The sequence below is a fragment of the Lutjanus erythropterus genome, chromosome 9 (assembly GCF_056507025.1).
Source record: "Lutjanus erythropterus isolate fLutEry1 chromosome 9, fLutEry1.hap2, whole genome shotgun sequence".
Taxonomy (NCBI): domain Eukaryota; kingdom Metazoa; phylum Chordata; class Actinopteri; order Lutjaniformes; family Lutjanidae; genus Lutjanus; species Lutjanus erythropterus.
In genome coordinates this window covers 40,564,403-41,141,118 of record NC_139325.1, presented here as the reverse complement: position 1 = coordinate 41,141,118, position 576,716 = coordinate 40,564,403, and the positions used below count along the sequence as shown (strand labels likewise).

Genomic DNA, 576,716 nt, shown 5'->3' with positions numbered 1-576,716 from the left:
GCCTTAATGGACTGGAATGTTAATTGAGGCATTTATCACGATGTTGAATCAAAGCTTTTACACGGACATGGAAACGGGCTGCCTGGACCTGCCCGGCCCTGCCAGGAGTCCCGAGGGCGCTGTCAGTGCAGTTCATGTCGAGTATCTGTTACAACATCCTGCCTGAGTGCTGTGGCCTGTAGGCCTTTCTCCTCGACCCGGCTATAAGTGAAAAATGAAAAACAACTCCATATAACTAATGAAAGGCAACGAACTTGTTTCTTGTAACAGTGACAGATAAATGATGAATCTGACAGAGGAATTTGGCCAACGCACACAGTCCAACTGTGCCAAGCAGATCGCCTGCATATAAATCACTTCTCTGTGCAGCAGTGGTTCCCAAACCGTGGAGCCGGCCCCCCTGGCAGTATGCAGAACCGGTGCAGGGGGGCGTGGATGACCAACGGAGAAATATAGAGTGAAACAAAGTTGTACGTGGGAGAAATAAACAAACACGAGTGCTGATGCTGTCATGCTGACCTTCATTTCACTAAAATTCAACTTAAATCCTTTTTAATCTTAATCTTAATGATGGATAATTAATGTGGGGCAGGAGGGCATGAGCTTTCTTTAGCCCGTTTGGGAACCACTGCTGTTTTACTCTGGACAAAAACCCACTGACACCTAATAACATCTGGCTTTTTTCATGGGTAAAAGGTACAACCAGCATTCAATCCCGTGACTAACGACTTTACAGTAGTCTCAGGTGTCTATTGGCCCTTGGAAACATGACACTCAGGTGGACACGTTAATTTTCGCCCCTTTAATTGGAGCAGTTCAGCTCCTTTTTCATACATGTGCTGCTTTACTTGACTCGGTTTGACGCAGCCCTTCAGTCGAGTTTGCACCTGCCTAGTGGTGGGCCTATTTTAGGTGGAGAAAATATGTTTACACAGCAATACATTGCTTTGCATCCTACACTTGCACTCCTGCTGCTTCGCCAAACTGGGAGCGTGAAAACCGTCAGCTACTGTAGGAAATACACTGACTATGGTCAAGTAAATCATACAACCCCATTTCAAATAATCCAAACTATCCCTTTAATACCATTGTTATAATTCTGTGTAACTTTCTTCTGAGTTTTATGTCGAATGTTGAATGTCGTATATTTAAGTTATCTGTTGCCTGGTGTTTCAAAAACAGATGTCTACATGCTCTTTAATGTTACTGTAGGCTTGTAAGTTCAGTTCGGGGCTTGTAACTCCGCTAACAGTCATAAATAACTTTGTCAGATTGTGTGTTGTTATTTTATTTTACAGGTTGAACCATGCTCGTTGTAATTCAGTCATGACCAAGCAGATAACAAGCAGACAGTGTGATGCTTTTATCCCATCGCTCTGTTGTTCTCTGTGCACGTCACTGTGTATAAGGAAATGTCAAATGCGTCTGAGGACAGGACTTTTTTGATCGCAGGAGCTGAAAATGCCAAATAATTATGACTCACGATCCGTGACAACAGACCCGCTGGAAAGGAATCCTTTTTACATTTTGGGATCATAATGAGCTGCGTGTTCTGCTTACAGCTTCATCAGGCCTGATGATAATGACATACAGGTTTTGCCCATTAAAAACTAATGAAATGAAAAAGATTCTTTTGCACCAGTTCAGTTTTTTTCCCAGGTCCTTCAGCTATAAATATGTTTAAATAATGAGGCTTTTCTTCTTCTCCTTCTTCTGCAGTTTTCATTTTGGCAGACGCTCTCGTCCTGCTAATACCTGCATGCGGCCGCCAATTAAAAGTGAGAGTTATCTGAACGTTTTGTCAGTTAGTTTTGTTTCTGAAAATCCTGTCATTTTAGCCTGATAATCAGACTGAATTGCCGTTTAATTTCATCATTCAGACTGACATCATGTTCTGTTTGGGAAGGGTGTTGTGCTTTAAAATGTCAGATATTATTTCAGTCGACACAAAAGCCACAGCAGAGATTGCCACAAAGAGTTATCTATCTATCTATCTATCTATCTATCTATCTATCTATCTATCTATCTATCTATCTATCTATCTATCTATCTATCTATCATCTGTGTTTGTTGCTATTTTTGTGGCAGTTTGCCAACCTGGCAGCTGGGAAAACAGCCATCAATGAGGACAACAATAGATCTATTTGAATCTGTGTAATTAGCAGAGATGTGGGCTGCAATCATGTAGCGACAAATGAGGACACTGAGGTCACGTCCTCCATTATATTTATTTATCTAATTATTTGTTTACTGATTTGTGGGTTTTTAGCAACATGTGGCGAGTTAACGTTCTTGCATTTGCTGATTATTTCACTGCATTGTAAAGGACCACAGTGTGGGATTTAGTGGCGTCTAGCTGTGAGCTTGTGGATTGTAAACACCTCGCCTCGCCCTCTCCTTTCAAGCGTGTAGGAGAAATGAAGCCAGTTTATCCATTCTAGGATGTTGTAGAAACATGCCGGTGCAACAGGATGGACGCCACGGAAGAGGACCTGCACCCTCTGTAGATATAAACGGCTCATTCTCAGGTAACAAAAACACAAAAAACCTTATTTTAAGGTGAACATACTCCAATGAAAACAAACTCATTAATATTTTGTTCAGTTTATGGCGTATTCTGTCCCTGTAAATCCCTGTAAATTTTATGTGCTGGACCTTCAGGTGATTTCTGATTTTTTTTAAATTTCATTGCCGGTTTTCTCAATTGCTCTGGCTTATTTCAGTCTCTAAACCGTCAGTGCAATCATCACAGCTGTTTCATGGCACATCAACACAACTCTTTTGTACGTCTGCAAAATGTGGTGACTCACCCAAAACATCTCATTCATGCTTTAAAACCTTGTTATAGTGTCAGGGAATTGGACAGTGTCACAAAAATGAAAAGCTGTGTGGGTCATTCTGCTCAAAATGTTTAGATATAATTTCACTCTGGAAATGTTACATATGAAATGTTAACACTACTGTAGTACACAGAAAAAGGCTGTGCACGCTTGGATGTGTACAATAAATTTATTTGTGGAGGAATGTGTGACATGTTTTGTGAAATTCACCTTTGATCTTTCATGTAACATCATAAACGTTGAACGGAAAAATTGCTACAAAACGACATCGATGCCGAAACAAACCAAAATACAGTCAAACAAACCACACGTGATATTCCATGTTACAGATATTTATGGAATGTGCATGTATGTTTGACAGATTTTGATAATTGAATGGATTTGAACGTTTTGCACGTGATGGCTCAAACAATGAACAAATATTTTAGAAGCTGTGAATTTCACTGCAAGTGGTTATTGTGCAAATCGTAGACAAGTGAATGTGTCATTTGAATGTGAACTTGAAATCTGTTGTGGACATCAAACTAACTGTTCAGAGATTTTAACTTATTCTCATTCAAGAATTAAGCCAAAAAGAAAACTGTGCAGAAAAACTGTAGCGGTAATTTTACACCCGGTGTGTTTTTGATGAGATATTCCTGATGATGTATTTAGACCCTTGTGTTAAATTCAGCTTAAATAAAAATTATGATTTTGTTTGAGTTATAGTCACAGTGTGTTATTGCTACTTTTTTCTTCTTACAGTAGAATATGAAACTTTGAAAGTTCAACTAACAACCTCAGGTCTAAGACCAGGCTGCCATCATTTAGTCTTTTGGTAAATATTTTGCGCAATAAAAATCTTTATCGACTGTGGAAGAAAAACAAAAACAAGTATGAAGTGAACTGAGAAAAAATCAGTTTTGTGATTTTGAAATTGGAGCTGGACATGAACTCTTATATTAGACTTCACCTGGAAAGATGAAGGTTCTTTCTCTGTAAAAATGTTTATTCAAATATTAAATCTTTCATTCCTCTAAGAAAATCCAAAGATAAATGTTTGTTGTGTGGTTTTCATAACATATTTACCATCACACTGACTTTTCATTCAATAAAAAAGAAATAAATGATGGCACTGCTGACTGGCATTGTATTTATTCATAAAATGAACCGATCTTTTAAATAAGAAACTCTGTGGGTTTTATATTTTTCTGTTTCATGGTACATTTTCTATTCAAAGACTATCAGTTATTGAATTTTTTAAGAATGGCTGCACAAACACTTCATGTCAGTGTTTTTCATCATTATTGTGTTCATTGTCTTGAAACATGCTCCAGCTAAGGTTCACTTGATTTCAGTATTAGTCTGGTCATAAACTAGAGCCAAAAAAATGAGCTCTCTTCTTCTCTGAGTCACACTCAGGCATAATCTACATTCCAGCGCTCGCTTGGTTGGACATCCAGCTGTTCACAGCGTTTTCCCCGCTGATGGAGGAGTCAGCCAGTGTTTTTCTGCTGATAGCTCTCCTGAACGGCAGATAGTGAGGCTCCGCATCCCACTTACAGATGTTTGTGATCACTGCTCCGGCGAGAATAAATGGGAGCGAGATGGTGGCCAGAGATTCAACCCAGAGAGCGGCGGCCCGGTCCTCAGGCGGACGGCTGTATTGGTTTTGGACAGCGAGCAGGAGCTCCGGTGGAAAGAAGCTCCCTCATCTGGCTGGACGGCCAGCGTTCATGCGTCAGGGAGTTGGGGGGCTACAAACGAGGGATGGATGAATCAGCTTTAGGGTTCATGGAAAAGTTCACAGACTGAACAACTGAGTTTAATGTGTACCGTATGAGTTATGGTGTTGTGGTGAATTGGGGTCTCTCCAAAATGTCAGAGTTAAGGCGCTCAGACCTGCTGTTGTCAGTGATGTTATTTCCTGGATGGAAGAAAGCCAGCTGGGCTTTAAGTTGTCAGACATCATGGATGTATTTATGGTGTGTGCGTGCATCAGCGACTCTTTGCCTATCTGAGAGTTGATGTGTGGGCTGATGTTTGTCTGCCACGTGTACATCTTTCATCAAAACCTCTGCACGCATTTATCACAATATACTGCATCTCTGTCACATTTATTTTAATAGAAACAGGCTAATGGCTGCAGAAAATGGATCCTCTATAGATACGTCGATCAGTCCTGGATGCGTTCTTCATTGTGTGTTTATTCTTGTCTGTTTGTGTATTAATGTGATGCAGAACATTTAAGACTGACTTACGGAAGAAGTCTTAACCAAAAGAGGGAGAAAATTTACTTTTGCTCAACTCGTGCAGAACCAAATGCACAAAGGCAACTGTACTGACGTCTGTGTCGCTTAGAAAAGGTGTTCCCAATCGTTTTCAAGTCAAGAACCCCCAGAATAGATGCACATTAGCCCCCAAAAAAAAAACACAATTTGAGAGGATTTTATCTCAAGGAATCCCCTCAAAGTAATTTATTTGCCAGTTTATGTTGCCAGTTTCCAAAATACGTGTCAAGAGTTAAAATACTGGATTCTTCCTTTTGCTGGAGACCCCTACAACCCCTATGCCACATGCTGGACGGTGTGTTTTATGAGGCACTGAGAATCATTACAAACAATGGTTCAAAATTCCTACTTACTTATCTTCTCTTTTAAATAAGTCATAATCTTTGGACGTTATACAATTTGTCATTTCCAAAGTCTAAACTGAATTGGGAAAGAAAGCTTTTAGGGTTTTGGCACCTAATGCATGAAATCATTTACAGACTGATCTTCAGCTTCAAACTGTACTAACCTTGAATGAGTTTAAAGAATCTGGTTGAGTCCAAGTTGCCTGTGTGCAAGTTTTAATGTTGTAAATCTCTGCGTTTGTCTATTACTTACTTTTTACTGCTGGAACTGTGTTGCTGCTATTCTTGGCCACGTCTCCCTTGTAAAACAGATCCTTGATCTCAGTGGGACTAACCTGGTTAAACAGAAACGCTAAAACACCGTTTTAGAGTATAAGTGCTGTAAACGTGAAAAAGCTGAGAAAGTAAAGTGGTAAAGAACTGTGGCAGTAGACTATTAAACAGTTGTTCAGCATTTATGTGTTCAGGACTGTTTTAGGCGGTCCTGAAATTTGTCTCAATGATGGACTGGAGCCATATGTCCCCAACACTATATAAAGTATAACGCATTAGCATTTAGCTTTAGCAGTATTAGAGTTTTTGCAACTCTTTCAGTCCAGATCAGCCCAGCAGCTGCTGCTTACTGAGAGGACTGAGTTGATTCTTGGGTAGGTCACCGTCCTCTGACTCTGGTGGCTCACAAGTCTGATAAAGCCGCTTTTTAATCGTTCAGATTTGTGGCTGGGTGGTTTATAGCATGTTTTTCTTTGTTGTGACAAACTCAGAACTCAAAAGTATGATGTCAACAAACACTGCCTGGTAAGTTTCAAAAATATGAGTAAAATGTTCAGTGACAACATATTTTTTTGTTTTCTATCACAATATCCAGCAGACATTCCAACATTTACCCTGTTTCTGCAGACTGGACTGAAGATAAGCATGGGTTTGTGTGGATGGAGGACCTCATGGGAAAAATAAGTTGCAGCTGGAAGTGGTGTTGGTTGGCCAGTAGGCGGCAGGCTTCCTTCTGACCTTTCTTAACCCCAATACCCCGGTGCAGTGATGGGGATGCTGTGCTGTAAGAGATGCATTAAAGATCTCCTGCATCCTGGCTGCCTCCACCTGGACGTCTAATCATCCCCCATTGTACCTGGCTCATTGTTTCCTTCCCTCTCCACCTCAAGCTGATGAATGGTGAGCGTTCTGGTGCAAAATGGCTGCTGTTCATCACCCAGGTGGGTGCTACACATGATCACTGATGGCGGTTGAGGTGAGTTTCCTCCCTTCATCAAGATGCACTTTGAGTGTCTATGATAAAGTGACATATATGCATTCCATTATTATGACAATAGACAATCTCCAAGACATGATTGCAGCATTATTAAAAGGTCAGCTGTGACATCAGACATGAGATTTATTTTTGTATTATTAATATTTAACCGAAATGACTATCTTTCCCTGATCTTAAAGTGCTTTTGTTGCAGGAGTCTTTGCATGAACCCTGGACTTTGGTGTTTAAGTCCTGTACTTTACACACCAGGCATCCAACCCAACCACATCCTTGCAAATCCAGCGCGTAACACATTGTTTCAAAGAAATGTTGTCAGTGAACATAATTCAGGCAGGAATTATGTTGTCAACGCAACATAATTATAAAAACATTTTAGTGATATACAAACAGAATTTCCAGGAGACGGGGCTGGTTGCTGACACCGGGAATGTGGCCTTATTACCATGTGGCTGCGCCGAAAATAAATTTCACAGACCCAGATCACTGAAGGATAAGGCTAATGATATTCAAAATTTTTCATCTTGTCAACAAATCCTGTGAAAAGGCCAAAACCAACAAGTATCGTCCGTGCAGCCAAAGCCTGATATAGCTCATTCCTCTGGACCACAGAGCTCCATCGTTGTCCAAGAACTATTAAAAACAAATGAGTCACAGTGTTACACTGACAACATGTTGCTTCGTTACCATGAACACACACACACACTGTAGTTTATTTTCACTCTATCCCACGTACACCATCCTGCTGCTGTAATTAGTCACTGGAGGACCAAATGTGTGCTACAATAATCCACGTCTGAAAACAACAAATACGTTATTTACTCCTGTTCAAGTTGCTAAAAACTACAGATTATAGCTTTTTTGGGTAATTACTTACATAAAAAAAAAGAAACCATATTTGTGATATTTGTTTACATATTTACATCCATTACTGCGGCTCACCTCAATTTTCTGTCTCTGAAGAGCAAAAGTGAAACTACAAATCTGGGTGTAATCATCGACTGCGGTCTACATTTTAAGACATGTGAATTATACAGCGAGATCAGCCTTTTATCATCCAGAAAACAAAGTGGTTTTCTAGTACTGTACTGGTTTACTCACCAGCCTCCCAACATCAGCTGTGCAGCGACGACAGTTAATCCAACATCTGTCTGGGATTCACCAGTGTTTTCTTGGTTTTGCTAAGAGAAAATTTACGAATGATTGAAAAGACCAAGATTTTAAAAAAACAACTAATGTTCACCCTCCACTATTTGTTTGTCCAAAGCAAGGAAACACAAGTTTGCTGCATGAGGCCCACTGTGTTGCCCCCCAGGACAGATGCTATATAAAGAAAATGTCTATATATTTGCTGACAATGAGAAAACAGTTATTTTCCTTTGATGTGAAATGAAGCGACTGTATTAGGCTAGAGATGCTGTACACAGTCTCACAAAGCCTCAGAGTTTTGCTGTTCAGAATCAGCTGCTGTTGAATTAAAAACAACTATATTCAGGTAATAATCTGCAGCACTGTTTTTCCAATAGGTCATCTGTCACTCCGTACCATCGCAGCCTGCATGCCAAAATTATAATTAAATTTCACGCCCCTTGTAGACACATCTGCCCCGCTTCCTCGTTCTAGTGAAATGCAATATAATACCGTAAATAATTGAATAGAATTCTAATTTTCCAGCAGGAATATTTACATTAGGATTATAGATTAGCCCGTGTGTTGCAAACACACACTGTGACACAAACAAGGAGCGCGAACATCCCTCGGAAACATGTTGTGTTAGTGGTGGAAACGGAGTTATGCGAGGAATTTTAATTATGTGTTCTGAACTTTCACCATGAATGTGTATGTGCATTAGTGAAACACAATGTTGCGATGAGTGCTGTTATGAATGCACATTTTGATACAAACACTCGGAAGGTGAAGATCCCGCAGTTCAGAGGAACAGATACATATTTTATGTAGTGTACTCTGGGGATGTTTCCTCCCCAAAAAGTTCAGAATTAGAATTTTGTGCTCTGTAAGTGAAACTAAACATTACTGAAACGAGTGGAAGAGAGTGAATTCCTAAAACTCATCGTGTGACTCTCACTTCCTGTCGTTCAGACTGTTTTGAATTTTTCTCTGGCACACAAGAACCTGCCCGCAAATCAGGCTGGCATGTGTGTGATATGGTAAACAAAACTAAGGTATATAACATCTGAACAATACACTGTATGATCTGAACAAGTATGGTACTGTTTATGTAAAGCACTGGTTCCCACCCCCCTTAGGAGGGCGCCTGAAATCATCATCAAGACTTTGTCTGTTCTGAGATCCTCAAAATCAGATTAGAGCAAATTTCAGGGCTCGTACACCTTTTCTAAAGTCAAACTGAAGCACCTTCCAGCTGTGTTAAATAACATATTTATATACAAAATGATTATTTCACCTCTTCATCACATTAAATCAGATGTTAAACAGACAAGAGACAAATTAAAGGAAAACATGAGAAAGTTTCATGTTTCAAAATGTGTCTGTCAGAAGACTTGACTTCCTGTTGGGGTGGTGCATTTTATGCATTTTCCTTTCTGATAGCTGAAAATGCTACCAACTGATAATTAATTACATATAAAACATACATTTTTATCTTGTTTTCATTAAAATTCAAGCATTTTCAAGGTTTTCCAGAACCTTTACGACCTCTAAAATTTATACAAGAGTCTGACTTCAGGCTCGAGTGGAGGTGGGGGTTGGGGAGGGGGAAACACACAACGTTCCTTAGATACAAGTAGGGAGGGCCTCAAGGGAAAAAGGTTGGGAACTACTAATGTTAAGCGCCTGCTGTATGTGCTCTAACTGGCTGCAGCAGGATTACACTCACTCCAAACCTGACATTCACTCAGTCAAGCCTCACGTTGCACTCAAACTATGCTGAAAAAGCAAAATCAAGGCCGTAATTTTCTCTGACTCACTCAAAAAGCTCAAACTGACAGAAGCCTGATATGTATGGCAGTTCTATAGAAGTAAATTACCTGTCGGAGGTGTATAATGCTATCTGAAAATGCAAAGGCTGGATCCATTTTATGATAATTCAAAAAAGGCCTCCTTTAGTTTGCATACTGTTTACTGTTTTCACCTTATGTGTAAATATATGAGCTATAAGCACCTTTTGTCTGCTTGGAAGTGTTCAGTCCAGTACTGTATGTACAGTTTGTGCAGCTTCAGGGAGACTTTGTTGTTCATGTAGAGAAAATGACTTGTTTTTTTCATCTGTCATGATTTCAGTGTGCAGCAGCAGCAGCCAAAGGTAGTAGCAGATGGGTTACCATAAGGCAAAGTATCATGGGAGTTGAGAAAAAAGAAGAATTACCATACTTAGAAATGTTTTCCCACATGTTGTCATGTATGAAAAGACCCAAAATACTACTATATTTACTGTACCACTCTAAATTAATTAGTTAAGTGCTACAAGACGTTTTTAACTGGTACTGAAATCATATCAGTTTAATGTTTTAATGTTTTACCACCAGGTTGGATTCTCCTTGAAATCAAATGAAATGACCTTTTTGTTCTTTCCCGGCGAAATCACAGTGAGTGGTACGTTAGCCAGTTAAAAATACGCAGGGGGAGATTTTTATTCAGATACATTTATTTTTGATGTTATATTTTGTGGTTATGGTGGTGGTAAAACTCTACAGTATTGCAATGATTTTGTCCCGAGCTTTTTGATCCATATAAGCTGCTGATCACGTTACATTTGTGAATATTGACCTGTCAGTAAAAACACCTCATGTTTCCTTGTTTTTTTTGGATGTAACTTTTTCCACTTCTCTAAGAAGAGCTTTCCTACCTGTTTTGTATGGACTGGCTGCTGTCTGGAATTGCATATAATGATTTTAAACCGAAAAAAGTCCATTCCTGGTGATAAGTGATAAGATAAGAGGTGACAAGTGTGCGCGGGAATTGACTTTTTTTTCTTTGAAATGAATTTTTTGGGGGGCTTTGAGTCCCTGCACCATAAAAGCAAGCAGTGTGTGTGTGTGTGTGTGTGTGTGTGTGTGCGTGTGTGTGTGTGTGTGTGTATGTGTGTGTGTGTTGCCTCCTACTGCCTGATTATAATGATACCATTACAGTAAAAAAAAAAGGGATGTGCTTGACTAGTTTATTCCATGTAGTAAAACATCTGTTAACATTATACTGTAGGAATTACAAAGTGTGTGGCCTCTGAAGCCCCAGTGATTTGCCTTTTTGGCTCACTTACTTCTGAGGTTGAATAACCCTGCTGTAATCAGTGCTTTAAAGGGATAATTCAACCAAAAATAAAAATTCAGACATTATCAACTCACCCTAATGCCAACTGAAGGAGGAGGAGGCTGAGGAGGAGGAGCCACGTTCCCGTGAGTGTGTTCACGTGCAAGTCAGCGGCATGTCGGGGCCTCAGGAGGCTCGGATCATACCAGACGAGCAGTATGGAGGCATTTTATGTTTTTTTTTTCCAGTTGTTTTATCCATTTGACAACTGGTCATCATTCACTTGAACTGTTTGGGAGATTCCACAACACTGTTTTCTTGTGAAACTCCAGCAGTGTTTTATGGACTAAAAAACTAAGCCCAACTTTTAATCGGCATGTGGGTGAGTAGATAAAGACTGAATTTCTATTTTTTGGTGAACTACACCTTAGAGCATCATACAGTACCATGACTACTGAACTACACAGGATCAGCAGCGTTAACAAATTAGGACTCTTTTTATTTGAAATTGTTCACCTTTTACACACTGACAGTTAATATACACAAGCCTTTATGGTCCCTCTGGCCCGAGACATGGTCAGTGACAATGTGTGCTGGATATTGACTAGAATGGCTTATGTTGGATGGGAAACTCACACATAGACACGCACGCCTGCACACACACATCCAAATGCACACACTCGCACATACATGGACAAGCACACTCACACATGCAGAAATACACACTTGCACACACACAGATATGCAAGGACGGATACAAAAACACACATTACAACACGTACTCTAACGATCTAACACAGCCTAGCCATCTAATGGAGACATCAACAGAGGAGGGGCTTAAAGTGCATACAGGAACAGAGTAGGGGCCTTTCTCGCTCTTATGATCAGTAACAGCCTTTAAATTATTAGCGACAGTAATCCTCCACTAAAGCAATGATCTTAGTGCCACGCTGGATCTTTACAAAAAGCACATCCCTACCGTATTTTTTAGCTCAAACTGTGCCTTGCATTATGAAATAATGACACTGCATAGTTCACGGGGTTAGTCTTATACATTATTGCGGTACAATGTAGGTCCAAGTCCGGGGTCCAGGTGTGAGTCATGGGCACAGAAAGCAGGTGTAGGCCAACTGTAGCCCAGGTTTTCAGAGGGAAAAGAGAAATAAATCCATCGTGAGAAAGCGCCCAATGCTTCGCTGCGGTCCGGTTTAGCTTAAACGTGGGATAATCCATACGGGGAGCGGCGAGACGGGGTAAAGGTCCGATCACAGTATGAAGATGTTCAGTAACCCGGATGCATAAAAGGAGCACAGACGATGCCACGACTCCTTGGCCTGGTCTGGGTGAAGCACACGGTTTGGTCCTTGACAAGAGGCGGCACGGAGAGAACCGCCGGGGTCCAACAGGGTCAGTAAGGGGCAAATAGGACTTGTGGGTGGGAGGTCCTGACAGGCCCAGGGGCCGGGCGGAGCAGTGCAGCGGGGAGGGTCTGTGTCTGGAAGAGGGCAGGGGTCGGGGCATGGTTAGTGGGGTGATTCGTGCGGTGTGTGAAAGAGTTGCCGATGGCGGCGGCGGCTGCTGCCGCCACTGCCGCCAGGTGAGCAGGTATGATCTGCGCAGTCAGAGGCTGACACTGACGGTCCTTAACCAGGGACAGCTTTATCTGGTAGAGACAGACAAAATACAGTCAGTACAGTCATATGCGCACAGAGTGGACAAAATAAACACATCACAAATTATTGAGGGCTCTTCTACAAAGTAAGTTAAACTTAGTCAGGGTTTTGTTGCATTAGCTGGCTTAGCAAAACCTAAAACCCCAGTGGCCCTTTTCAGACTGCATTTTTTTAGGCCAGGGCTATCTTTAGCCCTGGGGTAACTTAGCCCTGTGTCACACATTGTTAGCCCAGGGTTAAACTGAGGCCAGGGCTATATGAGTCACACTACACTTCTACTTGCCCTGGCTTATATGTCCTTTGTTACAGCAACTGATGTTAACATTTTAGAATTTTTCATGACTACTGCTTTGATTTTTGATGGGATATCACCGTAAACCAACTGTACTCCAGAGCAGGGCCAGCAAGCCCTCAGCTAAAGTTGGGGTTAGCCCACTTTGGAATGTGCCAGGATTGTATGTGAAATGTTTCTTAGCCTGGGGCTAACAGCTCCACTAGCCTGGGGCTAACAGCTCCATTAGCAAAGTGCAGTGTGAAAGGCCCTAGTCAGAGATAACGGGTATCACAATGGTGTTTATGAACTTTCTTCTCAGGCTTTAGACTAGACTAATCCAGTTCTGCCTACATCAGTCAAGATGTAGGACAAGATGAACAGGTTGCTAAAATGGAAAGTCAGGAAGAATATTTATAAATTATGGCAAAAAGCAACTCTGTTGCTGTAAATGAGGGATTGCTGTCAGAACATTACAGAACTGTGTAGAAAGTTTGCATATTTTTTTTTTTACCACTAAATACACTCTTAATGTCTGCTCTAAATCTTTAAACTTGATGCATTTAAACATGATACTAAAGGAGTGCATTTAGGTCTGATACTGTCGCTGTAAGTGCACGGCTTTGTTTGATGGTGTTACTAACGTACAGCTCAACAGATTTTTTTTGTGACATATTTCCCTCAGCTGAGAATCTATACTGCTCACAGAAAATATCATCAGGAAAAGAATCATTGACAGGAAATTTTTACAGCCGATTTAATCTGAAACTCTGAACATAACCTCCCCAGGGCCAGGTTATGTATTCAGCATAATTTGCAATGTGATCTACCCAGGTTAAAAGAGAGCCTTCTCCGTGACACTGAAAACTCAACATACATCACTAACCTTCGTAGTACTCCCTTCTGATTTAAATCAACAGTGGAAAATCTGCTGCAAAGTTATTTTTATCAAACATCCTTCAATATTTTTCATTAAAGAAAGATTTCATTTCAACAAACTCCTTTTTTTTCATTCAATTCCACAAATTGACAAATGGTCAATGCCATTCAAAAAAAAAAACGTTGCCGTAATAAAAACAGCCTAAAACTCTGAACATTTTTATTTAAGTCAGGAACTTAAATAATAATTTATTTAATTAATGATTCAAGAATAAGTGAGTATGAGACTGCAAATCATATCACACATTCAGTACCAACCTTCAGTACTTTAAGTTTTTGAAATTTGGTGCTATGGACACATTTTTTTTAGCAAGAAAACAACACAAAGCTTTTGATCACAGCTTTTAAATTTAGGGGATTTGCTGTTTTCCTCTATTTTACATCACTGTTAATTAAACACGATTGGTTCTGAACTGTCGGTCAGACACAACAAGCAGTCTGAAGATCTCACACTCGGCTCTTTCTGACATTTTTTCAAAGCACTTTATCTGTTTTGTTGTCACGATTTCCCAGATTGTTCTCTGTTTCAATCTTGGATAAACAGAGGCAACATGGCGGTGTCACAAACAGAATTTAACTTGTAAATCAGATTCATTATGAGAAACATGAATAAACAGAAAACATGACGGGCTGAGACCGAGGACACTGCTGCTGTAGTGCAGACTGAAGACACACACGGAGAGTTAGGACCTGAGAGGTTTACAGGGAATCAAACAGGTGCCAGAAATCAGCTGCTAATTACTGAAAAGGTTCAAGGTGATCTGCCAGACACCAGAGGGAAACATTATAAATAACCGTTCAGTGGCTTAACCCATGTACCTGTATTTTGAACATGAATTGGATTGATGCATTTGGGAAATTTGTGTTTCCTTGGAGCTCTGACAATGTCTCAAACATAAAACTCACAGATCGAATCACAGAATCCAAACCGCTTTTCTATTTGCTGCTGTTTTGTGCCGTTTCTGAAGAATGTTTTAAGCGTGAGTGTGGAATTATGTAGTTTTTAAAAAGAGAGAAGAAATAAAAGAAAGAAAAAGCAGACAGACAAATGGGGAAAAAAAGTGCCCAACCTCCAAAACCAGCCTAATAGGGTGAAAAGGTCACCAAAGTTATCTGGCTTAATCTTCTGTATCAGTAATGGAAAAGCTACGGTCTCGCAGCAGCTGGATGGCAGCCGTTGTCATGGGTTATCAATCACTGACTCAGGCATCGTAACCCTATGGGAAGCATTCTTTACTCTCCGCTCATCAAAGAAGCTCCTCTCCGTTAACTCAGTCAATGATGGGTTTCAGAAAAAGTCATTTCCCCCACACTGGTAACCCCCGCGCTTCGTCTCGGCAAACAGTGGGTGTGATGGATGCCGTTTTCTGAGCGATGGAAAGTCAGACGCTCCTTTATCTTTTCTGCATTGAATCCGCATGGATCCTCAGTGCACCCCGCCGACCCTGTGTTGTGTGACACTCGAAAAAAAAAAAACTTTTAACATTTGTTTAGGCTCTCCTCTCTTAAATCTCAAGTTGTGATAGGAAGAGTATAAAAGAGGATTTTTTTTAAATTTTGAATTACTGGAATTATTTGGAATTAAGTAATTCAATCTTATCTCAGGTTAGGAAATCCTAAATACTCAGTCCGACAATGGTTATCAACTTTTGTGTCTGTTGCCTAGCAACCGACATCTAAACAAGCTAATAACTGTAACCATAGTTTTTTCTCATTGAAACATTTTTTTTTTTTTTAAATGTAGCGAAAACAAGGAGGGGCATTTAAACACACAATGAGAAAGTTCTGCCACTGGAGGTCTGTCTCACATCAAAACAATAAAATATGTAGTCTTATGATGCTGAGATGTCGCATGGGATCATGGGTGTTGTTATCTTAACTGCTAAAGCTATAATATGAATATGAATCCATTAAAATGTCTAAAAAACACTGCACATGTGTTATACAGTATATTTTGTTTAGTTGTGTGCATGGTACCAGGGAAATCAGTAATTTTAACTCACAGAACACAGGAGTTGTCGTTGTCTGTTGGTTAGTTTGTGTTATTGCGTGACTTTGCTGTTTCAAAAGGATAGTTCGAATTTATTGAAATCACAACACAAACAAAGTAACAGATCGAGGCAGTGGTAGACCAGCAACTCCCATGTTCTGTGAGATAAAATTGCTGATTTTTCCTGTGAAGTCTGGTTGGTTGGTTTAGAGTCACTGATATTTGGTTTATATGCCAGGGGTTGTCAAAAAAAGTTGTCTGATGGCAAAGTAAAGCCCTAAAAATAGTTTATATACACTGCATACTTTGTGTACTTTCGATAGGTAATACACTGCCTCACAAATGTTAGGTTAGGGATAAGAACATTGACTGAGGAACCTTTTCCTATATCATGTCCTTACTCCAATAACCATGGTTGCCAGACAGGATATTTCTGTATTATGGCCCTTGGAATGCAAAAAGTTTGGGGTCTGCCATGTAGGACTGCCAGTACCAGAAAGTTAAACAGTCACCCCAGAAAAGTATTTGAAAGTTTAGCACTCTTCTCTTATTCTGTGGTTTGTCAACTTGGCTGACACTAATCTGAACCGCCTTGATGCACAAGACCACACGCTGAGGCACTCAAAATAAGTTAAAACTGACATTTACAACTACCTATAAATAGTATTCGATCCCGGTCTGCATTTCGCCTCCAGCTTGCTGGCTCAGAAAAACTTTGATACGTGCCATTTTTGTCTATAAAATATCAAGTTTTTCAAATTACATCACGCTCTTCCCTGTCACGAATATTTAATAAAAGCCAGGTAACAGGTGAACCAGTTATGAAAGTTGACATTTTACTGAATAAGATGCCGTCAAGTGGATTGAATGTCTTATCAAGTGACAGACGATAGAACTGCAGCAGATATATAGGAATTTCTTGCTTATAAGCAGTTTTGTCTGGCAGTCTCTACATATAGGGGCTGCGCACAGACCCGTGCTTTTTTGTTGCTTTTTCTTCGAGGAAGTGGTTTGGACAGAAAAATGACAATGAACACAGTGTCAGATATCAAACAATAACTGTCTCTCACAGGCTGACACGTCTGTCTCCTAAGAGGCTATTAGAACTGAGTCACGGTGATTGTTGTCTTGACACCGGGACGTTTGTTGCTGATAAGGTGACTGAGGCGTGCAGTGACTCACCGGCTGCTTGGTCTGGCCTTTCTGCGGTTTGCTGTAGGGGCTGTATTTAGGTTTGGCTGGTTTACCTGCTGCTCTGTCTTTATGACGCCGGCTGCTGATGTGCTGAAAAGACAGAGACAGAAAACAAGCTTCAGAGAGAGAGACAGGGGTCCTGAGTCACTGTGTGGGTTTCAGCATGTCACTCTGCTGTGGCTAGAGCTGTTATATGCAAATGTACCTTTTCGCATTAAAATAATCATGAATAAATGTATAAACAGGATAGGAGAGATCGATAGTTTTCTTTTGTGTCTATCTGGGACCTCCGGTGAAATTCAATGAACTAATACAGTTTGCTGTTGCTGTGGCCAGAGGTTAGCTTGAGGAAAGAAAGGAAAGTCAAGGCAGAAAAATCTAAAGTGATGGCTCAAGTGCTCAAGTAGCTTAAGTGGGGCTGTATGAGGTACTTATCCATAGTCAGTGTATTATCTACAGTGGCTGGCAATCGACATGCCCTCAGTTTGGAGAGGCAGAGAGGAACACCAGCACAGAAGCTGAACAACGTAGTGCTGTGGACAGGATTCAGCAGCAAAACATATTTAGCCCACCTAAAAAAAAAAAAAGTTCACGCTATATTTACCTTTTACCTTTATTTTGCCATCAGACAGCCTTTTGCAACTGGAAACTGTGATTATATAAGCCAGATATCAGCCTCTGTCACTCCAGACTCCTTTGGCAAAATCAGTAATTTTAACTTGAAGGACTTACTGGAGATGCAGGTTTAATACTGCCTTGACTGGTTAGTTTATTTGTCTTATTGTGAAACATCATTGAATCCAAATTAGCCCTTTAAAACATATTCGTCACACAATAATAACACAGCAGCATGTGAGCGCCGTTCACTGCTGAGAGCTAACGGCACTCACATCATGGACTAATTAAAAAAAGGTGTGGTCGCGGCAGAAAGAGTGTGTGAAAATGGACAGAAGTCTAATAACTTTGGTTGAACAAGCAGCCTTGAATGTATGACACTGCAGACTAGAGTCTCTGTTACAGTGATGAACAGTTCTCGTGCATTATGATGCGTTCAATTTGAACTGCAAGGTTGGAATTTTGAGTTCCTGGTTGGAAATTTCAACAGTATAGTATGTTGGTGTTCAACTTTGTAATTGTAGATATAAGTAATCCTGGTCATTGAAATTAACACTAAACATGACTATAGCTCACCATTTATTATGGTGTCATTATACAGACCACAGAGTCCCTAGTAGGAGGTTCTATTTAAAATTAATGAACTACTTCATTTTTGAGACTGACAACTTAGTTCAAAATTCAAAATTGTGAACAATGAACATGAACTGAACTTTGAGATATTTTTTTAAGTGTTAACTTTATTACTGTTTCTGATTAAATGAATCTGGTGGATTTGGAGAGAGTGATATTTGGCTTTCCTGTCAGAAAAGGTTGAATGACAGCAAGTTAAAGAGGTGAAAAAACACTTAAACAGACTAAATACATTTTGCTGCTGACCCTGTCCACAGCAGTTCATTGCTTAGCTTCCTTCACCAGTACTCCTCTCTGCTTCTCCAGCCTGATGCTAATGAAAATAATAAACTGACTGTAGATAAGTCCCTCATATAATCTCAGGCAAAAAAAAATCCAAACTATCCCTTTAAGGAAGGAAATCGCTGCTTCTGTTGTTCTCAATGGAAACACACCATCAAAAAAAACAAAAAAAAAGAACCTGACTGTCACTCCTATAAACATGCACAGCTATTTGCAGCGTTTATGATGACAGAAGTTTTTTTTTTCAAATTACCAAGGCTTGCTGTGTAACCATGGCAACGGCAGAAACCACACAAAGGAAAAGCAATTTTACCGGGAACCATAAATTTCACACCTCTTCACCAGCAGAGCACAAACAGCAAAAATCCAATCAGCAAAAATGGTCTCGGGGTCAATAAAATCAAAACGGTTCGCCCTCTTGAACACGTGAACGTTCTCAGAAATTAACATCTCGCTAATTTTGATCTTTCTCGTGTGTGAGTGAGCAAAGATCGGGGGAGGATTTATCTACTGGGGATCATGAACATCCACGGCTAATTTCACGATTTGGTTTTCTTGATCAGACAAATTAGCTGGTCAGAGGGAAGTTTGACCAGTTTCACTCTGCTGAAATATCACTGGTTTTAGATGCTGCACCTTTTTCTGGACAATTCCTGAGAAAAGCTGTGAAAAATGTCTTTTTTTTTTTTAAATGACAGATTGGTTGTGATGCCTGTTACCTCAACCTCAGGCTCGGTGCCATTTCAAGGTAGATAGCTCATCATGTGTTGAGGTGGAAACCCGACCAACACAGAGGGAGGGTGCAGGACTAAAAATACACCTCCTGCCTCAAAGCGAAAAGTATTACAGCTTTAAAGGTTTCATTGTGACTGGAGCCACCCGCGGTGAAAATGACTGCAGTTATGGCCCAGCGAGGTACAGTGCAGAAAGCATGCACCAAATGACACATTATGATTCAGTGTTAAACAGAATGTCATGGTCAGTGATATCAAAGGTTTCTGGTGTTAAAAGACAAGAAACAACCAGTGTATTTAAATAAACAAGTAGAATACAAAAAATCTGGTATAACATATATAGGAATTCTCTGCAACAAAAAGGCCAATAAATAATTCAGTATGGGTACACATTGACAACAAAAGGCAGATTTCGGGCTGCGTCTAAACTTCATAAGTCCTTGCAGTGGGTTTAACAATCACACTTTTCCTCTGGTCTCAAGCCGTAGCTGAAATTTGTCATGCTGGATTCTTTTCACAGAGAATCGCCGCCGTTCAGAAGTACTCAGTAAAAGTCCCTGCATGAAAAATTCATACAAAGCCTGTCTATTTTCAGCGAGAAAAGCTCAAGGTTAGCTCAGACAAAACCGAGTGGTTTTCAAGTATTGTAGATGAAATTCCCCCGTGACAGAATGATCAGCGGCTACAAGAAAAGAAGATTTGTGGAGTGCCCCAAAGCAACAACCAAGATACACATTCCTAGGCAGAGTTTCCATCCAAGCCACAGTGAGGAAAATATCACAAAGAGATCAGATTATTGTCAAATTTCCTTAGTAACCTGATTTCCTTAACATCATATAAACCAGAAACAGTTTTCCTTATTTGAGGAAGGGGATTAGGAGGAACTTAGTTGGATTTGTATCTGCAAGAGAAGCCTAATTTCTTGGCCACGTACCGTATATGCTTTCTGTTTGCAAGAGTGCGTGTGCATGACAAAGGCTTCAGACAGGAAAAGCTTTGCTGTGACAGCGGCACGGGAGGATGAAAGGAAATATCATTACTAGGAGCGGTGCATCTTTGACTCCAAAAAACACATTATAATAATCTTAAATCCAACGAAAAATGAAACCTGTCTCTGAAGTAAATGAATCTAAATAAGTCAGTTTTCAAAGATGAACTTGTAACATTCAGACACAGTAAATTGTGCGCTTTCTCACCACAGAGGCTCAACGTGTCATCAATCAAAATGCATCAACAAAGAAAGGAAAAAAATCTGCGCTGAAGCTTCATATATCACTAATACACTTCAAAGATGCTGCTGTTGTTTCAAAAATATGGTAGGGGGTGACGGATGAATGTGATTACCGAGCAGCTGCAGGTAAATGCAGGTTTTTTTTTTACAGTAACCAGGTTACTACAGCGCATGTAAATTGTGTTTTCCAGCCTTAACTTGATTTCTTCAGTATCCCTGGTGTCTGGCATGTAGACACAGTGAATGAGCTGAAGACAGAGTGAAGAGAAAAATACATTCTTCAAGTTCTAAGCATGTGTCCCTGTGTTAATAGTTTAGTTATCTGTTTTTGTGTGCCATGTCAAAGAATATTTATTTGTTCTTATGCAAAAATTCCTCTCTTCCTTTCTTGTAAATAATCAAATTATTTTGTTACGATCCCTCCGTTCTACTGGGCGTCCCTGTGAGGCTGTTTTGCCGGCTCTGTTTTGTTTTGCAGGATCCGGTCGGGGCGTCAACGTTGTAAATAAAAGCTCATAATCACCTCCTTGACCTTAAGATCCTCATTACCATCATGGGTGTAGCTGTTTTTCCATTCAACCATACGCACTTACATTACTAATTACGGACATCCAAGTTGTTTCCATTTCTTCTTATTATTTTAGAAATAAAAATGTTTGTCAACAACTTGGTCTCCACCCACATATTTTTTTTATATCGCAATTTGTTGAACTAGCTCACCACATTTCCTCATGGTTCTCTCCTGCAGCCTGATTGGAAGCTGTTTGATTGTTTCAGATAAAGTGGACTTGGGGAATTAAGTGTCGACTTGCTGAGAATGAATAGCATTAAAGTTAGTTGATTAAGAAACTGAAGGGACAGACACATTTTTAAATTGTTGGGCTTTGGAAAAGGTATCAAGTCAAAATGCTTACATTATAGATTATTGATCTCCACATTGTTTTTGTTCCTTTTTACTATCTTGTCAATAAAAATGTATGATAACAATCTTGCAATCTTGTCTGGTCTCTCTGAAAATGAGGGCTCAGCCAGGATGGTCAACCCACGTGTTTGATAGTGAAATTTCTTTTTTTTTTTTTGTGGGAAAAAGTTTTAATGCACAAACAAAATGATCCTTGCTATAATTTATTCCAGTTTGTGATTAGTAATATAACATTAGTTCTTCATGGTTCTCCCCTACATGAATGGATGCTATTGGGGTTCAAACAAAGTTGATCTGGGGAGTTAAGTGTTGAATTTAATGAATAGTGTTAACGTTAGTTGATTCAGTCTAAAGTTTGTGTCTTGAGTCTGTGAGTCAGGACCACACCTCTGGTGTATAAATGCATTTTTTGAGTCAAACGTGATTTGGGACATCTAGCTTTGTAGCAAAGCAATTTCATAGTCAGCCATGTGTGTTTTGATGTCAGCCGGCAAAAACTTTTTCCAAGAGAGTGTCGTTGTGCTCTAATTGATGAATTTCTTCCATACCCTCCTCTTCCTCTTGATCTAATAAGACAGGTGGGAGAGGTGGAGGTGTCGGCAAATAGTCCTTTGACATTTTGACGTGTCACAGTAGGAGTAGCACAGCTGTGCATAATAAAATAAATGTTGACTGAATCTAATTTAGCTGCTTGGGTTTCAGGTCCTGGTATTTCTGCTTACTGAGACACTTTTTGGTGTGAAAAAGACCTCTTCGTCTGTATTTGTGAATTTCTTCCAAATGTTGACTACTTTTTCAAAGGAAAAATGATCAATAAATTAAATTGTTGTGTCAGATAATGATGAATAGTAGTAAAATATTCCCTTTTTTGTACTTTGACATTTGTACTTCAACATAACGAATCTCTGTAACCCAGTAAAATCCAGTGCAATGCCATGACAATATAATTATATATTACTGATGATATGCCAGTCCAATCTGCTTCAAAACAGCCTAAATTAAACATGTTATTTTTTAAAATTCAAGTTCATTCAGTGTTTCTGAGTTTTCTCAGGCTCTCTTTGTCCCTCTCACCTGTTTTAGCTGAGTCTCTGAGTTGACATGCACGTCACACGTCTCACAGTAAAACGTTTTGTTCTGCAGGCCCGTTGATGACTTGGTGTTTGTAGCCAGTTTGCTTTTGACTCCCGGCCGGGGGAAAGACTTGATGGAGCCCACGCCAGTCCTGGCCTCGAGCATCGTCTTGTGCTTCGTACCTGCAGGTTCAGACAGGAAGCAGCAGCGCGGTCAGTACATGAACTTCAGCCTGAAGGAGAGGTGAGACCAGAGGGTTCACGTCTGTTAATATATGAGGGACGGTGTGAAAAGGTTGGCTTGTAAATTTCACTAAAATGTTCCTGATCAAAGTTTAGAATCCAGTAAAAGTCATTCCTGCAAAAGTTACTCATCTGAGCTGAGCTGTGTTTTTCATGATGGGTGTTGAGTGAAGGGATGAACTGGGAATTTAAAAGGTATTTCGACTCAGACCACCAAAACCAATTCCTAACCCTCCTAACAAATTCAAAGCTAAGTCTAATTGCCAACCTCGTCCCCTTTTCAGAATGCTAACTGCTCTCTTCAATATATGCTTTGTCCCAAACCGTAAAGTAATATCCACTGTTTTCTATCCAGTATATTATAAGCTAAAGAAGGAATTCTAAGTATCTTGGAGTCAACCACTGAACCCAAAGACTTATTTTTGACTTATTTTTGACTTAACTTTGAGTAAAAATTATGGCAAAGAAAATGTGAATGAACACTTGTTTGTATTCACTTTATACAGTTATTAGGAGTTTATTCAAGGATTCAAGGACATTTATTGTCATTATACAACACAGGGTTGTACAACAAAATATGAGTTATAGTTCCTCCATAATACACACAAAATACAACATATATGCAGATGATTAATAACTAATAAATGACTTGATCAAGATAAGGGTACAAATTCTCCAGCTGGAAAACCATTGTACCATTGCAGAAGAAGAGGGCAGACATAGGAGATGTTAGCCTGTCTGGAAGATGTTTTTCTGCCAGAACATGTGGTCTATTTTAACAAATCATTTCACCATTTCACAAACTCTGCCAAGTTTGTTTCCAAAACCAAACTAAACAGCATGGGAGAACTGAAAATAATCATTGAAGATTGATGTCAAATGTGTCTACAAGTCAGCAATAAGTTTCACACAAGAGTCTAACCTCAGCCTCCTGGGCAGAAACCTCGTGCTCAACTGATTCATCCACCACGACCTGCTGCTGGCGTGGACTCTGTCGCTCTTTATAATATGCCATCTGACTTGCTAGAGTCTTTCTGCCAGAAAGACCTTTCTGGCAATGTAACTAAAAGCGTGTCAGCTGAATCTCAAACAGTGACTAACAATGTGACATTTCTGTTTGTTTCATGTATTAATATGAGGAAGGTTCCACCAGATCTGAGTCATGGATATATTATAGACCATGGAGCTCTGAGGAGACTGTCGGAGCGGAAACAGCTGGTCAGTCATGTAGTTAATTGTTCACTACGTCATAACTAATTTGGGCAATGTGTTTCCATCTCACATAAAGTCCTCGAACTCGTTTTAGGAAAAGGCAAAACCACCTGTAGAAACTTTTTTGCAAAATTGAGGAAGCTTTTTTTTTTATTTTGACATTTGCATCAATCTTTTCTATTGCAAATGCTTCAAAATGCACATGTAAATGTAAGGCTATTTTAGGAAAATATTTCTATAATGTAATCCAAGAATGGCCTCCAACAAACAAGCTAGCTGATTATTAAAGGGCCAGTGTGTAGAATTTAGTGGCATCTAGTGGTGAGCTTGCAGCTTAAACACCTCATCTTACTTTCCCCTTCCAAGTGTGTAGGAGAAACCTCCAAGAAAATGCAAAAGGCCCTAGAGTCAGTGCTTGTTTTGTCTATTCTGGGCTACTGTACAAACATGGCAATGCCACATGGCAGATTCTGACGGCGGGTCATATAAAGGTAACGAAAACACAACAATTCTTATTTTCATGTGATTATACACCAATGGAAACATTTTAAGGGTCACATACTCTTGGTTGAACACACTTGATCAGCGTGAATTCACATGCGACCCTCTCTCTTTCTTAAACTTTGAGGTCACTTGTGAAATCCAGTGATGACTGATGTGGAAGATGTTAGTGGGTTGTTTTTTTTCCGTATCTATCATACCCCTGCGGATACATTTCTATTTGACTTGTTCTCTTGTTCAAATTGTCAATAAAATGTTCATTATAAACGAACTGATATAAAGCAAAAAGCAGTGGGACGTTCCTGTGCTCTGACTCTAGACGCAGATGACTCAGTGTTCTGTCATATCCCCGCTCTGCGTGTGCCAAAGGGGTATTAGAAATTAGTATGACACAGTGATTCAGAACACAATCTTTGTTTGCCAAGGCAGGGATGTCTCACAATACCTGATCAAACATAGATACGAGGTTGCTATGGAAACCACAGACAAACCCCTCCAAAAGATTCAAAAATGTGTTTTTCACGCTTGACAATTATTGTTGAAGTCCATGTTGAAGCCAATGCAACTCAACAAAGAGCACTTCAGCGTTGATGCGAGGTGATTGTGCAGAAACCAAGCAGATAACAACTGTCTTCACAAAAAGCGTTGATGGAACAAAAAACCTACTTCAACACTGACGCCGGTGTGTATTTATCGTGTAACTTGCATGACGTAGAATGGAATAATCATGCTAAAGTCATGGTGTGTGACAAGAAAAACACGTAGGAACATCTTTTGTCCTCTGTACAAACACCTCTGTCATAAGTACTACAAACACTCGAGTGAGGTTTAAATTTGCAGCAAATGTCAGCACACGTCACTCACCGCTGTTGTGAGCCTCCAGCTGCGACGCTGAGTTGACTGCCACTTTGCAAAGCGAGCAGTACAGAAGACGCCGAGCCTTCTCCTCCTCTGTTTCTGCGTCAGTCTCTGCCTCGGGTTCGGCCTCGGTCTCCGGGTCTGGTTCCGAGGGCGAGTTCAGCTCCGACGGCCTCTCGTCCCCTCCGGCTGCTAAGCTGGTCTCCAGGGCTGAGGCCGCCGTGGTGCTCGGCGAGGCCGCAGGTGCCGGCGTTGGCGTCGTGAGAGTCATCAAGGATGCCAAGGGCTGTGCCAGTCTGAGCACGGGGGACAGCGGTAGGGGTGCTGCTCCAGGAACGGCATCTGCGAAGAGAAAATAGATGATTTGTTTGGAATCGTGTGGCTCCATCCATCATTTAGGGACAAAGATGTTTTATTCATGTAATTCAAACAACAGGTGGCTGAACATGTTCAGACGTTAGAGAGTCATTCCTATTGCATTAGTTTATTTTATTTGAATGGGACTTATTATGCTCATTTCCAGCTCTATATTTTCATTCTAGGATTCCACTACAGTAGCTTTGCATGATTCATGGTTCAAAAACATCCTAATGTATCTTAAAATAGCCCTTTATGCAGCGCCTCCGTTTACCTTCGGTCTGAAACAAGCTGTTTTAGCTCCTGTCTCTTTAAGGCTCCCATCCCTAAAAGCCCACATTCTGATTGGCCAACTTCTCAGAAGCAGAGAGACATGACCTAATGTTTGCTGCTGGGCGTCACTGATTACTGCACATAAACACAACTTTATTCTCTGATTTTGGTGAAACAGGATTATATTGTATGGACAAGATATTTTCTGGTCTTCACTGTGATGTTCTCCGGCTGCTCTGCCTCAACTTTTGTTGATTCACACTGCAGAGTTTTCTGATCTAAGCCGCTAATTAGTTAGTTAGCTCAGAAATTGGTCTGACTGTGTAAGACTGCAGCACCCTGAGTGCTTCTGGGCACCATCCTATGGAAAATAGTGATATCTGGCAATGAATTTGATAAATTGATTGTCTATCACACCGCAAATGAGACAAGGATTAGGTTGAAAAAACAACAGAATGGTTTGGTGGGAGCAGAGTGTTTCTGGGGACTGATTACTGTAGATAAGCACACAACTTTATTATTTTATTCACTTATTTTGGCGGAACTGTATAATTTTAATTTCTCTCTGATGTCCTCCGGCTGCTCTGCCTCAACTCCCTGGGATTTATGGAGTTGTTAGCATTTAGCTTCTTTAGCTGCTAACTGGCTCAGTTAGACATGCAGCTGACTCTGCCTGGAGTTGGAGCTCAAACACAGGGTGAGTGTGTGTGCTATGCATGCTGTGCTGTGTCTGGAGAGGATGATCACACAAAGAAATACATGATGTGCCAACATCATGTGCCAGTTGTGTCAAGTCATTGAAAGTGGAAAAACATGTTGAAAAAGTTGCATTTAGAGCAGTCTGAGTGTTTTGCTCACATGGAATACTTTTACATACACTTACATCACAGTTTGAAACTTTAGCCTTGCTCAGTATATGACATATATTGAACATTTTTAACCACTTCAACAGCAAAAAAAAAAAAAAGGTTTCAAGAGGATTATGTGAGAGTTGGGTTAAGATATTCTGTTGATTTGTCCATGTTGATGTATTTGCAGCTGCTGCATTACTTGGGCAACATAAGTAAGTGAATGCTTAAACTTTCTCTGTTAGCCCTGAGAGAACAACACTCTGCAACTGAAGTAAACACATGCAAATAGAAAAACAAACAAATGTGAATGAAGAAAATGTGTATGTGTGTGCAGCCTTTAGAAAAAAAACTGCTGCAGAATGAGAAAAGTCGACAAATTACAGAAATGCTGCAAGTAGCAGAGAGAACAACAGAAATTAGTTATATAGATTTCAAGGGGACAGAGAAAGAGTGTTTTGTACAAAATATTCATGCCAATAAAACATACTGAATTGTGAAATTGTGAATTGTTTAAGCATTTGCATTCTCAAGTACCAGCAATTAGACCCGTCCACTACAACTGTGCTGTCAGAGAAATGTCCCAGCAACAAAACGTATTCATAAATAAAAGCATTAATAGACATATGAAACCTGCTGCTGGTAAAAAAACATTATAACAAATAGTTCTGGTTCTTGATTATGATTGGCATTCAAAGCTTGTAAAACACTATAAATACACACTTGTGACTGAATTACATCACTATTACTGCACCACAGTTGTTGTTTGTTGTAAATTTTGATTTATTGGAAAAGAGTCATGCTGAAATGATAGAAATTAATAACAGAGAAATTGAAAAGCTGAAAATGAATTGAAAAATGAAGCGAATGCAACACTGTCATTCAATGAACAAAAAAAAAACAAGAAAAAAAAAGTTATCCCAGGGTCAACTTAGGGCTAAAGATAGCCCTGGGCAAGGAATAAGCAATGTGAAAAGCCCTAAGGATGCTGGAGAAAGAAACAAAGAGAGCTGACAGGGATTTATGTTTGAGCAGCCAGGGAACCCGCTGAATCCTGTTGCTCCGGTGGAGAAATACTTCTCGTTGCTGCCGCCCAATCCACCGGCCTTTAATCTCCATCCAGAGCAGACAAACTCCACCAACAGTTCATGGTAAGTTAACAGTGTAACTTAGCTAGCTTGCATGTACGAGAAATCATGGCAGCGACTGGACAGAATGTGAACTGCGCGACCTCCCGGCACCCAGACTACTAAACAAGAGAAGATGCTGGACACTTATGACACTTTGCCATGTTTATGTAGTAACCATTTTATATAAGCAATAAGCAACGCAAGGCCATGATTTACAGTGACTTTAAACCAGCTAAGGGCTCCGCGTTGTGCCTTTCATCTGTTCTGGCCTCTAGGGTCTCATTGTTTTAATGATGATATGTCGGCGTTTATTGATAATTTTGTGTAACTGACTGAAGGTAAGACATCCGTGGCGTTTATTTTTGTGTTATTTTATTTACATAGATTTTCTGTTTGCAGCTCGCACAAGTCTTGGTCACTTTCAGGTTCTGAATCCACTCCTAGGAAATTTAATCTTAAGAGAATATTTATGATCAACAGAAATTGTGACTTTATACATCGATATCGACTGACATGAAAAAAATATGATGTGATTTTTTTTTTCCATATGGCCCAGCCGTACCAAAACATATCATATGCAATGAGGAGAGATCAGTATTTATATATTCATAGAGCGATTTTACAAAAGCTCTGTCCATATCTCTCAGCCCTGCTTTCTTGGAATACTGGTAGCCATTGCATCTGCTCACAAACACGGTTTACCTGAGAGGTCCCAAAAATTCATACAGTTAGAAAAATCTGCTGTCTGTTTCTGTGGCCCTCATACCTGAAATTTCTTTCAAAAAACCTTCAAGATATCCTCATTGTACCACTGAGACATTTCCAGGGTTTAACTGTTAATTTAATTAACTGCAATTGCAACTGATTTTCATTTTTAATTGCTCTTATTATTTATTTATTTATCTCGCTGCTGATTTCTGCACCTTTAAATATTAAAATTGTTAATTCTTACGTGTCGCAGCCATGTGTTCTTCCTTTATTTACATCTCCAAGCTTTCATGATGATTTTAGTTGTGAGTTTTCTTACTGTATGTCTGTGCCTCTCTGTGAATAAAGATTTTCTCTCAATGTGTTTTCCGAGGGTTTTAATAGATAAAATGATGATGATGATGAAATTCTGCTCAAAGTAAAGGCTAAATTAGAAAATAAAACTGTACATGTCTTTCTGGATGTAAAAAATCAGAGTTAAATAAAAATAAGGAATGATCACAGGCCATGGTATACGCAGGTCTGCAGTGACTAAAGTCAAAATTACCCCTTTTTACCCTTTTTTCTAAATAGGCCTTCACAAGCAAAACAAGCAGCAGATCAGTCCAAACTGGAATCACACCCAGCGGATCAGATTTGACTTTGGAGCCCTGATTTTTTATTTATGATGATAAAAATGCTCATCACATGAGTTATTCAGGAGATAATTGATTATATGCCATGGCATGTACAGTATCTACAAGTAAAACAAATGCATATAGATTGCATTTGAGACAGACAGCTCTGCAGAATAATCAGACCTCTAATCCACCGTCGGCGTGTGAGATCCCATTAACATGTTCTACAAATAGCTGCTGTATTCTGAGAGAAATGTCTGATATTTTTAGGAATAAAGACAGCAGTGGATCAATATATCTGACTCATAAAACAACAGCACATGTCAGCGTACGGAATACAGAGGACTGCTGCCACATTCACGAAAATGAAATTTTGCCTTCGTGGCGCCACCTGATCGATGCCAATGCCTCTGAGTTCTCCGCACTCCAGTGTCACGAAATGAAGATCAGCCAGCCAGGAGAGCAAATCAATAGTGAATTATGTCATGCTATTTTTGTGAGCCATTATATATGGTTCTTATTTATCCCAGCAGAGGTGTCGACAGTCAGCGCCGCAAAACTGCTCCAAGTTACACCGTCACCGGGGTTCACTCCTGCCAAAGGTTAAAATCAGAAGTTGGAGCGGCAGGTTTGTTTCTGTTACGACCTGCGGTTAAAGAAGTACAGACATCGTTTAAATAAGAAGAACCAGAAAAGAGCTTCTGGTGTCTGTTTATTCAAACTATTGAACAACATCCAGGGACTGCAGCTTATTTCACTCTGCACGAACACTGCAGCTAAACGCTTCAAATGTATGTAAATGTATGCAACGTGGGTTTTTCCTTTAGTATTTCAGTGTTTGTGAGCATCCAATCCATTAACCTTTGAAATGGGTTTGAGGCACATTTATACTTGTTGTAATACACTCCTCTTACAGTTGACTGACTCACAACTATGAATTCTGCTGCACTTTCATGAAACTTGCTGCATGCTCTGACTGCAGATCTTTAAAGTAATGAAGAGGAGCAGGCGGCAGATAAATGTACTAAAGAAAAAAACAGGACATTTGCATTAAACAAAGTCAGGGGAAAATATGAGAGGGTTTGTTGTACCGATATGTAACAAAATCCTTTATGAGCTGTATAATCTTGTGACTAGTCTGATAGTGATGATGACATTTGGGAGTAAAATTAAAATCTGCTACTGGAGAATCAGCTGGTGTTCATCATTTCCACAAGATCAAACATGTTTTAAGACCCTCATACTCAGACTAATAAAGTGTTATAAGAAAACTGTCTTTTGCTGTTAATATTTTACACCTGAACAATATGGCTAATTATTAAAAACAACAGTAAATTTAAAACAATGAACAATGAATCTTTTTTGTCATTTTGGTCATATGTATTGTTGTTTTTGTCTTATTATGTCATTTATCTGATTTTTGTCTGTTATGTATTGTTACCTTGTTTTCTACTGCTACATCGTTTACGTTATTTTTGTTGTCTTGCATCTTGTTAAGTCGTTTTTGTCTTGTTACACTTCTTATGGCATTTTTGTGTTGTTGTTGTTTTTGACTTATGTCTTTCAAACCATTTTTGTCCATTTATGTTGTTTTCTTGTTGTTGTCTTTTATGTCGTCATCCGTGACTCAACTATTAATCAACTATTAAATCAATTGCCAAGTATTTTGATCATCAGTTATTCGTTTTGAGTATTTTTTAGGAATAAAAAAAAGTCAGAATTCTTTGAATATCTTTGCGTTTTAGGCAAAACAAGAAATTTAAGGATGTCATCTTGAGCTCTGGGAAATACATTTTCCGACACTTTTCCCAATTTTCAGACATTTCATTAGCCGTATCGAGAAAATAACTGACCCATTAATCAACAATGAAAATAATCAATAGTTGCAGCCCAACAAGACAGTGGTCATGAAAAGGTGAGTTTTAATTTCAACTGCTGCAGCCTTTTTACAAATCCTACTGATATTTGAAATTTTGTAGCAATGAATTGAAATTTTAGTGCTTTTGGACTAAACTCCTCCATGGTGCTGCCTTGTGCGTTGGTCTCCGCTGGTCTGCTTAGAAAAATGAAAATATTTAATTCAAAAAAGTCCCTTCAAGTCAGCTGTCTGAAGTCTTGGTCAAGTCGAAAGTCTTGAATACCAAGTCCAAGTGTAGTCAAGTCTAAAATCAGTTTTAGTCAAGGATGTCTCTCAAGTCCTCAGATTTGTGGGATAAGTCTGACTTCAGTTAAGTCATATGACCCCAGCTTTGATCCACAGCATCACTAACTACACCAAAAGGGTTTTCTGGCAGGTCATGTAGTAAAAAAATCAACTAAATACTCTGCAACAAGAAGTTATGACGGCAGATCCAGTGTTCTGTCTCTTTCTACTCTCTGGTCCTGCTGGGACTTCTCCAAAAAAAGCTCAAGATTGGCAGAAAATATTAGAGAAGACTGTGAAACCAGGTTATCTATGATGCTGTTATTGTTTAATATGTAGCATCTAGTTAGGATAATGTTTTGTGCTGCCCTTTATTCCACCTGATGTCCTCTGGTGTCCTCGTGGGAGTTTACCTTGTCTGTTTGTCCTGATTGTTGGTTTATTTGTTGATCTGCAGTACCTGTGGTTCCAGTGTCTTTGCAGGTTATATGAGTCCTGACTGCTCTTTGATTCTGAGGCTGCAGGGTGTCCATTAATTCCTGATAATGGACACATACTAAGTAGTTCCTGTGAAACTGTCTGTTCACCATTCTAAATTAATGCACAGGCAAGAGTGTAATCTTTAAGTGCTTCATCCTCTGAGCACCACAGGAAGGAGATGCACAAGCTGCAGGTCCACCGTGCCTCTGAAGTCACTTAACTTACTGCATCACATCATCTCGCATCCCATTTGCTATTCAACTCGCTCCTTCAGGCTGCGGCGGACAGGACACATGACATCATTTGGTCATGATTCTTGTTGATACTGATTTGGGGATGATGACATGGCTGGGTAACTAGTTCGTCTTGTTGTTAAACATAGACCCTACTGTCAAATTCTGTTTACTGTTTGTTACTGATGCTGAATCTGACTAGCATAGTGTTAGCTTTTTGGCTAACAGCTGAGCCAAAAGTTTCTATGAACTGAGCGGACGAGAAAAATCTGCTGTTACAAAGTCATATCTGAGGTTTCTCTTATTTACTGGATTGGTGAACAACATTTTCATTGCATAAGAACAAGGAAGTGAAAAACTTTTGATTGCAAAAATATAATTTTTGTTTTTGGCAAGCGACCATATAAGCAGGATAATACCCTTCGAGGTGTCTGTAATCAGGAATTAACAGACTCACCTGCGTGTTGGATGGTTCTGTCTTCCCCATTGTTCATTAATTCCTGATAACTGACACCTTGTCTGGCATTATGTCGTACTTCTTCCCATACTTATCCTATGTTTTGTTTTGCACGATGCACCACCTGTACCCACCTCGTTCACACATCACGCACCACTGATTTCACTGTTTTACACGCCTAATGTTGTGCACCTTTAATTTGGCGTTTTAATTTGGCTCAAATTGGTTCACTCTAATTTAGTAAAATATTTTTTGTTAACCCCTTTCTTTGGTGTGTCTCCCTTTTTGTTCTGGCCACTTGAGTCAGGTCACAACAGCACGCTACCTCACACAAACTATTCGTTCTTTTGCGTTTCATCCAAAAGCGCCGTGATTGTGAGTCCATCCACTCACTCAGGAAACTCAGTTTGGCCCCTTGTATCTGTGATCCACTCTTTCAGTTATTACCCAAAGCTCATGGCCATAGGTGAGGATGGGAGTCAGCGGTTAAATCAAGAGTTTTGCCACAAACCCAGCTTCCTCTTCGCTGCGACAGTCCAATTCTGTTCAGTGTCCACATTACTGCAGACACAGCAGCATCACTGTCCATCTCAGGCTCCGTCTTGGTACTTGATATTCTCCACATGGGGCAGTGACTCATTGTCAAAATACTGTTTTACCAAAAACCACACGCAAATAAAAAAAATTAGGCCTTTATGAGTATAAAATGAATATAACTAGATGTTTCTATTTTTATTCTGCCAGTGTTGCTGCTGCAGTTCTTTTATCCCATTTACTGACTGACTGACAGGATCAGTCTGTCACACAACCAGGTGACCTTAAGCAAGGGCGTGTATTGATTACTGTTGCCAGAGGAGCATTGAGCTGACGACTGATTGACCTCTACCTGTATATCTGGGCGTGTGTTTCAGTTAGACGTCGCAGATGCCTGTAGACCGATGTAGGGAAGAACATCTGGCGTGAAAAGGCCATTATTCCAGGCTGTTACACTCAAACCCGTGACTGGAACATTTATTTAAAGTCTGTGGGCTCGGTTCTGCAAAGGGGACCGGTGACTTCACTTATTAGTTGTGCGTAATTTATGTTCTGTTTAATTTGAGGTGAGGGTGAATACGCTTCAGACAAGAGCCAGAAAATCTACACAGTTCCTCCAGTCCACATACTCACTGAACACTGCTGTGTTTTTAACCTCTTCAACTCCATACAGAAGCGTCCGTTTGTGACCAGCATTCAGTGGTGGACAGTAACGAAGTACATTTACTACATTTGTACTTTACTTTAGTATTTGTTTTCTTTGGAAACTTTCTCTCCACTACATTTCAAAGACAAATATTGTATTGTATTTTTGACTTCACTACATTTCTAGGAAGCTTGTCGGTACTCGTTACTTTTTGGTGAAGCATAGTTTTGAGGTCAGCTGTTGCTGTTTTTTCTTTTCTAAAATGCAGTTGGCCACATGCTTTGTTCCTCACAGTGCCGGCTCTCAATTAGGATTGACATAAAAGCAGAAACACGTCATCCAGGCGCTCTGTAACAAAAGCAAGCAAGCTCTCCCTCTTTCATTCAAACAAAACTCAGTAATGGTGACAGCAGGAGAAAGACAAAATTAAACCTCAAGATATTATTATAATTAAAAAAAGAGAAATAATTGCAGGTATGCTAATTATTTTTATCGGTGTGAAAAATACCATATAATTAACGTATATGCTGCCCTTGAAGCCAGAAAGAAATCTCAGTTATTTAACAGACTTGGAGAACTCCTTATAGTTGGCTTCAATCTAATTTTAAATTAAATTAATTTTAATGATTTTAACTGTCCTTTTTGTTTTTGATTGTATTTCTATGCTGAAGTTTTTACAGGTGTTTCTATAGACTTTGTGTAGCAGAGTGGTTCTACAGCAGGTCAGCGCATCATTAGGTGGTTTCAGAGAGTTACGAGGTTCTGTAAATGCATCGTGACAACAATACAGCATGTACTGATATTAGAAAATGTACTTTGTAATTTGTACTTTTGAATACTTAAGTATTTTTAAAAGTATGTACTCTAGAGTAAAATTTTGGCTGAGCAACTTTCACTTGTAGTTGAGTAATATTTGACCAGGAGTATCTATACTTTGACTCAAGTACTGGGGTTGAGTACTTCGTCCACCACTGCCAACATTGAACAAATATTAAACATTAAAGCCAGAGAGGAGATACTGGTATGATATGGAACTAGTTTGGTGAGGGAAAAACTGGTATGGCCATTTGCTCCTCAAGATACCTGAGTGAAAACAGCTTCCATGAGTATCCAAGAGTCTCATCTTTACAGTCATGGCCACTTGACGCTAATCCCATGCATGCAACTTTTGCATGCTGTATAATTAATTATACTGCATAATTAATGCATTTTAATATCCCTGCATACTGAGGTCCTTAAACAGTGCTGGAACTGCATATGACTGGAAAGCTGAGACTCTTGCAGATTCAATTAGCCAATGTGCCAATCGTTTTAATGTGTGATGTTAGTGCCCATAGCCATTTCATTGTAGTGAGGCCATTTTTTGAAACTCAGCCTCACTGTATAAAATGACCTACTGTGACCTCTAGGATAATCAAAGCCTCATAAAATTTCACAGCCACAAACTAGAGACCTGGAACATTCAGAGGACGTGTAGCTTTCCTTGATAAAAGCCCTCTAGGGTGCCTTCCAGTCGAGAAAAATGCAATGCAGTGCATTATAAGCTGCCCTGCAGGCTAGAAAATTAGTTGACCTCTACATGCCTCTATATGGTTAAATAGTAAATATTCCCACTGTGTGGTTTTATTACATAGATGTAGCAGTTGTTTTACATTAAGTGACAAGAAAACAGTTTTAAGTATTATGAACTAGGGATTGGAACTGGAACCATAAATGCATCATGACTTTCGGTGCACTCGTGTCCAACCCCGTACAGCTGGTGCCATTTTATTTATTTATTTTTGCCCCTGCCCTTTAAACAGCCACTGTTTCAGAGCAATTCCCAGAACAGAAGTGCTCGCCATCTAACCACCGAAATATGCAGCTCTTACAGAAATCTCCAAATGTCAAAAGTTTTTGATACTGAAATCACAGCATCAGTTTTTCTATGGTGTTCCTCAAGGTCTTAGTGTCTTAATTTGATATTTTTGAGAGATTTTTGACCATTTTTAATTTTTGAGCAGTCAAAAATGGTGTCAAAAATTCTGCACTAAATCTGTGTAATAAATGGTATCAATTAAAAATTCCTGCAACATAATACAGTATTGGGACGACCATCATGAACGTCAGTCATAATGTTCTAAGCCCTTATATACGCTAAACACTAAAAATTAAATAGGCACCTAACTGAAACACAATGTTTCTTACAGTTTTATGACTAGAAAAACTTGACACATGCACAGAGCTGCAGCTCAACTTTATCTTCAGGTTACCAGCTTTCAGATGATGTATACCACTTATATGTGGCATTTACTGTTGACCTGCTCTCTCCTGTTAAAAAGTAAAAAGAAATGTTGGGTTTAAATATATGGTTTCTTCTTAATTCATGTTCATATTACAATGTTCACCTCAATGCACCTTTTCAGGCCTTTTCACAATCATCAGTTTTCACCCTGATGATTTAACAGCCACGGACAACGAAAGTATAACTTTATATAACCGTGTCCCACCGAGCCCAAGCCATTACCCCAAGAACAATAATTAATCTGTGAACTATTTATGAAGCGTCTGACCTTGTCACTCCTGATGAATAATGTTTATGCCACGAGCGAAGCAGCAGCGACCTCTTCGCTCCTCGCAATTAACGACCACCTACTCCCAGTCAGCTCGGGTGTGCCAGGCATCAAAACAACCTGAAATCACAGCGATTAACTCACTCGCTCTCACCGTGATCACCAGCGACCAGAAAGCTGCCATCACACCTGCTTCTCTGGGCAGCTTTTCAATGGCACGGTCACCGGACTCACTGCGGTTCCAGGAAAAGTGCAAGTGGTTTGGTCCGTGTGCGAGCGAGCCAGCAAGTTTTTGCCTGTGAGCCGTCATTTAACTAGTTTCGGCAGATGTTTTCATCACAAGTGAGCTGAAATAAATGCGCCAGCACAATAATCTTCAAGTGGTAATAAGAGATTCTCTGGTTATTTGTTAGGGATTCTCTTTTGGTGTCATGTTTTCTTTGCTGCTGAACATCACAGATTGCTTTTGTTTCTTTTTGTAAATGGCCCTCGTCTTTCGACTTTCATTTATCAGCAGCTGGGAAGCACCATCAGCATCATTTTCTCACAGATGATAATTTTTCTCTTTTTGGCAGAGGGTGACTCTGCATTGACCCAGTGCTCTGAACAGCAAATACAACAGCCTTCATAAACTGCTATATATCCAGTCAACAGTTGGAGAGAGTAAATTGCTTGGGTGCTGTTATTAAGGAATGCCTCAACATTTTGGCAGTCTGCTTGTTTGCTCTGACACTGAGAGTGTGAAGATCGATATCAATTTCATCTTTATGAATTCAGTAGAGAGACGGTGCCATGATTTGTTTAGCCTAACTTCACAAGACTGGCAGTGGGAAATAGTTAGCCTCCAAAAGAGGAAATAAACACCTTCTAACATTTGTAATAATGAGCATAAAAGTCAATTCTTCTATCTGGAAGTTGCAAGTAGTTTGACATCTTATCATAATCTTATCTCAAGGTGCACTTAGTAGCTTTTCACTGAGCTTTTTAACTACGTCAGTGGATGGTGTCTGTGAGTCAGGAATCACACAGTTAAAGGTCAAAAATGTGCAAAGCTGGCAATAATGAGGCCCGGGCTCCTACGCACGTGTTCTGTTTCTTTGTGTGTTAATCAAAAACATCTCAGATTCGTTTTGGAAATATGCTTATCCACTGTGAGATGAGAAAAATGATACCATTGTCATGCCTGTATGCAAAGTATGAAGCTGCAGCCAAGAGGAGATTAGCTTAGCTTAGCATAAATATTTCAATGGGTGCCCTCCAAAAAAACAAACAAACAAACAAACAAAAAACGCCCACACACTCATAGCTCATACATAAAATGTCATATGTCAAGGTGGCATATTTTTAAGGTTTGAACAGGGCCAGGCTAGCTACGTTGGAAAACGTCCTTGTTTTTCAACTCACAACTCTCAAGTCTTTGTACTCAAGTCCAAGTCAAGTCCTAAGCCAAGACAGTCAAGTACAAATCCCTAAACTTTGAGTTTCAAGTCCTAAAGAAGTCATACTGCACTCTTCACCAAATGTAATGCCATTTTAACAACAGAGGCTTGTAAATCTGTAAATTTGGACCTGCACGTTTTACATGCTGCAGTTTTTGTACATGAACAGAATTATCTTAGGTGTAATTTTTTTTTTTTTTCCAACTGGAGCTCAGGGTCCTCTCCTGCAACTTGACTGGATGCTGCCAGATTGGTTCAAACAAAGTGGATCTGAGGAATTAAGTATTTGCTTGCTGAGAATGAATAACATTTATTTTAATTGATTAAAGAAATCAAAGGAAATTAATTGAATGCGTCACACTTTTTTAATTACATTTTTAAGCCAAAAGGCTCAAACCCAAGTGAAGCCACGCTTTGTTTCTGTGGCTGATGTAAACAAAGCTTTGTAGTTGTGAAAGAAACTTTGGGCACAGCTACACTAAACATGTCAAGAAATTGCCCTGTAATGCAGAGATAAAACTGATACTGAGCTATATAAAAATCTAGTGGTTTTGGCAGTAATTAGTTACTGTTGTTGCCTGCCTTTTTCTTGCTTCTAGCATGAACTTTGCTGTTTTTCCACTGCATGGTATGGCTCGACTCAACTCTACTTTCTTTTGGTACCTCTAGTTCATTTCTCCTGCAGATAGTACCCCCTAAACATACGTATAACTGATCTGATCATCATGGCAATGCTATTCCAGCAGTTCCATAAGCACAAACATGTTTTAAGATGCCTAATATTTGGCTACTAAAGCATTATGAGAAATATGTCCTTTGGTATAATATTTTACAGCTGAACAATAGGGTTAATTATCAAAGACAGACAGGTCTGTCTATTGTGACTCAGCAACAAAAATACAACCAACAGCCAGAACAGACACCACCCGAGACTCAACTTATCAAAACTCCAGTCTTTAATCTCCTGCTTTGTTAAGACCCAATCATTTTCTGCTGTTTTATCAGATTCAGGCTGCAGCGGCAGGCTTCTCCCAAGCCACGTCCTCCAGCTCCTCCTGAGAGATCCTGAGGCAGCTGGGCCAGATGGGATATATAATTCCTCTAGTGGTCATCCCAGAAGTCTTGGACATGTCTGGAGTACCGTCCAAAAGGGTGTCCAGGTATCCTAAACAGATGCCTGAACTCTCTCAGCTGGCTCGTCTCGGCCCTTTCTGCTGCCATAGCAGCACACTCAACACCAACAGGTTTTTCCAATAGGATGAGCGGCAAAAAATCAACTTAATACTCTGACTGCCAAAACATGTGTTCAATGAAATTTTGGCATTGCTGGGAGGAAGAAGTTATGATGGCAAATTCAGTATTCTGTAACTCTATTCTGCTATCCTACTGAGAGCACAAAAGCTCAAGATGGAAGAAAATATTAGAGAAGACAACAAACATGCCAGGTTATTTGTAATACTGTAGCATCCAGTTAGCATCACGTTCTACGTGGAACTCTCAATTCCAACCCCTGGTTTCTTCTTGGGGGTTTATCTGGTCTGTTTGTTCTGTAGCTGATAGATGAGATAAGTTGTGACCTTACAGAAAAATTAGGTTTATATTTGCCTCATCTGCCAAAGACTGCTCATCGATTACTGTATATGAAAGCTACCATCACTGGTACAGGCAATTCAATGTAAAAAACATTCCCCAGTCTAAACTATTATTTCCCATCATGCTTGCTAGTTTGTTAAGTGAGCTATTTAATGTCGTAAAAAAAAAAAAAATTACCTTTTCTGTTTTGACTTTTTTTGCACTGAAGATCACGCCATTGTTAGACTAGCAAGTCTTGATTTGTAAAGATCAACAGCTGATTGGTTTTATGCCCCGACAACTGTGACAACTGACAAATTCTACTTTAAAGTATCAAGTATTTTGTATGGTTTCAAGTGTGACATAATGGCTAGTAAGCAGTGGAATGGCAGCTATTGAAATACAAAGAACTACAACTATTTTGAAGGCACTTGACTGCCACTTGAACACTTGCACATGTTCTTTGTGCAGAGGGCACACCGCTTAGTAAGAAGGCAAATAAGCATATTTTGCAACATGGCAGAATATTCTTTCAATTCTACTAACAGATTATATGAGTCAGGGCTAATACCTGTTTAATATACGTAATTTATGACAGAAGTGTGAAGAAATTGAGTAATAATCTACCAGAACAAGAGAAATTCTGTCTTTATCTGTCCACTTATTACAGAGCGCGGCCGGTGAGGCCATCCCATGTTAAGTCATGCATGTATTTGCCCTTGTGTTGGGGTGAAGCCATCTACCACGGTGTCATTAAAGACCCATTTGCTGTTGGAAGGGCAGGTGATTAAAGTGTACTTTGGCTGGCCTAGGACGCCGTGCACTCTGGGAAGCCTCTAGTAATCCATATCCCCAGTCAGTGTGACCTAACTGGCTCTGCGAGGCCCAGTTAAGAACTCAATCCCCTCTCATTAATGGAGGTAATGACTGTGATCAATCTAAAGTTGGTATGGGCGAGCGGGGCACGACAGCAAAAAGGGAGGAGGGAGGGGAAAGAAAGAGATAGAGAGATTGAGGCCAGGTAAAAGAAAGGGGAGGATAAGAAACAAGAACAAAAGAGGATAGATTTGGGAGACAGAGAACGATTGGGCTGGAAAAAGAGAAAAGTTAAACGAAAGTTAAAGTGGAAAAGTAAGTAAACTTTGAGGCAAAACAACAGTGGAAAATCAAGTGTGTGAAATAAGACGGAAAGAAAGAAAAGGGAGGAGGAGAGGAGGGAAGGAAGGGACGTGAGAAGGTGAGAGGAGAGAGATAACATTAAAAGAGAGTAATCGAGTATGGGATACAATTAAAGGGAGAGAAATTGAGAGGGTGGGAGTGGTGAAGGCAACAAAGACAGAGAGGATCAAGAGAAAGCAGCAGCAGGACAGACGCTGTGACCCTTCAAGACAGGACACCGCCTCTTTTCTTTCCTCTATTTGTACCTCAGCCTCTCCTGACTCTCCCCTGAGATTTGCTTTGGCGATAGAGGAGAAGCGTTGCTCTGAAATCCTTCCACTCTACTTAGGCTTTCAGGCAATCACACGACTCCCCGGAGATCTGATTACCTTTCTCAATGAAGCTGGATTAAGCTCTTTAATTAAAATGATTGGGCCTTATTATATGCTGTCACAACTTAAAGGACAGAAATCCCTCGTGGCTCTTGAGTTCTGTCAAATTTCATTCTGCATCTATGATTTTTTTCTCTCCCCCTCCTCTTTTGTCAGCATTCAAAGTGAGTAAATGAGAAAAGAGTCACGGTTGAATATCCCTAGAATAAAAGATTGATAAGGTGAAAAATTTGCATTCACAAATAAGTGTGCATCGACGCTTGCAATCTTTTTTTTTTTTTTTTGTCGAAGGGGAAAAAAGCGACGTTATCTGAGATATTTAACAGCAGCAGGAGTCATTGATTTGAATTCACACTGATTTATCTCTTTCCTATTTCATTCGAAAGCAAATGATCCGCGCCTAATTTCTGTTGGGAAGTTTCTGCGGTTACACATCGCCGTCCAAAATCCCCCACAAATGAGAACATTTGCGGCACGGCGCAGGTATGGAGCCAATCTAATCACACACTCATCAGGTCTGCTGCTGTCTCCGACGTCTGTGCGTAAGGGCTTTTTCCAATCCAGCGCCTGTGTGCAGAGACTTAGGCACAAAGGCAGGTTTTTTGGGGGGGTGGAATGGGGTGTTGTGGCAGGGTGGGGGGGGGTTGGGGGGCGTCATCAGTCGATGGGGACCTGAAGAAGAAGGCTGTAGGGGGAAAAAGCCTTAGCTAGCCTCCTGCCTCCCTGCAGCCAGCTCCATTGTACAGCTGCTGTCAGTGCTGGCATGGCTCCCCTGACAATCTGCTCTTTAATAGCTAATATCAGGGTACATTTCCTCAGGCACTGGACTGGAACTGAGAGATGGCGGGCTGTGCTGTGGGCATTTCTCTCTCTCTCCCCCTTTTGCCTCCCTCGCTCTAGCTCGACTCTCTCTGGCACTGGTGGAAGGACACACAAATACACACACACACACACAAACTTGACAGGCGGCCGCTGAGTCATCCGGCTAATCTATACTATCTCACTGTGTCCAGCTGTCCATCCATCTCAGAAGACAGACAACTTCAACAATGAAGTAAAGAACGCGGTGCATTTTATGAAATCTACCATGTGATTACACTCTTTCAGACAGACTCGTTATTCCCCGACGATGCACTTATGTTCTTTCCACATCGACTTAAACCACATTGAGCCGAAGGAATCCTGAACGAAAATGAATTTCTTCCATTAAGAAGTGTAAGAAGTTGTCTGTTTTAGTGTTTCACCCAAGCTGTTTGTCTCTTACTTGCATGTGTTGTTTCAGTGATTTAATACACTAGAAAACCTGGAAACATGATGCCTTCTAGGAATGGACCTGAATCCAAATCTGTTAAAGCTCAAATAAAACAATGCAATGCAAATTTCTGCTGCTATTCGAAGCTGCTTATTATTATTCAGAAAAATTCATCTCCGTGATCATCTCTTGTATGGTTGAAAGAGGTTGCATCTACTTAAATCAATCACTGATTTAATGCAGCAAGATTATTCCCTTCAACTTTTAATAGTTCACAAAACTTCAACCTCAAAAAGAGTAAAAATGAAAACTAAAGTATGACGATGTGGAAAAATGTTTCCTAATTAAGTAAAAGTACAGACCTGAAAATCTACACTTTAAAGTACAAGTACCCAAAAAAACTACTTAATTATAGTCATTTGAATGTTTGTAATTAGTTACTTCCACCCCTGCTGAACACCTCGCTCCTCATCCTCCCCTTTCTCACGAAAAATGCAAAAAGCCATATATGGAGTCTGTATTTGGTTTGTCCATTCTGGGCTTCTGTAGAAACATGCTGGATCAACGTGGTGGCCTCAGATGGTCTTATGGATACAAAACGTCTCATTCTAAGGTGATGAAAACACAACAACTCTTATTTTCAGGTGATTATACTCTACCTATGAATATACTATTCCATTTCTGACATATTCTGCCAGCAAAGTCCCCTAAATTTTACACAGTGGAACTTATAATCTATATGTTATTTATATTTTTCATTTTTCAAGTTCATCTAACCTAAAGCCTTTTGACTTGACCTGAATGAATGTGCTGCTGAAACTCATTAAATTCAAGGGGAGCTTCACCAATTTGACACATCAATGTCTGTTTACAGGTCTTAGGAAATATTACTGCATATGTTCAAAAATATGTACCTAAAGCCTTTTGTGGCTCCAGAGAGACCTTTGATAAATTGCCGCCGCTTCTTGTCTCTGCTTGAGATTTGTGACTCAAGGCTGCATTATCTGCAACCAGCATAACTCATCCGAATCTGCAACCAAACTGTCGGGAGTCAGGTTTTTTTTTCTCAGTTCATTCAACCTTTGTTCGATCGTGATGAGTCACTGAAGGAGCGCCCTCGTTTACAAAGATGTTGAGAGGTCACAGCGAGCAAATAACCTTCAACGGTCACAAACTCCTCACATATATAATAACTTATGTTTTATTTAGCGTCTGTTTCAGCTTAAAAATGGGATTTCCTGGTCAACAACAGCTCGGACGTTTTCCTGTGATTGTCTGAATGATCTGACTCTCAAAAGACAAGTGCCAAAATAAAGAAAAACATCCCAAAAAGAATCAACAACCAGCAAAGCATCTAAACCACTCCACCGGTTCAATCTGCATAACGTCAGCTTCTTTCTACCAATCGTCTTATTTATATTATAAACATGTTGTATTGTGGGTAATTTGGCACCATGTTTTGACAAGAAGAATGCATGTAATAAAAAAGATGATATTTTTGGTTCTGCTCGTTTCGAAAGAAAGATATCAGGCATAATAGCAGACTTCCCAGCATGCAATCACTGTTTGAGAGTTAAAACTCTCCAGACACTCCAGACAACAACTCTCTCTTTTTTTGTGGTTTGAAGGAAACAGACATGATGGAAACTTGTTGTATGTTGCTGAGCTGACTCACTGTTGTTTTCTCTGGTAATAAAAACTGTGATGAAGGTTAGTATCAAGTTCACCTGCACCCTCACACCTCTAATTTAACAAGGTCACTGAGCGACAAGACATATTGTCTGTGTGCAAAGTCTATTACAAAGTGGCCCCAAGGTCTCCATTGCAACGGGAGAACTGTCTCTTAAAAATGAAATAATACAATGGAAAACAAATCTGACAGTGTCACAAATCAGTGCAACTGAACAGCCGCTGAACTGAACTTAACATCTTAAAGTTCAGTAAACTTACTTGAATTTGTTTTCTCAAGTTCAGTGAAAATTTTCAAACCCTGAATTAACGACTTTACTTTAGTTGAGGGACATTTTTAAGGTCGCAGGGAAAACCGTTTTTATGTGTTTTCCTGGTCTGGCAACGCCATACCAATTCACAGATTGAAATTAGTCTAGAATCTCTCCATTCAATTTTCAATTTCCAAAGAGTGTTATCAATGCAGACCAAAATGCCTCAGGATGAAATTGGATGGACCTGCAACCAATCAGAGCATTGAGGTGTAACTGGTAAATTAAACTTACCAAATTGGTAGAATGGCAAAACACATTTTTTATCAACATAAGCTTTAAGTGCAGCTGTTTGTTGTTCTTTTGGAAAAAAAATTAATTCTGGTGGATTCGGCCAATGAGGTCGTCTCCTCTGTACAATCACTGTATCCGACCCGCCTTATATTATTTCAACGGTTGCAATCAGCCTGACGAGATCCAGGACAGATGGAAACCTGTCTGAACAGGAGGGGGTAACAGTCAAACGAAACATGAGCTTGCAGATTTGTCCAACTCACTCCTAATGAAGTAATTAGGCCTCTCTTCAGTCTTAAATCATAAAAAAATCAGGTGTATTTCTGAAACAACATAAGCAACTACCTCACATTGTTTACGGCATCGGTTGTGTTTGTATTGTTGTGCTTTGGGATGAAATTATTACTGAACAAATATGTTTTTCTCTGGTAATTTTAGAGCAAAACAAACCCATTGAAAGCCCATTCTGTAAAAGTAAACAGAGCTCTGCCTCCCTGTTGTTTCTGCCTACTCTCACTATGGCCATTACTCTTCCCTGAACTCAGCTTTTCATTAGAGAGAGTTTGCTGCCACTGATATACCGTCAAATACTTCAGCCTTGCAGATAATGCAGCATTTACCCGCCTCGACAATTAATTCTTCTGACATCTGAGCACATTAATATTCATTACCAGTGCCACTTGTGACAAACCGCCGCCCCCGCACACTGTAGATATGATAGAGAGATGCTGTAGAAATGTGCTGGTGTTTTTTTTTTTTTTTTTTAAAGGCACTAAAATGATTAATAGCCATTTGTCTGTTTGGTTACGACGGCTCGTTGTTGAAGGTCTCTGAGGTGCCTGCCTGTGTAAAATGTGTTTACAATTTTGTATGTTTTGTATGTTTAATGTCAGGGCTGTGTAGAGCCCATTACAGATGGGTACGTGAGTGCAGGTAGTGGGCGGAGGTCAACATCTGAATTCATCTTTATTGTTTCCTCTGGTTATAAATGAGTATTTGGAGGGACTGTGTATACAAAAGGCTCTCCTCTTTACGTGGCATTAAAATGGTAAAATCATTTTATTCCTCACTTTCTGAAGGTATCACACTTGCACTTTTATATTTGAACCAAAGATGCGAGTCTGAAACTCGCCCTGACTTTGAATTCCCCCCCAAGTAGGCTGGTAGCTACACAGCAGGGGTTTACAGGCCTACTGAGTGAGATTCAAGACTCATCTTTTCATTTCAAATCCAGTGCGCTGGAGTACAAATGCAACACATCAATTAGGCCAATGTGTCACTACCAAATTACTTTCTGACCTGCTATAATTCAATTGGACATTTGTGATGTGAGGTGCACGCTTCAAAAACCCTAGACTTTCTTTGACGTCCCCTTTTTCTCTTCCAGAATCAATACTAACTTTCTGTAGATGCTCACCAGGAAAAATGCAATTGCCTTGAATTAAATCAGACAATAGACTACACATCCCACTCGGACAGGTTTATATAACTTTAAAAAATCTAGGAAAAGGTAATTAAATATACCTACAGAATCAGTAGAATTTGTCCAAGCGGTTGGTAAAAGCGCCAGAGAGATAGTTTATTGCTGCGTCTCATTCTCAGGATGTCAAATATCATATAACATAATTTGGGTTGGCAAAGCATCATGAGCGCAACAAAATAATGAGAAATACAGGCAGAGGGTGGCGGGTCTCTGCAGATACCACCACACACTCTGAGTGGGTCATAAGTGATGACTGAAAGGTATTATGTGAGTTAATTAAGTCTATACGTTGTTGTTTTTTTGTTTTTTTTAATGTTGCATATTATACCTTTAGGTTACGCTTTCCATTAGGGGCTAGGAATATCCATTACTCCTTATTTACTTTTAAAATCATAATTGAGCTCTCAGTACGATATGAATTAATATCCAAACCTTTCATCTACATATTTATTTCTACATAACAGACCAATGAAAAGACGACAAAAAGCATGCACAGTGGAGACCATGACCACTGACCACAACAGCACAGGTGGTAAGAGAAGGGACGTTAATGATTAATCATTAATAATTAACTGCTGTTAAGAATTTCATTGATTAAAAATATAAAAATTGTTAATTAATTAGTTAATAGTCTAGAAATTGCATTAATTGTGCTTTATTTGACTCTGTTATATCTGGCAGAGCCATTTGTCCAATAAGGAAACTTAAAATATGACAAACTATGAAAATAAGAAGAAAAATGAAAGAATATCCATTTTGCATCTTATTAATTATTAATGATTAATCACTTGTTAGAATCTTCAACATCAGATAAGGAAAATGTGCAAAATTTGCAATCCTAGTTGGGAGTAATTTAGACTGAAGATTTGAAGAAACAGAAACTTTGATTGCTATTGATAATGCATTAAATATCAATGCTTAAAAAGTAAAATTTGCTGCTTCTGCTTTTTTAGAAGAATACACCAGAACTTTTACAGACAGAGTAATAGAGTAATAATTTAGTAATGTAACAGTACTTGTACTTGGGTACAGGTTTTCAGTACTCTTTCCACCACTGCTCTCAATATCCACTACTTAAATTTACTTAAAAATAGTTGTATTTACTTAATCGATAAGTTCAAACATGGTAACTGAAATGAACTTGTTCTTTGTAAGTGTGGCGCCAACATGGAGGTTGAACCAAGAAAGAAAAGACACTGTTGTGGTGCAGATGATCTTTAGGAAAAAAATAGAAAAAAAAGAAGAAAACAGAAGTTTTCTCATTTTAAACCACAGTTAGAATCTTAGTTTGGTAGAATTCTGCTCAGCTAACTGATCACTCCAGTGTCTGTCTGAGTCAACTCAGCATGTTCAAAATTAAATTAATAAATGAAACATTATGAAAGGAAAAATCGTGTTAATTTTCTAAAGACAAAATATAATCTGACCATGAAATTGTGAAATTGTTTTAAAGCCCAGTTCATTATTATGCAACATTATTTCATGTTGCATTTTTCAGAGCAGAATGTTATCAATTCCAGCAGTTTTTAATTTTCAAATGTCTTCTTTTAAAGTCTGTTTTTATTTTATAGCGTAAATCTTTTCCAATGACCGTTTTATTTTGCTGTTGTTTTTCGTCTGAATGAGCGTGCAGCCAATCACAAAACTGGCTCTGCTTTTTGTCTTGACTGACTGAGACTTCGTGATGACAAGTGAGATTATAAAATAAATGGAAAATTGTGTTGTGGAATAAAATCAGTCAGGCAGAATTGGCCAGAAAAAAAACTGAAACGAAGCTGGATGAAATAACGTTTCATGATCATGACCTGAATTATAAACATTCATATGATTATTTAATTATTTAACTATTGTATCTGGAAAAAATTAAGAGGCCGCTCCAATTTTTTTTTCTCAAATCAGCATCTGTACATGTACGGCAGCCTTTCCATTTTAGAGTCTGTGTCCGGAACTGGAAGAAATGTTGTCATTAGTTTGCAGAATAAAACATTTTATTTTACTCAAATGTAAAAACAGAGAAACAGATCATTTGCAGTGGTATCTAAATTTTCCCAGAGCGTATATACCCTGTCTGTATTTATTAATCTGATTTCATTATGTTTAAATATTGAACACTTCTGGACCTCCATACTTTGTCTGTCTTTGTTCGATACCCTCTGAAGCAAGATAATTAATTTAGTCAGTATTATCTTCTAGCAGATTATTTAATGTGTGCTTCAGATGTAAGAGTTGACCTTAAACAAGTTGCAAGAAAAACTGGGCTGCATTTGCAAAGCATTAATTAATTTGCCGACATGATCATCATAAAAAAAAAGGATACTGTGGGGTCGCTTTCATTGAAAATGTGGCTAGTTAATTACTGATTCTTCAACGTTTCAAGGTTCCCACGGCACATGAACGCCCCACAGTTCACAACCTTTATGTAGCTGTAAAGAGATGAGTCAAGAAGAGTAAATAGTGAATTTAAAAAAGACAATTACAGGCTCAGCAGCTGCAACAGAGAGAGTGAACACGAAGTTGGCGCATTAAAAGTTAGCTTCTGTCCAAGATAAAAATATTTCTTCACCTATAGATATTGATGCACAGTACTTTAACAATCTATATAAATATGAGTTCCACTTTATTTTACAGTACACTTATTAGACGTAACAAACCGTACTTTGAATCAAATTAGACAAAATAAAATGTTCTTTATTAGACAGTATTAGACCCTTTATTAGAGCCTTGTTAGACTTTATTAAAGTATAATTAGGGACACATTACAACAGAACTGTACTGTAAACTAATGTGTATTATTTCCCTGTTTTAGACCCTTATTAGCTGTTATTAAAGGGTAATTTGGGGCACATTACAAAAGAACTGTACTGTAAACTAAAGTAAAATCTGCAACTCGCTCCTTTAAAAAAATATGTGAGCCAGATTTACCAAATAAAGTCCAAAATTAAAGAAGTAGAGGAATATGTTTTCTAAGGATGTGTGTCAAGTAGCAGGTAAGTAATTTCACTTTAGTTTACAGTGCAGTTCTGTTGTAATATGTCTCTAATGACCCTCTAAAAGGTCTAATAAGGGATCTCTGTAAAGAACATATTGTTTCTGTTTTTCTTTTTAATTATTAGTTATGTATCTAATCTGAGTAGTACAGCTTGTTACGTCCTGTTAGTGAACTGCAAACTAAAGTACAACCTATATACCACATACTTTGACATCATTTTTAAAGCAGCAAAGTTGTAACTTTGTTTTTACACTCCTAGAAACACGTCTACGATTTAAAAAAAAAACACCATTGACACGGCAGCAGGAGGGTGCATTATGTACGTCACCCGAAAGCTCTCTGACGGTAAATGTCGACAAACTGCAGCATGGATTAGCTCACGGGTTGCTTGAGTGCAAATTGCTCCACTTAATGGTTTGACATTTGTATAACAGCTTAGGAGCTCTGTGGGATGCGAGACAGACTGCTGCCAGGTGTAAAGCTCTTAAAATAACATAAAGACTAGCATATGGCCTGTGTGAGGTTAAAAATATAGAATTAAGTACTTGTTAATGCTGTTTTCTCACAACTCAACGGCAGAACATTATTAATATTTGGAGCATTTATGAGCCAAAACCTGAACATTCCCTCTCAGACATGATATGAATACCTGACTGGGGATCTCAGCTGTTAAATGGTTGTGTTCTCACCTCAAGCTACCTTTAAATTTCAAGCGTGAATAGGTCAGCCTCAACAAATAGGTCACGGTACACGATGAGCTCCAGAAATGTGCTCCTAATTTAAATACTTGTGGAACGTTGGAAGAAGACACGGGCAGGGGCAAAATTAATCCCAGAGCGCAGCGGCTCAATGTGTTTCCAATTCCTTTAAAAAACTTCTATTGTTACAGTTAAAGGGGAAGACTTTCATTGGGCCAATTTCATGACATAATAACAGGCAGCTTAAAGAATATTACAGTGGAGGAGACAGAGAGGGCAGGGCGCCACAGTGGGGCTTTTCAGTCGCCAAAGACGTTATCCTCCACAGAACCAACGTGAAACACAGCAGATAAAATCGTTTAAAATAATCTGCATCTGGTTCCTGTCAGTTGCTGGAAGTTGCAGTTAGTTTTTGTTTACTTTTTCAACATGTTTTAAAGCACCAAGTTCCACCGAGAATAAGAACCTCTTTCAGCAGACACCTGGCTGAGATAACCGGATTTAAGCAGCCACCTGGCTGCAACGTGATGAATGCTAAGTTACTCAGCACACAACAATGTGCACCAGAAAAAAATGTAATTAAAAATGAGATTAGAGACAAAGTACAAATTCGGAATAGGAGGCATGAGGTCCAGAGCACATGGCTGTGTAAGTTGCTACATAAGAAAGTAGTATGAGCTGAATTAGTTCATACAACATGTCTTCCAACTACATCTACAGTTAACAGTGTTTATACCTGTAGAATGAAAAGCATGCCAACACAAGCTCCTTTTACACTGGACAAAAAAAAAACTCCACTAACATCTGACTTTTGCCTTAAATGGGAAATACAATCAGCATTCATTCCTGAGTCAATCCCTCTGTTGGTAGCTTCTCCGACTCTTTTGCTCCTTTTTCATATATGCATCCTGTTTGGTTTGACTCCGTTTGACTGGGTTTGATATTTTACTTGCTATAAAGTTTTCACAATAAAAGCCACCAGATTTATAAAGTGGGAAAAATCAGGAAATGTTGGGTTTTAATCAGTAGTATCTTACCATGATACTGTACAAGACTCCTCCTGGCTGCATTTCCCTGATCTCTCTCCAAGAACTCTGTCCTTTTTGCCTGTCTTTTCAATGAAATGCAGGAACTGCGATAGAGGTGCACATTTGCAGTCTCTCCTCAAAGCCATTCATGATGTTGCACTCTTTTTTACATACAAAACGTAGCAGTGACATGAAGAAAAAAAAGTGAGGGCTTGAGAAAAAAATGAAACCTCTTTCTAAATCCAGAGTAGTTCTTCCAAGGTGACTTTATTGTGAGAAGGAGTTTCAGGATTGCGGCCTTGCCCATCATAATTCATTGTATGATGACCCTGATGAAGGCCACAATCAATGTGTGTCGTTCTTTGTACTACAAGTGTTGGGAAAATTTTCCTCTCTGTGAAAGTTAAAGGGAAAATCCTGCACTTTTCATGTGGGTTCCAATTACCTAATACTGTGGCCCGATTTCAATCCAGCCCCAACACCCACTCCCACTCTGTTTGTGTGTTTGTGTGGAGGGTCCGCCACATTAAGTGTCATTCCAAATCAATTAGCTTTAAGGAGGAGTGGATTATAAAGACAACGAGTCTGCATCGATGCAGGCTCACAAACCACTCTCCTCTTGAGTGCAGCACCTCTTCTGCATCCAGGATGGAGGCAACGCCACATACCTACAAACGTTTGCTCTGTATGGTTATTTCCAAAGCATATAAGCATAATAAACTGCCTTATCTAAAACAGACATTTGATAGACTATTTTCATGTGCTCAACAGAATCACATCTGAATTTTGAACGAACATGTCAGGCCTACCAGATAAATGAAGAAATAAAAAGATAAAAAACAGATTTGATTATTATTCCCTGTGCTATGCAATTTCAGGGACAAAAAAAAGAAGAACCTAATCAAATTATGAATGGCAAACAAAGAAATGTGGCCAAAGAAACATGGGAGCAAATTTTTATTAATTCTATTAATAATTTTCCTTCTACAAGAGTTTTTATGTCATGAATGCATGTGATATGTCATTGCCCACACACCTACATCTTTGTCAGTCCATTATGACAAATGTTCCTATTTCTGATAAAGACAAGGTCATCCCAAAGCTTGGACGCGTACTGATAATCTTCCCCTTATTTAAGACACCCTCCACATAGAGATACACTCCATCATGGAGTGGGAGTGTGTAGGGGCCGGATTGGAAATGGGCTCATATATTGGCCAACAAAGCACAAAGCTACAGGCCAGGGTGGTGTTACACTGCAATACAGGCGAAGGCGTCAGAAGCTTGCATATATTGCATCCTGGTACATGTAGGCACTGGCATGGCTCCATGAGCAGGAGAAGGCAGCTTCATTAATCCTTAATTTATTGCTTCAGTTGTTTACAATGACTGGATATCCACATGAAAAGTGCAAAATTTCACCTTTAAATCCCCCTATATTGCACTGTGAGAAAGGGGGTTTAAAGGGCCAGTGTGCAGGATTTAGCGGCATCTAGCGGTGAGCTTGCAGATTGCAACCAACTCATCTCACCTTCCCCTTCCAAGCACGTAGGACATACTTTCCAACCTTAAGACCTCAAAAATTGGGAGGATTTTGAAGCCAAAGTGGGAGTCTCAGTTTCAGAGACATTGTTTCCTGCATTCTGGTTACTTTTAAAGAATGAAAATAACAAAATACTAAGTACACTTCAACAACATTTAAATACTTTTGGTTTAACTTCTTTTGATGACTGGTGAAAGAGCAGACTTTTAGAGTCATGGGACACGTGGGTCACAACTTGTCACACACAATGTACAGTGTGGAGGTGGAAAGAGGTGTGAAAATTTGTCAGAAATTTTCCTCCTCAGAAAATTCGGAGGGCTGGCAAGCATGGTAGCAACAAGCTATCTTTGTTAGTCTGTCCACTCTTCAAAAAAAATCACCAACTCTGTTTGGTCAAAACAAATCCTTGTCCTCCATGGAGGAGCATCAGGTACCAATGAGACAGTGAAATATGATCAAGAAGTAACAACTTAATGCACTGGAGGGCTCAATATTATTGTAACACTATGAGACAAGATCTTACGACTCTGAAAAGTTATTAGCGTCAATCATTTTATCTGTTGTCCCGGCAATCATGAGGTAAACAGCAGAAATACGTCTTTACATGTTACAAATTCACCAGGGTGTTGTGCTTGTATTTATTTGATTGGCACACATAGAGCCTTTCCAGACGACGCTGTTCCAGGTTCAACTTCTTGCAAGACAGATAACGCCAGAGCCCACACTGGCACCGCCACCACACTGGTAAGGTGGTCCCATTCACAGGAATGAAGGAGCCGTGTTGATTCATACAGTGCTGCTGTCTGTCTGAACGCGGCCTTGATGATCCGACAAGCACTTTGTTTGAAGCAAACCGAGGCCCTACTTCATCCCTCTTATGTCTGCCTGTCCTGTGTGTCCTGCAGGGATCTCCAAACTCCACAAATTCAATATACGAGCACTTGGCAGAGCAGCCAACGCGGGCTGACCAGCCAACACAGGGTTGATATAATCAACAGTGAGTCCATCCAGCTCTCAGAGTGATTGCATGTTATGCGCAGCAAATCTAAAATGGCAAAAAAGGTGCGTTTGTCGGCTCCAACATTCATTCTGCACAGAAGAGCAGCAGCTGCATAAAGGAATCAACAAAGAACATGTGTCGGGGAATGTGGAGCAGGCACAGAACCACAAACCTTTCCTGTCGGTGCCGTTGGGGACCTGCGAGGTGTTGATGCCCTTGGCGATCTCCTGGTTGGCGGTTTCCTTGGTGACCACTGAGCCTTTGAGCTTACTCTTCGGAGCATCCAGGGCTTTTAGCTTCTTGGCATGTTTGGTACCCTTGTAGTGGGCCAAGGCCTGGCTCTGTGAGGAGAACAAATAACAGGGTCGATTTAACGCTGGGAAAGCAGCGAAATTCAGAGCCAGGATGAAATGAAATATGAAAACTAGAGGAACACAGTCAGAGTCAATGAAGCAGACTAAACATAATTAACAGGGGACAGTTGATACGCCTTGCAGTCCAGAAAAGAGTGTTAACATGTGATGGTGTTTTTGCCAGTTTTAGCAGATGTTCCACTCTTACAAAACAATTAAAACATCCAGGTAATTGGTTTTCTAAGTAAGTTAAATGCTCTATTTTTTGAATCTCTAGAGTGAATAACTTTGAGAGCAGGTTTTCATTTTCCCCAAAAGGCTTTATATTAGTAAATGCAGCATTTTAGAATTTAAAATAATCCATTGTTCTGCAGCAATGAGGTACTTTAGGGGGCATTCATGTCAAATAATTGTTTCTTGTAAAAGCAGTGAGTTCTGCAAAATCAGCCCATTATATTCAGTCATTTTTCTTTGGTTCCAACCCCTGAATAGCTGTTGAGATTTCAAATTTGTCTGCCTATTCAAACTATAAAAGGTTGGTAATGAAATGACCATTCAGTGTGACTGTGGAGCCCATTTCTTTATTAATAAAAATAATAATACCTGGATGTCAGTGATTGAGAAATTTGTGACGTGTAATTTGTGGAGTGGCTGTTTGGTTTAAAGTCTGAACACGTAGCAGCGCCAAGATTCACCTTCACAGCAGATTCACCCGGGCACACAGAAGTGGGACATATGCAAAGACTTTGAGCTGTCCTTGTTTACCTCTGCACACATCCCTGCATACTTCGCCCGTGGCAGTAAGGAAGGTATCAGGAGAGATGCAATTGCCTCTTGGAATAAATAAGTGCGCCAACCACACATCCCCAGAAGACATTTGTAAGCATCTTTATTTATGGGCCGCTGTGGGGATATTCACTAAAGACTGCTGGGACAAAGAGACCGTTCCAGGTAGTATTATCTGCTCTGCCATATAAGCAAAACATTGTTCCCATTTCCTTTTGTTCCCTCTCACTAATTAGTGTCCATCAGGGCTGCGCTAAAGATTATTTTCACTGTTGATTAATCTGTCGAATATTTTCGCAATTTATCTATGAGTTGTTTTGTCCATGATATGTCAAAAAATGTTGAGCTGTGTTTCCAAAAGCCCAAGATGACATCTTCAAATGTTTTGTTCTGTCCACAACCCAAAGATATTTGGTTTGCTGTCAAAGAGGAGTAAGAAACCACAAAACATTCACATTTAGTTAAAAAAAGACTCAAAATCAGGCTTGGGAAATAATGGATTACAATACTGTACTCCATTACATTAAAAACTGGGATTATTAGCAGGATTACAATTTTAAAATGCTTTTAAATAAAGGATGATGTGTATCAGCTAGAATATTTTCACTGCTTTACTTCACTTCGCTTACTTTATTCAGACAGCCTTTTCTTTTTTGTTGTTTTTCGTTAGCCACACAGACCAACTGCTAATGTTAGCTACACAGAAATCCAGTTAGTTAGCTAAATTGTCAGCCAATCACTACTGAAATATGTTTTCGACTGGAGGAGATGAAGCAGATCACTGCTGGGATGGTTTGTGGGTAAAAACAGAAAGTAATCAAGTTATATTATTTTAATATTGTGATACTTGGATTAGGTTCTGGCTGCCTTTTTTGATGGGTAACTTTTTAGTAACTGCATCAGAATAACTTTTTAAAATCACAACTCTGCTCAGAATGATTGATTATTTCAAAATTCAAAAAATTAATTATGGAAATAGTTGTTGATTAATTTAATAGTTGACAAATAATCAATTAATAGATGAATTGTTGCAGCTCTAGTGTCCTTTTTCTTATCAGTGGTCAGATTATTTTAATTGTAAAATAAGCTCATGATATCATGACGAAGCTGTCATAGCTCTCATGGATAAATATCATTTCAACAGGCCAAATTTCCTACAGTATTATACTTATATTAAATATAATAGACTGAGACAAGTAAAGAGGTTTCATTACATTGGGGGAACAAAGGTGCCAGAAATTCATAGTTCAGTGATTTTGTTGGCAAAAGTTGTGAAATAGCTGAGGTGCCTAAAATGTTTTCCCTCCAATATTGAATACATTTTTTGGGCCAGGCGTCACTTTTTCAAACATAGTGCACATCTTGCTCTGGCATGAAACTATTCATTCTGACCCACATTCATCACTCTACAGGTACGTAAGACATCACTTTTTTTTTGTCATGACACACGGATGGGTGTTTAATGCGACTAAGCCAATAATTCATCTTTCATTAGAGCAATGAAGTGGAAGAATTGCCCGAACTCCAAGTCTGACACATGCATGATTAAAGCTGGGAGGGAAATCATTTGTTTTCCTTCCAGGTGCTCTGCAAGGGGGGGACGAAAGACATCAAACAAACCAGAGTTGGGGGGATGTTCAAGGATTTAGAGGCTGTCTGGAAACAGAAAGGTCACGTTTGAATCCCAGTGTATCCATCAACGGACGTGTGCTCACGAGCAAGATGTGGTGAGTGAGTTTCTGCTAAAATGTAGGCAATGCTCAGTCCTCCCACTAAACGGCCTTAAAACGTATTTTCTCAACTGGCTTCTTTTTATGAGTGATGGGGCTCTGAACACAAAATTCTGTGTCAAAGCTAGTTTTGGTAATTTTACATGAGACTTCTGTATTTCAGAAGTCAATGCCTTAAAGGGATAGCTCACCCAAAAATGACAGTTCACTCACCGTCGTGCCAGTTGAAAGCTGGGTTTAGTTCTTTAGTCCTCAAAACACTGCTGGAGTTTCACAGGAAAACAACGGTGCAGAATCGCCTTAACAATCCTCAACATCAAATGTAAAAAAACCCCCAACAGAATGAGAACATAATATGCAGCCTGTCTGGTGTAATCCTAAAAGTCTCCTAAAAGACCCAATATGAAACTACAAAACCTAACCTACAAATTTTTTTTATTTACATTATGTTTTTTTTTTTCAGTTTGCTTACAGGCACATTCACATGCATGTGCACACTGTCTGAACTGTGCATGTCATGTGACGGTGTGCAAATGCATATTGAGACTTTAGGAAACTGGTTACCATTCACTTACATTGTTTGGGAGATTCTGCAATGCTGTTTTCCTGTGAAACTCCAGCAGTGTTTTGCAGACTAAAAAAATAAACAGCATTGTGTTATTTTGTAAATTATAGTCCTATTCCTACACCCAGAGTAAAATAGATGATACAGTAGGCTGTGCTTTAGGGTGTGGCAATTATGATTGACAAGTTGGTACCATGACAATCTGTCAAATCACTAAAACTGCAGCCTCCCCATCTCTACCCTCTTGTCTGAATATGGTCACCTCTGGCTCCAAAAAAACTCAACAGTAATACCAAACTTGATATTTCATACTAATAGGTGATGTCACGGTGGCTACAGTTACTCCTCTTGACAGAATTTATCTTCTTATTTAGTCACAAATATTTATTGTTTGGAGAAATGCTTGAGAATAGTGATGAAAGTCTGATTCATACTGAAAGAACACTGAAGGAATTTCAAACTTGGATAAGTATCTGTATGTCTTTTTGCACTTTCCTGTAAATGTGCTGCCAGTTATGTTTGAATAGGCCCCAAAATCACTTTTCTGTAAGAGTCGTGACAGTAATCTGACTCCGCAGGATCTAAATACATTCCAGTAACACGGCTCAATTAAATGCAGTCATATTAGCAGAAATTGCAGTTGCAGCACAAGGTTAATACTCAAACAGACATATTGAATGTATGTCTTTTTCCACTCCTCTAAAGCTGCACTAATCAATATGTCTGTGTTAACAATGGATTAGATGGCTATATGTAATGACTAACCCAGAGAAAATTATCACAAATGCTGCAGTTCCCCCAAGCTGTAGTTCAAGTTCAAGTCCTTTATTTGTCATACACCATGCAGAGCAATTACACTGAAGCATTCTTTGGCAATGAAATTCTTATTCTCAGGCTCCCTCCAGCAATGCTCAAAAAGAAAATCATGCAAGTAAAAGAGACATGAGAAAAAGAGAAAGTTACAAGATAAGATATAATAGATAATACAGAATAAAATGAAATTTGTATTACTGTGATAGACTGCCATACACCTGTTATTATAAAATGAATAAACCTGAAGGTAGGTAGGACAGCAGTAATGGAGCACCATGGACAGCTAAGAACATGTGGTTACACTATAACTTTAATTCTCTGAGTGAAGAGACTCATTTCTATCATATCATAAGGTTAATGTACGAGTGCGGTGCAGGCCATTTTAGTGGCAGCCAGCTAGCTCATTGTTTTAAACAACACTTAACTGTGTGTTAAAAATGTAGTCAGTAACCTAATCCAAATATCACAATAGTAAAGTAATTATAACTTGATTACTTTCGGTTATTTCTGGATTATGTCTAATGTTAATGGTTTGTTTGTATAGCTAACATTAGTGGTTGTTCTGTGTTGGTTATGTTAGGGGTTGGTCTGTGTAGCTAAGGTTAGCATTTGGTCTGTGTAGCTAACATTAGCAGTTGGTCTGTGTAGCAAAAGTTAGGATTTGGTCTGTGTAGCTAACATTAGCTGTTGGGCTGTGTAGCTAGGGATAATGAAAGGGATAATGAATTAGCGACTGTCAGATGAACTGGTTTTACTGAAACCAGTGTGGTGTTGAGACTCATGATGTGCTATAATGTGTGCAGACTGCACATGTTAGAATACTATTTATTTCAAAATCTATTTTAAAATTGTAATCCTGCTAATAATCCCCATTTTTACTCAATGTAACTATAATCTGATTACATCTTTTTTTTTTGGAATACAGATGCCTTTTTTTGTATCCTAATTATGTCAGCTTTGTTCAGTGGTGTGGTTCTTATCATGGTGATATTTGTTCAAGAATTCATTTTACTGATCAATCAGTTATTTGATGCTATAATAAATGTTATTTCATGTAATGATTGACAGCTTGTGATTGAGGTGGCCAGACTCCAACCCTGGTCACAACTGTGCAGACTGTTGTTTCAAAACATGTCTCGGATGCAAGATGGCGGTGCTCATATGCAGGCTATTTTAGCTCAATTTTTGTATAGTGAGATGAAGCAGAAAAGTGTTGTTGTCTATCTTTACACAGTATGTGAGCATTTGGCAGCTAAAGAGCCAAATATTCCCATCCAGAAAAAGAGTGAATGTTGGACTTCATCCGGTGACAACATACACAACTCTAATTGCATGCTAATGTTGCTCTGTGTCTGTTACATGTGTAAATAAGCTACTGTTTGCCAACACTTTAACAGCTCTATAAGGTGATAATATGTCAGTGTTAGCAAACAGATAAGTGGGGAAATAACAGAAAAGCAATGAATGCTGCTTTAAGATAACACTATCATGAACAAATAATCTAATTAACATTTATTATACAAGAAAATTGAATCACCTCAATATATACTGTCAGTGCGCCATTATTGTTTTTTTTTATGCCTAATAAGACTGTAAATATATGTTTCCAGTGAGGATTTTTGCCTTTGGTATGAAAGATATTTATCCTCCTAAATTCAGCTTTAACACATGGAGCCAGAAGAGGGGCAGAGGAGCAAGTTCAAACTAAAAGATAATTAAAGTATTATCTAAGTTTTTTTTTTTTAAATTCTAGTGTTTGCTGTTACATGACAGTGCCTTGATATTTTATCAAATCATTACAAAAGTTTGGTTTATAACTCCCTTTACACTGGAGAAAAACTCCACTGACACCTATTATTACATGGCTTTGTTAATTCCTTGATTCTGATTGGTCAATTACAGCATTCAAAGGTCTGTTATTTATGTATAACAGACCGTTGCTATAAGGAACACACAGTTGCTATGGATGCAGTTCTGATAATGATAATGTAATGAGCAGGTTCTTGCATCCTCTTGTTGGGGTTTATTTTGCAATAATGACCTGCCTTGTTACATGCCATGATAATCTGCACGTGTTTGGGTTTTTTTTTTAGAGATCCTCCCTTTTGTATTGAAATGATATTTTCATTTCCTTCCTCATGTTCAAAATAACAAGAATGTGGATAATCTTAATTGAAACACACATTCAATTAAAAAAGGATCTGAGAAGGCAGGAGAGGAAGCAGCGTGACAGAAAACAAGGAAAACTGGAAATGTTCAGTTCAGATGAATGAGAGCTTTGTCCCAAAATGTGTGTGTGTGGGGGGGGATCCCAGAAAAATCATGTGTTTGAAAATTGAGTTACAACATCAAACTGGCCCTTGTTTTCCTGAAAAAAGAGGGGGAATTTTACATATCAAGCCGTGTGTGTGTGGGGGGGGGGGGGGGGGGGGGGTTCAGGAACATATTGTTCTGACTTCATAATTCAATTAACTCTGACCAATTTATTCCATAAACACAGGCTGTTTCTGGTGGTCGGGGTTATTCAACAGACCAAAAGCTCAACACGGGGGAAGATTTAGCGTTACAGCATGTTTATGTTTTCAGTTGCTCAGATTTATTGAACCCAGCTCTCATAAGGCCTTCAACAACTGAATTATTAATTTAATACTCAAATAAAATTATCTCTAAAGCCAAACATTGATGTAATGGAGGGTAAACCAGCTGAAATCATTTTTATTTGTGGAAGAGTTTACTCTGTTTTTTTAATCTTTGGCTTTTATCCATGTTTTTTTATTTATACAGTTGGAGACTTCTCCCACTTTTATTTGCAGTACTGAGTTTATGCACTAGTTTTAGCCACTCATAAATCTTTATGACCCAGATTCACAGAGTCTATACCAAGTGTTGTAGCCAGTAAGGCTGCAAGTAATAGGAGGGCAGTGTCTTCAAGTGCAACAGAGGATGTAAAGCTTTGGAGGGTTTCAGCTTGTATTGATAAGGAGCTGCAACATCACTGCTACACACATGCAAAAACTCAGCCACCACCCCCATTCCTGTGGACAATTTAAGACCCCAGTAAACGATCCAGACTCACAACAAAGAACTGCAGGTCCTTGTTTTAACCCATAACACCCGGTGTGGGAGCCTCAGTGTCTGTCTGTGGGGGAGCAAGATCAGGTATCATGGGAGACGCCACGCCTCGGTCTGATTCATTGTGTGAGTCAAATGTGGCGCGACCGATGTCTAAACCAAACGGAAGTAAACACATTTTTAAAAACATATTTTTCTCTGGAACCAAGCTGCAGCCAGCGCCTGGTTGATGAGGGCTGCAGCTAACAATTCATAATCAATTAATCTGCAGATTATTTTCACAATTAACCATTTCACCTATACAATTTTCATCCAAAACAGACAGACACACTAGACATTGTTTTCTGTGAAGGAGTCACCAGCTGAAATCATTGTGAAACTGTATTTCACTGTGCATAAGAGCACCATGATTTTTTCTTTATTCATTCTTTATCTGTGATATTAATAGAGTTCACAGCTGTTGGATAAATATAGTGGAGTAAAAAGTACTCGCCTCTGATTTGTAGTGGATTAGCAGTGACAAGTTGTATTAAATGAAAATATCTGCATTAAGTACATACAAATCTCTTATTTGACAGAAATACACCAGATGGAGTTTTTTTCATCATCAGAAATAAGTAATACAAAGTTTATAGTTATAAAACAAAAGAGAGTAGAAACATTTCAAAATTTAAAATGAGGTAAAGTTCTGACAAGATGATCTTTCCTTCAGTCACGACCTGTGAAATTTAAATCATGCTTTTCTTATTCCTAATCTGACAGATCAGGATTAATGAGAAAGCCATCCCCAAAACCATCAAGATGCCAAATCCAAACGCCGCCCCCACGAGTGAGTCTGATACTCTGTCCAACCAGGTCATAATGTACGTCATGCACGGTGTCGAGTAAATCTGACGTCCGTCCAGATCCACGCAGTTTCTGGAGGTGTCTGTGCAGTTACAGGAGTCGGGCACCACTGTTGAATTACCCCAATCAAGATGTCCAGCGAAGAACCCGCAGCAGAACCCGCTTATCTCCACCTTCTGAAACGACTCCTGAACCTCCTTCGGCTGTTCGCTCAGCGGAACCAGCCGCTTCAAGTGTTCCCTCACCACTTCCTGGGCAGCCGCGGTTCTTGATACGGCTCCCAACGCTCCCACGGCCAGCAACATGAGGAACATGGCGAGTAGGCCCACGAAAAAGAGCGTCAGTAGGCAGCGGTTCTTCCGGATCGCTCCGTAGAAACCCAGGAAGCCAAAAATCATGGTCATGGCACCGATAAATATCATCAGGTTAAGAGCTGGGAGGAGGTCATCTGTGATGTGGTAGTCTGCTTTGTTGTTCCTGACATACACGGATAAACCGAGGATGATGAATCCACCAACAAAAAACAAAAAGTTGAAGGTGAAAAGAAGGTGTCTGATGGCCTTACTGACCGTCATCGTTCAACCCTACTGACGAGACAGAAGCCAGATGAAAATGCCTTTGCAACTGGCTGCTACTGCTTAAATACAAGAAGGCTGCTGGCAGAGTAGATGGGAACTTAAAATATGTTTACTATTTTGGGGGTGTGTTCAGTGGATGAGTGATCACCTTGTTGAAGGTAGACATGAGGGGGGTAAGAAAACTTCTCCCAGGCATTCAAGCTATCAAATGGCAACACATCCAGATGACTCTCAACCGTCTGTCTTACAATTTCAGACCCATCTGTAAATTATTCCAGGATGAAGGGGCAGCATATTTACCACAGTTTTTTTTTTTTTTGCCTAGTTTTGTTCTAACTCTATGAAGCAGCATCTGAAATAAGCAACAACTTGAGAGTGTACACCAAAATCACTGATCTGCCTCTTTTTGACCCAGTAATCCTTGTACTAAAGAGCCACAAGAGGAAACTCCAAAACTAAAAGTTGCTTTTGCATATTCCTGTTTGCATTTTCATGATATGAAGAGCTGTGGACATTAGGCTGTTTTCAGGCAGAATCAGAGGTTGCAGACATTAGAGACAAGGATGTACAGCTGTGTGGGGTTTGTGTGGGTGTGTTCATTTGTGCTTTGAACATTACTGCTGTGAAACAATCTTGTTCAGTCAGTTGTCTCACCACCAGTACTCCCTCCCCCTATTTCAGTTCATGCCTAGCACGACTGCAGCTGTGCACTCCTCTTGTGTTTTGACTTTGGTCTTACTTCCTACTTGTTTGTGGTCCCTCTAATATATAATAGTTGCAAAATCAACCTGTTGTTTTTCTTCAAATACTCTTTTCCTGAGTTTATTGCACTTGATAAGGGTGAAAAATACAGAAATCACTGTTACTGCACAAGTTATTTGGAAAAATTTCAGTTTTAAATGGGATATGGGCTATGCTTGAATATACTTCCATAAATGTTGTTGACCACATCTTATTAAAAAACTGCTGTAAAACTCCAGTAACCAAATAAACCTATCTGGGATTTGTGAGAGTTAATGCTGCGTAAACACTGTCAACAAATATCAGAGATACAGAGCACAAAAAAAACATCTTTACCATCATATTCAAACGTGTTTTACAACTTATTACATAACTGTGAAGAAAAGGAAATGTGATCAGCAGTGCTATCTGCTTTGTTTTATTAATGTTAAAGATTTCAATCAGTATTTATATCCCTTTCTGTAGATTTATGGCTGTTATTCAATTAAATTATCTTTCTATTGATTTCTTAGCCAGGACACTCCAGAGATTTTTAATCTCATTGGAGTAAAGGTTTAAATTAAATTTTGTTCCTCTCGTTTACTCAAATATCCCATTCACCCACTTCATTTCTCTTTATCTCGCTTTTTTCAAATGAACATTATAAGAAATTACGTTCCCTAGTCCAAATATTGATAGTAGTGGCAGGCAGTGCTTGCTTAAAGGTGGGGTTGGTGATCCTGGAGAAGGCGGTTCATTATTTAGTCTCATTCCCAGGTCATTAAATATTCACGCTTTGTGTTGACGGCTCAGACTGAACCACTCAACAAAACAATGAGACTCAACAATCAACCCACCCAAAGCATCTGACGACCTGGGAATGAGACACAACTATCAACTATTGTTCTCCAGAAATCTGCACCTCTATGTTTCCTCAGAACAGTTTTGGAAACCTCCTCCCCTTCTTTAACACCTTCCCAACTCTGAAATCAAGTTTTGTAATTAATCAAGTTCCTAAAATGGTTCCTGGCTTCTTGGGGGGAAAAAAAATAATGCAGTGTAAATTAGAGGAAAATGAGAAGTGATGTGTATGTTTCTTCATATCTATTTACAGAAATCATCTTGTGAAAACCGGAGGTCTGCAAAGTAAATGAATTAAATTTACAAAAGGATGAGTCACAGTGAGATAAAGGAAGTGTTGTAAAGGCACTGAATGTAAACCGGCAGTAAAGCGTGCCCTGTTAAAGGAGTATAAGAGGCTCTCTGGTGACTCGCTCACCGTCAACAAATTACAGACTCGTTTCCAGTTTATGATCCTGACTCATAAACATGAATGCATCTAGTAAAGCAAAAACATCTTAAAATCTTTTTTAAAACAAAGAAGCTCTTTTCTCTTTGTGATCTCAGGCCATTTAGCGGTTTACAAACCGACTCTGCTCTCCTGCAGAGCTGCTTGGATCGGGTTTGAGCAGAAGACCGCGGGGAGGTCCAGCTTCCTGCTCTGCATCGTCTCTCAGTCCAAGCTGCAGGTTCACATTATGATCGGCTGTCAGCGGAGCAAATTAAGACACTCTTATAGAAGCGGCTTAAATTAAAAAAAAAGAAAAACAGCCACTGGGTATTTCGGCGCTCACGTCTCAGCACGGTACCTGTTGATTGACAGGTAAACACAGGGTGTATCTCTCTAATGAAGCGTTCAAATTAACAACTGATGGGCAGTAAATAAATGCCCAGATAGATTTCCCCCATGTGAAACATAATAACCTCATCCTGAGTAATCACCCACACATTCAGTGCTAAAAACGGATTGATTACTCCTTTAATGAAAGAGTGATGACATTGCTATTTAGGGATGCTACTGATTTATCAACATGCAGCCGTAGCAGTGATTTTCTTTTAAAATGTTTTGATTGCTTTCAAAATGGTATGGAAATTAGGTGTGAGGGAAATCGAAACCCATCTGCTAGTCCATCGGGTAGATTTAGCGAGCTATTAATGCAATGCATTTCATTAGATAGTATTGTAGGCTGCACATATGAGCTAATGAATGTAAAAAAATACCTTGTGGTGTTAGTAATACAATCTACTTCCTGTAATCTGTTTTGCTCATAAGATGCATTCGATTAAAACCAAATACAGAGACAAGAGATCCAGTCATAATCAGGGTATTATTAGCTTAGGTTTGGAAAAAAGGAAAGAATGCTACACAAGTGCAAAACCTGAACCAGGGATGGGAGAAGTATTCAGATTGTTTATTACAAGGAGTTTTTAACTAGTTCTCAATTTAATACTGATGCCCCTATATGACATATAAGCAAACGAGACCATCAGCTAGAAGATTTGCCATTTTTATATAGTAATTCTTAATGACATTAGGTTGGATTCTCCTTGAGATCAGATTAAAATGTTTAAGTTTACATTCTCCCAGGCAAAAGGAGAAGATTTTACTTTTGCTAATTTTATTTATGATGTTATATACTCTGGTTTCACTTTTTGCTTTTGTCCACAGGGGCCTCCAAAATCAACACAGTATGAAAGTTCCTTGTAGCTTTAAGTAAAAGTCCTAATACTACAGTATGAAAAGTAAATGTCTTGCATTCAAAATCTGCTTATTTTAGTTCGGTATTATCAGCAGAATTTACTCAATGTCTCAAAAGTAAAAGTAGTCATTATGTAAGAAAATGGTCCCTGTCAATATTACGTCTGTGTTCATGAGTACATTGCATTTTACTGCTTTACATGTGCAAGTTTGTGCTGATTTTAGCTACTTTATATACTGTTGTGTAGTTTAATCCATAGTCGTGCATCATATTCTAACATTCTTATTCTACTGGTGACCCTTTAATGACTTCATTCCTTCCCTTTGATCATTTCTAAATATGTAAAAGTGTAAATAAATAATTTCTTCAAATGAGAGAGAAGCTAATTAGCCCATTTATCAGTTATGTCTGTTAAGTGCAGAGACAATTTATTTTCAAAGTTTTAGCACAGGCTGAATGAAAAAAGTACTTTTTTTCTGTTCTTTTGCACATAATGTTTCCTTTTCCAATTATGAAAACTAATAAAGTGGGGAAAAACATTACAAAGAGTCCTGTTTCATAGATAATTCCAGGAAAGTACTGGAAGTAAACAAGCCCCCATTCCTTCCTACTTTTAGCTTTACTTTTATGTATCTTATTTTTGACAGTGAAGTTTTGGAAGAAACCGTGCAGCTTCAACACTAAGGGCAAAATTTAACAGAATGCAAAATACACAAACCGAAAATCTTGAATACCTATGACAAATATGAATTAACTGTGTTTTTTATATATTACACAGTACTACTCTTTTTTCATCTTCTCTCTCTTCCCAACAGCTAACCTTAATATCTCTGTCCAAACAGGTACCTTCATCTGTTACTGAGGGCCACCGTCTAATGTTGTCAGTCCAGCTCTCCATGCTCTCACTGGCTCTAACTTTACATGGACACTGTCGGCGGGCAACAGCAGACACAGTGTCTAGAAGGGAACCCCAGACACAAAAGGTCTTGCGAGAGTGATCATTTAACTGAAACTACTGCATCTACTGCAAAATGTCCCACTTCAGTAGAAGTTGACATGTTTTCAGGATTCCTGTGGGATGCCCAGGGGATCGGAGTCAATTACACCATCAATCACGGGACGGGAAAAAAGTCAATGGGAGCAGGCAGTAGTGGGACAATTTTTTATGGTTAAAAATGTGCGTAATATCACATGCGGACTGTGGATTGATGGGAACAGGATGGCATGGGAATCATTCTTCCAGGATGGGGATGGGACAGGAAGTTTTTCTTACTCTGTCAGGGGATTGGGATTGGACCGGAGTATTTCTATGGGAGTGGGACGGAACAGGAGTGCAAATCCACTCCTGTCTCATCCTCTAACGCTCGGTACATACCTTTGTCATAACTCTACAAAATGTATTTATAGAAATGTTTGAATGTTATGTGTATTTTTATCATTTTGTTAAACTCTCAAATATTAATATCAGTATCAGCCTGAACAATCCCAAATAAGAGTACTGGGAGTACTGGTGGGACACACAAACACACCTCTCATTCTAGTAGCTGATTCGATTATTAATTCAGATTCATCAATGACTGTTTACATGGATTAAATATTTCAGTTTTTGCAGTCCCAAAAAGACAATATTCATATTTTTAATTTATTTTACCTTTATTTAACCAAGAAGTCCGTCTGAGATTCAGAATCTCTTTTACAAGAGAGACTTGGCCAAAGAATCAGCTAATCACAATTTACTGAAATGTCACAAATACAACAAATTAAACAAAAAATCCACAATGAAACAACAAGAACAACTGTTAAAACATAGTGGGCCTCTCAAGAAAAACAAGCACATCTCCATCACCACATTCTTTATGCTGCCCTTAAATGTATCAATGGATACGAGTGTTTCCGATCTAAGATCCGTCTGCAGATTATTCCAAGCCCACAGTGCAGAGTAGGAAAATGAAGTTTTCCCCACATCAGTGAAAACCCGGGATACATTGAAAAGTAACCACTTGGAGCTGACTGTAAACAGACAAGACACCATGCACTGCAAAAGAAAGAACTGTGGTGCATATTATGGACACCCTGTATATACGTGTCCATAGATGTGCCTAAAACCCAATGGAAAATGCTCTTTGTTTGACCCATATAAAATGTCAAATATTACCATATTGACAATTGTGGAAAATCACTGTGCATGTAAACATAATCATTGTGCAAGCAGCATTTTCCTGTTATAGGTGGTCATAGTAGTTTAGTCAAGTTGTTCCCAACCTTTGTCATCAGGCCCCTCCGAAGAGTCATAACATAAATCTAAGTGGGGCATAGGATGATATTGTGGGGTAAGAAAGCTACACACATTTCTATTAATTACTTTGACTTTTTCCAGACTTTGTTAAAATTTACTGTGAGACAAAGCTCAGACAAGATACAAATAACATGGTCTGTCCATCAGTCAACAGCTGTGAATATCAGGCCTTCCATCTCCTTCTTAAATGATGCTGTTCTTACTCCTCCTACATGGATAGAGCATGACTAAAGAGAAGGCCAAGCCCAGAATCATCAAGGTGCCAAATCCAAACGCCGTCCACATGAGCGAGTCTGATAGTCTGTTCATATAAGTCATAATAGACGTCATACACGGTGTTGAGTAAATCTCACGTCCGTCCAGATCCGTACAGTTTCTGGACGTGTCTGTGCAGTTACAGGAGTCGGGCACCACTGTTGAATTGCCCCAGTCAAGATGTCCAACAAAGAACCCGCAGCAGAACGCCGCCCTCTCCACCTTCTGAAACGACTCCTGGACCTCTTTCGGCCGTTCGCTCAGAGGAAGCAGCCACTTCACGTGTTCCTTCACTGCCTCCCGGGCAGCTTCAGATCTCGACACGGCTCCCAACGCTCCCACGGCCAACGACATGAGGAACATGGCGAGCAGGCCCAGGAAGAACAGGACCAGGAGGCAGCGGGTATCTCGCATCGCTCCAAAGAAGCCCAGGAAGCCAAAAATCATGGTAACGCCACTGATAATTATCAGCAGGTTTACACCTGTGAGGAGTTCATCGGCCATCTGGTGGTCTGCTTTGCTGTTCCTGATGCTTATGGCTATATCAAGAACAACTCCTCCACCCACAAAAAACAAAAAGTTGAAGGCAGAAAACAGGTATTTGATGACCATGGTGGCCGTCATTGTTCTGTCAAGACAGAAGCCAAATGAGAATGTCTTTTCCTCTGACTGCTACTGCTTGAATATAAAGAGGCTGCGGGCAGAGTAGGCGGGAACTTTTAAACCTTTTGCTATTCTGAGGGCGTGTTCAGTGGATGAGGGATCACCTTGGTGAAAGCAAAGCACAATGAAAACTGACCTGAGGGGGTTAAAAAAAGTTGTTCTCAAACATTTAGTTGCTTTGAAATTGAGTTTTGTCAGCTGTTTTCTTTATTACAGCGAAGAGATGAAACAGAAACTAAAGCCCCTTTTTAAGTTGGACAAAAAAACCATTAACATCTGGCTTTTGTCTTATTTGAGAAAGGCTGTAATCAGTATTCATTCCTGGGTCAAGTGACTCAGCAGTGGTCATGGGTATTTATCAGCTCCAGCTCCAATCAGCCCAGATCTAAACATGACACCTGAGTGGACACGCTACTTTTCGGCCGATGCAATGACGGCGTCTTGCCTCCATCAGTAACTACTGCGGCTCTTTTTACCCCTGTTCCATCCATGCACATGCTGGTTTAGTTTTTCTCAGCAAAACTTTTTTTTTTTAAATGTCAAAGATCATTAAAGAAATGTCTACCCTAGTTCAATTATTGATATTAGTGGCACCCGGTGTTTGCTTAAGCTTCTAATATGCCTCGTCAGTGCTCCTTGTCAGATGATGGAATAGCTTTGGAAACCTCCTCCCCTGGCTCCTTTCCAAGAGCTGAACTCTGGTTCCTCTGATCAAATTCAGTAATTGGTTGAGTTCCTAAAATGGTTCCTGGCCTCTTGGAAAACATTATACAGTGGATTACAATGAAAAGAAAAATCTATTCTTTGAGATCATTAAACATTTATAGCATCACTGTCCTGTGAAAACCGAAAGTCAACTTCTCATGAGCTCAGAAAACAGCCCTGTGTTTGGCTTTGTGTGATTCCAGCTAATCCAAGAGGATTTTTGTATAAAATGGAAATACCCAAGTAAAGTACAAGTGCCTCGAGTCTGTACTTAAAGACAGTACTTGAGTAAATATTTCATCCAATTACTGCTGTGAAGACCAAGCTAGGAAGAGGCTTTCACATTAACAGGACCTTTTCAGACCTGAAACACTTCAGCAACTCAATACACAACACCCAGAGTGCTTCACTCAGTCCCCTCTGTTGTTTTACCGTCGTAAAGCTGACGGCACATTATTTCACTCTGAATGTGTTTCTGTGGGCTGACCGCTGATGTGTCCCATTGACATTACATGGTTTTTGTTCTGTAAATAGAGTAATTGTTCATTTGACACATCGTTATGACCACAGTTCATGTAGCCACTGAAACCAGGAACATTTCAGACACTCAGGAATTGTAGAAATGTTTGACTCTGGGAACTTACTGCAGATATATTGGTATCAATGTATTTGCAAGCTGATAATAATTGTTCAAATGTTTCTATGTGCAGTGGGTTTATATCAGAAAGTTATCAAATTATTATCCAATGTTTTTTAAACTAAATATTAATATTGGCCTAAACAATCCAGCATTAGCGAGGCTATAGTAACCAAAAAACCATATAGAACATTTTTCTAGCTACTCAAGGACATATAATGATAAATTAGTAAAAACGACCACCACTGAAGGGTTGGGGGAACTCATGGCCTCTACACCAGTGACCCTTTTACAGACACAGACCTGGTCTGGCTTGACTCGGTTTGACTCGGCACGTCAGCCCACCGTGGCAGGGGTTTGCGTTTCCATTATGACAGGGCTACCCACTTGAAGGTGTGTCTTTTACCCCACATCTCTGGGATAAACACACTTTTTCCTTAAATTCTTCACAAGAAAAGCCCAGTGTTATTTCATTATTTAAATGCTTTTAATATGAAGGAGCGCAAACAGGAAATGTTTTCATTCATGGGTTTCATCAGCAGTAACTTAACATGACTCTGACACAACTAAGGGCGAATATGAAACAGTAAAATAATACAGACAGCTGAAAGTACAAACAGCAACACAGGAGAGAAACTACTTTTCAAAATATAAAGACTCTGTTAGAAGCTACAAAAGTACAGAAAGCTGAACATAAAGAGACTTTATGGAACATCTGCCTCTCTGCTCTACTGCAGACACGAGCTGAGTATCACAGCACTCGCTTGCTGTGGCCTCACTCCAGTGAAGGTCCATCTTGGGTGCAGTGCAGCGCAGCTCGGCCCACTGAAAGTCATAATTGAAATGCAATTTGGCGCGATACAGTTTGGCTTAGTGCGACCAAGAGCACCGGCGGAAAAGGCCCATAGAGCTATTGTTAGGCCCAAACCACACTGCCTGCACATTCCTGTGCATGACAGCTATGCTGAACTACCGTTTCCTCCACAACTGTGGTCGCCACACAGACAGTGTTGCTGCTGCAGTGCTGTTACCACCAGCTCTGTGTCACAAGTTCTACAAAACTTCTTGTTACAGGTCATGAAGTTCCTGTAGTGGAATAGAGCTACCTCCAATCTTCACATCAATGACTGCACTGAAAATACGTACTGATTTCCTTGTCATGTCAACTAAACCAAGTCAAAAAACAGACAAAAACTAAAACACAGAGGGCAAAAGGCAGTCAGAGCAGCAGAGGACATAAAATCAAACATTACAGTTGCAATATTACAGTTATGTAGCTACCTTCCTGAAAAGCACTTAAATGAAGAGAGTGGGCAAGTAAGAGACAGAAAATGAGAAATTATTCTGTTAGAAGAGGGTTATGAGTTAAATCAGAAAAATAACCAAAAGAAAAAAACACCCCGCAGACTTCACTGAACTTCAGATTCTTTTTCCACCTCTGCACCCGTCCTTTTCCGAATCAAACCGTAAATTACAAAAAAAAAAACAAAAAAAAACAAAAAAACAAACCCTGATGATAAATCACACAAGCAAATGCACCTTCCAGTTTTGCTTGTGTAAGTCTTGTATAAGTAGTTGTTCAGAGATGGTGTAATGGATAAGACTTCTCCAGGATATCACATCATGTCTCCATGATGGATCTGACTGACTGCTCCTTTTCCGTCACCTGTTCAACTGTGAAACAAACCCAAAGACGTTCTGATTTTTTTCCCCTCACATCTGACGAATCAAAACTTCGCAGTAATGGCAAAATAGCAGCTAACAATGTGTGATTTCTATCAACCTTTTGTCTGATTCACATGTAACACCAACAGCTCAAGAAGGCCGTGTTTCTGCTCTTCACTGGAGTTCATCCCGGTAACTCGCCTGTTTTCTGTACCCTCTCAGCTACAGAACAAATTAGATCAAATTAAATACTCCACAGCCTGTTGACCATGATCTAAATATTTTCTCTTCTCTTTAAACCTCCGCACCAACTTTCATTTAGTTTTTATTCCTATTCCTCAAAAACTCTACTTCCACTTCTTTTATCACTCATGTATTTTTACCATAATAACATACAATATGTTAAAGTCCTAATATTATTAACTATTCTTAAATAAAATTGTTGGAATTGCTGGTTTAGTATCATGTTTCCTTTTTATTCATTCCTTGTAAACATGTTTGCTGCTGCCTACAAATTTCAATGCTACAGTTCATCTGACTTCTTTTAAAAATGTACGTAACATACGGCAGTTCAGACTGAAATTTCGAAAACAACCTGAAGGCTAAGTGAAAGATCGTTTCCATCGACTCCTTGCACATTTGTTTCAGTCTTCAATGGCCATGAAGGAGCATGAATCTTACATCTGAGTGAATGCACAAGCAAACACAATGAATAAATAGTCAGTAATGACTGGAGCTCTGGCATTCGTCTACCACGCAGATCCCACAAGGACACTAATTGTCGCATGTTCTTGTATCAAAACAAACAACCAGAAGCTTGCACTGTTTGTATTAAGTCCACTGACAAGGCCAAAAAAAAGAGGAAAAAATAGCACAGTGTTTGGGTGAGATCCTGGATGGAAAGACGTGGGGAACCCTGAACCCTGACTGTAAATCCTACAGAGGGAACTGGAGGTGAGCCACGCTGCCGTCAACATGTTGACATACTGACTCATTGGTACTTAGTAGTCATTACTGCATTACATTAGTACCTCGAACCTGGCCTTCATTTTCACCTCAGCTACACACCTGTAAGGTTTTATGACTGAATCTTGCACAGTTGTGTTGCTAACAGACACAAACACCTGCCAGGACGACGTTTTGCCATGATGACACGCGGGTATACACAAACTCACAAGGTGAAAACAGAAGCAGCAACGCTGTCACTGCTGGTAAACATGTCTCTATGACATGACGTTTTCATGACAACATCACAACAACCGGTAGCAACTAGATCTGAAGGCTGAATCTTTACATACCGCACACTATGTGAGGGGTCATGTAGAGCGGGCAGGTCAATGCACTGCAATAGATTCAAATTCAAATTCAAGTTAATGTAAAAAAAATAAAAGTTTATTTCTAAACATAAGTTGCAGTTTGTTGCCTTGAAATTTTGAGCTGTCTTAACTATTTTTTTCACAGTATAATACATGGCTACTTTTTAAAAGTAAATCAAGAGTTTGATACAATATATTAATTTAAAATCATTTGTTTTGCTCCTCCAGAGTCTATGATCAGAACTGTGTCCATAGCAACGGTGTGTTCTTCTAGCAGCCGCCTGCTATACAGAAATAACAGACCTTTGATTGCCGTAATTGACCAATCAGAGTCAAGTGTTCGTCAAAGACAAGTAATAAATGATTTTATCGGCTGACTGTCATCACCGACTGACCCAGACTGGACCAGACACTGCATTGCGTAACTTGGTCCGTCTGTCTGCAAAGACAAACTTCTGCTTTGTCTTTAAAAAAAACAAAATGCTGTTTTATCCCGTTTGTTCAAGGCTGCTCTGTGGTGCAGAAGCTGCACATTATTATTGATATAAGACTTCATTTTATATGAAGTTTCCTCCTCCAAATAACAGATTGGTTGCAGAGACAGCTGGGCAGCAATTGTTTATATTTACATACAACCATTGTGTATCTTGCGCAGGTTGACAAATCAGACTACGACCAAGTTTGATGCTCTGTGAGGCATAACAACATGCTCACGATGCAAACATGCCGATGTTAAGAAAGTGCATTATAATGGTTCACAATTTCTGTTAGTTATTTGCTAATTAGTGAGGCTAATTAGGCTGAGGCTGATGGTAATGTCATTAGTTTGGCAAGTATCTGGTCATAAACCAAAGATACAGAAAAGTCACGTGTTTAACCTGATTTTGGTGCAAGATTCAAAAGTCAAAGAATCATCAAAGATATTACGATTCATTCTGAGGGGAACATGAATGTTTTCACAAAATTTAATGTCAATCCATCCAGTAAATCTCACAATATTTCACTGAATAGTAAATGGGTGAAAAGTCAAAGTCATTAGAATTTAATCTCTAGGGATCCTGAATATCTGTCAGCAAAATTCTCAACAATCCATCAAACAGTAAGTCAAAGTATTTCACCTCAAGGACCATTGCGTAGGATTTAGTGGCATCTAATGGTGAGCTTGTAAACTGCAAACACTTCATCTCATTCCCCTCTTCCAAGCATGTAGGAGAATCTACTCGGACCCCAAAAAGGCCATATCTACAGCTGCAGATGTAAACTGCTCATTCTAAGGTAACAAAAACACAGAAGTCCTTATTTTCAGGCGATCAGACGCCAGTGAAAACATACCTGAATATTACATTCCATTTCTGCCACACTCCACCGATAAATCCCAGTAAATTTTACACCTTGCTCCTTTAAAAATCGAAACAGTCACAATAGAGTTAAGGTCACCACAGTTGGGAGGATTCACCCTCTGTGAGCCACAAATAATTTGTACAACATACCACGCAGAGTTTTTTTGATATTTTAGACCAAACCAAAGCGGTGGACCAACAAGCAGATATTCTTTCTTACTTTCTTATTGTTTTTTACTGTTGCTGTGAAATAAAATATATCCAGTCCTATCAGAGTGACTGTTCGAAGGTTATTTCCTCTGTTTGTCTGGTGTGTATCCCTGGCAGGAGCACTCGCGACTTTTGAACTTTCCCTCGTCTTCAAAGGAAAACTCGCTCACCTGTGAGTTGAACCTCAGCTGGCAAACGCTGCAGGAGACGTGCTTCCTCTTTGCAGTGGGGGGGAGGCCGAGGGTGTGATGGAGGACGGCTTTCTGAACCGGGTCCATCTGGAGGACGATGGGAGACACAGAGAAAGGCTAATTAAAACAGTGCTAAAGCTGACCTGTAAATCAGCTTCACTCCTCCATCGCTCACTGGGCTGGAAAGAGGAAACAGGTTGCCTGGAGCTTTTCAGAGAGGCGGCCATTCATCTTTCACTTCAACTGGTGGTTTCTGGCTCAGACATCAACATATCAAGAATTAATTCCTCATTTTCCATTTTCTTTTCAAGGCAAATGCCATCAGTGTTTGAATATAAGAATCCATACGTCTATAGATAAAATCTCACATGAACACTGTCAGGGTATCTTTTTCTTATCATCAGTTCCCCAGCAGAACCACAGGTACAAGGTTGATGTCTCCCTGATTGCATTTGCATGTAGTCATTTCTGCTTTTGTCCAAAGCGACAAACAAATGAGGCATAATCGCAGCAACAGGAGCTCAAGGAGAAACCTTGAAGAATAAGTTCCACCTGACACAAGTGCCACAAAGCTTGCAGATGCATTAAGTAACATGCAAGTGCTTCACTAATGAACTAGGGAAGGATCAAGAGAGATGATGTGGTGTGGAACTACTCTCTGGCAATCAAAAACGTAGGCGCCGAGTGCCTTCAGAACAAAATGAATTCACTGTTTGCACTGCAGTGAAGAGATATATCACCTAATGCTGTTAGTTTTTTTGTGTTTTTTTGGAAGCAGAGTTCTGTTTGCAATATAAGCAATATCAAGCTGTGGCTTCACAGATAATACCTGCTGGCAAGATAAATTCATGGGGCCTCACACATGACCCTCTCCTACAAGCATATTTGTTTTTAAAGTAAGAGATTTAAGAGGAGACATATTTTCCAGTATTTTTTCTTAAGTATAAATTTAAACCTGGTTCAGGCCTGTCACACGAGTCATAAACAGCCTGACAGTCTCCATAGATGAAAAAAACATTTCTTTCATTCAGTGAACTTGGAGATTAAATATGTTGAAATATCATATCATATCATATATGTATGAAAAATAAACGTCAGTAAAAATATGAAATAAAATGTATGCTAATGTAACAAGACATAAAAAAAACATAAGACAAGAAAAACAAGAACAGTACAAAAATTAAACAAGAGGGAGAACAGACAAAATAAAATTTATGATGTTTTTTAGGTGTAATGATTTTATATAGATCAGCAGCTGTGGAGGTTGATCATCCTCTCTGCATCTGGTGACTGTCCCATTTTACTCATGAACCCTTTTACTTTTCAGCAGTTTAGCTCTAACTTCCTGTTTCCTGTTTATTTCTGCCACAGTACAGTTTTGCTCTGATGATAAATTGTTGGCAGTATTAATAATGTGTCCACTAATATGATCACTGATACAGCTGGATTTGCTATGTGTTTGTTTGCTGAGTTCAAACAGCAGGATTTGGGGTTAGTGAGGTAACTTCAAGATTAATCCTGGGTTTTCTGTCCTGCGCAGGTTGTTCAGTTCTTACTGGGATACATTCATTGCCATGGTAACGTATGCTGCACACCTAACCCTGCTCCAGAGCAGGTTGTGTTTGCTATAATGGCTAAACTCCACCAGGCGCGTTACAGCTGTGACACATCAGCCGGAGCTGATCGCAGCCATTGTACACAATGCTTGTGATTCCACCAGCAAGTCTATTTTTGATGGATGCCTTGTCAATTAGCACAGGTGGTGCTAATTGCTAAGTGCTAATGTGGTCCCGCTTACTGATTTACCAGGAAAAAAGTAATTTAGGTCCTTGTGTAAAAGTGCACTAGGGATATTACACAGCCCACCCGCAGTGACGTACAAACTCTCATTGAGGCAGTCTTTAATATAAACACAAATGCTACAGAAAAAGGCATTACAGTGCATCTGCAACAGCTTTTAGCTTCCTATTTAAAAAACAAATTGATCAAAATGAGCCAGGCTGCAGGATGCGGTCAGCAGCTGATTGGGTAAATGTGACCCACACGGATCCAATCAGCTTCTTAATTTTAATTTTTTTTCTCCCTAAACAGCTGCTTAATTTTTTAAACGTTTTTACGGGCTAATAGGGTTCGTGTTTCTTCCATAAGTAAATTTAAATAATTAAAAGTAGTCTGGTCTGTCCAGGGTCCTCGCATAGGTCAGTCTCCTGCAGCCTTGGTCAGCCTGTGCATTAATCCTCCCCAGTGCTTGTTGCTTGTACTCTCCAACAGTCACTTTTGCTGGTTTGAGAATTTGTTGAATCTGAACCATAACAACAGCACAACGACGACAACACTTGGAAGATGAGGCCTATTATGCCATAACCACTGCAATTTTACCTAGAGCTGATTCACAAAGAAATAAAGGAAAAAACCTCTGCACACAACAAGCATGTACATTTTCATCTTTAGGACTAGCTCAGAGTGCTCATGCGACTTGCATGGCTGCACGCCGCTTGTCTGTTTGGTACGTGCCTCCCTCTGTGTGGTGACAGGGCTTTGGGGAATGAACAAACACACCTGCCTCGCTGAGAAAGTGTCTCAATAGGCACCACTTGGCTGCAGAAGGAGGAAAGGTGCCGGCATTGTGTGGGAGGATTAATCCACCCTGACAATTGTGCTGCAGAAGGTAGGCACAATGATGTTATACTGTCGCTTTCTGTGGACGCTGTTTGGCTGAACTTGGGCTGTTTTCGTTAGAATCTGGGTTTTTCAAAGTGTGTGTGTGTGCAGAAGTAGAAATAGTTTCCTCAGATATTCATCACTGGAACAACAGTGGAACAACAGTAGAACCACAAAGTAATCATCTGTGACAGTTTCATATACATAACTCCTCTCATATTCTGTATTGATTCATTTGCTACGTCAGTGTTGGTGATTGAAATGATAATTTCATATGATGGATTATTTGACCATCTTTTTCATCTTTTTAACAGTTGAATTAACAGAATTCTGCTTCATGCCTTCTTCAAACTTTTGCCTTTTTTCACATGATAATAATCAGAGTTTATTAGTGAACCTGTACAGCCGAATGAAATGTGGTGTGGTAGCTCTACAACAAATCCTACTTTTATTAAGCTAATAATCAGAACCGTCACATGGGCTGTGCACACTGCACTGTATTGCTCCTCTCTAGGACCTTGTGCCAGTATGAAAATCAAATCGATTATACCTCAGCTGCAGAGCATGCATGAGGGACTACTTTATGATGATACTGGGCAGCAGCACCTTTTATATGATCCACAGCGACCCTTTTATAGGAATATCCTAGTAAGTAAGTAAGTAAGTAAATAAACTGTCCACTAACTACACAGAAACAAGACCGACTGAAAAAATAACATTATTTATGAATAAACACACATTTAACTGAATCATCTGCAGAGGCGGAAATCACAAGCTGTGCTCCTGCAACATCGCTCGTGTTATATCTGGAGAAAATGGCACAGTGGTGTGTGTATGTGAGCAGGGACACGGCCTCACACCTCCCATGTGAGTGACCTGCTAATAATGTTTAGCTGTCACCACCAGATTCAGCTTTTTTGTAATTTTTGTGGTTGTATATACAACAAAAATAGGAATGCAACACTTTTGTTTTTGTTCCCATTTTTTTATGAGTTGAAGTAAAAGACTTTTTTTCTTTACTTCACAAATTTGTAATAATCTGTAAGTGAGGGCTTCTTAGCATGCCAAAATGCTGATTAAACAGTATGATTATGACTCAAGTGTACTTTGGACTGCTTGCAATAAAAGGACACTCTAAAATGTGCCATTTTACCTTAAAAAAGGTCATTTATTAGGCACAGAACTATGTCTATTCCACATAGAGATACAGATATCTTTTTTCCTGCAGCAAGGCAAAGTCATGACCTGCATGACTCTGCATCTGATTGGCTTACCATGATATTCTTACCCCTAACTCTAACCAATCACTCCTCATGTCTAAACCTAACCAACCCAACCAACAAAGGCGCTAGCCAATCAGAGGCGGATCAGGGCAGGTCATGACTTTGCCTTCCTAGAAAAGAAATTTGGTGTGACATCCATAGTTCACTTTTTCAAGAAGAAAATTCACATTTCTGAGTTTTCTTTTAGGGTGGTCAGTTTAAGGTATGTTTAATTAACATGCCTACACACGTATCAGGTGGATGGATAACCGTGGCAATGGAGAAATGCTCACTAACATGGATTTAAACAAATTAGTGAACACAGTTCGAGAGAAATAAATAATTTTAAGCATAAAATAAGTCTTAGATTTTGTACTTAAACGCGGGGAAAATGGGAGTTCTGCATTTATATGTTAATGCTGTCTATACTGAATGGTATTTCTGATATTTTGATTGTCACCCACATTGACAACAGGCAGGCAGAAAATCAGGCAAACCATTTCAAAAGAACTGACGCAGGAAGGCAAGTAATGAGGTGCAGGTGACAGCGATGGCTGGAATGCTTCAGCAGCTTGGCAACACGTAGACAATCTGGCATAGAATGGCTGCAAACTGGTCTCTGTATTTACACTGTGACTGACTGAATGAGGAGCAGCTGGGTAGGCAGGTGACGGGGTCAGGTGATCTCAAGAGGAGGTCAACTCGCCGAGGCTGAGTGGAGGGCACATGATGCAAAACATGAAATGGAAAATTCCAGAAAAGACAGCGTCTGGAGAGGGAGAAGAAAGAGACTGAAGCCGTGCAGTCATGACAGAAACCCAAACATCCCTCCAAGAAGTTGGACACAAGATGACTTGGCTCTGGGGGATTGGATGGTGGTTCCAGAGGAGAATAAAGAGTTAGTGACTGAGGCAGAGAGCAGGAGGAAACAGACTTGAGCCTGATGGAGACAAACTGGGACTGAAGCTCAGAGACGGCAGGCCAAGCAGATACAGGCTCTTAAAGAGAATTAGAAGCAGGTTCTGGTAATGAAACATGACATGGATCTGAAGGGGAGACTGGTGGAAACTCTGATAGAGGGACAGACGCAGACCTGAGTCCCTCTCATTCTTGTGACTACATCATTATCGCGAGATACGTCTACACAAAAATTTATGAAATTACTTTTAATTCAGGGATGTCAAACTCATTTTAGGTCATGGGCCACATCTCAAATAACCTATAACCTATAATAACCTATAAGTGACAATATGTCCAGATTTTCCTCTTTTTTAGTACAAAGAAGTGAAAAACAAACAACAATACGAAAGCATTCACAGAGTTAGGGTTTACAAAACAGACGATGAACAGTCCAAGATGTCTTGAGAAAAATAAGTGTAATTTCAACAATATAAATCAAAAACAGCGGTGCATTTTACTTAAAAATCACAAAAAAGTCATGTTAGACCTTGGCCTTAGGCCTTTGTCAAATTTTAAACTCTCTACTCTTACATGGTGCTGTGGCAATAAAGGCATTTTAATTGTTTTAACAGAGAGCGCCTTGTAGTTTTTTTGTGATTTTTTAGTATGTGTCCCTGTCCAGATATTTTTTGAGCAGTCTGGTCAATTGGAAAATTGGAATTAATGACTTCTCTGCAAATTTTCACACTGATTGGACCCGTTGGCAGGCCAATCTTGGCCTGCGGGCCACCCCGTTTTAATTTAATATATTAGTACTTTGTACACACATTTCTCAGTACAGAGGAAAATTCCATACCCCAAAAAATCCATTAAAAACTTTCCATCAAAGTAAACCCCAGTTTTTGTCATTCTTGCAGTCTGACACGTCGAAGGCCTTGATTGATGCCTCTGTTTGGCGAGTACTCGTTGCCCTCATTGGTCACGTTGGGTATGGAGGCTATTTTTCATGGATATGAACACAGGTGAGCTTTGAGATTTTTGTTTGCCCTTTAGTGTGCATTGGACAGAAAACTTTGAAATCCACGGATCTAGATATTACTCAGAGGAGGTGTATGTGAGAATACAAATCTGAATAAGTTGGACCAGACATTAAACAGACTTCATCCTGCAAGCTCCCAAGTAAAAAGCCTGTCTAATGTCTGACTGAGCTCACGTGTGAATAGAGCAGGTCACTGTCTGTAGAGAATTCACAGCGAGCAAGAAGGCATGTCAGTGTTGTTTCAGAACGCAACCGGCTTGAAATCAGAAGAATACAAGCATCCAAGGGTGGAGAAGAAGAAGGATCATTTGCACAAAGATGCCAAGAAAAATGTCTGTTAACTAGAGACACATCTAAAAAAAACAGATTTTTGGATTAGTTGCTCATTTTGGATAAGTTGCTCATTATTATTTGGAAAAAGGCAGCTCCATGATTACCTAGTTAAAAAAGGTTGCACCTACTTTAATCAATCACTGAATTAATGCACTGAGATTATTCCCTTCATCTGAGGGACATTTTCATGTACTTGTATAACTTTGCTGTAGAATTTGTATTTCCAATGCAAAATAACATCTTTTGATTTATATAACTTTATTTATTTTTAATTTCTGATTTTTCAATGTCCCCTGGTTAAATTGGAGGTGGCATTGGGCTTCAGACAGCTCATAAAGCTAAAACTAAATAGACAGAGGGAAATGAAAAATATCGCAAGAGGATGTGGAAGTATATTTTATAATTAATTATATGCAGATATCAAATCATTTTGATGCTTTGTAGGCACTGCCAATGAATATTAGGTAAGAAAATTAAATATTTTCCCAGTATAAATCACTATAAGTCCACTTCTGGTCTTCTATCCAAATACAGACACAGAGACAGATCAGTTTGTTGGTCGCACAGATACAAATAATAACATCTCTGCAATAACTGGAGAGTAGATGTTCATGTAGTATTGATATCAGTGCCAAAGCAATTGTGATTACAGATGAGTTGCAAGCCTCGGCTGTCATCTCCTATATGCTGAAGACACTTTTTGCATCATTTGCAGCCTCCTGCACGCTCTACCCAGGCGCCGTCCCTCGCCTAAACCAAACTGACTGCATTGAGTGTGTGAAAACGTGTGCGATCCCCCGCTGTGTGAAAGGACAACCCTGCACAATGTTCAGACCTGATTCTCCTGACATTTGCTAAAGGTTGTATGAGAAAACAGTTTTGGACTGACTCCAGCAGATGCACAGGCTAAGAAGACCTGGACCCTGACTCAGATTCAAGCTCAGGTTCAGACAGAGAAACAGTCCGTCAGGGATCAGTTGGATCAGACAGAGATCCAGTTCGGGTTTAGACAGAAGAGCCAGCCATCATAGAAAGGGAAGAGGTGTTTAAATATGAGGATAAATATTTCCGGGCTGTCTCCTAAGGAAGACATTTGTGGTGCTGCATTGGCTTGAGTGAGAAGCTCAGACCAGGGTTACGTTCTCACCTCTGCACAGCTGCATGAAGTCGGTGTGGATGTCAGATCGTCCGTTTCGGGAAAGTTACGAAAACTGTCAAGACAGGGTGAGGAAAGACGTGGTGGCAGGGGGTTTCTGAAGCAGTTCTGATGAAGTATACTGGTGCCTTTAGACACAGACACAGGTTCAGGCTCAGACAAAGAGAAAGTATCGGCTTCAGGCTCAGAAAGAGGGACAGCAGGGACATACTTCTGATTTATTCCAGGGAAACTGCAATGGGTTGCCGTTGGAGTTATGAGCTCCCAGTATGGTTCCACTTTGACATCAGATTTAATGTCAGAAAGCACAATAAAAAGATGAATAGTTTTAAAAAAGGGAGAGCACATGAGTATTCCCCTGAGCTCCAGTCAAGCAGAGATGCTCTGTGAATAAGCAGGGATAAATCAAAAACTATTCTATTCCTCCATGTGCCATGTGTCTCAAATAAAGTGAATTGTAACTATAATTTTGAATGGTTCACTTTTCAAAAGATGGATCCAATCAATAGTTTCTGCCAAAATTGAATGCACTTGTTTTTCAAATCAAAATCATGCTACAATGAAATGTTCAAACAATGCCGGCAATTGAGCTGTCAGCGAAGTGAGGGAGTCTCACAAGAATCACAGAAATGTTCACAGACAATACCCAGTATCACAAAGTAGTCCTTGGTGGGTGTTTTCAGACACTTATGATCCGCCGTGGCACTCAACATGAAAATGTTTTGAGGAATGGCATTGTGTTTCAGCACCGCAGCAGATCCAGCGGATATTTCTGATTGAAAATGTCTCCGCAGAGCGTGTTTACACAGAATATGTGCAACCTCGAAGAAAAGTGCCGGTCTGCAGGGAGATCGCATGTGGTTTCCAGCACCGAGGCCCGGGATCAAACTCACAAACTGCCAAAATCAGGACAGATGACACATGGTTTGAGATGATTCATTCTTAGAGTGTCAGAATCAGCAAAATACAGGATGTTGTGGGAGAAAAAAATGCCAACTCTTACAAACATTGAATCTTGTATCAAGACAATATCAATATCCAACATTTGTGCTTGGACAAACACACACGTGTGTTTTAGAGTCTTTCAGCTCATTGCTTTGGTTTGGATTGATTCTTACTGCTCTCTGTTTCAAAATAAAGGCACAAAAAACATAAGTTGAGTGCTGATTATTGGTTTCACACGATTTCATGAACTCTAGTCTCTTGGGTAAAAGGCTCCATTGACTCTTCCTCCTCCATACATGGAATTTATCTCACGTGACTTTGATGGCACATTAAAACATAATGCAGGAGGGGCGACGGTAACCGTGATATTTTAAATATCAAATATTGACATCATGTTTATAATACACATATGATAATACTGTGGAAATAAGCACCTCTTATACACACTTTATGCTTTTGAACTGTTACGGTTACAGACCCTTTCTCCACCTCATTACACTCACATTCGTTTGCCAAAAAACAGACAAATGGCACAATAAACAACATTAAAGATTGTTTTGACTGATGGTGTTTTTTTCACATATTTTATAGGTTCCAACAATATCATTATCCTGAATCCTTTTGGCCACAATAATCTGATATTGTAGCAGCTCTAGTTTGAAGCGTGGGGGCACTCAGCCGGCTGCTGTGTTGAAGAACAGACTGGGAAAGTTGCAATTATTTACAACATTATAATGTAAAGCTTTTACTAATGTACTTCTTATAAATGCTGCAATATTGCTGCTGGAGGTGTAAGTGGGTAAATGTTTGCTAACACATTCATCATGTCAACTTTATAAGGTGATAATATGTCACATATGTTGTCTTCACAGCTTGCTTCAAAGCCCATAAATGCCCCAAAACTCTCAGAGCAGCTTTAAGGTAAAAACAATCACTTGAGAGTCTGTTTGCTTAGCTTTATATTTAGGGGCAGCATGAATGCATTCAAAGTCAACTGAATGACGGAAACGTACACAGATGTGCTTCAGGCAGAACAAACTGCAGCAAAGTCACGTCCTCTCACGTTAGAACTTTTTATACCTGGGTGGAAATTTGCAGTTATTCCGAACTGTATGGCTCATAAATGCATGTGGAGAGGAGCAGAGACCAGGCTAATAAAAGCTTTTACAGCTCCGGCAGTATTCAAAGGCAGAATGACCTAACGCACCTACTCAACAGTTTGAAAAAAAAAAAAAAATGAGATACATTATCGGCTTTTAATGGAGAATACATTTACACAAAGTGTTTCCCCCAAAATGAAATGTTTAAAATATACAGCAGGCCATTTTAAAGTAGCTAATGTCAGGAAGGAAGCTCTAAAATATCAGTGTTGACCGGCTGCTGTTAGACACCAGAGTTTATATCACTTTCACATCAACCACATCTGCTCTTTTTGTTGATTGCAATGCTATGCCCTGAGCCAGCGTTATGAAACATGCTGCATTAAATGTGTAGGCAATGTCAAAGAGGTAGAAGCAGTAAAGCCCACTTCTTTAAATGAAATGCATGTGGTCGTACACAGTGAAATGTGTAGCCTGGCAGAGAGATCAGCTCTTCACCCTGAAAACAGTGAAGACTCTGCATTACGTTACCAGAGCATGGACTCTCCTCTGCCTCTGCCCTGACACACTTTGTAGCTGGACTGGAGAGAAAGAACGTGTTATGCAACAGTCTACCTTTGTACTGTAAATCTCACCCAAGTTTTTGGGAAGAGAGAGGAGGATGACACATGGAGTTGGCGAGGCTCGCTGGCACGGGAAGCACTACAGCAGAGGAGCAGACGCACTGCAGCCTGCTGGGAAGCAGGGGCCTGAGCTCTGGAAAGCTAACGCCAGTTAAAAACATCTGGGCCACAAGAAAATGGATGACCTCTTACTAGAAACACGCACTGGGCTAGAAACATGTTATTTCTCCTTCACTCTGGTGCAGATGCTGTGAAATGAATCTGTAGTGATGAGGCCACAAGAAATGGCGCAAAATGATCAGGAGAGATTTTAGTACGTATCCGTGGCAATATCATTAATCACTGGGTTTAAAGTGCAGAAAGGGGACTGAACGTTCTCTGTATGAATTTATTCCACTCTGCTATTACTGGCGGCTAATTCACGCGCAAATTCGGCGCCGAAATTTCACCACCTCCTGTGCATCTTTCCATGTGTCTTCTTAAGAAATCCCCCCGTCATGATGTAGCATCGCGTTCCCTCCCCGCACCGAAACATGTTGTGTTCAGGCCTCATCTGCAGAGAGCAGCTGCAGTGCCAGGGACATGTTATTCCCCGAGCTCCGCTCCCATCAGCCACCCACTGAGCCACACACTCCACATGAGCCACGCCTGCCAGGGACGGAAACGTTGCCTGAGCAAATGTACCGCGACACACACATATAATCCACGCGCAAACACACAGTGCAAACACCCACACACGCCAAAGCGTATCGCATATGCCCATTTTGCAAGCCTGCAGCCGTGTACAGTGCAGCAAATTCAGTGTCATCTTTCAAATCACTTCCTAAAGCCCCGATATGCAGTTTTTCCTCAGTTGGTCGAGTTCCAGCATCAACACTTGTCAATCATCCTGATGAGCTGTCTGCCATGAAACAGCCTCTCGCCTGAGGCTGAGGTAAGCATTAAGCCACCGCAGACGATCAGAGAGCAGATGGCGAAAACAACCAATCTACAATTAAAGAAAGGGAGATGTTTGCAGTGTTTCTGAACAGGTCTTGTAGTCACGTAAACATCCTTAACGTTATCAGAAAAAGCATTTTCAGGTGGGCTCAGGATCTTACACAGAGTCACACACAACCAGTAATGTGTGGTGCCGCTTATTTATTATTTTAATGTAAAATGTTATATAATACTGCTTTAAATAGCTTCCTTTTTCCCTTACAATTTTCTTTTTTCTAATCTTCATGTTTTAGCACAGGCAGGTCCATTTCTCAACTGATGGTGCTGCTCCAGACACTGTCATTTTCTGTCCAGTCTCGTTTTGGCTCGAGTCTTGAGCTGTAATACTTTTTCCTGAGAGGCCAACGCTCCATAATGGTCGTTCCATATGATAGGTCACCAAACTGACTGTCGGGTTAAACACAAAACTGTGGCAGAACTCACACAAACACACTCATTATACAATGTATAATCATAAATAATAAAATCTTTTCAAAGGCAAAACATGTACAACCCTAATTCAATAATTTGGGACGTTATGTAAGACACAAACGAATCAGAATGATGTGATTTGCAAAAGTGTTTCCACTTATATTCAACTGAATGCAGCACAATGACAAGATGTTTGACGCTCAAACTGAAACAGGGACGTCTCTGGAGAAGACGTTGTCTGGATGGCAGCATATGTTGCTCCTCAAAACTTGTATGTCCAACTATATCACTGGTTTTCCAATCTGAAATATGGTCCTTATTACCCATCATGCTTGAGTATTTTGTTAAGTGCTTAATTTTATGTTTTAACAGGGAAATATTACTTTTCGTTAGTGTTTGCGTCTGTTCAGAACTTGCCGTTTGGTCGCTGGTTTATGGTGGTAACCGTTGCGAGCAGCTGTATTTTGAGTGCTTGTCCCTTATGTCGAATGTCATTAAGGAGCTGATGTCGCTGAGAGCTGTTTCTTGGCTCTCATTCTGTGCTGCCCTCCACGGGTTCTTTTTTTAAATTCTCCACAGCCATCTGACGACCCCCAGAGACGATCTTGCGACCCCTTGGGGTCCCCCCGCCGAGGCTGAAAACCGCTGCCTCGTTTGATGCTTCATATGAGGTTTTTATCCCATTTCCAAAATCTCAGAGGAATCTGAATATAAAGTTTAATCTTAAAGCAGACGGCTTGTAGACAAATGAAATATTACATTTTACTTGCTAATGTCATTTGTTAGCTTTAAAGAAAATGTATCAAGGTATCCTGACAATATAAGTGAATCTATTTCCCCCTGCTCTCTGTCTGTGGGTGTCTCCTTTCATTCGTCTATCTGTCTGTGATTTGCACTGATGTGTCTCTGTCAGGGGAGACGTCGGCAGCATGTCGACAGCGAGGGAGAATAAGCAGGTCATTTGCCGGATACTATCTGACAGCCCACAGAAGGCCTGTCCGTCTCAAAGTTCAGCACAGCAGCCGCCGCTGACGCTCCCCCACTCAGCGCTGCCGGATAATGTGACAGGACAAGACAGTGATGAGCTGAGATGGCGGTCGAGACCGGGTTGACTTTTACGGCGGACGACTGATAAAAGGGACAAAAACACACAGTGAGTGCTGTCTGTTTTCGGCTGCACAAGCCTTCGTACGCCAGCCTTCTCTGATACGGGTTCGCTGGTGACAGAAAGAGTTAGTGTCAAGCAAACAAGCTGGCATTAAAATACACAACAGAGCTTCAAATAATCAATTACGTGACATTTTGGTTTAATGCAGCTGTCTGAGCTCTTTTTTTAGAGAGATTACAATCACTTTGAAGGAGCAGTAAATCACATTATTACTGCCCTGCAGCATAAAAGACTGTAACACAACTGCAGGGTGTGATTGATCAATACTAATAACTTCATGATTACCTGGCTTGATGCTGAAATTTTTGGCTTTCAATTTTTGAAGCTAAAATATTCTTGTGAACAATAACCTTATTTATTTACCTAAACCTTAATAAGTTGGATATGAATGTTCCAACACGGGATGAATCTGTGTTCCCTCACCATGTATGAGGTTAGTTTTCTTGAAGTGATGTAGATTTGTAATTTGCTCTCCACGGGAATTTAGACAAAAAGGGTTTCTCTTCTACCAAAAACAAACAAAGGACACGAGACGATAACTATCTCTGACTTATTAATGTTTATTGATGTTGTTATGGTTTGTTTATGTCAGCAAAGCAATAAAGCAGGTGTGCATTTGGTTTCATTCATCATTTAATAAGCAGCACACAGGATGGTGATTTTCTATCTACAATATAACTCAAACTTTTTCATTATGCATGAGCGTTTCTGCATAATTTATGTGGTCAAACAAATTACAGATTGGGGCTTTGAAGACCTTGGACGAGTAAAACCTGCTCTCTCTATCAGCATTTTTGAAGTGAGCATCGTCTCATTTTAAAGAACTGCGAGTCATGACATACTCTAGCTCAACTTAAATACAGAGAAACACTGGTAAACGTTTTGTCGTGTCCCTTGGTGACTCGTACAGACGGACAAAGTGCTCACTGGTGGCTGTATGTGATGCACCGGCTTCTGATGTAGCATAAAGTAGGCCTGGGCGATATGGCTGAAAAACCATGATATTAAGGTTTCATATCGGTCGATATCGATAACTACATGTTGTGTGAAGCAGCTAAGGTGATAAAATTAGTAAAAATCACAATATTTTTGACCAAACACCTTGATATCGCTACAATATTGTAAGGATGACTACTAGTGCTTTCAAAAATTATTAACCCAATGAGATTTTTTGATATAGAATTATTAGTGATGTGGATATAATGGCTAAGTGGTTAAAAGCAAATGATAGAACAGCTAAAACAGAATAAAATTATATCACTTTACAGATCCAAAAAAGTTTTAAGGTAAGGTTACATGTGTCACGTGGGTTTGTTCATCTTGCAGCTTCATTTATGTCACATAACCTAGAAAACTTAACATGCAGATTTTAACACAAAACATGATCTTTTACTAATCTTTACCCAACTACTGTGACCGTTTCACAATGTTAATCACACATTAAAAAGTCTTTCTGACAGCGTCTCACACAGTCACTAAAGGATACCTGTTGCATCAGTGTGAGACGCAGAGGAGCGAGACAAAGACGCTGGTAGACGAGAACATTTTGGCTGTTTTCATCTGTTTGAACAGCCACATTAAGTGGCTTAATCTTGAGCATCAGCAACTCTTTAACTCAGCTGTAGATCAGCTGCAGTTTCCACTGTGTTTTTTAAAAGCTGCAGATGAGTTTCAACCGAATTTTGTGATTTTGTGTTACACTAATGATATATGCAAAGATGGACAACATATCAGATCCACAAAAGTGAAGCCAAAACATCTTGATCGCCCCCTGCTGGCTGGCTGCAGTATAGTTCATAAACCCCACCCCCTCCATGTTAGCAGATGGGACATGGGCCACACTAAAAATAAAATCAAATTAACAACTCCGTAAATAATTTTTTCTCTAACATGTTTCATTTTTCTGATAAGTTTTGTTTTAATTAGTTATTTACTACTATAAATAGTAGGTTTCACATCATGATTGACAGCTGAGGGATGTTTTTGGTTTGACTTTTGTACAGCTGGAGGAAGTAGAGACACGGCATCCATCTTTATTTACAGTCAATGGTCTGCGGCATTACAGCACAGTTTACAGAAAACACTGTCATCTCACAGCTCAGAATGTGCCTCATGAGAGAGATGAGGAAAAAAAAGAGGAAGGGGAGTGCATATCTGTTTGGCGTCTCACAGAGGTGTGTGTCATACTACATGTAAGTAAGTGCATAGCACTGTCCTGCAGACGCCTTTGTTTTAATCTGTTATATACATTCTAAGCTATAATTGAAATTCGTGCATGAGTGAGGCATGTAGTGTTTATACTCAGCGCTCTCTTCACATGCTCTGGAGGTACTGGGAGTCTATTCTGTAATGGAAAGTGTGTATTTAAAATATACATTCATATCTATCAGAACACATATAGAAAGAGAGACTGACTGGTCAATGAGGGCTCCACTGGTGAGGTCTAAATGCTCTATTCACGGCCGCCAGCCTCGCTTACTATTAACTAAAGTGGGATGAATGACCTGTCAAATGTAATCCTCCCCTCTATGCGTCTCCCAATTACCTCCGCCGCCTGACCCAGTCCGTTAGTTCATCATCAGCCGATGTCGTAGATCGTTGCCACTGGGGAAGGACTTCAGACATTAGCAAGTCAAATCCAAAAGGGGTTTTCATTGGCTTATAATGAGCGAGAACAGGCTTCCAGGTGTTCGTATGAAAACACAGAGCCTTATGATACAGGAGGGAAGGCGAGCGGGGAAACACCAAAATATTAAGGCAGGGAGAAAACGCAGCGACAAGTCCAGCTGTCACGTTCCAAAAGTTAAAAATAAAACGGCGTTAAAGGGGCCAATGTGCAGGGATTAATTGACATAATATGAGCAAAATAGATTATAATAGTGGTGAGTATGTTTTCATTAGTGTATAATCACCTGAAAATGAGTATCATTGTATTTTTGTTACCTTAGAATGAGCTGTTTATCTATCAGGCAAGTCAACAACACAACCCCGTACTTAAAAAAAATTCACTGTTATTTAATAATGTAAATTAAAAAATTAAAAAATTAAGTTTTCTTTTCAATCACTGCCCTGGACACGCATAGACACACCAATCAAATCATGCATGGGGAAAATGGAGAATGTGGTGAAGAGAAAATATATGAAATGACTAAATCTATGCCAAGAGAAAAAAGTGGGAGTTGTAGTTTTAGTTTAGAAACATATATTTCTTCTATCAAAAGTTCATTGTTAGTATTATTATTATTATTAGGAAAAGGTCAGCTCCATTATTACCTCAGCATAGTTAAAAAAGGTCACATCTACGCTATTCAGTCACTCATTTGATGCAGATTATTTCCTCCAATTGAAGGATATTTTATATAGTTGTACATCTTTACTGTAGAGTTTCTATTTCCAATGCAAAATATAATCTTTTTAACCCCCGGGTTAAAGGGAACATTGTGGTTGTGCTTCAGACAGTTCATAAAATTTTGTTTAAATAACAATAAAAAGAGAGATGAAAGGTACAGTGTATGGATGTGGAAATTTATTTCAATTAACTGTATGTCAATTTTAAATTATTTTGATGCTTTGTAGACACAACAATTGCATTTCCAGTGAATATTAGGTTATAAAATAAAACATTTGCCCAGTTTAACAAAAGCATAAACCAAGCCCACTTATGGTTTTCTATTGGAATACAGATACAGAGACAGACTGTTTTGTTGGTTGAACAGATACAGATAACAAATAATGACATCTCTACATTTTACCACATTTTGTCAGTTTTGGGGCTCAACAGCAGATGTGAAGGATTACAGTTGGGGATAATTTTATTCAAGTGCCAACTCATTTGAAAGATGGATGAACTAATAATATTAACTCAGAGGATAGATGCAGGAGAAACTACAGTGGCCATGAAATGAGAAAAAAACAAGACAGGCCTCATCCAGAGCCAGTGTTTGGTTTGTCTGGGCTACTGTAGAAACGGCTCATCATGCCAACCTCCGCAGAAGAGAACGGTTCATTCTAAAGCACAAAAACACAACTATTCCTATTTTCAGGTGATTATACTAATGAAAACATATTAAGGATTGTTATATTCAGTTTATGCCATATTCTGCCAATAATTTCCCATAAATCTTACACACTGAACCTTTAGGTGTGCAGTTATGTGTAGAATAATGGGTATAATGACTAACAGCTACATAAGGAAGAAAAAAACTGAGATATAGGAAGCGAGAGATTTCACTGTTAGGCGCTTCACTGGATAGGAAAATTCACACTGTCTGTGCTTTGAATGAAATTCACAAAATCTGCTTTCTGCCTTCAGACCCGTCTTTCATGTTCCGTTGGTTTTAACTGAGTTACTAAAGATCTATTTGATCTTTCAAACTCTGTCTGAAAGTCTGTTTCCACTTGATGATAACACTTGTTTATCTGCTTCTCCTTTGTGCGCAGGCATCTCAGACTGAAAAAAAGCTCCTTTGTACATGACACTCAAACAGGTAAGTGTATTTTGCTTTTGACTAAAATGTAGTTTTTCTTTCCAGCTAGTTCACAGAAAATAATTGGAAGCTGTGACCAATGTAAAACAGACTGCTCAATTAACTTACTCACATGAACACGTCTCTTTATTTTTTTTTTAAAGCCATGTTGCTAGTGATGGTTGATTAAGGACTAAAATTAAGATGAAGTGAAAGAAGCTCTTTTTATAATGAAGAAGGTCAAGCATTTCACTCTATTTGCTTTCACTGTCTTTCTTTGTCTTCTTTGTCTCATGAATATTTTCTCCACCGCTGCTTCAGACACCTTTTCTTGTTTGTCTGCTTTTTTTCGATTTCTCTCTCCATTTTTCTGTAACCCTGACCCTTTTTTCTGTGCCCCCGTCCTTCCTCCCTCTGCTGTCTTTGCACTTCTCTTTGGCAGACACGGTGTTTTTCACCAGGTATGAAGGTTCCCTCTGGATTTTCCCCACCGCTCTTCACCGCTGACCCCTTTCACACCACTGGACCCCATCAGGATGAAATATTGAACTGGGAGAGCTCCCTCAAGGCATTTGGCAGCCTCGCAGTCTGTACCCCGTCCAGCTCAGATGAGAGATAAAAATGTAACACCGTAACCCTCCACCCCCTCTGCACCAGGTTCTCCCACAGCCTTAAAACATCACACTCCTTTCAGCACCATCACAGTGGTCCAACTGTCACCTGGCATGGTGTTAAAGCTGGCTGCGATGCTTCCACGTAGACTATTTAAAGCAACAAGTCCTCATACCTGAACAACAGAACAGGGCACCAATGATGGACCATTGCCATCATGCGGTTACAGAGGCACGTTTTAGGTTTAGGCACCAAAGCTGATAGGTTAGATTTAGGAAAACATCATGGTTTGGGGTAAAATAAGTATGTTAGTTAAGCAAGTTAAGTTACATTAGGTATGTGACAGGTTACATAATGATTAAATCCAAACATCAGTGTGATACAAACTACATAAAATAACAGAAACTGTCTTTGGGAAAATATGTGGATTTCAGTTTTTCAGTTTGGCCCGTGTCCCATCTGCTAACATGGTGGGAGTGACCTATACTGCAGCCAGCCACCAGGGGGTGATCAAGATATGTTGGCTTCACTTTCAGGGAGCTGTCGTATCCTCCATCTTTACAGATTTTGTTGTTCTTTTCGATGCATTACCTGAATTCATCCTTTGCTCCTGTTATAATTATTACAGGTTACAGTTATTACTGAGGTCGACGCCTAAAAATAAATGTAATTAAAAGTCATATTAAGCTGCTCGCACAGACAACTTATGTGGTTATTTTTCTGGTGAGAGCTGCCTGATTCAAAGTCCAGCAGGCTTCTCTCTGAGGACAATTGGTATAAAATAACCTATCCATCAGTTTTGTCTGTCCAGTGAATGGAAACTTTTCCATCTGCCATTCTAAAAAAAATCCTGCATCAGGTAGAACCAGTAAAATACAGTGATAGCCATCTGCAAATGACAATTTAGTCTGACTGCATGCCTTTAGGTCTACAATGTTCAAGAAAGATCCCCTTTAACCAGAAGGTTTTTTTTTTTTGCGTTTCCTTTTTCCTTTTTTTTAATGACAAATACAAGCACTGAAAAACAGAGAACAGATTTTTCATGATATTTTTGAGCTCAACTGATAAGAGAGGAGGGAATCTTTGGGAATACTAGAATTTAATTAAAACTCTAATCTCCCTTAATTTTGATTCTTATAAATAAATAAATGTGCTATGCTCATCTGTGCATGTCTTTTTAATTTTATTATGTGTCATGTTTTAGAGCTGCATCGTGCAGTCTATCAGTAGTATTTTTAAAATGTATTCCAGTTTATATATTTTTAAAATAAAATTGCATGCTCCCTCATATTTTCTAGTGATGGTTGCAGCATGGCTCCAGGGACAGCAGGTTCGGTCAGGCTACCACTTTGATCCAGACTGAAATATCTCAACAGCTCCTGGATGCATTTCCATGAAATTTGGTGCAGACATTCATGGTTCCCTGAAGATCCTAACACCGCTGATACTTTTGGCTTCGGGCTCAGAGTTTTTGCTTGGTTTTGCAAGATTTTGCTCTGACAGTAACCTTCATGAAGACCAGTTTGGTCACCTAACCAGTAATTTTATACAGTGCAGCACTAAAGCATGACTAAACACATGACTACATACAGCCTGTAGTGGCTCAAAGCACACTGGACTCCAAAATGGATCAAAATGCTTGACATTCCCACGTCACAGGACAACTACAGCTGACAGAAAACGAACACAACTGTGTCATCTGTAAATGTGAAGATTTAGTAGCGATGACATTGCAGCCAGCCAATAGGTGGCGTCGTTGTAAAATCTAGCTGGAAAACTGATATGAGTATGATGTATCTGCACACAAAAAGCAAAAAGCATCACCCACAGAAATCCAAATTTTAACAGGAAATCCGAGGAAAAGGCTGTTACAGACCCGTCCCCTTTTTCTGATTGACAGGTGATCTTTTTGACACGCAGTGACAAAAACAACACAGAAACAGGCAATAGCTGTCAGCGAAAACTTTGAAAAACATTGAGAGACACTTTTACGGTGGGATACTTTTTTTGATAAGGTACAGTACTTTTAAAAAAATCATGTATTCAGCTTTTAGCACATACCGTAACGAGCTGTGGAATAGTGCAATGTCAGGACACTGAAAGTCTTTTTGCATATAAATCACCGTCCGTGTGGTGAAACTCAAGCGGATTGGAGTTCGATCCTGTTTTTGCTAAATTCCCTCACAGGCTAATTTCTAATCCATCATTCTATCAAAGCGCTTCAGCTACACCCACAGGATGGAGGGGAGTGTCTCACTCATGACACGGTTCAATAAAAACTAAGATTAAACGATTTATCTTCTCATAATATTCCACCATGAATATCAAGCGGGGCTGATACCGTGGTAATGAGAGAGGAGCCCGAGGAGTGTGGCCATCTATTGGATTTCCAAAATCAATGCCCTCGGATAGAAAAATGCATGAGCCACCTGCAAACACTGAATCTTAACAATGCAACGTATGCGCCGTGTTCGCAGTAACTTTCCTCTCAGGCCCTGCGGGGCATCAAGTTCCTAATCCTGCTTTCACTGATGTTGGTATTCTTTAGCTTCACTTAATGCAGGAGAAGTTTGCTGAGCAAGCATGCTCTTTATCAACGCTTCCTGCCTCTCATTTATGCAGTCATACATATTTACACACATTATCTCCTACAGTAAAGCCTCATATAGTTAAATACTGAGTACTTGCACTCATGGGCTGCGTCTGGGGGGCTGCCCTTGTGGTTTTGTGCTTGTCAAACTGCAACACAATGACAGTTACTGCATTTTTCTCCACACAGACTTTCCCATGCACAGCTAGGAATTCAAACCACTAACTTTCAGCCCAGTCTCCTCAACTCCAAGTCGACTACCACCTTCTTATGGGGGCTTTGCGGTCTAAGTGATTTACGGTTAAACGTTGTTTGAGTTCTTTGGGCACACAGGGGACACATTTATGTAAGCTCATGAAGAGAAAAACACTGCTCATGAGAAAAATACGTATGAGAAAACCTCACAGAGGGGGGAGTATCACTGCAGACAAACAGGGTGTGTCCAAAGACCTCGTACCACTGGCACGCAGCTGCGCCAGCCCCAGGCCGCCTCATCGAGATGATGATTTAGTCCCGGGAGTCTGTCACTCTCTTAAATCCACAGGTCAACCATGTCTCCGTGCTACAAGACCCCGTTGAATTCTCCCTGTGGGACTGGTGTGCTTTTCATTATGGGAACAATGGTGTTGCAGGTGCAAACTGCTCACGCTCGCATTCCAGCTGGTTCTGCTTTGACGGTGGAACATGGTACAGTACGAGGCCAACCCAAACGCACGCACACACAGTGGAGGAGATTACTGAACGATGGATGTCAGAGACAGAGTATGTTCAGCTCTGGGAAACTCAAAAACAGCTGTCTTAAAGGGTAATGGCTCTCAGTTTACCGGTTTTCATATGTTTGCAATGTGCAGATTGTTATATTTTCATTGACATAAACATTTCTTGGAGGCAGACACGATCTCCGGTTGAGTTAAATCTCAGTGGGAAAAGACGAACCACAACTTTTCTGGCTAAGTAACATCAGCCTCAGGCCTCCGGTGAGACAGGCTGTTAACGTGAGGGAGACGGAGGATAATACTCTGAAGCCAGTGCTCTTCTTATAAACTAAATCTAATAAACTTCCAAATTCATCCCAGCCAGTATCCCATAATCCTCTGTGATAATACTTCCCAACCTTTCTGGTCTGTGACCATTTTAGGGAAAGCTGACTCACAACCTTTTAGTACAGGTTGTATTTGTTTATGACCTGAGTAATGAAAAAGGGGTGTTCCTGTCTCTGGTTGTTTCATCTGAATAATTTTCAGAGGTCCCAAGAGATAATACTAGCCTCAATTTTTTTTTTTTACCTGTCAATTTGTGCCTCAGTTTTAATTTGTTGAAAGGGTGTTCATAAGACATGATGTCTGTCATGAACATGAGGGAGTTTTTATGAATGTTTATGACTGTTGTCATTAAGTGTCATTCGGCCACTTGTGTCAATTTTAATGCACAGTGTACATTCTTTGATGACAGGGAATACAGTACCAAGACGGTTTTCTTTCTGGGTTTGGCTCCTGACACCTCAGGCCTGAGTCAGCTAATTAAGCAGCTAGCTCTATAGCTAACTGAGCTAACTAGCTAATGCCAGCTACAGGTAACAGCAGACAGCAGTTAGCCTACTTTAGCAACAAGTAAACTAGCTAATTTGGGTAACTCTGTAAGATAAATCACCTTGATACTGTCCTCTGTCATCAAACTAGCCTTAAAACACCTAATGACATCTTATGACAAGTCCAAATGCTGAGTCAGGTAGCTAGCACAACGGCTAACCGGTTAAACGTGTTAACTAGAGAACGCCAGGTACAACAGCAGTTAGCCTACTTTAGCAACAAGTAAACAAACTAACTGCTGTCTGTCCATCAGTTAAATCACCTTGGTACTGTACTCTGTTGTCACACCGGCCTTACAACGTTTAATGACATCTTTACGACAAGTTCAAATGGTACCACTTTAGTTAAAGTCCAGGAAATTATTCATGCATGACTCAGTTACAAAAGCATTTGTCAGTGTAATAAAACTTAATGACCTTTTGACGAAAAGTCCAAAATGTAGCACTTAACTTGAGGTCAAGGGAAATGTTAATGACACACTTAAGATGGTCTCATGTCAAAACCAGCCACATGCGATAGTTTAATGTAATGTTAAATCATAAAGCTGAAGGTGCTGTGACATGGTTATGACAATATCCCTTCAAATTAAGTGTAACCAAACCATCTGTGATTTAACTTTAAGATAAAAACACTTTCAGGAAAATCAAGAGTGCTGTTTCACAATTTTTAAGAGCTATTTTTAAGAGAATAGCTACATTCCTCCTGCCTTTCCTTCCTCTGCGCTGTTGTGAGTGTTTGGTGTGAAATCCTGGTTGTATATTCTGTGCCAAGCTTGTTCAGGTTCCTTTCCTTTTATGCAAAACACAAATGTTTGTAGCAAAAAAAACACACATTCCAAATACATCTGAGAGTAAAGGGTAACCCGTGAACTCGACTGGACTGCATAATGTAATCTAGTTTAATGTAATCAAATCTAACTTCTATTTTAATCACATCCTCACAGCGTGGGGGTGACCACACTGATGTGCAGCAATGGGCCCAAACTGTGAGCGTCTTCACCTCGACCAAGCTTTGTCAGCATGCACCAGCTGAGAAGACAGCATTTTTTAACAGACTCTGGCTTTTTCAGGCTCTTGTTTTCTAGCAGATAAGTTTTAAATGAACTTGTCAGGCAGTGATGATTAAAACTTTGTACATCCTGCAGGTCCGGTGCTTTAAACAAACCTACCAAAGTCACTCGCTGTGGCCGTGCACAGTTCTATTTAAAAAAAACTTTAATCTAAAACACGCTCTTCTGTTTTTAACTGCTACATACCTTCTTAAATTCTCAAATTGAGTAGTATTCCCTGTTTTAAGATGACCAGATGGGCTGTTAATGCTGACATATTTTTGTTATCGCCTCAAAGAACCCCAAGCACATGGCAACGCCATCAAATAAGCAAAAACAGATTGCTCCTGTCTTCCATTTCTCTCCTACATCCAAGCCTCTGATGTGCAGAGCAGAGAGTCGGCACTGAAACAAACATATATATTACAGTCCTTCGATTTAAACCTCTTTGTTCATCAATTATCAGACTGTGTTTGACATTTCACACCCAGACGAGCTCTGAGTCTGACTCTGGTGTACAGTACCATCAGGTTAGTAAGACGAGGGGGAGACAGCGGACCACAGCATCAGCCTGGCTTCGCCTGGGAAGCTGGCACTAAGCACCTCCATAAAAAATCATCTTGAGCTCCCCGCTATTATCTCTGCATTCCACCGGCGAGAGAGCACCGAGCTGGCAGATATCCAGCGAGAGTGAAATATTATCGTGGGAGAACACATCAAGACGAGCTCCGCCAACATAAAGCTTCCACTCAGTTCAGGGGGTTAAAAAGCCCCAGAGCACGAGCTAAATGATAAGGGCCGCTGCACCCAACATTAGACAGATACGCGCTCCACTCCACTCCGGCAGGTGTGACTCGCTGGAAGCAAAGCGGCTGGCGCCGTGGTGGTCCCGCTCGCGCTCTTTGCTTTGATCATTCCTCGCCGTTTCGTGGGCTCGCACGCTTCCCCCCGGGAATACAATTTATAGAGTCCATTAGATGTTTATGGGACATGTGTAAATCAAATGAGAGTCTGTGAAGCAGCCCTGACTCACCCTTTGTTGTTTTCATTATTATCATCATACAGAGCACGCTTTGAACAAACATTTGTCATTTAGAAGTCAACAATAAAAAACAAAACAAAAATGATAAAGCTCTAGAGTGGGAGGAGACGCTGGTGCTGGAAGTATTTATTACCACTCTAAATCCCTTTTTGAAAACGTCCTAAGTGGAGCCTCCTGGGTAATAAAACAATACGTAGATCTAGATTAGATTCGATCAAACCATGTCAGAAAGTTGCCTTTGTATTACAAAACAAAAATCAATGTCTCTGAAACATTAATTCCAGCTGTTTTAACAAATTTAATTAATTAGACAGCAGTTTAATAGCAGAATTATCAGATCTTTTTAGGGGACAACTTGACAAACTGTTAACAAAACACTGACTTATCAAATCATGTTGTTATGGCTAATGTGTTAGCAAACAGCCTGTTTACACATCTAACTGCCACATGACAACACCAGCGTTCATTTGAAGTCAGAATCAGATTTCTGAAGTGAAAACTGTTTGGCACTGAATGTATCATTAAAATATCCAATGTTATTTTCAATGAAATAAAAAAGGGGAACAGTTCTGGCTTCATGTTGTCTGTTTTTCTTCCTGTAACAAACTGCACTGCAGGCCAGCTGATGAAACCGGGTTACAGTTACTGGTTACCTGTTAAAAAATGTAGTAATCCTAAAGTATTATAATATTAAAGTAATGTAACTTGATTACTTTCTGTTACTTTTGGATTACCTCACTATAAAATATGGTGAAATTGTTTAGCCTGATGAAGTGTTTTTAGGACTGAACGATTATTTTCATCGTCTAACAATCTGTCGACCATTTTCTCAGTTAATCAATCAGTTGTTTGGTCATAAAGTGTGAGAAAATGGTGAAAAATGTTGATCAAACTCCAAGATGATGTCCTCTAATGTCTTGTTTTTTTCCCCCAACCCATAAATATACTATATACTGCCAGAGAGGAGTACAAAAAACAAAAATGAGAGAAATTTCATATTATTTTTAATTAAAAAATGATGCCAAACAATTACCAAAACAGATTAATTTCATAGTAGATTAGTAATATCATAATTGTTGCAGGTCTTAGTGTTTTATGTTTGTTGTTAGGTTTATTAATTTGTCCAGCTGTTCCTTCCTTTGTTGTGCTTAATTTATGTATTTATTGACTGAATTAAAGACAGAAAATGGTGAATTTTCGAACCAGTGAAGCATTTTTTTTCATTATAGGCCATGATAATGATTGTGTGTGTCCTGTGCATGGTAGTATAACGTTCTTCTTATTATTTTCATTATGTCATCTATAAATACTACACTAGCAATGAGCATCAGCCTTTGCCATGGAGAGGAAATCACAAGGGCAAATCAAAGCTGCAGTGAATTCACAAAGCTTCGTCATGCACTAGGATTGCGTGTTGGTTTGTTTTTTATTATGTTTTATAGTTGCTGTAAATAATTTTGTTTATACTTAAATTCATCTGTAAACGGTTTGGGTCAAAAAAGACCCAGAGACCATCTTTGTACTCTGATGTTTTACAGCTTTTATATAAATAAGAAAAAGGCAATGATGCACTTTGTCTGATAATCATTTTAAGTTCAGTAAAAGTCCTCATATTTCATGGTGAATGTTTTTTTTTTGTTTCTGTGATTAAACTCACCAGCAGGTTATTTTTGACCCTCGAGGCAACAGGAGGGTTAAAATCACCCAGAAAATAAAGGAAACAATCAGTGAGCACAGCACCAACCTCCATGAATCAGAAAGGAATTGGAGGTGTGATTCAGCGATTCAGAGGTCAGCGCTCCGACTGTCAGTCACGTAACATCGCCTGTGCAAAAAAATAAATTGGGTTTTTTACATCCAGAACCCCGAGAGCACAAAAGAACTGCTCTGACTTCACTGTGTTGTGTGCTTTGTCAAAGAGCACATTTCCATTACAGCCATTGATGCTAACATTGACTTAGCGAGGGTGGGTACACATTGAAATGGACTGTGATGCTGTCGTGAGTGCAGACTGAGGCCCGTGTGTCACCGCTGCTGCAGGACTACAAAGCAATTTCCCGGCGTGCAGATCTGTGCGCAGAATCGATAAATCACATTCCTGATTACTCTGCAGGGGGAAATGGAGTTTGTATTGTTTCTCAAAGACAAATGTAAGCTCCAGGCAAGATAGATCTTATTTTCAGGGCCACAGAAAGACAACCCAAACACACACACACACACACACACACACACACCTCTTCCTCCCCATGGCCTCCCACTCCGTTAAACTGAAAACTACTTTTTTCCCCCCCTTTCACTTTTCTCTTTCATTACACTCCAAAACTCACTTGTTCCTGTTGAGCTCTCCCCCCCCCTCTTTTTCTCCTCTGGTTTGCTCCATTTCTTTCAAGGTGGCAATTTCAATAACTCCTCCACGATTGAATCAATTGAAAGTTGCAGAGCAATCCCAAAAGTTCTCCAGAGCTCACTTTCTGTTTCTGTTACTGTGAACTGGCCTCTCCGCTGCAAAGTAACTGCGTGCCACCGTCAACACATCCATCAGCGCGACACATCCGGACGCATACAGTGTTTTTAGGTTAACAGGTGTAGGTTGTTTTGGTGTTAAGTTCACATTAGTTTCAGGATTAACTTTCTCCTTAAATGGTTAAGAAATGTCCCGAATTCTTTCGGCCAACAGCAATAAGGGAATGCAATGAAACATGACGCGTTGTTCATCGTTGTTTTAGCCTTTATTTTAGCTGCTTCCAGTCCAACTTCTGTCCCCGGAGTGAAACAAAGCAAACACTGAATCTCTTTCTTGATGATGATGAATGTTTTGTTGGACTTGGACAAAGCCAGAGAATCTGATTGCACCAGATACAGTTTCATTAATTTCATCTAGATTTGTCACTGATTTATTTATCTCCAAACATAAAAACTGAGATGTTGCTAAGAATTTCACATTCCTTGACTATTTTACAGGCTCCTAACTCTTATAGGTCTACCTCTAATAATAATTTATTATACTCTAATATACTTTTAATGTCCAATACACTTAATTTAATACACAGCCTATGGTCTAACTAGGTTGGAAAATAGAGATCAAATTCTCCATAATGGAATTTATATTGAAATGTTGATGTTCAGTCAATGTATTATACAAAATAAACTGTTTACTGTCAGGTGTTTCAAAGCCCATATAGTTGTGGTGAACGTCACCCCATCCTTGCTTGTGAATGACAGAGCCTTTCAGTGATGCTCCTTAAACACACATCACACGCTTCAAACACACAGTGGCCGGGCTACCAAACATGTGAACATGGAGGCCCAGGCAGCCGAGGGAGCAGCTGCAGTGACTACAGCTCAACTAACTCATGCATGGATTTTTATCAATATGTACCACTATACTGTTTCCGGATTGAAGCCACCAATTTATTTGGCTGAGTTTGTTTAATCCAATATAAATCAACATATTGGTACGTTTTCAGCTGAAATTGAGCACAAATGAATAAACAAGCCGGTATACATTTTGGCGGGTGGCAGTAAAGATGAAGAAGCTGCAACTGGCATTTCCATTAAAGGCACAACAGACGTCCTGGATTTGAGACGGAACTACCCTGTTGAAATGTGCACACTACACAAGTAAGCACAGTGTGTGTAAAGTGTACATGACAGTGTACCGACAAAAGTATCAGTACTGAGACGCAGCATAGTCCTACATCAGTCATTAGCTAGCTAGTTAGCTTTCATTTTGCATCAGGTAACTTAAGATTAACTTAAGACCATATAAATGTTTTTTTTCTTTCTTTTTTTCATAGATCAAATAACAGTAAGTGAATGTCTGGAAGGTGTCACAGAGAAAAAAAATAATTAGTGATTACAAATTAAAAAAATAAATAAATAAATGCTGTTGTGTATATATATTCTGGTTGCAATTTTTCACATATAAACAACACTGTGCTATTTAATTTAATGTTTGCACACAATTTTAAGAACACAGTCAATTGTGTGCAGAAGTTTGTTGTTCTTTTTTTCACTCGCTGAGGTCTATAGTTTTTGGTTAATCCAGTGAAATAGTCTATCACAGATCCCAGCGGACACTGGGCGAGAGACGGTAGACCCTGGACAAGTCGCCAGGCTGACACTGAATCTTAAAAACTTTTTAAAATATAAAAACTAAATCTTAATCCTTAATTCTCACAGGTCACAGAATAATATGATTTATTACATTTCTTGCCTTTAATTGGAAAGTATTCAGACTGACAGTTACTTAATAAACAAAAACAAATGCAATTCCTCAACATGAAGCACTGATTCGGTCTGAACTGTGTGTGTTGCTGAGCTCTCCTGTTCCCAGGTCCCGCCCCTCCCCCCAGCTTAGCGGCTGCAGTGATTGGCAGCAGCTGCAGTCAGTCTGTAATCAGGACCTGGTGGTTTAAAGCAGAGAGTCTGCAGCTGAAAAGACCCAGTGATCCGTTCAGCAGACTGAGGTCTGCATGTCTGCAGTCTAATCCTGCAGGGGCGGGCTAGACTGCATGATGTCTTTTGTGTGTTATGTGTTTCGCTAGCTTCCCCAGCTAGCAAGGTCACATGTTGGTCACATGTTGACTCCTCATTTGATTTGTACGCTTCCCCTGCTTGCGGAGACACTCGATGTCTTCTGTCTCTGTGTTTTGTTAGCTGCTCAGGCTAGCAGAGACACTCATTGTCTTTCATGTGTTTTGTTGTTAGATTTAGTAGGTTAATATTTGATTTATTTAATTTGATGTTAACCTAATTTGAACTCAATGTGTTAATAAAAATAATCTTTGTTTAGACTTTTGTCTCAGTTTTCCCTTCTTTCTTTTTCTCCGGTTACTTTTAATTATTGTTACACGCCTCGTCCCTGTAGCTCAAACCTGCTGGTCGTAACGAGCACAAAAAGAAATTTTGTCTACACTTTCTATCTAATTTTCCCTTCTTCCTTTTTTCACGGTTACTTTAATTTATTGTTATACCCCTCCTCCCCCGGCCCAAATTTGGGGGTCGTATTAAGCACAGTGTTAACCAAAATCAAGTTTCCACAGGTGAGACGCAGCTCGACAACAGGTTCGTCTGACGTGTTAGTCTTTGTGTTGATTAGCTCCCGCTACACAAGTGCAAGGATATTCATAAATAACACCATCATTACTTGAAAAGTACACCTTAAAACCTTAGAGTTTCTGAAAATAGATACAAAGTTAATGAAAGAGTGACGTTTACTATCAAAGGGTGAGTACATTTTGTGTCTAAGAAATAAATTTACCTGTAAAATGTACTTCAGAATTTAACTACTCTTACGAGTAAATAAACTTTACCTGAGGATTTCCCAAGTACATGTTACAAAGAATTTCTGTATGGAATTTGTTACCGAGCTTGTTTTATTTTAAGTAAATGCCATTCTAAATTAGTTTCAGTACCACAAGGAGTTTTCAACTGGTTATGAAACCAGTTGTGGCTGTTTCTACTTATTCTTAATTCCTGCCGCCTGCTCGGATTCTCCTTGAAATAAATTACATTTTCATCTTGTAGTAAGTTTAATTCTTACAGATCAAAATGCTTTGACTGTGTAAAAGTACTAAATAATAACAGTAATAATTATTATTATTATTATTTAAAACTTATTATAAACTTCTGACTTTCTCTCCACTACATTTCAAAGACAAATATTGTCCTTTTGACTCCTCTGCATTTCTAGGAAGGTTGTTGTTACTTTTTGACTAAGCACAGCTCTGAAGTCAGCTGTTGTGGTTTTTTCTTTTCTAAAATGCGATTGGCCACATGCTGTGTTCCTCACAGAAGGAAAGGAAACCAATCACAGTACCCGCTGTCAACTGGGACTGACTTAAAAGCAGAAATGCGTCATCCAGGCGCTCTGTAACAAGAACAAGTAACCTCTCCCTCTTTCATTCAAACAAAACTCGGTAATGGCGACGGCAGGAGAAAGACAAAATTAAACCTCAAGATTATAATTATATAATGTATTATTATAATTAGAAAAAAAGAAATAATTCCTGATAGGCTTTTAAAGTTGGACTGATTCAATTTAATTTTATGTGGTGGTTTTAATACAGATGTGTCAGAAAATGACAACAGCTGTCCTTTTTGTTTCTGATTGTATTTCTATGCTGAAGTTTTTATAGGTGTTTCTATAGACTTTGTGTAGCAGAGTGGTTCTATGAGCAGGTCAGTGTATCATCAGGTGGTTCTGCAAATACCTCATGAAAACAATACAGCATGTACTGAAAAAAGCAAGAACTCTAGAACTTAAACTCAAGCAAAATTTTGACTGATCAACTTTGACTTGTAGTTGAGTAATATTTGGCCAAGAGTATCTATACTCTGACTCAAGTTCTGGGGTTGAATTTTGTCCACCACTGAATAAATAACAAAATGGAGCCAAATAAATTCCATTAACCATCAGTCTCCTGAAAACTCAACACGTCACGTCAACACGATGATTTCAAACTCAAGCTCCCGTCTCAGAGGTGAGACACGGCTCTCTAATATGTTAGCCTGTGTGTTGATTAGCACACACAAGTGCAAGAGATGTTTTTCCAAGTGTCAAACACAACGAAACAACACCTACATAAACATGGCAAAATAACACATCAATTAAAAACAGACTTGTTAAAATCAATCAGCAGCCTCTGGTGCTGTTAGCGCAGAAGAAGCTCATAAACGGCTGAACACCTGGTAATAAAAGCATGAGCTCTACAAGACAGCGTGTTCCTGATCCTCCTCCACCTCCACCCCGCGCTCAGCCGCACCATCACCTTGTTTGTCTGAAAGCTCCTCTCGATCTGGAGCCTCCAGGAAGACCTTTTCACCCCCGTGTCTCTGAGCACATGTAGTTACATGCATGAAGTCTTTTTTCTGTTACATTTCCTTGAATAAAGAGGCCCGTCAGGGATAATAGACAGAAAGAAAGAAAGAGACAGAGAGAGAGAATGTAGCCGGATGACAAACATCTTTTCTTCCCCTCCGGCTAAGGACTTCCTGATTGTGTCAGTCACTCAGCCCAGAACAAGATTGCGCAAAAGCTCAACAAGAGACTTTGGTATTAGTCCCATTTCATGCAGGTGTGGACACGCACGCACTTTCACCGCTTTCTATTTTCTTTTGCAGCACATATGAATAATACCTGCAATAATGTGAATGTTCCTTGGATGAAGTGTGTCCTCGCCGCTGCGGTGCGTTAATGGAAGAACTGTCATCATCATCTATAGGATCATTTGGTATTTTTCTGAATAAGGCAGCGTAAATGTTTATTGAGCCCCGGAGGCACGTAAGCAAATCTGACCTCATCTGAGCAGACATAAAGTAAGTGTGTGTGTGTGTGTGTGTGTGTGTGTGTGTGTGTGTGTGTGTGTGTGTGTGTGTGCGTGCTTTCAGTGCGAGTTCAGATGGAAACTATAGCTTCAGCTCGATTTTGTAAATCACAAAATCTGCCGCACTCAATCAGACAGCTGTTTGGTTTCTGTGCACAATTATAATCAGAGATCTGCATCTTTTAATAAAACGCTTGGCTGGAGCCGTAACGGTCGCATGTCAAGGGGGAGAGTTCCTTTTTTGGTTAAAGTTTATAATGTTGTTAATGCTTTTACTTAAGATCTTATTTATCATTTCCATCTGTGCAGCTTTATATGAAAACTTTGCATTTCAGAGGGAAATATTGTCCTTTTTACCACATATTTTATGACATTTAACATAAGATAAACCCATAAAATATCACAATATCTGTGCATGATTACAATCAGAGATCTGCGTTTTCTAATAAACAGTCTGACTGGAGGCGTAACGGCCGGATGTGGAGGTGGAAAGTTACTTTTTAGTTGAAGTATTTTTGTATTTTCATCTGTGCAGCTTTATAAGCAAAGTCTACATTTGAGAAGGAAATATTGTCCTTTTTACTCCATATTTTACATTTGATAATAAATACACCCAAATACACGCCCTTCTTCTTCTTCTTCTTCTTCTTCTTCTTCTTCTTCTTCTTCTTCTTCTTCTTACGTTTTTTCCTTTTATGTTCACAGTTTAAGTCGGATGGATGTAGTTTTGTGATTTTAGTATTTTCATTTATGCAGCTTTATAGTCGAACTCATAACATTTCAGATGGAAATATTGACTATTTTACTCCATATTTTACATTTAACAAAATATATTGTGTATATTTCTGTTTCTTTCTTATTTTCCTTGTTACTTTACTTTTTCTCAGTTAAGATACTTACTTTACTTAGTACTTTTATCTGTGCAGCGTTATAGCCAAAATCTACATTTCAGATGGAAATATTCTCCCTTTGATTCCATATTTTCATGTAACATAAAATAAATCCAGAAAATATCACAAACAGGCAAAAAGTCACTGTCGTCCTTTACATAAAAGCAACTTTAGTATTTCCATTTGTGCACCTTTATACTCAAACTCTGCATTTTAGATCTAAACATTGTCCTTTTTTACATTTAACATAAGATGAATCTGTAAAATATCACAAATATCTTTATTTATTTTTCTAATTCTTTTTTATCCTTATTTCTTTTCTTCTTACCTTCCTTTCCTACTTTTATTCAAAGTTAGGAGAGTTATTGATGCACGTTACTGAAGATAAATAAACTTAATTGAAGCCATAGTGGCTGTATGTCGAAGGAGATACTGACTTTTTGGATAAAGTTAATAATGTTGTTGACGTGTTTACTTAAGAACATATTCTAGTATTTCCCTTTGTGCAGCTTTATTGTCATTTTAGAGAGAAATGTTATCATTTTTACTCCATTTAACATGAGGATACTCCCATAAAATATCACAAATATCTTTATTTTTCTGTTTCTTATCATTTTTTTTCTTTTCTACTTTCTTCAAGGTTTAGAAAGTTATTGACATACTTTATTTAAGAACATATTTTAGTATTTCCATTTGTGCAGCTTTACTTTTAGACTCTGCTGCAGTTCAGAGGGGAATCTTGTCCTTTTTGACCCAACACAACCTTTTCTTATTTTTCCTCTTAATTTCCTGTTCCACTCTCTTCAACCTGAACATCATTTTAACTTAATTACCTTCTTTTTCTTTTTTATTTCTGTCCTCGTCTTTGTCTTCATTTCATTCCTTCTTCAGCTGTTTGGTCCGTAACAGCCGTATGTCGATATGGAAAGTTAATTTTTAGTTAAAGTTAAGAAAGTTATTGCTCTTAAGGAAATATTTTCCATTTGTGCAGCTTTGCTACATTTCGGGAGGAAAATATTGTCCATTGTGATCCGTGTTTTACATTTAAGATAAAATAAACCCATAAAATGTCTTTTTTAACATTCAACACACCCATGAACATATATCACATTTATTTTTCTGCTTCTTTATCTTATTTTTTTCTTATTTCTATCCTTCTTACCTTGCTTTTATTCAGTCTTCAACCTGACCTTCACTTTACCCTCATCAGCTGCTTCTATTATTTTTTTCTGTCCTTCTTTTCCATCCATAGGTTCTCTCTCTCTCTCTCTCTCTCTCTCTCTCTCTCTCTCTCTCTCTCTCTCTCTCTCTCTCTCTCTCTCTCTCTCTCTCTCCAGATAATCTGAAAGCAAAAAAATCCTTGAAGATTCAAGGTTTGCACTTTCTTCATCTTTTACTTCAGACACTAAAGTACATTTTTCTGTCAGTTTTCTCAAGCACCAATTTAAATCCAGGACTTTTCCGCCGTGGAACTGATTTGACATTTCAGCTCCTCCAGTGTAAAAAACATCTTTTCCCACCCGGTGAGACACAGGCTGGGTGACACAAAGACACCCGATCAGACCTACGAGCTGGCAAACAGGCTCCTTTGTTGCACCCTTGAAAACAAACTTACACCGGTGCTGAAAGCCGCCGAGAGAAGGGGCTTGTGTGGGCAGAGGAACAGAATGTAGGACAGTAACTCGTGTTTGAGCTCCTTTGTAGAGCTCAGCTCCTGATTTTACACCATATTCTTCTGGTGGCGAGGAAATCGGGAGCTCGGAGGAAAAGTTCGACAGACAAAAAAGGGAAACAGAAAGAGGCTGAGAGAGAAAAGCGAAGGGTTGAAAGAGCAGGAATGGTGTGTGTCAGTGTGTCTGAGAGTGAGAGGTGATTACTTTGTGTTAATCTAGTATCAGCTTTCCACCACTTGGAGGCTTCCCAGTGTATTACTCATTATCTGCAGACAAGTCTGTTAAATACAGATTAGACGGGGTGAGAAAAGAGACGCAGTATTCCTGAACTTTCTCATGAAACTCTCCTCACAGAAACAATCCGTCTTCTCATGGGTTATCTGGACTTTTCTCCCTGATGTCCCCACTTTTTCTTCTTCCTTCATGTGTGTGTTTTTCTCTCGCTCTTGTCCAGCTGTGCTCCATATTTCAACCTCTCTTTCCAGACGATTTTAAATTGAGCTATCCCTGTAATTCAAAAGACGACACAGAGAAGAAAAAGCTTTAAGGCTTTTATCTGTCAGGGTTTCTCTTTTATCCAGGAGTCATCATATTTTTTTGATGACCTCGCTGATTTCGAGTTTGCGCGAGGCCACATATTTCCTCATAATTACTTTCTACTTTCAAAAAGAAAATCAATAGATCCATACGGGCGTACGCACGAGTCGTGGTACAGTAAGTGCACATCGGGTGAGTGCTCCATTTAAAAGGTAGCGCCTCACCGATCGCAAATCCAATAAGGTCTCTGTAGCCACATGCTACCCCTGCATTTCAGAGAGCTGTTTACTGTAGATATCAATACTGCAGAAATGCTCAATTAAAGAGTTTGTCTCTGAGAAACAATGAGCTCCACAGAACAAATTTTTAAATGTGATGAAACTTTTTTCTCATCAAAATAACAGTGGATGAATGTAATAATAGCATATAAACAGAAAAACATGCAAAAAACAATCATAGCATAAAGATCAGTGAGTCACAAAGCGTGTTGACACCAGGCGTCAGGACCTGTAGGGCTCATGAGATCAGATTTAGGCAACAGAAGCAGTTTGGTTAAAGGTTGGGAAAAGTTTTGGTTAAATTTTAATACAATGAACATGCTGTGTCCTGTTGGAAATTACTGTGACTTTTTTCTGTATTGAACCCAGATGGTAATCCTTCCCAATCGTTAACCAAGTGCAGAAACATAAAAACACTTTTCATCGTGCTTCTTCAGCTGCTTTGAGCGAGTAATTTTTTTTTTCAGGGCTTCCACTAATCATTATTTTCATTGAAAAACTGTTCTGTAAAATGTCTGAAAAAACCTGAAAAACGGCCAACATGATTTCCAAAAGCCAAAAATTCACGCCTACAAATGGTGTGTTTTTGTCCGACTAACAGTCCAAAACACAAAGATAATGAGATTAATAAAATATTATACAAAGAAATTTAGCAATTTTACACTTGAGTAGGTGGTCTTTGGCATTTCTGCTTGAAAAATTATCAAAATAGTTGCTGATTAATTCCTGCTAATCGTTCCAGCTCTAATTGTATCACAATCAATGATATTGTATGAAATAAATAAAACATGTTGTCAGTGAGAAGTTATTTATGAACATTTTTCAATTTTCCATACACATTAATTTAATTAAATTCCTCATCATGATTTTTACTAATGTAATCTGTGATGTATTATGTTTCTTTCAGACTATATTTAGTTGCATATAAATGTAATTTCCAGTACACGGTGTCGACATTAAAAACCATAAACCCCAACATATAACCTTCTTTTGTCACGTGAACAGATTTTTATACTACACTATTCTTTTCTGGGGGTTTTCAAACGGAAACTTGCACTCAGCTGTCAGCAAACAGTAGAGACGTAGATAAGAGCGCTGATGCCCTTCCCTCCTTCCGCCTGTAGGGGGTTTATACGTCGTGATTAGGACTGGGTATCGATTCAAATAATCCACTTCTCCAGTTAGACAACACCTGCTTCAATCCTTTTTGCACCCAGATGTAGAAAGAAAAAACAAATCTATATGGTTTTTCATGCAGCCAATCACTGCAAGCGTTCTTCATAAAGAGGAACCTTTGAAAAAACGTAACAACTCTGTTTGTGCCAATGTCATTTTTTAAACAATAACCAGCCCTCGTCATCTTGCAGAAACCTACATCAGCTCATGTAGGCGAATGTCAAAATATGATCAGATTTTAATACATAAGGAACACGACTGCGAAGCTACAAAATGATATAAAAATCTCAACTAATAGTAATAACATCAAACCAGAAAATAATGGACTTGTCTGTTAAGAGCAGGTGAGTTGAGGCTGGGCATTATCACAAAATATACCTTAAATCTGATACCAAGTCATACAAGGATCAGTATCAAGATATTCATAATTTTTTCTTGAATAAAAGTGACTTACTATTATAATACTATTATATAGTAGAGCCACGTGTCACAGTTTATCATGTAAATGCATAATTAATAAGCTACTTCTGAACACGTTTACATAACTATCAATATTTTCCAAACATGAAGCATTATTGTAACCATCCTCCGTTAATCATTTAATCACATGCTTATTAAAAAACAGAGCAGTTATTATGGTAAATATTCAGGATCTGGTTACTGGAGCATTTTGTCGCTCCTCCTCTTCCTCCTCCTCCTCCTCCCTTCTTTTCTGCTGCAGCTTTAAATCCCGTTTTTTTTTTTTTTTTTTTTTTGTAATGTGCTTAAACACATTTGCAGTGTTTCTACAGTAGCAAACAGCCTTTTGCAGCGTTTTCATTGACGGTGAAACAGCTCCAAAATGATCATTCAGTCACTGACGTGGCCAATATTGAGTGTGTAAATGTTGTGTGATAGCTTTCATTGATGTTGGCATCATTTTAGAGAGTTGTTGTTGTGAGCGCTTGCACCACCACTGACAAACAATGTGGTGATAATGGAAGTCTGTGACAAGCATCAAAAAAGACACAAGCAAAAAAGAAACACAATGAAGGATCATGTTTCTTCGTTAAACACCAGACCTGAGAAAAACCACACAGTTGAGCTGGGCTGAATTCAATGAAAACCTATTGAGCAGAAACAAATGAACAGTTGTTGAAAGAAAAGCTGAATTTAAACCAAAGTAACTAATAATTGTTGAAACTTCTTTATCCACATATGTTGATGCAATTTTGCAGTCAATTTATTATCACGGCTTCTGGTGAATAAAACGCTTCACTGGCTGGAAATTTCAACATGAAATCAGGAAATAACATCACAGTATGGTGAAGTTCTGCTGCCAGCTATAAAAAATCCTGCCATCATCATGGACATCTAATTTACAAAAACATTTAATGTCACAGGTCGGACCAATCGCTAATGTTAGCATAGACACCAAGTTAGCTTGCTGTGCTGTCAATATTGCTACTCCTGTAAAGATGGGACTGTAGGTGGTGATGCTGGTGACCAGGACGGCACTTTAATCAAATTAGAGTGTAAAGTGTTATTAAATGAAGAACATTTAATTGTGCATAATTACTACACTTCATCTAAATGGGAATTTGCACATAACAAAGGAAGGGATATCTGGGCAAACAATTAATGAACATAAAACATGTTATGCTAAACTATTTGAAGTTGTTTGGTATTGAGATCATCCAAAAGTTGCAGAAAGTAATCAGTTTACATTACTTTTATATTGTGATACTTGGATTAGGTTAATGAGTGTTAATAGTTTTTTAGTAACTCTCCCAAGTCTGATTTCCTTTAGGAACAAAATGTGCAATTGAAGAATAGGTAATAGAAAAGGTAATAAATAGCAAACTTGCAAAAATTGGAGCGTCAAGCAGTCGGACTCTGCCGACCTCACCAGGAAAAAAACTGAGCACCGTCCAGTGGACTGACAAAGCAACTGATTTTATATTTCTATAGTACCAAAAAGTTTAATTAGCAATATTAATAATTTATGTATAGTTTGACAGTGACAGCTGAAGATTCGACAGGACAGGGGGTAGCGAGAGAGGGGATGACATGCAGCAAATGGACCACAGGCAGGAGCTGAACCAGCGGCCGCTGCAGCCTCAATACATGAGGCGTGCACCAACTGAGCTATAGGGGCGTCCCATTAATCATTTCTATAATAAAAGATTGATGCTTGGCATCCATATTGCAATATAATATTGGCAGGCAAAATATCCTGATACCAAACTGTGCAGATTTTTTCAGCTCCACTGTTTCCTACACAAATTAACTACTACTAAGTGACCTGCTGTGTGCTGAATCTTTAGGTCACACAAACTTTCAAACAGAATTAATTAATAAAAGTGTATCAGCTGAGCACTGCTTTTCTCTCCAGGTAGAATCTAGAAAATTATTAGTAAATTATTTTAGATGCAACAGACCAGTGAAATAAAGCATTATCAAATTATTTGCACTGCTTTGCAACATTTCTGCGGTTGAGCTGTTGCTTCCTCCAGATGGTGCACACCATATTGCACTTAGGAGGAGGTGACATACATTGACACTGTAATATTCCAACCTGCCATTCGGTGCAACATGGAGCACGATTTGCAAGTTTTCACTGCTCTGAGAAGAACTCCTCACCAAAGATTAAAAGCTGTTGTGCTCTACAGCGAGACAACAAGGATGCCAACTGGTTTTCAGCATTTTCTATGATAAACTATGTTCCTGTGTTGGAGTGTAAAAATAAAAACAGATGTGAACGTTAACAAGGGGATGAGATGTGCTCAGCAGCCGAATTCCTCAAAGAGAAATGACCAGCTCTCCCTTCATGAGTCCTGGTCTTAAAGACAAAACTGTCATTAAAATCAGCTGGACAGAGTCAAATATAGAAACGATCCGGATAGTAAGCGCTCCGTCACAAAAGTCACAAGTTTTCAGTGAATGCATCTCTACATTTTTGCATTACTAAAAGAGAAATCACACAAATCACCGCAATGGTCTAAAATCAATTTGCACAGCTTCTATCTTGCAGCCATTGCATAAATGTTTGCATAATAAAACGTACATTTCTCCCACAGAGAAATGTACTCCTCTTACTGTAAGTGGACTGTGGACATCATTAAACGCCGTCCTTCTTGCATAAAGGCTTTAAAAGCATCATTTTAATGAGGTGTTTCATGGGTAACAATGAGAGAGCATTGCATAAAAGAGAACTTGACCAGATGAGGTTGAGGAAGGTCGGACCTCACTGCCTCAAGGCTAATAGCTGCTTACTGTATGTGGATCTGAGTCTGTGATAACAGCTTGAAATAAAGACGTCTCCAAATATGAATATTTTGTAGATATATGGAGATTAGCGGAAGAGATAGGAAATCCTCGACAGATGGAAAAGCACCTTGGAATTTACAAAGTTCTCCTACTTAAAACGCCGCTATCCATCAGAGTGACCTTCACCAGGGTCATCTTAAAGCCTGTGAGCAGGTCACATGACACTCACCGTGTTGAATCCCGGGAAGAGGCGGACCGCTGAGGCTGTATCCAATGGAAACGGGAGGAACTGCTTCATGCCCAGCGAGCTCTGGACGGCAGGCAGGGTGGGACGCACCAGGGCGGGCATGAGACCATTCTGACATGTGTTACCTGCAGGAGGGAGAGCGAAGGCAGCATGTTAGAACTGCAGACAGCAGCAGAGACCGAAGCTCGAGCCAAAATCTTTCAGTTTACATCCAAGAGAGCCTTCAGTGTGTGTTTGTTTAGTCTGTGTCGACCGTATCACACTGTCTCTTTGCACGGTGTAACATCTTATCTGTGTTACTGTGTTAGTTCCAGTGCTTACAGTGCGTCTTGATTTGATTTAAATTCATGCCAGGAGTAAAACCGACGTGTCTAATTTTGTAGAGTGTGTTGTGACTCAGCTGGTAGCATGGAAATCCCCAAAATCTCCACTGTGGATGATTTTAATGTTTCAGCCCAGGAAAAAGCTTGAATCTTATACCTTTTTGGAGATTTCTATCATTTCAAAGTAAAATCCTTCATCACTTTTTAAGAAAGGTTTGTATTATTTCATTACAAACTCCTCATAGCTTCCTTCTCAAATGTTGGGGATTTCCAGGCTTTTGCAGCTGATGCATAACAATTATGAAAAACTCATCTCATCTCAAGGTTTTTCTGTACTTTCAAATTCTCAAAAGCTACAAAAAACTAGTTGAAAGCTCCCAAAAAGCTAGTTATGGACCTTGAGTTGAGATTAGTTTGTCACACATAGTGGCCTTCCATGCTCAAAAACATAAAAAGAAGGTTTTAAAGGGACAGTTCACTCCAAATGAAGAATACATTTTTTATCCATCTAGATTGTTTTTATGTGAGTTGCAGAGTTTTGGAGACACTGGCTGCAGAGATGCCTGCCTTCTCTCCAAAATAATGGCACTAAATACATTTGAAAAATTCTAAACCAATGTCTCAGTTAGCCAAGATACTCCACAAACTCGCTGTAAGCAGTTTCCTGTAGGAACTACTTCCTTTCTCTCAGAAAGAAAGTAGTTCTGGTAGATTCTGCTGCAGAGAGAAAGTAGTTCCCACATGAAACTGCTCACAGTAAAGTCTGTGGATTATTTTGAATGATCTGGTTACGATTTCTGGAAACAGACACTGCTGTTGAATTTTTCAAACATTTGTTTGGCGCTCGTGCACAACAGGACTGGTGTCATCTTGTTCCATTATTTTGGAGAGAAGGCAGACAACTCTATGGTGGATATTTCCAAAACTAGGCAACTCACACCAAAAATATGTAGATGGTTAAACAACACTACAGGCCAGAGGAAAATATGCATTTTTTTGATTTGGCAGTTTTGAATTGGCAGATGGCAGATTTGAATTTTTATATCATTTGATCACAAAATTGTTATTATGTCATTACATCCATTTAGGTTCAGGTTATTTGTACTCAGGTAGATTTGATTTGCAGTAGAAGCCTTGGCATTGATCCTGACACACAAACAACAACAGGCATCAGTCAAACATAATAAAAAATACTACCACAAAAAACTGAATTATTTCCTCTGAACAAGGCTCCCTGGACTTAAAAATTGAGAAATAATATAAAAAACACTCAAACAAATAACCGGAATAAATTAGGTAATGAAGGCAATCTGTGTATTCTTGCTACGACTTTTAGGATCTGAGTGATGACAAAGCTATTTTTATACCACTTTCTTCCACATCTTGAGACCATAAACCTCCGTCCAGATGGAAGAAGCTTTCACACAACTTTATTTTCTATCTCAGGTTTTGGGGATTTCAACGATTTCACACTGACTGTCCGGTGTTTGCAACGAACTAACAACTCAAGCTCCTGCTTTTTCAGAGCTTTTTCGTCTCGGCTGATGGAGTTGTGGGCTCAAATAAAAGCCAGTAACTGGACCTTGAGATTGTATTGTCACACGTATTGATCCCAAGCTGAACTTTCACACACACAATAAACTGAAAAAATAAATAAATAAATGGATAACTCCAGTGTTTGGTTAAAAAAAAAAAACGCCTTGAATCTCACAACTGACATCTCCAATTTTTCATTCTCAGTGCAACGATGAACTACGCATGTTAAGACACTGATAATGGCAGGGGCCATTCTTCACAATGAGTACTTTTACTCTATAAGTACACACTATCACACACATCCATCTAACACAGCAATCCGATACAGCAAGTTAGAGAATCTGAATTACTTTGCATCATAATCAGTAATGGCTTGGCATGGTCAGACCATATATATATGCTATTAAGAGAGCAGTTTATTGCGATCATGCAGAAAGCCTCTCTGTATCAGCATCAGTTAGGAATCATGTGACACAAGCATTTATTCTCTCACACCTAGCATACTGTGTATACAGTAGGTGGTCCTGTGCAGCTAAAAAACATATCAAAAGACTCAAGCTTGCACAAAACACCAGCTGTGTACCTCTCCTTTTAATTCTAATATGGCAAAGATGCACCACAGTCAGTCATTATTGACCATGGAGGAGAAATTAAAGCTCAGTCTTCTCATATTTGCCAGAAATGCAATTGTAGATGCTAAACTGGACACACAGAACAACTTGTACAGACACATCGAACAAACGTAATCATCATTCTTATCAACGCTGGCACCTTAAAAAAAATAGGAGACTTTGTTTCCTGCATTTTGGTGACTTTTAAAGAATGGAAATAACAACATTTCAGGAAATAATACAGAATAATTTGCCCCTCTAGCATGAACTTGGTATAAACTAACATTCATCACTTTTCTTTCTTTTTACCTTTGCCCCTATAAAAGAAGTTTGATGCAACAGATTTCACAAAATTCCTGCTGGTTTTCTTCAAAACTTTCCTTAAGAAGTGGGAATTATTCTGAGGAAATCTGTTTTGCTGCAGCTAAATTGTTGTCTGGGTAGACTTTTAGAGTCGTATAGTGTTACAGACGCTGTACAGTGTCAGAACCAGGTTGTGATCATGAAAGGGAAAAAAAAATGCTTGAAACTTCATCATAAATCAGAAGAAATACAAGAGACACGTGGTCCTGGGAGGAAATATGGAGAGGGGCATTAAAATTGGGAGGGTTGACGAGTATGATAATCATTATAAACAGGTCACGATGGGTCATGTTAAACTTCCAAAGCCAAAATCAGCTTAACAACTCATTAACATTAACCCACTGCTCTGGAACACATTACCTGCACGCATTAAATAAATCACAAGCAAATATCTATTCAAAAGTTCACAAACAGAAACTCACAAAAGAGTCGACACAACAGGAATAACGAGACCTGCTGTGATGTTTGGTTTGTTTTGCTTTGGGATCTGATATTCTGAGGCTTTGAATGTTGGATACGTCATTTTGCGCTACACTGATGCAAGTTTATTTTCTGTATCTATTAATACTGGGGTGAAAGTATGTTAATGTTCTTGCTGGTAACACGACCGGAACCTTCATCACTCCAGTGCTTCACATTGTTCCTTCCTGCCTTCAGCTTCATGCATCCCTGAAGACAGGCGTTCATTTCTTTTATACCTCCGTTGGTATAGAAAGAAATTAGAAACTCTTACATGACATTATGCATTACAAATGTTTTCTGGTGAAGCCAGAATAATTTGTGAATGCTGACAAATCTTTCTGAATTGAAATTACATTTTGTTTTACAGCTAAATTGATCTACAACAGTTAAACATTTTACAAGTCTTTGTCTTTGAATTATCAGAACATTGGGCGCATAAATGAGAGAAGAGATGATGATGATGAATAGCTAAAATGCCTCTTACAATACGGAAGATAACTTTTAAGCATTTTTGTTGATTTGGTCGTGTAAAAGTCGAAAGTACAGGAACGGTAAATCAAACGCACCCTTTAATGCACTGTGTGTTTAGGAAATAAAGATGCACCATTATTATGCTAGAGGTAGAACAACCAGTGGAAGTTGCAGATATTTAACCTGCTGTCTGTGGTGATGGAACAAAACTGGACATCATGAAACACATTCTAACATTTTATTTGTTGCAAGAAATGATCCACAGCCTCAGCAGCCTGTCACAAGCATGCACACTCCTATCAGGTCATTTAACCACTGTTCCTATAGTGGCAAGTTTAAATTAGACAACTACTGTACAACTGAACACACACACAAGATGTTCAGGGCGCGATAGAACACAACTGGGAAGAAAAACAACAGTAGTCAACCAAAGAAAATGTTGCTCAACTGAAATTCTACCCGCTCTTCAACCAATCGATTGATCGATGGGAAAATAAAATGCATGTTATCTCTAGATTAATTAAATCAGCCACAGTGGACTGAGTGATTCAACCTGGTGCACACACAGCTTTGCCAAGCACACAAATTCCTGCAGTTTTACCATTTCTTTTTCTTTTTTTGCAGCTAAATTGTTACTTCAGGGCATGTCTATTAAGTACATTTACATACTGCAACAACAAACACGCATACACATCACATACACACCCGCGATGAGGGTCACACCAGCTTCTGTACACAAACAGAGCTCAGAGCTAACACAGCTTGCGTTTAAGTACAAATGTCCACAAAAAGTAACATGAAAAAAATAGTTTTTTATTTACTTGACTTCAAATGAGGCTTAACATTCACACAGTTTCTCTTGACTGTCTGTCAGTGTTACAACATCAGTCCTACATCGTCCCAACCTGTGTAGCAACATGCTAATGCAAAATTCACAAAGGTATCTCTCTGCAGAAACTGCACTCTGTCTTATCTAGAGAAATCTAATTAAGACCATTTCCCATTGACAGGAAACAAAAATCTTTTACTGATTTATCTTTTTTTTTTAAACACAGAGCATAGTAAACTGTCAGCTTACATTTTTCTTAATATATTTTACTGTCATAAAACATGCAGCAGATATGTGTGTGTGCATGCTGTGCACCGGTAAAACACAACACAGCCTATTGATTTTTGATTAAAAAGCACGTGCATGCTCTGAGTCTGACCTTGTGGGATTGCGCCTCTATTGTAGGTAGTACGGTAACACCATCAGATTCATTCTGTTGCAGGCTGACCTCTTGTGATTGCACAATACCGTAGTTAATACGGTCAGCTCACTGAATTCATGTGTTGCAGGTAGCTCACACTCGCAGCCTCGGCTCACACCAGCGGAGCAGCCGTAGAATACTACAAATTTTGTTAGTTTATATAATGATGACTTGCAAAATATCACTTTCATGAGGTTGTTAATGTCAGAAGACAGATCACAATAACCTTGACATTTCATAACTCTGTCAGTCGCAGTCGAGCAGCAGATGTAATGAATTTCAAGCTGGATGTTAAGCTTATATTAATTCTAATGTTGATGGACACAAATTGTGTTCTTTTGTGTTGATAATGATCAAGATAATACACAAAAAAGGTCAGATTAGGAACACATATGCGTAATTCTGCCTCTAAAAAAAGTTTATTTCCCAGGATTCCCAGGAAAATTGGCTTCTTTTCCCGGGATAGAAAAAGTCTAATTTTCTAAACTGATATTAATCCCTCGTCTGATCGCAGCCACAAGCTTTAGTGATGGAAGGCAGCAGGGTTACCTCCAGCATTAACAACCCACAGGTCTGTCAAACTTTGTCAACTGTTGTTTATTGTTGTTTATCAACTTAATGTTATCAGACATGATCAAATGTGATTGTGACGGGTTGCTGAATGTGGGTTTTGGCTTTCCACAGCTGTCCCCTCTTCCCGACATTGTGTACTGGCACTGAATTCACAGACCGCCGGACGGTACCCGCCTACTTTCGACCTTGCTTGTAACTGAGGTTTTTTTGTTTTTACAGTCTGAGGTTGCTACTTGTACTTAACAAAAGTATTTCAACACTTCCACCACCACCATGGTTAAGACACTGGTCTCTATTACTGAGAATTGGCTCCCAGATCGCGTCTGTGATAAAGTACAGACTCGTGGATCCAGCTTCTTCTTTTAATCACAATCAGACAAAAATTATGTACTGAGAAGCAGTTGTATGTGTGGATGACCACTGCATGATGCCGCGATGATGTTTATCTCTCCAAAACAGATGTTCTCGTTCTGAAATTGTCCCCACAAATAGCTGATGTGGAATGACTGCAGCAGGCACAGTGTGTCTTATGCGATGATTCAATGGCAAGAGAGGCCTGGCCCACACATCTCTAGGAAAAACAAAAGTAAATACTTCACTTTTATTGTCATGTGAGTGCGCCACGCCAGCAGAGCGCTTTATAAACCACCAATTGGAAACAGCACAGGGCTCATTTCAACACGGCGGGATCAAAAAACCAAAAAAATAAAAGCCAGAGAAAACCGTCGCAGCCTTCCAAAACATTAGGAATTAAAGAAGCCATTTCACAAAGCTGTAATGAGAAACAGAGGGATGATTTTTTTTATCGCCACACATTTAACAACAGTGGAACTCTGGGCCAGCATGGCTCTAAAGAGTTGGCAGATACAGTATCAAACCACCGTCTTGAGACAAATAAAAACAAGGTTTGCCACGTTTCGGTCCCCAGGCAGTGGTAAGGGGTAAATAAAAAGCAAAAGTCATAAAGACGAGAAGAGAAGAGGGAAAAACCACAGACTGTCCCCCCTTCTCTCACTCCGTCTTCTGTCTTCTCCCTCCAGTCGCCAGAGCGCTGCCATCTGTTGGAAAAAGAACACATGCCGTCTCTCATGTGGAGGCACGTCCTAGTCCCAACTTTAGCAAAGCATGTCCTTCTGTAGAGATCATCCAACCGTGCCATCTCTCGACATGCCGGCCTGACGTCAGCCCGCAGGCACGCCTCGCCTCCCGCCCGGCCAAATCCACCATTCACAGCTCCGACGTGCACAGTCAAAACAGATCCCGTTCAGAATACACCGGGGCTGATGTGTGGGATTAGTCTGCAGCGGGATGAAGAGTGACAAACTGAAACGTGAATTTGTGTGATGGGGTCGTGTTCGCTGAGTGATGGGAGATTGAATCTGAAATGTCACCGCGGCTGAAGTCTGTGAGTTTTCAGAGGTGATTAGTTCCCCCGCTGCACAAGAACTCACAGCAAAGTCTAAAGTTTTTCTTCTGACACTTGGCAGAAGTATTCAGATCCTTTACCTAAAAAAATGTGATCACATGTCTCCTGTCTCAGCTTCTTTTTAACTGACTCCCAGTATGTTCTAGAATAGATTTTAGGATTTTACTTATTATATTTAAAGGCTCTTAATGGCCTTGTTCCCTCATATATCACAGACCTCTTAGCACCTATAGACACAGTGACGTGCCTTAAGATCCTCGGGCAGAGGTCTTCTGCCTGTTTTTGTAAAATTAAAGGGGACAGAGCGTTTGCATGTCGAGTCTCCGAGACTCTGAAACAATCTGGCCGAGTAAATCAGGTCAGCCGTGTCAGTGATCTCTCTTAAATCCTTTCTTAAAACTTACACTTATCGAAGAGCTTTTCCTGATTTCCTGAGTTTTAGCCGTTTTTTGAACTGCTTTTATTTTTCAGAATGCTCTTATTGTCCCTATTCCTGCCTTGAACACTGCATGGCTTTTATATACTAAATTGTTTTATACATTTTTTTTATGACCTGTATGTTTTATTTAGCTGCATTTTGTAAGATCGTCTATAAATGCAGATCATTATTATTACTATAATCTTTTCACATACTTACATACATAACAGTCCTGTCTATTCTTCATCTTTATTTTGTAGTCCTTGTTCTTAGCTCTTATGTCTATTCTTGTGTACATTTAGCGAAAATTCCTTTCATGTCTGTCTACACATATGTGGCCAATACAGCCGATTCTGATTTTGATTAATGTGCTTCTGGACAGCGAGGAGCTCGTTTTAACTACTTTCCATATTGTGTGTAGTTTCATCCATAACAATGCATCAAATTTTATATGTTGATCATATGTTTTTAATAAACAAGCACTAAGTCAGCATGCTAATATGCTCACAATGACAATGCTAACAAGCTAAAGATTAGCAGGTATGATGTTTACAACATTCAACATCTTAAGTGTGTCTGCAGGAAAGTTTTTTTATTATTGTTTCATTGTCTGAATGAACAGATACAATTCCATTTTAATTAATACGTTTCACACTATTTTCTTCAGTTTTACACGTAGCCCATAAATCCAGTGATTGTGTGTTTGGCTGTGAGCACTGCCAAAATGCAGGTGACCTGCTGTGCCTCAGTGGAGCACTGATGCTGCTAGTTAGCACTAAACACAAAGGCGGCTACAGCTGAGGATGTGGATGTGTTTAACACAGGATATGGTGTCATCACTTAGCCTTGCTCCCAATTTTGCCCATGTTTTTCCCAAAAGCCATTTTCCCCATATGCCACAATTATAAAAAGGATATCTATAAAAGTGTTGACAGGACACCTCAAACTGCAAACAAGCTCATTTGTGACTTTTTCCACTGTGAATTTTTCATCCATGAAGGTTTATATCTGTAAAACATTCCTAAAGCCAAGATAAGTGATTTAAAAGTCTATGATGTCATCACAATGTAAAGTCTATGGGAAGTGTATGGGTGAAAGTGGGTGGGACCAATGGGAGAAACACTACTGCACACATTAAGTGGGCTGCAATCCCTGGAAGCAAACCCAGAGAGCTAAAAAACCTTTTTTGGGTTGTGCACCAGTCGCGCAATTCTCATAGGACTGAATCTTTGCATCCAGAATCCAGTGTTTAAGACATAATTCAAACCAGAGCTGAGGCCGTAGCAAGACCAAAGGGGTGGACTGAGTGACTTGTACCACTTTTCTGAAAGTACAAACGCCGACTTCAAATCACAGAGATTCAGTCAGAAGCTAAAAGTGTCTGTGTTCAGCTCTCAGTATTTTTGTAAAGACCTCTTTCGCCCTGCTCTCCTGCACACACACGTTCACTCAGAAGAGGGTTGTCATAGATTTAGACGCAGTCCGCGAGGCGTCGCTACAGCCCACTTGGGGTCAGGCTCACTTTGGCCCCACTCTGGAGATGGTCCCTCTCAGGCGAGACTCAGCACAGCTTGGTGTTTATAAGAGCTAATGGAAATGCAAATCAGCACAGTGCAGTTTAACTCGCCGCAGCCAAAAGTGCCAATGGAAAAGCCCCGATTGTCATCAGTCTCGAAAGTCTCTCTTTTTTTTTTAATTCCTGTCAGGTAAAAGGAGAACTTGTTTGCGTGAATGTAGTCACTGTTCCTCACTGGGCGCAGAGTCAACTGTTTACTGGATTTAACCTCTCCTAACCTCATTCACCTTCCTGAACCTCATGCCGTCCGAGGTACAACAAGACAAATTATTTTTCTTTTGTCTCCTGCTGTGAAAGGTAAGGCAACAATGGAAATCAGCAAACATGCCCAAACACAAAAGCACATTCCAGCCTGCAGGGAGGGTTAAAGTTTCAGCCCTCTTCAGCCTGATCATCTGTCACCGCTAGCAAAAGTGCAGAATATAAGGCAGAGCAGGGAAATGAGGCCGTGGCTGCTAATCTGAACTTTAACCCTTTGAGAGCAGCACACTGACTCAATATACTCCAGCACTAAAACAGAAAAAGCCTGTCACAGCGGGATCTGGCAGAGGAAGCACAGATGGCGTCCGTAATTATCAATTCTTTAGAAGTGTCAATATTTGACTTGAGTTTGGGTAAAAATGTTAATATTTGAGTTCTGTGGATGACTTCTACAGTCAGACTGCGCCGTGTGCAGAGTGCAGGGCCCAGGTGGGCTGAGCGTCCCCAGCTGACACTGTCATCTACATCGAAAGTCGCTCAGGAGAGTTGCTCCGCGCTGAAAGGTCAGCAGGTGACAGTCATTAAAATAACCAGAAGAAGACTGTCTGAGCAGCCTGGGAGTCAGGGAGCATAAAAACGTGGGAAAAAGAGGACCGTCTTCAGCCTCGTCTTATCCTATTTTTTCTGCCAGAAGCATCACTGAGATGATTCAAATGAAAGTTATCAAGCCAAACAAATTACAAAATGTCATTCAAATGAAAAGCCTGGTTATATGACAGCATTGCTTCCTTTATACAGTCTCCTCAGTACTGAGTTTCTTACATAGTGAATGAAACCTTGTGGCTGAGGGAAGACTTCTCACTATGAGCCACTGACAGCAGCTATGTGATGGTTTAATGTGAGATTTATAAGTGTTTGAGGTTGTGAAATGTTTGTCTATGCAAAACACAACCACAGATTTGTATGAGGCCACACAGAAAGCTGCAAACAGTGGCTACTTTCTGTCTGCAGCTCTAACCCCAAACCAACTTAAACCACATATTCAAATAAAAAAAATATATTTAAAATGGGATGTGATCATGGCCTGATTTACCTGCAAACCACCCAAAAAAAAAAAAAAAAATCAGCTGCTGGATGCTTATTAACCACACACATTCAGCTGTACAGGAACGCCCGATCCGCTGCATGATTATTTGATTAGATGTAAATTAATGTGAGCTGAGCAAATTAATCTCAGTTTTAGGTTCTTTCAAGGGCATAAAATTAGGTACCAATATACCTACCAATATCTAGGGACTACTGAATTGTCCTTAGCAATAAATTTGATCAAATATCAATGTTTGTAAGTTTTGAAAGATTGCATGCTACCCCTCAAAAGCCTCACAGTGGTTTAGTCCACTGCCTCCTTATAGTCACTTTCTTTAGCCAGAATATTTAAATACTATATGAATTAAGCGACCAGTGACAAATCTAGCAACTTATTCAGACATTCAGGGGGAAGATGAGAAATATACAGTAATCTGTTATACTTAATTTATTCCCATGCATGCTGTAATCTCAGTCAGCAGTCTTCTGGCAGCAGCACAGCATCTCGCCATCTCCCCCTGCGCTGAGCGCCTCAGGCAGGAGACTGGCACTGAGGTTGACTTTTAATTTTTAGGTTCTTTAGTGCCCAGTTAAGTTAAGAAATATTAGGCTAAGTATTTTCTGACACTTCTGCTGTTCATAAACACAGGCCAACATGGACAGAAGGAAGTCAAACACACACAGGCACACAAATGCAATACAACCTTAGTGCAATATTCACAAATACGTATTTTTATTACCTTTTATTTTAAATTTATATTTATGCTTTTATGCTTTTATTTATGTGTCTTCTTCTGTCTTTTATTACTTAATTATTGATCCTTTATCATTCTTTTTTACATGTCTTCTTACACGTGTTTTACTTGGTTTATCTGTCTTTTATTACTTTGTTCTTTCCTAATGGAGCCTCCCAGCTGTTTCACACGATTACTACCAGAGTGACAATAAACATCTTGAATCTCCTCAGGACAAAACCTCAAAATCAGGTAATAAAGCAGGACATTAAAGACACAGATACGACAGATAAAATTTCTACCTGTGATCTGAAAGCTGTTGTGACAAACCCACAGAAATTTATCACCCATCTTCTCCTAATAACACATTTTAGCATCTTTCAGCTTCACTGTTTTTGTTTCACTCATTCGTCCTTGACATTTCTAGCTGCAACAGGCAGCAAAGAAAAAACCCAACTCTACTCAACCAGCCCAGCACCAGATGTCAGGACAAAGTTAGCAGCAACAGAATCCGACGGACACCAAATCAGATCTAGAAGAAAAGTGAACTACACCTACATTTATCAGAAATATGACACCAGATTAGGGTTGGGATGCAGGACAGTTATTTTTTCAGGGGATTTTGTAATTTGATTTTACAAATTTAATGGTCTGAGCCACTAGAATATTTTCACATTTTACATGGTGAAATAAGGATCTATTTTGACCAAAGCAGGGTTGGTGATTTTTTGAAGAGCATAAAGACTAACTAAGATGGTTTTGCTGAGTTTAATTTTGTTGCTGCTGAGTTTGAATGAAGTGTTCTTTACGAGGCAGTTAGTCTTAGTTCAGTAAGGTTGTATCAAAGAGGGAACCCCACACCCACAAAACATCTGACAAGAGTGATCATTCCCTAAACCTAACCAAGTGTTTCTTGTCCCTAAACCTACCCAGAACTTGCACTGCCACATTATAAGACAGAATTAGTTTGTATACAACGTGTAATGAAGAAACAACACATGCAAATCTTGTGAGAGTTTCACAAATCAAGGATTCCTTTCTGGACATGTTCAGTAAAAGACGAAAGCTATTTTTAAGTTCATAAAAAAACAACAACAAAAAAAAACGTGTGAGAATATTTCCTTTCTTGACATTTATTTAGTTTATTTTCGTTATGTTTTGAATGTAGCAAACACATAGCGTACTTAAGATGGCAAACTCACTACTTGCACACATCTCACAGCTGAAACTCCAGGAGGGAGGCACACACACACACAACAGCTCAAAAATACTGGCGGCTGGCCAGTTGAAAATTTTTAACATATTTTAATATATTTCATGTCTGCTGGATGCTTAAACCAGTGGTTCTCCAATGTTTTCATGTCAAGGACCCTTAAACTTAAACACAAATTAGACCACAGATCCCCACCTGATAAGATTTTTACTTTTAGATGTTTTGTTACATAAAGTTTACATGGTTTCTTCTGTAATTTTAATTCAGCTGTGGTGCCTTGGGCATCACTTCAGTTCGTCTCTGTTGCTGTTCAGGTCTCGGGGTTCTAGTGTTCTAATGTTTAAAATCTTTTAAAGTATATAATCATTACCTCTACGCTTAGTTTAGTTATAAATAACATTAATGGTAAATTATAATGTTTATACATATTGCAGTGGTGGTAATTTCCTTGCTGTGGTGGTGCACCACTGCTGAATGAATACGGAGGCAACACCATCCATCATCAAATAGCCATACGTTATGTCATTATGTTACTCGTACATGGAATTACACTGAAAATAAACTATGAAGAATATAAACTGTTCCCCTTTTTGCTGGGGACTCACTGGAACCCCCATGGACCCCTGAGAACCTGTGGTGTAAACAGTTTGTACCACATTAACATACTACGGCCTTAAAAATGAATCTGATTCTGTTCAACGTGTGTTATTTTGACTTCCTTTCACAGTTCTTCCTGCAAGTGGCTAAACTAAACTAATCATTGTAGCACTGAAGACCTCATCATGTCAGCTGATATTACGCTTTAGGGGTGCACATTCCAAAACATAATTTTAATTAATCAAATTACCACAAACCAGTTGACGCGCTGAACCCGGGGCTTTTGGAGATGCTTTTTTGCCTGCTTTCCCCAGAAGTGTAATGATGTAGAACTGAGATGAGATCTGACTTCTGGAAATATTTGGAACAGATCAAAATTGATGAACGTTTTTACCCACTGGCCTTTGTTTATCCATTCCCTTTGAGGCCGTGTTTAATGATGCAGCACATACAGTGTGAGACATTAAGAGCAGCTCATTTGTGTGTGTGTGTGTGTGTGTGTGTGTGTGTGTGTGTGTGTGTGTGTGTTTGTGTGTGCGCGCGACTACTGTATCATGACGTGCTTTGGACTCGGACTGTCCTCTGCATTGCCCTTCCTGAAAAATTCACTTATCTGGGCTCAAGCGTTTTTACTCCTGCGGCAGTACGTCGAGAGACGGGAGAGAGTAAAAATGATGTCTGGAGGACGCCGACTGGCATTAATAATTAATCATCTTGTGCCGCTCTCCTCCACCTCCCGCCTCCTCTTATAGTGTCCTGAACCTGGCTGCTCCTCCGATAAGATCTGTCCAGAGAGGCTGAGACTACTAGAAAAATAAGAAGATCGCTCTCACACACGCTTCCTTTTCTCTCAGCAAACATAAATCCAATTATTAGATAAATCTGTATTCCACTGGAATTCATTCGTACGCTGATGACGCTCCAGATGTGATTAACACCTTTGTGTTTTCATGCAGTTTTGCTGATTGTACTCTGTGACCCTTATCGTGCTCTGAGATCACCACTTCACTTCAAGCAGGGAGGATAAAATCATTTCACCCCTATTAAACTGAACAAAGTGACTACAAAGGGTAGATTTAAAACATTCTTATATATATAGATTTTTTTTTTTTGAAAGCTACACTCTCGCCGATTTTCCAATTAACCTTTCCAGGATAAGCTCTGTATTCTTATGACAGTCTATAAATCTCACCAGCGTGTGGCATACAGCATTTTGGCTCCAGGCTACATAACACACGCTGCCTCCATCCCCTTCAGATTAGCATACTGTAGCTCCGTCTTTGCCGCTGCTGTCATGAGTGTAGCTCACTAAGAAACACAGCTGTCTCTGAATCGGCTCCAACAATCACTTCCCAATGCGCTCTGTAATCTGAGGTTAACCAAAAAGACGTTTACGTGCTGCTAAACGCCGACCGCAAAGCCAGACACACCGGATAGATTTCCTCCGGGCCTTTTGACTCAACAACACTAATAGCTTGTATGATTGCAGCACACGCTCAAGACCTATTAGCCTGCTGGGTTACGGGTCTTTTGCTGCTTGTTTTTGATGTAATGCGAGAGGGACATCTTTTCATCTGTTTGTTTCGTTTTTCCCTTTTCTGTGGTCTTGTTTAAGAAGAGGTCAAGAGCGTGACGTGATATGTCACCTGATATTAATCACTCCAAAAGAAAACATGTTCCAGTTAAGCAGCAGCACTGAAGAGCTGGTGAACAAACAGCGTTATTAATCTTTTAAGAGATACAATCTATTTTCTCTGTGCAGTGCACTCAGGATCGCACTCATAAATGTTAAAACGATGCACATCCTGTACGCAAACAGTGACCTTTACTCCTCCTGAGGTTTTTTTTTGTGTGTGTGTGTTTCACACTGAGCAGTTGAGATAAGATGCTTCATACTTTGTTGCAGACAAAACAAGCAACCCTGAACTGCTCTCTGCTTGAGTCTCCTCTTCCACTTGTCGTGATTTTGGGTTAAACGGGGCCACATTCCAAACCCATCCATGCAGCCAGACCTGCGTCACCTTTGCTTTTTCTCTTCGCTTTTCCAGAAGTCGCACACCTGACCGACATCGGTGGCGGATCTCAAAGAGCTGAAGCTGTCTCTGCACCTGACAGCTTATTCATTTATAAGCTCCCAGCTCTATTTTCCTCGCCCCCCCCCCCCCCCCCACCCTCTCCTCCTCTTCCGTCCTCCTCCTCCCCCTCCTCCTCCTCTGTGTATGGCATAACAAGAGAAAATCCTTCTCGCTCTTACAAGCTACGGTCTGTAACTTCAGATCGCTTTAATCCCCGGGATAAAAAAAAAAAAAAAGGAAGAGTCTTTCATTTAACAAATCACCCCCTCAGAACTCGGGATCCCTGTGTAATTATTCCTCCTATGTGACTGTAAGCCAGCCGTGAGAAGAGCACTTGACGAGAAGCCACTCGCGCATTAAGTCTCCCTAAGCCTCCTCCAGTCTCTTCCATAAAAACTAATGGAGGGGGCCTTTCTCTCTAAATTTTCTCTAAATATCCAACACAGAATATCAAGTGGCTCTCCAGGCTGGCAACTCCGATCTTTATTTGGATTCCTGTGGACTGTCAGCTTGGTCAAACAGCCACAGACCCTGGATTCTCAGCTGGGATTTTAACCCAGAGGTGGGTTACCTGGTGGACAGGTTCATTCAACATTTTTAGGAGCCCTCTGTGAGCAACTTTCTTTCTTGCTTTTCCCTTTTTTTTTTATTATTTTCTGCACTCCTATCCATCTTTTTTAGTTTCCAGAACAGGCAAGCTGGAACACATTTACATTTAGGAGAGGGAGCACTTACACTCCTGCATCTGACTGTGATAAAGCACATGCACTGAACACACACACACACACACACAAAAACAGGTCTCTAGGTGTGTAACTTCACTCTTTCGCTTTAATGGAAACCAGCACTTCTTCTTCTGGTGCTTTAAACAAGTAAGAACACATTTATGATGAAGGAATCTGCACACGAGGATGAGATTATGCATTTGAACACATAAATACAAAACTCACCAAAGAACATGCTGCTCTCCATCGCTCCTCAGGCTCGGGGGTCTGCTGTATTTCCTCTCTGGTGCCCTGCCAGTGTGTGTGTGTCCATGGACAGCAGCCTGGGCATGTCTCATACACTCCTCAGGGGTGTGTGTGTCTGTGCATGTGTGTTCAATCCCACAGCAGCGTCAGTGGCCAGTCTGCATGCTGCACTCTGCACGCCGCTGCTGTCTGTGGACCTCCGTATCTGCCTCTCTCTCCCTCTCCTCGTGCTGGTCCTCCCTTGCCTGTCTCGTCCCCTCCCCTCCCTCCTCTTTAGCTCTTCCCTCTCCCTCCTCCTCTTCTGTCTTTCCTCCTCCTCCTCCTCCTCCTCCTCTCTGGCCCCTCCACACACTGGATCCCTTCGCTTCTTTCCCTTCCCTCTCCGAGGTGTCTATCTACATTTTCCAGCAACAGCCTCTTCTCTTTCTCTCGAGGTGTCTCATCTTTGTTTTATGTGTCAACCAAGCCTCTCGCGCTCACTCTCACTCCTTGCTTTCCCCCCGCTGTCTCTCCTTTATTTGATCTTATTCCCCTTCCCTGCTTCCATCTCCAGCTCGCTCCTTTTCTCTTTTTTTCTCTGACTGTTCCTTCATTCTCCCTCAATTCTTTTTCTTCCTTATCTCTCTCTCTGTGTTTCCACCTCAGTAAATATCTTTGCAGTGTGTTTCTCTTTCTGCCTTCACTTACACTTCTTGTCTCTTATCGTTTTCTCCCTTTCACTCAGCACGCTTACATGCATACAAAAAAAAAAGTGGTTGCTGGTAGAAATCAGGTTATGTTGGAAATTGGGCAGTAGACCCTCACACTGTATCAAAGTCCTTCACCTGAGCATTTCAGTCAGGTTGTATTTGTTGAGAGAACAATGTTAGTGGTAGTCAAATCCAACCCGCTCTCACTGAAACCTTTGGCATTTCAAACCGGTGCACAAGATACCTTTCAGCGGCTGTATGAGACGTATGAACATGTGGTTAACACTGTGAAACGGTCACAGTTTGGGTAAATTAAGACACAGTAAGTACTTGAATGTGTTCGGGATAAGACCATGTTTGGGGTTACATTAAGTACCTTGTGCTTCACACACCTCTCATTCCTCAGAACTTGGACAAAATCATATTTTGAGGGGTTTTTGATCCCTACTCTTCAATTATGCTGGAAAATATATGATAAAAGATTAAACTATTGGCTATTAAACCTTGAAACCGGTCAGCTTCCTAGTGGTTAAATTGCAGATGAAAAAATTGACACCAGAGTTGACAAAATATAATTTTTTTAAATTTGACAACATGATCACGGTGATGCTCTTAAAACTGATCAAAATATACCTTTTTAAAACAGAATTGTTATTCAGTTTATTTAGAGGGGTGAAGGAGTCGACATGTTATGGTTGAGACACGTCTGATATCAGTATTGTTTAATGAATTACTTGAAAAATAGGACGTTTGCCAGTGCTTGAGCAGCATTCTTGTCTTTTTTTAAAGCAGGAATTGAGACAGGGGTCCTTAGGGTATAGCTAACCCTTTTTATGCCTGAGTCATGTTTTTGTTTAAAAAAAACATCTGGGACGCAACTTCAAAGGGCCAACATTTTCATAAAAAAATCGATAAAAAGCAAAGATGATCATAATAGCGCATTTTTATACCAATGTTGTCAGTAGGTATTGTTAGATTTAGATTTTGTAGTCTTTTAACACATTTTTAACTTGTTTGAAGTTTAGAAATAAAATAAAATAAATTAAAGCAAGCCAAAACATTTAATAAATTACATACATTTCATATATAAATCCTTAAATAATACATTTTCACCAAAAGAAAAAAAAAAGATTTATCTCTGCAGCTCAGCACTGCTGCTGTGTTGGTAATAATAACTCAAGAAAGACTGACACACTAACCGTATTTACCTTTAAACCTTTAGTAATGTTTTGGTGTCACATGGCACATGAACCCTGGTCTCCTTGGTGAAAGTCCTGTCTGTGTTTAGGCCATACTTCCTCCCCACACCCTCCGGACACAGACCCTCTCCCTCTTCATAAGTCACTCAAAAGCTTGGTTCATCTCTTTCAGCCACTAACAGGCACCATGTGTGTCTGTATGAGCGGCGTGACATAATGTCCGTGTCTGACCGGTTTAGATTGAGGGCAGCCTGGCGTTTCTCTTAGTGACCTTTAGAGCTGCAATAATCAGTATATTAAAGGTGATATATAACATGTGAAAGGTGTCACTTGGCACTGACAAACCCACAGAGAATTACTGCCAGAATCTGCAGCTCTCATCAGCTCATCAGAACATTTTTGCATCTGTAAGGGCGGGTTCACACCAGCCCAGTTTAGTCTGGAGCATTTGTCCTTTTCTTGTGGTTCATTTGGGTTGATGTTGAACTCCTGTGTGGACAAAACAACCAAACGTTGAAGAGGTGGTCCCGGACCGCTGTCAAGTGAACTCTGGTTTATTTCTGGTGTTAACACCACTTGAACCAATCACAGAAGCGTACCATTGTATGTATCATTTCACTGGTTAAAGAAGTTTTCTCTTCCTGTTTTGGTGGCTGGCTACCAAAATGTGGACTGGCAGGGGACAAACCTGGAGTGAGAAACGCCTGCATTAATGAATTATTTAATACCAGCGGGTCTAATGATATGAACAGAACCTGACGACGCTCCACGATGAAGGATATCCAGGCAGAAACCGGGCTGGTTGTTGTCTTTTTAACCACGCGCTGAATGAGCAAAAATCGAACAACATTTCCAGTACATGAAGTGCTTTGCTTCTATGAACACAATCCAGACCAGTTGGAAAATTGAAACAATCTATCATCCTCACATTGGTTCAATTCAGGAACCGGACCTTTAGGTGGGAAACTGTCCTAAAACTCCCCTTTACACTATCTGTCCAGCACCAACCGGCAGAAAGACAAAGTCAGAAACCAGCTAAAGAAGTTAGTGGAGCAATGAACAGGTAAAAGGTTAGATATTTCTCTTATGAGATGGTAGAGACCAAAAAAGAGCTAAAATGAGAGTAAATATTGAAGTTAAATAAATTTACCAGGCTGCCTGAAACATGACTCCAAATAAATCATCCAAGTGAGAATTTTCTGTTGAAAAGAAGTTAAAAAAAAACACCAAGATGTTCAGTTTAGGTGAAAAAGTTTTTTTTAAAAAACCAACTGCTTGAAGACATTGATTGAATGTTCACATTTAGACCATATTTCACCTGGATTTGCAATAAAGACATTTTCCATCCTCTTCAATTTCCAAACAGTTGTCATCTTGGAATATGTCTGTGCCATCAGAGAAGAAAAAAATCCATTGATGTACAAACCTGATCATTCAGTATATTCAGGTAGTGAACTGAGCAACTGAAGCAACCCCAGATCATAGCACTGCCCCCACAGGCTCGTACGGTAGGCACTAGGCATGACTTCATCCGCCTCTCTTCTTACCCTGATGCCCCCATCTCTCTGGAACTGGGTAAATCTGGACTCATCAGACCACATGACCTTTCTCCATTGCTCCACAGTCCAATCTTTATGATACTGATAAGTGGTTTTCTTAAGGCTACACAGCTGTTTAGTCTCGAGTCTCAATCCCTTGAGTTCTCTTCTCATTTTGTGTGGAAATGCTCCTACTTTCACTATTAAAACATAGCCGTGAGTTCTACTGTTGATTTTTCACGTTTCGGTGATCTCTGATCACGATCATTCAAGATATTTTTCCGACCACATTTCTTCCTGGAAGATGATGACGATGATGGTTCTCCTTCCAGGTTTTAATAACACGTTGGACAGTTCTTAACCCAATTTTTAGTAGTTTCATCAATCTCCTTAGTTGTTTTCTTTGCTTGATGCAGAACACTAATTTGACCCTTCTGAAACAGAGGAACATCTTTTCCACGATCACAGGATATGTCTCGTTGGACACGGTTGTTTAAGAAATGAGAAGCTGCATCAGTTAGAGTTATCACTTGTTTCCAGCTGAAACCGATGGAAGGCTCTTACCTATTGCTTAGTTAAATCCAGGTGGTGACTTTTTATTTTTTTGGCCAGACAGTGTGTAACTTCTGCACTGAGCTCACTGCTGCCTTGAAGCCCTGCAGTTAGAAATAAATAAAGAACTCAGGCGCCATCTTTGATTTGATATGGTTTGTAGTGACGTTAATAGAACAGAGCTTCTTTAGTTTTAATCATGTTTTCTGTTACGTCTCTTCCACCCAAGAAGATTGCCAACCACAGGGTGAGTTTGTGTCTTTGTAATAGTTTTCAAGTTTCCCCCTTGTAACATGTAACACGTTTCACGAACGCCTGAGCATCCTGGGAGACGGTCGTGTTGTAACTTGTTGTGTCTAAGTGTAAAAACCGTGTAAACAGCAGTATCAGATTTCTCCCCTTTCCCAAACCTTATTTTAGAAGCATGGCTAATTTATTTTAAGAGATGTGGTGATACAAGATGTTGTTTTGTGATATTTATTTTATTGTGTTTGTGTGAGTGTTGGAACATTTGGACTGATGGCATAGTGGGAGGACAGGCTCTGCAGTGTGAAAGCACAGTGTTTCCTTACAGTGTCAATTTTACAAATAGACGACTGTTAAACCAGCTTATTTATGGAGGCTACTTTCTGTTTTAGTCAGACTTTGAATTCAATTATTTTGAAACATGGATGCATCTCTACATGTAACGATCTTTCCTTTCATCCTGCCGCTGTGCTGTCACAGTGATACCTTCCCTGTCTGAAGTCTGTTCTCCAGCAGGAACATCGCACAGTAATCAGGTTTCTCTAAACGCCTGGCCCAATTATGGAAAGCAGGTTTCTTGTTTACATGACGTGAAAAAAATCAGATTACTGCAGAAAGCTGACAGTAACACAGTTACTTAAGTGCATGAAAGTGCACTGATTGATTCTGTCTTTTTTTGTCTTTCCCTCCCTCCGCTTTTACACTTCCATTTCACCCTTTGTTGATGACACTCGCTCTTTTGTTTTCTCTCTGAAGCTTCACACACGCATTCCCAGACTGTCTTTTTGTTGCATTTCGCTCCCGTCTGTCTTGTTTTGCTCTCAGTTAGTCACCATCTCTCTCTTTCTTTTCATGATTCGTTTTTTTTCCCCTCTCTGGCTGGTTGTAATCAGAGTCAACAGGAGCTGATATCAGGCTGCTGCTGCTCTGCTTCTGCAGCCATGAGACACTGCTGCTGCTCCCCTCTATCTGTAGCCTTCACACACACACACACTCACACACACACACACACACACACACACACACACACACACACACACACACACACACACAAAACTGTGTATCTACTACACACATTCACAGATACAGATGCTCACATGAAGACAAGCTTGACCAGAGATATGTGCACAGGCAAACACACACACACACACACACACACACACACACACACACACACACACACACACACACACACACACACACACAGAAGCAGATAAACAGCCACACTCTCACTCTAAAATACTAAATTATGGTTGGGTTGCACCAACAAGGATTATTTTTTCAAACCTGATGGTTTAACTTTAAATTATGTCGCGCCAAACTCATAAACTATCTTAAAATTAAGAAAGATTCATTTTAAATCTAGATTACTTAGATTAAATTTAATCCTGGTCCACCAAAATTTTAAACACATTTTTGAGATTGACTGAGACAAAATAAAAGTTCCTCTAAAAAAGTTCAGGGAGAAACTCAGCCCAGTTTTATGCTGCGTCTCTTTTTTTTCTTTCCCTCCAGTTGATAATTCAGGAGGAGAAATCTAAGCTTCTCTGCCAAGCCATCATGAGTGGGCTGACTAGGCTAAGTAACTTTTTAGCTAGCTAGCTAACAATTAAAACTTTTTAAAACTTTCCAGCTACGTAGCAAACAGTGTAACATTTTGTTATAATTTTAGTTACTAAGCAAATGATGTAACGTTTTTGCAGAGCAGCCAAAAGTTCTGCAAACAGTTTTCTCCTCTAGGATGAGAAATTAGAGCTTCTCTTTTAGTGCACACAATATAACTTTTGTAAAGGGAAGCTGAAAGTTTGGCCAACAAGTTTTTTCTCAAAGGACAACTTAGAGCTTTTCTGACGAGCTCTATACTACTACTACTAGCTTTATAGCTAGCTACTAAACAATGTAAAGTTTTTTTCTCACTTTCTAACTAGCTAGCAAAGAGTATGACTTTGTGACAAAAATAAAAGTTTTAGCTAGCTAGCTAACAGTGTAACTTTTTTAACCTTTTAGCTCACTTGCAAAGAATATAACTATTTAAAAACTTTTAGCTACCTAGCAAATAATATAATATATTGATTTGTTTTTATTTTTTTGGCTTTAGCTTTAGCTAGCTATTTTATTAACTCTTTAGCTGGCCTATTATACTTATTAGGCCCTGACAGCACTCAACTTTATTTTTGAATCATTAATTTCTTTTAATTTGGGTAAGAAATCATCTTCATGCTGATTAAACTTGGTTTTGGTTTAAATCACTAAACTTGAATTTACTAAGCCAAGATTAGTTTTTAATTGTGCAGTTGTGTTTTGCTAACCTGCGATTAGAACTAATCTTGGACTAAATCAATCTCTGTTGTGTGAACCAGTCTATATGCACAAAACATACACTGGAGGAAACACACAACCAAAAGATGCTCGTAAAGACACACACATAGACCCAAAACCAAAGATGATATGCAGGCAAGCTCAACCCCAAATATAGTGACACACACACACACACACACACACACACACACACACACACACAGATGTACACCCACGCTTACAAAAACATAAACAAACACACGTACACACAGACTGCTAAACATTTCCAGCTGCAGAGCACACACAAACATACACACACAAAAATTATACAGTTGCATTCATTCCCCCTCATCTTGTGCAATGCAGTGAAGATATGAATTACATGAAAATTATATATAACTTGTAAATAAATGAACCTGATAAGAAAATTGGCAGTTTTGGTCATATTTCATAGCTCCAAGATGAACAAGGAAATGAATCATATTTCCAGCTGACATCTCTGTTTGGTTGAAAAGATTCTCACCTTGTCTCCTGCAAAAAAAAAAAAAAAAAAACTCTTTTACTGTGACATTTTTCTTGCCAGCAGCACAAAGGAATCTTTTAGGTGATGAGAAATGTCTTCTAGCAAGAGTAAGTGTTGTCAATGCCAGGGTTTTTCTTTCCAGTTTGGCCTTGTATTAATCCTGTGGTTTATGTTCTGACTCAAATGTAATCATCAATGCAAAAAGACGATTACATAACAGGCGCAAACAGAGAGGTGGGTAAATCGTGACATGTCATCACTGCTTCCCCACCTGGCATGATATTTACTTTACGTTAGTGTAAAGAATGGATTTGTCTGCTCTGTCTACACAAACTGTGTGGGCTTTTCGTCAGCAGCTCTTCGTATTAATTTTTTATTTTTATTGTCTTCCTGGTGGAGACGAGCCATGCAACGGGGGAGGCTGCAACTCTGGGTCTCCCTGTTCACTGACTTTTACAGCTATGTACAGCTGCATCTGTGATCAGATTTCAATGGAAATATGGAAATTAGTGAGGTGTGGCTGGCAGAGTGTACTCAACAAACATGATATGTCAAGGCCTGTCGCTGTAACTCCTCGTAGTTTTCAAACTTTGTCTGCCCAAGGCTCACCAAAGGTCAAGCCAAAATCTCAAGGCACACCTGCATTCACAGCTCTGAAAAATATTGTCTAACCAACCTAAATGACAGAAGCAACAAGTACTAACCAATCAGTTTCCTGCTATGGGGGTGCAGAAAAAATTGCATCAAACAATCAGAGCCTGTCATGTGTCTCTCCCTAAGAATTTCCACCATCTGACAACTGCATCTTTGAAAGCCCCACAAACTGACACACAAACAACACCGCCTCCTCACCCTGACCCTGACCCTGACCCTGACCCTGACGGTCAGTTACGAACGTACCTCTGACTGAGATATGCTCATGATGCGAGCCAGATCACCTCGAGAAGTGGTCGGCCCAACTCCATCCCATTCAAACCACAGTTTGTCTAATCTTTTGCCTCTTCTGCTGAATTAGATCCTGCAGGTCAGGCACCGGTTTGCCTTCAGTGATCACAGCTCTTTTTTTCTTCATAAGACTTTTTGAGTAAGAAATATCCATGCTGACTATGGCGGTAAGTGGTCGCGGCAGGGAGCAGTCAGATTCCAGAGCTATGCAGTCAAACTGTTGGGAAAAAGTCTTTAAAAACTGTAGATAAAATCCACATGGCATTTTAACAGATGCTGCTGGTCTTTAAAAAACTGTTAGCCATCACTACATGACATGTAAACAAACTAACCAGTCAGCTAACTCGCAGCAGATTGTCATACATTCTCAGGTGCGTTGCTACCTGGGCGGAGAAGAGTGCTGCCCGGAGTGAAGACTGGATTTCACATGACGTGGAACAGCCAATGACTGTAGAGAAGAGGGTGACACAGGAGATTTTTTTATATTCCATCCCAATCCCGTGACAGTGTAAACAAATTAACAATTCATGCTCCCACCTGCTTCTGTTGATCTAATTTTTTCCAGTCATGTTCCAGTCCTGTGATAAGTAGTGAAACTGACTCTCATCGTGCAGGAATGTCGGTGCCTGTAGAGCTGAGGCGCGGTCGGTCTGTGCCTCAACGCTGGTCATTCATGAAAATTTTAAATAAAATGAATAAGTACATAAAACTATCATGCAATCTCAATATTTCTTTTTAACTTTGGTGACTTGACTGACCACACATCACTGCTGTGTACAGACCACATGTTTGCAAGAAGTTGAATCTTTCTCAACTTCCCAGAGTTGCGCCACTGGGAAACTTCTAAGTCGTGAGTCACTGTAGATGGTGCCAGGTTGTTATTTCAAGGTTCAGCTAACATGAATGGCATCTTATCATGACTCAGGTCCACAGGTGTAGATGTGATGTAAAAAAAAAAAAAAAAGAAGGTCCTACAATGTCATGTCTTACAAAATCATCATCTCCTAATTGCATCATTTTCTAACTGATATGTAAATAATTCTTCAGATGTTTGTCTGGTATAAAAACAAACTGCAAGATTGACTGTACATGCAGGTATAATTTTGCACATGTGCGTGTGTGCTGATACACAGGGCAGCCTGTGGATACAAGAAGCGTAACAGTGCACATGTTTGCACCTGTGTCTCAGTACAGATGTGTTGTGTTTGCACAGCACTGATACCAGAGGTTCAAACGCTCCCAAGGGTCTCAGCAGGATTGGCTCTGTGTGTGTCTGTGTGTGCTCCTCTCCGCTCTGGTATGTATGTGTTTGGGATGGTATTCCCGCACGTTTAACCTTACACACACACACACACACACATGCGCATGCACACACACACACGCACTTTGCTGATTGGCCCACTGTAACGCTGCTGCTGAAGGTCAGACAGAATTGACCGCTCCTGAGCTCCGGCCCGCCGGTATCGACTGCGAATGAGACGCTTTCTTGATCAAAGCGATGTCTGCCTGTGCACACACACATACCCCCCCCCCCCCACTCCCAACACACACACACACACACAGATATCCTGCCAGACAGTTGGTGACATCATCAGCTGTCTTCTCACAAGTTAAAAAATATATTTAAAAAATGCAGAATCAAATGTTCTAAACATTCTTAAGAGCTGTGTGTGTGATTCCTCTCTGCTATCATCCCTTCAGGCTCCTCCGCTGTGACCATTTTGCACAGCACAGATGTTTTCAATTAATCCTGAATTCCCATTATCCCCGTCTGCCCCCCACCAACTCCCCTGACCCCCCTGCAGAGTCCAGCTCCAGTAAATAAGTTCTTTTCTATTCTATATCTGAAATGGCAGCCCTCCCTTTCTCTTCTCCTCCCTCTTTGTCCTCCCTCCCCCCCGGTCCATCCTCCACTCCTTTATCCCTGCCCCCCCCCCAATCCTGTCGTCCTCCGCCGTGCACTCGCTGTGGCAAATATGTTTTTTAACCTTGACTCGCAGGTGTCGGTGGCAGAATGGGGCATTATTTGTCACCATAAATAGCGGTTAAGCAGCGGCGGCAGCCCTGCAGGAAAAGCCCCAGTGTGCCGCATGCGAGTGCAGCCCGGGATACTTCATTAATCTTGCTGTCACTTCCATGACGCTTTTCATTAGTTATAGGGCTATCTGATCAACAGGCAGACTCTCGACTTTTCAAAGCCGTCCACTGGCAGCCGGCGAGAGGAGAGAGGGAGAAGAGGAGAGCTTGAGGATTGTAAAGAGACAGAGGAGAGGAGAGAAAAGAGAGAAATGAGACTCCAAGAGAATCAAAGGAGGGTTTCTGATTGTCTTGGCCTGTACCAAATCAAAGTCTTGTGGGAGGCTGACCCACGCGGCGCCACCGAGAAACCAGCTGACCCTTTAACAGAAGCTTTTTGTGATAGACAAAATTAGAAAGTGAATAATTCCACTTGAGGTCTGCCCATGTGTCTGTTATTTGTTATAATTAGGTTTTTTTTGGAACATTCAGTCACAAACCTTCTATTTAACTTAAAATAAGTAAATAAATGAAAATGTTTTTCAGTCAGTAATTACAACTAGCTTAAAAAGCATAAACCTAAAGGAGAAATATGTCAATTTATTGTACTAAAACGTAAAATTATCATTTCCATTCCAGAACATCTGTTTTTGTTTGCCCGTTCCATGTTAATTCAAATTACTGAAGAATGTTCACAGAATGAGTAAATGTTTGTCTATGAGTCATAAGAAATAATTAATAATAATTAGATGAAATAGATATTTATAACTAATATTTAAATAGAGTAATATGTTAGTGGAGTCTGGCAGACAGTAAGGCAGGCAGTCACTGAACTCCAACTCCAGAGTGTGTATTTTCAGAGCAGTGGGCTTTTGTTTTCACTGTTATAAACAGCTGATAATATATGAAATAAAATTCTATAATATGAATTTTGCTATACCATGCAGACCAGCAGAGCCCTCACTTTGCCTGACCAGAAACAAAAAAGTTGTCCCAGGATTCGTTGTCATCAGCCTGCGCCAGCTAATCATCTGGAAAACATGAGAGCCCATGCTGCTTTGTTTTTAAATGAAGAAATGGCTGACAGGACTGCACAGTCGAGCTAGCGCACTGTGCTTGTGTAAAACATATTGGCAGTGGATGAGAGACTGCAGACAGAGCAGATTAAAATATCGCTTTCTTTCTTCTTCAAGTTACTGTCTCCACCGCGGCCCCTCTGCTGACTTCACTCTGTGTGAGCGTGTGTGTGTGTGTGTGTGTGTGTGTGGGGGGGGGGTAATCTTTTCCAAATACATGCAGAGAGTATGGGAGAGGCTGCAGCGTGATAATAAGATACTCCAAAACATAATAAGCACAAATAACGTCCGAGCCTTGCCAAATTTTAAGATATGAGCAAACGGAGCCAAGCAGTTAGACTGCATACACACAGCGTTTAGCTTGTTTTAGCATATTTGTAACAATTTTCTATGATGGACACGGTGAAGAGGAGGAAGAGTGCAACTGCCATTATTTGGACATAGCTGGGACCTAAAAAGCCAGATAACAAGCCAAAAATAATAATCTGCATATTATGTTGGACAACGGTGGTTGCAGGGGTTTGAATTCCTCTCTATTTAGTTATTTATTAGTTTTGCACATTAAATGTTCTTAAAATACCTCTGTACTATGTGAAATATGTCTGATTAGTACAGTTGAGAGCAAGTAATAGCTGCCAACCCATATCAGAGCTTTATCCCTTCAGAAGCATTTATATTGAAATAATACCATGATATAGACCATCCATGCTACAAATTATTATTATATAAATTTTAAGCAATAATGCCCAGCCCTACTTTCTATGTAGTCTTCATTGTTAGTGGCGTAGTCTGTCACTCTTGGCCTGAATTTAAATTGCCTGCATGCACTTACATGTTACAGTCCAGTGTTACTGTTTGTAATTCTGCCTCATTGATATCAGCCTCACTTTTCACGGTTTCACTCTGCTATCAAGTTACTGTAACATGTCCTCCTGTCACTGCTTCACATTAAAAGCAATCAGCTGGCAAAAAACATGGAGGGTTTTACTGTGAAGCAGCCACAAAAAAAACAAAAAAACAAGGTAACACTGATAGCGTTGCACAAAACAAGACACATTTTCTACATTTATCATCAACTTTAAATATCGCAGGGAGTAAAGGAACAAGAAGGAGCAGCCACAGTGAGCTGGTAGATGAAGAACTGCAGGCAAACAACAGTTTGTTTGGCTGCACTGGAAACTAGTGCTACCACCTTCAGCATGGAAAAATAAGGAACACATTACCAGTGGCACCATGCTCGGGCAAAACAAATACAACGGAGGGTCCTCCCCTATTAAATTTTGAGTGTCAGACACTGAATTTCCTTTATTTTGATTCATTTTTATGCACCAAGCTGTGCTTTTTATGTTTCAAAGTCCCCTGCAACTATCATCATGAATGTTAAGTAATGTTGAGTAAAGCACAGCTGCATCAGTTATATTAAGGATTAAATCATCAGATCGTAGACAATTGCAAAATGTTTGGTCTGTCAATATAACTCAACTCTGCGTCCCCAGCCCTTGCACTGTTTTGACATGATAATCCACTGATTAATGTTGCTTCAGGTCAGACAGTCCACCACTGAGGACAGAAAATACTCATTCACTCTGACAGGACCAACCCACTCATGGGGGAACTCTTGTCCCGTATTGATTCAGTTAGGGACAGTGTTTTTTTTTGTTGTTGTTGTTGTTTTCAACAGAGGACAATCCCATTTTATATGAGACAGATGGCAATCCCACTGTAAGGATATACACCAGTTCCTCTTCTGTTGCAGACGATTTCTGAAAAAGTAGTTCCTAAATGGGTGGAGAAGAGGAGCTGGAGAACTGCAAAGAGACAGAGAAAGGAGAGAAATGAGACTCCAAGAGAATCAAAGGAAGACTTATGACTGATTTTTACATTTAGCATCAGTTTTAAATATGGCAGGGAGTAATGGAACAAGAAGGAAGAGCCATAATGATTTGCTAGATGAAGAACTGCAGGCCAAGCAAACAACATTAGTTTGTTTGGCTGCACTGTAAACTTGGGTTACCACCTTGTGGAAATTATGGAAAATAAATAAGGGACACCTTGCCAGTGGCCCCATGCCTGGGGGACACAAATCAAGTGGGAGGTATCAAGTGTCAGACAGTTAATTTACTTCATTCTGGTTATTTTTTTTTATGCTCCAACTTGTGCTTTTTATGCAACAATTTCAAAGTCAATAAGAGAAAGGCACAGTTGCATCAGTTATTTTAAGGATCAAAACATCAGATCATTGACAAGGGCAAAATGTTTGGTCTCTCAAAATAACTTAACTTTTCATCCTCTACCCTCTCAGTGCTTGGACGTATGCTCCTGGACAGGTCACCATGGATGTAAGAACATTCCCACTAAAAGGACTGATCCACTTGTGGTCCTTCCACCATTATTTCTCCTGTCATTCCAAGGATATGCAAAAGTAGTGCATGCTTTAAAGTACACTGGACACGAAAATAGAGGACTACTCACAACCCATAATTACTCAGTAATGGACAGTGCATTTTCTTTTTCATTACAGGACAGTATTATAAAGATAAATGTAAAAGGTTAGCCTTACATTATAAAATCACACAGAGGACAATTATACAGTCAGATCCTCCAGACCAGGAGGAAACGTAGGAATGGGACGAACATTCAAACTCCACACAGAAAGGCCAAGTCTGAACAGGGATTCACACCCATGACCTTCTAAGTGTGCGCCACCGCGATGCCCAATTATGGGACGGGTGGCAACCATACTGCAAACAGTTAGTAGCTGCTCAACAAATGTTTGCTGTAGTGTTAAATTGCACTTGCTGTTACCACAGTAACCACTAGTGTTGTGAAATCATGCAGGACTGAAGTCTGCAGACTTAAGGGTATTTTACTTATTACTTATGCAATTGCCTGCCCTTTTTAGTCATATTTTGAACCTTATTCTAAAAAAAGGAATGAAGCACTGGCAGAATCAAAAACATGTGTAAAGATTAATGTTAGATTTTTTTGCAGTATGTTTGTGTCCATGCTCTTTTTCTCATGCAGCAGTTGTAAGGTGTACTGTATATTTATGTCAGCGTGTCCTCACTGACAACTCGGTGTAATACAAGATGTTGTAATACTCTGTAACATCCTTTACCACCACACCTCTCTAGAGCACCGAACTGAAATGTCATGACAACAGAGAGAAGAAAAAAAAACTCAAATTATTAAGCTGAAGGGTTTCATTTGAAGGGCTTCGTTTTTATTTGCTTGGGATCGAGGAGCGATTATGAGTCATTCACGGGGAGAAATATCTTAACTGCACGAGTGGAAACTCGACACCAGATGAGAACGTTCTGGCCCACGTCGACTCAACCACAAGCTTTTTAGACCGAGTATTACGCTGATGACTGATGACTGTGATAGAGGGTTTATGAACTGCACTGCTACACAAAACTGCACCATGTCAAATGTGGCTTGTGTGTAACCCACCTACATGTGCGCCGTCGGCACTGCGGCCTGCATCCCTCCCACTAAGCCTTCTGGGATTGAATCTGGTTTCCCACCATTTCCTCTCCATGTGTTTTACATCATTGGGCGAATAGCGAACAGGCGGGAGATAACCGCTCATACCTGTAGGGGAGAACACTGACTAAACAAAGTCGCTGGAAGAGCTTTTATTCTGAAATTCGATACACGCCAACAGAAACAAGTGGCAGTATTTTGAAACGAACCTGGCATGCGAGAAAAGCTCATAACTGTTTCCAGTTACAGTGATGAGTCATCCAAAGACCTCTGTGTGGAGAATAGTTTTATTTTTTAAGGATATCATCAGTGTTACTGAGATTCTGACTGAGGGTATGAGCCTTTTTCCTCTCGGTGAGTTTCAGGCCGGGTTAGATGGCAGCCTGCAGCAGTTAAGAAATAAAATGACACGTAAAACCACTGCAGTTACACTTCCAGTTGCTGTTAGATTGAAATAGAAATGGGGTCTCAGGTAATCAGCCTGAAAATGCTGCGGCTGCATACTCTGCAACGCTCGACCGCTCGCAAAACTGTTGATCCGTCTCCCATCCTGTTCACTTTTTTTTTTGCCTTGGAGTTTCTCAGCAGAGAGGATCAAAGCATCCTGGCAGCGCTTTTCAACATCCACCACCACCGCAACCCCCCATTTTTACCCAATGAGGTAATTGGAAACAGATAGTGTACGGCTCGGATAAGTTACGGCACCCTGCGCGGGCACTGCGATTGTTAGCAGGGAGGTTTCAGAGCAGGAACAAGAAACCAAAAGAACAATGAGTGCAGAGCAGTTTCAAAGACTTCGACTGCTGAATAGCTTGTCTGTGATACTTGATTTTAACATCCTGAACATCCCAGAGGAGAGAAGTAATGAATGTGTTCAATCTAGGCACCGTACAACTGATACTTTACTAACTGTTAACATCTTGAGAGACTTTAACTTTGACATTAAATAAATATCATTATCTTGTATCTCAAAAACGTGGACTGGAAAACAGCTTTGGCGCAGTGACTTTTAGACGGCAAAGATCCAATCCTCCTCTCCTTCTTTTCCTCCTTCCTTTACTTGCCTGCTTTGCTCCATCAAATGATCTAAACACAGAAATAAAAACATGGCAACCCAAAGTACAGGGCTTTGACACCTGAGATCAGGGTTGTGCATCACATGTGTGGCCTGGGTTAGACTACAGAAACACGGGGACTGCCACTAATGATTGTTTTCTCTTGATTAATCAATTATTGTTTAGTGTATAACACATCAGAAAATTATAAAAAGGTTCCCAGAGCCGAAGATAACATCCTCAAATGTCTTGTTTTGCCCGCGACCCAAAAATATTCAGTTTACTGTTATAAAGAAGTAAAGAAACCAGAAAATATTCACATTTAAAAAACTGAAACCAGAGAATTTTGACTTTTTTTCTTAAAAATGATTCAATAGATAAATTGTTACAGCTCTTAAAAACACCCAAATTAATCTCAAAGAATTATGGTTTTGGTTAAAGAGAACATGTTCCTTGTTTTTCAGTATTTTATGATCTTGACTTCACTGTAAATTAGCAATATTTAGTAACTGCATGTGCAAAAATGTCTGTCAATTGTCTATCACTGTACTGTAAAGCTAAGCTAATTATTCTGAAGACAAAAGCCCACTGCTCTGAAAATACACACTCTGGACTTTGAGTTTAGTCCATTAACATATTGCTCAGTTTAATTATTATATTCATTTACAGTTTCTACAAGATTGTAAATGATTTCTTACGACTCAGAAGCAAACATGCGGGCAAATATTCAGCATTAATTTGAACTCTAATAAACATAAAACAGGCAAACAAAAGCAGTCATTCCAGCCTGGAATAGAAATTTCAAAGGACACTGCAGCTTCAGCGTTGATGTCAGAGACGCAAGTATTTCAGTTCAACATGTTTCCTTCATCTATGATGACATGTCAATAAATATATCACAGATTTCTGCTTGATCCAAATGCTTTGAGGAACCTAAACATAAATAAATGAGTGAAAACTGTTTTCAGTCAATGTTTTGCAGATATGTTCACTAAAAAAATGTTCCGTGCTTATTAAAATGTACCCACAGCTACTTTTGCAGTAGTCTGACTCACCAGATGTCAGGTGGCGTATCTGCGTGTCACCTTTTTCAAAATCCCCAAGTCTCCAAGTCTCCAAGCTAGCAACCTACACACCGAAGACGGCAAGTTAGCACCTGGTTGCTAACGGCACAAATGTAAACAACCTAGCAGCTGTTACCTCTTCCTTCCCAGAGATGTAGCCATTTTAATGTCAGGGCTCACCTTCCCACGCACACAAAACTTTCACCAAAACAAGTTACGCTAACACTGTTTTGCAGGGGCACAGTCGCTGCACCCTGGGCTTTGCTTCGCCCAAGACAAACATGCCAGAGTTTTTTTTTTCCTCTACACCAGAATGATGTGTGAAGCCAGACATTTCTCCATGATATTTGCTATATTATAATCTGTGCAATTATCCATTTAATATAATATTTTTCTACATGATATAAAGTTACACACCATGTGTATTATAATATCTGTGCAATTATGCATCATAGTCATGTATATCTGTGTAAGTGAAAGAAGTACATAGTGTATGTAATGATTTTTTGTGTAATTTTTGTTTATCAATCACTTTTTTCTACCTTTATTTTTGACTCTTGAGCTGCTGTAAAGGTAAATTTCTCCATTACGAGATCAATAAAGTTAATCTTACCTTAATTTGGAGGACATCATCATAATGGAGTATTTCTACAATTTGTTTACTACAAAACAAGTCTTCATATATACTATACATGCACAAAAGTTTAAATTAATGACTGAATCAATGGTGAGGAAATGGGTTGTGTTGTATGACTAACTTATTTCCTGTGAGTCTTTTGAAATGTATTTGTCGCTGTTGTACTCCATTGTAAATGTGGATCAATCCTAGAAAAGTTTAGCATGCAAAAGAAATATTTTCACTGGATTACTGCCCTGAGTAATATCAGTACTGGTTCCACCTCAGACTGTAGGTCCTCTCGTCAAGGAGCAAGACATCTCAGGCTCTACTCCTCATTTCCAATGATTCATGTTCTTTTTCAGTTCCCACCTTTGTGCGATCTCTGTCATCCCAGTTTATGTCACTAACAGCATCTGGTTTATGAGTAAAATGTGTCAATATGAGCCTTTTATCAGCCTGTCATGTCAGAGACATGGAGGACGGAGGTTCCACCCTGTTACTCTGTAATGAAATCTCATTTTCTGCACACGTTCCATTTGTTCATTTAATTGTTCAATTATATTAGGAAGAGTGACGCAGTATCCACGGTCATGAAACGGAGCTCAAATGGGATAAAACAGTTGAGAAGATGCTCTGAATACATAAATGCAGAAGGAGGAACTGAGGCGCTCTTGCCTCCATTTCGGCTGAATGCCTTTATCAAACTGTGGGAGACTTTAATTATACTGAATGTTTTGTAACTGAATCCTTCTTTTAAAGGCCTAATCTTTTCCCGAGACTCCTTCCCATACAATATATGGGTCGCTCTGCTCTGACAAGCTGCTAATCTTTAAAAAATTAGTCTGACTTTCAAAGGAGAGTTGTCGAGTTACATGAGCCTCAGTGATGTTTCAGAGGGTGTTTTTTGACCAAAACCTCCCAGGGCCCTATTTAGATGATCTAAAGTGTATGACACACACACATTTAGTTATTTAAATGGTGCATAATCTGTGCACTAAGTATGGTGCAAGGCACAAAGGGGTTGTATTTAGTCTCTTAATTAGTCATAGGTGTGTTTTGGGCATATCATGAATTAAAGCAATCAGAGTTTTGTCTCCCATTCCCTTTAAGAGCCAGGTGAACCTGTCTCTTGTGCATTGCTATTTAAATGATGGAAGCGAACGCTGCTGAAATGAAAAGGCACTGTGGTTAACCCTCTGGCTGGATCATAAACAGCATTGTGATGGTCTGCAGGTGGGTGAAATAGGTTGAAGCATCTTCCCATGTCATAACTGTGTGTGTGCGCTTTTACGCACAACACTCAGCAGTGACAGCATGCAGGGAAATCTTTCTACATTTCTTACAAGAAGCAACCTCTCTGCTCATTAAAGTGAATTGTAAAAGAAAACGATTAGAGAGGTTGCTTTCAGTTTCATTTCTGTGTGTGCATTAATGTCTCTGCAGAAAATACCCTGAATATATAACAGTAAAACTACAACTATAGTTATAAACTTGACAGGACAGAGGAAACTCTGTAGAGTTTCCAAACAGTTTCACTGTATAAACTTTGATTTTGTGTGAGACCTTTCAGACCTGTAGAAAAACACATTAATGATGGATTTAAACAATCAATTAAGTTACAGTTGCTGTGCATAAATGCACAGACAGTTTCATCCTATTTCAGCCAACTGCAACTCATCCGCTTTTAATCAGAATGTTAATTTTTATGACTGTGTCCTAGAACCAGAGTGTGTGCATTTGACTATGAAGGTGCATCATACTGTCTGACTAATGTGTCCTTTAAATAACGGGAAAAAACTGGGCAATTGACCATGGACAAGGTTTTCAAGGTTAGTCAGTGGCGCAATCGCTGTCTGCTGCCCCAGGATAGAAATGCAGCAATAATGCCCCTGACCACACCTCATGTTAAGACAAACACACCCATAGGTGCACAGATGGGTGCAAATACATTTGCCACCTACACAACGTGGGCACTGGATGTGAAAATAAGAACTATGTTGCTCAGAAAATAGCAACAACAGCTGCGCTTTGCGCCACTCTGTACCACGTAGAAGACAGAGACTAAATATTTCCACTGTTTTAATATTAAAGTGCTTAAATTCATAAAGATAAAGCAGTTATTAGGCTCCAGAAATCCTTATTAGTCCAAAACATTTATTTTATGGCATTACAACAGTGCAAAAACCTTGGTAACCTTGATCTGAAAACATCACAGTGGCCAAGCAGAAAACATCAGGGAAGTCATGCTCTAGCAATAAAACCAATTCCAGATTTACTCAGCAGCTCGGCTGTTGTGATTCCCTCCACCTCTATTTCCCTCCCTCTTTTCAATCTCCCTCTCCCTCTTTCTTTCCACTTTATCTGTCTTTACAGCTTGTAAAGCCTGAACCAGCCTGAAAGAGACGAGCCGAGGTATTGATCTCAGGGGGAGGCAGAATTGCTGCAGTCTAACAAACACAAATTGGTGTCAAAAGCTCATCACTCGACTAAAAGACAAGTTTGCTTCAGATAAATGTTTACCAGCGCTCAAAGAGATCTGAAAAAGACGAGATTAACCAAAGCGCTTAGACAAAAGAGGCATCAAAGTTTAAAGATTATTAAGGGGCGAGAGCTTTCTGAGCTCGACTGAGCAGAACTCTAAATGTCGAGTCTGGTGTTTTAACGAATCTTGAGCTATTTAACTCCTTCCCAACGTGTTAAGACATAATGTGGACGTGCGAGGTTCAGTGCGGCCTTTGGCAATGAAGTCACTCATATGTCAGGAGAGGAAAGTCAAAACAAGAGCTCTGCGATTTCTGTAAAAACATGGGAAGTGCACACAAGAATGATGTGATCTAAGACAGCAGGCGTCCAAAATGAATTTTCTTCGCCTGTACCTCGACCGCCAGCGCCCGTCACTCCCCAAATTACAGTTCAGATTATTCACTCTTCACTCCCCCCGTTTGACACGAGAGCAGAAAAAAAACCCTAACGCTCGAACCTTTACCTCCTGCCAAACTCTACACGCAAGGTTCCCAGTTTTAACAGCGTCTAATTGGATACTGATGTGTTCCTGACGACCTCCTCCTTCATGCAGTCCCCTTACAAACGCCATCGCCGGTACTAAATCAGGACAAGGAGCAACGTGTACAGAGATGGCAACTGTCTAAACATCTGTTTTTACAAGGAACACAAAGAGTAAACTGTGGTTTTCTGCAGCGCGGACTGATGATTATAAAAGAAATAAAGGTTCTAATGAGAACCATAAAGTGTTCTTCGGCTTGTCCCCCATAAGAGAACCCTTTTTGGTTCCTGGAAGAACCTTTTATAAAGGTTCCACCTGAAACCCTTTCAGAGAGTTCACAGAACCTCCTATGAGAGGTCCTACAGAGAACTTTTCCACGATGTAATGGTTCCACCCAGAACCCTCCCTGGGGGTTCTATCAAAAACCCTTCCACCTTCCGCTAACAAGAAAGCATCCAAGGGGTTCTACTGAGAACTTTTTAATGACAAAGGTTTTATCTAGAACCCACCCAGGGGGTTCTATCAAGAAGCCTTAAATATTCCAAAGGTTTTATCTAGAACCCATCCAGGGTTTTCTACTGAGAACATTTGTATTACAAAGATGTTATCTAGAACCCATCCAGGGGTTCTACTGAGAACATTTCATATTCCAAAGGGTTTATCTAGAACATATTCAGGGGCTCTACCAAGAAACCTTTAATAATCCAGAGGTTTTATCTAGAACCCACCCAGGGGGTTCTACTGAGAACTTTTTAATGATAAACGTTTTATCTAGAACCCCCCTCTACTCTCTACTGAGGACTTTGTTATTACAAAGATTTTATCTAGAACCCATCCAGGAGTTCTAGTGTGAACAATTTAATATTCCAGAGGTTTTCATTCAGAACCCACCCATAGGGTTTTACTGAGAACCCTGTTATGGTACCCTTGACAAACCCTTGATGAATAAAGTTCCTTAAGGATTTCAGTAATCCTCTTTCTTTCAGAAAAGTCTTTCAGAATGAAAAAGGCTCACAGTGTAACCTTCAGTCTTACTAAGAACCCTTGACAAATCCTTTCTTCCAAAATATGGTTCTTCAGAGGCAAATGGTTGTTGATAGAACCTCAGTCCCTCAGGAAGAACCTTTTTGTAACCTTTATTTCTAGGAGCGTGGAGATGCAAACAGAAAATGATTGCAAACAAGGACATCGACACATACGGTTACATTAATTAAGACAGAGTGCAGACGTAAAGACTTATCGAACTGGATGAGATCTCAGCTGCGGCTGTACATGATGAAATATTACTGGCCGCCTACGTGGCCAATCATCTGACTCTTGTTATTTTGAAAGCCGAGGAGGTATTAGCGGTGGAATGTGATTAGCTACACACCAGAGACGGCTTTACGAGCGCTCGTGACAAACTGTGTCGTTATCGTGACATTGTCAAGTCAGACCTGATGACAAAAACTTCAAAGTGTCGTCCAAGGGGCTGCACTTTATCCTGCTTGATCTCTGACTGGGACTTTTCCCCCTGTTGTTGTTGGCCATCTCAGAGCTTAATTAAACCTGCCAGGAACGGGGCGTTTCTCTGGGAATAAATCAGGGAGCTCACTGAGAAACACACACACAGACCCGTGCCTCTAAAGCCGATCTGGTGCGGTCGTATCGATTGCAGCCCGCGCGGCTCAACCGAGCCTTCAGGATGTCGGGTCAATGCGTATCTGATTTGCATCACCGTCTCAGAAAACTGAGTTGGAAGTCCCCCCAACCTCGAAATCTCCAGATGCTCCACGCCTGGTGTGGCTGCTGCTGAGTGTGTATTGAGGTCATTATGGAGGCCAGAGGAAATGACAGCCGAGACAAGCCGAGACTTATCTTTACTGCACTCACTGTTTGATTCTGTTTCCATCCGGATCAACACGGAGCAGCCGAAGCGGCAGCAGCCAGAAATCTTCAAATTCAGCTTGTTTGTTTGGTTGCTTGGTTGGTTGGTTGTTTGTGTTGTCAGTAAACGTCTCCAGAAGACAGTTTATACTTTTTCATGTGTTATTGGGAAAGGTTGCTCAGAATAAATCTCCTCATTGACCTCATAATAATCATTTACACTCCTATGAGCTTCAATATGATGTAAATATTTCTTTCAATTTTATTTTTCTCTTTATTCTCTTTATCTTTTCCATTCATCTATTTCAATTTTCTCCTCCAGTTGTTTAAATATAAAAATAATCACCATTTTTACATAATGTACGCCACCTTTGAAAAGTTTTTTCTTTCCTTCAGTAATAGCTATTTTAACAGACAAAAATAGTGTAATTCAGACACTAATTGTACCATTCACTTTTGAAATACTTTTGGCTCCAAAAGAAGAATAATTAAACATTTAAAACTTCCATTTAGTCAATGTCTACACAGTGTTGCATGACAGTGGAGAACAAGAAGCTGTTTTTTCCATCCAATGCTCTTCAATTTTAAAAAGTGTAATTGACCCTGGATCATTATTGACCCTTAATGATGCAATTGGTGTCTAAATATTTTGCAGAGCTGTTTTTCTTGCAGTCTACAGTGGACAGATTTAACGGGCTTCAACTGTAATTTGTCAATCCAAAGTATGTTCAGCTGTTATTCAATGATCCCATTCCAATAGTGCTGACGCAGACCTGGAGTAACCCTCTATTTCTGTTTTCAGGTGTTACGTGCCACAGTGTCTGTGTGGTGCTGTGCACCCAGGTTCTGCCCCTCCCCCCTTGCAGATTGCAGTGATTGGCATCAGGTGCAGCTGCTCTGCAATCAGGACCTGGTGCTTAAAAACCTGGAGAGTGCAGCCATTCGGGGCCAGTGGGCCATTCGGTGGACAGTAGTCCACATGTTAGGGCCAGTGGGCCATTCAGCAGATGGAGGTCTGCATTTTGTTGTCTTTGTCTTTGTCCATGTGTCAGCCATCCTGGCTAGCAGGGACATTCGTTGTCTTGTATGTATTTGTTATTTGATTTAGTAGATTAAGTTAACCCTTATGTTAATTTAAATTGTTAACTTAATTTCACACGTTATTTGTTAATAAAAGAACCTTTTGTTTACACCTTTGTCTCAGTTTTCCTTCCTTCCTTTTTCCCCTGGTTATATTTATTTAATGTTGCACCCCTCATCCCCTAGCCCAACTTGGGGTTGTAACACAGGTTTTCAGAATATCTTTGCGAAAGTGCAACACATATTGATTCCAGCTTGGTAGATGCATTATTTGCATGCCCCAGAATCAAAAGTGTATATATATTTTTCCTACAATCTGTAGAGTACTGGATGACTTTGAAAAGTATTAAAAAAAACTGCAGAGCAATCAGTAATTCCAAACAAATTTAATTCAGGGCTCTTAAAAAAAACATTGTGTTCACATTTAAAATGTTGATCATTGTGGTAAATATTCAGTACAGAAGAATTTGTGTCAGACTTCTATCTGAAAACAACACTGGTGGAATCCAGTTGCCTAAGGCACTGCCAAAACTTTTGTTTTTGTAAATGATTTGTAAGGCAGAAGATAACTTCACCCTCTTCCTCATTACCTCCCTGTAGTTGGTGTTGTGTGATGAAAATACACAGGAGTGGAAATGTCTGCAAAATTAAAAGAATTTGTAGGTCTCCACAAGTTGTTGGAATCACTAAGAAGTAAAATACCAAGTTGGTGTTCAGTTAAAAAAAAAAATACAAGAATGTTTTTTGCACATTTGCTTCTCTTAAGAGATCCCAGACTGTTCATCACTCTGCTGTTTTGAACGTTTTCATAATGTAACTATTCTAGAAAACATAAAATGGTGAAGGTGTTGTTATTTCTAGGTGTTTTTCCTACTGCAGCTGTATGTGGACCATGAACTAAAATTAGTGACGCCTCTGATCCAGATAGTTCTGGTGTGAGTTGCTGAATTTTGGAGATTCTTTCTCTCATATATAATGGAACTGGAGGCACTCGGCTTGTGGTGCTCAAAACATCCCAAAAATTTGAAAAACGCAACACCAGTGTCTCTTTCCAGAAATTATGAGCCAGTGAGCATCAGCCTCTCGTCCATGAGCGCACTTTCTTCTGCACAGTGATATGCAGGGCTGGTATTCTGATAGTTACTTATTACCTGTTAAAAATGCAGTCAGTAAACTAATCCAAGTATCACAATATTAAAGTAAGGTAACTTTCCATTACTTTTGGATTACCTCAACATAAAGTATGTGAAATTGTTTAGCCTAATATGTTTTATGTTAATTGTTAGGTTTATATTTTTTTTCCTTTGTTGTGCTGATTTAAGCACAAAAAATTATGAAATTATTTTTATATTATTTTTTTCACAAGATAAAGAAATGACTTTAAAATTTGCTGGTGTTGTTCACACTGCATGGTTGTATATCATAATTTATTTTTAAATCTCTTTTAAAGTTGTAATCCTGTTATAAATACCCATTTTTTTCTAAATGTGTCTGTTTATCAGTAACTGTAATGGAATACAACTACCTTTTTTGTATTCAATTATGTAATACTGTTAGAAGTAATCCATTACTCCCCTGATACAAGTGACGAGGTGAACTGTCCCTTTAAGCAAAGCTCCTATTAATTCCAGCTTGTTTTAGACGTTTTTGTGCACTTGACACTGAAATCTGTTCCTATTTAAATCTGCACAGATTCCTTTCAGCATTTCGTTGATCTAGCAGTCATTACTCTTTTTGCAAACTTTTCATTTAAAGTAAAATCTACGTGCAGAGACGATTTTCTGCAACTCAAAAGCATTAAACACTTTCAAAAATACAAAGTAGTCCTCTCAGCCATCTGACTGTACTGAATCAAGCTTTTGTGGCAGGAGATTCTAAACTTGTGGTGTGGTGAGACGTAGCTGCTTATTATTAACAGCAGGAGTATTTTAGAAGTAGCCTGAGAAACGCAGTGAGAACATCCTCGACCCTGTTAATAATGAATGAGTAGAGGTCTGGGCAGCCTATACATTAATGTCAGACAGACTTGTTTACTCTGAGTAAGTGTCCCATTTTTCAAGTGTCCCATTTTTTTGGGAAATCTCACCGTGGAACAAAATCCAGTGGATATTTTCCTCACGAGTGGTGCAGATCCACGGCTTAAAAAAGATCAATTTTCCTATCAAATCTGTCTTCATTGGTTTTTCAGGAGCCGAGAATTTCCTTGACATGGGGAATGCACAGGCCTGAGTAAGCACTTCGCTGCCTATACAAGCATGTCATACATCCACTTGCCGTGCTTAAAATGCATTTGTGATCCCATCCAAAATTTTCTTGGCTGGTCAACAAAGGCCGCCTTTGTAAACCATCTGAGAAAATGTTTGCTGTATTTTCCAGCATCACTGTGAGCTGAGAGGAGCTGCAGAAAATTAATGCAGCAGGTCGGCACCACGGCGTGCTGAGCTGACCTATCGATGAAACCTCTCCTTGATGAGGCATTTATTTCACAACAAAACCACGTGTGCCACGTCTCTTTTTATGCTTTATTCTAATAAGAGCATTGTATTGAATGACTCCAGATCTCATTGTAAAGTGTGTCACCTTATTTACAACCGGCAGGAATCAGTATGATGTCTGTTTGATGTATGATTTATAATTTTCTGCGGCATCTAAGATGTGTCAACAGCAATTCTTTAATTATTTATTCACAGATGCACATCAGTAATTAATGAGCAGAAATTCACAAATTACACAAATGACAAGTTAATAATCAAATGAATAATTACTGCAATTTCTCAATTAACAATGTCAAGTTAATGTAGTTGTAACGGTGGCTATTCTGGTTAGTTAAAGGTGCAATATGTAAGATATAGCCAGAATTTTTATTTAAAACAAAAAAGATGTTATGTCAAAGACATCTTCTGTGTTACTGAATTGGATACGATCCTGTCTAGTAATACCACCTTCTCCCTCAAGAGCTGATAGTCTGATCCTCCTGTAGTTTCAAATGGGAGACAGAGTTCACTCTCTTAGCTGTTTTAGTCTAATAAATAAACATAATAAATAAAAAAGGAAATATTCTTGTCCATAATAAGCTGTACAGCCTTTGAATTCAAGCAGAAAATAAATTTAAAAAACCCTGAAAGAGTCTCTTTTTTTCGTCTTTTCTCTACAATCACCAGCTCTGGTTTGGTTGGTTGTGTTAGACATGAAAATATTCTGGCTATTCGCTTCCCCTCTGTCTCCTGACCTCCCGCTCGCTTCTCTTTGCTTCACGCCTGTACCGTCCTCGCCTGCCATCTTGATCATCTCCAGAGTCGGAGTCCTGGTCGGATCCACTGTAAATCACCTCAGTACTGTATTCCCTGTCGTCAAGCTGGCCTCTGTTGGTCCATTGCCCGCGGTGTAAACACAAATGCTCTCCCGGTGCTCTGAGCTGCAGGTCCCGCCAGACTCAACTCATACTAGAGCCACTAGCCACAGATAAAGATAGTTACAACAGCGAGTTTAGCGAACTTTAGTGATATGCTGCCCATTATTTGTTTGTTTGGATGTTTTACACATTGACTCACCACTGACAGTGAGTTCAGCATGTTGTTGTGAGCCATTGTATCTTTTACAATTAACTAAAATGATCCTGCAATGCAAAATAAAGAATTAATAATTGATCAACAGAAAAGACTTTGATACCAGAGATCTCAGAGTTCACATCCTGAGCCACGTCTATGTGGTTAGATTTAGGCAATAAAAGCACTTTGGTTAGTTAGGGAAAGACGCTGATAATGCATTTTGTTTTGCTTCACATATTAAACCAAGACCACGATCTTTCCTTGACTGTAAAGTAAACTCAGAAACAATATGTTTCGTATTGCTTATTGCCTGTGATGTTTGACCTTCATTGTGTAGAATGATGTATGTGCAGTTTGACAAAAGAAGGCTGTTTTTCACATTCACCTGCTGCAGAGGAGAAAGTTTCTCTATGCTCACCTTGAAGGTAAAAGTTTATATTTGTTCATTTTAAGTTTATTTTATTTAAGAAGGGACGATGATCAGTTGCATCCAATCATCAGTAAATATGCCAGATTTAGCCATACAGACTAGTTTTCATCTACAGTCCCTGAAAGTCCATGAAAGACAACATACTAAATCACAGATAAAAGCAGATTGATGTTCATACAAGAACACATAACCACATACAGAAAGCACATAAGAAAAGACAAAGGCACAGGAACATTACTAAAACAGTGGTATTACCATGTAACCTAAAACGCTCAGGTCAGCATGTTTCGTTTTATAGTTTTATAGTTTTATAGTTGTATAGTTGGAATCTATTGGCAGAAACTGATGCATACATGCAAATACATAAGTATGTTTTCATTAGTGTATAATCACCTGAAAATAAGTGTCATAGTGTTTTTGTTACCTTAGAATGAGTTGTATATATCTACAGAGGGTACAGGTCCTCTTCCATGGAGACTCCCGGGGCTAAAGTGCCCTGTGGGGAAAACATGGTAAAGTGCTTACAAGAGTGCCCTTCCAGTGCAGAAAGCATGGTCAAGTGCCTTCTCAAGAGCCCTTCCTGTGGACAAAATATGGTATAAAGCCCTCTCAAGTGCACCTCCTGTGGAGAAAACGTGGTAAAGTGCCCTCTAGAGTGCCCTTCTAGTGGAGAAAATGTGTTGAAGTGTCTCTTTTTTTCATCGAAAGCAGGGATTTGAACTGCCTCACCATAAATGCATCACGACTTTCGCTGCGCTGGCGCCCAGCTGCATACAGCTGTTGTCGTTTTTACTGAATCCAACACTGGCTCCCACGTTTGACTGCTATGTTTCTACAGTAGCTCAGAACAGACAAACCAAACGCCGGCTCTGGAGAGGGCCTTTCATGTTTCTTGTAAGTTCGTCCACCCTAGTTTTTCCTAAAGGCTAGGAAGGGGAGGGTGAGCCGAGTGGTGCCCAGTTGGTTGCCATCTACAACCTCACTGCTAGATGTTACTAAATCCTACACACTTAACTTTATCCATTTACTGAAAAACAATACACGACAATTATTCTTCAGAGTGCTTTTACATGTTTTCAAACTTTTCCGAAGGGGATCTTTAACTAAGATCAGGAAGCAGATTCTGTGTTGTAAGAGAAGGTATTGTAGGAAACAAATTAAATACATTGTCAGTGAACTTTTTGTACATCAGTACATTTTTTTTCATTTACTCTGTTCCTTCTTTATGCTTCTAAAACATGTAAGCCACAAGGCATTACATTTTCTTTCTCAGCTTTAGTGCAGAGGTGCAGAGAAATTACTGAATCCATTTCCTCATTCATTGTTTTTCCGTGTCCTTGTCTGACTCTCTCTGTCTCATAATTTTGGTGCTACTTTGGACGTCGTTTCAGCACTCGTTGTTTACTTTTTGTGCTGATGTCAGAACATAATTCAGTTAGAAATACTCTGTTAAAGTTGTGAAGTCATGTCCAGGTCAAACAAGCCACTAGGAATCAATAAAATTCAGAATCTGGTCTGAGGTAAGTGGATACTCTCAGTTTTGGCACGGTTTCTCCAAAAGAGGCTTGTTCTGCTGATCTGTAGTAATTAATTCACAAACTAACAACTAATCAAGTCATTTTATGTGAGCGAATTATGAAAGGACCCCTGATGTGTGCCAGTCTTTTGTTTTTTCGTAGCTGTCGGTGCCTAACACTTTCCTTGGCATCCTTGTTTTCACATTATCACCTCTAAAACAGGCCGAATGTATTTCCTGCACCTCTGTTCATGCTTCGCTGAGAATTCTACTTGTATATTCTTTTATATTTTCTTCCATAGGGCTTCAGTCATAAATTTAACACGATGTATAACTCAATAAAAGACATAACCTCGAGGTTATTTACAGGGAGCTCCCAACTACTATCATCTGGGCCCATAATGCACGGAAAGAATGTGCACCTTGTCACAGGATGACACCCAAAGCCCAATAAATCCCGTCGCCGCCACTGCAGCACAAGATAAATGGAAACCTCCTCCACCCGAACTACCTGCAACCCCCCACCACCCTGTCCACCAACAGTCACTGTCAAGGTTACGCAGAGCAATGCACTCTGTGAGGGATCAGCGCTCTTTATTTTCCATCACTGTGGGCCTGAGCCCCGTACAGCTGGAGTTGAAGATGTCCCATCTGAAGGAGATCAATGCACGGTGTCTGGATGTCAGCTGAGCGAGCGAGCCGGCCTGGCTGCCCTGACAGGAATGAAAATGAAGGAGAAGCATGTATTTATTCAGCTTCCAGTTTAATTAATATTATGCCAGAGGTTAAAAATAAGCCAGCTGAGAAAAACAGTGTAATTATATTTCATGTCTCCCACCTCCCTCTGCAGTCAGATCCAAGCTCATGTCCTGACATGACCAGACTTCCCTGGTCATTTAATCTCCACTCTTTTCCATTGTTTCATTTCATTGTAAGCTAAATATTTAAAATCAGGGCGATGACAATAAATCAGCCTTCTTCATTTCATTCATTTGTTTTTCATTTCCTCGTCACGCACAATATCTCAGACACAGATTGGAGTTTTCGTTATACAAACACAGCTGCATTGGGAGCACAAATAATCATATTGGTTGGTTAAACCTCAACAGACAGAGTAAACAAATCCCTTTTTTTTCAGAGCCCAAGAAAGCTAAATCACCAACTGATGGAAAAGGAACATTGATTAAAATTCAGATAAATATATGAATAGCAAACTCGAGGTCTGGGTGACATGACAATGTGAGATGACAGAGATTTACATCTCAGGCACAAAAACTATCTGGTTAGGTTTAGAAAAGTTGTGTTTTGGGTTAACATGAGTATATCATGTAACAGAAGTGAAGGTCAATGCTGACTTTTGGTTTCTAATGGGATTTGAACCCTCTGTCTCCTGTGTGAAAGTCCTGTGTTTGTTTGACCCTGTTCTGTCGATATGTGCTAGCTTCAAAATCAACACGATGGATGATGTATACTTAAAAACTGACTTGGTACAAACTGTTTCATGCCTGTGTCATGAGACTGGCCTCCACTGGTCTCGGAGGCTGCGTCTCAGTCTGTAAGGACCGCTAACTAGCTAACTAGCTAACTAGCTAATGGCTTTCCTGAGTTCCAGAGGCCTGAAAACTTCTCCCGATGGTCCAGAGCTCCTCTGCTAGCAGTGTAGACAAACGCCAATGCTCCCACGGTGGAGTTAAGTGCAAATGTTCCATATTGATAGTGAATTCCATGTTGCAAGAAAAAAGGTTTGTGTTGCAGAAATCCTGATACTTTGTTCTGGGCAGCTCTTGAATTGTGTTTAAGATGTGTTTTTTTTCCAAGACAAGTAAGAATTTGGTCTCACCAATGAACAATTCAGTCGACTGTTAGAGGGCAGCCTGAACATAAGATCATCAAAGACAGTCCCTCATCACCACATGGGTGCATAACGTATAATTTGGGCTTTTAGATCATTGTGTATAATGTTACACATCAGTGGAGCTGGAAAGTGAGATGTGCTGCTGGTTAAGGAAGTGTATTTTAATTTTTCTGTAATTGATATCTGCAATTTTACTTAAAAGAATCATAGTGACCTTCTGAATAATGTAACAGTCCACTTCTGGTTTATGTTATGACCTCCACTTTCACTTACTTCAGCTTCATTTTTAATGCTGTATTCACATGTTTCTTGGATGGTCCCATTTCCAGAGTCGGGGAGTCGCTCTTCCGACTTCGGTGTGTTCATGAACTTTTAAGTTAAAATGTGAAAACAACATGGACAATAAAAACTGTAGGGTTCTTGTTGCTGAACTTGTTGTAGCATTTGGGAAATGGGTTGGTTGACTCGCATCCCAGTGAAAATTCATGTTGCTGAAACAGTTTGAAGCTTTACACACACAGACTACCAGGTGATTTTGTCCCAGCTTGATCTTGCACCAATGTATTCCTAAAACAATGAAAATATTGTTTTTTCTGGACCCATTTTCAGGGTGAATGCTGGTAAATAACATTTCTAGCTACTTTAAAAAGTTTATTACTATCATCAACCAAATATTTACTTTGATCTGCCATGTTTCTACGTATATGACAACAACTCAGCAAATTGTGCACCAAAATTTAAGCAGACTTTCCAAATTTTTTTTCAGATTATTTTTAGATCACATGAATTCAGGATAAGAAATCATGTTTTGTTTGGTACGGAGGACACGTATAAATACTACAGTACCCATGAGCCTCAGCTGCCGTTGCAATGGAGGAGTGCCAGGTGGAGGTAAGAATTTGTTTGATCGTGAACTCTGAGTGCTTTGTTGTCGAATTTGGGAACAAAACACAAATATGGGTGCCAAATTAATGCAAAGAATTTGCACATCATCTGAAGGGAAAGTAATTGAAGCTGGCTGTATTTCAGTTTTCTTAACACCATAATCTTTTCCTTCTACTAGCTGTCACAGTTGCTAAAATAAGGGTTTGGGTCATGCATTCTCCAGCTAATTCAAAAATAGTTTGTTAAGCTTAAGAAGCAGGACAATTTATCAACTGATAAAGGAACACTTTATAACACAGTTTATCACAACATTCAAAATCACCAAATTTGGAGACACATTGTTTCCACTGGACAGGAGGGGTATGAAAAAAGATGGAAAAAACTATTAATACTATAAACTGAAGCAGCCATACAAATCTAGTAACAGTTAAAAGTGAAATATTTGGCTCTGAGATAAATAAAAGACATAAAAGGCCTAAATCCTTCTATTTGAATGTAAGTGCAGTACTTGAGTAAAGAGGCTTTGCCAAATAACTTAAAGTGGTGCATCACAAGGGCACACACCAGGTAATAATTTGTAGTGTGCATGTTCCTTGTAACTTGTGCTAATTGCTGCTTACACACATCCTCAAGGAGAAAAGACTAACTGCTGACATGTACCAGAGTTGCACTACTGAAGCTCAAGGAGGAGTGTAATTTGCTGTGCATTGTCTTGCCGTTTGATGAGCCTGAAACTGGACTCTCAGGTATGTTTTTCATCATCCTCTCTTTTAGCCTGTAGCATTACACCCGCACAAATTGTTCTGCTGCAAAGCTTTCATCCCTCTGACATGTCAGAACAAGTTTATGTGTTTATTACTGAATGTTTGTGATCATTCGTGGTTGAATATGTTAACAGCTGTCTTACTTTAATGTTTAATTCAGTTATTTTAAATGAAAAACATTAAAGCAGAGTAAAATAAATTAAAATACAACAAACTCAAGAAAGCCACAGGACATGAGACCACAAAAATGTTTCATCACTTGTTATATATGATGCATAATGTAAAAGACTTTACATAATAGCCCAAAAAAAGAACAAGACAGCTTGAGAAAGACTGATTGATGCCATTTGGATTTTGTTAAGCGAATAAAATTGACCTTGTGTATTCAGCAGGGATTTTAAGCTCTCATTAGTATGGTGGCTGCAGAAGAGAGACGCTGGAAGATTTGAACAAGATTCACTTTTCTCAACAAAGTTACAACCTGCAGTTAACTAAAGAGGAAAACTACTAAACTCTCACCACAATCAGCTTCAGTGAAGGAAAGTTGTTCGCCGCTGGCTCCATCAGCACCACCACCTGCCAAGGCCGACTCAGCACAACTCGGAAACCACACCGGACCAACAGGCAAATTACCAATTACCAATGGCACAACAACATAATGAATGCAGAACAAATTAGCAGCAAGTTCATTAAAATATTCAGTTGTTCAATAGGCCCTAAAGTTTGTGGTTGGTGCAGGTCTTGCCAACACCACAGCTAAATAAACTCCACGTCATGCTGAGCAGCGGCAGTAGAAGGATTCAGCACCTTAACTTCAGCAAAAGTGTATTAACACAAAATACTCCTTAACAAGTCCTGCATTCAAAGTTTTACTCAAGTTAAAGTACAGAGTGACATCAGTAAAATATACCTAATGTTAATAATCTTTAATTTCCTCCTCTCAGAAATATGTTTTTGACACAGGAAAGATGTTTTCCCATTCATTGGGCTGAAAGCATAAAGTTTCTCTGTGCTCATTTAAAAAAAAAAAAAAAAAAACATTTTCAGGGGCGGGTCTACAAGCACGATTTGTGACATCACAAATAGTTTGGAAGCCAATCCTGGTCCAATACTAATTAAACTTGCAAAAAATATGATGTGGAAGCCCTCAGCGCTTATTACACTGAGAGTGGACGTCACAGCTGCTGGACAACAGGTGTTTAAACAGCTGTTGTCCAGCAGTTCAACTCATATTTAGAGGTTCTAGACTTTAATGAAGGAGGAGGAGTGCGTGTAATTTTTAACAGATTTGAACAAGATGATTTTCGTGAAAAGAGCGTTTCAAAAATGCTTCAAATTATTATTCAAAGCGGAGCAATTTAGCTGTAAAAACTTGTCTAGACAGGATCTTTAAGTACATTTTATTATTTTTGACTTTGACCTGAAATATGCTCAACAACAAAGTCCAATGGGATTCTGGGACAGATAGGATGCAGACGTTATGGGTACTATAACTTTTTTTTTGTTTTTTCCCTTCTTTATGTATATGCTTCTTACACCCCCCCACACACACACATTACCTCGACCACACACCTTCTGTTTATTACATATCCACCAGTCTGAACTCAGGCTGCATCTTTTATTTGTTTTTGTCTTACTTGTTCTTATTTTCTTGTTGTTATTTGCAGATTTACACTGTGGCTCCTATCCTGAAGAACATTTGAGGTAGAAAATATTATAGAGGATGAGGCTATGAGGTTGAGAAATTAGCATTGTGATTTTTTAGTACTATTACAATATAACGTAAAAAATATTTGCCTTCTGGCAGAAAGTTCGATGAGAAGATTGATACCTAGCTCACATCTGTCTGTTCACCACAGCCAGCAGCTGGAAACAGACTGGAAACAGTCAACCCAACTAAATATTTTTCTAGCCAACCACTGGTGGTCAGCTCAAGCCGTTAGTCGACTAGTCATCACATGTTTACGTTCCCATTTTTAAGTCTCATACCAAGGCCTACACTAATTCTTAACACACATGCTGTCTCTCTTCTAATCACCAACAGGCTACTTCTGTATACTGTAGATGTGTCGGGTCTGACCTCATTTGGGCAAAGGTTCATCATGACCTTATCTGTGAAAGTTTAAAGACTATCCCAGAGGACTGAAACTCCAGAAATGAGGGGAACATCAGGACAAAGTGTGTACTGAATTTTCTTATAAAAATCTACAACACTAACTTTATATCTAAATATATTTTTAGGTCACAAAGTGACTCTGCTGTTAAATGCTAACAGCAAAAGTGGTGATGTGTCTGAAAAACCAGCATAGAGACTGAACATGTGATTAATTTGTTTCAACCCAGTAAAAACTTTCAGCTTTAAAAGCAAATACTCAGACTTATCAACATGATGGATGATGTATAGTTGCTCAGTTACAAACTCTCTTTACTTCACACCTCCATTTCTTGCCTGTACCTGCCCTGTCTGCATCGCCCCTGGAGTCCTGGAGTCCCAGTTGGAGCCACTGTAACGGTAAATTACCTCTGTACTGTATTCCCTGTTGACAAACCCACTTCTGTCAGTCTCGGAGGCTGTGTCCTAATCTAATGCATGACTTCATTGTTACAAGAGTGAAACTCCGTGTTGCTACACTGCCCGGGCCGAACAGCAAGGCGCAGCTCCAGAGTTCGAGATGAGATTTTTTTTTCTGCAACTCATAAATAAAATCGTGGTTGATTAAGACTCTTCTCAGAAATTTTAGTTGACTGTTATGGAGCAGCCTCATTGATATGATAATTAAAGCATCTACAGTACCAACACCTCTAAAGCTCACTATTTAGCACGGTATAACAAATCATGTAACCTGTCACAACAATTATTAGTTGCATTATAGGGGGTTATCTGCCTGTTTCTCGCCTCTGAGCAGTTGCCAGGCAACCAGAGGAGACTGAGACTCCAGGAAGTTCCTGGTCCCAGCCAATGACATAGGCCATAGTAGAAATGGACGGGATCACATCTCCCTAACAGTGAAACCAAAGCATGTCAGTTGCCCCCCGGTGGAAGGCTGCAGTATAAGTCCTGAACCCTGCTCCCCGATGTTAATCTATAGCACACGAGCCAAACTAACACATCAAAGTACACGACAAATACATTTTTCTCAAAGATGGTTTCTGTCATTTCACGCTGATGTTTGTGCAATGGTTCATTTTTGTCATCAGTTTGGTTTTAATTAGTTATTTGATCATATAAACTGGGTTTGATTGACAGCTGAGCTCATGATTGTGATTGAGTCAGCCGGTTGTGTGGGCGGGAGCTCGATACCACAGCTCCAGCACTGGTCACTGCTGCACACACTCTGGCTCCAAATGACGTCGCCAGCACACGATGGGAGCGCTTGTATCCTGGACATTTTAGCTTCAATTTTGTACCATGGGAGGAAGTGGAGAAGCGTCATCCATCTTTATTTACAGTTACTGGTCCCAGCCAAAAAATAGACAGGCACATAACTCACAGAGAGATTGTCCTTTTTTTTAACAAAAGATTTTGTAGCCTTTGATTATAGCAGTTTCCCACTGTGTCCAGACTTTACGCTAAGCTAAGCTAACTGGCTATTAGCTGTACTGAACGGACAGAGGGTGGTATATGAATCTTCTCATCTAAATCTCTACCAGAAAGCAGCTGAGCTTATTTCCGAACATTGTGATTTTTTTCCTTTAACAATAGCTGACATTGAGTTGAAAATATTCTCATTCTCATTATATTCCACACTGTAGCAGCAAACATATATGTACCGTCTCTATCCGTGATGTGAAACTATAACCTTTATTTCACCTGCAACAACAAAAACTGTAGGACAGATGCAAGTAGAATCCCAAAAATGCACTTTTGGATTTTGTTGAAAGGTGCCATTAAATGAAATGTATTATAATTTTATTATTAGAATGACACCAGCACCAGGGGAGAATATTGCAGCTATACTGGAAATACTTAAATTTGTCCTCATCTTGCCTTCACCAATTAATCCACAGGAGTAATAAAAATACACTTTCAAACAGTCAAATAGACCAGGAAATACAGCTGTTTCACGCAGTCCTTCAGGGTATTTTAGAGAGGATTTCATGAATGTGATTATCCTTCCATCACGTATGCATTCATGTGGTTCCCTGTGAACTCCAGCAGGGTGATTTGCAGGTGAAAAGATGTCTGTGCATCTTTATTGCAAAATTTTTTTTCTAAAAAAGCTTTCACATTTCAACAAAAAGTTTTCCCGGGTTTCAGCCTTGAGGCGTCTTTTCACCTCCAAAACATCAGGACAGTTTTTACTAGGCTGCAGCTGCAGGCGAGAGTCCAGCCAAACAGGGGAACAAGATGGATAGAGAAGAAGAAGAGGGCCAATACAATCAAATTAAATATGATGCAGACCGTGTACAGCCTGAGAACAAGGACACTAAAGGAAGAGCTGCATGTAGAAGACAAAGACGTTTTGTCATGGTCCTTGGGGAAGCTGCGGTGTCTGACTTATCAATGAGACCTCAAGCATTGTTAGCACAAGGCCCCGCTGCTTCTCACATTGTCAGAACGAGTGTGTAAAGACAGTAAGAACACGAAAGGTAGACGAGAAAAGTGAAACTCACAGAGGGACAAAACACTAAGGTGAATTTACACAGACATCTGAACGAGGTGCCAACACCGAGGTGAGACAAAAAGAAACGGCGAGACTGGCACAGCACTGACACTTTTTTTTTCCACATGGCCCCTTTTTTGCTTTGATGAGATCTGCACTCCGGCAGGGCGACAGCAAGACACCATCTTATTTCACCCTCCTGTAAAGTGATGAACACAGCATTTCCCTGAAGACTTATCTGCAGCAACACGGTAACACGCAGGGCGCCGCCGCTGCACTTCCATATCTGCGAACATATAACCAGAGAAATGTGACAGCGCTCGGAGACCCAACTGTGACTGTGCTGTTATCACACAAACAAGGGGGTAATGTGTTTAAACACTGCCGCTGCTTTTGCGTTGAATCCTTCCTGCTCGATCAGATGAACATGTCATCAGAAACCTGATAGATGAGTTAAACCCTCGTATGAATCATGCAACGGCACAAATGTGCTCCATTTTTACATACAAGAGGCCCGGTAACCCCTCACCTGACAAATAGGAGCTGACAACACAGAGGCTTGTTCATTTATCAACTGAGGGGAAAATGAAAAAAAAAAAAAAAAAGATATCCTTTTGCATACAGATTGCAAAGCCTTATGGGAAAGTCGCTCACCAGAGAGGCACATCTGTGATAATCTAAATCAAATCTTAGTGTAGTCAACAAGTTTCAAGCTTGGTTTATTTTTACATCACATCAAGCAGATGTAAGGAGGAAACTTTCGACTCTTAACAGATTTTAAATTCTTCCTATCTTTAAAAGACAATCTGACAAAATGCTGTCGGGCACAGACTGAGAGGAGCAAACAGAGAAAGGAAAAGATCTGGTCTGTTTCACATCACTGTTTTCAGTAAAATGCTTGTTCCACTCATGGATCTTTTCATCTAACTCTCCACCAGAACACAAATAAGCATATTCCCCAATATGTGTTTTTTCCTTTAATAATAATAATTTTAAAAATAATAATAGTAATAAATTTTATATAGAGAGCGCTTTTCAGGGTATTTAAAGACTCATGCATTTGGCCTCATTGCGTGAACAAAAAAGCCAATATGGTTATTTCTGGTGACTTTTAGGAATACTGTGGTACTGGTCAAAAATAACAGAGTTACAACAGTGAGCATAATAAAGTACAAAGTATTGATAAATAATAAATGCAAACTGTAATGTTCCCAGTGAGAGAGCTCTCATCCAAAAGCAGAAGAAGACAAAAATCTTGATGTTGGATGATAGAAAAGCAAAGACCAGATAATTATCACTGCTGTGTCGCTCAGTTATCTTCCACAATGTTTGCAAAACTCTAAAAGCTAACGTGATGTAAACATATCTGACAGGATACCGTTCTGTTATCTGTCATCAAAAATATAGCGTTGGCATGTTGTCTCTAATCATGTCAGTAACTTTAAACTACTTCTGCATTCTAGGTTCAACTTATATTCAAAGCTCAGCAGCAGAAATCGCTGCACTTTTGCAAACTTTCAAAACATGTCCTAGAATCTCGGAAAAGTTTTGTTGTAATGGAAAACCGTGGAAATTCACTGGTATTGGTAAATTTGATTTTCCACACAAGAATCCGTCTTGCCAGGCTTCAAGAAAATCCATTTGTCTTCAGCACCAACAGTGATGCAGCTAATGCAGCTGCCTCCTGAAGACGTAGATACTGCGACAACATCTGTATCAGAACTGGAAAGTATTTCTTCGTTGAAAGAAAAGCAAATAAAGGCACTGAAGGTTTTTCTCGATGGAAAAGGTGTTTTCGTTCTTCTCTCAACCAGCCTCAGCAAGTGTTTGATCTGATTGGTTGTGGAAGTTAGCCCGTATTAGACATGATAGATGGATGGTTCATCCAATCACCTCTCAAGAGTTTTTTGAAAGTGCCCGCCCTTTTCCAAACAGTTTCTAAGTCATGGTTCTGTGTAACAAATCATGGGCAGACTTCTTAGATGGTTCTGTGTAACAAATCATCTGGTATCTTTGGCACTGACTACTAAATTTCTCATACATCCCTAACCCTGGGTGCTAATAGTATTGTCGGCCATGGAACCCAAGGTGCTTGTCTCTGCCATGCTTGTCTATATACACCTGGGTGTAAATAACATCTGTCTAAAAATTAACTAAAAACTCAATAGCCTAGTAAAATAAGTTATATGTAATGAACATTTAAATTTCTACTACATGGCAGAGCAAATGTAGGACACATATAAGGAGAATCCAACAAAAAAACTTGCAAATCTTTTCACAGAAGGACACCAGCACTAATACTTTGATGTGTCTTCATCTTGCCTTTGCCAATTAATCCACAGGATTAAGAGATTTTAAATATCTTTATATATTTAAAAGACAGTTTGTCAAACTGTTGTCAGGCACGGACTGAGAGGAGAAAGAGATCAGGTCTGTTTCACATCACTATTTTCAGTTAAATGTCACTGTGTAAACATGCTCCATTCAGGGAGCTGCATCACTTTTTCCTGATAGGTGTAACGGAATCTCGGAGAATATCTCTCTGACTTTGTTTATTTATCTGGGGGAATGTCAGCTGAGCACAGCGTCGCCTTTTCTTCACTCATTTACCCACTTCTACTGTTTCCCAGCACGGCCACAGTCTGCTTTTTTGCTGCTCACTGAGCAGCTCTGATGGAGCTCTTATGAGGACGCCGCTTGTTGAAGGAGCGGGAAGCATTATTAATTTATTTCCCCCTAACCACATTTTCCCAGTCAGTCCGGGAACTGGTGACTCTCCAATCGCAAAACCCGATCTCTAACCTCTGCAGACGGTTCACTCTGTACGTGCACTGAATCGCATTTAGCATAAAATAGCTCATAAATATTTTTAGCTCACCCATGCATTTATGAAAAATGACTCCCTCTGTGTGTGCAGCATCCTTTCCCTCGGTGCAGACCCCAGGTTATGTATGCATTCAGACTTTTATGTAATAACACTTTCAAAGTTGCAGTAAAAAATTGCAAAAGCCGAGAAGCACTCGCCTCCATTTGCTGATACAATATATTTAGCGCTTAGAAATTAAACATTCAATTGATTAATTCATGATTATTAATATCTGATGATGATGGTTTAATTATAAATTAGAACTGCTGTGCTAATGGAGGATGTTGCTTAATATCTGCAGCACTGCAGAGATTGAGTTTTGATCAACTTCTTTGTGTTTCTCTGTGCAGCTTCAGAGCACTGGAGCGGAGTGCGCTGCCTGTCTGGCCCAGATTTTAGGGAGGACAAAGGGAGGCAACAACAGGCTCATTCCACCGCATTGCTTCAGCACTGGCACGCGGTGGAGACAAGCTGTATTGCCCACTGAGGTGGATATTGAAAAGACAATACAAAAAAGTAGACAGCGCAATCCATTACAAGGCCTCTAGAATTACATTTTCCTCAGATACAGTGGAGCCCTGTGAGACCCAATACGCTGTGTTCCTGGAGATGGAAACAATTTGGCCCAGGTTGGCTAATTCTCCGAGACTATGTACTCACTGACAGCAAAGATGGTGTAACACTAAAAAAAAGGAGGGTCTCACAGAGGGAGTTTTGAAACTGAAATGTATTGGACATAACTCAAAAAGCGATGTGTTCCCCCTGTAACAATGCCGACTCGAAACATCTGGATACATAACCTCTAGCACGGCTGATGAGTGAGCTCTAACCTCAAGCTTTTTTCTTACGCTGACAAACTGCTGCAATTTTTTTGTGTCAGCAGATTGAGCAACTGAAGCAAGAGCTGTACGCCTTTTGTTCAGCGTTTCGGTTACACAGAAAACTGAGGAGAGAGAAAAAAAAATATTTTGAGAACAGATGGCTCCCCTTGAGAATGGCTGAAGGGTGTGAATCAAATTAAAGCAAAATGAATTATATGTTTTGTTTTGTTTTTTATTGAATTGTGCCCCAGCGACTATTACCAAGGGATAGAAGTAAAAGGAAAATAAGTGTTGTGACATGAAGAGCTGATTTGCCCATACCCGTGTGGATATGTAGTTTATTTTTTTTCATGATGCGGTGGGATTTGGGGGCCGGTATCCTCTTCATTACAACATCGCAGAGAGCATGTCAGGGTCGATACAGCAGATATTTTGTTTGATGACATCAGCATGATGAAATCTTGCAGTCTGGAGCCGTGACATAATCACGCTCAGGACAACCACCTGTCTTTAGTCATCTTCAGTAAGATAATTAATTTCAGCACGTTTATTCTCATATGCACAGTTAAAAACTGTTTCCCTGTACAACAAAAGGATTTTAAGTCATGAATTATCATTATATAGTACAGGGTTCATCAGTTCATTCATACCACACACAAAATATAATTTATATACTGATAACTAAGTAAATTCAGAATGAAATACAAATGCATTACTTATGTTATCTACTGTGTACGAACAGAATAGCATTGAGTGAGAGCTGGTGTTGCTAATCAGTGGTCTGGAGGGAGAAATTATACCACATCTGCACAATCTAATGAAATTTCCTCATTCCTTTCCCACTGCAAGATTTGATTACATGTATATGCTTTAAAGTCCCAAAGGCATGCACCTTATAAAAATCTATTAACCCAACTACGCAATTTTATCAAACTGAAGAACAACACACCTTATTGTACTGTCACGCAAAGGGACCTGTTAGTAAAGGCAAGACTGAGGCCTTGTTCAGACCGCCAGCCCAAATCAGTTTTTTTTGGCATATCCAGATACCAAAACAACATGAAATGCAATTTCTGCAAATTGGCTCCAAGTCACATTTGGTGGAAGTTTGAAATTTCGAATTTCAAAGTGTCACACAACAAGGATGTCAAATCCAGAGGGCATCAGAGCAGCTGAGCAGAATCCATGCCGCCACGAGCAGAGTACGAAGGACAACACAGACAACTGCAGTCCGTGGACAGACACTGAAATAAATTATCTGCTGGCACTTTGGGTCAAGGATTCTGTACAGGTGAAGCTGTAATTTCTCATGTCTGATTGATGGTGTCTGGACACAGAAATCCAACTTGATCACTTGCCAATAACAGTGTGGAAAGTCTGTCTTAAAGAACCAGTGTGTGTGATTCAGCGGCATCTAGCAGTGAGCACTTCCAAGGATTAGCTACAGTCGCGGCGAAACTTGCACAAAACGCGAAAGGCCCCACCTAGAGCCAGTATTTGGTTTGTCCATTTTGGGCCACTGTAGAAACATGTTGGTGCAACATTTCTACCACTTTCTACCAATAAACGCCCATAAATCTTACAAACTGGATCAGAAGCGGAGCGTTTTGCCTGCCTGATTTTTTTGTCTTGCTCAGATTATGTTGAATTGGTCATTTTTCCTTGACTTTGTGCTACATTGTTAAATAATTTCTTTTTTTGTCTGTTTTTTGGGGTCTTTTATGTTATCTTTGATGTTTTTGTGACTTCCTGCCTGAGCCGATCTGCTCTGTGCAGCTTGATGCATCATCCATCAAAAATAGACTTTGCCCAAAGCAGAGCCAAAAGAGATGCTTCTGGGACGCACGATGGATGAATCACTAGTATCATGTAGAATGGCTGCAATCAGCTCTGGCAGCCATGATGCAGCCATGCTAGCTGTTCTGTGAAGCACCAGTGCAGCCGTGCTTTGAGCTGAATTAGCACTAAATGTTTGGTTAAAAAGATTTGGCCATAAATTTTTCAACATATAAAAATTTGACTTGATAATGGTGCTAGACGTTAAATTAAGGGATCAGGAAAGTTATTACTTTTCATCCTATGGATGTCTGCACCAAATGTTGTCAGAATTTATCCAAAAGTAGAGATATTTCACTGAAAACAACAATTTAAGAGAAGAAATGGGATCACCATCACCAGAGGATTCATCAACCATGAATACCCAACATATCACCAATACATCTACTGTAGGTGATGCAGAGAAATTTCACTGGATTAGTAACTTTGACTTGCTGGTGGTGCTAAATTAAAGGTCAGGAGACCGTCAAAGTCATTAGGATTTATCCTCTGGGCACCATGAATGTCTGGAGCCAAACAATCTATGCAGTAGTTGATCAGATATTGCACTCTGGCCAAAAGTGTTGGACAGACAAACTGACTTGTCATCCTTCGAGATTTTCACCAGCTATTTACATGCTAACAACTCAAGTTTTTCCAAATTAAATAAACTTAAATGGCTTACCGAGCTCATTACAGGACTTCAACACATTCATGATCATGCATTTTCTCCAAATCCACACACCAGTACACTCAGCAAACGTCTGTCATCAGTGGTCCTGGATATTGTTTGTTAGTGTTGTTTTATGGCTTTTAATTGGTCGCTGCTGTTTCTTGTTTCCTAAATGGTTATAGCAACAAAACCGCAGGTGCTCCCAGTTGTCATGCAGCGTTTACTGCTGCAAAAACAAGAAGCAACAACAAGCATTTACAGATTTAGAGCATTACAAATGAGCACGGTGCATAAAAATATATATTCCACGCACAACAACAGAGGTTTCCCACCAGGGGAGGATTATGTGGCAGAGACAAGGAGCAGAGTGGAGGTTTCCCACTCCGAAAAAAAGTCTGTTCCGCTCGCAGCTGGAAAGTTTTCTGTGTTTGGGCTGGTTCCATATTGATTTCTGACCACTAGAGGACAGAAAGTGGCCTCCAAAACAAATGTATTGATGTTTTTTGTGGCCAGAAAAAATTATACTTAGACAATGAGCACACACACAGAGCAACATGAGCATCCCATAGGAGTCCTGTGTCTTGCCACCTGTTGAAAGTTATTCCAATATTCACTGGCGCTGACGTCGCTGCGGTTCGGTCCACCAACTTCAGAGAGAAATAACTGGGTTGGGGTTTCCAGCAGTTTCATATCACGCTGAGAAAACATCTGTGGTTTTACAAAAAAAAAAAAAAAAACGTAGGGAACAACGAGCTGGAAGCTAACTGAAGCAAAAAAAAAAAAAAAGACTGAGGTGATGATTCCAGCACGATTTTTATACTCAAATTCTGTTTTATTTATTAAAAAAAATCATAAAATGGAGCTTTCCTTCATTTTACCAAATTGTTTCAGTAGCTTGTATTCTTCCATCTGTGTTGAGACATTATATTAACTCCACATAAATTTTATTAGGATGTGTTGCAGATTTGTCTAAAACAAAAACGTCATTGTATGCAAACCCTGCACATGCTAATTGTTTTCATACCGATATGATTGTGTTTTCTGTCATTTCTGTATCTCCACTACAAACCACATGACATCTGTGAGGGAATAAAGTGACAGATGAATGCAATTTCCTGTCAACCTCGTGAAAGCAGCATGACTCCAGTTTAGCATTCCTCTAAAATTGGAGACTCCAGCTACTTAACCCAGTGAGACGCATGGAGCCACTCAGCAAGACAAATACACTGTTTGATCCCAATAATTCAATCGTCTGATAATCTCCCTTCCAAAGTGACGTGAGCAGGTAAAAATGAAGCTGGAGTTAAATCTTCCGGCTTTAAAAGACACCGTCACTAACAGGATGAAAGATTTCTATCGCTTGTCACAGCGCTGACAGTTTTCTTTGATTTAGCCTGGATCTTCTTTTTTTGTTTGTTTGTATCTGAGCAATCTGAACATGAAGACACTTGATTGAAAATTTGAGATTGAGTTTGAGATCTGTGATATCAGCGTAAAAAAAAGGTAAAAACCCAAGACTCCTCAAAGGGTATGGGTTTAATCTTCTTACAGTTGACAACATTAAAATTTTGATTGATTGGTCTTTATTTCAAAACAGCGGTTTTGAAGTAAACCTTTTAAAGGTCCAGTTTGTGAGATTTACAGGGATTTATTGGCAGATTCAGATTCAATTCATCAGTATGTTTTCATCAGTGTTGGTTAACATTATGACTGGGTGGAGGCAAAACAATTCCCTGAACATGTTAGCTAACACTACCCACCAAGGCTTGTTTCTTATTGTTAGGATGGTCATTTAGTGGCTGGATGTTGCAGTAAAAGATGCTAAGACGATGGTTAAGTGTACCAAATCATTTATGGACAGAAATAACAGCAGCAGTACAACATAGCAGCATCACACGTGAAACCTGACCAGCAACACAGACAGCTGGAAACTGGTCAACCATCCTGGAAGATTTCATCCATAATATTTACAAAAATGCACTAACTGCTGTTTAACCCATAAATAAACACCCAAACATAATAAACATAATCAATACATATACAGATACATCCACCTACCAAATCCCCCTTCTCTTTTGGTTGAACACCCTGGAGCAGACACAGGAGAAGACAGGCAAGTGTTAAACACCTTAAACTATATTCAAACTTATGCACACTTCATCACAATATCTTAGCACGTAGATTTTACTGCACAAAACTCAGCAGAATGTTGATCGTCAATCATGAACACACGGGCGCACAAACGGTGTTGTCGGAGCCTAACGTCACTCCACTCTCTTTCAGAGTATCTGCCACAGCATCTGCCAGCAGACAACACAATTAATCATGGTTTTAAATTATCCATAAATATGCTGTCAACAAAGAGAGCAAATAAATATGATATAAAATGTGCAAATTGTTCTGTGCAAATCTGCTAATAAAGTGCAAATGTAGCTATCAAAGCGTCAATTGCTATAATAAGCATGCAGCTTAGTTGTTTATTAAAAAGTGCTGCTAATACCAAATCCCACTGTGCAATATTCACAAGGCAGAAGCCATCAGTCAGTAACAAAGTGCCCTTCATCACACTTATCAATGGCTGAAGTAAATACAAGCTCTTCTGAATATGTGAGGTTATTTTACTGTTGCATGAAACAGTTCATATTAACCACTGGGACCAGACTGGCAGACCAGTATTCACTGTCACTGGATGGACATCGTTCCATAACTGCCATAGGGTTGGGCGTCTGGACTCAGTGACTGGCTGAGTTAATTGCTGGTTGTTTTTGGAGACTTCTGCCAGCTAACTTGAATGGGAATAAAATGATTCAAGGCTATTCTAATGTATCCATTGTTTTACAGCCAGGCAGCAGTGAATCATGTGACGTGTCATGACAAATTTCCTTCCTGCCCAACGGTCTCCCTGGGGGCTTGCTTCCACGGAGGTCGTCATGTTGCACCGCCATGTTTCTACAGTAACCTGCGAAGGACAAACCAAACACTGGCTAGATGCAGCCTTTCACATTTTGCATGAGTATCGCAGCCACCACAGCTTCTCCTGCACCAGGGGTGGGCAGTGCTTTGTAAATGAGGGCCACATGAGAAACTGATCAGGCTGCTGTGGGCCAGACACAAACCTGATCTCATATAAGGTCTTAATAATGGTCAAATCTCTAATAATGGAATAGTCAGAAGTGTTCTGCATAGGTCACACCGGCATGTAGATGTCTGTGAGCTAATGTAATGCTAACAAATACATTTCTCCTTCTGCATTAACGTGATGGAATTGTGGGATAATTATTTTTGCCAGTTTTCCAAATATTTTACAGTACGCCTTGCATGACAGATACAGGTGGCAACAATAGTGGCAGCGACAGTAGAAGAACAATGTAAACAACATGGATGTGTGGCATTAGGCGAATAAAGTTACAGAAAAGTTCAGTTGATTATCATTACCAGTGAACAAAGCACTAGTAAAAGCCTGTTAGGATTGGATTAAACCTTTCAGTGGGACACATTTTGCCCAGTTCTACCCTTCAAGCTTGCAAGCTGCAAACTCACTGCTAGATGCCACTTAATCCCACACTGGTCCTTTAAAAGACAAATAATAACACACATATCACCATCTGTGCTTGTGGTCAAATGTGAGTAAATGGTGGTCGAGCACCGTGCTGCGTCTGGAGCTGGGAAGCTTCCCAAAGCCGGTGGAGATCACATGTTCACAATAGAAGCTGGTGGTGGTGGTGGGAGTAGAGGGTGGGAGGGCGGGGGATATGGAAGACACTATTTCCTGTGTTTCTAACCAGCACTCTATTCACCGAAGCCCCGAGTTTGTCAGGGTGACAGCTCCATTGACAGCACACTAGTGACACATTGAACCGGTGCGAATAATAACAGAGACTCAAACTGAAAAATAGGCCGCCCCAGTTGTCCTTTGTCAGAGATGCCATTAAAATTCAGAGGAAAATAGCTGGGTGAGAGACTTCTGAGCAATCACTTTGTGTGTATGCTGTAACTGCAAGAGAAATACAAGCTCTAACCTGATCCTAATCAGTGCGCTTCAACAGCTCTATTCATTTAATGTGATTTTTTTTTTTAATTAAAAGTTTCTTTCTTAATGTCAGGGGCGCAGCTGATACTTGCTGAAAAATAGCACCCAGAAGAAATGAAATCAATATAAATGTATGCAAAAAAAAAGCCTCTCTACAAACCTCTCTGTCTGTTTATCTATCCAGTGTATGTTATGTATAGGGCCGCCAACTGAAAGTCGAATATTCAAATCAGTCAGAGACCTCTCAGTCAATTGAGAGTCTTCCAGTCGATTTGTCTTTGTTTTTTTTACTTTGTCAGTCAGTGTGCAGGATAAAACAGATCTTACGGACATTGTTATCACCCTGTGGGTCATTTGTGAATGTGTTTTTGTTTTTTCCTTTTGCTATAGTGTCTCCTCTCCCTAGTGTGTGTGTGTGTTGCTGCTCCAGTGTGAATTGGGAACAGGTGGCACTGGATGATGATGATGATGACGATGATGATGACGAATGCTGCCGCGCGATTGGTCAGGGGGCGGAGCCCTAGGCCTACATGAGCGCCGACGGCCTGCATTCTCCCTCTCTCCAGCCTCCCCACCGCAAAGAACCGCCAGCACGGTGTTACGAGTTGTTTGGTTTTGGTAATCTTTGTAGATCAGTAGATGACTGTAGTAGCTTCGAGTAATTTGTTGATAGCACTGTGAGCATATTTCGAGTAAGCCTCGAATCCTTGAAACCTTTGTAAATACGTGTAAATAGCAGGGCAGTTTAGTAGGGGGGGAGCAGCCTTTATTTTGTGAACCTGTTTTCTCCTGTTTATGTTTTTGTTAGGAGATCAGGTTAGTATTTTGTCATTCTTTCCCCTTTTGTTTTTTCTTCGTTAGGTAAGTTTAGGGTTTTCCTTAGATTGTTTTGTTTATTGTTTTGGCCTGTGTTTCCCCCTGAAGCAAAATAAAAACTGCTCCTTTTTTGAACCTGCAAACGTGGTTGCTGGCCTTCTTTGGTGTGGGAAGACGGAGGGAGCACATTATCTGTTGTGTCCAGGGTTCCCCTAGACCGGGACATAACAACATACACAAGGACAACATTTCACTCACAAGGAATTGTAAATATGGAGTGGAGTGGTTGGTAGGCTGCAAACTTTACAAACCAAATCTCAAAATCACCACAAACCACAAAACGAACTGTGATGGAGGAGGAGAAGAGTGATAGAAACGGAGCGCAGGTGACACGGAGTGTGTAACAGGTGACGCTCGCTTGTTTACTTGTGCTTGTTTTTGCCACCGACAGGCTCAGATTGACGTTAAAAGTGTCTGACAACATCATGGAAAGAATCGTAGTAGATCGAGAGTAAGATATATTTTCTTTAACCAGAAACAGCTGTTTTATGAAACCCATATCCAGAGCCAGTGTTTGGTTTGTGCGTTCTGGGCTTCTGCAGTAACAAGGCTCGTTCTGAACTAACAGAAACACGACACTTCTTATTTTTCTGTGATTTCAGACCCATTTAATGCAGATGTCATGGTTACGTCACGATGTTAGCTGGGAGCAAAACCAAGGATAATCTGGAGCGAACAAGAGCAGAATCACCTCAGAATAACAGGCTACATAACCAAGCAAAAATGTCATCTTGTTGTGCTGTTGGGTGCCAAAATCAAAGTAGTACTGGCTCAAAATCAACGTTTTATCGTAAACCAGCTGCCACTGCCAGTCCAAAAACAAGGAGCGTGAGCCGTGACAAAATAAATTCAATAAAGGAAATATTCTCATGCCTGTTTTCCATATTTAAGAGAAAAATACAACTGATCACCTTCTAAATTCAACAAACTCTTTCTCCCTTGTTAACTCTTGTTAGCTCGACAGAAACATAATAAAACTCATCAAAGACGTCTTGATTCGTCTCTTCACTCCTCCAGCGATGTCAAGCTCTGGTCTGGTCGAAAATGAGGAACGCGCTCGGACAGGTGACGCAGGAAAGAGCAGCTCTGTGGCGTGCTGATTTAATGTGACTCACACTTTAACTTTCTCTGGCTGTAAAAATCTGATATTTTCACATAACAGATGATGAGAACAGAAAGTGTGGCTGAAAACCACACTTTTCAAAATTACTACTTCTAAATTAACTCAGATACTGTGCTCAAAAATTCAAACAATTCAAAGAGTGAAATAAGTTTACAGTAAGTTCAAAAGGTTACAAGCTACCGAGCTGGCTCAGTTCCACATTCCTTTTCATATCCTCACATACTCTTCCTATTAAGGGCCTTAATGTGAGAGTACTCCCATCATCACTTTTTACCTAGATAGATAAGACACCATTATCTCATAACCTTGGTACTTTCCACAAAATTAACTCTTCTCTCACAAAAGTGGTGGTTACATTTTCTCCTATCTTCATGGGAGTTGAGCACACAGGCGTTCATCTTATGCCCATCACACTTGGTCACAGACATCAGTATTTTCTGGACAAAAAACAAAGATTTAAAATTATCAAAGGTGCTGTACAGGACATTTAACCTAGAGGTCGTTGTAGAGCAGCAGCATCTCAGACTGTAACAAATGCAGGTTGGCAAGTAGGCAATGCTGATCAATTGCTCTGATCTCTTAAAATGTTATCAGAAACACATTTTAGCTGCTGTTTAGTTGTAAAACAAGAAAGATTACCGCCATTCTGGTTCTCGCGCCAAGAAGGGAATCCCCGACCCAGGAAAGATCTCGTGATTTTAACCCAAACTATAGGTGTTTCTCATTTCACAGTTTCAGTCAATCTCCCCCAGGAGTCGAAGAAGAGGCACGAGGAGAGAGACGCGTCAAGGCAACGGGCATTTAACTAAACTTCCAGTTTAGCCTTCTGTTAACTTGAATGGAAGTAAAATGGTTGATAATTTTATCGTGCATCTACAAATGTTATCAGACTGAATGGATCAAAGTGTGACAGTGAAACGAGTCATCTCACAGGGTGTTTGGTGCTCAAAAAATGGATTCATCACAGGGAAAAGTTATTTTGGGAGGCCGTTTTGCATCATGTGACATGTCATGACACACCATGCCCTTGTGTCAAATTTGTGTCAAGCCCATCTCTCACCTGGGTTTTGGTTTGGAGGTCACCGTGTCGCACTGCCATGTTTCTACAGTAGCCTGCAACAGACAATAAAGTGATCAGTAAAGTCTGTCTTATCTTATCGTATCAGACTGAATGCTGTATTTAGCACCTGCAAGGTTGATTACTTGTACATGAATAAGAACAAATAAATGATTGAATATGAATAAACAAGGAAAAATATCTCCCAAACATGCACTGATTCTTACTGGTGAAACATACTCATGTAGGCTGACTAAGAATTTAGTGTGGCGCACTGAACTGAAACATAAAAAAAAGGACTGATCATTGAATATTTGTATTGTACGGCCAAATCTCATTCAACTGAAACAATTCTTACAGCCCTATACTTTATGTTTTCTTCTCTCTCTCGGTGCGGCCGTATCATCTCACTACTTGAATTCCAGCAGACTAGGGCCGCAGGTTATTTGTCATCCCTCATTTCTTCTTTGATCCCGCTGCTTTCCAAAGCTCGGGCGATTCAAGCCATCCCCATCACCCTTTTGTAATTAATAACAGGCCTCTTTCTGGGGAATTCTACTCATTTGTTTTCTTTTTTTCCCCCCGTAACCATCCAACTGTGTCTGCGCGAGTCCCACAATAATCGTTTTTTGGCCATCGTCGGTGCAGACTAGCAAAGGAAATTCTTCATTTCAGTTTGAGAGTGAAAGAGGAGGAGGAGGGGGGGGGATGGTGGAGAGGCTGTTGTGTGTGCGTGCCAGTGGGCAGGGGAGGATTGTTCTGCTGTTTTACTGGCCCACCTTGGACCTCGGATGATGTCATTTCCTATTAAAATAATTGGTCTTGATAGGAAACAGGAGGGCTTTGATATTGTCTCCGTCCAAAAATATGAAACTAATTATTATTTGGGATCAAGTAGTTGCTTGTAGGAAAATGCAGAGGGATATTGCTTTCTTCAGGGATAAATTCTGTTATTGTTCACTTATCTCCCTCTGCTTATTAAGCAGAAACAAGGTTTTAATCAGGAAGGAGGTATTAATCAGAAAAGAAATAGAGCTCAAAGAACACCGGGAGCAAGAAAACATTAGTAGCAAATGGTGTGTTTTGCCTGGGAAGCGTGCCAGTGTGTGTAAACTAGGACTTTAGTTCTCTGAACAGCATGTGGTGTTTGGTTGTGTCCAACGCTCTGACCAGCTTTGCTTCACATGAGAGAAAAAGGAAGGCAGGAAAATTACAGACGAATTGTAGCATACTTGACTTAATCACTGAAGGCTATCGGTTGATGAAGACAAGGTCACGGTAAACGAGTTGCGGGCCCATTTCCAGCCGACCGAGCCGATTATCTCAAGGTGTGAATGGGTTAAATACTGAAGACCTCAAATCACATGGAGCTCAAATAGGCCTGGACTGAAAATGTCACACTCAGATTTGGATCTGAAACTGGAGGGCTACTGTAAGTCCCAGTACTCCTGACTGTTCACAGGCACGAAGCTACAGACAAACTGGGGCAGGGTAGACGTTTGATACAAGTTCACACATTCCACAAATATAAATAGAAATAACCAAATATTTTATCAGGCGTTATATTAATCTGGTGTTATTTCGAGGATGTAACTCTTAAAGTGATTCCCCCAGGAGCTGTGCTTCAGGCTAGTCAGTAAGTGAGCAAGGATTAATAAGTTTTGACCAATGGAAGAGCATGACCTGAGTGTCTAAAGACACAAACTTTGTTCTGACAGGCCCCGATTCAGAAGCCAAAAGAAGTTCACACCCCTTATGAAAAAAGATTTAGGTTGTAAAGGAGCTGTAAGTTGGGTCAGTACAGCTAACAAGCTAACAGCAGCTACATTAAGCATCACTTTACCTTTCTGTCTGTCAAAAAAAATGTCCAATTATAAGTCTGTGTAGCATTAAAATGATTTTGAGGCTGTTATTTTAAGGTAGAATAGGTCTTAAATAGGAGGCCTGGGACCCCTAGTTGGGTCCTCAGTGTTACTGCAGGGGGGGCACCACATGATTGTTTGATACTTTTTTTTCAGTCTGAAAATACACATGAATCCAGATAAATCAGCCTACATGTAAAATAAATAAATAAAACTCAAAATACTGACAAAAGGCTGCCTAGACATCCTTGTGCACTCATATGATCTAACTAGCCTGTCCATAATGGTGAACTAGTTAGCAACATACTCTGACATGCCCTCCACCTCCAAGCAGCTAAAATACAGAGGTTGAGGCTAATGCAGCTAACATTAGCCGTGCTACAATGGCAAACACAAACAAGAGAAGTTATTCAATGCAAAATTCAGTATGTAGGAAGGGGTCACTGCTCTGTCTTTTGATCAGTGAAGGGCTCCATGGCCTGAAAAACATTTAATATCCCTCCTTAAAGGGATTACAGCTTTGGAGCTAATGCATGTAGCATCTGTAGCTACGCCAAGAGTTGCATTGCAACTTTCCGACAAGGAAAAGACAGTTGGATTGTCAGTTTTGGAAAATTGCTAAAATTCCCAGCCTGCAATTCTGATGTTAGAGGACAGGGGTTTCAGACGCTGTACAATGACATTCACAGTGACTAGATGAGGCAGTAGAGCACCAGCATCTCAGACCAAACAAATAGCTGCGTTCGCCCACCAGACACACTTCATCCAAACTTGACATGCATGGAATAAAACTCTTAAAAAAAATCTTAGTTTATCTTTCCACTGTTCCAAAAATCACTGTCTGGTTTGGTCGAAGTAAACCCTTATTTCACCAAGTTAGATCTGAAAACATTCTGGTTCTACGCCTCAGTCGCAATCGCGAAACTGACTGCAATAGCTGCAATATAATCCATAGAGGCAACTGCATTTGTCAAAGTATGTCCACTTCAAGTGCCTGTTTTTGCCACTGACAGGCTCTAATTGTTTTTCTGTCATTACTGAAAGGATGCCCACAGAGGACAAAAACTGCAATAATGCTGTCAGCCAAAGACTTCACTGACAGTTACTGTCATTTTACCACACAGATCAACACACTTAACTCAAACTCGACTAAAACAAAACTCATCAAAACCGTCTTTGGTAGTCTTTCCACTGTTTTTAACAATCGCCAACTCTGGTTTGATTAAAATAAAACTTTCAGAGTTAGATGTGAGAAGAAGCGTACGTTATCTTGCTCACCTCAAAGCGAACAGTCCCAGAGGGAGGGACTCACATGCACCGAAGAAAGAACACAAAATGTCAGATTACAACACACACAGAAGTAGTGCGGTTTCATTCTCTGCTCTTCTCTGCCCACAACATCATTACATAACAAACAGTCTAGTTGTTTGCTGCTGTATTAATGGTCAGAATCTCGTACCTTTAACCTTTAAGTTCAGGGACATTTCGTCAAAAAGATGGTTGATGTCTTCCCCGTACCCTGACCAGGCCAGACCAGCACATGTCTGCCTTTTAGCTCAATTTGAGGATTGAAACAGGGGGAGTCTATTCAGCCATATTTTGGTGAAAACATGAGTGTTTATAGCATACAGGGTTTTACAGGGTTTGATCGGTTTGAATTGATTTTTTCAGCTGTAAATATTGGTCACTGTTTCAATCCAATATAACTGAAGCTGAACATAGGCACTGTTCTCCACTATGAGTAAAACAAAATCATTTTTACGGGCACATTTCAAGCCTACAGGGGATTCATGTTTCATATTCAACAGAGAGATTTTGGGCAGAGTATCGGTTTAAGTGTTGGCCACTAAGCACCATTACATTTACAAGCTTTGATATAAAATCAAGCCCAGAAGTCAAACAATAACTAAACAACATGAAAGGGATTATATGAATTCAGGCCTCTCTTCCAATACGAAAAGGCTGCTGATGATCAGTGTCAAGAGGTTGGAGGTTCCCACAGCAGTGAACGCACCGCAGCACAAAAACAAATGTCAGCAGCTCCACAATCCCGGAGCAGCCTGCAGCAAACGTTTCAAATCCAATAACGAGCGAAAGCATGGAAAAAACCCTGTTAGGGTTCTTGAACATCATTATAAAAGATGCATAAACGAAGCAGTGAATTCTTCATTCTTCAGCCCAGATGATTAGCGATACTCAGGGAGAGGAGTTAGATACAAAAATAAGACAAATGTGATGTTCACTCTGGCTTATCCAAGTGTAGTGGCCTATAATATTCAGACTGCAGTAATTGTCTCTGCTCAAATCTCACCACTGAGCCTGAAAACACTTTTGCAACAACATGCTGAGCTGGACGGGGTTACATCTCATGTGAAGCGGTCTAAAAATATGAAAATTGAGATGCATCAAAAGACAGATTCCCACTTCTTATCAACTTCCTATAAGTTTCTATATATTTGGACACAAGATACGCGTCAAGGCAGGAAAAAGTGCACTTTAAACGCAGCGAGGCAGAAGCCTTGCAATTAACTTTGATTTTTATTAACTATAATCACGATCTTTCCCTGAACCAAGTCTTTTGAATGTGTAACTCCCATGCCTAACCATACCCTCGCCATATTTTATTTGCTACAGCCATGATCAGGAGGTGCCTTACCACCACCCAGATGTCAGCAATTGCCTTCATCCTCAAGCTACCACAGGCTCATAGACATACAGTTAAAAAACAGTGTTTTTTAAAACTTTTCACCAATTAATTATGTCTCTCTAAAACTCCAAACTCCATCAGAGTGCCTGGATTATTCCCTGATCTCACCACGCATCTGTGGAAATGATTCAGGAAGACAGTAGCCACAAACAGCTCAGGTGATCAGACAGAAATCTTCAGGTGAAAAATGAAGCGGCACTACCCCGAGCAGTGCTGAAAAAGGAGGAAGCAGGAGGATACTAAGAGACAATATCCGCCTCAGCCACAGCCTGTCGACCCCGCTGCCATCTGTCAAGGGATACAGAAGTATCCGCTGCCGTAACACTAAACTTCAGAACAGCTTCTTCCCCGGGGCTGAGAAACTCATTAATTCACCCTCCATGCTCCACCATTTATATAAAAATATGGGAGTTTATTTTTATGACTTCTTATCAGGCCCAAACAGCATCTGCTTTTTTTTTTTTTTTTTTTTTTTTACAGTTTTCAAAGGTGATCTCCAACGATGGGAATGTGGAATTCTGCAGAATTCTAGTATTAGCATATTAGCATTAGCAATATTAATCATTTTAAATAACAGATTATGTTTTTGAGCAAAAATAAGCAGAGAAATACATCAAACCAACCAAGATTTCATCACCAACAGTTCAAAGAAAGTGTGAACATTTGTAATAAAAGTCAACCAGCATTAAATGTAGGACACAGGGTGACTAAGAGGCAAAGTATTCTGTGCAGATTCTGTGTGAGCCTGCTTCTTATTCATTTCAAAACTGAAAAAGGGGGAGAACAAAGGATGTGAATGGCCCCATGCCTATGTTTTCCTTAGGCCCTAAAATGACTAAATCTACCCCTGACCAGGATCTTTCCTTTACTTAGTCAACTAGATGTAATGCAACCCTCATCAGACAGAACCCTTCGTAGTTTATTCCACCTCCTCACATCTGTTGTTATTGTTGTTAGACTCTGGCCAGGACAGGCTCAGAATGAAACGGTGGACTTGTGCAACATGTAATTACAGGGGTTACTGGTGCAAAACATATTTATGACGATAACAACTCTGTTCGTATCATGAACCCACCACACATCAAAGCCGACCTGTAATCATCTCACTTTATAGTTCTACTGTAAACTTGTCAGATAATAGCAGAAACATGTATACATGTGTACACTGCACCTAAAGCTAAGTACAAAAAACAGATTTACCACATTTTCACACCTGTTTGAGTAAAACTATGTACAAGTTTTATTGGTTGTTTTACAGGTGAAAACCACGTGTAACACCTTTTATCACCATTCAGTGGTAGACCTTGGTACTTAACCTGTCAACCTGCTTCTGTCTGCCTGGGTATGAACTTAAACCTGACCAACTCTAATGGCTGACAGTTATGCGCATTCATGGCATTTTCCATAACAAATGAGTTTGTAATACTCAGGAGACTGGAGGCAAAATATTTCTATATATGGTCGATATATGGTAAAAAAAAACTAAAATTACAAACTTAGTGTCTCATAAAGAATTTCTTTGATGTAGAACATTATGTGAAGTATAATTCAAAGAAAGGACAAAGATCATTATGTGCACAATTACGTTCAGGAACATTACCACTGGCCTCAGAGAACAGCAGGTTTAATGCCAGAGGAGGACAGACTCTGTTTTTTTGTGTGAACTTGGCTAAAATGAGAATTAGCCTCATTTTGTGTTTTGCTGTCCTGCGTGTGAGGACTACTTTTTGACTAAAATGTCCTCTATTTGTGCTGATTTCTTTTGGCTGGATGAGTGTGAGAAACTTGAGCTGCGCTTTAGAAAAGGAACCTTTTTTTGTAGCAGATTTTATTTGTCAAACTTTGGAGAGAAGGCAGAGTAACTGTTTAAGTCTGAGCTATGAAATGGACTGTAACCTTGAATTGAAAGGAAAATGTTTGAGCACTGCAACTGTATTCAGTGTTTTATAAACCCTTGAGGGTTGGACACTTTTTGTGCATTACACAAAAATAAAAGGAAATCAATCAATGTTATTCTGCCACAAACTTACCTGTCATTCTTAAATTCTGAACTTGGACACACTTAGCTTAGCACACATGCCGCTAATGCTAATTGCTAGCATTAATTGCTACTGCTTCCAGCATATACAGTTCTGCATTTTAACTCAAATATCTAAAAACAAACTGTCAAACAAACATTCCCCACATTCAAAAACAGGTCAGAAGTCACAAAAAAAGACAACAACCACAATAATCCAGACTGAACAGAGACATCTGTTAAAAAAAATTACAGCATATGACCAGAAATAGCACAACAGGATTCCCCAGTTGGGAGTTCAGCTAACAATCCGAGGAGTTAAGATTTGTGATAATTGGGTCCCAAGTAGCCTACTCTCAAACTTTTCATGAAAACCATGTGTGTTGCTTTGAAGCCTCTCAAGATGTGATCACTGAGACAAGTTCCCCAAACCATCTGGAAAAACAATGTGCGCTGGTAACCTTAAGAATTATCCTTCTTGATAACCGAAAATAAAGGTCTGCTGCAGCACATGACAGCGCAGGAGACGCTTCAGAACAACCAGACGAGACAATCAATGCATCAGGTACAATCTGTAAATCATAAACTTTACCACAACATATAAAGATCCTTCCAAAAAAGGACATTCTTTGGACGAGACCAGAAAGTATGACTTTAGAAAAGAGAATCAAAGACTCACACTCATAAAGACAGGCAGAAAAAAAACTTGTTTAACCGTGTAGCCTAGCCAAGTAAACATAATCAGGCAGGCAAAACACTCCGCTGCTGAAATCCTTCTGAAATGCCTCTGGTGGGGCTTACAGCCGTGCGGAGGACGGATCAGAACCGTGGTGGAATCAACCGGTAAGAACGTTGTCTGCTGACCTTTTCCTCTACCAGCTCTGTACTAAACCATACAATGACCGTGATGTGTCATCAGAGATTAAGGCAACATGCTAAGTCGAAACACTTCTCTGACAGTAACACTTCAGCCAGCATGTTCTCCTCTGAAATGTCCATCAGGGTGCAGAATGTGGTTTTGTTTTGGCCACACAGCCTGTTTCACATTTATTCACTTCAGACTTAAAATTAATACCAAACGCTCACCGAATGAGTAACCAGTTGATTCCACCGGGCACAGCACGTCCGCGCCGCGGTCGATCCGTCCTTCACACGGCTGCATGACCCCACCAGCAGCGCTTCAGAAATGTTTCAGCAGTAGAGCAATTTGATTATGTTCACTGGCTCAGATTTTGTGTATTTGGTCCTCTTTGCTTGCTTTTTGTGCTTTTACCATGGATAAGAAGGTTACATAGCTAAATAGTTTATTTTCTGTCTGTGTTTATGAACGTGAGGCTGCACAGGGTCTTTTATTTTGAAAGCTGACAGGATGACGTGGCACAGCCGTAATGTGACGCAGTCGTGCCTGGTGGAATTTAGTCATAAGTGTTTTCAGTTATATATATAATTAACAGAGTTATAAACAGCTGATCAACTTACAGAGAAGGACACTGGAACAAATAACGCAATAAAACTATATTTATATTGTATATGAAAATGTTGTCTTTTAATTTGCATTTAGACTTTTATAAACTAGTCAGTCATCCTGTTTTGACTCTGTATTTTTTACTCCTGAGTCACAAAGTCAGATTTTCATTCTGTTTATCAAGCAAAATAGTAAACATTTGAAGCATTAAAAGCTTCTCAATTATCAGTATTTGGTGTTTTTATTCCTTGTTCATAATTATAAATTGAAAATCTTTGTGTTTTGGATGATTGATCAAAACAACAAACAATTTGAAGACCTTGGGCTCTTAGCTATTATGATGGGCATTTTCGCTATTTGATAGACTAAATGAGTTATTGAATAATAATTGTCAGATTAATCTATCATGAAAATAATCATTGGTTGCAGCGTGAGTCTTTCAAAAATAGTTTTAAATGTCATTGTTGTCGGATCAAGTCAAAAGTAAGTATTCCAATGTGTTGAAATGAACCAGTACTGTTTTTCCATATCTGTCCTTCAAAACCAGAGTAACACACGATGATGCACCTAAAGTGGTTCCTTTGGTATAAAGTGAGCAAACAGGAAAATATTATTAATGGCCGTGTGATTTCCTAATGTGAGTCAAATGCCACATTTGCTCCACTGCAAAGCGTGACAGTAAACAGTCTTTTAATCTCCTCGTCCACTTTGATTTCACAAAAACGTGTGAAATAAACATTATGTTTTGAACAAAATGTTTGTTTATATTTATGCACATCACATTTGAGTCATACACAGGAAATAATAATAAAAGCAGCAAATGTTAATTTTAATCACATGGGTGGTTTGAAGTAGGAAATTACAGAAGTCCATCGGTTTGAAAATAAGTCAGTTTGAAATTTTTCTGTTATTTATTCCATTAAATACATCTTCTTTAACCTGTCTTTCCACTGATGCAGGGTGGGTGGCAGTGGTTTTAGCCAAAAGAGGGTTATCATCATTTTTGCCACCAATAAAAGGATCTGCAGCAAATATGCCAAGTTCCATTCATATAGTACAGTGGGTCTAATGGCAAGTCAATATTCAACATTGCAAATATTTCTTTAGGAATCCCTTCCCCGTATGGCTTCAATTTTGGTCGGTCCCAAAGTACAGTATGTGTGTAATATCTCCAACCTGTTCTCAGTCCCTCCAGCACAAATTTGTTCTACTTCTGTCATAATTTGAAACAACTGAAGGAGTTTCTAAAATACCTCATTCTTATTTTCCAGCTGATTTTTTTTCCCATAATGGGCTGTTAGTGACTTTATATCCACCTACACACACTTTTTCACATATTTTATGTCTGTTTTATATGCAAAGTATTACCTGACACGTGCCAACATTTGTATATTTGCGACACAATATTTATATTTGTCTTATTTTCCATAATCCTTAAATTGTAAAATAAACATTTTGTGTTAAATAATTAAAAAAACAAAACATCTCCCAAACACAGACTTGCACAGAGGAGGCATGACTGGAAACACAGCAGACTGACACTGAAGTAGTGGGGTGGAAAATGTGGATGTTTTTTTTTGGGGGGGGGGGTGCGATGGAAGGGTGTGTACTAATATTTACCGTCAGCTCTGATGACTGCAGTACAACTCATATTCTCCTGCTACAAGTGAAGTCGGTCTCATTCAAACCTTTAGATTAGACTATGCGCTGCCTGATTTGTACGTGTCGCCTTGTCTTAAACAGAAGTGGAGTGCTTGTTGAGAGGGCATGATGATGTATATGTATATGGCAGCGAATCAGAAACCTCCACCGTGATGTGCTATTATCACTCTCCCCGGTGTCGCCCTATTTCATCTCCACCTTACCACTGACCTTCATTGAACAATGGATCCTGCTGACTTAAAGGTTCCTCTGTCCTTTCTGCATGGATGATGGACGCCCCACCTGTCCTCGTGCACCCAGCGCGAGGGCTGCAACAAGGCAGATGTCTGTGTCTGCGGCGCAGACCCGCACTGCCGCCGCCGCCGCCGATAAGGACAGTCACCGCTACAGTCTTCCTCTTCTTTTCCGGAAATTGACTGCAGGCTCTTCAATTATTCACACTGTTGAATAATGTCGTTTTTCCATCTTTATCTGCGCTTATCCTGCCTGGTGATCCTTATCTGAAGGTTGAGTAATGGCAGAGTCGATGGGGGGTGGCAGGATTTCAATAGACAGTCTTCATCGTTGTTGTTGGACGTTTAACCTGAATAATGTCGCAATTTTGGGACAAGAACAAAGATGAGAAGTTGATAATGTTTTTCATATTACAAGCCACACATGCAGGAAGAGAGGGCACATCTTTTTGCAATCGCCTAAACACATCTGTGCTGAACTGGACTGAACAGCTCAAAGTTATAAAATTACTACATAAATGCTGTTGGTCACAGTGATGAGGCAGTTGCAGAGTTTGCAGATATCTGCCATAGTCTCCCTTTTCTCAGATGTAATAGAACTAGATGACACTCGGCTTGTGGTGCTCAAAGCATCAAAAACATGATGAGAAATCGTGACCTGCTTCCAGAAAATAATCCACAGAGCTTGCCGACACAATTAATGTTTACATCCGGCACTGTCACGAGTACAAGTTAACTGTCCCTTTAACTTTTTAGCCTCTTTTAGCTTGTTGTTTTGGTTTTACACAGTTACACAGTTAACTCTCACCAATCATAAATCTTGTTTCCAGCAGCAGGCAGCTGTTTTCAGACAAGAAAGCTCCAGTAAAACTGCATGAGGCTGACATATGACAGGTCAAGTTAGCAAGTTAGAGACCAAAATACAGCTAAAAGCACAGTGAATATAGGTGTCACATTCGTCAGGATCACAGAGACACATGACCATGGCCGCTGTCAACACACGGTCTTTCAGTTTCAGCCCCGTCCAGCAAGTTGATCAGAAATCTGCTTGCCTAAAGTCAATTTTTATTATTATATTAGTGATTACAACAAAGACGAAACTTCAATATTTGAAAGGCTCAAAACAGCATTAAGTAAGCTCAATATTAAGAATAATAACATTATTTGTAGTCCATGCAAACACCAATGGAATTTATTAGTGACAACATTACAGCTGATGGCACCAGTGGCCCTAACAAGTTTGTAAGGTGATAATATATCTAGGCTTTGTGTCTCTCATCTTGTCATCGAGTTCTGCCCCAAATAACAACGTGATGATTTGATGATTCATCTTTTTCCTGCTGCTCATCTGGCTCTGGATCGCAGCAGCAGGCCCTTCTCCAGACCATGTCCGCCAGCTTCTTCCCGAGGTGTTTCATGCCAAATTGAACAATTTCCCTCCAGTGAGCTCTGGGTCTACCCCGAGGTCATGCCCAGAAAGTCTCCGGAGAACGGCATCCTAATCAGATGCCCAGAATACCTCAACTGACCCCTTTCAGTGTGAAGTAGCAGTGATTCCACTCCAAGCTCATTTCAGCAACTTTTATCTCTAAATCTCATTCTTTAGATCATTACCCAAAGCTCATGAACATAGCTGAGGGAGGGAACATCAGCTGTTATACAGGGAGATTCAGCTGCTCCATTTTAATCCGATTCTGAGCGTTACAAGCCTGTAACCTTTGTCAACTCCTCTAATATCCTTGTAAGAGTTGTAAGTTAACAAATAGCTCATTTGACTAACAAGTATTTAACCCTCAGCACTGGAAAAGTCACTGTCTTTAGCCATGTTTCCACCCAAAGTACCCAGAACGTTTAGTCCCAGAACCACGTTACAAGGTATTAAAAGGTTCCTTCAGCTCATTGTAGCCTGCGTTTCCACTGCAGTCTAAAAACACATGAAAATTAAGTATTTTCTTTTTTCTTTTTTTTTTTAGAACTGTGGAACAATTTAATTGATGTTTATTTTGGACAGTAAAGCTTTGGGCTGAATCACTTTCTTTTGCACGTGTGTTCAGCTTTCCTTAGATACAAGTATTGGGAACCACTGCTTTAGAGGGCACTTGAAAACATTTTGTGCACTTGAAGGGCACCTCCAGAGGGCATTTTATCATGTTTTACCCAATGGAAAGGCACTTTAGAGGGCACATTTAATCTATCAGAGGGGCATCCATGACTGTGAGCCCCATAACTTCTTTTTTGATGTAACATTAGGGTTTACTTTGTTTAGTGAGTGCAAGACAACAGTGATTTCTGTGTCATTTTGCCCACAGGATTAATCATTCAAGAAAAAGCGTTCACGTGAGTATCCTAGGTGTTAAAACAAAAATGCTTTAATCGTGGCCAACATTATTTCTGGTGTGAAACGAAGGGTTGAAAATCATTTTTATGAGTGTATCAGCTCAGGTCGGCAGCGTGGAACTCAGTTTCACATAAAGCAGACCTACTTGACTCCACTGAAAGGTGAAAACTCAGTGATTTATAAAGATTTTGAAGGTGCATTATCAACCAAAAATGAGGGCCATTCTTCAATATGACAAGACAAGAAAGTACTCGCTCTCCTTTTCGCCCTGTTCAGAAGGAATGTTGACAAGAAAGAGCAATGCCCGTGTCTCATAACAGACAGCACATTCCCGAGCTGTCAGCGCACCACGAGCACCGACACACACACACACACACACACACACACACACACACACAAACAAATCATTATGTTGCGGGGATGGAAGCATGAGTACACACAATCGAGAGCAAAATCGAATATATTATCCCTGCAAAACTTTCATTGTCTGCATACATATTTTCCAACGAGTCTCTCATGGAAACTTTCATTTCTCAGTCTGAAGAGATTAAATCGCAGATAAAATTAAAGTGTAAACACATTTAATTAAACTAGAGCCATAATAAATAAATCTCCACTCTCGTAGATAGCAATCAGGCAATACTAACTCACCCAAAAGGGTGGCATGACTCATGGCACAATGATTTAATTTTGAACGGGCATTTGCAAGGACAAAAACAATCAAAGACCAGCAGACTTGCTGGAGCAAGTATCCATTAGATTCAGTAGATTCTGCTCTTTGATACTGGCAATGCCCTGAGACAGAGCGAGGGAGGCACAGGCCCAGTGATTCCATCTTAAGCCTCATGACTAATCTCTGACAATGATCTGTTCTTTATAAGGATTACATAATGTGCCATCATTAGTCATGTTCCATGAGCCATATGTTGAGCTAATTGACAATAATGGCAACAATCAGGATGAAGTGGAAAAGCTGTGGAAAGTAGCGCACCGACCAGAACAGATGGTTTTGTTTTGCCTCTGTTCTTCGTATCTTTTTTCTCCTTAAAAAAATAAAAGATCCGCCCGACTTTCTCTGTACTTTAATTTTTACTTGAGGCAGACAATTATGGCACCTCTGGGCTCAGCCGGGGTTTAAATCCAGCTCAGGACTGTTGCAGCACATGACGCCCTGCTCTGTGTCCTCTCATTCACCATTAATCTAAAGAAGCAGATAAGTTTAAAGGGTCAGACAGTCCCTGCAGAAACTGTGCACAGTGAGGCCTGAGGATTATCCTGTGTAAGTGATGTTATTCTAAAAAAGACACACTGATTTTAAGTCATAAAAATATATTTTTTAGCATAACAAATGACATTTTATTCACCTTTACTGTGCTGGAATAGTGGCAGAACTCTCAGTAGAAGACATACCCTAACCTGCACATATTTGCATTTATACAGACCACATTAGTGACATTTGCTTGTTGAGAAAATGGAAGAAGCTTTCACACAGTAGATGATCAGCTGTGCACCATCCACTTTTATATGATGTCCTCCGTCGGAGTGTAAACTACTCCACAAGGGGGGCGGGGGGGCAGTCTGCAGACAGTTATGAGACATTGACAGTCAGTGTTAAAAAATATGTGTTTTGAATGAACAGTTTTAACTTATTGTCCTGTTAGCAACCAAGGTTATGAGCTAGCTTGCTTCCCCCTCATGTCAATTACTGGTTATTGAATAAAATGATGTACAATCCTGAGAACAAAATACCAGGAAGTAGTAAACAGCACAGTTTAGAGTAAATATAAAGGCACTCAGACTAGTGCTAACATGTTCCTGGCTTGCAAGCATATTAGCCTTTAGCTCTCAGGCTACAGGAGGTCACCAGCTACATCACCAAACATCTAGAACCACGGGTTATAACAACATCAGCTAACTGCTATGGTTACTGTGTCAGTAGTAGTGGTTGCTATAGCAACAGAATGTTCAACTGAAACCAACTTCAGGTGACTGGACATCTATTGACCAAATGAGCTCCAACTCTGTTATTTTGTCTTATAAGTTCCTGTCTACGCCAGCAGTGTGCCCATTTTTATAAAATAACGTACAGAACCACCAGAGCTGGAAGAAAATATGGGAGACTTTCTTCCACGGCGGTCTGACAAACACCAACCACTGTTTTCAGCGACTGCACATCCAGTCCCTCCCCTTCCGGTGTCTCCTAACATATATTGAAAAAAAAAATCCTACAGTCAGCGGCAAGATTTTTTTATACCTCTTAAAATGTGCAATGACTTACAGATGTTTGTCCATTTAAATTGTAAGCAAGTTGCAGTTAGTCTTAACATTTAGTCTTGCGTGAAACTGCTCAGTGAAGTACGTCTCTCATCTCGCACAATATGCGTCACACAAACATGGCTGTCCTTTTCAATGTTATCTTACCTGATGTTTTTTTTTTAGCTACTCCTGCACTTCTTATCAGCCAGGAAGCAAACAAAACAAACAAAACCTGTTGTAGTAAGACTACATCCCAGTAGTAAACACCACAGACATTATAACTTCAGTGGTTCTGAGTAGTTTGTAGAGAGCAACACATCTCTCCTTCTAATTTACACATTTACAAAGTCTTGCAAAAGTTTACACAAGCTTTACAAAAACTGCAAAATTATCTTTTAATATGACAGTCCCGATAAAAAACTTATTTGTCTCTCGCTAACTAAGTGTGTACATATTTTATGTCCCGTGGTGGTCCACTGAAACGTGAGACTGTCAGAGTGCTATGGCAGATAGAAAAAGTACAGCCAAAATGTCCCAGTACCTACGTGTTAGCTTGATAGCGGTGAGTAAGCAAATATCCACTGTTTACGTTCATCAGGATAGTGTTAGGTGTTTTCATTATGTAAATGAGACATGAGGTAGTTGGACACGGTTGGCTCCTCGTCCTGCAGCAGTAAGCAGTGTGCATTCATGTGTTTTGAAGGAGTGATTTTTGAGGGAGGCCTGAGGGGAGAGGGGGAGATTTTTTTCTGTTCACTACTTTCACAATCTAGCTTACGTTACTGACCCAAGCTTTAAGTTCAGTGATCAGATATTTTTTGCCAAAATGCAACTCAGGAGTTGTAAATTTCTCCCCAAAGTTTTATGTGCACTTAAGACTTTGTAGAAGAGCCAGATATTTCCTTCTTTTGTACTGATGATTCAGCTGGGAGGATTTTAAGTCCATCCAGTCCATACAAGTGCTCCAGCTATGAGTCACACAACTTCGTCTAAAGGAAAAATGAATGAGTGTTTTACTCCCGGAACCACGGCTGCTGAAGACAGCTCCCCCAAGTTTGCAAACCTAAGCAGTTGCGCATGTTGTTTTTGTTTTGCTTTATTTAAAAAATTGTGCTTTAGCTAAACACACAGCTCTCATTCTTAATCAGTGTACTGTAAAGTATATGAAGCCCACAAGCCTTTCATTTACTAACATCTTTTAGAAATCACTAAGAAAAAATAAAAAGAAACTCTGAGCTTTGAATTTTTCCTGGGAAAGTCTACCGGGGGATTTCATGATCAGCATTAAACATCAAAACAAGATGTTTTTTTTTTCCTGGTAGGAAAATACACATCAACATTGTTTTGGAACGTATCTCAGAACTGAGATCTGATCATGAAGCATGAAAGTGAAAGAAAAATTTGAATGATGGAGGTAAGAACTAATCGGGGCAGATGTACCATCCCTGGAGGAAAATGCCTCCCCTCCGCCGCTGCCCCCGCCTCCGTCCCTCACCATCCACAGACGAATGTTTCCAAGGCTTCTGGTTGGAAAGCGCTCAGCATCCTATCTGTTTTGATCATCAGATTTCTGACAGCACCACTGATTGTAGATCACATAGCATGTTTGCAGCTCGAGTACCTCCTCCTCCTGCACTCTTGATTTGCCGCGCTTGCAGATTTTCCTCCATATGCAGCACTTTGTTGGATGGCATGCACCTCCTGATGAATGGGGGAGACCTTTGGCCCCTGTAGCGGCGTTTGAAAACAAGTGGAATCCATGAACGGCGAGCCGAGCCGCAGGCTAAAACTGGCATGCAATATTTCACCACTGACATACCATGCACTCCAAAAAATACTGCCTCACAAGAACATAATAAATGTGATAATTATCAGAATCCCTACAACATCAGCTCCTTTGTGTTTTAGCAAAAATAACTAACTTGAAATAAAAGAACAAAACATCACAAAACAAAACAAAACAAAAAAAAAAAAAAACGGCAGTCACTCTGCTCATTTATCCCAGTTTTTTGCCCCGCGGCTATAAAAATCAATCTTGGACCTTTTCCTCTTTGTATTGTTCCAAGCTAGAAAGTCTATGCCAGATTTGCTCAACCTGAACAATTAGAGCTGACCCGTCGTTAGAGTATTACTGGTGGTTTGGCCCCATGTTTCATCCTGGCTTTGTCACAGCTGGTCAGAGAGAGAGAGAGTTTTGAAGTGTTGGTACAGTGAGGATTTCCATCACCTCAGCTAGTAACAGCCCAAGAGAGTGATCCATATGGAATCCATATGCATGACCAGTGTTACCCCGAATGGGTTAACGATGGTCACGGCCAGGTCGTCATGCTTCAGGGGCACAAAGGCTTTGATGGACTGCCTCTTGATTTAGTGCCGGAGCCACCGGGAATCAGTCAGGCCACTGCTTTCCTGGATCATCAGAGGCATGTAGAGTGACTTCAAGCTGTGTTTTTAGAGCTAAGTGCTTGAATTAAGGTAATGTTTTAACGCTGTGTTTTTTACTTTAAAGGGGAAATGTGTAAAATATGGCCATTTGTCAAAGGTATCTCCAACTCCAGCACTCCTCACTATACTCTTTGCCTTCACTGTCTTTGGCTGTAATGACCATACTAGCAGCCATTAGCTCACTTTGCCTTGTAGTAAGGGATGCACCCAAATACGTTATTAGGGAAAGCACAAATAATGCAAAGAACACAGATATTTCTTTACCCAAAGTTGTTTGTTATTATTCAGGAAAAATGTAATGCAGTAATATTCAGGAAAGCTGAATGCAGCATCGTTGTAAATCAAGACGAATACCTTCGACTGAAGGATATTTTTTATTTCCTCCTATTCTTTTTTACAGTATAAAACATTGTATTGTGTTGCCACATTTGACCCGTTTAACACAACTTCCAATATAAACCATGCCCACCTCAGAGAGACAGAGACAGATTAGGGCTGCGCAATTAATTGCAATAGCAATAAAATTCCACTATGGCCAAGTGCAATCGCAGAAGCAGAACCAAATCACAATTTTTTGAAAAAGGAAAAATGTATGAGAAAGCAGCATTATAATGAGGTACTCCAGTCAATTTCACATTGCAAGCCATGCAACTCAGCAGCCTCTCAGTGAACATGGCTGAACAGGCCTTCGAGACCGACTGAGACCAGCTTGACAACAGGGAATACTGTACAGAGGTCATTTACAGTGGCTCCGACTGGGACTCTGACTCTGGGGACGATAAAGATGACAGGCGGCACAGGAGACAGAAAGGAGCAAGAGGAGATCAGGGCATCAGAGAGGGAGCCAGAATATTTTCACGTCTAACACTGCGGACAAAAGACTTTTGTTCAACCAAATCAAAACACAAACAAAGACGTTTTTGTTTCTGCCACATTTGAAGTATGTTTTACAAAAAAGATATTTTTGAAATTTATCACAGAAAATAGGTGTCCTTTCTTGACATTTTGTGAGTTTATTTTGGTTATTTATTAAACAAATGAGAGCTAAGAGAGCTTGCAAAAGTAGCAAACTCACTGCTGGCATACATCTCCCAGCTGAAACTACACGGGGATCAGACTGTTGCCTCTTGAGCCACTAGACAGGACAGGCTAGTTGGTTAGCATGCTAACTTCAGCAACACAATACATAGAAGTCTTTGACATGACATCACAAGTGTTACTTCTTCACAATCTGTTAATAATATTAGCTCTTTTTAAGTTAATATTCTGACCACATCTTTCACCTTTAAGAAAAAATCTCAATGTAGACTGACAAGAGACTAAACAACAAAGGTAAGTGCCAGACGTTCACGTTACTGGTGCATAGAAATTCAGATTTATACTGATGTCATGTTCCTTTGTGACTATTTGGCATAAAGAACACAGTTTGCTTTCCATCTCGTAGCCTTGCGGCGCTATAACTCTTCAAAAGAACTCAGGCACAGCAGAATGGGCTAATTGGGTGGAAACGTGTTGACATTTCACCAACACGTCTCTCTAGAAGTAGCATGAGATGTATCCAATCAATTATTCAGATGATCTAAGCATGACTAAGACACCAGGCCCAACACTGGACATACACTGGCCTCCCGCCTCTAATGGTTCACTGGGAGAACGTCTGCTGCATCTGTCTGGCGCGCTGCATGAAATCTCCTGTGTTCACTCGTGCATCTCTCACCTGGAAAATAAAATTTGGTTTCGGTGACTGGCTGCTTCATATCCAAACATCTGTGCAGCTGTGTGCACCGTGCAGAAGAAGAGTCATTCTTATCCTGCTCCCGTCTTCAAGCAATTTCAATAAACGATGTGGGACAAAATCCACACTCATATTTCTCTGCAAAATTAATTCCAAAGCACAGCCAAAGATAACATGAGCAGTCAGAATTAGACAAATCAAGTGGGTGTCTTCCAAAGTTACAAGTCTTTTTAGCCCAGTGTTCACTCTGTGTTACTATCCCTCTACCACAGCTGAGGAAATGCTGTCTGCAGAAAGAGAAAGATACATTTTTATATTAAAAAGACTATAACTTTTTAAGATTCCCACTTAAGATAACTAAGTCAGACTGAAGCCTTTCCAATGGATTTTTCACAGAGTGAAGACTGTGGACTTTTTCCCTCATCTCTTACATAACAATCACCTTAGAAAATCATTTATTTGAATCCAGTATAGACATGAGGAACAGTTACAACGGCCTAACGCCTTCAATGTACATATTGTGAGTAGTCTTTTAAGACAACTTGGGAAAAATTTGAATGTTTCCTTTAACTCCCTGGAAAATTCAATGCAGAGTGAAGCAGCGAATTCAAGGGTTACAGATTCCCTGTCTCTAGTTAAGGCTCTAAGATACTTTAAATCTTCCACGTCCGCAGATAGCTGTGGACATGTACTGGACATGGACACAGAGACAAGAGACAACAAGACAGCTAGCTAACTTTACACTGGTTTGATTACAAGTTTGATTGTATTGTGTAACCGTATGTTAGTTTGGAAACGGTTGAATGCTAACGTCAGCTGTTGTGTGTTTCAAATATATTTTTTCAGCTTGAAATGTGGCCTAATGTCCCTCTGGACTTTCATTATCCATTTTCTGTTCAGTTGCTGATCAGTCTAAGAGCTGTGAAATGATAATGGCTTGTCAGATTTCTCTATGTTTTTACGACTTACAACGTGAAACACAGCACAACACAGCACGATAACTTGAAAATGAACGCCACATTACATTTTTTACTCTGCTAACAACTGAAAACTCTTATGATCTTGGCTTCCTCGACTTGGATTCATCCCTGAGCGTTATTTTAAGGCTAGCAACTGAGTCACAAGGAACAGCTGTTGTTTCTTTGTTCACACATCAAAAAAAGAAATAATTTTAACATATAAAGTCCTAATAGATGCAGGAAACATTTGTCATAAACGAATCTATCTGGATGAAAAATTCTTGAGAAGTTAGTTTATTTATTCATGAGGTAAAGCGAGCAGATAACGTGTTTCACACCTGGCTTCTTCAGGTTTGCTCATCAAGCTGAAATATTCTGCTTTTTGTACCTCAAGCAGAAGTAAAGAACAACGTCTACACATCTGGTGTGCAGTGAGATTTAATCTTCTACAACAGTGCTCGTGTTCTTATGCTGTACTCGCACCTTGTTGACAAATCCTGAGGAACAGGAAATCATCATATTTGTGTCTAGTGAACTAGCAGCCAGCTGAATTTTTCCAGATATTTGGAAATATGGCCTAAATAAGATTCACAATTACTTTGAATATTTTCATTTTTGTTCCAAGACATTTTCTACTGCTTGACACCGACGGCTGTCATTTATCAAAAATGCATCTATGACGGTCATTTGGGGCATTTTTTGACAGTATTTGACAATATTGGAACACACAGGAGCAGCCACAGTGAGCTGTTAGATGAAGAGCGGCAGGCGACAGACTGCTGTTCACAGACTGATGCCACCTGCAGCATAAAATTAGATAACGGTTGCTCACAGAATGATGGGAAAAGGACAATTATTGGCTGACTTCTTTATTTAAATGACAATAGTTTGTTTTGCAGCCTCAGAATTCTGTAACCTGCAGTACTAAACTCGTAACTTTAACAAGTTAAACCAGAGAAACTGTGTATACAGCCCCTATAAAATGACTGCATTGAATTTTATTTACATAATATGTAAGCTTTGTGGCTTGTTAGATATTGTGGCACCAGTTAATAGAAGGTTTTGCAGTTCCTTTCACCAACTGGAAGATATTGTGGCCAAGGGTGTGGGTTTGGTTTCAGAAGTTATATCAATCTAGTAAATTGGATTTTCCAAATAATTTTTAAAAAAAATCACATTTCAACTGCAGTGTTATTAAAACCTCTTCCACTCTGCCATGATGTCCCTGGCCTCATTTTTCTCTTTCAGAGGCTGTAGGGGCTCAGTTTTACAGGTGAAGGTGAATAGTACCTAATAGTACACCTTTATACCCCCCCGGTTAATGTTCTCCTCACCTGATACTTCATGAGAGATAAAGATTTTATTTCCTTCTGTCCTTTACTTTAGTGTGTTTTTAGGAGACTACTAACTGTGAATAATAATTAAGCTGCAACAATAAATCAATTGTGAATTATTACTGAATTAATCTCCAACTATTCTGACAATCGATTGGTCGGTTTGAGTCATTTTTTAAGAAAATTTGCCAGAATTCTCATATTTTATCTCCAGCTTGAATATTTCCTGGTTTCTTTACTTCTTCATTACGACAGTAAACTGAATATATTTGGGTTGTGGACAAAACAAGACATTTGAGGACATCATCTTAGGCTTAAGGAAACACTGATCAACATTTTTCACCATTTTCTAACATTTTATGGCCGAAATAACTTACTGATTAATGAAAAAGAAATAATCGACAGATTGATCAACAATGAATATTAGCTGCAGCCCCAAATAACAATAACATAAACACAAACAAACACCTTAAATTGTTTTATTATTACTGAAAACAGTACAGAGTTTGAAGTCTTTTGCAGCCCTGAGTCGTGTCTGCAGGTACACATCTGCCTGAGAGGTGAAACATATCAACATTTTGATCAAGTCCTCTCTTCTCTCGTCTGGATTTTGGCAGATTCAGTTTGGATGTCCATCCCGCTCCCCAGTGAAAATTACAGTCCTAACTGCAGCTGTCAGAAATTCCTGATATCTCAGAGGAGGCTGACATGTGTCTGGTCATGTTTAGTCCATGATCAGTATAATATGACATGAACACAGCCACAAAGAAAGAAAGAAAACAAAAAAAACGAAGCTTTCTTTTATGTCATCCACCAATTTTACAGTTTAAATCTGCAGGCTGACCTCCTGCCATCTCAAACCCACCAGATCACAGCAGCCTCCTCCTCTCTGCACCATTTTCAGCACCTAGAAGCATCTCAGATTTCAAAGCCTGATATGAATCCCACATTTCTGCATGCATGCATTTTGCTCTGGTCGCACATCTGCTCCTGTCCCTTCCTCTTTTACACCACACTGTCCTTGGATAATCTGATAGGTCTTTAAAATGCAATTTATCATTATTATGCATTTGTGTGAGCAGCCTCCAGCCATTATTCAAATATCTGCGGGTTCAAACCCAGCGAGCCGGCGGACAAACCGGAACTGATCTCCCGGGATGTGATTGTCTCCAAACGGGATCGTGATTAGGAGCAAATACTGTATACGGCGGCCATCTGTGTGTGTGCATGTGGTGTGTGTGTGTGTGTGTGTGGAGAGGGAAGGAGTGAGTTGCTGATGGGAGTGGTCATGTACAGGATGCAGTGTGGCAGGCTGGGGGATTGGGGGAGGAGAAGAGCGAGGACGGGGGTGGTGGGGGGAGTCGGGCTGACGGTGGCGTTCATTACACGCACCGGTGCACACACATAACCCCGGCTCAGACACACAGCCATCACTCACACACACGGGCCTGCCACACACACACTTTTCCTGCAGGCGGAGAGGACAAACCGCCTGTGATTCACCTTCCTGCCTGTCACACACACCTCACACAGACAAACATGAACACAGTCACCTGCTTTTCTCTTTCTTTCTCTCATATAAGTGCACATCTGTTACCTCCATCCTCTCCTCTCATTCCGTCTGTATCATCAGTTCTGGAAAAAGAGCAACACAAAATAATTACTCATGTTCCCACAAAAACTTCTGGAGTGCAGCTACGTCTCTCAGTTGCTTTTAGCTGCTTGTAAAAACTTGTGTTGAAGGCCTTAAAACACAAACATCTCTATAACTCACTGTTTTTACAGAGAGTGGTCTGCTGGTTTTGACTCACGCTTGTAAAAGCCTCCCAAAAAATCAACAAAACTAGAGTAACTGGGTTTAAAAGCATTAACACGTCTTAGAGGCAGTCAGATATGGAGGGTGACGAGACACACATCAAATTCAGGCAAGAAATGTCTGACATAAGCTTTTATGTGAATTTATCACATGCATAAAACTGTCATTTTTAAATGTGATGTCTCAAATTACATGCATGAAATATCTGTAAAATCTCACGCTTATATCATGTGAATTTATCACACGTAATGTCCAAACTTTATCACAGATCACATTTAACATTGTTTTTATGTTTGTTTGTTTTTTACTATATTCATGCAAATCTTTTGGTGTTTTATTTTGATTATCTAGTTGCTGCCATCCTGGGAAAGGAAAAACAGCAGCAGAAGGATGTTGTAGTGTGAAAACCTTATTGTTTTTCATGTTATAATAGATGTTATAATAATATATAATATATTATAATAGATAGATATTTTCATGTTTATTCTTTATTTGGATCTCACTTAGCTTTTCACAAAGTGATCACTGGTCTTCCTGGGGTCCAGACAAAAACAACAATAAAATGACAACAGCTTAAAATCACACAATGAGACAATAAAATGCAGTATAAGCCCAAAATTAAGATCAGTGATCAATTGAAATGACTCTAAACACTGAGCATTAATAGCAGTAAACTATAACAGAAACAAAAACAAACTTGTGACAAACACACCGCACAAAAAAATGAACAAAAAGGTTCCAAAACAGCAAAAGCACAATTTAAATGTGATTCATCACTTTTTGTTTGAGTGACGTTTAAAGGAATATCTGTTTTTGTTCTGTTTAACATTGGTGGGAAGTATATTTCATGCTGAAGAACCTTTATAAAGAACAGTTCTCATCATACGATGTGTTCATGGACTCGCTTGAAGTGTCCTATAACCATGACAAACACCACTGTATACTAATTTATCACCAAAGAAATGTGGTGCATTATTCAAGATGACAGTATTCATGAATAACAAAAGACTAGATTGCAGTTGAGCCTGCACAGTTAGCCAAGATAATCGATTATGCCTCTGACGCACTGGCTCAGAAAGACCGACGAAGAACTACCTTGGCTGCTCTGTTCTGTGCAGTTTGAAGTTTTTTGAGGTAGTTTTGAGCAGCACTTGATTGGATTACTGGGCAGTGACCAAGCAGCATCATTCATAACAGAAGGTGGAACGGATGCAGAACATTTCCTTGAAATAGCAGCGCCTTTCTCCATCATGTGATCGATTGATACCAAAACAGTAAAATTGTCTAATTTAACATCCAGTAATTAAGTTTTAGTGACCTGCTCAACCAGTATCACATCTGTAGAGTCTGTAGGCTGATAGCAGTAGTTTTAACCAGGACAGTCCTACTGCCAAACACAATATGTTCAGTTTTGGTGATGTTCAGGACTAATTTGTTCATTTTCACCCAATTATTAATGCAAATCAAGCTGGAGTTTCTTTCTCACCTCTGCAAACATTGGTGATGCAGAGAACAAAGTCGAATCATCAGCATACATACAAACATTTTTAACATCATATGTTATATCTTCAGCATCTTGTTATAACTTCTTCATTTCACAGTGTGAAATGTTTCACATCATAACAACATAAATATATTGATTTAACGAGAAAAGGTTTTTGTTATTACACGATAAGCTTGTGCATCAAAATAACATTAAAATATCCTCTTATAACAATAAACTTTTCATGTTTTGACATGACACTGATTAATGTTTGATTTTCTGGTGTGTCAGCAATGGGCTTCCATAATTAAACAGAAAGGTAAAACAGCTGAAAGTTGAAATCCATTTATAAAAATTAGTGATTTAAAAAAAAAAAAATAGTGGAAAAAAAGGCATTTACAACTGTTCTTTCTCATTTTTAAATTTTTGGGACTTTGTTTACTGCAGAATACTGTGATGTGCAGCAAGACAAATAATATTAATGGAGGCTTAAAATTAAGGTAACATTTTATTTTAAACAGATCTGGGACTTTTTTTAGTGACTGGTTAAAAGAAACAACCGACTCTGATGATCATTAGGGAAAATCCATCTTGGAAAGGCCCGCCGCTTGCCGCCATCTTGAAACTATTGGGTGCTGGGAATTTTGCTGGTTTCCCTCACCGCTCGTCTCCATCCCGTTACAACAGATCCAGGTCAGAGAACTTGACAAATGATTGGCTGTGTCTCGGTAACCCACCGGCCCAATCAGCACAGGACGTGTGGATGAAATTGCGGGGCAGATAATGTTGCTGGCAGACGCATCATTAATTACTGCCCTTCTATCAATATCTAATTATGCCGGCTGTCTGGCTGAGCGAGAAGGAAGATGGACTTTGTACTGGAAGTCTTTATATTGGCAATATAGCCACCAAGCCGTGATGCCGTCCCCTCTAAAAGCAGCCGTTTTCCAGCCGGGTCATCACTGCCCAGAGCTCAGCCGGATTTCATTTGAGCTGTTTAATCAGAGGCTATTTTACTCTCGGGATGCAAAGTGAATGCAATTAATTTCCATTAACCACCTGGCAGGGAAGATAAAACAGCAGCAGTGTGAGTCTGACAACCACTGCCTTAAAATAAAGCCTCTCATTTACACCTCATATGCGGTCTGTCTATATTAAGGTAATTAATGTTAGATTTATTTCCGTGGGGTATTTTTTACAACCTAACAACTTAGAGAAACTGTTGGTGCTGTTACAACTGTGTCATCGCTCACAGTTTTATAGATTTACGCAGATAAATGCCCTAAAATAATCACAGTCTCATCTGGATGTTATTTCTTCATGTGCCCGTTTCCTGCTGCATGAAAATGCTGACCACAGTTTACAGTGAATAAGAACAAGAACAAAACTAGAACAAATGTTTTCCAGATAAAGAAGAAGGGAAATTATCTATATAATAAGTAATAAGTTAAGAAAATCACAAAATTCCATGTTTAATTTATTTATTTATTGAACTGTTCTATTATATTTTCTGCCACCATTTTCTCCGACATAATTCTGATGAAAAATGTTCATTTATTTTTAATTTGCTTCGGTTTCTACAAACATAAAGTCATCTTTTGTCTCTATAATAACATTTAAGAACAAAAATAAAAAATCCAAGACAATGTAAGCTCCTCCACTTGTCATTATAAATGCCCCAAATTTACAGATGCAATGACAAGTAAAACAAAAAAAAACAAACACATTTATCATTACATTTTTTTTTTTACATAAAATGCAAAAGTAAAAGTTAGCCTTGCTCCCATACTGCAGACATGTATATTATATTGTTTTTATGTTGAAGAAAATGTTTTTCAAGCTACAAGAGTGATTCATTCATCATTTTAATTTGAAAATTTGAAAGATTTAGATGTCTTTGCCATTCACAAAAAATAAAAAAAATAAAAATATTAACAAGTGTTCACTTGTGAGGCTGTGGCCTTCATTTGGAGACTTTCCTATTTATTTTTTTCTGAGAGATTTTAAATTCATAGTGTGTGTTTTTTATTTTTTATCTTTTTACCGTTTATACAAGGCCTTGTTTTTATTTTAGTTTATATTTTTATACATATCATTGAATTAAACATTTGTGATAAATTATTCAACAAGTACAAACACAAGTACACAGGAGGCTTTCTCCAAGGAGGCGTTGTCACAACAGACCAACATAATAAACCACGGTCACACACTTTTGCTATGTATTATTTTTCTGCGGCCTTATTTCAGAGTTGACAAAAACTGATGTGAGATTTGATTTGTTTGTTGATCCATTGTTATTAAAATATTCACCCTGTGATTTGTAAACTGAAAAAAAAAAATCTTTGTCAGTTTAAGAAAACAAAGAATCAGCTGACTGCCAGTGTCTGTATTTCTAAATCTCCATTTGGAAAATAAAATAAACCTGATCTCTCTAACGGCGCCACAAAGTCTAAATAATTTCCCCTAACAATGAACTTCAGGTACTTATTTTTATCAAAAGGGATATTTATAGGGTATATAATGTCTCAGAAATAAAACTCTTTATATATTACATCAATAAAACAGCTGCGAAGGAAGGTGCCGCCAGATAAAAGTTTGGACCTGTAACAAAAGCACCATTAAGGTTTTAATCAGCGTGCAGTAGGAAGAGACACAGTGCATTAGCTGAGGTACGTAGCTGGGAGCCGGCTGGTTATTTTGGCAGTTAGATCATTGTTGCATTAATGTGTTTCCCTCAAGAGGACGATGCAGCTGTCCTTGAGTAAAGCACTTAAATGCTATTGCCTCAGTAAACACTCGGCTGCCGAGCGGTCGAACGGGGGAAAGGACAGCGGATGGATTGGCCTGCTGTTCTGTAGTGGAGGTGAAAGTCGAGCTAAACAACGCGGCAGCGTTTTAATAATGTGCAACACGCCTGAATCCAGAATGTATGAATGAGCAAATGGAGGGAAAACCTCTATGACTATAAGATATAATAAGATAAGATGATACTTTATTGATACTCCAGAGGGGAAATCCCAGTGTTACAGCAGCAACAGGACAGAGAACCGAACTAAACACATAAATCATATAAAAGTATGTAAAATTAAAACTAAAATTCACAATAGCAATTATGCAATAGCAGTACCAGTAACAGTATACCCACAAGTAGTATTGCTCTTGAACTAATGTGAGTGCAGTACTGTCTCAAGCAAAGTTACACTGTGGTGCGATTAGGAGCAGCAAAGTCAGCAAAGTAGGCTTATAACATATGTAGGAGTAACATGATACCATCAGCTATAACAGTGTACAACAGGATATGATATAATATGATTATGGAACGAGTACTTTGTAGGCTTTGGTGGTATCAAGGTATTACAGTATACCGGAGTATTAAGAAATCCCAGTGATATAGTTTTCAGTACCATCAAAAACACAGACACTACTCTCCTCTCTCATCAAGCACGACACGTCTGTTCCTCGGTTCTGATCCGTCCTCCGTACAGCTGAAAGTCCCACCAGTGACGTTTCAGAAGCGTTTCAGCAGCGGAGCGTTTTGCCCACCTGATTATGTTTACTTGCTCAGATTTTGTTGATTAGGTCTTCTTTCCTTGCTCTTTGTGTTTCTACCATGGATAAGCAGGGAACGTGATTAAACAGTTTCTTTTCTGTCTGTCTTTATGATCGTGAATCTGCATGGGGTCTTTTATTTTGAAAATTAACCAGATGCTCCCTGCCTTTTCCGTGTCTGATTTCCCACCCGTTCTATCTGCTCTGTGCTAATTGACACAGCACCTGTCAAAAGAAATAGACTCGGGCCTTTTCTGGGACGTGCCACAATGCTTCTGGTAGAATCACAAGCATTGTGTCGAATGGCCGCAGATCGCTCCGGCTGCCGCGGCACGACCTGTGACACGACGCATCCTGGTGGAAATCAAGGCTTATACAAAGAAGGCTTATTGAGGTGATGTATTGTAGTGCACAGCATGCGCCACCAGAGGTCAGTCTCTCTACGGGTGGACACGACTAAAATTTTATATATAAAATTTTTCCCAAAGATGGTGTCTGTCATTTGACGTAGTTCTGATCATGCTAAAGTTTGTCCAGATGTTGATTTTTTCTAATTAACAAAAAGGGGCTTTCACGTCATAAAAAAAGACTAAATTGATGGCCAAAAAACTATACAGTGCTTATCAACAATAGCTTAACATAGCACATGGGAGAATTTGGCCTTTGGGACTTTCTGACAGAAAGGGCTTTTTGCTAGAAGGCATTTTCTGGCTTTGTTGTGGGTGATTGGGTTAAGAACAGGACTTTCATGCAAGAGGCTCTCCATGTGAAACTTATTTTAGACTTAATACTTTAAGACTTGACTTATTAGCTTGCCCACAGTTCATGTTTTGGGTTAAAATAGTGTTAGAAAGAATTTCTGGCAGAAAGCCTTGAAGGACAACTCCCATGTGCTTAACAATTGTCCAAAATAAGTCAAAGAATTTTTTTGTTAAACATATACATATGTAATACAGTCCAGTGGAAGCCAAATAGTGCAAATAGTGCAAAATTAAATGCAGATATTTTAAGCTGTTGTAGTTGTACAGTAGACAGGTCCATGTGTCCAGGGTGAGAGTGTTTGACTCAGTCTTTAGAGGAAACTGTGAGGCTTCACCTCCTGACCCATCCTGTCCTGACACAGAGGGGACTGGTTGTACAGAGACACGGCAGCTGGCAGGAAGGACCTCCTGCAGGGGTCCATGTCACAGTGGAGCTGGATCAGTCTGTTACTGAATGTGCTCCGCCGTTTGATCAGTTTCCCAAAGTGCACAACAGTTTGTGCAGCAAAGGAATAAGGAAAATAAGTTATAGCAAGCTGCAAGGAATCATATTATAAATTATATGAAAAATGTCATTGACAATTTGTAAAACTTATATCAAAAGATATTTTGGTCTCAGCTTCATAAAATGAGGCTGATAGCAGATGTGGTCATTGTGTCAGATCTGGTGATCAAACCAATTCTTGGCCAGAGATTGGACCAATCATAGCCTTTTCTCTTCCACGTCCTGATAGGGGATCAGCACCAAGTATGATTTCACTGATCCACCTGACAACAAGAAATGTTTCTGTATGTAATCAGAGCTTTACGAATGAAAGCAAACCTGGAAACCATCCATCATCACTCGCTCTGCGGTGCAGGTGGGCTTTGTCTTTTTCCTTCACAGTCAGTGGAAAGAACCTGAAACCAACCTGAGTAAAACCTTACTTGAATGTGGCTTGCATGAATCTATTTTCAAAAAGAGACACCCAAAGAAAACCAGAGCACAGTCAGACAGATGCAAAATGCAGTCAACCTCATCAGACTTCCATAGCTGCAGTTGTTCAGAGGAGTTATATAACAACAATGTTCTTATATTTTCATCGCTGAAATGGTCACTGTGTCAGATTAGGCGATTACAGAGTCCTTGAACAAGGGACAAGGGACAAGGGACACTACAGACTACATGATCATAGTAAGCTGTCTTTCGTGACCTGCATGTTGTCGTTGGAAAGGAGGCGCGAGGAACCAACCTCACAACCAACCAAGAATGCAGACAAAACAACAGCGTCTGAAGAGGTGTGATGATACAGGCTGTCTTGAGTTTGGAAAAGCCTAAAAGAAGCCAGAAAAAAACAAAACAAATGAGTTTTCCTCTGTTCCGCACCATCAACAACATTCTTCCTTCACTTTGCCATGTTTACAGCTGAGCGCCCTGTGCTCCTATTGGTCAAGGCGAAACGATTTGACATGCTCATCTGTCTGCAAGATGCACCATCATTTGTCATCCACACAAGATCCACAACACAGAATAAAATGATCATGTGTCACAAGCAACACCAGTTTTAGTTCCTGATGCCGTACATCTGTCGAGTCTGGCTGTTATCAGGCTCATATCAAGAGGTCTGAACCCGGCATTTAGACATGTTGCACCCACAGGTGTGATTCATCTGGAATAATTCTCCTGACTCAAGGGTGAAATTCAAACATGAGTAGGTTCATTCAAATGAAATAAAACATAATTCTTCTTTCACATCACCATGTTTACAGTTACACACAGTAGAGTACTCAATTCCCCGACTGGTCAACATCATGGAACACACAAAGTTGATAAAAATCAAGAGAAGAGGCAAACAACTGTCCCACTACTTTTGTCTGACATCCAACATCACACCATCATGCAGCTGATCATGTAGTCTGAAGTATCGTACACGTGATGTGATCGGTGTTCGGTAAGTTACTGAAATTTAGTTACTAGTCACAGTCACTAGTAGCCTTGAAAGTATTGATTGAAATAACTGAGTACGAAGTAGTATCAAGGCTTATCCAGTTAAATGATACCTGCATTCAATACTCAGATCTAGAAAAAAAAATTACTACGGTTTTGTTTGCAGACACCACAAGCGTTCTTCATAAAGAAGAATCTTCGGTATCGGTATCTTGCTTTTAACTACATATTTGTATCCCTACACATCATGGCTGCGTCTCATACCCTGTGTCCATTTTGAGCGATGGTTATGTGCGTCCTTAAAAACAACACCAAGAATATGCAAATGCATGTGTTTAAACAACAAGTCGTATATCTCCAGACCTAAAGATACTGGCTTTGCATTGGTTTCATAATCAAACAACACCCAGCCCTAGTTACTAGACACTTCTCTCTAAAGTAATTGAATCATTACTGCGCATAAAAGTAATTATTTACTGGTGAAAGTAACTTTTAGTTTTAATTGTCTGCTTACTTACCTTATTATATACACGTTCATATATTATTTCAGTATAGCTATATTATTTTAATGACAGCTATGAAATTTCTATCTATGATAGCACCCATTATTACTGATTGGAGTTCATTAATACTCCTAACCAGCAGAGGGCAGCAACATTAAGAGTCTCTAAGTGTAGGCTGAATATTTATTGCCTCTGGTTTCGTAGAAGGATTTGGTAGAAGACGACCCACTGGATGTACATCAGCCAAGTGTTGCTACAGTATTTAAAAAATAATTATACGATGAGGTTGGCTGACGTTAGATCATAGATTGGGGAATAGACTGCGTCTGTCTGCTGTCCTCTGCAGTTATCCACTTTTTTCTGGTAAGACAAAAGTAACAAGTCCATTTAAATTTCACCAACTGTAACTGTATTTTTCATTCAAAAAAGTAATTAGTTACTGTTATGACCCTGTGGGTCATTTGTAACTTTTCTTTGTTTTCCTTTGCTGCAATGTTTCATCTTCCCAGTGTGTGTGTGTGTGTGTGTGTGTGTGTGTGTGTGTGTGTGTTCTCTCTCATGAATGAGTGAATTGAGAACAGGTGGTGCATGATTGCTGCAGCGCGACTGGTCAGTGGGCGGGTCCCCGGGCCTATTTGAACCTGGAGTGGACTGCAGTCTGCCTGCCCTCCAGCCTTTCCAGCACGAGGAAGTGGCAGCATGTTGTTATGGTTGTTTTGTCATAGCAAGCTGTGTAGAAGATCATTTGTACTCTATAGAGTTTAGAGATTGCTGAATCTGTGTGTAAAGTAGATTGAAACTTAAACCTCGTAAATACCTGTAAATATAGGGCAGGATAGGAGGGAGAGGTTTTTTAAAAAAAAAAAAAAAAAACTTTTCTCCTCTTTCTTCATCTTTAGGAGATCGATTAGTAATTTGTCAATTATTTACATTTTATTTTGATTAGAGAAGTTAGGGATTTGTGTTTTGTTTGTTATATTGGCCTTTTCTCCCTCTGAAGCAAAATAAAAACTGCTCAATTTGAACTTGGCTTGCTTGGTGTTACTGGCCTTTCTTGGAGTGGGAAGACTGGAGGAGCACCTATTCATGTTGTGCCAAGGGTTCCCCTAGACCGGGACACAACAGTTACATGTCTAGTTGCCACCAAAAGTAGTGGAATTACAGTAACGCTGGATGTGATGTTGTGTTTCCAGCAGCCAAATAGCAGAGCAGGTGTCAAGTGTCTCAAATATCAATATAAATATCAAGTTTCTGTGTCAGGTGCTTTCAGTCAAAATCTAATGGCTTCTTATTTTATGCTCACAATTTTGCACCAGCATTCACCGATCATAAAGACAGAAATCCATCACAGAAAAAGCAGAGATAGAAATTTATCCCCTGACAGCAGCTTCAATAAACCAGCATGTAATGCCGCCAAAAGTTGTGTTTTGAGTAAAGAGCACGGCCGCAATTTTCTTCTTTCCGTCTTTCTGGGCTATCACTATCATCATTTTGTTTTCTGGGTACAAAAAGTTTCTTTATGGTAATCCATCAGCTGATGTGGATGTAGGTGGATTAGGCAAATTGAGTGGAAACAGAAAAATGTGGAAAAAGACAAAACATGTTTCCATAACATTTCTGCCAAAGAGCCCCGATGATATCTGAGCGTGTTGACAGACAGACAGCCGGTCGTCCAGCAGCACCTGATCCGTCACCTCCCTGCTGTCTCACCCTCCTGCTTCCCTTAAAAGAGCATAAAAACCTCGGGCACCTGCGGGTCAATTATCGTCAGTAAGCCCCTGAGTGCAGATTATTTCACTGACGACTTGTGGGAATGATAATCAATGCTCCCGGCTGTCAGCAGGAGCTACCTCGAATTATTAAAAAGACCAGAATAACTCCTGAGGGGCGCCTGGAAAAAAAGGAAACATTTTGTCATTTATTGCATTGTTCAAACGCTTCTTGTTACGCTGCCACATCAAATTATTCTCCCTCCTGCGAACACCAGTCTTCAAATCTTGCAGGAAGGCTTACAGGGAGCAACACTGTGTCAATATTCTTGTAAGCAGTAGACGTTATTTTCTTATACAGACAAATTCATGCGGTGCTCTTATAAAGACACATTTGCACAGACCTGTGCAAACCATGTTAAGGTAAGATACACTATAGTAAGGTCCGCTTAATTGACTCCCGTGGGGGAAACTGGGTCATGGTGGCAGCAAAGAACAGAGAGCTAAAGAAAATGAATGAAAAGGCAATTGAATATATAAATATTTATAAGCCTCTGTGATGCATATAAAAGTTTCCAGTTTAAAAGAAATCTCACAATGAAGGAATCTGACAGGTGCAGTTTAAACATTTACATAAAATGAAAAGGGGTAGAAGAATTGTAAGGATGTCGTTATTAAGAGGAAAATTCAGTCGGACTATTTTAATAAAGAAAATGTCTATTAAATTGCAGTGGTTTGTCTTATATGAACAGGTTTACTGTACATAAAGCACACACAGATCTCTGCAGTTACCCCATAACAGACCAGAGAGGATTATAGAGACTTTGGCATATGCAATCTGACTCATATACTGCTGACGTTATTGTAATTTCATGGTTATTTTAGATATTCTTATTAATGTTCTCACACGCAGGCAAGAAGGCAAAGCGGTGAGGTGAAATCCAGTGCCAACATTTTCTATTTCTGGCTTTCTACGTTAGCTGCACATGGCAACTAGAGTACAGTTAAGATTAGTGAAAGACTGGTTCTGACTGTGTTTCTGATCTTTTTGTATTTGTGTTTTATTTTATTAGCTCGTGTTGGTGGAACAACGAGCACAAGTAGTCTGACAGTTTGGTTTGGAAATTTGTGAATTTTCTAGTCCCTGCAAAAGCACAGGGAATAGGTGAGTGCAGCAGGCCTTAAGATGGTCACCCAGGTATGCCAGCCGGATCGTGATCACCCCAGGAAGAGAGCCGGGATAAGACTTAAGCTAACCCGGCTTAAACCTAAGATAGCCTGCCACAGAGATGCATCAGTACCAGCTCACTTTGACTCTGCATCTGCCACTTCCTCCTCCTCAGAAATAGTAACAGAAATAATTCTTGAATTTATCATTTTTAGTTATTTCTTAATGAAAAACAAAACTCAGATTTTAGCTCCTCAAATGTGAATATTTTCCAGTTTTTTTTAACTCCTCTCTGACAGTAAACAGAATATTTCTGAGTTGTGGACAAAACATGACCTTTGAGGACGTCATCTTGGGTTTGATCAACAGTTTTAACCGTTTTCTGACACATCATGAACAAAACAACTAATCGATTAACTGAGAAAATAATCAACTGGTTAATCGATGATGAAAATAATCGTTAGTCACAGCCATAAAAACACCATATTATGTTAAACCAGTGTTTCCCAAAGATTTTTCTCAGGGGACTCACTTTTTAAAAAAGGCAAACCATCGCAACCCAGGTCACAATTAGCCTTATCAATTAGAGTTGGGTGATTGTCGATCATCATCAGCCCATCCATCTGCAATTGGCAATATCTTCGTCCCCCCTCCCACTTCCTCCTGTCCTCTCAAGTCTCAGCTGGGAGATGTGCGCAAACGGTGAATTCAGTGTTACTCATGCTGTGTGCGTTCACTACATCCAATAGACAAAATAAACTCACCAAGTGTCTAGAAATTACATGTTCTCACACGTATTTTCCATTTTAAACTGAGAAAAACAACCGTACACCTTCTGAATTCAAGTTTCTCTCTTTTACCAAACTAAGACAAGCTTAATTGGCTCGTTAACTTCTCGGAAAACAGACTTAATTCAAACTGGACAGAAAAACATGTAAAACTCACCAGAATTGTCTTTGTTAGTCTGTCCACTCTTCCAACAATCACCAACTCTGGTTTGGTCAAAATGAAAAGAGTGTAAAGAGTCTCTGCAGGCTGTTTTCCTCTCACTCGTCACCCAGCTCAGCTCACTCAGGGTCGGCTGAGTGGGTGTGAACTGCGCCGCTGGATGAGAGCGCGGTGCAGAGCAGAGGCTGTCACTCTGCAGATTATTACATTAGCAGAAGAAAATGTCAAATATCGCTCTAAAAATCCAAAAAAAGCAATCAGTGATGGATTCAGCCAATAGACAAAATATTTCTCCAGTCGCCCAACCCTATTATCAGTAAATTCTGGGAAGATGTGTAAATGAACCATTTTTAAAGTAACCCTCCAAACCCTGATTAATATGTAACCAAAACCACAACAGCACATAAAAGCCATTCTCCAGTTTTAATAATTTTTTAAAATTTTTAATGTTTTACACTTTGTAGACCCTCCGTCGTCCAAACCAACCACACCTCCACAAACTTGGGTTTGTACAGTCAGTGCAGCAAACTGGAACAAAAATTTGCCACTGAACATAATTCTGGCAGCAACTACATTTTCAGAACATAACTGGCACAATAGTTTTTATAAATGCCATTTCTAGGAGACGCAGGACCAAATGACTGTTGCCCACCCATGCACCCCAGCCTCTTCCTGAAAAAGGTTTTATGGCTCTGTAACAACATCAAGCAACATCCACCTTTGCTCCTGACGGCGGGAGTCATAATTTGCAAAGCAAACATAAATTGTATCAGGTATTTGCGCAAACAGCAGAAGCTTTGGTTTCTTGCGAGGATGGTTTTAAACAAGCAGTGACAAACAACATGTTTTGTCATTTTGTTTGGAGGACTTGACAACCAGTTAATGTTTGGCGTTCTTGCCGTATCAATCGTCGAAAATTTCCATCGATTGACAGTTGTTGAAACTGGCTCAGCACTACACAATGTTACCATGAAAAAAAAAACAAGTCTTTTTCTTTTTTTTTTTGTTCCGCACTGCTTTAAGCTACTCTTTCCTTTGGTAAAATCCAGATGAGGTGAACGTCTGAAGACGATTAGCTGACCTCACAGCCGAGAACATCGGATAAACAAAATAAACTCTTTCAAGGATTTAAATGTGCTGAGTGGTGGGGGGGATCTTTGATGTGCAACAGCACATTTTAATTCGACTTAAATCCTCTACATCCACACTTACCAGTAATCAATGCTGCCGATTTCTTTCTCCAATTATGAAAATGTGAAGGATGGAAAGTGAGAGCTGTAGCTGCCGGCGACCGAGCAGAGGATTAAGGTTCATTGTATTCCTCTCGCTGTGCTGAGGAAAATGTTAGAAATGAGAAGCAGAAGAGCAGCGTCTCCTCGTCTGCAGGATTATCTCAGCCGGCCGTGTTGTAAAAGGCACTCAGATGTGGTGCTCCTCATGTTCCTGCAGACTCTTGACCTTAGGGGGAACTGGCGCTCTCGACACCTCAAAACCCACGTCTTTGTCAGCCGCGCCGCCGATCTGAAAGCAATTAAAGTAGTTCCACATATACGGCGTATCTCTGTCACTCCACGCTTACTGTAGTCTGATGAATTGTAGCTCCACTGTGCAAGTTCAGAAGAAGATCACTTTAATTAGTGTTTGCGAGACCTAAATATAATAAGGGTTTTCAATTTCCCTGTACAGTGTTGAATAGCCCACTCAAACGGATGTATAGTTTGATTTATATAAAGGAAATGGTATTAAATTTTAAAAGTGTACAAAGTAGGCCATTTAAAATGTGCCTTAAGAGGTTACTTTTAAATGAATTCCACTGTTTATGATGTGGTTTGAAGGGAATAATTCACTCTTACATATTATAGTAAGATTATGGTAAAAACTTTAGTCCAGGAACACGAACAGGCAGACTTATTTGGGGGCGAACACAGTTTTTTGCCACGTTGACCAACTTACAGCTTCAACTGTCTTTACTCAGCAAACCAGTCTAATAGAAATCACATTTATCAACTGTTTCTGCCTCTTAGTCCACATCAAAACAAAGATGGCAGCTTAATGGCTACCTGGACAGAGAATGAGTCAAAAAAAAACTTTATCAATCAGTGGATAGATTTTTTTTCTTTTCATCCAGATGGTTAGAAGTGTCCTTAAGGATTCTGAAAATACTGTCAGATCTTCTGGGTCTTTCAAACATCACCAGTTAGTTATCTTTTAGAGAAACTGATGGTTATCTCTGTGACTCAAATCTCACATGTGAGGAACAAACTGCGGCTGCGACTTCTTTCTTTTTTATTTAACCGAGTTTCTCTAAAAGTAAGTGTTTGTACAGTAATAGGTTGGGTCCCTGATTTCCACTAGGGGTCACCAAAGCTTCAAAGGGGGTCACAATGCTTTCTTGATTTTAGGTTGTGAGAAAACTTGTTTAAAGATATGCTGCAGGCCCATATGTCAGCATTTCATTTATTTTGGTAAGGAAAACTAAATTAAATTGTAAATTTTAAAGATCATAGTTTGAATGAAATTTAAACAACCAAAGAGCTGAAAGAGTGTCAGGGAGGACAAAACACTGAATGTGTCAAAAAAAAGAAGCCTATTAGAAATGTATGATTGTTAAAACCAAAAAAATATATAATACAAATAGATTATATATATATGTCAGGAAATATCAAGCAAACAGGAAATAATCTGCTCAAAATCCATCCCAATGGCTTGTTTTACACTAACTTCATGCAGTTATTGTGGTCATTATTTTGGGTAATTGTCCAGTTTATCAGTTGATATGTACTGTTTTTGTTGTTGAATATAGAATTAAATAAAATAAGTAAAATAAAATAGAACAAATATGTTACTTCATCAGGGTTTGTCAGTTTTCTCAGTGACGGAAAGAGGGTCCCTCAGGTAAAAAAAAAAAAACCCACTGGTTTAGTTAACCTCTTAAACACTGAGACCCTGAGATTTGTCTTGTGGCCCCTCGTGGTGGTTTCCAGCCTAAGGTTTGGAAACCGCCTCCTCACCCGCAGGAACCACAGGTTTGGATAAAATGTCCAAACTCGACATTTATTTTCACTCTGTGACTGTTTTACTGTTTCTTGTCCAGTTGAACTGTGTTGAGCCCAGATCTCAGTAACTGACCCTCATTATAAACAATATTTACAGCATTCGATATTTTAGCAGGAGTTCCAAGTGATTTTAGCGCAGAGATCAACATCTGCATGTAGATGAAGCTGATTACAGTTGAACCCCAAACAACCTAAGCTCTTTCCTAACGTGTGTAACGTCTTCCTGCATATTAAAACAGGCCAGACACAGACAACAACCATGGCATCACACATATTGTCAAACTAGGCCACTAGAGGCAAAAAACATTCTCACATGCTGCTCTTACTGTCATGACTTCATGAGGCGTCCTAGATACAAAATCAACTGTCATTCACAATGACACAAAACAGGCGGGAAAAAAGGCAAATTGTTGTGCCTGATGCTCATTTTTTGTTCCAGACACCCCATGTCTGTCAGGTTACTGGGATGATATGATTTTAAGGCTGAGAGGAAAAACGTCATGCATTCCTTCCCATTCTTACATGACCTATGATATAAAATATATTTATTCTACTGTTGCTATTTTGGTATCAACCTCTATTTATTAATTTCCTGTCAAGTTAAACTGTGAAGACATGCTTCAAATGATCCTCTAACCAGTTACTTTATGTTATCACAGTGACATGATTACTTATTTATTGTCACATTCAGTCACTCATTACTTTCCTTTCTGCATCACTTCACTAGTTACAGTCACTGCAGCAGGTTTTAATGCAATTATTTGTTTCTATTACTGAAGAAGTGTTTGGTCCAGTCAGTCAACGCCCTGTGAATGTCAAACTCCTCCGCAGGACTGATGGTACGGTGGCGCGCGTCGCCACGCCAGCAACCTGGACTCTGACTGCCCCGAGACGACACGCCCCAAGGACAAACCAGCAAGACACATAAAGCCCGCAGCATTAATTATTCAGAGTGGAGACGGTTGTCTGTGGCAGATAAATGTGTTTTACAATTCTACTCCTGCCGTTCACTGCAATTTAAGCTGGAGGGAAGAAAAAAGGAGCGCAGTTGTCCATTAATATTCACTTTATCCCTTCAAATGAACAAAACCCCCTAAACAAATGCAATTCACCAAATTGAATGGCAACAAATGCAAAGAGGAGCGGTGGGGGGGGTGGGGGGGCGCTCTTTGAAAAGCTGTGTTAGTGTGCATCTGTGAATACTACAACGCTGGCAGAAAACCTTGTCACCCTTATTTTGGTGATTTTCATAATTGCAGTGAAATTGAAGGACTACAAGATCAGCAGTTGAAAGAGTGTAATGATCTTGTTTTGGTGAAGTAAAATGGATTTGAGATTTTTGGCTATTTTGCTTCCATAACATGTCTTCTTCTTCTTTCAGACTGGTGGAAAGAAAACATACAAATGCACATTTAGGTTTAAGTTTATTTAAGTTCAGGTTTCTGTTCTGGAAATGTATTTAAGTAAGTTAGAAAAAGACAACCTTTCTGCTTCAACTCATCTGGGTCCTGATAACCCCTGGTCTCGACCACAAATGACTCCGATTTGTTTTTCACACACACATCTCACGCAACAAAAAGGATAAAATTTTTATCCATGCAGCTGTCTGCACCAGCTCCATGCATCTTGCATCCAAGCTGCGTCCAGCTTGCATTAACGTGAGCTGAAGCGTTGTGTGTAGTGTATTTTTTCAACACTACGCATGCAAATGCAAGGCTGGTGCCTAGTAAATTTTTTAACTGAGATGGAGGAGAGTGTGTTCTAGAGCAGCTCACTCTGCTTTGGTTTAATCCCACAGACTGTCCCTTCACTTTATCCAGCAACTAGGAAGCAAGACACGGCAACCTGTTGAACTTTTTTCTGCTGTGTTTATACATGGGCAAACTGCACATTTACTGCCATGAGACAACTTAATTCCTCAACTTTAATCCCGCTGCTGTGTGCACGCACACACAGTGCTTATGCTAAAGTCATATGCATCACGTTGGTTGTAAAATAGATCAGGAACATTGACAACACAGATGTCAAAGGAAAACTGCAGACTGCGCAGAAAGTTTGGCTGCTCAGTTGCTGCTGACTCTTTAATAGGCGCAGACAAGATGCTGATGTGATATTTGCAGCCTAGACAGGGTGTTCACTTAACACAGGAGCAGCAGGCAGCTAGTCTCTACTAAAAGTGGACAAATGTGACTGTCACACTCCAAAGTTCATTCTTAGGTCCCCAAAAAGGTTCATGAACCCTGCTAAGAGACTAAAAAAATGCAGTGTGTTTCCTACTACATTAAACATCATGGAGATACGAGGTTTTCCCCTCTAACAGTGTTGATGTGTAAATTATGAAAATGTGCTTCTGAATATGTATGCAAGCATGTGTATGCCCCAGAGTGTCTATGTTTGTGTGTGTGTGTGTGTGTGTGTGTTCGCCATCAGTGCTGCATCTGCGAGCAGCTTCAGTTCTTGCGTGGGCAGGAAGATCTCAGCATTGCTACACGCTCTGTGACAAAATGCTCCACCTAAACGCCTCTACTACTTATCTTCCTCTGGGGATTACAAAGCATTGCAAATAAATGCCGAGCAGCGTAACTGACAACAGTCACATTATTGTAGCACGACTGGCGATAAGGCGCTGTGCGCACCGCGGGGTATTCTGTGTGGCCTTTCTGCAGCTATCTGAAAGTGGAACACACACAGAGAAATGAGAGTTTTGTAGGAGAATGTGTGAAATCTCTGTGATCTGACTATTACCGCTCCTCTCAGAACAAACTCACCGAGAGCTTCTTTGCCAGAATATCAGTGGACCTCCTCATCTTTCTGCTTGAGAGACAAAACAAACAGGTTTCTCTGCCAGCTTCTCCTCTCCTCACATAATACAATTCACTCACGTTCAACCCCTCTTAATTTCACCACCACCTCATCACTCCGTCCCAAAACACCGAAGCCCCCTCTTCTCCGCCTCCCTCACTGGCCATGAAACAACCCCGCCTCCTGCCAGGAGAACGGAGGATGTCCTTACTAAAGGTTATTACGCCACATTTTCTGTGTCATCCAACAGAAGACAAGCCTACGCTCTGATCCTCAGCAGCAGGGAGCGCATTCACACAAGGCTTTCCATGAGGTTAAATCTAACACATGGGTGTTTGCTTAGGTGATGATTTGCATTTTTGTACAGCCGTGGGCACTTAAAGGGATAGTTTGGATTATGTGATGCAAAGTTGTATGAGTGTATTACGTACAGTAGATGGCGGTCAGCACACCACCATTTTAGCAGCTTTAAAAAAAGTTTTGCTCTTGCAGAAAGTATGGGTTGCCTGTCTGCCACTACCTCAATCTTTTAGTCTTTTTAAGATTTTTTTCAGTGAAACAGGAATGACGAGTCCTCATCTCCATTAACCCATTCACTGACTCGCCCTTCCTGCAAAGATGAGGTGAGGTGAGGCGAGCTCACGTGTCACTCAGACTCTAAGATTAACCGAATTTGTGGAAATGTATCACGTTCATTTCAGCTCAGTATTGGCACTCCGAGGACAGACTGCACTCCCTGTACTGACCTGAAGGTCTGCCGTGAGCTGCACAAATCACTGCGTCAGTACTCGCTCAGCTCAAAGCGTGAGCCCTGACCTGAGAGCCGTCTGCCCTGCCCTTCATGAATCACTCACTCACTCACCCTCAAGATCCATTAAACGTCCAGTGATGAACATCATAACCCCTGCGAGATGATTCATTTCACTTTCAGGACTTGATCCATTCAGTCCAATAACATTTGGAAAGTCTAGAAGAGCTGCATAATCGATTCATTTTATCCCTATTTGAGTTAGCTGAGGGCTAAACCGGAAGTTAGCCAGCTTGAGCGGTCAAAGCCTCTAATGCACAAGCTACATGGACACCTCGACCAGTGGGGGTTGATGTTTTAAAAGGAGAGCTCAGATCTTTCCACAAAAACACCAACAAATTAACAGAAGAGGGCAGCGGTAGACCAGCAACTGCCATGTTCTGCAAGTTAAAATCACTGATTTAGATGGTGATGTTTGGTTGGTTTGGAGAGAGCAACTTTTGTTTTACAAGATGGCAGTTTTCTGTCAGTAAAACAGTGAATTAGTGTTATCAAAACTATCAAAATATCAGTACATATCAATACTGAATGTTGGAAATGTTTTCAATCCATTTTTTTTGTACTAGTTATATTCTACAGTGGCACAGTGGTGCAGTGGTTAGTCCTGTGGTCACCAGGTGGAGGGCTGGGGGGTTTGTGACAGGGGCAGGACCTTTCTACGTTCTCCTTGTGTTCTCTCCGGGTGCTCCAGCTTCCTTCCGCAGTCCAAAGACATGCAGCATAATAGGTTAATTGGTAACTTGAAATTGCCCATAGGTGTGAGTGCTTGTATGTTTGTGTCATCCCTTTGTCGAGGGTGTACCCCGCCTCTCGCCCAGTGTCAGCTGGGATAGGCTCCAGCCCCCCCGGCGACCCGTCAAGATAAGCGGTCACGGACACTGGATGGATGGATGGATGGATGGATGGATGGATGGATGGATGGTTGGAGCGATGTTCTGCTACCAGCTGCACTTTCTCGCGCTCTCCTCTCTCTGACAGCCAGTTGACACACACTCTGCTGCAACATAGTCCCGCCTCCTCTCACTTACTCACAGCGCTGTCCCCCTCTTGTCGCTTATCTCATTTTGCTCCTGTTGAATGTCAGTTGTCATGTCATAGCCTTGTTATATCATTTCTTAAAAATCTAAGATTTTATGCCAAAGTGTTGAGAACATTTTGAGAACACTGTGGGACTGAAAATGGTATCAAATATCTTTTTTTTTTCTAGGTATTTTATTGAAATTAGAAATTCCAGCATCATGACAACACTACTGTGAATATATCCTAAACTTCAACTGAGAATGATAATGATAATGATGATCATTGCTTGCTGATGCCTCTCTCTGCTTCCTTAAACTGGGGGCACGCTGACTGTAATCTACACTGACTATCTAAATCTGAACTATCCTTTTATTCTCTCTATGGGAGGCTTTCTTTTAAGGCCAGCTGATGTTTTTGCCAAATCTTAGACCTCTTCTCTTATTCCTGACTACTTTCAAGTCATATAAAAATGACTTTATGAGATGGTTTCAACTTCCAAGACAGCCCAATAAAAGCGAAGTAAAACGGGTGATGTATGTGGCCTTTGGCTTTTCAAAGGATCTTCAATGGCTCTTAGCTGAAAATTGAACTGCTGTTAGTAATCCCTTTGTCTGCTGAGTTACCTTATGTGGCCGCTGCTGTTGCTGTGGAGAGATGCAAATAACAGCCAGCTGCTCCAGAGGTGGAGCTGGCCGGCTTCCAGCTGAGAATGTGTGCAATTGTATGAATGTGAAGCAGGCCGTCGCTGGAAAACAACATGCACGCTCAGCAAAAGCCTCGGCTGGGTGAATTAAGGTTAACAAAACCTCACAGCTTCCTACAGCAAAGTCATGAAGGAAACCATGTTCCGTGCTGAAGGTTTCTACCAATTATATCAGATTATCTGCCCTTGAATCCGGCGCTCTCTCTAAAAACTACTGCCCCAGATGTCGGAAACTGCCTCGGAGCGGTTACCATGGCATCCTAGTTAACTCAATGCAAACCTTAGATTTGATTTGCTTTTTATCTTTTTTTGAGCCAATGAACCTGTCCTGAAAAAATGGGTTCAAGAGTTCAAAGAAAACCTCGTTTTAATAATAAACAGCTCATTCCAAAAAATACTAAATTCATATTTTCAGGTGATTATACACTTATGAAAATGTATATATTTTTTTTAAATATTATTCAAGGATTCAAAGCAATTTATTATCATTACATAAGGGTTGTAAAACAAAATGAGAGTTCTAGTTCCTTTATAATGAACACAAAACACAACATTTATACTGATAATTGAATTCAGAATGGAATAGAGTAAAAATCCAAAACAGTGAATTCCACGTGAGTCAGGTTGAATGTAAATAACAAATAGTGGTGATAATATGGTGGACATCTGCATATTTAAAGATCGGAACACTTGGGAAATACTGTCTATCAGCTCTGACAGAGTTTGAGCAGGAAGCATCATAGGTGTGAAAACACGACTCCTCCTCGCGTCCCGCCGGAGCTTTGTGTGTTTCGTCCTTTCAGCTCGGAGTTCTGCATCCAGCTGATCTGGTTGCATGTTATATTCAATTTCACTCACATTCTGCAACTAGATCTCCATAAATCTTAGACATTTGGACCTTTTATTAAGTACTTTTAAAGGAAAATTCCACTTTTTATGATGTGGTTGTAAGACAGTAACTTAATCTATAATAGGTAATGAGGAACACGAACAGTCAGACGATCAAACTTTAATTAGTTCAAACTTATTTTGAAGAGAAGACAAATTGTTACCACATCAACCACCAAAATTCTCTGTCACTGCATCTGTGTTCTACTAGAAAATCAGAAGAAGTGATTTAAGTCAAATTAAACTGGGCAGATGTATTTTCTAAACTAATGTTCATTGGCAATGCAATTGTTGTGTCTACAAAGCATCAAAATGATTTGGTATTTGCATATAATTAACTGTGAAATATATTTCCACATCTTCATGCTGTACTTTTCATCTCTCACTTATTTTTAACTAAGTAAAGTTTTTGTGAACTGTCTGAATCAGTTGTGGTTCCAGACCAGTTTTCCTGAGGCCAGTTGTTTGGCGCTGGGTAGTAATAGTACACAAAGTATAGCGCGCAAAAAAGAACGTAAAATACCATGAATGTTTTGTTTTTGTTTTTTTAGTTAAGTAGGTTGTTTCAGTAACTTACAATGTCATTTATTTGTTTCAGTAACAGTGTCAGTGCCATATCATTGCAAGAAAGTCATAATTCTTGCAGGGTTTTTTTTTTTTTTTCACTTTCCTGGTTATGCAGTCCGAGGTGATGTCTCTAAATTATTTGTTTTGTCGGTCTAAAATCCAAAGATATTCAGTTTGATGAGATATTAAAGGAAGAAAAGTGAGGAATATTGATATTCGGGAGACTGAAAACAGCATTTTCTGCCATTTTTGCATGAAAATTTACTTTAACCATTAATGCATTTGTCAGAATAATTCACTAGTTTAATATTTTATACAACCTGTCCGTAAGCTGCCAGATATACTAGCCCAATATAGCTTTTTATTAGCCCAGGGCGAGCAAGCAATCCTCATTGTTGAGCCCCGTATTGTAGTCTTTGAGGGGGGGCACATGGGGGATCCAAACTCAGTGTTGCAGGGGCACTGGCACCTGTTACACCCCGTTTGAACTGCTCCGGGTCTGAAGCTTGTCACCACCATCCCTTTAATTGGGAGATAATGAAAAATCAGAACCTGAGAAAATGTTTAATAACTCAAAAGATTCTATTTTGCATTGGAAATAGAGACTCTACAGTAGATGTACATGTTTATAAAAAACATCCATCAGTTGAGGAGAATAATCTTGGTGCATTAAATCAGCAAAAAAGGTAGATTCAACTTTGTTTTAACTATGCTGAAGTAATAACAGAGCTGCCTTTTTCCAAATAATAATGAGCGACTTCAAATAGAAAAAATACCTGTTTCCATCACATTATGTGTTCTTTCCTGAATAATGTATTCAAATTTGGGTGCATCCCATTTCTATACTTGTACGTCAGTCTTCTTGAACTACTGCCCCAAATGTCGGTAAAAGTGCCTCGGAGCAGTTACCATGGCATCCTAGTTAACTCGATGCAAAGCGTAGATGTGATATGCTTTTTATCTTCCTCTTTTGAGCCAGTGAACCTGTTGTGAAAACGCGTACACAGAGTTCAAAGAAAACCTAATTTTATTTGTCACCACTTTAAACCCAAGGGGGAAGTCAGCAATCACACCGCTTTCCTTTAGTGGGCAAAGTGGGCGACAACACAGCTGGAGTCTGGTGAGAACAGCAGCAGTCAGGGGTTGACTTTCTCAACTCAGCACTTCAAATCTCAAAAGACATTATTGGAATTGTGCACAAACTGTGAAAGAAATGTCCCTGTCTTTGATTGAAATAGATTTTTTTTTCCTGCTGTATTTTCCACACAAGTACAGATCTGCTGATGGTTTGTTTTCTTGTGGTGACGCTCGGTCTGACAAAAGGGCACAGAGCAAAGCCCAGAGAGACGTGAGCCGGCTGAAGTAGTGACAGAGCAAAAGCAAGAAGAGTGTTGGTTTCTGGGAAAGAATTAATCCTAAAAAGAGCTAATCAGTTCTGTTTGCATAAGGATGGAAATGAGCTAAAGCTGGAGAATCTCATTTATGAGATGTTAAAATATTGAGGATTTGATTCTCCTTCTTGGAGTATTTCTGCGTGCTCATGTGTATGAGTGTACTGTATATGTTTGCATTTTAAATATGCTACTGCTGTCACCTGCAGGGCAAACACAGCACTGCACGCCATCCTCACTGTGTCCTGATTTGTTTTTCTCCGCCAGAAAAGTCAACATCATTAAAAATAGATGTGGCTGAAATAGAGCAAACAGCTTCTCCTCTGTCGTGAATTATGTTTGCATGGATTTCTTCCCGCAAATAACATCCGAATGGGTTGTTAATGACAAGTCAGCAAAATCCAAGCAAACCCTGCTGGCTTTCCAGAAAACAAATTGATAGCAGAGAGCAGAAACTACAGCTTTAGTCAAGATACAAAATAGGATAAACTGGGGACAGGTGCAACAGGGGACGGCTGCAACGAGTCTTATTCCTCTGAGCCGAGCACATGCACAGTTTGAGCGTCTCCCCACCAGGAAAAAGATCTGGGTCAGGAAAGGAAGAAACATTCAACATCTGCTGCTGTATTTACTGAAAAAAAACTAAGAGGTAAAGTAATTTTTCATGAGCTGTATTTCTGTCATATTGTCATATTGATTTAACTAGAGCTCTCAATGATTAATTAAATTATTATTAATCATTTATTTTTAAGAAAAAAAGCTTCTTAAATGTGAATATTTTCTGGTTTCTTTTTCTCATCTGTGACAGTAAACTGAATATCGTTGGGTAGCTAAGTAGCTAATCAATTAATCAAGAAAATAATTGACAAATAATAATTAGTTGCAGCCCTCAAATTGCTCCAAACTTTCTAACTGACTGTTCAGTGTGTGTCTAGGAAGGTGCAGCAAGCAGCCACATCAAAACAGACAACACAAAATACAGAAGTCATTTTCAACACAAACAAGTTTTTGTCGGGTACATGAAAGGATAGTTCACCCACATACACACGATAAAAAAAATAATTATAGAGAGATTCAAAAGCATCTGTAACATCTGGACATTGACACACTGTAGGTCTATGTTCTACCCATAAACAAACTCAATAACTGTAATATTATAAATATTACTAAAATAAATAATAAATACATAGTACTATAATATTGTAAAACTAACTAATTAGTAATACTTTGCTTAATGAGACAACTGTCTCCTGATTGTGCTGCAGCTGACCCAGAATTGGGGTCAGTTACAATATCTGACTTCTTCCTCTCAAATAAATATTGTGAATTATATGTCACCTGTAATCATCTTTAAATGGTCTGGATTATTAGCAAACAGATGTATGTTTAATATATAAAGATTTGGTTGGTCCAGTGGAGTGATACAGATGGCCTGGGGGCCAAATCTGGCCCTGGTAGGGTTTCTGTGTGGCCATCCAACCATTCTCTGATTCCCCATGAAAATAAACTGACACAGTTTTTCCCAGGTGAGAGGGACAGATGTGCCGGTTTTGTATGATGGGATGAATTAGTCTGTTAGCAGAGAAGGCTGCTCTTTGTGCGATGGCCTCTCAGGTTGTCCAAAGTGCAGCAGGGTCAGACAGCACGCTCTGAAGGGGGGGACAACTATTAGCTGAAGAAGCGCAAAAGTTACACAGAAATTAGGATAATTCTGACCCCATAAATGTGCATTTTATGTTAAAAGAGCTTAAATATGCTATTCCTTCTGTCCATATTGCATGATGGAAGAGGGTCTAATGTTTTAGGCAAAAAAAACTCTTGAAGTAAAAGTAAAATATCCAATTTATCTGTCAATCCTAGCATAATGTTAATTTAGTTAATAACAAAGATGAGTTATTTGCATTTTGATTTTTATTCGTTTTAGCTGATAAATGATGTTTATTGACTGGCGCCGGGCCTCCTGTCATTTTGCAAAAGTGGCCCTCAAGCGAGGCAAGTTGAGTTTCCCTGCTCTTGTCCAAAACGTCTCTGAGATAAATGCAAAAACTGTTGCAATCGTCCCCAGTCTCCCCTACTTAAAAGGAAAGAGTTTTCAGGCATTGATTAAGACGGTTAAAGCAGAGATTCTGACTGTGATCAGAATCGATCAACATGATGGAGGAAGAATAACATAGAGTCCAAGTGGAATATGGAAAGAGTTTTATTTTGACTTGCAGCCGCTCGTCTTTTATCACAGAACCAGAGTTCGGCTCCAACATTTAAGTATCTGGCTGGATTTGAAGCAGAAAACCGCTTCTGCTGCTGAATGACAACCATGATGATGATGATGATGATGATGAAACACACATTTTCTTGACAGCGAATTCAAAACACTGTATTGTTTAGTATGCAGATAATATTGTTATAATTTGATGAGAATAAAGTTTGTCAGGCAGCGAGACTGAGAAGCTTTGATTGCACCTGATTGTATCATATTGTTTTCTCGAGTTTTACTCCAAACTTTTATATCGACTCTTCAAAACGAGTTACGACTGTTCTTCTGCCTGAATATAAAGCAGATTATAAATTACAACTTATCATCTTCTTCAGACCTTTTGCCTCCAATTAAATGATGTTTTGATGATGAAATAATTATTTCCTTTTGAAAATGTTGACTGATGAATTTTAGATTGCAGGAATGGAACCTTTCACTTTTTCAAACACATTTATTCAGTGATCTGCTGTTTCATTACACAGATAAGACGAATAATTAACATGTAAAGCTGCACCAAGACCTGTTTTTCAGTCATTTTTTAATTCATCGCCTCCTTTCAACGACTGATACCAATTATGTTGGGGTTCAAAAGGGGATTATGATCATGTTGTTGGACTTCAAAGGCTGACGTCAATCTGTCCTCAAGGGATTAATGTGCAAACCCACCAGCTTTCAGAGATGAATAAACAAACATTTTCCACATTTTCTCCTGCCAAACAGCTTGCTTGGCTACAGAAATAACATCGTTTTCAAAGATGCTGAAACAGCTTCTGCTCACCTACCAGGGCCAGAATGAGCCGCTGTGGGCCCAGAGCAGGATTAAAACACAAATCCTCAATTAGCGGGAAAAAATTGTTTTGGTGCTCCTAAATCCCAAAGTTTGGTGTAATACTCCAAATTTTGTCATTTGTTATAATTCAACATTTGTCACAGCTTCCACCAAAAATCTGCTACAGCATCCCCAGATTGTATGTGCACTGGTAAACTCCAAAGTTTAGTGAGTGTTTATACCCTAAAGGTGTAATGACCGTGACATTTATTTGTTGTAACCCTAAATCTCACAATTTAGGCAAACATCTGCAAAAGTTTCTGTGCCCCTAACATTTGGTACCCCAAATCTGTATCATCCAAAAAATATGGAATTCCTAAAAGCATCCCAAAATGTTGTTATTTGCCCCAAACGCCAAATATGACTTTAAAATCTTATAATATGGTGTTGCATTCCTTGGTGCTTTCAGACAGCGAGCATTTGCCACCGCCCCTTTCACTGTTTTGAATTTAAACGTGGTGGCAGCGGCAGCTGCTGTGCTTAAGTGCGTACACGCTACATCTAACCCTGTAACCATGGCAACCACAGAAACCACAGCAAATGGAAGGATGCAGGAGCTCACTGTCTTTCACTGTCTGAGTTCCTCCAACTAAAGTCAGAATATCTAGTCTGGGACAGTAAACTATGTTTATGATACAAGGTCTCAAAACTTGCTTTATTAATGATGTATTATTGACTATTTCTACTATTTTAAGATATAACCCCTCTGTTTAGTTACATGATGAGATTATAGCAGGTGGATAGCTGCAGTCTTTGGTAGGATCAGAGGAAACCCGGAGTTGCAGCAGCAAATAGTGCCCCAAAAACACTTTATATAACTAAGTTTAAACATTCTTATGGTGCTCCAAACCCTCAAGGTTTTTAGTTGTTATAACCTCATCATTTCATAACATCTTCGTCATGTCTTCACACCTCACAACATTTTTGGGATTTGGCCCCGAAAACAAAAAGACAAGAGATTAATACTGAACTAGTTTATAGGCTGTGACATGTCCGACCACGTCAGAAATAAGAAGTGTTTGTTTTGAAGTTACACTCGTCCCAGTAAAAAGCCAGCAATCGAACATTTCCCCCTTATCATGTATTCTTGGTATACATAATCCCTCACATATTCCTCCAAATCCACTAAAACTGCTGAAAATCCTTCTGTTCTGTGCTAGAAGATGTGTTTTATTGAAGTGGGTGTCAGAAGAACCTCCTAACATCACTCAGTGGATAAATAGTGTGCTAGTTTTCATGCCACTAGAAGCGCTCAGCTTTTATTTAAGAGAGGAACCTTTTCAGTTTTATAAAGTATGGAGTCCTTTCATTGCTTATTTGGGACCAGATTGTTTACAAACGATAACTGCAGGGCTCTGTGGTCTGGTGTGGAAACAGTAGTTGTATCATTTTAAATGCATTGTGTCCTGATTATGTCTGTACATTCCTGTAATATATTCCTTCACCTTGCCTGTTTTATATTTACTGTCATTGGCTTACCTACCTGTCAGATATGTAAATGACTGTGAACCTGTCGATGTTAATAAAAAAAAAAAAAAAAAAAAAAAAAAGCCAGCAACCATATAGAACGGGGAGACGCGGCCCATCTCAGACGCAGTTTGGCACAGCTCAGGGTGATAAATGTGGTAATGGAAATGCAAATCAGCGCAGCACAGTTTGACTCCTGCGTGGCCAAAAGTGCCAGTTTCATTAATAACCAACAGTTGAAGCTGAGCAGGTGGAGCTGATCAGAGCCATAAAATGATCCAGTTTCACCCAAAGCTGTGAATAAAGTTATAACCTTGTGATTTTGGGGGCGCCCCTGCAGCTCAGGTGGTAGAGCATGCACCCCATGAACTGAAGCTGTCAGTCCTCCGGTCGGCCGCTGGTTCGACTCCCGCCTGCAGCTCTTTGCTTCGTGTCTCCTCTCTCTCTACTCCCTTTCCTGCCTGCTCTTCAGCTGTACTGTCAAATAAAACCAAAAAAAAAAAAAAACTTCTGTTCCTGAATGGATCTATTTCTCTTGCATGTTCCAGTGTGTCATAAGCAAGAAAGCATTTCATTGGATGCAAATTTAGTTTGCGCCCCACCTCCAGCCCACACTGCAGGATGAGTCATGAAGAGTCTGTTTTCCAGAGAAAGACAAACTCTGAAATTCCTTACTTACCCCTCTTCATTCCCTATGGAATGTAAGACTTCAGTAAACTCTTTCCATTGCATTTGGTCCTCAGCAGCAGGCTGTGCCTCTCCCCATTCAGGTCCCCAGGTTCATCTTTTCCAGTTCCTGTGTCACAGTTCTGCACCAGTTTGGGCCTCCAGGGTTTTGTTTCACCTGTTGGTGTCCTGCTAAAGGCAACCCTGCTTCATTCTCAGCACATGGCTTCACCATCTCAAACGTCTGTGTGTGATTTCCTTGGTGATGCTCCGGTTACCTGTTTTCTTGGTGGTTGGAGATTTTGTTTGGCCAAAAGATCTGGCGCATTAGGCATCCATCGTGAAAGGCTCCCACTCTCCTAATGTCTGTTTTGACCATTCACCAACTCTCTTAAACATACAGCAGAACAGACTCGATGTTGCCATTATACAAGAACGTCTTTGTTCTAAGGCCAGAGTCTTTCAAAGCCTTGTCCTTTTGGACTGTCCTTACTGTTCACACATCACTTGTGTTTTGCAGGTGTTGATGCTGAACCTGTCAGTTGTAGGCTGCAGGTTGAGGAGCCTGATTGAAAGGAGAACAAGATCGTTATCGAAGTCGGGATCTTCCACTGGCTGTGATCCAGTCTACAGCAACAAGGAAGAGGACAGGAGAAATGATGCACTCCTGTCTCACTCTGGACTGAGCAGAAAACCACTCAGAGAGGGTATTGCCCATGATGACACTCAAAATGCTCATAAAACGTTTTTATGATAGTGATGATCTTTGGTGGAATTCCAGCACAGTGGAGTGCAGCGTCCTCCAGAGAGTGTTTTAGTGAACGCTGTCTACGAAGCTGCTGTAGAGGGGTGTACTCCATTCTAAGCAGTGTTCTAGGATGTTTTGCAGAACAAGATCTGGTCCATATGTCCTTTCTGAAGTCTGCTTGCTCCTGTCTAAACCTGGTGTCAGCGGCTGCCTCCATCCTGCAGAGAGGGACTCTGCAAAACACCTTGTGTGGAGTAGATAGAAGAGCGATTCCTCACCAGCTGTTGCAGTTCTTGGTGTCGCCTTTCTTCAGAGACGGTGTCACTTTTCCAGATATATTGGATGAGATCCGTCAAAACTCAGAAATACCATAGAAATACCTGAGAATAGCATCAAAACAACTTTGTTGAGCTGGATACTGGAGTATAGGAGACGTATATTTGTGATAAAAACACTTGAACATCGATTTTGACTTTATGGAGATTTTAAATCGCCACTTTGCTTCAGCTGTTGCATCTCTGTAATATACAGATTACAGTATCGCAGTTTGTTTAGCGATAACGAGTCTCCACTACTGTCCAGAGGTCAGGGGCTTAACACACGGAAAGAAAACAAACTGTAACATGAACATAAACTCCATCTACATCATCTGTTCATAGAAAATTCCTCTTATCTGCATGGCAATCCCCCAGGAAGAGTATTCCCCCTCCTGGCACATTTATCTTGCATTATATGGTCTGTATGTATACAGCAGTGTGTTGCTTGGAACAGCACAACGATGAACAGCACACAGGGAACGCAAACAAACCATTAATCTCCTCCTGCCGAGCAGAAAAACAACCCACACTGCGAGCATTTCCTAAATACTTTCCCCTGCTTATTTAGACTATGCTGTTAAAGCTGTGAGGATGATGCAAATGATAAGGCCACAGAACCACAAACAAAACAGTTTATTAATATTTTACTGTGGGGGAACAGACAGAGAGACGGGAGGGATTTCTGGAGTCTGGATGTTAAGTGGTTTAAAACCTGTGTGTTTGTGTGCAGTATGAATAAATAACTAGAAATAGCGGCAGTGCTCTGTCTTTTTCGCTCTCAGTTACAGTCACAGTCACAGCTTTTATTACTGGCCTGTAAAAGCACCTGCGCTGCCAAAGTGTAAAGAGGGAAAAATAATAAATAAACAGTGGAAAAGAGAAACATCTGGTGGTAACAGTAAAAAATAACCTGTAAAAAAAAAGGATTAAGCTTAACAAACACACACAAGTGCCTTATAATACAATGCATATCTGTTCAACTTAGTTTAAATAGGGGAAACCAGGGACCAAAGTAATTTTTTTTTTATTTCCCTCTTTACACAGAGATGCATTTATTTCGAGTAATGGTATTTTACTGTGAACAACATACACACATCCTCTACAAATACCAGCCATTTTTTAAAATAATGGATGAATGAGCCGGATCAGAAATTTACATTCTGCGTTGTTACTTTTGCGTGTGGGACAAATCATGTCTTACCCCCCAAAAAAATGACTAATATTAATACTATTTTTGTCTTTTTAAAAATATATTCTTTAAGGATTTTTATATGAAATATATGTTGTTTATTAAATGTTTTGGTTTGCTTTAACTTTTCAGTTTTAAACCTGATCTGTGCCAGAAAACACCTTTGTCCCAGACAAGAATTCTCAGCTTCAAATAATTAAAAGATGTGTGTTTTTTTACTTTTTACTTTCAAAGTGAACAATCACTTTTTGAACTGTAACTCTGGTAAAACCGATTTGATTGGTCTGATTTTCGCCTGTGGACTCAATGACGGCGTGCACTTCATGAGGACTCCCTGACATAACAGAAAAGAAAAGGTCCATGTTGCAACTGCCCCCCATCACTACTCCGTCACCACAGCTCTCCCCTACATAGATCTTTGTCTGAGTCATGCAGTAAAACTCAGGCTCCCACACAGGCAGCGAACACAGGAAGCTTCTGGAAACTGACCAACACACACATGATGAGCAATCAGCTGTGATTGTTTTGATAATTGGAGAGGAATTTTGTGCGGCTCCGTGGCACAACATGGTTGATTGTGTTTGAATAGCCGCTGATTGATTATAGCCTTTCTGCAGCCAAGCTGTGCGCGCCGTGTGTGTCTTGTAAGGGTGTGAGAAAAACAACATATTCCAAAAATTGGTTCAAAGAAATAAAGAGTGAAACACTTCTGCACTCGGCTTCGAGTTTAGCTCAACCGCGGGTCTGAAATGACTCTTTTGAAGAGTCACAGTTGGAGATTTGTTTCAAGGGTGGAGTTTTGAAATGACAAGTGTGTAAGCTGTTAAGGCAGAGCATCATGCTGTGTCAGAAACAACACCTCAACAACCCACAGTCTTCACCTCAACCAATCATTTGAGTCAATTTGTGTCGTAAGTAAAATAAATAAATAAAAGGTACAATTCAACTGATTTTCTCAACAAACTTATTTCTAGAAACTTTACGGATAATTGCGACCTTACTGCGATGGCAGTTCAGACAACTTTGAAGAATTCAAAGTGGAAATTGCTGAAGAGGACTAGTCTTTGGTGATTAAACAGCAACACCAGTATTTAACATGTAAATAAGGATGTGCATGTTCATGAACTGTGTGTGTGTGTGTGTGTGTGTGTGTGTGTGTGTGTGTGTGTGTGTGTGTGTGTGTGTGTGTGTGTGTGTGTGTGTGCCATGTAGCCTACAACTCTTGTATTGATGTCAATACTTACTGGACTTCATTGTACTGAGGATTTTTTCTCCTTTCTTCTCCTTTTCTCTGATGTTACTTTACAGCAGCAGTGTCGCCTAAGTGTAAAGCATGAATTAGCCTAAATTGCGTTTATCTACTGTAACATAAAAAATCATATGTAGCTCACAATATACAACAGTAATATAGCTTCACTTCAAAAACCAAGGAGCCTTTCCTCTTAAAACAGGGTTCAATCAGGAGAGACTAGAGTAAAAGACAATAGTTTATGGACATGTGCATGAGTTATGAAACATGAAAAGTCTTTGGCAGTTAGACCTCATCGTGGTGAAATCAATATGCACATATAAATGGGGGTGATGAAGCTGTAGTGAAGAAACCCCCCCCAGGGTCTACACACTGGTGGTGGTGGTGATGAGGTGCAAAGCAGAGACTGGTGAGGTGTGTGGCTCCGGACTCCTGCTGCCTGGACCTGAAGTACGATACAATACAATATACTTTATTGTCCCCGTAGGGAAATTTGTTTTGGACTCAAATACTGCACACAACATGCCTTCACAGGGTGATAAAACAAACAACATAATAAAGTCTGGAGGAGAGGGCGTCGGGGGGGATCTAGGTGAACGTCATCTGCCGCCTGGGTCCGACGACTGGAGGAGAGAGGGATGGAGGAGGGTCACATGACTAACTGAATGACAGCTGATGAAGCAAAGACAGAGGCAACTTAAAGTTTGGCAGCAGCAAAATGACTGGCTACTGAGACCGTGGCAAAATCTGATTGGATAGTAAAGAGGAAGGTGAACACCACAATCAGCTGATCAGCTGAGGGAATAGGAGGAGAGAGACGGAGTAAAGAAAGATGTGAATGAAGGCAGCGTACAGAAGGTCTTCCTGAACTTACGCTGAGCTTCATAATAAAATAACAGTCTGATCTTACATTATTCCTGGAACACATTTTAACAGGACTAACTTGTAATACAAGAACATGCTGATTCTTTATTTCCATGTCTTCTACATGGATCTTCAACTGTTGAAGAGCTGAATTATTTTATGGGACATGTAACTTTAGCTTCAGTCTTTTAGCACAGTAGGTCTCTCAAAGTACTTTGTTAGGCAAACGACTCAGGAAGTGTAATCAGTTATATTACTTGTTACTCCTCAGAAAACTCATCACATTACTTTACAAATGTTTTTCCTTTCTTTTGCTTTTCTTTTTCTACACTCTTACAATGATTTTCTCTTCATGATTACTAGACTTCTTACAATACCTAAAAAGTATTGGCTCACAAAACAGGATTTTATTAAAAAATTATCGATGATTTGCTCAACATGTCTGGTTTTGATTCAAATCAAGTTTCAGACAGGACAATAAAAAAATAACTGAACTGAGGTCTTGAATGAGCACTGTGGTATTTTAAATAGCTTTGGTACTTTCAATACCATAACTAACTGATATTGTTTAAAGTGGTGTTAAAATATTGTAATAAAAAAAGTAATGAAGTATTGATACTTTTGAGAACCTTAACAGTTTGCACCATCTTACCTGCCAGCATGTAGTGATGTGATACAGACTCCTGTTGCCTGTTTCATGCAATTTCACTGATCGACAGTTGGTGGCATTAATGAGTAAAGACGTGTAGCAATGCACCAACTAAAGCAAACAAAGAAGACAACAAACCATTACCAAACATGGATGTAAACAAGTAATTCAAGAATTGCCTTTGCAAATGTAAATGGAAATTCATTGAAAATGCTCGTCAGGCCTCAAAGATACTCAAAATACAACTCTACAGAGAACCTTTAATGAAGCAAACTGTTCCATTCCAGCACAGAAACTGGTGATATTTCTTGGTGGACAAAGACAGCGGCCCAATTCCAGTGTCCACCCTCACAACTCAGACTTCGAGCAGCATTCCTGGTAAGTCCACAAGGACTTAGAGCTGTTCTACTTAAGTCTATCCCAGTGTTTCTGAGCCCTTTTCACTTTCCGTAACTCTGCATTTCTGCAGACTTTGCCTCAGGACATTACCCACAGTTCATAGCTTTCTAATGTTAAACACAAAGAAGCCCTGAAGTATTAAAAAAAGGTATACAAACATGGTAGGAGAAAATGACTCTACAAGAAAAATTTAGTTTACATGGAAGTGTATGTTTCTGTTTTGACAAAAACAATTTGAGTGTTATGCATGATTGACCAGGATTAAAACATTTCAGGAAAATAAAATGAGACAAAACCTTAAATAATAAAGATAAATACTAATAATAATAACAGATAAGACATGTTGGTAATAAGGTGTGCCCTGGGATTAATAAAAGGCTTTTTTAAAATACATTTTGAGAAGTGTTTTAAAAGAAGTCTGATACATTGCATCTTCTGTTCCTATTTATAGCATTTTGAGCCCTTGCTGCCTCTCACATTCAAACTCTACCAGGTGACATCAGCAAAAGTCTGAGAGTTCAGCTCCTAAGGCTTTAAAGGCAACGCTGGGATTGGACCAAGACCTCTCTCTGAGAATAACTGCATGGATGTGACCCGGAGCTGGATTCCTGTGGAGCTGACAGGACAGGACTTTGAGCTGAGTCACATTTTGGGACGGGCTCTGAGGAAAACTGGCCGACAGAGAGGTGAAGTGTGTCAAGGAAGTAGCGAAATGACAGCTGAAAGCAGTAAAGAGCGGTTTTACAGTCTGATAGCGACAGTATAATGGTTAAATCAGATGAGTTAGAGTAGTGGGAACAAACAAATCCCTGATCCTTGGCTGACAGCGCAGGATATATGCATATATATGTTAAGAGCGTGCTTATGAAAAGTATTCTCTCTGGATGAACTTCCATCGAGCCACTTGTTTCAAGAAAGATCTATGCGAAGGCCGAATATGAGACTAAACTGCTGTGACGTGACACAACAGATGTTTTTACTGGACCGGGACATGGGGAACAGGGTCACTGGTTTGAATCCAACTCCCAGCTGCTCCAGTAGAGATCATGACTGGCCACCAGTGCTGGGGAACCCCCAGTTGTGGTTGCATGTTAAGTACTTGAATAAAAACCAGGTTTCTGGTGAAAACCCAGCATCCGTGCTCCATAAACCTGCTCCCTGGGTGCATTTAGGTGAAGAAACAAGAAAAAGCATCATTTATTCTGCTAATAGAGCTGCAGGGAAAAGAAGAAAAGTTAAAAACCATGTGTCTCGTTTAAGATAATGGCAGCACAAGCCCCTTAATTCCAATGAAGGAAGTATTTTCTCATTTTTTCACAGCAGCAGCCTTCAGCTCTGAGTCAGAGCGGATTGGAACGCGTCCAGCTCCACTTGAAAAGTGAGTTTCACATGATTGACCCTGAAATAGAACAAGACAGCCATAAAGAGCTCCCCTGCACCCTGGGACCCAGATTTGTTTTGCTGGAAAAGCCTCATGCCTCCAATTTCGATGATTTGATATTTTATTCCGAAGGGACTGATCAACGTTTAAGTCCATTTTGAGCCCAGAAATGTCAAGACTGGGGACAGAAAGTAAAACAGGCAGAATTGTTGGTGTGAAGACTAAGCTTGATTTTAGAAGGACAGATATTTGTGTAGAAAAAAAAAAAGAAACTGAACTGAACCTTTTCTCTGCAGTCGAATCTTCCTCTGTCCCATCTTGTCACATCTTTTACATTGTTTTTGTCTTTTTTCATGTTACATCTTTTTCATCTTGTTATGTCTTAAAGATCTCATTAGATATGTTTCATCTTGTTATGTCTTTTTTGTCCTGTTGCATCTTTTTGTTCTCCTGTCACATCTTTTACATAATTGTCTTTTTTGTTTTGTCAAGTCATGTTTTTGTTTAAACACCTTTTATGTTGTTTTTGTCTTGTTACATCTTTTGTATCATGTTACGTCATGTTATATCTATTATGTCATTTTGTCTCCTCACGTTCTTTTACGTCATGTTATGTCTTTTGTATCTTTTTTTGTCTAGTTAAGTCTGTTTTTTCTTGTCACGTCTTTTACGTTGTTTTCATTTTTTCATGTCTTGTAACGTCTTTAACGTCTTTGTTTTCTTGCTACATCTTTTTTTTAGTTTGTCATTTTTGTCTTTTTACTTCTTTTAAGTTGTTTTTGTCTTTTTAGGTCCTGTTACCTCATTTTCATCTTCTTTGTCTTTTTATGTCATTTTTGTCTTATGTCTTCTGTCTCTTGTAACATTGTTTATGTTGTTACTTTTTTGTATTGTTGTCTTTTTCGTCTACGTGATATTCACTGATGGTTACACAAAGTAATCGTTGGGAAGGTGGCACAGTGTGATGCAAAATAAAAATAATACTGTTTCAATCAAATGCATTAAAACTAAAGTAATGCACCTCTTTTGAAAATGTAAGAAGTAGAAAGTAGAGATAAATATGTGTGTCAGAAAATAAATAATCAAATTAAGTACAGATACCTGAAAAATCCAGTTAAGTACAGTAATGCTCTTTGTCTTGGCCGTTACCTGAGAGGTAACCTCTCTTCTCTCTGAGCCAAAATCCACTGTCATACCAACTTATACCTGAGGACTCAATACGATCAAAGACAAGCTATAAAAGTCCCTGAAGACCAAATGCCTTTCTGTGACATTTCAGGAGGGCGATTACACCTGGTAAAACAATTTAAAGGCTTGAAGGATCATTGAGCATCAAACGATTCTGGGCCGGGAGTTCATTTTTCCATGCTTAAGGGACTATGAGGGAAGCTTTCACACAGCCCGTCCTCCCCACGCTTCACTGCCAAGCCCATCCCACTTTGAATAGAAAGATGATGGGTTTGAGTGACCTTGGCGTGCTGTGGTTTGTCTCGTCACAGAGCGGCGGTCCCGTCCAAATCAATGTCTCCCACACTCAAGTGCGGCGATCCCTGAGTGGGAGAGGGAAAACAAGACTCCCAGGGATACACACACACACACACACACACACACACACACACACACACCAAATCTCCCATCGCCGTCACGCCTTCTTCACTCCACCACCGTGACATCAAGATGACAGCAGCACCAACACGGTGAGAAAACACACAGAGAGATGAGTAACATGAGAAAGGGAGGAAGGTCTGGTGATTAGCACAGGTCTCACAGCCCCACCTTGTGTTCAAAGGCAGCAAGTGATACACACACACGCACACACACACACCTAAACAAAAAACACACACACAAACACACACGTCAGGGTGGAGCCAGAAGGGCAGAGTAATTGTGACAAACTGATCAGGTGGTGAATGCACAGCAACACAGATGTGTCATTTACAGTACAGCAGACTTACACACACACACACACACACACACACACACACACACACACACACACACACACACACACACACAAACACAAACACACACATGCTCACATGCATACTGGAACAGACGTTTCTTTTTCAGTCCAAGTAATTTATTTTTATGCAGTTTTTGGGAGAGAAACTTTTAGCTTTCATGCCAGTAAAGCATATTGAATTAAACTAAATCTTCTTTTAATGCCACCATGAGGTTAAAAGTGGTGGCTGGAGTGAAATTTCAGTTTGATGGACTGACATTGAATATGGTGCAGACATGTATGTTTCCCTCAGGTTGGTGGTCCTTCACTTTTTCATCTACCACTACCGTCAAGTCAAAATTTAAATTTGTCCAGGACACCAGTTTATACGGAAGCCATGAGAGGCAAATAAGAAAAAATATATATTGTAATCCATTTGATATTAATATCTAATATTAATTGTTTCATCTCCTGTGTTTGTAACTTAAGAACAGGTGTTTTTTCATCTGTGAAAACACACAAAAAAACAAAGTACTTTTGGCATGATTTTTCTTTTTTAGGATTGTTTTTCTAATTGTTTGTTTATTGTTGCAATACTCATTTTGGGCACACGAGGCTGAAGTGCACCACCACCCCATCTTCAAATTAAGGATAAAACCATTCATGATTTCTTTCACAGATAAAGAAAACTTAAGGAACTCAGTTTCATAGCTCATAAACACAACAACAGAAAACAATGTGCATCAGACTTGGAAAATGGATCACCAAAATTCTTTTTTTCTCATTTGTCTCATGAGAGCTTCTGAAGATTTTTGTTTTGTTTCATTTTGCACAGTTTAATAAAATACACACAAAAATGGCACAGATGACAAATAATATACAGCACAGAAAAGAGTGTTTGAGGCCTCCACCAAAATAAACACAAAATACAGAAAAATACATAACATTACAGAAAATAAAGTCTCAGTGTGTTCTTTGTGTTTAGTGATGATTAACAATGTTGACAAATGTGATCATGGTAAGTATTACCTGCTTAACATAATATTAAAAATCTGGTCAGATTCACTATGGACAGTTTAAAAAATAAATGTAGCAGAACCAGTCATGTTGTCTTTTTTTATTTCATGCATTCTTCTTCCCTGTTAAAACCTGCACCGACATCACCCACAGTGCAACTCGACCGTCATAAGTTTAGTCGGACCTCGGGGTCATAGATATCTAACAAAACCTTGATATAATCAGCCTTGCTTCCAATTTTTCCCGGTGGCCACTCGCAGTATTGCAGCAAAAAATCCCCCTGCTGTCCAAAGCCACCATTAAAAAAGAGATGTCCATAAAACTGTTGAGAGGACACTTCAAACCACAAACACAGCCAATTCTGACTCTATCTGTTATAAATATTTGATCCAAGGAAGTTTTATATCCATAAAACTTTCCTCAAGCCAAGAAAAGCTATTAAAATATCTGTGACATCACCATAATGTTAAGTCTGGGCCGAGCGGGAACTCATAGGAGTGGTTATATTCAGTGGACTGTATATCTCAGATGTTAAAGGTGCCACCTTTGTGTCCAGGATCCTATTCTTACTGTAATAAATCCATGAGTCAGGTGTGTTATGCTGTTATCAGTGTCTCTCTCTACATGAGCAAAGATGAGCTACAAGGTCTGGAAAGCTCAATTTTTTCCACACTTCCAGACTTTTTCTTTTTCAAACTTGTAGTTTAACGGCCCATACGGCGCTGCCTCAAGTGACATCACTTGAAGTCAGTATCAGACTTCACACAGCTCCCTCTGGAGCCACAGAACTCAAATCTGCAATAGCCTCCCCAACATGTAAGTCAACTTTAATGTAGAAAGTCGATGGAGTTCCTTTAACATTGTCATTGTGTGCAGCTCATTGACTCAGCTGACATTAACATTTTGTTCAAAGTACCACTGTGCCTGAGTACAGCCTCTAACATGCCCGCAGACTTTTGTACTGCCTGTTTCTAAAGCTGATGACGTCCTCAGTTTGTAAATGTACCATTAAACAGTAAAGAGTCAGTTTTACAGATTGTCTCAGAATGGAAATCTGATTGCACGCTGCTGTGCAGAACAGAGGATGAGATCATGGTGAATCAGCAGTACAGCAGAACAGATGAATCATGTTTGTGGCATGAAAAACATCACAGTCAGCCAACTGACATGGAACAGATTTACTTTTATATGAATAGTCTGGATGCATTGAGTGTTTATGGTGGTGTATTTGGTGTCTACACTGATTTTACGCTTCTTGCAAGCATAAAAATAGCCGAGCTCAGAGAAGACTGGAGAGTGACCATGAGTGTTTTTCCCCTCCCATGCATGGGGAGCATTGGGCTGGTTGGTCAAAAACATTTTTTAACTTCCTTATATGTGCCACCGCTGGACAGTATGAGTCTGATTTTAGCTTGTTTTTCATCTCCAAGGTTGAACTCATAAGTGAGTCATCTTGGCACCAAGATTCTTTCAACTTATCACAAATTACATGCTTGTTTTTTTCCTTTTGTTGGTTTCGTTTCTGCTGAAGAGTCGGTTGCACATGAATCAATCATTCATGCACACTATTACAGATGGATTTCATTCTCCCTCTCTTCCACCCCCCTGCAACATCTGTGTCAGATCTGAAGAATACAATGTCACCCCACTCAAGCATACTTAACACCATCCAGTCTGCAGGCAGGTCCAATAACAAGGCTCTGCCACGGGACCCACAGCCTATTGCTTCTGGATTGGAGCGGGGGGGCTAGCGAACATGGAGGACCAGGTTTTGGATTGTTCTAGGGGTTAAACTTTATCCACAGGATTTCCATCACAAAAGCCACCTCAGCGGCGAGCAGACGTGACCTTGGGGCCTGCCAGGGACAAACTGAGGAAGTGAATTCACTGAAGCGTCCCCCATTCACGTGTAGGCCTTATAGGTCGCTGTCGATCACACTGAGTACCCGACCCTCGCCCCACCTCCTCCTCCTCTTACACTGGCCAGAGTCCCTTTATTATGCTGATCTAATGACTGTGGAGGGTAATCCAAAAGACCTTCATTAGAATGAGGGTGGCGTGTTACACACTCAGCTAGATCTGAACTGACACTGTGCACCATACCTGCCAACTCGGGTGAGCTTCAAAGGCAGCACTGGTAGCAAAACCTTTTCTCTTTTTATCATTTATCAATTTATCGCGATCTCATGGTGGGAAATTCCTTTACAACTGAAAACACCTCCAGAGACACAAAGAGCAATCAGTGCACAAACATAAAGCTGCAGTGTCACACATAATGAGATAGCGGAAGGCCACTTTGCAGGAGATGTCTTTTCTGATAAGTATGTACAGATATGTCGGGTAATAATGCAGAAAAGATGAATATCTCATTGGGAACAGTTGTGAGGACTGCTGCAGTGCACATATTTGACTATAAATCAGATAAGCCTGTGAATGAAAAGAAGTAATTTTACAGTTTTTCATCCAATGATGTCTGTGGCGTTTTTAACCAACAGTTATTTCTGATTATGAAAATAAGACATTTTTGGAATTGTCCTAAATTCCAAGTCTAGTGGGAGAAGGTAAAAACTCGAATATGAGCAATTCTGAACTAATGCCACATTTCCACCTAAAGTACATGGAAATTTAGTTCTAAAAGAACTACTTTGCAGTGAACTAAAAGGTTCCTTCAGTCCATTATTGCCTGCATTTCCACCACAGTGCAAAGACCAGTAAAGAGAAGGCGAATTAGTCTGCTGATATATGAAAAAGCAATGGCTGTTTTTACACAGAATTTTAGCATGCAACTATACAACAATGACACAGCATGAACTAAAATGCTGCGAGTACCAGACCAATTAGAAATATTCAGCACTGCAAGCCTCACCCCTAAATTTCCTGTACTTTTGGAAACCACTACCCCCTGAGCAGGGACTTTTGGGGAGTGAAATAATGTCCCCAGAGCTGTGGTGTAAATGTACTGAGCTCCTACAAAGGTTCCCAGTATCTGGGAACGTTCCTGCAGTGGAAACGTAGCTTTAGATAGACGTTTTTAACCACATCAGTTGACTCTTGGCAATGCATCTCAAAAAGGAGGAAAAACAAATTATATATGCTCAGAGGTCTTGCACTAATAGCTCATAAAATGATAACATTAAACTGGCTTAAACCTCACCCACCCACCCACCTTGGAACAATGGACCCAAAGACTTAAGGCCATGAACTGTATGGAAAAATAACCTCAAGACTGCAACACCAGATAAACGCCCATGTTTATGTAGAAAGATGGTCTCCTGTTATGAGTGAACATGCTGTAAACATTTAATTGGATCATTTGGGGTGTGTAAAGTAGGTACATCCTGTCTCACGTCTTTGTGTTGCTGCTTATTTTTCTATACCAATATTATTTGTGTATGTAAAGTTGTGTCAGACTTATTGTCGAGGAACCTGTGTGAATGAAAAAGAGATCTTGACAGAAAAGTTCAAATCCTGCCTACTTTGACACCTCCTGATGCTGTTTGTTGAACCAACAAGCACTTTCTTAAGCACACACTTTATGCAGTGATTTGCAAGGTGAATGAAACCTTTATCACCTCTAAGGGTATTTCGAGCATGAAAAGACATCAACAACTACACGTGACAACACATACTATAACAGGAAACATAAAAAAGCATAATTTGGGAAATTAATAAAGGGCGTCAAAAGCCGTTCAAGAAAATGCTAAATGTCTGACAGAGTGATCAGAGATTATAAAGCAGCTGAATGCCGTGTGGATCAAAGGATGTGATGCCTCTTTTAGTCTGCATCCTGAGCATGCAATACTTTCACCCTGAAGATAAGAAGTAAATCTGCAGAGGAGTGAAACTGCACACTTTCCATGCACAACCAAGTGTGACACCATGGATGCCCTTGAGGAGAGAAAGGTATAAACTCTGTGGTCGCTTTGGTCCAGACTGAAACACAATGGGGGGCAAAGTTGATGTATCTTATCAACTTTGGTGATGCCGTGACCTTTCCTCTAGTGCCGCCATAGCAACCAGTATGTCAACAACCACTGAATGGACTCAGAGGATGAACTGTTATAACCTTGAGACCCTCATCATTTCTTTAGTTCCATCATCAGATCAAATTTTCATTATGTCCAATACTTTGTTTTATAGTCTAATAAATGCAAAACTAAAGACATTCTTATCAGCTTCAGTTGTACTTTACATTTAGTGCTAATTAGCAAATTGTCAAACTAAGATTGTGAACATGAGAAACAATAAACCAGCTTTACTCAGAGCTCTGCTGAGCGGTGCACTTCATAACTTGTCTGTGTTACAGTTAAACCTCTTCAGCTCAACAGACCATTTAGTGGGTTGATTATTACAAACTCGTGTTCTGCAGAGAAGAATCGCTCAAACCCAGAGCATAATTGTTAATTTTAGTCTGCAGCCCAGCGTTTTCCCGGAATACCAAATATGTTACTCTGAATTACAGGGGAGTGTGCTTATAATGATGCAGTAGTTGTGTAATGTAATTCTGCAGCCATAAAAAATAATTCCCCCAAACGGTAATACAGCTTCATTAAAGGATAAGAACATGTAAATGGAGAATATACATATTAGATGATGGAGGAAACGCTGGGTCTGAATTTGAATTTATTTACAGAGGAATTTATGGGAATTTTTTCATTACAGATTTTCTGTTATTTTTCTGCCAAATGTCTTCATAATATCCAATCAGTGAAAAGTGCAGATAAAACATACAATAGAGATTTATGGGCAGCGCTGGATTATCGGCCATGCAGAGGCGGTAACTGCCCTGAGGCTCCACACCCCAAAGGACCCATATTCATTGAGTTTGCATGTATGTATATGGGTCAAGCAAAATGAGTCAAGCTTGTGATTGACAGATGCTCTGTGGTGGAAAAATTCACAGTTCAGCAAAATGAAATCCAGATTTATTTTTCCCGCAGATTCCCTGATCATTTGCCACCTCTCAGTCACCACTTGTGTGAATACATTTATTTCTTGTGCTGGATGAAGACACCTGCAGTGACAGACCAGCAACAGACGTTGACCTGGAAAGCGTCCACGACAAACTCCTTTAAAGCTTTGAAGGAGATTCAAGGCTTCAAAAGTAATTTATTATCATTTATTATTATTATTTTCAACGCTATCGACGCTCTCTACTCACACTTATCACTTTTTTGCAAGGTTTTTATTTAGTACCACGCTGACATTATTCTGGTGTGAATATTTTTGGCATTAGTTTTTTGGCCTCTGTGGGTTTTTTTTCTCTCTTGAACGTCTTGTTGCTGGTTACTGTTCAACAATGTAGCAATGGAACTAGATTTTACTCTTCGCTCATTGTAATTCACTTTAAAGGACCATTGTGTAAGATTTAGTGCAATCTATTAGCAGAATATAGCAGAAATGGAAATTAGGCCTAATATTCACCATTCATATCCCAGCATGTTTTCAGGTATATCAACTGAATATAAGAATCATGTGTTTTGGTACTTTAAGGATAATTTCAGGCCTCTTTAATTAAATAGATGTGTCTGTTTCAAACAATGTAACTGCCCACATGCTTTCATTAGCATGCTTCCATTAGCATGGGCATTACATTTGCTAGAGGGTGGCTCAAAGTCAAAAGTTACCCCAAAGAGGAAGAAAAAGAGGAGTCAAAGGTTTCTGACAACAAACATGGTGACACTGGAGGAGGTTTTTTAGAGAAAGACGCAAAAGCAGAGGCAGAGTTATACATGGCGGTAGTTTGTGTGGTCATTAAATACATTGCATCATGAATAACCATGTTGGCTACCCTGCTCCCATGACTACCGGTGGTACTGTGCACAAATACAGGCAACACGAATGCAGAGTTCAAACAGAAGGGTCCGTCCGCCTCCATATCCATATGTGTATATGCTTCCACAGCTCCTTTTCCATACACGTGCTGCTCAGTTTTATTTGGCACATCAGTCCATTGGCATCTCCATTGCAAGGCTACCCACTTGAAGGTGTGTCTTTAAAGTGATAGACACACTTGAGCAGCTGTAAAATGGTGGATAAATTTCCTATAAATTCTTCACAATAAAAGTCCCCTATATTTTGTTATTTAAAGCTCTTATTATGATGCAGTAAAATCAGGAAATGTGGGTTTTCATCGGCAGTAACAACACTACTATCAGCTGAAAGTGAACATAAAACATTAACATAAAGCAGATACCTGAAAGTACAAACAGCGACGCAGGAAAGAAACTAAACTTCAAACCACAGAGATTCAGTTAGAAGCTACAAAAGGCCTGACACCAGAGATGGACAATCTCGGGCACAACTCAGGACAGCTTGGCATGATGTCACTGGCAGTGGACATGCAAATCACCAAGGCACGCTTTGATGCGCCAATAGAAAAATCCTATAACATAAAGCATGAATGGGTCCTCTTCCACTTGCTCTGACACGTTGAGCTGCCATATTTCTAACGTGGCCCAAATTAAACAAACCAAAAATCGGCACTAGATAGGGCCTTTCACATTTTTCAAGTTCCATAGCCACCATAGTTTGGTGAGGGTGAAATGAGGCGTCACCACTAGATGACACTTATTCCTACATACAGGTCCTTTTATGTCCAGTGTAATTCACCATTCAGCTCAGTCTGGACAAAAATCCAAATCAAAATTATGATTATTATGTTGAATTTGACGTAATATGGAGCTCAGAGCCTTTTGTAAAAGTCATAAATTATACATTGTTTAGACTTTACAAACACAAACAGCCAAGGACAATCATGGAAAACCTGCTTTGGACTCACACGCTGTCAAATTCACAGGCTGTAAAGTTTACGGTGAAAATAAACATCCTCAGTCCGATAAATCTCTATGTAAACAAAACAAGAATAGCACGCTGCAATCACACCCTGAGCCTTTATGTGTTTTATTGATCCTCAATCATCACACATGGAGGTGAGACTGTGCAGCGTATTGGATAATCACGATTTATTATTTCTTTCTTTATTTGAAGAAATTCTGCCAAAATATGCATAAATGTAATTAACCGACATTTCACACAGGAGGAGCAAGTTTCACATCGAGCGCTGGTTTGGAGCCAGTTATTGAACAATTTATTCCTCCTAGTTTACGACAGAGCTTCCCCTCAGGCGTTTCTTCAGATCTCAGTGGATTGACGCCTCAAGAAGGCTGAAGAAAGGAACAGTACTTCCAGTAAGCCATTACCTCTGACTATGGGGTTATTAATCCAGACAATAAAGGCTTTAGCTCTCAGCAACCCATGTTTTACATTTGCAGTCTGGGCTTTTAGCTGGCGCTCCAGAGAGAGCTGCAACGATTGAGCAGGAAAAATGTTTGGTGTTTTATTCAATGACAATTTGAGTAACAGTGAGGGGTAACAACAGTAACTATATATCTTATTAACAAGTGGTGCAGGAAAAATACAGATCCTTAAACACTGCGATAAAAATACACCACTAGAAATAAAAGCCCTGCACTGAAAATGTTGCTTCAATAATTATCAGCAACGTGCATAGAAAGTATTAAAAGTAACCGTACTCATAATTCAGAAAAATGTCTCCTGTGAGTGATACACTTTTAAATACAATATTATTGGATTGCCATTACTAATCGATCAATGGGTAAATAGAATGTTACTGTTGTAATTGGTTGAAATTAAGAAAATGTGAACATTTTTTACATAATTTAAAAGTTCATCATGTGTTTTGTTTGTAAAGACTTTATCTGTTCATACTACAGCTGTGAAATAACACGTCTATTGTCTACATGCTTAATATCATGCAATATTATATTCACTATCATATGCAATATTACTTTTTCATCATTAGTGTCATGTACAGTATTAGGTCTGATATCATGTGCAATATTATTTTTTATTAATTGTCATTTTTCTATTTTAGTTTATTTACTTTTTACCTAACTCATGTTACTTCTGTTGTTAATCTATAAGCACTGTTGTTTTGCATTTGCTCCTCATACATTTTAGATTTTATATTTCACTTCATATTTATTACTTGATTGTTTTCTGTTGTTTTTATCCATAGTCAGTCTTTGGCACAAATTTCCTTTGGGACCAATACAGTTCTTTCTTACCTAAACACGGTTCACGGTCATCTTATGAGTCTCAAAAATATAAAACCAGCTGAGTTAAGTGAACTTGAGAAAGTTCAATAACCTCAAAGTATGACATTTAAGTGTTTGGGGCAGGGATTGAATTCAATATTAACTATAATCACGGTCTGCATTGTTTTCATTATTGTGACTAGTTTTTAGACAATGTGCCTTAATTACCTTTATCTATTAACAGGCTAATTTTCACTGGTTCCACTGACTGAATTTTTTAAAACATACTAAAAAGAAAAAACTTTCTATTCACCTTTCTAACTTACTTTTGAAGGGGGATTTTTCCAGTGCATCATTTCTGAACTGTTCAAATGGTTTTACATTCCCATCTTGGCACACAGGAGGCCCCTATAAGGACGATGTAATTTGAATAAGCAGTCATATGGTTGCAGTTATCTTGTTTAAGCTGTTTTGTATTAAACATAATGAGGGCCATCAAGTGCCGGTAAAAGCAAGACAATCTGCTTCTGGACCCTCCGCTGAGGACTTCTCACATGTGACACGACAACAATTACATGTAAATCAGGCCGGCAGGAATCTAAGTCGAAACAAATGTTCTGGATTGGATCAGATGAACCTTTAATGATCCCTGCAGGGGCTTTTGGTCGTTTCAGCAGAACTGAGCACCGAAGATGGATACGAGACAACAACCAAACATCATTACAGGACAAGTGGAGGTTAGTCGATCTGAACAAAGACAGTAGATACACAGAGCTGAAGCAGACGTGCACGTTTGTTGTTATTGTCACACCTTCTGCTTCAAATTAAAATCTACTCTGGTTTTCAGCAACTCATTTACACGTTCAGAGTGACGTTTATTAATGTGCACTGTTCCTGTAAACAAACCAAGGGTCATGGTTTCCATTAAATATTGTGCTTTGAACCAAAACCACAATCTTCCTCTAATCTTTAACCAAACGAACCTAAACCATTAAAAAACTTGAATAATGCTTTAGTTGCTTCGAGCAGATATTGTGTTCTGTTATTATTGTCACTGAACAGTTTGCAACATTTTATGTTAATTAACAACATTTCCTGATTACATTTCAGTCAAAACATCTACTGTTGAAAATTAGCAGTGTATAAATGTAATTTCTGGGAAATCTGCACTGTAACCTGCTCACATATATAATCTATCTAACTGTAAAGGAAGGAATCGCTATATGTCTGTGTGTATGAATGTCCTGAGCACATCTTGAGAACCATTCATCCAGTCTACTTCACACTTGGCGAGTGTATAGCAGAGGAACCAAGGGAGTGCAGTGTCCAATTTGGTGCAATTTGGACAGATGGTGGCGCTATAATAACAAAGTTAATGTTTTGGCTTGTAACTTCTGAAACACTGCAGAAACGAAGTTCTAATCAACCCGTTTAGGACACGCCCATTTACATCTACATTTTCTGCCATTTTAAATTTTGTACAAATCGGTTTGTTTGCTACTTTTACGAATTTTGAGCAATCATCACAAAATCAAGTACGGAGCATCTCAAGACCAAACCGGAAAAAGTTTAATGTTCCTTAGAGTTTTGCTATAGCTGGCCCTCAAATGCTGTGTATATTACAAAAATATCATGTGTCCTGAACCCTTTGTGTTATAACAACCACATTTAGTTCACAGTAGATGCCACGTCTGAATGGCATTGATAAATTTGGCATCATTTGACCAATAGATGGCGCTCATCTCACTATAAAGGAAGGAATGTCAGTCTGTTTGTGTGTATGGCTATCCTTCGCATATCTCGAGAACCGTTCATAAAGTCGATTTCACATTTGGTGGATGAATTGCTGAGGCATACATGCCAACCTTGAGACCTCAAAAACTGTAAGGATTTCAATATCAATGTCTCCTGCATTCTGGTGACTTTTAAAGAATGAAAATAACCATATAACAAGTACACTGCAACTGCATTAATTTTACTTTTAATTCTCAGATAACAATGCAGAATAAGTGTAAGTTAATAAGTGTAAATATCTGGCCCTAAAATAAAATGTATGTAGCAGATTTTATAAAATGCACGCCCATTTCCTTAAACACTTTCTTTAAGAAATTGGAATTCTTCATAAGAAGACTGGTAGCCTTTTAGAGTTGTGTGGGGCTTTTACACGCTGTACAGTGTCAGAAACAGGCTGTGATAATGAAAAGGGAAAAAAAAAGGTGTGAAAATTTGTAAGAAATCAGAAGAAATACAGGAGAATTGTGAAGAAACAGGGAGAGCTCAATGAAAAGCGGGAGTCTCCTGGGAAAACCGGGAGGGCTGGCAAGTATGTGCTGAGGATCCAAGGGAGTGCATTGCTGAGTGTGAAGTCGATCAGATGAGCAGTTCTCGACTCCTCCAGGGTCCAACAGTCGACTCACTCTGAACGGGCACACACTTCAAACAGCCATAACCCGAACGGGCACTCGACCAGTATTTTTAAATATTAACTGTATTTCCAAATTAATCGTGTTAATCTACAAAACTGCAAACCATCCTCATCAAAAATACAGCAACTCCTGTTGGAGAAACTGAAAAATGTAAATTTATTCTATCATTTATTATTCAAATGGAATAAAACCTCCAGATCTATATTTGGCCATATGTGGCTCTGACAGTCAGTTAGCACTATGGAGGCAGGTCATTTTCAATACGAGACGAGTTAAGTAATTGGTGTGCAGCAAATTGGTGTGTGGAGGTGTGTTTGAGCTAAGATCTGATGACAGACAGATTTTGTGAAGAGTGTAATTATCTACACGCCACTATACAGCTGGTTCAGGGCTATTAAAAGTCAGCTAACGGCTGATAATTGGATTGATTCCCAGTTTCTGCTTTTCCTCGACCCTTTGACCTGAAAACAGTGTGGACTGAAGCACAGTCTGCCCTGCGGTCGCATGTCAAAGCGCTGATGTGAACCAGTGTTTGAGATAGAATAAGTGTTTTAGTGCTTCGTGGGCGCTTTGGCTGAATGGACGGGAGAGTTTGCACAGTTTCACAGCAAGAGAGAGAGAGAGATTACATTTACTTTAAATATTCCACGAAAGTGCTGCGGTTGCACAGTTTTGTTTGAACTAAAAGAATCGTTGAACAAAGTGTTTAATTCAAGCACTGACTTTTCCACTTCAGTTAGAAAAAACACAAAGCTGTTTCTTGGTTTGTAGACGCTCAGCTGGTCGATGATATTGTTCTGCTTGCTGTGGAGCCTCGGGCCCTGCTCACATTTGTTACACAAAAAGAGACAAAATTATTTTTGCTTTAATGCAGCAGTTATTGATGGATAACATGGATGAATAGTGTGCAGGGAAAATATCACAAATCACTCTGTCAAAAAAAAAAAGTGCAGATAAATGTCACCCATTGCCAGACTATCATTGACATTTGCTCAGTCTGGTTAAAATAAAGCTTTCATGAAGGCTTTTTTGCTTCTCGTGACAACTATGAGGCTGATAATGGCATGATTTCACTGGCACGGTCGGAAAATTCAGCTCCCCACATCCATTCAAAATAATAATAATAAAAAAAACACCTCTATGAAGCGGGAGTTTCAGTTCCTCTTTTTATGGAAACGCTGCCACCAAATTTGTGCAACCTTGTATGTAACTCTACTTGTCACAGTAATTTTCACCATGTACAGTGTGTTACAAAGCAGCTTTTGTGCCAACCTCACATTTTCATACCAATTTTGAAAGAAAAGGGAGTTTGACAAAAATAGTCAAGGCCCACTTACTATCCTTCTCTTCTCTTTTCTGATAACTAATAACTGTGTGTGTGTGTGTGTGTGTCTGTGTGTGTGTGTGTGTGTGTGTGAGGTCAAACTGAGTGACTTTAAAACCATAATCCCAGTTTTAATCACTGAACTTTTGAAGTTCAAAGGAGCTTTCTTCATCTTGCTTTATCGTGGTTTTCCTTGCTGAGTGATGCCGTTGAAAGATAATCGAAAAGAGCTTCAGAGAGTTTGTTTTGAGCAGTTTCACGTTGGAACTATTTTCTTTCACCCTTTCCCAAACCTTGCAAAAAGAAACATGCATCTACTCACGGACGAGAGGCTCGTGCTCGTGACAGCACGAGATGTAAACATTAATGGCGTCCTCCTTGGCTGAGCTTTAACCGTCTTTCATCCAAGATGAACGCTTCACTCTGTGCAGTGATTTGGTTGGTAGGTGTAATTTGTTAGAAAGAAAATAGTTCTTACATGAAACTGCTCACAACAGGGTCTGTGGTTCTTGATTTCTGGACTGAGAAATTGCCGCTGAGTTTTTCAAATGTATTTTTTTGGCGCTTTAAGCACCACAAGAGTGCCATCTAGTTCCCTCATATTTGACAGAAGGCAGACATCTCTACAGCTGGTATCTCTGCAACTCACAACAAAACTGTCTGGATGGATGAATAGCACTACAGCTGAGAGGAAAAATATGTATTTTTGATTTGGGGGGTGAACTGTCCCTTTAAACTCTGGTTGTTTTCCTCCAGACTCTTGCGCTTTTGCTCCTGCTGCTTATGTAAAATCATGAAGTGGAGCCACACAGCTCGGACTGAAATGCTGATTCTCAGCACCACTTGAGACATGTTCAGCTCCAGCAGTCACATTTTCACATGAATTGACTTCAACAAATGTTATTGTTTGTTTGCATGCATCCTCGGAGCTTCTGGTTTTCACTTCCTGTTGAGCCTGAAAGCACATGTCGGGCTCAAGCTCACAGGCTTTAATTGATTTCACCTGTGCTATCATTATCATGCTGCATTCATTACATAAAGTTACCATAGTGACTGGTTTCTGATACAGACCATTTGGCACTTCATAATACAGACGTGTCTGAAAACCAACAAACATGAATGTCTCACATCAGATGAAGTCATTCAAGGCAATTAAACCCAAATGTAACAGACGCAGAGCGGCACAGTGGTGCAGTGATTAGCACCTCACTGCAAGAAGGTTCTGAGTTTGAACCTGGCAGGGAGTCGGTGCAGGGCGGGGCCTTTCTGTGTAGAGCAGGCTCAGGGAGTAACACATTACATGTAACAGGATACATAAAAAGGCAACTGTAACTCATTACAGTTACAGACCAAAAATGACATAATCAGATTACAGATACATTTAGTGAAAATTGGGATTATTTGTAGGATTATAATTTTTAAATAAAATATTTACTACCCTGCACAGTGCACCCATAGTTGCCAATTCATTATCATGGCCTCTAGTTGTTTTGTCTTTAAATCAGTCAATCAATAAATAAATTGCATGCAACAAAGGAAGGAACAGCTGAACAAAATAACAGTGAAAATAAAACACTTAAAGATGCAGGGATTAATCTATTGTTAATTGACAGTTAAATTAATCTGCATCTATTTTGATAATCAATTTATCATTTTTATGTAATTTTTAAGAAAGAGTGTCAAGATTCTCTGATTTTAGCTTCTAACATGTGAATATTTTCTGGTTTCTTTACTCCTCTCTGCCAGTAAACTGAATATTTTTGAGTATTTCTGAGTATTTTTCAGCATTTTCCAACATTTTATGGACCAGACAACTTTGGTTGACAAATTAATCAATAATGACAATTACTTTTACAGGAGAGATTTGAAAACTACTTCTCAATTAACAAGACTGTAACAGGATTAATTCATTGATTAATAATTTTTTAGCCTTTTTTTATTATTATTTATGCATGTTCTTCCCGTGTCTGCACAGGTTCTCTCTCGGTGCTTCGGCTTCCTCCTACAGTACAAAGACGTGCAGATTTAGGTGTGAATAGTTGTTTGTCTCTGTGACAGCCCGGTGATAAATTAGCGACCTGTCAGGGTGCACCCCACTTCTCACCCAGTGTCAGCTGGGATTGGCTCCAGCCCTCCGCAACACCGTAAATGATAAGCGGTTATGCAACCAAATAATGGATGGATTTAATGATTGTAGTGTTATATTGTCAGTGCACAGCATTTCTAACCCTCATGCGTTGAACTCTGCAATTTTCCAATTACCTTGACTTGTCCAATGATGTGAAAGCTCACAAGTAATAAACATGAAACATCTCCTACCATCCTTCGTATGTGCCTGGGTGCAGGAGGGCAAGAGGGCTTCAAACAGTGTATGAGGAATGGGGCAGCACTTTGTGAAATCATGTAACCTGAGACATTTCTGCAGACAGTACAGTGTGAGACTGGTATTTCACACCGTATGTACCTTAATCAGCTTGCTGTTTGCTCCCTTTTCATAAGCAAAAGACGGTTGGAACAAATACACGTATTTTAAAGTCACCATAATGCCATCATAAGGTTAGAGATGTGTTTATTCTTACCAGATCCCTTAAGCAAAGTCTGTAGACTTGCAGAGTTAATGGTAAGTGTGCATAAAGAGCTCAAAATGTTAACCAGAGCAGTCAAACAGCCCTGGGACAGACTTAACATGTCAAAGTCTGTGAGCGCTGAACAGGGAACTGAGTGCAGATTTCAGCCGGTGACGCCACTCACTCACACTGCCTCATTCTGACTGTCTTACATTTTTAAATACCAGTTCATAGGGCAAATTAAACCATGTTCACATAAAGTTAATAAAGTGATAGAAAAGATGGTCTGTTGGCAAACCATAATCCACCAGAATGAAGGAGAAAGTTAGACTTCAGGGTTTGTGTCCAGCCTACTGCAACAGAACTGCATTGTTTAAGGAAAGGAAATATTATTATTTTGGTTAAATATCATATTTTAAAAAAATGCATGTCTTAAATTACTGCTGACTTATGAATGGATAATGTTGTAGCCAAAAGAACTGGATAATGAATTGCAAGATTGCCTTTTTATCTCTCTCTCTCTCTCTCTCTCTCTCTCTCTCTCTCTCTCTCTCTCTCTCTCTCTCTCTCTCTCTCTCTCTCTGCTGGAACTACGAGTCTGCATTACACTTTTCTTATCAATTAAAAGCTCTGACCATTCCAGCTGTTTTTATTAGTTCTCTTGCAAAGATTTATAATAGAACTAGACAGGATCATTGCCTCCAAGCCTTGCTGCCAGTTTTCTTTTCCCAGAGGCCACGCATGGTATTGCAGTGAAAAATTCCCCACTGGCCCGAAGACATCTACTAAACTGTTGACAGGACATTTCAAACTGCAACCAAGGTCAGTTATAACTCTTTCTATGATGGATTTTTGATTCACGGTATGTTTATACTTGTAAAACTTTCCTTGAGCCAAAAAAAGCTATTTAAAAATATGTGACATCATCACAACACAAAGTCTACAGGCCATGCAAGAACTCGCAGTCAGGGGCAGGTGGAGAAACACTGCTACACATATTCTAACAGGGAAGTAAACCCTGAAGCTAGAAAGCTTTTTTGGCTTATGCACAAGGCGAGCAACCGTCATTAGACTGAATGGGAGCCATCTTTGCATTTACTATCTAGTTAATTAGAATATATATATATATATGCTCCCTTGTCTCTTTCTTAAAATGTGAGGCAGCCAGGGTGCATTAGCAGCGCACAAAACGCTTACTGACTAAGAAAAACAACTGAAAAAAGATGCCACTCACAGTAAGTTGAGTGAATTTTGACTGATTTGATCTTAAGGCGCTTAAAAAATTGGATTATGCAAATTGCGAACACACCGATGATCAAAACATCTTTGCTGTTGGAAATTATTTGTACAGAAACTTAATTTCTCTGAGACGGGGCTGGCTGTGTGCACTGCAACAAGAGAGGAGAAGAAAATGTAGGGGGGGGCCAACATTTCCTGCACACGGTGCCCATTATTACTAGCTGCACTCCTGCATACACACTGGAAAGAGTGGAAAGAGGCGTGGTAGTAATTAATTACAAATACTCAAATTACCATAATCAAGTAGTATTTTGGGTACTTGTACGTTTGAGTAGATTTTCAAGTCTTTTACTTGTACTAAAGTAAAGTATGCATTACAAAATTAAATCTACTGAGTTACTTTTAGAATTATTGTTAAGTACTGAGTACAATTTGAATTAATATCCACACTTTTCATCTGTATTTTAGTAGCCAAACAGGTGATCTGATCACAAACAGGCCAATGAAAATGATGGCATAGAAACGAAAAACAAAGCAAAACACTGCGGCAACACACGCCGTTAAGAATTTAACCCATTAAAAATGTATTCATGGATATTCAATCAATAGTCATGACGGCAATTTGCATGTCAGGTAAATTGTTTTGTCTGTCATTTGTTGAATAATAACCACTAAACTTAACTTAAAATGAGAAAAAAAGAGGAAATAAAGGTGTGTTTTTTTTTATCCTCGAAATTATTAACGATTAATCGATTGTTAGCATTTTCAAGTACTGGTTCAAGAAAATGCACGAAATTTGCAACCATGGCGAGGAGAGGTGACTGTGACATTAGTGGTTAAAAGTAACTAATACTCCAAGTACTTTCACTTGAGTATTTTTCTAATACCAATACTTTTTTACTTGTAATTGAGTAATATTTTAGCACCGTAACAGTACTTGTACTTGACCACCACTGTGGATAAATACAGATTAAACACAGAGTCAGTTTACATGCATCAGCACCACAGTGTTTTTTGTTTTTTATAAATATTTTTTGTGTTGTGTTCATTAGTCTACAGAGCATGGCCTCGCGCAGGCTACTTCTCCCACCAATGCAGAGCACGTGCACGAGCGGTGCGCGCAGGTCGGGAGCGCGCATGGAGGCGGTCCGGGGCTGCCTCAGTTCTCTGTAATCGCTTTTCTGCTGCTGCTACCTCCAGTTAAATAGCTAGGACACGGGAGCGAGCAGACGGCCGTGTGAGGATATACTTTTTTCGGTACCTTTGGGATTACGACGCGGAATTGCAGCATCGACGGCCAGCCTGCCAGGTAATATCGACACACGCAGACAGCCGCGCCTCGTACATACGTCAAAAGTAAGTAAATGTCCCGTGAAAAGTGTCGTTTTCCAGTGGAGAAGAAGGAGGTGGAGGAGGAGGAGGAGGAGGAGGAGGTGGAGGAAGAGAGGAGAGGAGGTAGTGGTGGTGGTGGATGTGTGGGACGAGCCTCTCTTTGTGCCGAGGCAGGGTCACTGCTCTTCACCGCACAATGTGGACTCTACAAACACCGAGGATCCGCACATTTCTCCCCCCGCCTCCCCACCACACACGCACACACACCGCCGCCGCTCCGGTGGCCCTGCCGGGGGAACGTCCTCCATCAGAACCGCCTTCTCCTCTGCGTATTTCCATTGAGTTTAAAACACCGAGGCCTGTTATTTTTCTATTTTTCTTTTTTTTAAACACCTCTTAGCGGTAATGTAACGCAGCCCCCCCTCCTCCCCTCCTCCCCCCCGGCCTTGTAACGTTACCCAGCTCCCAATAATGTTTATGATCGCTTTTGTAGGACGGCGGCTCGGTTTCACCCGCCCACCCCCCTCCGGTCGACCCCTATTGTGTGTTTCATCCCCACAAATGTTGACCTGCCTGAGATGTGTGATAACACACAGACATCCGAACTTGTCTCCGGTGGTATTTTGTTTTTGTGTGTTTTTTGTCGGGGACTTATCACGTCTCCGCATCGACCCTGGTACATTTGAAGTCGTTGATGTCCCTATCATTACCGTGAAACGCCCCCCGGGATCACTTCATCGCTTTGATTAACTTCTTATCTATCACATAGCTTCAATATGTCTGTTTTAATATCGCATTTCAAGCAATATACGTCTGTTTTAACCGCGTCTTTTGTCGACTGTAAAAAAAAAAAAAGAAAAGAAAGGGGCTTTGAATTAATGTTAAAACCGGGACAACGCTCGTCTTCACGGATGGTCTCCTCATTTTCAAATGTCTTTTCTGATCTGTCACTGATCGGATGTTTTATTTTTTGTCTAAATTTCTATCAAGAGGTATTTTACTCATCTATTTATTCACTTTATTGACCCTAAACCACAATATTATCCATTATTTGTTTAAAGAAAAGGGGAAAAGCATGACACATGGCAGCATTGATGTCTCCAGTCTACCCAGTAAAATATGACCTCTAGTAGATTATTAGTGGTTTATTGTATGGATGAAACTAAGAATTGCTTTCATTATTGATTAATCTGTTGATCATTGTTGAAAATAGTGAAAAATGTTGATCACTCTTTGCAAAAGACCAATGTGATTTCCTCAAATGTCTTGTTTTGTCCTGTCACAGAGGACTAAAGACTAAACACTAACATTTGAGAAGTTTAAAATCTGAGAATTTTGACTTTTCTTTACTTAAAATGACTTAAAATGTTGGTGATTCATTTCATAGTGGACAACTCATCAATGAATCGAGTCATCATTGCAGCTCCACTCAGTAGTTACGTTATCCATCCATTAGATCACATCATTGATCCCAAACTACAGTATTATTCTCTAGTCTTTTTTTTTTTTTTTTTAGAAAACGGCAATAAGGTCTGTAATCAATTATCAGACTTGAATTGATCAATCATTGCAGCCTTTTGTGGCTTCCCTCAAACCTATCCATTTTGCTAAGAATTACCCAGTGCAATTTGGCTATTAAGAGCTGTTTTATCCATCAATTAGGTCACATCATTAACTTAAAACCACAATATTATCCAGTATTTGTTTAAAGAAAAAGGAAAAGCTTGACACAGGGGAGCATTAATGTCTTCAGTCAGCTTTAAAGCTACTCATTTAAACCATTAGCCTGTAAAATATGACCCTAAGTAGATCATTAGTGGCTTATTACAGGGCCGCAGCTAACAGTTAAAATAATAAAGAATTTGGACACGTTTTCATCCACTAAAAGACTCAAAATGATAAATCGATCATCAAAATAGTTGTAAGTAATTAATTTGATGGTGGAGAGTAATCAATCGTTGCGGCTCTACTGTGGCTTTTAAATTTGACAATCAAGAGGTATTTTATCCATCTACTAGGTCACATCAATGACCCAAAATTCTAGTATTATCCAGTATTTGTTTAAAGAAAGGGGAGAAGTATGACACGTGGTCTGCTTTATAAATCAAGGCCAGAAAAGCTACTCATATGAACAGTTAGTCTGTAATAGATGAGCCTCAGTAGTGGCTTATTATATTCTTTTTAACAAGGACACTGGATCTGAATTTCACAGCACTATAGGCTTGGACAGATGTCTTCATCTTTGCACACCCTCGCGCTAATTTAACTCTCATCCACGTCCAGCTTTACATTGATTAAATTAAACCCATCTTAACCGTGGCTTCCCTCAGATCTCTCCATTGTTTAGGTCACATCATTGACTCACAACTACAATATTATCCAGTATTTGTTTTAATGAGAATGCAAAAGCATGACACAGGGCAGCAGTAAGGTCTTTAGTCTGCTTTATGCTACTCATTTAAAGTCTTCCGAACAATTAGCCTGTAATATATGAGCTCTAGTAGATCATAAGGAGTGAGCCTTATTATATTCTTTTAACAAGGGCCGTATACATCTGTGATTCACAGCACAGTAGGCTTTGACAACTTTGCACACCCCTGCTCTGTTTTAACTCAGCCACATCCAGCTGTAATGCTACAGTGATCAAATTAAACCCATCTTACTGTGGCTTCCCTCAAATCTATTCATTTTGCAGAGATTTTGCAATTTGACTATCAAGAGCTTTTCCATTTATTAGGTCACCTCATTAATCCACAATATTATCCAGTATTTGTCAAAAGAAAAGGGAAAATCATAATACAGGGCAGAAATAAGGGGTTTAGTTTGCTTTATAAATCTAGACAATTAAAGCTACTCATTTTAACAATTAGCCTATAATATATTATGCTTAGTATCATTAGGTGAGTGGTTTATTATATTCCCTTAAACGAGGGTACATCTGTAATTCACAGAGCTGCAAGGATCTGAAATTAATTGGTAACTATTTTGAGAAGTCAATTTTTTTCTGCTTTCAGCTTCTCAAATGTGATTTTGTTTTTTTTTGTTTTTTGTCCTGGTTTGTCCTCTATGACAGTAAACTGAATGTCTTTAGGGTTTTGGACAAAACAAGACATTTTCTCAATTTTCTGACATTCAATGGACCAAACAACTACAGTAATTGATTGATCAACACAATAATAGACAGATGAATTGTCAGTGCAGTGCAGCACAGTTTCACAGCACTGTAGGCTTTGACAAATGTCTTTATCAGGACACACTCTGTGCACCCCTGCTCCGTGTTAATGCTCATCCACATCCAGCTGCACGCTACATTGATTAAATCAAACCCATCTTACTGTAGCTTCCCTCAAGTCTACCCGTTTGCTGAGATTTTGCAGTTTTGGCTATCAAGAGCTAATTTATCAATCTCTTAGGTCACATCATTGACCCCAGACCACAATATTATCTGATGACTTCATAAATCTGGGCCAGTAAAGCTACTCATCTAGTATTACAAACAATTAGTCTGTAATATATGACCAAAGATCATAGGGTGAGTGGCTTTTTATATACCTTTTAACAATGACTTTATACATCTGCAATTCACAGCACTGTAGGCTTTGACAAATGTCTTCATCCGCTCACACTTTGCACACCACTGCTCTGTTTTAACTCTCATCTGCATTCAGCTGTACATTGATTAAATTAAACTCATTTTAAAGTGGCTTCCCTCAAAATTTCCCATTTTGCTGAGATGGCTTCAGCAGGCAATTTGACATTATATCATCTTTATTGCTCCCCCCCGGAGTGGAAACTTGCTATGCTGTGCTCACATTACTTTCCGTCCGTGTGTTTTTTATCAGGGCCCACGATGTCCAGCGAAGTGCAGAGACCGGACGACAGCCCCAGCACCAGCGGGGGCAGCTCAGATATCGAACAAAGGGAATCGGTACCACCTGAACAGGAGCGAGAGCAAGCACAGCCCAAAAAGAAGGAGACCAAGATCTCGAGTAAAACCGCTGCTAAACTTTCAACTAGTGCCAAGAGGTAAGAAGAGACAAAAAAGCCTGAATGTGGCTATGGAGAGCGACATTTACACAGGGGTTGTTTGTTAAACTAAAGGCCTCCCCCCCTCGTGCCCGGAGGGTGTGAAGTTATATAAAAAGACTATAGTCCCACAGGCATTGTCATTTCAAACATCCACGCTATTCAGTGCGACAGTGAACCCACAGAAAGGTGGTAACTCGCACAAGCTCGGCTCTCGAGTGTCGTTGCCGTCGTTTGAAAGAGATATTCCCATTCCAGCCTGTTTGTTTGAGCAGAATTGCCTCATGCTCTGCAGCACTCTTGTCTCCTACACCACCGCCAACACTTACCTCCACCAGTCTTAGCACTTATTCCCAAAAAAAGACAGGCGATGACAGAATTATGCAACCGCATGAGCAAAGGGTTGACTGAGGCCGCAGAGTCTTTTTATAACAGCGACTGATGTTATGATCATCTCCCTTTTGTGTGTCTATGCTTCACTCAAACACAGTCTCTATGAGGGCCTTCAAGCACAACAAGGGGCTGTAACATAGAGAGGCTCCACTGTTGTCTGAAGTACCGTGTTTATATTAATGTGAGTTTAGCAGCAGCGTTTACACCCAGTTGCCCTTCACAGTCTGAATCATCATTTTGCACGGCTATCTCAAAGTCTCAAAGCAGTCCTGTTTATCTGTGTTTGATGTTCCTTTTAATTTTGTCTGTGCACCACAGACAAATGACTACAGTGAGAAAGATAAACACTTCAATCATTCAATCATCCCGAGTTCTCTGGCGTTACTTAATTTATGCCCTTCACTTGAACAACAAATGAAGTCATGACAATATTTACAACCTTCATGCTGATACTTGGAATAAATGCAATGTTCTCAGCAGCTGTGTCAGCGTGTCAGGCACAGCTGAATCCAGCGTGCATTTTTCCATTTAAAAAGACTTTAAAAAAAACAACTATGGTCACCAGTGAGAATAAGTTGAAAAGTTTTTTGAAAATGTTGATTGAACATTCACAGTTATTTTTACAGTATTTGCAACAGTGACTTTTTTCATCCTCTACACTGGTGCAAATAATAGCCTATTGTCGTTTTGGAGCCTCGCTAAGAAACCACATCCAAATATCAGTCGAAAGCCAGAAAAAAAGGACACAGTCAGGACTCAAACCCTTCTTGCCTAGATGAAAGCCCCGTGTTTAACCCACTCATCCACCACAAACTCTGGTTCATCTAAACTGCTTTGTGGCTCTTTAAACCACACCCTGGTACATATATCCTGGGGTATGCAACGAGAAAGGAAAATGCTTATATCATTTACTTAATTTATGCTCTTTACTTGAAGTTATGACAACATTTACAACCTGCATGCTGATACTTGGAATAAATGTGATGCTCTCACCCGCTGTGTGAGTGTTGGATACTGTCTTGTCAACAGCTGCATCCAGTGAGCATTTTTTCCACTGGAAAGACATTTGAAAAATGACTACGGTGAAAAGATGTTTTTCTGAAAACGCTGATTGAACATTTACATTTAGACCATATTTCATCTGGATTTGTAACAGTGATGTTTTTCATCCTCTATAATGTGCAAATAATAGCCTGTTGCCTCACAAGAAACCACATCCAAATTTCTCAGTTGAAAGACAGGGAAAAAAATGCCACACACAGAGCTCAAACCCCGGTTACTTGGATGAAAGTCCTGCGTTTGACCCACTCGTCCACTGTGAACTCTTGCTCTGAACTTCTTTGCTGCTCTTCGTACTACGTCCTGGTGCACTCCAGAGTAGTCGAAGCTGTAAGCAACGTCAGGATTATCATGACTTTTATTGCTGCAGGTTTATATCTTGCAAAGCAGCAATTCTTTTCCACACCTGAAATTTTGATTAATATACATCATCACTGGTAAATAAATAAATTCATATATATTTTTTGCATCAAATGCATGACAGCAATGCATTGTGGGAGATATACACCTCTGAGTGACCATCGTTGTTGACTCGCTCACTCAGACCTCCGAGAGTTGATCTCTCTAAGTTCACTTCAGTTTTTCAGACAAATGGAGCGACACTTATGATGGCAGCAGGGATTTTCCCCGTGGGGAAGTGAACGAGGACGTGTTAAACAACTAATGAAACGCTGCATTCTTGATGACATACAACCTCATGTAGGTTATATTTGTACAAAACATTAAACGCGTTGAAATTACATCTTCATGCAGACTACATTTCACCTGCCTGTGAAATATGACTTAGGAGAGGAGCCCTGTCTCCTAGAAATTACGTTTATATACAACTAAATTGCAAAAGCAAATATGCTTTTGAAGGAAAAGTAGTGCTGGCCAAAATACGTTTCTATTAACATGACAAGGACGTGTTGTTAATGTTGTTAACCTGTCAGGTAAGTCACAAAAAATGTCACTGACAATGTATTTAATTTGTTTTCCCTCAAAATAGGCAATCATGCAATACACTCTCCGCTCGTAGTGACTACAGCATTATTCAGAAGACATCATTGCGTGTGACAGAAGATTTTTTTAATAAATATTAAACCAAAAATCTTTCCCTCACCCTAACTGTAATTAAGTCCAAGACTGGTCCGAGATTGTGGACTTCTCTGTCAGTCGGTGCGCGCATGAGCGCATCGGAGCAAACGGCTGACGGGGGCGAGCGCTCACCTCATGTCTCACAGTCACAGCTGCAGGAGGATTCAAGTCAGACAGACAAAGTGCTTTAATTGCCTAAACCTGACCAAAATCACAATATTTCCTTACCTCAACCAAAGCACTTTTGTTGCAGCAGTCGGGGCACAAACCCAGGACTGTGGTGTGAGTACAGCATTTTCTCGGCCCGCCATCCACCCCAGCCAAAACCCAGCGCATTATATAAATGCATTGTTTCAAAGAAATGGTGTCTGTGAAAATAAAGTAGGCACAAATTGCTTTTGTTACCACAATGTTATTATGAAAACAATTTAGTAATATTTATTAATATTATATCCATGTAATTTCTGGGTGATGCTGTCTCTCTTTCAACCCACAACTGAAGAAGATGATGAAGATAATTAAACAAATTTGTGTTTGGTGATATGTTGATGTTGTAACCACATTTTAGTTGGTTGAATGAGACATGCAGACCAAATATGAACCAGTTTTCAATTAGAAATCAACGCTGTAGTCCCAGTTGGTACTCGCTGGGTAGGTCCCCATGGATGAAGGTGGATTAAAAGCAACATTTTTACATCACCATGAACTTGAAATAGTGTCTTCATGTAATACAGAACCGTTCAATCCTTCAGCTTTGATCCTCTGGAGAATTACCCTCCCAACATTGATTTTTAACAACAAAATCTTTCTCTTGCAGGATCCAGAAAGAGCTTGCAGAAATAACACTAGACCCACCTCCAAACTGCAGGTAAGAAGTTGCTATCTTGTCAAAGCATTTCTCTAATGGTTCATAAGCCTTTACGATGTACAGATGCTCCAGCTGTAATGAATGCAGACGGCAGAGATCTGCTTCTTTCAAGGCTTCTTGTCTGTTAAAAAGGAGAGGCCACGCTGCAGTGCACTCGCTTTTGTCTCCGTTCCCATAATGCCGTTGTTTGTGTTTTTTGTTTGAGATGGTAATCTCAGGTGAATTAGAGTGACTGTAGCCCGTTCTGCCGTTGTTGTTGTTGCCGCATAATGCACGCGGCAACCTCTGTTGAAAACAGCCTTTTAGATCACAGTATAATGGTCGCACTGAAATGGTGGAAAATGAGCAGCAGTGTGACTTTAAAACCTGTTTCAATTCTCGTGCGCCCCCCCCCTCCCTCACTCTGCTGGGGATTTACCACAGACAATGGTTATTGTGTGCTACTGCCGCGGCTCTCAGCCCTTTGAGGAAGAGATATGGTCGCGAGCGAGTGGCAGACCACATGTGCATCAGTCTCTCTTGACATGACAAAAGGCTTTGGGATGTAGTGCAGGAGTCGGCTTTTATTAACTTAAATAACACAAAGTGACACTGATTATGGTTCTGTTTATTACAGCACAATAATTAGTGTCTGAATCAGCACTGTGCTGCAAATTAAGAGAAGAAAATGGAAGCCCGTTCGCACAAGATTGAGGACACTTGTGGGAGATTCTGACCATTTTTTTGATTGGCCGTATTTGTTCTTAGACACCTGCTTAAAATGATTAAGGAAAACGGCTTTTGTATGACTCATCTGGCGATTTGGAATTACTACGCCCCAGACAGGCTTGTTTATTGCATGAATTAATCACCCCTGCTGGGTCTCATCAGAACCCCGCCATCATTAACGATAAACATTGAGCTAACCTTTTCATTCCAGCTCACAGCCCAGTTTTGTTATTGTACTGTAGGCTAAAAGAGATGTTGTTTTCCTCGAGGACTCTTAATCTATTTCAACCCCCCCACCCCGTTCCACCTCCCCCCACCCCCCAAAAAACTAGGTTGGCTCACATGAAGGATTTAGCTGGAGGACACGAGTAAGTCATTTGAAAGTAAAATAATCGCTAGCGGAAATTTCACAGTCACCGTCTTAGTGGGGAACTAGTTGCCTGGGAAACAATTAAGCTTCTTCAAGATAATCCTTTTTCTGTGTGTGTGTGTGTGTGTGTGTGTTCCCTTTCTGTACACTCAAAATGATACCACAATCTAATAATGTGTTTTCTGTGATGCACCCAAATAGATTAGCCCTCTGTTAACAATGACGCAGGGTTCAGATGAATCAAACAACCAAATTTCTCATGCAGACGATCACAGCACCATTTACATTCTCGCATGACTGAGCGCGCACGGTGGAGCCAGTGTCGTCATTTGTATGCCACACGCTCCTCGCTCCCGGCCAGGTTAGCCTGAAAGGTTATTCATTTCGGTCCCCGCGACAAATGGAGTCACAGACTGCTGGCCCCCTTCAGCAGGCAGACAGAGAGTTGTGTTAAAGAGATTCACTTCGGCACATTCAACAAACGCGGCGCTGGGGGCCAGTTGATGTATGTCATCTCATCTGTTTCTCGGCTTGAGGAGCCCCTCAGACTCCCTCGCCACTTTGTCCTGGTCAGAGAGAATTTGCCGTCCTCATCGTGTAGTTAAAATCTGCAGTCTCCTTCGGATCACCTACAGTCGCTCCAGTATCGCCTTCAGGGATGTGGAAAGGACTCACGCTGTGTTTCTCTCTGCAAAATGGAGAGCACTGCTTCGTGTTTTTCAGCAGAGATGTGTGCTGAGAGCCAAAATTTACCTTTTAACGCTCGGGAAATTTTGGGGGTCTAATTTAGTGAAGCATCTGTGGCAGGAGATGCTCATTTGATAAGTCTAATAAAACGCCCACACATTTTCTTCTAGCATTTATTTAAGGTTACTGTGTTAACCCTCAGCTTTGTTTAATATCATAATTTCCTGTCTGTGTTGATAAATCACACACATTCTAATGTTTCCTGGCTCCCTGTGACTATGAAATGTCTAATATAATATTAATCCCTAAGTTGTTTAAAAAATCAATTTCCATACAGTGTGAACAAGACTGCTGTACTTTTAGTGCTATGTCACTACTTGGAAAATGCGTGCGAGTGTTTAAATTCGTCTCCGAGCTTCATCTCACTCTCGGCTTTGTGACAGCTCGCTCGTCACCTTGGCAGTTGTCATGCATCAAACGCACAGGAATGCGCTGAAGCCCAAGAGGATTTGACATGGCAATTATTCTCACTGTCATACACTTCAAGTATATTGTACAGACAGGGTGTGCTTTTACACCTATTGTTGCAAATGAAGCAACATCTGAAAGGAGACGTGTTTTCCCGGCTGCAAGTTGCACAAACATTGCAATTATTTTGCTGAGAATAAAACTTTAATTAGATCCACTAAATCAGGAGCATGATAGTTTCCAGTGACATAAAGATTCAGATTCATGTTGTTCTCATATGCCTTCTAATACCTAGAAATTTTTGTGGGTTTATTTGCTCACCTTTTTACTCTTTTTTTTCTAGTTCATCCTCTGTGAAAAAGTTTACACTGAATGCCTGATATCATGGCTGCAGCTAAGAATTAATGTCATTCTGGATTGATCTGCATGTTATTTTATCAAGTGTTTGGTCTACAAAATGTCAAAAATGGTAAAATGCCTGTCAAATTTCCTAAAGCCCAAAGAGACATGCTCAAAATGCTTGTTTTGTCCAACCAACAGTCCAGGGTTTAAAGCTGCTTTGAATATACAGCGAGCAATCAGACTCAAGCGGATGGAGGGCGAAAACTTGTCCAGATATATTACAAGCGATGTGTAGCAGCACAGCTTGTGATCTCTCCCTCTGCAGATGAGTCAGTTAAGTGTCTCAGTTATTTATTCATAACTAATGTGTTTTTTATTAAGTCTGTCTTCTGTCTATATAATTAGGGAATAGTTTACTCACTTGTAACTCTCAACAGCTGCCCGTTTTCTTCCAAACGTTGTAATTTTTGAGGATATTCCCATAAAAAGGCTGCTGGATTAATAAAAAAGGTGCCACGTCTCAACCTCATTAATTAGTCTCTGTCCTCCCCACTGACTGCTAAGGAGAAACAGCAATGTCAAGGATGTCATCGATTCTGACAGAAGAAAATAAGTTAGAGGTGAAGCAAATGCGCAAAACTTTGCTAAAATAGAACCAGGGTGAGCGTTTTTTCAAGCTAACAACATGCCTGTTCACTGGTGCACGAAGCATTTTAAAATCTCGTCACTGAGAAAAAGTTCTGATGTTCCCTCATCAGTTAGGAGGTGGTGTAACATGGCTCATAGCCACAAAAAGTTATTCTGTGGCCACCAAATATCTCATGTAGGTGGCCCCCTGTGGCCGTCAAGTTTTATCCGGAGACTAGAAGTTTTCTCAACACAATGTTACAGCTCCGCAAGCATCCCTGAGTCCTTTGTGTCTTTTAGTTTAATATTCTGCACAAACCAGTGAACAGTACTCCTCGCCGGCTAGCTACTGATGTGCAGCAGCTACTGAAGTCTGGGTTTAACTAAGCCTACTCAAACTGCCCATGCGATCCTTCCAGAAGAACCAGAAACACAAAAAGTGAATTCTGAAAAAAAGAAACAGCAATGAAAGTTTAGGAGTGAATCAAAGTTATGAAGAACAAGAATATGATAGGATGTAATGTACTGTGATGTTTTCTTTTTTCATCATTAACGATGCCTTAAGGAAGCATCACATCACAACTCATGGGTGTCACAGTTAAGGAAGGCTGTGTTAAGTTGTGTTAAATTGCCTTTTCTGTATTGTACTGAGCAACTAAGAATGTACTTTGACAACCAAATTTAGGGTCTTTGGGACCCATGGGGCGAGTGCTTAAAAATATTAGGGTCTATGTCTGCAGTCCAAAAGCCGAAAGATCTTGAAATTACAATAATACAATTATAGGGAATCAGAGAATTCTCTCTGTCTCTTTCAAGCTGGAACCAGTGACAGTTGTTAGATAAAATGACTTTGACAATTAAGATAGTAGCTGCAGATGAATCATACGTTTGAGCTTTAGCTGAACTGGTTAAAATATTGCATCCATCCGTAGACCGTAGGAACAATGTGGTAATTCTTAAACTGAAAGAATCATTCTGCTTTATGTCACATTCCCGCCTGAATCACATTCCATCTCACCCACATCCGATATGCTCCTGTCATAAAAATACTCCTTTCTGCTCCTCAGTTTATATTTCCCTACCTATCACTTCTATCTCCTGCATTTGCATTGCCGCTGTATCACAGGAATTGTTTTAGCTGAGTTTGTTATTGCGGCGCCGTGTCTGTGACTGTTACTATTCCCTCCTTGTAATGTTGATCCACCAATGCCAACATTTTGAGCAGAAATCCAAACAAATACACTTTGGCATTGTTAAATTAACAGCTACTGGTGATGTACCTTGCGGTTCTGGGCCACTGTGCTGTTTGATGTGTTTATCGTCTTCTCACGGATCGCCAAACAGCTACTTTCATTGCAGCTACAAAGGAGTGATAGCAGAACAATGTTCAGCTGCCTAAAATATAACAGTAAATGTCAGGTTTGGGTGTCAACCCATCCAGATTCAAAGATTATTTTTTTTAAAGCTGCTATTGTACACTGACAATGAGCGATCACAGCAGAATAATCCATTGCAGAAGAGGCAGCGATACACATTTCTCATCCTGAGGCTGCTCAAAAAGATTTAATGTAATGCAGCCATAAGACATGGTGCATTTTGTGGACAGGTTCACCCGCCTCCTCTGTTAGGTTGTCACAAGTCGTTCTGGAAAATTTAAGAAACCACAAACTGACGTGGAAGTAGATAAGGTTATATAGCAAAAAGTAATTTACAAAACTTAACCACAGAACAGCTTCTGTAGTGCTTTAAAGGGATAGTTCACCCAAAAATGAAAATTCAGTTATTATCTGCTCACTCATGCCAACTGGAGGGTTGGTTTAGTTTTGTAGTCCACAAAACGCTGCAGGAGTTTCACAGTAAAATAGCATTGCTGAATCTCCCAGGCAATGGAAGTGAGTGGTGACCAGTTTTCAAATGTAAAAAAACAACAGAGTTAAAACATAAAATGCCTCCAGACTGCTTGTCTGGTGTAATCCAAGTCTCCTAAAGACCCAACATGCCAAGTTTACTAAAAAACTGTTATTTTACCATCTTTTTAGCCTGAATCTTCACTGTAGACCCTCAGCTTGGAGCCATGTTCATGTGCACATGCACACTGTCTGAACTGGGTGTGTGTGGTGTGACGGCATGTCGGGACTTTAGGAGACTTGGATTATACCAGACAAGAAGGATGGAGGCATTTTATGTTTTTATTCTGTTTTGTTTTTACGTTTGAAAACTGGTCACCATTCACTTCCATTGTTCTGGAGATTCTGCAACGCTGTTTTCTGTGCCTAAACCCACTAAAATCCTCTTCCCTTTGCCAGTAGACAAGTTTACCTTTCTGCTTTTTTTTTGTGTCTGATTGAGAGCTGGAGAGCCGAGACACGACTTCTGTGTCTGCAGCAGAGAACAGTGAAAGTCGTTTTTAAAAGTCTGTGTGTTCAGCACTCAGTACTTTTGTAGCCTCTAACTGAATCTGGTTTGTGGTTTAAAGTTTAGTGTCTGTCCTGCGTCACTGTTTGTACTTTCTAGTATCTGATTTATTTCACTGTTTCAGTTTCCTCTCAGCTGCAGAGGAGTCATGAGAAGTTGCCTTTGATGAAAACCCAACATTTCTTGATTTTGTGACTTCACAATAAAATCATTTAGATAACAAAACAACAGGGTTTGTATTAGGAAGAATTTCTAAGAAATAAGATGTTTATTCAAAGTTCAGCTGCTCAATTAAAGCAGAGCCCTTCATCAGTAAATATACACCTTCAAGTGGATCTAACCTGTGCAGATACCTGTGTCGAGCTGACACACCAACTCAAACCGAGTCAAGGCAAGGAGCACATGTGTATGAAAAAGAAGCAGAAGAGTGGCAGGAATTACTGACGGAGACGATAAGGTTTCATTGCCTCTGCCAAAACGGGACTTAAATAGCATGTCCACCCGGGGTCATCTTTACATCACTGACAATAATTACCCATGACCACTGCAAAGTCATTTGACCTGGGAGTGAGTGCTGATTGTACCCTGTCCCATTGCAGACAAAAGCCAGATGTTAGTTGGAGGGTGGTTTGTCCAGTGGGGCTTTACTTAAAAAAGAGTCAGCTGGAAACATTAAAATCTCAGTCAGATGTGGCATTTTCAACTAATTCATGAACCTAACATTAGTTTGAATAGATAGATAGATAGATAGATAGATAGATAGATAGATAGATAGATAGATAGATAGATAGATAGATAGCAGACAGGCTAATATTCACAGGTTATGTTTGAGCAGACACTTTACTCTGTGCCTCAAAAAGTTGCTCTTGCATTTTTGGTGTTGGAAGACTAAAAAAGTATATATGCACTATCCACAAATGGAGTCCATTGTTTCACTTTGCTAACTTAATGGTTTGCCTCCGAGGAAAGAGTGACAGACTCTAATTCAGGAACAGAGTACATAGTCTTGTAACGAATGTATGTAACATACTTAACATAGTGATGTCGCCGCTCACACACATCTTCCAGCTGAAACTCCAGGAATTGTTGCATATTTAATGGAAATTGCTGGTTGCTGGGCTGGCGGTTTAACATATCACCCAACACATCGCCCTCCAGAGTCTTTATATCTGCGGTATCACTTTTACTCCAGCCACATGCATACCGTTCCAGTGTTCCTGGTCTATTTGGGGTTGTTAAGCTGTGATTGGACAATTGCTGCCTCAGGAAGGTGCTTAGAAAACTGTTAATTCTTACTTTGTTTTAGCACATTGTCTGTCTCTTGATTAGAGCATCAACTGTCTTTAGTGCAGCTGTAATATACGGGTGGTCACTGGAACAAATTGACGTCTTTGGTCCCTGAATTTTCTGGGTGTGATGTAATGCCCCCATGATGCCCAAAACAGAGCCGTCACTCCCTGATGACATCATGCAGGCTGCAGGGAAACTGTCTTTTCACAAAAACGCACACAGCTGGTCACTGCAGCACACGCTTACTGGCTTAAGGCCTTGACATGAATATGTAGCTCCATCAACCGTCAAGTCTCACCAAGAAATGCGTCTGTCTTTATTGTAGGTTCTGACCTCTAATTCTCTTCTCGCTGATGGGATCATCTTCATGTCTGTGAAAGCTGCATATTAGTTTTGTGCCATGCCCCTGGGGGATTATGTGCGAGTGACACACCCAGCATCATTTTTCACAGCGTTACCATTAAGCACAGCAGGGAGGTTTATCAATATTCATGAAGGGGCGGAGGGATGCGGACCGCGGAGGCAAGGGGAGGGGGGGGGGGTGAGCTGCAGGAATACCTCCTGGGTGTTCGAGTTGATCACTGTATTGTCTGTGGCATCCTCAATGAACTATTGTGGGTCGGATCATTGCAATGCAATGTCAATTTGAAACGAGTAAAACAAGCAAATGCTGTTCAGTGACAGCTACATTTGACCTCAGATGAATCAGCCCTAATCGATGTCTTGTTCCATAATCACCACCTTTATAAATATTGATGGGTTATAGGCACCCATCTGTATCTGATGCTGGTATGTTGCTGACCTTTCAGTGAAGGTCTTGTCCATTGACTGCAAAATATAACAACCTTCATGAAGGCAACGCTTGAAAATCAGACTTACTTTGTCCGACAAGCAGAATAAATAAATAGATAAGAAGGGGTCCTCTTGGAGATGTTTCTGCAAAAGCATAACAAATATTTTCATACACAGAGCCAGGTCAGAGTCTAATGAGGAGGACCTTTTAAAAGTTTATGAAATGCTTGTGAAATAAAGAATGATGAAGCAAATGGAAAACAAATTGGACTGTCATACTTTTTCTGTTGAGTTGTCACATACAGAATCAAAGAGAGGCTGTGAAAACTTTAAGATCTACTTGATAACGAATTACCACAGTAAACCATTACTTACTTACAATGGACCACAGAATATCATTCAATTTAGAGCTATTAAAACTCTAAAATAAACTTTAAAAAATGATTTTCCTTACTGATTAATCTGTTACTTGATTCTCAATTGATTGAATTATCATTAAGTCTATAAAATGTCAGAAAATAGTGAAACATTTTCTGAGTGATGTCTTCAAATGTTTGGTCTAACCAACTGTCCAAAACCAAAAGGCAGCTGGTATACAATTATGGAAAACAGAGAATTCTGTTCAGATCTCTCACAATGGAGAAGCTTGAACTCGAGACTGGTTGACAAGCAACCAGGGACCAAAATTAGCAGCAGCCACCAGCCAAATGCTGGTAAAATGTGCAAGTGGCTGGTAGTCTGTTCACTCACAAGCCAGAAAAAACAATGGTAATCTTTTGAGTTTCTGGGAAAATCTGAACATCCATTCAACAAAAAAGTTCATTTTGCGTCCTGCGAGCAACAAAATCAAGTTTTCTTAATTGCACTAGAGAGAAATTAAAACTACAGACACACTACAGGCTGATGCTTCTGAAAGTAACAACAAGTCCTCCTGCAGAGACTACACTTCACAAGTCATAATAAAATAGGTTAAGTTAATTTGATTAGATAAATATGAGATAAATAAATTAAACAATTCACTGCTTTGGCTCTGATGCAGCCGCCTCTCTGTCTGTGGTCTCTGTCAACAAAACAATCTTGACTGGTTGAGTGTTGAAAAGTTTGATTTTAGTTGAATATATAGGCTTAAAGGCATTTCTACAAAGTTGTGTGTCTGAGTTTGTGTTACTCAAAATTTTGGCACCAAGATTTTCATTTTTTCTGCAAATTTATATCGGTTGCAAATATCAGTTGATTGCTAATGATCAGTATCAGCCCTGAAAAAACCTCACTGGTCAACCCCTGGTTAGGAGATGTGTTCAACCACAGTGCAGTGCCTGCAGCGCTCTGAGCCAGGAGGATTAACCTACCTGTTAACCCTGGTATCATTATGAAAATCAAATCCTTACAGCCTGCCTTTGCTTCCATAAAACTGAATATTTAAAGGGTGAAAGATGAGTTGGTTAAAATTGAGAAGGGGAAAAACTGCACAACATCTTCTGAAAAGTTTGCAGCATTGAAAAAGCCATTAAATTTTAATACTTTAAACTGTTTATCTGCTAACATGAATCCAGTAAATGTATTATACTATAGATAAATAAGAGTGTTGAGAGGGGAGAAATATGCTTTCAGGATAAAACAGTCTTATCTAAAGATAAATAAAGATGTCTCAGGGCTGGCAGGAGAGCAGAAGGATGTTAACATGCAGATGGACGGTGCCAGACTGGCTTCTGTTGATTTGTTATTGCGACCATTCGCCTCGTGCACCTATGACACATCTGCTGAAAATAATTTTCTTCCTGAGCAAAACAATCTGCTCTAATCATTTTTTCCCCTCACGCAAAGTTTTCGAGTGGAAAAGAAATAAATTTGCTCCTATGGCGCGGCTGTAACATATGCTCTCCCTCTGACACCGGCTTGAGTTTAATTTATCCTTAATGTTTTCCACTGCGGCACTTGTTTGACAGCGAACACGGCCTGCCTTGATTCATGTGTGTCATTGAATTCTCAATGTCCTCATTTGTGAGGTAGTTTTCTGGCAAACATTTGTCCAGAGTGTTATTAATGGGTTTGTGGGGAAGCCGAGCATGAAACACAGGCGTGTGGACATTTTGTGGTGGAGTGTTGCCATTACACTGCCGTTTTCACAGAAGCAGTTTAGCTCCTAGAGAATGACTGAACGGTAATCTGAGGCTGACACGAAAGCAAACAGAAGAATCTTTTGGCAAGCGAACAAATACAGTAACTCTGAAGTAAACAATTGCTCTGACATCCCATTACCCCTGCGACTGGGATCTCGAAACCTAATAGATTTCCCTTGAAGTCACAAACTGTAGCTCCTGCCAAGAAGATTTAAAGTGCCTTAATGAAATATTTGCGGTCTGAGATGTTAACACTCTTAACACTCTGTTGTAAATGTTGAAATGAATAATTACCAGTGAGTAACATCCCAGAGGAATGCCCTTTTCTCTGCGCTGATTTGTTTAACCCACAGCTTCAAAGTCTTGTTATATTTCTCTACCTGCAGACCAGGGGGGGCTGATATGATGTCAAGGGAACAGACCAGCAGAGTATCAGGCTCCACAGCAGATCTGGCAGCTCAGCTTGTCCTGATCACTGACCTTTTGGTAATAAGTCCATTTCCTCAGCCACAGGGCCAAATGGCTGCCCAGAGTGCTTTTGTGGAGGGAGCAGAGAGGCTGAAGAGACTGTCTCTCTAATTATGACTCAGTAGACTTTTGGTGCAGGGCTGTGAAATTAAAAATATTAACATCGCACTCTTGACTAATTTAGTCCATAAATTGCAAGAGGCTGCAGTTTTGTCTTGGAGGCAAATCTGTTTTTCAGGCAGTTTCCTTTCCTGAAGCGTTGTTCCTGTGAATCCCTGGTCTGCAAACCGATTTGCATGTCAGCACAAACTCTAACTTGTTTTATTCAAGCAAAGCAAATGTTTATAATTACCCCTCGACAGCACACACATACACGCACACACAACTGTCCTCGCAGAAACTATTCAGAAAAAGCTTCTTGTCATTAATACGTCAGATTCTTCACTTTCTGACAAATTTAGTTTGAGGGTCATGAGATCCCCGTTTTTGAAACGAAAGGCTTTTTCATTTTTTACTATATATTTTTGTATTATCCTTCACCGTGAGTACACAGTGGTGCTTTGTTGGCTAAGTGATATTTTTATGACTCATAATGTTGTGCAGTTTCCTTTATGCAAAGCCTGTGTGTTGTGGTAATGATATAGACTCTGCATTATTCATTTTTTAGCCAGAGGCAAACATTTGCACTGCATCAGATGCCGGGTGCATGTAGCAGCTCTGATGCGGAGAAGAAAAATGCTTACCGCACCAAAATCTCTGTTTTACCTCAGAAGCATCTTGCTGAATTAAAAAGGAAGGCTGGGGATAATAAACAGATCCTCTGCTCTATTTACAGCTTTCTTAAAACAACTTCAAAACCCCAGTGAGGACAAACTTCCTGAGTGAAAGGCCAGTTCTTCAAACCTCTCTTTCTCTAAGAATACTTCCTCAGTTCAATACTCGCTGCTGTTTGGATTGATTCAGCCCAGTGTGCGAGGTTGCCCTCCTGTAGGAATAAAATTGTGTTATTCCCTCCGACTTGGAAAGCATGCAACCACCTACTCAACCATTTCCCCTGTAGCTGGATAAACCGTCCGGTCAGTAATTGCAGTATTCATTGTGCAGATGAACAATAAAAGGCTTGATTAAAAAACAAACCATGTCATTTGAGACAATAAAGACAAGAGAACAGAGGAAGGAGGTGTCACCTCAGCCGTTGAGCTGCACAGTAATTGGTCTTGGGGCTCTTTCACGGTCTGGGGGAAAGAAGATTGCTTCATTAAAGTTCCTCTTCTGATAACCGCAGCAGCCACACTGATAGAAAAAGAAGATCTTAACTGAATGTCGGTGCCATTAGGAAAAAAAAGCCCATGGGGGAATGAACTGGAATGGCGAATAATGCAGATAATGGCTTTATTTGTGCACGGCGGTATTCACAAGCTCCAAAACATACTGATTCACATTCAATTACTGGTTTGCTTTCCTGTTTTATTTATCAGTCCCTTGGTGCAGGTCTTGGCTCAGACAGCTATTTACCTGCTGCCGTAAACAGCTCGCCGAGTGACAGGCTGCTGTAGGAACACGCCGGTGCTGTGCTGTGTTTTGTGTTTGATGGTTATGATTGCATGATTTATTTTCTGACCTTCTTATGTGGTCATTTTAAAGGGATATTACACCTGTCTGAGCCTTTTGAATGCAACATTATCTGTGTAGAGTATCAAACACTCAACCCCTTTAGACTTGAATGTTGGCTGTGAAAAGTGTATAGTTTTTCCTTTTAGAGCACAACTTGGATTCATGCTGGTTAAAATGGATTCCTACAGGGAAACATTATTATAGTTCATTAAAACTCCTTGTCTAGAAATATTTTAGTTAACAGAAACAATCTTTTGTGCTTACAAATCTAACTAACACACGATAAAAACATACAGGAAATGTCTTAAGTTTTTGTCAATGTGGTCAAATTTGTCAACACAAGCGTGACGAGGCATTGGTGCACATGTTCATGGCTTCAGCGTCTATAAAATGTCAGAAAAATGTGGAAAATGTCCATTCTGTTTTCTCAAAGTCACATTTTGTCAGTCTAAAAGCCAGATATCCAGTGGAGAAAACGGAGGAAAGCAGAAAAATCTCCATATTTAAGAGGCTGAAAACAGCTTCTTCTTCTACTAAACTAAACTGAAAACTGACCATTTTTAAAGAATAAAAACTTAAAATCAGAAATAAAAACAGAAATGAGCAAACCCACTCTGCAAACTAACTGAAACTAAACTGAATTAAAATTGAAAACAAAAATTAAATATGAAACAAAATTTAAAAACTAATAAAAGAACAAAACCAAAAGTATAATAACAGGAGCCACTTTAAACATAATTTAAACATACTTTTCATAACACTCGTGCAGCACTTCAGGACTGTCGAACCATATGCTCAGTGTGTTCAAAACAGGGATGTGTCCACCAAAATATGACTAAATACACTTCTTTCATCTTGGTCCATCTGTTAGAGCATTCAGTGGAAATGTTTGTCATAGAAACCAAATTCACCCAAACTTTCTCATGCTTGTGAAATCAATATCCGCATCAGCTGCAAAAGGTGGCAAGAACATTTTCGAATGGGTGTGAACTGCTTTTGTTTTGTAGTTTTCTGAGAAAAGAGGTGGAAGGACGTCACTTATCAGTATTTTTACTTTGTGGTTGCCTTTTGGCAAGGCCAAAAATTTCACAGATTACCCAACGCCGTCAGAGCTTCTCACATGCCTGTGAGTTACATGATTAGTTTTATTTAACCGGACAATGAACACCCTCTGCGTATTCTTGAAGCATGGACGAAGAAGTTAACTGTGAATTGACTGTATCCAGTCCATCCAGTCTGGTCCTGACATGACAGAGGGGTGAGAGTTGTCTTTGAGCAGTTTCTTCAGTAGACAGGCGACTATATATCTGCTGTTACCACACACTGTCATTTTTAGGTACACAAGGCTGTTTGTTCCTGCACTTTCCCTGCAAAAGTGGTTTTGACTCTTGCTTTCCTTAAAAGTTGTTGTGTGTAGTTTGGTCTTTGATGCAAGAACTAGGGGTGGAAAGTATAAAAGTTATGGAAAGTACACCGGTCTGAATTTGCCCTGCGGTATGAATTTTGTCTGTTTCCTGCCTGAGCCCTCATTTTGCTTGACCAAAACAAGGTTGTCCCAAGTTGTGTCGCAGGATCGGTCTGCAAACTGAAGTCCCTCTGTCGACCTCTGTTTGACAGCAGTGATTTGCATCTCCATTACAACAGGGCTACTTGAAGGTTTCTTTTATCTGATACCTTCTTGTCTTTAGTTAAGCGGCTGTAAAACGGTGGATAAATGCATTCCATTTCCAAGAGCCACAGAAGCTACAAAAGCACTGACAGACTAACACACAGAGATTAAAAAAAAAAAACGCTTTTCTCTCTGGTCACCTGCACACACGAGTCTCAGAAGAGAAGGAAGAAGAGGGGCCGTTACAGGTTTGCCATGAGAGACCAGACGTCACCGGAGATGGTCCATCTCAGGCATGACTCAGCACAGCTCGGGAGCATTATAAGTGGTAATGGAAATGTGAATCAACGCAGCATGGTTTTACTCGGTAAGACCAAAAGTGACAATGGAAAAAACCCTGTAATATAACCAGACTACTTTACCTTGTAGCGCTTGAGTACTTTAACTTGTTTGTAACAGTTGGCTACGGTGCACACAATGAAGAGGAGGTGGAAAAAAGAGAGCTGCATCGGCTATTCTATGGACACGGAGTGGTTTTAAAAAGTCAGACAACAAGTAGAAAGCGATAATCTGGTGGTAATACATGTTTATTTAATTTTTCAGTTTTGCACATTAAATATTTATAAAATACCTTTGTAATGTAGATGAAAAATGTCCTAGTAATACAGTCAAGAGTACAGTAATAGATGCCATGCATTTGCCATATCAGTGTTAACCTTTTCAAAAGCATTTATGTAAAGACTTGTAAATTACCGTAATTAACACCCCAATAATACCATATAAGGCTGTGCTTCCTGCTCCTTGTGTCGGGAAGGTTTCATTCATGAAAATGGCGTAAAAGAGAAAAAAGAAGAACCTTACGAGTTTGACATTTTGCTCTCAGATATCCATAAAGGAAAATCTGTCATTTTAACAGCAACAACAGTGGAATTAAAAGACCTGCTGAAGCAAAGAAACGGGAAAAGCGAGTGCTGTTAATGTTACCTGAGGGTCAGACTGTCACTGAAATAAAAAAGAAATGTCTCTATGAAAAATGACTTCAGAGGAAAAAGAAAAGCCTCATCACTGCCACAGACAGGGACATGTTTTCATCATGGAAAAAGAGGACAGAATAAGTGAGGATGTTGGCCTGGACAGAGACTTCATAAACCTGCATGTGAAGATATACGACCAATACACCTGACAGCAGGTAATAATACATCATTGAATGAATGATGATAGGCTTTGTATGTAAATGTCATGGGTGAAAAACTTCAGCAGACTGACTACACATGACTCTACAACAGGTCTGCACCACTCGTAAATCTAAAAGAAAATTCAGAATATGAGAAATTTGGTGAATGTATGCACCACTTGTTCATACAAGTGATTCTTCCATGAAGCCTGTTGTTTAACGATTTACTCATAAAGAAATCTTTCCCTCGCCTCATGAATTCACCCGTGAGTGGCACAGGCCTATCTAAAAACCACATCTCTTTCATCACCTTAACCTGAGCCCCGACATCTATGGGAATTGGCTCTGGGTGACAGGCTAGGTTAGCGATTTTGCTAAGATTAGCCCAGCTCTCGTGCCACACGATAAAGGTTATCTTTTGGCATTGGCACCTATCTGCAGATTGCCCTGTCTATGAATAAGGCAATGTGGATGATTAAATTGGCAAAAGACACCCTGGTCTCACATACTGCACTGTATCACGAGGAGGAAAGGTCATTCAATATATATGGAAATCATTACTGCTGTCTGTGATTATAGAGCACAGCTTGGATCGTTTTCAGGAACTTGGAATGAAAGGTAGAAATGACGAAGTAGGCCTGTGGTAAAGCGTTCCTTTATATTCTACGAAGAGACCGTTTCTTAATCCTCCCCCTCTGAAACTGTCTATGTGCAGTCTCTGGGTTTCAAAGCATCCAATCTTTCCCAGCCTTGTGTGCACTGATGAGTCTTTGTTGAGGTGAAGCGCTGAACAAGGTCAGTGTGAGATGCAATTACTCGCTCTCACACAGGGACCACAAACACTACTTTATGACTGAATCATGCTGACGATACAGGCCGGTGTTGACATTTAGTGAAGAATCTCAATTGTTTCCATTAAAAGTAGGAATAGTGATGAAAAGATGGGAAAAAGGGCAAACCTCAAAGAGAGAGAGCAGTGTGAATCTGTGTTTAAATGCTATTTTGGGGCTCTGTTGCAGAGGAAGAAGCCCATCTGTCAGAGTGGATTCTTACATGAGTGTAATCTCAGAGGACAGGGCAGTGGCAAGATTCTCACGGACACCCGCACCCTAATGTATCCCAGACCCTTGAAACAAATGACCCAGATACTCACTGAATAAAGGCATTTAGCTGACCATGCACTGCAGATGTAGTGTTACTTACAGAGAGGTTATTATTAGTGCAGCCTGCAACAAAGCCCATAAGCAGCACTGTTACACCAGTTAATGTCATGTGAGCAGATCGGTCTGCTTGAGGGGAAGATTGTTTTTCTGTAGAGAGAAAAGAAAGACAGGAGTGACATAATATTTATCTGACTATCGCTCTCAGTTTCAAGGCTTGGTGTTGCATCATTGTTGGTGTGTTCTTCATGGACTTCACATCGAGTCAATGATACTGATTGTTTTCAAAGCATTCTGCAGCCATGCATGATAAGACAGAACCCTGATCTATGAAAAAACAAGTCTGTTCTTTTAAAGTTGCACTTGCACAAGAGAGTGCTGCAGGAATGAGTCCCAGAACCTGGAAGTGAGTTGGCATATTAGCACTTCTGGTTCCCTGTTGAAGTCAGTGTTCTTGTTTTTTATTGAATGGGTTTTTGGTTAGATGCCTAAAATGAGTTCCATGGTTAACACAAGCTTAAGAGATCTTGACATTTTGTTGTATGACATAAAATACCTCTTTACGTGTGACAGAGGCTCTCAGGGACGTTAGACGTCACCACACCAAACACTGCTCACTTTGTAGTGGTGATGTTGAAGTCATGCGACCATGATGTTGGTCATTCATTGTCCAGCGTTAGCTTTTTACCTCTGGCGATGCCTTTACACTTAAAAAAGTTATTAAAGTGCTGTTCATTTGTGAAGATTGTCATGAATTATCATAATCTACCACTCTCATCTGCCACATTTTCTGCACTAATCCAAAATCCAATCTCAGTAGCAGATTTTAGAAGTGTAGCTAGCTAATGTAAGCTAATGCTCAATCTACTTGAGTTAGCTAAGAAGTCTGTCTCTGGCCGACTTTGCAATGTTTCCATCTGAAAAACAAATAAACAAGAACCCTATAAAAGGGTCTTAAATATGTGTGGTCATTTAACAGCTGCATGCACGATATAACATTAATACTCACATACTGAGACTAAAGCTACATCCCAGCAAATGTTGGTCAGACAATGAACATACAGATATATATATTAGGGCTGGGACAATACACTTATCACCCAGTTCAGTACTATCACAAAAATCGGGTGTCAATTCAATATGTATTGTGATTTGCAGGTGCTGCAATTTGATATTACAATATAGAGATTTTAGTTTGTTTTTTCACCACTACATTGTGAAAAAAAGTTTAACCATACATTTCTAGATATTGTATATCATGACTGAAATTTCCAACAGTAATGCACATCACCATCAGTCATCACCGTCATCAGTCAGTCTTTCTCAGGTTTATTTTAGCAGCATGAACTGCATGCTTTTTGAAGTAAACTGCTATTTTTTACTATTCCTGCTTATCAAGTTAGGGCCGTAAAAATAAAATAAATAAAATGTTTGGTTAAATTAATGGAGTTCTTGCTGTGTATTTAAACTCATTGGGAATGTTTAATTTGACTGTCTGAGTTTGCTGTGTGTTGAAGCCTGAGAAAGAGATTATGAAGTGAATTCCACAGAGCACAGGCAATATATGCCTGTAGGTATTAGCACGCATGTCATTTTACGTTAAGCATATAAAGTAAAATGCATCAGTTTGTAAAGATAATATTATCACAATCGCCATGCTAATTTCTGTTAGCGCTTTAATTGGAATTCACATTATGTGTTAGCCTGGAGCTAATGGACTAAGCAGTTTGTATTTATACATGTTTAAAATCAATTCAGCAGTTTAAAAAAAATGATTCAGGAATCATAAAAAAAGAATCATGATGCTTTAGAGATCTTTTTTCTCTCCCACCCCTTACATATATGCATACATTAGACGGCAGAAATACACTCATTAATATTGGAAAAGGAAGAGCAGAGATTAGACTAAGTGCAGTAGACCTTGAGATGGTCACCCAGTCAGACCAGACGAACCGTGATCAACTCAGGAAGAGAACCGGGATAAGAACGAGCGAGCCAAAGTGAGATGCGGCAGCCCACCTTGATTCTGCACCAGCCCACATCCTTCTACTGAAAAGATGCCAAGTATTGCTCTTCTTAGAGCTCAGTGCACACCGCTTGCTTTAAGATGTGGAGAAAAGTAAAGCTTTACAGGGCTATGGTGCCACAGTTGCTGATCTATGATTGGACAGTTGATATTCAGAGGAGAGGCTTGGTTTAGAGTCAGTTGAACTTTATGCAGTGCCTTGAGTACCCAGTAATTACTGTGAATTGAATATGTCAGTTGAGCATAATATCTTGCATAGCTATTAACCAGGGTCGAGGAATTATCAGCCATTTAACTCCTGACATTAACCATGCATTAATTAAAGCTTGGTGAATTGGATTTTATGCAAACACCCAATAAACACCCAATAATGCTGCGTGACGTGCTGCGTGACGTGACTCAACTGGAGCTTCTCGCGATGGCCACAACGCTCACCTCTCAAAAAAACTAATGGCCAAGTGAGAGACTGTCAGATCGTGAAAAAGCTGGCCCTCAACCAGCTGCAACAAAGCACCACAGGAACGCCAGAGCCGGTGGGGGGAGGAGGTCTCCAAGCAACAGCCAGCGGTGGCATGCACATTCAGCTATTGACTTAGCCTTTATCCACAGCCCCTTGTGTGGTTGTCAGATCCCCTACAGCAATCTCGGAGCTGAGCGAGGACCTCTGCCATGCCTGCTCATCTCTATCTTTCCATCATGTCTAAGTTATTATCGCTGCCACAAACTCATCAGCCTCAGAGGAAGTGAGCATCTGCTTCTACTGGAGATGTTTGGGGACAGAATAGTTGGCTGTCTCTTTCTCTGTGGTGTCAGCTCCCGAATAGTGAAGCAGTAATGGAAGTGTTACCCTGAGGTGTGTGTAACATAGAGATTTGAGTGCAACTTTCACAGATGGAGGATTGCCTAGAGCAAGGAAAATAAGCCTATGTGGTTCTGTCAACAGGAGGAAATGTAGAAAAAGTAATGTTTGGAGAGAGGGAAAGTGGTCACCACAAGTTCAATCATCAACCACATCCGAAAAGATGTTTAAATCCATCAATCACTCAAGTTATAACCACCTGATTACAAACCAAACAGGACATCAACTAGTTTGTATAACATGTCGTCTGACCACGTCTGAAGTGTTTATAGCTGCTCTGAACGGCCACACTCAAAGATGTGGCTGTTCAAAAATAGGGGAAACACTCATTCAGGTATGAGGATAAAGGGCAAAAACTTTTAGACAGTCTTGTCTCAAAGGCATTCATAAGCCCCTTTCACACATGCAGTCTGTCCCTGAAATGTTCAGGAACCTTTCCTGCATGGGGTCAAGTGTGAAAATGGAAAATCTCTGCCACCAATCTCCCACCTCAAGACCTAGCAACATTTCAGGAAAAATTCTGACTGTCTTGTTAATGAAAGCAGTAACATTGCAAGGAAAAGCATGAAAAGGGTTGTTACCCTTTAGGAGGTGCATGCAATCCCAGAGACTGCAATCACAGGGACAACACTATTTTAATGTTCCTTTTAATGTAACTGATGCACATTATTGATTCAGGTAGATCACAGAAAAAATTGGGCTCACAAAGCCTGTTGAATATTAATATATCACAAGAGCACTGGACAAACACAGCTCTCCACCCGCCATGCTATGGAAAAAATCTGCCTTTGCCCCATCTTCTTGTGTTTTTGTTTTCGGGGCTTTTATGCCTTTAATTTATATGGCAGCTAAAGTGAAGACAGGAAGGTGGGAGAGAGTGCGGGGGCATGCATAACTTATTGGCATCAGTAGTTGTTGCACTTCCACCATCTGCTGGACTGCCCCTTGCCCCATCTATTTCAGCAAGACGGAAATGTTCCTGAATGTAGCTGCATGAGTGAATAATGACAAATACTAGTGGTGCCTGAAAGGTTATCCCAGTAATTTACCAGGAACTATGCGTGAAAGTGGCTATAGTGTTGCAGTCATTTGAAGAAGTCATTTTGTGGAGAATGGAAAAAAAGAGAGCTTGAGAGAGAAGTTGAACTCCTGCCTACTTCCTCACCTCTGCGCTCCTGGCCAATCACCACCAGCAGTGGGCACGCTTGTTGGATTGAAGCGTATGCCTTAAGGCTGCTCTCTGTTAATGGACATTCAGACCAAAATATGCTGCATTGTGTTGCCTCAGGTATCGGTAAAGCATGAAATATAAACCAGGAAGTCCAGTTTAAATCCAAGAATTTGAAGGTTTATCAGATGCCGTAACAGATATTTATAGTACTCAGAGACAGGAGTTTCAAACTCTGGCAAGTCAGCACAGAGGCCAATATTTTATCTTTAACAGTAGAAATGAAAGTAATCCACAAGAAGTGTGCACTTGCATGGATTTGATTGGCCTCTTGCTGGATGATGATGTGGCAGAAGTTTAGCCAGGGTCAACTTTTTGCTGGATGACCCTCTTTTATTCTTTTTCCTTTTCTTTTCCTTTTCTTTTTTTTTAACTGTTCCCTTTGTGTTTGTGCCTCCACTGTGTCACTGGATTGTTCGCATTCAAATAAATGGGCTGTTTCTTGTTTTTGTTTGTTTTTTTTCACAGAGGGTTGAAGTAATTCTGAATGCAGCCTTATCCGCAAATTCCACCAGGGGTGGCTGTGTTGCATTACGGCTGCGCTGCGGCAGCCGGAGCAATCCGCGGCCATTCAAGACAATGTTTGTGCCGCAGCGCGTCCCAGAATTGGTTCTCCGCTCCACTCCACTTCAAATACGCGCCGAGTCTATTTTTGATGGATGCGTGTCAGTTAGCACTGAGCAGATCAAACAAGCAACAAGTCAGACACAGAAAGGGCAGGGAGAATCTGTTTAATTTTCAAAATAAAAGACCCCGTGCAGACTCACGATCATAAAGACAAACAGAAAAGAAACTGTTTAACCACTAAGCCTACTTATCCATGGTAGAAACACATAGAACAAGGAAAGAGGACCTAATAAACAAAATCTTAGCAAATAAACATAATCAAGTGGGCAAAATGCTCTGCCAAAACGTTTCTGAAACACTGCTGGTGGGTCTCGCAGCCGTGCAGAGGACGGATCAGAACTGTGGCACAGACATGCCGTGTTTGGTGGAATCAACCAGTTAGACAATTGGACAACTAATTGGATGACTGAAGAATCTTGAGTTGTTTTTAATGTACTTTTTATGCGGATTTGGGTTTGAGTCATTAAATGAAAATTAGTCACATCTATGGCTCTTTAACAGGCACCAGATCTCTTTAGATCCTTTTGCCTGACTGACTGTCTCTAGTCGAGAACAACCCTTCAAGCAGGTCATTTACTGAACAGAGTTTTGGCAGGTTTTGGAGATTTGACATCTTCAGACTCATCCAATTCCAGCCAAAGCATGATTGAAATATTGAATTCCTCCAGTTTAATTCAGCTTCCGTTAAATAACACAACAGCAGAATGTATGAACAGCTGAATACGACCACCAGTTTGTGCTGTGGTTTGCCCTCACTTTATATTGTTTTGACAGGCTTTCCGAGCATACGTAACTGCTGGATATCAGATGTCAACATCTGTCTCTGTGTGCCTATAAATCCCAGTATTTTGAAGTTATTTCCTGTAGTTGGTTCAGATATTGCTCTCTCTGTCTGACCAAAACGCAACAGTTTGTCTGGAAGAGAAACAAAACCTGCAATTTCGTGTTATTTGGTCCCATTTGGTCATCATATAGTATCGCTTGTGCCTGCCAAAACAAATGAAACCAATATTGTTAATAATCCATAAATAAACCTTCCTAACATGTTTAATATGAATGTCAATGCCTTATTTGACAGCTGTGTCCTTTGTACAACAGGCATGCTCCATGTGTGGTGGAAGTTATCAATTAGTGCATCGCCAGTTCAAGCATTAGGTTTACAAAGACAAATGTGCAGCGTGGTCCGTGTACATTCATTACTTTTGTTATTTTATTTCCATACAAAAAAAAAATCCAAGATTTTCTTTGTGCCTGAAACAACACAAGTCCAGATTGGCGAAGTCCTTATCAAGAGTGTATTTTGAAGTAATTCCCCAGAGAAGAAGTAATCATAATTAGCTAATTAAAGAAGGCTTAAGAGAGGGGCAGAGTGAAAGAGTGGCAAAGTAGATTAGTGGAAATTTGCATGTGTTGACACTGAAGGAGGAAGGAAATGTCTACTGTCTAATTTCTATTTATGGAGAATGATCTGTTTTCAAGGGCATGCTTAGAGCCACATGCTGCTTTTAACGGTTTGCTGTTTGAGGTTATTACACAGACACGTTCAGGAAATCTCTGTCTGAGATTATTGCTTTATGTCTAAATAAAAGTGAACATTAATGCAACAGCCTTGAGTGAAAGCAAACCCTGTGTGTCAGGCAGTTGGCGCACACACATTTGTGAGCACATCTGCCGGCAGCTAAGGGTTGGCGTTAAACACCATCCCTGGTAATTACATGAAATCGGAGGGATTGTTCATTGTCCCGGGCTTTGTGATCTGGACATTGTCCCGGTCTCTTCCTGGCTCGGTGCCAGCTCAGGGTCTTACCACAAACAACAGTGGGGGAGGGAGCCCTTAATATGGAAATGGCATTAATTAGCGGGCCTATACAACAGATGTGACCTTCAGCCTCCACTTCAGCATAAATACTCATCTCATAAGAAAACCTGGCTGGAATATAAAAACATTTCGCACTAATATAGATACCTGTTTATGTAGCATCTCTTTTCTTACCAAAAGACTGAGGTTTTACTGAACACCCAGCAGAGGTGTGAAGTATCTAAATACAAATACTTAGTTACTGTACATAAGTAAGAGTTTATAAGTATCTGTATTGTACTTGAGTATTTATTTGCCTTTTACTTTTACTCCCTACATTTTAACACAAATATCCGTACTTTCTGTGCCTTACATTTTCAAAGCTGGCCTGTAACTTGCATTTTTAATGCATTTGAAGGGAAGTATTGATTGTTTTTATTTTGCACCATTGCTCGCTCCCTTCCCAACATCAACCCTGATTTAAATCTAAATGGATGAGACAACAACACATAGAAAAGATGATTTAAAAGACATAACAATAGGAGCAGGAATCTCTGGGTACCTAACAATTTGATTTTATTTGATTACCATCCAGAGGGCTATGATTATATGATAAAATGATGCTCAGTGCATCAAAATGTTGAACTTTTAAGCCATGGAGTGCCGGTTGGATTGTATTTATCTGCAGCTGCTCATGTTCAGCCATCCTCACCAAAACTCAAGAAGTACTCTAGTTCAGAAGTAAACATGATGCACGTTACGTGAACTACTTAACATGTCTGGATGATAGTAAAAAGTATTCACGTTCATCTTGCAAATGTAATCATTTAGACACTAAATTAAAACAAGATTGCAGCTGCTGCTTTTAGAGAAGATGAAGTACATCTCCGTGTCAACTGCTGATAACTCTAGTGTGTGCACTGTAGACTGAATCGATTCAGTCTTCCACGTCCACATCGCAATGCATCTAAGAATCGAGTATGTCGCCCACCCCTACATAACAAGACAAAAAAAAATATGTAAAAGACCTAACAAGACAAAAAAAGACATGAGACAAAATGATGTAAGAATACATAACAAGACAAAAACAATGTAAAAGACGCAGCACGACAAAAAAAAAGATGAAAATGACATAAAAGACGTAACAAGACAAGCATTCTTTATACTACATATGTTAAGTACTTTTTCACTTTTACTAGAGTAAAGAAATTGAAACAGTACAAGTATCTGTACTTGTACTTGAGTAAAGAATGTGTGTACTTTTGCCACCTCTGACACTCAGTTAGAAGCTCAAACTGGTTCACTGGTGTGTGTCGGTCTGATTTGCGCCGCAGTAGCTCAACTCCCAATAGCAGGTAATCTAATCTTCCAATCAGAATTTTGAAAGATAATCTAAATCCTACCAAAATAGCCTTGAACTAAAAAACTCCTCAAACCTCCACGGCTTCAGCATTCCCCAAATCTCCATCATTAACTTGTCAGAAGGAAGCGTTTACCGCCTGAGCTGCTCTTTCCCCCAAATCTCTGTCAGCCCGCTGGCAGTTTGAACACCAAGCTGTCGATTCCCGTGCGCTGTGCTGATTAACATATTAACACGTCTTTTGTTTCAATTTTCTAGCGCCGGCCCCAAAGGAGACAACATCTACGAGTGGAGGTCGACCATCCTGGGACCCCCGGGCTCCGTGTACGAGGGAGGCGTATTCTTCCTGGACATCGCCTTCACACCAGACTACCCGTTCAAACCCCCCAAGGTCAGCAGCCAGTAGACATAACTGTTAAAATATTTAAATGTTTGACAATCACCCAGTACCAACATCCTGCATGAGGTCTGGAAAGTCTGGAAAAGTGTGGCGAATATATCTGGGTCATTTACTGATGTGGAAAAGTTAAGCGTTGAACACAGATTGTGCTTTTGTGATACACACAGTGTTTGACCACACATTTTCTTCCTTCAAAGACACACAGTCCCTTTATATTTTGTGTTTCTTTGTGCAGAATAATTAGCAGTTACATACTGTATGCCCTCGTGGATTGTTGTTACTAGTAGATGGCCTACGCAGCAACATTAGTATTCATTTGGAGTCACATTTCTGGCCACTTGATGAATTATTCCAGTATGTAACCTCCTTTTACCTCATGAGAAATATATCTGGTTCTTTAGCTGCTAAATGTTCCACTGTTTTCACCCGCAAGTCAGCAGCTTTGTCTGCCTGTTTGGTGCTGAGCAGGTAGTGTGCAGCTGGTTTTATGGCTTTACATTCAGAGCTTCCAACAAAGCTTTGAATGTGTTTGTCATGTTTTATGACTTCATCAAATGAGTTAAAGGCTTGTGTCCTGATGGAGTTTGTCTCTGGCAGAAAAGAACTGGGTGAGATAAAAAAAAAACACAAAACGCTGCACGTGGGTTTTGTTTCTATGACAATAATATCTTGACGACATCTAATACTGCTATTAGCTTAACAAGGGCATTGTTATGTAAAACAACAACTGCAGACAAAGCAGGTTGAAGTATCAGTTTTTTAGTTCTCTGCCCCTGATTTTCTTCTTGTCTGTCGCTGTTCTGATCTAATCTTTATCTGCAACTCCGCAGAAATACCAGGTTTAAGAAGAATGAATAGACATGGAACTGTTACCTTGGCTTTAATACTGGTTCCTGAACAATACCTTTCAATACCGAGACCATTTTAACAAAACGAAAATTACATTACACACTGAAGTGCAATTACTCACTTTCAAGGAGGAACCTATTCAGAGACCTGGGAGCAGCTCAAGACTCTGAACACTTTACTCAACCAGGGATAACTGAACTAAAATGAAGAAACTGGTGGAATATCTGTACTAAGGTTGGGCTGATGGATGATTCCGTCGCTCAGCTGGAATGCCAGTCAGAGAGCACAAAAATGAAGGATGAGTTTGTTATAACAGCACGTTGCATCTGATTTATTAATACTTTTTATTGTCATCTTATCACGGCGTACGTTACACATTTTATATAACCTGTGTAAAGATGACAACATTTCTTATCCATAAATAATCTGAGGAGGTGTATCAGCCAGTGACTGCCTTCATCATAATGACAGTTGATGTAAGTTAAAATAGGTATTTAACAGTATTTAGTGCACAGGTTTAGGTTATTACAGTATTTTGATATAATACATTCATACAGCACTCCTTAGGTATAGAAATTTGGTACTGAATGATAGTTGATAGTATTGAAGCAATTCAGTTGGTAGCATAAAAGTACTAAAGTTTGGCACCCAGTTGTACTCAAAACTTGGTTTGGAATTTAAATTCCAACCTTATGAACTAAGCTTCAAACTATTCATCACAAACCTGGTGAGTTAATCAGAGGTTTTTAAACACTGAGCTGAAAGATGCTGAAATACTCCGTAGAGCTGAGGGCAGTGATAATTCTCTGTTCAGGTAGTTGTGATCCATCATAAAAGATTAGAACTGCTTTAACCTTGATTTAAGCTTTTTGTATTAAGTCTCTTCATTCTTGTTTTGAGGAGGGAGGGGTGCCTCAAACTACAAAATGGCCCACATTTTTCTGATGTGCACAGTCTGCCTGCTTTCCCATGAAAATTGGGTTTGTCAGCACAGACTCTCATTATCTTAAATTATGTGGGCCATGGCTTTCCCTAGTAGCCCAGTGACAGACCGGCAGCCTGTGCAGGATTTACCCCGCCTCACGTCCTGCATCTGCTGGATCAGGCTCCAGCAATGGACCTTTTTTATATTGGTCAAGATGTGGCGAGGGAGGTGAATTGTTCTCCACACTTCATCATGTAGCCTGTAATCGACAAAAAGGTGTGTGTTTATTTTTCAGCCCTTTAGCCAAATCATATTGTTTCATCTCAGCCCGATAGCGAATGTTCCCCAGGCCCAGAACCAGTCCACAGCCAGGGATCGTGAACCCCGCTGTACAAGATAAGCTGCTATAAAAAATGAATGGATAGATTCATGCAGTGTGACTTTTATGCGTGTTGACAACAGCGTAACGTGACAAAAATGAAGTACCAGTTCATGGAAATGATGATAGTAAGCTAGCAGAGCACATTATATCACGCTGTCGGTGTCATGGCAGGTGTTCAGAGCCTCGAGGTTCATACAAGTGGTGGAAATCCTTGAAAACACTTTAATTTTATGTTTTCAAGGTTTGAAAAGTGCTCTGATTTTGGATAAGGTGCCTCAGTCTGCTTGAATAATAAATGTTAATAAATCTCCATCTGGTTTAACAGTTTGTTTTCCAGATAAAGAAATAAAATAAGTGTGAGAGAGCTTAATGTGGCTTTTGTCTTTCTGACAAAATGAAGACGACTCTGCTCTGCGCGTTGGGCTGCGGGGACACGAGATGAGAGCACTGCGACATGTAAATTCTGGAGGGAGCAGCAGCCTGGCTGAACACAACAGAAATACATTTTTTCATGCCACCAAGCATATTCTGCCATTTTCTTATCACATGTAGAGCTGATCTGTGTAATAACCTCATGAATTATGAAGTTAAAAGGAGCATTACCTTGTACAGCCTGCGAGGAGAGGCTTCTCTCCTGTCTGTCTGTGTTTGTCTGCTCCTGCCGTTTGTCTAAACACAACTGACAACATGTGGAATAGGTGCATGATTAAAAATCACATGACAGCATTTGGTGTAGCTGTATGGTTGTCCAGGTGGAAATTGTAGACCTTTTGAATCGTTTGTCTTGTCCATGCTGTTCACTGCCAGAAGTCTGTGATAGTGAGAGGCAGGATTGTCAAGATACAGAATTTTAAACATAGATACAGAGCTAGTATAAAAACACGATACTCGATACCTCTTTGATGCCACGCCAAAAAGAAAAAAAGTCCCAGGCACAAAAAACAGGATAATTTGCCGCTGGTACAGGCGAAATCGCTGAACACTGTCTGGTCTCGCTGCAAGTCAAATTTCAGGCAGGACAAACAAAACTGAACTGAACTGAACTGAACACTCACATCACTTCTTTAATCGCTCTGGTGCTTTCAATACTATGAAATGTTAGTATTATATTATTTTTAAACACACAGTATTTAAAAACATTACCAGGAGGAAACTGGGAGAGGGCAACAAAAAACAGGAGTCTCCCACGAGAGTCGGCACGTTTGCTGCAGGGTGCTGGAAAAGCTTGAGAATGCACCTTGAAAAGTGCTTGAATTTGACTTTGGAAACAGTGTAAGAAACCTGAGAGTCAGTGCTGCAGCTTTCTGACACGACTTCTTCACAGCCTGGTTTGCACTTTTCCACTGTTTTGTTTTATAAAGAATCAACATGATTTGAGCTTTAAATCTGGGTGGTGTCAGACCCTGACCTGCTGGCTGCAGAGCGTCTCAGGAACCGCTCAACTTGTTTTATGCGCTGCTGTCTGCAGAGTACTTTAAGGATGTTGAGTGGATGTCATTATTGAACACGCAGTCCCGTCAGGGCCAATCTCCCTTTAGTTTGCCGTGCACCCCATTACCCTTTCACTTGGCCTTCATTTTCTCTCCCCTCCCTGTCATGCACACCCCTCCCTGCGCTCGCTCGGCCTCTTTTCCCTCTTTCTCGTCCTTTGTGCTGTGTAACCACCAGCTCTGTGTTTGACAGCAGACTCAAACAAATCCACAGGCTCCGGCCCAGCTTTCTGTTGCCAGAGGGACTCGAGTGTTTCCGCCCCCTCCAATACCTCCTACCCCTCTGACACACTGTGATCTGCAGCCAAACCCCCCTGCACACGCACACACACACACACACACACACACACCAAACCCTTCGGCCTGTAGCTGCCATACACTCCCTCACTATAGAAACGCTCCAGTGGAGCTCTGTTGCTGAATGCACTTAGACTTCAGGCTTGGGAATTTTGGATCCAGAACCCGACTCACTCTTAAAATCTCTAAAGAGAAACAAGAGCCGACAAGTTCGTCAGGTGGATGCGTTTCTGCGTCTGAACCGAGGCCAGAGGAGGAGCACAGAGTCTGCACAGGGGTTGGTTATTTATAACGTCCTGCTCTGTGTGATTTTTGGGGAATGCCAAGGCTCATTAGAGATTTCCTCTGGAAGGTCAGGGTCAGCGGGGCCAGATGTTGGTGATTGGTCCCGACAATTGACACCACTGTTTGCCCCACTGTGCCAAACAGATGTCAAGCTCACATCCAGGCCGAGACAGACCACATAAACGGTGCTGGTTGGTTACTGAGGGAGTTTCAGATGAGCAGTTTCAGCATAAATCCAGGCAACATCAGTTGACATGTTATGGGCTTTTTACTGTGACAGGAATTCATTTACACTTGTGTGCCGGAGTCAGATAGTCAAAGTGGTAACAAAACTGCTGTTGTTTGTTGTTTTTTTGATTTTACACCATGCTGCCCTCTGTTGGTCAATCTGATTTAGTAAATGAGAATTGCTGTAGGAGGTGTTTATCTCTGATTTGCACCCCATTTACACCTGGTGTTAGAATAAGATCTGTATCCAGGTATGTTAACCAGATCCAAACGATGTGCCTTCTGCCTTTGTTTTAAGTCCGGTCTTGTTACTGCATTCACATTATCCTCACTGAGATCAGATCTCTGTCCTTCAGAGCAACAACTGGATGAGTTTTCTGAGTTGTTGAGTTGGAAAAAATACTATATAAACTTTGTGAAACACTGTCCAAGACGTATTCTCTGTAATTTGTCCCTTCTTGCAAATTCAGCAAATGTAATTCATCAAGTCAGAGGTTTTCAGAGTGGAAGGCGGGCCTCCCCTGAGGGGCACCAGTGAAGGAAGGCTCAGTGAATCTAAGTGAAAAATTATTTTCATAACTTATTACATTAGTTCTCAAAGGAGTTTGCACAAAAGAGCCTAAATGTGTGTGATGTGGTTAAAGCAGTGGTTCTTAAATAGGGCTCAGTGGCACTCAGCCAGGGGTCTGTGAAAAGTTTTCTGATTCATTCCTTTAAATTATCATGATATAAAAAATGATTTATTTACTTTTTTTTTTCAAAAATCATCTTAGTTCAATGATTAATAGTCAAGTGTATGTCACCCACACGTCACCCTTCAGTGTACTCCCTAATCCAAGTGATATGCATAACGGGGTCCCCGGCATATTTTGTATTTTGTAAAGGATCCTTGGCTAAGAAAAAACTGAGGACCTCTGGATTAAAGAGATAATTCAGAGATATTGAAGAATTTTACTGGTTTTTTTTTTGTTTTTTTGAGTCTGTGCCTTTGGACAGACATTTTTATGTATTTGTTGTCTGAAGTTATGTCAAAGAACAATAATAGTCTGTCCTGGCCTGAAGTCTATGGGATCAAACAACACAATCATGATGATGGGTGTAACTAAACAAGTAAACTAAGAGGGAGGGGAGGACGCCTGTTTCCAGACCTGGTCTGAGGGGAGGCCCACAGTCTCAGACTCTGAAAACCTCTGCGTTATGATATCTTTTCCTTTGTAAAAAAAATTTTGTGTCAGTGAATAGTTTTCTGTGACTAGATGAATTACATGCCTTGTTAACAGCAGAATAGCTGCACAGATGAGTGTAACGTTCACAGTTATTTCTTGCTGTATTATCATTCATTTCCCACCTTCATTGTTTTCATTTTTCATGCAGTTCTGTTGAATAATGCATCTTTTAGAGCATAGAATAGACTTGAAATCAGTAATTAGAGCATTGGTTCCCAACCTGCAGTCCAGGCCCCCCCTAGGGCACCGCCAGAAATCACAGGGGGTCCCCAAGACTTCGTCTGCTCCGAGGTCCTAAAAATGAGATTTGCACCTGTTCACTAAAATCACAATTTCAGGGTTTGTGTATCTTTCCCAAAGTCGAATTGAAGCATATTTATATACAAAATGATCATTTCACCTCTTCATCACATTAAATCAGATCTTATTGTGCTATTATCAACCAAAATTATGTTTTGTGATAGAAAGTTTAATGTTTCATAATGTGTCATCTGTCTATAAGTAGATTTGGTTTCCTGTAAGGGTCACGAATTTTGTGCATTTTCCTTTTTTCTCATTATATTTTGTTTGTTTTTTCTCTTTTTTTCTTATTTTAATTTTAAGTTTCCTTATTTAATGAATGTCTCCACCAGATAAAACAATATCAAATGGTGCAATTAATGCCATTTAGACTATAGATTAATTACCAATTAATACATGTTTAATCAGTTAAATTCTTAATTTACATTAATTGATCTCAGCTTTCCTGAGATGTAAGTGGGAGGGGCTCCAAGGAAAAAGAGGTTGAGAAGCTCTGAATCAGAGGCATGACTCTTTCAAACTTCTCTCTTGCTCACTCTCGTACAGATCACAGCACATTGTACAGATTGTATTTAAAGATAAGGGCGCTGTATAAGCCAGACGACCTCCAGATGTGCTCAGACAGATGTGATCCCATTCTGATCGGGACACGTTTACACCTCGCATTAACATGAGTTTATCCTTATCCTTATAACATGTCTGGATACAGATCATATTTTAATACCAGGTGTAAATGGGCTGTAGATGGAGCAGATTTTCAAGCCATGAAAAAAACTCAGGAACCATAAACCCAAATAATAAATGCTTCACCGACTGCAATAAAATACCGTCCTTTTAAATATACTGTATACTTGTGGCTACATGCTCCTCCAGCAACAGTGACAAATGGTGTTAAATGGCCCTCGGTGGAGCAATCAGGCAGAGCCATTATACTGCTACTGATGCTGATACATCAGTGTTAATGTGAATAAAAGAGAAAAAGGAGGTGAAAGGCCCACAGCAGCTTTTAACTGTCCTCCATGTCTCACCTAATATTACTCCCAGTTATAACAAGCCTCTCAACCTGGCAGGGTTTCTTTCGGGCTTTAAAACACATCTTGTGAGGACATCGCTGAGTCACAAAATATGATGTTAATATTTTTAATTTATCTCTTGCTAACATGCTTTTATTTGAGGTTTTAACTGATAACTTGTTGCCCCCTTTTTTAAGTCTTTTATCTGTTTTCTCTGTTCATACACGTGAAATATTGTCATCTGTACAGCAGTGGCTCTGACTGTTGAATTATTTAGGTTTTTTTAGGTTTTTATATAATTCTGTAGCTTCCCAGTAGTGTTCCTTAAGTATCAGCTGATTTCTGCATGACGATGCTGTGACAAAAACCCCCGGGGTTGAGGGAGGGGAGGGCATCAGCGCCGTTACCTACATCACCAGTTTTTGCTTACAGCTGAGTGGGTGTCTCCATTTGAAAAACCCACAAAAGACCACTAATGGAGTTGCACTGTAATTAATATTGGTTGTTTAAAGTGGTGGCAGTTATGGAATTAATTAAATCCCATTTCATTATTCTGTTTATTGTAAGTTGCTCTGAAAAGGGACATCAGCAAATTACTTCACAAGTCACTTTTATAACATCCTATTAGATGGACATTATGGGTAAGATAATATTGGTTTTCTGGGCAAAGTGGAAAAGAAAATTGGTTGAAACTCTACTGCTGTTCTTCTCTTCTCTTTTTGAAACGCTCCTGTTAATCTAGTACACACATCATGGTCTTGATGTAAAGTAGAGCTAAAGAAAATAGTTCATTTAATTTCCCAGAACCCCAGCTGACATATTGAAGTAGCTTGAATTTCCTGTTGTTGAATTGTTTTAGCTTTAAATCATGTTACACCTACAGATTATATCTTTTGTCTCTTGATTTGTGTCATTTGTAAGTCTTTGCACAAGCGGAGGCTATTTCTACCATTAAAATGCAATAAATGAGGCATTTTAAAATCTAGTGAGGTATTTAAAGAGAAATAATCAGCAGCTGTTTTAATATGAACAGATTGGAGTGAACTGCTTTTGTTTTTAGCTGCAGCTCCTGTGTGTCCGTTTGCTGGAGGATCGGTGTCAGAAAATGGGAAGCTGACTGTGTTTGATGTTTTAATTTCATAATCTAACCCGGAGTGAATGTTATTATTTTTTGGTAATACAGCGATCGCATCATTTGCAGTGTCGTACACTGAAACACTTAAACAATGATCGATTATTGAAGGTCAGTAAAACAAAATATGGTGCATTTAAAAGCTCTTTGGTTTCAGGGTCATGCAAGCAAAGGTTCAAGTAATTTGAACTCGAATTTCGTGGTAATTTTGAGTAAACTGTGTCATGAAAGCGTTTGATGTCCAACAGCAGTCGGGAAAAGTAACTTAACCCATTATTACCCATTATTTTGTATCAGTCTTATTTAGCTTATTTATTTCTTGTCTAGAGGATCAATAACACTCTGGTATTTGTCCATTAAAGTTTAAGTTACAGCCAGAAGATGCTTAGCTTAGCATCAAGCAGGCCAAACAGCTAGCTGGGTGCTCTCTTAAAGGGATAGTTTGGATTATTTGAAGAAGGGTTGTATGAGGTACTTATGGACAGTCAGCCAGTCGGTCGGTATATTAATTACAGTAGATGGAGGTTTTTACACCCACACTTTGGAGAAGCAGAGAGCAGAAAAATGTTTTTTAGTCACCTTAAAAAAATGTATATCAGTTTACATGTACACTTAGTTGGAAAAGAAGGTCTGATGGATGGATGTACCCATCATCTTTACCTTGTTGAACCTATGTAACACATTATTGAGCTTTGGAGGTGCTGTTAGGCGTTGATGTTGACATTTCTTCCCTCCACCGGTCTCACTGTTATGAAGTCATATTTTCTTGTATTAAGCAAATGAGAATGATATTTATATTTATATTTCCATCCTTCTGCATGTCTGAACTGTAGCGTGTTTGTGTGTGCAGGTAACATTTCGTACGAGGATCTATCACTGCAACATCAACAGTCAGGGGGTGATCTGTCTGGACATCCTGAAGGACAACTGGAGCCCCGCCCTCACCATCTCCAAGGTGCTGCTGTCCATCTGCTCCCTGCTCACAGACTGTAACCCAGGTAAGATCAGCGTCTTAACACAAGCGCTTTTCACTCAGACAGCTTTTTATTATGAGACCTTTGTAAGAAGGTTTGAAGAAATCTCTTATTCACCGCAGTAAGATGTAACTGAGAGACGTTTTTTTTTGCTATTTGACAGTTAAATTCCATTTCTCTCTCTTCTTTTAATGTGATTATTTTCACTCAAGGCCAAATTTCTTGTTGACACGCTGTCAAAATTATGTTTTCAGAGTAGTAACCGCATATTAAGTCAGCCCTGACCAATTCAACCCCTCATTGTTTCCCAAGGCCGTCGAGCACTGACGGATTTCTGGCACAGTCGGTGACCGAAGTTGTAAATAATAAAACCACATTTTCACTGCAGAAAATGCGCCAATTGAGCTGCTTAGAGCGGAGATCCACGTTGAAAAAATGACAACAACGCTGATGATATCTGCTCGCTCTCTTTAACCATCATCTGGTCATAATTAAGGATTTTAAAGTGCGGATTGGTCGGACAGAGTGCGGGCTGGGAAATTAGTGTAAAAGGCAAGAAAACTCTGAACCTGGTGAAGGTGTAATTGGGTCAAGATGTAAGATGGCCACTTTGTGCTGTCTCACATGAAGTAAATTTAGAGTTCAGTATGATCTATGTGAGCTTAATGGAAACCAGCCAAGACCAGGGAATTAACTTGCAATGTGGTGGTTTTATAGTCATTTTAAGTCTGTCCACAACTCCTCTGCCTCAGTCTTTACACAGGCAGACTGTGCTGCTCCTGGAGGGGCTGTCTTTGCTTTTAATATGATTAACTGCTTTATTGATACAGCTGAACTGAAAAAGGATAATCAAGTCTACTGAAGGTCTCCACACCATAATAAAATGAATGCTGCATCTGTCACATGGGAACAACTCCTGGAAGCTACAGCTGATGAATCTAGTAGATGGTTTAATGATGTAGAATGAAATCAGATTGCATTTATATCAATCATGACTGTGTGTTTTCCCATTTGGCCATAAGTTTTATTCTATTTTTTCCCCTGGAAAAAAATAGATTCTTTGATGCATCATAATTCTCTCTTGAAAGATCATGATTGATGTGAAAAGTCCAGTTCTCTACATTATGATCACCTGTAACACTGTTCGCTTCTTATGACTGAAGCAGTGACATCATGAAAAGTAACATGTGAATGTGTTTAAGTTCTAAACTGGGTTATTTCTTGAGTTTTGGTGAGGATGGATGAGTGTGAGCAGCTGCAGATGGACACAATCCGACCAGCAACCCCCTGCTTTAAAAACTAGCATATGGAAGCATTTTGCTGAAGTTAAAGGGAAAAGAGACGTGAACAAGAGACACAATTTATTTCATAGAGTTGTTTAACTTAACTGATTATGGATCATCACATATACACTATGTTCTAAAAGTAGAAAGTCGTCACAGTGAAAAAAAAAAAGTCAGGCCTGTTGAAATCAAACATTTTGATGCATCAGTAATCGTTTTATAATTGTACAGATGGTGCAAAATTACAGATTGGGTCTGTTCACTTTAAATTTTCAGGTATCAAATATGCACAACAATAATTTGGAGCCAAATTATGTTGGCAAAATAATTAAATTTGAACACCTATTCAAAACTCTGCTTCTTGACAGGTTGTAATAGATCAAATAGAAGTTTGATGATTTTTGTGATTACTCTTCCTTCCTTGCACGATCGTTTATACAGTCTGTGTCTGAGAGGAAAAAAAAACTTTTGACACGTCTTGTGAGTCTTGTGGTTCCCGCTCAGCTGAGGTGAGTGATTATACTGATCTTCTGTCTGTGTTTGCACCTTTCAGCCGACCCTCTGGTGGGAAGCATCGCCACACAGTACCTGACCAACAGAACAGAGCATGACAGAATAGCCAAACAATGGACGAAGAGATACGCCACATAGACTCCCCCGCCACCGAACACCCCCTCCTGTAACCCCCCTCCCCTTCACTGTACCTCTCTCTACCTCTCGCTCTCACCCATAGTCTGTCAAAGCACACTCACTAAGTGCAACGGTAAACCTGCCCTCCTATCACCCTCCTCCTCCTCCTCCTCCTCCTCCTCTTCCTCCTCCTCTTCCTCCTCCTCTTCTTCCTCCTCCACCACCGCCCCAACATTTTATCTACCTTTTCTGTGTAAAAAAAAAAAAAAAATCAAACAAGACAAAAAAATGTCCTTTGTTCCTTGTTGACTTGAAAGCTTCTTTTTTATACAAAGAGTAGATTGGGATTTTTATTTTCCAATATCTGAATGTTGGAAGTATTGTATTGGAGAAAAAAACACAGAATATTATAATTATCATACGCATTGTCCTCCAGCTCTACAGTATGTATTCTCATTTTCTTAGTGGCACCTGGAACAAACATGCAGAATATATGCTTTTACTTTGTTTTTTTTCCTTGTTTTTTGTTGTTTTGTTTTTTTTGTATTTGTCATCAATATGTTATCTGCATGGAACAGGAAGGTTTTGCGTCAATGGATCCTTCATGCTTTTTAACTTCCTCTGATTTTGTTTGTACTGTATGTATTTTTTCAAAGGCTTTTGAGGCAGACCACAAAAGTATAGGTCTGCCTGTGAAAGAGGCAGGACTTGTATATTTACTGGCTACCCGCCACCTCTGCAATTGCAGAGTGGTTTGTTGTGCACTTGTATTACTGAAGCACCCAATAAAACACACTGTGGTTGGCTTGTGAGAAAACGCTCGGCTCCGTCTGGGATTTGTGTTCGACTGCGGCCTCTGTGTTCTCAAACATTTGCACCTATTCGTGCGACCGTCCGTTCATTCTGTCCAGCTCGACTCACACCTGGTTTTACGTCTCACACACACCTGGTTATAAAACGTTACAGTCGGAAATATCAGCTCAGAAATCTGCTTCAGCTGGGCGTGGCTCATTGTGACCGCTGCCATATCTTGTAACTTTTATTACCACTATCAAGAATGTGTGAAGTTTTTATATCTCAGAAACTCATGAAAGGATCACAGTTAAATTATTTCTTTGGGTGAAGGAACCTGTATCAAACATCGGACAGCTCTGCATCTCATAACAAAGCTGTGATTAGGGAGACCAGGTGAATTTCAGGACAGTGGAGTTGGGGGTAAGTGTGTCATGTCAGAAGGATTCATTTATTGTTTGGGACAGAATTTGGGATTTGAGACTCATCATTTTTTCAGGACGTCTGGTCACACGAGCTTTGATCAACACATACACTTGAAGTTTTCAGATTTTCCTAGATGTCTGCTGCAGTCTGAACAGACAGACTTTGCAGTGTTGTACTGTATCGTTTGCACCAGTTCTCACAGACATAAAGTGGTGCAACTCCAGTTTTTTTCACTGATTGATTTTGTTGTTGTGAATATTATCATCTCCACAACTAGAACTATCGAGTCTCTCTAAATCACATGATAAAGAGTAGAGCTGCTCTACATGAAAGGTGCCCTGAGAGAACTTCTGTTATTATTTGAAATTGACTTGACATCAACATGTCCGGATAATTCTTTATTGATCCCCCAGAGGACAGATGAATGCCTCAATAAGTAATCACAGGTAATAGCAGCAGTACACACACAATAGACCTACACACAACTAGTGTTGTACTTAAACAAATAGTTCAGCACCGTCTCAGGCACAGGAGTGGTTTGTGGTTTGTGGTCATGAGCAGATCCTAAATCTTGGTGCAGCTTTGTGTAAAGGTGCAGGGGTGAGAAAATGAGCAAGGAAAGCACAATGAAAAGTTTGTCTGGCACTTAGAGAAAAGGATCTTTCTTTTCTATATACTGATCAAATGGTATAGCATGATGACGCATCCACAGCCGCTTTCGTTCAGGCTACCACAACTTCTAACCTGTCACCAGTCATGTTTGTGTCAGTGCTTTAAAAACAAAACAAAAAAAACTCGGGCTTCCTGCTGTAGAAACAGGTCTGAACTAGAACTCGGTGGAGTACAGATCTCCACCTAGGAACAGACAACTGCCAGATGCAACCAGCAGAGAGTGTAATGGTTTTGTAACCGAGCCTCCAGGGTTCACCTGACAGTAACAAGTAAACAATAAACAGGATCATCAGTCCAGACTTGTCATTTATTGAAAACACTTTATTATTTATTTAGCTTAGAACATAACAACAATAATAGATATAGAAATCTACATTTTTGGAGAAACTCAGAAGCTGAAATACTAAATAATTTTGATTGATGTTGCCTTTTCCAAAGGTCAGAACCTGCAGGTCTCAGTGGAAGTTGTGGCCATTCAGACGGTTAATGTTTCAGCTGATCAGATCTTCCCCAGTAACTGAATTTAATTCAACCAAGTCATACTATACTCACATTTCTATGTAATGTAACAATCTGAATGAAGCAATTTACGGCTGATTTTGTAGTGAAGTCTGAATCTCTCTTTAGTTTACTGACGGACCTTGGACTCGTGGATCCGTATGTGCAGATGCACAGCAGAGATCAACGATCAATTTCATATCGTGCCTGACTTTAATGGTTCGTATTGGGTGTGGAATTGATCTGCAGATTCTCTGGTTACACCTGACAGAAATAAGTACTCTGATTCTTCACAAGGGGCCACACTGTTTACTGTTAATTGTGATCCTCATTCATTTCTCTTCTTGGGGTCCACATTCAAATAAAATACAACGTTTGCACTTCATACAGTAAACAATAAAGAACTATTTAAATCAAATAACAATCAAACGTCCATATTGGTAAAACTCAAAGGCAGCTGACGTCCGTCTTCAAGAAGCTTCATATGTCTCAGTTATATCTGCCATATCTTCTGGATCAGTGTCCTCATTTACACCATATTCATGATTGAAAGATCTCATATCATCATTTCATCAGTCATCATCTCATTCAGACGATCCGACCGGTCCGATAACGTTTTCAGTGTCTACAGGAGCAGCTCAATCCTGTTCTACAAAATCATTTTCATCCCAGATCTTTACTTCTTCTTCAGACCACAAGTGTGGCTGTGAACTCAACACAATCTTATGAGATGAGTCTGTAAAGAACAAATACTATTAATCAAACAGTTCTTTTGTCCTCTCCTGCCCTGCAACTACTCTCATGTCTATTGATTTATATTTTGTATCTTTATTGCACAAATAATCTAAACTAAATTCAAACTAAAATGGTTAAATATAGAAGTATTGACATGTTGCTGAATGCTTACCTTCTCTAAGTTTTGCAGTAGTTATATTTTTACAGCTGCGGCTCATGGAGTCCAGATTTTTCTGCTAGAAATGTAAGAAAAAACACCTACAATCAAAGGTGAATACAGAATCTTTCTTTGTTATTACATTTGACATTTTCCTTTGGCCTGACAGTTTTCCACCGGGGAAGTTGTATTTTTAAAACAGATCACCAACAGTGGATTGTAACTAAGTATATTTGCTTAAACACTGTAATAAAGTCTAAATCTCCTCTGTCATTCTATATATTCTACTATAAATTAAGCAAAGAATCACCGTCCTGATAATATCTCATTGTAACACGTCTGATTTTGTTTCATAATACACATTTTGACAAAATCTGTGTTGTGGAAAATGTATCTTTTGAGAAGCTCTCCCTCTGCCTGTAGAGAGAATCGAGGATATTCAGTGTTTCACGAGGGAAAAAGGAAAGTGCTTAAATGATAATCAGTTTTTTTTCTGCGCTGCATCTGCTGGGATTCAGACTCCCCTGAGCAGACCGACTAACGGAGCTATGAGGAAAACAAAGGGAGGCAGAATCTGCTTTTACATAAACGAAGGTTGGTGTTCAGTGTCACAGCCTTCAAATCATGCAGTCCTCACTTTAAACCGCTTTATTCACTGCGGGAGTTTTGCTCATTTATTCTGTCTGGTTTTTTTTTTGCATCCCACCTCAGGTCTGTGTTAGTGAGGCTGACCAGACAGCACAAACACCTGCTCCCTGTTTATTGTTATTTGGCCATGAAGTGCCAAAATACAGACAGCATTATTATGTGTTGCACCAGGGGAAAAAAAAAATAACACGGTAAAGGACGCACATCGCTCTGTCCCCCGAGCAGCCTTGAGACTCTCTGATCGCCCGGTTCTTCTTAAACCAATTTACAGGCAGAGACTAAAATCTGCTAAACCTGTGGTCAAGACTGAGGCTGCAGAATCTCAACTTCCCAGGGACACGTGCAGGGATCCTGTTTTTGGACTTTGGCTTGGCGTCCTAGAAGTTCTCCCACTCCACTCACCCAGCCTGTCAGTGCATTACCAAACCTCCTGCCAGACTGGCGGGATCCTGGTGCAAATGCCATTAGAGAAAACCTACTTTACATTTTAATGAATGTTCTAATTGGCTGGTAAGATGCATAAATAATAAGATGGCCATTAGTGTGCAAGACAGTAGCCAGCAGGCTGCTTGCCAAAGTGGCTACAGCCTCCATGCCTGCATTAATGGGTGCCGGGATAACAACACCAGATATGTATAATTGCCAAAGATTAGAGGAAATTATCAGTAATAGCAGTCATAAAACTTGTCTAAATTATCAGCATTTGTTGGATCTTAAAACTACCTTAAGTTGCTCTTCCTGAAGGTTTGTGAAAGATAAGATTTTTGCATAGATCTGGTAATTTATTCACACTGTGAATCAAGCATCATGGGTGTGAATGTGTCACTCTGCGTATGTATTATAGCCTCCAGCTTCACTGTGTTGAAGTGTTGAAACAGACAGATGAAAAGGTTTCCTCTATCTTTAAATATAATGACGCTGAATGAGAAATGTGTAAAGCAATGTTTGAAAGGGGTTAAAGATGAGCAGCACATGCTAATGTCAGAATAATGACACGGCAGCAGTGCTCACAATTTGACAAGATTACCCTGTTAACCTTTTAAACTCACATCCGCCAGCAGGTAAGTAATGTACAGTACATAATGTACTTCATGGCTCATTGAACTGCTCTAAGGCACTCTTTCCACCTTATAAGTCTCTTAATATGCAATTTATTAGTAATTGCACCAGATGCAGTCCAAATAAGAAGGTTGGCTGCACATGATGGATTCAGAAAGTGCAGAGAATTGATGCCCTTTAATATCAAATACAAACTATCCATGTTATTATTATTATGTTCTCTTGAAACTGTGAAAATATGCTCTTAGGCTGCTGCATGCAATGAATATTTTCAACTCACTGGCCCTATAATAATACCTTGTTAGTCATGAGTAATTCTAGATGTGGTCAGTTGAGTGGTTTTCCAGTTTCTGTGGCCAGTGATGCAGCAATTTAGTCATTGCTGCAGTTCTTGTAGAGTCATACCCTCAACACAGGCGAGTAAACAGCACAACACTTTTCAGAGTATCCTCTTCACATTCTGCCAGTTAACTGCCACTGAATTTCTGGCCAGATTTAAATTATCCCCTCATAAATTGGGAAAGTCTTTATGGTCGTCTGTCACATGTAGTAGGAGTGGACAGATTGATCCCCAAAGTATCAATAATACCAATGCAATGTCTTGACTTGATTGATACCGAAAAGTGGCTCCATCACATATTAAATGACATCCTGGGTACATGAACATTCTTCTTAGTGCTGCAATATTTGCATCTCTGCTGCTGTTGTGAGCATGCAGAAGTGATTATTTACATAATTAACATTTTTTATGCACCATTAAAAACCGTCTTGTTCATGCATGTAATTAAGTCAACTAATTAACACAGAATTGTACAAAGAAATGCCTCATGTTTGGTACATTGTTTGGTAATAATGTTTATTCAGATGTAGAATTGTAGTAAAATATGACATCCATTTCAAATAGGGGGCAGTGGAACTCTGCCAGGGGGTCCATGAAAAGTTTTCAGAGTCATTTATTTGAATGATTGTATTTTAAAAAATATTTATTTATGCATTACAAAGGGCTTCATGTGTTTACCAATATTGTTTCATATTATTAAATACTCAATTCTGATTGGTCAATTACAACATTCTCAGGTCTGTTGTTATGAAGAACAGACCATTGCTATGGATACAGCAACATTTCATGTCAAATTATTCATCTTTTCTGGTAAGTAGGCATGATATAAGCAGGATAATGTACAGGGAGCAGGTCATTATTGTGAAATAAACCTCTTCACAATTCAAGACCACCTGCATCACCCTGTCAGGGTTTATTCCACAATAATGACCTGCTCACTGTATATTATCTCTTAAATATTTTCATTTTAAATCTTATATAGTTCATAAATTATGTTCTAACAGTTGCTAACTCTTAATAAATATCCTGCTAGTCAAGCATGTATCACCCCACTTGTCACCCATTAATGACTGAAACTGGCTCTTTCAAGTACATTCAAGTCCCTGGCCTAATTCTGTTTTGTTGTTTTTGATGTATAGGGCCTATTTAATATTTTCTATCATTTATATAGTATATATAGAGTATGGTCTATATCGAACACACTCTCCTGACGTGTTTGTATACTCATGTTATGGGTATTCTGTGTTGACATGGTGCAAGAAAGGGATAATATACAATGAGCAGGACATTATTGTGGAATAAACCACGGCAGGGTGATGCGATAATGACCTGCTCACTGTACATTATCTGGCTTGTTCCATGATCGCTTGCCAAACAAAATCAATAATTTGACACAAAAATTTCAAAATGACTGAATGGATTTTGTAAAATGATTTTATTGCTTCTCCAGAGTCGATGAGCAGAACCATGTCCATAGCAAGTCTGTTCTTCATAGCAACATCTGTTAGACAGAAATAGCAGACCTTAGAATGCTGTAATTGACCAATCAGAATAGAGTATTTAACACAGCCATGAAATAAATATTTATATTCTAATATCATTCAATACATTTCTCTTGTGTTGTTCTTTTACATTACTGAGTAGGAATGTAAAGAAAACCTTTCCAACTCAGATCAAGGAGATCTTTGGTATATTTCCTCTCTTGTTTGGCTCCTTGGCTGAGAAAAGAAATATTCATTGCAGCTCTAAAAATAAATTTTGTGGTATCGCCCACCCTTAGAATGTAGAGCCACTATAAATAAAATCTATTAATGTATTTATTCCACTGTGGTTGTTATTTCAGATTATTATCAAGCAAATCTTCAAATAAAATTTTGAAGTTCACAATTTAAAGTTCACAACTTCGACCTCCTGTTGCAAACCACATGTGCCAACTGTCATCGGAGCAAGACGCTGAAAATAATTCAGTGAAATTAGATATATATATATATATATATATATATATATATATTGAAGGTGAGTTAATCTGTGAGGAACTCAGATGGTGAATGTAGGCTGTCCTGTTTCCAGAGTAGGACCGACCGGGGCCGTTCAACCCACTGCAGCCGCGGTAGGCTACTTCCGTTCCGCAGAGGGCGACAGGCAGCAGCCAGCCAACACTGTGGCGGAGGTCCAGACACAATAGACTGGGTAAGTTTCATTAGAGAGCCAAATTAAATGATTTAAGATCGATGTTTTACGGAGTGGTCAAAGTATAGGAGTCGTTCTGCTGCCCGTGCGTGTCTCTGGGTGAAGTGGAAGGTCAGATTGTGGCTCCACACGCTGAAAAGACAAACAAACAAGACGGTCGTGGTTAGTTGATCGCACGGAAAATGGGCTCAGGCTATGTGCTGGAACGGAGTGGTTCCTGGCTGCTGTGTGACGGGTTTAATATGTCGGTGTCACATTTAGCTGTCAAATACATCTGTGTACGCTCGGTTTTAACATCCTTAACAACAGTGTTACGTGGAATACCCAAGATAGTCGACGTCTAAATTTATATTACGGCTACCCGGTTCATTTACAAAGGATGCTTAGCAAGCAGCTTTCCACCACGTTGTTCCAGGTAGTAGTCTTATCCCCGAAGTCGTTGGGCCTGAGTGTTCGGTGCCAGTTGGAGTTGTGGGGGGTGGGGACGGTTTGCAGGTAGTGATAGCCTGTAACTCTATGTATGGAGAAGTTACCACCACGATAAATTGGTTAAAAGTCTACATGTATTAGAATTTATTTAAGCTATCATATAGCAGTGTTAGCTTTGAGTTTGCGGTTTTGAAATGGTTAACTTCAGCGCGTGCGGGTGTGAACTGTGCACTTGGCTAACTAGCTCGTCGGCTAACAGTTCATTCACCGTCACGGAATTGTTAGCTAACGTTAAAGGGATATTTCGGGTTTTCTTTTAAGTGAACTTGTATGATGTACTCGTTCATAGTCAGTGTATTATTGTTATTGTTGTTGTTGTTGTTATATAGAGTAGATGGCGGTCGGCACGCCCCCAGTTTGGACAAGCAGCAGATGTGATGCGGTCAGGATCAGAAACAAAACATATTAGACACCTGAAAAAAAAAAGGCTCATAAAAATAATAGAAGATAGGCCGGAACGATATAGCTGAAAAAACTATCATCATGATGAAGTTTGATACGAGTCGATATTGATTAGTATTGATCATGTAGGTTGTGACTGACGACATGTTATGTACTCTCAAGCAGTGGTTCCCAAACTTTTTCTGGAGACCCACATTTTAAAAATTGACAAACCATCGTGACCCAGTTAACATTAGACCTCATCAGTAAATCTTGACAAGAGTTCATTCATGTAAAAAAAACAGTCCTGCATCACCTTGTATAATCTTGACACTATACATGTATATGATTATAAATGAGGATTTAAGCTGTGCTAACAGGTCATCTCAGTGTCTATTTCCTCTCATCAGGAAAACAATACAGGACATTTTAGCCCACAACATAAATGGGACAAAATAAGTGCATTTAGGTGGAATTAACAGGCTCCCATTTCTTCCTCTCATCAGTAAGACAGTATACACATTTTAAATGCTTTATCAAATGTGCACTGCAGATATCAATCTTAAATTTGTATAATTTTTTTTCCATGGTCTTTAATGTATTTGGCGACCTAAATAAAATCTCCTGTGACCCACCTGTGTATCTCGACCCAGTCTCTGGGAATGACTGCTCTAAAGGGTGGAAGCAGCTAAAGTGATACATTAAGTTTGCTGTATTATCGCTGGGCGATAGACCAAAAAAAAAAAAAAAAAAAAGAAATCTCACAATATTTTTTACCAAATACCTCAGTATCGATATTACGATAACAGTGTGGGGATGACTACTGGTGGTTGCTCAAAATATGAACACAATGAAATGTGATGTGGATGTAATGACTAAGTGGGTAAATTTGCACACTTTACATCAGACGTCATACAGTAACACAAACTAAATGGTTTATCCAGCAACAGACCAGTATCTTTCACGTTTTTTTTTTAAATTCTAAACATCATTTTCATCACATTCAAATATGAGATTTCTCAGTCTTTTATCACAAGAATATGGTAGTTTAAATACCCAAGTACAAATAAGGTTGTCAGTATTTTTACTCTACCAGCTGTTACTGTGGCAGGTAACCAACAGTTGTTTATGAAAACATGCAAATGAGTGTTTATTAATAGTGAAAGTGGCGTGTGAATTCTGAAACCTATCTGCTATCGTGACCACTTGGAGAGGAAATCAGCATCTGCTTTGGCTAGAAATCACTCTGAAACGACTCCACCTCTTGCAGCTGGTGGTGGTGTCACTAACGCTAGCTTATTTTGTTGTGTTGCTCTCTGTCTCAGGTCCCGGCTCTTCTCCAATCCAAACCGGTATGTCGGATGAGGATTCCCGTGCCAGCACCAGCTCTTCCTCGTCGCCGCCTTCCTCCAGCCAAACCAGACAGAGGGACACGCTTTGCAAGAAGAAACGGGAGAGCAAAGCCAGCATGAGCAAGACCTCCAAGCTGCTTTCCACCAGCGCCAAAAGGTAAAAATAAAACCCCAGATCATACAGTGATGAATCAGTTATTTATATTCAGATATAGCTCACAGTCAGTTGTTTCTCCCAGTAGTTCACTTGAATCAGTTTTTTTCTAGTGATTGGGGATTTCACTTGGGGAAAAGAATCACATGACAGACTTTTAACAATAAGTCTAACTGTGGTTGCATTTTAGCTGATTTCTTTAATGGATAAATTGACAAAAGTGGAAAATGTGACACTGCATTGAGATACTATTCGTGCAGCTTCAGTGACATTGGATAGTAGATAAAAATCAGAAGTAGTGTTCAGAAGAATAAGCAACTCTTTCCAGTACTTCCACCTTGTATTTTCTTTCAACAGTCATATAGGAGGAAATCCCTCATAGTGGATGAGTACATGCTAATTTCTCCTCAGACAGTTAGTTGAACAGACCAAATCAAACGAGACACAAAATACGCTGTGTTTGGAGTGAGTGACTCAAAGCTTCCTTTTCCTCCTCTGAAAACAAAACAAAGCCTCTCACTCTCTTGGTTTTATTATAGCTGACTTTCACGATCTCTGTCGCTCCCTGTTTATACAAGAAACCAATAGCAGGAATAACACAACTCACAAACTGATAAAATAAACAAGGCTGATTGTGTAAGTAATCCAGATACAAAATGTAAATAACATTTCACAGTAATACACCAAAGATCAGAGACTTTGTGTTTCTAGAAGTTTGATTATTTTATTTTTTCTGTGGTTGATCTTATGACATCTTTGTTATGATCAGTGACTGATTTTGAATCCTTCTGTGTGCAGGATTCAGAAAGAGCTGGCTGATATCACACTGGACCCTCCGCCAAACTGCAGGTAGGTTTCATTCTTTGCTCTCTGTTAGTTGTCTGTCAGGTGGTGACCTAAACTCAGATACTAAATACTCATCCAAATCCCATCCAAAAGCAAATGCAAGCGCAGCAAGGCCATCAAATAATATCACCACCCCCCCAAAAAAAATATTGTATTGTTTTAGAAAAATTTTAATCTGTTGTTTCAAAGTTTTCTACTGACTCTGATGAAGAAACAGCTGTGTATGATACCTGATCTGTTTAATGAGGTCAGTATCAAGGAGCTGTTAGATCAGGCTTTGCATCATTTGTACAAAGACTGTAGCATCTGTTTTTAATTCAGTCAGAACTGGTGAACTACAGGGGCAGTAGAGCCTGACTGACACCAGTTTGAAGCTCAGAAAAAGATACTGATATATTGGCTCATAGTTGTATTTTTTTCACCTAAGTAGTGATCACAAGTATACATATTAATCTTTCATTATTATCATCATAATCCCTTTTAGAGCTGTTTTATTGCATATAAAGTACTTTATTTCTTCAGTAAAATATTATAAACGCCTCCCCTCATTGAAAAATCTGTGAATCTGTAAAAAGTTTTAATTTCAAAAGTGTAACTGATACAAGACGTCTCCTAGTTCCCTGGGCAGTCAGTTCAGTTCTCAGTGTTTGTGCACTGGAGGCCTCAAGTTTCCACATGACACTTGTGTAAGCCGCATGTTGGACCATAACAGGCCTCCAAACTAGTCCTGATGTCACAAAATCCTTCTTGTTCAAACACGTGTTGAACTGACATGTCAGCAGATGGATGTGAAACAGCATTCTGGTGTCAAACTGTCCGGCTCATACATCATTCTGCACGTCCAAGTGAAGTAACAATAAGTGAAGTCTGTTTGTCAAAGGACTTCAAAGAACTGTGACCAGGAAATACACAGAGCCAGAAACAAAACATGTTGGTGACAACAGTGCTTCCAAATTACCTCAGTTAGCCTACGTTTTTGTCATTTGTGTGTTGCTATTTTTTGTCACTTATCTGCAACACCAATATTTCAGTGATCTAATATTGTCTGATTATATTCACTGTGTCTTTATGTCAGTCATTGTCTTGTAACTACTTATTATTGCCTAAGTGGAGATGTTCATACATGTATTTGTAGTCCTGTGCAAATTTCAGTTATTCTGTCCATAAAATTGCGTTAAGTATGGATTTTGGTTACATAAGTCAGTTTGCATAAAGGATATTGATTAGACTGCAGTGTTTTCTTTTTAGTCCATTTAGTCCACTGGTGAATTATCAAACACCATTAAATGCATAATTACAATTAAGCAATGAAACCTTTTAAAAGACAACATGCTTATTTTCACTTGAACAAAATAATAAAATCCTTTTCAGGGAAACATGGCACTCATGTAGTGGGTGTAACATGAGAGGGTGACAGAACCATGATACACACACTGAAATCATTTCACCAAGTTTTATATTCAAAACTTCTCAACCATTTGAAATGATTTTCTGTGATTATTTAGTGATGTCAGTGTTTTAATTGATGCAAAACAAACCTGCTGCTGCGTCTGGGAGACTGTTGCTAATGTTGGTTGATGCTGGACAGTATTTGAAGTGAGTTTATTAAAACGTGTCAATCAAACAGGATTATCTCTACAGTTAAAATCTGAAATGATAATGCTAATCGTCACGGTTTATTACATCTCTACAACAGAAGCAGCCTGAATGTGTCCTGTTGGCTTCTGGGAAATTGTGATGGCCATTATTCACCGTTTTCTGACATTTTACAGACAAAATACATAAAATGGGAAAATAATTGGCAGATGAATAGGTAATGAAAATAATAGCTCATGGCGTCGCTAAATTTATATGGTGTTTAGCGTAAGGACTTTGATCCGACTGACCCTTCTGCAGCTGGTTAACTGCAGCGCTGAGATTTGAAAGACAATCCTTTAAAACAGGATGGTCTGGGTTCAGGCTCCCATCACAACAGGCGTCCTCCCTCCTGCAGTGTCCTGAGGCAAATCACTGAAGCCCTCCCTGCTCCAGGCTGCTGTTCTGCAGCTGAGCCGACCTCTGACCCCCCTGTGAAAGTAGAAAAGAAAAAAACAGAGGAATCTCTCCCATCATGGCTCAGTAGATCAAACAAGCTACCCCAGGCCATAGACCGTCCCAAAAATGAACACCGTCTGGATGTTTTCTGCTAACTGGAAGAAAACCGTTTGGTATTTATTCACAGACATGAAAACATGCTGTTTCTACTTTGAATTTTGTTGTTACTGCTGCCACTTTTCTTCAGACTTGTCCTCATGTATAAAACAACAGCCTCTCAGGCTGTTCCTTGGTGGGAAAACTAGCTATTCTTTTCTCACTACCTGCCACCTTACAGGCGTACAGCCTTCATTTGAAAGTCAGTCTGTTTATAAAACCAGGCTATTAGTTTGCTGCAGGGAAGCACATGGCATGTACAAATGTTTTACTTTACCACACAGCACAAAGTCTTGAAATGTGTGTTTACGTGATAGGAAATTGAAAGGAAATTGCAGCAATCTGAGAGAAAACTGTCTTATACAGCAGTTACTTAAAACCATGTTTTTATGTTTTTCTGTTGGCCGTCAGTGAACATTCTCATTACTTTTGAAATGGCTTCCAGCTCACAGATGATAGAATTCCTTTTTATTGATAAATTGACTTCCTCCTACAAAATGTGTGTCTAGTTCTTATAAGACAGGAAAAGAAAACATCAGAAATCTCAGTAAGCCTCGTTTAAAGCTCAGGGAATTTCCTTCTTAAATCCAGACGATATCCAGTGAAGCACTGAGTGACATTCAGGAGGTGATTTGTGTCTCTGACTGTATCATGCCTACAGCGTGATGATGTTCTTGGTTAAATTAACGGCTTAAACCGTGGATTAAGGATGGATGACAGCAGCTGAAAGTTTTTACACTGACGGACAAAAGCAGTAGCAGGTTTCAGCAACGGGCTTGTGTCATTTAGGCAAATTCATAATGGACTACGTGATTAAAACAATGAAGTGTGACAGCTTAAAATACAACCTGGCCCAGCACATGATGGATTAAAACGCATGTTTAATTGAGAGCCACGTATTATATGATGATGTATTTTGTAATAGCTTAAGTATTCAAAATGTGAAAATAGACTCAATATTAACTCGTTATTGAAGGAGAAGGTAGTATGTCTGTGTGTGAGTGAAACTGCAGTCATTAGTCTCACTGCAGCAACACTATTAGGACTGCAATTTTTAGCCATTAACTGCCTTATAAATGACCTGCTTCTCATGGCTGATATCAAAAGGATAATTTCACATTTTCTTGTATTTTAAAAAGAAGTTGAGCAAAGATGGAGCATTTAAATTTCCACAGTTCTGAATGAACCAAATCTAACATCACTTTACAACAACAACAACAAAAAAACCAAACAAACAACAGTTCTGACTCTTCAAATGTTTATATTATTATATTTTATATTATTATATTTATTTTTTTCTGGAAAAGCACATAAAAAAAAATAATACTTTAGTGTTCATGTAGCATTTTGCCTAAGGATTCAAATTAAATGCTTTAATCTATCAAATTGGATATTATTATAGCTGATATTTATTGGCTATAATTTCATAATCGGAGTAATAAATAACACCATAAATTTCCTAATATATCTCATGCATCCCTCCCTTGGTGTGGTGCAGTTTATTTATTTTTTATTGGTTGATTTATCTGCTCTGTAAAATGAGGATTAGACTAACAATAATTTTCATTATCAATGAGTCTGTCTCACAATAAATTGATTTAAAACTAATAAAAACTTTGCAGGTGTCACTGTGGGTTCTGAGGAATTATAACACAGATATCTTTTGTCTGACCAGCTCTCCAAAACCCAAAGTTATTCAGGTAACAACAATCGAAAACCATGAAAAGCAGCAGATGTTCACGTTACTTCAGTCAGCTTCAGTCAGATGTTAAGTATTTTTGCTGATTAATTTTTAGGGCTGCACTCGAAAACGTTTTGTTAGCTGTGTCATTGTACACAGAGCAGTGGAGGAGCAAGAGCTTTATAAACTCAAAATCTCAAAATGACCACAAAACTTGCGATGGAGGCAGAGAAGAGTGATCAAAACAGAGGGCAGTGGCTGCTCCGGCACGCTCTTCTCAGGCGATGACTGTCAGGGATGTCGACTAAACTTTGAGCCAGACGGTGGTACAACCTCGTCTACTGCCATCCGCTGTGACTGACTCCTCAGCTGACAGCGCTGCAGCAGCCCAGCAGGAGAAAGCACTCGATGTTGCGCTGGGATTTTATAACTGAACTATAAGCAGCACGCTAGGGTTGTCTCCATACCGGGATTTTAAACTTTGATACAATACTTGTATTAAAACCTCCTGTACACGGTGCTTATACAGGAAAAGTCACTGAACACTTTTGAAAAAGTAGCGATACTTTGAGAATTTTAAAAGATGCACACTTTTTCTTTGACTGTGTGGAAATCTGATGTTTTCACATCACAGATGACAAAGAAAGGCATTAAAATATGAGAGAGGCTAAAATAATGAGAAGCATGTAGCCTGACATAGGAGCTTAGTTTGGCTGTGAGCTGAAAAAAGGAATAGTCAAATCAAACCACCAAATCCAATTTGACTGACAAAATTCTTAAGTCATGTAACAGCTCCATTAATTTTCTGTCTTATCATTTCAGCTCTATGATATCAATCCGTCTTATTAAATAAAATTACTTCCTCTGAGAGCTTGTTGTATTTAATCAGAAGTTATAAGGTATTTATTTCTGCTGCTGCCACTCTAGAAAACTCTTGAAGTTCAAGACTGTTTAAAATCTCCATCTTGAACACATTTCATAGAGCAGACATGACTGCTGCCGCGCTGCATTAAAACTAAGCTTTTTTTTTACTAATGGACCTTGTTTATTTGTGCCAGTTTTCATAACTGTAACTGATGTAGTTCAAACATTTTTATATGATATCAAAATTAATTGATCCCATATCAGATTCTTGCACGTCTTAATGGCTCATCATGAATGCAGACAAGAGTAAATTTGAGGCTGAGTGTGTCTCTCTGAAGGAATCTGCTCATATCATTAAAATCAACTCCTTGGAAGTCAAAGCCTTTCATGTGGTGGAAGTTTTTATCCTTCATATTTCCAGCCATATCTTTTAATACCCGGTTTATTAGTTCAAACTGCGCTCTCTGGATCGATTTCCTATGCTGTAGCTGGTGCCAAACGTCCATGGTTAAAGTTGATCAAAAAAAAAGCATGGCAGAACACATCTGCCCCCAACCCCCCCAAACAGTTTTAGATCAATACTATTATGTCTTGTACACATGGCCACAAGGGGTTCAAGACCACATGTTCTGCATGTAAGAGGGATAAAGGCTGTGCTGCTCTGAGGGAAAATCAATACAGATTACAAATCATGACGCATAGACACATCGCTGGGGATTTGCTTTGAACTGAGGCATCTTCTGAATGATGCACAAGGGAAAAGGAACTTTCATCACTCCACATTTAAAGGGAAAATATACAGATTTTTTTATGACCATTAATCTGTAAAAGTCACTTTGCAGAAGTATATTAGTGTTACTGCGTTTTATATTCAAATTGCAATTGTTAAAGGCGAGGTAAATGTAACACGTTACATTTTCACACATTACATTTGCTTTTATCCATCAAAGGCAGTGCAGTTCCAAGATTTCTCATGATGCTTTTCCAGCGATCCAGCATGTATTCCTGCAGAGTGAGCGTCAGTTTTGGTGGCCTTTCCCTTTAATGATGCATGTTAAGCAGATATTCAATGGAAAACAGCAGTTATAGTCCTTTTTAGTTCAACTCCTTGCTGAAGAACGCCCACATACACCAGTGTGCTGCCAGTAAGCTTCAGTTGTGCAGTGATTCATAGGTTATACACCCAGAGTACATGAATGAATGTGATTTTCATACTGTTGGGCACAGTGCATTGGTTACTCCATTAATGTAGATCCAGCTGCATCCGTTTGAAGCAGCAGAAGCATATAATCTGCACTGATATATTGACACTCAGTATGTGGGTGTCTTTTTTTTTCCCCCCGTCTGACTTTATTTATTTATTATCCTGTATTTGCTGTGCATTTCTTTGCTGTGTTTGAAGACGAGGAATGTAATGGCAGAGTGTTTGTGTTTCTTCCTCAGTATTACTGACAGTGTGAACTACAATGGTAAATAGTATTAACCAGAAAGATTAAAAACAAACACAGATTCTTTATGAATCATGGTGAACAGTAGAAGATGCATCAAGGATGTTTTAAGAAACCAAAAAGTTTTTACTGGCATCATAGATTATTCGAAGGTTAGCACTAAACAACATTACTCTTGTGTGAATATTTCATCTCTGTGCTTCAATTTTTGTATGTCTTCCAAGTAATAGTCGAGATGTAAAAGTATTTATCTGTGCCTGCAGTGCTGGCCCAAAAGGAGACAACATCTATGAGTGGAGGTCGACCATCCTGGGACCACCAGGCTCCGTGTATGAGGGAGGCGTCTTCTTCTTGGACATCGCCTTCACACCTGACTACCCCTTCAAACCCCCCAAGGTACTGATATTTGCACTACAGTGATCTTAAAGTTGTGTACAGATATGAATTGTAATATCCTGACTTGGGAAATACTACAGAGAAATATTTAAACGTGACATCAGGAAACCCCACAGAGCTGACAGATTGTTCTTTAATGACAGTCTGCTGTCTTTTCTTTATTTTTGTCAAAACCCATGAAAAGATCAAAAGTGATGGTGAACTTTCTGACATTTCTACAGTCTCAACTTTGAGCCCTTGGTTCCTAATGCAGATGGTAGGGATATGCACAACTAGTCACTGGCACCAGAAATATTAGTCGGTTAAACTGATTATAAATATTTTATTACTGTACAACGCTGATAAACTATTGTGTCTAAGGTGTTTCGTAGCCACCTGCCACTAGCTGTGGCCGCGGCCACAGCAGGAAGACGCTAATGTGAACCAGCAAGGTAGAAAGTGGGACAAAGACAACATCAAAATCAGCACAGTTTGGCAGTATTTTGAACTAGAAAATGAAAATAAAGTTGAATGTAGGCTGCGTCAGAATAAACTGACATAGAAGCACTCAACTGGAACAGGCATTCAGAGCTAACCCTGAAATCAACATGACATTATTTACTGCCCCCGAGTCTAAATTTAAGTCTGCATTAAAATCAACAGGGAAATTAATTGTTAGGAACATCCCTAGAGGACACAACCCTGTTTTGTGTGTAGTTTAATGAATATATACTTTTATTTAAAAAAAAAAAAAAAAAGGTTAAATAATAGAACAGCTGTAGTTTTTAGTGGATGCTACTCAAACTTGAGTTGAGTTTATTTCTGGGTGTTTGTTGGAAACTATATTAAGCCACAGATTTGAGTGAAAATCCAGTGAGTTATTTTCAGCAACAGGATTGTGTGTGTGTGTGTGTGTGTGTGTGTGTGTGTGTGTGTGTGTGTGTGTGTGTGTGTGTGTGTGTGTGTGTGTGTGTGTGTGTGTGTGTGTGTGTGTGAGAGGGAGGGAGAGAGAAGCTCAGAATAAGTTTTTGGACAACAATGGCACTCAATGACAAAGAGGAATAACAATGCATTGTTGGTTTTTGGTCTTTTAATGGGTTTTGTTGAGGAAAAATAATCAGGAGACTTTACAAAAGAAAGTAATAATATAGTTCTTTTTAGTGAAATGTGGCATCTGTCAGATCACCTCTTGTCCCTGTTAGCTCTAGATTGTGTCTTTGTGTGGAGCAGAAACAAAGTTCTTACTGTCTTTGACTGAAGTGTAGCTTACAGTTCTCTGGTATACAGCAGATGTACAACTAGAACCCTTGATAGTCGCGTCAACAACACAGGATTTTCTGGAAAACCTACTCTCTACCGTTAATTCACAGATTATCATTTGTGAGTGAGATTGTACTTTTGTGATAAACAGTCAAGTGTGGAATGTTGTTGGTCCTGATTTTTGGAAAAAGCCAGTTGTGTTTCACAAAAGTCCTGCTGAACATTTTAAGTTACCTGTTCTTTCTTAGACATACTCTGCATAGAAGATGCCAAATGAAGTCGCTTATCAGACATCAGTATAGTTTGCTTTTATTTACTAATTGATTTTCTCTGACACAATAAGAGCTTTTTTACTTTCCCTGTATATTGCCTGTATAGTGTGGATCCACTGAAGTATTGGATTCAGTGGTTAGTGGTGGTTGGTGGTTCATTTGTTCGTCCCCACAGGATTATTTGGACCAATTAAAAAAAAATTGTGTAACAAACATGGTCATATGGTCAACAATAAAACAACAGGAGGGATGAAAAACAACATGTTCTGGAACAATGATAAAATAAAACATGCCATAATATTTTATATTTGGAGGGCTCCAGATTGTGACCAGAATGGTTGCATATGTGGCCACTTTTTTATTGTGCAAGTTAAAATGTACATATTTGTGCCTGTGGCCCAGACCAGGAGGAACACTGCCCTGCAGGACACCCAGTGGGCTCTAATGATAAACTTAGTTTAGAATCTTTTTTTTTAATTGCATGTCTGATTTTTAATACATAAAACGACTCCGGGTTAATGTGGTGGGTTGGAGTGCAATTAACGATTATCTCAATTAATAATTGGCTGTTTTAAAATGTCAGAAAATTGTGAAAAATGATGGTCTGTTTTCCAGAGCCTGAGATGACGTCCTCAAATGTCTTGTTTTACTCACAACCCAATAATACTCAGTGTACTGCAACAGAGGAGTAAAGAAACCAACAAATATATGACTTTTCCTCTTAAAAAATTACTCAAACCGAGTAGTTGATTATTAGAATAGCTGGTGATAATTTACTAATCAATTTATCGTTGCAGCTGTAGTTGGACGACCAACTGAGAAAGTTGGTAGCAGCAGTGCTTCCAGTGAAAGAGTTAGTCTGGAGCCCTAGTTGTGGTATTTTTCTCTATTGTTTGTTTTTAGCGAAGCGAAACACATCATCGTGTGTGTATTTCACACCTTTTTAATGTTGTCGGGTAAAGTTGTTGACAGAATACATGTACTTCGTGTGTATGTGAATGGAAACTGGTTTACTGCAAGTGTCAGCAGGAAATAGCCTTGTGAAGTTAGTAAGACAAAGGTGAACCTAACATTGAAAACACACCCATACAAGCTTTCAGTCTGAGAAAAAAGCTTTATGTGAAACGTCATCCTTACTAAATGCTCCCTTTGATGCTTACGCACTGCACATCTACACTGGCGTGTAAAAACATCACAGTTCCGTCTGAGATTTCACACAGCTCACTTGTTCCGAAATAATTTGTTTCATCAAAACACGTACTGTAAATCACTCGCTTCACTGCTGGTTAATGCACTGACACCTTAATGAGAAGTTGCTAGTTGTTGGTAATAATTCTGTGAAAGCAGGTCACAGCTGAGTGATTTTTCCTTCCAAAATAGTGTTTCCTGGCATGTAAAGTTCCTCTTTTCAACCACCAGAGGGCTTACATCTCCTGTCATATGAGAGTTTTGTAGAGCAGTGACTGCAGGTTCAGTGAGATACAGCAGGTCTGAGTTTAGTGTCTCTCTGTCACTGAACTACACTGTTAGGCCCAATTTTAACAGAACATTTATAAATAAGGTCATTTTATTTTAAAACCTTTAAGTTGAAATGTTTGCCAACTTTAGTTACTGAGCACTGAGAAAAAAGACTTTTTGTTTTGGGGGAAATGTTATATTCAGTGCTTGCAAACATCACGTCATGTGTCAGGATCATTGACTGTTTTACTATGTTTTCATCTGTATGTATGTACGTCCCATTCTTGTAAACTTGATATCTCAGAAATGCTTTAAGGGTGTTCCATCAAATTTGGCACAAACTTCCATTCGGGTTTGAGGATGAGCTGATTAGAATTTGGTTGTCAAAAGTCAAGGTCACTGTGACCTCACTAAACACATTTTTGGCCATACCTCAAGAATTCAAAGGATAGGATCAAATAATCATTTATAGGTGTGAAAGAATGCATAAATTAATACTTTCTTCAAATGAGAGAGTTGCTTATTAGCCTCTTATTAGCATTGGTCATGTCTATTGTTAAACACAGAGACATTTATTTTATTAAAACATTTTAACTTAGGCTGATTGAAAAAGATATAAAATGCAATATTTTGTTCAAAAATACAGTAAGCTGTACTTCTAATCTAGTATTATAAAGGTGCATGTTTTCCCCTGTACTTTTTTTTTTTTTTTTTTTTTAACACAATATTTCTTTCCCAACTGTGAAAACTAAAGGTTAAAAACATTTATTGTTAAACACATTTCAATTCTTAATTTCACAGTCAGACATAGAAAATCTAACATCCAGCTCCTTGGTGCTGTTTTCCAAATCTGGCCCTTGTCAAAACTAATTAAATAGGCCTGGTATAGATCTTCTGTGCTGCAGGGCTGAAGATGTGTGCAAAGCATCTCTGTTTTATCATTTTTAGCTTCTTGGCAGCAGCATCCATACTTGAAGTGTTGTAATCCACCAGAAGCTTCGTTGGTTTTGCTGATACTGAGTTCCAGTTGATTGTTGTTGCACCATGTGATGAAGATCTCTATCAGTCCTCTGTAAAAATAGTCTGTAAGTGAAGACAGAATGTTTCTCACTGGAAACTATTCACTGGAATCATACATGTCAGTACAGTGATAACTTCTACTTCACAAAAAACAGACATATAACTGAAGTGATAATTCTAATCATCAGTGTATTTGTTGTGGTTAAATCTGTCGACGAACAATAGTATGAAATGTTTTTTGCACACTGACTGTGAACTGACCTGTTTCTGTGTGTGCAGGTAACATTTCGTACGAGGATCTATCACTGCAACATCAACAGTCAGGGGGTGATCTGTCTGGACATCCTGAAGGACAACTGGAGCCCCGCCCTCACCATCTCCAAGGTGCTGCTGTCCATCTGCTCCCTGCTCACAGACTGTAACCCAGGTAAGAAGGTTTACAGTCAGATGTTAATGTTCAGTGTGCTGCAACAGTGGCAGCCATGTTCGAAGGGGAAGCTTGTTTCATTTGTCTTGGCTCTTTTCAAATGTCACCGATTTCCACTCTACCTTTCATGTCACATCAAGCATGTGTCCATAATGAGAGACGGCAGAAGGAAGAAATTGTTCATGTTGAGGTGTATATTCAGAAATGTGATTTGAATTTGGGCTGCAAGATAAATAGTAAAAAAGAATCGAGATTCATGCAGTACCAGTCAAAAGTTCAGTGATTCAATAACAATGATTGATTCCAAGTGCAGAAGACGGTGAGTCTTTATGCTTTTTAACAATCTAAAATATAAAACATTATGCCTTGTTTTCACAATTATTGCTCACTACATAATTCCATATTTCATAGTTTTGATGCCTCCAGTATTCATCTGCAACAAGAAAAATAATGAAAATAAACAAAAAACATCAAATGAGAAGATAAGTCTGAACTTTTGACTGACACTGTACATCTATGATCTCATTTCTAAATGGCGACGATTCACGTGTTTTCCAGATCGATTCACATCATGGTGAAAAACACAATACAGTTCATTCAGTATTCTTGTGTTTTTCTCCCTCCTTCATCACACTCTGCTGTCAGTCCCCTTTACTACATTAGGTGGAAAGTTAACTTCTGGTCAGACAACAGTCATCAGTTGGATTTCAGCTCTTTACTGCAGATCTGTGATTTGTTAGTCTGATAGCAGCATTAACTAAAAGCATTTGAGGACTGTAAGATTAGATTGGCACACTGTCTGTGTGAATACTAAACAGCTGTTGCAATACCCACAGCAGGGCAAGCTAGCTGAGCGAGCCAACTAGCTTTATCACTTGACTAAGAGTGCAGTAAATGTTTTTGTTGAAGAAATAAAAATAAGATCTAAATTCTCAGGAAGAAAATCTGATTCACATTTTAGCAAGAATCGTGCAGCTCTAATTTGAATCACCTTTTGAATTCATCAGATGCTTACTCGAAACAATTTTCTATGGTTTTACCAAATAATATGAATCTGAAACTTGTGTGCAAGTGCTGGTAAATGCTGACACCTTGACAGGAAACCCAGCGTCATCTGGACATCCTATTCTGTTTTCTAAATATACTTTCTTAAGAGCGAAAGCAGAGGGGGAGTTTGACTAACGCTGTGGTCTAACAGGACAAAAAGCTTGTTTTTGCTATGCATCTAAAATGGTTTCTAGTTTTTAAATAAACAGGATTGAGATGAGCCACATTTTAATTCGACTGAACAAAAATGATGCCGGGTAAAGAAAATATTTATGAACCTTTTAGTGTCTCTTGTCTCTCTTTGTCTGTGTTTATCATCTGTATGTGCAGATAAACTTAACTTAGAACCTATTTTTCCATTCAGCCGATCCCCTGGTGGGAAGCATCGCCACCCAGTACACGACTAACAGAGCGGAACATGACCGAACAGCCAAACAGTGGACAAAGCGATACGCCACATAAACCCACAGAGGACAACAGTGGGAGGAGGAAGAGGAGGAGGAGGAGGGGTGGGGGTGGGGGCTCCGGGTGGTTTGTGTTGGGGGGTTATTTGTATCTCAGATTTTTAGTACTTTATTGTCTGGTATATTTTTTGCTTCCTGATTAAGTTATCTCCGCAAATATGGTAATAAAGGAACACAATGGAAAGGAAGTCCTGTCTGCCTCTTTTTTTGCTTCATGCTGTTAATTGAAGGTTGGACTTCACGTGCAAACTGGACACATTACCAGTAATCACGCTCAGGAATGCTGGGAACACTTGTAAGCAACCTTTCAGAATTAATGTAGAAATTAATATGGGTCTCATGAGGGTAAGTTTGAGTACATCTGGGATCTTATTTGGTGATTTGGTAATATTTAAACCCTCTCCAGGATTCATAATCAATACACAGTACCAGTCAAAAGTTTGGACACACTTCTCAGTCTATTTTTTTCTTTGTATTTTATAAGAAATGGTTCATATTTTTCTGACAGTTTGTAAAGCTGTCATCAGATTAAAATGTGGCTACTTTGAAGAATCTAAAATATCAAAGAGCAAAAAACTTTTGCACACTTAAAGGCCCACAAGTTTGGAGAAGACAACCATGGATTAGAAAAAAAAATAAAAATGTCTCTTGCACAATGTCTTTTTCACTTGGAATCAAATGTTCAAAGGAATAGTTCACTCCAAAATCAAAAATCTAGATTTTTCCTGTTGCTATCTAGATAGTTTTGGTGTGAGTTGCAGAGTTTTGGAGATATCAGTCGTACAGATGTCTGCCTTCTCTCCAATGTAATGAAACTAAATGGCACATGTCCCGTGTTGCTCCAAGTACTAAAAAAATACATCTGAACTAAATGTCTCTTTCCAAACATCATGACCCCTTTACTCAAGATAATTCACACACCTTGTTGTGAGCAGTTTCATGTTGGAACTACTGTCTATGAGAAAGAGAGTAAGTTTTTTCTTTTTTACTACTGCAGATTAAATCTTGTAAATGCAGAAGAGAGTTTCACTTTTTGTTCTTACTACATAATTTCATATTTCATAGTTGTGTCTCCAGTATGCATCTACAACGTAGAGAAGTAAAAGAATAAAGATAAAACACTGAATGAAAATGTGTCCAAACTTTTGACCAGTACTGTATATAAACATATAATAAACTGTTATGATACACTATCATGCAGTAGTATGGATATTAATGATTAATAATTCTCACAGTTGAATTTGTCAGCAATTCCTGTCCAAACCCTCCTGTGGGCACCAGTAAGTGGAAACTAATACTAAACTAAAAATAAGATCATCAATGACATTACAGGAAATAACAGATTAGCATATGTGTTGCCTGATATAGGCGCAGATTTAAAAAAATTAATTATTGGTAGCATTTTATGTGTACTTGATTCTTTTTTTTTTTACTTATGTTTTTAGTGAATATTAAAATACCAGGGAAAGTTTACTGATTCACTGCCCTGGAACAGTTATAATTGTTGACAAATAATGCTCATTATATATTATACACAGACGGTGAAGTACTCGAGTAGTAGATCAACTGTCTTGTGTGTACAGTGCTATAAATAAAGTGGAGTTCAGTTGAGGTTACTGGGTCTACTCTCACATCTCTGTCTTCAATCAGTAGGTGAGCGGCTGCTGAATCTGCCTCTGAGCTCAGGCATGTGTCATTTCTCTTTGTGCTTAAATGGCAAATCATATATAACTTTATTATTTAATTCAGATGTAGCTGTAATATTTTAAATATCGTCTGGATGCAATGACTTACCATGTCGATGGCCATAAATAGACTTGTTTTTTGACGGTGTGGGGGACCTGGTCTGGAAGTTTAGGAAACTCTAGACAAAAGCAAGAAAAATAAAGAATGTTGTCAGCCTTATATTTGAAAGAAATGTAGAATTTGTGCATTATTTTTCATAATTTAGGTAAAAGTCAATTTCAAGAGAGGAGCATAAGAACACAGTTACAAAAATAACAGCACAACCTGAGAAAACTGCCACCCACTACAGAAGGAAGATTAAAACAAATCTGTTCCAAAATTCAAATTATTTATACTCTGAAATGTCATTTCAATGTTCAGCTCTTAAAATACTTCAGATGGCTGAAAGCTTCCGAGGACCTTGTGTCCTGCCAAGAGTGAACCATTCCAGAGAGGCCTGAACTCTGGTCATACAGCTGAATCTGATAAATACACACACTCTCACTGTAGTCTGTACAAGTGTTAGTGCTATTTGTGGTTTTTAAACTGACAAAAGGGATTTTTGACTGTATTTCTTTTAATAATCTTATTATGAAAGAATCCTTGTGTATCCCTTTTCAAAATCAGAAAGCAGACAAAGTTAATAGATCACTTTTTTTCAAAACAGATGGTTTTGTACTCGTGCAGTTCCACACTTGTTTAAACAAATTCCTCTAGTCTAGCCATTTTAAATGTTAATCATTTATATTTATATACATGAGCCATTTAAATTTTAGGTGCAGTTATGTAGTTCAGCCTGTGAGATTTATAACAGGCCAGAGAGTAGAGTGATTTATGATAACTGTAAGAATAATAAACATTACAAGCAATTACAATGAGGGAGAGTTCATATCAAGGACGTAGTGTTCCAACCACTTATGAGCTGCCAATTATATTAAAAATAGAGTACAATACATGTGGTTAGCCTTGTTATCAGAAGTGGCAAAAGTACACACATTCTTTACTAAAATGGAGGAACAGATACTTAAGATGTACTGATTCGACTTCTTTGCTCAAAAGTAAAAATATACTTGTGCTCTGAAATCTGATCAAGGAAAAAAGTGAAATGTAATTCTGTGAAGGACATTTCTTCTGCCGGCCTCATCTGTTCTTCACAGTCAAGTGTCCCTGTCCGTCTTTATACGTCTTGTTATGGCATTTTCATCTTGTTACAGCGCTTTCATGTTGTTATGCTGTTTTTGTCTATGTTATATCTTTTACGTTGTTTTCTTTCTGTTATGTCTTTTACATCGCTTTTGTCTTGTGTCTTTTTAGGTGATTTCTGTCTTCTCACAAGCGGTGCAAAGATGCAAATTAAAAATAACCCTCACATGCATTAAAACTAAAGTAAACAGCCTGGTTTTGAAAATGTAGAGTAGAAGGTACAAGTATTTGTGTTAAAATAAAGGGAGCAAAAGTAAAAAGTAGTTAAGTAGCTAAGTATTTATACTTATTTACTACTTGCTTTTCATGTTGTGATTCCCAGTTGATACAGTGAGTAGAGTTTTGTAATTAGCAAGTCAAGGTTAAAACGGAGCTAACTTTGTTTTAAAGATCCAAAATATTTTTTTCATGGTCTAATCCTGTGTGCCCTTGTTAGTCCATTAGCTCTTGATAATGTTAAAAAAGAGTGTTTTATATCAAAATCCTTCTCTTTTTATGCCTCTGTAATGGTAACAGTCATCGCTGGAGGCATCCTGTTTTCGGGTTGTCGGGTTGGAATCATCGTTTTTGTAAACATGATATTTTGACGCCTTGAGGGAATTTCTTGACACAAACGACCACATGGACTAAAAGATGAACTGATTAGTTTTTGGTGTAATTTATGGTGTTTAGGCACAGGATTACTTTGAGCTAAGCTAACATCAGCAAGCTAACAGTGACAATGCTACATTCTGATGCTAAACGTATGTGAGGTTTACCATGTTCACCATCTTAACAAACATGCCTTTGCAGCACTAAATACAAAATACAGCTGAGGCTGATGGGAAGGGACTTTTGCAGGTATGTGGTTATAAAGCAGAGTACTGGAGAAATTAAAAGTTTTGCCTTGATGAAACTAACTTCTCAGCCCAATTTAACCATAAACACCTGCATATCTTAACTGCATAATAAAATCTTCATGGGTTTACAACTGCTCAAATTACTGCAATTAAGTCATTTTGGGTTTGGGGTACTTGTACTTTTATGAGCATTGAGTACTGAGTACAATCTGAATTAATATCCAAACCTTTCATCTGCATTTGTGTAGCCAGTAAGGCTATCCAACCAAAAATAGGTCAATGAAAACCATGACACACAGCCAAAAACCCAAAAACAAACAAACACTGCAGCAGCTACAGGTTTGGAGAGGTGACCGCGACCACAGAGCAGAACAGCGCGGGAGTAATTTAGATATTGAGGGTTAAAAAAAATTATTCTCAGCAGTTTTTTAAAAAAGTAATACTTTGTACTTTTACTTAAATATTTTTCAACACCAGTAGTTTTACTCTTTCCACAACTGTAAATCTTTGACTAATGGGGAGTTTGGGGACTTCCGTGGGGCTCAACAAAATGACAATGTGCAATTTCACTTTCACCTCACTCCTTAGAAGTCAGTGTGTACAAAGAGGACTGTGTTTTCAACACGTGTAAGTCCTGTAATTTTGCAAAAGTGTCATCTCACAACACAAAGGTACTTCAGTCTGTGCCAAGTCAAAGCAAGAGGGCTGCTTGAAGGTTAAACGTAAACGATGTCTGCAAAACACTGCTTGTGCTAACTTATGTTGAATTTAGTGGAAAATGGTAGAACATACATCTCCAAAGTAGCCAGTGTCAATAAGATAGAAATTCAGCTTGAGTGGCTGTGAAAGAAAAATAAATATATGGAACGCCAATGTCAGCAGCCCAAGATTGTAAAGCTCCACACCAGGGGAGCATTGATGAGGTCTTTCTAAGCCGTCACCCGTATCAAGCGATAATAACATACATGATTTTGTACAAATGTAGCATCCCATACTTTCCAAACTTGCGAGCAAGTGTTTCTCTAAGTTCATAACGGTTTCATTTTGTTGCAAGTTTGCCAGTTACATTAAAATATAACAGAAAACATAGAGCTGTTGTTGGCTAATCTTATTTTAGCTTTAAGTGACAAGTTAAAGGGCATAAACACAGTAAGATGGAGTCTTAAAATACAGTTTGAGCCAAGAGAGGTGTTGGTAGAAGTCATTTTAGAGGTCATTATGGCGGTGGCGGCTGATGGACTGCACTGTATCAAGTAAAAACACTTTATAACAAGTACAAGTCTGCTCTCAAAATCTTTAGTTAATCATCATTATTTTGGTCTGACATTAAAATAAGTTAGTCATACAGAAATTCAGAACTGTATTCGTGTACACATGCAGTTTATGTACATATATGCACATACATGTATATATAGACATACACAGACAATATCTACACACATGAAACACTATACAGAATGGCCCCTGTCAGCGTTAAGACATCATAATGGTCTCTTGGAATACTATTACTGCTGCATTAAGCATTAATGTTTCAATGTTCACGTTGAGTTTATTGGTCATATTCAGGTTAACACAGGGTCAATGGTGCAATAAAATGTGTGGGACGAGAAGAACAGGTCAGCTCAGCAGTACGAGCATGAAGTAAAGAGAAAGATTAAATTAAAGACATTTAAATAAAAATTTAATTAGGTAATAAAATACAGTTCTATACTGGTATTAGCACAATACTAACAGAAAACACTATACACATTTGATCATAAGTCCTTTTGTAACTGGCCGAGGTGCATAGCTAATTATAGATATTTTAATCTATAGCAATGTGTAGTTTTCTGAGCTGATGATACAGAAATAAAAATAAGAGTCTATAGTGTAACTAGAAACTACAAATATAAAATATATAGTATGTTGTGGTGTAAAAACTACATGCAACATTTCCTTCTGAAATACTGGAGTATCTGTTTAACCCTCATCCAGCAACATATTTGACTGAATGAAGTCCTCAAGAATAAACTATTGTAAGAAACAACCATCATAGCAAAATGTTATCTTATTTATTTATTAAAACATTATTAGTTGTGTAGTTGATTTCATCTGAGGAAAAAAGATCATCATTATTTTAGTAAAGTTATTTAGTTTGCATATTCTGTTGCTGCTGCATGTGTGTCTGTCTCCTTCAAAATGACAGAGTGGCCCTACCTCACCGAGTGTGTATTACTTGAAATTAGGACCCATGCCAAACATGAACTCAATAAATAAATAGTTCAATCTATGAGGAAAAACTGCATAACCGCATGCTTTTGACTGGGTTTCCCCAGGACCCAATACTTTGGCATTTGACATATATTGATTTTTATCCATCTCAGTCATCACTCATGGCCCATTAGAAGTGTGTAGCGACAGCTTTATCTGCAGAGAACCTGCCCTCTGTCTGCATTTCCTTATTTTCTCTCCTTTTTTTGTGCTTGGGACATTTTGCCAAATACAAACAACAGTATTTGACTGGAATCAGTACTAATACTTTTACGGGTCTTTAAAAAAAAAAAAAAAATTCTGTACTTGTACTTGAGTACAGAATGTGCAGAATGAGTGCACTGTTGCCATCTCTGCACAGGAGTAAACATGCCTCTGTCCCAACTTTTTTGGAACATGTTGCAGGCATCGATCAGAAAGAGTATATTTAAACATTAAATATCTTGTTGTAGTATGGTGTTCACTTGATTACAAGCCAAGGCGTTTTTTTTGCAAGTCATTGCATTCTGTTTGTTTTTTTGGAATTGAAGTTAGAATAAAATGACACATTCAGGTACCTTAAACCTGTATCTGTTGTAAATGTACTTTCTTTAAAGTTCTGCTATTTACACCAAATTTCGTGTTTAAAAGTCGAGCACGGTTCCTGCTGCAGCTCTACAGTGTCTGACTCACGGAAAAAAGTCATGTGTTGACAAGAAACTCGAAAGTTTTGCTGTCTATGTTCAGAACACGAACGCACGCGGCATCACCATACTGTACTGCTGAGCTTCACCCTTCACGTTGTGCTCTGCAACGTGACCGCTCTGTTACCATTCCTCTGTTACGTCGATAGAACGCGCTTAGCTCCGCCCCTCCGGTGTCCTGAAAGTGTGTCACTGGGTTAAAGTGGCTCGAGCGGACGGGCGGAGGGGCGGGGCCGACAAATGGGTCACATGGGCGAGCCCACTATTGAGAACATTTAGTTCTCTTGACTAACCCGCAGTCACACACAACAAGGAGGGAGTTCCTCCGACTCAGTTACGTACTCGACCTGTTCTCTGTCGGACGTGCACATCATTTCCCGAAACAGAACCCTGATATGAACTTCAGAACCGTCGTTAAACTCGTCGTACTCGCGCAAAATCGCCAGATTTAGTCTCTTGTCGTTTTTTTTTCGTGATTGTGGCAGAAGTCGTGACAGATAGTTGAGTTGTTGCAGTTAAAATACCTGCTGGAGATTTTCCTTTTCCTCGAACGGAGATGCCTGAGGACATTGGGACAACTAAACCCGGTAAGAGGACAATGTTTGATAAAAATGTTTGCCGCAATGAAATGCAGATATTGCAAGATTGTAATGTTTAATTGCATGCATTGAGCAGAGACCTGGGTTTTGCAGTAGTGTAAATATTAGAGGTCTAATTCATTCTTAACACTGAAATGACTCATAAGTACATCAAGTTGTATAATGCATTCTTTCGCTGTGTTACTGGTGGAAAGGAAACTCAATATAGAAAATTGTGACATAGTTATAAAAATGCTATAAAACTGTGCTTGTAAGTCGAAGTCATTGGATGCATCGTAAAAATCATTTTATAATAGGTCCAGACTGTAAGAAAGTATTTGTAGGAGGGCAGAACACAAATGAATGGTGCCGTCAGATTGAGGCATTTTTTTCCTTCCTGTTGTGCAGAATAACAATGGTCGACCCCAAAAATGACACGTTTTTACGAAGAATATTGTTAAATTGTCCTGTGCCAAAACTGTAATAAACCATGTTAGTGTGTTTTTAAATGGGGTTAGGAGTGCCAGTGCGGCGCTGCGTCGATGCTACATTTACATTTGACACAACAACAGTGTTTATCTTCCCCGGTCCCGCTCACATGGACAGCGTAGCCTAGCCATGTGCCTGTGTGTGTACACGCGTTCGGGAACACTCCTCTGATTGGTCGAGGGGCGTTCCCTTCCTAGAGCACGCGTCAAGCGGGACTCTGCTCTGATTGGCCGGAGCGGGGCCCGTGACGCAAAACATTTCATAATCCGCTCTGTACACAGCAGTCCCGACGTGAGGCTGGACTGCAAGATACACGTGAGACGGAGGGAGACAGCAGCCGCTGACCTAGATTTGTTTCTCCTCCTCGAGCTTCGCTTTCACACAGAAATTCATGACAGGTCCACGTGTGGGTGGGCCGTGAAAGAGAACAGTCATGGTTGGGGTTAGGTAATCATGTGCTAGTGCCTCTAAATTTAGGGGCTTTTTACTGTTAATGAGGAAAAACATAAAAAAAAAAAATCTTATGCAAACATTCCAAGGAAGGTGTCCAGTACATTTTTTTTAAATGGAAACTGACTAGGCATGTTTGGTACTTATAAACTGCACCGCCCTACTTTTTGACATTATCTCACTGGAAAGTCACTGGAGCAGTTAAAGGGAGAGTTCACTCTAACATCAAAAATATACACTTTTCCTTACTTGTATTTATCCATCCAAGATATTTTTGGTGTGAGATGTTGAATTCTTTGAGATATTGGCTGTAGTGATGTAGTGCTCAAAGCACCCCAAAAATACATTTGAAAAACTCTTTCAAGAAGTCACGACCTGGTTACTTGAGATAAAAATGCAGACCTTGTTGCGAGTAGTTTTATGTGGGAACTACTTTCTTCGTAGAAGGAAGAAAGCCGTTTTATTGTATGTTCTACCAGAGAAAGAAAAGCGACTACATGAATCAGCCCACAACAAGGTATGTGGATTATCTTGAGCAACCTGGTCATGATTTTTGGAAAGAGACACTGGTACTGACTTTTACGTATAAATGTATTTTCTTGCTGCTTTGGGCACTACAAGCTGAGTGTCATTTCATCCTGTATTTGAGAGGAGGCAGACACCTCTAAGGTCGATCTCAAAAACTCAGTAACTCACACCAAAACTATCTATATGGATGAACAGCACTACAGATAGGAGGAAAAATACATATTTTTGATTTTGGGGTGAACTGTCCCTTTAAAGTCTAGTGCCTTGCCTAAGGACACTTGAATGACAGCGAAAACTATTTTTGAATTAACTGGAAATCATTGAGTAATAAACCGCTTTTATCACTTGGTATGTCCCATGCCAAATTAAAAAAAAAAAAAACAGTTCCTCATTTTTGTAAAAAAGGCTGCAGGTTGGTCGAGCTGTTGATCCACAAAACTTTCCGTTCTAAATTCTTGCTACAAAACGTCCACCAGCGCTGTTTGCTGGCCAAATATGTCATTACATAACCCACTGGGACATGTTTTCCCTTTGTATTCTTTTCTTCTTACAACTGTTATGTTGCTCCAGTGCTTCAGTGACCCTGTCTGGTCTCCAGTCAGCAGAGCACACTCCCATAGCATAGAGTCCCAGGCATGTTATGTAACATGTTATCCAACCAGCAAGCACTGGAGGTGATAAAGCAGGTCAATCACAGCAGTGAATGAACCAACCAGGAAACAAGACAAAGGCGTGTCAGGGACACCTGTTCTTACTGTACAGATAAGAGTTTGTTTATTTAGCATGCAAAACTTTTTTTTTTTTTTTGCTGATGGAAGGATGAGTCTAGGTATCTACATTTTAAACTTTATATGCAGGTAATAAAGTCAAAATACAGGGATGATGGATGTAGCCAATCATAATAATTAAATGCGATTTCTTTTAAAAAGCTATGACAGAAAACTGGGAAACCTCTTGTTCATTTTGGAAGTGATCTACCTGCCATAACACGTCACTGTCTCTCTTTCTACAGGAGGAGTCATTGCCTATATTTCCTCTGGCTCTGCCTCCAGCCCAGAGTCCTGCTTGAGCACCAGCTCCAGCAGCGGCTACCTGTCGACATCACCAACTCTATCCCGCCCCTCGCTTCCCAGCAGAGCTGTGGGCATGGTGGTGGATATCTCTCCCTCGGCCAAGAACGGCCACCAGCGTAGCCACGGCACGGAGAAGGCCGGACGCTCCTCCACGTCCGCTAAGAGCAGCATCACCAGTAAGCACATCGTCAAAGTCTCAGTATCTTGCATATCTGATCTGGTGCACATGAATCAATACTTATCTTTGTTTTGGCAGAAATCAACGGCATGGTGCTGTTGTGTAAGGTGTGTGGCGACGTGGCCTCTGGCTTCCATTATGGCGTGCATGCCTGTGAGGGCTGCAAGGTGAGACAAGTTCCTACAATGAGAGGTTGCGTGTCTGGAAATTTGATTCATATCCTCTTGCTGACTCTACATACTCACATGCTCACATGACTAACACGCCACATGGGGGTCTTGTGGTTCCTTAGGGCTTCTTCAGGAGAAGCATCCAGCAAAACATCCAATACAAGAAGTGTCTTAAGATGGAGAACTGCACCATCATGAGGATCAACAGGAACCGTTGCCAGCAGTGTCGGTTCAAGAAGTGTCTGGCTGTCGGCATGTCCAGAGATGGTGAGCACTTCATTTAGTTTAATCTCAGTCAGCTGTTTGTCTAGTTTATTATCATGCAGTTAAAGCTCCTACAAGGAACTTTAATATTTGTTGATTTTGGAGGCACTGTGGACAAACACAGCAGTGTTTCCACCACCATAACCACAAAATATAAGTTAGTTAAAAATGAAATAATCTAAATAAAAATCTCTTCCTGCTTCTTTTTAACTGCCTAATGTGCTACTCACTGTACTCACTGTGTGTGGATGGTCTCATTTGCTAATGCAGGTCATATAGAGGCATCAGTATTAAACTGAGACGGGTTCATAACCAGTTAAAACTCCTTGTGGGAGGTTTAACTAAAAAAGCAAAGAATACCTGATTGGTGTGTGAACACAAGTACAACAGTACAGCTGCAGTTTTCTGCCCGATGTGATTCATTGACTCAAAAGCTGGTTCTTATTAAATGTTCTTAATCTTGACATAATCTAATGGGTGCTATTTTTCACTTTCAGCTGTCCGATTTGGCCGCATTCCAAAGCGAGAAAAGCAGAGGATGCTGCTGGAGATGCAGAATGCCATGAACAATATGATGAGCAACAACAGCCAGCTGCACAGCATGCTGCACGGCCATCAGAGCTCGTCGCTGCCCATGGAGGCCATGACCAGCGACGCCAGCTCCTCTCCCTCTTCTTCCTCCTCCTCTGCTTCCGACTCCCCGTCGTGCTCCAACCCTTCCTCCCCACAGTGCCCCCAGGACTCTGAGTCTGTGGTGTCCATGGACACCAACTCCAGCTCCGCCTCCTCCTGCGCATCAGACAGCGGCGAGGACGAGGCCGTCGTCACGATGAGCAGGCAGCACCAAGATGCCTTCGCCTTTAGCCAGCAGAGGTCACCGAGACAGGGCCAGGCCTCGCCCTCGCCAGTCAGTCAGTCGGTCGCCCTGGAGACAGGGTGTGACAGCCGCATGGAGGAGCAGCAGGAGAGCTGGAACTGCTGGAACAACAATGTGGTTGTGGGAGGTTACCAGCACAGTTCTTACAGTAACAGCCAGCATGTCACCAACACTGCGTACAGGGAGGAGAGGGTAGTTCTACAGCAGCAGCCTCAGCAGCAGCTCAGCAGCGCCCCTAGCTGTGAACCATCAGAAGACGGCCAAAGACAGCATGAATATAACACACAGACTGCCTCAAGTGGTTACAATGGACCAACCAACTGTGTGAATAACAGAGCACACTTGGTGAGTAGCTTATTGTTTTGAATTCTTTAACTAGTTTTGAAAAGTAGCTAAAACTTCTTTTGATCAAGCTCCCTGATTGACCGTCTGTCTTCGTATTTTTCCAGGTCTGTCCCATGAACACATCGCCGTACGTGGACCCCCACAAGCCAAGCCAGGAAATCTGGGAGGAGTTCTCAATGAGCTTCACCCCCGCCGTGCGGGAGGTGGTCGACTTCGCCAAGAGGATCCCAGGCTTCCGCGACCTCCCCGAGCATGACCAAGTCAGCCTGCTGAAAGCTGGAACTTTCGAGGTGAGAGGGCAAACAAGCCAAACATAAACACCCCATGTTAGCCTGTGCTTTGAAGTCAAACACGGCGGGCTCTTCAAACACGCTGAATATAGGATCCACTGTGGTGTTCCCAAACAGAGGACTGTCAGCCGTGTGTGCCGCCTAATATTTACTCTGATAACAGTTGGAAATCAAAGAGACTTCACAAAAATCCTCTATAGGTGCGATTCAGACTGTTTAGCATTATGTTCCTCTGGGGAAAGCTGAAACACACACATTGTAGTGGCTCCTATTCAGATTATTCAGGTTTATCTAAACCTTTGGTTTCTTTGTCTGTTTTTATCACTGTGGAGCAACAGTTGCCCATTCATGCTCCGCTCCTGAAGTACCAACTATAGATACCACGCACCTTTTTAATGAAATTTTCTCAAGGATGACGCCAGAGAAAGACTGAACTAGCAACATGCCCGCAGGACATTTAATTATAGATGGATTAAGACAAATATATCATGACTATTTGTAAGAGACGAGGTTTACGGAGTCAGTTGGATCAACAAACTCATCGCAAGATATCTTAATCTTTGTTTTCCCACACAAATAATAATCTAAGTTGATTTCCCTCTCTCGACTCCCAGGTGCTGATGGTCCGATTCGCCTCTCTGTTCAACGTGGTTGAACGGACGGTGACCTTCCTGAGTGGAAAGCGCTACAGCCTGGACACGCTACGGTCGCTGGGCGCCGGTGAGCTCCTCAACTCTATGTGCGAGTTCAGCGAGAAGCTGGCGGCGCTGCGGCTCGACTCAGACGAAATGAGCCTCTTCACGGCTGTGGTGCTCGTCTCAGCCGGTAAGAACAATTAAGTTGTAATATTTTTATTACAAGGCTCTGAACTACTATATTATAAATCTGTATATCTACAAACAAATGCCATTTAAAGCTACTACAAGAATTCTTTCAAGTGGTTAATGAATTGTTTAAATTTTTCCATACAAAGTTACAGTGAGGAGGACATTTTTCTTCAGATTATTTTATTTTTAACATCATATTTTGTGGTTATTTCAGTAGAAACACTACCACTTTTGTCCACAGAGGCTTCTAAAGTCAACACATATTCTAAATAAGCAGTGTGATGTATTTAAAAGTAAAATATACATTAGGGTCTACATTATACATAAAGCCCTGTTCTGTCCTCCAGCGTTAACCTTTTCTCCCTTTTTGTTCCTGCTCAGATCGCTCAGGAATCCAGGATCTGAACGCAGTCGAGGCCCTGCAGGACAAACTAATCCGGGCGCTGCGAAACCTGGTGATGCAGAACCACGGCGAGGAGTCGGCCACCACCTTCACCAAGCTGCTGCTCAAGCTTCCAGAGCTGCGTTCACTCAACAACATGCACTCAGAGGAACTGCTCTCCTTCAAAGTTCATCCGTGAAAGCTTCCTAAAGGCGGGGGTTACAGCTGTGCCCTCCACCTTCCACACACACCTCCACCTCCACCAGGACCTGCCTCTTACTGCCCCCTTGCCCTCTGTATTCGACCAACCCAGTTGTTTGTGTTTGTTTCTAGAATGTATTAAAAGTTATTTTTTATTCTATTTTTGTTAAGTAGACCATGTGGGGTCTGAAGAGAGAAGATTATAAAACTGTACTGTATTTATAGATGAGATAGCTCACGCTTGTTGCACACAAACACACGCAAGTGCACGTGTGTCAGAGATTCTTAGTTTTGCAAAGTTGGAGGCGCTTTTCTATTTTTGAGAAAAAGAAAGAAGAGTACTTAACTGGCTTTTATGAAATGATACAGAGTAGAAAACAATTAGTCGATCCAAAAGCCATTTAATTCCAAAGTGTATTCTCTGAGTGGGTGAATGTGAGAGACAATATATAACTTACACACAGCATGTTTGTTTGGTCCAATATTTTGACTGATCCGTGTCAGCGAGAAAGGCAAGCTATCAGAAAATGTATTGAAGAATGTGTGACGATCGCTGCTAATGCATGGCTGTACTTAATGCGAACAACTATTACTTGGATCTTCTCCCCTTTGCCTCAGAAAGCATCAGTTCATTGTTTCAGTGTGTATAGTGTTTTATGTTTTCTTTTTATTTAATTTTTTCTTTTTTAAATCTGTTTAAGTCCATGTCAACTGCCTGCACACTGCCTGGTGATTTCTGGGGGATTTTCAGCGACACTACATTTGCACATGTTTTGAAGCAGAAAAACCAAGTAACTCAAAGCCCACAAATAGTGACACATGTAAAGGCTACATGTAAACGTAGTCACACCCAAGTGTTTTTGTTGTTTTCCCACTTTCTGGTTTTCATTACTTTTTTGTTTGTTGTTTGTTTTTGTTTTTTTAAATCAAACTTTGTGTGCTTTCAGCATAGCACTGAATTGACACTTGTTTTTGTTATCCATTTTGTTGAAATATCAGTTTCTTTGACTGGCAACACTGCCTTTGTAAATAAGTATATAAATATATAAATATATATATATATATAAATATATGATGAACATATAGAATATAAATATGGTATAGTATGAATAAATACAAGTGAAGAAAACATTGTGTACTTTGTGTTTTTATTGATATCAAAGTATTTTTTGAATAAATGAAGAACCAACATGTGAATCTTCAGAGTAACAGTGGCTGTTGATCACCACTAGGTGGAGCCATTTGCCTACAACCTCTTGACTTCAACTTGTGAACGTCCCTGACTCACTCACTCTACGTTACCAGTTTGTCTTTGCAAATTGTTGCTTATTATCCACAAGGACCCCGCAGAACTTTCTACTTTACTTACATGCATGTGCAAGTGCAACAAAATTATTTTTAAAGATGATACTAATCTGAACATTTTACTCACACCATTAAAATTTTGAGTTCACCTGGATTGAGTCCTCAGAATATATGATCATAGTATTACATTGATATGACAATTTTATTATGTGCATTTATTATGTTTCTTACATGTAGCAGAATTAAATCTACTTCGTTATGTTTAAAAATATTATATTGCAGTTTAGTTTTTTCATATTTTTTGTATTTTTTTTAATTAAAAGTATTGGGGTTATTTGTCACTGGCAAAAAGATAATACAATATAAATGCACACTTTGTGATCACAGTCATGTTAATCCAAGCCTCAGTGAACGTGTGCAACAATGTCTCCAATGCTTGGGTTGACAGATTTTGACAGACTGACACTTAAGACATTTCCTGCATATTTTTAAAATTTAATTTTAGTTAATGTTCTAAGTGGGTTCTACAGTCTAGTTATCAAAATTATAGCAGTTAATTAAAATTTCCTAGTTTTAGTTTCTTTTATAAAGATATTTATTTTTGGCAGTATAGGAAATATCACAATGCATTACATTAAATCGTGTCCTTTATAATCCCTGACTCGACTCCCCATCCCAACGAAAAACATATAAAATACTAATAACAACAATAATAGAACAACACCAGATTTCTTTTCCATGTTTTAAGAAGAAGAGGGTGTTTTTGTTTTTGTTTTGTTCTCCAGATGTAAATTGTTGCAAATAGTTTCCAAATGTAATGAGTTTTAAGTCCAATGACCCATAAGCAGACCGGCCTGTTTCACCTGCAAATCATTTCAAATCAGGTTCAAGTTCAGACTAAATCCTAAGTGATGTCTTAATGAATTCCATTCACCACTGAACTTTTCTGGACATTTTAAATATGAGGTTGGTTTTGTGTCAGAATAAGCCTCTAGATATATCACAATTATTTTATGTTATTATACTGTATGTCTCTCACATATTTGATTAACCAGCTGCATGCTACATCTTTTTTCTTCCTGAATTTCAGCTACAGAACATAACATTTAACTTTAAACTTTAAAGCTATTAATTGCTGAAAAATCATTTGCTATTCTGAGGCCACTGCTTACAAACTGGGAACTGAGTAATGAATGAATTGAAAAATTATATACAGGTGTACCTAGTCAAACACCATTTTGTAAATCCAATAGTTGTTGAGATATTTCAGTCTGGTATTTCCATCCCTGGAGCCAGTGGTGGGAAAAGTATTCAGATCTTTTACTCAAGTAAAAGTAGCACTACCTCAGTGGGAAAAAAAAATCATATTATCATCATCACTATGCAGAGAAATGCCCCCTGTGAGTGTTATAGTATTATTATATATCATTGTATTATTAATACTAGCATTCTGATATTTCACTTTGTCAAGGTGGAGATAATTTTAACCAACTTAATGTACTGTTCAGCAGTTTGATATATATCAATGCATCATTTTTTATAAACTGATCATATGTTTGTATAAAATCTGAAAATAAGCTAAATAAAGTCTGTTAAATAAATACAGTCAAATAAAAAGGAGCATCAAATAGAGATACAAGCAAAGTACAAGTACCTAAAAATTGTATGTAAATAGAATGAGTTTTAACTGGTTATGAAATAGTCTCAGTTCATTATTGATGCCCTGCATAATCAAATATGACTATCTGTGAAAAGATTAGTTATTTCTACATAATTATTCTTAATGCCTGCCAGCAGGTCGGAGTCTACTTGATGTCAGACTAAACAAGCTTGTGTTTATATTTTCACAGGCAACAGTTGGTAGTATGTTAAACAGTTAAAAACAAGCAGGAGGAGATTTTTATTTAGATAATTTCATTTTTGATGTTATATTTTGTGGTTATTACAGTGAAAACACTACCGCTTTTGTCCACAGGGGGCTCCAAATCAACAAAATATGAAAGTTCTTTGTTGTAGCTTTAAGCCCCAGTACTTGAGTAGATGTACTTAGTTACATGCCACCGCTGCCCGGAGAATTTGAGATCAGTCACAACATGACTGCTGCAAACTAAACAATTGTATACAGCATGAACTGACACATAACAGCCGCCACAAACTTTCTAAGAGCTCACACATAAATACCACATCAGTGTGTTTTTGAATGAAGTCAAAAACCAAAGCTTCACAGATGGACAGTCGATGAGGGTGTCTCTGCGTTCGTCACACAGTCTGAGTAATGCATGCAGACTGACGCTGCAGCAGATTGCGACCAAGATTTTATCAGATCTGTCTCACACAGCGTGACAGCAATGAATGAAGAGGTGAAGAAGGTTTCACCTGTACAGACCAGTCTGTACAGGTGAAACCACCAGTGGCAGTGCACCAGATCATCCAATAAATAGGTAAATATTGACATGTATTGACTGTGGACACTGTAGTTTATCTGTGTCTTACTTCATTCTGCATGTACAGTAGTAGAATGAGATGTGTGTGTTTATAGCACAGTGTAAAAGCAACAGAGCTCGATGTACTATCTTGTTGTAGAGCAGATCATTTAAACACATTAGTGACTGCTCCCAGTGGGGGCGACTGCACCACAGGGAGCAGTCACCCCCACCTGCCCGCCCACTGAGTCCTCCAGAGCCTGCACGTTTCAACACTCTGTAGCAAATAAAATTTTAAACCATATTAATAACACAGAACATGAGACTGGAAATGCATGTTTACCAGTATTTTTCCAGTTCTTTTCTCTTTGACTGCCACATTTCCATCACCATCAGGATGTTGATATTGTGTGGCCACTCGGATTTGAATGATACATGAAGAGATTTGAATGCAAAGACAATCTAGTCATGTTAAAACTTCTGTGGAAAATAAATCTGAAAATTTTGAAACATACAGATGTAATTTCTAGAGCTGGTTCTAGGATCTGACTTTTCTGTTACTGATCTCTCTGTCAACTGTTTGTTCCCCTGATGCATCATGGGTGTTTTGTATTCTATGAGTTAAAGGTTGCCCATGAAGTGTCACTCACCAAAACACACTGCAGGTATCTGTGACTTTGGTCCATGAACTCCACAGGATACCTATAATAGCTTCTGATTTGTATGATTGTTTCTTGAGTTTCAGAGTCAGATAATTTATAAATTTGCATTTAAGTTTTCCACATTATTCATTCAAATCTAACTGACCACATTATGTCTGCTTCCACTCAGGTCTGACGACAATGTAAATGTACATGCATGTACATACGTGTATGTAGGCATATACGTTTGCATGTGTATGTATGTACAGCAGAAATAGTCAAACACTGAAGAGGACAGACAGCTGTTCATGTTTGGCCACTGAAGAAATTTAAAATCTGGTAAGTGAATATTTTAATAAATATGGAGTTTCATATATCTGTGGGAATAATAATGTTTTTTCTAGCTCTCCATCCACTTATCTTTCTTTTTACTAGTGAAATGGGAAATAATATAGATGACATAACTCCTAAAATAGTAGCAGCAGGGTAAAACAAACTGTCACATCACAGGATACAAAACTGACTTAAGGATTTCATATTCTTTACTTCTCTCTGCTGTGAGCAACATAAATATTTAAAGTAATGTGTCATATGAGTGTGTAGCCTAACCTAATTTACAGTTAGAGGTTAAAATGGAAAAAGTATTCAATAAATAAATGAAATAAATATTTAATTTTTTGCAGTTACACTGGGTACAGAATGTTTTATATATGATGCACAGCCTGAAATAACAGAATAAAAAGAAAAGTCATCTAAAAACAAAACAGTATCTAATAAAAACCAAAGACAAACCATAAAAAAAAATGTTATTCATAGGGCTGGGTATCAGTACTTGACCTTAAGGTATCAATTGAAATAATCCAGTATCAAAGCAGCATTGAAACTTCTCTGCATTCAGTCCTTCTTCTACCCAGATTCAGACGTGCTCTAATGAAGGTTTGACGTACGAAAAGCTCAGAATAGTGTGATACTGCATAGAACTAAATGTGCTGCATTTTCTCTGCCCAGATCTAAAAAAAAAAATACTATTTTTATGCTTAAACTTACAGCCAATCCCTGCAAGTGTTCTTCATAAAGAACCTTTGTAAAAAAAAAGGTATCAATAGAAGTACTGTATTGGTATCTATCACTTTAAAGGCACTGGTATTGGTACTGGTATTTTCATTTTTTAAATGATACCCATCCCATAGTTATTTATAATACATAAAGTAGATAGAGGATGCTACCTCATCTTAGTTTAACATGTTGTTGTTTTTATCTTTAATGTGATGTTTTCTTATCTTTTTATTTTGGTTTTTATTGCTGCTGATCGCTGAGAGTCATCAAACATAATTTCGGTGTATGACTGCAATGACAAATAAAGTGCCTTATATCTTAAAGGAATAGTTGACCCAAAAATCACCCTCATGCTGATTGAAGGTCAGTTTTAGTTTTTTTTTTTTCCCACAGTACATTGCTGGAGTTTCAAAACGGTGTTGCAGAATCTCCCAAACAATGTCAGTGAATGATGACCTATTTGTTTTCAAATGTAAAAACAACTAAAAAAAAAAAAAATCACTGCCCGTCTGGTGTAATCCAAGTCTCCTACAGAAGCAACATGCCATTCACTTGCATGCGCAGACCGTTACACACACACGTCCAGTTCAGATGGTGTGCACACGCACATGAACAGGGCTCCAAGCGAAGGATCTACAGTGAAGATTTAGACTAAAAACACGGTGTAAACGACATCTTTCAAGTCAACTTGGCATGTTGGGTTTGTAGGAGACTTGGATTACACCAGACGAGCAGTATGGAGGCATTTTATGTTTTTTTTTTTTTTTTTAAACTGGTCACCATTAACTTCCTCCAGCAGTGTTTTGTGGACTTTTTTGTGGATTTTTGGGTGAGCAATCCCTTTAAATATTTGAACCCTTAGTTTTGATCTTAAGCGTCAGGTCTTCAGGTTCTGTGCACATGAGCAAAATGAGTTTCATCCTTTTTCTAAACAATTAGATAAAATCAATCAAATCTCCTTGTGCAACATTAGTATCTGAATAACAAAATGCAGAGGGTTTATATGACAGCAGTCCAAAAGTAAAGGAAAGGTAAGTAAATTATCTCATTAAAATGTCTAATAAATGTAATAAAAAATTACTGGATTCACAATAAAATCAATAAAAAAACAATAATTAATATTAGTTTTTCAAATCACAATTAATGTTAAAATCTGTTTTATAAACTGACAGTAAATAATGTCCAGAATCAACCAAAATTTAGCAACTGTCTCCCTGTTTAGTGTTTAACAGCACTCTTTACATTCACAGCACATTTGAACAATAACACAATAATAATGGTAACTGTGAGCATTTTTCAGCTCTCATGTTGGATCTTTATTTCATCCACAGTTCAGCATGGACGACACCGTGTTTGTGATACTGTTGCTCACAGGTGAGATGTGATTCATGTGATGATTGATTGATTGATGATAGATTATTACATCACATACTGATGTTATTTAACTACTAGACATCCAGCAAACAAATAATGATGCATTATAATAAATAAGGTGGAAATATTTTGTATTAATCTGCTGCTACTAGAGAAGTGTCACAGGGTTTTAGAAACACAAAATATTGATCATCAATTAACTGCAGATCAGTTATTGCAGCGTTGTACTTTTTATTTAGTTTTTAAATTTTTATTTTCAATTCAGTTTAGTTTCAGTTAGTTTCCAGAGTGAGTTTGCTAATGTCAGTTCAGTTTTATTAGTGTGTTTAAAACTGTTTCGTTTAAGTTTTTTTCAGTTCCAGTATTAATTTTAGTTTTTTTATTATTATAAAATGGGTGGTATTTGTTGGTGGCAAGATTTAAGGAGGACCTTCCTGTGCAGAGTTTGCATGTTCTCCTCGTGTTTGTGTGGGTTCTCTCCAGGTACTCTGGCTTCCTCCCACAGTCCAAAGACATGCATTAATAGGGTTAACTGGTGACTCTATAATTGTCCATAGGTGTGAATGTGAGCGTGAGCGGTTGTCTGTCTCTATATGTCGGCCCTGCGATGAACTGGCGACTTGAACCCCACCTCTCACCCAGTGTCAACTGGGATAGGCTCCAGCCCCCTGCAACCCTTAGCGGATAAGCGGTTATGGACAATGAATGAATGAATGGATGAATGAATGAATGAATGAAAAAAAAAAAGATTTAAGAAGGTCAGAATAGATGTTACAAGACAGACAACAATGCCTCATCATGCTTACTGTGTCGACAAACTTGAACAAATTAACAGCCTCTAAAACTAATTGTATATTTTGTATATTTCTATTTCAATTTACTTGGTTTTATAAGTACAAAATATCATTTAAGGTGTTATCACTGCAGAAAATTGAAAATGTGCATTTCTCCTTTTCGGAAATTCACATCCAAACACGTGCACATTTCAAGACGAAGGACTTCTATCTCAGTAAAAAAAAGTTTTAATTTCAGCCGGACTTAAAATCCAACATTCCAGCAAATTAAAGGACCACATGTCCTGAAAAATTCAGGACAGTCTCATATTACAAGCAGTTGTCCTAGATCATGAATCTGTTTGTCCTAAAAATTAATCAGTAATGACATCTCTGTTAAAATATTCTGATAAAATCACTAATGTAGGCTATCATTCCTGCTGTTAATTATTAAAAATGTCATGTATTATTGATATATTCTCACTTGTACTGTAGTCTATCATAAATAACTGATTGTTAATGTTATCTGACCTGTTAAAACCAGATGACAGACAGTGCAGTTGCCACTGTGTAAGGAAGAAATTTGTAATAAACATATTAAAAAATGTGTTTGAGAGCTACTTCAGTTTAATCATTGTTAATTATACTCTTATCTGCTGAAAAGGCATTTAAAATGCCTGCAACATACCTGTCACCTGTGCGTAATGATTCATACATCTTATAAAATACATCTTTAGAATCTGCTGATCTTCATAATATTAACAACAAATTATTAGCTACAATGATATTATTCTAAATTCTTCTACACACTTTAACCCTTCGGACGTGACACGAACAACCTCAACTGCCCTCTTCTCACTTGGTCACCCTACAACAAATCCACTTCCCTCCTCAGGTTTCTGCGTCCCCTCTGCTTCCTTTCCATACGTCTACTACTTTATTAGAGAGGAGATGACTTGGGATGACGCACAAAACTACTGCATCAGTGAGTACACTGACATGGCCCCAGTACTTTACAAGGAAAACGTGACCACAATGATGAACACTCCAGCCGGGGGATACACGCAGAAGGCCTGGATAGGACTGTACGGGAACATTACAGACTGGACCTGGGTGGACGAACAACCAGCCATGTATTACAACTGGGGAGAAGGTCAGCCAAACGACACTAATGGGTTCTGTGTGGGCATGACCTCCAGTGGAACCTGGAGAACTTACAGCTGCACAGAAAAGAAAGCAGCTGTTTGTCTTAATGGTGGGTACAAACCAAGATTACTCTTATTAAAGGTGCAGTAAGTGATTCTGCACCTGTGAATGAGACTCAACACTCAGCTGTCTTACTGAGCTGTGATTGGCCAAAACAGGCTAGATTTTCAGTAACACTTTAAAAATCCATCCATCCAGCTATTTCAAACAATGAAATGATACTTATGGTTTATGAACCATTAATGCAGCTATAATTTGTTATTTTATTATTAGTTGGTGTAAAATAAAATAATAGGGTTAGGTTTAGCTTCTCTAAAAGACTGTGATGCACGTTTCAATGTTTTTTAGGCATTTTTTGCAAGAAAACTGCAGGACCAAGTGAAAATTGCAAAACATAACAATTTTTTTGTATAATTCCTTCAAATCAAAGGCAACTTGTTAGAGAAAGAACAAAACCGCACTCTATTCTGAGTGATACACAAAAGGCTCAGGATAACAACAATTCTAACAAAATATACTTTGCATGTAGATGAAACTACAAACTCAAACTTAATCAGTCAGCAAGCATAAATTCATAAAATAATAGTGCAAAAGTCATGGGAAACAACAATGATTTGTCAACTTTGCGGAAAAGTTGCAGAGTTTGGACAAATTTGCAGTCTTTCGGAAGAGAGGTAGAATTTTGGTAGAATTTGCATGAATTGTTGCAATCACATCATCGCAACTTCCTGGAGGGACTGAGTAGGGTAAACACGTTACCCATTATTTAAATTTATTTTAGCAGAGTCTTTCCAGTGACCCAACATGCACAATAGAAGTAGCCTGACTGTTTGACGTGATGCAACATAACTGTCGGAAATTATCTTAGGACTCTTAAGACCAAGTCCAAGCATAAATCTAAAAACATTCTTCAGGCCCCAGGAACAAAACAAGCCAGTTGTACAGCCTAAATTATTACATATGAATAAAAGTTTATTTAGCAGAATGTGAAATTAACTTAAATTGATGTGATATTATACTCGAGAGGACTTCTTTGACTGTGACTCAGTCCACTCATGGTGGTAACAGTAACAGTGGTGTTTCAGAGTGGAATATCTTCCCCCATAAATGATCTTTGAAAACTACGGACGTCATCTGGCACAGACCACACAAACACAACAGCAGCCAAGTGTCATTTTGCCCTGGTCACAAGTCATTCACAGAATTAATGTTACTGTTTCAGCACAAATAATATTTTACTTTGTATTTGTATGTGTGTTGTACTGCTAATAATTGTGCAGATTTGCTTAGTTAATATTTATAATATCTGTAGTTTAAATGCATTTGCTCATCGTACATTGAAAAGCTAAGTACAACTATTTCTTCCATTTGAAGGAACTGGTCAGACTCCCCTCTTTGCTAAAATGCAAATGACTTGGACAGGAGCAAAAATGTACTGTGAAAGCCAAAGTTCAATTCTGGCCACTGTCCCCAACAAGGAGGCAAATTCCATAATCCTGAAGGAGCTGTCTGTGGAAGAAGCCTGGATTGGCTTCAGCAGATTTAAACTCTGGTATTGGACATACACCGGAGGCACTGAAGAAAGCTACACATTCACAAACTGGAAACATGGACAAGCTAACAACATGAACCTAGAGCAAAGTTGTGCAGCCGCGATTGTGAAAGATGGAACCTGGACTGATGAGGACTGCGATGCAGCGTACCCCTTCTTCTGCTACGGAAGTATGAATCACTCAAACATTTACCTTTTCTTAAAGCTCAACTCAGAACTGAACACAACACTATAAAAACTTTTTGTAGACTGCATGTGTTGCTGTTTATGCCCAATCAGACAGTGACATCTTTAAAGGGACAGTTCAGCCAGAAATGAACAAAAATGTCATTATCTACTCATCCTCATTTCAACTGAAGGTCACGTTTTTTTAGTCTACAAAACACTGCTGGAGTTTCACAAGAAAACAGCACTGCAGAATCTCCCAAACAATTAGTAAATGTAAATGGTGACCAGTTTTTAAACGAAAAAAAAAAAAAAAAACAGCCAAAAAAAACAAAAAAAACCCATTCATTTTATTTGGTTTATAAGATGATCAGAAGTTTCCTAAAGTCTAAGCTGATGTGATCAAATTGCCTGTCTTGTTGGACCAACAGTCCAAAATCCCAAATTATTGAACTTACTATTACATTAGACTGCAGAACAGCAACCAAATCCTCATGAGCTGGAATGTAGGAACATTTGGCATTTTTATTTAAAAATTACTTAAACAATTAAATAAAAATGATTTTTCTGTCTGTTGTTTGTGCAGTCTTCAAATCAAGGAAAACAGTGGTGAGGATAAGGATCCAGTCCAGCGCAAACATGGAAGATCCAACCTACAGTGCCAACCTGCAGCAGCAGGTATAGAGTGTGTGTGTGTTTGCACACCAGTAGCCATTAGACTAGTCATTCCACAGCCATATCAGAAAACAACTGTGAATAGATGAGACTTATAAACAAAATACTTTAAATATCATCTTTCTCCTTCTTCAGTTGTTTGCAGCATTTGTTAATCAGAGACTCACTGATTTCAAACTGACCTGGAAGAAACTGCCAGTGAGGCAGCCATAAAAGAACAGTGACGATAACAGGTACACATGATACACACACACACACACACACACACACACACACACACACACACACACACACACACACACACACACACAATGAATCCTTTCTAAATACCAAAATTATTCTGTATTTTCACAGGAGTGATGCACCGTGACATTGTTCCAGAAAGCAGGTTTACTGTATGTATTAAGTTTATCTGGAAATCTAAGTGAAATATGTTCATGTTTGTCTCCCTTTAAGTTAAATATTGGGCTCAGAAACGCTCAGCCTCAACATGTACATGTCTCAGTTAGTTTTGAATAAATTCAGCACTCTGCAGAATGAAGACGCTGCTCTTCTGATTTCAATTTCAAATGAATTTCCATTAGACGACAGCATGTTTGACACATTGTTAGAGGTAATGCTGTTGAGTGATATAGTGACTTAGAACCTATATATAAACTCAGAAATATTTATTTTCCATTAAATGTCTCTGATTATAACAAATGTTGTTGTCACTATTTTTTCCCCACTATCTATCTCACTTATTGGACATCCTCATAATGCTGTAGTTGTAAAAAGGGAGTTACAAGTTTTGCAAAACATCCATTAAAAAGAGATTCATCAAATGAGTCTGGTATTATTCTAAATTGCTCTTATGTCAAAAAACTCATCAAAAGTACAGAACAAAAACAACTGAATCATTAATCACACTAACACAAGGATTTTCCTGCCTATTTAACTCAAAGACAGGCTGCCTTTATACTTTTAGCCGCCACCTTTGTTGAAAAGTCTGACAAATACATAGGCCTAAATGCTTTTTTTGTAAAAGCCAGAACTCTTGTTCCTTTTATCAGCAACTGCTTTTGTGCGCTTATACTAAGTGTGCGCACATACACATGGCATATTATGTGTGGGTGCAGCACTTGAGTGTGGAGGAAACAGAGGAATGACGCCTTCACAACTTCTGCAATGGATCAAAGAGCTGATACTTGAAAGATCATTGGGAAAACACATCGTCAGCGTGCATATTTCCCCTGATTAATGTGTCAAAAGCTGTTAAAACTGCTGTGCTTGTATCCTACTCTGAGTACTTAATCCTCTTGTTCATCCTGTCTCTACCTGATCAGAAGCCATGTGTTGCATAAACTTCTGTCAGTTTAGTATTTTAACTACTATAAAACTATTGTCACACACGCTGATCAGCCTTTGCCACATTTGTCTCAAAAAAAGCAGGGAAAATCTTCCTAACATGTATTTTTTGTGTATCCAAAGCCAGATATCTGACTAATGACCAAAAATAATTAAAAACAGGCCAATGAGCCACACTAACATTACAACCTAAACCCTGTAAGAGGAAACTGTAATTGATGCTGTTTATAAAGACTTTTTAAGACATGCAGAAAACGGAGACAGTCAAAGTCGGCTTCGAGTTACGGCCTAATTCACACAAATGCATCATTTACATTCAGTCACCGTCTTACCCAACCTAACCTCAGCGGGGAGACGAACTAAATCAAACGCAAATGCAGCAGAGAGACTGACAATCCATTTACATTTAATTTTACTGGTTTGAATATGAAATCTCCTATCGAAAAATTTGCTTGCTCATTTCCTGTCTTTTGGTGTTGAAATGAAATGTTCAATAACCACCTATAGGTGTAAAGTTTGAGTGTCCACATGTTTGTGATACTTGATATACACTTGATATTTCTGGGATGTATAATGTGTAGACAGTGAATTTGGTGCTGAATCAGTAAAGGCATGAGATGTTAAGTTTAGGGCTACAACTAATGAATATTTTCATAGTCGATTAATCTGTTTTCTTGATTAATTGATTAACTAATTTTGTCACAATCTTGTCTGTTGAAAAATAAGTTCAAATAACTATATATATACATATATATATATACATACATATAATTACATATTTATTAGCCCAAGATGACGTCCTCGAATGTGGAGGAAAGAAAACATGAAATCAGAGAAAAAAAAAGACTCAAACTAATTGATTATTAAAATAGTTGGGTGATTAATGTAATAATAGATTAATAATCAATTAATTGCTGCAGCTCTGCAGCAGTATTCTCCGCCAAGAGAATCTCATTTTTCTCTCAGAAAGCCATTAAAATTTAGCAGAATTTATTAATCTATAATGTTAAACACTGTCTAAAAAAATTGTGTGTGTATTAAGAGCCATTTGAAGCCATTAGTCACAGTCTACAATCACCAAATCATGTTTTATATGCTGCTGAGATGAATGTTACTTCGCGCTGTGCAATACAAGCCTCATTTATGTACAAAACATGACAACAACTCACTAAACGCTTCACCTTTCCAGACTGAAGAGGGTCACAGTGTCTGCAGGTAAAGGACCCAGAGCTAACGTTAGCTGCCAGCCTGACACACAGTGTGGCTAAAGTTAGCAGCTAGTAGTAGCAGTAAAAAGTTTATTTTTAAAAAATGTTAAACTACTAGTATTTCTGGTGCCGACTAGTGTGTGTGGGGACGTTTAATCGTATAGTCGTCCCCGCCATGTGATGGTAACCATACTTTGAAGGGGTCATGCTTTTACCTGTCTGGACATGAAAAAAAAAACATGATACAGTCCTTATGACAGTAAAATGGGCTATTTAAAGCCAGTCAACTCCAGTAATTCTTTTCTCATTAGAAGAAAATATGGGTAAGAACACTGTTGCATGAAAAAAAACAAAAAAAAAACATCAAATACCGTGAAACCGATATGATTTTTTTTTTTTTTTAAAACGTGATATGAAAATTTTGTCATACCGCCCAGCCCTATATCAAAGTTGCCTTCAGAGGCAGCTATAAGATTATTTTTTAGAATAATGTATGAAGGTCATTCATCAGTGATGAACCCACAAAGTATTATCACATGAATCTGCAGCTCCCCTCAGATTTGCAGGGCTTTATAATGAGTTGTAGCTCACTCTTTAGTCATCCGATTGCAACTAGTTTACTCTCACCCCTCACAGCATCATTTTCTGCTGCAGCAGGCAGCCGTTTTCAGAAAAAAAGCTTTAAAACCCAGTGTATGTTACCAGCTCAAACAGACAAGCACAGTTAGAGACTAGCTAGCAAACACAGCAGAGCATTTAGCATCTAAAGAGTCCAGTAATTTCCCTCAGGAGTTGGTGGAAAGCAAAAGTGCACTAAAAGGAGAGTGAATACTGGACTTGCTGGCCAGAGAATGACTCCACATGAACGCTAAGCTTGTTTTGTATGTGGTGGAAGTGTGACTATTCAAAGGTCATAATAAATCAAACTGTTTGTTTCAGTTGCACTTGTCCATTCATCAGTAGTCTTGACTATGGTTGTACTTTTCTGTTTGCCACTGGCTTTTATTTTATTAAACTAGAGATGATTTTTCATATCTTGCACTCCACTGTAAACTGTGTTGTAATTTTTATTCTCTTGCCATATCCGTTTTATTCTATTTTGGATTATTTTTTATCTTATATTTTATTTAACTCTTTTAAATCAAATAGAATTTATGTTACTGTGTCTTTGTGGACTTATTTCAACCCTGTCAGCAGCTATAACCCATAATTTATTTACAATTGATATTTTTAACTGTGCACTACTGACTCACACTACAGTAGCTATGCATTTATGCTGTACATTTTAATTAATATTCTTATTTATACTATTCTTGCATTTAACCTTATTTAATGGGAACAACTGTAACAGTGTAACATGACCCAGTTTCCTTCTGGGAATCAATAAAGTATTTCCTTTTCTTTCTAATTTCCTTGTATTTCTTTTGTTAATAACTATTATGCTTTATGTAAAGCACTTTAAATTATCTTGTTCTGGAAAGGCGCTGTATAAATAAAATTGCCTTGCATCAAGTGGCCAAAAAATCAGCTATGTTAATGCAGCTGTAACAAAAGCTGTGAACTGAATTGATATGCTGAAAATGGCTGCTTTAACCTGAACAAACACAAAAAAATAAGAAAGAAGGGATTCTTAATTTCATCAACTAAGCTTAATGGTCTGCAAATAGTAGGATATTTATTATGTAATCAACACCCAAAGAATGACTTTTACCAAAGTCACACTTTGCATATGAAAATAGTGTGAAGCTATCTGGGGTTATAGCCTTAGTTTACCCTCAATGTACATTTGGAGGATCAACTGCAAAGAGTTCAGATGTCACCTTATGTTATCATTCAGCAGCTGGATTTTAAACTTGTAAGTATACTTTAACTTTTTTTTTTTTTTTTTTTTTTTACAGGGAATTGATATCTAGAAAATCATTGCACCTTTACAATAAAGAAAGAATACAGGGGAATAATAATCCAAATGTTTATTAAAGAGCTGGTCTAGAGGAAAACTGCTACAGCTGTAAGTTTTAAAATCAACCATAATCCTACCAGTCGGGGTTCCCACAGACCCCAGAGGTTTACTTCTTTGTCATATCTCACAAGGGCTTTATTCTATTGAATACTTCATGACTTTGTCAATCAATTAATTAGTTCTCTTAAAAAATACAAGTACACTGGTGTCTTGGGGAACTCCAGTTAAAAGCACCTAATTCCACCTACGCAGTTTAACAGATTGAACTATTTACTGAATTCATGTTTTCCATGGGTCCTAATTTTTAAGTACCACATACTATCATGGTAAAGAGGATCACTCTGTCAGTCATTCTGAAGGAGACAAATACAGATGCAGTGGGAAGATTTCCTTACAAGTACAAAAGGGTCAGATTCTCCCTGAAATCAGGCAAAACGAGCCTGTCTGTGAGAGAAGTTATAGTGAGTCGTCCGTTAGCCAGTTAAATGCAACAAGAGGAGATTTTTATGTAGATTTAGAATTTGTATTTTGCCGTTATATTTTGTGGTTATTAGGGTGGAAACACTACCACTTTTGTCCACAGGGGTCTTCAAAATCAACAAAATATTTAAGTTTCTTGTTGTTTCAACCAACAATATTTTAAGAAGAAAAAAGGAAACATTTTGCTGTGATGTTGTTTCTTACAGTAGTTTATTCCTGATGACACATTTTCAGCCTCTCAGTGTCAACGACAGCAGAGGTCTAAATCTGCCAGAATAACTGGAAACACCTGTGTGGTCATGCATGTGCTTATTTACGTATTATTTTCTTGTTTGCAGTGAAGTAAAAATGGATTGTTGCGCAACTCTGATTCTCCTCATCTTTGGTAAGGTCCAGGGTGTCATTTACTTTTATTTATTTAACTTATTTAATTTTGTGGATGATATGTGGGTTTTGGTTTTTCGTTCACATGCCTCAGGCCACAGTAGTTCAAGCTTACTGAGTCATACGGCCAAAGAGAGTCCTAAAGGTAAAAACAGAGAATAAATTCACAGGGGGCAGACACATATACACTGATAGAAGATTTAAAAAGGCTGCGTCTGTATCCATAACATTTAGCATAAATGAGCCTTTAGGCTACCAGGGCATCTCAGTTGAAAAAAGGAAAATTTGCATGAGTTACTTGTATTTAATACTATTCCTTTTTTATTTTTGATGGAGATCTGTACAGTTTTTTCCTCTTCTTTAACATCATGTTATTGTTTTAAATTGTGCTAATTTGAGCAAATGATTCACGAAACACAAAATATGTCCTCTGTCATCAACCCACAGGATTTAGCTTCATCTCCTGCTCTCATCTCCCTTTGCGAATTTACTACTACATTGACTTGAGAGAGACCTGGACCAATGCTCAGCAGTACTGCAGAGAGAAATACACTGACCTGGCGACCATCGAAAGCAGTGATGATATAAGCAGGCTAAAATCAGATTTTCCCTACTCATGGGCATGGATTGGACTGCATGATGATCCAAAATCCTGGAGGGGAGTTATGGGTAATGATTCAAACTCCTGGAGATGGTCAGCGACTGGTGAAACGAGCATAAATGGTTACCAGAATTGGAATGTAAACGAGCCAAATGCTGTAATTGTCAATGAATACTGTGTGGGTATGACCAATAATGGAAAGTGGGCGGATTTTGATTGTCGAGACCTCAAGGGTTTTGTCTGTTACACAGGTAAGAAAATATCTTAGTTTATGGATTTTACTAACTGACTTAACCAGTCAGGGACAGACAGACTGCATTTGTTTGCTAATGAATTTCACATATATTGAAACAGTTACTAGAGACCAATATCATTTTGAGTCGACACTGGTGTGTAGTCATTGGCTAATCATTAGTCCCTCAGCAGTGCTGATTGGTCTGTTACATGTCACAATGCCAGACCAGAGAAACTGTAAACACAATGGATGGCAGATTTGAAGGTTTGGACGCAGGCCACTAACAATTATTTTCACTGATTAATCTGTTTATTTTAATAAGTAGACACATTGCTGATTGATCTTCAAAACTGTCAGAAAACAGCAAAACATGCACATCACATTTTCAAGACCAAGATGACCTTCAAAATTTTTCTTTTGGTCCGATCAACAGTTCAAAACCCAAACATATTCAATTTACAATGAACTAGCAAATGTTTGGGTTAACATTAAAGCTACAGTAGGCAACACTGTTTTGATATAATTGGGAAATAATTTCATAAAAACCTTTCAGCATATTGTAAATCAGGAGTTTACTCCTAGCTCTCAGCCCCTCTGCAGCAGCATTTAAACAATTACGGACATGCTGACCAGCCACATGAGAGTTTTTTTTTTTTAAGATTAAAAATTGGATTTATCTTTATGTTTGCTTCTGAACCTGTGTGCAGCAGACAAAGGCAATGATGTGCAATTTTGTTAAATTAAGCTTGTGTTTCTGTTCAAACCACCTCTTATTTAACGAGTTTAAATGAATTCCACATCACCCAGCCCTAACTATGAGTAGCTGCAGCTTCACTGCACAGAAAAGGTAACTGTGACACAGCAACAAGAATAACTAACAATGACATAATTTCTGTCTATTGCAGCTACAAACCAAAGTGGGAAAACCTATGTGTTCATCCCATCTCCTAACACGTGGCTTTCTGCCCAAGCCTACTGCCGAAAACACTACACAGACATGGCTATGATCGAGAACCCCGCAGAAAACAATGCAGTCTATTCTGCAAAAACAGCTAGTGCCGATACCTGGATTGGTCTGTACCGGGTGCGGTGGGCATGGTCCGACAAGACCCAAAGCTCCTTCAAAGTCTGGCAAAGTGGGAAACCAAACAACGTTGGTGGTAACCAGTTCTGTGTATCTGAGAGTGATAATCATGTATGGGATGACGACCCCTGTCAGACATATTACCCTTTTGTCTGCCAGCAAGGTGACTGTTAAACACAAAGAATTTAGTTTGGGTTTTATTAGTCAGAATTCACAAAATGTTTGTGTGTTTTCTGACTGTGTGTTTATTGTACTGTTCAGTTACAATATTGAAGACGGTGGTGAGGATGACAATTCAGACTGACGCTGACATAAATGATCCAGCCACTAACGCCCAAATCCTCCAACAGGTAAAATTCTTTGTTTCTGTCTTTATAAAGATGTAAAATTACAGAGGATGGAAAAAATGAAAGGAAAGAAGTACCGATGATTGCACAGTAATACAGAGAATAAATCTGTGTATTTTTAATTCCTCTTCAGCTTGGTGCAGAGCTAACAGGTCAGGGATGGACTGACTTCAATCTGCAGTGGAAGATTCAACCCAGAAAACAGGAGAAGAAAGAGAAACTCACAGAACCTTTATGAATTTTATATTTTAAAAATATTTTGGTCTGCAAATCTGCAAAATTATATGCTTTTGTGAGCTGTTACGCAAGCAATTTGTGCATTTATGTGCATATAGTTACACTGCAAAAAAAAAAAAAAAGAAGATAACAATTTAATACTATGAGATAATTTGGCTAATTGTTGTGTGCCGCACAATGACTTGATATGGTTATGTAAACAATTATGCCCAAAAATGTAGAGCTAAAATGACAAGTTGATTCATCAACAAGTAATTTAGTCATTTTCCAAATTAAATCATCACAAACCACAAAACTAACTGTGATGGAAGTAAAATATACTCATGTAGGCCGATAGAGGAATGTAGCCTGGCCCACCGAACTGAACTGAACTGAAGACAGAAAGGTTAGTAAGATGATTTGATCACTATAGGGTGAGTAAATATATTTCAACCATTTTATTTATTATTATTATTATTATTATTATTATTTTGAGGCTGTCGTGAGTGCATAGCTCCTGTCAGTTTCATCAAAAACCTTCCAGATGTCACTCATTAGTTGTGTTATTGTTCAGTAGTAAATTATCATTAAGCAAACCTTAATATATTTAACACATCCATATTTGAAGCTAAAAGAGGCTTTAAGAGGCTAATAGACAGACTGCACTGCATTTCCTGGTAAAGAAACTTTCTCCTTTCAGCAAATGAGGATGAAAACAGCCTTTTAGTGTCAAATTCTACACAGCAAAGCTCAAACAGTGATGTAACAATAAGCAAAACATATTTTTGTGTCACAGTCACATTGCAGTATGCATCACAAAACCATTTACAGAACTTAAGTCTTGATTTGCATATGAAAATAGTGGCCAGAGGACTATAAACAAAATACTGTGCAGTATGTATCAAAAGGGATTAGCTGACGTCAGCGTGTTTGTAGGATTTAGTGCCAAGAGTTTAGAGCTCAACAATCAGCAGCTGAATCTTTAAACTTGTGAGTATGAATTTACATTTCTAAGGAATGAGTAAGATGATGAAATACCACTGCAGCTGTACAATAATAAAGAAATTCAATTAAATTAAAGTTGCTACAAGTTACTTTTTAAAGTCAGAGTATGTCTGGAAATTTGAGACTCTAGTGGATTCAAAGAGCACAACTATATTCATGTATGATGTTAGTCTACATACTAGGCCCCGTAGTGAGATAAAACTTGACCTCACTGTGTAAAATGACTTATTGTGACCTCTAGGACAATCACAGCTTAAGCAGCGATTAGTGTTTTTATCAATTCACAAACTGTCAAATGTGGTCAGATTTTGCTCGAAGTCTATGTCTGTATTTTTTGGTATCAACCCAAGACTGCTGTAATAACATACGAGACATAATGAATCATGGGAGTGACCATCACATACATACGTCCTCATACACACTTTTGATTGGACACCTAAAGAAAACATTTTTTTAATACAGAATCCTTCTTTGCATATGAAAATAGTGTCAAGCTATTTGGGGGTCACAGCCTAAGTTTACACTCACTGTAGTTTTGGAGGATCAACTGCAAAGAGTTCAGATCTCAACCTTACAACAGTTTTCAACAGATGGATTTTAAACTTGTAAGTATGCTTTAACTTTTTACAGGGAATTAGTCTGATAGTTAGAAAACCTAGTTTAGTTTTAGTTTGCAGAATTTATCATAAAAAATGATATACAGTGCAGGGAGAGGCAGAGAACCAGTGGGCTTGTTTGACACTTTCACCTAAATAATGTCAAAATTTCACAAAGTTATTGAGAAAACAAAATTAACATACAGAAAATAATAAAAAGTTAATAGTAACAACACTTTTATGGTAACAATAACAATAATATGAATGTAACAATACCAAAAATTTAAGTAATAATAACACGACATAACAAGTCCACAATACGATAATTATCACAATATTAAAAAACAAAGAATATTAAGACTTGAAATGTCCCATATCAAATAATAAATCTGATGAGTACAGAAAATTTGTTTTTGTTTTTTTCTTGTTTTTTAAACTGCTTCTATTCTCCTAATTTGCTAAAATAAAGGTAGCCAGCTATGATCTGAGAATGTGAAAAAACTGGCATGAATTGGCAATGAATGTTTGAATTATGTGTGTGCTAGGAACGTTAAAATATTTAATCAATTAATCAGCATTAAGAATTTAACTGATCAAAAATTTCTTAACTGATGATGCATGTTTTGTGTAACATTTCTATTGAGTTCATAGTTTTGTTTTGTTTTTTCTCTCAGTTTGGTTTGACTTTTTAGTTTAGAAATAACAGTAAGTCCAATGTATTTAACATTGTTTTGATTGGTGGAGGAAAGACTAGACCAGAATCGTTGAAATAAAATTTAAAATGAGAAAAAGACACTTCATGTGACGTTTTGTATCTCATTAATGACCAATTAATCAATTATTAAATCAATTGTTAACATGTTCAACTATCAGTTGAGGAAAATGCACAAAATCTGCAACCCTACTTTGTGCAAATTACAGAACAAAAACAATGCAGCAGTGAGCAGCAGCCCTTTTATAAATTAAAATAATAAAATAGAATAATTCACCATATAATACTGTGGCAAAATATCATCACAGTCTGAAACAGTATCAGTATCATATCGTTACACCCCTCGTCCCAACTATTGCACCATTACAATAAACAAGACCTGGTGGAGGGTGACAAATCAACCTTTTTGATATCTAACTTAATACAGAAAGAAATGTGTTGGAATTTAAATGTTTTTTAATCAGAACATCTTCAGCACTGCTTTGATGATTTGCAGGTGAAAAATGTGACAGTCAACAGACAGTAGGATAACTTTGTTTTACTTATGAATGTTATTTTAAGTTCATTTCACTGACTTGAACTTATGTATATATGAACTTATTTCTTATATTGTGTACTTGCATTTCCATCTGTTTATGTCTGGGTTCAGGGCCACTTCATCGTGTGCCCTATTGTTTGAAGTTTTTTGGATGTCATACATTCATTTTGTAATATGGAAGGCACTTTGTGCTGAAGACTGAAAACTGCTGTATAAATGAAATGATCAATATTATTATTACTTTATTTCAATGGAAAGCAGGTCATAAATACACATCAAAGTGGTGGGAAAGTGTTTGTGTAATGTTTTATCTTTTAAAACAAATTTAACATTGATTTTTTTTGGACCTGCAAATCACTAAAATGATGATTAATGGGCACCACCAAATACAATGAAGTGTTCCCAGAATACAAACTACTATCTTCAGACTTACTTTGTTGTGTTGTAATGAGTCTTTGTACACAACTTATGAAAACAACCAGGTGTTTTTATTTACTATTTAATGTGTGACATCTCTCTCTCTTAATTTCACGTCTTTATCACACCTGTTCTTTCATGAATTTTGGTGACCTAATAAAATTTCCAGCCTCTCTCAGTGTCAAACACAGCAGAGGTTCAAATCAGACAGAATAATAACATTTACCTATTTTCTTCTTGTTTGCAGTAAAATCAGAAATGGATTGTTACATGACTCTGATTCTCCTCTTCTGCGGTAAGGTCAAGAGTGTCATTTACATAATTTCATGGATGAAATGTTTGTTTCGGTTTTCAGTTCATATTGTGGGATTGTTGAGTCATGTGGCCTAAAATAGGCCTGAAGGTAAAAACAGAGAATGAATTAACAGATAGCAGAGATTTACGTACTGAAAAAAGATGTTGAAAGGGAGGATATATCATGATCATTTTGTGTAGAAAACAAAAAATATTGTGTACTGGATTTAAAATTTTTTTTTTTAAATGTCTAAACTACTGAATCAGCTTTCTAGAAAAAGAATGAGAAAAAGAATGAGAAAGAAAACATTTAATGTTTATTTCGACCTCTCCTTCGAAGAGACTTGAGGGACTTTGTAGGAGTGATACTTCTAAACCAATTCACATACTTGTGACTTCTTCCTACAGCCCTTTGCTGCATGTCATTCCCCCGTTCTCTCCCTGCTCTCCTGTCATATCTTCAGTTGTTCTGTCATTAAAAGCATTAAAAAAGTCCAGTAGTCAGTATGTTACCTCCAGTAGATAGCATGCACCGACTTGCTTCTCCAAGCCTTTTCCAACAGGAAACTACTGCTATATAAGACAAATATCACTCTCTTCAAACCTACAAGACCCCATGTGTGAAATCAGTAATTTAACCTCACAGATCATGGAAGTTTCTGGTCTCCTGCAGAAGTCACATAATAACACACATTAATCAACAGATAATAATAAAAGTAATGCAATGTAACTAGAATTAATAAATGGAGTAAATGGAACTTCCTGCAATCAGCACGAGTTGCTTGGATTCAATACTATTGTATTTAGATTATTTTATGGGGATCTCTAGATTTCTTTTAATCTTTAAAATGTTGTTATTGTTTTTAATTGTGTTGATTTATGCAGATGAGTCACTAAACACTAAATACGTCCTCTATCATCAACCCTCAGGATTTAGCTTCAACTCCTGCTCTCATTTACCCAATCAAAAGTACTACTACATTGACCTGAAAATGACCTGGACTGATGCTCAGCTTTACTGCAGGGAGAAATACACTGACCTGGCAACCTTCGACAGCGTGGATGATATCAACAGGCTAAAGTCTGATTTTTCCTACTCATGGGCATGGATCGGTCTGAGGGATGACCCAAAATCCTGGAAGGGAGTTATGGGGAATGATACAAACTCCTGGAGATGGTCAACGACTGGTGAAACGAGCAAAACTGGTTACCACAACTGGCAACCAGGAGAACCAGATAAAAACGGTGGAACTGAAAACTGTGCACTTATTGGCAGAAATGCAGCATGGTTTGATTCAAGGTGTCAAAACCACAAGAGTTTTGTTTGTTACACTGGTAAGAAAGAGTTGATGTATTTCACTCACTGAGTTAACAGAGACAGACAGACTGCATGTGCTCACTGATGGCTTTAAAGTGTAACTACACCCATGTTCAAAGCCCCTCCTCCCACTGCATATTTTTTTGATAATTTGATTATGATGATTTGATAATTTTGTTTTGTTTTCTAAATCTAATTTCAAATAAAACCTCGTCCTCCCAGAGAAGTGCAATAAATGTTTTTGTTGAGAACAGAATCGTGTGCCAGAATGATGCTGGTTGATCTTAAAAATGTCAACAATGACAGACTAATCCACTCAGGTCATTGTGGTGCTGATTAACACAAGCAAGTCCATTCGCTTGGTCCATTTTCAAGGAGGGAAAAAATGGCGGCCATGGCGTAAACTTTCTCGTATTACAGCTAAACAGTACATTAAAATAAATAAATAAATGACAAGATAAACCAGCAATGCAGTGACAGAATCTTGATTCATATTTGCTCAGAACTGCCTAGTTTTACAGTTTTATCTGAGTTTTTGTGGGCATGGTACATTAAATTTGAAATGTGACTTTTCAGACGTGGACCGTTGACGGTCCTCAAAATAAATAAACAGTTGTGACTGGCCTGGAGAGATCCAGGACATGATCCAGGACTGTCTGAGTGGGAGGGTGGCCAGATGAATCTGGCAGAACAAATGAAACATGAGCTTGCAGATTGGTTCCCACATTTCCTGGCAATAAAATGTCAGATAAGAGTAAAAACATTTGCCCATCACATTGTCAAAGCCAAGACATCTTCAAAATGTTTGTTTTGTCTGACCACCAGTCCAAAAACCAAAGATATTCAGCTTACAATAAACAAAATGTTTCTCTCCACAATAATAAAAAAGCAATTACTGGATTATCAAAATGTTTAGCAATTGGTTTGAGGCAAACGTAATGCAGATATCAAAACAAAGAAAATACAGATTTAATACTAGCCAGTAATGGTTTTAGATTATATTTGCTGTCTTTTAGGATGAGACAAACATGTTAATATTTAGAAAAGATAATGGTGACAGTTAACGTTAACAGCAGGATGCATCGCTCAGAACATCGTTCCACAGAAACCAAACAGGTTTAGACTAGGCTATACAGCAGAGAGATAAACCCTTACACACAGATTCCAGGGTTATCATCAAAGCAGCTGTCTTCAGATTGAACCCTGAGCTCAGTCAGTGCTGGTTTATTTTAAGCAGAAATCCAAACTCTGTTTCCTTTAGAGAAAGAAACTATTTATCCCTGTTGTGGTTCGCGTCAAGAAGATTATAATGAGGGGAGATTTTCTAGTTTGCCGTTTTCATTCCAGCATGTCACATGGTATTCACACTGGAAACGTGTGCAAATGATAAACACATCCTCGTTATTCACTAAAATAATTAAGAAAACTATAAGCAACAGGCAGTAATTATGGAGACACCTTTTCTTATTCTATGAGTACAGCTGGTGATGCAGCCACAACATTTGTGGCGGGAGGACGACATAGTGGAGCGTCATGATTATAGACCTATAATTTACTTGTGGACTGGAAATCAACTTTTTGTGTATGTTGAAAATGATTCATTTCACTATGTAGTTATTTTACACAAAATGCAAATCAAATTAATTAAAATTAACTGAAACTTTAAAATTAAAATTAATCGGTCGAACCATGAGTAGATGTAGCCTCACTGCAAAGAGAAGACAACTGTGATACAACACAAATCATTTAATTAAACTGGCTTTATTTCTGTATATTGCAGTTACAAACCAAGGTGAGAAAACCTATGTCTACATCTCAACTATGAAATCGTGGACTTCTGCTCAAACCTACTGCAGAGAACACCACACAGACTTGGCTATGATCGAGAACATTGTGGAAAACAATGAAGCACATTCTGCAAAACCAGCCGATGTTGGTGCTTGGATTGGTCTGTACAGAGTGCTGTGGACTTGGTCTGACAAGAGCCAAAGCGCCTTCAGGTCCTGGCAAAGTGGTCAACCAAACAACTACGGCCTGAACCAGCACTGTGTATCTGAGAATGACCAACATGAATGGGGTGATGAAAACTGTAATTCAGAGTTTTTTTTCATCTGCCAACAAGGTGATTATTAAACAACACAAAGACATTCCTTTGGGGTTTATCAGTCAAAATTCACAGATTCTGTTTCTTTGTTTTTTGACTGCATGTTTACTGTTCAGATAGAAAATTGAAGACCACGCTGAGGATGAAGATTCAGACTGACACTGACATAACTGATCCAGCCACTAACACCCAAATCCTCCAGCAGGTAAAATTCTCTCTTGTTTTTTTGAACATGTAAAATAACCGAGGATGAACAAAATGATCAGAAGATGCCACAATGACATAAAGAGTAAGTCTTGATATGTCTTTTACTCCTCCTCAGCTTGGTGCAGTGCTAACAAGTCAGGGATGGACTGACTTCAATCTACAGTGGAACAGTCAGCCCAGAAAACAGGAGACAAAAGAGAAACTCAGACAACCTCAATGAATTTTACATTTTTAATATATCTTTTGTCTGCAAATTTGCTTAATGATATAATGATGTTACTTTTGTCTCAAACAATTTGCACGTGTAAATATGTTGCAACGAATGCATTATGCACTTTTTACTAATACCAATAATTACTTTACGCAGATACATTTAATGAAGAACAGATGCAGACCATTCAAAATAACAAAAACAGGATGTGACTCCATTTCTATAAAAAATTAGTCTCAGCTGCTCCAAAAAAGCGTCCCAATGCAATGCCCCTCATTCACCAGTTCATGAGTAACCTACTGTATATGTATGCAGTCAGACTGCCAGTGTAGCCTTGTGAATTGTTCAGTCCCCTGAGGCTTTGATGTTCAGAAAAAAGTCATACATGAGTTTTAAGACAAAAGGATATTATAATGTAAAGATTACTGACATTGAATATTTGTAGGAGAAAAATGCTCTACATTACATACATTTGTATAATTTCCTGTGTTTGTTTGATCCATCTGGCCCAAATCCTGCATATCCAGATTATGTTACTTTTTTTTTTTTACTATATATGAGAGTAGCTATATGTCACTTTCTGTGACCACAGCCCCTTTTGGGTGAAAACAAGTGCTGTTAAAGTGCTAGTGCCAAAGTGAAAAAAAGACTAGCGTCATTTGCACGCACGTTTGTGATCTAAGTTTATCATAATGCTACAGTGGACACACTACAGAAACAATTTTAAAAAAGTTTCTTAAAAGGCGAAAGATACATCACCAGGAGGTCCAACAAGGTATTTGTATATGTCAAGATGTCCCGCCTCAGGCCACTCAATGGAGTCGTTCTTCAATTTTGGTTGAAAAAGAAAATATATAACACATCTATGTTGGAAGTGTAACTGACCAGTCAAGTCTAGGGGTTTTACTTAGAAGTACTGGGTACTAGTCCTAACCTGAAGTGTAGAAGAGAAACCTAGACTAGTTTTCAACAACAGAGAAACAGCCAGGAGGTGGGTTAGCTTACCGAGTGGTACGCTGGTCCCTCGGTCCAGGCCTCGTCCCTGCTCTGAGCTCCGTCTTCTTTCTTCAGTTAAGTTTAGGTTGGTGTTGGATGGATCCTGAAATAAAACAGCAGAGGATTCATTACAGAAATAAAATCCTAAGTGCTTGTTCTCTCTTAACTTAAGTCCCATAGATAAGAATAATCATGACTGTGTCTTATCCTATCTTAGACCTCATATCTCATCTTAACCGAGGAAATCCTAACTAGAGCTGTGAACTCGATTCTTCAATCAGTACTCATCATGTCATGCCTGTATCTGTGGTTAAAGTGCACACAAGATGGTCTGTATTCATGACAACAACAGTCTCATATGTGTCACTGGCTAGTTTGTTAATGGACCAGAAAAATGGCTGTTCAATTTAAGCTCTGATGAGTCAGAGGAATTAATTGTGTGAGGAAACATCACCCTTTGGGGAGGTTTTGGAAAGTTTTCTTGCCAGTTATAATTCAAAATCAATCAACCTTGCAATCAATAGATACCCATTAAAACATAGTAATAGAAATGGGTTTGAGAAGCCTGTCAATCAATACGCCGTCTGACACCTGAGCCGTCTGACACCTGAGCCGTCTTACATAATCAACTATTTCCATGGATGTGTGTGCACCTCACAGAGAGATCATTTCAGTAACACACAGCTTCACCACACCTCATTATTATTTCTCAATCAAAGGGTTCTGGGAAAAGATACCAAATCTTAACAGAAGCTAAAATGAGGCTTTTTTGTCTTTTGGTCTGGTTGATAAACTTTCTCCTTTCAGCAGCTGAATGTGAAAACAGCCTTCTAGTGTCCCAGTGAAGTTCAAACATAAAATTGAAGTAAAAATAAGCAAAACACATGTTTATGTCATGGTCACATCATGGTATACACCACAACACCTAACCTTTACTGTACCAAGGTCATGATTTGCATATGAAAATAGTGGCAAGAGCACACACGACTACTACTTACGACTTACGATTTACTACAGTATGATTCAAAAGGCATTTGCAGACGTCAGTGTGTTTGGAGGATCTACTGCCAGGAGTTCAGATCTCAACAATCAACAGCTGAATCATTGAATTCGTGAGTATGCCTTAATATTTCCAATGAATAAGTAAGATGGTGAACTACCTCTGCAAGTTTAGAATACTCAAAAAAACTTTAATCCTGTGCCCACCTGTGTTCATGTGATGATATTCATCCCCACATTTTAGCGAGTTTGAAACTTGACCTCACTATATAAAAAGTTATTGTGACGTCTAGAATGATCACAGTCTGACTAGAGACATGAGGTTTTTAGAGTATGGATAGCTTTCCCTGCTATATTTATTTTAAAAAGGGGTTTCTGAACAATTTCCACGACAGAAGTGCCAGTAATCCAATCACAAAAAAATGCAATTCTTAAAAAAATATCCAAATGTCAGATTGAGGGATTTTTGACAATTTTTATCAATTCAGAAGTTGTCAAAAATGGTGACAATTTGCACAAAATCTATGTTTTATTTTTGGGTATCAACTCAAAAACTGCTGCTACAACGTTTGAGTTCTAAGCCCTTATACAAAAATAAAAAAGATCTGAATAGACGCCTATAGAAAAGACAATAACAAATTTCTGACAAGATAAACTTGACTCAGCTGGTCAGATGATGTATGCCACTTCTATGTAGCATATATTGTTGACCTGCTATCTCCCCCTGAAGATCCCCTGATCATAATATTGTAATTGGGCCCCATTTGACAGTCATCTGTTGTTTGACAGAGGACGGGTAGACAAGAACAACCACTCTGAACAAGAGCCTCATTGTTTCTTTGAAAGTGTTTTTGTTGCACACAATTTAGGTGTATTAAATAAGTGGAAATTTGAGCCCTGCAGTGTGTGAGACGTTTTTTCTTTACGTGACTATTTACTGACCTCCAGTTCAGCACCTGCAATTTGGATTGGCTGTGCGTGCATACTCCTATTTTTGTATATCAGTTAATGTTTCAAATAACTAATGTGTCTCTAGGATTGTTGATTAACTGATTATTAATTGTTCCACTGTCAAAGAAAATGCTCAAAATTTGCAACCTTGCAATGTACAACTGTGAAACTAAAACAATACAAACCTCAGCAGCAGTCCTTTTTTTATATAAAATAATAGAAGAATTAACCATGTAATATTTATTTATTACAACATTTAATATATTGTGACATCCCTAACAACAAACCACTGCATTTTTACAATAAAGATGGACCATAGGGGAATAATTATCCAATTGTTTCTTTAAAAGCTAAAAGGGTAACAGCTACAAACTGAATTGCAACAAGCTCTAAAATCAACCTTTTTGAAGTTAAAGGTGAACTTCATATAAAAAGAAAAGTGTTGCCATTTAAACCTTTTTTAACAGAAATCCTAAGCATTGCTTTGCTGATTTGCAGGTCAAAATGTGTAGGCATCTAAAGAGACACCACTAATATATCTTTGTACTTAGGTTTCATGGTATGGTTGGCTGATATGTTAAAATTTTCCAACTGACCACTGTGGACCCATCCATGTGTCATATCCTGTCATCTCCCTTTCTACTATTAATGGTATTTCACCTGTTAGGACTTGCATCTGTGTTCATTCATGAATTTGGGTGACCTAATGAAATTTCCACCCCATCCCCAGACAGAATAAATGTAAACAGCTGTGTGGTCATTCATGTGTTATTTACCTGTTTCCTTCTTGTTTACAGTAAAATCAGAAATGGATTGGTGCGTGACTCTGATTCTCCTTTTCTTTGGTAAAGTCAATGGTGTCATTTACATAATTTAATGGTTGAAATGTGGTTTTGTTACTACAAGGAATTTTCATATTCTGTTTATTTTATAGGTGCTTGTGGTCAAAAGGGTTAATGTTTCCGCCACCATCAACACAAAAAAAATGTAAAAACAAATTATCTAAATAAAAATGTCATCCTTTTTCCTTTTAACTGGCTAACGTACAACTGACTGGAACTTTGCCAACCCGGTGGCAGGCATTAAGAATAACTATAGAGAAATCTTGTCACCGATGGTCTTGTTCGCTTATGTAGATCACATCAAGGCATCAGTATTAAACTGAGATTGTTTCATAACCAGTTGAAACTCCTTGTAGTAGCATTTAATTTATGTTACTGTTTTCAATTGTCTTAATTTATGCAAATGATTCATAAAACACTAAATATATTGTCCTCTATCGTCAACCCTCAGGATTTCGCTTAAACTCCTGCTCTCATTTACCCAAACGAAAGTACTACTACATTGACTTGAGACTGAACTGGACCGATGCTCAGCGATACTGCAGAGAGAAATACTCTGACCTGGCAACCATTGAAAGCATAGACGATATAAGCAAGCTAGACGCTGCTGCTTTTGCTTCTTTCTCGTCATGGATCGGACTGAGGGATGACCCAAAGTCCTGGAGGCGAGTTATGGGCAATGACACAAACTCCTGGAGATGGTCAGTGACTGGTCAAACGAGCAAAACTGGTTACCACAACTGGCATGGAAAAGAACCAAATCATGTAGGTGGAGATGAAAACTGTGTGACTATGGGCTATTATGGACAATGGTATGACTGGGCATGTAAAACCCTGAAGAGCTTTGTTTGTTACACAGGTAAGAAAAGATCTGAGTTCATGGATTCTACTAACTGACTTAACCTGTCAGGGACAGACAGGCATTTGTTCATTGGTGAATTTCATAGAAAATGTCACAGCTACAGGACTGAAACTTTGCAGGTGCATCTCAGCTTTCACTGCAAATTTATCTGATAGCAACTGTGGCATATGTTCACACCGAGTTTGTTTGCTGGAGTCCAAACTAGAAGTTTAACTAACAATTATTAATTATTAATAAATAATAACAGATACACTGTTGGTTGGTTTATAAAATGTCTAGCCTGTCAGTCTAATTCCCTCAGTTCATTTTTGATTTACAAGAGGCCTTATCAGTGGGTGCAGACCAAAATGGTTCTGCCAACTGGATAAACCTACAACCAGTCAGAGCAACAAAATGTGTGATGCACCACTGAGTGACACAAGCGAGTCTGAGAGGTGCTTGGTCTGTTTTCAAACTTTCTCATATACAGCTAAACAGTACACTAAAATGTCTTAAACATTTGAGGTGAGAGGGAGTCACAGAATCTTGATACATATTTGATCAGCACTGCTAGTTTGACAGCTTGATCTGAGTTGTGAGTCTGGTGTGTAGTTATCAAAACTAGGGATGGCTTCATACCACTTTTTGATGTCCGATACTGATCCCGCAACCTGGAGTACATGCTGAAATGGATACAAACCATTACCGTCCTTTCCCCCTCTCTTTAACAACTGCACTGTTAATAATAAGTTTGTATGAATGCATGTTGCTTAAAATCGCCATCTAAAACACAACATGCTCAAATTGTAAAATAAATATTCTGCTGCTCCCAGGAAGAAAGAAATACACAGCGCATTTCACACAGAGAATGGTTAGCACCATTCAAACATTCAAAATGAAATTTAAGCAAATTGCATTCATGCAAGTGCAATTGGCTCTTGTGTTTTTTTTCTTCCTTGAGCTTAAAATAACTCAGTTGACTCATCTCTCTTCACAGTATGTTACTCAAAGTTTAATGAACCATTTACATGATAGTTTAGGCTCATGGCTCATATCAGATTGTACTTTGTTGCCCCCGTTATCTGATCCAGTGATATGGGCCAGTATTTGACCCATACCAATACTGAGTATTGGATCAACACACCACTACTTGAAACGTGTGTCTTTTTTAAAATCTGGACCAATGATGCTCCTCTGTCAGTCAGTCATATCAACACATCATTTACACATCATGCAAAAACAAAACTTTGAATTAAACAAATTCATTCCACATTGCCCAGCCTGAACTATGGCTAAAACACAACTGTGATGTAACTACAAGAATATTTTAACCCTGGCTTCATTTCTGTCTATTACAGTTACAAACCAAAATGAGAAAACCTATGTGTTCATCTCTGACTGGAAAAATTGGACTTCTGCTCAAGCCTACTGCAGAAAACACCACACAGACTTGGCTATGATCGAGAACACTACAGAAAACAATAAGGTCCGCGCTGCAAAACCAGACAATATTCATGCTTGGATTGGTCTGTACAGAGTGCCGTGGACTTGGTCCGACAAGACCCAAAGCTCCTTCAGGTCCTGGTTGGGAGGCCAACCAAACAACTATGGTGGTAACCAGTTCTGTGTATTTGAGAATTTTAAACATGAATGGAACGATGACAGATGTGACACACTGCACCGTTTTATCTGCCATCGAGGTGATTGTGAAACAACACAAAGAAATAATTTTGGGTTGTATCAATCAAAATTCACAGTATGTCTCTTTTTTGTAAGTGCATGTTTGTTGTTCTATTCAGTTATAATATTGAAGACCACGCTGAGGATGAAGATTCAGACTGACGCTGACATAACCAATCCAGCAACTAACACCAAAATCCTCCAGCAGGTAAAATTCTTTCTCTTCCTTTCCTTTTGAAAATGTAAACTGACAGAGGATGAAGACAATGACAGGAAACAATTAAAGAGGTCGGCACAGTAATACAGAGGAAAAAACTTTACTTTTCTCCTTTACTCCTCTTCAGCTTGGCACAGTGCTAACAAGTCAAGGGTGGACTGACTTCAATCTGCAGTGGAAGATTCAGCCCAGAAAACAGGAGAAGAAAGAAGAACTCACAGAACCTCAATGAATTTAACATTCTTAATATGTTTTTGTCTGCAAATCCACTAAATTCTATGATTTTGTGTGTTGTTACACAAGGAATTTGCATATGTAACTGGGATGTAGCAAATGAAAGATAACTTTATACTTATATGAGATATTTGGGCTTCTTGTTGTTTGCTGTATATTGACACAGTATGGGCCCCTATGTAACAATTGTAATGAGATGAGCCATAGAGGCTTTTATGTTAGAAAGTGACCCTGAAAATAACCATTTAAAGTTGTTAGCCTTAAAGGTCAAGTGTGTAAAATTACAGGGATTTATGGGAACATAAAAGTCAGAAGTATGTTTTCATTAGTGTATTCCTACACGCTTAAAAGGGGAGAATGAGGCAAATTGGTTGCAATTTGCAAGCTCACCGATAGATGCCACTAAATCCTACACACTAGTGCTTAAAGATTTTAGTCCCGGTAGCCTTATAGCCCTTTTCCACACACACAGCTGGCCTGGCTCAACTCAATTTGGTTTGGCACGTCAGCCCAGCACGGCAGCAGTTTGCATTTCAATTACAACAGGGCTACCCACTTCAAGGTGTGTCTTTTAACTGAAGACAAGCTCGAGGAGGCTTGAGTTGAGCAGCTGTGGATAAATCATTCATATACATCTCTGGGATAAATACGCTGTTTCCTTAAAGTCTTCACAATAAAAGTCCCCTGTTATTTTGTTATTTAAACACTTTTATTATGAAGCGGCACAAACAGGAAATGTCTTCATTCGTGGGTAGCAACAGCAGTAACTTAACATGACTACTGAGGGAATATGAGGAATATGAAACAGTAAAATAATGCAGATACCTGAAAGTACAAACAGCGACACAGGAGAGAAACTACTTTTCAAAAAATAAGGATTCTGTTAGAAGGTACAAAAGTACTGGGAGCTGAACATAAAGAGACTTTAGGAAACATCTTCCTCTCTGCTCTACTGCACACACATGAGCTGAGTATCACAGCATTCGCTTGTTGGAGGGGGAGAAAGGAGGGTCAACTTGGAGGCGAGTCGAGCTCGCGTTGGCCTCACTCCAGAGTAGGTCCATCTCCGGGGCAGCACAGCGCACTGAAAGTGACAGTGGAAATGCAATTCGGCACAGTATGGTTTGGCTCGGCGTGGCCAAAAGTGTTGGTGGAAAAGGCCCATTGACAACACCAGTAATTACCATGGAAACAGAAAGTGGGGTCTAATATGATAACACTTTACAATAAGTGTCCATTAACCTTAGTAATGCATTAATTAACATTAACTAACTGTTTATTAGTAATTAACTAATAGTCTAGCAAGTGATGTTATCATGATAAGTAATATGTGATATGTGATAGTGATATGTAAGTCATGTTAACTATGACATTAAGTCATACATTATTTACTAGTTTATGAAGATGCTATTACTGAACGTGCACAAACAAATACCTTGTTCATGATACTATTACTGTCATCACCAGCTTTATTAAATTGCTTTTGTTGAAGATTCACTCCAGCCTCTGCTTTGAATAACAATGTGTGTGTCAATTACTTCATTAGAAATTAAAACGACAAACATTCTTCATTTTAAAAATCAGTTGTCAGTGTATGTGCCCTGCTGGCTTCAAGTTTCCATGTCACACATATGTCAGTTGCATATTGGACGACGAATGGCTTCCTTACAAGTTTTGATGTCACAAAATCACACATGCATGTACACAGCCAACAGTCCTGATTTTTAGAGATAAGGCTGTAAAGCTGCTCACTGAATAGTTGTCTCTGTTATTTGTTTATGATGCTTCAGTGAATTATTCTAGCCGTTCACCTTGACCACATGAAGTAAGACAGACTAGTGAGATGGTTTAATTTCAGTAAAACTTGAATAAAAGTTACTTTGAGTAAATCTTTGTTATTTTACTTGACAAGGTTTCACCTATTTTAATGATTAAAATGAGGCTGTTGTCTTGACCCAACTGCTCCAAACAAATTTTGGCAAATTTCTAAGCTTCTTGTCTTATCTAAGGTTTTAGAAAATGCTTTTAATCTGATTCTGTCCTTTTTAAACCAAAGTTATAGAACAGGTAGTTCCAACCAAGCAATCTGATTGGTCAACTACACATTTAAAACATGCTCAAATCAGCATGAAAGCATATCGTGCTAATCACTAAAAATATTGCTACACCTAGAAGGAGGATGTTTTTGAACTGTTATTATTCATAAAAATAAATCACAAACCATAATGGGCCTATAACAGACGATGACCTCCTGTTAGACTATTTCTTGTAGCTGTTTAAGAACATTTATAGAATAATGAAATTATTTTTTAATGAATAGAATTTATGGTGCTGTCAGACTACTGCAGACTGCCCCTTTAATACAGGTGCTGCTTCCCTTATGTGTGACAAGCCAGAGAGGAAACAGTTTTATGACCGCAGTGAAAATGTTTTTGAGAGGATAAACACCAACAAATATGGCATATGGGACCTCTTATTTCAATACATTTTTAATTTTGGACTTTACAGTGTTCTGGTGTTATTGGAACAGCATCCTTCATCAGCTGCTGTTCAGTCTGTAGCACGGTGCTGCTAGCTTAAAAATACATGTTAAAATTTGCAGACGTAGCAGCTGAATCTGTCCATGAAAAATGTATTTTGTTCAGTAGATATCTTGGTTACAGCAAGAATGAGCTAATAACGTTGTTTTGTGTTTGTATTTGCATCTTAATTCTTCTTGATCTTAGTGCAGCTTTCAACACTGTCGACCAAACAATTCTCTTTGATTGATTGGCATGTTGGGTCAGCATTTCTGGGTCCACCTTTGATGATTATAATCTTACATTCATCCTATTTTACTAACAGATGCTTCACTATTTTACTGCAGCTCATCCTCCACAGGGTTTAGTCTTAGGTCCACATCTGTTCTGTCTCTACATGCTCCCGTTGGGAAGAATCATCTAAATTCATAACGTCTCTTTTCACCGCCATGTGGATCTTAACCAGATCTAAAACTCTTTACAGAACATTAAAAACTGGTTGTTATGGCGCACACCACAAAAACTTAACCTTTACCAATGTCATGATTTGCATATGAAAATAGTGGCAGCACAACAGAATGTGTTAAAAAGGATTAGCCGATGTCTGTGTTTGGAGGATTTACTGCTGAGCTCTGATCGACAACAAACAGCTGAATTGTTAAACTTGTGAGTATGACTTTATATCACTGCAAGTTTACAATACTCAACAAATTAAATCTTGATCCATGTTTTGAGTAAGCGGTGACCCTGACACTCCAGATGGTTTGTTACACAGAACCAGCTGGGAAGCCGTCCATAGAGACTCTTTGGAAAAGGGCATGCACTTTCTAACAGTTATCAGTTCTGCATTAAATCACTGTATTAAATGGTATCAACCCAAAAACTGCTGTATCAAGGTGGGAGACAGAATAGATGATGGGAATGACCATCATATACTTCAATCATAATGCTCTAAGCCGTTATACACAATAGATCTTCAAAATATGAATAGGTACCTAAAGACAGACAGTGTTCCTTACAGATTTATGACTAGAAAAACAGTGCTGAGCTGCATCTCAAATGACTCTTCACTTTCCCAGCTTTTGGATGATGACCACTTCTGCGTTGGCAAAATGAAAATATGACAAGTTGTGGTGTTACTGTTTTTTTGCTGGTTGCCTAGAAACCTCACAGTGATGGTTAGACTTCAGTTTTTAGACTTCATGCAAATCTAAGTCGGGTCCAGTTTCATATTGAACAGGCAGATATGATAATAATATAAAATAAATATCAGTAAGCTCGTACACTGGTGGAGATTATCAAGCAACAGTGCTGCTCAGCAGTATTATATTGCCTGAAATGGCTCCAACATTATGGTACCATTAATTGTTACTCTGGCTTCACCTCTGTCTATTGCAGAGACAGATAAAAATTTGACTGTTACTGTTTTATTCTATACTAGCTGATTTGCATCTTCGGTTTTATTTTACTCCTTTCAATCCGATTATGACAATTTAACAAATTTTGCATTTCCTTGTGATTATTTTCTTAATGCCTTTTCTGTTTTACGTAAAGTGCTTTGCACTGCAGTGTGGTTGTCATGTAATGTACAAATGAACTTGTGCAATGTGTTGGGATTTTATTTTTATGCTGAAAGTGGCATCTTAACCTGCACAAACAAAATAAGAAAAATGTACTTTTTTAAACCAACTATGCTAAATTAAGAATAATAAGGATATATATTTATGTACTGTATTATTAAGTTATTTATGATGTAACCAACCCCCAAAGAATGACTTTTACCAAAGTCATACTTTGCATATGAAAATAGTATTGCACTATCAAAGTTACCCTCACTGTAATTCTGGAGCATCAAAAGCAAAGACTTCAGATCTCAACCTTACAACAACAGTCAACAGCTGGATTTTAAAACTTGTAAGTATACTTTAACTATATAAAAGAATTAGTTGGATGACGTTTACAAAAGTTTTAGTGTAGCTTCATTTAAAAAAATCCACAAAAATTATGACAAATGATATACAGTGCAGGAAGAGGCAGAAAACTTGGGGGCTTATTTGAAGCCTCCACTAAGTAATGTTTTAATTTTGGAGAAGATATGTTATGGAGAACATAAAATAATAATAGTGATGGAAAACTAATAGTAACAACATAGTTATAATGACAACAACAGCAATGATAATGATCGGGATGTAATGACACAAAACACTCATGTAAAAATAATACTACAATACAATTTTCATGGTGAAATTAAAAAAAGGGGAAAGGATGATTTCTGTTATGAAATAATGAAACTTATGTGTATGTAATGTTTTTGTTTTTTCCTTTTAACTTTTAACTAAGTGTTTTGTGAACTGGAGATCTTCACCCATCCTCATATCAGCACAGGGGTGAGTAGATATTGAATGTTTCATGTTTGGGTGAACTATCGCTTTAAAAAAATCACAAAGGTGTCACTTAGTTTCTCATTAGACCTTTTCTCAGGAGTGTGTCCTCTCCCTCTTTCACCAATTAATTGTGTTGTACTTGTGAGGACTTTATCATACATGTTCCTCCATGAATGTTAGTGACCTTATAACATTTCTAGCCTCTTCCAGTGTCAACCAGAGCAGAGATCCAAATCAGACAGAATAACTGGAAAACACCTGTGTGGTAATACATGTGTTATATAATTATTTCCTTCTTGTTTGCAGTAATATCAAAAATGGATTGTTACACAACTCTGATTCTCCTCTTCTTTGGTAAGGTCACTATCGTCATTTACATAATTTCATGGATGAATGGTGTGGTTTGGTTTTCAGGTCACATGACCCACACCACAGTATTGTAAGCTTGTTGAGTCAAACAGCCCGAGGGTAAAAAGTGAGAGAATAAATTCACAGGGGGCAGAGATTTATGTACTGCTGAAAAATAAAAAAGGCAGTTATTTTGTGCAGAAGACAAAAATATTGTCATATTTTTCATAGTAATCTATGAGCAGCATATAATGCAAGTAGAATAAATAAATAAACAAATATATAGAGTACATGGATTCTGCCAGACTGTGGATATTTACATGATTTTACATGACTGCACTTTACAACAGAGGTACAGTGTTTAAATATGTGTAGTCTAACACGACAGTTGACAAACATAAAAATATGCTTTTGATTCAATTCATGCAAATGATTCACGAAACACTAAATATGTCCTCTATCATCAACCCTCAGGACTCTGCTTCAACTCCTGCTCTCATTTACCAAAGCGAAAGTACTACTACATTGACTCTAAAAGGACCTGGACCGATGCTCAGCTTTACTGCAGAGAGAAATACACTGACCTGGCGACCTTCGAAAGCACTGATGATATAAGCTGGCTAGAAGCTGCTTCATCTTATAAAGTCTGCTTATTAGGCTGTTCTTCATGGGCATGGATCGGACTGAGGGATGACGAAAAGTCCTGGAAGGGAGTTATGGGCAACGATGCAAACTCCTGGAGATGGTCAGCGACTGGTCAAACGAGCAAAACTGGTTACCACAACTGGAAAGAAACCCAACCAGACAGTGAAGACGCTGATCAAAACTGTGTGGCTATGACCACTAATGGGAATTGGCTTGATGCACCCTGTCAAAGCACCAGGAACTTTGTTTGTTACACTGGTAAGAAAATTTTGTGGATTATACTTCCTTAGCTTGTCAGGGACAGACAACATTTGTTCACTGATGGATTCCATAGAAAATGTCACAGCTACAGGACTGAAGCTTTGCAGGTGCATCTCAGCTCTGCCTGTGAACTTGTTCGTTTGTTTGCTGTTTCAATAATAGATCAATTGTTGTTTGATCTAAAATGTATAGCATGCACCAGATGGGCAGCACGCCCTTCATGAGCGCAAGCAACAGTTTACGGAGGCAATCGTGAGTGAGCACAGACCGACAGACATCAACTGTGTGTAAAAAATTGGACACTTGACAATAAAAACAGACAGAAGAGAGAAACTACATTTAAAAACAAAGATGAAGTGTGAAGATACAGAAGGAGAGCTGAACGTAAAGAGACTTTAAAAAACATCTTTCTCTCTGCTCTCCTGCACACATGAGCTCAGTATCACAACACTCACTTGTTGGAGGGGGACAGAAAGGAGGCTCGCCACCATTGGGCCGCGGTCAGCGTGACGTGACCGCAGCCCGTTTGGAGGTGAATTGGGCTTGCGGTTCACGCGATATAAGCGGTCATGAAAATGCAACACTGTTTGACTCGCAGTAACTATAAGTAGGGTTAGTCTAAGCACAGAGAAGACAATTGTGTTGCGACAGGAATAATTTATTAAACTAGCTTCATTTTTGTCCGTTACAGCTACAAACCACACTGCAAAAACCTATGTGTTCATCTCAGCTTCTAAAACATGGACTTCTGCTCAAGCCTACTGCAGAGAACACCACACAGACTTGGCTATGATCGAGAACGTTGAGGAAAACAATGAGGTCCGTGCTGCAAAACCAGCCAGTGCTGGTGCTTGGATTGGTCTGTACAGAGTGCCGTGGACTTGGTCCGACCAGACCCAAAGCTCCTTCCGGTCATGGTTGGGAGGCCAACCAAACAACTATGGTGGTGGTGAATTCTGTGTATGTGAGAATTCTGGACATGAATGGGATGATAACCACTGTCACTTAAAGTTCAATTTTATCTGCCATCAAGGTGATTATTAAACAAGTTATCCTGGGTTTTCTCAATCAAAACATTTACAGTATGTGTCTCTTTTTTTGGTAACTGCATGTTCACTGTACTCTTCAGCGACAATATTGAAGACCAGGCTGAGGATGAAGATTCAGACTGACACTGACATAACCGATCCAGCTACTAATACCCAAATCCTCCAGCAGGTAAAATTCTCTCTATTTATTTGTTTTTGAAAATGTAAAACACCAGAGGATGAAAAAAATGACAAGAAACAATTAAAGAGAATGGTATAGTAACACAGAGAAAAAAATCTGTATATTTCTTTTACTCCTTTTCAGCTTGGTGCAGTGCTAACAAGTCAGGGATGGACTGACTTCAATCTGCAGTGGAAGATTCAGCCCAGCAAACTGGAGACGAAAGAGAAACTCGCACAACCTTGATGCATTTTACATTATTATTGCATTTTTGTCTGCAAATCTGCTAAATGATATGAATTTGTGTGTTGCCACCTAAGTTATTTGTGTGTGTATGGAGTAGAGATGTGCACCCTAAACTGCATGCACACATAAATCATCCACCAACCACCCACCCAGACCAATTATTGTCTTTGTCTGTCTCTCTAGAGACCCGTACCTACGCTGTAGGGCTGCCCTTGAGATTCTTTCACTCATTTGTTTTTTTTTACTTTGTCCATCAGTGTGCATTACAGTAACAAGACAGAACAGAGAGAAGTTCACAAAAATGCACGGAGAGAACATTTTAATAAGGAATTATATATAAGGAGAAGCATAATATACTTTATATTATCTGTTGCACTTAATTAAAAATCCAGGTGACAACATGTGCTGGTGCCTAATTGATGAAAGAAGGTCAAAAGGTGGGTGGTGAAGTTTCAGCTCTTGTTTTTTAGCTGCAGCATGGTATACAGAGCAATGCAACAGCGTGATAGGCTATAAACTTTACAAAAAACCTTAAAAAGATAAGTTTTGTTTAACAAGAAATGGATGACTTATTGCTCTCGCCAAACTCACTTCATCATCATCATCATCACCATCATCATCAAAACAAAGTGAACCTCACCAGCACCTTGGTTTATCTTTTCACTGCTCTAACAATCGCCAACTCTGGTTTGTTTGAAATAATCCCTTAATTACATGGCGTGAAGCAGTGCAGGAGTGAGCAGGACAGGTGATGCTGGCCAGCGGCTGCTCCGTAGGTCCGCTGATTTTATAATCAACCATAAGCTGATGTACACTTACTTTCTTTCACTATGTGAAAATCTAATGTCCTGGAAGGGAGTTATGGGCAACGATGCAAACTCCTGGAGATGGTCAGCGACTGGTCAAACGAGCAAAACTGGTTACCAAAACTGGAAACTATACGAACCAAATAGTGCAGGCGGTAATCAAAACTGTGTGGCTATGACTGATACTGGAGAATGGTATGATGTGAACTGTCAAATCCTCAAGTACTTTGTTTGTTATACTGGTAAGAAAAATTTTGACTTTATGGATTATACTTACTGCCTTAGCTTGTCAGGGACAGACTGCATTTGTTCACTGATGGATTCCATAGAAAATGTCACAGCTACAGGACTGAAGCTTTGCAGGTGCATCTCAGCTCTGCCTGTAAACCTGTTTGTTTGTTTGCTGCCTGAATAACAGATCAATTGTTGCTTGGTCTATAAAATGTCTAGCCTGGCATCATCAGACTAATTCACTCATTACATTTTCGATTTCCATGGGTGTTATCAACGGGCGCAGACCAAAATCCCTCTGGAAATTGGACAGACTTACAACCAATAAGAGCAAGAACACGTGATGTAGTGCTGAGTGACACATGCAAGTCGGAGCAGTGCTTGTTACATTTTCAGGAAGGAAAAAAAAAAGTTTCATATTTGATCAGAACTGCTAAGTTTGACATTTTGATCGGAGTTTCATGAGACTGAGGTGTTGCACTCCAAAAAATTTATTATCTAACATATAAGAGCAACATGTTTTAACTGAAAATTATTGAAACAGTAAAACGCACTGGCTTATGCATTAAATTTCAGAACATGACTGATATTTAAGGGAGAGTTGGGATTTAGTATGTCAGAAGTGACAAAATTCAACTGCATTACTCAATACATTATAACATAATATATACTGAACTTTTGTACTGAACTTTTGTTTTTGACACTACACCATGGGGAAAAGTTGAATTATACACATTAAGAGACTGTGTATCATGAGTAAGGGTGGGTGATATGACCTAGGCTTAACATTAACAGGATTTCTCTTGACTGTCCCTCAATAGCCTATTACAACATAAATCCATATCGTCCCAGCACCCTGTGCATAAGGGAGAAAATGTGTCACTGTTCAATACATTGTTCAAGTTGTTGTGCAGGTTATATTCATTCTAAAGTTGATTAATAACCTAAACAATCTGCTATGTCGGTTATGTATGAGTGCTGCTGCTGTATGTAAATGTACTGATAGACCTGCCCTGTGGTACACTGACGACTGAACTTATATACCTTGGGTTTTCTGACAAATAAATGTAGCTGAGATGCCTAATCCAGCCCCTGTCTAACTCTGAGAATCTCATAACATGTACTAATTAACCTACATTATGGAGCAGACTACTCCTCAGAAGACTATACATCATCTTCATTCCTACAATAAACATGTTTTTTTATTTGGTACCGCAAAACAAACAAACAAACAAACAAACAAAAATATATATATATATGTGTGTGTGTGTGTGTGTGTGTGTGTGTGTGTGTGTGTGTGTGTGTGTGGACAGCCCTAACTATAAGAAGGGATAGCCTAATTGCACAGAGAAGACAACTGTGATGCAACAGGAATAATTTATTAAACTAGCTTCATTTTTACTTATTACAGCTACAAACCACACTGCAACTACTCAACTACTCCAACTATGGCTAGAACACAACTGTGATGCAACCACAACAATAATTTAACACTGGCTTCATTTCTATCTATTACAGTTATAAACCAAAATGAGAAAACCTATGTGTTCATCTCAGCATCAAAAACATGGACTTCTGCTCAAGCCTACTGCAGAGAACACCACACAGACTTGGCTATGATCGAGAACGCTACAGAAAACAATAAGGTTCATGCTGCAAAACCAGACAATGTTTATGTTTGGATTGGTCTGTACAGAGTGCCGTGGACATGGTCTGACAAGAGCCAAAGCTCCTTCAGGTCCTGGTTGGGAGGCCAACCAAACAACTATGGTCACCAGTACTGTACATGTGAGAATTCTGACCATGATTGGAATGATGACTACTGCCGCTTAAAGATGAATTTCATCTGCCATCGAGGTGACTATTAAACCAGTTCTTTTGGGTTTTATTTGTCAAAATGCAGAGTATGTGTCTCTTTGTTCTGTGACTGTATGTTTATTGTATTCTTCAGTTATAATATTGAAGACCACGCTGAGGATGAAGATTCAGACTGACACTGACATAACCGATCCAGCTATGAACGCCCAAATCCTCCAGCAGGTAAAATTCTTTCTCTATCCTTCTGGAGATATAAAATGACACAGTAAAATAGAGAGAAAAAAAATCTGTATATTTCTTTTACTCCTTTTCAGCTTGGTGCAGTGCTAACAAGTCAGGGATGGACTGACTTCAGTCTGCAGTGGAAGATTCAGCCCAGAAAACTGGAGACGAAAGAGAAACCCACAGAACCTAAATGATATAATTTTATGTGTTGTTACTGTTGTTATGCCCAATAACATGTCTTGAGGCACAAAAACAAGTCAACAAAGCAAGACAATTGTAGATGATTAATCAAAAAACAAACAAACAAATGAACAAAAAAAAAAACAGTTTGCTGCAGCCCTATAATAAATCCTACATTGTGTTCTGCTTTGCACATACAATACCAGTCAATTGAAAAAATGGATTTAACTCTCACTGGGTTAATTTTACGGCTGTCCGTCTTCATTGCTGAGAATTACATTGTTGCTCTACTTGTTTGTTCTCCATGTTTTTGAGTGTCTGGCTTGACTTGGAGATGATGTCCGGTGACTTTCTGTGTTTTTTTGTGAGGTTAGAGGTCACCGTAGTTTCTCCTACACTCTTGGAAGGGGAAGCCAAGTTTGCTGCAATCTACAACCTCCCCGCTAGATGCCACAAAATCCTGCACACTGGTCCTTTAAGATAGTAGTCCTGGTTGCATTGACAAACAAGTGGTTGCCGTGGTAACAGAAAGTGCACTTTAATATTACAGAAAACAGTTATTGAGCAGCCACTTTGTCAGAAATACAACATCAGAGTGACTGCTGTATCTGTATGTAGTGCCAGCAAACAAATTTACTTTACTAAAAAAAAGTCAGTTAAAAGTATGTTATTTAAACTATGTTGCATATACATGAATACTATAGTGAGATAATTACTGAATGTAAATACATTTAATGTCTATTGAAAAAATGCAGACCATCAAAAACATGATTTTTATTTTATTAAAAATACTGGTTTCAAATTGAAATTCACCAGTACAACAGTACCAGCAGTAACTTTGTCAATGGTGTGACACATGAATTCTTCAGCACCCTGAGATATTTTATCTTATATATTTATTTCATCTTCTTTATTTACTTTACTTCTTTACGTTATTTACATTTTTATCTTCAGTCGCTTCATTGTAATCTACTCTGTTGTGTTGCTTTTTTATTGTAATGTAATTGTTCAATTGCTTTTGTCAAACGATCCAGTCAGGACATGTTTTAAGATACACGAAGATATTCTGCTTTAATGTAAATAATAATTTGTGTCCAGTATGATGGAATTTTCCGTGGAAGAAAAAGGTTCAATTACCTCAGTCAAAATTCAAATTACATCTCCTCATTCTTTCTCTATGAAAAATTGACAACATGAATATGGAAATAAGCCAAGTGTGCATGCTCTGGCCGATTCAAATTTCCACATAACATTTACACAAGCTGCATGGTAACTTATTACTAGCTACCAAGTGCCTAGTTATTATGATGCCACAAAATCATGCACCCATGCACACAGCCCACAGCCCTGGTCCTTATAAGATATCACGCCTTTGTGTATTTTTATTTCTAATAACATGCATTAAAAACATTTTGAAAAAGAAAAAAAAACATCTCTAGGTAAACCTAAATTCTAGATGTATATAGAATCCATTATAAACCTTGAAGGTAACTAGTAATTTTGAATAAATCAGCCTCATAAGTGGACAAATCTGAATCTCTTGTGAGTAGGCCTTTATATTTCCAGGGAAATATAAAGGCATATATGTAAATATATGTATATATATATATATATATATATACACACACACACACACACATATATACACATATATATATATACACACACACACACACACATATATATATAGCTGCAGCCATAAAAAATGCTACATTGTGTGTTTTGCTTTCCATGTGCCAATAACAGCCATTTGAAAAAATAAATGTAATTATTTCTGGACTGATTTATGTGAATTATATTGTTGCCCTACTTGTTTGCTATGTTCTCCATGTTTCAAGAACGTGGTTTGCAGTCACCATCTCCTACATGTTTGGAAGGGGAGGGTGAATCCTGTTACTGCTTGATGCCACTAAATCCTGCACAGTGGCCATTTAAGGTTTTACTCCTGGCAGCATTGACAATGCTGGTGGTTACCGTGGCAACAGAAAGTGCGGTTTGATACTAAAGAAAACACTTACAGAGCAGCTACTTTTGTCAGACATACAACATGAGTTATCAGTGTATCTGTTTACAGTGAAGCCACACAAACTTGTGCTCATAATAAAAGTTAAAAATATAATTTATATTATATAATATTTGTCATTAATGACTTATGACCAATTGGTCTCAGCAGAGAGCATTTCAATGGTGTGACTTAGCCCTGCCAAAATACTTTAGCTCCGCCCCCTCCACAATTTATTCTCTGTTTGTCTGGTCACCAGAAATTAAAATGTCAAATATTTTTCATTTCAAAAGTCAGTGATCAGTGTACACGCCCACATATGTAAGCGCCATATTTCACTGATTACAAGACTGGCTGTGATGTCACAAAACACAACACATGGACATAAACAGCCAATAGTCCTGCCTCTAACAGATAACACTGTAAAGCTGCTCATTGAATACCTGTGTGCGTTATTCATTGTTATGATGCTCCAGCGAACTATTCTGGGTGTTAACTCCATGAAGTCAGAAAGACAGATGAGATGGTTTGATGAGTAAAACCTGAATAATAGATTTGTGGTTTTCTTTTTTTTTTTTTTTGAGTAAATCATTATTTTTCTTGATCAATTTTAACCTATTTCTTTTATTAGTTAAAAGGCTGTTGTGAGCACATAGTTCCTGTCAGTTTCATCAAAAATCTCACAGATGTCACTCATTATCTGTGTTACTGTTCAGTATTGAGTTACTGACACCTTCAGAATTCTAATAAAATGCATTTTGTAACACTTGTTTTGACACAAACCTAATTTCAATATGTACATATAATCCGTCATAAAGCTTGAATGCAACTAGTCACTTTAAATAAATCTCCATTTCCAAGTAATCCTGTTCATGCTGAAAAAGAAAATGCACAATATATCCATATTTGACAATAAAAAGAGGTTTTAAGAGGCTGACAAATGGACAAACTGCACAAAAAAGCAGGCCGTTAGTGTCAAACATTAAACTAAAGCAACAAGTGAAACACATTTTTATATCATGGTCACATTATTCACCACTAAAGTTAACCTTTACAAAGGTCATGATTTGACTATGAAAACAGCAGCCAGGGCACTGCTGTATGTTTCAAAGAGGATCAGCAGACATTTGAATTTGGAGGATTTACTGCTCAGAGTTCAGATCTCAACGATCAACAGACGAATCTTTAAACTCGTGAGTATGACTTTATATTTCTAGGGAATAAGTATGATGGTGACATATTACTGCAAGTTTACAAAACCCAAGAAATGAAATCCTGATCCAGGTTTTCAGTAAAGGATGGCAGCTGAGTTATTATTTCTTCATCAAATCAGTGTAATAAGTGCTAGCAACCCAAAAAACTACTGAAACAAGTTGTGAGACATAATAAACGATGGGAATGACCATCTGATACTTTGATGATCGGATACTAATTCCGCTATATCTTTGTGAACTATTTTAAAATGTTTTATTATTGCTTTCTTTGGACTTGTAAATGACAAAAATCATGATTACTGGGCACCACCAAAATTCTGATGTGTTGTAATGTTCCTCTGAACACAACTTCTAAAAGCACAAAGGTGGTTTCACTTATTTTCTCTTTCTCCTATTAATTGTGCTGCTCCTGTTAGGACTTGCACTGTTCTTGTGTTGTTAGGACTTTATCTGTTCATTCCTGTATTTTGGTGACCTTATAACATTTCCAGCCTTTTCCAGTGTCAACCAGAGCAGAGGACCAAATCAGACTGAATAACTGGAAAACACCTGTGAGGTCATTCATGTGTTATTTACCCATTTCCTTCTTGTTTGCAGTACAATCAGACATGGATTGTTACGTGATTCTGATTCTCCTCTTCTTTGGTAAGGTCAAGAGCATCATTTACATAAGTTCATGGATGACATGTGCATTTTACTTTTCAGGTCACATGACCCACACCACAGTATTGTAGGCCTGTTGAGTCATGTGGCCTGAAAGAGGCCTGAAGGTAAAAACAGAAATAATTATTCTGCTAAAACATAAAGGTCACTTATTTTGTGCAGAAGACAAAAATCATGTGTCCTGAATTCAAAACTTATATCTTCAAAATACTAACTGATCTACTGAATAGGCTTTCAATGAGTTCAGAAAAAATATGCAAAATTACAGAACAAGAACAATATTTAATAAAGGGGTGCACAATAATTACCAATAAAGGCTTTAAAATTAATTAACTGTATCGGACCAAAATGAACATTTCTGCAGATATAAAAGGCCAATAATGATAATTTTATTAAGTGATCATAGATCACTATGAGAGGCATCAGTATTGAACAGATTGTTTCATAAGAGTTAAAAACTTCTTATAACAGCTTTAAAATTGTTATTATTTTCAGTTGTGTTAATTCATGTAAATGATTCATTGAACACTAAATATATTGTCCTCTATCATCAACCCTCAGGATTTTGCTTTAACTCCTGCTCTCATTTACCAAAGCGAAAGTACTACTATGTTGACTTGAGATTGAACTGGACCGATGCTCAGCGATACTGCAGAGAGAAATACACCGACCTGGCAACCATTGATAGCATAGATGATACAAACAAGCTAAGAGCTTCTGCTATGGCTTCGTCATGGTCGTGGATCGGTCTGAGGGATGACCCAAAATCCTGGAGGAGAGTTATGGGCAATGATACAAACTCCTGGAGATGGTCAGCGACTGGTCAAACGAGTAAAACTGGTTACCACAACTGGAACGCAAGAGAACCAAATAGTGCATCAGCAAATGAAAACTGTGTGAATATGCGCCCTGATGGAGAATGGAATGATGGGAATTGTAAAGCCCAGAAGAGCTTTGTTTGTTACACTGGTAAGAAAAGATCTTAGTTTAGGATACTACTAACTGACTTAACCTGTCAAGGGCAGATAGACGGTGTTTGTTCATTGGTGAATTTCTGGGAAAACATCACAGCTACAGGACTCAAACTTTGCAGGAGCATCTCCACTCTTTCTGTTTTAATTCTAGATAAATTGTGGGTATACCTATAAAATATCTAGTCTGTCATTCTCAATCTAATTCATTCAGTTCATTTTTTATTTACAAGAGCCATTATCAGTGAGTATTGACCAGAATGCCTCTACCAGTTGGACAGACCTACAACCAGTCAAACCAACACAATGTGTGACGTAGCACTGAGTGACACAAATCAAGTCTGAGAGGTGTTTTGTCTGCTTTCAAGCAGGAAAAAAATGTGGTGTGGTGGCTTTTTCATATGCAGCTAAACAGTACAATGTAAAGATTTGAGGTGAGAAATAGGGCATACAATAACAGAATCTACGAGGACTTGATGACTTAATACCACTTTGTCAAGTCTGATACTGATCCTGTAATCTGGAGTATATGCCAAAACTAATACAAATCAGTTACCATCTTTTCCAGTGCTCTTTAACAACTAGGCATATAATACATTTGTATGGATGTACTTTGCTTGACCTAGCAATATAAAAAGCATCATGTTCTATCTGGAAAACAACTTTTTCCCCCTGCTATCCAATCTAGCGAATTGGGCCTGTATCTAACCCATACCAATATTGACCAAACATTGCCACAGCCCCAACTATGGCTAGAACACAACTGTGATGCAACCACAACAATAATTTAACACTGGCTTCATTTCTATCTATTACAGTTACAAACCAAAATGAGAAAACCTATGTGTTCATCTCTGCCTTGAAAACGTGGACTTCTGCTCAAAACTACTGCAGAGAACACTACACAGACTTGGCTATGATCGAGAACGCTGCAGAGGATAAAGTGGCTCATTCTGCACAACCAGCCCACAGTTATTCTTGGATTGGTCTGTACAGAGTGCCGTGGACATGGTCTGACAAGAGCCAAAGCTCCTTCAGGTCCTGGTGGGGAGGCCAACCCAACAATTATGATTCTAACCAGTTCTGTGTAGCTGCCGATTCTGAACAAGAATGGAATGATGACTTTTGTCACCAAAAGCACAACTTTATCTGCCATCAAGGTAATTATTAAAACAAGTTCTTGTGATTTTTTCATCATGTAAAAAACAGCATGTGTCTCTTTGTTTTGTGACTGCATGTTTATTGTACTGTTCAGTTACAGAATTGAAGACTGTGGTGAGGATGAAGATTCAGACTGACGCTGACATAACCGATCCAGCAGCCAACACCCAAATCCTCCAGCAGGTAAAAGTCTTACTTTCTTATTTCTGAAGATGTAAAATGACAGAGGATGAAGACAGGAAATTGACAGGAAACAATTCAAGAAGATGCCAAAGTGAAACTGAGAAAAACATCATATTTCTTTTACTCCTCCTCAGCTTCGTGCAGTGCTAACAAGTCAGGGATGGACTGACTTCAATCTGCAGTGGCACATGCAGCCCAGAAAACAGGAGACCAAAGAGAAACTCACAGAACCCCAATGCATCTCTGACATAACCGATCCAACTGCTAACATCCAAATCCTCCAACAGGTAAAATTCATTCTCTTTCTTTCTTTTTGAAGATATAAATGACAGCAGATGAAGAAGATGAAGAACAAATGTGTTTGTCTTTTATTCCTCTTCAGCTTGGTGCACTACTAACAAGTCAGGAATGGATTGACTTCAATCTGCAGTGGATTCAGACCAGAAAACAGGAGAACAAAGAGAAACTCATAGAACCTTGATGCATTTTACACTTGCAATACATTGTCTGAAAATCTACTAAATGATTTTATGTATTGTTACACAAGTTATTTCTGTGTATAATTAAGCTGCAGCAAATAGAAGATAATATAATGAGGTAATTTTGACTTTTTGTTGTGTACTGCACATTGTCTTGATATGATAACTATGTAACAGTTATACCCAATAAGTTGTCCTGAGACACAAAAATAAGTTTAAAAAAAAACAAGACAGTCAAAGATGATTAATTTATTTTTTTAATAGTTAGCGGCAGCCTTACAAAAAATACTACATTGTGTGTTTTGCTTTTCATGTGCCAATAACAGCCAATTGAAAAAGCAGATTCAAATCTCTCTGGGTTGATTTTATGTTTGTGAATTATATTGTCACTCTACTTGTTTGCTATGCTCTCCATGTTTCAGGGCTGTAGTTTGCAGTCATCATAGTTTCTCCTACACTCTGGGAAGCGGAGGGGGAGGCACGGCATTGCTAGATGCCACTAAATCCTGCACACTGGCCATTTAAGATTTTAGCTGTGGTAGCCTTGACAACACCAGCGGTTACCATGGCAACAGAGAGTGCAGTTTAATACTACAGAAAATACTTACTGAGAACCTACTTTTGTCAGAAGTACATCATGGTGTATCTGTTTACAGTGCAGCCACACAAACTTGTGTTAATAAGAAAAGGAAGTCAAAAATATTATACAATATACTATATACACTGTATATACCAATACTAAATTCCCCATAATATTTATACACTTCTACCTGGGTAAAGTTCAGAATACAGAACTTTTACTTGAAGTGGAGTATTTTCAGTGTAGGGTACACTTACTACATCTGTGTTACCAGCCAAGCCTTCCTTCTTTAAGGTGGGCTCGTGGGTAACCTGTCTGAAAGTGAACTAGCTAGTTAGCCGCAATGAGTCAGGCTAAAGACAATTATAATGGCCTAAATCCAGATGCTTTTCAGAGCTGGAAGCCGCAGGTAGAGTAGCAAATACGATGAGATGATCAGTCACATTTTCTCATGAATTTCTTTCTGCCACAGAAAAAAAAAACAATTACAAGTGCAATCACAATTACTCATAGCTGCTAACTAGCCAAGTTAACTTTCCACAGACCAGCTCTGCTATGAAGAGTGCATGAAAACACTGTAGTAACATTACATAAACAGGGACTTTTGACTTTTTGTCTGCGTTTCAGTAACTATTATACTGCGGTCTGAGTTGGTCTACACACTTTATGGCTGACTTAAGTAAAGTAACTGGCCCTCAGCAGCTACAAATGTCAACACTGAAAATTCGAATATTAAGATATGGTCATCTGCTATACTGCACATTTTATACTAATAAAGAATTAATAAAGTTTCTTACCAACTGATTTGACTTTATTAGTGTCATCATCACCAGCTTTATTAAGTTGGCTTTCTTAAAGATCCACTCTGGATATGTTTTAAGATAAATATAGTTAATCTGCTTTGAAAAGTAATTTGTGTTTTGATTTATGTTTTTTTGACCAAAAAAACGTTCAATTACTTCACTAGAAATTAAAATGACAAATTCAAAAGTCAGTTGTCAGTATACACGCCCACATAAGTTAGCTGCATATTTCACTGGTTTCAAGACTGGCTGTGATGTCACAAAATCACACATGGACATAAACAGCCAATAGTCCTGCTTCTGACAGATAACAATGTAAAGCTGCTCACTGAATAGCTGTGTATGGGTTATTTATTGTTTATGATGCTTCAGTGAACTATTCTAGTCAGAAAGACAGGTGACATGGTTTGATGAATAAAAGGGTTTTTTGTGAGTAAATCTTTGCTTCTTTACTAGATCTATTTTCATTTATTTCTTTTATTATTATTTAAGGCTGTTGTGGGCTCATGGGTCCCGCCAGTTTCATTAAAAACCTCACCGTTGTCACTCATTAATTGTGTTACTGATCAGTATTGAGTTATTGACATCTTCAGAATTCTAATAAAATGCATTTTGTAACAATTCTTTCAAGGCAAACCTAAATTCTACAAGTATATATAACCCATCACAAAGCTTGAATATGAGTCACTTTAAATAAATCTTGATTTCCAAGTAATCCTGGGTATGCTGAAAAAGAAAATGTGCAATATATCCATATTTGAAGCTAACTGCACACAAATGCAGGTTTTGGCCTGGCTGTTTTCAGAAAAATTCCCCCTTCAGCAGATGAATGTGAAAAAAGGCTTTAGTGTTGAACATCAAAGTAAAGCAACAAGTGCAACATATTTTATTTGTCATGCACGATCACAGTATGCACCACTAAAGTTTACTTTAACCAAGGTCATGATTTGAATATGAAAATAGTGGCCAGAGCATTACAGTATGTTTCAAGAAGGATTAGCAGACATCTGTTGTCTGCATTTGGAGGAATAACTGCTGAGAGCTCAGATCTCAACAATCAACAGCTGAATCTTTAAACTTGTGAGAATGACTTTATATTTCTAGGAAATAAGAAAGATGGTGATATATCACTGCAAGTTTAGGATTTCAAGTGTTCAAATCCTGATCCAAGTTTTCAGTAAAGGATGACAGCTGACAGTTATTATTTCTACATCAAATCAGTATATTAAATGGTATCAACCAAAAAACTGCTGAAACAAGTTGTGAGACATAACAGACCATGGGAACGACCGTCATATACTTTAAGCATACTGTTATAAGCCCTAATACACTCTAATCTTCCAAAATATGAATAGGTGCCTAAAGACACAGTATGTCTGACAGATTTATAACTAGGAGAAAAACTGGAAAAGTGGAAATATGACAAGCTGTGGTTTCACTGACTTTTTCTTTGTTGCCAGGCAACCATACGGCGATGGCAAGACTTCAGTATTGAGTCTTTATGCAAAGCTAAGCTGGGTCCAGTTTCATATTGAATAGGTACATATGATAATAATATCAATCTTTTCATCTAACTCTTGGCAAAAACACAAAAGAGGAGTTTTGAAAAATGTTAAACTCTTCCTTTAATTTCAAAAGAGTAAGCTGCTACACTGGTGGAGATTATTGCACAACATCGCTGCTAAGTGTTAAAAAGTGATGACTGAGACAGTTGACACTATTTACAGACAGACAGACAGACAGACAGACAGACAGACAGACAGACAGATCACCCTTTCCATATGAAAATAGTGTTAAATTTGAAAGTGCTTCTGAAGTTTGAAGTGCGCATTACGCACAGTATATCCAACCAGCTCTGTCAGAAGCACACATACCTTTTTCTCATTTTTGATCAGAAAATCTTAAGCATTGCTTTGATGATTTGAAGGTCAAAATGTGTGTAGACATCTGAACAGATACTGGAATAACTTTGCCTTACATATGAATGTTATTTTAACGGCTAACTGCATTTCAACAGTTTTATTTCAGTAGGAAACAGGTCCTAATTACACACATCTTTTCAAACTAATTTAATCATTTTATTATTGCCTTCTTTGGAACTGTAAAGCATTAAAATCATGACCACTAGACACCAAATACCGTGAAATGGTCCCAGAAAAAAAAGTACACCACCAATAAATCTTTGTTCTTTGTTGTCATGCAATGTGCCTCTGTAGACAACTTATAAAAGAAAATAAGTGTTTTTATTTATTTTTTTATTTATTCATTAGTCCATTCCTCAGGAATGTGTCATCTCTCTCTTTCTCCTATTAATTGTGTTGCTCCTGTTTGGACTTGCATCTTTATCGTACCGTATCGTGAATTTCAGGCCTCTCCCAGTGTCAACCAGAGCAGAGGTCCAAATTAAAGATGCACCGATTTTAATTTTCTTGGCCGATTGGGTCTGACCTACTGATTCTGATTTTCAGTCTTTCCAAGAACTGTAATTGACAGCATTCACAAATATTTTTGCAACTTTTCTTGTAAAAATTAAATTGGATATTCATAATAAGGCACTGACTATTAAATATTCACTAAATACTGTTTATTTTCTCCAAAGTCCTCCAGGTTACAGCCAGGGCTTATTATAGTTTTATATATAATAATAATAATAATAATAATAATAAATAATAATAATACAGCTTTTGGCTGTTTTTAACGTGAGCAGAATTAAAATTTCCCACTTCAGCAGACAAATGTTAGAAACAGCGTCCCAGTGTCAAACACTGAAGTGGCGCAACAATAAGCAAAACATATTTTTACATCATGGTCATGGCATAAGCCACAAAAGTTCATCTTCACCAAGGTCATAATTTGCATATGAAAATAGTGGTAAGGCAGTCGGAATCGAGGGGATTAGTAGAAGTCTGTATGTTTGGAGGATTTACTGCCAAGAGTTTAGAGCTCAACAATCAACAACTGAAATTTTAAACTTGTGAGTATGACTTTGTATCTCCTTGAAATAAGTAAGATGGTACCAGTGCAAATTTACAATACTCAAGAAATTAAATCCTGTTCAAAGTTTAAGTAAAGAGTGAAAAACTACAAGTTGCTTTTTAAAGTCAGTCATATTTTTAGCCCATTTGTTGATACTGAAAATGTAGTTGAAATCTGAAACCTTTAAATATTTTCATCAGAAAATTTTTCAGATGCCTCAATGTTTCCATTCATAAGAGTTTGCACCTTTTCAGTATTTAGAATAAGCAATATGTATATGAAAGCTTAATTATATCTAATTTTTGATGATGTACAGGTCAGTACAATGATGATATATGTTTTTTGCGTTTGTCTGAAGCGTGCCAAATAATTAGTTTTCAAGAAGTACATTTGAGCCTTTTTGTAATCAAAACCGTTTTCTCTCAATGTTACATGTTGTCTAGTTGCACCATATGGCCTTTTGAACCATCTGTCTGAATTAGGTTAGACCTTTGTTTTAACAGCATTTGAATTACTATATCTAGTATATCTAATATTACAATATCTAGCAGGTACAAGCAACTTTTGACTTGCATATTAACAAAACCATGTTTACTGGGAACTATCAAATAAATTGTTCCCAGCAATGCAAAGTTAAAAACATATCTTTGTACTGTTTTTCAGGTTACAATTTAATTTATATTTTAACACCTATTGTACATTTACACAGGGTTTTTTGTCGAATTACAACTCCACTCAGGAAGCCCAAATGATGATTATTGTCAGTCTGATGCGGTTTCCAGTCAGCACATGCAGTGGCAAATGCCACAAACCATAAAACCACAAAAAATATCACAGCATTGTTCACAATACAGACTGCAAAACACATATTTACATAAGATCTACTGCGCTGTCTCGGCCAACAGAAGCTGTGCAAACATCAAATTTAAGATCGCCACACAATCTCAACTACCTGCTGCTGTTTGATTATCGGCTAACAAACATTCACTATCATCCTGCCACCTTTTATGCCACCTGCATTCCATTTCAGGGGGTTTCACCATCCTTACTGCTACAAAACAAGCTGCTCGTGCAGAAATCTGTAGAGCCAGAATAATTGAAAATGCCTGTGTGGTTGTGCATAGTCTTTAAAGAATGTGACATATTTACATTATTATACCTGTTTTCTTAGAGTACAAGAAGAGTCAAAAATCTACCGAGAGGAGGTCAACAGCTACCCTGAGTTCTAAACCAAAAATACTTTTCAGTATTCTGTCATTTCATAGAATATTGTTCTTGTTTAACCCACTGGAGGTCTGCAAAAACAAGATTTTGTGCTGTTTTTAATTTGTTCTTTAGTTCTGTTTTGCTCTCTTTTGACCAACATAATGTTCATGATAAATATCTCAGTCTAAACATATGTATCCCCTCTATCATCATTCCCCAGGATTTTGCATCCCCTCCTCCACCCCAGTGTCTTACCCCCACCATCATTTCCATTATGTCAACTTGAAAATGACCTGGACTGATGCTCAAAATTACTGCAGAATGAAAAGAGGAGACCTGGCTACAATCAAAAGCATGGATGATATAAGCAGGTTGAACAGACCTGCTTTGGACACTGATGCAGCATGGATTGGACTGAGGGATGACCCAGGATTCTGGAAAGGAATGGGGGGCAATGCCACGAACTCCTGGAGATGGTCTGCAACTGGTGCAACAGAAAAAATGATTATGAAAACTGGTATTCTACAAAACCAAATAACAAATTTGGAGACTACTGTGTGATGATGAAATCTAACGGACAATGGGATAACAGACAGTGTGACAATTTGGGCAATTTTGTTTGTTATACTGGTAAGAAAAGAAGTGTTTAATGGATCTTACCCACTGTAACACAACATTAACAAATTTCATAGAAAATGTCACAGCGACTGCATGAGCTTTGAAGGTGGATCTTAGTTCATCTAGTAGCCTTGTCTGGAGCCATCTAAGGTTGTTTTCACAATTGGTCGATTTGTTTATCTGGAATGACGTCTGCAACTAACAAATATTTTATCATCAATTAATCTGATAATTATCTTTTCAATTATTTAGCATTTGGAATATAAAAAATAAAACTATAAAAACTGAAATTTCTATAAAAACGCTAGTGTTGTAGGAAGTTAAAAAGGTACTCCATGTACAAAGACATAAACAGAAGAAACTAGTAAATCTTCACCCGTAAGAAGCTGGAACCAGGGAATATTTGACTTTTTTATTTTGCTTGACTTGACAAATAATTTCTTATAAAAATTTTACTGATTAATATTCAGCACACACCCAAACCAGAGTTTCATTGTCCCTGCATCCGCTAACCTGGCTAGCCTGCTAGCTGGGACAGACAGACCACCTGTACCAGCCACAAATACATCAAAAACAAACTTTTCTTGCCATTGTAGCAAAAAAACTGAGTCTTGATTGTAGTCACCTGTTATCTTTTTTCTATTGGACTGAATGCATTTTAAAACCACCAGAATTTTTATAAAGTCAATGGAAAGAGATGCAAAATCTCATTTTAAACTTTGCATTAACTAAGTGCTTATTTTAATCCAAATCATAATCTTTATTCTTACCTCTTAACCAAGTTCATGCCTAAAACAAACAACAAAAGAAATGTTTTCAGTTTCTGTCATTTCTGCCAATAGATCCCCTAAATCTTACACAGTGAAACTTAAAATTTTAGAGGAGTAAGCTTGGTGGTTGCTACATTGCTACTTAGCAGTATTGTATTGCCTGAAAATGTACCAAACTTATGATTTTTATTAATTGTTACACTGGCTTCACTTCTGTCTATTGCAAGGACAGCCGTAAATGTGAAAACCTATGTGTTCATACCATCCCAACAATCGTGGCGTGACGTTTTCCTCGTCAAACCAGCCTATGCTCAAGTATGGATTGGTTTGTACCGAGTGTGTGGGACTTGGTCTGACAAGACAAGCGGCTTCTTCAGAAACTGGCGAAGTGGAAACCAGTACTGTGTGGCTGAGAGTTCTAAACATACATGGAATGACTACATCTGTTCCTACAAGTTTGCTTTCATCTGCCATGAAGGTCATAATTTACTACAACAAAGATAAACTTTTTTGTCCTTCACTTTCCACAGTATGTGTCTCTTTTTGTTTGTTTTTATTGGATTTTCCATATCCAAAAGTGACCAGGGTGAGGATGACGAATCAGAGTGATGCTGACATGACAGATCCAGCAACTAGCAAGCTGATCCTCCAAGAGGTAAAACTTGTTCTCTTTCTCTCCATTTCTTCAAAGTAGGAAAATTACAAGATGATGAGAATGAGGCTTTACAGTCTACTTTTGTTTTTCTTTTATTCCTCTTCAGCTTGATGCAGTGCTAAAAAGTTGGGGACTGACTGACTTCAAGCTGCAATGGAAGATTGAGCACGGAAAACAGAAAAAGAAACTCAAAATGCAAACTCAATGCACTTAACAGTTATAATATATTTTGGTCTGCAAACTATAAAGTCAACCCTCATGTTTCCAACTGTTAAAGTGAGATGGTTGGATGACACAGTTGACCAATAATACTGTACGTAAAACATACATTACAAACATACAAACATATTTGTTTGGTGCAGACATGAATAAATATCACATCCTCATGCAATTCATGTCTTGAATTTGAATTTGAATTTACCATCAACACTGAATGGACAACAATATAAAAAGTACCAAATTTTCCCTTTAAGCTGTTGTCATTGTTATAGTAAGATGTTTGCAGTATAAAAGCCCAAGATGTTCAGTATAAAAAAATAGACATTTCGAAATAAATATTCAATAAATTTCTTTTCATTTTTATAGTAGTGTTTTATAGCACTAATTTGAATTCTTTTTGTTTGTGGGCACCTTTGTGTGAATAAAAAATGTTTATTCATTTATTCATTCATTCATTCATTCAAACACCTGTTCTTACTACTGCAAGGAAAATGAATGTCTGTTGCAGATTTTCTAGCAATACATCAGATTTTTGTCAAGGAATTTTACCCAGACCAAAGTGTTAGACAGGCTGACTACCCATCCTACCGAATGACCAACAATGCCATCTCTATAGCAAGATGCCTCTATCATGGCTGAAACTATTTTACTGTGTCATTCAATATGCAATCAAAACATTACACAACCTTGGCTTGTGTCTTCATTTGCATATGAAAACGACAACCAGCAACAGCATCTGCCCTTTACCTGCAAATATGCAAGTGTCGGGAATTGGTTGGGTGATCATCATTGCGTGTTAACCAAAGTCAGATGTTTCATTTGTTTGTGTATTTAAATAAACCATCTTTACCACAGCACAACACTTGCTGTGTCACACTGAGGGTTGCAGATCTGAGTGAACACAACTTTGGGAAATTTGGAACTTTGGGCATTGAAGTATTGAGTCTAACAGATGTAATGCCTTAGAATACAAAAAAACACTGTTTACCTGGATTTAAACCTGTGAGTATACATTTTAACAATATAACAGGAATCGGTGATTTATTTTATTACTAATATATTATTAATATTACTGTGCTCTGACAAAAGAAATTCTGAATCAGAATCAGAAAGAAAAACATTTTGGGTACAACTGATATACAGTAGAGTTTAGTTGCTAATGAATACTTTTCCCTTTTAAGGCATTTGTTAAAATGCAAATTGAAAAAGCTACTCCCAGAGGCTGGGAAATATATCAAAATTACAGCAGTGTCGTGATATGAGAGTAGAGCAACCCATTTTGGATATAGTGTTGTAATGTATAGTGTTTAATTTGTAAAGTAGAAATTCCACCACAAATTACCAACCATATTTCTCCAAACACACATATGCTATACTACAACTACAAGTTGGTATCTGTTTGATTATGGGGTCATAATTTTTTTACATCTGTTTTCTGTCGCTAAACACTGAATGACATTTGACTGTGGCTCATTTGACTCAACAGTCAACAGCTGCACTGGGAGATCGGTTACGTTGACATGAAAAATAAGTGATGATATAAGAGAAGGTTTGCAGCAATTGTGCATTTATGCTTTTAACACTTGCAGAAAGTGGGCAAAACAACTCAATATAATATTATTGATGTGGCTGCTAAAGAAGAGACGCTTCGCCTCTGGAACGCTGATGTTATATCTGAGGGATGATGCCAGTAAATTTGAGTATAATACAGACTTTGCTTATGCCATGTAGCAATAATAAAAATTTTGTGAGAGCACCACACCAACAGTTAAATCCCTCTGGACTTTACAAATTTCTTGGGGGAAAATTCACCTTTTGACTGTGCACTGAATAATCATGTTATCATTTAAAGTATATATTTGCAGCAATTTTCTCCTTTTTTGTTGTTTTGTTTACTTTTACTTTACTTAACCAGATTCTGCTATTTTATAGCGAATTACTGTTTAAAATACAATTTGGCTAAACTGGCTTATAAATAAAACCAACTATAACAGTTTTATAGAATTTCAGTGGGACTGACCAATATATTTTATCTATAATGTGATATGAGACTGGATATTATTGAACATTTTGGATATCTCATATAGTGTTATGGCATAAATGTAGCTGTTCTACAGTTTCCCTTTACTCACTTATTCTTTACGTCCACGTTACTAATGATAAGTGATCAGAGATCTCACTGTCAATATTTTGTGAAAACACCAGTCATCCCTATAATATTGTCACAGATATTTGGTCAAAAAGACGACCGTGCCATAATCTTTGATTTTGTCCATTCATTTCCACTATCTTTATTTGCATGAATGATAAATGGTTGATAAACAATATTGCCAAAGTATCCAGAATATTATGATATGATATTTTGTCCATATTGCTGAGGCTTTTATTCCAATGTGCATCTGTTGGTGGGATAAATTATGGAGTATCTTAGTGGGGAACTGCAGTGAACAAGTGATTGTTATTTATCTGATTTTTTTAATCTGTTTTTCAGTAAATTCACATATGGATCATAAAGTATTTGTGGTGTTCTTCCATTTTGGTAAGAGATTCTATTTTGTCTTTGGTGGTTGTATGTTTCAACCTATTAATTAGAAGTAATGTTACTGCTGCTGATTGAGGTATTCTATTCCAGTGTTTTTCTTACCATTCAGGCAGCCATTATTTTCCAATTGTTTCACTATATTATAAAAATCAGGTTAAAGTGGTTCGCATAAGGGCCATCAGTCACAGCGAACATGATGTGTGCTTTTAGTGTTGTCACAGACAGATTAGCAATCAATGGTAATGTCTAAGTGCATATTGAATTAAAAACTCTGCAAAACAGTACCGAAGGACTATAGCAGAACAAAAGACAGATAAAAGTCTACAAACACAACAAATAGTTTTAAAAAATAGATTTCATTTGTATGTCATATGTTATGGTGAGATAAAACACACACAAACAGTCTTAAAGCAATAGTTCACCCAAAAATGAAATTTCACTCCATCTCTACTCGCCCCTGTGCTGATGTGAGGATGGGTGAAGATCTCCAGTTCACAAAACACTCCTGGAGCTTCAGCAGAAAACAGCGTTGCAGCCAAATCCAGTACAATTGAAGTGAATGGTGATCAGTTTTAAAATGTAAAAAGAGAACACAAAAAAAAACAAAATGTCTCCATGCTGCTCGTGTGGTGTAATCCAAGTGTCCATAAGCTGCAACATTAAAATTTGACCCAAAAAGATGCCATTTACACCATGTTTTTAGCCTAAATGTCAACTGTAGCCTCTCAGATCGGATCTGCGTGCACACACCTGAAGCAGGTACACAGGCTCTCGCCCAAGTGGCGCAACACGAGATATATGAGATCTTGCAATACCTTCACATCTGTATTTACATGCTACCTCAAAGCGACTCAGACAACAGAGAGAGATCTGCTCAGAAACAGTGACTTGTTATGCACACAGTTGACTTCGCAAACTTTCAGCAAAGAAGAAAATGTCCGAGGACTTTGACATAGAAGAGGAACACATTTCTTTGCTGCAGCCGCGTCGCTTGGGTGAGAGCCTGTGTACCCGCTTCAGGCATGTGCACGCGGTCTGAGAGGCTACAATTGACATTTCACTTCAATTGCACTGGATTTGGCTGCAACACTGTTTTCCGCTGACGCTCCAGGAGTGTTTTGTGAACTGGAGATCTTCACCCATCCTCACATCACGCATCACATCTTTCTAGAAAACACTATGGGTTACGATGAGCATGTCAAGTGACAAAGCAGTGGTCAGAGAAAGTATTAATGACTTCCAGAGAGACTGCGTCCAATAGTCCTCCTCCTACCTTCCTCTACCCCTCTGTGTCTCCCCCTCAGTCAAACACACACACACATGCTGGCTGCAGTGGTGCACACAGCAGTGTATTCAGCACACACAACGGATCGGTGCTCAAGGCACGATAAAATAGGTTAAATCTTGAAACTGTGGACTCTCTTTTTCTACACTGTGCAGCTGAACCCCAGGTTGACAAAACACAGTTCAGATCAACAGATGTGTATTACTATCCTGTTAAAATTAACTGTTTAATAATGAAAGGAAAAAGAGGAAGCGACTGAGAGAAAAAAGCATCAGACTTAGTATCTGAGCAGAAATTGTTTTCACATTACTTCTGTCTGTCTCCTGACAGTGATTTGTGGCAGGTTCAGTAACTATCACCCTCGGTCTTCTGTCCTAGAAGCTCGGAAGAGTTTCTATTTCAAGTGGCAAAGAAAAGCAACAATGGCTGAATTTTATTCTTGTTTTTTTCCGTGGTATCAAAGTAGGTATCAAGGATAGTGGAAATTCACTCGCATCGGTAACAACTACTAAATTTCTTGTACCATGACATCCATAATAACAACACTTTCACTAACATTAGATTGGATACCTTATTTACCTGTTGGACCACAGACTAAGGAAAATGCTCAGGTTCATCCAAAACTTGCTGAATAACAACAGAATAACAGACAAAACCAGGCACTGCGGCAATTACATCATATATTTGAAGATATATTTGCTGTGAAACAACTAGATAATTGTGTTTTAATTCTCTGATTCACCAGCTTTCTTCCTACCAGTGCTCCCTCTCCCTCAGTCTCTACCTTGCTTGGCCACTGCTGTGCATGCTCTCTCTCTTTCCTTCTCAAACAAATCGACACAAACCACAGGAAGCTTCTTGGAATCACTATTTTGCAGTATAAACTGCAGCCAGACTCACAGACCCAGAAATCAAAGATAGTTTCATGAAATAAACCAAGCAAGGACACAGCAGAGAGGATCAGCGTTTGGACGACGACCTCCGCCTGAATGGTGCCCGATTTAATTTCAAGCCGAGTTAGTGTGACTAGTGGTGAGATATCACTGTTAGGCGGTTTATCAAAGATGTTAGCAAAGCAACACAGTACATACACAGTACATAGGACACATCACCATGTTTAACTATCTTTAAATGTTACAGTTTGGGCTGAAAATGGCAACAGGAATAAACATGTTTGCAGATTTTTTAATATTTACTCCACAATTAAAATCAACTGCCAGTCATACCAGAAGTGACTGATGTTGTTAGTGAGACATCACAGTCTTCAGATAAATATGCCCTCTATCATCAACCCTCAGGATTTGGTCTCATATCCTGCTATCATGGTACCCCCCCTCGTGAGTACCACTATGTCAATCTGTCATTGAAGTGGGACGATGCTCAGCATTACTGCAGAGTGAAACACACCGACCTGGCGACCATTGGACGCCCGGACGCCGTTTTAAAAAGACCTGATGGGGTCAGCTCAGAAGCATGGATTGGACTGAGCGATGACCCACAATCCTGGAAGGGAGTTATGGGCAATGACATCAACTCCTGGAGATGGTCAGCAACTGGTGCAACTAGCACAACCGGGTACCACAAATGGAGTGACAGCGAGCCAAATTATTATGGTGGAGTACAGGTCTGTGCGATGGTGGGCAGGAATGGAGGATGGATTGATAGCAACTGCGAGTATACAAGATATTTTATTTGTTACACTGGTAAGATACAATTTGTTTTAACAGATATAATTTATTCATTCAGCCAGCCGAGACAGCAGGCCGCACAAGCACATAGATTTCATCTTTGCAGTTTCAAAGTAAATTCAGCGGGTCCTATCTTGGGTTGCAAATGGAGAATCAGCTTTATGCAAATGGATACGACTTTAGTAATCAAAGTATTATGACCTTTGTTTTTCGACATCCTTTAAACAAGAATCTTGTCTTGTGCTGCACTGCATTTATACTGGTTTGATTTGTTGCTGCCAAATCTATTATAATCTATTTAAACTGAATGAATGAATGAATGAATGAATGAATGAATGAATGAATGAATGAATGAATGACAAGATTAGGGAAAATAAGTTTGAATACAAAACCACTCAAAGCACCAGTGTGTAGGATTTAGTGGCATCTAGAGGTGAGCTTGCAAATTACAAACACCTCATCTCAGAGACAGAGTGTCAGTGTTTGGTTTGTCCGTTATGGGGAATTGTAGCTCATTCTAAGATAATGAAAACATAACAGTTCTTAAGTTCAGTTGATTATTTACTCATGAAAACATACTTGTGAATATTCTATTCCATTTCTGCCCATTAATCCAAATAAATCTTACACACTGGACCTTATATTCTTGGTGAAATATTTTCCCAGCATATTCATGCTTGACTGTTCATCTCTACATAGCCAAGTTTGAATGTTTGACGCACTGCCATCTTCAGCTAATGCTTTGGTGCTTCTAACACTAGCTTTACTTTTTCAATTGTAGCTACAAGGCCTCCAGGCAGGAAAACCTATACTGCAATTGATATATCAAAGACTTGGAAGGATGCTCAGGCTTACTGCAGAACATATCACACAGACCTGGCTATGATTGAGAATGATCAGGACACCATTGACATTTTGTCAATAAAACCATCAACTTTTCAGTGGATTGGCTTGTACCGAGTGCCATGGAGGTGGTCTGACAAGAGCAGCATTACTTACACAAATTGGAAAAGTGGAGAGCCAGATAATGATGGTGGTAACCAGCACTGTGTGGTTGACATGTTAGACCATCTTTGGAGTGATGTGAGCTGTAACAACAAACTTCCATTCTTCTGCCATGGAGGTAAAAGAAACTACAATCAACATACATATACTTATCTATGTTCTAGCAATGTTAAAATACTTCTGTCCTTTGTTTGTGGTCCTACCTTTGTTGGACTATCCAGCCCTAAAAGTGAAGAGGACCATGGTGAGGATGAAGATTGAAACTGATGCTGACATGTCAGATCCAGCTACTAATGCCCAGATTCAGCAACAGGTGAAACTATCTCACTATCACTTATTCAAGAGTCTGTTTACAAGTCTTGATTGTATAATTTGTATAAAGTCTTGTTGTGGCTCCACTGGGAGCTGTGTGAAATCCAATAAACTGCCTCATGTGATGTCACTTGAGGCACTGGAGTGTAGAGTTAGGAAAAAATGAGCTTACTGGAAGTCAGTAGCCCACAGCTGTTTGTCCCATGAGACAAGCAACGACGAGTGAGATAAGTTAACTACATTAACCACTACTCACATAATGCAGTCAAATCTCTTACTGAACTGTTGGGACTAGAGTTGCATTGTGGGTAATGTAGGTGCTATATTTTAACAAGGAAGATGAATTTTTTTTTTAAATAGACTATATCAAAAGTTATGTTTACACTCAGCCATTTTTTTATTTTAAATTCAATGCGTGGGCCAGGAAATCTCATACTTCTTGTCTTAAACCACAAACCAACAAGACAGTGACATCTGACAGTTAAAATTAAACTCGGAGAGAAAAAGAAAGGAAAATTTAAAAAAAAGAGGACAAAATAATGGAAATGCCTCCTAAAGGCAGCAAAAAGAAAACAAAACATTTCAACAGACATGGATGTACATTTTGGAGTGTCACTGAAGAAGTTTCTGTAAGTGGTGCAGTCAGGTGCATATTGGCTTACATGTGGTCAAGGACACACTTAAATTTTGATCTTGCCTAAGGACAAAGATCAGCCTTCTCTGCTATCAGCCTAATTTATCAGATTGTGCAAAACTGGCATATCTGTCCCTCCTCCCTGGAAAAAAATTTATTTTCATTGTGAATTAGAAAATGATCACAGGGCCACTCAGCACCCTATCGTGGGCCAAATTTTGCCCGTGGGCCTGCAAGAGCCACAGGTTTAGAGGGTTGTAAAATTTCTATATGAAAGGAATGTTGTTAAGTGTTCTGCTTTTATCTTAGAAAGCTTATGCCCACATTGTCATTTATGAAAATCGTCTTCTAATATTTAAATGATTCCTTCTTAGGTCAGTGCAGCGCTGGAAAATGAGGGACTAACTGACTTCAAACTGAAGTTGAAGATTCAGCCAAGAAAACAGAGAGAAGAGAAAGATGAAGCCAAAGATGTCCCTTTCCATGCGGCAAATGGAACCTGTTTGGTTCTTATTAACAATGGTTGAATTCCATGTGTAGTACTTGTAATCCTACTCAGCAATAAAACCCTTTCTGATGCTGATTTAATTAGAGGTTTTCTGTTCATGCCTATTCGATAAAGTCAATGTGTAATGTGTGATTTGCTACTGATCTCTTTATAACGCATAAAGCTATGAAACACATATAACATATTTCCCTCATTTGCAGCGATGCAATGGCATTGCAATGGTTTGGATCTCTGCAGTGCATTGGCAATTTAGATTTTCACAAACTAGAAATTATTGATGCTAACACTTATTTAAGTCAGGCTTCAAACTTGTTTTTATTGAGACAGTTTGTAGGCCTTAACAGCTATTGAAAAGGCAGCAGAGTGTTTTTAGTCTGGTCTATGGTATAATGAAATTACACACATCTCAATGAATAGACCCCTTGGCCACTGCAACAACAGTGTAAGAAAAATGGCTATTTTGCAAACTAAATATTTATCAAGCAAAGGGTATTTTGTGAGCAGAAAGCAGTGTGGATTATGTTACAAAGTGTGGATTTAATGTCCTTTTTAACATGTGTGTGACTGTGGCTAATGTAATCACAATAAAAAAAAAAGACATGGCAACATCTATTAGCGAGAATGGTGTCTTTCAGCTGTTTATAGGCCAGGAACTGTCCTTTAGAAAATACAACTTCAAAGAAGAGTTTGAGTTACAGAGAGCCCTTTTAAACCTGTCATCCTGCTGCTGCCTGTGTGACAGTGAAAATAAAGAGATATATTGCACTAATAAATAGCTCTTCAGTGGTGCCAGGCTCTGAGTAAAAGTTTACAACTGGTTGTAAAGAAGCAAAAGGAAGCGTGAGGATGTGTTAGGTAGTGGGTCATTCTGCTCCTACATACCATTTGGTGCACTGCCATATTTGGACAAAATGCTTGGGAAATGCAAAACTGATGAGCAGATGAAAAGGATTTTACAGCTTAAACAAATCGAAGATGGACTCTGTTTGTGTGGTTTTGTATATTCATGGTAGATTTCCTTAATGGCTTTAACCAAATCAGGACAAAAATCTAAATAATAATAGAGAAACTCTAAGGGCAAATTGTTAGGGTAATATAGTAAGTCTAATAAGTGTAATGTTTTATATTACAGTATTATTGAGTTTATTTATATTGAGTGTTTATGTGGCACACTGAAACCAGATGGTGTTGCCATGAAATCTTATGAAAATACACAAGATAGCTTCTTTTCTGAGATAATGCAAAGACAAATTAATGTTGCTCCAGGAAAGCAGTAGTAATCAGTCTGGTACACACTTTGGTCCAGAGTAAAACATCTCCACAATTAGCCCAAGAATTGGAATAACAACCTACAGTATTTTGTCATTTAATTTGGAGGACTTAATGGACAACTTGTGAGATCATTAGGTCAAAATTACAATATGTTCAATGTACAACATTTTGGTTTATGACTACATGTCTACTGACAATATTTCTATCAGTCTCAGCTGCACTTTGTCTTTAGTGCATCGATATATTATAATAAACTTGACAGTGTATGCAAAGATGGAAGTCAAAAAAGTTTTCTAGCTCCCAGGTTTACTTCCTGATTATATGGCCCGCTGAAAATGCGCAGTAGCGTTTCCCCCCTTGCACTCACCCACAAGTTCCTGCTCAGCCCCTCAGCCCATAGACTTCACATCGTGATGACATCACAGATCTTTAAATTACTTTTTTAGGTTTGAGGAAAATTTTAAAAATATAAAACTGAATCCAAAATGCAAAATATAAAAATTGGTGGCAATGAAGAGTAACAATGCCCTGTCTAGTTCTAGTACATATCTATGGTTTAGTGCTACTTAGCAAATGTTAGCATGTTAGCACTACATTGTTGAAGATGAATATTCTGTCTGATTAACATCAGTGTTAGAATTGTGAGCATATGGACATAAACATTATTTCAAATTACAGCTGTGTCTCAGTACGGCCTCAGAGTCATTAAGCACAGCTGCAGACTCGTAGTCCTGTTTAATCCGAACAAGTCAGTATATCCCAACCCTCTGCCACAAAAAATTACTGACGAACAGCTGAACAGATGCACTCCTACCACAGAATGAAAACAAAAGAGTGAATGAATATTGTGAAGAGTGATCAAGATGGAGAACAAGAAAAAATGTGGGTGATGCTAAATGGGACAGAGGGAAGAGGAGGAAGATGGGGGAGGCGGGGGGGGGGTTGAAGGAGGAAAAAGGAGGACAGGGGAAGACTGAGCTGGGAGGGAGGTCCAGCAGCAGCAGCAGGCTGCAGGAATGTTTCACATGCCTGTCCTCTGAATGACCTGGCCTCCCTGGAGTGTGGGAGATACTGGGAGTAATTAGCCTCCTTTAACATTGGATCTGTGCTGCCTCTGTGCCTCAATGGGATTAGCAGTGGCATTGAAGGAGATCAAGTGTATTTATATTTTCAAAGTAGCTTTAGTATTCTTCTTTGGCACAACCCTCCTATATCCTTCTGTCTCTTTTCAACTGACTATTTTTAGATAATGCATTGAAATACTTTTCTATGTATTTTTTTATTTGGGGTTTTCAAAGCAGTGGAGTTGTTTTCAGTCATTTCCAGTTGGCGAATGTTGTAAATTAGGTCCATTACTTTAAAGTGGAACAGATTTCCTTCCCCCCACCCATCAACCCCTCTCGCAGCTGACCCACTTCATCTTCCGGAAGATTTCATTATGGATCCTTCTAACTGCAAATATTTCCAACTTAAAGTCAAGGATCAAGAATTGAAGTGGACATGAATGAAGACAAACATACCTTAAAAAGTATTGATTCTGTAAAAGGCCACATGGTTTCAATCATGAAATGCCAATACTGGGACATCAGTGTGTCGTCTTTGCTTTGAATGTCCTGTATTTAAAACAGACAAGTGTCCCTTTATGGCAAACCATAAAGAGCTAGAAACCTAGAAACCTTTTTTTTTTTTTAAAAGTATGACCTCCAAGCTTAAGACAAGATACATCATTTTCTTTAGTTTCATAAAAGAAAATATTTTCAAGCTTATTTGTTCCCAGTGAACTGTGACTATGTGTGATAAGGTGACACAAGGCATTTTCTGGCAAAATTAAATCACAAACTGTGTAAAAGCAAGAACATTACATTCATAACCAGGGTGAGCCTTCAAAAAACAAAGCCACATTCAGGTGTGCTACTGACCACCAATAATGTGAAATTCAAAATCATGGTAGTAAAGGCCTTAAAATAATTGATTAAATAAATTGCTGAAAACTAAATGTGGTCAGTGGGTGATAGAGGCTTTGGATCTGCTGTTTATTCTGTCTTAAATGGTTAAAAGGTTTAAATATTATCCTACTATATTTCATGTGCATTAATGTGCATGATTTTTCACTCAGCAGCTTTTAAACTCTTTTGTTTAGTAGGAAATTAATAACTTAACACTATGACCTTGTTCACAATTACAGCTCAACAATAAGTTCACAAATTTTTCAAGGAAAAATATCAAATATCTGTTTCCAGCTTCTTACAAGTGAGGACTTGCTTATATTCTTTGTCATTTATGACAGTAAATGAAGATCCTTTGGGTTATGGACTGTTGGTAGAACAAAAGAAGTAACTTGAAGACGTAACTTTTAGCTATGTGATGAGAATTTTCACAATTTTCTGACACTTTATAGACTAAACGTTTAATCGATTATTTATTAAAATAATCGTCAGATTAATAGGTACTAAAACAATTATTAGTTGCAGCCCTAGTCAGACTTATTTCTCAGTCTGTTGATACATCAGAGCATTTTTGGTCATGTTTGTTTATGCTTCTTTTACCTTAAATGAACAGTTAAGCATTTTGAGAATTATAGTTTACTCACTTACCTCTGTGTGCTAAGCAGCAGGTACACACTGACATCACCTTCCCACCAGCACACACCCCTCAGTTGGAGTAAGTGGCAACACATCCTGCAACATGGCTGCCTTTAATCAGGGAGACTGTGAAACAGGGAGTAAAGCAAACAATTGTGCACTTAAATTAAAGGCAGAAACAGTGGTCCATGGACGCTGATATATAACAAGGAATCAGAAATACAAATGTTCAGAAATACACAGAGCAAAGTCTGAAGGAAAGCAAAAGCTTGAGCGCTTGGTAGTAACATTACAAAATTTAAGTGACAAGGACAGCAAAGGATATTCTGATCATATGTGGACAGGTGTGTACAGATATTTTTATTTCATTACATTCCTGGAGAAACATGTTCAGCAGCAATGATGCTACAGTTATGTCAGAGAATGCACGATGCAATTCATATTTGTCGAACACAAGGCTCAGTTGAATGGAATATAAATGAAAGATGTTAAATATTTAACTGATAAATAATGTTAGTCAACAGATAATTTTAGGTATGATTTTATCAAAAAATCCAACACACCTGATAAAAAATGACAACCACAAATTCACATTCCAGTGTCTGAATTCCCATTGCTTTTGTCAGTTGCAGCAATCAATTTGCTTCTCTTTGCTTTAGCTTTTGGGAGTCTGTAGAAAGATAATAAAAAGATTTCTCATTAAATATATTTGTGCAATCAGTTGCACAAGAGCTCTGCGGCATTTTAGATGTGATATTCAAGATGAAAGCTGCCACTCAGTCATTTTTTGCCACTCAGAGGGTGTAACCGCAGTGATTTCACATACTGTGATGTCATCTGCGTACCCTCAAGGGACATAGACCTATATACATAGATGCCATACATTTCAATTATTCAATATTTAAGGGTTCATAAGCAATGTGGAGTACGTTAAAAAAAAGAATCTTAACCTCTCGTAGGGAAGCTACTTCACTGCAACAAAATGCAATATTTCTAAATATGAACTTTTTTTGTTTCCATCACTAACATATTAGTCATAACTAACAAAAAATGCAAAGAGCAGTTCTGTGTTTTTTTTATACACATTAGTTAGCCGGGCATTGAACACAAACTCAGCAACTCTTCTCTGACTTCAAATTGGTCATTAATACCCCCATTGAAAATGGCTAGCTGAGCACTGTGGGTTTTATCTGTGCCTTTATCAATTGCGACAAAGTATTATGTGAAAACTCTTTTGTACTTTGTCACATAAATGATCACAAACTCACTTCACCACTTGCTAATCCGCTCTGTCATTGTGTTTGCTGATAGCGAAATATTGTTGAATTACAACATGCAATTCTTCAGAAACACATACATACATTTATCCTTCAGGAGAAGGGGCTTATTGCATGGGTGAAACAGTCTCAGCAAAAAATAAAATAAATCAAAAATGCAAGTCTCCTTAAAAAACACACCAAGGTACACTGTAAGGTTTGTATAAAACTAAAATGCCTTTCCTTTACAGGGCAAAGAGTTAAAGAGTTCAGTTTTCAGTTGTTTTTGCCATTTGAAAATTCAATTTGTTTGGGAGATTCTGCAACACTATTTTCTTGTGAAACTCCACCACTGGTTTGTGGACTTAAAAACCTAAACATGATTTTCAGTGGGCATCCGGGTGAGGAGATAATGACTGAATTTTAAATTTTCAGGTGAACTGAAGCGCGGAATTAAATATTTCTCAGGGTCTGCAGCACCGTTTTAATACTTTATGGGGTAAACTTTGACATAGCCTACTTTGCTTTTCATCCAGCACCGCGTGCGCGGGTCTCTCGCGCTTGTTTCCCCCGCTGCTAGTGATGTCAGACGGCGGCTGGGTCATGTGAAGGTCAGCAGCGGAGGAGGAGGTTCACGGAGAGTTCACTCGCATACATTAGGTAACACCATCGCTCTGTCGCTCTGACATAACTAGTATGAAGCAGGTTGAGTTGAGACATTCGTCAATAAAGAAGAGATAAGCAGAAGAAGACGAAGAAGTCCCGAGACAAACTTTGTTATGCAAAACAGCCTCCGGATCTGGATGTGTTTAACCGCTGTGTCTCTCCGCTGGAGGACTACAGTCTGCTACAAGAAACATGCCAACAATTTTTGACCGTTTGTGGGAAACATAGGTCGGTTCGCTGCTTTGAATGTATCACAGACATGTTTTACTGTTAAAAAAAACAATTTGGATCGAGTATAAGCTGCAAACATAGATAAACCGCCTTGTCACGAAGGGTTTCCCATGCGGACAGCATCTTCATACGGACTTCGCTGAGACTGAAAATCATGTTTGACTATCTGGAATTTCAAGCTTTCGGTCCCGGAGAATTCATGGACTTCCACGGCACAACCAGCCCCGTGTGCATGCTGCAGGAGCAGGACGAGGAAGACCTGTCAGCCTTCCTCCCCGAGCTGATGGAGGCGGACTGGCAGCAGCACCGGTGCTCACAGTGTAGGTGGAAACTGATGTTGTGGTTAAAATTTAGATCAGTGATGTTTTGGTGAATATGTTGTCTCATCTATAGCTATATACTGAAATCTGTTATGTTAAGTCAGTTTTAGTCATGTGACCCCCCCCCAAAAAAAAATCAGAAAACGTAAATATGCTTCAAAGGGCTCTGCAATCTGTGGTGGACACCCTCCATCATTACTTTCAAAAATACTTTCAAAGCTTTGCTTAAAAGTAAAGAAAGAAAGAGATCAGAAGTTTTAGCCCTGCACGTTTTAATTTTCAAATGAATTTTTATGTTTTACTATAGCTGTTTGCATTAAAGGTCAGGTGTGGTACAACAACCCCCAAATAGGAATAACATTTCAAAATGTTGGGACTGCAGATTTTTCAATGTAATGGCAATATCTGAATCGGAGAACCAAATCACAGTGCTTTGAAAAAGGAAAACTGTTTGACAAAACAGTATTATAATGAGGTACTGTAGTGCTGCAGAGATGACATGGCCTAAAAATCTTGTTCTCCATATTAAAGAAAACATTTATTAGCTACAAACCTCAAAAAAATATCACATTATTAGGATTTTAATCTTATTTTGTTCAATTGTAATGCAAAACTGATCATTTCCACTAATCGTATCACAATTTCAGTCAAAATAATTGGAAATTGACTTTTTTTTACCAAATTGTGCAACCCTATAGGGTGGACAGATAGATAGATAGATAGATAGATAGATAGATAGATAGATAGATAGATAGATAGATTAATAGTGCTGGGTGATATGGCTTATGAATAAGCTCAGTATTTTTAAGCTATGCCATAAGATTCAATATATATATATCAATATGCACATTTTCTGTACAATATCATATCGTAAATTCTCTAATAGTGATAATGTTAGAGACTATGATGCATTGAACTGTCTGATATATGTCATTATTACAACAATATTGAAGGCGTGACTCTTGTGATTGGGTCAATGGAAGTAATTGAACAGCTTGAAGAGTCTCTAAGTTCAGACCATTACATCACTTTACTGTAATGCAGCCTTTGAAACCACAAAAAGACAACACTTAGGCTATATCACATTATAGCGATGTCCAAAATCTAAGACAATATCTCGTCTCATATCATAATATCAATATAATATCAATATTGCCCAGCCCTGATATTGCCCAAAATCAGAACCCAAATATTTTTCTCTAATCCTTTAATATCTTTGCTCAACAAAATGATATCACGTTGGTTTACTCATCAAACCTTTAACCAATCGATCAGCAATTTGTAGTCCTGTATGTTCTAATTTTCAAATACATTTTAAAGTGATATCTGACTGTAGGTCTTTACATTAAAAGGCAGAACAATCCTTCTGTTGGAATAACATTTCAAAACATTAAGGTGCAAAGAAAGGTAGGTGGCTATTAGGTCTGAGCAAAGACTGAGCAATAATATATTAATTATTATAAGATAAGATGAAGATGAAGATGAACTTTATTGATCCCACACCGGGACTAGATGTTGTCTTAGATTTTGCATAGAGTTATATTGTGACATAAAGTCACCTAAGTGTTTTTTCCTGGTTTTTAAGACTGTATTGTGGTAAACTGATGTAATTTTCTGAACTTACCACAGTTTTCAAGCTTTTCTAATTGCCAAGAGGCATCCCTGAAATATTGTCATAATATGATACGTACACACGATATTTGATTTTGTCCATGTTGCTCAAACTTAATCTATAGCAATGTATCATATTCTGTAAAAGCAAAGGTGATTTTACTGCATATGAGGATAAATATCATATATCATGGCATAGCTTAAAAAATGGACACATTATAAATAGGCCATATCGCCCAGCCCTATTAGAAATATGGGATAAATGGACCACTTTGATGTGATCTTCCATGTTGTGACTTTTCCACAACCTGGTTCAGTCACTATGAATCAATCATTTTTGCAGCACATCTCATACCTGGTGCTGGACATCAAACAGTAAAACAATCTGACACTGATGCACAGGAGAAATTTAAATAATGACAACAAATTAAACAAGCTAATAAAATCGATTAAAAACTGTAAAACAGTCAAAAGGTAACAAACAAAATAAATAAAGGGATATTACAATGCAATATTATTAATGAGTTAATAAATGAAAAAATGGCTGTAGAACAATCCAATGAAGGAGGAGGTGAGAGAGGTAGATATTAAATTACTTTTCTTTTTATCCCTCTTTTTTTTTTTTTTTAATTTATACTACTTTGCTTTTTCAGAGCCAAACACATTAACACACAACTTGCTACTAACAAAAAACAGCACCAAGTTAACAAGAAAATCAATAAATTAAAATAAAAATCAAACAGATATCATCCATAATGATCAATGATAATGTGGTGAGGCACAGTCAGTCTGGTGTGACACTGTAAAATTCCTCAACCAGTAGGTTATTTTCTCTTGAAGTATACATCGATTAATCTCAGAAACCCACGTTCCAATCAGGAGGGTGGCCTCTGATTTCCTTTTTAACTTGATGCATTTTTTATGAATGACTGCCAACATTTCTTTGAGCCTCATAGTGTGGCTATTTTTAAGATTGGACTTTGTAAAGTCGTCCAATAAACAAATATCCAAAAATTCAGCTGAAATGCTACAAAATATGTCTTTATAGGACAAGTTATCATTGTTGGCAAACACTGAACCTAAATAAACACTTACAAATGTCCTTAGAGCCAAAATTCAACTGCACTATAGTGCATTGTAAGCCATTTATTGTTTTATAGACGACACAGAAATGCATAAATGGAGATGTTTAAGTAAAGTGTTACTCATTATACTTCCATGTCCTCTGGGTCTATATGGTGTGATGCTTTTCATGATGACTTTGCTCTTGCAGCAGAACACAGGGTACTGTATGAGAACTCAGAACACTTCATGACAGTGTGGCGGTCTGTGTTTGGGGCCGGGTGGGCAGGGCCGGTCAGTTTGGGGTCACTGTGGGTTCACCGGACGGTCACCCGCTCAGGAGGTCATGGCAGTCTGTTGCTACTTAGATCCTTTAAGTAAGGCGCTAGAAATGTAAAAATGCTCCGTTACAAATTAAAAAGAACCTACATTCAAAAGTTAAAGTCAGTATTATTTGATATGGAAGAGTATTTGGGCCAGGCAGAGAAAAAAATGAGAGGAAGATTTTATTTTTATTTTGCATTTTGAGAAACAAGTTTGTCAAATCAAGTTGTTTTATTTTTCTTAAATTTCAGCAGCAGAGTCTACAGTAAGTGCCAGGGGTGAGACAGAGGTACATACATGTAACAGATGACCTAAATAAATAACGCGACAATTTGTCATTTGATTTGATTTGTAGGTTGAAAGAAAATAAATCTGCAACTAGAGCTGTCATAATACGCTAATTTTAAATTTTGCTGCAATTCTAGTAAAAAAAAAAAAACCTCAATGCCTCTTTTGATACTCTACCAAGGTGAAAGAAAGCATTAAAAAGTGTACGCTCTATTTTCTTCTTTTTTGGTTTTATTTATTTACATCGTGCGCACAATTTTTCTGAACACTCCCTGGTTTAGTTAATGCTGCAAGTCAAATTTCAGACCGGTCTTGAATGAGCATTTAAGAATATTTTTGCTAGCTACAGTACGTTTGATATTAGATTATATATATTAAATGGACATTGTAAAATCTTAAACACACGGTAACCAAGTGTTGATACTTTTGACAACATTATCTGCAGCTGTTTGATGATCATTAATCGCCTTGGTCAGTTTTGAAGCAAAAATGCAAAAACGTTGCTGGTTCCAGCTTCTCAGATGTGAGAACTTGATGCCTTTCTTTATCATGTGATAGTAAATGAAATGTTTTTGGGGTTTTGGACTGTTGGTTGGACAAAATAAGCAATTTAAAAACATCAGTTTGGACCCTTGGAAGTTATTATGTATGTTTTCGCTTTTCTGACATTTTACAGAATAAATAAATAATAAATTAATGTAGAAAACAATCAGCAAATCAGTCAATAATGAAAATGCCTCTGTTGAATTTTGGTTTATGGATCTTGTATTGGATCAGGACACAAATGAGGTCAATCACAAAAAGATCCTCTTCCTTAATAACCAAAAATAACATTTTACAGCATGTTGGATCGAGTCACATTTTAAACATATCCCCTTATCTTTTAGGCCACAAAATATTTCCAGAGCTGCAACGATTAATCGACTTGAGTCATTCAAAGAAAAAAAAAGTCAAAATTCTCTCATTCGAGCTTCTAAAAGGTGGCTATTTTGTGGTTTCTTTATTCCTCTATGACAGCAAGCTGAATATTTTTAGGTTGTTGATAAAACAAGACATTTGAGGATGTCTTCTTTGTCATTAGGGAACGCTGATTGTCTCTTCCCACCATTTTCTGACATTTTACAGACCAAACAACTGCTGAATTAATCAAGAAAATAATCAACAGATTAATCAACAGTGAAAACAATCGATAGCTGCAGCCCTATTTTTTGCCGTCAGTGGTTATTGTTGTTTAAATGCAACACAATGCATTGCCACATACATCAGATAACACCACCTTAATTGGGATGGGGGCAACCACTTTCCCCCTTCCCCCGACCAAATTACTTACACCGCCCCACCACACACACTTTCTGTTTCTTCTCCCTCCCTCTCGCTCCCTCTCATCAGTCAGCTGGGCTTGTGGCATGCTCCTGCATTGTTTTGTGTTGGGAGAGCGCTCGGGCTGTTGGGGGTGTCCTCGTTTGACCCGCTGATTCCAGGTTCAACCGGAGGCCACGGGTTCAAGGGGATGTAGATTAGCAATTTTTCTCGTTTTGTCCCCTTTTCAGAACGTCTTTCTTCGTTTTCTGTCAGTGTTGGAGCGGTGGAGGTGATCACAGAGCCGGCGGGGAGGCTGACTGGAGCAATCCTCCTCTCAAAAGTGGTTCTGAAGTGGGAGGGTTGACTGTTGTGATGGATGGAGTGAAAATTCAACTGGAAAAATGGAGGTTAAAGCTGTGCCACAATAGGTGCAGCTGTGTATATTAGGGAGAGGCAAAATCTACATGGAATACATTGGCAACTTGGCCGGTCTGTGATGTCTTGTCAGTTCTGCTTTCTCTGGACAGAGAAACCACACCCCTGTTTCACTCTGTAGTTTTGGCTTCTTAGTCCCTGAAGGACATGTGTAGATAAGTAACTCAAACTAAACAATATGTCTGAATTAGTGGGGGGTGGGATACTTTTCTCTGTTGCAGCCTCAGAGCCTGATAAAAGCTGATAAGATCAGTGTAGATTTACAGAAAAGTCCTGCCCTGTGAGCAGAGAAAAGTAAAGCTTTTACTATGAAATCTCATAGCAGCCTTGATTTCTTCTCTACTAGAAAATGTACAGTTTTTACCTCAAATTTTCTTATTTATTGAAGTCTGTATACTCACATTATCTTTTTATAAATTTTTGATTTCGGAACAACAACTTGTTGTCTACTCTTGGCACAAAGTTTGCTTTTTAGAAGTGAGACTGGGAGTCTAAAGTCCACTTGTGGCGATGCAAAAGTGATCCTTGACCATTTATTGATGCTTTTGACCCTGCATGCTTTGGAATAACAATCAGCTGATAAATTTATTCCTATTATGATCAATTATCTATGATTATTCTCCTAATTTATTATTAATATTATTTTTTGCCTTGCATTTTTTTTATTTGTTTTTTTTTTTATAATAAATACATGAAAAAGAGGGCTCTTGTTCTGGAGTTTGTTCTCTCCAAGTGTTGTTAAAGATTAAAGGAAATAAGGACATTATTATTTGTATTGTAAGGCTATGTTTTTCATACAGCAAATGTTATGGGCCATTAAAGTAATAAATATACAAAGAAAAAAGTGTAGAGCCCAAGCAATACTGGATTTCTGGGGCCAATACCAACATTAGGAGGTAAAAAACAATCTGATATTGATATATCGGCTGACATTCTTTATTTAAATCCAAAACGACATGAGGGCATTGAAACAGTACTCAAGTGTATTTTTAATAATTATAAATATCTATGAATATAAATATAAATAAAACAACTTGAAGTAATTATATTTCAATTTCAAAAGTGACAGTCTTATAGTACATTCACTGTCAATATAATGTCAAAAAAATTCATATTAAAAATTCTCACAGACAAAGAAGAAGATGTTTTCAAATTTCTTGTTTTATTTGACCAACTGTCTAAAACCAAAAGATATTCTGTTTTTCATGGTGAGTCGGATTTTCCTTTGATAAGCAAAACCCAAAGAGTTTAGGCTCATCAATGACAGTATATTACAGTCTTCTGTGCTTGTTTATGAGTGTCATAAGGATGAAACGATTACCGGTTTCACAATAAATCATGGTCAGATTTCCTGCAATTAGAAATTACTGTTTCAAATTTTAATTATCATTAAATTAGTGTTTGATTAACAATCTTTAAAAAAACTCACAATAAAAGCTAACTAGCATCATCCAAAGTTAGCAACAGTCTCCCAGATGCAGGCGCCGTGTGCAGTGTGGGTCTGTTTTGTGTCGGTGAAAACACTCATCTCGCAAAAGACATGATGTCATTTCAACTAATTCAGATGTTTTTAGTATAAAACTTGGTGAAATGATTGATGATGGTGAACGAACTTTCAGCTCAATACTGATAACTGATTATTTTGACCACTATAGTCGTGACATTTTCATGCAGTCTCACCTGGAGTGTTGTGCGGTGTTATATTGTGTGTTTGCAGCAGTTGGAAGCCAGAGCTCCAGCTCCAGCTCCAGCTCAGACGACCTGTTCGCCAGCCCCCCCTCCCCGCCGCCTCCTCCTCGCACTTACAAGCCCTGTTTTGTGTGTCAAGACAAGTCCTCAGGCTACCACTATGGCGTCAGCGCCTGCGAGGGCTGCAAGGTAACATGTCAGGCCTGCGGTCCACTTCACATCATGCTCTTCACTCAAAAAGATCACTTCTGTTATGCTCCAATTAAGTGGCTACTGAACAAAACCTTATTCAGAGATTTGAGAGATTTGGCTTTTATGGAAGCAGTCATTGTGTAAATGTGTGTCATGCTCTAAAAGAGGATGAAACCTTTTAATTGACTCCAAAGATCACATGAAAAATGTAAGAAATAAGTAAGTAAATTTGTTTATTACTTAATAGTCATTATGTAGTCAGTTATTGATTGCTTTATCTGCTCAGAGAAAACACCAACATCACTGCAAGGCCTGAACCACGTGTGTGAAACAACATGGAATTCAGTCAGTGTTACAGTAACAGTCGCATCCTGCTACACAACATAAACACATTTCCTCTTGTAAATAATCAAATTTATGTAACTCCACGTAGACTTTTATTTTCATTGTTTTAGATGATTTTAACTTTGTTTCTTTCATGTTTATAAAGTTCAAGTTTTTTACTGAAAATCAAACTATTGAAAGGCAAAATGTCTGATTCAAAAGTATAGTCCACACACACACAGTATGTCATTTTTAAAAACAGATTATTGGAATTTGTTGTTATTCTCAATTCCATTGACATATTTTTTGATTTTCATAAGAACAAAAAAGACAAGAAAGTCTAACTTCTTGGTGTTTTCTGATGCTGTTAAACATAAGTTATTTTATTAACACTGAAAATAATAAAGGCCTGTATTTTTACCGTATATTTTGATGACAGTATAAGTCAGTAGCTTAACATTTACATGATGGTGTGACCCAAAATCTTGTACAGAAATTCATTATTCCCACATCCATACAGGTTGGTGATCCCCTGATCATTCCTCTAGTTTGGTGAAATGTCTCAACATTCAGTGGATGGATTGTTGTTATTTTAATAAATGAAGTTAACATATTTAATATAATTTAATACATTTACTGTATACATAAAGTTTTATTGCACTCTGTTACATTAAAGGGATTGTTAAGATTTTTTTGAGATTGAGAGTACTGCCAGCACAGAAGCTAAGCACTGTACTGCTGTGGACAGGGTCAGCAGCAGAACATATTTTCAACAATTTAAAAAAGACAGACAGACGGCCTTTTCTGCTGGGAAACTGCCGTCATATGAACCAAATGTCACTCTCTCCAAATCAGCCAGACGCCTTTGACAAAAACAGTAATTATACCTTGCAGAACACAGGATTTGTTTGGCCTTATGTTGTGGCAATTTCTTGTCTGAATAGACTGTCTGATGGCAAGGTAAAGTAGTGAAAATATTCTAAATATAGGGTACACTTAAAGGTTTCAGATTTTTTTAGGTAGCTAAAATACATTTTGCTGCTGACTCTGCGCACTAACTATGGATAAGTACCTCATAACACACCACTTAGAATAATCTGAACTGTCCCTTTAATAAGTAATTGATTACTATGAGGGTAAATACACCTGTTAACATTGTCAAAATAAATCTTCATTGGCCCTTTAGGCGCAGGATTATTTTCATACTCTGGTAATGTAAATTATTAATATCTTGTCTCTCTACTCTTCTGTTGCCTCTGCAGGGCTTTTTCCGCCGCAGCGTGCAGAAAAACATGGTGTACACCTGCCACCGAGACAGAAACTGCATCATCAACAAGATCACCAGGAACCGCTGTCAGTACTGTCGGCTCCAGAAGTGTTTCGCTGTGGGAATGTCCAAGGAGTGTAAGTGTCTGATCCGCTCTGATTCAGCAGGAGGCCTCGTGAGACTCACCGCCCAGCACATCCTCCTCGGCCGCCTCTCGGGCTGAAAATATGTGGGATTCCAAAATTAGATAGTCGCTGTCCACGAAAGGATTTGTCTTCACTTACAAAATGTGAATAATTTAGAAGGCATTATGACACCTTCAAGGACAGGGTAGATAGCTGACAATGGAATTTAGATGTCACTTATCAGAGAGAGGAAAATGTCAGAGGTGACGGAAAGGTCAGCGTCATAAATGTTGCAGAAGCGAATTTTGTTAAAGCTCAGTGCAAGAAAGACAGACTTAGTCTACTGACTGTATGTAGGTGGATGACGCATGTCCACTTCCCTTAACTGTACAAAAATCAAGCCAAAATAGCCCTGATTCGAGCGCCGCCATCTTTGCACTGGTGACAGTATAAATGTATTTACAGCATGTAGCCGGCAAACTCTCGAGCAGAGCTCAGCCGTCAGTCATGACGTGAAACTAATTAAACCAAACTTGTCAGAAAAATGAATACTTGAACATATATCATTACAATAAGAACTACTGTACCTAAAATGACAGAAACCGTCTTTGGGAAAATTTTGTTTGAGTTGTAGTTTGATGTTACAAGGATGTGTGTTATTTTTATTAATTCATTTAACTTTATAAATACACATTTTTTTACAGCTTCACCTTAAATTTGAGATCCTGCAAAGATCGTAATCCCCCACTAACGCCTCAGTCGTCACTATTACAGTTTCAGTTTTAGGGCTGCACAATAAAACTCATCTCAGCTCTTTCAATTATTCAGTTATTTTGACAGAAGTTATGACATCAGTATGATTCGTGGGAATGATCTTTTCATTTTCATTGAAAATAAATAAAATAAAATCATGATGATGTGGCATTTGTTGGGGTCTGTACAAAACAAGCATGTTTTCATCAACAAAATAATTATAGAAATTAAATTATCTGATTATTTAATAAATATAAATAAATAAATTAGGAAATATACATAGTATATAATATTTAAGTTCGTGGAACATATCCACAGACATTTTCCTTTAATCAAAAATGTGGCTTCTGCCATTTGTGTTATGCTCTCAGTCATATCGCGATGTCCATAATATTTCAAATATTTGTGACGTCCTGTTCAGTTTCATTGACACAATAAAGTCAGTCTAAACGGTGTCCGGAGACTGTTGAGCTGCTATAATCCGGATGAGAGAAGCTAAAATGTTGATCCGTGTCACCTTCAATCATTACCATGTTCACTCACAGCAATAAGTGTAATACGCTGCAGTTGGTTGCCTTTTAAGTCAAATTAAGCTGTAAAGAACAGTGTGGTTTTTAGAAAAGCTGGAATTAAGTTGAACTAAAATGTAATTTTAAGTGGGAAGAATGCATTAACAATACAGCAGATATCAAAGCATTTAAAGTTTTTATTTTTTGTGACTATTTGCTGGTAATATGAAAAGCACAAAAATACTTTCTTAGATTAATGTACATTTACATAAATGCATAAAATAGATTTTTTTTATTAATGTTTTGCTTCATTATGTTCTCCTCAGCCTCTGTAAACCTACAGCGCTGTGTGAGCCCATGAAAGAAAGACTGTTAGAAGTAATGAAAAATAACATCTAGTGGGAATCGGTGAAATTTGTGGAATTTCTGGTGAAAACAGCACGACAGCACAAATGTTTAATGCTGTTAAGAGACAGACAGCTTGTATCCCTAAAGTGAAGTTAATATAAACAGCACTAAGTGGGCTTTTGAAAAAGGGGGAACGTCTCATATGGATGTTCTCCAGTTAGTCGCGCAACGTGGAAATAAACAGCACGTCTCCTGGCAACGCCGGCTCTCACATGTCAGTCGAACATCGCCATGTGGAGACGACTGAAAAAAAAAAACATCCTGCTAACTCAAGATACTCCACAGGCTGAAGTATTTTCTATATTTGCTCATGGAAAGTGTTTTATTATTGTTTCGTCTAGAAAGACATGCTGCTGTTAAAATGTTTGGCAGAATTCTCACAACTGAAACTATTTGCATGTTCAAACAAAACGAAGAAGAGTTGAGTGGAATAAGCCTTTAAACTGTAAATGATTCATTGAGAAGTTCACTCCAGCAGCACTCTAGCGCCTCGACTGTACGACAGAAACAAAGTCAAACTGTGTGTGTTACCCAGAAGTGTGTTGACCTAGATAACAGAGTGTGTGTGTGTGCGTTATGTGGAGGGAGGCGAGGGCAGCGATAGGGCAGCAGTGAAGGATCCACCCATCCACATGTTCTCATTGTTGCCCCTCCACACTCAGACACACACACATTACATAAATACATCACATGTAGCAGACAGACGAATGCTATGTAACTACTTGCTGACCGCTTCAGTTAGTGAGTAATATGATCTCACTCTGCGTGTTTACACAATGATGACTGGATGTAGGGCATCCAGAGAGCGGAGGAGTAGGAGGAGGAGGAGGAGGGGTGGGGGTGAGCAAGGCAGAGACGGAGGTGTTGCATAATCCTGAGCTCCTCTGACATGTGCGTAGCTGCCTGAGCCAAGTCAGTAGGACGCATTCAAACATGTTGACACGGTTACCGAAGCGATTATGAAAGGCTAACCTGGTTAGGCAGCATGCGGCTGCTTCACGTGCTCCCTGGAGTAACCGATAATCCACACAGCCCCCTGCCAGCTGTCTTCACTGGAAACTATTGTCTACCAGAAAAAGAGTTCCACTGAAATGTCTGAAACTCCTGTGCGTGTTCTGTGACGCATTTAGTTATTTTGTCTAGAGCTGCAACACTTAATTGATTAATCAGTTATTAAATTTTTCGTAAGTGATTAATCAGTTTTAGTCATTTTTTTAAGAAAAAAAATCTTAATTCCCTGATCTTACCCTCTCAAATGTGAATATTTTCTGGTTACTTTGCTCCTCTCTGACAACAAACTGATTATCTTTGGTTTGTGCATAAAACAAGACATTTGAGGACGTCATCTTGAGCTTTGATCAACATTTTTCACCATTTTCTGACATTTTGTGGACCAAATAATTCATTGATTAATCTAGATAATCAGCTGATTAAAAAATAAATAAAATAATCATCACATCAAGGCAAGAAGTGACAAGATTGTGACAGGATTATTTAATCGATTAATGGAGAAAATAATGGACAGATTAATCGACAATGAAAATAATTGTTAGTTGCAACCCTAATTTTGTTTTCAGTTGGGTTGCAGTGGTATTCAGTGGTGTGAAAATTGATGGTTATTATACCATGTACATTTGCTCATCTACAGCATTTAATTCTACCCTATTAATGTTATTAAAAATATAGGAAATAATATTTCATGAAGCACGAAAACTTTAAATAAACAGAATAATAAAACATTTAGGCTCTCACTCTAAACTTCTGCTCCTGTCTTTATTCCACTAAACTAAATATGTCTAACAGGGCGGCATTTCTAGACTAACAAGGCAAATTGTGAGAAAACCTGTGAGCTCTGGACTGAGACTTTGTACACAAAAATATACATTAATTTTTAATCAGTTAAATTCATAGTGACAATTAATTGATTAATGTTTAATCGTTAACGTTATTGGCACCTCTGTAAAAGAGTATGAAAGAGCATGGACATTAAAGTTGACCTGACATTTGAATCCTTGTCACTTTTTATGAAAGGAAATATTCAAAACAATACTGCAGCTGTTACGTATATTTGTCCATTTTTCTGAAGAGGATTAACGCAGATTTTTGGACATATTTGTGGAGGATTGAAACCTTTTCTTGTGCGTTTCATTTGGCAGAGGTTGACTGACATCTGAGAGCCGACGTTTAAGGATACTGTCTGTCCGTCTGACTTTCAATTTCTGGATTGAAGAATAAAATTCTCCCCATATTCAGAAATCTTGTGTCGCATTGCTTAGTTACTGTCAACAGGGTTAGTTCAGATCCCAACTCAAGTGTTAAGCGTGTTGACCAGAGTCAAACAATCAACACAAACTAATCAACAGATCAGGCAGCGGTAGAGCAGCAACAATGTTTTGTCAGTGGAACCTGGTGGGTTTTGAAGAGAGCGATATGAAGGCCTCAGTTTCCTGGTGGAAAGGGTTGTCTGAAAAGTTCTGTCTCTGCAGGGATCCTTTCCATAATGTTTGTCAGCAACAGTCAACAAACAATCTGAGCCTGGCGAACGCAAAAACAAGATCTTCTAGTGGATAAACACATTCGCCCACAGGGTTTATGTTAAAGCCACTGCAGTTGACTCTGAAGAAGTCTACTGGACCAATTCCAAATCTTTTTGAACCTTTCAGTGATTCAGACCCCAAAATATAAGAAATACTGGAATTACCCTTTAACAAAAATTAAGGGGTTTTTTTTGTGTGTGAGTTGTGTGGGATCATGGGAGTTGTTTTCTTCATTGTTAAACAACCGTGAAAATCCATCTGACATGACTCAGGCAGAAATCACGTTCATGGACGAGGAAACATATTAAACTTTTAATCACGTTTTGTTTCACCAACTTTCCTTCTCACGCATCTGAGTGACATGCTGACACATCTGACAAACCCCGTGGTTTTCCTGAAGTTTAAGCAACTAGTGGCGAGCAGGAAACACACTGTTACCTTGAACAAGTTGTGTATTTCTCTGAATTTGAACATTGTTGGAAACGTGGGTTAATGTAAGTACACAAGTTGACAGAATAAATAATATAGATCGTAGATATTTAAACCTGAAAATGTTACATATTATAGTTTTAAATCAAGTACCATTTTTTGAATCTCTTTTATTTATTTCATAAACATTGTATGAGCTGCGTCATTCTTTTCTTCAGCAGTGAGAAACGACAGAAACAGGAGGAAGGGGAAGAAGGAAGCGGTGAAGATGACCATCATGGAGACGTACGAACTGACGGCGGAGCTCGGCATGATAGTGGAGAAGATCTGCAGGGCTCACAGAGAGACGTTCCCCTCGCTTTGCCAGCTGGGAAAATACACCACAGTGAGTCACGACATGAGACCCGACTGTTAAAATAATAATAATAATGTTCCTCTACAGAGAGAAAATGATCTGCAGAGAGGAGGAGATCAAAGCTGTTGTCTCAGGCCACTGATTGATTTCATGTAGACACGCAGTTTGTGAGTGAAAGCTGAGGGACGTCATGAATTTGATATTTGATACCGTCACTGTGGCTGCCAGTAGGAGATGAAACATAACAAAAATGTGTTTGTGGTTTGGTGAGTCAGCTGAGGTGAGTGATGCGTTTGAGGTATGAAGACAATCAGGTCAGAATGAATAACAAACTGACTGACACATTTTGTTCCAGGTAAGAAAAAAACTTCCTGGTTTGTAACCAGGAAACATCTGACCCAGAAATCTAATCTGGCTGAATGAAACGCCTCAGAAAGGATGCCTTAAATTTTTTTAGTGTCTTTCAACACATTTGGCCTCATGCGAGAACATTTTTGTATTCTTATCTTAGATTCCTCTCTTTTCTTTTATGAACACGCCACATCAGATTCAACAAACACTGGTAACTTCAAATAAATGTGTAAATGATCAGACCTGTGTGTATTCGAGTAAATGTGCATAAGACTTATAAATCAGCATAATTAACGCCCCCAAAATATCATATATGGCTGCACCAGTGTTCATTCCTGAAAATGGCATCAAAGAGAAAGAAGAACTTCACGAGTTTGGAGTTTGATGCTTTCAGAGATCCATAAGACCGGGTCGGACCGTCACTGAACTCAAGAGGACACGTCTCTGTGAAAAGAACCTCAAAAGGAAAAAAAAACGACTCGCCACAGTAAGGGGCAATCGATGGCAACTTCATAAACCTGCATGTGCAGATGTACAGCCAATACACCTGACAGCAGGTAATAATAGATCCTTAAATAAATTATGACAGGCTTTATATGTAAATTTCCAATAATATTTTAATTTGAAATGTGGTCAAACAGGGTAATTATGAAGTTAATTTACTTTTCAAACTCAAAATGTCTTCAAACTAATGAAATTTACAGTCATCAGTGAAAAACTTCAGTTTGGATACCAGCAGACCGACTACACATGACTCTACAGCAGATCTGGACCACTTGGAAATTGTGTTCGTATATGAAAGAAAATTCGTACGCACCACTTAAGGTGGCAGGCAGCTCTGTCTCTAAAAATATACTTTACCTTTCCTGCACCAAGCAGCAGACAGACAACATCAGCAGAATGCTGTTAAACAAAGTGCAGCATGTAGCAGCTGCAGTAAAGCAGACATGTCCAGGAGTTTAGGGAGACAAAACAGACCTAAATGTACATCAGGTTTAGATGAATGTCAATGTTTCTCCATATCTGTTGTGTGTGTAAACAGACAATTGTTTGCTTACACATCCACCATATCAACAAAGAAGAAATTTAATTGACTGATCAGAGCTCTCTTTTTACACTTTAATTTTAATATTTAACATTGGTAAATCCCAGAAATCAGTGAGTACAAACAAAATAAAAACAAACTGTGGATGCGAACAAAAATTAGAGAAAATTTATTCATAAATGGTTCCTTGCATGAGGCCCACTGTGTGGTAATTTTGTCAAGCTCAGATGGATTTGAACACCTTTAATGTGGTTTTCTGAATCCTGCATCTTCCCTGAAACAATCACCTAAACATCTCATCTCATAGATATTCCTCGTCTTTTCTCCTCCACGCAGAACTCCAGCTCAGACCACAGGATCCAGCTGGACCTCGGGCTGTGGGACAAGTTCAGCGAGCTCGCCACCAAGTGCATCATCAAGGTGGTGGAGTTCGCCAAGCGAGTGCCCGGTTTCACCGGCCTGACCATCTCTGACCAGATCACTCTGCTCAAAACTGCCTGCCTGGACATCCTGGTACGTCTGTGCGTTCAACAAAACACTTTTAGATTTCCATAAATTCAGAAATTAAAACAAATCTGAGCAGTAACTTTGTGATGATGACTGAAATAAGACAGCGAGCTCTAAATAGTTTTGTTTGAATAACCTGAAATACACTTTAATAAACACATGCACAGCTCCTACTGCGATTCACACCTTCCGTGGGTCTCGACTCACGCTGCCAGCCGGCGCTCATGCCAAAAACAAACTGACAGTCAGGCTGGCAGACAGACAGCAGCCCCTCAGGCAGAGTGTGTCACATGTTTTATTCTCCTTCATCCTCGCTCCGTCTTCACTGTCATTCACTGCCAAGCCTGTCTGTCATCATCACCATCAGGGCCTGATCATTCATTCTGACGCTCTCTGATAGCACCAGGGGAGGTGTTGCGTATGATCAAAAGCTCCTCTGCGTTTCATTTTTACACATTTTTCCCTGATGAGGTGCTCTGGGACGTCTGTCTGCCAGGCTCTCCTCGTCTCGTTCATGTTTGTCACCACTGTAAACCCAGAATATGCTACACTGCAATAAAAACAGTCCAGAGGGCTTTGATATTTGGCTTCATTTGTGTTTAAATATTGTATTAATGTTACTCATCAGGGACGCTGCACAGTAATCAACATTAATTAAAGTGTAAATGAGGCAGCGGTAAGTTAAGATTTGTGTTTAATTGACCTTAAAACAAGTCTCATGTGATTTACTTTTTTACTGCACAAAAACCCACTAACATCCACCAACTTCTGGCTTTTTTCTTCAGTGGGAAAGGTTACAATCGACATTTATTCCCAGGTCAGATGACTCTGTAATAGTCACGAGTATATTTCAGATCCAGCTCCAATCAGCTGTGATGTAAACATGACACCCGCTAATTTCTGACCCTTTTCCAGCAGAGTCAGCAGAAACTTGTTGCCTCTGTCTGTAACTTCTTCAGCTCTTTGCTTCTTTCTTCACACACATGTGCTGCTTGGCTCGTTTGACTTGGTTTGACTTTGGCAGAGTTTGTATCTGCTTAAAGATGTGCATTAAACGGATGACACACTTATCTTGCATCTGTAACATGGTAGAAAAACACATTAATTTCCCATACATTCCTTGCAATAGATGTTTTGTTAATTTAATATTTTGTTAAATTTAAGAGCTTTTTTATGAAGCAGCACAATCAGGAAATGTTGGGTTTTCATCTGCAGTAAGTTAAAATGACTCCTATACAGCTGAAAGCAAACATGAAAGAGTGAAATAAGGCAGATACCTGAAAGTAAAAATAGTGATGCAGGAGAAAAACTAAACTTTAAACCACAGAGATTCAGTTAGAAGCAACAAAAGTACTGAGAGCTGAACACAGACTTAAAAAACCTCTTTCTTTTTTTCTTTCTTTCTTTCTTTTGTTTGTACTCCACACCATGAAACTGGGTTTAAGACAAATAAAATATCTGAAAAACTATTTAAAAAGTCATGTGATGAGACATTTTTGTAGGTCGTTGGAAAATGAATAGAGATCCTGAGTTCTGCTGATACAGATTGACAGATCTTGTCTTATGTGTATGAAACCACCCAAACTGCTTGAAGCTTTTAGTGTGAAACAGATGTAGGAAGTAAATTACCAAAACAAGCAGGCAGACATCGTTATTACACGATATAAGCAGGTCCTCTCTGCATTGAAGGTTAAAAAGGTAACAACTTACAGTAGAAATGATTTAAGAACAAACTGATTGTGTACTGAGTGTGAACTTCTCTTGCTGACGTCCGGTGGAGCAGATCTGATGTAAGCTGCTGTTCTTTTGCTGATTTGATTTAACTAATGATAATAATTAAATGGAGAAGCAAACTTGGGTACAAATATGACGTCAAGCTTGCTTTTAAAAACATCTTGAATTGGCACAGCAGGTCATTAAAATATTTTTCAGAGCCTTTCTGCAGCTGCTTCTGTCCCTTATTAGATGCACAAGGACACACATTTCATGAAAATCAGGCCAGCAGTTTTTCTGTTATCCTGACAAAGACAAACAAACTGAACCAGTTTCATGATGGGAATCTGCTTAATGAGCTGAGACTTCAGTCTTCCTCCCTCTCGCTCTGTTCCTGTCCCGTCCAGATCCTGAGGATTTGTACTCGCTACACACCAGACCAGGACACCATGACCTTCTCCGATGGATTGACCCTGACTCGCACTCAGATCCACAACGCTGGATTTGGACCGCTGACGGATCAGGTTTTCTCATTCGCCGGCCAGCTGCTGCCGCTGCAGATGGATGACACGGAGAGCGGCCTCCTCAGCGCCATCTGTCTCGTCTCTGGAGGTACGGAAACTCAGGAGACAATACAACTTTACAGAAGAGGGTGTTTAACATAATAAATATTCACCTCTGGAGAAGAAAACATTACTGTGAGATGTTGAAACTAGGTGTTTGACTTTTCTGTCTGAACAGATCGTCAGGACCTGGAGGAGCCGTCTAAGGTGGAGGTGCTGCAGGAGCCGCTACTAGAGGCACTGAAGATTTACTCCCGCAAACGACGGCCCAGCATGCCCCTCATGTTCCCCAAGGCCCTCATGAAGATCACTGACCTGCGCAGCATCAGCGCCAAAGGTCAGAAAAACACTCCCCTGCTGAGAACCTTCAGAATCATTTGTGAAGTAAAAGGAAACATGAATTAATTTTGTTTGTGCAGGAAGCAAATAAAAGAAAGACTGTAGATCTTTGGACAGAAGAAATTACATTTGTTAGCAAACTTTAGCTAGATGATGCTTGATACTGTATATTGTGATTGTACATAGTGTTCCTCAGTTACTTTATTTATGTTCTTTTCTCTTTGTATACATATATATATATTTCCCTCACTTTTGATACCTGTGTCTTATTGTTTAACAGCATTCAGTGTGGAAGGCAAATATTACAATTTCATTGTTCAGGAAAGCTTGTTTTTATTTGCATTAGGGCTTCGAAACTGGCCAAAAATTACATTACAGTATTCCCACTAAAAAACAGGTAGGTTTGAACAATAAACAGCTAAAATGTCTGGTGGGAAATAAAGTGAATTTACCTGTAATGTTCAATTTTTTATTCAATACTGATGTTTGCAGTTGCAAATTACTTGCAAGAATAACATTAATTGGCACATCTGGCTGAATTTCCAGGAGCGCTGCAGGATTTAATTCCAGCCTGTTAGTTTAGCATTTAACCTTTTATCTTTTTACGTATGATCACATCCTTCGTGTGTCCTAATCAGGAAAGGACAAAGAAATGATTACTTGGGCTGCAGCAGACATCTGATGTCTGACATCTCGCTCCTCTACCAATAATTAATCATCTGCCTCCAAGAATTAAGAGGAGCTGGTGGTTATTTTGTTTGTCAAGATTGAATGAAATGTGTTTTACAGCCAGAAAATTACTGTTTCTGTAAATGGAATTAAATGGTTCTGACAAAACAGATATAAGGGCTGTTTGTGCTTAAATAAAACACATCTTACTGTTTCACAAAAAAGTCAATCTCTGTAGGGATCCTTTCCATAATGTTGTTTTCATTTTTATTTTTTGTTACAATTCAAACATAAATTATATATAATATTGGCTTGATTTGATTTCCACAGGCGCTGAGAGGGTGGTGACTCTGAAGATGGAGATCCCGGGCTCCATGCCGCCTCTGATCGAGGAGATGCTGGAGGACCTGCAGAACCTGGAGAAACACCAGAAGAAACAGTCGGAGGAGAGCAAAGCGGAGCAAAACGCCAGCCTGCACACGCCGCGTCCTCGCAGCGAATGAACTCCTCCGATTTCTTCCTCTGAAGCCGCTCGGAGAACGTCGGCTCCCGTCCTCGCACTAACAACGCAAACTACAGATGCAGTCCAGAGGCTTTCTAGTGTCTTACCTCAGTTTGTGGTTGGAGAACTGTCAGTCACCGGTGAGAGAAGAGCTCATTTCTGCTTTAAAGGAGGTAAAACGAGAATGATGCAGTAAAGTTTTAATCTGTCACAGTTTCATGTTTAACTCTTCCTGGCAGACGCTCCTCATATCCACTGGAAATCACTCTCCAACCTTTCAGTGTCAGGTTTCTACTGTATTTATATTCGCATGATTAATTTTTACCTCATTAAATAACAATTCCTTTAGCATTAGTGTAGCAGAGTTAGTGAACATATGGACTCTTTTTTTGGAGGGGGGGGGGGGGCTTTTTACATACTAAGTGATTTTTTTTTTTTACACTTCATAAAGTCTACTGTTTGTACACACAGTTTATGATTTCTACATGTGTAAAAAGAAAGCTCTGGACTAACTGTTTGAACATATTGGGAGAAATAAGCAGATTTATTTGTACAAAAGGGAAATGTTAATGCAAAAAAACTTGTTTTTACTCATAAAGGTGAATGTTCATAACTGGCATTAACAACATTAAAGTTCACAAACGTACATAGCTGAGTTTGTACACGGAAATAGGAAAGTAAGTACAGGAAACAAAACAGAGTACAAATATTTTTTATGTACTTATTTGTTTTATCTACATATATCTATTGATGCAGTTTACAGTAAAGCAGTACTTTTTTTTGAGGAAGTCATTTAATGGTTAATATGAAGCTGGAGCCAGCAGCTGATTAATGTAGCTCAGCAGAAAGTGTCTGAAATCACTCATTCACTCCTCCATATGAAACAAATACTCCGCAGTTTATACTTCATGTTTTTAATTTACTTTATTTAGAGAGGGGCAGTGCAAATTAATAAATACATAAAATAAATAAATAATTCGTCTGTAGTCCCCGGGCCAATGACTCTTTGACACTGAAACTTTAAGCTGAAGTGAGTCACAGCCGTCGCTGTACCAGTCAGTAGGTTTTAGCAGTGGAGCTCCTCACTGATGACTGAGAGCTGTCGTCAGTTCAGTGTGATTCACAGCACGTCACTGCGTCATTAACTTTCTATTAAAAGACAAGGTGTGTTTGAAGGCGTGGTCCTAAGACTGATATAGTTACTCTGTTAATCCGAGTTTCCGAACAGTATCAACATTTCATTTAAAATAACTGAATGGTCATAAATATTCATGAAAAGTCTTGCGCACACCCCTTCCAATAAAGTGTTACCAAAGACAGACGAAGCCACAGAGGTGATCAGAACGTGATAAATAAATAATTTCACTCTTGCAATTCAGACATTCAAATAAAAGATGGCGGAGGTAAATATGGGGCACCGTATGCTAAATAAGGATTGATTTCGGACACAGATTAAGAATGACAGTTGCCCAGGAACCTCACAGTGACTCCAGGAAGTCACTGCACCAAGTCAAGAAAATAGTCCTGCATGTAACCCTCCACACACTTCAATTCTGTACAGATCTTGTTCTTTGTGTGTGCAGCCCTTTAGAGTTACTGGTACATAGATTTTATTATCTTTGGACAGAACAGTGCGAGTGACCTGTTTCCAGTCCTTGTGCTAAGCTAAGCTCACAGATTGCTGGGTCCAGCTTTATATTGAACAGACATCAGAGTGTTATCAGTCCGCTCCATTTCACTGGAGATCTGCTCAAATGTTTTCGCAGTATAAAATATAAATAGTTTAAGCTAATACACAACTTTATTCTTTCACATGTATTCTAAAAGTTTTAATTCCAGATGGCATCTTTGCAGTTATCGGTAGGCCTGGGCAGAGTTCAACATGTTCAAGTTTCAGTATATATCATTTTTTTTATTTTGATGAGTTCTGTATAAACATGTTTTCTACAAAACAACTTTTATTTTTCATTTAACAAAATGAGACAGTTTTTAAATGCATCAGTGTTCAATATACTGTACTGTAGAAATAACTCTAATAATAAATAAACAAGTAAATAAAAATGTATCTGCACTTGCAACAGGAGGACAAGGATTATGGGAAATGTGGTCCAGTGTTTGAGAAAACAAAAAGCTAATTGTTGAAAGAGAAGGATGTTTGTTATCTACTGTAAGCAAGAAAGCAGCCTGTGTACTGTAAGAACTCATGTGCCTACTCTTCTAAATGTGCTGGCATCTTCCATATCTGGGAATTTCACATATTTTGCAAATGTATCGACCTGGAATAGATCACGTTTCATGTGTTTTTTGTTGGTCTATTAAAGTCTTGTGTACCGGACAGTGTCGTGTTTCCTCTGGAGGTGTTGGGTTTGTTATTTCTGAGTGGTGTGTGTTTCATGTGGAGGAGCTGTGAGGTTGTTTGAGGTCAGCCGGTCTTCTCTCAAAAGCAGGTCCATACTGCCCCCTGTGGTTCCTGTAAGGAACTGCACTGCAGTACAGTTAATAGTCAAAACTGCAGCTGTTTCCTGAACCTCTCACCTTGTGCCAATAGATACAATAGGTACACAACTATAACATGCACACTGCAATATAAATAGTTACAAATAATCTTATAAAACACAAAGCATTAAACTTGTGAGCAGAGTCTCTCTCCCCTGTTATGTTTCAGACATTCACGAGTTGTTAGCAGTTCCACCAGTGACATGTTTCAATTTAAATAAAAGTCTGAAAACCAAATACTTCACAGTTTGGAGAAAATTAAAAAAAAATAAAACAGATAAGTGTAGAACTTTCTTGTTTCTTCTCATCATCTCACGACCCTCCCGACGATTTATCTTGTGATCCTTTGAAGGGGCCGACCCTCAGGGTGAGAACCACTGGACTGAACTAACTGACTGTGTAAAGTAGTTAAAAATAGCTCCACCTTGAGCAGCTGCAACAGTCGAATACTGCACAGGAACTGATGCAACAGTAATAACAATCTAATAATGTCATATATATTAATAATACCAGCCACAGGTGACATTTCCTGCAGAATCAGAACTTGTCATTTTGATATTTTGAGGACATTTTTCTTTGATACTTCTGTTCTTCATTTAAGCTACTACAAGGAACTTTTTTATTTTGTTAATTTTGGAGGCGTCAGTGTTTCCACCACCATAACCACAAAATACAACATCAAAAATAAAAATGATCTAAAGAAAAATCTGCTTCGTTTCAGCTGGGTAACATAACTCTGCCTGGGAAAATGTAAACATGCTGTTAAACCGTTTCATCTAATTTCACGGAGCATTAAACAGGAACTAAGAATTAAAAATAACTATACAGAAATAACCAACCTTCTCAGTGATGGTCTTGTTTGCTTATGCTTACTTTTCATAGCCAGTTAAAAACTCATTGCAGTAGCTTTAAGTAAAGTATCTGAACAAAATATTAAACTTTATATTAACACAACAACTGAACACAAATGGGCATTGTTTGCATTAAATAGTGTTTATTTAATATATCATTTTAAAATAGCTATTTCTTAAACAGATGATACTGATTAATTCCCTTTTGGATCAAAGTGCATGAGAACGTGTCCCTTCAGCTGCCATCCACTCTTCAAAATTATGAAAATGCACGTACAAAAAATATATTTTGGACATTAATTATATTGGAAATGATAGCAGTAGTTCAAAGTGCATGTTGATTTAATTCAAGTACAGCAAAACGTGTAAAAAAAAAATCTAAACATTTCACTGTCTGCTGAAGCTGCAGTCAGACATTGTGATGTTAGGACTGGTTACTCTGTGAACTCAACCGTAGATCATAAATGTGTCGAGTGTTCTTGGAAAACAGAGAAACAAACAGTACAAACAGGAAAAGCAATCCAGGCACTCCAGAATATGAGAAAAAATAGCAACAACGAAGAAGTAAGTAAGTAAGTATTTCTTGTAGTGGTTAAATCATTAGCGAAGACAACATGTTTCGACCACTGGAGGTCTTCAACAGACAACACAGGTGTGTTCCCACCTATATAACAAGCAACAGCCAATGGGAAGCAATCAAATAAACGGGGGAAACAAACATGTTGGCTTTTTAATGATTTAGCCACTACACTACATAATAATTCTTCCTCACTGTTGCTATTTTTTTCTCACATTTTGGACCGGAGCCTGGATTTCTTTCCTGTTCAGACACTGTGATATGTTTGAAAACGGATGTTGAGTTAAAGCGAGTGTTGGATTTCTTATCAGCTCTTTGAGGGTGAAGTGAACGAGGAGGATTTGGCTCCGCAGCTTTGGCTCGCAGCCACTGGAAACAACACGTGCTGTGATATACGGTCCTGCAGTGAGGAGCCGAAACAGTCAAACCGCTGAGTCTGGTCCTGAGAAGTTAAAGTGCTAAACTCAGACAAACCTGAAATAACAAAATGGAACACTTCACACGAGCTTGAACTCCAGACAAAGAGCTTTGGATGCAGCTTAAGTCAGTTTTTTTTCTGTGTGTACATGTATGCAGGTTACGGGCCAGTTCACTTTGATATGAGGAGGTTCTCATGGGTTCAGCCTTCATTAAAAGCACATTCACAGTATCATGCACATATTTCAAATGATCTTTGTAGATTCAAACGTCACATCAAATGTGTACAAATAACCACAGAGGTGAGTGGTGCAGAGCTGTAATGATCAGTCACTTAACCCCTGAGCCAATCAACTAATCTAAAAATAATCAGCAATCAGTACATTCGATATCTGAGGATTTTGAACTGTTGTTGAACAGGACGGTCAATTTAATCACGCTGAGCTTTAGGAAACTGTGACGGACATTTTTCACTCTTTTCTGGCATGTTATGAACCAATCAATTAATTGGAAAAGTAACCATCAGACTAATCAATAATGACAACAATCGATGCAGCGGCTGCTGTCCTGGTGTGGCGACATTAACACGTCAGCTTTGGTAACATGTTGCAGCAGCCTGAACACAAGCACATGCATGTTTTTACTTTGCATTTTCATAGGTTCATATGTTCAATAATTATTAATTACCTATAAAGGATTGATTTTAATTAAAGTTCATTACATTGTAAGTGTACATACAGTGTGGCTGATCACACTGGAATAAGTCTGTGTTTTTCCAGCTGCTTCTGTGTCGTCTGAGGATGAATATGGAAGCTGTTCACTTGTTTTCTTGGACATTTCTTTTCTCTGTGATCCTGAAATCAACACAAAACACATGAACGATTATAATCATCTGATCCACTTTGTTTACAGCACTCAGTGTAATAATCCTCTAACCTCGCTACAAGCAACAAAACAAGAAACAAGAAACCAATAAGACATGGCAAAGGAAATTTAAGTACGTAAGTATTTGAGTAAACAGACCCCGGATTCATTAATTCAAGAGAAACTACAGTGACATTAAATACTCAAACAAACTGACTGCTGCCATTAAATACCAAATACCAGAGACCATCATGTCTCATACAAGAACAAGTGAAAACAAAACATTTAATGATGAATAATAACTGAATTTTTGGTTATTTTTGCACAAGTCTCCAGGTCACCTGCTGTGTGTTGCTTCATAGTAGCTGTTCTCCTCCAGCAGCTCCTCGATGAGGCCCTGAAAAGGAACATTGCACAGGAAATCACTTCACCGGCAGCTGACAGGCGTTCAATTTCACCATGAGGCGGAAATTAAAGATTTTGGTTTCGAAATGAGACACCGGATCTAGCAGGAGGAACACAAAGGTGACACCTACTCTTACAGAGTAACACATATCCTCAGAATTTAAACAGTTGGTATATATTAAAGAAAATATTTACTCACTCTTGATTATGAGTTTGATATTTTGGGAAATACTATTATTATTATTCACGGTCCAGCTGAGAGATAAGAATATCAACACCACGTTCATATAGTATGGTAACTCTGTGAAAAGGAAACAAAATCTGCATGGCAGCAACACAAGAGCTCACTAATTCACATTTTATTAGTTTGTTTGTTTAATCTGCACAAAAATCTAAGAGTAAAAAATGACAAGTTGTAGTTTTACGGGGGTTACAAAGTGGTCCAGATGCTGTGGCTCGTTGTTTCCCCCTGCTTCCAGTTTTTGTGCTAAGCTAAGCTAACACGTCCTCACTATAGCTTTAAAATGTTAAACAGATGAAACTGGTATCGATCTTCTCATCTGACTCTTACCTAGAAACCAAATAATCATAATGTTATAATGAACTATTTGTTTAAAGAATCAGAAATGAAAATGATTTATGTTCTCCAGATGTTAAACGGTGAACATCTGGTAATGGCTCGTTTTTCAACTGACCTGCATCTGCTGATAGGTGACTCCATCTTTGAGATTTTCATCACCTGTCAGAAGCATAAAAACAAAGAGAAAATCAGTTGCACATTCTTGCCGATCAAATTTAAAAACTAAAGCAGTGAATCTGCATCATCTGAGGCAAAGACTCAACCTGATGACAATGGAGCAGATCACTAAATGCCAAAAATGCACCAGATGTATCATCGTTTGAGTTCGTCTAAGAGAAGAACCTGCAGTATTTTAAGGTGGTGAAGGTGGGGATGTGGAAACGGTAACTCTCACCTGTGCTGTCAGCTGAGTGGGCGTCTCCTGTGAAGTGGACCAGAGGGAACCAGTCCGAGCTGGTTGAGCCCAACTCCATCAGTTCTGGAGAAGCCTGGAGGATCTACAGTGAAAAACATGAAGGAGATTCTTATTTTGATTTTAGGGACTGTGCAAAAATTAAAAAGAGACTAATGGACCCTCCATTGACTTAGAAAAAAAACCTGAAAGACTCTTCTCAAATAAATCAAAATAATATAACAGAATATAACAGAATGGTAAGATTTGTTTCACCATTCATAACTAAATGAGGAAAAACATTCAAATGTAAGATTATGTACCCATGGATACCATCTTTTTCTAATAATAACCACTGATTTGAATTACATCAGATAATGCTGTGGCCTCGTGTGTGTGACTGTCAGATAAATAAACAAATTACATGCAAAGTTGCAATAAAACTGACGAGTGAAGTGTAAAAAAAAAAGCCAGAGAAAAACAAGAACCCACACTGTTCTCCCCTAAAAAAAAGTTAGACTAAAATTCATGACTACACTCCTTAATTCATGAATAGTTTAGAACTACAACGATCAGCTGATTAATCGATGAGTTGACCGAAAGAAAAATAATTTAATTTATGCTAAACATTCCCTTGTTTCTTGTTTTGAGAAGGTACAAACCTTGCTGAGCTCCACCTTCAGGTTGTACGGATCGCTCCCACAGTGGAAGAGAGACTTTTTAAATCTTTCGATGACCCGTCGTTTGATGCTGTGGTGCGGCGCCGGTGGAAGCTGCAGGTGGAACAAAAACACAGTCAAAGCTCCTCTGAAGCCTTCTTCACATATCATCGTCCATGTTCAAATTACTGATAAGAAAAGTTGCTGTACTTGAGTGATGTAAATAATTTTGTGCAGCTGCACGAGGAGCCTCTGGATGGGATCATCAATCTGCCGAACTTTCCTCTGGGAGACACAGATCCCTGCTGACACTGAGGTGAGAGCAAAACCAGACACACAGAGACTGAACAAACAGAACAGACAGACACATTTCATATAGAAAGTCTGCTCCTCGGTTGTTTTACTTGCATAGTCTTCACATTTAATTAAGTTTATAATGAGCGTTAAACACTAAGAATGCACCTGGTCTTGGTTTAATCTTTGCAGCGGCGGCATGATCCCCACTGAGAAAAAAGGCAAATTGAAAATGCAGGTCAATACAGTAAATTGTGCAAAATATAAATGAACAGTTTTTGTAAAAATTGTAGTGTTTGTGCATCAACGTCTGTCTCCTTTTCCAAATAACTGTTTTCACAGAAATATTGGAGTTAATGTGAGATTTTTGACTTACCCAGACAGAGTTTGGTCAGGTGTAACACAGGCACTGGACTTTAATCCTTTGATCACACAACACAGCGAATAAACACAGTGAAACAATCTGAAAAATTTACACCAGGAGCAGGAACAAGAGAAAAAGAGCAACTTCTAGCTCGTTACTGGAAATACTGCCAGTTCAAATCCCAGACTGCTTCCCCTTGTTTCCAGTGAACAAGCTGACGTGCCCTTCAGGAGGGCAAACAAACTTATCTATCAGGGAAAAACAAAATGCTACCCAACCTCATGATGAATATTCTCACATCTGGCAGAGAACTAACCGTCGTGTTTTCCTGTAAAGGCAGTAGAGCTGATTTTGGTATCGCAAGGTTCAGCGTCACCATCTGAGGCATCATCTAAAAACACGCAAATTATAACTGAGACCATGCAACCACTTTGTTTTCAAATCTTTCCAAGTGTGTTAATAAATTCTGACCTTGACTGATATTCTGCTCGCTGTGGTTTGAACTGCAGGCTGCAGAGGAGCGTGGAGTTGGACACTCAGAATTCATCGAGGATTTTTCCTGCAAAAAGTGCAAAACTTAAAAAAACCTGCAGGATATAAACTAACAAAAACAATTATTTACCACTTTCATATTTAAAATAGTTCCTTTTTGTACAATAACTAAAACGTAAACAGTCCTTAAGGACGACGTCTCAATTCCAATTTAAATCCACTTTACCTGAGACACGCAGTTCGTCCTGTATTTCTGCCTCTCCAGGAAGTACTTCTGCGCTCGTTTCCTGTCTCTTTCCGCTCTTCTTTCCAGTGCATTCTGGGAGGCGTAGAGGCCGTCCATCAGCCTCATCATGAGGTCCGAGATCCTGGAGCTGACGGCCACGATGTCGGGCCGCTGGTCTGCATCTGGACTCAAACACCTGACAGGACGTCCCAAAACTGTATGAATATGCTGGAGGAACAAGTAGCTTTCATATTAAATATTTAATTAAGTCAGTTTGACTTCCCTAAATTCCCTCAGCTTAAACAGAGTTAAAATTTTTAAAATTATAAGTGTCTCTGTGCTTAACAATATATATAACCAAAGAATGGGCTTATTAGCCTCTGTCTCATTTAAAAGAAAGATTTTTTCATATTTAGAAATGATCAAAGTGACAGATTCAGGTTGTTGGAGGGCCAATAAGGCATGATGAATGTCAATAATTTCAAAATAAGAGTCTCACCATCTGATCATGTCTGTGACTCTCTCTGAGAAAGATCCTTCTTCAATCGGCTCATAGACGGCCTCGACAATCTGCCAGCACAGAATGAGAAGAAAAGAACAACAGACGACGACAGAGACAAAAATATTCTAAGTTCAGTCTGTGCGTGTGTGTGTGTGTGTGTGTGTGTGTGTGTGTGTGTGTGCAGTATATTACCTTGCTGGCCAGTGACAGCATGTTGCTGCTGTAGAACGGAGGCTGTAAAGCAGCCATCTGGTAGAGGATACAGCCCAAAGCCCAAACGTCAGCTTTCTCTCCATACGGCTCATTCTTCACCACCTCTGGACTACACACACACACACACACACACACACACAGAGAGAGAGAGAGAGAGAGATTTTTTATACATCATAATCTATGAAGAACTTCATAATAATGTATTTCCTAGCATCTGAAGTTACCTAACCTAAACCTGATGTTAACCAACTCTAAAACAGTTCATAAACAAAGTGAGGACTGGATTAACTCAAATATATCCTCACAAACATATGAGAACAAAACCACACACACACACACACACACACACACACACACACATCTGTTGTCAGGACCATAAACACACTTGAGCTGAAGTACCTGCTGTTCTGTCTCTAAGTTGGTAGCGGGCTGTAATAACATAAAAACAGCTCTGCCATCCTGCCTTCAAGTGTCTCAGAGTGATATTATGAAACCGGAAGCAAACACAGCCTCCAACCCACTCTGTCCTTATGAAAAATGTCATGCAGCACCTGCATCTTGAAAAAAAAAAAAAAAAAATGCAGTTCTCACCAAGAGGGTGTGATGACAGATTCTACAGGATCTGACAACCCTTTATAAATCATTACAGTATCAGGGTGCTAACCGTTCACACAAACAGGACGAGGTTAAATGTGAGTTAGAGCAGCACAACTGACCTGTCTGACATCCATTTAACCCACCTGCCAGTTTTAAACATCCTTCATTTAATTTTCCTGCTGTTTAAGTTATACTGAAACCGTAGTTGCAGTATATTAAAACTAATGTGTAATACTTCTCCTCTCCTCTCCTTTTGTTTTATAGTAGTTTTATATGGGCAGGCTTTGAGATATCTGCCCCTCAATACCACTGATGACAATTAAATGTCATTATTTTCATAAACCGATCTGATTGGAACTATATTCTACCAAAGACATAGTAGAAATTTCTTACAGCATCCCTTAAACCAGAGGTCAGCAACACGTGGTATAAAAAGACAAAAAAAGAAGAAAAGAAATCTGCCTGGAGCCGCAGTTATTTTCCCTGGACATGTTTTCTTATATTCTTTAATGTAAAAAAACAATTTTACATCTGGAGTCTGTAAGAATCACATTAGGGCTACAACCACAATAGACTGACACGAAAATTAAAACATAAAAAGAAACTGTTATTCATTTCCATTTAATTTTTTTTTCAAAGCCACAGGGAGCCACAGGGAGGAGCAAAAGAGCCGCATGCAGCTTCAGAGCCGCAGGTTGCAGATCCCTTAAACCGGCTTCTTAATTTAAAAGCAGCTGGATGCTCAGAGTGAATTGGTTTCCTCACCAGGAGTAAAGAATGGTGCCGACCACCGACGTCAACTTGCTGTTCTCCTGTTTCTGCTTAGCGAGGCCAAAGTCAGCTTCAAGTGGGAGGAAGAAAGAGGTTCAGCTTTTGAAATAAGACACAACAGAGAGAGTGATGCGACTGGAGATGATGTGGCGTGTGGAAAACTGTAAGATGACGCTCACTGATGGTGACTTTGTCCTTTTCCCCCAGCATGATGTTGTTTGGCGTGAGGTCGCGGTGAACTATTCTCTTTTCCTTGTGCAGGTACCGCAACGCCAGACACATCTGAAGACAAATCAATTAGTAATTAAGTCAGTAAAAGAAAACCACAAAAATGTCTCTCCTCTTTGGCGAGGGACATTATTTACATTCATATTTTAGATTATTGGCAGTGAGCTCTGAAACAGAGCAGACTGAAATTCCTCAACCGCTGGAAAAGCAAAACATACTCTTGACTTTTGGGGAAACAGTCTTGTAATACTGCAGTTTCAAACTTTTTTTGTTCACATCTACATCTGATGAGTTCAAGAACCCCTTCATCAAAACCAACTCATGTTCCAAAGGGATTCATTTAACTTGTTTTTATAACTAAATGTTATATAACACTATTAAATACATAAAAGTGTCTATTATAAAATATTTTTTTCATGCAAGATGTAGAAATTATAGGTTTCACTGTTTAGACTTCATGTTGTTTTGGTCAACTTTGCATTCATACGACCACTTGGTTTGGTAAAAGCTGCACATTTCAACTACTTAATCATTACTTTTAGCTTTCTATTTTGACTCAAGGTGTTTCAGCTGAGTCAGGCAGCTTTAAAGAAAAAAAATCAAATCATAATTTCTATTTTTTCAAATGAGCTTAGCTACTTTACAATCTTTCCTAGAAACCCACTGGAAAGTAACTACATTTACTCAAGTATTATACTTGAATACAGTTTGAGGTTCTTATACTTAACTAGAAGTTTTATGCTGCTTTCTACTTCACTGCACGAGAGACAAAAGGTATATTGTACTTTTTTACTCCACTGCATTTACCTGACTATGTATAATTACTAGTTACTTTTCACGCTATGATTGGACTTTAAAAAACAGCCTATGAGCCTCTGAAAGAGACATTTCCCCTCTAAACTTCTCATATGGTTTCATTTAGACTGTCCAAGGCCCAAAGAGGTCAAATTATATAATATTTCACAAAAATATCCCAAAAATCGATGAGTATCAGAACTCATTTTTGTCTTCTTCCAGCCCCATTAGAGGCAGAGGAAGCCTTCCTGCAGAAAGATAATTATTGCTGAGTCTCTTGTCACGTGATAGTTTTTATAAGGCCTGAAAACAGAGCCAAGAGGAGGAGGAGTAGCCTAGTTTTCTCTTGGATCAGTCAAATGACATTATGCTTAGAGGTGACTGAACTTTAACCCAGTGACACAAAAACAAACTGCTCATTCGGATTACCCAAATTAAATGCAACTGATCTTTCTCTTTGTCTGTGGAAATCAAAATTCAAATAATATTAATCATTTACCAAGTGGGGATTTGTTTCCTTAAGAGGTTTAAAGTCACAAGTTGTTACCTGTAAGAAAACAATCCAGATTCTGTCTTCTGTGAGCCGCTGCTGCTTCTCCTTCAGAGAGTTCAAATGTTCGGCCAGAGGCACTCCCTCGATCAGCTCCATCACGATGTACAGCTTATCGCCTGAAAAGAACAGTATGATTATCATTTGCTTTATTCCTTCCTTACAATAGCTGGAGGCTAAACAGGCCAGAAAATATAAATATAATTCTTCTTACCTTCCAGAAAAGTTTTGTAATATTTAACAATGTTTGGGTGAGTCATCTAGAGAAGAAGAACAGAAGGACACATGAGAAACACAAAATATGGCTGAACTTGTTTTTACTTGAATACTTAAATGTAAACGTTGTGCCTGTTCTTTGACGATCGTGAGCTCTGAGATGATTTTCTCCACATTGCTGTCTCTGGACTTCTTGTCTTTGCCAAATGCCGGATTGTGAAGGTTCACCTCCTTCAGAGCCAGGAGGTTCTGGCCGCTCTGTTTTCGCACCTGAGCGGATTTATTGGAACAAATGACATTTGATGTGAATCACCTGAAACATGAGGTCACAAAAAAGCAAAACTGACCCCAAAAAAAACCACAGCTGACTGCAGATTGATGCTGTTTTCATCGTACCTTAAAGACGCTCCCAAAGGCTCCGGTGCCCAGGTGGTCCAGTATGGAGTAACCACTGATGATTTTAAGGGGAGGTCGGTTCTGGTCCACAGCCTCGATGCTCTCTCTCAGACTGTCCAGTTCTTCCTCCTGCATTACGAAACACACAGCACGCCAAACATTTGCAAAGTAAATCCTCCATGTCAGTCCACACTGTTTTATTTTATTTATTAATATTTCTTTTTATTTTACAGCCCCAAAACCAGCTGAACAAACAGATGAATCCATTTAGAAGCTGTTCTCTTACGGTGTAGAGCGAAACTTTGGTTTGCAGTCCCTCATAGGCCGCGAGGTCCCGTACGTAATGTCCAACATCAATAAACATCTCAAAAAGGTCTGTGGGAAAGAGTCTGAAATGGGTGAAAGATTACATAACAGCACTGGAACACAGAGACAATTCTTCCAAAACAGTAGGCAAAGTGAAACGGTTTGCACATTTGATATAATGTGTTATATGTGTTTTCTTTCTACAGTAAATATATATGTACAGTATATCATCACCTCTTAAACAGATGTCTGTTTCTCTCCACGCTAAAGAGAAACCGGAGGGTCCGAAATGCATAGCACTGTCAATATGCAAACAAATGTACATTATATGTTATGTTCTGTTAGTTTAGACCATCTTCATTCACCTCAAAATATAATTTAATACATATATGAAGTCATATACCTGTAAAGATGTGACCTTTGGTCCAGAGTTTTGTGGTAAAATCAATTTTGAGATTATATAAACCCCATTTTCCTAAGAAATAGAATACCAAAATTAACTGAGGTATTTTGCAATGTTTTACATACATAATTTGATATAGCTATATATGTATTTTACATATATATAGCTCAACAAAAATATAAATGCAAGACTTTTTTACTCCCATTTTTCATAACTTGTTGAATGTTTTGCCTCCTGTTTATTGGTTTGGACAGGTGAAGGCATGATGAGTGATTGGTTAGAGGAAGAGTATCAGTGTTAATCAATCAGTGGCTTTCATTGTGACCAGTCCATGGGATACCTGTGTTTCATCTGTCAGGTGGATGAATTATCTTGGAAAAGGAGAAATGAACTTTTTGAGGCGCACAGAAAAAGACTTCAATCTTTTACCTCAACTCATGAAAACATGGGAGCAAAAACAAGTGTTTAACATTTATATATTTGGTAAGTATAAAATTTGATATCATTCATTCCTCTCAGCTGTCCTGCTCTGCGAGTAAGGACTCCTCCTTACCTGCACAATGTGTTGAGCAGATGTGTCATCCAGACTAAGCTCAGTCAAAACTGTACAGCAGGCTGGAAAAGGGATTAAAGAGGATATGACTTAATTTTAGAACTCATTCATGCAGTGTTATAGTCTCAGACAGTCCAATAAACAGCTGAGAACATTAACAACTCACTCCCCAAACCAATGGAGGAACAAAGACTGGAAAGACAGAAGCCTTTAGACTGTAAAACTGTAACGTTTCTCTGCAGATACTTGGGACAAACATCTCTGTTTTTGACCCAGATTAGTTTTATTTTATAAAGTGTTTAAAGTATTAGTGTAAAGTGACACTCAGAAGCAGTAAATTTACAACCATTTCCTCCAAAAGTCAGTGATGGTCTGGAGTCTGACTCCAGGAATAAACTGTTTACATTCTCAGTAACTGATAAGACTCCTCTGGGGGAAGAATTTACTGTGCAGTGGCAAAGACAAGTCAAAATTTACAGGCCATTTTGACCATCTCACATTATCAACAGCACAGAATCTTACTGCGTGATTTCTAACTCAGTATTTTAGGTGCAGTACGTGATAAGTTGTAAAGACCCTGACCTGACTGCAGGGCCGTAGTGTTGTCCACCTCCTCCTGTGGGCTCAGCTCCTCTCTGATGTGCTCTCTCTGGATGCGGCCGGCTGCATTGGCGCTGGACAGCGTCTCAATGGACGAGCGGTCGAACACGTACTGCCTCTCGCTGTTAGAATTTGTACGTTACCATACTAAATAATCTAAGTAATGGCACTTCTTTGTCATTTGTTTTTGCCTGAAAATGAAGCTCAAAGGCATAATATGCAACATTTTCCTTAAAAAAATAATGTACAGATTCATATATACATAATCCTTTTCAATCATCACTTGTGACCCACTATAGTGGTATGGTGGTGATGCACAGTTTGGCCTGTACAAGAGACTAAAAGTCACTAAAAGTGTTGGTTCAATGTTGATCATTCTGTCTTTTTAATCTGAGTCCAACAACTTTGTGGAAGTGCAATAATAACTCTGTGGAGTGACCCTTTAAAGCCACCATTCAGCTCAGTGTGGACAGAAAAGTACCTGTTGTAGCTTCGAGCAGAAAATTTTCAGGAAAGTTCAATTGAATTCATATGATGACATGTAAATATCAAAGACGCTTTAATCGTTCGGTCTCACAGACCTGTTGAGCAGCCGAAGAAGCTGCTGCACGCCGCCCCAGCTCCGGATCTCCGTCCTGGTGTTGGGGTCCTCGCACAGCTGGACCAGGACCCAGGCGACGCTCCACAGCAGCTTCAGGTGGTGGCCGTAGAGCAGGCTGAGCAGCACCGGCAGACCCTCCAGCTCCCTCACCTGGTCCCTCACCTGCCACACCGGGGACAGGAGCCTCAGCAGCTCTGCACTCATTCTGGAGGAAACATCAGCTTCAGTTCAGCCTCGCTTTTTCTTAAAACATTTTATTGTGTTTGATGTTGATTCATTGTTTTAAATAGTACAAATTGCTTTCTAGCTGCACTTTTCTTCAGTATCCAAGGGTTTATATGTTTTTTGTGTCTGTGTAGTTTCAGATAAGACCAAATGAGATTAGATAAGTTAAGACGAAACAGGATGCAGCAACTTGATTTGATTGTCTAGTTTTATATCAGAACAAATAAATGAAGCTTCCCCTGACTAGACACAACATTTCACCTGACAGTGACAAAAGAAATGTTTCTAACCTCTTTGACAGCAGGTCATATTCCTGCAGTATTACAAGTAGGTTCTCGACTATCGGCAGCTCTCCAATCTCCTCCTTGCATTCTGGGCTGCAGGAAAAAAAAATGTCTTGCAACAGATGAAATCATAAATAAATTCAGTGCATTTAATGACGTATTTTCTCACCTCTCAGCCAAAGTGGTGAGAGCCAGCAGGGCTCCCAGCAGCACACTGCTGTCTGCTGTGGAGAGGAGCTTCACCAGCGTCTAGAAATGGAGAGGCCAAGAATCCAGAGCACGATAAATGAAGAAGAATTTGTGAAGACATACTGAAAGAATAGACACTGACTGACCGATGAAATACATGACTCACAAAGAGAGTGTAAAAGGATTTTCATTTGACAACTGAGACAATACCAACAATTGTGCTATTCTTATCAACCATAACAGCTACCATAGAGGTAAAAAATGTTAAATCTGTCACATGGATGACACTACAAAAGAAGTTCTTCAAGGGTTTATCCCCTTTAGAAATCAATGTCGATTAGATTATGAGACATAATCTAATTGTGCATGAATGTCAAATTTCCGCCTGTTGGTGGTCGTGAATAAAAAGGTCACAATGTGCCTGAAATGGAAAAGGTTCATACTGTGAGGACCAGGAATGTCCACAGCAATCACTGCATTATATAGCAACATTTCTTATATAATTTTATGTTGGTGTTCATAGAAAGGTCAAAGTGTCACCAAAACCATTGAGATTCCTCAGCAGGGGATAATGAATTTCCAGATTTAATGGAAATACAGTCATTATTATTGGGAAGTGCCGTGAGGACACTGGAAAGACTGAAGATCACTGTCCTCGCCCATGACATAGCAATCAAACATTCTCCAACAACAGCTTACATTCTTATGTTGGCAGTTGTTGGCAGTTGTCTGTGTTTAAAACTAGCTGTCCATGGCACAACGATGAAACAAATCCAAACTAAACCTTTGCCCAGTCAAACAGTTGACTTCAAAAAATATCTAAAAATGAAGAATGAAGTGGACATCTACTGTAACTTAGAGACACCCTTTGAGTCTGTTGTGTTTAAAAGTGGTAAGACGTATTCAAACATGCAAGAAATATCCGAAATGTCAGACAAAAATCTGGAGCGGTTATTAAGAGGACAACACAAGGGAGATTTTCATCATTGAAGACAGATCTTTATTTATAATCTTGAGTCCCACCAGAGCAACCAGCTGTTGGAAAAGGTTACACGGCTTATAAGACGTCAAAATACTGATTACAGGGACTGCGTCACTCCGGGGGAGAAACCGATGACGGCTGCTGGGAAAAGTTAGCTTTCAAGGCTTCCTGCCAAAATGCCATTCTTGGATAGGTTTTGTTGGGAAAAATTCATGGTTTGGGTTAAAATAGCATTAGATAGATAGAATGGCTTCCTGCCAGAGAGGGATTTCTTGAAGGAAGGCTAACTTCTGCCATGTGTGACTGATAGTCAATATGAGTGAGTTTAACGCTAATGTGCGAGATGTGTTGCTGTACATACATGTACTGTCCAGGTAAATACCAGCATGGTAAACTAACCAAACTTCATCAAACACGGACAAATACAGACTGAACTTGTTGAATCTGACCAAACATAAACAGTTACAGACAATGATTGATGAAGAATAATTGATTGTCATGCCGTGGCCGAAGCACCAGTGCTAAATAAAACAATAATTAAAACTTAGTATAATAACTTAACAGTGGAAACAAAAATATTCTTATTTTGAAATAAGAGATTCAAAATAATGATATAAACAAATAAAAGGTACAGGCAGCATTGGTCAGGTCCTCACACCTCCACGCCTGTCGGGGCGTGCTGCGACTGCGACCATGTCACCAGACGCTCTTTAAAGATGTTCTTTAAAGGGCGTGACCAAGGCATTTGGCCATTTCCACTGACAAAAGTACAAACAAGTACACTGAAGTTAAGGCAACTTCCTGTGTTTTGGCAAAACATCGACCTTCGCTGTGCCATCAGGGCGACGCTGTTTGAGAATATGCCAAGATCTTCACAATACAGCATTAACAAGATCTTAAGGTCTTTCTGACCAGATTTGCGTTGGATATGGTCAGTCTGCTTGGAGGAGCACATCAAAGTGTAAAACATTTAATTTCCTTTTGCCAGTAGGTGGCGCTCTGACTGTGAGTGAATATTGTCATGTCGATGAACTCTTACCAACCACGCCCTTCAACAAGCGCTAAATCTTTTAAGAGCTTTTGATCACAAAGTAGTCTAGATGGCACACACTGATTTTGAAGTCGTTATGATGAATTGCATAGGAGGAGTTCGTTAAAATACAACACATGGAAATCGCCAAAATTGACCACAAAATTCAAAGGTTCCTGTTGTGTTTACAGAATGGGTCCAAGAGACTTTTTGTGCATCTGGGCATGAAACATTCGTGTGTGCATTTTCATGCATATGGGTGAAACATGCCGCAGGAGCTGCTTCTTAGAGGCCGTGGCAACGCAATTTTTTATGACTTATGTGTGCGCCAAGTTTCATGCGGCAGTGAAACTTGTGCCAGTTTAGTCCCTCAAAAATGCAGTTGAAGAGAACAAAGAAAAAGAATAAAAATAATAATGTGAGCAAATCCAAAAGGGTCCTTGCACCGTTTGATGCTCGGGCCATAAAAAAAAAATTTAACAACCATTTTGTAGTCTAAACAACTACATTCCATGTTGTCTGTACAAAATGTAGTGAGTGCATTACCTCAGAGCACCAACAAGACTGACTTCCTGTTATAGCTCAGACATGAATATGACTTAAATAGCACACAATCACCGATAACCTTATCACACTTCATCACTTACCCTGTGGGCGCCGCTCTCGATGACCCAGACCCTCTGATTTTCAACGGCCGACAGCTTCTGAAACATGTCTGCAGAGCGATCAGTCATGATGAGGACGTACTCAAGGCTCATATTATCAGTGTTTTGATATTGTCCTCAGATTACTCACAGGTCATTGTGACCAGCTTCTGCACAGCGAACGCCTGCTCACCACAGGACACGTACATGGCAGCAACAGACTCCATATACTGAAACAGAAGTAGAAGAGCGACGAGGATGATATGAGAAATATGTGGATAAATCACAAAACACAGCAGGTTTAGGCATGTGAGAAAAATCATAGAGAGCAGTTACCCTGGCAAGTAAATTGATGCCTTGGAGCTGATGGAAGATTTTCTAAAAAAAAAAAAACAGTTAAAAGAGTCATTCATAAAATGATACCATTCATACAAGAACAATTTTAATGCACCTTTTTTTCTAGCTGTACCTGATGTTGAGGATCTCTGATCAATAATCTTAGGCAGATCAGAACTCTAAGGACAGACTCAGGCGGTGCATGGTCAGTCCATTCACTATAGAAAGAAGTACTGTCAGTAATGTCAGCTGTGTGTAAGACAAGAGAAGAAAACTTAAAGTATTTCAAACATGTTTTACCTGCAGAGTCGATTCTTGACCAAAGACACGAAGATGTCAGAGAACAGTGTATGCAGTGGGTGGCTGCTGAAGCATCGCTGGTCTTTATATGTGATCCTGAAAAAAGAACATATCTATAATTAGTCCAAAATGGTACAAACTGTTTTGTTAACTGTAATGTTCAGCCACGAAAAAACACAATTAATTAAAAGCAAAAAGGGCCCTGAACTTATCTCAAACAAAGGGATCCTACATATTTTCCTCAGTCAAATTCAGTTTTCAAGCATTTTCAAGCTTTTCCAGCTTCTTACTGCTGTGATAAATTAGGCCTACATATCTATATACATACTGTATACTGAAAATGAAAACATACTGAAAATGATCATATCACATCTTATATTTTCTGATCTTTTTACTGCTCTCTGACAGTAAACTGAATATCTTTGGGTTGTGGACAAAACAAGACATTTGAGGATGGCATGCTGGACTTTTGGAAACACTGATAAACATTTTTCACCATTTTTTGACATATTATGGACCAGCAATTAATCGATTAATCAAGAAAATAATCAATAGATCATTCTACAATGAAAATAATCCTTAGTTGCAGCCCTAAATCACATTATTGTGCTAAAACAACAATTATGTTTTGTGATAAAATTCCACAGCAGAGTGACAAATTAAAGGAAAACACAACAAAGTTTCATGTTTCTAAATGTGTCTAAACTTCCAAGGCTCAAGCAGAGTCGTCCTCATTTTGTCCAAAAGGCAAAAGCAGTCAGGTTCTTTGACTTATTTTATTTCTTTATCTAAAAAGTTAACTATTTAATCAGATAGAGATTTATTATTTCAAGCTGCTTTGAGCATTTTATCCGAAATCCAAAACCCTGAAGACAATATATTAAAATCCAAGCATTTTCAATGATTTCCAGCACTCGTAAAAACGAAGACGAGACCCTCTGGTGACATTTGGAAGAAGGAAAGTGGCCACAATTTAATAACACATGGGAACAATATCAATAATTCATAAAAAAAAAAAAAGAAAAAAAAGATTATTAGTCATCTCAAAGGACACTGTTGTTTGTTGACTAACTGACAGGGGCATCATCAGCAGCCTCTTGCAAACTCAGACAAATTTGAATTGATTTTGTTTTCCTTCAGTTTAGGAATGACTTACAATAACACACTTCAGTCACTTGTGGTCAGGCAGGGAGTAATTTATGGAGCCCCTCTGGTGACATTTGACAAAAACAAAAAGAATTATGTGGTGACAGATCAATAACTCGTGGCCATTCATTCTTGGCCGCATTTAAATTTGTGACCAATTTTAACTTGTGGTCACACAATATTTTTTATTGCTTCTGTTTTTTTTTATTTATGCTTCTGTGGTCGTGCTATCTCTTTTTGCTGCTGTAACACTGCAAATCTTCCCACTGTGGGATTAATAAAGGAACATCTTATCTCATCTTATGTTATGATTATGTTATGTTACGTAGTGTTGTGTTATCTTCTCTTCTCTTATCTTATACAGGCTGCACATGCTGATTGTCTGAACTGGGTATGTGTGTTGTGATGGTGTGCAAATGGCATGTCGGGACTTTAGGAGACTTGGATTATGCCAGATAAGCAGCATGCACACATCAGCTAAGTCACTGTGTGTTTTGAGGTCCTAAGAACTTTATTTAAGTTTCAGATGATATAGATATAAAAAAAAAATGACAGAATTTTTTTTGAAGACCTAAATTTTTCCAGTTCAGAGGCTTCACTGCTGATGTCGCTCTCGCTCCTGTGCCTGCTGGTGTCTTTTGGAGGATGTGGACCTTGTGATCTGCTGGCTCCGCTGCTGCGTGCTTTACTGTGACTCAACACCACGACCTGCAACACAAAGAGTCTCATACCACAATATATACACACACAGACCCAGACCTGAAGAAATATGAGCTGCTGTGTATCGTTATCAAAATGTCTAGACACACTGCCTCAGAGTGGCGTCATTTGTTGTTGTTCACCTCTTGTCTGGGGCTGCTTTTGGCAAGCAGGGACTGAAGCCTCCTGAGATCATGAGATGCCCTAAAATAAAAAAGGCTTATCAGGTGATTTGTTTTAGGGCATATCAGTGGAATTAGTTTTAAACTTTTGATCAGACTATTGAATAACTGGGAGGAAGAGATGACCCAGCTTACTTGCTCTGTATTCCTCTGGATTTCAGGGGCTGTTTTTCTCCTTGTCTCACTTTTTTAACTGGATTGGACATTTTTAGATTTCTCCTCTGTGTCCATGAGTAACCTGTGATTCAACTTCACACATTTTTGGCAAATACTGACAGTTCAGACATTTAAAAAATTCAACAGTATAACAATGGCTAGCTTCTGGCAGCTAGCTAGATTGTTTATGTTTGGCTAAAGGGAGCCGTTTAACTGAGCTGGCCTTGTTAGTCAGGTGAATTGGCAGTTTAAAACAACAAGTCAACGGTTTCTTACCCTTCGTCCAACTAGCAGTAACGTTAGACAGTTGATTTGGACGGCTAAATACGAATTTTGCTTCATTAAATATCCTTAGTCGGTGATATAGGTGACATAGTTTTTATTCTAGGAACAGCAGACGCCCCTATATTAACAAATTAGAAAAGAACATGCTCAGTTTCACTATATTTTTAACCAATCCAAGTAAGCGGTATTAGGAAGTCTTGGTCGCCATGGATACAGCAGACGCTATTCACATTCCGTCACCAGCGTATTTTGATACCGGAATGTCGCGGAGCAACTTGACACACACACACAAAGGCAAGCATATTGCAAATTAACTGCCACTAATAATGTAAAATGACAACATCAGCAAATGAGCTGTGCACGCTAAACGTTTATTTTTCAACCAAAACGTGAACAGACCAAGCCCCGTCCATTTAATGAAACCGTATGATTAGGAGGACAGAGTGGGAGGTGTAATTGGTTTTGCATGTTCAAAAAGAAAATTGTTCCCACATTAAAAAAAAACGGTCGTGTTTAGAAGGGAACCCTTAATTACAAAGCTCTCGCGAGATTTGTACACGTTGTTCCTTCATTGGTACTAATTAATTATGTTTTAAAATATAAAACCGGTGTGGTTAAAATCACTCAATAGGTCTGTTTAAGAACAGACAACACAAAAGGTTGACGAAAGATCGTTAGGGTCAAAATGAACACCCTCGCGTGAGCTTTCGCTAATTTGGGGTTCCCTTCTATATATGCACAAGAAAATGCTTTTTCTGTAGTGCAACTCTGAGTTATCGCGATAGCACATAGAGACTGAAAAGAATCAAAAGTTATCGCGAGATTGAAATGTTCCTCCCTTTGTGATTCACGTACAATGTACGTCAGCCTTTTGGCGTAGATTCGTTGAGCACGGGGGGCGTTGCGCGCCTCATAGTGCGTAGCTCGAGCAATATCAGCGAGAGAAGGGGGAATGTCGGCTTGTGAATGATCGGTTTCTGAGGCGGCAGGGAGCGTCAACGTTATGGGTGAGACTGCTGCGCTCAGATACTGTCACGATTTATTCAAAAACTCGTGTTGTAAACTGCAACTATGATGATTCGTGTTGGATTTGGTTCGCTTATGGAACAAATTGGCTTTGCCGCTATTTAGCTTCTGCAGTTGTCTGAGCAACCAACGCCCAGTCGTCCGCCTCCAGTTAGATTGGGTGCTAGCTAGGCTAGCTAGCTAGCTGTTAGCCTGGGCTTCGTTAGCAGCTTGCATGATCTAACGGGAGTGTCATTTCCTGTCTTTACCTCTTTAGCAAAGTATTTCAGTAAACGTTTCTATGTGTATTATGAGTTAACATGCCAACATCCCTGTTAGGATGACATTTAATTGTTTTAAAGCTTGTCTGCACAACAGAAATTTGACTAACTAGCTAACTTGGTGTCGTATGATGGATTAAACTGCTCACGTTAATGCTAACTTGTTTGAACATAAGGGGAAACGACATGTAAGGTTACTGCATATGATCTATGTTGGCGTTGTATTTGGATGTTTACGTTTAATAGTTACACATTATGCATAATACATTCACTATAGCAACTAGCACTACATTTGTACACGAGCGTTCCAAAATGTGTCATTAAACGGGGTGAGCCACCCCCTTTGGTCGAGGTGGGGACTGCTTTAGTGTGTGATCAATAATTTCATTAAACTACCATTATTGGAACATCTAGGTTAGGCAGTCAAAAGCAAACCAGGAAGATGTGTCACGGCTGGGTTAGGTATAAGGAGGTTACGGCTGCCATCTAATCTGGATTACAGTGGATCTAGTACCTCAGAGTTCATGTTTTGACTTTTTAAGGTTCACTGGATTCAGACTATGACCTCAGACGTCAAAATACTGAACCTGATATGTCCCTTAAACTGTGGGCTATTGAGGGGAGCCTTTTAAAGTCTAGCTACAATAAGCATACTGTAGTGAAGTCCTCCCCCTGCCACCACTTCCTTTATCAGACCTGTCAGACATAGCCGGAAAGGAAACAGACAGCTGTCATTTAATTTAACAGTCCTCCCATCTTTCCGTCCTTTTTAGAGTTAAATTTTAATTAACATAAAATTAACAGTTAAAAAGCTGTGATAAAAGATAGATGGTGATGGTTTAGTTGTAGAGCTGCACAATATTGTAATAAAATAAAATAAAAAATCATATTTTCACAGGTATTGCAATAAAACTATTAAGATCACTAAAAAGCATGTTTTCTTACACCTGGAAAGGAAGAATTATAGTCCAGGGCGTCTCTGCAGCACTACAGTACTCCATTACTGCTGTTTTGTTCACAGTTTTCTGTTATTGATAAATTGCAGCTCCTGTGATTAAAATATTGCCCTTGACCATGTTCGGATTTCAGTAATATTTTGATTAATTTGTACAGCCCTATGTATTAGGTATCATATCTAGAAAAAACATTGCATAAAGGTTGATAAGTTGAAGCAGTAGGATGCTGCTGAGATTAATCCACACATCCTGTAGGCAAATCTGCATATTAAGTAATGGCATCACACAGAAAACTTGTGGGCTGTTGTTGGCAGGTAGGAGATGCTCCAGCGTAAGAGACAGAAATCCTCTCCTAGCCACAGGCAAAAAAAAAAAAAGCTGCAGCGATGAATGGACCTTGCTTTATGGTGCCACTGACATTAAAGGAGCAAGTGGAGTGGAATATGTACCACACTGGCCAACTGTCTGTGTTGTTACAGTACTCCAGATCATGAATCATTTTGCCTCAGGCTTCTCAGCTTAGGAAACTGATTCTGGAGAGAGAATAGGTTGTTTGTCAGTTGGCTGAGATTGATCCTCTGTTGCTTTTTTTGTTTTTGTGCTCTCTCTCTCTCTCTCTGTGCTTTCTGACCCTGGAAACGTTGGCTGTTCCTGCACATTGGAACCGTATTACATCGATCTACTCAAAACAGCTGTAAGTATTGAAATTATCTATGCTTTAAATAGCCAGTCAATATTTTTCTTTTCAATTATTTAAATTATTAGGCCAATGCAGAGTAAGTATGTGAAGTTGTCAAACAGTTTTGTAAAAATGTTTAATTTTTAATCTACTGATGGAGACTATTAGGGTTCGAGTGTTTAGAAGAATGGATATCAGTTTTGGCAGCGTGGGAATAGAGTGATTAAAACTTTTCTTTTAAGCTTTGCAGTTAAAGCAGGGCTGCAAGATTAGATTTCTTCATCATTTTGATGTGTATATGTTTTTTTACTGTCTTACAGCAACAAAAGAATCTAGAAGGATATGTTGGCTTTGCAAGCCTCCCCAACCAAGTGTACAGGAAGTCTGTCAAGAGGGGCTTTGAGTTCACCCTGATGGTCGTTGGTAAGAACACATGCTGCTGTGTTTGCTCTTGTTTTATATGAATCATTTCATTGTATTTATTGCGGTTGGCATTCTAGTCCTCCACTGTGGTTTGTTTTTGAGAGCACGAGAGAGATTGTGTGTGTCTGTGTGTTTGTGTGCAGGCACTTATAAACAAGGGACCTGCCCCCAGCTTTGTATTGTTAATTGCTGAGTCAGAGAGGAGGGGATCATTGCATTGTGGTTATTTGAATCAATCTTGATGTCAGGTCCTTGACACAGTCTCCCAGAAACATTTGGGATTGACTTATCTCAGAGCTGCACTCAGCGAATCAAAAATGCAGACATTCTTTTAAAATGCTTGGATGTGGTGGTTGACACCAGGCCAAGATCCTCCTCGGCTGATCAGTCCCTGTTTGGAGGGAAAATGTTTCCTCGGGTCAAAACCATTTCCTGTGGTGGGACCAACAGAATTTGTACCCAGCAGGCCTCTAAGAATAGCGCATCTCCCGCTGCGTTCACAACACTTCGTTTCTACAGGCTTTTCGCCTACAGTACTGCTGATACATTTCAGCTAGTGTGCAGTCTTCATAGCTGTTATTAGTTATTTACATTAGAACATCCTCATAACATGTAGGGCTCAGTGATATGGCCATAATCAAATATCACAATATTTTTGACCAAAGACTTCAATATTGATACTGCGAAAATGTTGTAGGGATGACTTTTGGACCTATAATGACTTGGTAAAGGCAAATCATAGAATAATTAGGACAGTTTGGTAAGTTCAGAAAAATATATAACTTTACTGTAATACAGCATTTAAAACCAGGAAAATACATTACTTATGCTATATGAGGATATAATGATATCAAAATCTAAGACAATATTTAGTCTCAAGGAACTCGCTTGCTCTTTTTCTCTGCACTGCACTCTGTAAAAGCTGCTAGATGGTGACCAAGTGGTCCTCTGGGACCTGTTAATGCTTTGATGTGTTTGAGTTAAATAGATTAATTCTGGGAATAATAAGAAAAGATACCAATGGCAGCGCATCTAGCAAAAAGGAAAGTAGAAGAGGTCCTCTGGGTGTGTTGGTAGTTAAATGCCTGCCATTGTTTTTGTGGTATCACCCTCTTGCATGGACACACACATACAAACACACACACACACACATACACACACACACACACAATATTAAGCTTTTCTTGGCTGTGATGAGCTGCCAGCCCACATGTCCCCACCGCGCAAAGCAATGCGTCACCAGTGTGGTGTGAAAGAGGAAAGGAGGATGAAAGATAGAGGAAGGGAAGGGGAGAGATGGGACTGGTATTACCAGCAGCGACTGGCACGTCTGCCCATTCCTCATAAAACACATGACCCAACAACCTGTTCACTTCACACTGCAGAGCAGCTCATTTCACAGGCCCAGTTATCACTTCATATTGCAATAAATTAACAGGCGCATACCCATAGCACAGAGTTTCATGCCACGCTTAAAATTCATGACAAACAAATGCAACAGTACGAGCTGCACACATTACCCTTTGGCTGCTGCCCTGCTGTAAATGGTGGCTTGTTAAATATTGACTTGTGGCCATCAGCCAAGACAGCCAGTGTCAGTGGTCTTTTCCACTAATGATCCTTTTCATCGGGAGCTTGGAAACTGGGCACACAATGGGCAACCAAGCTTGAGAAGCCTCCCAGACCTCACAGCCAGTGAGCTGCACATAACAAGAGCCATTGTCTGTGTTGTTTCCTTAGCCTTGAACTGTTAACCCAAATGGATTAATGTCCTGGGCAAATGTCAGTCTCATACTTAGATAGACACATGGCCTCTGATTGTCTTTTGGAAGTCAGCAGTTGTCTTTGTGTGGGTGTAACTTAGGGGGTTGAGTTTTTGTAATAGGACCTTTCAGTGTTTCAATGCAAAGCTTTACAGTCTGGCCAACTTTCAAACTATAACATGAAGAGTGCAGGTCACAGTGTTCCTGAAATTCTGATTTGTGTTCTGCTTTTGCTTTTTTCCAGGTGAGTCGGGGTTGGGCAAATCCACGTTGATCAACTCTCTGTTCCTAACAGACCTGTATTCAGCAGAATATCCTGGTCCTTCACATCGAATCAAAAAGACTGTACAGGTACATTTTGACAAATAAATATTCTCTTTGAGCTGAGATGTCGCACATAGTGTTAAAAACACATCTGCAGTGTAAGCATATGCTGTGGCAAAAACAACACTGATACAGAGGTGAAACTGACATAAGTTTTGTTTTGTTTTTTATCACTGAGTAGGCCAGATATCAGAGTTAAAAAAATAAACACCAATGAAATGCTTTTACATTTAGGCTGGATTTGTAGGAAAAAAAAATCTAACCCACCAACAGCTGTGGCAGCAAACCATCATTTTGATGTTTTATTTCAAAGTGTGGCCACAGAATGAACCCATTCTCTAGTGTCTCATGGTACATTTCTGTTAATTACATAAGTGCCTATTTAATTAACCTTTTTTCAGTGTTCTCAACTACATAGCTCCCATGTCAGTTAACTGCCTTAGAGTCTTAGAAGATGAACACGGTGTAACATAAAACCTCTTGTCTTACTAGTTCACAGTTACAAGAGTAACTAGACCAGTACTAACATGATGTATTATGATGAAAACATACATGAGTGCATTGTTTATAAAAGTTTGTGATTGGCACTAATACACTGACACAGAAGCTGCTTTTTTAAAAACTTTAAAGCTTTTCTCATGCAAATGTATCAACAATGGAGCGGCAGTACTTACCCCCAAGGTTGAACATTGGCAAATATCACCAGAAAGTAAATAAGGAGAAGAGAAAGTTTCTGTTAATTTTATTATTTATTATTATTTTATTTTATTGTATTCGATCCAGCTCTGTTAACAGCTGGCTTGATTTGTAAAAAAAACTTTTTCACCACACTGTGATGAGGTTTGATGGAAGCTTTAAGACCTGCAGTAAAACCTTAGTTTCTCTGAGTGGTTTAAACAAGTCAGACTCTCTGTCAGCTCCTGCCATAAATGCCATCTTCCCTAATTACACAACGTTGTCCTGAATCTTGAGTGCCTCGAGTGCTGCACTTTATCTGTCTGGCTCCTGACTGACAGCATTGCTATCTCCAGATGCTTGTGTGCTTCTCTGGTTTCTCAGCATAGTTAGCTAATAGCACAGTGTGAGAAGGCGTGTTGCTACACGCTGCTAGCTTCAAGTGTTTTCTAAATGAAATATGATGTGTGATGGTTTTAGCTCAGTGATAATGATTTCTCCCCACTTGCTCAATATTTTGCTGTCATTTTATATTAATTAAACGTTTGGTTTCAAAGGCACAGTTTGTGGCAAAAGTAAACACAATGCACCCTTCATTCTTTCTCCTGTGTCAGGTGGAGCAGTCCAAAGTTTTAATAAAGGAAGGTGGCGTCCAGCTGCTGCTCACAATAGTTGACACCCCAGGGTTCGGAGATGCTGTTGACAATAGCAACTGGTAAGAATCACTACAGCTTCAGCTCTGCACAGATAATTTTCCAGCATTTATAATCCTTAAAAACTCTCTGACAGGGGGTAATGCAGGGGGTACTGAAGGGATTTTGTGGGGATTTGTTTCTTAACGGAAGATGTCATTTGTATTATGCAGCTGGCAGCCAATCATCGACCACATAGACAGCAAGTTTGAAGACTACCTGAACTCAGAATCCCGGGTGAACAGACGACAGATGCCTGACAGCAGAATCCACTGCTGTCTGTACTTCATAGCACCCTCGGGACATGGGTGAGTCTGGCAGACATATTCATAACACAGTTATGCCTTTTTTTGTGGATGAGTTTATTCAGAGCACTCTGCACCTCCCATGTTGTCAGTATAGGCAAACCCAGTGGGCATCAAACCTTTTTAGTACAAAGAAAGGGCATGGAAGTAAGGAATGAATAGGGCTGGGCAAAGGAAAAGGCTGGAAGGGAGAACAGTCAGAGGAAATGAGTAAAAAAATAGTGTAAGGAGGGAAGTGTGAGGTCAAGAATGCCCCAAAGGTCAGAGAAGCAGGTTTGTGACTAGAAGTAATGGTTACTGGTTCATATCTCTCTGCGGTCTGGAAAGTTAAGGGAAAGGCAGTTAGTAAAGCTCTTCCTCCATTAGCATTTTCAGCAAGGCACTGACTGAACTCCCCACTGCTTCTGGTCATGCTGGGCAGCCCCTCAGTGTGTGCATTAAATGTGTGTTGTCACATAGCCTGTTTAAACCTGGTATTAACATGTGTCTTGGATGACCTGATCACTGGTGGACAGTTCTGAATACATACGTACACATTTGGCTTGACAATGCGTCACCACGTGCTTCTTGAGTCACCACTTGTGATCTCACTTCCCTGCTCTGAATGCAAATAAGCACGTAGTTAAATCAACACAGTTTGGGACAAACAGACAATATTTTTTACACAAAGAAAGAAATAATAATTAATGTTTAACATTTGCCGCATTTACAAGAAGGCCCAAACAATTAAGAATTTCATAGACAGCATTTCACAAAGTTTATTAAGTTTCTTCTGGGAACTTTCTCAGCCTGTATTGTTACTGTTTATTGTTTTTATAAAAAATTGATGTTTCCCCATCAATAAAATATTATTTCCTGCCATAAATATAGTGTAAATTAGGTTTTGTTGTTCAAAAGAATCCCATAATGTTACCAATTTATAGTGAAAAGAGATATAATGTGTTAAAAGTTGAAAATTAATAAAGAAATGTATTAAAAAATAAATAAATATAGTGTAAATGGTGAAATCAGTTAACACAGCGTGTTCAAACATCTAAATGTCTGCAGGTGAGCTGCTCTGCCACGTCTTGACAGTAGTTTTTACAAGAAGCCACAAATGATGAAGAATTGGCCATAGTTGTCAGCAAAGTTTAAGTTTCTCCTTACTCAGCAACTGTCAGAATTGTGCAATTTTTTAAGGGAGTCTGGAGATATTGTTGTCACTAGTTCATTTCAATGATACCAAAAACTGATACGATATTTACACACATATTTAAAAAAAACAAGGAAAATTATTAGTAATAGATCTGATGAATACAGCATTTTTTGCGAGTATAGCATTTGTTTTTCCTTTGAACCGTAAGTGTATATAAGTACAAAGTACAAAGCGTAAATTGGCATGAATTGTGTTTTGCAATGAATGTTTGAATGATGTATGTAAAATTGCAAAACAAAAACAATGCAGCAGTCCTTAAAAATAATAAAATAAAAGAACCATTTAATATCACGGCATGGTACTGAGACTTTTTTTATTGCAATATATTTTTACAACCCCAGTTGAAACGGTGTGTTCATCAACATCTGCTGCTAATCTTGGCAGGGAAGAGAGCCCACACATGTAATTTGCATTACATTGAATCAAATGATGTACTTGCAGTGTTTCAGTTCAGTAGGCAGTCCTTCAGCATGCCCCGGCATACATTGCATACGCAGTGCTCTGACTGTGATCACATGTGGTTCAGACCACCTCCTGATGGGTGTATTCTCACCTTAGCTGTCCACTTGTGATCAGATCACCCAAGACGCATGTTAATGCCAGGTGTAAACAGCCTTTTACTCTATCTCCTACTCCCTACGCCTACTCTCCCAGGCCATTCCTGTAAATGATCATGTGAGACTTGAGTAAGCTCGTCTTGCAAAATAAGGGTTAAAACTTGAAGCTTGTAGAAGGAGGAAAAGGAGGGGGACACGCGCAATGCAGACGAAGACGCTGGCAAAATGCCCAGCAGATGATACCGATCGTCAAATGTTTCATAAAGACACAACTGTGGATTTTTATCTGCAATGTTTATTATTCCCACCAGATCTTCTGTTGCGAGTTGCCAGCTCAGATGCTCTCATCTTGTCTTCCTTTCAAGCAGTGTTCGTGTCTTATGTGATGCACAATGTGTCAAAGACTAGAAAGTGTGGGAGTAGTGAAATCGTGAAACTTTAGAGGTTATTTCCTGCCCAGAAAAAAAAGCTGATATTTGGTCGGTAACTCATTTAAATGCATTAACGGGTTTAAAACTATGCTGATATGACATCTTGCCCGTAGTCTCAGCTCTTGACCTTTAAAAAAAGAAAGACAAAAGGAGCTTGTGCTGTTTGTCATTGTAGGTCAGGATAGTGTTGTGTTTGTATCTGCTGTGTGGAGCAGTTTGTGTTTATGTAAATGTCCACCGTGTGCTCACATGCCCTTGAAGCTGTTGACCGTGACTTACTGTAAACAATGAAGAAGTCTCTGTCCTTCTTTCTCCTTGTGTTTTTTTTTTTCCTTTTTCCTTGCTTCATCCATCCGTCCTCTGTGACACATTGTGTTTGTACAAGCCTGTCCTCTGTACCCACACAAGCAGTACGTTAGCCTTGAGGATGGGCAGCTTATGTTCTCTCTCTCTTTCTCTCACACACACACACACACACACACACACACACACACACACACACACACACACACACACACACACACACACACAGAGCATCCCCTCATAACGCCAGCTGACGGTTCTCACACAGAATCACAATGACCTCCAACACTGAGAGACAATCTGGACATTGAGCTCCCAGCTGAACTCTGGTGGCTGGTTTTCTGAGGATGGTGACTCATTAAGGAAAAATCACCCACATCAATCTCCGTTAAATCATAAAATGTGGTTTCCCCCGAACGTGATTGAATATAATTATGAGAGATGTTTTCTGACATTGTGAACATCAGTAAATTGAGCTGAAAGTCACTTCATTTATCATGCAACAGCAGTGAAGAAATCCTACAGTTTCTCATGTTCCAGCTTCTCAAATGTGAAGATTTGCCACTTCTCTTATATATCATGTTAAACTGAATACATTTAGAAGTTTTTCAGAATCATTCAGGCCTAATGTACAGTGAATAAAATCAAAAATACATGTCCAGATAACATTTTTTTGTTGCTTATTTATAGAAGAGCCTGGCGACAAACAGAATCGGGTCCGATGTTATCCCAGGTCACATGTGACTTTGTTGACATTAAATTCTCGACCTGCGCGAGGCAGATATCATTCGGTGTAAAGCATTGCCTCTGGCAGTCAGGAAGAATGAAATATAACTCCAGACATTCAAAATATTGATATCCGTCAACATTTAGCAATGAACTGTTAGTCACTCATATTTCTGTGAATGTTGTGGTGATTCCTAATGTGTACTACAACAAAGGGCATGCTGATGTGTAATGTGGAAAATGCTGTCATTATTTGTTGTTCGGGTTATTATAAAAAATTTATCACTGTGCATCCAACAGTATCAGTGATGCCACCTGTTTATGATATTAGTAGGATCTTCAGCACAAGTTTTAATCTGATAAATATAGACCCAGTGGAATAGTTTTTATTGTTGCTCCTCTTTCAGATAATAACAGTTGTTATCAGCTGTTGCGTCCAGATTTTCAGAGCAGCGCTGTGCTGTAAATTGGCCTGCATGGCTGTTGGCGATGTGACAAACATGCATCCCACTCTTATACTAACAGTATCAGATTCTGCTTCAGGGCAGATTTCAACTCGGAGGGATATTTCCATTGTGCCATTAAGGAATCAAATAAAGATTCTGTTATATTAAAGCGCAAAGCTATAGGCCTAAGTTAATAATTCAGCCATGTCAAGTGTTATTTATTCAGCTTAAAAACAGCCAAGAATAGCAACGCTTTCTCATGACTACAAGGTCATTTTCTTAGACACTACAAACATCAGTCAGGCGTCACAGATATTTTTCTTCTATATTTGGTTTAGCTCCACTTCTCCTAGTGTTGTCTAATCGAGTGCTGACCAAGAAACAAAAAGTAAATGAAAATGCCAGTCAGCCACAAAATATCCTGTTTAGTCCTGTAATGACAAAGGAGAAGAATAGAAAATAAAAAGCAATTCAGAATGAATCATTCTGTGTTTGTCTGCAGTATCCAGACCAGTTTAACTGCATCTAAGCTGTGTCTTCTTCTCCATGCAGACTGAAGCCGTTGGACATCGAGTTCATGAAGAGGCTTCATGAGAAAGTCAATGTCATCCCGCTGATCGCAAAGGCAGACACCCTCACCCCAGAGGAATGCCAACAGTTCAAGAAACAGGTCAGTAGTTTCCACAGCTGCATACTACTGCAGAAAAAGTATCTACGGGTATTTTTTTTTTTCTTTCTTTCTTTTTTATTACTGCAGTCATCAGTGCATTGGCAAAAATGTGCATCACAAAGCAAATCCAAATAAAGTACAGTAGACCCTTTGTGATGTTACAGTTGTTTGTACAGCAGTGTGATTCACTGTGTGGAAGGTTTTCTGTAAATTATACACGCATACATTTTTTTCTTCTTTTTTTTTTTAACTGATGCTATGCTGTTATTAAACTATTGCGTTTTGATTTGTAAAGATCAACAGATCATTGGTTTTATATGCTGACATTTACATTTTCAAATTATTTTTTAAAACAATAAGGTTTAGTGTCAATATAGCAGCTGGTAAGTTATCCTGTGTCGTCTTTCATGTGTTGAATGTTTTTTTTTTCTCTCCGGATAAGTGCCAGTTACCAAGTAGGCTGGGGTGGAGAGAAAAAAAAATACTGAGAGAATCGCTGATTCTGCCTTTCATTTCTACTATTGAAACTAAAAGCTCATGTCAGTCATTTTTTTATTAAAATTGTGACACTCTTAATGTATATACAAAAAGAAAGATTGATGAATAGTTTTAATAGTGAGTAGAATCAACACTGAAAAAAAATTAACTTTTGCAGAGTGCTTTTGTGTGATGTATTGTGCTTTATTACCAACCCAGTTTTTAACCAGTCATATCAAGTTTGAATTGAGCTTGAATTAATTAATATTAGGAACATATGTTTGTTAACAAACAAAATGGCATCTTCAGCATCAAGCTTAGCTGAAACTGAAGTCAGTATATTGCATAAAGTCACTATAGCAGAGTGGATGACAGTACATCATATTTCAGTATGTTTGGAGAGTAATATCTCCTTATTAAAATTGATCTGTTTCCCTGGCTCAGCATTAGACTAAGGTGTACCACCTGTTTCACTGAGCTGTTTCCAATCAGCTCTGCCAGAAGTTGTTAATAGAGCTTCTCTTTTCATTGCAGATCATGCGGGAAATCCAAGAGCACAAAATCAAGATCTACGAGTTCCCTGAGACAGATGATGAAGAAGAGAACAGACTTGTGAAGAAGATAAAGGTACTGTCTGTCACCTGACAGGTCACATCACATATGTCTTCTAGTTTGTTACAAATCTGGACTCATACACTATGTGTATGTATTTTTTTGCTAGGATAAGTTGCCGCTGGCTGTAGTAGGGAGCAACACCATCATCGAGGTCAACAGCAAGAGGGTCAGAGGGAGACAATACCCCTGGGGGGTTGCAGAAGGTATGAAAGTTTAGTTACCACAATGAAAACACTGAAATGTTGTAATGCACTTCAGAAGTGATGCATCTAAATTAATTGGGGCAACTGATAAAACTAGTAAGAGACTTGTTGATAAAAAGGTATCACATAACATCTAAAAGAAGGATAAGAATATTGTGTACTCATCCAACATCTAAGAAAAGTCCTTGTATTATGACAGGACAGTATCCCTGACAACAGGAGCAGAACGTTACTTAAGTTGCTCTGCATTGTCAGGTGCATCAGACCCACCATGTTACTTGGTGTCTGAGGAACAAACAAGGTGAAATTTTTTATTCAGATAATTTACTTTTTGTTTTCCCTTCTAGTTGAAAACAGTGACCACTGCGACTTCACCATCCTCAGGGATATGCTCATCAGGTACTGACAAAAACAAAGAGGATCCTGTATATTATTGTATAATATATATTTTTGATAATATACTGCATGTTTATCATATAATAAGACAAGTGAATAATAGTTGCCATATAACTTGGATGGTGTTGTGGCTGAACAAGCAGCTGAAACGTTCCTCAGAGCATTTTAAATGTTTTGAATTCTTTGCTGTCCTTTCCCAGAACTCACATGCAGGACCTGAAGGACGTCACAAACAATGTCCACTATGAAAACTACCGCAGCAGGAAGCTTGCCGCTGTCACCTACAACGGAGTGGACAACAACAGGGCTAAAGGACAACTGTCCACCAAGTAAGTCCTGGACTAAGTACACTCGAGACAGCATGTTATAGTCAAGGCAGGCAGGACAAGTTGACTTAGACTGTGTGGAATAGAACAGGACCTCTGAACCTGCTGCAGTCTATTAAGTTTATGAGCTTAATTCAGTCCAGTATGCTGAATAGAATTGAATTATACAGATGTAGATGTTCAGGATGTGTTGGGATTGGTCTTCCATTTCACTATTTCATATGGTTGGTTTTGAAGCCTGTTTTTTTTTCCCTGCAGGTCTGAAAGTAAAATAAATTCAGTTCAGTTTCCTCAAAAACATCATAAAAGGGCAGCACCGGTTATGAAATTTTGGGCCACTGCCAAGGTTTAAAATAACAATTTGGCTGATGTTTATTTATTTTGTTTTTGCTGTTATTTATCCCCCCTTTTGTGCCTGTAAAACAAGAAAATTAGGAAAAAACATGGCCATACCAGAGATGTTCCCAGAAAGTAGCTTCTTCTCCAAAATAGCAGCTGGGTTTCCTAACTACTGTTGCCTGAGTCCTGCTGCAAATAACCCAACACTTTTACATTTTTTTCACAATTTCCATTTACATTAGGCCAGTTGCAGTCATCAATGCAAATATTGGCTGATACCAGTGTTTGGCAGATAAATCGGTGCATCCCCAGGAAGTAGTTAAAAGTCTTAAATTGAATTACAAATGACTGAAATATTTTCTGTTGTAATGTAATAATATCTAATTCTACGCCATATCATCCCTACTGTTTTTCTAGCATAAAAACCTGGTTTTAAATTGTGTTCTACAGTATATGGTATGAAAAGGTCTTTAAAAGCCATGAATTTAACTTTGTGAGCCCTGCAGAAACCCTGATAAAGTAACATGACTGACATTTGGCCTGCAGAGACTGATTGCAGATGGCTGAGTTATCACATTATTTTTCTCCCATCCTGTATTTATGTAGGTTTTTAGGTTCCAGGTAACTGGAAATGTCTGCGTTGGGAGAGTTCGTTCATTCTCCATTAGTTGTCTGTTTGTGATACACTCCATGATTTTGCTTTTATTGTAGCCTGATGCTGTACTACTTTGCATAAAATCAAATCATGCCACTGATTTTCATAAAAGCACCATGCTGCTCTCTCATTCATGTAGACACAAGCTAAATGGCTAACTCACTCAGCTAAAAATTCTGGCTCTACAGCTGAATAAAGGCCTCACACTGCTGTTTCTAACACACAGCTAAACATTTTACCAACTCTGCTAATGTATTTGACACCCAGCTTACAAAGCTGACATTGTTAATTTTTTTCCAAGCTTTCATTTTTTCCATTTGAGTGAAAATGTGGCTGAAATCACAGAACACATCTAATAGATGTTTTAGTGCATGACCTCATTATTGCATGCTCTGTGTGTGTCTGTGCGTGTGTTTGTTTGCGTGCGTGTGTTTGGTTGTATGTGTTTTTGTTTTTTAGACTTGACACAGTTGAAGGAATGTAAGTGGTTATTTTTTTTCACTTATTTGAGACCCTTGTGAATGATGTTTCTCCAACCTTCCTCTTTTTTTCCTCCGTTGGCTGCATTTGGGTGTTTTCTTTCCTCCCTGTTGACTTAGGTCGTCTTTCTCCCCCCGACTTCCCTCTGTCAGTAGATATTTCCAGGAACAGCGGGAGAAAAACTGTGAATTGCCACACTCATGAATATAGTTTGACAGCTATGAGTGTGATGCCTTCATTTTTTTCCAACAACAAAGTTCTTTAATTCCTTCCAATGGTGCCACTGGTGTACTCATTGCTGCCTCCACCTGCTGCTGCTGTTGGTCCTACCTGGAATAATAACAGAGACCTCTTCATGAGATGTATGGAGTGATTAGGAGATAAACAATATTACTGTTTAACATCATTTTCAGCTGGATAGGAGTCGTGTGAGTTACTGCTTATGAAAACCAAACTGATTTTGCTGCTTCGTAATGAAAGCAGATAAAATATTACAGGACTTCTGTTGTAAAGAATTTATAGGAGATGAAATGTGGTTAACCAGCATTTTACAGCCACACAACTCAAGACAAACATGCATCAAGACACACGTCTGTATGGGTGGCCCAGATGCAAATCCTCACCTCAAATAAACAATGAAAATCAAAGGGGCAATTCTCGACTGTGCAACAACAGCGGTCATAGAAATAATGAAGATATTGTTGTCATAGAAACAAAACCCACATGCAGGGTGTTCATTTATTTATTTATTTAACCACACAGATGCCTCAGATATCCAAAATTGTTCTAACTGTGACTTAAGCTCCTGTTGCCTGTTATTTTCATGCCAACTAAGCATAATGTAAATTTCTATCTCTGAGTTAAGTTTGTATTAACAGCATATAGCAGTAACTTTAACAGGAGCAAATCAATCAAGGCTTCACACTAAAATATGACTAATTATCAAACTGAGGGAAATAGAAATAAAGGCCTGCCTCTAATGCAAGCCTGCTTCAAATAAAGGCCCGTTGCCCTCTGCAGTTGAGGTGAATAAATGTCTTGAGAACTGCACGGAAGTACATGAATGTAGTTAACCTAAATCCCAATGTCAGTGACCAGAAGCTGTCTCACACAAACAACCTTTTAAGAATTTGCTTTATCCTTTGTATGCTTTGGCTTTTTCTTTTTTAAATAATTAAATCATATTTCAATAGACCAAAATTAGGGTATCCTGATTATATGTTCTTCGTAATTACAGGCAACCTCTCCACATATTTCATGTCAGGTCTCTGTACACTCACTCTGCAATTAAACATCCTGCTGAGCTTTACTAACATTCAACCCACCACCCGCACTAACAGTCAGTGTTCACAGGTTCCTTGCATTAGCTTTTGGGTCCTCCTGGTTCTCGGAGATGTCTCGTGGTTGGTTCGGTTTCCTGTTCCTGTCAGCCTTGCTGGATCCCGTCCTTCCTAAAACTTTACCTCTTGCCCCCCCCTGCACCTGACATTTGTTTCTTTGGGAAATGAGGGTTAATGTTGTCACGATAAAATCTGGGATTTTGTACAGAGCTGCAGCACTGTTCTGCACAAATTTCAGTCAGTTTATTCTCTTTCTGTCAGCTCTTGGAGAAGAAGATGTTGCATGTTTTATTTTCACCTGTTAGAAATCAGGTAAAGTAAAATGTGCTCCTGATTCTTCTCTATCATCTTTTTCTTCTTCATCTTCACGAGGAGAGGAAATGCTAAAATAAGATTTCCCTTTGCACAGCAAATTGGATTGAGTTTGTTAAATACACAAAATCAAGTGCATGAAATTCAGCTCATTATCGTGACAACTCTAATGGGTGACCGCACTGTTCACAGCAAACTGATGAGTAGGCCGGTGCTGATTATGCTCTGTAGTGCTGATCTAAATTTGTGTGTGTGTGTGTGTGTGTGTGTGTGTGTGTGCGTGTGTGTGTGTGTGCGTGCGCAGGAGTCCCCTGGCCCAAATGGAGGAGGAAAGGCGGGAGCATGTGACTAAGATGAAGAAGATGGAGATGGAAATGGAGCAGGTGTTTGAGATGAAAGTCAAGGAAAAAGTGCAGAAGCTCAAAGACTCTGAAGCTGAGGTAAAAAAAAAAAAAAGAAAAAGAAAAAAAAGCACACATGTTCATTCCTGGTTTAATGAACTTAATGCAGTTCGTGTCCTTGTGAAGTTGCTCATCTCTGTCTGGGCTCCTTCCTTCCTCTTGTGCTGACGTGTGTTTCAGTGGTTTGAAGTGTGATGAGATTGTGTCGTTGATTTGTGTAAGAATGTTGTTTGCTAGTTCCCTCTTCTGTACCCAAAGAGGAATCATGTCTGTTTTGAACAATATATTTTGATGATGGAACCACTGACATTTTTATTTTATTATTTCCATGTGTGTAGGTTATTGCATTAAAAAAAACACTATGACACATCACAGGAAATCAAAACCAAATATCAACATATGCACTTTTGGCATTCTGTGGTCAAGAACATTGCTGCTATATATTTATTAACATCAGGCTGGTTGGTACCTTAACTTTGAATTTGAATTAGAGCTGCCCCTTGATAATCGATGATTCAGATCATTAGTCAGGGCGCCTGTAGTCAACTGAGATTCTTCCAGTCAAGCATTCTTCTTTTTTTTCCTTTGTCAGTGAGTGTGTATTACAGTAACAGGATAAAACAGATGCACAGGGAGAACATTTCACCTATCTAAAGGGAATCATTCTTCAATCATTTTTTATAGTAGCCAGTGAACTTACGACAAGGTATCCTTAGGACTACATGCACTGTTGGTTGACTGATGAGAGAGGCTGGAATTAGTGGTTGGTAACGTTTCAGCTCTTGTTTTATATCTGCGTCATACACAGAGCAGTGTAACAGCATGTCGGGCTGTAAGCTTCACAAACAGAGTCTTTAAATCGCCACATGGACGAGAAGAAGGTGGGATAGAAACGCAGAGCAGCGTGACACGCTGTCAGCCACCAAAAAGTCTTGGTTCATCTTTCCTCTGTCCCAACTATCACCGACTGTGGTTTGGTCAAAAGAAATCCTTAATTCACGGTGTAGACGAGCGTGCAGCGCAGGTGATGCTGGACAGCGGCTGCAGCCTCGGGAAGATCAGCTGTGCTGTATTAATTTATCTGATTGTATGAGCATCTAATGCTTTCATTCACAGATGACGAACAAAGTCTAACATAATCATGTAGGATCACAAAGTCATAATTCAGTCTTTACTGTTTATGAGGTTCCTCCTATAACAATACAACATGAAGAGTGTGTGAAAGCACTGCTGATTTGTGGACTGATTAGAGTTTTTTTTTTTTTTTTAAGCAAAGAAAAAAACATTCTGCATGCTAATCTGGCACTGCAAATGAAATGGAATATGAAGACAAAGTGAGAACTAAACCTTCAACTATTAAATTAAACATTAAGTTTAATTTCTCATGAGATTCGTGATGTCTTAGTGTTTTCTGTTAATGTGTTTCCCTTTTCTGTCTTTGTTACATCAGCTGTACATTTCTCCCTGGTTTTGTTCAACTGAGGCTAAATTGTCTCATTTGTTGCTAAGCTCAAAAATATTACAGCACAATGAGGCTCTTTGATTTCTCTTTGATTCAGTGACAGTATTAACTGTTTAAAGGCTTGTCTCCTCACTCAGTATAACTGAAGAGGGTATTGTATTGTTTAACAAGCTTTGTAGTTCACATGTTTTGTAGTCTGCGTGTTTCGTTCCAAATTTTGACTGCATCTGCATGATGGTGCTTTTAGGTCCGAAGTAGTCATGTCTTCCTTTGACCTGTTTGTCTGTAGCTTCAACGGCGTCATGAGCAGATGAAGAAGAACCTGGAGGCTCAGCACAAAGAACTTGAGGAAAAGAGACGTGTTTTTGAGGAGGAGAGAGCAAACTGGGAGGCCCAGCAGCGCCTGGAGCAGCAGAAACTGGAGGCCTCCAGGTACAACTGACACTCATTGTCACACTTCACATGGTTCAGCCGTTTAATTAAACAAACCCAAACATTTAAGCTCCTGTATTTTGCACAGTAAGATTTACATTGACCGGTGGTTTCCAAACTGAGGCCGAGGCACACTGGTATGCCTGGTATGATTTTGTGACAACCAAACATTATTGTAATATACGCCGATACTAAAAGTTATGAATGAAACTTTAATTTACCACATCAGAAGTTTTTACTCAGTCATTTCCCAATACACAGGCAAATTTTTACAACCCAAAAAATTCCTCTGAAAACCATCTGTCAAAGCAAACCACAGTTTTCACCGTTATGGCAGTTGCCAGATGGTGGGAATTACTAATGTGTGACACATTAAAGGCCCTGATTGATTGAGGCCTAGTTTTGTTTTGTTTTTTCCTCACCCGCTCTCCAGGAACTCTGCCTGTGATTGGCTGCTCATTGCCTCCATTGGTTATAGAGGCCATTTTGCATGGTTATGAACATAGGTGTGCCTTGACCTTTTGGTATGCTGTGGGCACAAAACATTTCAAAAACACACATCATAGGTTTCAGTGGAGGACCAGTGTGTACAGTAGTGGATTAGTGCCACCTTGTGGCCATCTGACCCTCATGCAGAACAGACAGAACATCTGTCAGTAAACCGTTAGACAGTTGGTGGTTCCCTGCTATTCTGAACGTCAGATTTTGTCAAATAAATGAAACAGTATTGAGCATTGTGATGTATTTAGCTCTTCCTTGTTTGTTATTTATTGGGTGACATGTTATGTCTTGACACATGTGCTGCTGCTTTGTACCAAGTGTTTTTTCTGTGCTGTACTGAAAACAAACTCCACCAGCTCTGCTCATGTGCCATCAAGCTTCCAGCAGGTTTGAATCTTGATTTAACACAACTTTCAAAGCCCCTTAAAATGTGGTTTATTTTTCTATACCCTTAAATATTTACAATAAAAGTTAGTTGTTAGTTAGGTGTACAGGAAAAAATCCAAAGTTATTACTTATTATGAGTTAAACTCTCAAACTCTGCTAGTCTGCCTAATCAGGATAGTGTGGGTTTGGTGTAATTGCACGTTAATTTTTGATTCAAATGTTGCTAAATTCTTTGATTACAAGTCTGACACCTTCTTCCAACTGAGCCTGCCTGCCTGAAACTACTGAGAGTGCAGATTCAGAAATATCTCATGAAGAAAATCAGTGTTTGGTTGTTCAAAACCAAAGGATGTATTCACTCGGTGACGAGTGACCAGTACCAGGTCATATCAAAGAAATCACAAAATGAGACTGGTTTCAACCCACACCTGGATTGTTGCTAATTTTTTTTCCACCTTGTTTCACCTTTTTCTTGATGCTTCTTTACACATGGCCTTGTTTGAGAAGTCACAAGCCAAAACTGTTTGGACCCACAACTGTAGACATGTATACTTTGGAATACAGCAAGTAAATACATCAGTCAGTCGGCTTAATAATACCTTATGTCCTGCAGACAAAACTTAAATAAAAATGATGTATGTGCTTGATACTAGAGGGCATGAAAATATAAGAGCTGAAGTGTTATTTAAAGTGTATATTTATACGTGTGTGAGTGTGTTTATAGTTACTGATTATAGAATATGTGTGTCTTTTCCTCTTCTGCAGGACTCTGGAGAAAAACAAAAAGAAAGGCAAAATCTTTTAAGAGACAGTCGGCAGGACCACCCCAGCTCGAGTTATTATTGTTTGCCAACGTTGCCGGTCAGGACACCAGTGTGTGGCACTGACATCGCCCAACTCCTTCTCCCTTCCTTCTCCCTCCCTTCTCCCTCCCCTCCCCTCCTCTCCTCCACCCCCTCCTTGTCCCCCGTCCCCCCTCTGCTCTGTCTGCCAGCACAGCTGTGCTCCTGCTCCCAGCCACTAGAGGGGGTAGTGGGGGTATGTGAGGAGGTGAAGGGGGTCTTCATGTACGTAAAGAACTGCCACCACAGAGCCCCCCTCACTGCCTCGGGACTCATCATCATCGAAGAATGTGTTTTCCTTAACAACAGAAATAAAGAACCCCGTTAGAAAGGCCAAACCCATATTATTATTTTAATTATTATTATTATTGATGTTATTATTATTATTGTTGTTGTTATAACTGAATACTGTCCCTGCCCCCACTTGCTGCTCTCTTTTTTTTTTCATCCCAAGGTTGCTTTTAAATGACTGATGTGTACAGTTTTACGGAGAGCGCTGCAGACAAAACCTATATATACCCATGAGTCGTGTCTGACTGTTGTACAATCAAGTTCTGGTGAATTTATTTGTTTACAGGAAAACTGAAAGTAACAGTATATGAACATTAACCTGATCTTCCATTGTGTATTAAAGTGAGAAGAGGACAAGGTATGAACTAATCCTTTTTGTTTAGTTTTGAGTGTATCTGGTAAACCTTTAACCCTCCTCTTGTCCGTGCGACAGTCAACAGAAAAAAACCTGAAATGAAAACAATAAAATGCACCTTGGGCCTTTTTATAGATTTAAAAAATTGGCTAAAGCTTCTTTTTTTTCTGAAATGTAACGCTTTCTTTTTTCCTCTGTGTTTAGCTATTTCCACTAGCCTTGGACCACCATTTATAATGTCATTAAGTGTTATATTTCACTTTAGTTTATTTTTATATATACCGAGCCAGCTGAAGTAATAACTTCTTTTGTATGTTTAGAAAATCCTCAGAGACTTGAGAGCAGCGTCCACTGTTGAGGAGAAATACACTCTCACATACAGCAGTGATCCTGGACGCTTAAAAAAAAAAAAAAAAAAACACACACAAAGAAAAGAACAATATTTCAATCACTCTGCGGAAACGATCAGTGGGAAATGAAGAGTCAACACCGCAATTTGCTTTGGCTATGTACTCCATCTCTGCATTTTATTTTTCATTTGTATTGTACAAAGTCACTTAATAAACCTGTGATGATACTGAGGAGTGAGATGGGTTTATTATGAAAACTAATGGTATGATAGTTCTATTTTTACATTACACTTTTCATTGTAGTGTCAGACTGTTTTTCACCATTTGATTTTCAACACTGGATGGCGCTGTTTGCCCAGATGTTCTCAGCGGTGGCAACAGTGAAACTCATGCGACATTTTTTATGAAACAATGACGGACTGAGCAAACAAAATAAAACTTTTCGCAGTGAGTCTGAAATTAAGCAAAACAAGACAGATCTTCAAATCTTCTGCGCAGCTCAGAGGGCTCCTGCAGGGACAGAATCAGCTGTTACCAGACAGATTTCCACAGAAATTGCGCTTCAGTACATTTAATATCACTGTTGGAAGTATCATACCTTGATCCTCAAAGCTCCTTCTGCCCATCAGACCCACAAAGGTTTGAAATTTATGCCCTGAAAATAAAAACGTTTAAATAACATTTTTATCTAAACAAATGCATATTATAAATATCTCTGGAACTGACATCTCTGCTGAATGCAAGCAAAAAAATAAATACTAACGTTTTCGCGATGTCTGCAGTTTTGCTATTTGGAAGAAATAAACATAATTGACACAGGAATCTTAAACATAAATTTAGTTTTAATTCATGTGAAATATCAAACAGCCCTACCGGAGTCTTTCTTCCCCATGAGTCCGAGATATTGGCGTGGCCGTGGTTTCCTGGTCATTCTCACTACTAAGTCTTGAATTACTTCAGAGTTTGGGCATTTGTTCTTGTGTGAGACAGAACACAAATAAGACATTAAATATTGCCAGATTCTATCTCGTTATTTCTCTTAATAATTAAACTTCATTTCCAGTTGGAATTACTCTAAACAAATCATTAAAAAGTCAATTATCCGTTGTTTTGTCTGTCGATGAGAGTTTTCCATCCCAGATGCTGGTCGGTATAGAAATATGGCTTTTTAATCTTTACACAAATGGTAAATTCTTAGAAAAACACAGTCCTCTTACCTCCTCGATGCCTTCTCTCCAGTTATCCACATCCATCTCTTGACAGAAAACATTTGTCAGAAGCAGCGCAACTAGAACAAGTTTAAGTAGCTCCATCATTGCAAACTGCGCGTAATTTCACCCAAATGCTTGTGCGTAAAATTTTAAAATCTGAATTCTGTCGACCTGGATTACAGCTGTGCAGGTCGTCTACACCTCGCTGACGGATTATCTTGAGTGCTGATAAAGAACAGATAACAGCGTGCCGTCTTCCCCGGGGATGCGCCATTGCCCCACGGTGGCCCACTAACGCTCCTTTTGCGCACAAGGGCTTTTACGCACAACTGGAGTGGATGATGCCGGACGTCTCCGGCAATTATTCCATGAGTCACAGGGCTTCAATTTGACAAATTTTCTAATTAATATGTTTCATCACCCACTCGGTCCTTGGAAAGATAATACTGATTTCACCGTGAATAGGTGATCTTATGTTCACTGGGCTGATCAACCCTGCGCAACACTGTTAAGATTTCAACCCAAGGAGACCAACATCCTGGCTCTAAAAATATTGTCAGATTCAAGTAACAAATGTGAGAATGACTTCCTAAATAGCCAAAACTAGCAGATCTATTCTTTATTAATTAAAAAAGACCGGGATTGAAGGCGTGTTGTTGGACCCTTCGGTGTAGACAGAGAAAACTTTATAGTATCTAGTGATGGAAAAAGTATAAGACCCTTTTACTTAGTAATGCCACAGTATACTCATTTAGAAGTAAAAGTGTTGTATTTAAATCTGAATGCTCCACCAAACCTCTGCAGAAAATCAAACAGTTCAAAGAGAGAGTTGGAGAGAAGTCCTACAAAGAAAAGAAATCCTGCAGAGCTCTCTGTAGCTCTGTGGACAGACGTCCGTCTCTGTTTTGTCGGGGTTGAACGCGGCCCTGCCTATGTGACACTACTTGTCTTATTCTGTTTCTGTTTTAGCTTTTTTATTCATATCTTTTACTCTGAGCCCTATTGTCTTTTTTATTTGATTTCAGGAGTCCTCCTTCATCACCAGCATCATCATCACCGTTGTTATAATTCTTATTGAAGATGTTCCTTTCCATTCTTCCATTTGACAAGGTTTCAGTTTATCTACACACTTAACAAGACTCAAAATACTAATTTTATTATTTCTTTTAGTGTTGATAAGATTAGGACCAATCCTTCTGCAAACAGTCCACAAGAGGACCAGAAACACCCACAGAAAGACAGACACTGACATGGACCGAAGTCCAAAAGGTGAAGTGTATTAAAAGGGGGGAAATGGCAAATAAATTATAATTACATGTGAGTACTCAGAATAATCAGGCCATAACTGAACGTTGTAAAGAAAAAGGAGACTGAAACTGATGTTGTTAAATTTATTTCTTCAGCTATGAGCATGATCTGCAGACTACAGGTAACCTACAGGTGATGTAACAGGGTGTTCGTGTCTCCTCCTCTAGTCTCTCCTAAGTTGACTGCAGCTTTTTGTCTCCACCTCCTGATCTCGTCTACTCTCCAGGCGAAGCACAGTTCATCTTGAATGTACCTACTTTAACTTCCCTGCATAGAAGGAATTGGGTTTTTTTTTTATTATTGTTAACCTTTATTTAGCCATAGAAACCCACTGAGACCAAGGTCTCATTGTCGATGGTGCCCTGGTTACATACAATACATTTGAAATCATAAAACAATAAAACAATACAAAAACAGCCACCATCCACAGCAGCATACTGATCAATCAATACTTCTAGTTAATGAAGTTTATCAAAACATAGGTTCTCAGTAGCTATTAGGGGGGAAAAGAAAAATATATTTGAATTGAAAAACACAGAAAAAGACATTAAAAAGACAGACCAAAAAAAAAGAAGAAGAAGAAAAAAAAAAAAAAGAAATCTTGAAATCCTGAACTCTCGCGATAAATTGTGATATTTTGTCATTTAGTTCCGCTAATTGTAAATTAGCATTCTAAACTGCTAAATAAATCTCATATTATTACAGATCAGAACAGTTAATCCCACATCTGAATAATTCGGATCAATTTAGTAGCCATTTGAAATCCCGTTTTCGATCTGTCAACTGTCTGCTCCATGTACGGTTTGCGTTTTTTGAAATCGCTTTCTGACCCCCACGGGCCGCCGTAGACAGCAGTACGACCCGCCTCCAACTCAAACATCGAGATTAGGAACCTGCAAACGCCCTCTGACAGACTTTAAACTCCGTCCGACCTCTTAAATCCCCGTAAACTGTGTAAACGGAATGCTCGAAACTAACCGTTAGTGGTGAGTTCACGGTCTCTCGCTGTCAGCGGGAACATGGCTGCGCTGCGTTCAAAGTTCTCGGTGCTATGGTTTGTTGTTGCTGCTGTGACAGCTCCCGTGACTGAAGCTGTAGGGAAAACGAAATTAATTGAGGATGAAACGGCCTGTCAGTCCAACGACAACATGATCAGCCTGAGATCCAGTAAAACCTCCTCGGCGGCGGGGCCGGAGCCAGGAGACCAGGCGGCCGCGTTCACTGTCAAAACTCTGGATGGGGAGTTCTCCTACAAGCCCGGTGCCCTGGGGGGACCTCTCATCATCCACGCCTTCACCAACAAGTCGGGGTTCCTGGAGTGCATGTGGAGCTCGGAGTCGTCTCTGACCAGCCTGGTGCAGGACCTGCCCAACAGCACCCAGGTGCTCTTCCTGTCCCTGGACGACTCTGCGGTCAGTGATGCTCTGTGGATGAGGGAGCAGCTGCAGCGGGTCGCCGTGCAAAGGTGATCCGAGATCAACCAGAGAGCTGTGTTGACATACAGCCCAGTCCAGTGGTAGTAGTAGCAATACAACAATCTTTCTGAAGTAGAAGTACAGAAATAATATCAGCCCAAAATACTTTAAGTATTAACAGTAAAATGACTAATTCTGCAGAATAAATGCCCTCTGTAACTGATACACCAGCATATTTTAAATTATTAGACTGTTAATACTGATGCATCAAGCAGAATTTCACTGCTGGTTGAGTTTGAACCAGATCGTTTATATTAATCTTCTGTCACCCAGTGATTTTGGGGGTTTTCGGACTTCTCTTATCTTTGCTTTCCTGGTAAAATATTGGATGATTATGCCTCTTTGGGGCTCAGAAACGTTATTTAAATTATTATACAGAATATAATATAGAGATTATAGAATATGTGTATGAAAACATTTTTATTCAGTACGATCAGTGACACTGAAACAGTACTCCAATATCAGTCTAGTGGAGGATTTTTTGCCCAATGGCACCAACGATAAACTTGCTACCTCGCCTTTAAGTTAAAAGCCAATTAGCTGTAAAACTATATTGCCAACATGTTCAGTTTAGCTCAGTCTAAATTGTCCCTCAAGGGAAAAATGTCCATCAGCATGGCAAAAAGAGACATCAAGACAGACACACACGTTACTTAAACAGAATAACAACAAAATGTCAGTTACACAGAATAGGTGTAAGAACAAGTAGTAAAACACATTGAAGAAGATAAAACCAATTGTTAAGAACAAGTTATTAAAGAAGACAATCAAAGGGGGCTGTCGAGTTGAATGCAAATGAAGCACTTGAAAAGCAACAGAGTCCCACAAAACCAAATCACTGTTGCCACATTTGCCAAAGTCTAAAAATGCTGCAAAATAATCAGACATGTCAAACATACTGCAACTGTACCAAACACAGACAAACCACACTGAAAAATAGGAAGTGGTGTCAGTAGTGGAAAGTACCCAACAAGGATGTTAAATATAACCTAATATGAAAAAAACTGAGTGGCAGTTTGTACTGGGGAAGCAGGTTCTTCAAAGTCAGTTTCCTTTCCTTAAATACATTGTTGGGCTGCAACTAACGATTATTTTCTTGATTAACTGATTAGTAGTTATTTGTTTTAAAATGTTAGAAAATACTGAAAATTGACGTCCTCAAATATCTTGTTTTACTCACGACCCAGAGATTTTCTGTTCCTTGTCACAGAGGAGCGAAGAAACCAGAAAACATTCACATTTAAGAAGCCGAAATCAGAGAATTTTTACTTTTTTCTTAAAACATTCCAATTTGATGAGTTGGGGATGAATTTAATAATTGATTAATCATTGCTCATGTTATTCTTAGAAAACCTTAAATTTGAGAGGTTTTCTTGTTAAATCCCAAACAATGTAGTTTCCTATGATAGAGTGATTCAGCTAAATTTAATTTCCAGCAACACAGATTCAAACATGTCTTAACTCACCTTTTTTGATACATTGTGTAATTTTGCCATATTTACAATGACTACAATCAACATTTCATCAACATTTGACTGTATAAATAAATATATCTGTATTGTTTAAAATCAGTTCTGAGTTTTCATGTCTTTGACACATCTCAGCAGTAAGAAGGAGGTTCTGTCCAGGCTGCACTTCTCTCCGGTGCCGGTCTTTGCTCTGGGTAACTGGATACCCACTGTGCTTCACTACTGGACGTGCATCGCACGTAACTGCCTCCTTGCCCAGGCTGTTTTCACCACCGAGGGTAAGAGTGCTGTCTCCTCGTGCAGCCGATGGGTCAGATTTAGTGATGCATCGTTACACAGGGAACTTTCTTTATGTGTATGTGGGGTTTCATTTCCACTCAGTGGAAAGTTTTTGATACACACCTAAGTTAACATGCTGTGAAGCAGGCTGGTTCAGTGGTATGAGTTACCATGGTAACTGAGCAGGGATCGGACCAGATCTCTCACTTAAATTAGCCAGATTTATCAAAATAAGTCAGGTTTTTCCTTTATCCACGTTGATGGAATACCCCTCCTGTCTGCTCTGTGTGTGCGTGCGTGCGTGCGTGCGTGTGTGTATGGAGCCCAAGGATGTAAACACACAGAGCAGAAGAGGAAAATAAAACAGGTGCACAAAAAATATATATATATGTATATTTTGTTTCTGTTGCGGGGAGGGTCTCATCGGGCGACGTTTTTGGTTGGAAGCTCGGTCTGATTGGTTGTTCTCATGCAGGCGTCGTGGATTCTTCCAAATGCCATGAGGAGCACTAACAGTGACAGTTTCAGCAAATATGATAACAGCTATTATATTGAAGTAACGTACTGTAGCTTTAATATGTAACACCCAGAATTTCAGGGTGTAATTGTGCAATAAATTTCACTCGAATTTCATTTCATATGTTGTTTTCCAAAACTGTCTTCAGCGCTGTGTGTTGGAAGTGGAAGTGGTTTGATGGTGTAGTGTCACTGTTCCTCTCTTGAGGTTCCTCAAAGGTGCCTCAGAAGAGCTGAACACAAAGCATCTCTTGAACAGCAGCAAGCAAGTTCTGTTTTGCTTTTGAACTGAGCATTTTTCTCTCCTCACAGACTGGAAAATGCCCGTTGTTATCAAGAGACTAGATGGCAGATATGATTGGGTGCCACGCTGGGGTCAGAAGACGTGTCAGCTGATGGATGCAGGTGACGGCTGTGATCCTTCCCCCTCGGTGGCGGGTGCTGTGGCCTGGGTGTCTGAGGGCAACTGCTCTTTCTTCACTAAGGTCTGTTAATGTAGACGGCAATGGTGGTATTGATCATCATTGGTTCATTTTTAAGCCCAGTGATCATGCTCCAGTGTTTCCCCTGTCCTGGTCCTCAGAGCTCACTGCCCTGCATGTTTTAGATGTTTCCCTGCTCCAACACACCTGATTCAGATGATCAGCTCGTCATGAAGCCTGAAGTGTTGGAGCCTCCCTTCAGAAACCAAAAAAAGTGCATGTCCCCGCCACCCCACCATTATTAACAGTTATTAGCAATAATTGGGAAACTTTAGTGAAATAAAGGTCAGCACAGTAGCATCAGCAAACTCGAGTTTGGGAACCACTGTTCTGCATGCTTGGAAAAAGAGGGTGAGGAGAGGTTTTGTTATTGGCAAGCTCACTACTAGATGCCACAAAATCCTACACACTGGACTTTGAAGTGTGGGCACACAGACAGTTTTTATAAATGTTTGTATTTGGCAAAGTCCTCACAACCCATGTTTCCCTAAAGTCATGTTTTGCTGCACCCAAAAAGCACAAATATTCAATTCAGTAGGTATAATAGATGTATTTAATATTAATTATTATATCTAACAGAGAACACAAATGTTCACATTTAAGAAGCTGCAAAAAGTGAATCTTTCTTCTTTGTTTCAGCACATTTCATCTCAATCTATATAAGTTGTATAACCTCTTACACAGTAAGTTTTCTTTTCAAAGGAGGAACATTAAGGCCTGAACCAGTTCTTTTTGTGCTCATTTGTATCAGAGCAGGTCTGAAATCAGTGGACAGTTTTTATAAATGTTGGTCAAAGTAACACTGTAACACTTTGACTCAGGAGGTAACCTTGATTTTATCGACCAAACAGCTCATCATTTGATCAAAAGAATAATCAACAGAGTAACTGATAATAAAAATAATCAGTAGTTGCATTTCTTCTTTTTCCCCTTCATCCTCCTTTTCTCCCTTCATTTGGTTTGTTTTGAAAAACAGCGGCAGTATCGATTTTCACATGACTTCCTCAGTATCAGTTTTACTGTCCCTCCAGGTACAGAGCATGGCCAAATCCAACGCCACCGGTGTCCTTGTCTACGCTCTTCCTGGTAACCCGCTCCAGGACATGAACTGTGTCGATGATGAATGCGACACGATGCTGAACATCCCCGCTGCCATGGTGCATCTGGAGCGTTCGGTGGATCAGGCTCTGCAGTAAGACCGTCACACGCTCACTTCGATGATTAACATCCTTTTATCTAGATTAACTGAACACTTTCAAGGTTGAAGTAATGATTCTCAAAAGCCTGTTTACTTCCTCTCTGATTAAGCTTCTCACTTCGTCTGGTCACAACCTTAAATAAAGTTTCCAAAATATTACATCTCAAAAAATGTATCAATCCACGTCCCCAAAGAACAAATAATCTGTGCAGTTGTTGCTTAACTAAGGATCTAAAGTAATTGAAATCAACGTAAATTGTTTTAATTAAGGTGTCATTAAGGTAAGATCCTTCTGAATTTGTGTTGTAGGTCTGGACAGCGGGTCTATGTGACCTTCCAGAACACCCCATCCACAAACTTCTTCTTCGGTATCGACCAACAGGGGGCGCTGGCTGAGATGGGCTTGTTTCTTTACCCTTCGTTCAGCTTCTTCAACTGGCAGGCACAGTGGTAAGAACTCAAATAAAGATCTGATCAATAATAATAATATTTGTAAGGGCAGCCTTAAAGCCTTATTATTAATTACTATAATAATTATTACTCATTATTATTATCTTTATTAAAGCCTTATTGTAAAGTGGAATGTCAGAATTTCAATATAAAAAATATTTTCAGGATTCCAGCACTAATTTTACTTCAGATTTCTTGGTACATCTGATTTTTACAAATCTTAAATTAAGTTTACATCAATTTCTTCACAATTTGAAATTCTTTTACTGTTTTCATATAGTCCATTATTGTATTGTATTACATATATTACATATTACAAACAAAAAAACATTAGCATGTTTTGAATTTGACGTATGTAAACACCCTAACAGTCTCTCCACCACAGGAACACTTCACACAGATGAAAAGTATGTTTTTCTCTGGGATTTTGTCTCCAGGTTTGATTTCTACATGGATCTGCAGAACAAACTTCAAAGTCCTGCAAAGGTTGTTCCAGTTTTTGACAAAGTCAAAATGCAGGGGGAGAAAGGAGCGGTGGCCACCGTCGACATCCCGTCAGGTAACTTATAACTATTCTGTAAGTTTGCAGCTTTAAGAAAAGGTGTTTAACAGTTGGGGAAACTATAAATTTAAATTAAAAACTTAGATAAATGTAAAGTTGATGCAGGTTTTACAGACTCTGTCACTGTGATATGAGAGGACTGACCATCAGATTTAGGTCTAACCTTGATGATATAATCCATTTTATGAGACACCTCCATCCAGACCATCCATTAGAAACCACTCAGAACGTCTCACCCTGTCCTGAACAACATCAGCATAGAGAGTGAAGGTAGTTTTGCATTAGAGCATCAGTGTGAGCTCTTACAGCAGCATGAATAGGACACCAGTTACATTAAATATTTTAATGATGCTAACATTTGTACATCATGTGTCTCTGCAGGCTTGTTGGACTTTAACATTCTGGAGCTGGATGCGTCCCTGTCGTGTCCCGATAAGAGAGACATGTCCTGCGCTCACTGGGATCACACAGTGCAGCTGTTTGTCTGCTGTGATCATCTCGGCCCGTTCTGCAACATGGAGCTGGGCCGATGGATCACTGCCTTCCGCAGGTAACAGGTTGATGTAAAATACAAACAAAATATGATAATAACAATTAATATTCACATTAATTATCCACAGTTTTTTGGTTAATAGACACATGTCTGGGTCTAAGTCTAAATTTAAGGGTTTAAAAGTATTGCAAAGAAAATATGAGACATTGTTATATAATAAAAGTCTGTTCTTTTGACATATAGTATATTGGCCATTCACAAAAACATCTGGATTTGTTGTTAGGGGCATTTTTTCCCTTTCTGACAGCAGAAATAGTGGTTTGTGACTCTTTATTTAGCTTCAGCAGTAATAATAACCACATGTGAACAAACAAATAAATGTATATCAAAAGGAATTATTATAAATTTTATGAAAAAGGCTTAATCACTTTCTTCACAATTTCCTATTAAGAAGTTAGTTAACTCCACAACTTATCATTTTTACTCTTTAGTTTTTTCACAGATTTAAATAGAGAAGAAAAGTAATGATGCATTAATTAGTGAGGTTCTGGTAGACAGATTTGTTTAACTTTGGACAGAGTCAGGCTAACTGTTTCTCCCTCTCTCTCCTCTTTGTGCGAGGTTAAATTAAACAAACCGTTTTTTGGTTCTAGCTTCATATTTCATTCGAGTGCAAACTCGAGTGTGGTATCAACTTTTTCATCTACTGTAAATCTCAGCAAGAAAGCAAATAAGTACATTTCCCAAAAATGTAAATAATGATTCACTTGAAGTACCACTCAGTGAACAGGTGGAAATAAAATGTTTTTGGTAGATTTCTGTTCCTCTTTCCAGTATACATTTCACTGTATAACTGGAACTCAGTGCACTGATATGAAAATATTCTTACTAATATGATGATGATGATTATTGATTTCAACCATAGCACCCAGCCATCATGCCAGTTAGAATTAAACAGGACTTGTAGAGTCCAGAATGTGTTTTTACACAACATGCAGATACCTGCTTCATAATGAGCTGTGAGGTTCCTGTTGTTTTATCTGATGTGTGTTGTTTTTGGCAGAGGTACTGGGCGCTGGCTGACAGACGTGTCCCCTCTGCTCCCAATGCTGGACAGCAACAAATGCACTTTGACCATGAAGACGGTGCCGTGGGCGATGCCGTGGATCGTCTCCCTCAACCTGAGATTCAGTATCGGCAATCAGACAGGTATGAACTGTGATGACGCTAAAGAAACTGCGTTCGGTTTGCAGTGATCCAGTGGTAGTTGTCTGTACATCAGTGGGTTCAAACAAGTCTAGGCTGAAAAAACATGGCTCAAGTTATAGTCCACAGCTGACTTACTTCCTGTTTGCATCCTCTAAATGAGCCAATGTTTCTCTTTGTAATTTAGAGGAAATACACTATATAACAGTATAGAGTACATATCAATATTTCAAAATAAAATGACACATACTGTGATAGAAAACATCCATATAACCCAGCATCAGCTGGTCAGAGGTGTAAGAACTCTCCCACTGTGAGCACGGAGAGCTGCGACTGAAATAACATCATCCCAGAACATTTTCTGACCATTTTCTCTCACTGGAGGATTTTTGAAAAGCAGTGAGCGGGAATCTCTGCAGGAAGGAACAGTCCGTCTGTAAGTGGTTACTGGAACATATCTGGATAAAAATGACAAAGACAAAGTTTGTAGTTCCAAGAAATATTTTGACTCAGCTTCCTCATAAATATCAGTCTGTATGATTATGACACAGAGGATGATGAGGGAATAAAGAAAGTTTTCTTCAGACATCCTGTCAGGTGCTTCAAGTTCTTATTAACTTTTGTCATGAAATTTGGTCATGTGCACATTTTTTGACAAATAATATTACATAACTTGTTTTCATCATTCACACAACACAAAGATACTTAACAAAACTTACATATTTATTTACAAATGTCCTCCACTTCACTGTGATTGATTTACAATGTAAATAACTGCATAATTTAACCAAACGGAACATAACCTGAGACTTTGAAAAAATGTAATAAAACTTTGTATTTTGCCTGAAAAAAAGGAGCCCCTTATAACAAAATTATCAACATTATTAACAAAATAATATTTAAAAACAGCAAGTAAACAGAGCTGCTACACATTTATTATGACTACATGAAAATAAGAAAAGAAATTAACAACTGCCAGACTAAAAGAAATCTTCAAGTCATGAAAAGAAGTTTTCAATCTTTGTGAATTTGATGGAGTTTTAAATTTAAAAGCTCTTTTTAAAGTTTCTTTAGACATTATAAACACATAAAAGAAACAATATAAAGTCTTTTAGGGAGTATGATGATCTACATGCAGAATATAAAGTTTAATGAGAAAGAAAGTAAGAATAAAACTTATCATCTACCAAATTCCACTTTATCAGGTCAACAAACACCTAATGAACCATTTAATCTTTTTTTTATTGTTAATTTAATTATTAACGTGAACATTACCATGTAGGGCTTCAGCAAGTGATTATTTTCATCATTGATTTAAAATGTAATTTATTTCCATGATAAATTGATTCATAGTAAAAAAAAAAAAAAAAGCACATAAACCCAGGTTGATGCATTTAGATCTGAGAAATAAATCAAAACCCAAAAGTATTCAGTCAAATATCATCAAAGACTAAAGCAGAACGCCTGCAGAGGTATTATGTTTTTCAGGTTATTCATCCATGCAGATGTATCTAGATCCCATACTTTTTTTTTTTAACTTATTTATTATTTGTTGTAGTCCCTGAACATGAACGCAATAAAGAACGATGAAGAAGGACCTGACAGCGACCTGTCAGGTCCTGTCAGGTCATAAGACATGTTTTTGGCTGTAACTCAAGAATTCTGATGCTAATTATGACAAAATTACAACCAAATGTCTAATAGGATAAAATGATGATGTTATAATATTTTATATCCAAAAGGTCAAAGATCAACTTCACTGTGACACGAATGTTCTGCAAAAACACATTCTGGGCCATTATTCCATTAAACAAGTAACACAATGATTTTCTCTATCAGCATGTTTGACCACATTTGTTTTATTTAGTTTGTCAACATGTGACACTGAGTGACACCACACTGTTTTATTTTGTCATGTGATTACTATTCAAATATCTCACTTGCTGTATTTCTACAGTTAATGTCACAGATGACGGTGAAGAGGAGCTCCGCCCCTTCAGAGTGATGTCACTATACGGCGGGGGAACCTTCGACAAAAACTACAACAAGAGATACCAGCCAATCAAATTCTCCATCCCAGCACCGACCAAGAAGGTGACAGATCTGACGCCGATCTTTAACCCTTTACAGCTTCCTGTGTGAGTCGGCGTCTCAGCAGCTGTGTGTGTGTGTGTGTGTGTGTGTGTTTTCAGGTGGAGCTGTATGCCGTCATCACAGCCCACGGCTACGATGACAAAAAGTGCGGAGAATTTTGCGTCACCTCCCACCACTTCCTGTTCAACTCTGTTTTTAACAACACTCTTGTATTCGATTCTGCAGGTGAGAGATGTTTTTTTTTTAGTTACATTTACTGCAGGTAGTTGATGACATAATCTTATTTCAGGCTGTTCTGGAGGCTTCGATCTTCATCTGCAGTCACACTTGTAATGGACTGTAGTTGTTTCACTTTTTTTTTAAGTGGAGTCATTAAGAAGGATTGTGAGTTCCATAGAAGAAGCTTGAGGTGAGATAGTTTCATAAACTGTTGTTTCAAAGGTTGAAACTCACCATATTCGTCACTAGAAGTTCTTTAAGTCCCAAAAAGTAAGATTTGAAAGACAAACACCCCATGTTGCTGGACATCGAGCCTCTGATTGAAGGGTAATTTCTTGCACTGATTCTCATATTCTCATATCTTTTTTGGGGTCATGGTGGGGATCCATCAGGAACACCTCTGGGCTGCACCTTGCGGGTGAAAGAGGGCGCGGTGCCGAACGAATACGGCACGTGGCTGTACGGGCGAGGAGGCTGGTGTGATGGGCTGCAGGTCAACCCCTGGAGGATCGATATCACCAGTCAGGTACAACCTTTGACCCCAAACATTATTACATGTGATTTTCATTATTGATCTCAAACTTTTTCGTTCAGGAAGCCTCTCCTCCTCTGGTAGATTTACAAGAATCCTACACTGAAATCAATCCAGCACTGTCCTGACTGGTACAGTTTTGGGGGCAGCTACATTTGTAATTTTGTAGATCTGAGCCTCCTGTTTCTCTGATGAAAATATCTGGGAAATTGAAACATTCCTTTTTAAAAATTTATTTACTTCCTGAGAATTTTTTTTCCTGTCCTCTTTCAGCTGGATATGAGCGGCTCTGACGCCAACACTGTTATCTACTTCGGCTTGTTTGAGGGGCAGGATCCAAATCCATCCAAAGACCCTGGATACATCATCATGTCCTCTTTTCTCATCTTTTACAAATGACGCTGCTCTGCAGAACTCTACAATTTGAATATTGATGTGAATGAATGAATATGTCAATGGTACAATCAAGCCAAAGATTAAATTTCTATTTTCTTACAGCGTTTTTTGATTGTTTCCATTATTCTTGCTCCTGTTTCATTAACTTCCACAGACAGGAGGTAAACTGATAATCAGCAGTGATGTAACATCACCTGCCACACTCGCCCCGCGCGACCAGACATTTATATTTTTCTCAAGATGTTACCCTGAAGTCAACAAGAAGAGGCCTTCTAGAGTCTAATAAGCTCTCTGTATGCTGAAGATGGATGCATTGTTCTGAGAACAGCCTCTCCTCACTAATTCCATGTAATCATGTCCAACTTGAAACTTTGGGTGAAGAAAATGTTTCTCAGTGAGTCGTCTTCCTGTTAGGTGGTGAATCCTGTTTTTTTTTTTTGTTTTTTTTTGTCTAACTAAATATTTTGAACTACAAACTCATTTTGAAATATTAAGTCATTTTGAGCTTATTATTTTGAGGTTTAAGTTGGAGGTTTAGTGCAATACCAGCTGTTTTCCTCTGTTAGACTTCATTACATTTTTTAGGTGTGTTGCAAAATACAACCAGAACTATTTTTCTTTTGTATGAAAAACTTGAATTTCTGTAGATGTGGACATCACACCTTACCTGACATTATATTCATTTCGCTGTCACTTCAGTCCAAATCAACTTACAATGAGGGCATTCAACCTACAGTGCATGAAATTATAAGTTTATTTGTTTTGCTTTTTTCTTATTTAATGACATTTCACAGTATTAAAACCATTAACATAAAAAAACTGAAGACATTAAGTAGAAAAATACACCATTGCATCGTACAAAAGGGTTACTTTTTCTGAGTAGAAAGGTTAGTGGTTAAAAAAGTTTGTTTTATTTTTAACAGAACTGTTCAACAGTGTTAAGTAACATCACAGACATCATTTTCTCGGCATTAGCTTGGCTTGATTAACACAATTAATACACAAATCCCTCTGGCTGACAGGAAAAAAAACATTTAATAGTACTTAGCCTACTGAACAGTGAAAACTCCATTTTGGGCTAATTTAGTTTAATGATCCCTCTGTTATAACATTTGCTGTTCGTTTTCCCCTATCCATGACAAAGTAGCTACAAATAAAATACTAAGGAAGTGAAGTTGAAGTGAACTTCAAGGCTTGAAGTCGCAGCAAGATGTTTGATGAGCATTTATGTATATTTATGACTACAGGCGTGTTCATGTTAGACCTTGACGCAGGTTTCTCTGCAGCTCTTCTCAGTGTCGAACTGGTTGGTGTTTCCTAAACAGCCTCCAAACCAGAACTGGGCGCAGGCGTTAGCTGTGGCGTCGTAGTACCACTTCACCACATAATCCCGGCAAGGTCCTGGATCCAGCAGGTGGCTGCAGCGCTCGTCTGGAGACAACAAAAAGCAAGAAGTGTTAAACTTAACAAGACTCATTTATAATGTGACCATGCTGATATTGAGAAGTTGAGTAACGTTCACCGTACTCACCATCTAAATTTAGCATGTTAGTCTGCTAACATTTGCTTATTGTGCTAAACAAAGAAACCTGTGGCTCAGGCTGATGGGAATGTCATTGTTCGATGTGTCACATGACCTGGACTTGAATCAGACTCGAGTCACAGATTTGATGACTTTAGACTTCCAAAACGGTGACTAGCTTTGCAGGTATTTTGGCATAAACTAAAATATTGTAGCTCCTACCTGTAGCTTCATATTTAGCTACAGCTCTGGAAGAGAGCGAATACATTTATTTTCCAAAATATTTATATATAATATATCACATTTTGGCTGATTGATGTTCTTTTGTTTTGTTTTGTTTTAAACATATAGCTTCAGGTTTTGCATATTATGTTAGTAAATGTACAACTTCTGATATTATCTGATATTTTGTTGACCTCTTTGTCTCAACAGTTTTCTTAATATTTTTTTAAACATATTTTCGGTGCCAACATTGATTTCTCAAACCTACAATCTCTTCTGCAAACTCTACAGCTACCTGATTTGTGGGTGTCTGAAGGCAGCATTGCAGGTGTCGGTGGCAGCGGCGGCGGTGTCTTCTCCTCAGGTGGGGCCCGCAGAGTGGGACCCGCCGGCCCGATGGCTCCCGTCATCACCATGCGGTTTGTGGGGTTGTTTATGTCTAACTGTGGGAGGAACTCTGTTACAGGTCTGAAGGGCTCCCTGTCAAAGAGTGGGAATCTCTGAATTTCCGAAGAGGATCTGTCGTCCGTAGGGGGTCTCTGCGGAGTGACGGGTTCTCTGTCTGGATATGATGCTGGAGGGCCGGGCTATAACAGAGGAGAGAAGGATTCATCCAGGTAAGATACACAAATGTCATGTTGCTATACAAACACCTGGAGATGTGGTTGAAAGCTACAAAAGCAAATAAGAAAAATTATTTTGTCTATACTGATCCCAAAGGTGGGGCATGAACTTCAATGCAGAAATAAATCTGGTGTTTGGGACTGACTTGGCTTGGGGACCGGAGGGTAGCAGGTCCAAGTCCAGCTTGGACCAAAAACACATGATAACAGGAAAATGTTTCAGGGGGATTAGTACTGCTTGGTCATCAAGGAATATTTAATCTATACTAGGGGCTGGTGAGAACTCTGTGAGAGGTTAGTATGTTCCAGTGTTTAGTCATAAACCAAAGTATTGGACAACTTATGACGCCATATGAAAAGTCAGGGGAAATTTCATGACAGTCCATCCAATAATTGTTGAGACCTCATGGTGGCGCTAGAAGATTCAGGGGTCACTACAGTCACAGGATTTATCCTCTGGGGACCTTGAATATCTCTACAAAATTCTATGTCAATCCATCCTGTAGTTAATAAGATATTTCAGTCTGGAACAGACTGTGTCATCAGACATTGTCACCCACAGAGCCATGCCACAAGGTTTTTGTATCATTCTAATTAAGTTGCAGAGGGAGTGCAGGACAGTGTATTTGTTTAGTTGAAAAAGTTACTCTAGTTTACCTGAGTCACTGATTCTTTATCTGACTGAGGTTTGGGAAAGTTAGAATCTATGGCCCTGACCACGGCTCTGAAATACCACCAGAACTAACTCTGCTGTGTATTGATAAATCCATCGTGCATTCTGCTGTAATTGCACTGTTTTCTCTGCCCTTCTGTCAGTTTTGTCTTGGATCTACAATATTCTCTATACTATATACTATAAATATTAAATTCTGTTTTGTATTGTAGCCAATAACCTCTATAGAGTGATGTGATCAAACTCACAAGCAGTAAGGTAAAGTCATAAAAGAGCAAGAGGATCATAGACACACTGCTGCCTGTAGTATTCCTATTATATTCCTGTGATCCTCCAGTCGAGTGCAGTTTAGGGTTAAAATGAAATGACTGACTGATTGTAACACAGCCTCTGTTGAGGTAGAAAAAAAAAACAGCGCACCACCATCTGAACTCTCCTGAAGTCTCCTGTGAAGGTAGGTGTGTCTGTATCGGTCCTGTATGGAGGTTCTCGGACGTTGCTGGAGACCTCAGGGATTCCTGGAGGCAGTCTGGAACTCGGGATGGAGCTGAACAAATGTCTCTCTCCGTCCTCACAGATGCGACTCAGCAGTTTCCTCTCCAGAGCTGCAAGAACAGGAACATGACAGTAAATAGACAGTTATACACTGCTTTGAATTGTTTAATTTCTTTTTCTGGATGCGAACCGTTTGGGGCGTCTTGCACAAGAGCATCATGCTAGTGGAGGTTATAGAAGAATGATTTTTGCAGACTCACTCCTAAACTATCTGATTTTTCCCCTTTATGAACACCCAGTGTAGAGGATAGAGAGGTGCAGTCAGTGGTTGGACTGTTGCTCTTTGTCGCCACCAAGTGACAGCAGAAGAAATTGTTTAAAATTTTCTTGAACCTAATCTTAGTGGAGCGAGAGAAAGTGAAAAATATTTTCTGTGGAGATTTATGCATAATTTAAGTCCAGAGTTTTCTGCAACACTGTTTGGGAAGTTTCAGTTTTCAGCTCAAGTTTCAGATTGTCAGTTTCTGTGCACTGACGGTTTCCTGCCAGTGATCATATCTGAAACATTGATTTTTGGGCACATAGTGAAACTGTGGAATCACAGTAAATGGGGAACATGTGTACAACTGTGAACTTACTGGAAATTTGAAGGACTGATTCACCAAATTACAAATAAAATGGATTTTCTTTTCCTTTAGGAGTATCTTCTACTTTCTAATGAAGGTAAATGGAATTTTGTTGTGGTGTTCGTGACACTGTCCCCGTTAACGCTGAAGAATTCACTGTCGACTGTTTTCATTAGAACTACCATCTGCCAAAGAATTAGTCCCTATAACAACATTTGACAGTGTCCACTTTGGATTATCAAAAGAAACAGTTACTCTGTCTCTGTCACTGTTAAAACTTATTATATTTATATATTTATAACAGTATTAAAAAATGTTTTAATGCTGTGGGCACCAGAAATTAACCTCCATTGTTTTGGGATGAAGGTAGAAATCTCAGTGTTAGAAAAGTACTCAGATATTTTACTTGAGCTATACCACATTTTAGAAATACTCTATTACAAGTATACATCATGCATTCAAAATTTTTACTGTGAAGTACAGAAGTATTGTTAAATTAATAAATGCAGGGTAGTTTAAAGCGTAATTCTTCTTTTGTGGTTGCCACAGCAGATCATCTGTCCACAGCAGACGCTGGCAAACTGGACCTCACCCAGCTCAGCATGGGAATCTGATTTTTATCCACATATTTGATTTGGCATTGGCTTTTTTACGCCGGTTGCCCTTCCTGACTCAACCGTCCTCGTTTTTTATGCAGGCGTGGGACCAGCAATTAGGATTACACTGGCTTTTGCATCCCCAGGGCTTGAGAACCAAACCACCAGGAAAAGCAAATTGAGGTAAAATTATAACACGTAGCAAAAGACACAAACACAAGGTAGAATTAAGATGGACCAATAAAAGAGAAAAGAACAATATGAAAATGCAAAGGAACATCACTGAAAATACATAGAAATAAAAGAACAGAAGATTAACAAAAAACAAAAAATAAATAATAAAAGAATAAAAGATTACAGTTATTAGGTGACATGCTCTACCTCCTGAGCCATAGGATTATAGTTTAAAGATACTGTAAAGCAACAATGAAAGAAAGAAACGTGTTATTAACCACCAAGCCAAATTTGAATGATTAAAAAAAAATCACTTTGACACTGAGCAGTTTCAGAGCAGAGAAAACTGCTCGTTTGTTCAAGATTTTGAGACATAAATTTCACATGAGGGGGAGGTTGTGTCGTTCGCGTTGATTTACAGGGCTTATATAGCGTTCAGGGGGACCATGGCTCCAGTTTACCAGTCTAATGCCACAATTCAAATATTTGCTCAATATTTACTCAAGCAAAGTACAAGTACCTCAAAAATATACTTAGGTACAGTACTTGAATAAGTATGACGGAATAAAGGAGAAATGTTAATTTGTGTGAACTAATCCTTTAATATGTAGCTACATCATGTGATCAGCAGCGTTGCTCACCTGGAAGTGTTTTGAAATCATCGATCAGGTACACGTGTTCGCCGTCAGGGTCAGAGGCCATGAGATTGATCTCCTTCTTGAACTCCTCGTACAGCGGGTCACTCTCATTCACCACCCCGATCACAAACATCTCGATGTTGCTTCCTTTAGCTTCTGACACGGCGCTCTCCAGACTCACCGCGTCTCTTTTATCCGCCTGCCCGTCCGTGATGATGATGGCCACCTTTCTCACACCGGCCCGCGCCGCCTTGAACACCTGGTTGGCCTGTTGGATGGCGCTGCCCGTGAACGTGCCCTCGCCCAGGTAGGTCATGGCGCGCACCGCGGACTTGACCTCGTCACGGGTAGCTTCCTGCCTGAGGCTGACCACCACCATGTTGATGTGGCTGTAAAGGACCACGCCCACCCGCGTGGTGTCCCGGTTGACCGAGGCTCGGTCGATCAGGGCGTTCACAAAGTCTTTGATCACGTTGAAGTTGTCGGGGCCGACGCTCTCGGAGCTGTCGATCACAAAAACGAGCTCCAGGGGAGTTTGGCGGCACGTCACTCCACAATCTGACAAAACAGAGCAAGAGGCGGAGCCGTTTATAGACATAAAGGATCAAGAACAATTCAAAATGTGAGTTTCAAGTTTCTGATTACTTACTGCAGATGGATCTCACTATTTTGATGATTTCATCCCTCTGTGAAAGATAGAAAGGTCAATACATTTAGAGTTGACGTGTAAATAAATGTACATCCTGTTTTTGATCATACGTGGAAAATGGAAAACGTGATTATTCATACATGATCATAAGAGTATGCAGTACTTTCCAAAATGTCATCCATTTGCATAGACCACTTTACTGGTGTGGGTGAGTATTTTATTTGGTTTATCATCTGTGTGCTGGGATTAGGTATTTACCATAGGAGTAATACTTGATACTTACTGTGAGTCCAGGCTCCCCCTTTTGTCCCACTCTACCCTGTGATTTGAAAACAGATCTATGTTAATTATTTTCTTCCCTCAGAGCTCTTTAATCGCTCTAAAAACTAAATCCATTACCGAAGGTCCAGTGGCTCCTGCTTCTCCTGCTTCTCCTTTTTCTCCCTTTTTGCCTTTTTCACCTCTGAACCCTCGATCCCCCTGTGAGAGGACAGGAAAAAAAACATTTTATCATTTGTCATTTTATCTGTGGATGCTGTGATGGAAAGTCATTTTTATCGCTCTGCTTCATTTACTGTCTCTTCGTGTGTCATGTTCATGTATCCTTACCTTGTCCCCCTGCAGACCTTGTCCAGGAGGACCTCGGGGGCCGGAGATCCCCTGAAATCCAGGCTCCCCCTGGAAACACACAGTACAGACCATTTCAATGAGAACTTATACAGGAAGTTCCTCTCATCTGTCTTTTAGCACAAGCACCTGGGACGAGATAATCACACCTGTGCTGATATCTCGTACAACAGCACAGCCTTGAGTGTGATATTGCTTTTATACAATATCTTATACAATACAATTTTATGCAATATCTTTTGGAGTTTGAAACAGTACAGTACAAGTACCTTTTGTCCTTGGATGCCCTCTCCAGGTAACCCCTGTGGACCAGGTGGTCCGGGTCGGCCCGCTGAACCCTGCAGGAAGAGAAAACTGTGACTGTTTCTGGATGCCAACATGAATTTAAAGACATTAATGAGCAATACATTTATAGTATTAAACAAAAATCGCTTTCAAGCCATTGTTTTGGAGAGGACGGATTACCTTAGCACCAAGCAGACCGATCCCTGGTGGCCCAGCAGGTCCAGGAGGTCCAGCCAAGCCTCTGTCCCCCTGAGCGAGAAGAGCTTGTTATATGATATATGTCAAAAATCATCTCAGACAGTCAGAATTAAAAAAAGAGAAAGAATCAAACACAAGATTGAAAACATGAAAATACAGAAAGCAACAACCAATTCAGCAAGACCACCTGAAATACTGAAAATCAAAATAATTTTCAATTTTCACGAATTTTGTGAATCATTCATTATTATATTACACACTTGTGTTTCTTTATCTTGCAAAAAATGGCATGTTTTGGAGAAATATCAGGCAAAAACAATTTTTAGAATTTTTAGAATAAATCTTGTTTATTTTCTTTTTATCAATAATCTTATCTCTTAATGTTATCTCCTGACACTTATATTGAGACCTGCTGTTGATAAAAAAGATACAAAAATATTTAGAGAAGCTCTACTGCAAATAAAATCAGCAGTGAACTGAAGGTAACACTTTCGTCATTTTGTTGATGACACCATCCTTATTTTATGGTTTTTCCTGGATGAACTTTTACCTTTGGTCCCGGTAAACCGATTCCATCTGATCCAGTTTCTCCCAACAGACCTGGAGGCCCCGGAAGTCCCTAAGAGCAGGGTGAAAAAAAAAAAGCTGAGTGTTTAGTTGGAGGTGTGAAGTGACAAAGGAAGCTGTTCTGTGGGTTGATACTCACTGGAGGGCCGGGGAAACCGTCACCTTTCAGTCCAGGTGACCCAGCGGGCCCCGGGGCCCCTCTGTCTCCCTGCAAAAACCCAAAGACTTTGATCAGAACTATTTATGTGAAGATCAGCGAAGATTAAACCTGAGCTCAACTCACCTTGGGTCCAGGTAAACCCGTCCCCGGCTCTCCCACAGCTCCAGGTGCTCCTCGTGGACCTGCCTCTCCCTGATGGGAAAAAAAACAGAGGTAGAACAATGAACCGAACGTGTCGCTGTCGACAGTTTCAGCAGCTGTTTGTTTTCACCATGTTTTCTCACCTTGGCACCAGGTATACCCCTCCCTGGTGCTCCAGTTCCTCCTGGTGGCCCAATGCTTCCTGGTTCCCCCTGGAAGAAAAAAGACTTATCAGACTAAAACAAGACAAGACCACAAGGGAGGACTCAGGCGTGTTCTGCCAAATACATTCAAAATATAATAAATACTGAGAAAATATGAGAGTAACTCTGTATGGACTGTTGTTAAAGTTTAATAGATGTGTTATTAGATCACATTTAAACTTTATTTAATCAGGAAGTCACATTTAGATTGAGTGAGACCTGATATATAGAAAAATATAGTACTGGTAATGATATAGGAATATAACAATAAAAAAGCAAAGTTTTAAACATACAGTCATATAAAGCATGACAAATAAATAATGTGTTCAATATGTTGGCATAGGTATAGAAAGGATATTAATTTTAATTTCAGTAAAGTCTCAACATTTATCATGCAACAGTAAAATTCCAGTAAAAGTCTTCAAAAAAGACAGAAAACAATCGATTAATCATTAATAAATAATAGATTAAAAAGTAAATACAGTAAATGTAGAAGCAAGTTGATTTTGTTGTTAATTATTTAACTGATTGTTCTTCTATCTTGTATTTCTTGTGTTTCTGTTTGACGTCACTATAAATGAATGATTTTCTCTCAAAATGAATTTGATGGCATGGACGGTAAGAAAAAAAATCCTTTAAGTTTACAACCTTATTTTCCTGATTTTAGTCCATCATTTCTGACAAATATGTCAGAATTTCACTCACCACTTAACTGCTTTGATCTAGAGATGTGGCAGCAACCGCTGTTTAAAATTATTATAAAACATTTTTATATAAAGGTCACCTGTTTTGTTTTTACGCACCTTTGGCCCCATTGGCCCCACAGGACCGACGGCTCCTGGCTGTCCTCTGGTCCCCCTGTCCCCTCTGTCTCCCTGCCAAAATAACACAAAACTGCTGCTCAAACAATCCACTGAATCATCGACTGAGTTGAGCTTTTAGATAATCATATGAAGATATTGCTTACTGCTACATTTATACATAATTTTTATATACATAAAAATGTCTGTTACCCTCTCTCCAGGTGCACCTTTACCAGGAGCCCCGTCCGGTCCCCTCGGTCCCGGTAACCCAATGTCACCCTGCCGTCATTCAAAAACAGTCAATGAAACAGCAGAGTGGTGAGAAACAAGAGAAATAAAATACTTCATACCATGAAGTTACCTTTTGTCCCGGGGCTCCATCCTCTCCCGGCTGACCTGGTATACCTGGTAAACCCTCAGCCCCCGGGTCACCCTGAGAGACAAAAAACATATCATCATCACAGCATCAGTGAGCTGCAGACTGATGGAGAATCAAGTAAACCACTGAGCAAAGGTATGAAAGCATTAGCAGTCACTCTGACCTTTAACCTCTTACAGCTTCTTGTTAAGTCACTGATTTAGAGATTAATGCTTGTTTATTTTCATTTCTGCGACTAGTCTCAACAATTTACATTTATAAAAATGGACGACATGACAGCCAAAACATCTGGCAAGCCCCCTGGTGGCTGGCTGCAGTATAGGTCATAAGCCCCACCCCCTTAATGTTAGCAGATGGCAGGGATAAAAGAACTACAGTTAATGACCTACAGTTTCAGACTCTTCCTCAAGATGATATTTTACATTTCATTTTAAGAAATATGCTTGCTTGCCAAGAGTTAGGAAGTTTAACAGCCATTCCCATGCCCATTATTCACCTATTTAAAAATATGCCAAAGTAATGCAAAAAAATCAATTTCTTTGTATTCTCATATCAAAATCCAATCAAGTTTTCTGCTTGTAAACGTATCTAGATGGGAAGCCTTGATTTGCAAAAGTCATTGGCTCTTCAATGTGCACACTATACAAATTAATTATGTTTGTGACAATGCTGTGGTTGAGATCTGGGTAAGCTTAGGGACAGAAAGTGCTTGGTTAAGATTAGAGAACGATCATGGCTTGAAAGAAAGGATCACTCCCGCAAGATGCTTTGGGGGTCTCATCAAGACACGACCTCCCAGCATTATGTCCTGTCTGCTGATCCTGTTTCACTCAGAAATACATCACGATACTAAAGCTAGATACTCACTGTTTTGCTGCTCATCTGGACTTTACCTATGGAGCTAGCTTAGCTTAGCATAAAGGTTGAAAACAGGCTAGCTGGGTTTTTTTTTCCAAGGATACAATACACCCATCTTTACAGCTGTATCATAAACATGTTATATCTTGTTTGTTTAATATGTTGAAAAACCAAAATGACAAGTCTTTATGCTATGCTAAGCTAAGCTAACCAACTGCTCACTCTAGCTTCATGTTTAGCATACAGACAAGAGTGGTATCACTCCTCTCTTCTCACTCTTGGCAAGAAACCAAAGAAGCGTGTTTCCTAATATGTCAAACTGTTTTTTTTTAAAGGGAACTATACTTACTTTAGGTCCTGGTTCGCCCACACCTCTCTCACCTGGCAGCCCAAATTCACCTTGAGGTCCCTGGTTCCCCTACAGGTAACATTTACACACACAGTGAAATATTCAGTGTTTTATAATCTCAGAGAGATTTCTACCCATGCAAGATCTCTCTGGGCCAATCATACCTCACTGACCATTTTTGTTTTTGACTTTTAATTATGTTCTGTCTTTTTTATTTTCTTTTTGAGTGAAATTTAGGACACAGGAAACCAGAACTGAATATAAAATAAATGTGTCTCAGACTACAAACAGTCCACCAATAACAGCCTCTCTCTTATCTCCATGATTGACAGGGAGACTGATTCATACAGACATTTGACTGACAAGTCAGCTCTGTTTCACTCCACACATTTGTCTCATATAATATGCAAAACGATTTAGATGCAATCAGGGAATCAGCTGACTGTCGATCACAATTAGCATCCGAGTTTCTGTTTCTGAGACAAACATCCTGTCAGTTAATGGACGCTCCCCTCCTGTCTTACCTTTGGTCCAGTTATTCCAATACCTGGCAGTCCTCTGGGGCCTGCAGGTCCGACTGGGCCCAGATCCCCCTGCGAGAAAGAAGAATAAGTCAAAATCAGCAAATCTAACAACACCAGTTGGAAGACACTGGTAGCTTTCTGTATGATATCTTTATGTTTATGAAAGTGAGGCTGTTCACACCTGGCATAAACATGTGTCTTGGTTGATGCAATCACAACTGGTCATTGAGATTTGATCGCTCAGACCACATTCTGAGGTGGTCTGGGCCACATGTGACCACATTATTTCAGCAGTGTGTACACAAATGTGTTCTGGGTCACGCTGAAGAACCACCTACTCAACTGACATCCTGTAAGTACATCACTGATTCACTGTAATGCAGCTTACGAGTTTGGGCTCTCTCACCTGCCAAGATAAGCAGCAGATGTCTGTGAAAACAGTGTCTGTTCCAAGTGATTTCACCAGTGAACTAGTAACTGCCACATGTCCAGACTTCCTTAAAAAGTGTGCAACTTTGTGAAACAGGTAAGGCAATTTCTTAATCATGTATGCCTTCTTGCAAATATGGCATTAAAAGTTATTTTTTCCTTTGTATTAAAAAGTGATGTGTTATTTGCATTGAGATTAGAAAAGTGAAATCCGATCACTCGTAGCTGTCCACCGGTGATCAGATCACCTGACAAGCATGTTAATACCAGGTGTAAACAGGCTTAGGATCTCGTCCCTTCAGTCTGAGCTGAGGTACCAGCAGTTTTCACCTTTTCGCCTTGAAGTCCCACACCAGGAGCACCGACTGGACCTGTAATCCCGGGCGGCCCCTGATTGCCCTGAGAAAAGATTTTTACTGCAAATGAATTTCATAAATGAGCTCTGTATCAGAGTATATGAGACATAAGTGGACGTCTTGCAGCATCAGAAAAAAATTTATTTCAAGTCTGTGTACCTTGTCACCTTTGACCCCAGCTCCAGGAAGTCCACGATTTCCCCTCGGACCATCGTACCCTCGATCACCCTGAAGCAAAGATGGAAAGTGTGACATCACTGTCCTCAAACAGTTCTCATGATATAATTTCATGAACTTCACACATGTCCAACATGTTTCAAATGTGATGTTGTGCCAAAAAAGTAAATTCCTGAGTAAATGCACAATGTTTTGTAGAAATCAGTGAAAACATGTCCTGCTTATTATTTCCATGAATCAATCTGTTCTGCTTTGCATCTGCTCTGGGGTTACATCTCGATGGTGGCTGTAAGGAAAAGGCTCCATTATCTCCACTGTCAATATCTAGACTCCTATTCTATTCTATTTCAACCCTTCCTCTCTATGTAAATATTTTTTCTGATGAATAATTTAATAGTAACGTGAATAAGTATATAACATGAACCAATACCACCGACCACAGCATTTATATTCTAAGCTAGTTGGCAACTCTCATCCCTAGAAGGGCCTTTGTACAAAGATTTAAAGAATAATACAAAATATAGAACATAAAGAAACGTGTTTGCAGTTTGCATCTACATTTTCAACCTTTTTTTCTCTAAAAGTCTACTGACAGCTACATCAAACAAGACTTTCTAAGAAAACCTGTTTTTTGAGGAACATTTTAAAGGAAAGGAGCATGCATTTTGTAAATTCTGCCCTGTCAAAAGGCAGGGGCAAAAATTTAATGAATGAAAGAAAACTTATGAATATTAGTTTAGATTTACACGCTTGAGGGACTGAATAACCTGTATTCTTTCCTGAGAATTAAATGTTAAATTAGTTAACATAAAAATGTTGTTGCAGTGTATATAATAAAGTCTCTGAGACTCTAACTTTTTGTTATCAAAATCCTCCAATTTTAGAGGTTTCTGTAACTGTCACCATTTCCATACTGTGTGGTGAAATCAGCAAATCAGAGTCCACTGTGGTTGGTATGAAATTCTGCATGATCAGAGTATCCTTTATGTACTGTGACATATTATTAAAAAACACTCCTTTAGCCAACACGTAGTTAAAAACTTGACCCACTTTAGGCCCTGGAAACCCCTCTCCAGGCGGTCCTGGGTTTCCTTGAGCACCTGGGGGTCCTGGGGGACCCTGGAACAGACAAACAACTTCAGTAAAAATCTACAAATGGCACAAGGCTTCAGGAATCCATAAAATAGTAAAGAGGCAACTGAAAAACAATGTGGATCGATATCAGACAGAATAAAAGTGCACTACTGAGAAGCTTTGCACATTGGTGCTGCAGGTGGCAGCAGGTGGTTGAAAATTGTTCTAAACTTAAATTCCCAGGAATCCTGGAATTGGATGTGAGTAAAGTGCACAAAACACGCTCATGTTTGACAACTTAGCCAGTTTGTAAAAAACAGAAGAAAACTATATTTAAGCGAATAAAAGTATCTTACATGTTTTTCTGGATGTTCACTCACTCTTCATGAAAACGTTTGGTTTTTAAAATCAAACCCTATTTTACCTGACAAGGAACTAGTTTTCAACAAACTGATCAAAAAATATTGTGTTTGTGCATAAAATAAAATCTGCTAGTGGTGGAATGTAACTAAGTACATTTACTCAAGCACTAAAGTAGCTTCTGCAGAATATCAGAATTTTTAGAATTTTTGTTCCAAATGGTCTTGCTTTTAAGTACCATGCAGTAAACTTATATTGATTCATACAATAAAATTATACTGCAAATTGCAGGCTGTATTGTAAAGTATTGACAAAATACGGCAATATACACATTCAAGATATCCCACTCTGCCTAATGAGTACTTTCACTTTTGATACTTTAAGTGCATTTTGCTGGAAATACTTTTTTTTTTTCTTATACTGTACTTAAGTTCAATTTTGATTTGTAACAGAGTATTTTTACACTGTTGCATTGCTACTTTTACTTAAATAAATATATGGATACTTCATATTTATTGTTTATTGTTTTTGAAACTAGACTGCAGTTATGCTTTGAAGAAACTGTTATGCAGAGTGGACATAAAAATAATTAACTGTGTACAAGATATTATACTTGTATCTTTATGATATACTTATAGCAATATTAAAAAATACATTAAAAAAATATTAAAAAGTAATACAAGAGCATTATTTATTTTTCGTACTCACTGGTTGTCCTGGTTCTCCTATCCCAGCAGGACCTGTGGGACCAGATCTTCCCTGAATGCCCTTCTCACCCTGTAAACATCAAACAGCACCAGTAAGTAACTCGCATCATTTTCCAGTAATTCGTTAAAAGTGATGATAACTTGATTCTACCTTTGACAGTTGTTAGGGCTTTGTTAGTTCCTCACTATCAGAGAAAACAACTTTATTAAGCTATTTTATCAAACAATCTTTCTGGCAAATAAAATGCTCTGCAGCGTCCCATAACCCCCCGTTTAGATTGCAATTAGGCATAAATGTGGTTTGATGAAGATTATAGGTTTACAGAAGCCCTGAGAGGCAAGTGAGAAAAGAAAGATCAATTTTCAAAGTCTGATCTAACTTGTTTTCTCTCCTGTGTTTGGCTTGAAATGTATTTTAATTGGAGCCAAAACTTGGCAGCCAAAAGAAAGACATGACAGCAATTTTTCTCAACATGCTAACACACCATATACGTACTTCCTGTTCAGGTTTGGGGAGTCACAGATTACATGGAACAGGATTATGTCATTTTCTTACAAGAAAAGGTAAATGTATTCCATTACAGTTACAGATAAAAAAAAAAGATGCAACCAGATTACAGATACATTTAATAAAAATGGGGATTATTAGCAGGATTACAATTTTAAAAGAAAGAACATTATACTACCATGCACAGTTGTCAGTTCATTATCATGGCCTCTAGTGAAAAAAATGCTTAATTTTTTTAATCAATCAATTAATAAATTGTGTACAACACAGGAAGGAACAGTTAATAAATTAATGCAAATTCTCTGATTTAATCTTCTTATGGTTTTTTCACTCATCATTCACTTGACATTTAATGAACCGAAAAACAAATTGATTAACTGAGCAAATAATCTACCGATGAATTGATGATGAAAATATCTTTAATTATTAATACATTAATACATAGTTAATACTTTAACATTGTTATACTTGGATTATGTTACTGACTACACTTTTAAAAAAGTAATCAGTAACTGTATCGGTATAAACCCTGCTTCTGTTTATTTAGAACACAGAGTAGTGATGTACTGCCTCTTGGAACCAAACATAAAATGTCAACAAACGCAAAAAAAAAAAATCATCCTGAAAGAAAACAATTTAAATCAGACTTATAAAATGGATCACCAGATTTTTTTTTCTCATTTGCACACATTAGAGGATGTTTTTATGGTAATAATTTTAAAGAGTTACCTTTCCTCCTGGGAACCCGATACCGATGTCCCCTGGTGGTCCAGGAACACCACTGGGCCCTCTGTCCCCCTGTGGCAGGTAAACAAGTTCAGAGGTTTGCATGTTGTGTGACAGCAGTGCAGACAGGTGAACGAAATGCGTATTTTTAAATTTGTTTTAAACTACAGGGACACCCTATCTGTCTCTTTTCACCACAACACTGCATCGAGAGGAATTATTACTTTAAAAAGTAAATTTCACAGTAAAACTGTGTTTTAAAACCGTGACGGTTTCATTTAGTTTTGTGGATTACATGTGTACACAATTAAATCAACTGTATTCTTCCTTCTTCTTTAAAAATTTAATGTTATTTACTGTAGCAGTGTTATCTGATGGAAATACACAATATATTTCTCTCTTCACCAGTGAAGCCAAATGGCCTAAAGTCCTGTTTCAACTTCTTATGACATTTAAGAAATAAAAACCAGTTCTTTATTCCCTCTGTGAAACTCTTGATTAATGTCTGGACTTTTCCTGGAAGTGCGATAAATCACATTACATTTTGTCCGTACTAAAGAAAGACGTCTTTGTTAAAAAGCTCTGTGGTGATGGAGGCAGCAGCATCTTATTAGCCTTGGGCACACATTTTAAAGGTCGTTCTTATGTCGCCCGCTTTTTCACCCAAACTGTCTATAACTATCTGACAATACAAATGTTGTGTGGGAAAGTGTCTGAAGAACTATCCCATTATTCTGAGGAAAAATAAACCCAAATTTCTAAATCCTCATAAATAATTTAATGCTTTGGTTGACTGAATAATTATGCTTTTAGTAACAAAATGCTCTGCTTATATGGGATGTTGATTAATGGAATTTCAGATCACAAAATACTAAATGAAAATATTCAATTTCTTAAAAAAAAAAAAAAAAAAAGAAGCCTTTTACACCTCAAAAGAATAGTTCAACATATGGGAAAAATGAAAATGGAAAAAATGCTCATGGGGAGTTGCATGCTCTCACTATTTTTGGTAAACAACAGCTGAGCACAGCGACTTCTTGGCAGCACGCCGAGGTTGCCAGGAAACTAGTGGAGATGCTGCACAGAAGTGCTCAGCCCTCGTACACCAATAAATAGTTCCAGCATGTAACTCCTCCTCAAATTACAAACTGTCATTTTTGTATTTCTGTTTGTGCATGTATTAAACAAAAAGAAAAAAATTAAATTTATTATTCGATGAGTTCAGTGTTGGTTTATTTCTTTGGACTGAGTCAAGCTAACTTTCCCCCCCTAACTTCAGTCATTCCTCTTCTCAAAATGTTGAACTACTCCTTTAAAGGTATAGGATAAAGAGTTAAGAGAAGGAACAGGAGTACCTGTGTGGGAAAATAAGCAATGTGCTGCTGTGGACAAGGTCAGCAGCAAAACATATTTTAGCCACAAGGTAAAAAATCAATATCAGTTTAAGTGTTTGCTATATTTATAATATTTTCAGTGCTTTACTTTGCTGTCAGACAGCTTTGTTTGATGTGAAACAGCTGTTATATAAGCCAAGTATCACTCTCTCCAAAGCCTCCAGACTCCTTTAGAAAAACAGTAATTTAAACTTGCAGAGTGGCTGATCAACCACTGCCTCAGACTTTTCATTCGTTTGTGCTATTGTGTGACCACAGTGCTTTAAAAGGTTAGTTCAGATTCACAGAGGTCACACAATAAGACAAACAAACTAACCAGTTGTGGCAGCGGGAGCCGAGCAGCTTCAGTGTTCTGCAAGGTAAAATTACCGTTTTTAACAAAGAGTCTGGAGGCTTTTGGAGAGAGTGATATTTGGCTGATATAATGGTAGTCTATAGTCGGAGAAGGTTGTCTGACACCAAGGCGAAGTGGAGAAAATATCCTAAATATAGTGCACACTTAAACTGATCTGATTGATTTATCTGTGTGGTTAAAATATACACATGCTGCACCCTGCAGTACATCACTTAGCTTCCTACACGAGTTCTCCTGCTGCTTCTCCAAACTAAAGGCATGCACTGCCACCGCCATCTACTGTAAGTAATACACTGACTATGGATAAGTACCTCCTACAAGCTCACTTTAAAAACCCTGAACCAAATCAGTCTAATGTGAACATCCGATTCTAAATCTCACACCGAGCAGGTTGTGATGAGGACAGCGTCTGTATCGGTGTAATCTTGAGTCGAAATCGTGTTCTCAGAAGAAAGTTCTGATGTACTGAAGAAAGGTTTGCTACATTTTGAGAAAAGTCTGAACATCGTAAAAGAAATATTGAAAGATTTTCAGGATTAAACTTGAGAATAACTGAATATTTATGAATTATGACTCTATTCTCAAATATCTCTAGATCCCGTGTCTGAAGCTACATAATCTTGTTAGCTACTGTGGGAAATATAAGTGAATAAATAGTTACTATTTCTTTATTATTATTGTGAATTTAGTTCTATTTATTGTTGTGCACTGTGGTTGTGTAGTTGTTTTAGGATTGTACACTGCTGTCAGCTGCAGCGTATTCTTTCTGCTACCACTAGGAGGCATCAAAGTTAAAATGTTCAAATCCAAACAACATGATCTGACATTACATTTGAACTATGAAGCTGGAATTTCGGAGTTCCCAGCTGGAAATGCTAACGAGTCAGATTTCTGACTCATAAAGTTGGAGCACCCTCACTGACCCCGACTTCAGAATCCAACATGGCTGCTCTGTGCATCAACAACAGTGAAAGCTGTTATTATTAGCACTTCTGTCTCATTAAACCAGTCACGCACATGATGTACTGTCCGCGGCAATGTTGCTATGGTGTTTGTATGCGCAAAATACAGTGGAATGTGTTGTTATCAAGCACAAAAATAACCCCCCCCCCCCCCCCCCGCCAACTTGTTGTACTGGAACACAATAAACACAGGTAACTGTCAATGCATTTGAGGTCTTTGGGAAACTTACTTTAGGTCCTCCTGGGCCCTCTGGACCCATGTCTCCTGGTGGTCCCATCGCACCCTGCAAAACAAATTAAAACTCTTATACGATCCATCAGCGCAACAAGAATTTGCTTTAATGACATATTTTTCAGCATCTATTGTTTTTACCGAAACAACTGAGGTGATTTTCTTTATTTCCCAACAAAAAATCCTAAAAAAAAAAAAAATGATTTGAGCAGCACAAAACAATCATGTATGGATTTGAAATGAAGCCCCCACATTGTATGACCAGGGTCACAACCAACCCCTGACCACTGAATGTAAAATACAACAGGATTAACATAAACATTCACGGCTTTCATGTCCTTCGATTCTCAGGCCAAGCTCACAAAATAACAAGGTTATACTGACACTGTGCCAGTGGCACAGAGGAGGAAGAGTGGTGCTGGGCGGCCAGGTCCCAACACTAATCCCATCACACAAAGTCTGTTCCTGCAAAAGAATAATATCCTGCAAGCCTGGATTCACTGCTTTGGATAGCCACATTAGTATCAGGATTACCCATAATCCAATATTCACATTCCATTAGTGCAGAGATGAATAAGAGACAAATTCCACTTCCATTTTTCATATTGGAGGGTGAACGAGAGCGACGTGGTCTGATGTAAAGTGATGTCTGCGTATCGATATCGACAGCAGGCAGCAGACGATGCGTTCAAGGGTGTGAAGGATGAGTGGGAAACGTTATAACAATCATCAGTCATAACAACTGACAACTGATTTAAAGACTGTTGATGAATCGATAAGAATAATGATGATCTATAAGCATTTAGCAAAGTTATTTACACAAGACTTAGAGGCTACAGTCATACTTACAACTTCGTGAGACTTAGACACAGAGGTGCTTCGAACAAAATGCTAACATAAGCATGCTAATGACAATGCTAACATGCTAATGTTTAGCATAATGTTTATCATGTTGACTATTTTAAAGGCGACTCCATCTGCGTTATAAATGTAACTTATCACAGCTTGCAGCCAGAGCCATTGTGACATTAGCTTACACAGAAAACCGATTCTAGTGAGTTTATTTAATGGGCTAATTAACCTCTAAATAAAATGATGCACCCATAATACCAATGAACAATAAAGGACCAGATTTAGCCCGTTGAACAGGCCTGACCCAGGGGTTTATATGTAGCAACATCATCATGCATGTAGGGAGACAATAGCATTTTGATGCAAACATACGTACACTGACTGAAATTTGCATGTTCAGATATGAATAAATAAGGAAGACAACAATAAAGGAAAAAAAACCCTGTTCTTTAATTTATAGCATGCTAACATTTAGTTATTAACACCAAAGACAAAGTACTGCTGAGGCTTATGAATGTCAGTTTTGCAGACATTTGGTTGTTAAACAAAATATTTGACCAATTTAAATTTTAATGATCATCAGAGGTTCAGAGATTACAAAAGTTACTGGAATTTATTCTGAGGGGGACATGAATGTCTGAACCAAATTTCAGGACTATCCACACAGCAGTGTTTGAGAAATTACACTCAAAACCACAAACATTATCGTCATGATTTTGCTAGATGAAGAGTCCGAGATCACTAACATTATCAGACCATGATTGCTTATATAAAATTTCATGGCAATCTGTCAAAAAGTTTTTAGAGACGTTTCAGTCTGGACCAAAGTGATGTTATTTACCAAACTGCAACTTGCAGGGCTGAAATATGAAGCCAACGCAGACACGCAAAAACTGCAGTTCCCAATACTTGCTGTCTCAGAACGCAAGTCTAACCCTGTAGACCTCCATGTTACAATGTCCAAATTTACAGCAGAAATAAACATGTTAACAGGCTGGGTGAATTTTTATTTAACTCACCCATTTAAATTATATATTAATGCTTAAAGGTATTCATAAGCAATGAGAGACAGGTGCTGCCATTTTTGCCCATTTGTGGTTTATCCAGGAGTTCGGTGGAGTCAAGCATTACCAAGATGTTGGCTGGAGCCACCAGAAATCTATGGGTGATGTCAAGGATGTTGATGCTTTACAGTGCTATACAGTATATAAAAATGTCACTTGCTATTTAATGAAAGGTATTTTCCTTACATTTTCCCATCATCCATCTTTTTTTGTTACCTCGTCTTCTCATTCATGTCGTAACAAGCTGGAGGAAATATATTTTCAGTTGACAGGTACCCCATAAATATACTGTATACTTTATATTAGACACAAAAAGTCAGGAGATGCTTCTTTCCATATTGTATATGGAATCAGCCTGCAAAATCTATATTTGCAAGCTTTAAAATGATTAAAACAAGATTCATAATTCTTATCATTGAATTAAAAAAAGACAGTTGGCTGTGCTCTACCTGTTCTCCTTTTGGTCCTCGCTGGCCTGGAGGTCCCTCAGGTCCCTGCAAAATTACACTTAATTCATTAATAGGACAAATTCTGTGCAATTGATTAAAATAATGTAGTAAATAATGTTCATACAGCGTCGCCCTTTTCCCCTGGAGTGCCACAGTCTCCTCTCTCCCCCTGAAAGACCAAACACAAGATTAGACACTCTTCTTATACCCTCCTAAGACTTGAAATGAACAACTGATAAACATGTTGCTAAAGCTAAATGTCACCCACCTTGTTGCCCTTATAACCTGGTCGACCCTGTAGAAGGTGGAACAGTTTATAAATCGGCATTTCATCTGATGAGAAGCAACCATGTTTGTGGTTAAAGAGAATTTATTTTTACCTCTGGACCATCATTTCCAGGTCGACCATTCAAGCCAGACTCGCCCTGATAAAAAGAGATCAACTTACAGTTGTACAATAAGCTGCAGACACCAAGATAGGTTGCACCAACATAGATTAATTTAATTGAAGATTAGTTCTAAAGGTTTAGCAAAACTTGGTTTAAAGTCCAGATTTAAATTAAGCAGAGTTCTGTTGCACAATTAAAAACTAATCTCAGTTTAGTAAAAAGTTTAGTGATGTAAATCTAAATGAAATTAATCAATATGGTGATACTTCCTTACCCAAAGGAAAATAATTAAATAAATAAATAAATCTGAGTGCTGTTGGGACCTAGCAAGTATAAAAGAAGTGGGGACCATGAACTTTTGGCTGCTCTGTATTCTTTAACATTGCATTGCTTGCTAGCTTTCTAAAAGTTAAAAAAAAAGTTCTGTTGTTTTCTAGCTAGCTAAAAACACTAACAAAGTGTTTGCTAAAAAAAAAAAAAAGCTAGCAAACAAGGTTGTATTTTTAACATGAATTGCTCCATAAAACTTAAATGGGTTCAGTCAGTCTTCTAACTTTCTTCAGTGAACTTGATTATTATGATCAATTCCACTTCATAAAGGCAGCCATTTTAAAACTTAAACCTCCTCAAGTGTAAGTTTAAAATTGGTGCAACAGAATTAATTAATCTAGGTTTAGACTAAAAACTAAAATGAGGATTTAAGACAGGTTTAAATTAAAAAAAAATGTATAAGTTTGGTGCAACATAACTTAAAGCTAAACCATGATTTAATCAAGCCTCTTTGTGTTATGACTTACCCGCGCTCCTTTTAGACCAGGCGGCCCCCTGAAGCCTGGGTCCCCTTTCCTACCCTGGAATTAGCAGTAGTTAAGTCTTGGTTAGATACCACAAGACAAGATAATGCTTTATAGTACATTTGTAATGAAGAAATGCAGAAAAACCCAGACAGATTTTTTTTTATATGAAACTTCTCTGTTTTGCAGACAATGTTTTATTGTTTTCTAAATACTCACTGGACTTCCTGGAGGGCCCCGCTCTCCTCTTTCACACAAACACACTTGAGCTTGTGGACACTAACAGGGAGGAAATTAAAAAGTGAATGCTACCCTTTATTAATAATTAATTATAGAAGTAAAATGCTGGATTGTATCGAAAGACTCACCCCTTCAGATGCGACTGCACTCTGGATTTAAAACATAAGAGAAAAAATGTCAATAACAGTTCAGATACTACAGAAAAGATCAGCTCATTAGTTTTGATAAAATCTTGGAACATTTTTATTATATATTGCCTTACATCAGCATTATCTTGATATTTAGTGTCTTTCTTGAAAGCTATAAATGTGATTAGTACATTTCTGGAAAGCAGAACAAGCGCCGCCACTCTCTCAGACAGGCCCTGACCCCGACATTTCTGTGTGTATGGAAAATGCAAAGCAGGCGGGCGGGAAAGCCCCTCATGCAGACACAACTCTGTCACTGAGATGAACCCGGTGTGAGGACAGAGAGTGCAAAAAAAAAAAAAAAAACATGGGGGAATGTAAACCCCCTGGAAGAGAAGCTGCATGTCACTCGAATAGGCTGCTGGATGTGCAGTAATCATTAGGGAGCCAAGAAGAAGGTAACATTTCAATCCGAGCAAACACAACATCGAGCGAGGTCAGGGATTTTTGCACCTTGAAAGAGAATATGTAAAAACAGATGGTGCAATTGTGGTATTTGGTTGTAATTACAGGTTGGAGATTATCAACGGCACATGGCTGAGAATCACTGAAGCGTCTTCTTGCTGACAGTTTACCACAGTAGAACCCAACCTTTTGGGCTGGCGACCCATTAAATGAAGCTATGTCTGCTCAATAATCAATAATTACTGCGCTGTTTTTGAACTGTTCTACCTATTTCCAAGCATAAAGCCACAGTGCTTAAAGACTTCAAAGGACTTCAGACAGAACACACAAAATCCACACAGAAATGACTCAGGTTGAGATTTGAACCTAACGATCAATAGTCTGAAGCAACATATTAAAGGGATAGTTTCTGAAGTGTGGTTATTTTAGCAATGGTCTGCCTAAAAGAATCAATACCAGCTTAAATGTATGTTATATTTCAAATATTTTCACTACTTTACCTTGCGCTCAGGCAGCCTTTTTCGACAGGAAACCACCAGTATTTTACTTCCTAGAACATGGGAAGTGCTTGTCTACCGCTGCTTCGGTTGGTTAGTTTGTTAGTTAGTTCATTAGTCTTATTGTGTGTTAGTTCGGATTCACGAAAGTCATACAACAAGCTAGCTGACAACCACACTTCAAAGAAATCCAAATGAGATTCATCTCATTAAAATCTATTCCAGTGTTGCTGGCAACACTACAAGTTGCCCAAGTTTCAAATCCTACACATGGTGCCTTTACAAATACATTAACTGACATGTTAGTGGGAGTGGATTTAGTGGCATTTTAGCTGCAAATTGCAACCAACATGCTTCACCCTCCCCTTCCAAATACATACAACATACAATGGCTACAAAACTTGTGAAAAACCCATTCTGAGATACTGAAGAAACATGGCAGGTCAACATGGCGAACTCAGAGGAGGACAGTCTAGCAGCTTTACTGGAGCCACCAGGACGGAGGACAGTGAGGGGATGGTATTGTTTTTCTTCTGTGACAGGTTGTTAGAACTGAAGTGAGCTGAAATGAACTGAGCTGGGTTGATTTGGACTCAGAGAGCTTCAGGTACGTTTGTAACTAACCGCTATAGGGAGAGTGAGGTAGTGTGTGTCGGTTTGTGTGGTTTATATGTTGTTGGGGGGTCATGGCTCCAGTATGTCACCGAGCCATGTTTCAGATCCGCCCAAAAATCACAGAAGTTCTACTGGTCTAACTCTGCAAATCAGTACTACAAAGTTCTCTGTCTCTTTCCATGTTTTTCACATGTATAATGTGTTATCAAGAAAAACACATTTTTCCTGCCATCTTATCTGAGGTCATGTCACTTGAAGCCAACACTCACCATCTCTTTAAGCAGCTTCTCCTCCAGCTGAGGATTAAGAAGACTGTGGACAAACTGCTGAGCAGGAGTGCTGGCGATGGCGCGGAGCTTGGCGTTATTCTGACTCTGCTGGGCGATGTCTGATAAACCTATAGCGAAGAACTTGATGCCGTGACCTTTGGCCTCGGCTGCAGCTGCGATCACATCAGGGTTGCGGGGATGGTCGATCCCGTCAGTCATCAGCACCGCCACCCTGACGCTGTCGGGCGGCGTCTCCTGCACCATCAGCTGCGAGGCGTTGGTGATGGCGTAAGTGGTGTAGGTGCCATGGCCGATGTAGTTCATGGTGCTGACTCGACCGTGAAATGAATCCAGGTCTTTCCAGGCGGAGAATCGGTGCTCTATAGACACAGAGCTGCTGTACTGAAGTGCAGCCATTCTTACCCTCAGCGACCAGCCGGCCACCTGCAGCGTGGTGAGGCGGGTGCTGAAGCTCAGTACGAAGGCCTTCTGCCTCTCAAACAGGAATATTTTTGCACTCTCCGAGCTGTCCAAGATGAAAGCCACCTCCAGTGAACATAACATACCTGTTGGAGAGGGAAACCAACAACACCTCAGGAAAAAAAAGAGATTCACAAAACTGTAGAGGAAGAGAAGGAAGGTCGCAACTGCAGAGTCTATTTTGTAGAAAACTCATACTGTACATATCTATTAATAAAATTATAGGTAACATTAGTTGGGTGTTCTCCATATACTGTGTAGAATTTTTAGTAACATGCAGTAGCACTGAAATTAATTTATTAACAAGTTTCTTGATTAACAGAAAGTTAAAGCTGTGGTAAGCAGTTTATTTTTGGCGTTGGGCAAAAAAAATCGATAATAACCATTAAGCATAATGTAATTTATTGGTTATTGGTTTATTAGAATCCACACTAGCTGACACTATGATGTCAGCTAGTCCTCCTGGGGTCCATCACAAATTTACAAAAAAAAGGAAACCTTTTACATATTTAGCAACAATACATCACTTTAAAAGTCTGTTTTCAAATCATTAGACACTACATACAACATAAAACTTGCAGGGTTTCTTCATGTTGTTATTTGTGTTAAGAACTCTCTTAAAGTCCTCCTCCAGTCGTGTTTTAAACAATATAAAATGCTCTTCAAGAAGTGATAAATTGTGTCTGACATTTACTTATTTTTGCAGAATAAGGTCAAATACCTTGTTAAAATGGCTTAGAGTAGATTTGCAGAGATTTGTCCTTAGGTGTAGGTGGTAAAAGATATCCTAAACTCGCCTGTCTAGTCAGATGTACACTACTTGGTCAAAAAATTACACTGGTTTCCTGTCATTTGAGACTTTCCTGAGGAAGTGCAGAAGACTACATTGTAATCTTTTCTCTACAGTAAAGCATGAAAAATCTCTGTGCATTCGATTAACATTAGTACACACTGAACAATGTAGAGCTAATCTGGCAGAAGAAGTCGTTTTCAGCAAGTTGGAGGATCTTTCTTTGATGCAGATGAGAGGAGGACTGAACAGTAGTCGAGGTGCAACAGAACTGAAGCCTGAATCACTTGGTCCAGAGTGTCTGATGTTACATACCTAGAACATTTCCAGGTATCAGCAATGCTCTCTCTCATTTTTGACATGATATTATCAATATATTCCAGTGACTTAAGTCTAGCATCCAAAATAATTCCAAGTAGCTTAGTCTTTTTAACTTGTTCTATTGGTTTTTCACCAAGTGATGAAACCTGGGATCAGTGGACTACCCACTCTGAGCCACAGGTGGTCCCACTGTGACCAGTGAGTTTGGAATTTTTAGGTTTGATCCGTGGTATAAAAAGCTTAAAAGGACTTTAGCTTTAGACTTGAAATGGGATTTATTTCACCAAGGACTTGAGACCTGAAGTTTGATGACTTGACAAATACACTACTGGCCATCTTCCCACATTAATCAAATATGGTCTGGTTTGTGTACAGGCTGCAGGACTCTATATGTCTCCTCACATATGCCGCCCAGACAAAGTCCTCTGCAAGTGAAGTGATTCTAATTCTAATCCTACATATCCCGAGCTGTGCATGCTGCTTGCTGAATGTCTGATCCTCCTCCCTGGAGTGTTACACCCACATGATCCAGTGACTGACGCGTCCCCACCAACTTGTGGATACCTCATATGGAGAATTACCATTTCCTCCATCGTCATGCAGCTTGTAGTTGTTCCTGCGTCCTGTCTTTCTTCTCTGGCCTGTGGCCTCGTGCACGAGAGCCAGCAGCAGAAGGCAGAGCGCCACTCCTCTCCTCAGGTTTCCCCTCAACAACGTATCCATCCTAGCAGACAAAGCAGTTGCATAGAGCATTAATTTCAGTAAATGCAAATTAAAAGATATTCTGGCAGTAACATAAGATTCACCTGTTTTAAATATTACTATCATGCATCTACTAACCACAGCCAGTGAACTATAACCTTACTGACAGTAATGAGAAATTACCTTAATTAGTTCAAATTATACTTGTTCTGATAATGATAATGTGCTGTACAAAATATTAGCAATGTTAGTGTGTCAAATAATAATAGTTAATAAATGTAAAGCTGGAAAATATGTGCAAATAGTAATTAGTCTAAACAATTAAAAATATTGCAACTTTTAAATAAGTTAATGTAAAGTAAATAAGCACCTCTAAATGTAAAGAACATTATTTGACAAACATGAACCTAATGACTAAGTTGTAATATAAATATTTAAGCTGGCATTCAAACTGTAACCTAACATGACAGTACAAGTAAATAAATAAAGAATGCATACTTAAATGGGCATGCAACTACATAAAAGTTATTAAATATTTACCTATAATCTCATTTAGCTGCAGTCAGTGCCTGTAGTGCGGTCAGTTGTGGCTCTTTTGGTGGCATTTCTCCGCGGAATCCAGTGCTATAAACCGGGCTGAGATGAACTGAGGACCATCAGATGAGCTGATGTGCTGTGTCTGTAGCCGGGGGCTCTGGGGCCGCTCCAACATTTCAGCGCGGCTGGTCCACTTCAGAGATTCATGACTGACCGACTGGACTTTATTCTCATGCCTCTCCTGCTCACTGACACAATAAGTTCCAGCAGGGATGTTATTGTAATATTACAGTTGGCTGATTAAATCTGGGAACCATAGATAAGAAAAAAAATTATATCAACACAGTTAATTAGGCTGTCATAATAAAGAACCCTACAGTAAATCAGGGTTAATATAGTTTTCATTTTGCCTCACTGCTTTTTGTTTTGGCCTGTTGCGCATGGAGATTGTCTGGATGTTGTGCGTTAAAGTCCCAAATGAGATTGTTTTACTTTTCCACTCTCGCCCACTAATGTGAAAACCAGACGAGTTGTAGTATGATTCCCATGTACTGCATAGATATTTTAATCTTATGTGAAGTAGTAGGAACCGACTTATTAAAGGGCAGTCAGTCGGGCGATCCGTGTACACTGACTACTTTCAGGGGAAAATGCTTTTAAATAATAATTATTCGATTATCTACAATATTCTGATGATCAATGTTATTATAATGAGATCATGTTTCAGTTCCTTCCTTATTTTCACACACTTTTGGTTATGGCACCCTCTGGTGGCAGACGGTACGGATGTAGACCGTTTGTTCGTGTGCAGATGGGAACGCTTATTTGGCAAAAATCTCGCGAGATTTGTATGCATTGTTTCTTAATTGCGTACGCTGTAGACGCTAATTATGTTTCCTGAAGTGACAAATTAGAATTTTCTTAACTCTAGGGATATAAAACACTCCCATTATACTTAGGGAACGATCACAGTTTAGGTTGAAGTTATCTCTCTCGCGAGATTTTACGGGTCTGTTTGGTTCCTCCGAGACACGACCCGGAACTTTGAGTAGCTGACATTTCTAACATCACGGACGTGTTTTGGTGTAACACACAACATTCAGTGGGGCTCGAAGTGTCCCTTCTCGACATGTGTGTGTTAAATCGTGATTCACCTGCTCATTTAAACATTTCGTATGTTTGTAAGTAACACAGCATCGTTTATATTGGTAAATGTTAGCAAATGTTTTCGACTGCTAGCTTAATCAGCTCGAGCTAAACGATCAGGTTTTAGCTCGTCCTTCACTCGTTAGCATTAGCTTAGTTAGGTTAGCATGTCAACAAACTTGGAACTTATGGTTTAACTACTGTAACACTGTGGCATGTGGCAAACGACCTGCAGTTTTTACTTCACAGAGCTCATGTATTTCAAACAAATAGGTTGCTAACTAGCTGAACAGCATCAGATCGCTAACTTTTTATAAATAGCCAAAGCTTTGAAAGCGTTCATATGTGTATTGGCAGTTTAGCTAATTTTCACGTTAATGTTATTTTAACATATTTATGAGATTTCTCAGTGCTGTTTATTGGCCAACCTCTATCTGTTTGAGCAAGCTGATGTGTGTAATATGATAGTACACACCTCAACTTACTTGTAACACATCACTGTGGTTTAATGTCTGTCTCAATTGAAATGTGAACATTTTTGTAATAGCGCTTGTTTTAGTTTGACTTGTTTCCAGCTGCTTTTTAAAATTTCCGTCAAATATCATCCGACAGACAACTGAAAACTACGTTAGTTACTTTTGTAGACAAAGCCCTTAGTTTAATGTTAACGTATCGCTTCAAGCATCACTAGAAGATTCAAGAAAAACACTTATTTGCTTTTTTGTAGAAACTTGGATAGAAGGCTGAAATCACTCTCATATCTGGCTACAAAATATGCATATCATAAATCTAAGCATCTCTAAAGCTCACTAATTACAATGTTACATCCTCTTTGTTTAGTTTGTACAAAAAACCAACAATATCATTTTGGTTTTAACATGTTAATTAGTGAACTTTAAAGACGTTGGATCTTCTCATCTAATTAATAAGCATATTTCCCAAGAAGTCAAACCGCTAGATAATGAATGTTGAATCAGTGACTGAATGAGTTTTACACAACTTTGGCCTTTATAACAACATGTTATAAAATATAAGAAGAAACATAACTATAAAGCTCTCTTCAAGGCTGTTTTAAATAATTTTCTTTAGCTTTGTTTTGAATGCTACACTTTGATGATGGTGGTGGTGCCACAAGTATCTATGCTGATTTCTGTGTCAATATATCCAATTTCCAGGTTGTAGAAGGCAGTTTCCCTTGAGATCCTTCTAGCTGCTTCTGAACCATGAGTGGCTCCAAGCCGGACATCCTGTGGTCTCCCCACCACCCGGACCGCTATGTCATCTGTGACTCTGAACTGGGACTGTACCGTATTGGACCTGTGGGCAGTGCTGAAACCAAGGCTGGCACTCTCCCGCTGTCTGAAGAAACTGCTGCTACTTTACTCGCCATCAACTCTGACACCCCTTACATGAAATGTGTGGCCTGGTACCCAAAGCATGAGCCTGAGTGTTTGCTCGCCGTGGGCCAAGCTAACGGAAGAGTGGTGCTCACCAGCCTGGGTCAGAGCCACAACTCCACATGTAAAGAGTTGGTGGGCAAAGAGTTTGTGCCCAAGCATGCCCGTCAATGCAACACGTTAGCCTGGAACCCAGTGGACAGCAATTTGTTGGCTGCTGGGTTGGACAAGCACAGGGCAGACTTCTCTGTCCTCATATGGGATATTAGCAGTAAGTTTTCCCCTGAGGCCAGTGTTGCCGCAGATAAGATTCGTCTCTCATCTGTGGATTTGGACTTGAGCACAGTAGTGACCAAACCATTGTATGAGTTAGGCCAGAACGATGCTTGCCTGTCCCTCTGCTGGTTGCTTCGTGACCCAAAGCTGCTGTTGGCAGGCATGCACAGGAACCTTGCGATATTTGACCTGAGAAACACAAGCCAGAAAACATTTGTCAACACCAAGGCCATTCAGGGGGTGACAGTCGACCCGCACTTCCATGACCGGGTGGCCTCTTTCTTTGAGGGCCAGGTGGCCATCTGGGATCTGAGGAAGTTTGAGAAGCCTGTGCTCACACTCACTGAGCAGCCTAAGCCACTCACTAAGGTATGATGCAGATTATTTTTGAGGAGATGTGCTTAGTGTTTAATTGGGTTGAACGATAAGCAAAAAAATCATATTGCGATCACTTTGACAGATATTGCGATTGCGATAAGAATCACGATTTTAGTTTTCATTTCACAGAAAAAAAAGTAAAATTAATGATGATGTGATTTTTGCTGGGATTTGTACCAAATGAACATGTTCCCTTATGGCTGGAGAATATAATTTTCAGGCCAGAGCATTTCTGTGGCACCACTTTTCTTTATAATAATATGTTGTGACACATTTTACCTTTAACAATATATTTATGTTAGATATTGAATATTGTAGATTTTACAGGCAGAAGGTTGGCAGTTGGTAACATGATTTTTTACCTTTCTCATTTTAGGTTGCTTGGTGTCCAACCCGTACCGGCCTACTGGCCACATTGACACGTGATAGCAACATCATCCGCCTGTACGACATGCAACACACTCCCACACCCATCGGCGATGAGACAGAGCCCACCATCATCGAGCGAAGCGTGCAGCCCTGTGAAAGCCAGATTGGGAGCTTTGCCTGGCACCCGTCCTCTCAGAACCGCATGGTGGTCGTGTCAGCAGCCAACCGGGTCATGACCGACTTCACCGTGTTCGAACGCATCTCGCTGGCCTGGAGCTCGACCACCTCTCTGATGTGGGCGTGCGGCAGACACCTGTACGATTGCGTTGAGGATGGGCCTGAAGGAGTGGAGAGTGTTATCGAGAAAGACATAGCCACAAAAATGAGGCAGAGGGCGCAGTCCAGGTATGGGCACGATACCGTCCAGGTGTGGAGGAACCACCTGCTGGCTGGAGGAAACGATCCCCAGCTCAAGTCTTTGTGGTGTGATCTGTTTTATATCCTTTTTGGCAATGAAATGGTGGAAATACCTGCGTCGTGGGGCAGTGTGACTGTCTTCATATTTGTGTTGGTATAACAGTCATTGTGAAATTACTGTGATTTGGTGCAACTGTGGTTTGATAAACCAAACTGTTGATACAGCTGCTTACCAAAAAAATCTACAAAGATTCTTCATTTCATAGTTGTGCTTTACAAGTCCTTCTTATCTAAAGTTTTATCCCTCCTTTTTCATAGCTAACTGGTCAGATGTGTAAAAGTCTTTTTGCTCTTGTTAGTGTAAATTTTAGTTTTGTACATATAAAAAATTGTGAAGTAAAATGTCATTCAATAGATTATTGTTGATACAGAACATTTCCACATTAAAATGTCCAAAAATTTCAGACACATTTTATATATTTTGTTGAGTTGGGCACTTACATTATCCCAAATATTTCAAACAGTGGTCAATCCCAGAGAAATCTGTAACAAGGAAGTTACAAACATAACTAAATGTGAATAAATGCAAATAAAACTTAAATACGTTACATCATCCGTGAACATGACCTCTGCCTGAGTCACATCAGATAGATTTTCACTGGCAATGGTGGTTAGCAATGAAGACAACACATCCCATGATCCAGCAGTACTTTACAATGTCATTAACTGTCAGACCGTACATATTGTGCATTTAAATTCAATGTCTAGAATTTAAGTATAGCATCTTTAAAATTATTTTGATGGTGTACAGTTTGTTTGTATAAAAATGAGACAATCCTGATGACAATTGGTGGTGGTGAAAACATACTTTTTTTGTTGGTCGGAGACTTTTTCATCTGTTATCTACTGAACCATAGTGATTTTGTTTTAGAAATATATAGACGTGGTTTTCTTTTTAAAAGGCACATTCACTGTGTGTAATTTATGAACCTACAGTAAGTCTTCTTATATTGTAGATTAGAAGTTTGTCTTCTATAATCAATACTAATTCTTGTTTAGATTGTAAAACTGTAAGCAGCAGTTTAACTGTTCGTTCTTCTACTTCAGTCCATCTTGAATTTGAATAATAATTCTGTAGTAGTGGTGGTTTTTGTGCAACTCAGTCTGCCTTGTTTTTCATGCTGTTTTAATGTGTGAACAGCAGTATCAGTTACAATTCCTATAGCAGTATCACATATGAAGCAGTGTGCGGAGGATATGGAGCTGAAGCTGCAGGGGAACAAACAGTCTGTGGTCTACTCTGGTATCAAGAACATCGTAAAGACCAGCTCAGGTATGTCACTGACACTCTTATTGTCACCTGAAAGTTTAATATGATAAAATGCTGTTTGTGAAGAAGAATCAGACCTTGGTTATGTGTGTGTTGTGTGTTGTCAACTGATTAAATGTTTTTTTTCTCTCAGGCACAACAGAGAGCCGCAGGTGCTGGAGTGGTTCAGACCGGCAGACAGATGTACCGCGGTACCTCAGCGAGGAGCGCTGCCTCGCCCTGCGGCTCTGCGGCTGGATCAGCCGGGGCCCCGACATCGATGTTGAGATATTCCTGCGGTCACTGGAGCAGGAGCGGGAGTGGGAACGGGCGGCCGCCGTGGCTCTCTTCAACCTGGACATCCGGCGGGCCATCCAGATCCTCAACAAGGGAGCTACTGCTGAGAAGGGTGAGTGCTGCAGCATGGTGGAGGGAGAGGAGGGCGTAAAAAGAGGAGGAGGAAGGCTGGCGGGTGTGTCTTTGAAGCCAAGTGTTGACTAGATGGAGGAATGATCCTCACCAAACGCACCGCTGCACATGTAATGCTGGAAAATGTGAAGCACTTCAGTCATTTTAAATTTCCATAAATTTATATCAAGTAATTTATGTGCACAAGAGCTGCAACAAGCGATTATTTTCATTATTAATTAACCTGCAGACTATTTTTTTGATTAATCAGTTGATCATTTGGGATTTAAAACAATCACGAAACACTGAAAAATACTAATCACAATATCCTAGAGGGCAAAGTAACGTAATCAAATGTCCAGTCCAAAGCTCTCAAAATATTATTAAGACCAAGAAAAGCAGCTAATGCTCTCATTTGACAACCTGGAACCATTAAATATTTGACATGTTTGCTTGAGAAACAACTAGCGTTATTATACGATCTATGGTTGAAGTAAGTTGTTTCCCCTCGCCTCCTCCTCCCCAGACTCAAAGCTCAGGCAGGTTCCCTGCAAGCTGCTGGTACACTGAACTATAAGAGCACAAGATGAGCGCAACATTATACTTTGACAATGACAAGTGATGATGAGTCTCGCTTTAGCTGTTTCTAACTCTGTCAGTTTATCTGGCTTTAAAAAAAACAAAAAAACATTCACTGCTCCGACAAACACACAGTCTGGACTTGGACTTCAATGACTGCCTATCAGACTGTGTTAACACGTTGCTCAATTTAACCGTTAAACATCTACTCATTCAAAAAGATTATTGATGATTCTTTACGACTCATAAACAGATACTTGACTCATTCTGCAAACAGCCAGCGTTCACTGAAACAGAGCAAGAGGCAAACAGAAACGGACGTTGTGCACTGTAGTGGGACTTTCATGAAGAACATGCTGGCTGTAGTGCTGTTGTCAGAGAAGCCAGTATTTCAACTTAGCAGGTTTCCTTAATCTCTGATGACATATCATGGACATTTTATGATTTTTTTTTTGTTATTCTTTCTTTTTTAAATGTTTATGACAGGTGGGAGTCGAAGCCACGGCCTTGGTTCATGGGGCACATGCTCTAGCAACTGAGCTATCAAGTCACCACATTTTATGAGTTAGTTCAGTAAATATATTACATATTCCTCCTTTAAGCGGTTAATCAGTTATCAGAATAGATTCTGATTAATTTTCAACATGTAGATTAATTTATTAATTGTTGCAGCTGTAATGTGCTTGGTCCTAATAAAGTAAAAATGCCAAACATTTAAATAATCACAAACTTTTAAATGGCCTTTTATCTCTCTGAGATAACTGATTCACACTTCACTGATATGTTGTATGTTGTAATGTCATACTGCTTCAATAGGAAGTTATGTAAGCAATATTTATGAAGCTGTGTCAAGCAGGGACTCAGGTCCACAGCGGGTATAAAAGCTTGAAAAAACAGTGTCATCTTTGTCACTGCTCAGAAATGTGGTAAATATGTTTTTGTACTACGCTGATAAACATAAAGTGCCTCTTTTTGTCTTCAGAGCTTTTTTAACTAATGAAATTAAGGTCTAGAGGAATTTCAGAAATGTAACAGCAGGAGAACCTTGTTTTTCATACAACACTCGTCCTGTATCAGCTGCAGTGCTTTTCACACTGAGGTTTAATGAAAATGGAGAGAAGGCTGTTGTTTACACACGTCTTGACTAAGAAAAATTCCACCAATGTAGGTCAAACGTTTTTCTGCTGTGTGTTCTAATGAGTGTTTCCTGAGCATGACTGATGGGGTCATCCATTAGATAAGGAGTGTCAACAGAGCCATCTCGACAGTTACAGTGTTCTTTTTCAAACAGCAGCTCTGCCTTAATGTACTGATTCTCTGCACGCTCATGCAAATGTGAACATTTTTGTGAAATTCGTGGTTTTAGTTTGACTTGTTCCTGAACTGCTTTTTAAAATATATATCAGATAAAATCTTCCAGTCCCTTTCCATATTATGATCCTAAAAACTGCCCTAGTTACTTTGGCAGATAAATCCATTAAAAGTATTTTATTTCATTTTACAGTTTAAATTTAACATTAGTTTAATGTTAAAGGTCCGGTGTGTAAGATTTAGAGGGATTGATTGACAGACCATAGCAAACATAGAATATAGCCACCTGAAAATATGAATTGTGTTTACATTACCTTAGATTGAGCCGTTCATATCTGCAGAGGGCATGGGTTCTCTCCCATAGAGGCCGATATGTTGCGTCACCGTGTTTCCACCAGGGATATAAGAAAACATCGATACACTTGAGAATCGAGATATTATGTTTCATGATACTTCTCAAAATCGTGCATCGTGTATCGTGATACATGCAAAAATTCATGGCAGTGGTTCATTTTCTGTTGTGTTTAAACCCTGATTGATGTGTAGCTGTGTTGTTACCTGTCTTCACTGCTCTTTTGTGCTCATATCATGGTGTGTTCTTGTACTGTGACAGTTTTCCTGAAATTATATTTTAAAAATATCCATCTTGAAAAATATCACCTTGCTTACAGTATTGCAGAATTGTTACCCCGGTATTGTGATCTTCTTACACAGCCTCAGTTTCCACAGTTGCCTATAACAGACAAACCAAACACTGTCTCTCGAGAGGGTGAGCCACAGTAATTGTTTGCAGTCTGCAAGCCCACCACTAGATGCCACTTAGTCCTACAATCCTACCTTTAAAGGAAAAGTTTTACATTTTGGGAAAGAACTCTTTTTTTGCTTTCATGCTGAGAGTTAGATGAAGAAGATGAAGATGAAGATGAAGATCGAAATTGCTCTCATATCTTTCAGTACAATTAGAAGCCATGAGACGCCTATCTTAGAAGCTAAGCTTGACTCTGTCCAAAAGTGAAAAAATCCACCTACCTGCACCTCCAGCACTCGCTTATCAACATTTTATATCCTGTTTGTTAATCTGTACAAATACTGAGGTGTAAAAAAAAAAAACATTTTGGTTTGAACATGTTAATTATTGAGCTTTAGAGGTGCTGGATCTCATGAATAAGCATAGGTCCCAAAATGTCAAACCACTCCTGAGTCAGTGATTGAATGAGTTTTACACCACGTTGGCCTTTGGAACCTTTTCTAAATGCATTGTATAATATAAACAGTAAATAAACAGTACATGACCGTCAGTACCACCAAGCTGTCTGTGCCTCTGCAAAAAAAGGATTTAGGTAACTATTCAAGGACACTTTAAATCCTTTTCTTTAGTTTTGTTTTGAATAATACTCTCTGATGAAGGCCGCAGCATGACCAAAGAGTGATGGAGTTGTTTTAAATGTGAGCTAACATGAAACAAAGGGCTTTTTAAAGAGCCTTGGTACTTATTGTTCATTGAACCACAAAGCTAACTCACCTTGAACAATTGCCCTCAGAAGCGCCATGAAAAAACGGCCACAGTTCTGCAGTTACAGTAAAGACTTTGCAGATATTAGATAAACCTGCTTGTCTGGCTTCTTCTTATTTTCAGGTGACCTGAACCTGAATGTGGTTGCCATGGCTCTGTCAGGCTACACCGACGAGAAGTCCTCCCTGTGGAGGGAGATGTGCAGCTCTCTGAGGCTGCAGCTGAAGAACCCCTACCTTTGCGTCATGTTTGCCTTTCTCACCAGTGAGCCTGGAGCCTATGATGGCGTGCTGGTAATGGATCTTTTACTTACTTTTACTAGGGAATTTCATGGCTCTGTTGCAAATACAAGGAGTTTAAGTCAGAGAAAAGAAAGGAAAACAGATGTTTAAAGTGACACCTTTTTCTCACTGAACACTAGTTGTTTTGTTCTGACTTTATGAAAACTTTTACATATTCATATTTCATACTTTGTTGGTTTTGTGGGCCCCTGTGTTCAAATGTGGTAGTATTTGCATTAACATAACCACAAAATATAACATCAAAAACACATTTATCTAAACAGAAATCTCCTCTTTCCCTTTTAACAGGCTAACATACTACTTAGTGTAACTTTGCCTGAGAAAATGTAAAAAAGGCCTGTTTCAACTGAATTCTTGGAGAATCCAATCTGTTGGCAGGTGGATGGTCTCATTTGCTTATGTAGGCCATATAGAGGTGCCACTATTAAAATAAGGCTAAATCTAATAACCACTTAAAAACTCCTTATATTAGTTTTTGGATGGTGTTCACGTGTTCACGTGCACAGCAGTGTGGTTTGGATTTCTGTAATCAGTACTGTAACTCATAAAACACTGCACATAAAATTAACCTGTGCCCAGGACAGAGTGTGTGTTTCTGCTACTTCCTTTCTCAGTTGCGTCAGATTCTGGCCGCCAGCTGCTGTCACTTTTATTTATCTCTTTGGACCTTATGTTGGCCAGAAGAGATGACTCCGTGATAAGAACATTTAGTCTGTCACTTTGGCTCTGCTTCCTGCCATCTTGGCTTTTAGAATTGATTAGGTGTTTCTGTGAAACTGTGTCAAAGAGCAGAAAATCTTAAGTGAGAAACACATTGCAATGAGGATGACGTTCTTTTTTGTCTGTTTTTCAGTATGAGAGCAGTGTTGCTGTGCGGGACCGAGTAGCCTTTGCCTGTATGTTTCTCAGCGACGCCCAGGTAACACAACACAAAGCAAATGTTCCAACAACAGATCACGTCCTGTGTCAAACTCTGTAACAGCATTTCCTGTTGAATTTCTTTAGTGTTGCATTCTCCTCTGATCTGATAAACTGAATTTCTCTGGGGGTGTTTGGCTGCAGCTGCCTCGATACATTGATAAACTAACCAGTGACATGAAGGAGGCAGGCAACCTGGAGGGCATCCTGCTGACTGGTTTGACTAAAGATGGTGTGGACCTCATGGAGAGCTACGTGGACCGAACTGGAGATGTCCAGACTGCCAGCTTCTGCATGCTGAAGGTACACAGGCAAATTACGCCAAGTTAGTCTTTTTTTGTACTTAGGACATTTTTTTTACAAAGTATGATTGGTGAGGAGTCGCAACTCATGGGCCAAATCCAGTACTACAACAAAAATATTTAGCTACATGATGAAAACAGATGTTTTCCACTTTTGTAAAGGTAAAGTTCAGTTGCTGCCGCTGTGAATCACAGAGGTCCTTCAGCATACAGTCATGAATGTACACAAAAATAATTAGGCTGCTGTGTCCAGTAGAATTCAGGATTAGCTGCGAACAAGCTCCAGGTGCGTTGATCATGCATGTACCCACACACACGCAATCATATGATCTCCTTCAGGCTTACACCTGGCACACACGCCTGCATCTCCACCATAACTGTGAAACTACACTGGCCCTCCATGAACAGTGTTAATTGACACTCATGGTTGATCCTGCTTGCAAACTTCTAGAGCTTTTAACACACTCTTTGCCAGAGGTGAGAAGAAAGCTATTTAAACTTGTGTTGTGCCGTGCAAACTACACACTGGGTGCGAGGTTTAAACAGTAACCTAAATGAACGAACTATAAAAGTGCAGCAAAGAAAGAAGGACGGCAGGAAGGTCTGATCGCACCCTTGGAGAGATGAAGCCGCATGCTAAAACTTGCCTCTTCATTTCTGAAAGGTCACAGCTTCTCATTCTTAACACAGTTGCCTCCTCCTAGAACAATATAAAGCAAACCTCTATGGAGTTGTTGGCTCTCCTGCACTTGTTTCTATAAAGAAATACTAATGCAAATATAGTTGTGGAACAGGTCTGTAACATTTTAACATACTGTAGGACAACTCGTTCAGCTCTTGGTTTGCTTGATTGTTTTCCTGTTCTAACCTGCTCATGAATAGTAGTGCTGTGTATGAGTGATCCACCACCTCAGATGTAACCTCACATACATACATGTGCACAAACATGTGCATGTTTGACCAGAGGGATGGGTGTAGGACGAGGCAGGAAGGGCGAGGCTTCTTGAAGCTATATGTCCAAGTACACTAAAACTGTTTGTTTTGTCATGCTGTGTGTAAACTAAAGTGATAATGTGAGATAAGGCTGAGAAAACAAATTCTTCCAACAGGGCTCCCCAGGCGACGTGTTGAAAGACCCTCGAGTCCAATGCTGGATCGAAAACTACCGCAACCTGCTGGACGCGTGGAGATTCTGGCACAAGCGGGCCGAGTTTGACATCCACAGAGGCAAGCTGGACCCCAGCTCCAAACCACTGGCCCAGGTAACTGACATCAGGGGGCACTTTTTTTTTTTTTTTTTTGATAATTGTGCTGCTGAAATGAAATTCACTGACAGGTTCAGGTTACTTTATTTGTACCTGTAGGTAGATTTGGTTTGCAATAGAAGACAAGGCATCCATTATGACACTCAATTTACAAAAAAATACAGACAACAGACAAAAATGATAATAGTACTCAAGGCTCCAAGGATGCAAAAGAACAATAAAATGGAAAGGACATAAGGACACAGAAACTTTCACCATAATTTTTAATCATTATAAATAGCTATAAATAAAAAAACACAAATAGAACCACTTGAATTAAGGAAAAGGATCAAATATATATAACATACTGCCCATAAAATTAAAAATATGACTGAACTCAACTAAAATATCAGAGAAAATATACACCGATCCTAATATAGACCGATATAGCTGTTTTAAGTCAATATTGGCCCCACTTACCAATATAACTGTTACTATAACTTTTTAAGATGTCTTCTTTGGGACTGATTGAAATAAGAAATAAAAAATACTAAACAAATCAATTATTGTTGAAAATAACAATAAATTGTAGCCATAAATAGTTTGATAATTGGTATTTGATAATGTTAGTCATTATAAGTTTGATGAATTCTGTGTGAATGCATGTTTGCTACCTCAGTAAAAGTGTCTTGACATAAAATAACACAATGACTCTAATGTGACAGGCTACTGGCAAACATTATCATGTTTTTTCCCTCATTACGAAATAGGATGCTTGCACTGTTTATCACAGCACAGGTAGTTTGTGCCAAGCAATCTGACGAGTGTCAGCCAAGCTCATAACACTCACAGCTAATGCTCATCATAAAACCTGTGTTCTTGCTGGTGATCTTGATTTCTTCTTTTAGATTGGAGGAATCTGTACTTTGACTTCTTATTAACTCTATTCCCAGTTAAAGCATGTTGGGATTATTGCTGTATTGTCTAATGCTTATCTTTCTCTCCCCTTCAAAGTGAAAATAAGACAGCTGGTGAGCATGTACTTGTTGGTTTTACCTTCATGTTCACCACTCCTTATCAGCCGACCTTTGTGTTTGTTCTTGTGTGACAGGTGTTTGTGAGCTGCAACTTCTGTGGGAAGTCTATCTCCTACAGCTGCTCGGCGATGCCTCACCAGGGCCGGGGCTTCAGTCAGTACGGTGTCAGCGGCTCACCCACCAAGTCGAAAGTCACCAGTTGCCCCGGCTGCAGGAAACCGCTGCCACGTTGTGCCCTGTGCCTCATGAACATGGGCACACCTGTGTCTAACTGCCCAGGTAAAGTGGAGTGTGTAGACAGATGCTTAGCTGATGTTTCCAGTAACAGGCAGGCGTCTTAGAGCAGCTTCAGTGTCTATAATACTTAACTGAGCATTTGCAGGGGAGAACATCTGGACTTTGATTTACATTTAGGGGCGGTTGCACCTGGAGGTTCAGTGGCCAACACAGTTTCATTGTTGCTGTGACGTCACTCATACCAACGTTGACAGATAGTCAAATTTTATTGACTGTTAATATTGACTTACGGATGAATCCTCTCTGGCAGGAACAGGGAAGTCAGATGAGAAGGTGGACTTGACGAGGGAGAACAAACTTGCTCAGTTCAACAACTGGTTCACCTGGTGTCACAACTGTCGACACGGCGGCCACGCCGGCCACATGCTCAGCTGGTTCAGGTGGGACTCACAAGATGCTGCACATTTACATCATTTTCAGACATGTATGAACTCGGTTCCTGCTACGATCCGTGTACGTTCTGTTCATTGGATTTATGATTCTCAAGCAAACTTTTAAAAAAGATTTTTTAGATAACCAGTCAAACACAGAAGCCCACTATCAATCTGCACAAAAGCAAAATGGGATGTTTTCAAAGTAATGCTGTACAGTGGGGGGTGTTCTCAGTGTGTCTGTAAGTTATGTAATTCTTGTCATTATTAGAGGTCCTGTTTTAAACCTAAAGTGGACTTGTACTCCACACCAAATGTCCCTTCCTTCTCTGTGATTATCCTGAAACACAAAGTGATTCTACTGATCAATAAAAAGTCACTACTGCTCTTAATTACCTGACAGGCTTTGTTCAGACTGCAGGCAAATCAGATTTGATTCTCAAATCAGATCTTAAACGCAGACTACTATTTGTGATCAGTTCAGATTTGTGTGTCTAGACATCACCAATCTACCTGCATGGACTGCTAACATAGGTGCCAGTCACTACATATGCTGTTGATGTGGTTTTTCAACACAGTAGCATGTTCTGGTAGGTTCCTTCCAGCTTTGCCCGGACAAAAGCCTCCCCGTGTTGTTGTGTTGCATTGTGAGTGACATTTTAGAATCTGATTTCAGTGTCGAGAGCTTCCGGATTGAGACAGATCTATAGAAACATGATTGCAATTGCATCTCTAACCACTTCCAAATGTGGCTTTGATCTGCATTTCTTGTGTTTTTTTTTTTAACTGTCCAGACTTTCTAAAATCAGTCTGGATATGGGCTGGCAGCCTGAACAAGAACTTACTGTAAACGTAAAGATAAATGGTTTGTTTTAAAGTTTCGTCCATGTTTTGATCCTGCTAAAGAAGGATGACTCCCTTTTCCAGTAGACTGGTTGGTTAAGGACCTGTTTGAGCTAATCCACCTCGTTTCTCTCAAACGCTTACCTTTAGTTGTCTATTACCAACAGAGGCAGTGTCAGATAGAACTAATTTTCCTGTGGCAAGAGTCTCATTGTTTGACTTTTTTCTGTGCTTCATGTTCATTTCTGGGTGACTAAAGAAAAGTTTGAAAAAATGCTAATAAAAATGCGGAAATCAGAGCCATATTCTTTCAAACCATTTTTGCATCGGAAAATGCTTCAACATTTTTTCTGAGCAGGCTATTAAAAGATTTTCCTAAATTTTTTATATTTGTTTCAGAATTGAAAATTCAATGAACGGTGCACTTCTGTGATCTTGTAGCGAAAATGTACAAACTATTTTTTTCGCATTTCTTGTTGTCTCCACGTTTTTTTCTTTTAATTTATCTTTATGTGTCCATTACAGAGACCACACAGAGTGCCCAGTGTCGGCTTGCACGTGTAAATGCATGCAGCTGGACACCACAGGGAACCTGGTGCCTTCAGACAGCAGCTAAACAGGAGACGCCTGTTGGAAACTGAAGCCAAACACCAGCACAGAGCCAACCAGCGCAGGTTCACTGCTGCACCCGCCACACCGACAACTGGGCAAGGGACAAAGGGTGCCAGCAGCGTCTCTCTCTGGAGTGGCTGCTTGAATAGAATGACATACTGTTAAGTTATAGTCTAGTGAATGTAACATTGTAACAGAGCCGTATATGAAGAAGGGAGGCAGTGTGTGTTAACTGATCTCACTAACTGAACTCAATGACAGAAAGGGAGCAAATGCAAACTCGCTGCTCTGCTAATGAAAATCCCACTCAGGAGAAATACAAGAGGTTCTGCTATAATCAGCCTCTTCCAATCTAACCTGAATCAGGCTTGTGGTTTTATTGTGATCTATTAAAAAAAAAAAATCAAATGTCCACTCACACATCAGGTTGTAAAAATGTGATCACCGGTGCCAATATGTCTGAGCTATATTTTGTGGTTTTAATACGCTATTTAACGTCTGTGTTTGTCTTACGAAAGGATCTTCACATACCTCATGAAAGCATTGTTCGGGGTGAAGGACGGTACCCCGGGTGACGGAGCAGAGTGTAGCGCACAATAACAACACTCCTCTTGCTCTCTTCATGTTCCTCTGTGCCACTCTTCATCTGGCATTGTGCGGGAGGGCTTCCAGTGTGTGAGGGGTGGTTTTGGGGGCGAGGATGAGGAATTGGAGAAGGTAGGGGTGGTGGTGGGTGATGAGGAGGAGGGTGGGTGGGGAGGGTGCGTCTGTATTCACCAGCCCACTCCAGGCCTGTGGTCCATGAAAGAAGCTCGCCAGAAAACAGCAGCTGCTCGGCACTCTGACAAGACCCTCCAGATTGTTCCCCTCATAAAGAACCTCAGCTGCCGGAACACTATTGACTCAAAGAGAGGGCGAGAGAACAGACAGCCTGAGCCCCGGACCCCCTCCTCCTACACCCTCCGACATACACAGACTTGCCCTCTCTTTCTTTCCCCCTCTCTCTGGTGCCCAAATTGCACCCAAAAACTATGCATACCACACATCAATCCAAGGATGGGCGCCGTCTGTGGGGGGACGGCCGTGTGTAAGCCGCATTGTAAATGGGTTTTCTCTCTTTCTCTGCCACCCTCCCCGCTCTGTCACTAACCTAGGGAGGCATTGTAAGTGAGAGGCGGCCTGCACCAGAGCTGGCTAAATCACTTAGTCATGGAGTAGGGAGGAGGAGGTGAGGAGGAGGGGGGGCACAGGAGCTACTGTATGCTGCTTTCACCAGGATCTCTTCCCGGTGTGGGAGGTTTTATAGGCCTGCGTGCCCTTTTGTGAACTATTTTGGAGTGGAGCTGACAAATTGGCGAGCCGTGTAGCGTCCCGAAAAACAGGGTGGCTGGAATTTCATCCTTTCAGCGTTTCTTGTGTTTGCCTTTTAAATAAATTCCGACTGACAAATTGGAGCGCTGCTGAATGGAGTGTTTTCCATACGTTTACATGGTTTATTTTTATATTATGTTTCATAGACACAGATGGCGTGGGTTTACTGTCATGTGCGTTCTTTATCTTTGCTTAAAAACACTGAGTCACACACTATTCTCCCATGCCATGGGAACTCCCACAGAATCAAAGACCATCGATGTAGGCAGAGAGATGGACACCAGTGAAAAACAATAGATTTTGGACCTCAGAACTAGATAAGCAAGAATTTCCTTTGTTAGAATGAAAGTTCATTCTTGACCTTGGAAATGGCAGTTGACCCAACCATCTCACCACAAGGTCCATTAGTTGATGATCCAAGGCTGGAGAGTTTTATCCACGTACTACAGGGCTTCACCAATATAACGTTACAGTTTCACTTCCCAATTCTTTTGCCACTGTTTAGTTCAACATTCTACCAAAACAGCTAACATTGTTCTTTGACAGCTAGCTACCAATATGTTGGGGCAATTACTATTTTACTACTCAAACCGCTAATACAGTCCTTCCAGGAGGACCACAAACACAGAAGGCAGACTATGAAACAATTAAATGGCAACAAAATATTAGGAGTGAAGGAGGCGGTGTTGAGGCGGCTAGAATATGAAACATCTAAGGAGGTAATGTGCTGCAGTGTGTGCTGCCAGTGTCCTCCACTAGCAGAGTCTAGCTTGTTTTTCATGAGAAACAAAATCTTCAGGAAACACCACATCACAATTCAGTGCAAAGTTGACAACAGTTGTTAGAGCTACTACTAGGAGTTTTCACCTGGTTATGAAACGGTTTCAATTCAATGCCGATGGATCTATATGACCAGTGTATGCAAATGAGGCCATCTGTGTGAAGACTGGCTCTTTCTGTATAGTTATTCAGTGACTGCCACCTGGTTGGATTCCCCTCAAAATGAGATGAAATGAGCCTGTGTTTACAGTTTCCCACGCAAAAGTTACAGCGAGTTGTATGTTGGTCAGATAAAAAGAAACCAAGGGAGATTTCTTTTCAGGTAAATATAATTTTGACATTATATTTTGTGTTTATAGCAGTGTTTTTTGTCCACAGGGGCCTCCAAAATCAACAAGAGAGAAGTCATGTGTAGTAGCTTTTAAGGAAGGTTGTGTTAAGACTGCCTTTTCTGTATTGTCTTTACATGACTTTACATTTGGGTCACCAAAAATGTACTTTGGCCGCCAAATTTAGGGGCTTGGTGGCCTGTAGGGCCAATGTCTGATCGAGTTTGCCCTGGTGTTAACATTTTGCAAAGGACTTACCACCCGAGCTTGCTTAAAAGCTGAGACTGAAATTCATTCTTGACCTCAGAAAGCAGCAGTTAATCGGTAATCTCACCGCAACCAGAATCAATTTTATGGGCCAAATAGAGCATAGCACATATGTACAGGAACATACATGGACATAGAGCTCAAACAAGGACAACAAACCCAAACAAAGATAAGCAAACGCAAACATAACTATTATATATGTAAAGGTATAAAAAATTAATATGCACTGGATAAACAATAAATTGACAATAACACAGTGCAGTTACTATGTAACTTAGAGGTCAAATTTTTACTGTAAATGGTGTATACAATGCTTGAATGAACAGTGTGTGGATAAAGTATTAAGTCACTTTGAGTCAATAAGTAGTGCTCAGTGGAAAAACAATGAAATTGAACACATGCTATGAATGAACATCTACATTTCCATGACGATGGGGCACACTCCATCTGCTGAGGAAGATTCTCAGATAAAGATCAAAAGCTCCAGAACGGCTATCAATTGACACTGTGTTGAGATAAATAGTGTAAACTCCTCGGATGTAATGTAGGTTGATATGTAGGTGGGTATGTATTTAGGTAGGTAGCTATTTATTTATCCCCGTGGGGAAATTTCAGTCTCTTGGCAACAAAAATAGAAAAGGTCAGGAAAAACAAAAACTAGTCAATGCAATACAAAAGAATAAAGATACTAACAATACTAAAACTGTACTAATGTGTAATACTAATGTGAGAACAGGGTCCATAATATGTGTAGTGAAATGTAAACAGAAGTTTAAAATGCGTAAAAAGTAAATAAATAGAAAATACATAAAATACAGACATAAAATGTGCAAGATTGCAAAATACATATATAAAAAAACAGTACAGAGTCAACGTGTATAGTTATTAGAAAATGTTTAATATCAAAAGCAATATATTCATACTGTAACGCATACTGAACACAGTATACAGGCGAATTTGTGATCAATACTTTGGCGTATGTATATTTTTACATCTTAATTTCCTCACACAAAACTTCACCCATACTAATAACATATCTCTCACCTGATTGGATGAAAGTACGATCCATAGACCAGTTTGCACCAATCAGCGACGTTACTGTACGACGCCGCTATCCAATCACAAGCTGAGGAGCGAGCAGCGTAGCCCGCCCACACGCATCAGCCAGTAGTCTGGTCGAAACAACTGTCATTTAGAGTGACTGGACATGATGGGGAAGACAGAGCAGGAGCTGGAAAACACGAATTAAACGTTTCAAGAAGTATCAAAAACAACTTTTAAAGTGACTTGTGTAACGGTTACAGCTTACCTCGGCATGTGTTAGTATCTTACAGGTAAGTTATCACCAAATAAGACGTGTTGGAGCTATTTTTTCCCTCGAGCGCATGAGTTGAAATTTTAAAAAAAGGAAGCTAACGTTTTTTTTGCTAACAGGCTAATGTTTATCTTACCGTTCCCCCCACCACCTCCTCCTCTAGAGAGGCAGCAGCAGCAGCTTTGGCAGTACGTCTTTCTTACTGCGATAGGAATTACAGCCAGTTTCGGAGGATGTCAGCCCCCAGCAACTCGCTTCAGCAGCCGAGGGTGAGACGCAGCAATGCGGGCTCCCCAGGCTCGTTCAACAACAGCTGCCGTTTGCACCCCATCCGTGCCACCGTGCCCTACCAGCTCCTGCGTGGGGGTCAGAGCAGCCCGACGCGGGCGCAGACCCTCTATGGAGGGGCCACGAACAGCCGAGGCTCCAGCCCCCCCTCCAGCCCGACACTCAGTTCAGGAAGTGCAAATGCTAAGCAAAGACTGTCCCCCGAAAATAAGGATTCCTCCTGCCCCCCAGACTCTCCAGTTTCCAGAGGTAAAAACACTTCTTTTCAACTGTCTTGCCTTAATAGGCCAGGAAATGCCATGTCACCACGTGCTGTTGTCCATTGATAACTTGTAATAGTAACTTTTTTTGCAACATTTGCTGGTATACAGTTACACTGGACTGTATTAATTGTGCAAAAAGTAGGTCAGATGTTATATTTGAGGGGGTAGCCTGTAAGTCTGTAACAAGGTGGCACTTGACATGCAGAAGGTTGACGCATTAACTTTTTGGCCTATTGTCCACTTAAATAATTAGCCACTCATAAAAAAGAATAGAGTGCACCATTGGCTCTCTTTATTTCTTATGGACTTTTGACAGGAGAGAGGGGGAGGAGAGATTTGGCAGAAAGACGTGCTTTCAGTTATAAAAGGGGCCACGTCAGTCCCAATAGAAGCAGTGCTGAGCGAATGGTCAGGTGTTGTCTCCTCTGACCTCAGTTCATACATGCAGCATAGAGAACTCTGCATATTCAGAACATATGCTGAGCCTCACCATGTTGCCACATGGCTAACAGAGGCAAGTGCTATGTCATTTCATGTCACGCTCAGCTGCTCCTTGGAAGTGATGTGGAGACAAACTGAAGCAGGACATGAGAGTCCAGGCAGCCCTAAATCCGTATTTCCCACTAAATCTTATTTATGTGACAGCCTCTCCTGCCAAATATCGACACTTTGGCTGCTTTTTCAGACTGGTGGCAGTATTCTTTCATAGGCCAGAACTGGATTTTTTAGCTTAGCTTCCTTTCTGTAAACCCTGTTATTTTTATGTACAAAACACACTCACAACCACACACTATCTGCCAAATGTTTGAGGCACATTGTGATACGGAAGTGTCTGAATACAGCTTGCTTTTCCAGTATCTGTCGACAAAAAGAGATTTGTTCTGGTTCTTTTAACCTCACTGAAATGATTACTAGTTTCACAGCAAAAACAGAAAATTTACCAGCAGTTATTATTACTGTTTCAAAGTTTAATTATCTTTAAAATTGTGTTTTATTACTGCTTTGAAAAACTCATGATAATTACTGTCCAGCATCAACCAAAGTTGGCAACAGCCTCAGATGCAGGTGCAGCATGCAACATGGGTTTGTTTTGCGTCAGTGAGAACACAGACTGCAAAGAACATGATCGTTGAGAGGTTTTCAGTGTAAAACTATGTCAAATGATCTTAGTCCATGTATCAGTATTTTCTGAAAATTTTCAATACCGATAACAGAGATAATTTTGGTCACTATAATCGTGGCATGAAATTTACTTATTGTTTCCTCTCTACTGATTTTTTTTTTTTTTTTTTTTTTTAAGAACAAGGTATTCTCACCACAATTGTGCTGTGTACCAGCACATGACACAACTGCATCATACCACCTTCACTAGTCAAGTTTCATAGTTCTACCTCTTACCTTTAGCCAAAATGGCAACCCTCTTGTGTCGGTGCAGCATGGCAGTTATTGTGGAGCTGTGAGTGGAATTTGATGTTTTTGACGTGCTTCACATTCCTCAGTTCTTTGAATGAGATGACCCCCAACCTTGACCAGTGTACCATGCAAGCCAGGAAACGAAGTCTCTTCCACAACAACAGAGTAGGCAGACTTACCAGGCACGACTAATTTCACTCATGTTTGGCTAGCGGTTGGTGTTGATTTCCCACCCCAGTGGCATGCCACGCATACCTCAGTCTTCAGAAAGAGACGACCTCTAACCCAGGCTAGTGTCCCATGTCAGTGGTGATGATGGAGGCTCGACCCTCCTTCATCGCTGTGACCTCACAACCCAAACATGCATGAGAGGCCTAGGATGACGACTGTGATCATATCTGTGTGGGGTTGGTGGCTATGAGCAGTCAAAAAATGCAAACTGACATACATCTACCAAGAAGCAAATGAGTGTAACAATGTGAGCAGGATCCAGTAATCTTTCATCACAGCAGCCCAGCTTGATGTGACTGAAGCAGCAGGCTTTGCACTTTGTAATTTCATATTCATTGTGGTATTTTGAACCCACTCAAAGACATAATACTTGCCATTTTGTGGAAAATTCAGACCAAAGTGCCTCCAAAGTGCCTTGCAGTGTTAGTACCAGACAACGTCACAATGGTAATGGACTGCACTGGTGTTCAAACAGTTCATATCATAGCCTGATGATGAAGGACGGAGTGAAGAGTATTATATTCCACACCATGACCTTTTAGGTTCACCAGTATGACATCATTCTCTTACCACACTGTCCCAACAATGAATGTCCCACTCCCTGTCAAAGTGCCAGCTGTGCTGAAACAGCCCTGCTTCATTGTCACCCATTCAAACTGCAGACTAGGACCAAATGTGAAAATGAGCATGTTGTCCAAATCAGTCGACTCCGGTGGAGCCGTGCTGTAGTTTTATCAGCCCGCACATGTCTGACTGTGTAGCACCTGGTAGAACTGTAACTTTGATGTTAGGTTTTGCTCATGTCTCAGTTATGAAGGTTGGAATCGTTAGCACGGTTAGCATACCGGCCTCATGCACTTCAATACACTCAAACCCAAACTAGCTTGTTGTTGGAGTTAACCACTGAACGGGACTCACTGAGTAATGCTAATTATTCTAACATGCTATTTCCTGACCAGCTGAGGGACAGATGCTGAAACTCTTAACTTAAAAAGATCAAGGCCAAGATTAATGTCATCATTCGTCAATTATATTGCATGGAGGACGGTCAATGCTGAAATAACTGCTTGTAATTAACACATTTTTAGCTTGAGCAATGAATGTAGAACATTATTGTAAGATTAACTACAGGGTGGGCTAGTGGTTAGAGAGATTCTCCCATAACTGTATGATTAAGTGTTTGATTCGACATCAGTCATGAGGTGTAATGTGCTTTATTTACACAATATAATATGCAAGTTGTTTAAGTAATTACAGAATCTGTAATCATACCATTTGTATTTTTTGCTGTGCAAAATGGCGGCCTCCGTGGAAGAGGGCCTTCTCCCTTTTGTAGGTTCTGACATTCTAAGGTGATGAAAACACAATTCTTATTTTCAGGTCATTATATACTAATGAAAACATACTTTTGAATATTGAATTCCATTTCTGCTATACTCAGGCAGTAAATCCCAGTAAATCTTACACACTGACCTTAAAGTAGCATTGGTATAATCAGACACTGTATCCATCGTTTATTTTCTCTTTGCACCTCGTCTGAATAACGACCAAGCTTGCACAAGAAGAGGCAATTCCATGTTGCATTCTTCACTATGTCGGTAGTCTGTGCAGCGTCTACAGACAGTATATGTCTATTAAAGTGGTATGTAGGCCCTTCCAGGTTTCTTTAACTCAAGCGTTTGATTGATTTTGATTTTGTTCTGACTGTCTTCATGAAATGAAGCTAAATTATCGTGATTTTCCTTTCAACCAGTGTCATGCAGCCTTGTGAAAAATCTACAGGAAACCATTCTGCTATGGTTAACTGATTTGGACCACATGTTTGTTTTCACATTTGCCTCTGGTCTAAAGTTAATAAACCACCCATTTATCCCTGGAAATGCGGAGACTTTTTCACAGCTTGCCGAATGCCCGGTGAAGGAAAATTCTTATTAAAATTCAACCTGAAAATATTCCTTTAATATCACATACACCACTCACTCACTCATCCCCGAAATCAGCAGATGGACTGCTTTGATGTCTTGGCTTCTTTCACACTGTTTCTTTTTTCTCATCAGGAGATTATTCTAGTCTGGCAAGTGGGGAGACGATGGAAAATAACCACAATCCCAGTTCTGAGAGCACTGGCTTGGCCTATATCAATATTGATGGAAATTTAGCCTGCTTCCTTTGTCTACAATGCTTCAGGGAATTTTACTGTAGCCCAGTAAGCTTACTTAGGCAATACCTTTGGGTGGGTAGGCCTGTGTATTCTATGGACAAAGAACAACAATGAACTGCTGTGTAGTTCTACTAGGAGAGGGGTGCCTCATGTAGATACTAGTTTAGACTGTGTGTGTTGGTTTGTGCGATTATGTTGGAAAGTCCTCTGCCTCAGCCTACTCAGACAAGGAATAGAGTAACTGAGCATGTTTCCTGAACATTATGCTACCCCTTTTATTTGCTATACGATACAGAAACGTTAATTTACTTTGAATAATTGCTAAAAGAAGTGCAGTTGAGGCTGATACATTTATTCTAATTCTTACAGCAGTCTAATGATGTTCTTAAGATTACATATTTGTGTTTGCATGTTTTGTTTTCCTCTTTTTCCTTTTTTTACTGCGTGTCACTGCAGGAATGTTGAGTGGATGCAGGCAGTATTGATGTGCATTGTGTTGTGGTTGTTTATGAGTTCTTATGTGGGTGGTGTGTGCTTAACTGCTCTGGCTCACAGCAGACTGCTCTCACAACATCAGATACTCCTGCTCAGCCAGTTACGTTTGCTGCAGGCCTCAGTTCTCCAGCCTGCTGTTTGTCCTGCACTAATACTTGTGAATTAGAAAAATTGTCCATGCTTTGAAAACAAAAAGAGATTCCAAGGCTAGGTCTTGTCTCAATAAAACACTTTTGATTGCAGTAGTAAACAGAGGTGAGGGCTAAGTGTTGATTATAATGTATTGATTTTGTAACAATTCAGTCTGTGATCTACGCTTTTACCGTGAAGTAGAGCTGAACAATTGATTGCAATATTATTGATATTGTGATATGGCCAATTGCAGAAGCTGTATTTTTTTTGATAAAGAGCAAATGTGTGACCAAACAGCATTTTAATGAAGTCCTGTGGTGCTGCAGAGATGCCTTGCCCTACAAATCTTGTGATGCAAAAAAGGATCAGTTCCACAAATTATTCCCACTATGATTTTACCATATTGTGCAGCCCTATGATGGAGATCTAGCTACAGTACCTCTTTGTGCTTCTGCTGCAACAAATAGTTAAATGAACCAAGCCAAGAGAAGACTTCATGCAGTTCCATTTCAGGTGAAAAATGTAAACCATTAAGAGCTGTGTGTCACTCAAAATATGGCCCCCAGTCCTCAGCTACACATTTTTTCACTGAGGGATTTATTACACAGTGACATTTTAATATTGTTGAACTTAGTCTTATTGATATAATCGGGAAAATTGGCACATTGGGAATGTCAAAGATGCCTCAAGGTGTCAGGGAACATTGCTCACTTGGTGTTGACTCCTGCATGTGGGTATGTGAGCACCTCATCTTATTTCTTTATTCTTTCCCACAGCAGAAAGGTCCAAGTTACAGGTTCGGAGTTCCAGTGCCATCCGGCGGACGTCTTCTCTGGACGCCATCACAGGGCCATACCTCACTGGCCAATGGCCTCGGGACTCTCATGGACCGTACCCATCCTGTATGAAAGACAAAGCCACACAGGTACACACCATCCAGAGGAGAAACACTGGCTTAGATATAGGCATGAATAAGGGAGAGCCATCCGTGGTTATTTGTGTTATCCATGGTAGCAGAGTTGCAACATGAGTGGAGCTTGTGATTCTTTTTCCAGTTCTCCAATTACATTTCAAAACTGTTAGAAACAGTATCTTCAGTGTTACTGAAATGTACTTAAAGGCAAAGTATTTAAGGAGTTTTCAACTGGATATGAAAGAGTCTCAATTAAATACTGATACCTCTATATGTTAAGCAAACAAGACCATCTGAGAGAAGATTCTCCTTTAAATCAGAGGAAACAATTTATGGCATGCAGGGCGAAATAGTCTATTTTAACATTTTTATACAAGCAAAATTACGTTAGCCAGTTAAAAAGATGTAAGCAGAGATTTTTCTATAGATAGTTTTATATTTGACGTTATATTTTTTGGTTACGGCGGTGGAAACATGACTGCTTTTCTCCACAGGGGCCTCCAAAATCAACACAATATGAATGTCCCTTGTAGTAGCTTCAAGATAGAAACATGGGACCCACTCAGATAATGTAACAATCCTATTGATTTTTGTCATGACTCCCCGTTGGAATTATTTTAACCTTGCTTCTGAGAGATCATGTTTCGTCTGTCAGTTTGGCATATTGCAATACTCATAAGCCTTGGCCGCTGTTGCCATGGTGAAGAGGCGTTGGCAAATTCAAAATGTTTTGTCATTGAATTTGTTAACAACACACAGCACCGTAGTTGCACAATTCATCCAAAATTACCCCACTAAATTGGTTAAAGCTGCAGATTGTATTGACAGTTTTCTTAACACCTTAATCTTTAGCTTTTACTCGCCATTAGTGTCGAAATACCAAAATTCATCTCAGGAGTCATAGTTAATGTCTCCCCCAACCTTTCTTGTGGACACTGTCATGTACCTTCACTTTTTATCAGTGAAGCAGATGTTTTCCAATGCAGTTGTTCATCTTTTGTACTGATAACTTAACTGGGAGAGTTTCATGCTGATCCAACTCATAGAAGTGCTCAGCTCTTAGTCACGTAACATTGTCTGTGGAAAAAAAACAGGGGCGCCCGAAATGGCTCCTCCCATTTCACAACTGTATTCCTGCATAAATTATTGTGGGATTTTATTCTATATTATTACATAAAGTTAAAGTACAACAGCAACCTACAACTGAAAGGGAACGTGGTTGGTTCCAAAAATGGAACAGCTTTGGTGGCGTGTAGGTGGCTTGATAACACTAATCTTCAGAGACATGGGGTTCCCTGGTCACCAAACGGTTGAGGTGTGAGAAGAGGTGCTACAGCACACGACAAAAGCCACATAAGTTGTCTTCTTGTAACCAAATTTATCTTGAGACAAGATGCGTCATGATCCGTTGACTTATCTCAGCAAGTGGCAATGATTCATTGACCATCATATTGTTCATTTGCCTTATGGGGGAAAAAAAGTAGAATCAAATGGCTTAATCAGTCATATTCAGAAGGTCATGTGTGAGGAAAAAACCCATTGCACAGAAACACCAAGCTGTAATCATGAACTGGAACTGTTTAACCCAATATGGTCCTTATTGAGTTGAAGTTAATTCAAAGTTTGACTAAGAAAATATACTTATAATATTGCATTATTATTGTTATGACATACGGTGGCCCATATTTAAGTCAGAGTGTCTGGTAAATTCCCTGGTTAACACACACTTTCACCTTTCTCCAAGTCGATGATGTTAGTTAATACTTCAATACTTCTGTCTTAGTGGCTGGTTAGGGAGTCAAATCTACATCCTGTGGCCAGAGACTTTGGTACAGTAATCTGGTAGCGGGTAGCGGAGTCCGTTGCCAGTACAGGCGTAATATACCTTGCTGTAAATATTCTGAAATTCTCTCGCAGCATTTTAATACATTATAACACTTCATAAGACTATGTATGGATTTCTCATTGAGCCTGACCACAGTGTTCCTGGATAGAAGCCCACACATGATCACCCGGTAATCTCGCCATGTGACTGACGGATAAATGTGTTTTTTCTCTAAGAGCTTAATTTTTGGGGGGTTGGTTGGGTTGGGTGTAAAGAAAGAATATTGACTATGTATGATCATGACCAGGGCTGCTCCCTCTTTGCTAACAGAAGCCTTTCATGTGTCTGAATGAAGACCGCCAAGCCTCATTTACATGGGCTTCATCCCTTTAACCCCTCATTTGCTTCGTATTTCATTGTGTGTAGGCTGAGGAAGTGGTGAGAGGGCCTTGCAAGATCCCTTGCAAGTGGCTGTATGTAGAGTAAACACCTCTAATTACAGGGTTCCTGTGCAACCCTGGAAAGGCTGGACAAGTATGGAAAATCAATTTGATAATTATCAGGTCTTGAAAAATGTTGCTGCGCAAAAACTGCTGGGCACGTATACACACTGATCTTGTAGACCCACTTTTTTTTTTTTGCCACATTGCGATGTTTGCCTGTGCTATATACTGACAAGGCCTCATCTATGTTTCCCTGCCATTATCAGCAAAGATCTGATTGAAGGCCAAAATTAAAATCCAGTAAAGAGATTTATGTCTGTCAAAGCTGTGGAAATTTAAGATGGAAAACATTTGGCTATGTTGTAATGATGTGGGAGAGTGTGACACACTTGACAGTCCTTGAACGATTAAATGCACAAACTCCCCCAAGGATAGTCAGAGACCACTTCCTGTTAACAAGCTATGCCTGGGCCCAGCTCTTTTTATAAGAAAACAACAGCAGAAAGCAGCAGACAAAAGGTCCCCCGGCCTCTTTTGTTGTGCATTGCACAAGTTCAAGACAGCCTCTCCTTTGAGCTGTAATGTAGCCTCGTATGGAGGTGAAGTTGTTTGCACCTGTCCCTCAGGCCACGGCTGAGGCGAGGAGAAATCCCACTGCTTACCACCTGGCCCTCGTGGCTGCATGGCCCGCCTGCCTTTTGTGTGGGAGTTGAGGAGCAGAGGGCCCATACATATGCTAATCACTGTTCCGGGATAGGTCTGTGTGCCCTAGGCCCTGTGGTTACAGAACACAGAGAATGTCTGTATGAAGATTAGGGCCCTGACACACCAAGCCGACCTCAAAGAACTCACGCCGACAAAGGCAGGCTGATCAAACAGTTTGCGTTGCCTCACGTCTTCTGTTAAAAGTTGCACTTGAGTACAACACAAAGACTACAGCCGATGGCCAGCTGACCACTGACATGCATGTACCTTCTGCGCCTGCATGAGGGGAACTAACTAATCAGCAGTCCGTATTTGTAATCTGAAAACATAAGTGAAAAACAAACTAAAAAAAAATAGCTTCCTATTTTTCATGCCATGGTAAATCTACTTAAACTTTCTCATTATAGGCCTGGAGTTGATTGAATTGTGCAGATAAAACTGTTGGTGCTAGGCTTGGGCGTTTACTCACACATCTTCATTCTTGAGAAGCTGCAGGCTTTATTCACTGACAAACTCAAACCTGCACTGCACTGCATGTACTGCCAGACCAACAACTTCACTGCTCACCTATTCCTCCACTCAGCAAACATTTATCGTCACTCTCTACCACCATAGACAGACAGTAATTAGTCTGCCACTCGACCTCTCTCACGCTTGCTTAAGTTGCGCACTCAGTACGATATGCTCCTCTGACAGTAGTCTGCAGTATTTGCTAACTTACCTTTATCATCAGGGCTAAACCGAAAATACTCCCAAACAGGGAGTATTATTAGCTAGTCCTATAACTCCAGTTCGTATGTAGACGCCCTGTTTCTCAGCTCAGCTGGGCTGCTTTGTCCACCAGTATAGAGAATGCGCACTGTTGGCGTAACCTTTGCACTACAATACAGCATCTTTTATCAATTTACTACGGTATTGAAAATCATACTGTAGGAATTTTTACCCTGGTATACTGTAATACCTTTATACTACTCAAGGGTAGTTGGTGCCAATCACAAATTGCCCAAAGTTGTGTAACGACGGCCTGCCATTACCAGGCAATCAACTTTTGACTTGGTGTAGCAGGATTTTTAGATTGACACATACAATTAATCCTGTTTTATGGCTGTAAGGATGGATAAAGTTAGGATTTTAGTGATACAGATTCTGCTTATCGATACTGATACATGAAAAGATTGAACAGTCTTTTAATTGGAGGGTGGTCATCTCCCTACAGATGAAAATATTAACAACCATAAGTAATATAACATTAGTTATATCTGCCTTAACTTAGGCTACCTAGCAGTTAGCTATTTATGCCATGCTACCTGTTGGCAATTAAGTAGACGCCACTGTAATGAACGGCTGTAAATCTTTCACAAGAAACTTGGCGACAGCCCTTTGGCATTCTGCTGTGTTTCCTGTTATTTTTCCTCATCTGGCAATGAAGAATGGGTTAGATTTGGTGACTGACTTGTACTGTTCACTCACAAAGTTCTGGTTACTGCTGACTGACATTGTCTGTGGCATTGTTTAGGAACATAGATTAGAAGAGTGTGACACAGGACACTGTCCTGTCCTGAATAACTACAGAATTACTTTTGTAACAGTAACTAGCGTTACCTTGACTTGACGAGGTTGAGACCGTCAAGTTATATTGCATTTAGCTTCATTTTTGTTAATTTAGTAAAGTGAGCCCACACTTTACATATACGTTTAGTTCTGTCAGCCATGAGTGAAGAGCACACAGTGTAAAGACACACATTTGCGCAACATCAAATGTCATCTCCTTATGCTGGCAGCTTCATCATCATTAGGTGATGGTAGGAAATTTCAAAATGACAGCTAAAATACAGCGAATTAAAGTGACATAAATACCAATAGCAGTATTGTTTGGCCTGGAGGTTTTCAGTATTTCGTAACTGACCAGTGAGGAACCGGTTCCAATTCAGTACCACCTCTCAATATCCATCCCCATGTAATTCATGGTATCTGCTTTCACTGTGACCTATTTTTACTTCATTTTAGCTAAATGAATATAGAAGAATACAGTTTGAAGTTAGACTAAACAACAGAAATGCCGTTTGAGAGACATTTATCCCTTTGTTGGAATGCTCAGTGAGTTTCAGACATGCACAAGATAACAGATACACATAGTCAACTCACCAAGTCAGAATGCATGTTCTCCTCATCTCTAAACCACACCAAATGATAGCAGTGGCACTCTGCTCGCATGTCTCAGCATGCAATCTAAACAAACACCACAAATTCCACTGCAATTCTATTGAAGCCCAGTCATTATTTCCTGCTTTGGAACAGAGCTGGATTCTTGAGGATGTTGCTTGTATGTAACCCCTTGGGTGGGAATCATAATGGGAAGCATGCTGCAGGCTAGTTTTATCTTCACAGCAGTACATTATCAGGCACCACACCTGGCACACAAGTCTACAAAGCACACAACTCGGGCCGGAAGTTCAAGAACTAGCATGATAAAAGGGCCTCTGAGGTAAATAAAGGTGGGTGTTCTTGTTAACTGACAATTTGTTGGGGAGGAACAGACAGAACAGAGATAGCCTGCAGTATTTTTAACTGTCTTGTCTTAGTGTGGATACCTGAGGGCAAATTTGGTACTTAATTGCAAACCTGCCATGACATGTGGTCTGTTGACATCTTTAAAGTATTTAGCTCTCTTGTGATTTAAAACAACTGATTAATTTGTCCAGTTTTTGTCTGAACCATTGAGTATTTTGGAATTAATTTATAAAACCACAAACTTTTTAAAGCCACAAGCATTAAATACAAACAATTAGGGTACCGGCTGCAGGATAAATTCTCCTAAATGTTGAACTGAAATATTTGTGTGTGTATGTACTGAAAGCAGCTGCAATCACAAAATGAATGTGTACTAGTCTTAGAATAGATTAAACTGATTTAACGCTCATGAAGATGTGAAGGAAGCAACTAAGGGTGTGCCGTATCGTTCACAATGCATCTTTTTCTTTTGAGATAGAAAAAAAAAAGTCATGATAATGGCAATATTATGGTGGATTTGTTAGTCCCAAAAAGGAAGCGACTTCAGTTGTGTGGAAGTGGTTTGGTTGCAAAAGATCAGATATGTAAAAAGCGCAAGAAGACTGTAACAACAAAAGTGATCAGTACAAAAAAAACTTATTTTGCCACCTCATGCAGAAGCACCCGGTTGAGTGCAAGGAGAGTGAAAAATCCCATGAGGAGACCTCAACAGCTGTTGTGTTGTGTATCAGTGTTATCACAGAATAGAAATAGATTACCTAATATATATAATACCTAAAATGTTGTTTTAATTATTATAGGGACATATTGCCCACCCCTGGAAGCAACACTAGAAGATGAAGGAAAATATCACTTGTAAACCACCAAATTTAATGTTAATGAATTAAAATATATCCAATACCATCACTTTGTTGTCTCAAAGTAACAATGAACCTCCACCTTTGCTTTATTCTCATGCTTGTGCTTTTCATTTAAACCATTATTGCGCAGCCCTGTGAAAACCTATACATTATCACCCACTGCCAAATAAAAGTGTCTCACATTTCATTGAGTTACTAGTAGTGAGTAGCATTCCCTACTTGACGTCATAGAACATCTGTGAGAACTTAGTTTTTCCTCGACGGCTGAGTCCACAGCTCCATAAAGCCTCCCTGCCCTTTTACAGCAATCTGCATTCTGTATGAACAGATTAGGCTGCAGCATCGAGTCCCTCAATGTTTGGCAGGGGCATCAAACAGCACAAGCCATTCCATAGGCCATGCACAAAATGTTAATGCTAAAGGCTAGCTACACATCTGCCATCCAGCGTGGCCAAGCACAGTGGTCCCTTTATGAGAGCACAAGCACCCATTTAATTCGCTGTCCTTTTCTGGGGGAAACGAGGCCAGCAATCCAGCGCAAACGGCTACACGGGTGTTCCTCATTATTCACAGTGTGATATTCCATATCATAGGGCAAGGCTTGTGCGTTAGTTGGAGAGCTATAGAGGTTTTTCTGTTTGTGTGGGGTCAGACATAAGGCACAGTGTGAAGACACTGACATTTAAGATGTTTCGTACCACTGTGCAGACCATAAAACGTCAGATGTTTGATGACTTGTTTGAGCACCAGAGGCACTGTTGATATGCATAATCAGGGGGAAGTATGTGGTTTCAGACAACCCGATGAAACATCCTCAGTCTGTTTCTGTTTTTGCATGTATTTACATAACTTAACCGTTTCCTTGTTTATGCAGTAGAGGTCTAAAAGACATGTTCAGTGAGACAGAACTGCCTCTGTGCTCACTGGTCGGGAATTTTTTGTACATTAGGTGTTTTTTTTTTACTGGTGTACTAACAACACTAAATTTCCCTGTAGACTTGTTGAGCTGGTGTAAGCCTAGAATTGTGTGGTGCATAGTGTGTGTATATATAGACTAAATTGTAATGCAAATTCGTAGACTAATTGAAACTATTGAAGGTGAAAAGGTGGAAGCTTAACTAACACCAGGTGCTAGTAAAGTCCTTATAAATGTCACCTGTGGCTGACAAGGATGTCTTGTTGGAAGGTAAGCATATATTATCTAGTGGTCCTGTAATTATTTCCTTGAACTATGTTTGACTTGTTTGGCTGCTGGATTTATTTTGGAATGTACTTGTCGTTTTAGCCTGGAGACAAAAAATGTGTTTCATACCCTGGTTGCCACAGATGTATTTATCTTAACCTGGCTTACTAATGGAAGCAATCAAACATGCGATGACTTTTGTTTTTCCTGTTGAATGTAGTTCTGTCCTCAGGGATGGTGTCTCATGACTGTTTTCTTCATTTTCATTGATTCCAGATTTTTTAGGTTTGTGCACACGGCACTCATTACTGCTTTCACCGACATCTTTCTCAACTGCTTATCCAAACCTTTTACATTATAGGTATTAAGTTGATGCTCACATGCTGAGTGACTTCACGGTGAGGTGGCACATCTGCAATTCTGCGTCCCTATCAGGGACAGCTTATGAGTTCTTAGGTTTTTTTTATTCACACTTTTAGCTTTGTACCTCTCCTGCGCAAGCTTTTGTTTACTTTAAATTAATTTACTATATCTAACTATTTGTAGGTAAAAGTGTTTGTATGTATATGTGAATGTTATAGATATCGTATCATTTATAATAACTATTTTTAATACGAAAACAAAAATGAATTCATGACATTTCATAAGACTCATGACTCTTGATGTGCATATATTCAGCAAGGCTCAACAAGGACTACATCTGTAACCTTTCAGTTATCTGATCTATGTAAACATTAGGCCGCCCTGCCACGTAAACAAATCTCAGAAGCTGCAGGTTAGTTAATCTCAGGCTTAGGGTGATGAAAGGTATTCTGTTTAGGTATATTTGCATCCACCCACAATGGAAACTTGTGTTTGTGCTCTTGTGCAGATGTACATCACACTGGTCTTTGTGCGCCTACTCAACATAAGATATGTATATATTTGATAGCTGTGGTACTGTACAGTAAGTGTATGTATCAGTAGCATGAGGTGTGTGTGTTGAATTTTATATCTTGTGGTTATGTGTGTTTCAGACTCCAGGTCTCTGGATTGATGAGGGAGCAGAACAGGGAAGTCCTCACCAGCGGTCAGCCTCCTGGGGCAGCGCAGACCACCTCAAAGAGGTAGATTCACCTGTCTTATCCTTAAGTCACACCTGCCACAGACAGTACATTAACACAGGCAGTAGTATCAGTAATCTCTCCAGCTCTAGCCAGACTAGCTTAAAACATACACACAGCCTGTTCAGAGAGGTTTTTGTCATTTCTGAGGTTCATTCAGCTCACTCAAAATATGTTTTATTTGTCAGGGTCTGAGGTCAGCCTAAATATTATGCTCCTCAAGGTTGGTTTCCACTCCTGTCTATCTGCTGGGCTTGGTGGCCAACCAGCCGACCACATGGAGCTATTAGGTCTCCAGCTCTCCAGACCACAGTCTAAATTTATCCATTTTCTCCCCTCTTTTTTTCCCACTCAGCTGCACCCTTGCATCTCATTATGGCCTGTTGTTTTTGAGAGACAATGCAGGAGATCCTCTCAAGGGTGAAACAACCATATTATTCCCTCTTTATGTTGCACTGAGTAAACCGATTCAGGGTAACTCGTGTTACTCGAAAACCTGACAAATGCCTGTGCAACACAATAGACAGTCATATTTTTCTGCTTCCAGCACAAGATTTAACATCTGTATGTCATCAATATTCATTTCAGTTCCAGAATTATTAATGGCACACAGATGTCCTGGGGTTTTTGTTAGTATTGACCAGAATAAAATATAATTTAGAAACATTTTACAAAAAACTCACAAGTACAATTTTAAGAATTTACTTCTACCACAGAGAAAGACCAGCCAGAAGAGTTACATTCCAGAAATAACTTATTTTTTATGACCAAAATGCCAAAGGTGGTGTTATTCAAGTTTAGAATAAATTCAACCATATGATACTCAGGTATGGTAGGAAGTGTGTTTGGGATGGAACATGCTTCGTGTTTACTTTGTTGACCGTGTGTTAGCTGACCAGGCTATGGTTACACTTTTCTGATTATGCTAGGTGAGAGTAAATGATAGATCTGGATGCACAAGAATTTGATTTTTCTCACTTTACTATTAAATTGTCAAGATGGGAAATTTAAGTGTTGATGGCTTTTATTGTGTGTAGAATTGGACTTTCTGTGGATTTGAGCTATCTGAATTTACATTGCACATAAGTAATGCCAACAGTTGTAAATGGGGAGACAGGAAGAGACATATTTTGATAAGTAACAGCCACAAGAGATTCACAAAATCTATTTCCCAGCTGTGGACTCAAAGCAGTTTGATATAATAAAATGTGATTGTGAGAATCAGATTTTATAAATCACATTGAAGTGTAAATATAGGCATACATTATAACAGAACTCGCTAGAAGAATGTAGTGTTCAGCTTTTACAGACAGTCCCAGGCCTTGGCCTGTACAATCAATAGCATAGCACAGTCAGGAAAACACGTCTTTTTCATCCTCTGAGATTACATCGGCATTGCCTGGACTTGTCATTATCGACTGCTGCGGTCACTCAATGAATGTAGTGACCTGTATTCAAGCTCTCTTAACCTCTGCGATTACATGTGTGGGAGGACATCTATGAAAAAAGCAAGTCTCTTTGTTGACTGTGTTGCCAGGATTACAAGATCAGCATTGAAGACCACACCTTTGTCTGCATAGTACAACTGCGTCTATTTGGCTCACAAAGAGTATCCTGTTTTTAGGCTGATACTGGGCCAAATGCAGAGACACCCATTGACCTAACTTGTTTTCATCACTAGACATGCATGGCTGATTACTTGAATATTGCTGCAGGCTAGTACCATAGTGCATATAAAGTCAGTCTTTATGGATCCACACAGTGCACATATATCTAGTACATATTTCACTGAAAAACCATATTAATATAATATTATAGGCCACATAAGAGGAGAAGGTTCCCAAGCCATCCTTATTGGGAAACTAGCAAAATAATCGTATTAGTGTAGGATGTTAAGAACTGTTGCATCAATTACAATATTTAACTAAACACAACATTTTTTAACATTTTTTGTTCAATTGTTTTCATACAAGTTTATTTCTTGGCCAACAGTTTAATACATGGGAGCAGAGCTGCAACGATTCGTTGATTAATTGACACAGATGTGTGTCACACATTGAATTGCTTGCCTAAATATTATAGTAAATTGAATATCAAACAATTTGCAGATAAATCAGTTGTAAAAAATACATGTTAGTTACAGTTGTATATGTGGACGGTTATGCTCATTATCTTCTGCTTCATTCATTTCACTGATGGGAAAAGTTAAAATTCATGTTTACAGAAATATGACACTGATGACTTACAGCTGAAATGTGTTATCTGTGGTATTTTGTTGGCTTTTGATCCTTACCCTGACTGTGCACCCGATACATACATACATGTACATAATCAAGATTTAACGATGTCTGTGCTGCTACTTTTACAGATATATTTCCTTGATGACACGATTGTGATCTCTCATTTGCTGAAGTGATGTTACTTTTCTTCCAGCAGATTGCTAAACTGAGACTGCAGCTGCAGCGCAGCAAACAGGTCAGCCGACAGAGCAAAGACAGAGAGCAGAGCTCGCTGCAGCTGTCGCAACAGGCACAGCATGGCATTGCATGCCAACCGCAGGTGAGTTATTCATGTCAATATTCATGCCTTGCCAAACTGAATCACTGGCATGCTCTTTTCAGGTGAAAACATTAACTAACCCTGACTCTGGTGATGTAAGATTTTACCCTGACAGCGATGATATGATAAGGTAGCTTAGCAGCAAAGCAAAAAACATACAAATGAAACAGATGGTGAACAAACCATATCACTGTTGTATAAGATAAGAGAACCGAATATGAATATTACCAGGGTGAAGCAAGCTGGCTATCTACATTTCAAAATGAAAGTGCCTGTGTATTTGTGTAACATGTTCTTTTAGGTTTGTGTGTAGGCCATATTTGATCATTATCCAAGTTTATGATGCACTGTGTTGCACTACATTTGACTGAGGAGGTCCATTCTGACCAGTTGTGTCAAAAGAGGAGGAGAGAGGGAATGTGTCTGGGCATGCCCGGTTCTCTCCTTTGCAGTTCATTCATTAACAGATGCCCAGTAACAGTACACATCATTCACTGTGGGAAAATTAACACAAACAGTCATATGCTATGTCCCATACCAACCTGTGGTAGATCATAACCACGGCTGTGTTTTTGTTCCCGGTGACATTTAATCCCACTTCATCAACATGTATTTAAACTGAACGCCTCCACCCATTAAAAATCTCATGAAACTGGATCAGCGACAATTCAATACTGCAAGCAGAGGTTGTTGTCACAGAGACCAGGACATATGTAGTATTATGTGTTAAGTTGCACAATTGGCCTGAATGTCTTTCAGTGTTTGGTGGGGAGTGTATTTGAGTTTATTATTGTTATTTTATATGCACATAATTCTTCACATATTTTTGATTTCTGTCGGTTTTTACAGTACAAGGGAACTTCATCAGCCTTGTCAGCAATCCCTGTGCCAAAGTCCCTCATATGTAGAGTGCCGAGCAGTGTGGAGGGCATCAACCACGAGCTAGAAAATGTGTTTATCAGAGAGGACTGGGAGCAGAGCATACAGGTAAGGATATGTATCAATTCATCCAAATATGCAAATACTCATAAATCATCCACTCACCACCCACCCACCCTGCGATGTAGAGACCTGCACCCACACCTCAATGGCTCCTGTAGGCTATATTACTTTTTAAATTATGTCAAGCAGTGCAAGGTGATTTCTTTATTGTGTGTTAACGACTTACTTCAATGATTAGAGAGGCTGCTTTACATTAATGTCATTTCAGCAAAAATCATTGGGCAAAACTAAAATCTGTAGTCATAAACTTGACAGGACAGAGGAAACCCTCCAGAAGAAACAGAATTAAATCATCAATGAAGCTGTGTTAAATGTGCACAGCGTGTCTCTTACTGGGGAGATGCACCCCATTTCTCATCTCATCAATTAATAAGGAGCAACATTTGTACCTTAGTGTGTTATCTGTAATAACTAATCTGGATAACTAGTTAGCGACTTGCTACAACTATGTAACACAAAAATGAATTGCTTAAATACTCTTAACTTAAATGTCCCTTGAGTGTGTGGTGTCCTACAGGTGTCAGATGATGCAGAGTCGCATGATGCAGACGTTGTGTGTTGCATATTGGACAAAACTTAGCACTTTATGAATCTGTTAAAGATTTGTTCACATTAGTAACGTGGAGTGAAACAGATCTATATGTTCAAACTGGATTGGCTAGGAAACACAAAATGTTTATTTTTTCCCCTGAACATAAGTCAACTTTAACTTTTATATATGTTAATATACCTATGGTCAAAAATAGCTTTTTAGACTGTGCTTAAATTTTATTACTTGCACACAAACACAGTCTTGTAAAGTCACTTGCAGCATTGTGCCCTATACTGTCAGACAGCATATATTCTCACTCACCCTGAATTAAATCGCTTAGGGGTGAGGGGACACGTAAATCTTGCCTGATGTGGGGTAGTAAACCCTGGCAGGTCTGTAAAGCTCCCCTCTTTGAAAGTCACAGAAACACACGCAGACAAACACACACACACTTTAAACACACATACCAACTCATCCAGCACTACAGATTTACAACCTGCTGTGCACCAAGCTTTTTTTTTTTTTTTTTTTTTTTTTTGCTGATCTCCCATTTGAATCAGCTGTGCCAAAGCAGAACATTCTGCACATCACACTGTTCATCTACTGTCAAGTATTACCATCTGGTGTGGTGTTTGCTTCTCCAATTGCCCTTTAAACAGACAGACAAACACACCAGAGGCCTTTGAGTTCCAGTCGTTCTTACATTCAGGACGTTTTAGCTGATGCTCTTAACCCAAAGTGATGTCATCCAGTGAGTGAGCAGGTAGCTGTTCGGAGCTTTTGAAAGACACGTTGGCTGAATGTGACCTTTAAGTTAGGATTCTCTCCCAACATTAAGCACGACCACTCTGCCATTGTAGGATCCAAGTACGTTAACCCTTGACCTCTCACCACCTCCTCTGCTCTCTGACCTCACAGGCCATGGATGTGGTCGATGGCCGCCGGGCCCCCTTCCCTCCACATCACTACAGCAACAGTGGGGACACACGTGACACGGACACGCAGGCCCCTTCAAGTAGTGACTCCAGCCCGTTGGCCTGCCCCTGCAGCTCCGACCACCTCCACTCCCCTGATGGAAGCCCTTGTTCTGCAGAGGAAATCGACAAAGGTATGCCTTTGTTTGACACGTACAGCTTTATTGTTTAGTGCATTAAAGGGAAATGCCACTGATTTTACAAATTTAAGTCTGTTTTGTTGTATGAAGCCTTGTGTGGTTGCACCAAGTCTGATAAAATACTTGAATTCACTTAAGTCCGTGTTGGTTGGGACTGAAGACTACATGTGGGGGTTATAAAGATGTTACCAGCTCTATGTGTGTATATGTATGTATGTATATATATATATATATATATATATATATATATATATATATATATATATATATATATATATATATATATATATATATACATATATATATATATATATATATACATATATATTTATATATATGTATGTATATATATTTTCCACTTTCTGTTTCATAACTACAGAAGCAGTACGATATAGTAACCGTTCTGTTCTTCACTGTGTTTTCAGACAATTTGTGCAGTTCTCCTCTCCCCAAATTTGCCACTTCTCCCAAACCTAACAACAGCTACATGTTCAAACGGGAACCTCCAGAGGGCTGTGAGAGGGTCAAAGTGTTTGAGGAGATGGTGTAAGTATTTTTCCTTGTTTTTAAATTTTCTGATCAATTTGTTAATGCACCTTCATATTTGAAACATTGAGGCTGCACAATTGTGCTTCTGTCTGAGTCTATGGATCACTGAAATTAAAACAATAGAGTTTACTGTACTATTTCATGGACTCTGAGATCCTGCTAGAGGATAGTACAACAAAGCTAACGAGCTTATTTGCATTGTGGGTGGCAGGGATGAGGGCAAAACGGCTGTATAGGATAAACAACTAGCAGAACAGTCATGGAAATGGAAAATAAGCAAAAATACTGAGCTCCACTTCATTTGTCTTCAGGTCCGGCAAATCAAAAGGTTTCCCTCTCTTCTCGTGCCCTGACAAAAACAAGGTAAACTTCATTCCCAGGGGCTCTGCCTTCTGCCCCGTCAAACTCCTCTGCTCCTCCCTCTTCTCTCCCGTCTCTCCCTCGTCCTGCTCCTCCGCCAACCCCAGTCTCCATGGCAACGACAGCCCAGGGCCTCAGGTGACCCCGATTCTGCCCACTGCACCACTAGCTACCTATCCAGCCTCCGCTGACAGGAGCACCGACACAAGCACAGGCATAAACACAGACAACAGCACAGACGGCCCGAGCCCCGACACAGATGTGGGGAAAGACGGCTCAGCACAAGTACTCCTCACCAGCTAGTCCTCAGGTATTCATGACCAAACCACCTACAGCTAAAACATTTCAGCTAGTCAGGTGGTTTGGTTGTAAAATAAAAGTAAAAAAAAAACAAAAAACAACAACAACAACAACAAAAAAACACAAAAGCAAAAAAAAAAAACCAAAAAAAAACAAAAAACCCTTGCACTCCGTTAATCCTAACGTTAGCCAGCAGGGAGTGCCCAAGGTCTGGAAATGACAAACACATAGGAGGATAATGGTACCAGCATCCTGCTGCACAAGCATTTCTGCTTGGTCCCGGTGTGTGTGTGCCCCTGTCGGTGAACTCTGATGTTTTATCAAGAAAATTTGATGGTTTGATAAATGTCGTCCAGACTTAAAAGAGTGTGCTGACCTTGGGCACAGCGTCCCTTCACTCATCACTAACCTAGCCTTCTCCTCTGTACCGTGACGACACAGATAACAAAAATAACTTTGCTTTCTCTTTTGCAAAAAATAGAAATTACTGCTCAAATTATTGTGTTATGTAGTGCCTGCAGTTTTATCAAGATGAATTTAAAAAAGGAAAAATCATAAACCTTCACACGAAACAACTGTAAGGTATCAGAAAAACACATTCTACTCATGTTATCTAACCAGCTTATTAGCTGTTCAGTGTTCAGCAAGCTAACATCTAAAGTACATATACATAAGCTTTTTGACAGGATGGGAAATGCTCAATTCATATTTTAAACATATCAGGATGTCTTACATTACAGAGAATACATAGTCCCATATTAACCACAATGTTTGCACTTGTTAAACCTGGCTCAGAAAGATACAGGCTGTGGCCTTTTTTTTGTGTGTGTGTTTATTTTAAAGCACAGTCGGTGTCTATGTAAAACGAGCAGTTGCTGGAGTGCAGGCTCCACACAGCAGGCTTAGAGGCCAAGACCTAGATCTTTATTTCAAGTCTGATCACTATTTAAACTTGGTTAGCTGAACACAAAATGCAAATCAACTGTTTTTCAGTGACCAAATAATCAGTCACGAAGCACACAATCCCCCCCCATTGCCTTGTTTTATTGCCCCACACTACACAGTACAGTAACTCAGGTCATGTGGAATGTACTTGCTTTGACTATGTTGCCTTTCCCCAGTGTTTATGACTTTATTCTACAGAAAGACATTCCAGTCTTTTGCAGAAATGTTTTATTTTTTCCCTGGAGAGGGAGGTTATTACAGACTGAATTAACAGATTGATGTCACAGCTTGTGACAGATGACTTTTGAATTAACCTGTTCAGGTTAGAGTTTCAGGTGCTATGACACATTCCAGAGATCGCTGTTGCATTGATCAACCGTGAGTACTCATGTAAACGCAACTAGCTACATAAGCTACACCCTCGCAAATTGAGAAGTTGACAAATATGTTGTTTGTTTTCACCCCTTTGTTTAATATGTACCAAAGCAAATGACAAAACAATGAAAGGCCTGTCATGTATTAGGGACGAGAGGCACCATTTTTGTGCCAGAAGCAGAATGTTTATGTGCACTTTGTTTTGTTTATAAACAGTTCTGCAACATCTAAACACTGGTTCATAGTGTTTCAAACACAGGCGATAATCATTAAACCAAGCCGAAGCACTTATTTTTAAGTGAGATGATAATCACTATTTTTTATTTTAGACCAATTTGTAAGTTAATACAATCAGAACTTGAGTGTGCAATTGATTTTTGTTTGAAGTAAAGCTACACTAACATTTTTTTTGTGTAACACAGTTTGGCTTAATATACAGATCCAACCAGATGTGCCCTAACGTTACCTGCACAAGTTATATCACCAGAACATATAGAAAAAGAAAACATGACTGATTTAGTAAACTAGTAAATGTTTCATTCCAAAACTTTGGTCTATCAAGCCACTTGGACACAGAAACACAAATATGAACAATATGCAACACATTCCACACAAATTAAGTTGAAATACTCTCTTCTGCTTGCAGCTCCAAGAGTTTCAATCATACTAATTCTGATTTTATTCACAAGCTCATTGTGTGGTGCAGTTAAGGAATGGTTGCCATGTTTGGCAATGATGATTCAGTTCTCCTGTGTATAACGCATTTTTATGTAGATCTTGTGTGTTTTTCAATAAAGAAAACAGAAAATCTCTTTATGGATTGGTATGTAATCTTTTCAAAGACAAACACATCAATTAATAACATCAGTATTCAGAAGCATGGTGTTTATATACAAATAGGACTTGAGGTAAGGCAATCAATGTATTTGGTTATGATTAAATATTAACAAATGTCACATGGCTTGAACATCAAAGATGGCTGCACAAAAAAAATCACAATCAGTTGAAGTATACTCTTTAAGGAATCCAATAATATTTATGATGAGGTTCTATTATGTTGACTTTTGATTAGATTAAGGCATTTATTCTGATATATATTCAATTTATGCAGCATTGAAGTCAGTATAATATGACTGTATTTTCATGATTATCAAACTTTCCAGTTAGTTTGGCTTTGAAAACAACACACTGAAAACTGCATATATTCCCCATAAAACCCAGCTGAGTTAAATAAATACACGTCCAAATTGATAAAAATGATACTGATGAAAAATTGCACATTAATATAAACATATTGTTCACACTGTTACTATATGACAGAAAACAAACAACTCATGCAACATGCAGTAATAAATGAGTGATATGTGTATTTTTAGGTCTGAAATCTCTTCAAAATGGGATCACGAATAGAGCATGTAGCAAACAAATAAAAGCGTGAAACCTTTGCAGCTTGAAGACAGAAAGTGGTCTTAAATAGTTGCCAGTTATTCTGCTAAGTTAACCTGCTTGAAGTTTTGAACCAATCAATGGCAGAAAAATAAACTTCAGTGTAGTTTTGAATATTTCTCTCTCTGACTGCAGTAGCTTTACTCAACATGTTGCATTATTTTGTAAACACATGAACTATTGCACTGTGATCTTTGCCATGTTTGCTTTCTTTCCAGTGTTTTATCTCACAACATAGTTGTTTTGTTTTTTTTGCCTGCTTGTAATCTTCGGTAATGAGGATCAGTAATAAAGCATGAATGCTACGAGAGACTGCAGATTTCCAAGGCAGCTAATGTCAAAGGCTTCTTGTTCCCAACTCATACTGAGGTATCCATGCTGAACATCAAATGTTTAACCCAGTAAAACGACCAACAGGCTTAAACAAGGTTGTCTGGTAAATGTTTCATTTCTTTCACAATGAAAAGGACGAGAGCTGGTAGTTGTTAGTGGGACACTTACAGCAGTGTAATACTGCCACCATGAGACAAAAAATCTGATCTGTTTCTCATAATGAAAGGATCATTTCTATCATTATAATGAGACATGTCACATTATAAAAAAAAAAAATTTGTATAGTGAAGTATGTCATTATAATAAGAGACCTTTTATATATTGTCTTAAAAAGAAAAAGATCCAGTTAGTGATGGATTTTCATTATTGATTAGTCAGCTGATTATTCTTCATTAACTGTTTTGTCTATAAGTGAAAATTCCCAAGGTGACATGTTGAGTTAGCTTGAATTTCTGACAATAAAAGTTCTGAAATTCAGGTTTCGACCAAATAAGATAAAGGAAAGCGCGTTTGAAAAGTAATGTCAAATATTTGGCATTTTTGCTTGAAAATGATCAATGATTGATCAATGAAAATAGCCAATGGTATACAGTAACTAAGTACATTTACAAAGGTACCGTACAGTCTTCAGATACTTGTACCTGTCCTTGTACTTATTACTAGCATTTCTATTTTCTGCTACTTTATACTTGTAATTTACAGCTCCGATGGAAATACTGTACTTTTTACTCCACTACATTTATTTGATTACTTTATTTATTAATTACTTTGCAGAGTCAGGTTTAAAATACAAAAATATACTCAACAAATAAATTATTAGATTATGTAATGTTATGAATTAAGATAAAACTCGACCTTTACCAGCTGCAACATTAAAGTGATGAATAACATCAGTGCATCAATAATTACAATCCAGTACTACAATATTTATTATTTGGAAAAGGGCCTTTGTGAGTACTTCTGCTCCTGGTATTTTAAATATATTTTGATGCCTACACTCTTGTACTTTAACTTAGAAGACCAGTGTGTATGATTTAGTAGCATCCGGTGGTGAGGTTGCAGGTTGCAACCAGCTGAATACCCTTTGCCTCACTTTCCCCTTCAAAGTGTGCAGGAAAAACTACGGTGACCATGAAAGTTACAAACTGACAAAAGCAAAAGAGCCAGAGGCAGTTTTGGCTACTCTGCAGATACTTCTCAGTTTTACACACTGGACCTTTAAACTGCAATACTTTTATTTGCACAGTAACAGAGTAGTTTTCCTTGTGATGTTGCTACTTTTACTTTAGTACTTCTCCCATCACTTATCAAAAATAATTTTTGACTAAATAATTGACTCATATTTTCAGCTCTGTAAGTTTTAAAAGAAGACAGGTGTGTGTGTGTGTGTGTGTGTGTGTGTGTGTGTGTGTGTGTGTGTGTGCGTGTGTGTGTGTGTGTGTGTGTGTGTGTGTGTGTGTGTGTGTGTGTGGCTGATCAGCTTTGTCTCTGGTCTTGGTGGCAGCTACATTCTGCTGTACCCAAAAACAAAGGTACCCATTTTAGGAACTATGCGTTGTGAAGTTCGTGCTCTGTGTCCGTTTTGCCGATGGCATCGGGATTGGAGAGAGGGTCCAAATCAGCAAACAGGTTGAACCATGCTGAGAGGTCTTTGGACGTCCCTGCTGTCTCTGTAAAATGAACGAACAAAGGATAAATGTCACTTACACAAACTGCTGTACATTTAAATACATGGTGAAGATATAATCACCTCCCTTTGTCCTGTAAACGACCACATCTGGTTGCGATCCAGAATTATGAATGGAAACAATCCACAAGTTCTTTGAAAATGCCCATAAACACAGGTTTGGTTTTAGCTGGACACGTCTCTTGAATGAGTTAGTTGTTTTCTTTCAAGTCTTTTCATATGTTTTGCTCATTTGGCCCGCTCCTACCTTTCACTGCTGGTTTAGAAGGGTTCTGATTGGCTCCAGATGAGTGCTCTGTCGCCTGGGCGATGGGCTGTGCAACCATCCCAGCCCAATCTGAAAATGGAGACGCACATTCGGATTAATCAACAGGGGACGCTTAACATGCCAAAGCATGATTCAACAAATAAATCATCACACCCTCGCTCACACTGCTGATGTGGACGGATATTGTGTAATAGACACACAAACAGCAATAATCAAAACATTTAACACATCTGACACTATCAGCGGTTTATTAAACACAGACCACAAGTTGCAATTACAACTTTAAGGTCTTGTTTCAGTCAAATTTATTTTTGTGTATATTCTTTCCGTATCCAAAAATCACAATATGTAGCAGCACTAAATACCACCGGGGAGAACACTGGAATGTGCTGTTGATGTTGTACTTAGTGACTGAGTCTAAACTCCAAATACAAACAAATGAGTCCAACAGGCTTTAAAAGGCCAAATAGCCTTTTGAGTTCTTTGTATATTTTTTTCAGTATTTTTCTGTATTAGGGCATTTCAGCTCCAGCATCCTCTACTAGTGTTTATTGCAGCAAGTCCTGGTGTGGGAGCAGAAAGCTTAAATGAATTTTAATGCTTTTTGAGATAAATCTCCCATGATGAGGAGGCTAAAAATATTTTTAAAACGTCAGCTGTTTAAAGGAGGAGTATGTAGAATTTACCAGCATTTAGTGGTGAGGTTGCAGATTGCAATCAACATAATACCCCTCACCTCACCCTCCCCTTCTAAGCACGTAGGTCACGCTCTCAGAAACACTTTGAACGTTTGAATCATCCGCAGTCCACTGCAATTATTTCAGTATCTTACATTTAAAGGGACAGTTCACCCCAAAATCAAAAATGCATATTTTTCCTCTTACCTGTAGTCATGTTTATCCTTCTAGATAGTTTTGGTGTGAGTTGCAGAGTTATGGAGATATCAGCCGTCCAGATGTCTTCCTTTTTACCAGCTAACTAATCCACCAACCTTGTTGTGAGCAGTTTCACATAAGAACTTTTTTACCAGAAAGAAAGTAGTTCTGAACGATTCTACTGAAAAAGAAAGTAGTTATGGCAAGTTCAACTGTAGAAGAAAATAATTCCTACATGAAACTGCTCACAACAACGTCTGTGGATGATATTAAGTCATGATTTCTGGAAACATTGCTGTTGAGTTTTCAAATGTATTTTTTGGCACTTTGAGCACCGCAAGTCAAGTGCCATTTGGTCTGATTATATTTGAGAGACGGCAGAAATCTTTACACTTCTTTCACCAGACCTATCTAGATGGATAAACTGCATGACAGTTAGAGGAAAAATATGTATATGACTATATTTTGAGGTGAACTGTCCCTTAAATACACTACTCAGCTACTTCATCCAGCTGCACCTCCCCATCAGGCCAGGTTAGGAATGACAACCTGCAGAAAGGTGCTTGCTGCATGGCAACAAGTGACAACTTGTGAGTATAATGGAAATTAAGTTGTCATCAGTTCTGTTCCTTTGGACTAAAGCTAGTGATTCCAGTGGACGACTCGGGAGTTTAATGTGGAAGTGACATGGAAAAACTGTGTGTGATTAAGGAGAAAAGGAAGTTTCAGGAAAAATGGATCAGCTCTTACTTTGTGTGAACTTGGGGAACAGACATGTCTTATCTGCAAATGAATGAATTCAGTAGTCAGAGAATTTACAGTTAAACACCATTTTTACCATTACTGCAACAAGTTCATAGGATTTCCTGTGTGGCCCTCAAACTGGCAACTCCATCATCAAAACTTTTTAACGAAAACACCAGAATTCTTATTTTTAGGTGATTATACACTAATGAAAACATAATTATGGATATTATGCCCCATTTCTGCCATATCTTGTCAATAGATCCCATTACTGGACCTTTAAGTTTAAAAACCTTCAGTGTGACTGCATATGGATGTGCTTGTCTCGTGAGGATTTGGGGATTTTCTTCCTTGAAGATTTGTTATAGCTTTGTTTCACATTCTTGGTCTCAAGCCAGGGGCTCCAGTCAAGAACCAGTCAAGATTCTTGACCTTCTGAACAAGGTTCTTTCCAGGATTTTCCTGTTTTAGGCTCCACTGACAGTTATATGCAGGGTACTTAACCCTAACCGCTCCTGTGGAACTGCTCACTGACTGGCATGATAAGATTGTGGTTTTACTGAGCAGCTTCCAGGTGTAAATGTGTAACTGTGTGAATGTGATCAGGGTGTTGCAAAAGAGAGCATCGCTCTCAGTGAACTCTCCCTGAATAAATAAAGGTTAAAAAAAAAAAAAAAAAGGAGGCTGTAAGTTTTTTTCTCTGCTGCCATGTGTTGCTTCTTGCAGCTTCTTTGACCACTCATCTGAGAAGTGCTACTTCTGTGCTCTTCTTCCCACAAGATCTTTGACGACAGCTACAACCTTCTGGTCCTTGAGTTCTTTAGATCAAACCCTTGAACAAGCTCCTCCCTGCAAGACGGGTTTTGAGAGCACAGAGGTAGATTTGTATGTGATGAGTTAGTTTTGAGCTTGCACCTGATGTTTTGTGTTTTTTTTCCTGGCTTGCTGTCAAAAGTTGTTTTGCACTTACAAATCATTCCCTGCCTGTGTGCTCTCCTACATGCAGCTGTACTTGGAGACTGATTACAGCTTGAATTGGCTTTTCCTCAGTGAGTTCTTTAAAATCTGTCTATACCTTAACCAATTTCTGTGCAGTTCTGATTTAATTCTGTTGGCGGTTTCTTGGTCTGCGTATTGTGATTGTTTCTGCCTTAAGCAGTAATACCAATTAAACGTGGAAGAAAGTCAACAAGGTTGAATGTGTTTTGACAGCATTTTGAAAGGAAGAGATCAATCGGGCCCAAGTGTGCGTCGCTGACCAGCTGGACTCTCAGCCTCTCTTTGGAAACTCGTCGCCATCTTGCCAGCTTCTGATTCCACTGACCATATGCTTCTCCTCCTGTTCTGATTCGCTTGAGTTGGAAAAACACTCTAGACTGACTTATTTAAGATCACTGTGGAACTGCATGAATATGTCCAAATTACTACTCTGTGACTAACAAACATTCAGATAACGTATATGCTTTTCCTTATGCTTGCAATTGTTAAGTTTTACAAACATCCATATAATGTTTATAGAGAGCACGTCCTCTTAATTCGTCAGTGGTCAGGCTCTGTGGCGCTGTAGATACCCCGCTAGTGTCAGCTTTGCACATGGAGCTCAAATTAGCAATAATAGATATGGAACGTCTGGTTGCACAAAAGCAACTTGGAAGTTTTAGGAAAAGATCACGCTTTGGGTTTAAATAAGTACATTACTCACGTACAAAAATCTTTAAATAAATCCTGATAATTTTTACCTCCATTTCTGCATCACTTTATATTATTTTGACTGAAGCTGCGATGATTTATTGATTATTAAATTAAATTAATTGAATTAAACGCCAGGATCAATTTTCCACAATGTTCTGACTTTGATTACTGAAAAAATTATTGCAAACGTATACACGTTAAACACTTTAAAAATGGAAAATAAATGCATCTCATTGTTTTTATTTGTCCTCATCAGGAAAACGATATAGAACATTTTAGACTATTGAAGTATAAGATTATAATAAGATGCTACTAAATTTCTTCCATAGTCTTTTATTTATTTAGTGACCCAAATAAAATCTCTTGTGACCCACCTGTGGTTCCCGACCCAGTGTTTGGGACTGACCGGTTTATACTACACTGATTAACACTGAAATGCCAGCTTCATAATTTCACCCAGGAAATACCTACATACATACATACTGTAGGTTTTCATTTCTACTTACTGCTTCTATACTCATAACCCTCTATGCTGGAAAAGGGCAAAGTCAAATCAACAAAACCAGATGAGGTGCGAGCAGCCAGTGCCCAGACCCACATGAAATGGAAAGTAGTTGGCAATCACATACGGGTAAGCAAATCTAATTGCCGTGTTATAATAGCCTCCTTCTATTACTTTGACAGACGTGGGTTTGATAAATCATTCTGAAGCCACTTTTCTCCCTGTGTGGAAATAGCTGTAGTTAATTTTAGCTCTACATTCGTTAATGCACTCATTCATGGAAAAACAATGTAACTTATTATTTAGTTTTCAGACATATTTATTTCATCTAAGTACTTAATTAAATTAGGATAATGGTGGTTCATTTAGACGTTCTTGTATGGTTTTAGATAGGAGACATTCTTTCTTATGGTGGAAACCTCAAGTGGTCTCAATTTGATTGTAAACTCAGTCTTTTGGACCTGTGAACCCCGTCTCTGGTTCACCCATGTCTGGCTCAAGCACAAGCACACACTGACTCTTCTGTTCTGACCTGAGGAGAGGGAAGACTGCAGATTATTCAAGCTCTGGTCCAACAGCTGAGATGGTAGAAAGAAGGAGTCTTCCTGTTGCTGGGCCTCCGCTGGTCGACCCGATGCTGCGCTTGTTCCCTCCTCCGTGTCTCCAAACACTTCTGTCCACTCTCGAGAGAAGTCGCCCTCGTCCACGGACATACCGCCCAGGATCTCGTTCAGTAAGGCCATGCTGTCCTTCTCCTCTCCTTCTAACTCTGAAGAGAGAGGATCTCCATTCTCTGGAATGACCAGGCAGAGTGATCAGAAGACTTCTTTGCACTTGCACTTACATTTGTGTCTTAACATTTTCCCAAAGTTTTATCAAATGGTTCTGATGTTATTCTACAGTGCTTCACCTTTGCAAATTGGTGTTTTAAGGAATCCTGGTATTTATAATTAAGAGAGCTGAAATGATCAGGGTCATGTAATTGATTAGTTTTTTGGCAGAAAAACAATCAACAACTATCCTGATCCTTTGTCGAGCATAACAGCAAACTAAATTAGAGCTGCAACATTTGATCGATTATGAATCGATGATTAAATTAATCGCCAATTATTGTGGTAGTTGATACATCGTTTGAGTGACTTTTTAAGAAAAACTGACAGTGAACTGAGTATCTTTTGCTTGTGCACAAAACATGACATTTGAGGACGTCACCTTGGGCTTTGGGAAACAGTGATCCAACATTTTTCACCATTTTCTGGCATTTTATAGATCAAACAACTAAACGATTAATTGAGGATATAATTAATAGTAATGAAAATAGTTGTTAGTTGCAACCATAAATGAAATATTTTTGTATTTTGGAATTAAACATGTCTTCTTGATCAAAACTTTTTACTATTTTCTTGACATTTTATAGACTAATCAAATGATTAGACAATTAGCAGAGTATAATGGCATGTGTACAAACGGGTGACAAATCAAAGGAAAAAACAAAGAGTCTTAGTAAGATGTCGGGCCAGCATGTGCTGCCAAAATAACTTCAATGTCTGTAGAACTCTGTTGCAGGGAAAAGCACTTTTGGGATGGTGATCACCCCGAACAACATTGTTTTGATTTGCATTGACCCTTGCCTCAAATGGGACAAGTGGACCCAAACCATGTCAGCAAAATGTCTCCCCCAGTGTAACGGAGCCATCACATGTCCTCACTGTAGGGGTCAAGCATCCAGGCCTGTACTGTTGTCTCAGCGTACGCCACACATTCACTCGCCCACTTGTCGAGAAAATGGTGAAGGATGACTCATCTAACTAACCATATCACTTTTTTCCACATCTTTTGCACCGCTGAACTCTCAAATGTGCATTCATCTTCGTAATGAGAGGTTTATGCACTGAAACCCTGCTATAATGTCCCTCTCTATGTAATTGTCGATGGACTGTTCTTGCTGACACAGTCTGATCATGTCCTGCATTGACATTCTCGGGCACCTGAGGAAGAGTTTCTCTGTTTTTCCTGACAAATCGCACTAATGCACGAGCATCATAGTCATTATATGTGAGCTGTTTCCCACAATTTCCAACCCTATTTACTGATGTTTTTCCCGTAGATCTTGAGCAGACATTGTGACTGCATTTCATACACATATGTATAAACAGATTTTTACATGCATTTAATAGTAAGTATTGTCTTTTACCTTTTTTGGTCTTGTCGCTGGTGTTTTCATTTACTAGTGAAATAAGTCTGTAAATAAGACAAACAGAAGTTCAGTTTATATTATTTTGCACATACATAAGACAACATATGTGTAGAAATACTGCGTTTATGTTCAGTCCAGACTGGTTCAGTGTTTATAAACACATTCTCAGTTTTCGCCGCTGGCATGCATGTGTTTGGTCTACCTGCATGAACAAAGATCAAGGTCAGATAACTCACTGGTCGTCTGTGGTCTCGGTTTTCTTTCCATCGTCTTTCTCTGCTTTTATTTTCTTCTTCCCCTTCTTCTTAGCCAGCTTGTCCATGGGGTCTTGTAAGGTCTGAAATATTAACCAAGTCATGCATTATTATAATTGTGGGCCAAGTCTTGAGATGCAGGTCTACTTCAAGCCTTGTCAGAGTTTAGATCTCATCTGTGCAGGTCAAGACGGTGTCTAACCGTCAGTGTGGAGAACTCGTAATGCTGACAGCCCTTGAAGCTCTCGTGAATGGCAGCCATAGTGTGGGACGTCTTCTCCCAGAAGTGCAAAAGTGTCGTCTGAAACAGTAGAAGCCACACATTCAGCTGGTCTTGTTTAAAAGTAGTAATTAACATCAGTTAAAGGTAACTTCCTGTATTTATTAAACCTGGGCCCTAGTTTTACCTATTTTATAATTTTGGTATCTAATTGTACAAAATACTTTGGGATTGGTGCAGTAGATCCACAAAATAAGCAGCAATGGCTGCAGTATAATCCTGGGGGGGGGGGTCATGCGCCCATCCAAGCATGTCCATCAAAGGGCTTCTTGTTGCCGCAGACATCCTCAGACTTATTGTTATCGCTGTTATTACTAAGATAAAATGTTTCTCAGTTTAGTATTACAGAACCAAATCCAAACTGATTTTAGGAGTCCTGTCTTTTCTTCCTTCATCCTATCTTATCTCAGGTTAAGAAATCCTAAATACTTAATTCAACATTGTTTAAAAGGTTTCATGTCCGTTACCTAGCAACCAACTCTGCTTTTCTCATCTCACTGAGCTGAACCACTTTGTAACCGTTGTTGTTTTATCATTGAATCATAACAAACATACACTGAAAAAAAGCAAATACGATAGTGGGCATTTATCTTCAAGACAGATGAGTAAGACATTTTGGTAACATCTGTAGAGAAATCCAAAGATGTGTGATTGTGTAAAAGCAGTACAGATTAAACAGTTACAGATTACAGATTAAACACTACCATTCGTTAGTTAGTAAGTTAGCCACTAGGCCTACTGCAGGTGGAAAAGTTTAAAGAGTTTTTCAGATGTTGGTTAGTTTGGATGCTTGGTTACAGCTCCTGTCTTAAGTTAGAATAGAAGCATTGACTGAGGAACTGTTCATCTGTAATGGCCTTTTTTCCTAAATCAGGCCCTAACCCTAATTACCATGGTTACCAAACAGTGAACGCAGGGTCTGCAAGTTCAGAAGTTTCTGTAACATGACCCCTGGTTTAAAAATACCAGAATAACGCTTGACTTTGCTTCCCACGTCTAGTGTTCAATGTCTCCTCGCGTGGTCTGATTAAATCCCCAGGCAGTGTCTTGTACTGCTTTGTTCCCTTTATATCTTCCTTCCTGGCTGAACTGCATGTGGTAGATCCATTGAAAACACACCCTATTTAAGATCAATGGAGTGTAATGCAAACAACTGGGCTTTGTGTTTTTACCTGGTACATGGTTAAAACGTGAGAGAGGAGGTTGCAGCGGCTGGCTCCCAGCAGGTCCACTTTCTGGCAGACATCATTCTTCAGTTTGTCAAAGCTTGTTTTGGTAGTGCGCACCTGGGCTTGAACCTGAGATACAGTAGATAAGAAAATGTCCCAACTGAAGATAAGCAGCCAGTATTATTTATCATGCTGGTTTGAGCATTAAAAATAAACATTGGAGTTCAAGTTTGTGCAAGTGTAGTTACTAAAGCATAAGCAGATTAAAGCATGCTGCTTTCTTGTTTAAACCAATGATCCCCTATTTCATGTTGCATTCCGCCCTCTAGTGACATTTTTCTGTAATAGTTTTCTTATTTATGCTGTCGGGGTGATCTTATATATTGCAGAAAACTGGGGCTGAAACCATCAGTCAATTACTCAGTTAGTTGATGACATTTTCGATGTCTTCATAACTGAATATCTTTGTGTATGAAGTATGGCATATAAGGATTTCACAGTGGCCTCTGGCAGCTTGTGATGGACATTTTCCAGTGTTTTGTGACATTTTTTAAACCCAACATTTAATTGAAAAAATAATTGACAGATTAATTAATGATAAATCGTTTAAGTCCTGCAGCAAATGGCATGTTGGAGCCGTTATAATATTTTACCCTTCTCCCACACACTGTGTTGGCGGGTTTTTGACATTATTTCTATTTTAATGTTGTGCTGGCCTGCAGCAAATCCTTAATATTGACAGAGGATTACAAGCTGAGGAAAAGCCAACAATTTAACAAAACCATAATATTATACATTATTAAAAATGGTGTACAAATACAGTGCTTTGTAATTCGCGACGTACAAGTATGTAGACTCACAAGACTTGTCATTACTGTGAAAAAGGCCAGTTTGTGTGTCAGACGAACCTTACGGAATTTCTCCATCTGTTTGTGAGTATCTGGATCCAGCTCCTGAGAGACATCCTTCATCCAAAGCAGCGCTCCACGGTATTCGGTCCTGGACTGCTCCATTCGATTCACCGTCAGCCACGTGTCTGAGATGGCTCGATAGCGAAACGTTTCGACCTCCTGGTACAAACGGCACAGAGGGTTCCTCAGAGCCAGTCTGTAGGACGTAGTGTTAAATTAAGTATTAAGGTAGTGCATGACTTTTAATTATCATTACCCGCTAGTTTTATACATTACTTAATTGTCATGAATGAACAGATTTTGGCCTTTATAGTGCACAATACAGTCTGGTGAATAATTCACAAAAAGACAGACAGGAAAATGTTTTATAAAACCTGAAGGTCTCAGTATCTTTCTAGCCCAGAAAGTCTTGCAAAAGCAAATATTACAGTCAATTGTGCCCCTTTATTGATTCTCCTATGTAAAGATGCAAAGTAAACTCTTAAAAAAGGACAAGTAGTGAATACTGAGTATTAATTTTGAGAAACAAACTCACTAGCAGGACAAAGAGGCTATCAATCCTCTCTGTGATAGTTTCCCATACTGCTGTTGGCAAGTATTTACCAGTAGGGTAACACAATTACTGTAATATAATATTATAATGGTGTAACACTTAACTAAGGTATTAACAATCATTTTGTGTGGTTGTTTTATTGCTGAATTGTACTAGAAAATTATGGCAAATAAATTTAATCCTCCTTTTGTAATGGAGTCATTGCATCTCTGCTCTCTAATTGTGATTATTTGAATCCGGTTCTGTCAGAATATCCTAGGAGTGTCGATAAATTACTGTTGTGCAGCTGCAACTTGGATGTGAATTACTGCTGATCTTTTTGTATGCTGCCTACCTCTGTTGGGAGGAGAAGCAGAGGGCTTTCCCTGTGGCTTGCATGATCTTTCCAGCCCTGGTTTTATCCTGTGAGCCCTGAGAGCGCAGGAAACGACCCAGCTCGTTCTCCTCTTGGGAAAGAACTGCACAGAAGACATGCCAAAGTAGTCTTAAAATCAATCTCGTACAGACTTACTAAACCTTAAATAAATAAAACTGAGCTTTACCTTCCAAATTAAATGACCTGGAATGAATCAGTTTTTCATATTCAACATAACATTTTTATGTTGAGCATCAATATTCACCTTTGTATCTCAATCGCAAATAGCCCTGTAAATGACTGCATACTGTTTATAGGAATAAAAATCTCACTCTCACATTCATTGCGTTTCCCTCTGAGGATTGCCAAGGCAAAGTGTTCCCAGGAGAAGGATCAGTCTAAGAGCAGTGTTTCTGGAGGACTGCTCTCAGCTTAGTTCTTGGTGCCCAGGCCTGTGAGGCTCAACCTGAAGAAGTAACACTGGGCTGAGTCCATGAGGGCCAGCCACCCACATGAGCAGATGTTGGGGTTTACTGCAACCTCTGTAAAATATCACCTTAGCCAGAGCTGGTGTTGAAGCCCTGGCACTTCCAACTAATAAATCTGGGCTAAGTTTTACCAGTGGTATGCTGGTAAATTTGGTGGTTTTATACCACAGTGAAAGTTACTGATTGTAACACCGCCACTGTGATATTTTTGGTGGTAATTGTAGCATGAAATTTGGATCTGGCACATCCGTAGCTTGCCATTATCCTTAGGCTCTTTAACAAAACTCCCAGATAGAAGTTGGATTGTCTTTTCCCAGAATGGCTCATGATGAGAGACAGTGGATGGGTATGAGGACAGTACTCATGAATCCCTGGCGAATCAGCGCCGTCTTTTTCCTGCAGAATGAGAGGATCACGTCTATGCATTTGCTAGTTAGCAAAGAAAGAAGAAATCTAATTGTTAGATGTACCAGGGTCCCAACAGCAGCAGGGTGCCCAGCCTCTGTTCTGCTGCTGCAAACTTACATTTGTAATGGATGGTGGTAATTAGCAGGATTTGCCTGCCTGATCTCAAATCGAGTGGTGTTTTGATCGTGCACCATCCTTTATGACCACGACACTGAAACATGAGGTCACTCACAAGTGCAGCTGGTAACACAGGATAGATGATCAACTTTGTTGCTGCGTCATCTTATCTGGTGTACTGTTCATCACCCGGTGAGGATCTGAATCTGGTGCTGAGGGAAGCTGCCAGACAGACCCAGCAAAGTGGGAATGTTAACCTGAACTTAATTTGAGGTGTCTTTGTTTATTCTTGAAGGCAATGTTATGAGCTACAACATCCAGAGTGAGCTGTATTGCAGGAGGAGACAGAAGAGGTTCAGAGTTCCTCTTGGACGCCTCCTTGTGTACATTACAGGAAATGATCAACAGGGAGGACACCAGAACATACTGGAGGGTGCAGTGAGGGGAAAAAAGAAGTCTGGGCTGCCTTGATTTGCGTTCTGCCATCATTAAACACGTCTGGATAAATGCAACAATTCTTAAACAAAACATTTAGAGGAGTTTGACCCAGTGGCAACAGTTCATACTTTCATTATTGATTTAGAGTTTCTATTTCCTCTAAATACTTATGCTGTTTATTCAAACGTACGGCAGATTCTTCTCTGGTACTGCTCGATGACCTTCAGCAGCTCCATGCATGTCCTCTGGATCGAGTGGAAGACCTGCACAGGAGAAGAACATGAGCGGTAAACACAAAGTCAAACAAAAACTGCTTGATCATTGTGGAAGTAATTAGTTGTGCCGCACATTGCCTGAGCAGAGTGCTGCAGGAACGAATCATAAAAACCTGGAAATGAGTTAGCAGATTAGCACTTCTGGTTCCCTCAATCAGTGGGTTTATTGACTGGGTTTCTGATTTGATGCCAGTGGTTAACACAAGCTTAAGAGGTTTCCCATTTTGTTTTACAGCATAAAATACATCAGTTAATACCCATGTCTTAAAAAAGGCAGTTAATCTAAAATCCAATGGAAAAATTCTGTTGGCTATTTGTGGAGGGAATCAAATTGATGCTAAGCTCCAGGTTAGTCTACAAAAGTGCTTCATTCCTGCAGCACTCTGTATGCTGGAAGTGACTTACACTCAAGAGAGACAAACCACGGATATCTATGGAGGTCTATAATGCCTTATAGATGCAATGCAACATTAAAGTCTTTATGAGGTAAAATGTATGCATTAAAATGTCTCATCACAGCTGTAAAACTTGAGCTCTGATCTGTATGTAGATATCCAGTTTTAAATGGTTTACTGTATCACCCTTCTTATCGAGGACCTGGCCTAAATTAAGGTTGGATGTTCCAGCTCTTATAAGGTATCGATTTCAGCTATTAAATTCACTTCCCTCCTGAAACGGAGGCATAGATGATGGAGGTTAGAGAGGCAGCCTAATGTAGGTTCTGAGCCTGAAGCTAACACTGGCGCGGTGTGAATCAAAAAGCCATTTTAGTCACTGCAGAGTCCACCCGAGGGGAAGTATCTCCAGTGTTTCTTAATGTTTCTGTGATGTGATCGAGGCCCGTGGTGACCGAACCTGACTCTCTGTTCCCTCATTTACTTAACATGCTGTAAAACTGCGAGCCCCGACACTTTCACATTCCTCCTCACCTCCAGCTTGGCATCCAGATCCGCGTCTGACGCCACCACATGTTCGTCCTCCTTCTTCCCGGTGACCTTGATGAGCGTCTGTTTGGTTTTCCAGTACTTCTGCTGGAACTTGTTCACCACAGATGAGTCTTGGCTTTGGATGAAGCGGTCCAGATAGTCTCTGGAGTATCCACTGCAAAGACACAGAGGTCGGACAATGTTGAAACTGATGCTTCTTCCATAATAATCCGAGAAGAATTTACTGACTGGTGTTAAACTTAGTGTAAACACAGAGGTATACTCACAAATTTCCTCCATCCATTTTTCACAGTTACCTGTGGAGAAAGCAGGACAGTTTAGATACCTGCTGGGTAATAGATGTGGTGAGGGCTTGGGGGCAGTTGTACCACCTTTTTTTTGTTTGTTTGTTTGTTTATTGTTTTACATTTTTCCACAATTTGTAGAAAATGAAACAACAGAAAGCTGAAATTTTCATAAATCACCAATAAACACCATATCTTTCTTTAAAAAATAAATGTACATTACAGTACATGTACTTGATGAAATCGGTGTTTTTGGAAATGTTACAACAGACCCTGTGTGTGTGGGAGGAGGTAAATGTCAAACGCTGCAACACTGTAAGTATTTATTAATTCAAAATTTCTCCATATTGATTAAACTAAACCACATTTAGTGGTCAAATAACACTGACTTGTTTGATGAAAACTGAAAGTTGAAGCTTAAATAGAAAGTTTTTCCTGCTGCAGCAGTGAGCTGTGATTTGAAAGTTGTTCTGTCTTGTTTTGTCTCTTAATTTTATGTTTTTGAGAGACAAACGTTTTGGTAAGTTACCAGGAAGAGACTTCAGGGGACACAGAGGAAGTCACTTGAAGCTAACCTCACCATTCTGGTGGAGGTGGGGATGGAGGTGAACGAGATGCCACTTTTTCTTGATGGCGTCTATCGCAAATCACGAAACGTGCCAAACTCTCAGTAGAAAATGGCCTTGGATAAGTGCTGGGCCATATACTTGAAATCAACATTTCAGTATGTAACAATATGACAAATGAAGCACTTATAAAATAATCAAACTGATTTTGAAGTTTTAACTGGAACACATGCAGTTTAAGTTTTTACCTGGTTATGAAACAGTGTCAGTTTATTTCTGATGCCTCTATATGACCAACATAAATCAGACCATCCATGAGAAGATCGTCTATTTCTATATAGTTTTTCTTCTTAATACCTGCCACTGAGTCAGATTTTCTTTAATGATTAATTGTTAACATCCCTAAGTTTGGGTCTTTGGTTAATGTTCTACTGTAAATACTGTGTGTAAAGTTTATTAAGTCACACAAAACTCTTCAGATGTGTAAAGTAAAAACTTAAAAAATGATGTGTTAAAAATAGTAATTTTGATAGTTTTCTATAACTCGCTTGGAGTCATTAATCTGGACACAACAACTTTATAAAACAATAGTTGTCATGTTTAATAAATTGACTTATATATAATTAAATGAAAGATCACACAGATGTTTATACGCCTGGTGGAAGAAGTACTCAGATCTTTTATTTAAGTAAAAGTAGCAGTACTGCAGTGTACTGCAATGCAAAAACTAATTATGCAGAATATATTATATCGGTATATATTTACTATGTATGTATGTATGTACTGTCTAGCTTAACTTATAACAACATTTCATTGTTTATTAGTTAATGTATAATTTGTACTAATAAATATGAATGTGCAAACCTACTAAAGCTAGTTTTCCCTCTGAACTGCAGTGAAGTAGAATTAAAAAATTACAAAATGGAAATACTGTAGTCAAGTACAACTTGTACTTGAGTAAATGTACTTAGTTACATTCCACTTATGCAAGCAGTGCCTCAAAGTTACTGTGTGCAGCATGTGAATCTGCGGTGACTGACCTGCTCCTGCTGCAGCTGTCAGTCATAATAAGGTGTGACTGAGCTCTTATTTGTGTTTCTACCGTCCCTCCCAGCTGCGCTCAAACATGAACCCGTCTGAAACATCTGAGCTCATCACCGCCTGTTTTCCCAGAGACTGACTGATCTCCCGCTGTCCATCAGCACCGGGGATGAAATTAATAATTAATCATTTTACACAGGAGCTCTGGCGTCACGACTCGCTTTAACGTGATGGGATATGATGCGATAAACGCGACTCGCGGCTCATTAACAAAGAAGAAATACATTATGACAAATATTCACTTACATCTGAATTAACATATATTAATCCCACACACTACAATAATACTGTAATACATCCGCACCGCACCAGAATAAACACACCGCCTGACTCACTGCACTGAAGCGGCGTCTTCCTCCCATGATCCTCCTCTGAATATCACACAGATGTCATCACACATCAAAATAAAACCGCAGTATGTTGCGCTCTTACCTCTCCGTGTTGATAACATGCAGGAAAAAGGCTCGTTATTTTCGTCCCATCGCCGCTCTGACAGCAGCTCCGGCTGTAGGCCCACTGTACACTGTGCTGTGTACTCACAGCTGCTCATTCACTTCAGCGCATTGTCCGCCTGCTGCACGAGACACGCTGACGTCATGCACGCTGCCGCGCGCAGGACGTTCAAATGTTTGTCCCTTGCAAACACGTATTAATGTATAAAAAGCGCTAATTGGCTCATTGTGCGTCGCCCTCTGTTTGTATTCCAGTATTTCAAACTGGATTAATGTTTGTATTGTAGACTAATAATGAAAATTTAAAAAAATCTTTATCTTTTATCATGTTTACTAACATTATAGACGTATTTAGATGCCTAATTTTAACATTTGTAGATGGAAAAATATAAATTGTTTCTCATCAGATCACAGTTAGAAATATGTTTTTTATAAACTGTAGTCATGGTTGAATTAACATGTAAATGTGCAAAAAAAGAATTGTTGTTTGGCCTTTTTTATGTGCCACCCATAACCTTCTCTGTAGATCAGGTTTGTTTCCTGTCACTTCCAAGTTTCCTTTAAAGGGACAGTTCAACCCTAAATCAAAAATATTTTCTTCTTACCATTACCAAGTGTGGAAGTAAATAATTACAAATACTCAAGTTACTGTAATTAACTAGTTTTTTGGATATTTGTACTTTTATGAGTAGATTTTCAAGTCTATACTTTTACTTGTGCTTAAGTATTCATTACACCATGTAATCTACTCAGTTACTTATTAAATCATAATTGAGAACTGAGAAGAAGTTGAATTAATATCCAAACATTTCATCTGGATTTTTGTAGCCAATAAGGCTGCAAACAGGCCACTGAAAACCAGGACATACGGACGAAAAACTGCAGCAGCACAGTTTGGGGAAATAAATGATTTATCATTAACTGATTAAAACCGTATCCATGAATATTTAATCAGTAATCTAGAAATGGCAGTAACTGCAGCAGTGTTTTTGTCTGACGAAGCCATTTGTTAAGGAAACTTTACCGGAAAATTAGAAAAAAAAAGAACAGAAAAAAATTAGTGAGAAAAGCGTTTTTCAAAAAAAACTTGTGTTTTGTATCTTATACATTATTAATGATTAATCAATTGTTACCATTTTCAGCTATTGTTTAAGAAAACAGAAAATGTGACCACTGAGGAGAACAGAGAGGAGCTGGGACAAATTTAGACTGAAGATTTGAAGAAACAGAAACTACTTTGATTGAATGCTGCTATTGATAATGTAATGATAAAAAGTAACTAATACTGTGAGTAGTTTTGAGACAAGAACTTAAGTATTTTTCACACCAGTACTTTTACTTATAATTCAGTGATATTTTGGTAATGTGACAGTGTGTACTTGCACTTCAGACACATAGATTTTCAGTAAGTGATCTAACTTTTAAGAGGGGCGTGGCCTGATGGGAGCGCCAGACCCCTAACTAGGCCTAAGTATATTTCAAATAATTATGATACCAGTACCCTTAAAGTGATACCCAAACAATAGAGTACTGTATTTAATTAATAATTTAAGATTTCATGTGGTCCAGCTGTCCACCTGATGTTTCCTTCATGCTTAACTAGGTGCTTCATCATGTTAGTCATATTCAGTTTTTCCTGAAATAATCCATTCATATTTTATGCATTTATTATTTACTAACAATTTTTCTAGATACGGGTATAAAAAGGATCAAATGCAGATATTGTTTGTCTGAAGAAGTTTCAATACGTCTTAGTACTTCAGCCAGTACCTGTAAAGTATTGAGTACTGATATCCCTGACCCAAACATCTGTAGCAGGAACCACTTTACAATAAGACTACTCTTATTAATTATTTATACTTGTTTATCATTAGTTGCAGTTATTGCTTACTAATTATTTCTAATAATGGCTTGCTGTCTTTCATAACTGCCAAAAGGGAGTAAAGTGTAAACCAGTGCTTGGTGAAAATGTAAACAATGTAAACAATGTTGCCAAAGCCTTAATGTATGAGTCTGGTCATTTGATGTGTTCATTTGATATTCCAAATTAAACTTTTTAACCATTAAGATGTGCTGACGGTGGTTAAATGCTTGTAATTTATGAACTGATACGTGATGAAGCTGACAAGTATAAATGCTGCTGATGGAGAAGACAAAGTAAACAGTGAGATTTGAGGCTGAACAGTACAGATAAATGTGAACTCACTATTTCCCCTGTTTATCTGTGTTGTAACAGCTTATTAATGATTTATAAAGTGTTTACAACCTAATTAATAACCTAATTAAGGGTACCCAACCCTATGTCTGCAGTCATGTTTCCCTTAAACTATGTTTTTTTACAGATGCAGATTGTTCTGGTTTTGTATTTTCACTACTGAATGATCATAGTAGTATTATATTAGAGGAATACAGCAGGCAGCAGTGCGTCTCTATGATCCTCTCACCCTCCTGCAACTACAAATTACTATTTGTCACTTTGATCATGACGGTGGCATTACTTGATAAGAGTGTGTAAGCTACAGTATAGCGTAGAACTGAGTGTTGAGATTATAGATCCGAGATAATGCTGACAGAGGGGCGGGACTGCTTATGAACGAGAGGCTCGTGGTTGTGACAGAGCAGCATGTAAACATTAATGGCGTCCTCCTCGGCTGAGCTGTAACCTCTCATCTATGAGTAGACTCACGCTTCCTTCTGTGTGGTTATACAAGTGGTTGGTGTAGTTTGGCTTAAGGTGGCCACTAACATGACTTAAAATTAATGCTTCCTTGTGTCTGCTGGATGCCTGAAGGGTCACAGGAGAATGTGGAGTTTGCAGATTTTCATTCTGGCCAAAAATGTGTTATTGCAGGTTCAAGTTCAGATCAGACACTAGACTACTTTATGCAAAAATATGCACTATGTGAGCAGGTCAGGTCTTCAAGCTATGAAGTAGTTTTGTTGTCTGTGAGACTGTGGGACTGTTTATGTAAACAAACCTCAGACAGCATCAGAAAACATTAATAATATAGTTGTTTTTCAGAGTCAGAGACTGTATATTGTTTTTTGGTGTTTGGGGCTTGTTCTTTCTGGATCACTGATTGTGTCTTTGAAGTAAACTAACTGTCATATTTCAGGTAGTTTCAACATGTTGCAGCTGATCCTCTTTGTCTTAAGTGCTAAAGAATTATATAAAGTGTCAAAAAGAACGCAGGCGCTCTTCCTCTACAGATAGACCTGTTGTCTGGAAATACATGATTTGACCTCTTTACCCCCGTTATCTTTACCATCCTGCTTTGAAAACTCACATATCAAAGTAAAGATTGTTTTTTTTTTATAGCTGACAGACACTGCTATTTGGCATTTAAGGTAATATGGTTCACATTTGCAGCATTATTTGTTGTTTCACTCATTTTCCGTTAGTTGCATCAGATTGTTTACCTAAGTAGTAATGCAATAAAATAAAAACACTTAAGTAACATTTTGAGTACGGGGTTTTTAC

The 576,716-nt window shown here is 39.2% G+C and overlaps 21 protein-coding genes, 1 long non-coding RNA gene and 2 pseudogenes across 29 annotated transcripts; 16 read left to right on the top strand and 8 right to left on the bottom strand.

Annotated features, from left to right (window-relative positions):
- Nucleotides 1-10,845: 10,845 nt before the first annotated feature.
- znf385d (zinc finger protein 385D) lies at nucleotides 10,846-129,809 on the bottom strand. Its single transcript, XM_084727620.1, has 8 exons — nucleotides 129,554-129,809; nucleotides 113,671-113,813; nucleotides 74,346-74,453; nucleotides 53,258-53,426; nucleotides 25,326-25,661; nucleotides 22,507-22,688; nucleotides 17,004-17,105; nucleotides 10,846-12,611 (listed from the first exon to the last, which is right to left on the bottom strand). Exons 1-8 carry the CDS (start codon nucleotides 129,573-129,575, stop codon nucleotides 12,357-12,359), a joined length of 1,317 nt encoding a protein of 438 aa, XP_084583746.1. The 5' UTR covers nucleotides 129,576-129,809; the 3' UTR covers nucleotides 10,846-12,356.
- On the bottom strand, nucleotides 60,961-61,893 carry LOC146322211 (tetraspanin-8 pseudogene; annotated as a pseudogene).
- Nucleotides 67,200-68,281, bottom strand: LOC146322210 (tetraspanin-8-like). Its single transcript, XM_084727621.1, has one exon. The coding sequence runs from the start codon at nucleotides 68,261-68,263 to the stop codon at nucleotides 67,568-67,570; it is 696 nt and encodes a 231-aa protein (XP_084583747.1). The 5' UTR covers nucleotides 68,264-68,281; the 3' UTR covers nucleotides 67,200-67,567.
- A 127,732-nt stretch (nucleotides 129,810-257,541) lies between the features above and the next one.
- On the top strand, nucleotides 257,542-301,120 carry LOC146322208 (ubiquitin-conjugating enzyme E2 E2). 2 transcript variants are annotated; one of them, XM_084727618.1, is made up of 6 exons: nucleotides 257,542-257,748; nucleotides 261,567-261,750; nucleotides 265,097-265,147; nucleotides 289,148-289,280; nucleotides 298,267-298,414; nucleotides 300,227-301,120. In XM_084727618.1, the coding sequence occupies exons 2-6, from the start codon at nucleotides 261,575-261,577 to the stop codon at nucleotides 300,322-300,324; spliced, it is 606 nt and encodes a 201-aa protein (XP_084583744.1). In that variant the 5' UTR covers nucleotides 257,542-257,748; nucleotides 261,567-261,574; the 3' UTR covers nucleotides 300,325-301,120. The 2 variants fall into 2 exon arrangements, with proteins under 2 accessions (XP_084583744.1, XP_084583743.1); XM_084727617.1 differs by having other exon boundaries at nucleotides 257,543-257,701.
- Nucleotides 301,121-307,669: 6,549 nt separating this feature from the next.
- LOC146322207 (ubiquitin-conjugating enzyme E2 E1) lies at nucleotides 307,670-323,736 on the top strand. Its single transcript, XM_084727619.1, has 6 exons — nucleotides 307,670-307,820; nucleotides 310,016-310,199; nucleotides 310,995-311,045; nucleotides 317,489-317,621; nucleotides 321,890-322,037; nucleotides 323,449-323,736. Exons 2-6 carry the CDS (start codon nucleotides 310,045-310,047, stop codon nucleotides 323,544-323,546), a joined length of 585 nt encoding a protein of 194 aa, XP_084583745.1. The 5' UTR covers nucleotides 307,670-307,820; nucleotides 310,016-310,044; the 3' UTR covers nucleotides 323,547-323,736.
- A 6,793-nt stretch (nucleotides 323,737-330,529) lies between these two features.
- On the top strand, nucleotides 330,530-338,029 carry nr1d2a (nuclear receptor subfamily 1, group D, member 2a). The gene is made up of 8 exons (XM_084727616.1): nucleotides 330,530-330,835; nucleotides 333,306-333,542; nucleotides 333,623-333,711; nucleotides 333,837-333,981; nucleotides 334,476-335,200; nucleotides 335,305-335,490; nucleotides 336,105-336,315; nucleotides 336,699-338,029. The coding sequence occupies exons 1-8, from the start codon at nucleotides 330,805-330,807 to the stop codon at nucleotides 336,896-336,898; spliced, it is 1,824 nt and encodes a 607-aa protein (XP_084583742.1). The 5' UTR covers nucleotides 330,530-330,804; the 3' UTR covers nucleotides 336,899-338,029.
- A 5,633-nt stretch (nucleotides 338,030-343,662) lies between these two features.
- Nucleotides 343,663-348,079, top strand: LOC146322205 (C-type mannose receptor 2-like). The gene is made up of 4 exons (XM_084727691.1): nucleotides 343,663-343,699; nucleotides 345,368-345,727; nucleotides 347,053-347,400; nucleotides 347,982-348,079. The coding sequence occupies exons 1-4, from the start codon at nucleotides 343,663-343,665 to the stop codon at nucleotides 348,077-348,079; spliced, it is 843 nt and encodes a 280-aa protein (XP_084583817.1).
- A 5,334-nt stretch (nucleotides 348,080-353,413) lies between these two features.
- Nucleotides 353,414-355,954, top strand: LOC146322204 (secretory phospholipase A2 receptor-like). Its single transcript, XM_084727690.1, has 5 exons — nucleotides 353,414-353,450; nucleotides 353,849-354,301; nucleotides 355,191-355,532; nucleotides 355,631-355,719; nucleotides 355,850-355,954. Exons 1-5 carry the CDS (start codon nucleotides 353,414-353,416, stop codon nucleotides 355,952-355,954), a joined length of 1,026 nt encoding a protein of 341 aa, XP_084583816.1.
- A 3,504-nt stretch (nucleotides 355,955-359,458) lies between these two features.
- Nucleotides 359,459-363,343, top strand: LOC146322203 (C-type mannose receptor 2-like). Its single transcript, XM_084727689.1, has 5 exons — nucleotides 359,459-359,495; nucleotides 360,425-360,829; nucleotides 362,593-362,934; nucleotides 363,033-363,121; nucleotides 363,239-363,343. Exons 1-5 carry the CDS (start codon nucleotides 359,459-359,461, stop codon nucleotides 363,341-363,343), a joined length of 978 nt encoding a protein of 325 aa, XP_084583815.1.
- A 1,006-nt stretch (nucleotides 363,344-364,349) lies between these two features.
- On the bottom strand, nucleotides 364,350-407,423 carry LOC146322197 (uncharacterized). Its single transcript, XR_014771431.1, has 3 exons — nucleotides 407,307-407,423; nucleotides 393,587-393,688; nucleotides 364,350-364,433 (listed from the first exon to the last, which is right to left on the bottom strand). It is a non-coding gene; the product is annotated as an uncharacterized LOC146322197 (long non-coding RNA).
- On the top strand, nucleotides 367,089-370,092 carry LOC146322202 (putative C-type lectin domain family 20 member A). Its single transcript, XM_084725817.1, has 5 exons — nucleotides 367,089-367,125; nucleotides 367,574-367,981; nucleotides 369,322-369,663; nucleotides 369,763-369,851; nucleotides 369,988-370,092. The coding sequence occupies exons 1-5, from the start codon at nucleotides 367,089-367,091 to the stop codon at nucleotides 370,090-370,092; spliced, it is 981 nt and encodes a 326-aa protein (XP_084581943.1).
- LOC146322201 (putative C-type lectin domain family 20 member A) lies at nucleotides 375,676-377,706 on the top strand. The gene is made up of 5 exons (XM_084725816.1): nucleotides 375,676-375,697; nucleotides 375,820-376,248; nucleotides 376,943-377,284; nucleotides 377,381-377,469; nucleotides 377,605-377,706. Exons 1-5 carry the CDS (start codon nucleotides 375,676-375,678, stop codon nucleotides 377,704-377,706), a joined length of 984 nt encoding a protein of 327 aa, XP_084581942.1.
- LOC146322200 (uncharacterized) lies at nucleotides 378,550-380,980 on the top strand. Its single transcript, XM_084725815.1, has 4 exons — nucleotides 378,550-378,754; nucleotides 380,262-380,600; nucleotides 380,695-380,783; nucleotides 380,876-380,980. Exons 1-4 carry the CDS (start codon nucleotides 378,550-378,552, stop codon nucleotides 380,978-380,980), a joined length of 738 nt encoding a protein of 245 aa, XP_084581941.1.
- Nucleotides 384,791-387,641, top strand: LOC146322199 (macrophage mannose receptor 1-like). Its single transcript, XM_084725814.1, has 6 exons — nucleotides 384,791-384,827; nucleotides 385,407-385,814; nucleotides 386,635-386,976; nucleotides 387,072-387,160; nucleotides 387,295-387,447; nucleotides 387,543-387,641. Exons 1-6 carry the CDS (start codon nucleotides 384,791-384,793, stop codon nucleotides 387,639-387,641), a joined length of 1,128 nt encoding a protein of 375 aa, XP_084581940.1.
- On the top strand, nucleotides 395,185-403,459 carry LOC146322198 (putative C-type lectin domain family 20 member A). Its single transcript, XM_084725813.1, has 5 exons — nucleotides 395,185-395,247; nucleotides 400,663-400,996; nucleotides 401,763-402,104; nucleotides 402,217-402,299; nucleotides 403,307-403,459. Exons 1-5 carry the CDS (start codon nucleotides 395,185-395,187, stop codon nucleotides 403,457-403,459), a joined length of 975 nt encoding a protein of 324 aa, XP_084581939.1.
- Nucleotides 407,424-408,999: 1,576 nt separating the features above from the next.
- Nucleotides 409,000-429,090, top strand: LOC146322196 (retinoic acid receptor beta-like; annotated as a pseudogene). The gene is made up of 8 exons (XR_014771430.1): nucleotides 409,000-409,767; nucleotides 416,507-416,667; nucleotides 418,257-418,398; nucleotides 423,241-423,407; nucleotides 425,110-425,286; nucleotides 427,401-427,605; nucleotides 427,735-427,893; nucleotides 428,895-429,090. The product of XR_014771430.1 is annotated as a retinoic acid receptor beta-like (transcript).
- Nucleotides 429,091-432,995: 3,905 nt separating this feature from the next.
- On the bottom strand, nucleotides 432,996-450,651 carry nek10 (NIMA-related kinase 10). The gene is made up of 35 exons (XM_084727606.1): nucleotides 450,566-450,651; nucleotides 450,392-450,452; nucleotides 450,121-450,257; nucleotides 448,404-448,499; nucleotides 448,237-448,321; nucleotides 448,104-448,145; nucleotides 447,919-447,997; nucleotides 447,771-447,838; nucleotides 445,092-445,171; nucleotides 444,929-445,015; nucleotides 444,394-444,618; nucleotides 443,795-443,934; nucleotides 443,213-443,274; nucleotides 442,660-442,731; nucleotides 442,491-442,555; nucleotides 442,237-442,339; nucleotides 441,951-442,079; nucleotides 441,687-441,824; nucleotides 441,553-441,598; nucleotides 441,336-441,457; nucleotides 439,945-440,047; nucleotides 439,760-439,835; nucleotides 438,377-438,506; nucleotides 438,182-438,252; nucleotides 437,683-437,878; nucleotides 437,436-437,523; nucleotides 437,281-437,355; nucleotides 436,977-437,022; nucleotides 436,769-436,809; nucleotides 436,517-436,617; nucleotides 436,310-436,420; nucleotides 435,651-435,753; nucleotides 435,372-435,415; nucleotides 434,613-434,668; nucleotides 432,996-434,261 (listed from the first exon to the last, which is right to left on the bottom strand). Exons 1-35 carry the CDS (start codon nucleotides 450,634-450,636, stop codon nucleotides 434,225-434,227), a joined length of 3,186 nt encoding a protein of 1,061 aa, XP_084583732.1. The 5' UTR covers nucleotides 450,637-450,651; the 3' UTR covers nucleotides 432,996-434,224.
- A 3,458-nt stretch (nucleotides 450,652-454,109) lies between these two features.
- On the top strand, nucleotides 454,110-472,693 carry septin7b (septin 7b). Of its 2 annotated transcripts, XM_084727614.1 has the most exons (13): nucleotides 454,110-454,215; nucleotides 456,223-456,329; nucleotides 457,592-457,692; nucleotides 457,843-457,977; nucleotides 462,185-462,302; nucleotides 463,314-463,406; nucleotides 463,501-463,597; nucleotides 463,945-463,996; nucleotides 464,194-464,322; nucleotides 465,773-465,793; nucleotides 467,750-467,885; nucleotides 469,598-469,740; nucleotides 471,394-472,693. In XM_084727614.1, exons 1-13 carry the CDS (start codon nucleotides 454,206-454,208, stop codon nucleotides 471,431-471,433), a joined length of 1,182 nt encoding a protein of 393 aa, XP_084583740.1. In that variant the 5' UTR covers nucleotides 454,110-454,205; the 3' UTR covers nucleotides 471,434-472,693. The 2 variants fall into 2 exon arrangements, with proteins under 2 accessions (XP_084583740.1, XP_084583741.1); XM_084727615.1 differs by lacking the exon at nucleotides 465,773-465,793.
- Nucleotides 472,419-473,976, bottom strand: LOC146322193 (protachykinin). Of its 2 annotated transcripts, XM_084727611.1 has the most exons (5): nucleotides 473,684-473,976; nucleotides 473,340-473,442; nucleotides 473,230-473,253; nucleotides 473,065-473,121; nucleotides 472,419-472,976 (listed from the first exon to the last, which is right to left on the bottom strand). In XM_084727611.1, exons 1-5 carry the CDS (start codon nucleotides 473,780-473,782, stop codon nucleotides 472,966-472,968), a joined length of 294 nt encoding a protein of 97 aa, XP_084583737.1. In that variant the 5' UTR covers nucleotides 473,783-473,976; the 3' UTR covers nucleotides 472,419-472,965. The 2 variants fall into 2 exon arrangements, with proteins under 2 accessions (XP_084583737.1, XP_084583736.1); XM_084727610.1 differs by having other exon boundaries at nucleotides 472,419-473,121.
- A 1,865-nt stretch (nucleotides 473,977-475,841) lies between these two features.
- On the top strand, nucleotides 475,842-486,460 carry ngly2 (N-glycanase 2). Of its 2 annotated transcripts, none has more exons than XM_084727609.1 (12): nucleotides 475,842-476,450; nucleotides 478,068-478,207; nucleotides 479,037-479,209; nucleotides 480,238-480,398; nucleotides 480,714-480,854; nucleotides 481,292-481,413; nucleotides 481,798-481,966; nucleotides 482,973-483,118; nucleotides 485,073-485,209; nucleotides 485,308-485,434; nucleotides 485,821-485,954; nucleotides 486,234-486,460. In XM_084727609.1, the coding sequence occupies exons 1-12, from the start codon at nucleotides 476,005-476,007 to the stop codon at nucleotides 486,357-486,359; spliced, it is 2,022 nt and encodes a 673-aa protein (XP_084583735.1). In that variant the 5' UTR covers nucleotides 475,842-476,004; the 3' UTR covers nucleotides 486,360-486,460. The 2 variants fall into 2 exon arrangements, with proteins under 2 accessions (XP_084583735.1, XP_084583734.1); XM_084727608.1 differs by having other exon boundaries at nucleotides 475,843-476,450; nucleotides 478,065-478,207.
- Nucleotides 486,461-487,087: 627 nt separating this feature from the next.
- On the bottom strand, nucleotides 487,088-513,976 carry col28a1b (collagen, type XXVIII, alpha 1b). The gene is made up of 35 exons (XM_084727613.1): nucleotides 513,544-513,976; nucleotides 512,883-513,025; nucleotides 510,711-511,276; nucleotides 508,865-508,885; nucleotides 508,716-508,775; nucleotides 508,500-508,553; nucleotides 507,694-507,738; nucleotides 507,582-507,608; nucleotides 507,438-507,482; nucleotides 507,314-507,358; nucleotides 504,947-505,000; nucleotides 502,009-502,077; nucleotides 500,773-500,841; nucleotides 499,681-499,749; nucleotides 498,613-498,681; nucleotides 498,428-498,496; nucleotides 497,669-497,737; nucleotides 497,145-497,213; nucleotides 495,920-495,991; nucleotides 495,769-495,837; nucleotides 495,559-495,630; nucleotides 494,696-494,764; nucleotides 494,535-494,603; nucleotides 494,391-494,459; nucleotides 494,235-494,303; nucleotides 493,667-493,735; nucleotides 493,471-493,539; nucleotides 493,184-493,252; nucleotides 492,974-493,054; nucleotides 492,858-492,893; nucleotides 492,575-492,611; nucleotides 491,929-492,483; nucleotides 489,817-490,001; nucleotides 488,396-488,687; nucleotides 487,088-487,787 (listed from the first exon to the last, which is right to left on the bottom strand). The coding sequence occupies exons 2-35, from the start codon at nucleotides 513,022-513,024 to the stop codon at nucleotides 487,615-487,617; spliced, it is 3,597 nt and encodes a 1,198-aa protein (XP_084583739.1). The 5' UTR covers nucleotide 513,025; nucleotides 513,544-513,976; the 3' UTR covers nucleotides 487,088-487,614.
- Nucleotides 513,977-514,585: 609 nt separating this feature from the next.
- mios (missing oocyte, meiosis regulator, homolog (Drosophila)) lies at nucleotides 514,586-530,023 on the top strand. Its single transcript, XM_084727605.1, has 12 exons — nucleotides 514,586-514,721; nucleotides 515,862-516,728; nucleotides 517,114-517,603; nucleotides 518,758-518,856; nucleotides 518,987-519,241; nucleotides 522,767-522,936; nucleotides 523,799-523,864; nucleotides 524,008-524,166; nucleotides 525,275-525,427; nucleotides 526,521-526,725; nucleotides 526,994-527,123; nucleotides 528,483-530,023. Exons 2-12 carry the CDS (start codon nucleotides 515,910-515,912, stop codon nucleotides 528,571-528,573), a joined length of 2,637 nt encoding a protein of 878 aa, XP_084583731.1. The 5' UTR covers nucleotides 514,586-514,721; nucleotides 515,862-515,909; the 3' UTR covers nucleotides 528,574-530,023.
- Nucleotides 530,024-532,260: 2,237 nt separating this feature from the next.
- glcci1b (glucocorticoid induced 1b) lies at nucleotides 532,261-553,674 on the top strand. 3 transcript variants are annotated; one of them, XM_084727604.1, is made up of 9 exons: nucleotides 532,261-532,650; nucleotides 532,795-533,168; nucleotides 538,394-538,539; nucleotides 547,071-547,160; nucleotides 549,591-549,716; nucleotides 550,566-550,703; nucleotides 552,169-552,358; nucleotides 552,790-552,910; nucleotides 553,225-553,674. In XM_084727604.1, the coding sequence occupies exons 2-9, from the start codon at nucleotides 532,865-532,867 to the stop codon at nucleotides 553,574-553,576; spliced, it is 1,467 nt and encodes a 488-aa protein (XP_084583730.1). In that variant the 5' UTR covers nucleotides 532,261-532,650; nucleotides 532,795-532,864; the 3' UTR covers nucleotides 553,577-553,674. The 3 variants fall into 3 exon arrangements, with proteins under 3 accessions (XP_084583730.1, XP_084583727.1, XP_084583729.1); XM_084727601.1 differs by having other exon boundaries at nucleotides 532,268-532,650; nucleotides 538,391-538,539; XM_084727603.1 differs by having other exon boundaries at nucleotides 532,269-532,650; nucleotides 538,391-538,539; nucleotides 549,594-549,716.
- Nucleotides 553,675-558,136: 4,462 nt separating this feature from the next.
- On the bottom strand, nucleotides 558,137-573,343 carry ica1 (islet cell autoantigen 1). Its single transcript, XM_084727600.1, has 13 exons — nucleotides 573,216-573,343; nucleotides 571,099-571,128; nucleotides 570,815-570,986; nucleotides 569,801-569,873; nucleotides 568,139-568,262; nucleotides 567,249-567,447; nucleotides 566,344-566,469; nucleotides 565,094-565,192; nucleotides 564,874-564,974; nucleotides 564,635-564,681; nucleotides 562,973-563,233; nucleotides 558,607-558,696; nucleotides 558,137-558,342 (listed from the first exon to the last, which is right to left on the bottom strand). Exons 2-13 carry the CDS (start codon nucleotides 571,113-571,115, stop codon nucleotides 558,221-558,223), a joined length of 1,431 nt encoding a protein of 476 aa, XP_084583726.1. The 5' UTR covers nucleotides 571,116-571,128; nucleotides 573,216-573,343; the 3' UTR covers nucleotides 558,137-558,220.
- Between the last annotated feature and the right edge of the window lie 3,373 nt (nucleotides 573,344-576,716).

Bases quoted from the DNA above. Each gene is read 5' to 3' on its own strand.
- LOC146322210 (XM_084727621.1), bottom strand. From the start codon at position 68,263: ATGACGGCCACCATGGTCATCAAATACCTGTTTTCTGCCTTCAACTTT.
- znf385d (XM_084727620.1), bottom strand. From the start codon at position 129,575: ATGGAGAGCAGCATGTTCTTTG. The intron at 25,662-53,257 runs GTTTGTGGTTCT...TTCTCTTCGCAG, and splicing joins CAACGGCACCGACAGGAAAG to ATGCCGTTCCTGGAGCAGCA. The intron at 12,612-17,003 runs GTGAGTCACTGC...TGTCTCTACCAG, and splicing joins AAGGCCAGACCAAGCAGCCG to ATAAAGCTGTCCCTGGTTAA.
- LOC146322208 (XM_084727618.1), top strand. From the start codon at position 261,575: ATGTCCAGCGAAGTGCAGAGACCGGACGACAGCCCCAGCACCAGCGGG. The intron at 289,281-298,266 runs GTCAGCAGCCAG...TTGTGTGTGCAG, and splicing joins ACCCGTTCAAACCCCCCAAG to GTAACATTTCGTACGAGGAT. The intron at 298,415-300,226 runs GTAAGATCAGCG...TGCACCTTTCAG, and splicing joins GCTCACAGACTGTAACCCAG to CCGACCCTCTGGTGGGAAGC.
- LOC146322207 (XM_084727619.1), top strand. From the start codon at position 310,045: ATGTCGGATGAGGATTCCCGTGCCAGCACCAGCTCTTCCTCGTCGCCG. The intron at 310,200-310,994 runs GTAAAAATAAAA...TTCTGTGTGCAG, and splicing joins CTTTCCACCAGCGCCAAAAG to GATTCAGAAAGAGCTGGCTG. The intron at 322,038-323,448 runs GTAAGAAGGTTT...TTTTCCATTCAG, and splicing joins GCTCACAGACTGTAACCCAG to CCGATCCCCTGGTGGGAAGC.
- nr1d2a (XM_084727616.1), top strand. From the start codon at position 330,805: ATGCCTGAGGACATTGGGACAACTAAACCCG. The intron at 330,836-333,305 runs GTAAGAGGACAA...CTCTTTCTACAG, and splicing joins CATTGGGACAACTAAACCCG to GAGGAGTCATTGCCTATATT. The intron at 336,316-336,698 runs GTAAGAACAATT...GTTCCTGCTCAG, and splicing joins TGTGGTGCTCGTCTCAGCCG to ATCGCTCAGGAATCCAGGAT.
- LOC146322205 (XM_084727691.1), top strand. From the start codon at position 343,663: ATGGACGACACCGTGTTTGTGATACTGTTGCTCACAG. The intron at 345,728-347,052 runs GTGGGTACAAAC...TTCCATTTGAAG, and splicing joins AGCAGCTGTTTGTCTTAATG to GAACTGGTCAGACTCCCCTC. The intron at 347,401-347,981 runs GTATGAATCACT...TTGTTTGTGCAG, and splicing joins CCCCTTCTTCTGCTACGGAA to TCTTCAAATCAAGGAAAACA.
- LOC146322204 (XM_084727690.1), top strand. From the start codon at position 353,414: ATGGATTGTTGCGCAACTCTGATTCTCCTCATCTTTG. The intron at 353,451-353,848 runs GTAAGGTCCAGG...TGCTAATTTGAG, and splicing joins TCTGATTCTCCTCATCTTTG to CAAATGATTCACGAAACACA. The intron at 355,720-355,849 runs GTAAAATTCTTT...ATTCCTCTTCAG, and splicing joins ACGCCCAAATCCTCCAACAG to CTTGGTGCAGAGCTAACAGG.
- LOC146322203 (XM_084727689.1), top strand. From the start codon at position 359,459: ATGGATTGTTACATGACTCTGATTCTCCTCTTCTGCG. The intron at 359,496-360,424 runs GTAAGGTCAAGA...ATCAACCCTCAG, and splicing joins TCTGATTCTCCTCTTCTGCG to GATTTAGCTTCAACTCCTGC. The intron at 363,122-363,238 runs GTAAAATTCTCT...ACTCCTCCTCAG, and splicing joins ACACCCAAATCCTCCAGCAG to CTTGGTGCAGTGCTAACAAG.
- LOC146322202 (XM_084725817.1), top strand. From the start codon at position 367,089: ATGGATTGGTGCGTGACTCTGATTCTCCTTTTCTTTG. The intron at 369,664-369,762 runs GTGATTGTGAAA...TGTTCTATTCAG, and splicing joins CCGTTTTATCTGCCATCGAG to TTATAATATTGAAGACCACG. The intron at 369,852-369,987 runs GTAAAATTCTTT...ACTCCTCTTCAG, and splicing joins ACACCAAAATCCTCCAGCAG to CTTGGCACAGTGCTAACAAG.
- LOC146322201 (XM_084725816.1), top strand. From the start codon at position 375,676: ATGACTGCACTTTACAACAGAG. The intron at 376,249-376,942 runs GTAAGAAAATTT...TGTCCGTTACAG, and splicing joins GAACTTTGTTTGTTACACTG to CTACAAACCACACTGCAAAA. The intron at 377,285-377,380 runs GTGATTATTAAA...TGTACTCTTCAG, and splicing joins CAATTTTATCTGCCATCAAG to CGACAATATTGAAGACCAGG.
- LOC146322200 (XM_084725815.1), top strand. From the start codon at position 378,550: ATGTCCTGGAAGGGAGTTATGGGCAACGATGCAAACTCCTGGAGATGG. The intron at 380,601-380,694 runs GTGACTATTAAA...TGTATTCTTCAG, and splicing joins GAATTTCATCTGCCATCGAG to TTATAATATTGAAGACCACG. The intron at 380,784-380,875 runs GTAAAATTCTTT...ACTCCTTTTCAG, and splicing joins ACGCCCAAATCCTCCAGCAG to CTTGGTGCAGTGCTAACAAG.
- LOC146322199 (XM_084725814.1), top strand. From the start codon at position 384,791: ATGGATTGTTACGTGATTCTGATTCTCCTCTTCTTTG. The intron at 384,828-385,406 runs GTAAGGTCAAGA...ATCAACCCTCAG, and splicing joins TCTGATTCTCCTCTTCTTTG to GATTTTGCTTTAACTCCTGC. The intron at 385,815-386,634 runs GTAAGAAAAGAT...TATCTATTACAG, and splicing joins GAGCTTTGTTTGTTACACTG to TTACAAACCAAAATGAGAAA.
- LOC146322198 (XM_084725813.1), top strand. From the start codon at position 395,185: ATGACGAATCAGAGTGATGCTGACATGACAGATCCAGCAACTAGCAAG. The intron at 402,105-402,216 runs GTAAAAGAAACT...CAGCCCTAAAAG, and splicing joins TCCATTCTTCTGCCATGGAG to TGAAGAGGACCATGGTGAGG. The intron at 402,300-403,306 runs GTGAAACTATCT...ATTCCTTCTTAG, and splicing joins ATGCCCAGATTCAGCAACAG to GTCAGTGCAGCGCTGGAAAA.
- nek10 (XM_084727606.1), bottom strand. From the start codon at position 450,636: ATGTCCAATCCAGTTAAAAAAGTGAGACAAGGAGAAAAACAGCCCCTG. The intron at 437,356-437,435 runs GTCAGAATTTAT...GCGTGTTTTTAG, and splicing joins CGAGCAGAATATCAGTCAAG to ATGATGCCTCAGATGGTGAC. The intron at 434,262-434,612 runs GTGACCTGGAGA...TGTTGATTTCAG, and splicing joins TATGAAGCAACACACAGCAG to GATCACAGAGAAAAGAAATG.
- septin7b (XM_084727614.1), top strand. The intron at 462,303-463,313 runs GTCAGTAGTTTC...TTTTCATTGCAG, and splicing joins GCCAACAGTTCAAGAAACAG to ATCATGCGGGAAATCCAAGA. The intron at 463,598-463,944 runs GTATGAAAGTTT...TTTCCCTTCTAG, and splicing joins CCCCTGGGGGGTTGCAGAAG to TTGAAAACAGTGACCACTGC.
- LOC146322193 (XM_084727610.1), bottom strand. From the start codon at position 473,782: ATGATGGAGCTACTTAAACTTGTTCTAGTTGCGCTGCTTCTGACAAAT. The intron at 473,254-473,339 runs GTAGGGCTGTTT...TCTTCCAAATAG, and splicing joins CATGGGGAAGAAAGACTCCG to CAAAACTGCAGACATCGCGA. The intron at 473,122-473,229 runs GTTAGTATTTAT...TTTTATTTTCAG, and splicing joins ACTGCAGACATCGCGAAAAC to GGCATAAATTTCAAACCTTT.
- ngly2 (XM_084727608.1), top strand. From the start codon at position 476,005: ATGGCTGCGCTGCGTTCAAAGTTCTCGGTGCTATGGTTTGTTGTTGCT. The intron at 478,208-479,036 runs GTAAGAGTGCTG...CTCTCCTCACAG, and splicing joins GGCTGTTTTCACCACCGAGG to ACTGGAAAATGCCCGTTGTT. The intron at 485,210-485,307 runs GTGACAGATCTG...GTGTGTTTTCAG, and splicing joins TCCCAGCACCGACCAAGAAG to GTGGAGCTGTATGCCGTCAT.
- col28a1b (XM_084727613.1), bottom strand. From the start codon at position 513,024: ATGGATACGTTGTTGAGGGGAAACCTGAGGAGAGGAGTGGCGCTCTGC. The intron at 498,497-498,612 runs GTACACAGACTT...ATCTTTTCTCAG, and splicing joins CTGGGGTCAAAGGTGACAAG to GGCAATCAGGGGCCGCCCGG. The intron at 492,894-492,973 runs GTAATGGATTTA...TTCAAATCACAG, and splicing joins CAGGAGCCACTGGACCTTCG to GGTAGAGTGGGACAAAAGGG.
- mios (XM_084727605.1), top strand. From the start codon at position 515,910: ATGAGTGGCTCCAAGCCGGACATCCTGTGGTCTCCCCACCACCCGGAC. The intron at 519,242-522,766 runs GTGAGTGCTGCA...TCTTATTTTCAG, and splicing joins GGGAGCTACTGCTGAGAAGG to GTGACCTGAACCTGAATGTG. The intron at 524,167-525,274 runs GTACACAGGCAA...TTCTTCCAACAG, and splicing joins CCAGCTTCTGCATGCTGAAG to GGCTCCCCAGGCGACGTGTT.
- glcci1b (XM_084727601.1), top strand. From the start codon at position 532,865: ATGTCAGCCCCCAGCAACTCGCTTCAGCAGCCGAGGGTGAGACGCAGC. The intron at 552,359-552,789 runs GTATGCCTTTGT...CTGTGTTTTCAG, and splicing joins TGCAGAGGAAATCGACAAAG to ACAATTTGTGCAGTTCTCCT. The intron at 552,911-553,224 runs GTAAGTATTTTT...ATTTGTCTTCAG, and splicing joins AAAGTGTTTGAGGAGATGGT to GTCCGGCAAATCAAAAGGTT.
- ica1 (XM_084727600.1), bottom strand. The intron at 568,263-569,800 runs GTACGTTTGAAT...TCTTCTGTGCAG, and splicing joins GTACCAGAGAAGAATCTGCC to TTCTTTCCCAAGAGGAGAAC. The intron at 564,975-565,093 runs GTTAGACACCGT...TTAATATTTCAG, and splicing joins ACGAGTTCTCCACACTGACG to ACCTTACAAGACCCCATGGA.